At 43.8% G+C, this 460,819-nt stretch overlaps 11 protein-coding genes across 47 annotated transcripts; 5 read left to right on the forward strand and 6 right to left on the reverse strand.

The window, feature by feature from the left end:
* Window positions 1-201: 201 nt before the first annotated feature.
* INAFM2 (InaF motif containing 2) lies at window positions 202-1,459 on the reverse strand. The gene has a single exon (XM_064163570.1). The coding sequence runs from the start codon at window positions 1,225-1,227 to the stop codon at window positions 757-759; it is 471 nt and encodes a 156-aa protein (XP_064019640.1). The 5' UTR covers window positions 1,228-1,459; the 3' UTR covers window positions 202-756.
* Window positions 1,460-1,571: 112 nt separating this feature from the next.
* Window positions 1,572-53,719, forward strand: PLCB2 (phospholipase C beta 2). 7 transcript variants are annotated; one of them, XM_064163562.1, is made up of 33 exons: window positions 1,572-1,805; window positions 2,373-2,493; window positions 11,009-11,086; window positions 13,139-13,207; window positions 23,725-23,865; window positions 24,352-24,431; window positions 24,773-24,826; window positions 27,154-27,229; window positions 27,768-27,868; window positions 28,137-28,303; window positions 29,068-29,214; window positions 29,309-29,466; window positions 31,824-31,906; window positions 32,794-32,878; window positions 34,337-34,508; window positions 35,308-35,405; window positions 37,355-37,451; window positions 38,495-38,579; window positions 39,355-39,479; window positions 40,448-40,602; window positions 41,594-41,758; window positions 43,301-43,400; window positions 43,806-43,910; window positions 44,932-45,017; window positions 45,104-45,200; window positions 46,277-46,330; window positions 47,348-47,558; window positions 47,752-47,920; window positions 48,576-48,652; window positions 49,807-49,902; window positions 50,912-50,969; window positions 51,915-52,001; window positions 52,542-53,719. In XM_064163562.1, the coding sequence occupies exons 4-33, from the start codon at window positions 13,142-13,144 to the stop codon at window positions 52,812-52,814; spliced, it is 3,468 nt and encodes a 1,155-aa protein (XP_064019632.1). In that variant the 5' UTR covers window positions 1,572-1,805; window positions 2,373-2,493; window positions 11,009-11,086; window positions 13,139-13,141; the 3' UTR covers window positions 52,815-53,719. The 7 variants fall into 7 exon arrangements, with proteins under 7 accessions (XP_064019632.1, XP_064019634.1, XP_064019630.1 ...); XM_064163560.1 differs by lacking the exons at window positions 1,572-1,805; window positions 2,373-2,493 and adding exons at window positions 7,847-8,130; window positions 8,379-8,580; XM_064163564.1 differs by lacking the exon at window positions 2,373-2,493 and having other exon boundaries at window positions 1,788-1,805.
* A 3,753-nt stretch (window positions 53,720-57,472) lies between these two features.
* Window positions 57,473-100,336, reverse strand: PAK6 (p21 (RAC1) activated kinase 6). Of its 4 annotated transcripts, XM_064163571.1 has the most exons (11): window positions 99,879-100,336; window positions 88,772-89,106; window positions 88,249-88,441; window positions 76,327-76,535; window positions 69,991-70,608; window positions 65,831-66,322; window positions 64,123-64,256; window positions 62,628-62,754; window positions 62,328-62,453; window positions 60,846-60,980; window positions 57,473-59,593 (listed from the first exon to the last, which is right to left on the reverse strand). In XM_064163571.1, the coding sequence occupies exons 3-11, from the start codon at window positions 88,328-88,330 to the stop codon at window positions 59,426-59,428; spliced, it is 2,091 nt and encodes a 696-aa protein (XP_064019641.1). In that variant the 5' UTR covers window positions 88,331-88,441; window positions 88,772-89,106; window positions 99,879-100,336; the 3' UTR covers window positions 57,473-59,425. The 4 variants fall into 4 exon arrangements, with proteins under 4 accessions (XP_064019641.1, XP_064019642.1, XP_064019645.1 ...); XM_064163572.1 differs by lacking the exons at window positions 88,772-89,106; window positions 99,879-100,336 and adding an exon at window positions 87,617-87,681 and having other exon boundaries at window positions 88,249-88,332; XM_064163575.1 differs by lacking the exons at window positions 88,249-88,441; window positions 88,772-89,106; window positions 99,879-100,336 and adding exons at window positions 77,277-77,334; window positions 80,486-80,630.
* Window positions 100,337-103,597: 3,261 nt separating this feature from the next.
* BUB1B (BUB1 mitotic checkpoint serine/threonine kinase B) lies at window positions 103,598-128,629 on the reverse strand. 3 transcript variants are annotated; one of them, XM_064163578.1, is made up of 24 exons: window positions 128,564-128,629; window positions 127,515-127,678; window positions 126,526-126,585; window positions 125,817-125,961; window positions 125,115-125,311; window positions 124,838-125,013; window positions 124,526-124,719; window positions 122,420-122,514; window positions 120,688-120,914; window positions 120,029-120,135; window positions 118,762-118,850; window positions 118,495-118,547; window positions 118,059-118,157; window positions 117,776-117,860; window positions 116,946-117,048; window positions 115,738-116,015; window positions 114,021-114,178; window positions 111,689-111,832; window positions 110,957-111,078; window positions 110,531-110,692; window positions 109,747-109,889; window positions 107,336-107,507; window positions 106,869-106,975; window positions 103,598-104,128 (listed from the first exon to the last, which is right to left on the reverse strand). In XM_064163578.1, the coding sequence occupies exons 2-24, from the start codon at window positions 127,655-127,657 to the stop codon at window positions 103,939-103,941; spliced, it is 3,249 nt and encodes a 1,082-aa protein (XP_064019648.1). In that variant the 5' UTR covers window positions 127,658-127,678; window positions 128,564-128,629; the 3' UTR covers window positions 103,598-103,938. The 3 variants fall into 3 exon arrangements, with proteins under 3 accessions (XP_064019648.1, XP_064019646.1, XP_064019647.1); XM_064163576.1 differs by having other exon boundaries at window positions 114,000-114,178; XM_064163577.1 differs by lacking the exon at window positions 128,564-128,629 and adding an exon at window positions 128,515-128,543 and having other exon boundaries at window positions 114,000-114,178.
* A 5,207-nt stretch (window positions 128,630-133,836) lies between these two features.
* Window positions 133,837-135,974, forward strand: LOC135186330 (serum amyloid A protein-like). The gene is made up of 4 exons (XM_064163968.1): window positions 133,837-133,867; window positions 134,207-134,330; window positions 134,625-134,763; window positions 135,758-135,974. Exons 2-4 carry the CDS (start codon window positions 134,234-134,236, stop codon window positions 135,897-135,899), a joined length of 378 nt encoding a protein of 125 aa, XP_064020038.1. The 5' UTR covers window positions 133,837-133,867; window positions 134,207-134,233; the 3' UTR covers window positions 135,900-135,974.
* Window positions 135,975-136,264: 290 nt separating this feature from the next.
* SAAL1 (serum amyloid A like 1) lies at window positions 136,265-157,738 on the forward strand. 4 transcript variants are annotated; one of them, XR_010306722.1, is made up of 14 exons: window positions 136,265-136,422; window positions 136,681-136,794; window positions 137,664-137,747; window positions 138,643-138,722; window positions 139,103-139,162; window positions 139,414-139,529; window positions 139,660-139,843; window positions 140,096-140,178; window positions 140,309-140,497; window positions 141,405-141,601; window positions 142,103-142,195; window positions 142,690-142,786; window positions 146,428-147,084; window positions 157,604-157,738. XR_010306722.1 is itself a non-coding variant. In XM_064163580.1 (13 exons), exons 1-12 carry the CDS (start codon window positions 136,306-136,308, stop codon window positions 142,780-142,782), a joined length of 1,410 nt encoding a protein of 469 aa, XP_064019650.1. In that variant the 5' UTR covers window positions 136,265-136,305; the 3' UTR covers window positions 142,783-142,786; window positions 146,428-147,925. The 4 variants fall into 4 exon arrangements, 2 of the variants coding, with proteins under 2 accessions (XP_064019650.1, XP_064019649.1); XR_010306723.1 differs by having other exon boundaries at window positions 146,428-146,675; XM_064163580.1 differs by lacking the exon at window positions 157,604-157,738 and having other exon boundaries at window positions 146,428-147,925.
* A 2,182-nt stretch (window positions 157,739-159,920) lies between these two features.
* Window positions 159,921-174,790, forward strand: TPH1 (tryptophan hydroxylase 1). Of its 2 annotated transcripts, XM_064163588.1 has the most exons (11): window positions 159,921-160,000; window positions 163,934-164,071; window positions 165,039-165,222; window positions 166,615-166,715; window positions 167,367-167,434; window positions 168,805-169,001; window positions 169,476-169,611; window positions 170,128-170,254; window positions 171,350-171,445; window positions 171,987-172,120; window positions 172,411-174,790. In XM_064163588.1, the coding sequence occupies exons 1-11, from the start codon at window positions 159,935-159,937 to the stop codon at window positions 172,583-172,585; spliced, it is 1,422 nt and encodes a 473-aa protein (XP_064019658.1). In that variant the 5' UTR covers window positions 159,921-159,934; the 3' UTR covers window positions 172,586-174,790. The 2 variants fall into 2 exon arrangements, with proteins under 2 accessions (XP_064019658.1, XP_064019659.1); XM_064163589.1 differs by lacking the exon at window positions 172,411-174,790 and having other exon boundaries at window positions 172,004-172,112.
* Window positions 174,791-175,127: 337 nt separating this feature from the next.
* Window positions 175,128-319,175, forward strand: SERGEF (secretion regulating guanine nucleotide exchange factor). 18 transcript variants are annotated; one of them, XM_064163591.1, is made up of 12 exons: window positions 175,128-175,383; window positions 177,410-177,548; window positions 178,193-178,348; window positions 178,686-178,780; window positions 180,319-180,379; window positions 181,671-181,784; window positions 182,067-182,129; window positions 184,040-184,198; window positions 207,921-208,081; window positions 257,795-257,831; window positions 265,320-265,535; window positions 313,139-313,170. In XM_064163591.1, exons 1-11 carry the CDS (start codon window positions 175,360-175,362, stop codon window positions 265,484-265,486), a joined length of 1,176 nt encoding a protein of 391 aa, XP_064019661.1. In that variant the 5' UTR covers window positions 175,128-175,359; the 3' UTR covers window positions 265,487-265,535; window positions 313,139-313,170. The 18 variants fall into 18 exon arrangements, 9 of the variants coding, with proteins under 9 accessions (XP_064019661.1, XP_064019660.1, XP_064019662.1 ...); XR_010306725.1 differs by lacking the exons at window positions 265,320-265,535; window positions 313,139-313,170 and adding exons at window positions 218,238-218,341; window positions 316,964-317,011 and having other exon boundaries at window positions 175,147-175,383; XR_010306728.1 differs by lacking the exon at window positions 265,320-265,535 and adding an exon at window positions 218,238-218,341 and having other exon boundaries at window positions 175,147-175,383; window positions 313,139-313,169.
* KCNC1 (potassium voltage-gated channel subfamily C member 1) lies at window positions 309,777-422,735 on the reverse strand. 5 transcript variants are annotated; one of them, XM_064163583.1, is made up of 5 exons: window positions 421,520-422,730; window positions 344,565-345,498; window positions 330,195-330,383; window positions 311,616-311,841; window positions 309,777-310,622 (listed from the first exon to the last, which is right to left on the reverse strand). In XM_064163583.1, the coding sequence occupies exons 1-4, from the start codon at window positions 422,087-422,089 to the stop codon at window positions 311,660-311,662; spliced, it is 1,875 nt and encodes a 624-aa protein (XP_064019653.1). In that variant the 5' UTR covers window positions 422,090-422,730; the 3' UTR covers window positions 309,777-310,622; window positions 311,616-311,659. The 5 variants fall into 5 exon arrangements, with proteins under 5 accessions (XP_064019653.1, XP_064019652.1, XP_064019657.1 ...); XM_064163582.1 differs by having other exon boundaries at window positions 309,777-311,841; XM_064163584.1 differs by lacking the exons at window positions 309,777-310,622; window positions 311,616-311,841 and adding an exon at window positions 326,015-328,209 and having other exon boundaries at window positions 421,520-422,728.
* A 17,333-nt stretch (window positions 422,736-440,068) lies between these two features.
* On the reverse strand, window positions 440,069-443,709 carry MYOD1 (myogenic differentiation 1). Its single transcript, XM_064163600.1, has 3 exons — window positions 442,964-443,709; window positions 441,528-441,606; window positions 440,069-440,946 (listed from the first exon to the last, which is right to left on the reverse strand). The coding sequence occupies exons 1-3, from the start codon at window positions 443,522-443,524 to the stop codon at window positions 440,696-440,698; spliced, it is 891 nt and encodes a 296-aa protein (XP_064019670.1). The 5' UTR covers window positions 443,525-443,709; the 3' UTR covers window positions 440,069-440,695.
* A 4,422-nt stretch (window positions 443,710-448,131) lies between these two features.
* LOC135186147 (ferritin light chain-like) lies at window positions 448,132-452,861 on the reverse strand. The gene is made up of 3 exons (XM_064163601.1): window positions 452,570-452,861; window positions 450,161-450,307; window positions 448,132-449,959 (listed from the first exon to the last, which is right to left on the reverse strand). Exons 1-3 carry the CDS (start codon window positions 452,750-452,752, stop codon window positions 449,456-449,458), a joined length of 834 nt encoding a protein of 277 aa, XP_064019671.1. The 5' UTR covers window positions 452,753-452,861; the 3' UTR covers window positions 448,132-449,455.
* Window positions 452,862-460,819: the final 7,958 nt, after the last annotated feature.

The raw sequence follows: 460,819 nt of genomic DNA on the forward strand, positions 1-460,819 counted from the left end.
CTGCCATCACCAGTGGGATTGAGGCAGGCAGAGAGGTTCCTCCAGCCTCACCTAAAGAGATTAATGACAAATGTATCAACATCATCAAGTGCCACAGCTGCCCTTTAGAGAGGGCAAACCACGTTTGCTACCTGGGAAGTAGGACATCGCTCCCAGTCCGTCCACCCCGCCACGTAAGAGAACATGCTGTATTGCAGAGACTTTCCTATTGGGAAAATACTTTAATATAGTAAACAAGTCGATTTACCTTCCACAGGGTTTTTAAATAAGTTTATGCTCATCGTTAAACAAAACTGGGTTTGTTTTTACTTAAACAATGGATTACAGCCTCTAAATTCATCTTGTTCCCAGCTGGTCCGGTAAATAGTGAGGGATCTGGGACAGGGAGATCCGTGGGTAGGTGGTAACAGTGGCAGAAACAGCGGAGGAATTCGAAGGGGGGAGCCTAGCCCTGGAGAGGAAAACCGCAGCCGCGGGATTCCCTTTGGAGGAAAAATGGGGGAAGAAAACAGGAGCCACCGCAGCGGTGCCGAGGCAAAGTCCGAGTCAGTCTCCGGCTTGGGGTCCTCGGGGCTCTCCCAACCCCATCCCACCTCCGGCAGCGCCCCGCCGGCCTCCGTCCTCCTGCGGGCCTCGGCGGACATCCCCCGCCGGGGGTCGGCCCGAGCCTCCCACGCTGCAGCGCGGCCGCTCCCCGCTGTCCGCCGGGCCCCGTCCTCCCGCAGCGCTTCGGGCCGAGCGCCGCCGGCCGCCGCCTCAGGGGCTGCCCTGCGCCCGCTGCAGCGCGGCAGCGGCAGCACCGTCCACCGCGTCCCGCGCTTCCAGCCCGGCCCCGGGCGGCGGCTGCGACGCGTCCGGGCGATCAGTGTGGGCGAGGCCGCGGTGGTCGGGGCCCGTCCGCGGCGACGCTGGCGGAGCCTCCTGTGCGGGGCCGGCCCCGGCGCCCGGCGGTAGCGGCGGGGCGGCGCGGGGCTGGGAGGACGAGGTGGCGGCTGCGGCGGGGCCGGGGCTGGAAGCGGAGCCGCCACCGCCGCCACGCACCGGCTGCCAGATGAGGCTGTAGTAGACGGCGAGGACGATGGCGGCCAGCGAGACGGAGAGGACGTAGGCCAGCACGGTGGCCAGGCGCACCCACTTCTTGTTGGTCTTGGCCGCCATACGAGCCTTCTTGTCCCCGGTGTAAGTGGCGGGCTTGCCCCGCTCCGCCCCCGCCTCCTTCTCCTTCATGGGGGCCCGGCACTTGGCCCGCTGCTCCACCGACCCCTCCGTGGTGGGTGCAGGGGTGAGGCCCAGCTCGGCTCCGCGCCGCTCAGTCGCTTTCCTCAGGACATGCCGCTGCCTGGGAACCAGCTCCCTGCCGCCGCTGCCGTGCCGCTGCCCACCCGCGCAGCCGGGGCCCCGCCACTGCCGCCGCCGCCGCCGAAGCGCTGCCCGCGGCCCGCGCTGCTCCCGGCAGCTCCGCCGGCCGCGGGCGGGGGCTCGGGGAGGGGCTTAAAGGGGCATCGGCGGCGGGAGGGGGCGGTTAAAGGGGCAATGGCCGGGGTGGGTGGGGTTCGTCCCTCCGTGGGCGCAGCGTGGTGGCTGCTGCGTCGGGCAGGGGAGGCTGCGGTTCTGCGTTCCCCGTGGCCGGGCCCTTTGTCCATCTCTGTGCCCGGCTTACTGCAGCTTCCCCTCTGCCTTTTGCTGCCCGCCGCAGCCAGCGGGAGGTCCGCGGGTGAGAGAGTCGCGGAGCCCTGCTCGCTGCAGAGCAGCAGCGAACTTCGTGAAGTTCAACCAGGGCGACTGGAGGACCTTGTCCGTGGGAGGTAGTAACCCCCTGACCAGTACGGATGAGGGGTAACCTGCTAGGAAGCAGCTGCAAGGAGAAGGTCCTGGGAGTGCTGGGGGACAGCAGAGGGGCCATGTGCAACGTGCTCTTGTAGCCAAGAAGGCAAATGGTCTCCTGGGGCGGCATGAGGGAGAGTGTGGCCAGCAGGGCGAGGGACATTTGCCACTCTCTCTGCTCTGCCCTCTGGCGGCCATAGGGGGAGAACTGAGTCCAGCCCTGGCCTCCCTAGTTCAAGAGAAGGGGAGAGTTTAGCGAAGGGTCATAGAAGTGCTGAGGGGAGTTGGACTGGAGAAGAGGAGGAGGAGGGGGACTCTTACTGCTCTCTACAGGTCCCTGAAAGGAGGTTAGAGTGACCTGGGGGTTGGTCTTTTCTCTCTGGTGTCAGGTGCTGATGGCATCTGACTGACAGAGCCTTCCTGAGTCACAGAAACTCATCTTCTGTGGTCTCCTGTAGATGGTGTATGCAGTGTGGGCTCTGTGTTGACATGGTACCAGTGGGTTCGCAGCAGTTCTTACAAAGTGTGTTTTCTCTGTCATTTTTCAGGCTGGTTTTTTTTTTCTGGAGATGAGTTAGCTCCATCCTTTTCTCCCCTTGCTTCATCTGTTCTATCCAGCAGCTGTCTGCTGCTCTGTCTTTGCATTCCAAAGGAGAAGTCTGTAACTTGGTGAGTTCTTGGCACACCTTTCCTCTGCTTTACCAGAGTCACTGAGCTGTTTCTTTTGAGGCCAGAGACTTTTGAGGTTTTGTACTACACAACACATTTTTGAGTTTGGACCTTTTTTGATCTAGCAGCTCCCCAGTTTGCTTTTGAATCCAGCTCTCTTGTTCCCCTCTTGTTCACTCTTTGGGACTCAAACACTAAAACTCAACTGTGCCACTCTGGCAACGCTGCCTTCAGCTCAGCATCTTTGTCTCCCTTGGCATGCAGTCATTGCTTCTTCAAGCTGCAGGAGTCTGTACCAGACAACAACACTCCTATGGTGTCACAAAAGCAAAATCTAAAAATGAAGGTGTTAAAAAACTCTGATCTGGCCACAGTGGTCTTGGGTCTTGATGATCTTAAAGGTCTTTTGCAACCCAAACAATTATATGTTTCTGTGATTTTCAGGCCCTCTGCTGTGTGCCAAGCCCTCTGCTGCCTCAGTGTTGAGTAAGACAAGGCTGGTCTCATTGGCTTTTGCCAAGGTCAGGTGTGAGCTTTTCTTTTTACTGAGCACAAATAACTGGGTGTGAACCTCTCCCCAGGTCCTTTTGTTGAAGTGCAAGCAGGTGCCGGAAGGCTTGTGCCTTCTGTTCTGTTCTTAAGCTTAGTTCCTTGCTCAGAACCACCCACCAAGGCAAGGGAGAGCCAGGAAGCCCGAGCTGCAGTAATGATCGCTTCTTTGTCCTCAGGGTTTTAACAGCCATAACCAAGCTGTGTGCTGAGTAGGCTCCTGTGGTGCAGAAATGGAGCTCTGGAGTACAGAACTTACAGGCCTTGTAAAAGCAGGGGGTGTGGCAGGCAGTAGACAAAGCTGCAAATTAGTCCTCTAAGTGAGATCTAATTTTTTCTTTTCTTCCTAAAGAATCCCAAGAAGGTTAGAAAGGACCTCTGGAAGTCACTGAGTCCGACCTCCTGCCATGGCAGGGCCACCTAGAGAGGGTAACACAGGAACATGTCCAGACAGGTTTGGAATGTTTCCAAGTCTTTTCTAACTTGGTTGATTCTGTGATTCAGAGGTGGAGACTCTACCATCTCCTTGGGCAGCCTGCTCCAGGGCTCCAGCATCCTTAAAGAAGTTTCTTCTCATGTTTAGATGGAACTTCTTATGTTCCAGTTTGTGCTCATTTCCCCTTGCCCTGTCACTGGGCACCACTGAACAGACTGGTCCTGTCCTTCTGACACTCACCTTTGAAGTATTGATCAGATCCCCCCCTCAGTCTGCTCTTCTCCAGCCTAAAAGGTTGATTCAGTCTTTCCTCCTCAGAGAGATGTTCCAGTCCCCTCAGCATCTTTGTAGCCCTTTGCTGCACTCTCTCCAGCAAGTCCCTGAAGGTCAAAAAAGAGTTCACTCACCCAAGGCAGAGCCAAGGGCACATAGTGCACCTTGGAACTGGACCTGCCTGCCAAAGAGCTCTTGAACATGCACCATTTCTCCCACAACAGGCCAAGCCATGGACACTTCAGAGTCCTTTTATTTATAAACCTCTCTAGTTTTTACTTCTCTGGTCTGAGAGCTCACTGGAAAACTCTTAAAGAGCTCATCACTTGCTGCCTTATTGCTGTGTTTAGTTCAAACACCAAGAGCTGAGACAGACTGTTGAAAGTTTGGTGTTCCACCTACCTGCCTGAACAGCACTGCTTGAGTTCTGCTGCTCCCTCTGGCACTGGGCTGTTTGTTTGCTCTCCAAGGGCCCCTGAAGGATGGAGCTAAATAAACTCACATTATTGATTTCCCATCTTCAGTCAGCGGGTTGCATCTAATGCTTCAGGACATGGAAGACTTAATTAAGGGAGATTATTGGCCTCAGATATTACCTCTGCACAGACCTTGAAATGCTGGATTGGGTTGCCTGGGACGTGGCTGAGGCTTCCTTGCTATCAGAGGCCTCGTGACACCCTGATATCTGCCAGAGTTGATGAATGTCATGTCTCACTCTGCCCTGGGACCGGGGGTGGGTTGAGTGGCTTCCCACAGCCCCAGTGCCCCCATGCTTTTCATTCAGCAAGGGAGAGAGGTGCTGGTGGATGAGAAGTTGGATGAGAGCCAGCAATGGGCACTTCCAGCCTAGAAGGCTGCATCAAAAGCAGCATGGTCAACAAGGTTGAAAGAGGTGACTCTGCCCCTCTGCTCTGGTGAGACCTCACCTGGAGTGCTGCATCCACCTATGGATCCCTCAACAGAAAAAGGGCATGGACCTGCTGGAGCTGATCCAGAGGAGGCCACAAAGATGATCAGAGGGCTGGAGCTCCCTGCTTGAGGACAGGCTGAGAGAGCTGGGGTCTGCTCATCCTGGAGAAGAAAAAGCTCCAGGTAGGTCTTAGAGCTACATTTCAATACCTGAAGTGGGCTACAGGAAGGCTTGGACAGGACTGTTTCGAAGGTGTTGTGGAGATAAGATGAGGAGCAATGATTTGAAACTGGAGCAGAGAAGATTTAGGTTGGACATCAGGAGGAAGCTCTTCACAATGAGGGTGGTGAGACACTGGAACAGGTTAGCCAGAAACATAGTGGAGGAAACGTTCAGGGTCAGACTTGCTGGGGCTCTGAGCAACTGGCTCCAGCTGGAGATGTTCCTGCTGACTGTAGAGGGTGGACAAGATGGCCTTTCAGCATCCTTTCCAACCCAGTGCGATTCTGATAAGCAAAGGTAGCTGCTATGCCCTTCCTGTGCCCTACCAGCAGGAGACAAGCTGCTGTGACAACCCCCCCACACACTCCCCACCCCCAGATTGTGATTGCTGCACTTGGGTTGGTTGTGTGACTGAAATCGTAATTCACTGCTTTGTCTAAGCTCTGGCCCTGGCTTTTGTTCCTGGTGCCCACCCCTGGCAGTGTGACTTGTGCAGGCACATTATCACTTCACAAAGAACTGTGACACTCTGGCTCTGTATTGCTTTTTAAAGATCATACTGTCTCCTTGGTTGCACTTAGGGAGAGATGGATGAGGAATTCCTGCGTGTCTCCTGATGTTTAAAGGATGCAATAGGTGTGCTTGAATCCATCTTTCTCTCTTGGCTGAAGTCCTTGAGCAAATACTTTGCAAGGCTGGAGCCTTCTGTCATAGAGGGTGTCTCTGCTGGTGACAGGGCACAATCTCTTATGTTCTGCTATGCACTGGGAGGGAAATGCTCCTCCTTTTCACACTTCTTCCAGTCTCCTGCTTGAGGTCTACAGGAATGCTTTGGCATTTTCCTTTTATACTTTGAAGTCTCGTCTGTCTGATACGGAAGATGCTGTCCTGTTAATCAGTTAACAGCTGAGGGGAGGCTGGGGGTGTGCCTTCTCTTAGACCAGGACCTTAAGCAACCTGGTCTAATGGAAGATGTCTCTGCCTGTGGCAGGGGGTCTGGAACTAGATGATCTTTAGGGTCCCTTCCAACCCAAACCATTCTGCGAGTCTCTCTTCTTTTAGTTCCTTCAGTTTCTGATGTAGCTGTAGCGTCAGAAGCTTGCTCAACCCACTGACTTGCATTGACTTGGAAAGTGATCTGCAGAGGCCGTGGGGTGGATGGGGAAGACAAAACTCATGCTGAGTTTGAGATGCAACAGCAAGAGGTCTGGGCTTGCTCTGGAGAGAGGCCTTGGGCAGGAAGCCTCTGGCAGTTCAGCATGCAGCAGCAACTTCAACTTCATCTCATCAGTTTGGTGACTCCCATTTTTGTGTGGTGGATGCCATCAGAATCCCCGGGGCTCAGAGGGCAGCACAAAGGTCTTTTGCGACTCAGCCCATCCTGTGATTGGCTGTGGATTCTCAGCTGGTGTCGGAAGGCGGCGCGGACGGCTGCGGGTGAAATGCTGTAGCTGCGCACTAGGGGGCGGCATTGCACGCTGCAAAGGCTACCTCCCGCAGAGCCGTGCGGGGAGAGGTCGCTTGCAGGCTTGGGGGCGTGGGGTGGGCTTGAGGGTCCAGGAGAACTTGCTGAACCTCAAGGAGCCATCCAGTCAAGGTGGCTTAATAGCAGCTATGGCTTAAATCGCTGTCTGCAGACCTTTTCTTCCAAACCTCTCGACGGCTGTGCTGACCGAGGAACCTGGGGTTGGTCAGTGTGGAGACGAGAAGGCTGAGGGAGGACTTCGTTGCCCTCTACAGCTCCCTGAAAGGAGGCTGGAGTGAGGTGGGAGTCAGTCTGCCTAGTATCAGGTGATAGGAATGACTGTAAATGGCCTGAAATTGTGCCTGGGAGGTTTAGGTTGCATTTAGGGGCAATTGCTTTGAGTGATCAGGCATTGGAACAGGCTGCCCAGGGAGGTGGTGCAGTCACCATCCCTGGAGGTGTTCAAAAAACATGTGGACATGGCACTTGGGGACATGGTGTAATGGCCACGGATTGACAGTTGGACTCAGGTTTAGAGGTCTTTTCTAACCCAAACAATTCTATGATTCTGTGACTGCCATCTGGTGAGATTCAATGGAGAGGGAGGCCATGGAATGGACCAGACAGGAAGGTAAGGATGAGGCATCAAAAAGGGGGAGAAAAAAGGCCAACTTTACTATTTAAACACTTGTGGTGAGTGGTGGGATGCACCACGGTGAAGGTGAGGGATGAAAGCAGAGGAAGCCCTGAACAGAAGAGGCAAAGAATGAGTTTAGCCAGGGTGATGGTCTTGCAAGAGGACAGACATGCAGGGTGGTGCATAAATGCTGCTCCAAGTGCTGCTGCATCTGCCTGCTCTGCTATCAGAGCCTTCAGCAGAGGGCAGGACTGCTGCTGCTTTGTTCTATCACTGCTCCATCAGCCATCTCCTCATGCAAGGGATGGAAACTCCTGAAGCGAGCAAGGAGTGTGAAATGAAAGATAAGGGAGGCTGGGTTATGCAGAAGGAGTGAGCTTCAGCTTCTGTGACCACCTTTATGCAACAGGGATGGTGGCAGGTCAGAAGGAGGCCATGAAGATGATCAGAGGCTTGGAGCACCTCCCTATGAGGAGAGGCTGCAATTCTTGGGTCTGTTCAGCCTGGAGAAGGCTCCAGGGAGACCTTAGAGCAGTTTTCCAGTACCTGAAAGGAGAACTGGGGAGGGACTTTTGACAAGGGCATATAGTGACAGGATGAGGGGAAATGGCTTTGAGGGGAAGAGGGGTGATTGAGAGTGGCAATTAGAAAGAAATTCTTTACAGTGAGGGTGGGGAGACACTGGAACAGGGTGCCCAGGGACGTTGTGGATGCCCCCTCCCTGGAAATGTTCAAGGCCAGATTGATGGGGCCTTGAGCAACCTGAGCTAGTGGAAGGTGTCCCTGCCCATGGCAGGGGGGGTTCAAACTAGATGATCTTTAAGGTCCTTTCTGTGCATCTATGTTTCTAGGAATGCAGCAGAACCTACAGGAGAGAGGAAAAATGTTCACAGTGCAGCAAGTGGCCTCAGACATGGAGCCTGAGTGTGGAGCAAGGAGTGAGCTGGAGGTGGTGTGAGGCTGTCACATAAAGAGGGCAGTCTGCAGCTAGTCAGAGCCCGAGCTCCCTGACCACAGCTGCGAGGCAGTTGAAGTGTGGGCTGGCAATGCCTGCGCTTCGTCAAGAGAACATTTAAGGAAGTTCAGCTGCGGAAGTGCTGTGAACCCTGCACGGCTCGGAGGAGAAGGTCCCTGCTGGAGAGGAGGTGTGTGGCGGTGCTGCCCACCAGGGCATCTCAACCCGTCGGGGGCTTCCTCAAGGTGACCTTGGGCTGAGCTCAGGCATCTCAACCCGTCGTGGGCTTGCCCTGGAGGTGACCTTGGGCTGAGCTCCGCGTGCCTGCCCGGGAGCCGTTGATTTACAATGCAGATTGCTCGCTGCGAGCCCGTCTGCCCCTGCCCCTCCTAAACTTGGCCGGGACAGAAGAGCCTGTTTGCTCTCTGATGCCAACAGCGGCTGTGGCGCAGAGCCCTGCCATGTGAGAGGCAGAGATAGAGCAGAGGGGGCCAAGGAGGAGCAAACCGTGCAGCTGCTGTTGGTTGTGGTAGCCGAGGAGCACATCTGTGGGACAATGTCAGTGCTGACACCTGTCCTGCAGCCCCTAGAGGTGAAGGAGTACCTGTCCAAGGGCGAGCGCTTCATCAAGTGGGATGATGTGAGTACCAGGGGCTTGGCTGCGCTGGGTTCTGTGGGAGGTGGCTGTGCAGGCACCATCTTCTGGGGAGACTGGGAGCACATCGTGGCGAGTGGATGGAGATGAACAGGAGAGCTGAAGGCTAAAAGCAAGGAGTGTAGGTGCTGGGGGGCAGGTCACTTATGTGCTGCCTGTTGCTGGGAGTGTGTGTGAAGCAAACAGAGTCACAGGGTCTGTGTGGACTCCAGAGTCCTGCCTGTGCAAATCAACCCTTGGGAAGGTGCTCACTGGTGGAAGTCTCCTTGGGGTGAGGGGCACCCACTGCACTTGGGCTTGTCCAGAGGGGCCTACAGGGTGGGATTCACTCCAGCGCTGAGCAGACTCCCCTCACTTTGCAGACAGAGAGATCAAGCTCCAAGATTTTTTTCTTTTCTGGCCCAGCTGCTGGAGTGGACTGAGGGTGAGCCATATCCTCCACATCTGCCCAGCCTCGGGGTCTGTGTGCTCCAACCCATGCAGTGTTCCAGCAGCACAGAGTCTGCGCTGGACCAGTGCCACAGCCTAGCTGCAGAGCGCTACAGCTCTCCAACTCCGTGTCCTCTGGTGTCCTCAAAACACCTGTTTTCCCTGCCTTTTGTTGTAAGAGGCAAAGTGTGGAACGGCAGAAGAGGAGACATGGATCTGGCTGTAATAGTTCCCTTCCTTGCATAGTAGGAAGGCAAAAGAGGATTTGCCCCAGCATCCACTTCCCTAGCAAGGGGACAGCAGCTGTCCATCGATTTTGTCTGCAGCATGAATCACCTGCTGTCGAGCGTGAATGTTGATAAAACAGGGGCAGGGCAGGTTCTGATTGTTCACCAAGCTCTGAGGGAAGCATTTGATGTGGTGTTGCAGATGAGATGTGTTCGAAGGAGCCTCCAGCAGCTGTTGTGGGTGTAGAGCTGGATCAGAGTTTGAGGTCTGAAGGCAGTGTGTGGGTGTGGCTGATCACTTGTGTGCAGCCGGGGAGGGACTTTTGACAAGGGCCTGTAGTGACAGGGTAAGGGGCGATGGCTTTGAGCTGGAAGAGGGGAAATTGAGACTGGAGATTGGGAAGAAACTCTTTACAGTGAGAGCGGTCAGACACTGGAACAGGTTGCCCAGGGAGGTTGTGGATGCCCCCTCCCTGGAGGTGTTTGAGGCCAGACTGGGTGGGGTCTTGAGCAACCTGGGCTAGTGGCATTGCAACTAGATGGTCTTTGAGGTCCTTTCCAACCCAAACCATTCTGTAATAAGCAGGGATGGTGCAGCAGCACTGAGGAATAAGGAAGCGATGTAATAGGAAAGGATGATGGATAAAAAGGGTGGATGCTGAGGAGCACAGGTTGGAATATCTCTGGGCAGTTAATCCATGAGCAGTGCATAAACCAAGGGATGACAGCAGGGTGTGGTTGATAGCACAACTTTGCCTTCCTTTTCAGTGGAGCACTTGTGGCTTCTCTGCATTGGAACAGGAGTTTGGTTTCTGAGAATAATAGTCATAGAATCATTACAGTGGGAAAAGATCTCTACAGTAACTCCAGTCTTCTACCCAACGCTTCCATGACCACCAGACCATGTCCCAGAGTGCCACATCTACTTGGTTTTTGAACAAACACCTCCAGGGACTCCACCACCTCCCCGGGCAGCCTGTCTCAATGCTTGACCACTCTTTCAGCAAAGAAACTGTGCCTAGTAATCCAACCTGAACATCTCCTGGTGCAGCTTGAGGCCACATTTGTCCAGATTGTCCACCTTGGTTCTCATCTGGAAGATGTCCTTGTTGGATGTGGTTCAGGACCAGACCTGAATATTTTCTTGGTTTTTTTTTTGTGCCTGTGATTAAGTATCTGCTTCCTTTTATAGTCTGTGTAGAGCTAGGCCATGGAGTTCCAGAATCACCCCCGAAGCAGATTCATCTGCTGTAGCAGGTGGACCTCTACTCCAGGTCTTCCTGACTAGACCTGTTCTCTATCAAGAGAGCACCTGGAGTCCCTAGATACTGAGTCCCTAGATGCTAGGTGGCATGGATTCATAGATGCCATGGATGAGTGCTGGCTCTGCTTGGCCCAGGCTACTTCTAGAGCTTGTGGAATGAAGTAGGTGCCTTGGAGAGAAAGAAGTTCAAGTGAAACCATTAATTGCATCTACAGGTGCTTCCTTTTCTAGATTCATTGTCTAGGAAGCTCCAAAAGAGCCATTCTAAGCTAAATGCATAGTATTAGGTGAGACTTGGGCTTCAGCAGTGCTCAGCTTCCAGAAGTTTCACACCGTTACCCTGGAGATGTTCTGAAATCATCCAGTTCAGTTCCATAAATCACAGAGGGTGATTCACCCAACTGGGTCTATGTTTGAACTGGGAACCTTACATCCCATAATGGTTTCTCCAAGTCACATAAGGTGCTAACCTCCTCTCTTCTGGCTTTGGCAGGAAACGGCAAGTGCTTCTCCTGTCATTCTTCGAGTGGACCCAAAGGGCTTTTACTTGTACTGGACCTATCAGAGCAAGGTAAGTGCTTGGAGTTCACAACTTGGTCTCCAAATAAAAGCAGTGACCATAAGGATATGGAGGCTTCAAGTCTGGAGAGGCAGTTGGGCTCCTCTCTGGCCAGGATGGGTGTGCACAGTGCCAGTGGGAAACCACAGGGTACTGGTTGCTGGAGGAGAGTGAGGGGCAACAAACCAAGGAGAGAGAATTCAGTTCCTCACTGAGGAGAAACCACAAGGAGTGGAGAGGTCTGGCTGACTGGAGGTGGAAGGCTGAGCTTACTTCTGCTTTCCAGAGCAGGGCTGTGGTGCAGCTACTTCCTCTTCATGACCTACATGTTGAAGAGGCATAGTGTAGATAAAGAGATGAGTCCTGCACAGTGTCCTGGCCAGGAGACGTGAAGTGTTCTGGGGAGCTCTTCGCTGTCACTAAGGGCATTCAAGAAACGTGCACATGGCACTTGGAGATGCTGTTTAATGGCCATGGTGGTCTTAGGTTGAAGTCTCTTCCAACCCAAACAATTCCATGATTGTGTGATTCTCAGAGAAGTGTGCCCCAGTGCCAGTGGGCAAGGCACTGTCACACAGCCATGTCCTCCCAGAACACAGTGTCCTGAGGCTGAGCACTGTCACATCCCTGTAGAAGATCTGCTCTCTCTTCAGCCACATCCATCACGCTCTTTTTCCTTTCAAGGTCCACTCCTGACAGTAGGATTTTTGCTGTGGGAGCTCCAGCCAGCCCTCAGCAGCCTGGTTTGCATCCTTGGAAGCACTTGGGGGACATCTTACCTGTATTCTGAGGGAATCTGCAGGTGGCATGAGCTAGCAAGGGTAGTGGGTAAATGCTGGCTGTCAGAGGGAGCTGGGACTGGCTTGAGGAGGTCCTGTGAGGGCTGGCATGAGCAGAGCACCCAAAGCTTTGTGAGATATGGTCAGTAGCTTATCTGTTGAACTCACATGGCTTCTTTGGCCCAGCCAGCTCCTCTTGTGATGAACAGCAGGGAAGAAAAAAAACCTGTGCTGCTGTTGTACAAGGGATTAGGAGTAAAATTTCCACTCTGCTTGACAATGAAATAGGGATCCAGCCAGAAGGTATGGTATCCACATTGTTCCTTGTTGTGATCTTGGAAAAGAGCATTATCTGCTGCAGCAAGTATAATTTGTTCTCCAGATTCACTGTGAGCAGGCAAATTAGTAACAGAGGAAGGAAATTCAGGTTGGATATTAAAAGAATAAACAAAATAAACATGATAACAGTAGTGAGAACATGGGGTGGGCTGCCTGGGGAAGGTTGTGGAATGTCCTCCATGGGAATTGCTTCAGAACAAGTCTGTTGGGAGTGATCTGGAGAAGAGGTGGTCCTGCCTCTCTTCCAGCTCAGCTGCTCAGTGTTGAATGGGTGGAGGCAAAGGACGGATGGAGAGGCTTCTGGCCTCACTGTGAAGAGGGCAGTGCTGCAGACCACCACTACCTCAGCACTGGGCAGATGGACATCACAGAATCGTAGGAGGGTTTGGGTTTGAAGGGACCTTTAAAGATCATCTCATTCCAGCCCCCCTACCATGGGGAGGGACACCTTCCACCAGACCAGGTTGCTCAAGGCTCCAGCCAACCTGGTTTTAAATACAGGAGGCATCCACAGCCAGCCAGAGCAACCTGTTTTGGTGCCTCACCACCCTCACTGTAAAGAGTTTCTTCCTAATCTCCAGTTTCAATCTGCCCTCTTCCAGCTCAAAGCCTTCACCCCTCACCCTTTCTTGTAACCTCCTTCAGGTACTGAAAGGCTGCTCTAAGGTCTCCTCAGAGCCTTCTCTTCAAGCTAAACAGCCACAACTCTCCCAGCCTGTCCCCATAGCAGAGGTGCTGCAGCCCTCTGATTATCTTTGTGGCTTCCTCTGGGTCCTCTCCAACAGTCTGATGTCCTGCTTGTTGATGTTTCCCCACCTGCCTTGTTCCTGGTGGGAGAGCTCTTTCCCAATCGAGGGTGCTGTCTGAGACCTGCTTGGCAGCTTCTGTGGGCTCTGGAATGGCTCCTTTGCCTTTCCTCACCTTCCTTGTCCTTGTTCTGTTGTAGGAGATGGAAATGTTGGATATAACCAGCATCAGAGATACCCGTGTAGGGAGGTTTGCCAAAATCCCCAAGGTGAGTGCATGGCTTCATTTCTGCTGGAGTTGGTTTGGTTGTTCAGATGGGAAAGGCAGGGCTGCCTGGGGCTTTGGCAGCAGCTGATTCAGCTTATCCCGGCTTTCTCCTGCAAGGTGGAGAGGACCTTGCCTCAATCACAGAATCATTTAGGCTGCATGGGACCTTTAAGATCATGGAGTCCAACCATTAACTCAGCACCATCAGTTCACCATTAAACCATGTTCCTCCACACCACATCTTCATGGCTTTGAAACCCCTCCAAGAATGGGGACTCCACCACTGCCCTGGGCAGCCTGAGCCAGACCTTGACAGCCCTCAAGATGAAAAAATTGTTCCTCATGTCCAACCTAAACCGTGCCAATGCAATTTGAGTTTGTTTTCTCTTGTCCCGTGTTTCTGTCTTTGGGAGAAGACACCAACCCCTACCTGGCTCCAGTCTCCTTTCAGGCAGTTGTAGAGAGTCAGGTGGTCTCCCCTCAGTCTCCTTTTCTCTAGGTCCTTCAGCTGCTACTCCTGGTACTTGTCTCTTTACCTCACAATGACATAAAAGAGTTATCATTTGTCATCTCTGAACTCCTCAAGGGAGTGTACCCAAAACAAAGACACCTCCAGGCTAGGGTATATGAGCTTGCTAGAAGGAACATGCCAGAAAGCCAGGAGAACAATTCCTTTTCCATGTGCCTTTCAAAGGAGCCTTTTAGAGATGTGCTCAGCAGATGGGTTCTCTCTCAAGCTTTCATCTTAGCCTGACCTTTACATTCCGTGAGCTACACAGGAAAGTCCTACAGGAGACTTCACAGAATCACTGACTGCCAAGTTGGAAGGGACCCCAAGGATCATCTGGTCCAACACTGATGGCTTGTGATGCTTCTGAGTCACCAGAGCTTTCCTTTGTGCAAGGATGCATAGACCGGGCCAAGGCAGCTACGAACCTGTAGTTATAGTGAGGTTAGAGCACACTGGTGGAGTTTTTGCCCTTTAAAGGGAAGAAAATGTAGTTTCAGGGGGAAAAAAATAGTTTCTTCTGTTTTTCTCCACCAAAGAATTGAAAATTCTCTGCTTGCAGGGTGGCAGTTCAAGGGCAGTTTCAGTTATAATTCAAGCTTCCTGGAGCAAAGTTGTCCTTGTTAGGACATTTTTTTTTTCCTGGCTCTTTTTTTTGTTTGCTTGTTTTTAACTTTCCATGTATGGAAGAGGCAAGCAAAAAACTGAAAGAAAGCTTGAATGTGAAAAGGAAACCAAGGAGTAAAGACAACAACAGAGGCAATTCTCAGCCTGCTGCAAAAGGGAAAGGTTTTGCAACCCGAGAGACTCGAGCAGCCTCTTTGCGTAACTGGTGAGGCTGTTTTCTTGGTGCTGCTCTAAAATGTCCCTCCAGAGCTTCCTGAGACTGATGGTTCCCAAAAGACCACAGTGAGCTGGGTGCTAAAGGCCCAGCAGAGCTTGAGAGCAGTGCCCATCTTACACAATTCTTTCTGAAAAGCTTCCTTTCTTGGAAATTCACTCGAATGAAACATCTGGGTTGAAACTGGAGCAGGGGAGGTTTAAGTTGGACATTGGAATGGGCTGCCCAGGGAGGTGGTGGAGTTGCTGTCTGTGGAGGTGGTCAAGAAAAGACTGGATGGAGCACTTAGTGCCATGGTCTGGTTGATTGGACAGGGCTGGGTGATAGGTTGGACTGGACAATCTTGGAGGTCTCTTCCTACCTGGTTGATTCCATGATTAGGAGGAAGTATTTTACTATGAAGGTGGTGAAATACTGGAACAGGTTGCCCAGAGATGTAGTAGAGGCTTCATTCCTGGAGACATTTACAGTCAGACTTGCTGGGGCCCTGAGCAGCCTGCTCTAGTTGGAGATGTCCTGCTGACTGCAAAGGGGTTGGACAACATGACTTTTGAGGGTTCTTTCCAACCCAGTGTATTCTGTGGTTATATGATTTGAGTTTCAGTGAGTCCAAAACTGTCTGAAACAAGGAGAAGAAGGAGAAGAAAAAGGTGAGAGACATATCCAGGATGATCAGTGCTCAGGCTTTGGCACCCTGTGTGCTCATGTGTGACCTGCAAGAGTGGCACACAGAGAGAAGACAGAATTTGCCAGTAGTACCAAGCTACTTGGGGTAACAAAACATGGGCTGATGTGTAGAAAGGCCTCAAGTTGCTGATTGCATGATCTAATAAGTGATAACATGTAGTACAGATAACCAGACAAGGCACGCACCCCCCCCACCTTGATTCTAATCTGTAATTAACCAGGCTCTGAATTTTGTGTTGCTGCTCAGAAACACCATCATGAGGGTGTGGTAAAATACCAAGGCAGTGTTCACAGGCATGTGCTCAAAAATGAAGCTCCAAGTTAGGAGTTAGAAGGAAACAAAAAGGAAATGGTGCCACTGTGCACACCCTGAGGGCACTCATGTTTCTGTGCCTCTTTGGCGTCCTCCTCCCATATGAGACAACTGGAAAAGGTAGGGAATAGCAGCAGCAAGATGAGTAAAAGAAAGAATTGGCTGCTGTAGGAAGAGCATCTGAGGAGGCAGGAACTGTAGTCTGGAAGAGAGAAGGGGGGAGGATGTGAAGGAGTATTGTGGAATGCTGTAAAGTGAGGAGGTGACTGGAGAAGGTGAGCATGAAGCAGTTTTCAGTGTTTCTTCCATTAAGAGGACTACATATCAAGTGGAATTTTCAAGCAGGAGGAGGTGCTGCTGATTTGCATGTCATGTGCTGTGGGATGTCTTCCTGCACCAGCTAGGAAAACTCAGGAGTAGAAGGAAACACCCTCTGAGGGTTATTAAATGTGAGATAAGGGCTTGCAGTGATAGGACCAGGGGTGAATACTTTCATCTGGGAGAAGAGGGAAAGGGAGAGGATTCTCCCCCTTGGCTCTCCTGAGACCCCACCTGAAGTACTGTGTGCAGTTCTGGAGCACCCAACACAAGGACATCAAATAGAGTGATTCCAGAGGAGGGCCACAAAGATGCTCAGAGGGCTGGAGCACCTCTCTTATGAGGACAGGCTACAAGAGTTGGGGCTCTTCAGCTGGAGAAGAGAAGGCTTCAAGGCGACCTTGTAGTAGCCTTCCAGCATCTGAAGGGGGCCTACAGGAAGGCTGAGGGACTATTTACAAGGTCCTGTAATGATAGAGTGAGGAGCAATGGGTTTAAACTGGCAGAGGGGAGATTTAAACGAGATGTTAGGAAAGGTTTCTTTACAGTGAGGGTGGTGAGACACTGGCACAGGTTGCCCAGAGAGGCTGTGGACGCTCCCTCCCTTGGAGGTGTTCAAGGCCAGGTTGGATGGAGCCTTGAGCAACCTTGTCTCATGGGAGGTGTCCCTGCCCATGGCAAGGAGTTGGAACTGGATGATCTTTAAGATCCCCTTCAGCCCAAACCATTCTGTCATCCCATGGTAATGCCTCTGGCTTAGGAAGCTGCTGAATCATACATTTCTGGAAGCTGCAGAGATGTGTCAGAGAAGTGTCATTGCCTTTGCTCTTACAGCCTTCCCCAGGTGTATGGATGAACCTCTGGTCTGACCTGGTGTAGTTTTTGTCTTCTAGCTATTGTAGCAGCCCACGGGCAGTGTTGTACAGTCCTGGGAGTTGGCTACAGCTCACTTCCTACACAGAAAGAAAGAAAGGTCAAGCACCAAGTGATTTATTAAGTATTCTGAACAGGCAGAAGTGATGTGCTTGATGACAACCTCTGCTGGGTAAACCCTGAGGGCTTTCTGAGCTCTGCATTTCACATAGACCCATTTAAAATGAGTCCTCTTTTCAGTTAAAGGAATTTTCTGGCATTTCTGTGACAAGGTGTTGTAAAATGCACCAAAGTGGCTCCTTACCCAGCTTTCTCTTGGGGAATGATGGGTAGAAGGCCTGCTGTGAGCACAGAAATGGCCATTGAACCGAGATGGTGGGAGAGATTTGGCATCCAGTCCTGGAAGTGGCTTCATGGCTGTACCATGAAGCATGGCATCCACCATGCCTCTGCAGGGCTGAGTTGTGCATTCTGTTGGCTATCCTAGACCAGAGTTTCTTCAAAGGAATGCAGCAAGCAGTGACAATTACTTCACATGAACCTGGTGCGTTGTTGCTCAAAGGTGTCGAGTTAAAACAGGTGTGACAAGGCAAGCCAAGGTCTGTTGGAGGTGGAGGGTGGTAGAGTGAAAAAGGATGCTGCCTCCCTCTTGCAAACAAATGCCTTGGAGTGGTTGTGGGATGTGACTGTTGAAGTTAATACCAATGGTTATGTGTTTCATTGCCTAAAAGTGGGGCTGATGGGTATTAAGATGAGAAGGAAATCACAGCTGCTGGAGGAGACTTGGATAGTGCCCACAAGAAATCAAATCCTCTTCCACTTCCTGGCCTCTAGCACCATGGAAAAACCACAACCTCTGTGAGACAAAGCTCAGGGTCTGGTTTGCTTAGTGAAGACATTCCCAGCGAAGAGCAGTGCTTTGAGGGCACCTGCTGGTGCCATCTCCTGCAAGATCCCATGCTCTTCTGGCTGAGGCTTGAGCTGCATGAGAGTGGAGCATGCCTTAAGTGAGTCTCTGCTCAGAGGGTTGTGTTGTGGACATTGGGAGTTACCTGTTTTCAGTAGCACTTTCCTCCTGCTGCTGAGAAAGAGGTTTGGGGATTTTCGTTGTAACCTCTGCATGAAGAACAATGCCACCAGAGCACCCACACAGAAAACCACTTCTGGAAAGGGCTGCCATCAGGCACACTGCCTTGCCACCACTGTTGTAAGTCACAGCATTGTCCCTGCAGGCTGCGAGGGGCAGGGGTTGCTGGGACCCTCGTTGTGACACTGAAGTGTTTGGGATGCAGGCAGTCGGCCTGCGGTGCCCAGCAGAGTAAGGGTGGCACTGACAGTGGGCCAGTCACTGAGAGTTGGCAGCAGGAGGAGCCTCCTTCAAGTGAGAAGAACCACTGCTCTTCGAGTCATTTAGGTTTGGAAACAGCTTTAGGGTAAACCCAGTGATGCCAAGTGCCAGAAGCTGCCCTAGAAGGGTGTTCAAGGAATGTGTGGACCTGGCACTTTGGGACATAGTTTAGTGGCTGTGGTGGTCATAGGTGGATGGTTTGGCTCAGTGATTTTAGGGGTCTTTTCCAGCCCAGACAGCTCCATGGCTCCTGCCTGAAGGTGAGGACACTGGTGCTGTCTTTAAACAGAGGCTCTCTTCTCTCTTCCTGTCTTCACCACCTGCACTTTAGCCCCTCAGCAGGCCAAAACCCTGTGAACATGCAGCATTCCACTCCTCACCCCTTTGCTTGCCTGCCTGTGAGAGCTGCTCAGTGCTCCACAGCCTGTCTTCTTTTGGAGAGACAGGGCAGAACGAACTCTGGCAGGTGGTCAAGAGTAATAAAGGCAAGAATTAGCAGGGCCTTTGAACATAGCCAAGGCAAGGCAGAAACCCAGTGACTGTGGTTCAGCAGCATGCTGGAGCAGACCAAGATGTTCATTATGATGCAGTTCTGTTTCCCTTTGAGTAACAAGGAACAGTAACAGCTTATTTTTCCCCCTTCTGATCACCTCGACACCAGAAGGCTGACAGAGAATGTAATAATTGGGACCAAAATCCACGATGGCTTAGGCCATGCTGCTATTGGCTTCATCTTGGGTTTTGTTTAGACATCTCAGCAGGCACTGGCTTTGAAACAAGCATCACTTCTCCTAAAACCAGAAGCTGTGTATTCTGACTATCACTATTATAAACCAGTTTCATCCTCCACCTGGATTTTGTTGCTGTTGATCTCAGAGATGGTGACTCTGAACTGAGCATGTACAAGGGAGGAGGTGATGCTAAGTTATTTCACAGGCTCTCTTCTGATGAGTGGTGTCCCACAGGGGTCACTACTAGGACCAGTGCTGTTTGACATCTTCGCTAGGGACATGGACAGTGGGACTGGGACACCCTCAGTAAGTTTGTGGATGACACCAAACTGTGTGGTGTGGTTGACATGCTGGAGGGTAGGGATGGCAGTTAGAGGGGCTGAGACAGGCCCAAGCCAACCTCCTGAGGTTCAACAAGGCCAAGTGCAAGGTTCTGCAGCTGGGTTGGGACAATCCCAAGCACAAATTCAGGGTGTGTGAGGAGTGGTTTAAGAGCAGTCTGGAGAAAATAAGACATGGGGGTGTCAGATGATGAAAAGCTCAACATGAGCTGGCAGTGGTCACTGGCAGTCCAGAAGGCAACTGTGTCCTGGGCTGCATCAAAGGAATTGTGACCAGCAAGATGAGGGAGGTGATTCTGCCACTCTGCTCTTGTGAGACCTCACCTGGAGTGCTGTGTCCAGTTCGGGTGCCCCCAGCACCACAAGGACAGGGACCTGCTGGAGCAGGTCCAGAGGAGGCCACAAAGATGATCAGAGGGATGGATGGAGCATCTGCCCTAGGGGGACAGGCTGGGAGAGCTGGGTCTGTCCAGCCTGGAGAAGAGAAAGCTCCAGGGAGACCTTAGCCACCTTCCAGTACCTGAAGGGGGCTATTGGAGGCCTGGTGGGGGACTTGTGACAAGGGTTGGTAATGTCAGAATGAGGGGTGATGGCTTTGAGCTGGAGGAGGGGAGATTCAGAGTGGAGACGAAGAAGACTTTTTCCAGTGAAGGCAGTCAGACCCTGGAACTGGTTGCCCAGGAAGGCCACGGCTGCCCTCTTCCTCTGGGGGTGTCCAAAGCCAGGTTGGATGAGGCCTTGGGCAACCTGGTCTCGGGGAAAGTGTTCCTGCCCAGGGCAGGGGAGTCAGAACTAGGATGATCGTTTAGCTCCTTTGCAACCCAAAGCGTTCTGTGACGGGGCCGTCAGCCAGGGGCGAGCAGCACTCGGGCTGCAGCTGGGGCCGAGCCGCGCACTATAAACACACGGTGGGTGGCCAGTGCCGGGCGCCACGGCAGCGGTGCGGCCGCGGGGGGGCAGGCGGGTCCCGAGTGCAGGAGCCCCTGGTTTGTGAGGGGTCTGTGAGCAGCAGGAAGCGCCGCCTGAACCGCCGCCGTCTGCCGCCTTCGGCCTCCCCTGCCCTGCCGCCTTCGGCTGCCGCGCCGAGCCCCCTGCCGCGCTGCGCCTCCCCTGCCCTGCCGCCTCCGGCCAGCGCCTCTCTCCCTGGCGGGCTGCTCCCGCTGCATTCCCGAGCGCCGCAGGCTGTTTCGTGCCGTGCGAATCTGTGCTGCCGCTGCCTGTTCCGCTTCCTTTAGATAAGGCCTCAGCAAAAGCCAAGAGCGCTTCATCTGCCTGGGTTTTTTTCCTGCCTCATCTTGCTGAGATGCTTGTCGCGGGGACAGGCTGCCCCCCTCGCGTCTCAGTTATCAGTGCTGCGGTGAATCCGGTGATGGAGCTGTGCTGCTAGGGAGGACATGAGGGTTACCTGCAGAGCCAAGGTGCTCGGTTAATTCTGGTGCTCCTTCTGACACCCAGACATCTTCTCTGAGAGAGAAGACTCCCTGTCACGTCCTGTCTCCTAATACCACAAGTGCTGCATCACATAGTGCATCGCAACGACACCAAACACAACTGTGGAATCATACAGTGGTTTGGGTTGGATCTTAAAGCGCATCCAGTTCCAAGCCCCTGCCGTCACCCCTCATCCCCCTGCAAGCCCTTGTGAAATATCCCTCCCCAGCTCTCATGTAGCTCCCTTCAGGTACTAGAAGACCTCTAAGGTCTCTCTGGAGCCTGCTCTTCTCTAGGCTGAACAGTCCCAGGGAGAAGAGAGCAGGCAGTCCAAGTGCTGCTGTGGCACATCCTGGCTGTGCTTGGGCTGTGTCCCATTTCAAGTGGTGAAAGGACTGTCACTGTCTCCTGCTTTAGCCCTGGCTCTTTGATTACATTTGCATGGGAATTTGCTTTTCTCTGGACTGTGAGAGGGCTTCAGGCAAATCAGGAGGCTGTGATGTTTGGATATTAAGGGGAAGCTCTTCACAGTGAGCACAGTGAGACACTGCGACAGGTTGCCTGGAGATGGGATTAAGGTCCCATCCCTGGAGAAATTCAAGGTCATACTTAATGGGGGCCTGAGCAGGCTGCTGTGATCGGAGACATCCCTGCTGACTGCAGGGGTCATTGGACAAGATGCCCCTCGAGGGTCCCTTTCAACCCAGGGCTTTCTGTGATTCTGTGAAGTGGAATGGAAGCTGAGTCTGCATTTCAGCCTCTCTGCCTGTGAGCGGTTTTCTGTTTGCTTGAGATTTTTAAGTGGATTTGCTAAGCCTGTTTGCTTTCTGATTTGCATGGCTAATGCAGTTGTCCTGGTTTTCATTCCCATTTTTCCCTTTATGGCCACCTGCACTCTGACACTAAGTAATGACATAATGAAGCTGCTGCTGCACAAGGTGCTGAAGGTTATGGAAGAGCCGTGGCATCAGGTTCTGTGCCCTTGGACATAGTCTCTGCTCCTCTCTCACCGTCTTCATTTGGTGCTTTTATCCCGTGAGGGAAATAATCCCCATGCAAAGCAGCAGCACAGAGTGAGTGACTTGCTTAAGGCCAGGCAGGAAATCAGTCACTAGGAAAATCTGACCCAATTTAGATCCCCCACAAGATGATCCTCTCCTCTCCCTGCTGCAGTTTGCTTCTCATAAAACGAAGCCATCCTCGCTGAGGCACTGGGAGGTGTCATAAGCTAATGCTGATAAAGGCCATGACATATAGAAAGTGACACAGGCTAAGGCTAATGGGAACAATGACTTCTCAGAAGGTGATCAGGCTGCTACCAGCCACACCGTGGGTCAGCTTTGTCTGGCAGAGCATACCTGAGAGAAAGCAGACTCTGGTGCAGCTCGCTGCAGACATACAGCATGAGGAGAAACAGCTGCTGGAGAGCCAGCATCAGCAGCTTGCAGGGGAGGAAGGGCTGGGAGGAGCTGATCTGTAACAAATACAGGAAATGAGTTCAGCACAGACCACAAGTTCTCCATTGTCTCAGCTGCGTATCATTTACAGCGGGAGAGGTGAGGAAGCTGAAGGAACGCCAGTAGCTTTGTAAGATGAAGTATGAAATGAAGGTCCTGATGCTTTGCCACTCGTGTTGAAAAGTTCTGCTCCATCAAGAAGTTGTTGTGAGCAGGGAATGGAGATGTGGGCATGAGGGGGCTGCTTGCTTCTGGGAAGGAAAATTGCTCACAAAGCAAGACCTGAGCGTTCTGAGAAATTCTCTAACTCATAGAAACCAGGAAAATCTTCTGGGAGGCCAACACTGCCCAGTCAGCAGCAGGGAACAAGCCACTAAACATGAGCTGAGCTGACTCTGGGGGAGCTCTTAAGTTTACAGCAAATCCAAAGGTGAGATCATAGAATCAAAGGATTGTTTGGGTTGGAAAAGACCTCTAAGGTGATTGAGTTGCTGTACTTGTCCAGAGGAGGGCAATGAAACTGGTCTGGAGAACAGCTCTGGTGAGGAGCAGCTGAGGGACCTGGATTTGTTGAGAGTGAAGAAGAGGAGGCTGAGTGGAGCCCTTCTGGCTCTCTACACCTCCCTGAAAGGAGGTTGGAGGCAGGTGGGGTTGGTCTGTTTTTCCTAGTATTAGGTGACAGAAGAAGAGGCAATGGCCTGAAATTGTGCCAGGAGAGGTTTAGGTTGCGTGTTAGAAAAACTGTCCATGCTGCACAAGTGGGGCAGGCATTAGAGCAGGTGCCCAGGGAGGTGCTGGAGTCACCTTCCCTGGAGATGTTGAAGAAACATGTGGACATGGCATTTGGGGACATGGTTTGGTGGCCCTGGTGATGTTGTGTTGGACTTGATGGCCTTCGAGATCTTTTCCAACCCAAACAACTCTATGAATTGCTGTGCTTTATTCTAGGAGCTGGGAATTTTATCCATCCAAGATAAATAGGGACCCTCAGTGCAACTCCAGGATTCCTTGGCTTAGTGATGCCTTACGTGGGAATGCAGAAAATGCTAAATAATTTAAAGAGATTCTATAAATACTTCTGTTTGGTGATGAAATACAAGTGTGACTAATCAGATGAGCCTTCTACTTAACAAAATAAATCTCTGGTGAGACATTGCTGCAGGAGACTGCAATTGCTATGGAAAAACCTACTTGTAGCAACTGACAACCAGCAGAAAGGGGTTTGGAGGGAGAGAAGTCCCTCCAGTAACCAGGTCTAAAGCTGCTACCAGACCTTAGAATCGCAGAATTGTTTGAGTTGGAAAATACCTCTAAGATCATCCAGTCCAACCATCAACCCAACACCACCATGGCCACTAAACCATGTCCCCAGGTGCCATGCCCACCCATTCCTTAACACCTCCAGGGGTGGTGACTGCACCACCTGTCTGGGCAGCCTGTTCCAATGCCTGACTACTCTTTCAGGAAAGAGATTTTAACTCGTGTCAAACCTGAACATCCCCTGACACAATCTGATGCCATTTTCTCTCATCAAAAGTATAATCCATAGGGATGTGCAGTGAGGAATTTCTTTATGAGCATTGACTAAGTGTTAGTTAGACCTTCTGGGTCTTCTGGTTGCCATTTGCTTCTTTTTCCCTTCATCCCCATCTGTTCTGTTTCTTCTGCAGTGCCAGAAGCTCCGAGAGGTTTTTAACTTGGATTACCCTCACAGCACCTTCCTGCTTAAGACTCTGACTATTGTGTCTGGCCCTGACATGGTGGACCTCACTTTCCATAACTTTGTGTCCTACAAGGAGAACGTTGGCAAGGTGAGGGCAAGGAAGCACTTCTCAGGAAGGGCTTCTCAGTATAAGGAAGTATGTCATTACAGTGTAATCCCAGAAGTAAGGGGGGAGCAGGAGGGGAGAGGGAAAGGTGGAGAACTCAACCCTGCCAGTGTTACTGGCAAGGTTATAAACAAGGAGGTTTATGTTCCAGTAAGGTGTGGTACCTCCGTAGTTCTAGAAGCTTCTGCCCTGCATGGAGAGAAGGACCAGTGGAAGAACTTCAGTATGTCATTGCTGTGCTTTGTGTGGATACTCAGTACAGCTGAGAAGACTCAGTGGAGAAGTCAGAAGTTTCAGCTGCTGGTGTCTGTGAACAGTAGGAAGGTGATACAGGCAAGCCTGAGGAGCACTTGTTGGGGTTTGGAGGCCAGCAGTAGCAGAACAGGTCCATGCCCTTTCCGTGCTTGTTGCTGTGTGCTTTGTGGCGCAGTCCCCAAATGCCTCTGTTCTGTGTGTGTTTGTCCCCAGAGCTGGGCAGAGGACATCATGGCCATTGTGCGGAACCCCCTCACGTCCAACGCCTCTCGATACACCTTCCTGGAGAAAATGTGAGTGAGTTCTGACACACCTTGGCCTCCAGAGCTCTCCTCTGCTTCCCTTTCTGCCTCTGCCAGCAGCAGGAGGCTTCCCCTTCATGGGCTGTTGTGGCCCAAGTGCAGCACTTGAGTCTCACACACTTCAGTGTTTAAGCTTTAATAATTTGCCCATTTTTGCTTCCTGAGAAGCAACAATAGGCTCTGGCTAAGGGGACACTTTGTAGGACCTTGATTTTCAGTTAACCATCAGATTCTTTCCCTAATTGCTTCTTTTTTTTTTCTTTCTCCTTACTTAAGAGAACCTCTAAAATTGTACAAATGCACTTCATAATCTTGGTTATTTCTTTCCACAGCCTGGTTAAGCTGAAGATGCAGCTTAATGCAGAGGGGAAGATTCCTGTCAGGAAGTGAGTATGGATATGTGAATTAGAAAGAAATTCTTGACAGGGAGGGTGGGGAGACACTGGAACAGGTTGCCCAGGGAAGCTGTGGGTGTCTGCTCCCTGGAGGGGCCAGGTTGGATGGGGTCTTGAGCAACCTGGTCTAGTGGAAAGTGTCCCTGCCCATAGCAAGTGGTTGGAAATAGATGGTCCTTCAGGTCCCTTCCAACCCAAACCATTCCACAGTTCTGTGATTCTATATTTGTTTGTTGCTGTTCAGTCAGACTAAATAAAGAGTGTCTGGTTGAGCAGTTGCTTCAGCTGTCTGCTTTTGCTGCACCTAAGAGGTAAAGGTCATTCTTTCAGGATTCAGACCATGGAAGGACTCCTGTTGCACCTTGGTTCCTCCCAAGGAAGGGTCTGGAAAGGAGAGGCAAGAGGGGAGAGCCCTGGGGCTGTTTACTCTGGGGAAGAAAAGACTGAGAGGAGATCTTACTCATGTTTACAAATATCTGAAGTGCTGTCAAGAAGGGGCCAGGCTTTTTTCAGTGGTGATAGGATGAGGGACAATGGACACAAACTGGAACATAAGGAGTTCCACCTCAACATGAGGAGAAGCTTTGCTGTGAGGGTGCTGGAGCCCTGGAGCAGGCTGCCCGGAGAGGTTGTGGAGCCTACTTCTCTAGAGACTTTCAAGACCTATCTGGATGCGTTCCTGTGTGACCTGCCCCAGGTGATCCTGCTTGGGCAGGAATGTTGGACTTGGTGATCTGCAGAGGTCACTTCCACCCTATGTTTGTGTGTAAAACATTAGACTATTGAATGTCCACATTAAGAGTCAGACTTACCAAGCCACTCTGTATCTCCAGGTGCCAGATGTATGTAAGGCTTCAAAATCTGTGTCTGAATCCTTCTGAGAACTCTTCTGAGCCTTTCTGTTTGGGCATTTAAATCTCTTCTGAGTTCATTAACCAGGATGCTGCAGCTTTTGCCTTGCAAAGGCAGGCTGGGTTTGCATATGTCTGCTGCAGCTCCCTCTGAGCACTTGTCCACCTGTCCACACGTTTGGCACTTTTTGTTCCCCTTTTTTTTCTGGCTGGGAGCAGCTGTGATGCCAGGAGCTTAATAGAGCTGGCATCTGAATTTATCCACAGAGGAGACCTCAGTGCTGCTGTCTGGGATATTCTGAAAGCAGGGGAAGTTCAGTTTTTGGTACTGTTCCCTAGTGCAGCACGTGCTGCTTGAAGCTGAAGGCTTGACCAAATCAGTTTTGCCCATGAGACCAGGACTCATCTTCCCAAGTGGGAGGTGAGTTTTGGTGTCTGCAGAAGCAGACATTTGTGCTCTATCATAGAATTGTTTGAGTTGGAAAAGACCTCTAAAATGATAGAGTCCAGCAGTCAACCCAACGCCACCATGGCCATTACACCAAGCCACGTAGCAAACCAGCTTCTCTGCCTGCATCAGGAGTTTGTTCCTTCAGTTCATAGCAGGAGTTTTGGTTCCAGAGAAGTCTCCCTTCTTTCAAGCAGCAAATGTTCAAAAGGTTTGTTTGCTGGTTCTGAATGTTGTCTTGGCTACAAATTCTTCCTTGCTAATGCCATCTGCTGCCACAGGACGGTGTCCTGGGGGGCGTGTGGCATGAGTATGTTACCACAGGAGACACCTCCATCAGGGCCAGGGGAGGACAGAGAAGAGAGATTTTGAGAGTGTGCTGATACAGTTCAGTGACAGGGACTTTACAGAATCATGGAGTGACTGAGATGGTAAAAGACCTCTAAGATCGAGTCCAGCCATCAACCCAACACCACCATGGCCACTAAACCGTGCCCCAGAGGGCCATGTCCACATGTTTCTTGAACACCTTCAGGGTCGGTGACTCCACCACCTCCATGGACAGCTTGTTCCTCTGCCTGACCACTCTTGCAGCAAAGAATTTTTTCCTCATGTCCAATCTAAACCTCCTCTGGCACCATGTGATGCCATTTCCTTTCATCCTGTTGCTGATTACTTGAGAGAAGAGACCAACATGTGCATCACTGCAACCTCCTTTCAGGGAGCTGTAGAGAGCAGTGAGGTCTCCCTTCATCCTTCTCCATAGTAGAAGTGTAGAACTGTATTATGGCAGCAGTCAGAACTCCACTGTAGCGTCTAGGATGTGATACCTCAGTTACTACCTTGCAGGACACTGTCTGTCTTCTCTGATTCATGTTTAGAGTTGTCTTGTCTGGCTCCTTCACTGCTCATTTTGAGTGCCTTGTGCTCTGGCTGCAGCTGCCAGCCACCCAGCCCCAGCCTTTCTGACTGCCCTCCTCCTGCACTCTGGTGATTTCTTTTTTCCCCTCTCTGCTCAGTATTTTTCAGACGTTTCCTGCAGACAGGAAGAGGGTGGAAGCAGCCTTGAGTGCTTGTCATCTTCCAAAGGGCAAGGTAAGGGTTTCCCTGGGAGCCAAAGGTCTTGCTAGTTTGAGAAGAATCTTTGCCTGCTCTGTGATGATGAAAAATCATCAGCCCAGATGCTCTTTGTTGCTGTGAGACCTTTTTCTTAGTGCCATCTGCTATGCCTCAGCTGCAGCCAGGCTCAGTTCTCATCCTTTGTGTTGCTTTAACACAACTCTATCACTTGGGTTAGGTGGCACAGGAGGCAGCACCTTTCTTTCTCCATGGTTCACTCTCTCTTCTTTGAAGCAACAACTCTGATGGTTAATCTTGGTTGGCTTCTGCCAACCCACAGAGTACAGTCCAGGCCTGACAGCTCCTACCTCTGCAGTGAGCTTGAGCTTTGCATCATCATGCAAGAGGCACCAAGGGGCAGTTTAAGTAACTGTCCCTTCTGAAGTGGGACGTTTTGGTGCTTCTCCATCTGTTCTTCCAGAGGTTCCACTCACAAACAAGTGCTGGGCTGGGGGTGTTCATGAAGGAGTGGAAGCCATCAAGGGCATGTGACCTGTCTTTAATGTGTTCTCAGAATGATGCCATCAACCCAGAGGACTTCCCCGAGACTGTGTACAAAACCTTCCTCATGAATCTGTGTCCACGGCCTGAGATTGATGAGATATTTACCTCGCAGTAAGTTTCCCTCAAGCCACAGAACTTGATCTCTTGTGGCAGAAGACAGGTCAAAAGGAGGAGCAAGGGGATTTCATATTTTGTGTATGGGCTCAAGCCTTAAAAAGGCAGGAACCCAGGTCACAAAACAGTGCCAGTGCACTTAACTCTTTTACTCGCAGCCTGAATAAAGAGGATGAGACCTCACTGTGCTGTGGGGAGTCAGCTGTTACCATCAGGAGGACTGGTTGCAGCTCACCTCTGCTCCTCTGTCCTTCTCTCACTGTAGCCATTTAAAAGCAAAGCCCTACATGACCAAGGAGCACTTGGCAAAGTTTATCAACAAGAAGCAGCGAGACTCTCGCCTCAATGACATCCTGTTCCCACCAGCCAAGCCTGAGCAGGTGCAGAGCCTGATAGAGAAGTATGAGCCCAGTGGGATTAACATCCAGAGAGGTGAGTCCTGATCAGCCCAACGCCTGGCTCTAGAGGTAGTATGAAACCAGCAGAGGGCCTTGTGTCTTCTGCTGTCCTAACTCTCAAGGGGGCAGTCAGGCTGATTCTCACAAGTTCCTGTGTTATACCTGCAAGAAGATGCCAGAACCATTTTGTTTCTGGGGGAGCATGAAGAAGGGTGTGCCCAACAGGTCGAGGGAGCTTCTCCTTCCCCTCTACTCTGCCCTAGAGAGACCACATCTGAGTCCAGTTCTGGGCTTCCTGGTTCCAGAGAGACAGGGAACTGCTGGAGAAAGTCCAATGGAGGCTTTGAGGGTGCTGAGGCGCCTGGAGCAATGTGAGGAGGAAAGGCTGAGAGCCTTGAGGCTGTTTAGCCTGGAGAAGAGCAGCCCCATAGGGGATCTGCTCAGTGCTCATCAAGACCTGTGGGGGGGCGAGAGGCTGGGGCCAGACTCTTGTCAATGATGCCCAGTGACAGGACAAGGGGCAACAGGCACAAACTGGGACTTGTAAGGTTCCACCTGACCATGGGGAGAAACTTGTCTGGTGTGAGGATGCTGGAGCCCTGAAGCAGGCTGCCCATATTAGTTGTGGAGTCTCCATCTCTGAAGATATTCCCACCCCCCCCATACCCTTGTGATCCTTGGCAAGCTGCTGTGGGTGCCCCTGCTTTAGCAGGGAGGTTGGACTGGATAATCCTCTTCCAACCCCTACCATTCTGGAGTTCTGTTTTGGTGCTACTAACAGTTTTGTTTTCCATGCAGGGCAGTTGTCTCCAGAAGGGATGGTCTGGTTTCTCTGTGGCCCTGAGAACAATGTGATAGCACTGGACAAATTGCTGCTGTACCAGGACATGACCCAGCCACTCTCCCACTACTTCATCAATTCCTCACACAACACCTATTTAACAGGTATGAGTAGTTCCAGTCTGCTGCAGCACTTCGGTCCCACCAGAGGGGATGGGTGAGTGATGCTGAAGAACCTCCCTCTCTCTGCTTTCTCCAGCTGGCCAGTTCTCGGGTATCTCCTCTCCGGAGATGTATCGGCAGGCACTGCTGGCTGGCTGCCGCTGCGTGGAGCTGGACTGCTGGAAGGGCCGGCCCCCAGATGAGGAGCCCATCATCACTCATGGCTTCACCATGACAACTGAGATCCTCTTCAAGGTATGGAAGGAGTTTGCTCTATATATCCTTTCTCTTGCTTGGTTTTAGACTGATGTCAGCTTGAAGATGCTGGCTGAGGAAGCCGACAGAGGGCAAAGATGCTGGAGAGTAGAAGACTGATGACAAGTGAATGAATGTGTAGGTAGAATGAAAGATGAGCAAGCATGCAATAGGCTGGAGTTTGTGTACGTTTTTGGAGTGGGAGGACCAGAAGAGAGGCTGTTAGCTGGATGAAGATGAGTGAATGAGGGAAACGCAGACAGTCAGATAGAAGATGGAGAGATGGTTGAGTAGATGTGCCTTGCACACAGGGCTCTATAACAAGGTGGATGGATGGACAGAAAATTCCACGAGGATGGTGGGCTTATGGATGGATGCATGTCAAAAAAACAAGCAGTTGAGTTTATCTTCTGACTTTTTGTGGCAGACAGCCTCTCTGGTGGCAGCTCTGGAGGAATGGGTTTCAATTCCTTTCTAATGAGATGAGTGTCTGGAATTGGAGCAGCTGCCCTCTAGCTTGCTGGGCAGGTGGCTGCCTGGAGGCTTCAGCTTCCAGGCTTCATCAGCACAGCACAAAGCCTCCTTCTCCCTTGGAAATACAGACCACATACCCACAGGAGTTACAAACAGCTCTGCAGGTTAAAACCCAGCACATCACAATCCCTTTTTTTTCTGCTCTCCTTTACACCACCAGTGCCCACAGGAGGACTGGATCTTCCTCTTAAAGCTCTTTATTCTAGTTCCCTGTTGTCCTCCCAGTTTCCACACTTCACTATTAATAAAATATTTATGTGGGGGTGGGAAAAGAACAACACAGTCCTTCAGATTACAGGGATCATCATGTTCAGCATCACTCATGTCCCAGGTCCTGCAGCACCACTGCTGCTTTTGGCTCAGCAGCTCACTGCAGAGGGGAGGAATAGTGACAGCTGTGGCTGCTGTAGCTGCCAAGATCTGCTAAAGCTTCTGACTGTACCTTAAAGAAATGATAACTTGCTCATGTAGCATGTGCCCAGCTTTGAGCTTGACCTAATGCACAGATCTTTCTTTCCACACCTCTCTCCCTTTCCCACCACTGCCTCTAGCCTTTAAGTAGCTTTTTCTGTAGCTTCTTCTCAGAAGCTTCACAGAATGTTAAGAATTGGAAGGGTCCTCCAGAGATCATCAAGCACAGCTTAGGCAGGGTTGCTTGGAGAAGGTCACACAGGAACACATGCAGGTGGGTTTGGAATGTCTCCAGAGATGGAGACTCCACCACTTTGGGCAGCCTGCTCCAGGGCTCCAGTACCTTTACATGTAGAAGTTCCTCCTTGTGTTTAGATGGAACATTTATGTTCCAGCTTGTGCTCATTTCCCCTTGTCCTGTCACTGAGCACAACTGAACAAAGCCTGGTCCCATCCTCCTGACACTCACCCTTGAAGTATTGATCAGCATTGATCAGATCCCCACTCAGTCTGCTCTTCTCCAGCTAAAAACGTTGATTCTCTTAGTCTTTCCTCATCACAGAGATGTTCCAGTCCCCTCAGCAGCCAGCCCTCTGTTCTCCTCTGAACCTTGCTGGTTTCTGAGATGGAGTCCAAGTGGTCCATGGAGGAGCAGCTGTGGCAGCCTCCCTGTGTGCTAAAATGATGTCTGAAGCAGGGTTTGGGGGAGTAAGGGACTGTAATTGCACAAACCAGAGTTTGGGTGGCTGTAACTGCCCAGGAGCAATTAACTCTGCTCTACTGTGTCAAATAGCACCACCAGCAAGGAAAAGAGTGGAAATTTCGTGGCAGTTTAAGAGGGGCTTAGGGAAACTATGTTTATTTTTTCTTACCTCATTAATGCTGAGAACGTTTCCATGGTATTTGCCTTTGAAATGTCAGAAACACTGCTTGGTACTGAACATTCCACTTTTCTCTGCTGCTAGTCAGGATTTTATTAGCAGATGAAGTGAGAGAAAATTGGACAGGTTCAGAAGCAAGTAGAAGTAGGATTTGAAGCAGCTGAATCTGGTGCTGGGTGCACCTTCCTCTGCCTGTTCAAAGTGGAAGTGGCAGTGGCTTGTCTGGCAAGATGCTTACACAATCATTTGTGTCTACACTGAACTGGGTAATACAAATCAAAACTCACATACTCCAGACTTCAGCTTCAGTTTTGGTGCTGAGTCAAGCTGCATGTTCTACCCTCTGGAGTGGGACATCTGGGTGAGTATGGAGACAACACTTCTCAGCACCTAGCTGGGGGAAGTTTGGTTACCTCACAGGGCAGCTCCTGACAGCAGTCAGTTTGTAGTCTCGTCAGTGAGAGAGAGGTCCTGCATGTCTCTGTTACTAGCAAGTGCTGATCTTCTCTCTAACCATTACCTCCTGTTTAGGATGCCATCGAGGCCATTGCAGAAAGTGCCTTTAAAACGTCTCTCTACCCTGTCATCCTGTCCTTTGAGAACCATGTGGACTCGTGAGTACCTGGTGCCTGGGAGAGCTGTGTCCTCCGCTGTCCAGAGCAGAAAGTGCTGCTGGGTCCTGAGTGCCTGAGCTGAAATGAAACATCAAAAGATAGAACCATACAATTGTTTGGGTTGGAAAAGACCTCTAAGATCATCAAATTCAGCATCCAGCCCAATAGCACCGTGGACACTAAACCATGTCCCCAGGTGCCATGTCCACACATTTCATGAACACCTCCAAGGGTGGTGACTCCACCTCCCTGGGCAGCCTGTTCCAGTGCCCGATCACTCTTACTGCAAGGAATTGTTTTTCTACAATCCAACCTAAACTTCCCCTGGCCCAATTTCAGGTTGTTGCCTCTTGTTTTATCACCTGATGCTAGGGAGAATAGCCCTGTTCCCACCTGCCTCCAACCTTTCAAGGAGTCATAGAGGACAGTGAGGGCTCTCCTCAGCCTCCTTTTCTCCAGGCTGAACAACCCCAGGTGTCTCAGCTGCTCCTCACTAGAGCTGTTCTCCAGACCCTTCACCAGCTTCATTTCCCTTCTAAAGGGCCTGCTTCAAAAGTCCCTGCTCACTGATGGGGGATTTAAAGGTCCCTTCAACCCAAACCAGGCTGTGATTGGGACTTGGAGCAACAAGATGTGTACTGGTGCTGATAGATGAGCTGTGACCTGCAGAGAGAGTGAGTGGCCACAGTTGTGCAGCCTGTTAGCTCAGGATGAACAGATGGGAGTTGGGCCAGGAAGGGACCTGAAGACCTGCAGAGTATCTATGTGAAGGCAAGAGGTAGTTAACTGAGTGGAGCACATGAATCTCAGGATGGTGATTCATGCTGAGCTCTAAAGTTGGGCATCTGCTTTCCTGGTCACTCCTGCTTCATGTCTCTGTCCCTCAGGCCCAAGCAGCAGACAAAGATGGCTGAGTACTGCAGAACCATCTTTGGAGATATGCTGCTGACAGAACCTCTGGAGAAGTACCCAGTAAGTGCAAGCTGGGAAGGGGGCGAGTAGAGAGGTGTTTGGGGGAAAATTGGTCACTGCTGGTGCTGGGAGATGCCACCACAGATAGAAGGGCAGCATGGATACTAGGGCAGTGAAAGAGAAGATTATGTTCTGGATAAATGATACTGGTGAGCTGCACAATGGCTGGAAAAACCTCTTAGTCCAGAGGTTCTGCTAAGCACTTGTCTGGCTCTGCTTTTGTTTAACTCTGACTTTGGAAGCAGAGCTGTAGGTAGCCAAGCTGTGCCAGCTGTACCAGATGAGTCAGTGTGGCTGCACACAGTGCTGTGTCAGGTCTGTCTGCCAGTCCTTGCTTTGCAGAGAAACAGGACCAAGGCCTTAGTAGCATTTCAGGCTCTTCCTACCAATGCACCTCAATTCCTGCATCCAGCCTGGATAATTCTCCCTCCCAGGCATAGGTGGGCAGTTCAGGGACATGCAGAGCCCAGTGCTCAGAAGAGCTGAGTAAAGCTCCTGGTCTGCTTGACTCTAGTCATCAGCTTCTTCTACATGTATTTTTTGGACAGGGGGGCATCTTTGGTGACCCCCATGCATGCTGCTGCTGCTTCAGCTGTCCTGTGAACAGACAGTGATTTACAGATAGCAGGCAGTGCCTCTGCTCTGTGGAGGGGGGAGCTGAGACACCTAGCCAAGCATCATCTTTGAAGCACTGAGGTCAGAAGAAGAGCTGAGAAGAAGCAGTGAACACATCAGCAGTTGTCCACTGCCCAGACCCACACCATTGTCCAGGCAATGGGGAGAAGCTGTGGGGTGTGGGAATGTGGAGAAGCATCTCAGGGTATTATTGAATTGTAGAATTGTTTGGGTTGAAGATGACCTCTAAGATCATGGAGACCAAATGTCAGCCTAACACCACCATGGCTCTTGAGCCATGTCCCACTTTCTTGAACACCAAATAAGCTAAATTATGACCAGGTCTGTTTGGCTCTGCAGGCGGAGTGTGGGTCTAGTTGCACAGTCTGACTCACATCCTTGTCTTGGGCCACCTACTCTGGGATCTGTTTTTCAAATATGCTCAGGCAGAGTGTCTAAATCTGGTCCCAGCACTGATCCAGGAGTGAAGCTCTGGGATAATGAAAGAAGTAGGTGGAATGTGAAAGCCAGAGGTGTGGGGTGCCTTGAGGCCATGTAGATGGATTTCTAGCTGGTGATGGAGGAGAGGTGACTGGGAACAGCATGGGGGGTGCAGGCAGCGGGATGAGAGAGGGATGCAAAATGCTGCTCTGAAATCAAAGGTGAGATTCTTCATGAAAGTAGTGGCATCTGCCAGAAAAAAGAGAACTTGGAGAGTACAGTGAGTGAGAGAGGTGTCCAGGCACCAGTAAATGGCCAGAGCAAGGGTATTGAGAGGGCCAGGGCAGATGAGTGTTGGAACTGTCTCTATGAGGAGAATTCAGTATGAAGCTTATGTTGCAGCTGAAGCCAGGAGTTCCTCTGCCAAGTCCTAAGGATCTCTTGGGGAAAATCTTGATTAAGAATAAAAAGAACCAATCTATATCTGGGAAGAGGCAGAACTCTTTGAAGAAAGGGAAGAATGTGGAACCAGAAGTCATGGAGCAGCCAAGCCCTGTGGATGCTGAAGATACTGGTATGTCTGAAGGGAGAGTGGGGCTAGTCTAGCTTGCTGAGCAAGTCTGGTCCACGGGAGACCTTCCACATCACCCAGTACTAGCTTGAGGCAAGCCAGTACTATCATTAATTCAGTTATCTCAAGAAGCAGCATATGCTTGGAAGAGAGCTCAAATCTTCAGAGTATGTTCAGATGCCTCATTCCAAGCCAAAGAGGCAATCAGCTTATGCCCTGCTCATCAGTTAGCTCTTTGCCTACTCTGGGGCACCTGGCTGCATGAGCTGGGGACTCATGGTAGGCACTGCTTGTTGGCTTGATGGAAAGGTGGATCATATTTTCCTGCTTGTAGCTCTCTGATAACCACAAACTCAGCATGGCCTAGTTCTTCACTCTGAGGCTTTAGGTTTATAGAACCTTCAGCCCCCACACTTCTCCCTCCGTTCTCAAGGCTGCCACCCCTTGAGCTGAGGGGAGCTGTGGTAGGAGGAGATGAAGTCATGAAGACAAGGTGAGCACCACTGCAGAACACCCTAAATGGACATCCTTTCCCAGGAATGTTTGACCTTAGTGAGGAAAGCAGCTCTGTGATTGTCACTCTTGGGGTGTGAGGGGGGCCTGAAGGAGGAAAGATTTGGTCTGGAGGGTGGTGGTCCAGAGTGTGCTGGTTCCTGCTGGAGTTGGGCTGTTGACATGGTATGATTCTTCCACACATTGTTCCTGCATGACCCAGCTGTGAGGGCTGCAGAGCTTTCCTTAGCTACCAGTCAGCAGTGCCTTGTCTCAGTGTTTGGCTGATGTGGGCTCTGTGTGTGCTCAGTCTGGGCAGGTGATGTGGCTGAAGAAGAACCAGAGGAAGAGGATGAACACCTTGGAAACCTGGATGAAGAGGAAATTAAAAAGATGCAGTCAGATGAGGTACTGTCATTGTGGTTTCTGTTCCTTTTCTGGATGTTTTGGTGTTTCTGTTTTTTGTTCTGGCCTCCAGTTTTCTCTGGGCCCTCTCCATGTTGACTACAGAAAAGCTCAAAATGCAAAGAGGAATGAACTGGGCTGTGACCAGCTGGGGCTTTCCTTCCTTCACACAACACCACTTTTTCAGTGGAAACTGCAAAAGAGAAATGGTGGCCCAAACACAAATATAGACTGGCTGGAGAATGGCTTGAGAGCAGTCTTGTGCAGAAGGACTTGGGGATGTCAGCTGGTAGAAAAACTCCACATGAGCTGGCAGTGGTCGCTGGCAGCCCAGAAGGTAACGGTGTACTGGGCTGCCTCAAAAGCAGTGTGACCAGCAGGACAGGGAGGTGATTCTGCCAGTCTACTCTGCTCTGGTGAGACCCCACCTGGAGTACTGTGTCCACTTCGGGTGCCCCAAATACAAAAAGGACATGGACCTAGTGGAGTGGGTCCAGAGGAGGCCACAAAGATGGTCAGAGGGATGGATGGAGCACCTCGCCTAGGGGAACAGGCTGAGAGAGCTGGGTCAGTTCAACCTGGAGATGAGAAAGCTCCAGAGAGACCTTAGAGCAGCCTTCCAGTACCTGAAGAGGGCTACAGAAGACCTGGGGAGGGACTTTTGACAAGGGTTTGTAATGACAGAATGAGGGGTGATGGCTTTGTGCTGGAGGAGGGAAAATTTAGAGTGGAGATGGGGAAGAATTTTTACGATGAGGGTGGTGAGACACTGGAACAGGTTGCCCAGGAAGGTCATAGGTGCCCTCTTCCTCTGGAGGTGTCCAAAGCCAGGTTGGATGAAGCCTTGGGCAACCTGGTCTAGGGGAAAGTGGCCCTGCCCGAGGCAGGGGAATTGGTATGGGGACAGATTGAGAGTTGGGTCTGTTCAGCCAGGAGAAGAGAAGGCTTCAGGGAGATCTTAGATCAGTCTTCTAGTACCCAAAGGGGGCTACAAGAAAGTTAGAGAGGGACTTTTGACAAGGGCTTATAGTGTAAGATGAGAGGCAATGGCTTTGAGCTGGAAGAGGGGAGCTTGAGACTGGAGATGAGGAAGAAATTCTTTCCAGTGAGGGTGATGAGACACTGGAACAGGCTGCCCAGGGAGGTTGTGGGTGTGTCCTCTCTGGAAGTGTTCAAGGCCAGGTTGGATGGGGCTGTGAGCAGCCTGGACTAGTGGAAGATGTCTCTGCCCATGGCAGGGAATTGATACTAGATGGTCTTTAAGATCCTTTCCAACCCAAACCATTCTGTGATTCTATAATTCTGCATTGCAAGCACAGAGCATATGACAGAAGAGTTACTTCTATCTGATCACTGCGTGACTGGGGATAACTCTCTGCCTCAGGCTGTTCAGAGAGGTTCAGCCCTAGTCTGACAGAATTTGTTACTGAAACATGAAGTGCTCCTGCAGAAAGTGGAGGGAGGAGGTCAGCATTACCATGAACAGAAAAAAACCCAACAAAGTAAAGCATTTTCCATTTCCTTCTCCTCAGAGAGGAGGAAAATGTGTCTGGTTTGTCCCAGACTCTGTGCTTTGAGAGGTTACAGAGGTCCTGGCTCTCTGCAGAGAGAATGTCTCAGGAGACATTCCAGACTTACCTGGATGTGTTCCTGTGTGACCTTCTCCTGGTGACCCTGTCTTGGTAGAGCAGTTGGTCTCAGTGATCTCCAGAAGTCCCTTCCAACCCCTGCTGCTCTGTGGTTCTGTGGTACCTTTCTGTATGACCCAGCTTCAGTTTTCAAGAAGCCACCTGGGAACTGCAGCCCTGTCTGTGCCGCCTGCAGAGGACCAAGAGCTGCTGTGCTCTGGTCCGGGCAGCCAGCAGAGTCCTTTGTGAGGACCAGGCATGTTTTGTTTCATCTCTCAAAAGCTCTCTGCATCTCTCTTCTCTCTGGTCATGCTTTCTGCCCAGGGCACTGCTGGTCTGGAGGTGACAGCCTACGAGGAGATGTCCAGCCTGGTTAATTACATACAGCCTATCAAATTTGACTCCTTTGAAGTCTCTGCCCGTAAGTCCAACTCGGGTTTTTCCAGGATCCATTCAACCAGGAGAGCAGTGCCCTCAGGTGCTGCTCTTCTCCACCTGCCCTTGTGACTTGGTTTCACCCATTTTCTGCTGTGTTCCCCTCACAGCCTGCACAGTCACATATTTATAGTGAGGTATTGGTAAGGAGATGACAGGAGGTGTCAGATACTGGTGGCAGTTGTATAACCGAGGGTGAAAACAAAGAGCCTAGAGGCTAGTGACATCTCTGTGGGCTTGCTTGGCTGCTTCTGAAGGCAGGGGATGAGCCCAGCTTCTCTGAACGTGTGTGCCTGGCTTTCCTCTTCTCTGGTGATTGGGCAGAGGAACATCTGAGGCACTGACCATGCACATGGTTTTTTTAGGCACATCGGTTCCTCTAAACACTTCCCACATTTGGGTCTAGCTTTGAGTGAGCTGGTTTGATTGATGGAACAAAAAGGAGGAAAAACAGGGGAATGAGGAAGAGGAAACATGACAAAATAAAGGACTTTGTGCAAGATTTGTGCTTAGGAGTGTGGGTGAGTGGCAGTGGCTCAGCAGTAGTGATGGGATTGTGAGCTCCAGGTGAATGGTTGGACCTGATGACCTCAAAGGTCTCCTCCAACTTTGACAGCTCTAGGATTTTATGAGTTCTGAGACTGAATATTTGGATTCACTTGGAACTAAAGCTCTGGGCAGGAACTATTTTCTAAATGTCACTGAAATCTGGGAGGATATGGGCAAAGTTCTTGTCCTTCCCAGGTTTGTAAGTCCATCCTGCCTGTGCCCTTGCCCTGCAGGACACAGCCATTGTCTCTCTGGCAAACAAAACACCTTTTATGGACTGTTACTGTCCAGTCCCTTTTCCGGGGACCAGGAGAAGGTAAATTGCATTGATAGAAAATGGTACCATTGATAGAAAATGGTAGCTAGTAGAAAGTGGGAATGAAGAGGCCAAGTGCTCCTTGGGTTCCCTGCTCCTCACACAGAGACTGGGAGAGCTGGGGCTGCCTTTCTTCTGAATGCTTCCTTATCTCCTGCCTCTAGAGAAGAACCGGAGTTATGTCATCTCCTCCTTCACCGAGCTGAAGGCTTATGACCTGCTGACCAAGTTCCCTGTGCAGTTCGTGGAGTATCCTTTTGGCCACCTTTGGCTCGTCTGGTTGGTTGTGTGGAGTAGGGGAGCCTGGGTAAGGCTGAGGCATTTCCAGCTGGCTTCTAGTGTCAGAACCTGTAAACTCTTTGTCAGAGACACAAAGTGTTCAGGTGCTGGAGACATTGGACCTTCCAGGGTGGCTCTGGGGCTCTTCAGAGATTCTCAACAGCATGCATCCTTCTGCAAGGCTGCTGGGAGAAGAGTCTGGAGAAGAGAAGGCTGAGAGGGAATTTAATAACTGTTTGTAAATACCTGAGGGCTGGGGGTCAGGAGCGGGGGGACAGGCTCTGCTCGCTTGCTCCCTGGGATAGGACAAGGAGCAATGGATGGAAGCTGCAGCACAGGAGGTTCCAGCTCAACACAAGGGGGAACTTCTTTACTGTAAGGGTCCTAGAGCACTGGAGCAGGCTCCCCAGAGAGGTTGTGGAATCTCTTTCTCTGGAGACTTTCAAGGCCTGTCTGGATGCATTCCTCTGTGACCTGAGCTAAATTATAGTCCTGCTCTGGCAGGGGGGTTGGACTCAATCTCTTTGGGTCCCTTCCAACCCCTGACATACTGTGATCCAGATGCTTGTCCTTAAGTGGAAAGGTTGTGAGAAAGGAGTTTCTTGTTGCCAGAGCCTCTTATTCTTCTCGGAAAGGGTCTGAGTATTTGGTAGCAGAGCTTGAACAATTTCCACCCTAGAATTCATGAGCTGGCCCCAGGCTCCCCAGGAGTGCTCCAGACTTGTTTCCAATAGAGCCTGTGTAGCTACAACAAGCGCCAGATGAGCCGGATCTACCCCAAAGGCACCCGCATGGACTCCTCCAACTACATGCCCCAGATGTTCTGGAACGTCGGCTGTCAGATGGTGGCACTCAACTTCCAGACCATGGGTGAGTGCCACGTTGTCCTTCCGCTGCTGAGAGGAGGCTGGCCGTTCCTATTTCTTGGCTCCTCCTACACTGCTCTTTCCCTGAGCACCTTTGTGTGCCTTCTCCCACAGCATTCTTCTTTGACTCCATCTCCCTCAGGCCCAGGCACCTTGCTGGGCCCAGCACAAACCTGGCACACGCTTGTGTCTACAAACACATGGACCTGTTGTCACCCTGGGTACAATCTCTGGCTGTGCTGTAACATGGTGTCAGGCTAAATAATGTTCACAAATACTTATGGAGTTCCTCCTTCCTCCAAGTTGCTGTTTCTTCTGCAAGGCAGCAGGCAGAGCCTGGCCTGGCTGTGCTATTATTGCCAGTATTTTGACCTGAACAGGGAAGAAAAACCTTCCCTTGCTGCAAAACCAGCATGAGGAGGAAATAAAAGCCTCCAGGTGAAGCTGTTCTTCATATCCTTCCTTCTGCTGAAGAGTGTTTTGTCTATAGAGAGTGTTGGAGACAATCTGTGGGATCAATGAGAGGAAAAAAGAATCAAATTCAAAAGGGAGTGAGAGAGTAAGTAAGAAGAGGCTATCCTAGCCTCTAGCACCTATCCTATCAAGGTGCAGAAACCAGGGGACAGTGATCTCGAGAGCAGAGGCAGAGGATATGAACTTAGAGGGGGCTCAAAATGAAACAGGGAAGGAACAGAGGGGTGCAAGCAACTATTTAGTTCACACTCCACACCAGCAGGGACTTCCTAAAGCAGGTTTTAATCTAGTCCTAGCTATGGCTTATGGTACAGTCACGAGCCAAGCACTCCCAGCAGCTGCTGTCATACTTTTCCCTGTGGGGTGCTGAGAGGTTTTAGTTAGTTTTTCCAGTGGCTTTGTGAGCCTTTGGTACAGCATCTTCCAGCTCGCTCAGAGCACACAAGCCATGTGATGGGGTGCCACAGACATTGTCCCTGTGATGTTCCCCTCTGGCAGATGTCCCCATGCAGCAGAACATGGCTCTCTTTGAGTTCAACGGGCAGTGTGGCTACCTGCTGAAGCATGAATTCCTGAGGCGCCCAGACAAGCAGTTTGACCCCTTCTCTGTGGACCGCATTGACGTGGTGGTGGCCAGCACCCTCTCTGTCACGGCAAGTACCACCATGGGGATGGGCCTCTCCAGGCACCTCCTCCTGGCACCTCGTGTGTAAGTGTAACCAGCAGGACCAGGGAGGTGACTCTCCAGCTGTGTTCTGCTCTCGTGAGACCCCACCTGCATACTGCATCCAGACCTGCTGCCCCTGATATGGACCTGTTGGAGTGGGTCCAGAGGAGGCCATGATGATGATCAGAGGACTGAAGCATCTCCACTAAGAGGACAGGCTGAGAGAGTTGGGACCACTCAGGCTGGAGAAAAGAAGGCTCCAGGGTGATCTTTGAGCAGCCTTCCAGTACCTGAAAGGGGCTATAGGAGAGCTGGAGAGGGACTTTTGACAAGGGGGTGTAGTATTAAGGTGAGAGGCAATGGCTTTAAACTGGAAGAGGGGAGATTGAGACTGGAGACTAGGAAGAAATTCTTTCCAGTGAGGGTGATGAGACACTGGAACAGGCTGCCTAGGAAGGTTGTGGATGCTCCCTCCCTGGAGATGTTCAAGGCCAGGTTGGATGAGGCCTTGAGCAACCTGGACTAGTGGGAGGTGTCCCTGCCCATGGCAGGACATGGAACTTGCAGGTCCTTCCAACCCAAACCATCCCTTGATTCTGTAACTGGCATCTCTGTCCCCTCTGTTTGGTACTCAGTGGAGTTGGTAGTGGCAGATGAACCCAGAGAGGCCTGTGGGAGAGTTGTTGCCATGGCAACTCCCAGGCTTCTCACTATTTTAAATTAATCATAATTGCATGAAAATGGAAAATTAGCATCTGCCAGAGAGAAGCCAAGGCTGTGGTGATGGGGAGGGGAGGAGGCTGAAGGAAGCACTGGAGCAAAGGAACACGGGTGGAGGTAAACAAAAAGCCTGTGGTGGATTGGAAGCTGCAGCAGGAAAGATGGTTTGGGCTGGGAGAAGGACTTTGGGGTGAAGATATGGGTGGGTTCTTCTATGCACTTTGGCAGCTGCTGATTCTCTTCCTGCTTGTTCCTAGATACTCTCTGGCCAGTTCCTCTCTGACCGCAGTGTGAAGACTTATGTGGAAGTTGAGTTGTTTGGGTTGCCGAGGGACACAAAACGCAAATACAGAACCAAACTGACCTCCACTGCCAATTCCATTAACCCTGTCTGGAAAGAGGAGGCTTTTGTGTTTGAAAAGGTAATTACATCTGAGAATCCCTAAAGGTCCTGCTGGCTACAAGCCCTGCCTCAGGAGAGGTCAGTGGTAGGGTCAGCAGGGACCCCCTCCTGGAGATCTCAGTGGTGGCTTTAGGCACACAAGGTGCCACGCACTGCTGAAGCTGGTAACATCCAAAGCAACTCCCATCAGCATTTCCCTGAGCAGACAGTGGGTAGCTGGGAACATTCCTGGCAGTAACAGTCAGCAGAAGGACTACAAAGATGCTGAGGGGACTGGAGCATCTCTGTGATGAGGAAAGACTGAGGGAATTGGGGCTTTCCAGACTGGAAAAGAGCAGACAGAATGTAGGATCTCCTCAAGGCTGATCAATACTTCAAGAGTGGGTGTCAGGAGAATGGGACCAGTTTGTGTTTAGTGGTGTCCAGGGGCAGGACAAGGGGTAATGGGCACAAACTGGAACATAAGTTCCACGTAAATATGAGGAGGAACTTCTTTAAAGGTGAAGGAACCCTGGAGCAAGCTGCCCAGAGATGTGGTGGAGTCTCCACCTCTGGAGAAGTTTGAAACCTACCTGAATGTGTTCCTGTGTGACCCTCTCTAGGTGACCCTGCCCTGGCAGGGGAGTTGGACTTGTTGATCTCCAGAGGTCCCTGCCAGCCCCTGTCATTCCATAAATCTGTGTTGTACTTCAGACTCATCATCTTGGAAAGCTTCAAGCACCAAGAAGCAGAAAGGAACTGACTCTAACTGTCTGCAGTTAAACTGTAAATGAGACACAGACAAACTGGAGGAGAGGAGGGTAATGGGAGCAGAGGAAGGTGTTCAGCTGTGCCAGGATACAGAAAGCTGCCCTGCTTGCCCACAAGAGTTCAGTTGTCACTAACCCAGCTCCAGGGTGCAGAGGGTTAAGTCAGAGGTGACAGGAACATTTGGCCTGTCTGCAGGAGCTTCCAGAGACAAAACCCAAGGTTGCACAATTCCTCTCTGTCAAGCACACCATGAAGCAGCAGATATTTTCAGCCTGCTCGGGATGTGGTAGATAAATCCTATCCTCATTCCAGAAAACACTTTTCAGGCTCCAGTTCTGGCAGAGTAGTTTTTAGCCCATTTTATGGCAGAAGAAAATGGGAGAGGAAGGAAACAGGAGCCCTTATGGCAGAGTTTTTGTGCTTGGAATTATCCTTCCCAGTTCATTCCCTTCTCTGGTGAATTGCTGCACAGAAGCTGTGCTTTGGAGGCTTTGGTGGGAGTCAGTCTCTTCTCCCTAGTGTCAGGTGACAAAATGAGAAGCAACAGCCTGAAATTGTGCCAGGGAAGGTTTAGGGTGGAGATTAGAAACAATTTCTTTCCTGCAAGAGTGGTCAGGCATTGAAACAGGCTGCCCAGGGAGGTGATAGAGTCACCATCCCTGGATGTATTCAAGAACTGTGTGGCCATGGCACCTGGGGACATGGTTCAATAGCCATGGTGGTGTTGTGTTGATGGTTGGACTGGATGATCTTAGAGATCTTTTCTAACCTGCTTCTCTGTTGGTGTCTTACTCTGCTCTTTTCTCCTCAGATCGTGATGCCTGAGTTGGCATCTCTCAAAATCGTGGCCTGGGAGGAAGGAGGGAAGTTCATTGGCCACCGTGTCATTCCTGTCACTGCAGTGCACTCAGGTAAATGGGATGGGAATTCCTGCAGCTTTTGAGCCCTGGGGGACTATTCATTGGAAGGGAGATATGAATAGCTGCATACTTTGCTACTTAATCTCCATTTATGGATGCCCCCTCCCTGGAAATGTCCAAGGCCAGGTTGGATGGGGCCTTGAGCAACTTGGTCTAGTGGAAGGTGTCCCTGCCCAAGGCAAGGAGGTTGGAAGGAGGTGATCTTTAAGATCCCTTCCAACCCAAACCAGTCTATGTGATTCTATGAGTCCCATAGGCTCTGAAGCCTTGGAATTCATCCTGTCATAGCCTTGGCTTTCTTCCCTAATTCATTGCCCACACCCTCTGCAAGGAAAGAATTTGTTTTGCTGCTGGAACACACAGGCAAGAGGGGACAGCTTCTCTCCCTGGTTTCAGGCTACCACCACGTGTGCCTGCGCAGCGAGAGCAACATGCCGCTCACCATGCCCTCGCTCTTCGTGTACCTGGAGGTGAAGGACTACGTCCCTGATGCCTGGGCAGGTAGAGTCCATGTGGAGGCAGCTCTGGCTTTGACCAGACTCTGATCCAGAAGCATTTTTTTCAGCCTGGGGGTTGTTTTCCTGCTGCACTCTTAATTCCTTGTCAGGATGGGAGTTGAGCACTCACCAGCATCCTGTCACACCCCTGCTCTCATCAGGAGACAATGGATGCCTGCTCTGTAGCTCTGACTGGCTCCCAGTATGGGTGGAGGCACACACCCATACTGGCGTGTGCAGTGCAGATGTAGCTGTCTCTGCTTTGGACTGGGTCAATCTCTTCACTGTTTTTATTCAGAGGCAGGGTAGAGGTTTCCTAGAGTGAAGGCTGCTTCACTCTAGGAAACCTGTTAGAGTTTGAGGAAAACTGTTTCCTAGAGTCTAGGAAAACTGTTAGAGACTGAGGAGAACAGGGCTTTTGGGACCTTTAAGACCATTCTTCCCTGCTTGAAGAGAGGAACGTTCTTGGTAGTGCTGAGACAGAGTGATCTTCCCTTAAAAAGGGGATGGTCAAAGTGAGAGATGAATCAGGGAGAAGCCCTGCTGAAGGTGTTGACAGCAAAGCTTTTAAAGTCCTGAGCAAAGCCACACAGAATGAACAGTATCAGCCACAGAGCTTCTTGTGAATACTGCACATGTTTACTCCCTCTTCTCCTCTGCTCCTGCAAAGGAATCCTGTTCAAAAGGGCAATCCTGTGAGATTGAGGCTTTAAAACATACTCGTCCAAAAGGCCAAGTTTGTACAGCATGGCCTGGGCTTGGAGCAGGGACCTGTGCAGGTTGCAAAGGCTGAGCCTGGTTTAGGATTTTGGGAGCAGGATGCTCTCCTCAGCTTCACAGAGATGCCCTAAACATCAGCTGTGAGCCAGCACCCCAGAAAAGGACTGAGGTGAAGATGGTCCCCTCCCATTGTTCTGTCAGGGAGAAGCTTGTGACAAGTAGAGAACACAAAACAGCCCTGTCCCAGGCCAGAAGGCAAAGGAAGTCAGAGACAATCTGAGCAAAGGCCTCCTCTGTTTTTGTAGATCTGACTATTGCTCTCTCCAACCCCATCAAATTCTTCAGCCTGCAAGACAAGAGATCAGTGAAGCTGAAGGATGGCTCGGTGGAGGTGAGTTTGTTGTGCTCTGTTGCTGTCTCCAGCATGTTGAGTGGCTTCAGTCTGGAATAATGGAGCTTTGATGATCTTTGCTTTAGAGGCCTGGCACACACAGGAACCTCCCATCTGCTGAAACTAATGGGATACCAGACTCCAGTTGGAAATTTGGGGTTCCTCTTCCAAATGGGCCTGCAGGTAAAGCTGTGGGTGGTGTGGGCTGAGCTAGAAGGGAAGGCCTGTCCACTGAAAGGTGGAAAGAAACAGTCTTGGGTGCTGACTGCAAGATTAAATGGGGGCCCATTAACATAACAGGCAAAAGCTGCTCAGCTTGGACCAATCAGATGAAGTGGAGAGAAGCTAGGGATTTATAGATTCTTACAACTGCTGAGGCTGGAAGAGACCTTTGAGATCATCAAGTCCAACCATTCACATGGAGCTCAGTCCCACCACTGCTGCTAAGCCACTACCACTGAACTACATCCTTCAGCACCATGTCTGATAGACATCAAAACACAATGCCAATATTGACTGCTAGGTTAAAGAAGCTCTAGCAGAGAAAGTTTGTCCTGAAAATACATTTGTTCCTTTCACACTGGCACCCTCTTGGCCATACAAGATAGACAACAAATGGTAAAGGTGTAGTATTGGTGGAAGTGCCAGAAGGGTGTTCATAGAGTCATAGAAGGGACCTTGAAGGTGTCGTGGGCAGGGGCACTTTCCACTACACCAGGTTGTTCAAGAGCTCACCCAGCCTGGTCTTGAACACCTCCAGTGAGGGAGCATTTGCAGCCTCCCTCATCTTTCTCAAACATGCTTCCAACACCAGCTAATTGATAGAATAATTTCAGCTCAGATGATCTCATTCTCTTCTGTTGTGTTTCATAGTGATCAACAGCTAATCAGCATTCCTTCCTTATAAACTGTGTCAACCTGAGTAATGCCCTTGCAAATATGTTGGTATCCAAACAAGCAGCTTCTCAAATTTCAGACCGGAACATCCTTCTCACCTAATCAAAACAAGTCTCCACGTGCCAGATCATCCCCAGCAATACCAAGCTAGGAGGAAACAAATAGCCCTTTTGCCTGGCAAGGCAGAGAGCCCTGTTCCCTTTCTCTTGTGCCTGTTAGGCTCCCAAGTATCTCAGCAGCTTAATGAATTCTTTGTGTTCACACCTTTATGTGGCCCTTGTTCTTGATGAGCTCTCTGCTGTCTGTTTTCAACCCAAAGAGCTAAGACAGAACATGAACAGGCTCTGGTTTTGTGATTTCAGGAGCAGCAGCATTTGCCAAGGATGAAAACAGGAGAGAAGTGACACAGATAGCAGGTAAGACCTTCTGCTCTTCACGTGGGTTGAGGCCCTTCCAGTCATCTTACATTCCCTCTCTGCCCAGTTTCTGACTGGCATAGAGGTGAATTCAAAAAGCCCTATCCCAGCTCTACCTATTGTAGCCAGCACTAAAGACATACTAGTGGAACTTTGTGCTTGGGGACTCCATTTCCCTGCCTGTAGCACCATCAACTCATTTTGACCCCTGGCATGGTGTGTGGTGAGCTCTCAGGCTGGAACTGAGCTCACAGCAGATCAGGAGGAGAGAAGAGGCTTGGGGTCACAATGGCCAATGCCTTACACAAGCTGGGCCACTGTCACCTGCACAGCTCAGAAGATCTTTGGGCTGCCCCAGCTTTAGTACTGCAGTAAGACAACTTTAGAGCAGGGTGGGAGGCTGGGGCTGTCACATGAGTTGTGCTCTAGCCAGGTTTGTAACCTAATGAAATGCACTACAGGCGAGTGTTGTCTCCTGCATCTGGAGAAGAACAGCCCCAGGGATCAGTACAGGCTGGGGGCTGGTCTGTTGGAGAACAGCTCTGAGGAAAAGGAACTGGGAGTCCACAGACAGCAATTTTTGCCATGGAATCATAGAACCACAGAACTGTTGAGATTGGAAGTGACCTTTGAGGTCAAGCTCAGCCAATCACCTAGAGCTCACAGTCTCACCACTACTGCTAAGCCACTGCCTCTAAACCACATCCACACAGCTTTTAAACCCCTCCAGGGATCGTGACTCCACCAGCTCCCTGGGCAGACTGTTCCAGGCATGAGAAGCCTTTCTGGGAAGAATTTTTTTTCCTGAGATCTAACCTGAGCCTCCCCTGGTGCAGCTTGAAGCCATGACTTCTGACCATCCCCATGCCACGTGTCCACCGGGTGCAGTGCTGAGAAAGAGGAGAAGCAGAATGAAGGCAGTGCTGCAGACTTCTGTCCCATCCAAAAGAGGCATCAGAACAGGTTAAGAAGTGCTGGGTGGGAGAAAACAGCCTCTTTTTTAACTTTGTGTTTTAGAGCCTCAGACAGCCTCCCTGGCAGAGCTGCAGCAGATGAAGCACTTTATGAAGCTGCTGAAGAGGCAGGAGAAGGAACTGAGGGAACTGGAGAGGAAAGGAAGTAAACGGAGGGAGGAGCTGCTGCAGAAATATTCTGTGCTGTTTTTGGAGCCTGTCTGCTCTGGAGGCAAGAAAAGGATGATGCAATCTAGGAAAACCCTGAAGAAGAGGTAAGGCCTGCAGGTCAGCTCCTCAAACCAACACAGAGGGCTCCCCAAGAGAAACATGGGCTCCCCTTCTCTGAGTGGGCATCTGCACCTCCCTAGGTTTATAGTGCTGGATGTACCCACTGAGAGTGGATAGGAAGGTCAGGATTGTGTCAGCCTCTCTAGAAGCAGCACAGCTGCTGTATCTGTTCTGCAGGAGTTTGACAACAGGTGATGTTGGTACCTGTGCACATCCTGTAGACATGGGAGAAAGCGTGGACAGCCAAGTGCTGGAACTGAGAGAGAGGTTGGAGATGGAGCTGGTCCTCCTTGGGGAGGAACACCACGATGGGATTCGAAGGAAGAAGGAGCAGCATGCCACAGAGGTAAGCTGGTGAAGGGGCTGGAGAACAGGGCTGGTGAGGAGCAGCTGAGGGGCCTGGGGCTGGTCAGCCTGGAGAAGAGGAGGTTGAGTGGAGACCTTCTGACTGTCTACAGCTTCCTGAAAGAAGGTTGGAGCCAAGTTGGGGTCAATTTCTTCTGATATGCAACAAGTGACAGGACAAGAAGAAACAGCCTTAAGTTGTGCAAAGGGAGGTTCAAGTTGGACATGAGGAACAGTTTCTTCCCAGAAGGAGTTGTCAGGCACTGGTACAGGCTGCGCAGGGAGCTGGTGGTGTCACCATCCCTGGAGGTGTTTAAAGGACACATGGATATGGTGCTGAGGGACGTGGTTTAGTGGCAGTGGCTTAGCCGCAGTGATGGGATTGTGAGCTCCAGGCAAGTGGAGACTTGATGATCTCAAAGGTCTCTTCCAACCTCAACAGTTCTGTGGTTTCATGAATTCATGCTGACTGCTGCACACACAGATTGGAAGCTGACGATAGCCTGGAGGTGTGTGAGGGGTCAGAGGGGCTTTGGAGCCTTGAGAGAGCCAGTCCACTACAATTCAGTGCAGGGAGGGATAAAGCTGAATCCAGTGGTGTGGTGAGTCTCACCCTGGTTTGCTTGGTTTTGATCTTGTTTTCATCCCTTGAACAGCAAGCCATCAGGATAACAGAGCTGGCCAGAGAGAGGCAGGCAGCTGAGCTGAAGGCACTGAAAGAGTCGTCTGACAGGTAAACTCAGTGCTGGAGTCACAAAGTAGTAACGAAGAGCTCTTCTCTGGGGGAGCACATCTTCTGCTAGGTGTCAAAACACAGTCCTGCAGACAGTGAGTGAACGTCCCTGGAGGTGTTTAAAAGCCATCTGGAGGTGGTGCTTGGGGATATGGCTTAATGGTGGGCTTGGTAGGGTGGGGTTAATGGTTGGACTCAATGATCCAATCTAAACGATTCTATGAATAAGGGCAAGAGAAGCATTTCTTTGACATTGCTGTGCCTCCATCCCTCACCAGTGTGACACAAAGTCTTACACAGTGACAGTGGTGGCAGCACAGTTCTTGTGCTGCCCAGGACAGTGTTCCTGCCATGAGGCAGCAAAGAAGGAGTTAGCATTAGGGCTGCAGTAAGTAGCCTTGACTAATTCATTTGGATGGGAAATAAGACTGATAGTCCCTGGCTATCATCTCTATCTGCTCCAGTCAGTCCATTACAACTGCTGCCTTTCAGGGACAGCTCAGTTCACTCTTCTGAATGAATTGACCATCTTGGCTCCAGGACTTCAATCAACTGGCAGAATCAATTCCCTGGTCCTAGACAGGCATTTCTCCATTTGTTCTTGCAAACATAACACTGTCCTGCAGCTAAATTCCTCACTCATTCCTTCCTCCCATTACATTCTCTCTTAGGCTGTAGGTGTTAAGTCAGGCAAAACTTGGTCCAGCAGGAGAGATTCTCTGTTTCAGCAGGTTGAGCTTATACAGACAAGATTAAGAGAACCAGGTGGAGCAGGTGGGAACTGGTTTGTTACCAACACAATGTCATCTAGCACAGTCGCATCTGCAGCAGCCAGAAGGCTGTACAGCTCTTGCTGGAGGGTAGGAAGGCTCTGCAGAGAGATCTAGCCAGGCTGGATTGGTGGCTGAGGCCAATGGAAAGAGGGTCAACAGAGCCAAGTGCTGGGTTCTGCACTTGGGTCACAACACCCCTGTGACAGCTCCAGACTGGGAGCAGAGTGGCTGGAAACTGCCCTGTGGAAGCTGAGCTTTCTGCTGGACACTCACCCAGACTTTGCTTCCCTGGACAGCAGGAGCTCTCCATGCAGGGAGCTGTGTTGTTCTGTGGGCCTTGGGAGCAGCCCTGTCCCTCACAACACCCTTTTCTCTCCACAGCAACATTAAAGACATTAGGAAGAAGTTGGAGGCAAAGAGAGTGGAGCGAATCCAGACCATGATAAGGAACACAAGCGACAAAGCTGCTCAGGAGAGGTACGGGAGGAGATGTCACTGGGCTCTGCACATGCAGAACGCCTGCTGGCCTGCTCCAGGCAGGTCTGCCACCAGCACAGACTTCACAGAGCAGCCAGACAGGCAGTGTGGGGATGAGAGGAGGTGTGCTGGCCTGGCCTGCCCTCCCTCCTGGCTTGGCAGTTTTTCTCCAGTGCACAGGCACAGAGGCCAAACATCTGCTGAGCTGCAGCAGGAACATCACCCCTGCAGTCTGCTGAGACTGGCTTCTGGAGCCCTCTCCAGAGGCTTCATTCTTTGTGTGTAAGGCAGTCAGTGAGACTGGTTTCACTGGCTGGACTTCTGATGAGCCAGAAAGGAGCAGTGTCCTGCCACAGGGAGGAGGAGCTCCTGTGGGAATGGAGAAATGGTACCTTGAAGGGTACCTTAGGGTTCACCTTTCACTCACTTCAGGCTCTTCCATGTACCTGCTGCCTACCCTCATGCCTCGGGCAGGTATCTATCCCCTGCTAGAGCCAAAGGTGGGTTGTCCCCAGCCCCTCTAGACTCTGTGATGAGTTTCAGCAGCTCTCAGGCAGATGAAGGCTGCAGCCTTCCTTTTCCCTCCATGTTACAAAGGTGACACTGTGCCTGAGCCTGGGTCTCCAAGCGCCCTGAAGCTCAGGGTCAGTGCTGTTCTCAGCCAGAAAACCCAAACCATAGATCAGTTTGAACAGCCTCAAGGTCAAGGACACAGGGGACACTCCATCCTTTGCTCCTGGCTCAGGCCAAGGTCCTTTAGCTGTTAAGCTGAAAAACCCCAGAATTTTGGCCTTGGTGATGTGGCTGCTGTCTCAGTCACAAATGAATGGGGGTTTGTTTGCCTGTCCTAAAATTACAGCAGTCTCTCAGAGTGGGAGGACACTGAGAAGACACCACACCTGTCTGTGTGGGCAGGAGAGTCTTGCCTTCCTGCACAGCACTGAGAAAGGGGGTTATATAAAGGGAGCAGATGGAGGAGAGGCTTTTTATACATTTCCTTTCTTTAAAGGTTGAAGAAAGAAATTAATAACTCTCACATCCAGGAAGTGGTGCAAACAATCCAGCTGGTAAGTTCTTCTCTCACAGTCTGCCACAGAGTCTCCATCTTCTGTGAGGTGTGAGCAAAGCTCACAGACAGGGTGAGGTCTCTGAGGCATTTAAATCCCATCCAGGACTCTTGAGTGTGGAATCAGATAGCCATGGTGTGGCTAAAGACAGCTGCTACCTCTTCTAAAGCACTGCAGGTCCCCAAGGATTGGGAGAGGCCTCCCACCTGGTCAGAGGCAGCACAGACAGAGCTGTCTGTGGTATTTTACATTTCTAACTCCAGAATTTTCTGGAGCACAGCTAATGAGCAGAATCACCTCACATCTGTTTAGTAATGTGCAAAACTCTTTTAGTCTGGAGATGTGGAGGCTGAGGGGAGACCTCATTGCTTCCTACAGCTCCCTGAAAGGAGGTTGGCACCAGGTGTGGGTTGGTCTTTTCTCCCTAGTATCAGATGATACAGTGAGAGGCAATGGCCTGAAATTGTGCCAGGGGAGATTTAGGATGGAGATTAGGAACAACCTCTTTCCTGCAAGAGCAGTCAGGCATTGGAACAGGCTGCCCAGGGAGGTGGTGGAGTCACCATCCCTGGAGGTGTTCAAAAAACATGTGGATGTGGTACTTGGGGCATGGTGTAATGGCCATGGACTTAGTGAGCTTAGAGGTCTTTTACAACCCAAACAATTCTATGAGTCTTTGAAAATTATGCAGAAGGAGAGGAGATCCTGAGGATCTCATCTTTATGCTGCAGAAACCCTGTTCCCTTACAGAGCAGCACTTGTGTGTGTGTCCCCACATGCTCCTGCTGCGCTGGAGTTCTACACAGATAACTCAGAGCCAGCAGACACTGGTCAGAAGTGGGGGTGAGGGGACACTGTGCTGTGTGCTGCTGTTACAAGCTGGGGGTGGCTAAAGCATCTGTATTTTAATCCAAGTTAATTTGGTTTAATCTGTTCTTTTTAAAGGTGAAAGAAAAGACAGAGAGGTACCAGCAGAAACTGGAGGAGAAGCAGGCAGATAATCTGAGAGCAATCAAGGAGAAGGAAAGTCAGGTAAGGGCAAAGCTGAAGCTCAGGATCACTGTTGTTAATCAGCCAGCAAACCCAGCCCACTCCAGGAGCTCAGCCTTCACTGGGCATTCTTTGATGAATGCCACACTCAGCCTCCACACACACTTCAGCCACCCACTCCCCAGTGCGCTGGGAAGATGAATGACTTAGAATGTGGCTCTGCAGGAGCCTACACAGCTCCGAGAGGTGCTGCACTCCTACACTGAGCCAGCACCAGCATTCAGCTAACCATAGAAATCCCCTAAAGGAAAAGTGTGATGGAAATGTATCATTAGAGGAGAGGAGTCTTATCCCTGAGCTCCCTCAAACTCACAGAAGACATTCCTGCTCTCTCAGGGTTGCTGTACATCAGCCTGTGGTAAGTCCTTCTGACAGCTGCCTGAGGAATGGAGACCATTCAAAACTCATCAAGACCTAACACATCCCATACTGGTCTCTCATGGAGCAGGTTTTTTACCATCCTCAGCCTGACACCTGTTTGGTTGCAGTGTCTGGAGAATGATTTGAGGTTTCTTTCTGCAGCTCCAGCAGGAGGCACTGGCAGAGTACGAGGAGAAACTGAAAAGCCTGAACATGGAGGTGCGGGAGATGGTGAAGAACTATGCAAAAGCAGGGTTTCCCGGAGTGCCACAGACTCAGGAGGAAGAAGTTCAGAGACTTCCCGAGAGAGAACAAGGCTCTGCAGAACAACAGAAAGAAAAGGCCCCAGCAGCAGAGGTGTCCAGGCTTAAAGGAGCCATGGCTGAGCCTCCAGGAGCTGAACCAGATGTCGAGATTGAAGCAACCATTTTGTGAGAGACACTTCCCTCACTGTTCCACTTCAGGATAGTTTATGGAGCTGTGTAGTCAAGACCAGCCTGACAAACCTCTGCTGTCCCTTTCCATTCCAGGGAACTCCTGAAATCCTTCAGGAATTTACTGCTCTGTTATCCTAGGTATTGGCACCTAGAGATCTGCCCTTCACTGATTTTATCGTCTTCAGATGTAGCACTGAGGGGTTTAAGCAGCACAAAGGGACCTGTGGCTGGAGAGAAGTGAGTTCTTGGCATCCACAGCAGCATCTGCATTCAAAATTCAGTCTGGGTTTAGAGTAAGTTCCCTCAGCATCTACCACAGGCAGCTCTTCACATCAGCATGGTCTCAGAGCTAGATCCCTTTGAAGGAAATTTAACTGGGAGACATTCCCTAGTAACCACTTCTCATGCTCCTACCAGCTGAGGGCTAGCCCAGAATAAAGCCGCCTGAGATTCATCTAAGTGTGGGCGGCCAAACCATCCTCTAAAGCAGCCTTCCTTCTGGCAGCACTACCTGCTGGTGTAAGGCCAGCCTCAGGTTAGAGGACAGGTCAGCTGGACCTTGGAGCAGCTGGTGTCAACAGACACTGCTGTCTGCACACCACGACCCAGCATTTCCTCCTGTGGAGATGGGGCTACCTTCATTTTCTGGCCTGGCCTGCTCTGTCCTCTTCTTGTGTGTCCTGCCCTGTGATTCTCACTCTTGATTTCCACTTTGCCTCTCATAAGTCTTAGAGCAGGTTCTCAAGCCTGAATCCTGATCTCCTGACTACCCTGAGCAGGCTCCTTAGGTAAGTCTAAGGCATATTGGAAAGAGGCAAAGAGCCTCAGCATTTGTTTCAGCCCCCACAAAAACCACTTGCAGAGTTCTCCTTTGCAGAAACTGGATATTTTTAGGGCTTCTCTGATTTTCTTTTTTCTTATGTAGCTAAATTAGTTCCATATTATGGGCTTAGGATAACTACAGTTAGCAACCTAAATTACTTGCTTATGAGTCTGTTGCTCAGATAAAGAACCAACCAGTTACAGCACCTCTGAGGTTCCTGCACACAGACAGCTCAGTCAGGGTGGTCTTAGGTTGGACTCAATGATCTTAGAGGTCTTTTCCCACCAGAACAATTCTGTGATTTTATAAACCACACTGAACTGTCCAATCAAGTGCAGAAGGTTCTCAGGAGCTGCTTTTCCATGCTGCCATACCAGGTGATGACAAGAGGCTCAGCAGTGACCTGTGGGACTTGTTCCCTGCTGCTGGGAAATCCAAACTCCTCCACTCTCTGTTCTTGGCTTGCTTCCCATTTCTCCCTGCAGCCTGGGCATCTGCAGCTAACAGCAGCTCCCCTTTGGGGACAGAAGTTAGAAATCTTGTCCAAGGTCTAACCTGGAAAAGTTGCCCAGCTGTACAGTTTGAAAGGCCAAGTGGCTTTCAGCCTCTTGCAGCCCTGGCAGGTACTCACTGCTCTCTGCCTTCACTAACAGAAAACCTTCCAGCAGAACACAGCTCGAGGTCCAGATTCCTAAAATCTTGGTCCTGTCTTGCAACAGGAAAGAGCTAGGTTCCTCCTAACCACCTTCCCACACCATCTATTGTGAACACAGAATTTACACCTACCTTCCCTCATCTGTTTGGTGACCTTGTGACTCAACAGCTTTGACACAGCAAGTTCTCAACTCTTGCAGCAGGATGAACTAGAACCCTGTGGTCCAACTCTTTCCCTAGCACCATGTAGGACAGATGTTGCTCGTGGGGGCTAGAAAAAGCAGGAAATAGCAATAATTCAGCTCAGCCATCCCAGCCTTCCTCACACTGTGTCCTGAAATAATCTTAGCTCAGGGATCTAGGTTTGGCCTCTCAAAAATCTGTGTGCACCAGGTCCCAGGGACCTTAAAAAGAGCCATTCCTCTTCAGTCAGCCATCTGTAACCAGCAACCATCCTTGACAGAGGGGGAAGGAGATATACTTGGGGACCTCAAAGGAAGTGCAAACTATTTGTCCTAGGAGTAAAACACTGTAGGTCACATCTTCCAGTTATTCAAGGAAACAACAAAAGCCAAACCACCAACCACCCAAAAACCCATCTAAACACTGCTGAAGTAAGAAGGGGAGATGAGACCCCCAAAGCTCACCCTGCAGTTGAGCAGATGTGGGACTGCATCAAGTCTTGGCACCTGGAGAACCTTGTGCTGCTGAAAGCTTTGGTGTATTGATGTGACTGGTCCTTTTACTGCTGCCTTACAGAGCTGCAGAGGGTGGGGCAGCTTTGAACCAGCTATAGAGGAGAAACAGGTGAAACCATGGTCTGAGAAGGAGCTTCTTCCATCCTCTTGTTATTGAAACTGTTGCCTTAATTTGAGATAGTAGGAGGAAGGTGTGCTCCTGTTTGGAGCCACAGTTTCTCTTCTCTCCCCAAGATGTTCAGTGCCACACTGCAACAGAACTTCTGTCATAAAGCCCTCTCTTTGCCCCCCAGCTTGTTCCTCAGGTTTGTCTTTCCTGGAGCAGGGAGCTCAGTCACAACAGACCTGCAGCCTGGACACTGCATGATAAACATGTCCTAAAGTGCTGCTATCAGCCACCAACCAGCTCACCTGGGGCTGGGACAGGATCTTCCCAGCCTGCTCTGGCGTCAAGGGCAGCCCCATCCCACCTCATTGTGGTAACTTCATACTGGAATTGTACATTTCTGAGTTATTTATTGTCTACAGAAATAAACCATCACATTTCTTAAAGCATGGGCTCACCTGGGGCTTAATGGTGAGTGGGAACAAGGCCCAAACCTTGCTGGATGCACACAGAGGTTGATAGACATCAGGTGCCCCAAGTTCTCTGTCATCTGTGCTCGCAGGTCCCAAGTGCAACTTCTTCAGCCATTGAATCTGCGGTGAGGGGGCTTTGGTAACCATAACCTCTCACAACATCCTCCTCTGTCTCATTCTGTCTTCACCATCCCTCACCAGACTTGGAAATAACTTTTTCCTGAATGAAGCCAAGGATTTAAATTAGATATTAGGAATAAATTTTTGATAATGAGGGTGGTCAGACCCTGACCCAAGTTTCCCAGAATGGTGGGAGATGTCCTATCCCTACAACCATTCTAGGTCAGGCTCTTCAGAGCTCTCATCAGGTTGCAAATGTCCCTGCTGGCTGCAGGGGAGTTGGACTAGATGAGCTTTAAAGGTCCCTTTCAGCTCACTCCAAGATTCAATGATTCAATTCCTTATTTTAGGTAACCAAATTAGCAAGGTTTTGGACAGGCTGCCCAGGGAGGTGGTGGAGTTACCATCCCCAGAGGTGTTCAAGAAACACATGGCTATGGCACTTTGGGACACGGTTTAATGGCCATAGTGGTGTTGGGTTGAGGGTTAAACTCAATCTTGGAGGTCTTTTCCAACCCAAACAAGTCTACAATGCTCTGCAAACAAGTGCAGAGGGAGCTGACAGCAGCTGCAGACTCCCTGTTTGATGCAGCAAATTGTTCAGATAAATTCAAGCTGCCATCTTCAAAGGGCTGCTGTGTGCTGACTGCCAGGGCTGTGCCAGCATGGAACAGGCTGTGGAGCTGACAGGAGGCAGATATGAAAGGGAAAGATTCAGGTGGAACATGACACAAACCAACAGAACACCCAGAGACACAAGTGCAACCTTGTTGAAAGCATGTACAGAGGTGCTCAGAGAAGACAACACCGAATCACAGAACACCCAGTGGGACGGGACCCTCAAAGGTCATCTTGTCAGCAGGAACATCTCCAACTGGAGCAGGTTGCTCAGGGCCCCATCAAGTTTGACCCTGAATGTCTCCAGGGATGGGTCTGGCACTGCCTTTCTGGGCAACCTGTTCCACTGTCTCACCACCCTCACTGTGAAGAACTTCCTCCTAATATCCAACCTAACCCTACCTTGCTCTAGGTTCGAACCATTGCCCCTTGTCCTATCATCACATGCCCTTGGGAACAGTCCCTCCCCAGCTTCTTGCAGTCCATATTGGACAGGAAGTTGGATCCTTTCTGCATCCTGCACAGCTATGCTGATAAATGTTAGACTCACAGCAGTCATTCCTGGGCCTTCCCTCACTCTGTTTAGTCAGGGTTGGGCAGTGGAGTTAGATGTAAATCCATCAGCCCTGGGCTGGGAGAGTTGGGGCTGTTCGGCCTGGAGAGAGAAGGCTCCAGAGAGACCTTAGAGGCTTTCCAGTGCCTGAAGGGAATTACAAGAGAGCTGGGGAGGGACTTTTGAGAAGGGCTTGCAGTGATGGGACAAGGGACAACAGCTTTGAGCTGGAAGAGGGGGGATTGAGACTGAGGATTAGGAAGAAATTTATTAAAGGGTGGTGAGACAGTGGAACAGGTTGCCCAGGGAGGTGTTTGAGACCAAGCTGGACAAGGCCCTAGGCAACCTGGTCTAGGGGAAGGTGTCCTTGCCCACGGCAGGGGTCTTGCAACAAGATGGTCTTCAAGGGGCTCTGCAAAACAAACCATTCTGTGATTCCATGATTTCTGAGAAATGTTTGTTCCAGCATCCAGACTCTGCTCTGGTCTATTCTTGCTTTAAAAGTCATGCAGCCCCTGAACAGAAAAGTCAGACCAGACTTCAAGGTCCACAGATCCCTTACATCTCTGAGCTACAGAGATGGTTTAAAGCATCTCAGCCATGCAACAGGCTTATGAATAAATCAAGATCTACTTTAATTTAAAACACAAGTGCAAAGGATTCACAAGTACAGACGAGCAGGATCGTTTGTCTCAAATTAGAAATCTTCTCAAAGCCCTGCTCCTTTGCATAAAAAAGCAGAATATCTGGAATACAGAAACATTTTACATCAAAAATTTTTCCAGTGCAGCTAAGGAGGAGCTAAACAAATTCATTTCAATCAGCTTCATCAGCCCCAAACTTTGCCATCGAGCCTTGGCACACCATCTGCCATCCCTCTCCTGGCCACAGGCAGGGTGCTGTCAAAGGACAACCAGGTCACCCTTCAGCAGGTATCTGAGGGAAGGGAGGTGAACACCCTTATGGAGGTTTGCTCTCACCTGGGTCTACAAAGCCAACCTAAACCCTTTGCAGACTAGGTGACCACCATTTGATGGCTGGCATCAGTGCAGATGAATTCCACCCCATATTACTTCAAGTAATCAACTGTGGCTTCAACCTTGAAGCAAGGATCTGTAACTGGAATAAATAGCAGAAGACAGAGCTGATTGACATCTCCTGAAGAAAATGCAGTTCTGAGGTTAGTTTCCAAGACAGTGGGACTGGCCCAAGAACAACTTCAATCCCAATGAATTTGTATCTGGAGTTTCCAAACAGGATCCCAGTTCCACGTGTAAGATTACATCCAGAGACCTCACCACAACACACACCGTTACTGTACAGCAGCACATCCTGACCTAGTGCCATGGGCTGAACTCAGCCTGTGACACCCAGTGACCCTTAGCTGTCTCATGATCAGAAGGTGCACCAAACAACAGCTACATCTCTTTGCAGACACCTGAAAGAGCTCTTGAGACAACCAGTAGCAACCTTCTGAACCTAGCAGCACAGGGATGGTGGGGAAGGGCACACCAACAATGAAACACATCCAAAGTTTTCCTTCTCCCCCCATAGGAAGCAGGGGAGGTGACAGAGGCTCAACAAAACACCTCACATGAACACAGAAATTTCTCCTGGAACTTCCAGGACAGCTGAAACCTGTTAGTTCAGTCTCCTAGAGCATCCTCAAAGCACTACCCAGGGCAGCACCTTCTCAGCCTCTCCTGGGAGAAGGCTTGGAGAGAAAGGTGCCTGGGAACCAAACACAGGAACGAGCTGTCACAGACCCTCCATTCCAGCCAGCACTGGAAGTGTTGCAGATGAATTTTCAACTACGAGATCCTGCTGGCAAGAGAACCTTCATCACAGAGTCTGTTTCAAGGCCTGGATCCAAAGGCTCCCCCTTCCAAAAGTTCAAGATGATGAAATGGATTCAAGATTGACCACTAAACCATAGATATTCCGCAGCAAAAGAGAAGCACGTTGATGCAAGAGAGCCACTTAGGAACAAGTATGTACACACCACGTCTGCTCCTGGGAAAGGACCTGCAGCTTTCTAGGCCCACCTTTCACCAAAGGAAGTTAAAATCACCTGTGAGAAAGTGTCAGGGGGGAAAAAAATGTTGAGTCTTTGTGCATTGTTTAGAGTTTAAAGGGATCTGTGCCCGAAAACGTACATTTGAGTCAGCTCAAGCCTCCAGTGGATAGCTAAGGAGATGAAGATCACATTTCTAGTTGGGAAATATTGTTTCAGTTCAGTAGACAGCAGCCAAGGTTTGCAGAAACTTGCAGACATTCAGATCCAGAACTTCAGGCTCCGTTTATTGGAAGAAGTGATCCACAAGCCAAGTGATCCACCTGCTTTACTCTTGAGACATCCTTGGTCTTACTGGGATCTGGTATGCATTGATTGTCTTCAGCAAAAGAAGCCACAAAAGGCTGAGAATGCCAGGACAGAGTCACAGCCATCTTCTGAAACGATTGCTGACAAGTTCCAAGCACCATTTGCAGGAGGAGACTCTTGGTCTCCTGATATGTTTGGGGTTCCTAGAAACATTTCTCTGTTGTAGCATTTGTCCTTGAAGTCAGCAGGTGGAGGTACGCTTCCTGTACTGCTGGATGAGGGGCACCAGGCACTCTGGGAGTCCTGTCTGGAGCAGAAAGGGGTGATCCAGAAGTTCTTGTGCCGTTGCTCTTTCCAGTGGATCCCGGGTCAACATCCTTTCCAAAAAATCTCTCAGAACTGGGGAGGTCTGTGGAAAAAGAACCAAGCAGGTCAGTCCCAGAAAGGAGCCAGCACCAGAGGGGTTTATTCTGGAGGAGACCAAGAGGAGATGTGAATGTTTCCCCTGCCCAGAGCTCCTTTGATTCCAGCATTAATCGTAACAACGACAGGTGGCTGCATGAAGTTGGACTTGATGATCACAGAAACAGAACTGCTGAGGTTGGAAGAGACTTTTGAGATCATCAAGTCTGACCACCCACCTGGAGCTCACAGTCCCACCACTGCTGCTATGCCACTACCACTAAACCACGTCCCTCAGCACCACATCCACACACCAGCTCCCTGGGCAGCCCTTCTGGGAAGAAATCTTTCCCAAAATCCAACCCAAGCCTCCTTTGGCACAGCTTGAGGCTCTTTCCTCTTGCCCTGACACTTGTTGCATAGCAGAAGAGACTGACCCCCAGCTCACTCCAACCTCCTTTCAGGGAGTCGATGATCTCAAAGGTTTCTTCCAACCTCAACGTTTCTAGGCTTCTGTGACATCGGCAAGATATTAACTATGGGAGACACCCGAAGAGGCTTTGATTTGCACGAGCAGGTTTTTGGCTTGCATGACCAGGTTCATGCCCAGGCGACCTTACTTCATTAGGGTTATGTCTCAAAGCAGCCACTAGCTGTCAGCAGCAGCTTGCAGCCACTGAGGTACCAGGGCTAAAGATGTTCCTCAAGAAACATGCCCCACTCGCAGCCATGCACTGGCAAGGGCTGACAGGGCCGCAGATTCCCAGAACGCATCACGTCAGAAGCAGCCCTCGAAGGTCATCTTGTCCAACCACCTTGCAGGCAGCAAGGACATATCCAACTAGAGCAGGCAAAGGATCCCAGCAAGGGTTCCAGGGTTCAATCCAGTTCGACCTTGAATATATCCAGGGATGAGGTCTCCATCACTTCTCTGGGCAACCTGTCTCAGTGTCTCACCAGCCTCATTGTGAAGAACTTCCCAATGTGCGACCTACCTCTACCCTGGTGCCGTTGCACACCATTGCCCTTCATCCTGTCACCACAGCCCTCCTGAGCAGCCCCTCCTCAGCCTTCCTGGAGCCCACTTCAGCTCTAAGGTCTCCCCAGAGCTTTCTCTTCTCTGGGCTGAACAACCCCAAATCTCTCAGCCTGTCTTCATAAGAGAGGTGCTGCAACTCTCTGGGCACCTTTGTGGCCTCCTCTGGAGCCAGGTTTGCGGTGTTACCACCACGTTCACAAGCGCTCACATGGATGCTCACCCTGTGGAAGTTTTTCAGCTTGGGAGGAGGACTGTCACGGAGTCTCTTCATTGCCTGGACTGGTGAGTCACTGAAATATGGGGGTTCTCCATCCACCATCTCTATCACCATGATCCCCAGAGACCAGATATCCACCTGTAGAAGACAAGGTCACATCAATACAGTTCAGCTCAACAGGATTTTGCTTTGCTGCTTTCATAAAGATCAAGACAAGAGGTAATGAGCACAAAATGGAACATAAGAAGTTCCATCTAAAATGAGGAGGAACTTCTTCAATTTAAGGGTGGGGCAGTGGAACAGGCTGATGGTGGTGAAGTCTCCATGCTTGGAGTTACTCAAAGTCCACCTGGACACCACTGTGGTCTAGGTGAACCTGCTCTGGCAAGGGAGTTGGACTCAATGATCTGCAGAGGTCCCTTCCAACCCCTGTGATTCTGTGATCACAGCACCCCACCCCCAACAAACAGTACTGGGAGAGCAAAACATTAACCCCCTTGGATGCTGCTGGACTCCACACCACAGCTGAACAGTTTACACCTTAGCCTGGGCCACACTGGTGTTGTAACATCCAAAGGTCTGCAAGTACCTGCTTGTGGTACACCTGGTTCCTGGTAAACAAAACTAAGCAGGCTGCTGCCACCTGCCTGGGATTTCATGTGCCCTTCCTCCTCCCCTCCCTTCCTGGCATTGATGGATTTACTGATCCATATCATGTCACAGGCCACTCCTTCCCAACATCTGTCCATGCTGAGGCAGATACAACAATCCCAAGCCAAGCCCCAGGTGTAAGGAAAGGGCAAGTTTACATCTTGTTCTCAGAAGCAGAAAAACCTGGCTTCCCTCCTCTCGCAGGAAATACCATCACAAGGCTGCATTTACGTCTTAAACAGCCTCTTTTCCTGGGATGCTTCAGAAATTATCATCCCCTGGGACTGGGCACTGCTGAGGCCACACTTTGATTCCTGGGTTCAGTTTTGGGGCCCTCACTCCAAGATGGACATTGAGGGGCGGGAGCAGGTGCAGAGAAGGGCAGTGAAGCTGGGGAAGGATCTGGAGAACAGGAATGGTGGGGAGCAGCTGAGGGACCTGGGGTTGTTCAGCCTGGAGAAAAGGAGGCTGAGGGAAACTTTCTGGCTCTCTACAGTTTCTTGAAAGGATGCTGGAGACAGGTAAGGGTTGGTCCTTGTCCCAAAGAAAAGGAAAAGCCCCAGGTTGCCCCGGGGGAAGTTTAGGTTGGACTTGAGGAACAATTTCTTCATGGAATGGCTGTCAAGGCCTTGCCCTGGCTGTCCAAGCAGTGGTGGAGTCCTCATCCCAGGAGGGTTTTGAAAGCTGTGGAGATGTGGTTATGAGGGACACGGTTCAGTAGTGACCTGGCAGTGCTGAGTTCATGGTTGGACTCAATTACCTTGGCGGTTTTTCCCAACCTTAATGATTCTGTGATTATCTGGTCCTTCTGACATTAGGGAGGTGGTCTCTTACCTCAGTAGTGTATGGTATCCTTGCAATAACTTCTGGAGCCATCCAGTAAGGAGTACCTACTAAGGACTTTCTTTTGGGTACATCTTTACTGATCTGAGCACAGAAGCCAAAATCTGAGAGTTTGACCTGTCCAAAGAGAAAAGCAACCAACCTTAAAACATGGAAAGAAACACCAAAGAAGGCTAAGGGAGGAGGAGGGCAAGGTACAAACAGAACTCTGAACAGAAAGGAAACAAGGAGACAGCTAAAGGTTGCAAGGCAGAAGGCAGGAAGCAGTTTGTCAGAAGGACATCACTGTACCCTTCCATCCAGTGTCAGAAGAATGGAGTCGCTCTTAATATCTCGGTGAATGACCCCCTGAGAGTGAAGATAGGTCAGAGCCTGCAGCACTGACTCACACACTGTTGCAATTTGCTCTTCATTTAGCCTGAAATTAAAGACACAGAACATGTGGGCAGTTCCCACTCAGGGGTCCTCTCGAGGCACAGAGCAAATCTGAAGTTGTACTGCAAGTAGATATTTTGGTTCCTTAGGACCATGAACTTTGGCTCCCCCCTGGCTGTGACCATCTCACGTCCACCATTCTCCCATGACTGACTTTACTGCTGAGAACTTTTTGGTCTCCATGCTTTGCAATGTGAAGTTTCCCAGAGTCTAACCCAGAGGAACTGCATCTTAGACCTTGTATCTAAAGTCATCCTGCAAGATGCTGTTTCCAGCAGTTCTGCCAGGCAGGACTGTGTCCCCATGCCCAGGTGCTGCAGTAACTGTTGAGACAGCTTTTTCTTGAGGAGACATAGTAAAGCTATTGCAACTTCATCCAAAAAGCATCTAAACACCTAATGTGACAGCAAAGACAGGGAACCTTCAGAGCTTTATCACAGGTGAACATCCTGGATACTCTCACTCCTAAGGGCAGCACAGGTGGAAGCCACTCCTGAGTTTTGCCATTCTCTGTTAGCACACTGAGCACAAGCACCAAGAACCCGGTCTTTGGAAGGGCCTTCTGGTTGGAATACCAGAACAAGGACCTTCAGTGTGAGTAGTACTGCCCAACTGTCACCCAGGTGAGATTCTGAATCCTCAATAAAAGGAAAGCTCATGCCAGGCTTCCTTGGTCAGTCTTTTCATTGACAGTTTCTGGCCTCACAGGACTGCTGGGAAGCAGGAGGAGAATGCTCCAGGGTAAGACACACTCATAACAGCATCACTAGAGCACCTCGTGAGTGGGACTCTAAAGGCCATTTGAGAACACCTTCTTTGCCCTCCAGAAAGGCTCGGGGCATTAATGAATACAAAGTGATGTAGATAAGAAAGCAAATTTAGGAGAGTGTCCAGCAGTTGCTATCTTTAGGCAATGAAAATTGGGAAGGAGTCCAGATCTAAAGGCTCTGCTGCACTTCTCCAGAAGAGTTAGTCACAGATTCAACCTTACTAAGGTTGCACCACTGAAAACTATTTCTGCATGGTCTTGAATCCTTATTTAATCAGCTTCTTGGCCAGAATTCAACAGACAAAGCAAACAATGCTTTTGTTGAGCACTGTGATTTACAGGGAAGGTCATCAAACAGAAGAGGGGTGGCTATCTAAAGGAACCAGTGCTGTGAACAAGGCCCCTTCTACATCAGAAGTATTATGGCACACTTCAGATGGATGACAGTTACGTGTAGCAGTTCTTCTGGGGCATTACACACATAAGACCTCTGAGGGACACTGTTTTTCCCAGAAGTCTCTCTGGTGATCTTGTACACCAGGAGGGAACACAAGTGTTGATGTTTCAGATTTTGCTTCATACCTGATCTGAGACACAATGTCTGTGAGGGCTCCTCCTTGCAGGAATTCCATCAGCACCCAGAGTTCCTCTCCCACTAAATAGCTCTTGTACATCTCCACCACATTGACATGTTGATAGTCCCTCATTATCACCACCTGTGAAAGCACAACAAACAACTGACCACCCCAAAATCACTAATGACCGAATCCCAGCACGGAAGGGTTGGAAGGGACCTCTGGAGATCATCCAATCCAATGCCCCTGCTGAAACAGAGGCACCCACAGCAGCTTGCCCAGGAGCACAATGGCCAGGGGGGTTCTCCCCAGAGAAAGAAACTCCACAACCTCTCTGGGGAGTCTGTTCCAGGGCTCCAGCACCCTCACACCAAAGAATTTTCTTCTTATCTTCAGGTGGAACCTCCTGGCCTCCAGTTTGTGCCCGTTGCCCCCTGTCCTGTCACTGGGCACCACTGATAAAAATCTGGCTGCATCCTCTTGCCCCTCACCCTTTAGCTCTTGCTGAGAACTGAGCAGATCCTCTCTGGGCTTGCTCTTCTCCAGACTCACCATCCCCAGGGTGCTCAGCTTTGTCTCCTCACAGAGGTGCTCCAGGCCCCTCAGCATCCTCAGAACCTCCACTGGACTCTCTCCAGTAGTTCCCTGTCCCTCAAACTGGAAAGTCCAGAATTGGACTAAATAGACCAGATGCAGTGTCACCAGAGCAGAGTAGGGGGAGAGGAGAACATGCCTCATCCTGCTGATCACTCTCTTCTTTATGTCCCCCCATGTTCTTTCTTGGTCACAAGGACATATTGCTGATTCATGGTGATATGGTGACCTTGTTGCACACTGTGCTAGTTTGAAGCAGGCTAGAATGTTTTGGTGAGAAAAAGTAGATTATAGGCTGTGAAAGGAAAACAATGGTGATGTTTACTTCCCTCAGAGTCTCACTGAAGGAGAAATGTAAACATTAGATAACACTCTCGCCATTTTGTTTGCACTCTTGGGCTGGGCTTTGACTGAGCTGCATCTCCCTAACCTCACCTTCCACTCACCTTTGCTTCTTAACCTCTTGGCTGAACCTCTATTCTTCCTTAGGACTGGGGTAAGGTTGAGAGGGGCAGGGGGAAGGTGCAGGGGTGGTTGAGAGCCCCTCCTGGGGACTCAGGTTTCTGGGAGGGGAGTTGTGCTTCTGTATTACCTTTTACCTTGTATATTTCTGTATATAATTGTATATATTGTAAATAACTGCTTGTATATTGTGCTAGCTGTAAATAAATAGCTTCATTTATATTCCCAGAGCTGGCTGAGTCTAGTCTGGGTGACTTCTAAAGTGTGGGGGGCGGGTAACACCCAAACCATCACACCCACCAGCACTCCCAGGTCCCTCCTATGAAGCTGCCTTCCAGCAGGTCAGCCCCTTACCTGTACTGCTGCAGGGGGCTATTCCTCTCCAGGTGCCAGCCCTGCTCTTGTTGGTCTTCACAAGGTTCCCCTCCACCCAGCTCTCCAGCCTGGCCAAACTGACACTGCCAACACTTGACCTTACCCAACAAAACCAGCATGTGTAGCCCTGTGAGTACAACACAGCAGTCTCCATCCCCACACTCATCTTAGTTCTGCTGCTAGCATCATTCTGTTAAAGGGAAGATGTTTCCTGCCTTTCCCTCCTTTTTGCCACACTGACTTGGTGGAGGACAGCAGAACCCACCTCTCATCACTCTACTCACCTCATTAAAAAGGAGCTCCCTGCGCTGCTGCTTCCTCAGGTCCATCATTTTCACTGCCACCTGCCTCCCCGAGTGCTTCTCCCGAGCGATGCAGACGATGCCTGTGGAGCCTTCACCGATCTTTACATAGTTCTCCAGCATTGTCCGGGGATCCCCCTGGTCCACCACCATCCTGAGGGCAGCTTTGAACTGCTCGTGAGTCACAACCACTGGGTCTTCACTGGCCAGCTGCCCTTTCACCAAGGAGTCCTGAGGAAGGTGGAGGTTGCTGGAACTGGTCTGAGTCTGCCGGTTCCTGGGAGAACCTGCTGGAGATGGCCTGCCCTGTGGCACTGCAGCCACCTTCTCCACTGTTGGTGACTTCTGGGGCGTTCCAGCTTCTGAGATCATCCTGGGGAAATCAGATGCAGGCTGATCTGATGGAAGAGACAGGGCTTTGGCCGCAGGGCTGCGTGGTGAGCCCCATTGCTGGGGCCTGAAGAAAGCATTAGGCTTTGGGAAGAACAAAGAGGACAAGTGGAAGAAAGAAAAAGCAAAGGTTAGGTTAATAAGAAAGAAAGGTCAGGAAGCAGTTGTGTGCTACTCCTCTCTGGCCTAGTGCATCTTATCACAGAATCACCTGCTTGGAAAAGACCTTAAGATCAACAATTTCAACTATAACCTAACATCTACTTGTACACAACTGTTAGGCTACGTGGCTAAGAACCTCATCCAAATGGCTTTCAAACACCTGCAGGGATGGGGACTCCACCACTTTACTTGGCAGCCTGTTGTAATGGTGTAGTAGCTTGGAGTGAAGAGCTTCAGGTCTCCAGGTCTGCCCAACACATGCTGCATGACCAGGAAATGCCACATGATTTTTGAGGGCCAGTTACAGGATGGGTGCTGTGCTTTGAGGACCTCCAAAATGAGGTAGTTTAAAAGGGATCTTAAATTAAATTAAAAAATCACCAAAAATCATAACCCACAGAAAAGAAACAAGCAAAACCCCAAGCACCAAAAAACCCAGCTGCTAAAAATATCAAGCATTCCAACCTTGCCACCAAAACTCAGGGGCAACCTGTGCTGCAGAGAACTTGAAAATCCTTGATCCCTCTCTGCCTCTGATCTTCCTTTGTACAAAAAGGAAGAGGATTCATGCCAGAGCTGTAAATCACTTTGATGTCTTGGCCTAACTCCCTCTGGGTAATTAGGCTCTGCTTGCTGACAACTCCCTCTGCACTCTGCCCAGGTACCTGCGGAGCATTCCTGGCCATCAGACACAGGGTGAGCACCATGAACCAGGAGAGCTGTGGGTGGCCAGCAGGAGACTTCAGCTGCACACAGCCACCTGCCACCTTGCCAGCTCAAAACCAACCTATAATAAAGTTGGATTTGGTGCCTTTCCCAAAGTTCTGAAGACTTTTCATAGAGGTTTGGATTGGCAGGGACCATCTAATTTCAACCCCTTGCCACGGGCAAGGACACCTCCCACTACAACAGGTTGCTCAAGGCCTCATCCAACCTTGACTTGAACACCTGCAAGGAGGGGGCATCTACAACCTCCCTGGGCAACCTGTTCCAGTGTCTCCCCACCCTCACTGTAAAGAATTTCCTCCTAATCCCCAATTTAAATCAACCCTCTTCCAGCTTAAAGTCAATTCACTTTTTCAGATGCCTTCCACTCAAGCACTATGTGGACCCAAACCTGTTTAGTTCATGAGCTACAGACTTTTGGAGACCTCCCACTCAAGCACTGGGAGGGCCCAACTCTGTTTAGTTTATGAGCTGTAGTAAGACCACAGCCTGTGGTAACGTGGCTTCAGGACACACATTCCCATGTGAGCACTTCACAGAGGTCTCCTTCCCCAGGAGGATGAATCTTGTGGTGCTCTTACTCACCCTGGACATGTTGACTAATTCAAAGTCAACAGCACCAAGCAGGTTTGGCATTAAATACATTACAGTCTTGGTCATATGTAAGAGAAGAGTGGAGCTGACAAAGTGGCAACTTCAGAAGGAGCAAGCCAATCACTGCTATTACAGGGCAGGAGAAAAACTTCAAAGCAGCTTTCCCTCTCACAATTCTAACTGCTTAGTAATGTAGTTCATAATAACAAGGGGATGGGAACCACAAACTGCCAACAGAGAAGTGTTTGCAAGAGCATTCATTTCCCTGTCTCAGACAGAATACAGCATCATAGAATAGCTTGAGTTGCAAGGGCCCTTAAAGATCACAGAATCATGGAATGCTCTGGGCTGGAAGGAACCTAGAAGACCATCTAGTTCAAATCCCTTGCCATGGGTAGGGACATCTTCCACTGGACCAGGTTGCTCAAGGCCTTATCCAAGCTGGCCTGAAACACCTCCAGGGAGGGGGCATCCACACCCTCCGTGGCCAACCTTTTCCAGTGTTTCACCACTCTCATAGTTAAGAGCTTCTTCCTGATGTCCAACATAAATCTTCCCTGCTCCAGCTTCACAGAATCAGAGAATCACACAGAATCACAGAATTGTCAGGGTTGGAAGGGACCTCAAGGATCATCCAGTTCCACCTCCGCTACCATGGGGACACCTCTCATTAGATCAGGTGGCCCAGAGCCATGTCTAGCCTGGCCTTAAAGACCTCTAAGGATAGGGCTTCTACCACCTTCCTGGGCAACCTACTCCAGTGTCTCACCACCCTTATGGTGAAGAACTTCTTCCCAACATCTAACCTAAATCTCCCCTCCTCTAGCTTGGATCCATTCTCCCTAGTCCTGTCACTATCTGACACCCTAAAAAGTCCCTCACCTGCTTTCTCGTAGGTCCCCTTCAGATATTGGAAGGCCACAATAAGGTCAAATAATAAGGTTTCAAATCATTGCCTCTTATCCTATCCCCACAAGCCCTTCTGAACAGTCCTTCCCCAGCTCTCCTGTAGGCCCCTTTAGGTACTGGAAGGCTGCTCTAAAGTCTCCTCAGAACCTTCACTTCTCCAGGCCCCAACTTCTCCACAACCCCAACTCTCAGCCTGTCCTCAAAGGGGAGGTGCTCCAGCCCTCTGACCATCTTTGTGGCCTCCTCTAGACCCACTCCATGTCCTTTTGTGTTTAACGTCACCAAATAAAGTTTAATTCTATGCACTTTGTGTTTCAACCAAGGATTTCTGGCAACAGTCAGACCTGCCTAAGCCTGACACACAGCTCATCTTCACACTGCCGCTATGATAGCTTCTCAGATGGGGCTGGCTGCAGGGTTGTGCCTGTCAGAAGTTCCTTCCTCCTCATTTACCAGCTCCACCCTTGCAGTCCTGTAGAGACATGCTCATGGCAACCAAGCATTTCTTTCCCAACTCTTGTTTGGTCTCAGGAAGGCGTTGGGGAAAGGTTTTATATAACCTAGAGCATGCAGAAGGACACGTCACACACCTGCAAGCTCACACACGTTTGGCCAACCACATGCAAGTATTACCTCCTGTAATCTGACAGCCCCTACACAGAATCATAGAAATGTTTGGGCTGGAAAAGACTTCCAAGATCATCAAATCCAACAGTCAACCCAAAATCATCATGGCCACTAAACCATGTCCATGTGCCATGGCCACACGTTTCTTGTACACCTACAGGGACGGTGACTCCACCACCTCCCTAAGCAGCCTATTCCAATGCTTGACCACTCTTGCAGGAAACAAACTATTCCTAATATCCAACCTAAACCTCCTCTGGCTGTTTCCTCTCATTCTGTCACCTAACGCTAGGCAGAAGAGATCAATCCCAACCTGCCCCTAACCTCCTTTCAGGCAGTTGCAGAAAGCAATGAGGTATCCTCTCAGCTTCCTCTTCTCCAAACTGAAGCAGAACATTTAAACCCTTATAACAGCACCTCAGTTGTGTCTGATCAAGAGGCCAGACTCTTACTAATGGTGTCCTGTAATAGGACAAAGGGCAATGGACACAAACTAGAACTCAGGACGTTCCACCTCAACACCAGAAGAAAATCCTTTGGTATGAGGGTGCTGGAGCCCTGGAGCAGGCTGCTCAGAGAGGCTGTGGACTCTCCATCTCTGGAGACTCTCAAGACCCATCTGGATGTGCTCCTGGGTGACCCTGATCTAGGTAATCCTGCTTTGTCAGGGGGTTGGATTTAATCTCTAGAGGTCCCTTCCAGTCCCCACTGCTCCACACACTGAGTCACTCTACCTTCATCTGCAGGGAAGGACCCAACTTGTTTGAGCTGCTGGACGAGGGGAACACACTGCGCAGCAGCCTCCTCTTCAGGCTGTTCTCCCTTGACTTGGAGCTGGGGCTGCCCTCCCCTGAGGGCCTGGAGTTTGCCTGGCGTAGGAGACATGGCTGAGGCCAGCACTCTTCTGAGTTTCTCTTTCCCATCTTGTCACTCTCCCCAGGCAGGGTTGGCATGTGCTGCAGAGCAGGAGCACGCTGGAGGCAGCTGCCATCAGCACCCTGGAACTCTGAAGGCCCAAGGGACTGTGCTTTCATGACCATACCATTGGGATGAGCCTGTCCTTCCAAGCGGGGTTTGTAGTCTGGCCACATAGTCTGCCTCCGGGTCACCTTGGTCCCACCATTGCAGTTGAGGTAGTTTCCATATTTGTCTGCCCAGTCTGCTTCAGGACTCTGAAGATACATATCTGGGGGTCTTTCTTCACCCAAGAGCCCAAGGGACTGTGCTCTTCTCCTGCTGGTGGGGCTCCTTCCCCTCAGGGTGTTGGAACTGATGGCAGAAAGCTTCTGGATGTCATTGAGGATCCCAGAGATGTAACCTTCCACTTCCACTGTGCTGCCCCTCACCACAGTCTGTGAAACACAGGGGAGGAGGGAAAAAAGTTAAGAGATGGAAAAACTGAGGCTGAGCTTATTTTGACAGAGGGTGGATTTTGCTTGAAAACAACTCCAAGGATTAAGGAAGGAGGAGAATTTTTTCTGTCTCTTTTTCATTGCTCCTTACTAGGCAGGGAGAATGAATCTTTGGGCTCCATCCTTCTGTCAGAGGCAGCAGTGCTTTCAGCCAGCCCCTTCTGCTGCTGCACTCACACTCTACAGGACAACATCAGAGCAAAGCTGGGATATTTCTAGCACTTGTGCCTTTTTTTCCTGTGATGGAACTGTGCTGCACTACATCATTTAGACTCCACAAGCTCCTGAGAACACCAGTTCTCAGCAGACATTACAGCAGGCCATAAGCTCTATCTGCAAACATCACCTTGCTTCTCCAGCACGAGCTTCATCTCTGCCCTGTAGTGCTCTCAGTAGCGTTGTAATCATAGAAGGGTGGGGGTTGAAAGTGACCTCTGGAGATCATTGAGCCCAACTCCCCTGCCAAAGCAGAATCACCTAGATCAGGGTCACCCAGGAGCACATCCAGATGGGTCTTGAGAGTCTCCAGAGAAGGAGACTCAAGAACCTCTCTGGGCAGCCTGCTCCAGGGCTCCAGCACCCTCACACCAAAGAATTTTCTCCTGGTGTTGAGGTGGAACTCCCTGAGTTGCAGTTTGTGTTTGTTGCTCCTTGTCCTATTACAGGACACCACTGAAAAGAGCCTGGCCCTTTGTTCTTGGCAGCCACCATTCAGAGACTTGTAAACATTGATGAGACCCCCTCTCAGCCTTCTCTTCTTCAGGCCAAACAACCCCAGGTCTCTCAGCCTCTGCTCATCAGATGTTCCAGTCTCTTCTTCACCCTTGTAGCCTCTTTTGGACACTCTCTAGTATATCCCTGTCTCTCTTAAACTGGACAGCCCAGAACTGAAGACAATGCTCCAGACGTGGTCTTACCATAGCTGAGTAGAGGGGAAGAATCACGGAATGTCAGGGACTGGGAGAAGAACCTCCCTTGACCTGCTGGCCACATTCTTAATGCATCCCAGAAGACCACTGACCTTCTTGGCCACAAGGACATGTTGCTGTCCCATGGATAACTTACTGTCCACCAGGACTCCAAGGTCCTTCTCTGTGGAGCTGCTTTCCAGCACGTCATCCTCCCTGAGTCTGCTTTTTTGCTAATGCATCTTATTCCTGACTAGTGAAGACCACACTGTTCCAGCACCACATCCCTCTGCTCTGCCAAGCTATTATAATTAAATTGATGGACAAAGGGTCACAACAACTCCCAACTGCCTTGTAAGCAAAGGATGAAGAACAAGGCTTCCATCCAAACAAGCACCAGTACTATACAAGTAGGAGACTTGAAGCTCTGGGTATATGATGTAGTGCTCTACCTTGTTTATTCTGGAGCCTGAAAAGCTTACAGAAGCTTTTTTAGTGCTAGGAACTCAAATGTTTCATTTCTTCACAGAAATTCACAGCCTAGGCTCACTCCTACACTTTCATGAGACTGTGCCTGAGGAAAGTCCCTCCCTGGAGCAAAGGCAATCTCCTGTTTGCAAACCAAACTCCAGGGATCTTTAAAGATGCTGAATTAATTACACACAGCCTAATATTTAGCTGGTGCAGAGCAGCAGCTCCAGTAATTTCCACAGAATGCCACCACAGTGCACAGAATGAGCACCTGGTTTGCTCAGCACTGGAAAATGAAGGGCAGAATGGGAGATTCTGGCAAGCAAGATGAAGAAAGGACAATCCAGTTCCTGCCACTGCATGCACATCATCAGCATGGGGCAGGGTGGATGGAGAGCTGCTCGTTGGAGAAGGACCTGGGGATGAAGATGAGTCAGCATGTGCCCAGGTGGCCAAGAAGGCCAATGGAACCCTGGCTTGGATCAGGAACAGTGTGGCCAGCAGGTCTAGGGATGCGATTATCCTCCTCTACTCAGCACTGGTGAGGTCACAGCTCAAATGCTGGCTTCAGATTTGGATCTGTCACTACAAGAAGGACATAGGGTGGTTGGAGCATGCCCAGAGAAGGGCAACAAAGCTGGTGAAGGATCTTAAATACAAGTCCTGTGAGGGATGGCCAAGGGAAGTGTTGTTTGTGGTTGTTTCGTCTTCAGAAGAGGAGGCTGAGAGGAGATCACATCACTCTTTACAGCTCCCTCAAAGGAGGTTGAAGCAAAGTGGAGCTTGGTCTCTTCTCCGCCACCTCCCCAGGCAGCCTATTCCAATGCCTGACAGCTCTTGCAGGAAAGAAATTGTTGCTGGTCTTGAACCTAAACCTCTCCTGGCACAATTTCAGGCCATTTCCTCTGCCATCACCTGAAGTAAAGTTCTAGGAGAGAGCTCTCATTTCTCCCTAGCCCACAGCCTGATACCTGTCACTGACAGAAACTGGGGTGCTCCACATGATTTGTTTATAAATCATAGAATCATAGAATTGTTTGGGTTGGAAAAGACGTCTAAGGTCATCAGGTCCTAAGACCATCAACCTAAGACCACCATGGCCAGTAAACCATGTCCCAAAGTGCCACATCCACAAATCCCTGCTGGCAGCTAACTACTACCCTGCTGTCTCCTTGGAAGGGGCTGCAAACAGATTGCTTATTTCTTCCAGTCCTTTCCTGGGAATTTAAATTCCATTAGGCCCATCTCACTTAAAGATACAGAACTTATCTAAGAAGTCTCATCATCTTCCTCCTTCCAATGCCCATGTTAATTGTGTTAGCCTCCTAATCAGAGTTAACCTTCTCAATAAGGACTGAAGAAAAATCATTAAACATGTAAGACTTCTCAGTGCCATCTGTTATTAAACTCTCTCCCAAAATGAGAAGTGAACAAATTCTTTCCTTCATCCTCCTTCTCCTTCTCCATGTACTTATGATGTCTCCTTGTGTCCTTTATGTTCTTTGAGAATAACATCTCTTTTTCTGCCCTGGTCTTCCAGTTTTGTTCCTGCATACATTTCTTTTCTATTTGCCCTTTATAACTTGACCTACTTTCCACCCTTCTGAGCAATCCTCCTGCAGTTTAAGCTCATTAGAGTGCTCCTGATCTAACCAAGTTGGTCTCTTATTACACACTTTATCTCTCCTCTGGATTGTGGTTCTATCTCTACTACATTTTGAACCTCAAAAGCACATTTGGGACACCATGAAACACAAGGAAATACCTCCTCCCTCTTTTCCTTTACCTGATTTTCCTGAGCAAGCTTTTCCTTTCTAAACCAGGGTACTGCTCAAACATCCTGAGGTGCCATTTAAATTGCAGGTTTCTTTTTGCTTTAATTCTTGCATTGTATTAAACATGTCCCATTTAGTTCCCATCTTTTAAGCATCTTTACACAAAAAGCTAAATCCTCCTTGCTCTCTACTACTGCCTGAAAGGAGGTTGGAGCGAGGTGGGGGTTGGTCTCTTCTCCCTACTGTCAGATGATAGAACAAGAGGAAATGCCCAGAAACTGTGCCAGAGGAGGTTTAGGTTGGAGATTAGGAACAATTTGTTTCCTGCAAGAGTGATCAGGCACTGGAACAGGCTGCCCAGGAAGGTGGTGGAGTCCCCATCCCTGGAGGTGCTCAAGAAATGTGTGGCCGTGGCACTTGGGGACACGGTTTAATGGCCGTGGTGGTGTCTGGTTGATGGTTGGACTGGATGACAGTTCTATGATTCTATCAATATATTCACCAGACAACTGGTTCTTCCCATGGCCCTCCTAAAATTCAAGTAGCAACATCTTTACAATTTCCCATTCAGTTTTTAGGCTCCTGTAGGTTGTTGGGTTCAGGGTTTTCTTTAACCAGGAACAAAAACTTCCCACAAGCTGGCCAGACTCTAAGCACAGTAACTCTGTCACCAGCTTTCATTTCCTTTTCCAAGAGGTCATCACAAATCTGACTCTTCTCACCCAGCAGGTCCCTGCACCACTGAAGAGCACACTGGCTCCAAATGCCATTATCAACAGCCACTGAAGCAATATAGCCACCAAGATTCCCTCACCTACAGGAGTAGGAACTGGTTTCTCCTTACTGAAGAATATGCTTTAATCATAGAATGAACTGAGTTGGACGAGACCTTAAAGGTCATCTAGTTCCAATCCTCTGCCATGGGCAGGGACACCTACCACTAAACCAGGTTGCTCAAGACCCTGTCCAGCCTGATCTTAAACAATCCCAGGAATGAGGCATCCACAACTCCCCTGGGCAACCTGTTCCATTGGCTTACCACCCTCACAGTAAAAAGCTTCTTCCTTATGTCCAACCTAAATCTACTCTGCTCTACTTTAAAGTAGCATTTTAAGAACTTTCTCCTGCTTACTATGTTCCACCTTCAGTTAAATTGCTGCTTTATGAACTCTCTCAGACTAACCCCCAGTTTAGCCTTGCTCCCTGGTGTCTACTTCTCATCTCCATCCATCAGCAGCCAGCTTGTGCTATCCCAGCTCTCCCACTCAGGCTTTCCTCTCAGCTTCATCACCAGCCAAGTTTGATCACCCACCAGCATGACAAGCTTGCTAACAAAGGGCTCTCCATGAAGTCTCCTCTTAGCTTCTCTCTACAACAGCTGAACACATGTTAAGCCCTGTCAGTTACCAGAGGAGCTTTCACAGGTTCCTGATGCAGGCAGACAGTTGATGATGTGCGTGGTGGCACTAATACCACCTCATTTGTGATCAAGTTACTATCACCTCAAATGTCCCAGTTATTAGAGCCCAGATCCTGCTATCCACTGAATCAGAGTCATAGAATAACAGAATACACTGAGGTGGAAGAGATTCTCAAAGGTCATCTTGTCCAACTCCCCTGTAGTCAGCAGGCACATCTACAATTCGAGCAGGTTGCTCAGGGACCCAGAAAGTTCGACCTTGAATATGTCCATGGATGTGGCCTCTCTGAGGAACACATCCCAGTGTCTCACCACCCTCACTGTGAAAAGCTTCCTCCTGGTGTCCAACCTATATCTCCCCGCCTCCAGTGTCAAACCACTGCCCCTCATCTTATTGCCACAGGCTCTTCTAAACAGTCCCTCCCCAGCCTTCCTGTACGTCCCCTTCAGATATTGAAATGCAGCTCTAAGGTCTCACCAGAGCCTTCCGTTCTCCAAGCTGAACACCCCAAATGTCCCAGCATAGGAAAGGTGCTCCAGCCCTCTGATCATCTTTGTGGCCTCCTCTTGTGTACAGAGCCACAGAGCTGGACACAGCACTCTAGGTGAGGTCTCACCAGCGCAGAGCAGAGTGGCCTTTCAGTATGTGAAGGGGGCCCACAGGAAGTTTGGAGAGGGACTATTGACAAGGTCTTGTAATGACAGGACGAGGAATTATGGGTTTAAACTGGCAGGGGGGAGATTCAAATTGGATATTAGGAAGAAGTTCTTTACAATGGGGGTGGTGAGACACTGGCACAGGTTGCCCAGGGAGGTTGTGGCTGCTCCCTCCCTGGAGGTGTTCAAGGCTAGGTTAGATGAGGCCTCGGACAACCTAGTGGTAGGTGTCCCGGCCTATGGCAAGGGATTGGAACAAGATGATCTTTGAGGCCCCTTCCAATCTAAACCATTCTATGATTCTATGGTAGAATCATCTCTCTGGATCTGCTGGGAGATTCCTTACAGATTCCCCCCTAGCTCCATTTCAATACACCTGGGGCAATGAAAACACTGCCTCAGGTTGGTCCTCCCCTTCCTCTCTTACCTTCATAGGCTGGAGTTGCATCCTTGTGATCCTTGAAGGGTCGACCACTGGCTTGGGGCGCCTCAGCGTGTCTAGAATATTCTGCCATTGTGGGGGCAGGCCCACAAATTTCCCCTCCTTTGGGTCAAAGGAAGTGTGGACACGGTGCTCGAAGTTCTGCGGAGCCGAGATCTCCGGGCGTTTCTTCTTCTTCTTGCGGAACATGGTGCCTGAAGCAGAGAAGGCAATGCCACAGTGCTCATGTGTCCAGGACCAACATGGCCAGTATCAGCTAACACAAAGCAGTTGGACTCAGTGACCTTATCATAAACTCACAATGCTTGAGGTTGGAAGAGATCTCTGAGATCGTTAAGTCCAGCTGCTCACCTGGAGCTCACAGTTACACCACTGCTGCTAAGCTACTGCCACTAAAGCAGATCTCTCAGCAGCACATGCACGCAGCTTTGAAACCCCTCCAGGGATGCTTGCTCCACCAGCTCCCTGGGCAGCCTGTTCCCCCAGCCATTCCTTACAGAACTTGTGTTCAAGGCCCTTCACCAGCTTTGCTGCCCTTCTCTAGACCTGCCCCAGCCTCAGGATTCAAGGTGTGGCTTCACCAGTGCCAAGATCTTTCCCAACCAAAATAATTCTATGAATTCTATTAGTTAATTCCACTGACCAAGAACATTACCAAGCACTTTAACAACAGAGTCAATCATCTCCTTTTACAGATGGCAATAGGAGACAGTGACTCGCTCAGGACCACCTCACAGGTCACTGGTGGAGCCAGGATGCGTAGTGACCTTTGCAGTACTCTGCCCACTGCGAAACTGCTCCTAGCTCAGAAAAGAACCAGACACCTGTTAGTCTACAGCTGAACTCCCACCACTTGGCTTCCTTCATTTATCTTGCCTGATATAAATGTGTTAAATACACATGAGAGAGATACTTAATACTTTACAGGCTCGTACCCAGGTTACGTGGCTTCACAGTCCAGCCACTTAAGACACTGTTGATTTCATGGCAAGTCTGGAATGAAGAGTGGTTGTGAAAAGGACTCAGGTTGTCTTCTCACTGGTTACTCCAAGTAACATCCATTTGATTCCCATTTGAAGACAACAGAGCTGTTGCCAAAGGAAGAACCACCCAAGAATAATTTTTGGATCTCAGTTCTTCTAGCTTGGAGTGTTTAGGAGGGAGGGAGGAGGTGGTAGGTGGAAATCAAACTCTGTCAGCAGGTAGCTGAAGAAGCTAAAATTAAAAGCTAAGATTCCTTTCCCCCGGGGGCTGAAAGAGTCAGTTTGTGTGAACAGCCATTGCAACAGCAACAAGCCAAAAGCAGCTAACAGTTAAACATATCCAAACACAAGAGACAGTCCAAATCTGACTGGAAAAGAAAGAGAGATGCAGACAGATAGAAAGGCAGAAGTTTCAGATCCTTTTGCAATTGGGAAGATATGAAGGAAAAGGAAGAACTGGTGTTCTGGAAGCAGTCACAGAGGTGGGAAGCTTGAATAGCTGGAAAACTGTGAGGGATGGACACTAACTCAGCACAAAAGACAAATGTGGAAGATGAGGTGAGGGTGAAGTTATTCTTCCCATGAAGAAACAGCTCACAGCTTGTCCAGAGAGGCTGTGCAGTCTCCAGCCTCAGAGGTTTTTAAGGGCAAGTTTACTCTCGAAGACAAAGCCCTGAGCAACTTGGCCCTGACCCTTACAGCATGCCCTGTTTTGAGAAGGGGATTGGACTACAGACCTCTTGAGGTCTTCCAACTATTTGTGCTGAATAATTATTGCCAAGGGTCAGAGACACAGAACACAGACAGAGATAACATATTATGGTGTAGACATGAGCACGTTTCCAGAGGGCACTGGTCTCCATGGTCAGCACACCTCGTGGTTTTTCCCCCCAGGTGTCAAACATTTTCCAGGTTGCTCCACTTTAAACTTGTTTAGGGAGCAAAGTCCAGCCACCAGGTGTTATTTTGCTTCCTAGTGCTAAACTTAGATCCTGAAAACACATCCACACTGCCTTAGCATCTGGTTACTGTAATCCTGTAGTCACAGGCACAGAAGGACCTCTGCACTGTCGAAACTCATGCAATCCATCCTTGGTGACAGACAGACTTCACACACTATGGCCATTGTCATACTGTGTCTAGGAGCCTACTAAGGACACTTTACAGTTGAAAAGAAAAAAAAAAAGAGAAAAGAGAAGGTAAGACAACTGAAAAAAAAACACTTACAAATGAGGCTAGAAGCAACTGCTCTACCCAGAAGAGGTTTCACAGCCAGAATAATCTTTGCTTATAATATGCTCCAATGAAAACCCAAATACATCTTAATGGAGAGCTTATGGGAAAGGTGTCTGTGCTCCAGGTCTCTGTTGCACCTCCTCAAACACAGTGATTCATCTCTAAGGCCCCTTAGGTGCTGCATATTAACTAATAATCAAGATTAAAGTCATAGGGCAAATCTTTGAGGGGGAAAAAAAAAAGTGCAGACAGTCCCAGAAAGGGAAAAAAAAATATTCTATCTCATGATGTTAGTGCTGCTCAGACCAACAGCTGGTGCTGCTGAGGAGCTTTCCCAGCGTCCAAGGAAAGCAGGAAGTGTGTCTGGAGTATTACATCAAGTGCCTTAATTCTGAATCATTGACTGCACAACACTCATGCAGCTACTTGATCCACTAGGATAGAAGCATTTCCAGACCAACATTCGCTACTTCAACCAGTGTCTTTCCTTCTCTCCCCTGCTCCTACTTTCACAGCTGCATTCCTAATTTCATCTCCATAATGAGAAGACATTCAAAGCATAGCACACAGCACCCTGCCTTGGCAGGGGATCTGGTCTTGATGATCTCCAGATATCCCCTCCAACCTCTACCATTCTGTGATTCTGTCTTACAAGTTTGCTCTTTAGTGGCTTCAGGTGGCAAGGGATGACATTTTGGCCCCGAATGGACCAGGGCCTCCGTGCCAGCATCTCAGTTTGCATAAGAATAGAAACTACACTTGTGTACTGGCATTGAATCATTTTGCCTGTCATAGACTCATTAAGGTCAGAAAAGACCTCTAAGATCATCAAATGAAACCTTTTACCCAACACCCCCACGACCACCAGACCATGTCCCAGAGTGCCGCAGCTATTCATTCTCTGAACACATCCAGACACAGTGACTCCGCCACCTCTCTGAGCAGCCTGTTCCAATACCTGACCACTCTTGCAGTAAAGAAACTGTTCCTAATATCTAACCTAAAACACCCTTGGTGCAGCTTGAAGCTATTACCACTCATTCTGTTGTTAGTTACTTGGGAGGTGAGGCCAATGCCAGTCTCAACTATAACCTCATTCAGGCAGCTGCAGAGAGCAGTAAGGTCTCCCCTCAGCCTCCTCTACTTCAGGCTAAACAATCCCAGCTCTGTCAGCCTCTCCTTGTAAGCCCTGCTCTCCGAACCCCTCACCAGCTTAGTTACCCCTGTCAGTCAACACCTGGACTTCACTTAGATCCCAGATATAAAAGCATGCTTCCAAAACCCAGAATGAAACATCTCCTGTGCTGCTGGTCAGTTTTAAAGTGCCATGGTCTGCATCAGGCTTGTTGCCTTATAATAGACGTCTTTAGCAACACCACCACGATGTCATCAGCTCCAAACACACAACGCACCCCTGGGTACCCAGTGACATTTGCTGTCTCTGGCCAGCATCAGTCTCTGATTAGAAAGACAGTGCCATAGCAGACAGGTGGTTTAAAGGTAGGCTGCCTTAAGAGCAAAGGAAATCCAAGCACTAAAAATAGTGATTTAAAATCCACTGGATTGCCACAATCTCTGTAGGTTTTGCATTTCCCTGCCTGTATTTAGGCAGTCTCCTCTCATTCCGTGCTTTCCATGCAGCAGCTATTTACTCATATCCCCGAGATCCAGCCAAAGATTGTTGAAATAAAAGACATTACAAAAGCCTTTTGCTCATTCAGTAAATTAATAACAACATTTTATGCAGATAACATTTTGCAAATCAAGCCAAACCTGTACTTAAACATAGACAGCATCTGTTTAATAGAATAATACAAATACCCTGATGCTGATTTTATAATAATCCACCAGACTTTAGCCTTTCTTTCCCTGCTGACAACTGTGCTGCAAGAAATGTCACAAACAGAAATAAGAAAAGTCTCTACCACCAGACAAAAGCAGTCGGAGATTGAAATTCTCTCAGCGATCCATTCCTGCTGCCTGGGAAACCACGTTAGGGTTTTGCAACTCCAGCTAGAGCGGTTCCTAGATGATACAGCTCCAAAAGCTGTCACATCTGCCACTGAGCAGGAGCAAAAAAATCCCACAGCCCGCAGATCCAGAGCAGGGGGAGGGATCAGCTGGGAAGGAGGGGCAAGAAGAGAGAAGGGTCAGGCTCAGATGAGAGGAAGGGGTGGGAAGATCAAGGATGGAAGAGAGAAAAAGAGAATGAGAGTTGGGAAAGGGGAGAGAGGAATGGCTGGGAGAGAGGAATGGCTGGGAGAGAGGCAACCTGAGTCTCAGATAAGAAGAAGGGGAGGGAAGATTAAGGATGGAAGAGAGAAATGGGGACTGAGAGCTAGAAAAGGAGGAATAGCTAGGAGAGAGGCAAGCCAGGGAGCAGGGCACAAAAAAGCATCAACCCTGCTGGAAAAGTAAAAAATAAGTAGATCAGCATTCCCAGGAAGTCCTCATGACAACACAGGGGTTCAAAGGCTCAGACAAAGCAGCCAGCAGACGCAGCCATTCCAGCTGGCTTGCCTCCCCCCACTATTTGTGCCCTTGCCTGTGTTCACTCGCACGTACACTCGATGATAGCAAGAGAGCAGGGAGCGACTTCGCCTCACTTAGGCAGTTTCCAGTTAAAAATAAGCTCTCCCTCCCCCGCTTCTTTGCTGCAGTAACTGAACTCACTCCTCAGCACTTCTGGCACTGCTGTCACAGGTCTGGAGGCAGATTTCTACCTTCCTCCTGTCCCAGAGCAGATGCAGCACTTGGTCCTGGGCTGGAGGAAGCAATTTCCAGCACTTCCCAGCTGATGCACTAAACTGCTCTGGCCAGCTACAAGAGTTACACTGAAACTGTGCCGGGGAGGTTTAGGTTGGAGATAAGGAACAGTTTCTTTACTGCAAGAGTGGTCAGACATTGGAACAGGCTGCTCAGAGGTGGTGGAGTCACTGTGTCTGGAGGTGTTCAGAGAATGAATAGCTGCGGCACTCTGGGACATGGTCTGGTGGTCGTGGGGGTGTTGGGTAAAAGGTTTCATTTGATGATCTTAGAGGTCTTTTCTGACCTTAATGAGTCTATGACAGGCAAAATGATTCAATGCCAGTACACAAGTGTAGTTTCTATTCTTATGCAAACTGAGATGCTGGCGCAGACTGGGGGGTTCCAAGAAAAGTGTGGACATCCCACTTGGGGGCATGATTTAATGGCCACGGTGGTGTTAGGTTGATGGTTGGACTTGATGAACTTAGGTGTCTTTTCCAATCCAAACAGTTGTATGATTCTAAGAGGAGAACTCTTCCTGCAGGATGTGAGTGCAACATGCAGATTGAGCCTGGAGTAGTAATCACAGAATTATGGAACTGTTGAGGTTGAAAGAGACCTCTGAGATCACCAAGTCCAACTGCTGATCTTGAGCAAAAAAATTGTTCCTACTACACAACCTAAACCTTCCCTGGCACAATCTCAGGCCATTTCATCTCATTCTTTCACCTGATAGCAGGAAGAAGACACTGACTCCCATCCTACCACCTCTATCTCAGAAGATGAAGCACATCTCAAAGAAGGCACTGATTTAAACACAGGAGGGTTTTGCATGCTCTGCTCTACAGGTCAGTCACCAAAGGGAGCTCAAAGGCAGCACAAGTTAAACAGGCTGCTCCTGATGTGTGGGGCATGCACACAGGTGCTCATGGACACATATGTGTGAACATGCACATGTAGTTCACATGAACACAGTTCACTGCGTTCCCTACCTCCCAAAATCCTGATGGTTACCCTCTCAAGCTTTCTGACATGATTGCTATTTCTAACAAGCCATGAATGTTCGCAGCACTTTGCAGGCAAAGAACAACAGGCTACCTCCCTGAGCAGCTCACAAACCAAACTGGGACTTCGTGCAGTCAGAAATGACAACAAAGAGGAGCAAATTTGTCTGAGATCTGAAATGGGGTGGAAAAACACAGAGCCTTGGCATGATCACCCAGAATGCCAGGTTGGAAGGGACCTTGTAGGTCATCTGGTCCAACCTTTCTATCTAACAGTCTAGCGGAAACTGTCCAGTGTAGAGGAATCCATCACTTCCCTTGGGAGATGATTCCAATGTCATGGGGCAAAATGTTCTCCTGGAGTCCAGCTGGAATCTTCCCAGGAGTAGCCTCCACCTATTACCCCTGGTCTTTTCCATGGGACTCCTTGATAAAGGTAGTCACCATTTAGGTACAGTCCATGGTAAGAAGGTCTCCCTTAAGCCTTCCCTTCTCGAGGCTGAACAAAGTGATCTCTCCCAGCCTTTCTTTGTCTGGCGGCTCCTCCAGTCCTCTCAGTCATTCTCGTGGCCCTTCTCTGGCCACTTTCAACACCTTCCACATTTGTCTGCAATTTGAGTTCAGGTGCTTGTAACTCACCATATTACTTGCTTCCCCTGTTTCAAACCCTTTCCTTCCACTGCTCTCTCTCCTCACCAGCCCCCAGCAGCAGAGCTGTGTCAGAGCGAACCAGCGGCACAGCAAACTGATGTAATGCTCTAAATCCTGCCCATACACACACAGAGGAGTGCACAGATTAATATAACATTAGAAATGAGCTTAGGGAGGGACATATTTGTTGTATTGGTGGGTTTATTCTTGACGAATGAGGAAAGGAACACAACTGCTGGAAGGGGTTTTCTGCCATGCTTCCTCTCAGCAGGGTCTGAAGGCTCTTGGTGCTGCCTCTTTCTCCCCTGCTCCATTTCCTTGATCATAAATTAGGGATAAATCACAGAATTGTAGGGTTTGGAGGGGACCTCTGGAGATCATGTACAACCCCACCACCACTAAGGTAGAGTTACCTAGAAAAGGTCACACAGGAACATGACCAGGCAGGTTTGGAATCCCTCCAGAGACGGAGGCTCTAACTCCTCTCTGGGCAGTCTGCTCCAGGACTCCACCACCCTTAAATTAAAGAAGTTCCTCCTTACATTTGGATGGAATTTCTTATGTTCAAGTTTGTGCCCATTACCCCTTGTCCTGGGCACCACTGAAAAAAACACTGGTCCCCCCCTCAGTCTTCTCTTCTCCAGCCTAAAAAGCCCCAGTCCTCTCAGTCTTACCTCCTCAGAGAGATGCTCTTGTCACATAAGTATCATTGTAGCCCTTTGCTGTACCCTCTCCAGCGAGTCCTTGTCTCTCTTGAACTCGGTAGCCCAGAATCAGACCCAGCAATGCAGCTGTGGCCTCACCAGGGCAGAGCAGAAGGGGAGGAGAACCTCCCTTGACCTGCTTTCCTGAAACCTGCCAGGCGAATGCCCCTGTGCTGAGCTTGTTTTGGACGCTGCTCTGTGACGCACAGCCAAAACACACCTAAAGCAGACCAAGTATATCCTGGGACATTATAAAAGCACTTGCAAAGAGAAGACCTCCTGAACTTTCAGAAGCCAGTACAGGCATGTCCCAAATGCTAATGATCTTTTTTCCCCCCTTTGACTAAGAAGACAAAGTTTTCCATTCTTTACAGTCCCCTAGAAATCCCAGCTGAAGTCCCTGTCCCATCATGCCAGGCTCTGAAGTCAGGTCCCACCCTTCAGAGGTTTCTTATAAACAAGAAAGAGAAGGAAAAGAAATTATTACCCTCATTTGCAGACCAGACAAAAAAAAATTACTAGCTCTGTTTCTTCCTATCTATGTCTAGAGTGGTAAAGCTAAAAGAGCTTCCAGCTATGTCTCCTGGCTGCTTTTTAGCTTCCTATTAAGTCCAGATCCAGGCCAAACACACCCTGGCCTCTGTGGAGAGAAAACACGGGTGCACAGGGCTGGTGGGATCCAAGGCAAGCTCTAACCACACATTTGCTCTTAACACCAGCATGCAGGCTAGACACCGTGACAAAAACCAGCTCTACAGACACAAAATCACACCCATACCTCACCTGCAATCCAGTGCCTCCATTATAAGATTGGACTTTCCCCACCTGTATGTGGTTGGTGAGAGTGTAACAGCAAGCAAATCCCCCTGCAGCACCAAGAGATGGCTGCACCTCATTGCATCCTCTTCACCCAAGGCCAGCAAGAAGTGTGCTGCAGGTCAGATGCCAACACTTATGACCCTTTTCCAAGAAGGCCAATGGCATCCTGAGCTCCATCAAAGGCAGCATGACCAGCAGATCAGAGAGGTGATCCTTCCACTCTGCTCTGGTGAGACCTAACATGGAGTACTGAGGCTAGGAAGCCCTCAACACAAGGAGGACATGCAGCTGCTGGAGCAGGTCCAGAGGAGGCCACAAGGATGATCAGAGGGCTGGAGCACTCCTACAAAGGCAGACTGAGAGAGTTGGGGCTGTTCAGCCTGGAGAAGAAAAGGGTTTGGGGAGACCTGAGAGCTGCATTTTAATATCTGAAGAGGATCTACAGGAAGGCTGGGGAGGAACTATTTGTGAGGGCTTGTGGTGACAGGATGAGAGGCAATAGTTTGAAACTAGAGCAGAGTAGAGTTAGGTTGGACATCAGCAGGAAGTTCTTCAAAATGGGGGTGGTAGAACACTGGAACAGGTTGCCAAACATTTGAGGTCAAACTTTTTGGGGCCCTGAGCAACTTGATCTGTTTAGAGATGCGCCTGCTGACTGCAGGGATGTTGGACAATAGGTCCTTTGAGGATCCCTTCCAACATGATGTATTCTGTGATTCTCCACCTTCTAAACCTTTGATATGGTTGTGTCATCTGCTCTGGATATCAAACCCGCACAGCACTGCATCTCTGAGACCTGCATTGCATATCCCCACTTCACTGTTCCATGTCCAAGGAGTAACTGTGCTGTTCCTAGCAGGTTTTGCCACAAAGGACAAATCAGGGTTAAAACAAATGGCTGCATTTTGCTGCTGATCCACACCACCAAAGGACTTCAAGAGTGAGTAAGATGATTAGGAAGAATTTCTTTGCAGTGATGGTGGTGAGACACTGGAAAAAGATGCCCAGGGACATTGTGGATGCCCCTTTCTTGGAGGTGTTGAAAGCCAGGTTGGATGAGGCCTTGAGCAACCCGGTCCAATGGAAGGCATCCTTGCCCATGGTAGGGGAGCTGGAACTAGATGAGCTTTAATGTCCATTCCAACCCAAACCATTCTGTGATTCTATGATTCCATAACACCAGGCTTTACTCTCCACTGCCTTTTATGACAGACCCATTCAAAATGAGTGTTAAAATACTACTGAGATTCTAATAAGGATGTTTAAGGTTCTGCCTCCAAAAACTCCCATGAACAACAACATCTTGCATACCAGACAGGAGGTTATGCTGGGACAAGTGCAAAGGGCCACATCTGGCATGTAGGGTCATGTGACATGTGGAGGAGCCAAAGCTCTCTGCTGCATCTGGGGAACACACCACTCCAGCAAAGCCCTTCAAGCACTGGGTGCCACGTCCTGCAGCTCTACCTGCAGCGCTGTCACCCTGTGCTCCCCCATGCCATGTCATGCTTCTGGCACGCTGGGTTACAAGAGGGAAGCTGCAGCTCCACTCAGTGAGAACAGTGATGGCTTGCAAAGCTCATCCCAGCAGAGATGCTGGCAGGCACACACCTCCTAGATCACCATGTCACCTGGAGATCACAATCTCACCACTGCTGCTAAGCCACTGCCACTAATCCATGTCTCTCAGCACCACATTCACACAGCTTTTAAGCACCTCGAAGGATGGGGACTCCACCACCACTCTGGGCAGGCATTTCCAGTGCCTAAGAACCCTTTCTGGGAAGAATTTGTTCCCAATACCCAACCTGAACCTCCCTTGGCAAACCTGAGGTTGTTTCTTCTTGTCCTGTCACTTGTTGGACACGAGAAGAGACTGACCCCCACCCTGGCTCCAACTTCCTTTCAGGAAGTTGTACAGGGCAATGAGATCTCCCCTCAGCCTCCTCTTCTGAAGGCTAAATAACCCCAGTTCCTTAAGGTGTTTCTCAGGTGTGACTTGTGCTCAAGTTCCTTCACCAGCTTGGTTGCTCTTCTCTGGACATGTTCCAAAACTGAACTTGGTTCAGCATCTGCCTAAATTGGGACCCTCAAGAAAACCTGCTGTGCAATGCACAACTCAGAACCTGGCAGATGCTATTGGCTAATCCTAGCTGTTTTAAGCAATTTGCACATAGAATTTAGCTCATCTGTCTGCTTTAGAATTTCCTCAAGCACATCAGAGAAGTAGGTTACAAAGTGCTCTTTGTGTGTGTGTGTGTGTGTGTGTGACTGCAGCAGGATAGTCAAATTCTTCCAGTTTGGGTATGAAAACCATTCTGTGACCAAACAAGGGTATTTTTCACTTTTGCAAATCCTGGCAGCAGGACCCAGGATATTCTATCCAGGAACATATATGCTCACACCCATCTAGGCAGAAAGATGCCTTGCATAGGAAAGAGTTTCCATCTGGAAGCACAGTTACTAACCCCAGCAAACTATTTGCTGATAGCTCCTCCCAGTATTTGATCAGATATAGAAACATCAGCACACAGGATGCACACACCAAAGCAGGATAAAATATTGAAATTCATCTACAGCTTCATCACAGCATCCAGAACGACTTTTCAGTGGGACAAGCCTTGAGAGAGAGCCACACAGCAGTGTCCCTGTCCCCAGTGGCTGTGAAGGGGCTGAGCCAGGTTTTACCCAAGCACAAAGATCAAAACAGCAGAGGAAGAGAGTAAATCATGGAACAACAGAACTGTTGAGGTTGGATGAGACCTTTGAGATCATCAAGTCCAACTGCACACCTGGAGATCACAATACCACCAGTGCTGCTAAGCTACTGCCACTAAACCACATCCCTCAGCACCACATCCAAGCAGCTTTTAAACTTCTCCAGGGACGGCAACTCCACGAGCTCCCCAAGCAGCCTGTTCCAGTGCCCAAGAACCCTCGCCGTAAAGAAATTCCTCCTGATATCCAAACAGAACCTCCCGTGGCACAACTTGAGGCCCTTTCCTCTTGTCCTGACATTTGTTGCATGCTAGGAGAGCCCAACTCCCACCCCACTCCGACCTCCTTGCGGGGAGTTGTAGAGGGTGATCTCACCTCCCTCCCCCAGCCTCACCCGAGCACTCCCACTCACCAGCCACAAACTTCTCTTCTGCTTTTTCAGTCCTCTGTCCCCAAACACATCAAAGCATTAATGTCCTGGCAAAGAAGAAAGCGGAGGCATCAGCAAACCCTGAGGGACAGGGCTGTCCTCTGCAGCTGCACCCACTGGTTGCCACCTGGCCAATAGAATTAAGTAGAAACGCCCAATGGAATCTGAGGTTGTAACTTCACTTAGATGAGCTCAGCCAGCCCCTACACCCGTAAGTACTACAGCATGGCCTGGGAAGGTGTGCTGGGAGGATCTGGGTGGGCAAAGCAGCCAGCAGGTCAGGAACACATCCATGGGGATGTGACTGGTAATTCAGGTAGACCTAAGATACAGTGAGGGTCCTTGCAAAGACTTCAGAGGAGACATTGCTAGTTCTCCCGTAAAGGCAATGAGCGTGCATGCTCCTGACGTGCTGTCTGCTTTCTCAAGCATCACCCACAGTCATTGTTAACCCCTTCTTCACCGCGGTGAAGAACATCTGCCTGCAAGACTCAATAATGCCTTTTCCTCCCCACTCCCCATCTTCTGGAATGTCAGCAGCTCACTAGACTCCCAGGCACCACAGACACATACAGAAGCCCACTTAAAAGAAAGCAAAACCCACAAGATCTTACCGGTAGTCCTACTGCAGAAACGCTGGTGGAGGACAAGTCCAAGTGAAAGGAAGGATCTGGAGGGAAACTCTCCCACTGTCATGCAGCAAAGCCGATTGGAGGACAGTGTTGCTGGGCTATAGGAGTAAAGATGAAGCAAACTCCTTCCCAAAGGAATTCAGCTCCAAGGGTTTCTTCCCTTTCAGAACCATCCCTTGAGGGGAAAAAAAATAAATTAAAAAAAAAAAGTATGACCCCCTTCAGACCAATTCACTCCCACTTCGCCCTAGGCTGGCACTGCCCACGGTCGTGGGACCGTTCTCCAGTGGCAGTGAAGGGGCTCGGCTCTGCAGGGAAGGGGTTAAGCTGTGGCAGCACAGCCAGTAGGGAGCCGAGATGAAGACGTTAGTTCAAAGTGACAAAGCTAGTCCTCTGGAAAGAGAGGGAACAAATGGCACGGAACAGCGGCCATTAGGGTGCTGGGGTTACCGCCCGAAAGCAGCGGAGTCAAGGCAGAGCCCCAGACCTGCGGGAGGGAGCTTACCCCTGACTCCTCATTGCTCCGTCACCAGGGGTGAGGTGAGAACGGGAATGCTCCGCCGCCGCCGGAATCCGCTGACACACTGATCAACCCGAGAGGAGAAGCCAGCAGGAGAAAACGGGAGAGGAAAAAGGGGTGGAGGCAAGTCTGACATGTTTGTACAGTGCCTGCTTCACCCAAGCTGCCGAGTTTGATTTCAGGGTGTGGTAGCAGATGGGACACAGAAGCGTTCGGCGGCGAGGAGAAGCCTCAGATTCTTCTATGGAAAACGAGAGACGCTGACAGCAGAGCCACCCGGGATCCTCTTGTCTTCTCCTCACGATCTTATTTTGAAGTCCCTAGGGAGGATGAGAGACAGAAAGAGATCAGTCACTCCTGGGACACTCAGTTTTGCTGGGTCTTCAGTAAGAACCTTGGAGAGGTGGCAGAATTGCCTGATCATCAAGTCCAACCGTAACTCGACATCTCCCTGTGCACAGATGTTAGACCATAGACTCATAGAATCAACCAGGTTGGAAGAGACCTTCAAGATCATCCAGTCCACCCTATCACCCAGCCCTGTTCAATGTGCCAATGTGCCCAAGTTCCTCATCAGATCGTCTCCCATTCTCTTTTTACTTCCCCTCCCACCCCCAGTTCACTGCTGACTTATTAAAGCTCCAAGTTGCTGGTTAGCTCTTCTCTCCCTGCTCCACAGCCTCGGGGCATGGAGCTGCTGCAGCTTCTAACCAATCCTGACATCTCCACCTGCATCACCTGGCTGCAAAATTCAAGACCTGCTACCGATTCCTTCTCATTCCGGGCAGGAAAGCTTTGATTCCTTGCTCTGTGTGGCTGGCTAGAGAAACATTCCCAAAGGGATTTGCATTACAGACGAGCAGCATGTGACCTGGTGCTGTGGCTGGGCAGGAGGCAGGGCTGCAAGGCCTGAAGTCAGGTTGTCACCCTGGAATCCTGTTGTACTGCCTGTGCCATGCCTTGGGGTTTACTAACTACTGAAAACAGAGATTACTGCAAGTGACTTGTGTTCAGCAGGACACCAGCTCCACCAGTAGTGCTGGTGGGTGGGCAGGGGTGGAAAGGTGGCATCATAAGAGGACAATCTGGGGACTGCAAGCTGGGAGAGGTGAAAGTTCATGTCAACAAACCCATCAGCTGCTCTTTCTTCACTGCGGGTGGAGTGGGTTCTTAAGAATTGCAGAATCATGGAATTGAGAAGGCCTCTAACATCATGGAGTCCAACCATCAACCCAACACCACCATGGCCATTAAACCATGTCCCACAGTGCCATGTCCACAGATATCTTGAACACCTCCAGAGATGGTGACTAGACCACCTCCCTGGGCAATCTACTTCAATGCCTGAACTTTTTTGCGTCTCCAAACCACTACCAGTGCTGGATTAGCCCTAAGGTACTTGCAGGCCCAAAGCACAGAGACAGAAACTTTAAAAAGCCTACCTCCATGTCTTTTTATGTTGTTTTTGTTGATCTGCCTTTAAAATAAATAAAGGACATGCTGCAACCATTAGGCTGTCATCATTTCTGCCAGGAGTTGCTTGTCCAGCAGTGGTGGACCAGTCCAGTGTCCCCACATTCCCATTTTCTTTCCAACCTACTCATCCTACCTCACTAGCCTGCAGTATCATAGAATCATAAAACAATAGAATGGCTTAGGTTGGAAGAGACCTTAGAGATCATCTGCTTTAACCTCCCTGCCCTAGGCACAGACACCTCTTGACTAGACTTGGTTGCTCAAGACCTCATCCAACCTGGCCTTGAACACCTCCAGGGAGGGAGCATCCACAACCACTCTGGGCAGCCTATTTCAGAGTCTCACCACCCTTGTACTGAAAAGATCCAGTTTAAACGTAGTCTCACTCAGCTTAAAACCATCCTTCTTTATCCTGTTGCTGGACATCTTTATGAAAAGTCCCTCTCCAGCCTTCCTGCAGGTTCCTCCCAGACACTGGAAGGTAGGTTCCCTTCAGCTATCTTTGTACAACAACCAGAGTCACAGATCTAGCAGGAACGTGCAAGATCTACAGAAATGTGGAGGAGGAACAGAACTGAGGTTCATCTAGAGAACATAAAGGAAACCCTGGCACTGCAGCTGATGATCTGAGGTTCCTAATCCTTACCTCCAGACCTGCTAGCTGAGCTGTGGAACGCTGCTTCCTGAAAGTGCAGTCACCACTTCTACATGACACTGCAGGTCCTTGCCTGCCAGAGCCTGCCAAAGAGACTGAGGATTCCTGCCTCTAGCCTCCCAGCAGCGTCCCTGGGGTATAGGAAATGAAGCTAGCCAGGTTCCTTTCTGTCTGGGGATCAGCCTTGCCTCCTCCCACAGGGCAGGCCCCATGCACAGATGCAATCAAAACAGGGAAAGTTCATGTTAATAGCAGCAAATAAGCTAAAATCAAGAAAAGAGAACAGTCTTTTCCAGAAGACTGGAATTTGCAAAGTGGAACTTGCAAGTCACTCCAAGAAGGACATGGAATTGCTGGAGAGTGTCCAGATAAGTGCAACAAACGTGGTAAAGGTTCTGGGGAACAGGTCTGAAGAGGAGCAGCTGAGGGAATTGGGATTGCTTAGTCTGAAGAAGAGGCTGAGGGAAGACCTTATTGCTGCCTAGAACTTCCTGAAAGGAGGTTGGAATGAGGTGGAGATCAGCCTCTTGTCCCCAGTATCAGGTGATACAACGAGAGGAAATGGCCTGAAATTGTGCCAGGGGAGGTTTAGGTTGGATATTAGGAATAATTTCTTTCCTGCAAGAATGGTCAGGTATTGGAACAGGCTGCCCAGGGAGGAGGCAGAGTCACCATCCCTGGAGGTGTTCAAGAAACATGTGGACATGGCACCTGCGGACATGGTTTAATGGCCACGATGGTGTTGAGTTGACCTGCTGGACTCCACGTTCTTAGAGGTCTTTTCCAACCCAAACAATTCTACAAGCCTATGATTGTAAGGAAGGAGCGTGGTGGAGGATCAGAGGGAACGTGACAGTGAGTGCAACCTGTCATTGTCATCTGTTGCATCTCTGCTTTGCTGATGGGCCAGTCAGTGAGGAGTCATCTGCACAATGACAGCTGCGGGAGCCTCACAAAGAAATGTCATTTATATTCTACAAGGAGTCACCCAGGCTTGGTAGTGGCTTCGGATTTGCATGCCTATTCCATTTCCAGGCTTGCAGGCTAAGGCAGTCTCTAGAACTGGGCACAGGTTCTTTACAAATGAGGAGCCTGGCGTGACTTGTCAAGACACAAGTGCAGATGAAGCTGAGGCAAGCTTTGAGCCAGTGTGAATCTCAGCTGCCTGCAGCCTTAATGAGAAATTAGGACCCTTTCCAGTCTCTATTCACAAGTTTGATCCCTGCAGTCCTACACACTTTGAAGAAAAATTTTCCCAGGAAAAGTGATGCATCTCTAATTTCCCCCCTTAGCAGTTGTCCCTTGATTAAACGTCTCCCTGCTCCTTCCCTGCCCACTGCTCCCTTCCTACCTGGGGAATTGCACAAGAGGGGAATAAAAATAATGATGCTCACTCATTTATCCAAACACAGACACACCTCCCACTCCTCCCACGGCTGCTGTGCTCTCTGTGCTCAGTCAGGTCCTGCCTCTCCTGGCCATGGCCAGCTCTGGAAGCAGTAAGGGCTGCTGGGCACGTTGATGAAATGCTTGCATGGCAGGCTGCCTGCTTTATCTACACAAAGGCCAGTCCCTACTCCAAGTCCCCTCCCCAGACGCAAAGTCTAGCAAATTTCAGATCAAAAGTGCTGATCTGGCTTCTTTTCTCACCCTGCCCATCCACATCACTGCAGCAGGGGAGCACCAGCACCTCGGGTCCTGCTCTGATGCTGCAACAGAATCATAGAATTGTTCAGACTGGAAAAGACCTCAAACATCATTAAGTCCAACCATTAACCTAACACCATCACTCAACCATGTCCCCAAGTGCCATGTCCACACTGTCACCTCCAGGGTGACTCCACCACTTCCCTAGGCAGCCCGTTCCAATGCCTGAGCACTATTTCAGTAAAGAAATTGTTCCTAATATCCAATCTAGGTTCCATTCAAGCCCATTTCATCCCTCCTGAAGCAGTACCTGGTGAGAGAGAGAGAGAAAACCAAAACAAAACCAAAAAACCACCCCACTTTTCAAGGTTTTACTGTGCCAGCAGGCAAGGCTGGGCACTTCTAACCTTGGACAAAAGCATTAGAGGCCCCAAGACCAGCTCTACCACATGTGATGTCTTCCTGCTATCTCAGCCTGGAGAAACCTGGCCACTTGTTTGGAGCTCGAGGGAACTGGGCAATCTGTTAAGAAAACATTATCCTGCTTCAGCAGAGCTCCCAGGAGAAGACTAACACCAAAGCATCAGGAAGAGGTTCCCCAGGGAGGCTGCGGATGTCCCCTCCCTCACGGTGTTCAAGGACAGGTTGGATGGAGCCTTGAGCAATCAGGCCTAGTGGAAGCTATCCCTGCCCATGGCAGGGGGCCTGTAACTCGATGGTCTTTAAGGTTCCTTCCAACCCAAACCATTCTGTGATTATTCTATGCTCAGGAAAGCCCAAGAAAGGACTGAGGAGACTGCACCCGTGGAGCTAAGCTATGGCTCAGAACCAGAACTTCTAGCAAGGCTCCTCTGAGCTCTAGGATTTTCTAGGTGGCTCCAACATATTTCATCAAAGAAGAGTGGTCTCTCTTCTCTTTCATGGCTCTTGAAATCGAGAGCAAACGGGGTAGGGAAGTGAAAAACCAGACCAACAGTAGGGACAAAGCGGTCACTAGGAGAAAGGGTGTGCTGGAAATTCACAAAGCATCAGCACCAACTGGTGGGAGGAAGCACTAGAGATAGGAATCAAGTCTGTAAGTCTGGTAATCAAAACTGACATTAGCCAGGGCTGCAGATAAGGAGGCAGCAATCCAGAGGCAGTTTCACTCTAAATAAGTGCTTACAGCTCAGCTACCTTCCCCCAAGGCTACTGCAGCCAGAAAACGTCAGGAGAGCACTCTTTGGATTGCTGGCTCCAACATTAGGGTTCGCCTCCTGCTTACTATGCATTGCTGACTTGATGGAGGTGGTGTCCTCAAGATCCCAGCATGACAAAGCCTCATCTGCATCGCCACCTCAGGAGCTCACTCAGCTGCCTCTGTCTCCAAGGTTGAGAGCTGTCCTGGAGTCCTGAATACCCCCAAATTCCTCTCCCTCTGCGGTGGTTTGAGTGGGGGAGGAAAAGGCGGGAAAAGACCTGTCCCACCCCCGCTGCCTGCGGGCCTGAGGGGGCAGCAAGGGCCCTTCGGGCGCGAGGGGTGCCCGCGCAGTGCCCGCGCTGCGGATCGGCTGTGCCCTTCCCGCCCCGGCAGTGGGGACTCGGCTCTGCGTCTAGGAAGGGCATAACTCTTGGGGGACTTCCCGCCCTGGGGTGCCCGCCTTAGAGTTCTCCCCCGGCCTGGGTAGATTCTGCAAGAAGGAGGCCCCTGGCGCTCCGAAGGACAAGCTCCCGAGGGACAGGGCGGTCTCTGCTCTGGAGGCTTCCACCATTACCACCCTTTGTGCAGCTTGATAGTCCTTAAGGATCTCTGGAGGGCCTCTGAAAGAGAGCGAGGGGACGAGCGTCTGGAGCGCCCTTCCTTTCAGCCGGCCCGACTCACCTGTGAGCAAACACGAACGGCTCAGCCTGATGAGTAGGCGAGGATGCTGGATTTAACAGCCTTTTCCAACTCCTCACTTCCAAAGCAGTCAAACTACCTGTGGTATCCTTGTAGATCTTCTCAATCTGACCGAATCTGCTAATTAAAACTGAGTTGATTTCTGTATACCATTTTGGGGGCAGGTTTTTGGGGAAAATAACAGAACTCTATTTTTCTATAAATTCCTGACTTGGCCACATGAATTCCCTACCTCCACAACAACAGCCTCATCCAGTTTCCTTTTTGCCCAATTCAGAACAAACAAAGCCCAACAAATGCCCCAGAGATGAAGAAGTGGAAGTTGGTTTAGTGAGACATTGGAGCAGGCTGCTCATGAAGGTAGTGGGGTCACTGTCGCTGGAGGTGTTCCAGAGCATTTGGGGACATGGTTTAATGGAAATAGTGGTGCTGAGCTGAAGGTTGGACTCAATGACCTTAGAGATATTTTCCAACTCAAACAACTCTATGATTCTGCAAGTTCATCACCTCTGCCACATGCTGGCAGATCGGGACACATCCAGGTGCTCAAACCTGGCTGGGTGATGTGGTGAAGTCCCTTCCACCAAATACAGCAAATTCTGAGTGACATGAAAGGAGAAGATTTGTACTGCTTCAAGCTTTCTTCAGCCCTAGGGCAAAACAACAGCCAGGCCCTCCTGGGCCAGACACCTCCAATGGTGGACCAAAGCTTAGCTGTGGAGCAGGAGGTCTTGCCAGGCTGAGAGCACTTGGCTGCTGCAGTGAGAGCCGAGAACACAGCAAAGCAAGAGAGCAGGTTAAGCCTCAAGAGAGAAGAAATCAGCAGGGTCTTTTGAGAATCTGAACTCCCGCTCTGAGGAGATGTTGAAACTGAAGCTCAAGATCACCTGGATGCAGCACATACTGTTTTGCTGCTGGTGAAATTCCTGTGGCTTGGTAGACATTCCCTGCAGATAATATCAAGACAGCTTGGCTCCCAGCCATCTCACACCTCTTCCAGATCTTCTGCTTTCAGAAACTCAGAGCCATGTTAGGTTCTACCAGAGATAATGCCATGTTCCACCAGACAAGTTGGTGCCATCTTCTCCAAAACTTCTATTTGCCGCTTCTCACTAAGAAAATCAGTATGATCAGTCTGCTATGGCCACATCTCAGCAGCTCAGGGTAGATCATCTCTGCCATAGACTCACCACATCACCTTTCATTTTGCAGGCTATTAACATGGCTGTGACAATGCTTGACCCCTATAGAATAGAGGAGGTTTTCATCTGCTGGTGTTCTCAGGCCTGCTGAGATCCTTAAAGATGCTATAGACAAGCAGAATGAAATCCTTGTCTGGCAGAGGAGAGACAGGCTCTACAGCTTCTGCTCCAAATAACTAGGTCAGTCAGCAGAAGTATTAACCAGAACTCAGTTTCTGGTGGCTAAAATAGTGGCAGCAGCAACCTAATGCCATTTGCTGCCATTAGTGACTCTCTACCTCTGGGTACGTTCAAACCCAACTCTCAGGAGCCTGGACTAATTTGAGAGCTGGAGCCAATGGCTTTGACAATCCAGCCACGTGGCTCTGAGCAGTGCAGGAGGCTCCCAGTACACTTCTGGCATGGTGGAGGTAGGGAACTGCCCTCACAGACTACAAGTGTCATAGAATCATTTGGATTGGAAAAGACCCAACAGCACCATGGCCACTAAAGCATGTCCCCAGGTGCCATATCCACATGTGTCTTGAACACCTCCAGGGACAATGACTCCACCACCATATTGCCTGATCACTCTGTCAGAAAAGAAATTGTTCCTAATCTCCAACCTAAACCTCCTGGCACAATTTCAGGCCATTTCAGGAAAAATGGATTTAAGCTGGAACACAGAAAATTCCATCTCAATATGAGGAGAAACTTCTTTACAGTAAGAGTGATGGAGCACTGGAGCAGGCTGCCCAGAGAGGCTGTGGAGTCTCCTTCTCTGGAGACAATCTAAACCCACCTGGATGCATTTCTGTGTGGCCTGTCCTACATGATCCTGCTTTGTCAGGTGGGGCTGGACTAGATGATCTCTACAGGTCCCTTCCAACCCCTCACATTCTGTGATGCTATGATTTTTGCTGCATTTATGGACTCTCTTGGCCAGGGCCCAAAGTACTCATCAGAAAGTGTAATACACTGCTTAATTCTTCCAGAAGCCAATCATAAGGCTACTGTGAATGTTAATGAGTACTGAATCAAGACCCAGATGGTTTTTCAAGCCAAATTATCTTGATCTTGGTTATTTTAAGCTTTATGTAGTGCCTTCTGGCCACTACACATATTAACCTCTCTCTTCCTGGCCCAGATTAAGAGGAGGCTTTCATACTTACCCTCCCCATCTAAACACAGCTCTTCAACTCCACTGTAAAAGGCACTTCAGCTTCTGCTATGCCGTGGCCTGGCCAGGCTGGAGAGTTGTGGGGAGAGGAACCTCGTGAATTGCAACAAGGGTAAGTGTAGAGCCCTGAACCTGGCAAGGTGCACCTTCCCTGCAGCAGTACAGGTGAGAGGTGAGCTGCTGGGAAGCAGCTTCAAGGAGAAGGACCTGGGAGTCCTTTCCAACCCAAGCCATTCTGTGATTCTGTGACTGCCAAGTGAAGCACCAATGGTGGGTTCAGTAAGGGAGACAGCTCTACTTTCTGAAACATCCTGAGAGCCTTAAGGAGGTCGTGCTCTTGCAGGTTTCAGTTCCTTTTGACTTGAACCATGTCTGAACTTGGTAGCAGTGAGGAATCATCCCATCCCGTTACAATTCCTCTGAGCCATGGCACACAGGCCCCTTTCATTATTACATGAGGGTAATTTTCTCTCCAGTGTTCCCCTGAGAGGAATTACTCATGTCCTGCTATTATTTATTTTACTATGAAGAGCTTGTGCTTTAGCAGTAGTTTTAATTAAATACCAATCCTCCTTCTCAATTAAGATCACCTTTATCTACTTGCCATTCTCCAGCAGCACCCCTTGCTTCCTTCTGTTTATCCCTCTCTCCTGCTACAGCTCTCTCAGGAGCTGACAAAAGCCCCATCTCCCATCAAAAGCTCCATCTGGACCTGTTGGAGCAGGGTCAGAGTAGTCTACAGCAATGATGGGAGGGGTGGAACCCTTCTGCTGTGAGGGCAGGCTGAGAGAGTTGGGGTTGTTCAGCGTGGAGAAGAGAAGGCTTCCCATGAGACCTGGTGGCCTTTTGGTTCTTAAAGGGGCCAAGAAGAAAGCTGGGGGCAGATTTTTGAGCAGGGCCCGTTGTTACAAGACAAGGAGTGATGGTCTGGAATTAAAAGAGGAAGAATAAGACTGGAGAGAAAGAAGGATTTTTTTTCCACCGAGGGTGATGAGGCCCTGGCCCAGGTTGCCCAGAGGGGTGGGAGCTGCCCCTCCCCCCAGAACCATTGCAGGTCAGGTTGTTTGGGGCTCTGAGCAACCTGCTGTAGTTGCAGACACCCCTGCTGATTGCAGAGGAATTGGACTAGAAAACCCTTAAAAGTCCCCTCCAAACGAAAGGATTCTAGATTGGGTCTGTCTTCTCCAAATACACCACTGGAAGTTGCCAAGGCAGATTTTCTTCAGGAGTTTAAAATTCATTGTGTCCACACACCAAGCAAACACCTCTTCAAAGTCTCTGCTGCCCCTGGATAACGAATCAGTTCGTGCTGGATTATGGACTTCAGTACAGACAATTCTTGGAAGCTGCCCTAGGTATGTTTTAAGAGCTATTCATTCATGTCCCCCAAGTGTCAGAGGCAGAACTGATGACTCCTGACTGTGAAGCTGGCTGGAATATCCTCATATCAACTCTTCCTACAAAGTGGACTCAAACTGCAGCAACATCATCCAACAGCATGGCCTGCTCCAGCCCCAGGCACAGCCAACTGCCAAGACAGCAGAGGGTTATGCAGTGTCTGCTGGCATCAAACATGCTACTGGCCACCAAACCTTGCCTAGATCCTGGGCACAAATCATCTTCTGCAGGCAGCCTCACCAAACACTCTGTGGTCTTCACAGAGCACAACTTCCTCTGCAGAGACCACTCTGGTCCTCACCTCACATAGAGGAGGGAAGGCAACAAGTCAGAGAGTATTTGGATTTCAATTCTTGCAGCCCTGACAAGGCTTCTTTCCTCCTTTTCAGCTCTAGGTGCAAAAGCTTACTAATAACAAAAACATTTCTTTGCTAGAAGAGAGCTCAGGCATTGGAACAAGCTGCCCAGATTGGTGCTGGAGTCACCATGCCTGAAAGTGTTCAAGAAATGTGTGGATGTGGTGCTTCAGGATATCGTTTAGTGGTCATGGTAGCTGGGTTATGGTTGGACGTGATGTTCTGAAAGATCTTTTCCAACCTGCATGATTCTGTGATCACTTGCTCCCCTCAATATATTTTGCTGAAAAGCCCATTTTACTCCTTTTCCCAGAGCAAAGTGGAGCTGCACCCAAGTATCAGAGCAACTGGGATTCAAAGAGCAACCACAGAGTCGTGCCTTCCCTCCCTCCTGCACTTCCCGGCTCAGCAAGTGCTTTCCATGATGGTTCCAACACCTCTTTGACATTTGTGCTCTGCTGCACTTCCATCAAGGACTATAACTTACACACCAGAACCTAAGCATGCAGCCCTCAGCCTGGAGGCTTCCCATCTAGAAGGAGTTTCAGGGTTTGGTGTATCCCTGGGAAGAGAGGATGCAGGTGCTAGGAGATTTTTGAGACCTTACTCCCCAGTTTTCTCCAGAGCCATCTCTACATCCATGGTAGTTTTTGCCTACTTTAGGGCTTTTCAACCAAGTTGCTGCAGCTGGAACAAGAAGCTCTCTACTACTCTCTGGCCTCTCCACAAATAATTTTCAACAGTGATAAACTGGTTGTTCAGGTGCAATTCAAATAGATGCTTTCAAAAAGAAATATCTTATCCCCTTGCTCTTGTTTCCATAACATTTCTTCAAACCAAGCCTATTAAAAAACCTTCAAGTTCCCAAGGCAGGGACCTGTCTTCGTTTTGCCGCCTGTGAAACAACAAATACTTTATCAAGGTTCTGAAGCACTAAACTAAATTAATAAGCCATAAGCTTATGTCTATTTACTAAATTGTGTTTCCATTCACTCGCTGTTTCTACAACACCCAGCATGCTATTTAAGGACAGTTTAGAAGCAGGGCACACAACATTTATTCACCACTTGAACACAGCCAGGCAAAAGGCAGGGTTAAAAGCATTCCCCTCCTCTTTTTAATGGCTTCAGACCTCGGAAAATTAGTTCTTAGTGGCTGATTGGAATTTCCAGCCTAAAAATGGGAGTGCCAGAGACCTCAGAGATTTATCTCATTTTTACAGCTTGGGAAATTAAACCCCGTTCTAAAAGTCATCTCGGTTTTAGTGTTGAGAATGCTGGACCCTGTTGCCCCATCTACCTCCCGCAGCAGCAGCCTTACCTTGAGGGGGGAGGGAAATCTCAGAGAAATACTTCTGGAGTGAATTCAGCCTCTTCTTCCTCCTGACTGCAGGTTGCTGCTTGTCTTAAACACGGGAAACATCCCTTGCTTCAGGCAAAAAATTCTCAATTCCGTCTGCAGGCTTCTTCAGAAAGATCCTGGTTCAGTCAGCAAACAGCCTCAGCTCACCAGCACTGCCCCAGAGCCTGTGGGGGAGCACAGCAGTGCCACACCCCCACACACACTCCTGGCCGGCAGCAGAGGCTTTGGGAGAATCCACTGAAAGCAAAAGATCCCTACAGTTGGAGCAGCCCACGACGATAAATTCCATCAAACCCCTGCAGTTAAACCTGAGGAGAGCTCACTGGAGACACTTAGCCCTCTCAAGATCCTGTGATGCAGTGAATAGAGGTTTTCTGGGACCTTTCTTTTTCTGGTGGGCTGATGCTGTGAGCTCAGCAAAGAGGATGGGACTGTGCCTTGAGTGACATTTAGCACGATAGACAAGAGCAAAATGCTCATCGAGATTCTGGTGTGTAGACAATGCCTGCGTATCCTCTCTGCTGAGCTTTGAAAGCACAGGATGGCCGACTTAGACTTCACTGCGCGGTGGGGAAGGAGTTAACAGACAGCACAAAGCCTCACACCTGGAGACGGTGATTAAAGCCTCCTGTGCCCTGTAGAGGTGCAAACTGCAGACCCGGAGCAGCGAGCACAGCGCTCCCCCATCACTCAGGCAAACCCAAGTCTTCCTTCGCAAGCTGCTTAAGTGTTGCCACGGCCCTTGCTGGATGGCAGAGCTCTGTGGGGCTGCGCTGATCTTGCACAACTTGCCTGCTCTTATGTCATGCAACTGCAAAAACTGCAAAGTACAAAAATCAAGTGGAGGCTTCCGCGGGCTGGATCTCAGCAGCAGATCTCATGGCACCTTGCGGAAGGAAGGAGGTGAATTGCTCTAAGGCTTTCGACTTCACAGGGATGTAAATTGGGGCAGATTGCTGAAGCTGATTGAAGCAGCGACAGTTTACACTGGTTAAAGACTCTGCAGATGTAGCCATTCTGCTCCTGTTCCTTCAGTCCCAAGTGAAACCCAGCAAAATCCAATTCTCTAATCAAGGCAGCAAGTGAAATCGCTTCCCCTCACTGCAGCTGGGTTGGAAATCAAGTCAAAACCAGCAGGGCTGCCAGTGAGGCAGTCGGGTATTTTCCATAGGTAGCCTGCTAAAGCAGCCAGTTATTTACAGCTTCCTGGCATCTCAGTTACTTCAGCATTTCCTGGATAACATTCAGAAGGGAGAAGCACTTTTTCTTTTAAAGATAAAGGTGTGGTATCCAAGAGACAATTCATTGTTCTACCTTGAGAAAGCAAGAAAAGCAGAGCTGGCTTTGATTTCCTCACCTGGATCACCACAAGCACATTTTTTTGTGAACATTAGGTAACATAAAAACCCTGCTGCTAATTCTTTCTCATCAGGGCCTGGGGAAAAATACAAGCTGTTGGGTGAACGCTAAAAAACAAACAGTAAAGATGGGAGGGGGAGAGAGCAAATAACTCCAGAGTGAGTCAGTCATGCTCCTCCTGCTTAGTCACCTGGAGTGCTTCTCTCCAGACACACAGGAGATGGAGAGTAAGATTCCTGCCTGCCTTCCGCCCACCTCCTCCTCCTCTACCTCCTCCTAACAAGGACTTCAGCAGAAGAGATGGGGAAACAGTCGATGCAGGTGCCAGCTTTCCAGAGGACTAGAGCTGACAGGAGCCCCTTGGCTCATGTTTCCCACCCCCTCCTGTCACCCATTGGCACTATTTCTCAATTAAATCATCTGGAATCAACCTGTTCATTTGCTAACTGAAGTTTTTCTGCTAGTGCCCTGCAGTTTGGACATGGTAGGGAGTTGCCATGGAGAAGAGGGTGATGTCATTGACACAAAAAGCTCTGGATTTACAAATACGACAGGAACAGAGCTATTTATAAAGAGCTGCTTTTCTCCCCCCGACTTTTTGCTGAGGTGGGTGGAGGCAAAGGCAGCACTTTCATTCTTGACATTTCTGTCAACAAGTCTCAGAAAAAGAATTTTCCTGTTAGAAGATATTCTGAGCCTGTGAAATTACTGAATGCTGCCAGCTCTTGGACTTTCATTCATTAGAGCTGGACTGAGCTTTCCCAGCTCACAGCAATTTTTGAGGTCATGTTTGGGTATTAACTTCTGTCCTGAAGAATCTGCTGAAACACAGCCACTCCTGAGGGAAAGGCAAGAGCAGGCCACAAAGAGAGGGGACAGTCACACATGAGTACTGCTGTGTACTGCTTGCTTATCACTTAATGAGTGTGGCTTCTTTGGAGCACCAGGGGACTCTTTCTGCAGGAACTATGCAGGTGGGAGAGAACTCTAAGGTGGGCAGTCCCCCACTATTTATACCCTTCCTAGACAAAGAGCCAAATTACCACAGCCAGTCCCCAGCCCACTTCCAGCACAGGCACCCCTTTGCTCCCCCCCTTCACACCTGCAGGGCTAGGGGGGAAAACAGCTTTTTTCACACCTTCTCCTCTCCCATTCAAACCCCAGAGGGAGAGGAATGTTGGGGTATACTGGGCTCCAGGACAGGGACTCACCACCAATTCTGGAGACTAGTGTCAAATACCTCAGAATAAGAACACTAAAGATAGCACTGGAAAAATCACTAGTGCACAGCAGCACCTCAGAAGTTACAGTTTAGCCTAAAGCCATTGTTGGAATATTTATTATTTGGGAAATCAGCAGCAGCAGAGAGGAATGATTTAGAATTATTTGCTGATGCACATGCAGGTGTAATTTGTCTCCTTTTCAAGGTAGTCATAAATCTCATGAACCGAAAAAGAAACAGTTGGACCTGATTTAGAGCAGGTTTGGTAGAACTGAAGCAGAGTTCATGCATGGAGTCCATAATTGAGCAGATCACTCACAATGACACAAAATGTGGTGAGGTTCTTCCTTAAAAATGTGGATTTTTTTTCCTCCTTGAATTTTCTCAGTTTTAGACAAATAGCTCACCAAAGCCAATTTAAAAGTTCTTTTAAGAAGAGACAATACATCAGCTTCTAAAAGAGAAATAATAAATTATCAAACTACTGCTAAACAACTCTTGTTCTCCTATCTAAGATCTCACTCACACTGCAGTAAGTGAAGAGAAACTTATTTCCAAATTGGTAGCAAGATGGTAGGAAGTGGAATCATTCCATTCATCATAACAGCTCAAATTCACCCCAACATTGATTCAGCTCATACCAGGTATTCAGAGAATCCAGAAAGCAGTTTCCTGACAAGAAGCAGACCCTTAAGACCATCAAGTCCAATCCTTCTGTCTGCTAAGTCTGGGGCTAAACCGTGTCCCTCAGCAACACATTCCTGCCCCTTTGAAAGGCCTCCAGGGGATTCAACCATCTGAGAAGCCTGTTTCAGTGTGAGAACACTTCCAGTGAAGAAGTTTCTTCTGATCTCCAATCCTAAACCACCCTGGTGCAAGTAAAATCATCCAAGTTTTGTTTTAGTGTCCAGGAAGTTCTGGGTGGTTACAAAAGCCTCTCACTTAGTGGTAGCTTTCATATCAGTTGGACTTGGTGAGCCTAAGGATCTTTTCCAACTTGACTGTTTCTGCGATTCTGTATGTGGCAGTCACATAACAATCCCAGTCAGGCAGCAGCACTCCAACGTGGACACTAAATGAAGTATCTGAGAAAGAGTTGCTATCCAAAAATACAACTTTATTGAAGAAATACAACTTTGATGAAACACTCATTGAAAACCCAACACTAGTGTGAACTGGGTCTTAAACACATTTTTAAAAGGAGCTGCACAAAGAGGAGAGAGGGCAGGTTATTTCAACCAATCTTCTCTGACAATCTGCTCAGAGAGACTGGGTCAGGATGCCAATACCACATCAGTGCACAGAAAACATTTGTTAGCAAGTCCCAGGTGAAGCATCGCAAGAACAGCTACAATCAATCTCCACACTCCTATTTGACAAAAAGTAGTTCCCAACACATTCCTTTATACAATACAAAGATGTATTTGTCCAATGAAATCACGTGAAGCTCCCCATGAGCAAAGTTTCTTCCAGGGCAATTAAGCAGTCATAAAGACATACTTGAAAGCAGCTGTCAAACATGTCACTTATTTCCTCTCTTAGCTCCTTCAGGAGAGGCACTGTGGACTTACCATCCGCATTCAAAATTCTCTCCAGAATTTTACTCCAGAAATCACTGTTGACAGCCCTAAAACAGAGAGCAGCTCTCAAACTGTGTGCAAGGTTTCCATTTAATAGTCTCACTCGCATGACTGAAAGAAAACACTATGACTGCATTACATTTAGACCCATGGGTCTCTTTCTCTTTTGAGTTGTAACTAGGGAGACTGTTTCACAGCTCTATCAAAACCGCTATTTTTAGTTACCACTTCTAGCATACCTGACCATAAGCCACAGCACTTTCAAAATTCAAGGAGATAGCACTCTTTGGTTCAAAGTTGGTAGGTTCCTTTCATGGAAAAGGGCTACAGCTAAACTTTATTCCCTCATTTGCAAGTTAAGATCACAGGTCAATATTAAAGGAAAGCTGCAAGAGAAAGAGTGGTTTACAGCCAGCTTTACTTTTTCTCCCTGCCTTCCAACTGCAGAGTTCTCACACAGATAACATTTCAAAGAATTAATAGTAGCAAATCACAGTAGCCAATCCCCCCCACACACAGATATACCCACACGACATGAATAAAAAGGTTAAGTGACTCATTAAGTCTTAGAACACTTCTGTCAGAGCTAACCCTTTGTTCTTCAGTCTTGCACTGAAGTCCATGGAACACACAGCTGCTGACTACTGAAACAGTTTTCTCCTTAAAGTCAGGAGTCACATTAGCTTCAGAACAAATTATCTGCCTCTGCTTTCTGCAAGTGACTCACAGAACAGCAGCAGGCACAGTCTCAGAAAGAACCTGCCTGTGCTATTACACTAATAGGAACTCTTGTGTTTTCTACAATATTGAGGTCATACAGAGTCCAACCAAGAAAAATATGCAAGACTTGGAGCACTTCCTTCATGGACTTAGACACAGCACAGCAAAGGAGGCTACCCTAAACACTCAAGCAGCTTCTATACCTTACTTCAGATAAACCTGCAGAGATGAGGTTTCCTACAACAGTGAGAATAGAAAAGCTGAAACTCTTTCTGGAACAGAAGAGCCTCCAAATTCGTTCCTTAGTAGCAGTTAACTTGCAGAAACTCCCTTCCCTGAAAAGCTGGTTGTCAATCTTGTAGGAATGCTCAAAGGTGAAAAAAGAAACCTGAATTCACCTTCTGCTTTGACAGAAGTCTTGACCACAACACTGGCCTCAGTGCTTTGCACTCATTCTGTCATCTTTGAAGTGGTTTCTCTTTTACTGACTGCCATTGGCCTTTGAGAAATCTTGTGCTTTCCCTACTACTTCAGTGTCTTGCTGAACTGGTAGTAAAGTTAGTGGCTCTGCCAGTTGTTCTACTACCTTAAAATTTGTTTAATACTTCAAAACCAGCACTTTTCAAAAAGCTTTCCCAAGATCATTCCCTTGGTCTGGGCACTAAAGCCACACCTCAAATCCAAGGTTCAGTTTCAAGCCTCTCCAAGAACAACATTGAAGGGCTGAAGTAGGTCCAGAGAAGGGCAAAGCAGCTGGTGAAGGGTCTGGAGCAGATGTGGTGAGAAGCAGCTGACAGACCTGGGGTTGTTCAGCCTGGAGAAAGGGAGGGTGAAGTAAGACCTGTCTCTCTACAACTCCGTAACAGGAGGTTGGAGTGAGGCAGAGATAGGACTCTTTTCCCAAGGAAGAAACAATAGGACAAGAGGAAAATGGCCTTGACTTGCCCCAGAATAGATTTAGGTTAGACATGAGGAACAATTTCTCCCCTTTGAGGGTTTTCAAGCCCTCGACCATTCTGCTTAGGGCAGTGGAGTCATCACCCCTGGAATGGCTTCAAAAACATACAGATGTGGTGCTGAGGGACATGGTTCAGTGGTGACTTGGCAGTTCAGGTTAATAGTTGGACTCAATCTTTGCAGTCTTTTCCAACCCTAACAATTCTGTGATTTTCTATGGAGCAGAAGTGACATGCCCAGTAAAGAAGTGCTTTTCTCTGTACATAGCTTCAGAAGATGAGATGTTTTTTCAAGGCCTACGTGCAGCAAACTAGAAAGTATAAGTACTGCATGTTGCTAGGGAACTAACTGGACAATTCCTGAACGGCAGCAGGTTTCCTTGAGCAATGGTTCTTCCAGAAGTATATCCACAGTGTAGCTGCTGTGGATCCTGCTGTCAAGGTCTGTCAGGAGCAGAAAGATCTGGAAAATCTTATAGAATACCAAGGCAGAAAATACTGCAGGATGTGACTAGCAAAAGGAACAAGTGTTTGGTCTAAGAACAAAGGGCAGATGAAGCTAGTCTTGTAGCTAAAGCATGTGGCTGAGAGGAAGGAATTAGTGCCTGAGGACAAACAGCAGCTTCCAAAACAAGACTCACTTAATCCATCTTAAGTTTTAGTTTTAAATGCTTTTCTGTATGTCCACATACACTGTTCCTACAACTCTTAGAGACAGACCCCTGGTATGAGTGTCTTAGCCTTCCAATATAGCCTAGAAGGAAAATAGCAGAAAACCAAAATAACCATGTAGAATCTTTTTTCTCCCTCCTCAGCACCCATTCACAAACTTCTCCTAGGCTGGTCTACCAAGTGACAAGAGAGGTCTGGAGGGACGAAAAAGCAAAGTCATCTGAAGTGGACTTGGGCTTGTATTCAACCTTCAAATTGACTCCTACATAGGAAACAATCTAGGTAGCTTCAAAGTGTCATTCTGCACAGAAGTCAGGTTTCAAGCAACAACAGCACCAAGCTGTGTTCTAATCTTTGAAGATGGTACTACTAAAAAAAAGGTGAAGAGAGTGACAAGTCCATTCTACCTCAGTAGCCTCCTCTCTGCAACAGGACTTACTTGGATGTACTTTGGTTGACTTTCCAAAGGGAGTTCTCTTGATAAACCTGGATGTGATCCCCAAACAACAGCAAATGGATTATATCTGCAATCCCAACCAAGTCAACCTGCAATCACAAACCACAAAGTTTAGCTTCTGCCACTTCCTGCAATCCAATGCAGCTCTCAGTTGGTATTTTGACACATTTAAATCCGAATTGATTTTTGAGCAAGATCTTCCAGAATCCTGCTAAGCAAGAACAGCTTCAAAAAGTAAACAGTTCTGGTTTTACTGAAGGTTGCTCAATAAATACAGTAATCACAGGCACTTGACTTCACTTAATACCAAAGATTTTATCAGAAGACAAATTCTTCTCATTATTTACCATGAATTTCCACAGTTTGCAAAATATAACTTAAGTAATTTTGATAATAACTTGAAAAAAGATCTAAGGAAAACACACAACCTAAGATGTCCTGAGACTCACCTGGTATGGAAGAGAACTCTTTGCCAGAAGCTGTTGTCCATGAGCAGTCTGAGCTATGGGAAATCCATTCAGCAAACCTACTTGAGACTGCAGTCTCAAATCCAGGCTGTGAGAGAAGTCCACTATCTTCAGAACTGTTGACATCTTACTATTAGCAAAGGAATCACACATCCTGGGCAGAGCAAGCAGAGGAAACATAAGGCACCTAAAAAACTTGTTTTTAAAACTGACTTGTAACAGCGCAGTGAAAGTGTCTTAGCTGTGCTAATGCTGCCCTCTGATGGTCAGCTTCAGAACTACTCCCGAAAATACCACTCCCGGGGATTTTCAGGAATTCGCATTGGTGGGGAACCAGCTGGCAGTTTGAAGCTTAGAGAAAACAGACTAGTTTAGTACTTCTCACGGTTGCCTGAAACACTTGGAAGGGGAGAACAGATTATACATATAGCACTTCTCCCTCTCCTTCAAGATCTCAGAGAAAAATTGCTTCACCACCTTCACCCATCTATGTATTAGGAAGGAACAAATGAAAGGGCAGTCAAGAGTGGCTGCTGTGGTGACAGTGCAGTGCCAAGCCAAACAGATCACACTGCTCACTAATGTTCTTACATAACTGTGTGCTAGGAGCAGATTTTGTAGTGTATACCATAGACTTGGCCTGAGACAGTTTTTGTTATCTGAAAACAACAAAAACAAACAAACAAAAAATCAAACCCACTTATCTAAACTTTTTGGCAGTTTAGTCATGGAATCACAGAATAATTTGTGTTGGAAGGGACCTTCAAGATTCCAGCACCCTGCCATGGGCAGAGACACCTTCCACTAGAACAAGTTGATCAAGATCTTGTCCAGCCTGGCTTTGAATACCTCCAGGGAGGGGTTTAGTTCACTTTGTATTCAGCACAGAAATCCAGCCAGAGATATCCAAGTCCAACAAGCCTTCAAATTAGGATGCATGCACTCTAAAGTGCAAGATACCATTGGAGGTGCAAAGAAAAGGGTAAGATCACATATGTGCACTACTGAAGTTTCATAAATCAACTACATAAGTTACATATAAAGAAATTCCCAATAAAATACTGGGGCTGTGCATAAGATGACTAGGCTCAAAATAATTCTAAACAGCTATTTTTAAGCTATCAGTGAAGATTAACAGCACCAGTGAATTTCATCTAATGGAATCACATCTGAATCATCAGGCATTCCAAAGTTCCCATCTTCCCACACTTATTTCATGGATCACTTTCCAAGGAATGTGTGACTGTTAATATAATATGGGAAAGAGCCTAAAGAAAAACTAGATCTGTGCATTAGTTCTGAGATGGACTGCAGTGGAGGCTAAGCAACCAGTTTCACAAGTGTTTGGATATAACAGTCTCATCCACTCATTGGGTTTCAGATATGCAAAGCCAGAAGGCAAATTATTTACCAATATCCAGTTGCTGCCCAGTATGTTCCTCATGTAGAAACTTGAGAGCACAGGCAACAGCAAAACTCCTTTGGTTCATGTTTTACAACATCATATACTACTTATATAGAAATAAAGGAAAGTTTATTCCTAACTGAAGGGTCAAAGGGTTGTCACTGGTTTCAGAATAGCCTAAAAAAAGCTGGACTGCAATACCAGTATCCTGGCTAAAGAAAGGACATCATAAATTGCAATACTGCTTAGGAGTTTATCTGCTGGAAAACACCTCCATGGGGAAGAATCTTGGGGTCCTGGTAGACAATAAGTTCTCCATGGGACAGCAATGTGCCCCTGTAGCCTAGGAAGCCAATGGAATCCAGAAAGACATGAAAGAAAATGTGGCCAATAGGTCAAAGCAAGTTCTTAACCCCCTCTGCTCTGGGAAGACCATATCTGGAATATTGTGTCCAGTTCTGGACTCCCCAGTTCAAGATGGACTTGAATAATCTAGAGTGTCAAACAGAGGCCACAACAATGAAGGGACTGAAGTGTCTGATGAGGAAAGGATGAGAGTTCTGGGGTTTTTCAGCCTGAAGAACAAAAGGCTGAAAGGGGGGCTTATTAATGTTTTATAAGTATCTGAAGAGTGGGTGTCACTAAGGTGCCAAGTTCTTTCCAGTGGTGTCCTATGATAGGCCAAGGGGCACAAAAATGGAATCTAGGAAGTTCCACCTCAACATGAGGAGAAACTTCTTGGCAGTGAGGGTGCTGGAGCCCTGGAGCAGGCTGCCCAGAGAGGCAGTAGAGTCTTCAGCTCTGGAGACTTGCAAGACCTACCTTGATACACTCCTCTGACCTGCCCTAGGTGCCCCTGCTTTGGCAGGGGGGTTGGACTCCATCTCTACAGGTCATTTCCAACCCCTACCATTCGATGATTCCATGGAACACACAAGAGCTATATCTGTAAGTGTTACACATCCTCCTGTAGGCAAGAGACACCAACCTGTTTCTCAGAAAGAACACCTCTGGCCTCAGATCTCCATGGACAATCTCTGCTTTGTGGAGTTTCTCTACCACACCAAGAAGATCAAAAACAAACAGCAGAATAGCTTCTTCCCTCATGGGCTTGCAGACACGAATAACATCCTGAAAACAGGGAATAAGCTTGGATCTATATGACATTCTACCTTAGGTTAGTACATTTATACCACATCTTTCCCCCCCCAACATCTGTGCAGAGGTAACAGTCTAAATTCAACATAATCAGACATTGCCCATCATCATCCCAGCCAGAACTCAAAAGAACCATAAGGTCTTATGAGACACTATTATCCAGGAGGAGGAGAATGAGCTGAAGACTGAAACAGCTGTTGAATTTGTCTGCTAGCTTACACAACAATTCAAAGTGCACTTGCAAGACTTCATTTAGGATGGAAATCCTCTGGCAAGATACTCAGTACTATGACCCTGCCACAGCAAACAAACTCACTGCAAGATGCCAAGTTAAAGAGGTTTAGAGATGCAAACCTTCTGATGGTTCCTGGCTCAAGTCATTTGCTACTCATGAATAAAAATGTGAGACATTTAAAAGTTTGCCTCCAAGAGGCACATGATCTACAAATGAGAAACCAGCCAGGATAGATACTTCTCATTTGGGTAGAGAGAAAACCCAGAGGATCTGAATTGCTTAGTGAAGCTGTCTTCAGCAGTGAGCATCATTACAAGCTGCAGTAGTGGTGCCTATGCAGGAGGAGCTCATGTCTTCTACAAGATTTCTTAGTACTGACCTCAAGTGTGAAGCAGTTGATGTCACTGTGCAGAAGGGCACAACCATCCTGATACAAGAAGCAGCTGCAATTCTTACTGAAACTTTGGTCAAAGTCAGCATTCAAACGCTCCTGTAACTCAAGTGTGACATAAAAATCCCAAGGCACAGGGTGAGAAGACACCTACAAAAAGGGACAGCAGTGGAACACTTATTTTGGGGATAAAGGGAAAACTGGTCATCTTCATAGTCTTCTCATCCTTTGTTTCTCCCTCCCCCACACTTTACCAAGGAAGACATTTCCCACAGGCAGAAACTTTTAATCTGTATCAACAAAGAGGATTTGAAGCAGTAAATATCATGCAGGGAATTTAAAGATTAGGAACCAAACTTACATTTTAATCTATACATTGGAGGCTTCTTGTATACCAACCATCAAATGTGTTACCTTTATGACAAATCCCTTCATACTCAGCAGGGAACTATCTGGAAAATCAGCTGGAGTGGCAAAAAACATCTTGTACTCTTCATTGGTCCAGTACTCCCTTTTGATACAGAAGGTCTGACTTCCTGTTATGAAGGACATGGAGCTGTTAGAATGGGGTCAGGGGACACCACAAAGATGATCAGTGGGCTGGACCAACACTGATCCATGAGGACATAAGAGTTTGAGTTGTTCAACCTGGAGAAGAGAATGCTCCAGGAATTAGAGCAGCCTTCCAATACCAGTGGGGATACAATACAGCTGGAGAGGAGCTTTGTACTTGGGTATGGAGCAGCACATAGAATTCTATGATTCCATAAGAAGCTGGATTTAGATTAGACATTAGGAAGACATTCTTCCCCACAAGGGTGGTGAGGCACTAGAACAGATTGCCCAGAACAGCTGTGGAAACACCAAGCCTGGAAGTGTTCAAAGCTAGGTTGGATGGGGCCTTGAGCAACCTGCTTTAGTAGGTGTCCCTGACTTTGGAACAAGATGATCATCTTTAGAGGTCACTTCCACAGAATCTCAGACTGGGTTGGAAGTTTCTTCTGAGAGCTGTGACAGCAAACATACCCAAGGTGTTCAAGGTACTCCCCAGCTACACAAAACCCGTTAAGAGTGGACAGGAAGTCTATTTCAAACCAGTCAGAACTTAAACCAGATCTCTTGCTGTAGGGTCTCTGGCACACCTACCAAGCTCGATGTCCTCCTTCACCCCCATGGCAGGCAGAGAGCCAGCCTTCAAATGAAAACACGGAGCAGCAGTCACCAGCGCCGGCAGAGGATCTAACAGCTTTCTGCGCTGTTCAGCGCTCCACGAGAGCCGAGTTACATCACCTAGAAAGACAAACAGAAACAGGGGAGCTAAAGCTATGTGGTGAGTCCCTGGAGGCTTTCAAAGCCTTGAAGATGTGATGCTGAGGGACATGGTTTAGTGGTGACCTGGCAATGCTGGGTTAATGCTTGGACTCAAATTATCTTCAACGTGTGTCCCAGTTTGGGCCACGAGCTTAGCCAGTTCTAGAGGATAGAAGTGCCTCTTACCCCTGTCTGGGAGCAAGAATGAGGACACTGCACACTGATTGGAACTTTTAAAGAGAAATTCTATTCACAAGAGCATATAGACAAAAGGCAACCAAGCAGATTAAGTATAAAATCCACTACACCCAAATCAGCCTTCTGGAATCCTCCACCTCTTTCACCCTCAGTCAGCCTGAGGGTAGGCTGAAACTGCCCTCCCCTTCCCCTCAGCAGCTCAGTTCCCTGCCAGCTGGCTTGCCCAAGAACCAGGAGATAAGAGGGCACTCTTCTCAGGGAAGAAAGAGGAAGCAAGGAAGGCAGAGAAGAGAGGGGAGAGAGATCAAGTCAGGCACTATCCTTCAAGCTGTGACACTGGAAAAGGAATGGAATAACAATATTACAACACCCTGGGTTGAGCAGGTGCAACCCCCTGGTGGGGGGGCTCAGTCCCGATGGTTAAGGGGAACCTAGCATCCCTCAAACTAACACAAGGTGTTCTCCAATCAAAATGATTCTGTGATTGTATCTGTCAATAAGTAAGCTGGATGTTGAAGTTCATCTGTACAAAACCAAGATAGCCTGAGATGCATTAATCTCATATGATGCAGAGTAAAATACAGCAGAACTAGGTGGCTTCTACTGAAGTCCTCTCCCAAAAAACTATGACTACTAACCTTTTCAGGCTTTTTACTAGTGATTGTATGACATCAAGTTTTCACAGTGCAAAGGTAAGAATCAGCATATCATTTCCTTTATATATATACTTCAACTCTCCATAGATACCTTAGCTATATATATATTACAGTAAGAGATTACTTCAGAAATCATTCTGTGAAAGCAGATGCAGGAAATGTTGGGGGTGGAAAGTTAAAATAGGTGTTCTGATATTTTACTGAGATGTACTACTATATTTTATAGAAGTAAACTGACAGATCTCTGAAGTAATTTTTCTGCTCTGTGTAGCATCAGAAGTCCTCACCAGAATTACTACACCCAGGCTGGGAAACAAGGAACAGGAACAATCAGAAGTTGAAGGGGGCACCACTGAAACATCTGAACAAAACACCTTGTTTTTCTGAAGAGAATCTGCAAAGACTTCATCTTGCTCTAAAGACAGTTCTTAAGGTAAAACAGCAAGTGCTGACCTATTGAAAATATTTTGTGCCAACACCCTTGTCCTGTTTTCATTCCAGGTCTTAAGTGTACTTAATCATAAAACAGTCTGCAGACAATCACTATTCTCTAAAGCAGATGTACTAAGAAGTTTCAGGGACACAATTCTAATTAAGAGATCATAAATCAAATGCAAAAAGCAGTTAAAGCAGATTGAACACCGTGAAAGCCATCATTCAACACAAATCTAGTTCTACAGGCCTAACACTGAAGGCTTTCTGTGACCATTCCTGTTCTAACTAACATAAATCTTTGTAACAGAAAGAAACAAAGGCCAGGAAAAATATTGGAAGTAGCAGTATTTTTCTTTCAGTTGGAGTAAGAAACCTGCTGTACAGCAGCCCCAGTAGCTTTCAGCAAAGCAAATTTAAAACCAAACACAGAACTGTTTCTGCTGGAAGAAAACTCTACACCTTTCACTAGATTTCAAATCTATATTCTTTTGTAATGTGGCACTTACCAGCACATCATGACACAGAAAGATTCAAGTGAGAAAAAAAATATACCAAAACAAAACAAGCCTGTCTTAGCAAGCTCTCACCACCATCCAGTTGAAAGTGTTTCCTTTCAGAATGACCTCTACATACTCCCTCCTTTGACTACCTAAAATAACATCACCTTAATGGTTGCACCTTTTAGATACTGACAAGCAGGGTATGCTGTACACCTCACTATTACTCCAAGCTTAGTCACAAGGCTAAGTGGCAAATAGACAAAGCTGAGGACAATCAAGGCAGTACAGAAAAAGCACAACAAATTAGGAATATCTGTATATTATTTGTTGTGAGTGAAACCCAAGCCTAGTACTAACCAGTAATATTTTCACTGATACCTCCGGAATCAGCAGGCAAGCTCTGGGCAAGTTCCAGTTTCTCAGGGATAGGCAGGTATTTAATGGTGGATATTTGTGTAACAGATGTAAGAGAAGATCCTGAAGAGACAGAAGAACCTGTCGAGTGAGTATCTTCCAGGCTTGCTTCCATGATGGGGCTGTAAATAAAGCCAGCAACTATTCAGACTTTCAGAAGATAGAAGGACTAGATAATGCCAGCCTAGTGACTATGAAAGCGCTCTGGGCATTCCCAGGCTGCTTGAAGTTACTAAAGTCCTTTCCCAGCCTTGGTGGAAAGTAAATAGTTATGTCAGAGCTTCGTTTTGGTCTCAATGATTATTTATGCTCAGAATCTTAGTCTACAGATGAATTTTATCTTCACTCACATTAAACAGCTGTTACAAAAGTAGACACTGATTCTTACAGTCACAGAATGTTAGGGGTTGGAGGGGACCTCTAGAGGTTATTCTGTCCAACTCTCCACATGACCAAAATTCAGGCCTAACATAAAGCACAGGAAGGTTAGATGAAAAATAACTTTGTTTTCCTTCCCAATTAAAACCACCATGGTTTTGTCAAGTCAGCAAACACCAGCACAGCAGAGATGTTTACATGCCAACAGCCAGCAAATCCAACTCGGTTCTAAACGAAAAAAACCCATGCAACAGATGTTTTTAATTGACAAAGATAACAGGAGGTTGTCAGTGTTCTACCCAATTTCTCTCCTCCACAGAAGAAATCTAAGCCATAATCATCAGATGCATTTTCTGTACTAAAAATAACTACAGAAACATAAGAGTATAAAAGCAACTGGTGATTCTACTTTTAATCTCTGCCTATAAATACAGAGTGTTTATTCATTTCTTCACAAGTCATTTGGTAGAATCATAGAATCAACCAGTTTGGAAGAGACCTCCAAGCTCATCCAGTCCAACTTAGCTCCCAGACCATGCCAATCAGCTACACCATGGCACTAAGTGCCTCATCCAGTCTTTTCTTGAGCACTCTCAGGGACAGTGACTCCACCACCTCCCTGGGCAGCCCATTCCAATGGCAAATCACTCTCTCTGAAGAGCTTCTGCCTAACATCCAGCCTACTACCTCCCTGGCACAACTTGAGACTGTGTCCTCTTGTTCTGCTTCTGGTTGCTTGGGAGAAGAGACCAACCCCCACCTGGCTGCAGCCTCCCTTCAGGTAGTTGTAGACAGCAATGAGGTCTGCCCTGAGCCTCCTCTTCTCCAGGCTGTACACCCAAAACTCCCTCACCTTTCCTCTTAAGGCTGTGTTCCAGGCCCCTCACCAGCTTTGTTGCCCTGCTCTGGACACATTCCAGTATATCAACACCTCTGAAATTGAGGGGCCCAAAACTGGACACAGCACTCAAGGTGTGGCCTGACCAGTGTTGAGTACAGGGGCAGAATAACCTCTCTTGTCCTACTGGCCACACTGTTCCTGACACAGGCCAGGTTGCTGTTGGCTCTCTTGGCCACCTGGACACTCTATAAAAGCATGGAGTCCTGCAACACTAATGCTGAAAAGCCAAGTGGGCTTGCTATTACATCTTAAGTCTCAGGCAAAACAGACCCTGAACTAGAAAAAGGACTGTCTTCTGACGAGAGCAGAATGTACTGGAAAGTTTCCTTCAGCAGCACAATAGTAACCCCACAGTCCACACAAGACAGAAAAAAGGGATTAAGATGCTTTGTTGTTAGTTACCTCAGCTTATTCACACAGAGAGCTTCACTGTACTCAGAAACTGGAGTGACCTCACTCAGAGGTGCACTCACAGGTTCTGGGTTGTCTTCCTTCAGGTCGCTCTGTGAAAGAGGAGTTGGGACTCTCTGAGCTGCTACCCCATGAAAGGGTGTCGAGGCCAGATGGGCAGCCCTAACAAAGTCACATGTGTCTTCTAGGTTGGCACAAAAGCTTTGGTTCTTGTAGGAGCCAGTCACTATTGCATCTTCAGTCAAAGGTTCAGCTGCATTCAGCTCTCCCTGAAAAGAGAAGAGTGCAAAGCCTATAGATTTTCTGTCACATTGTTTTATTTAAAACCTGGATGTTTTACTCCTTTCTTCCACTCTGCCACCTTCCAATATTAATCAGACAGACTTCATGTACTCTACTTCTATTGCTCATTCAAATTGACTATTTCAGTTCTAACTGCAACATAAATGCAGATTTGTTACCCTCTAGATTGCTGCAAAGCTGCCATGAACTGTTAAAGGCTATGTAGTGTCTACCACCCCAGAACTGCACTGCAGTTCACTTATAACTACACCATTCAAGTGGTTACTAAAAAGTTGGCCACTGAAGACACAGAACACTTACAGCAGAATTGTGCTATTACTGAGACCAGCTCTAGAACCGAGATCAGCACAACACTTAACCCTAGGAATTCTTAAGGCCTATGGCAGCATGCAGCAGCTACACCCTTTGGTAAAACAGCAACTCCCACCTCTATTAAAAGCTTTCCAAACATCTACAGAGCTGCCATAAAGACACAAGATCTTAGGGTCTGAGGGAGACAAGCACATGGTACTTTGGGTGAGAAACACAGGAGCTGAAGTACTTGTTTATTTACATGGCAAGTACAAGGCTGGAACCAGGAGGCAGCATTAGGGAGCACAGCTCTTCAGTGCACAAACTTTGTAAACTCTCAGTGTAACTAATCCTGGCCACTCAGTGGCTGATGTGGAAGGCTTCTTACCATCATCTTTATCAACCACCTTAAAGCCTAACAAAAACATGGAAATTGCAGTGTAATCTCAACACTCCCCAATTCAAGTGTTATTTCCACAGCAGAAAGATCTTCAGAATCTTTGCTTATCAAGCATTCTGTGAGTCCAGCCAAGTCTCACTCAGGACCTTCTTTGCTGTTTTTTCCCTGGCAGGAAATACATTAAGAGGTAAATAGCTTTCCTTACAGAGGCTTCTGGTGGGATGTTTTCCTTTGCAGTAAGAGATTCTGAAGGTTTACGAACAGCGAGAGGCCGACGGGCGCCTTCCCTTGTGTGATCTGCAGGACAACTTAGATAAGGTCACATTACTTTAAGTATTTATCAGAGCAGCTTCTCATCTTGCACAGCAATTCTCCTCTTCAAACTTCAAGTCCACTAACAACTTTAATCTACCACCTGGTGCCACAGAACTACCAGTACACTGTCCCACATACATCTCTCCAGACAGAAAATAGTTTATGTAGCAGCTTAAATAGTTCTAGGTTGGGAAGGAATAACAGATGAGACCTTAGAGCTGCGTTTCAATATCTAAAGGGGACCTACAGGAAGGCTGGGAAGGGACTGTTTAAGAAGGGCTTGTAGCAATAGGATGAGGGGCAGCTGTTTGAAATTGGAGAAGGGGAGATACAGGCTGAACACCAGGAGGAAGCTTGCCACAATGAGGGTGGTGAGACACTGTAACAGGTTGCCCAGAGATGGTTGAAGCCACATCCATAGAAATATTCAAGGTGAAACTTGCTGGGGCCCTTAACAACCTGCTCAAGTTGGAGATGTCCCTGCTGACTACAGGGGGGTTGGACAAGATGATCTTTGAGGGTCCCTTTCAACTTAGTGCATTCTGGGTAATTCCATGAGAATATTTCCTCACCGTGGACTTCCCAGAGCAATGAAATGAAAAAGATGTAAGCTTACACAAAAAACTCCATCCCACATCCTTACAAGTGACAATAGCATTTCAGCTACTACAGAAAGTGATTGATCCTTCAGCTTCCCCTGCCTCTAAAATTTAAGTCTACCTTATATTCTGATTTTCTGAAGTAGAGGATTCATCAAATATGGTGAAAGACTTCTCAGGACCAGGTGGGATAAAGAGAGCTACATCTGTAAAGAAAAGCCAAGAGGTTCTATTATACCAACAGTTTTTCTACAACAATGCTACTAAACTAATTTCAGTTAATTACTTTTAATATAGTTTGTGAGAGTCTGTGTTAAATGTTTTAAGGTGAGAAAGCAACAACTTTTACCACCACATTACATTTGCTAGCTTACTGTTTTTAGAATATACTTCAGAATGGGTACCTTTTTTCTCAAGTCTGGCCTCCTTTTTCTGACCCTCCAAGTTTAAAAACACATCATCACTTTGTGTATCTGAGTACTCTTCAGGAGACTGGATAACCTCTGTTAACAGCAACAGTGGTCAATTTAGGTCACAAAAATTTATTCAGCCAAGGTCTTTCTCAACAACACCATTCAATACATAATTTCTGCTTGTACTCCACTACCAAATCCCCTGAGAAAAAAAGAGCGCCTAACATTAGCATTAGACTTCTACTTGAAAGTGCTGTAAAATATTGGTAGTTCTCAGAGCCTCAGTCTTTTGCTGAGTACAGTTGAAGGCACCACTAGCACATTCTCAGCCCTCTAAACCACCTAGATTTTGGATTTAGTTTGTTGCAGTCTTGCTACTGATGTAGAATAATACTTTCCTCTCACGGTAAGAAATTGAAACACTTACCCTCAGAAGGAGATGGTTTATGTAGCTGAATGTCTTCAAAGACCTGAACTTCACTGTGAAAAAGACAAACTTGGGTTTTATACTTCACAGACCTTCACAAAACCTAAGTCCGTTCTGTATGAAGAGCAAGCCAAGCTGATGTGCTAGGAGTTGTGATCCCTCAAACTAAATGAAACTATACTAAGGCAGATTGCAGACCTAGGAGTAGTTACACATTACTAGATACTCCCAGAAGTTCCCATTGCTGATACAAAAACCCTGCATTACCTTTTAATCTGGGACTGTTTGTCCTCAACTTCTGTTGCACTGGAAGGAGTAAGTCTTTGCAGTCCCAAAGGCAGTGAAAAAGCTTCTGGCTGTAGGAACAAAACCAGCATTGGAATCACCCCATACAATGAATGTTCCAAGAACATTCTGATAAATGGTTGAAGCCCTGATGGACTAATAGCTGTCCTTAGCTATTTTCATTTGTATTTAATTTACTTGCATGAAAAAAAGCCCATTGTTACTGCTCAGAGTAGTTAAAATGCATAAGTTCCTTCCTGGCAACAATATTTGTAAGCTGAGTAACTTAGTGGAAGTTAAAGTGTTGTGAATTTGGTATATTTCAGTATGTAAATTTACTAAGGCACTGTTTTGGAAATGGGGAAAGGTGAAAGAGACAAACTTATTTTATTAACACACCAGATGTGTGCTGGGAAAAGCTTTGAAATAATGAACTTCTTGCTAGCTATTTGCAACCTGTAAGAAAAGCATTTGTGCTTCAGACACTCTACTCAAGACTGATCTGCATAGAAAAGTTTCTGGCCTTTAAAAGAGCATACTGCCTATAAAACTTTAAGATGAATCAGCTATGGTTTTGTGTACTTGTCTTGGCTGGGATAAAGTTAAATTTTCTCCACAGCAGCTGGTGTGGTGCATGTTTGAAACTTTTGACCCAGTGTTGATAAAGCACTGCTGCATGCTCAGGTGCACAGCTTTTGGGTTTCTTGAACCATCCTTATCTCAACCCATGAGCTGTTTACACTCTCACCCTTCCAAATATCTCCCCATCCCAGTGAGAGGGAGCGAGCTGCTATGTGGTGCTTAGTTGCCTGGTAGAGTGAACTCGCACTGCTCTGCAACCCTTCACTTCTTGCTCCAGTTTCAGCTCCCTTTCTAGCCTCCTTTTGCCCTAGAAATTCTTGATGTGAAAAAGAAACCACACATGAATAGAGCTTTGAAGAAAGCCCCTTCAGTATTTGGCATATCCTTACTTCAAAAAATAGTGTTTACCTCAGCATAAGGTAACTTCATACTTGGAAAGGAACAGTACAAACCCTGGAAGTTTTTGATATGGCTTGGGGACCAGTTGGGAAGAAGAAGAGAAATATTTCTGTGAGCATTTACTGACTAGGTCATGTCTACACACAAGAGTACAAAAAGAGGTTTAACAAGTGTTAGCCAAAGAGAAGCACATTAGATATTGCTCCTCCCTTGGTGTTGTTACTTAAAACAGCTATTTGTAAACAAGCAGTTAAAAAGAGGACAACACCTCTTCACGTAGTGGCTGCAATTCAATTATTCCTTTCAACTTCTTCTCCATCTCATCAATTTTCCTCTGTATTTCCTCCTTCTTCTGTGCTAGGGCTCGCATCTCCTCTGAGGAAGAAGAGCTTGTAAGGCACAAGGCATATTTCACATGCAATCTGTGACTAAAGCATAAATTATTTTGAAATAGGCTAAAATATCTGGTCTTCTCTCCCTCTTTCACAGCTGACACAAAGATGCCAGATTTGTTACTTTATACCTCAGACCCATTAAATAACTCCAGCACAAACACTCCAAGACAAAAAGAAAAACAGCTGTAATAACAGGGAGCTGAGGATAATTTTGAGACCCTGAAACAGGTTTTCCCCTCACTGGAGGTGTTGAAAGCTATATTGGATGAGGCCTTAAGCACCCTGGTATAGTGGAAGGTGTCCCTACCCATGACAGGAGGTTGGAACTAGATCTCTCTGGTCTCTTCCACCCAAACCATTCAATGATTCCATTTCTTTTATGTCATCAGAAAGATCAGACATGATGTGGCCTGGGGCACCCTGACCTAGCTGGAGGTGTCCCTGCTCACAACAGGGAGGGTTGGACAAGATGACCTTGGAGGGTTCCTCCCAACCCAATGCAATCTGTGAATCCCATTTTGCAGCAGCATACCTTCAGCTTTCAGTTTTGTTTTCTTTCTGTAGATTTCAGCTCTGATCTCTTCAAAAGAGAATTCATCAACTCCAGCATAAACTTTCTCTTTGCAGTACATCACCACCTCTTTCTTTTCTTGAATATCCTGCTGCTGATTTTGCACTCTCTGGAGTGGGTCCTCCTCTTTCTCAGGTTTGCGAGCACTCAAGACATGGTTTATGCTGGGTTCAATTTTGCAAGGAGTCCTGGAAAAAACATGGTGTTAAAACTGATTCTGTGTGCTTTGCTGTAACACAGAAAAACACAGGAGAGAATACAGCCTTTCTCAGAGTCTAGAATGAAAACACTTGGTTTGGTTGATAAAGCAAAATAGACAGTTGGAATGATAGCACAAAGTCTCAGCTCAGCCACAAAACCCAACCAAATCCAAACAGAAGTGTTTATAAGGTGCCATCAGGAGCAAATAAAATTCTTATGTTCTGAACTGCTGTGTGTTCTGGAGTAAGGGGTCTTTACTTAAGTGCCACTGAGGAGCCCCACAGCAAAGTTTCTCCTCATCTTCAGATGGAACCTCCTGGGCTCCAGTTTGTGCCTGTTGCCCCTTGTCCTGCCACTGGGAACCACTGACAAGGGGCATCCTCTTGCTCCTCACAGGCACTTTAGCAGTTGCTGAGTGCTGACAAGGTCCTATCTCAGGCTGCTCTTCTCCAGGCTAAACAGCCCCAGGGCTTGTGGGAATGCAATGCAAGTCAGAATAGCACCAAGCAGTGTATAAGCATTTGACTTCCATTCCCACAGCTTCAGGATGCCTCCCACGGGGAAGGAAAGAGTGGGACACCTGGCTAAGGGGAAAAATAAGGCATATGTAAAAGACTGGGCTGTACTTGTAATGGGTAGGGATGTGTTCTATGCACGAGACTATATAAACTGAGTCAGAATGAACAATAAAGGTCTCTAGTGGGATTCACTTTGAATTGTATGGGATCTGTGTCATCCCTCACCAGCAAGGGCTCTCAGCCTTTCCTCCTCACAGAGATGCTACAAGCCCCTCAGTATTTTTGTAGTCCTACTCATAGCTAACTCAGAGCCAAGGAAGCCATCTGTAATAGCAAATATGCCTCTCCACTCCTCTTTTAGGAAGAGCTGACATGTTCTGCAGCTATCAGTAGCCCCAGAGGAAAGTTCAGTAGCTCTGCAGAATGAAGCATCCTCCTCTACTCTTGGCCTTCTAAGTGAGCCCATCTCCAAAGACTGATCATTTCAAGGAGTACTGCATGAGCAGAGAGGTCATTTCAGGCAAAGCAGCACAGTGCTCCATAACCTCAGCAACGCTGTTGGCATGGAAACTTTGATAGCTTGGCTCAGAATAAAACTCCAGCTAGGAAAGAGCTGAGAGCTCCCAACAGAGGAAAACAGTAGCAAGCCTCAGTTCAGGGCTGCTTTCTTAGCAAACATCATCCTGAGAGGTAATAGTGTTTATGTAAACATGCTGAGCTAAGCTAGTCTATTAATTAGCATCTGTAAACACAATCTAGGCTCTCACATAAGGAGCAGCAAGTCAAACACCTCCTATGTCCTTCCACATCCTGCACTGAAGCTTACATCTCAAACTAAAGCTTCCAGGTTGCCCGACTGTTAGGTTTTGGGAGATCTAGAGGCTTGGCTACTTGACCAAAGGAGTCAGAATGTGATGAAGCAGTTTCAATAACTCCACATGCCATCCCCATGTCAAACCTGAAGGAAGACTCACATGATTTGCTGCTGAGCTGACTCATCCACGTACAGGGTGAAACTGGGCTGTGGATAGGACACTTCTACAGCAGAACCTGTCCCACTGCGAGGACGCTAAGGAAGGAAAGGTGAAGTCAACAGTTGAAAGATTCATCTTCAGACCCTACATGCCTCCAGATCTTCATTTTTCCAGTATTTGGCTCATTGGTGTTTGTTATTTAAAAAAAAATGTTAAACATCATGGACTGGCCCAAGATTAATTCTACTGTAATACATAAAGCACTGTAACAGGCTGCCCAAGGAGGTAGAAGATTCATCATCCCTTGAGCTGTTCAAGAAACAGGTGGACATGGTACTTGGGGCCATGGTGGTGTTACACTGAACTCCATCTTGGAGGCATTTTCCAACCCAAATGATTCTATGATTCAATGATCAATAGTTACAGATCATCAGCTGAGTGATAGCACCTGCAATCCTGCATGTCCTCAGCTGTACCTAGTTTCAGTTGTTCTGCAGGAGTGGTAATCCAGCTGGGTGTTCTCGTTGCCTTCCTTGCATATTCTCCACAAAACCCATAGTCCTCATTTTTCAGCCAAGACCGTCCCAATTTAATGACAGGATTCATTCTGCTGTCCCATCAAGAACCTCCAAGAGGCCATTCCAACACCACAAAAAACCTTTAAACTGCTTGAGAAGTCCATTAGTGAAGAGAAGACTGAAGGAACTTAGTCTAGCAACATGCTACTCATCTGCTTACTTGAAATTGCCTATAACTCTTCAGCAGAAAGCTACACGGTGGGGATTCCCTACACCAAATTCTCTTTTCCATCAGTTTCCAACCTTTTCCCCTTGCCATCTTTACTGTGCAGCTTTTAATATCTGACAGTTCACAAAAGATTATGCTTTCACTATAAGACACCAAAACAAGCACCATGCTCCAGTGAAGGTGAACTAAGCATCCTCCACTCTAACTTGCACCTTTGTTCTTCAGTCCAACAAATTTCATGAGAAGTGGGAACAGTGAGAATGCTAAGGGCAGAGATTAAAATACAGAAGCACTTAGGCACCAGAATGAACACTGAGCAACCCAAAGGAAACAAACTCATTTGACATGAGTAGCTCTTCCTCATTCTGAATTCAATCAGATTTACTGGACTTCTCCATTCACTTAATCAAATTGCTTTTGATCTGGCAAGCATTGTTCCATGAGTTTCTGTGAATTTCAATCCATTCCCTTCCCTCACTTCACCCTGGTTCATGTTTCTATTTTTCAAGTATAACAACTTCTATATTGAGAACTCTATAAAATATTTTTATCACCTGCTTACTCTCTATTCTCACCTTCTAATCTACAAAGAGCAGGAGAACACCAGGGGTTATTTAAGCACCTATGAAAAACTCAATTTCACAGGATCCATTTCCTTCAGCTAATGTCTGGGATAACTTCTAACAGCACAAACACCTGCAGCACTGCTGCCCCTTCTCATGCCTCCAACGTGAGTTTATAGCATTAGGACCTACTTACTGCCATCCTTTTTTCACCTACTGGCAAGCTTCCCTACCCCATCAGGATAAATATTCCAGTGATATAGCAGTTTTTCAGTTCCTTTTATCTCCAGTCTTCTGTTTCCCTCCCATGTACTTCAAAACAGACTTGCAAAACCTGTGCCTGCCTTACTTCAATAAGATGGGCAATAAGTTCTCCTCTTAGGTTGTGTGATCTCTTTTTAACTCTTGCTTCTCTTTCTTACAAGTTTAACTGAGGCTTGACTTCTTTCCCTTTCTTTGGATAGTGCTTTTCTTTGAGTCCTTTTCTGCCATCCAGTTTGGCCATCTATACCCATTTTTCTGGTTAGATAAAATTACTGTTTCTTGGCTTAAGAATTCTGGAAGCTTTTTGAAGTTATTCAAACACTATCAGCCTGATAAACATGACTAGGATAAGCACAGCCAGAGACTTCAGGCAGAAGCAGGAAGATCTGTAGTTACAAACTGACACAAACTCCAAGCAAGGAGAACAGGTATGACTCTTGTTTCAGAAGTTACTAGCTTACATACACTTTCCTTCTTGTCCACCCCAGTTTAGGAGTCCTCTTTTCAACCCACCCAGCTCAGGGCTCCTTACCCTGCCAGAGTTCCATGGCCCTGCACGTAGCTCATTCTCCTTGGCCCTTGGAACTGGAGGTGCTGCCCACGGCTGTGGTGCAATCACAGGAATCTCAGGTCCAGAAGCTGAATTTTCATCAAACACAGCAAAACCAGGATTATTTGGAAGCTGACAAGAACTTAGAGCCTGGGAGCTTCTGGTGTGGTTGACAGCTGTAAGAGAAAGGATTTACACAAATTCACTTCTAATTATCATGTGCAAGTACAAACTGCACAACAGAAAGAATCAGCTCCTCCAATAATAAGGTGTGGTGTAAACAGCTCAACATACATTTCAGTGCATCTCCTACACGGCTAACTGGGGCTTTCATGTTTCTCTTGCCCCTGCCTTTCAGATCCACCAAGGAGCTTCTCTGGGGCTCTGCAGTTTCCAGAAGATCCACGTCCTTATCAGGGCTTGCCTCAAGCCCCAGCAACGTCTGCCGAGAAACACGGGTCTGAAACTGCCTAAGGAAGATGGAGGAGAAGTTAGAGTAAACTTCACTGTACCAGGCACCCACTGAAGCACTAAGACTACTCCAAGTCCTTCCCTCCAGCTGGAAGCTTACCGGTGGTGGGACTGGAGTCTGTCCAAAGGCTCGGCCTTGCGCTGAAGACCTTCCTGAAATACTAGATCTGCCTTCTTAAAACTTTCTCTAGCCTCAAGTACTTCTGCCCAGGTGATGTAGAGCAGTGCCAGCGTTGTGCCAATCTCCTGGCTATGTAGGTAACTGTATACATCCAAGGGCTCATTACAATAATTTGCCTGAAACAACCAAATTATCAGTTTTAGAATAGGTAAATCAGTTCAGGAAGCTAAACCTGGAAAGAGGCTGTTTGAAGACAGGGAATAACAAGAACTACAACAATGGAAAGATGGGGCAAGACCAAAAGAGTTCAGTTTTGCTTAAACATAAGGTGCAGACTCAAGACAGCTGGATGTAAAAATAAGTGGTAGGACAGACATAACATCTAAAAATATATCTTTAAATTACTTTTCTCCTTAAACTAACAATCAAGCTCCATTCATCTCAGCAAACTCTTCCAAGGCAAAATGTAGGGCGTTTGTAGTTGTCCAAAGTGAACGACCCTAAAAAAAGGCCTGAAGATCCTACTGAAAATGTGAAGACCAGGCAAGGGGTTTGCAGAGAGATATTTCTGTTATAAAACCTAGGGACTCTATGTTAACGATAATCAGCTTCTCAATGCTTGTCATGTCATTTACACACAGATAAAATGCAGCACCCAAGACATATTCACCAAACACTCACAAACTTGAGCCAGAGGTTAAGAAAGCGAGGATCTTTGTAGTATCTCTGTTGTTCATGCAGGGCTTTCACTGCTCTTTCCAGGATTGCAGCAAGATTGCTCTCCTTTCCGCCCTGGGGGAAGGTTTGCTCTGTCCACTTGATATACCTGGAATATATCCAAAGAAATTAGTTCTCAAGACATAAGGAGATTTAGGGTGAAAAAAGGAAAAGAAGTGTATGAGTATTGTGCAGGAACCCAAAAGGAGTAGCCAAAAATGTTTAGATGCTTTTCACATCTAGGAGCCCCAGAGGTTGATGAACAAGAGGGCATTTTGTTATACCTCAAATCATGCAAGAAAGGATGGGAGCAAAGATGACAAAATGCTGTTATCTTTTAAGTGGATGAAAAAGGCAGCTGGGGAGAAAGCCTCCTGTCAAAGATAAAGCAGTGGGCTTCAAGCAGAGGAAGGATTGCCACCATCTGGCTCACACTGTGGCTAAGGTTCCTCTTCACAGCCTGGTCTGTCAGTTTGTATTTCAGCTCACTGTGGTGGGACCAGCTGGATTGGCCCACCATATTTTCATAATTCTCATGAACACCACCACAGCATATTATTTAAAAAACATTATAGAATTTCTCTTTTAATCATCCTCTTACTGGTTTTCTTGCCAAGCTTTCACAAGAATATTGGACCTTTCATACCTCCTTCTGTAATGGAAGGAAACTTACCGGTCCCAGACATCCAGTGGGTCATCACCAGAGTAGAATCGGATTTCTGATTCAAATTCCCTGAAGAAAAACAAAATGGTAAAAATGAGAGTTTATAACTGTAAAGATGCTTTCTACACTATAAACTAAGACCTCCCTTCCCACTCACATCATTTTATAGGCCCATTAAAAAAAAAAAAAGCAAAGGCTTGTTGGCACATACTGAGCTTCTACTGACAAAAGAATCCAAACAGCAAGTAGTCCTAAATGCCTGGAGAAGAGCATAGAGAGACTCACAGAATCATCATAGAACAGTTGGGGTTGGAAGGGACCTTAAAGATCACCTAGCTCCAAGCCTCTGCTATGGGCAGGGGCACCTCCTACTAAGCCTCAAGCCCCCATCCAATCTGGCTTTGTTATTGACATGGGTTACTAAGTTTCTTTTATGCTCTTTTTCACGTCTGTGAGGTGCTTGAGAGTGTCCAGAGAAGGGCGACGAGGCTGGTGAGAGGCCTCGAGCACAAGCCCTACGAGGAGAGGCTTAGGGAGCTGGGGTTGTTTAGCCTGGAGAAGAGGAGGCTCAGGGGTGACCTTATTGCTGTCTACAACTACCTGAAGGGTGGTTGTGGCCAGGAGGAGGTTGCTCTCTTCTCTCAGGTGGCCAGCTCCAGAACAAGAGGACACAGCCGCAGGCTGCGCCAGGGGAAATTTCGGCTCGAGGTGAAGAGAAAGTTCTTCACTGAGAGAGTCATTGGGCACTGGAATGGGCTGCCTGGGGAGGTGGTGGAGTCGTTGTCCCTGGGGCAGTTCAAGGCAAGGTTGGATGTGGCACTTGGTGCCATGGTCTAGCCTTGGGCACTGTGGTAAAGGGTTGGACTTGATGATCTGTGAGGTCTCTTCCAACCTTGGTGATACTGTGATACTGTGATACTGTTAACACAGATACACAGAGACAGAAAAAATGCTGAGGAAGCAGAAAGATGAAGGGAATGCATCAGAAGGTTGCTTACTGTTTTTTGAGCTGAAGAGCAGTGTGGGTAGAGGTCTCCTGCTGAGCCAGGGCTTCCTGAAGCGTGGCCATGACCCGTCCCTGACGGAGGGGCTGCACATTCTCTTTGCGCAGCTCCCACTCATTGTTGCAGTCCTCGGACATGGCAGCCTCTCCCTTCAAAACCTGCCGTAACAACATAAACACAGTAACTCGTTCATTAGGTCAGATACTAACCTGAAATGTCACAGAAGGAAAAAGTTTTGGATACTGAGGACGGTGACATCCCGACCCAGTTTGCTCAAAGGTGGGAGATGCCCCATCTCTGGAACCACTCCAGGTCGTGCTGTTTGGAGCCCTGAGCAGTCGGCTCTAGTTGCAGATGCCTCGGCTGGGTGAGCTTTAGAGGTACTTTCCCAGTCTGGGATTCCACGGTTCGTTAGCTGTCCCACCACACTGCAACCGCAAGCACCGTGTAAGTCCCAAACCCTCGGGCACGTAACTGCCCTCCACTAGGCTCATAGGAAACGGACCACGCACTTGTCTCAGCGAGGCGATGCTAGCACGGCAGACTAAAGATTAAGCTCTTCCCTTCCGACCTGTGTGCTCGCTCACTCCCGTCCTTCCTTTCCCCACGCTGCTGTCCTCTCCGAGGCTGGCCGAAGGGGGAGCCTCGGCAACAACTCAGGCCAAGTCAAACCCCTGCGGTTCTCCACCTAAGAGCAACCGTAGCGGGCTGCTATTACAGGCGAGTCCCACCGCTCTGCGGAGACAGGAGGTCCAGGGGGACCGAGGAGCGCGGCGCAGACTTCTCTGGAAGCGATCAGACACACACGCCCCACACGTTCCTCCCCCGGCTGCTACCGAGTGGGAGAAGAAACCGTTTGCTACAACGGCCCTAAACGGACAGTTCGTCCGCAGGTCGCCTCCCCCGGATGCTCTTGCCACACGCCGGTGCGAGACACTCCGCGCCCTACCCTGGAAGCTGCCGAAGAAAGCAAGCCGCTGCCGCCCCAACTCACCGCCGCATGCACCAGGCGCAGGGGTTCGGCCGCCGCCGCCCCAACTCACCGCCGCATGCACCAGGCGCAGGGGTTCGGCCGCCGCCGCCCCAGCTCACCGCCACATTCACCAGGCGCAGGGGTTCGGCCGCCGTAACAGCAGCGCCGCCTCGGCCCTCTTCAAATTCAAACGCTCCGTCCCCATTGGCCGCCCGCCTCACCACGCCCCGCCCCCTGGGTCCGCCCCCTGCCCGACATGCCGCGCACCGGGGCATCATGGGAGTTGTAGTTCCCGCCGCCGCTCCTCTGCCCCCGGGGATCCATCAACCACAGAACCGCCTAGCTGGAAAAGACCTGGGAAAGACTTGACAACTCCCTGCACGCCGTGTCCCTGAGCCCAAACGGCTTTCAAACACCTCCTCCACTGAATACATTGGGCTGGAAGGGACCCTCAAAGCTTGTCTTGTCCAACCCCCCAGCAGTCAACAGAGGCATTTCCAACTCGAGCAGGCTGCTCAGGGCCGCAGCAAGTCTCATCTTGAATGTCTCCAGGGACAGGGCCTCGACCACATCCCTAGGCAACCTGTTCCACTGTCTCACCGCCTTCACTGTGAAGAACTTCCTCCTGATGTGCAACCCAAATCTACCCTGCCCTAGTTCCAAACCAGTTTTCCAGTCACTCTGCCCCAGGCCTGAAGCACTGCATGGGGCTGTTCTTACCCGAGTGCAGGACTGCTCTGCTTCAGTGCCAGAGCACCATGCTGCAGTGAGAGACCACTATTTCCTTCTCTGTTCTCAGTGACATGGCACAGGCCTGTCCTCAGCAATCTCATGATCAGAGGACTGGAGCACTTCTACAAACACAGGCTGAAAGACTGGGGCCTGTTCAGCCTGGAGAGGAGAAGGCTCCAGGGTGACCTTATAACTACTTTTCAATGGGAAGGCTTGGCAGGACTGTTTAGAAGGGCCTGTGGTGACAGGAAGGTGGGCAATGGTTTGAATCTGGAGCAGGGGAGGTTTAGGCTGGACATAAGGAGGAAATTCTTTCTAATGACAGTGGCAAAATACTGGAACAGGTTGCCCAGGGATGCGGTTGATACCCTGTCCCTGGAGACATGAGCAGCCTGATCAAGTGGAAGGTGTCTCTGTTCGCTGCAGAGGGGATGGACAAACAAGCCTTTGAGGATCCCCTCCAACCTGATGCTATCCATAAATCTGTAATAAGATAGCTAAGTGCTTTACAGGTCCCCATGCCAATTTCAAGGTGTTCTTCACCACTAGCTTGTGTTCTTGCAGGCTTACTGAAACCTTTTGGATCACTGCAACTATTCTCTGGTTCTGCTATCTTGCTCAAGCTATGTAGAATAAAAGACAAGATGTGTTTGCTGTCCACGTGATGGCACTACTGGAACACACTTCTCCCTTTCTGGGTGCTGCAGTTGAAGTTTTGTCTCCACAAGCATGAACTTATGAGTATTTCCAGCAAAAAAAATTTCAGGAGAAAAAAAGAGATCATAAAATCTTGCAGGGGACAGACTGAGGAGATGCAGAGGAGAGAACTGCCAAGAGGGAGCATGGAAGGTGGGTGACACATTGATGGGATTTCAATTCCCCATCAGCAGAGATAAGCCAGAGCATGAACAGCTGGGGTGATGCAAAGTAAGGGTGCCTGGATTCAAACAGTGTGCCAAGACAAAAGGACCAAAGCATGAGAAGCATGGCAAGAAGGGGAAGCACCCACAGATGAGTGCAGACTGCAAATTGAGACAGCTCATAAATTAGTGTGCCCAGAAAATGATACAGCAGCAGAGAGGAGACAGAAAGGCAAGAGTATGCCAACCACCAGCAATAGATCACATGCAGCACAGCAATGAGGGAAATGGAGCAGGTATGGTGTGTCAGACTGCCTTCTGCTGGAAACCATTCAATTCATTCAGAGAATCATAGAATCACACAATTCTTTGGGTTGGAAAATCCCTCTAAGATCATCAAGTCCAACCTTCAACCTAAGACCACTGTGGCCATTAAACTATGTGTCCAAGTGCCATGTCCACGTGTTTCTAAACACCTCCAGGTGACTCCACCACCTCCCTGGACAGCCTGTTCCAGTGCTTGACCACTCTTTCAGGAAGGAAAAATTTCCCAATATTTCACTAATATCACTCACAGGTATCATGAAACCATCTTCTGGACAAGCAGGAAAGGATTTTTTTTTTCTTTCTCCACACATGGAGAAAGAAGAGTTAAAGAAGGATAGTCCACAGGAAACCACTTTCCAAATGTAAAATGGGATGAAAGTTGTGCCTCAAGTAATCTCAAGGCTAGCAAAACGCTGCAGGAAATGAGAGGGCATTTCTGCTCTAGCACACTTAGAGGAGTTGTGTGTACACATTAATTTTATGTCAGAATGGCCATACAGGTGACATAACGGGAAGTGTTTGTTCAGATTTGGTGCCTAAAGAGAGCTTGTGTTGATGGTTTCAACCTGGCTGTCAATAAAGAGTAAGAATTTACTCTCTGAAAGAAGAGTTGGAAAATCACCATTTCTTATCCTTGTTATGTGATTTTATCTGCTAAGGGTGAGGTGAAATTAAATGGCCTCTGTTTAGAAATTGTGGCTGTTCAGAGCAATGCCTCATCCTAAGGCTACAAACCTACCAACTCTTGTCAGCCACCTCAGCATGCACCACTGATTTCAGCCAGCCTGTGGAGCAGGTGAGCTGCAGCTCATCCTCGGTTTTAGTGACTGTTGGTGGAGAGGACCTTTGAAAAGCAGAGACAAAGGGAGATTCGCCTGGAGCAACTTTAATTAGAAGTTGTGTTTGCTTTGATATTTTTCTTCCAAGAAAGTGTATAAAAGGCTCATGCCTACCTCAAAACATGATTTCACTGTTGGAATCATCACCAAAACTTCTGAGGAAGTCCAGTTTATTTAAAACAACTATCTGCATGCACAATCTTTTTCTTCAAGGGAGACAAGATTGCAGTTGTTCTACATGTCTGAGGCCAGTGCTAGTAAATATTCCTTACAGCAGCATGGGGAAACTGTTCAAGTGAATTACTGCTCATTGGAACTTGGATAAAGTTCTGTTACTTCCCAAAAAAAGGAATAATTGTGCCCAGTCTGGGAATTCCCCTCATGCCTTCTCAATCTGAGACTTATGTAGATAGCAAAGTGCAAACATTGCAGGATGATTGCAGAATGTAGATTGCATTACAGGGCAACCAGGCTGAGGTTGCTTTTTATCTTAACTGTATCAGACTGTACTCAGGTGCCCTTCTATGTGCTGTGTTTATCTAGTGTGTGCACACTGTTTCAGTGCTAGGGCAGAAGAGAATACTCCATTCAAACCATTGGCTCTTTCAGTTCCAAAAACAACAGTTCTGGCAGCAGCTTCTGCCTGTGGGTCAAGGGCTGTGACCTGGAAGGCAGGCCAAGAGGGTATGGGAAAGTTGCTACATGCTGGAGCATAAAGCTGGGGCTTTATGTCGATTCCAGCATTGTTGGCACTGCTGCTGCCTTCCTTGTTGGCTACAAGTCAGGTGGATGCAACTAGAGACTGTCTAACGATCCCCTGCAGTACCTGCCTCCTTCAATTATTCTCCTGTTTGTGCTCTGTGCAGAAAATAGTGGTATGGAGAGTATGTGAAACATATCAGAGACTCAGAAACATCCTCTAAGGTCCAGAATGTCTGGGTTTTTGTAGGGAAAAGTTCTTTAAGTTAGTTCTGAAGGCAATGCTCTGTTCTAGGGTGAGCCTGTACCCCAGTTTAAATGAGTGATTTTCCAGGGATTTTTTAGTATGCCTTTTTTCCCCCTTCTCTTTTTAACTTAAGTTAAAAAGACTAACTTAAGTTAAAAAGACTAAAAAGGTGACAGACAGGGCTACTGGTGGCCAGCAGAACAAAGTTCTGTGAACAAAGTCATAGCAAATCTCATCACTCTAGTTGCTGCAGTAACTGAGCTGTAAGTATTGCTAAGCATCAGGTTCACAGGCAGAGGAGGATGAAGATTTGTCTGCCCCCCTTTTTTCTGCAAGCTTTTGTCATCTCTTGGGTCAGGCTTTAGGTTCTTGTTTCAGATGGCTCCATTCAGAGGTACAGCATGCTAGGGAATATCTGCCATGCCTCCCCAGGCATGCCTGAAGAAAATGTCTTCTTCCCTTAAGTTAACCCTTGTTTGAAGTCACAGAATTCCCAAGGAAGTTAGCTGCCGGTACTTTATTAGCTTAGTTGTTACACTTCTTAGCTGGTGCCTCTGCCCTTCAGCTCCAGCAGCAAACTGTTACAGTGACAGTGTTGTGAGTGGCACAACTACCTGCATCTCTCCTGCAGAGAATCTAAAGAAGATTTCTTGGATTTGTTAAACCATGCAGGAGACCATGCAGCTGGGAGACGTTCTGCACACTCTCTCTGCCACTGCAACTGAGCTCAGATCCAGAGCTTTCTGCAAGGGAAACAGTTGTCAACTCAGGGAAGCAAGCAGGGTCCTAAGCAGAGAGCACAGTAGCTACCCAAACTGTGCACCACAAAACCAGGACCTAACAGTTCAGGTATAGATCTTAAAATCTTGTGGAGTTGTAGCTGTACGGATCTGAACTTCCCTCAGGTAAAATGTTTACTGCTGCATCAAAAGCTTTCCTTAAGTTTAGCCCACTTGAGGCCCTCTGAGACCCTCTTGCAGAAGAATGGGTGGAAGTCCTTGAGAAGGATGTGTGAGAGCAAGTGAAAGCAGGATGAGGCATCCAGGCCCTGATCTGGTGGTATGTGTGTGTGCTATCTTAAAGCATTACCAGCAGGGATGTTGGCATACGTGGTTTGCTCTGCAGTGGAGTTAAAATCAACACCATGCTTTCCATTCCATCAACTTTGGTAGCCATCTTGTCATCCCAATTCCACTTGGGAATTGCACTTAGAAGTTCCTGCAGCCATTCTGGTAATGCAGCAGAGTGTCCTTTGTGCTTCTATGTACAGCACAGATGAGCAGGCACTTTCTCCTCTGAGGTCTGTCCAGCACAGGAGCAAAATAAAGTGTCACTCTCGAGCCAATGGCAATGCTTCAAGCACACAGAGAACTTTTCAGTCTTTGATGGCAGTTTTTCAATCTGCTTGTTATGAGGAGCAGATGGACAGCTGAAAAAGCACCATGTGCTTCCTAAAACATTGTGCAACAGGAGCACTTTCAGTAAGGACAAACACAGGTTTACCGTAATGATTCTTGTGTTGGCAGTGGAGTTTTGGGGGGAATTCCCAGTCACTGATAGCCTTTCCAGTTTCCTATTTTGAGGGGTTTGAATCGCTTATAAATACCCTTTGTGTGCCTGAGAGCACACAAGACAAGCTCGATTTGCTCTGGCTTAGCCTTTCTGCAGTGGTAAGTAATATTCTGAACTTGTGAGTTGTATGCAATGATTTTAGCTGGTGTTTGGGGACAGGACTAAAGCTTTAGGACGTGGGACTTCTCTGTACTCACAGTAGGAGCAGAGGGGAACGTTAAAATGCAGGTTTCTCATGTCCACCTGCCTCTCTTGATGAGTCCTTAACTGAGCTTCTGGGTGCGCAGAGAGCATTACTGCTTGGGAAGAAGCAGCTTCCTGGACTATCCATCAGCCCTGGGGCAGCTGCCCAAGCATAGCTAAGGGTGTGAGGGCAGCTGTGTCAGCAGCATGCCAAAGGTGCCCCAGAACTGCTAATCTCTCTGGTTGTCTCACAGCTCCGTGTCAGGCTTGAGCTGGGAACCATGAGGCTCTGCATCTGCCTTGTGTTGCTGTCCTTTGTTATGTGTGCAACTGCTGACATCCGTAACGGGGGACGATTTGCCTGGGATGCCGTGGGAGGTAAGCTGCTGTTCCACAGGCCTTTCTCTCAGGAACCTCCTGCCTCAGCTTACTGACAGGCAGTAGACACAGCCTCAGATGCCCCATCAGGGAGCTTGCTGTTTTCCTCTGCTGGAATAGAGCCTCAATAAGCCCCTTCTGTAGGCACCCACCCTGGGCAAAGGCCAATGTGGAGGAGTGCCTCTGCATTACTGCTCCTTGGGCCTTTCAGCTCCTGGCTGAAATGCTACTTCACTGTTTCTGAGATAACTCTTTGAATGGCCAGCATCTTCTCAATTTCTCTGCTTTCTTCAGGGGCGTGGGATATGTACAGAGCATACAGGGACATGCGCGAGGCCAACTTCAAAAACTCTGACAAATACTTCCATGCCCGAGGGAATTATGATGCTGCCCGAAGGGGACCTGGCGGTGCTTGGGCAGCCAGAGTCATCAGGTAATGGAGCTTATTTCGCTTCTAAACAGCGAGGGATCTAATCCATCTACTTGCAGTGGAGTCCTTCCTGACTTGTACTCAGCTTCTGACCTAGGACAGGAGAGGGGAAGCAGTAACAGCTTGTCTCCTTAAGAAATGTGCCCCTCCTCCCACATGGAATCACAGAATAGTTTGGGTTGCACGTGGCCTTAAAAATCATCTAGTTCCAACTCCCCTGCCATAGGCCAGGTTGCTTAGGGCCCCTTCCAACCTGGTATTGAGCATTTCCAGAGAGGGGGTGTCTACAACTTCCTTGGGTAACTTGATCTGGTTATCTCACTACCTTCAGTGTAGAGAATTGAATGTAAGCCTTTCTTCTTAAGCCCTATGAGGAGAGGCTGAGGGAGCTGGGCTTGTTTAGCCTGGGAAAGTGGAGGCTCAAGGGTGACCTCAGTGCTGTCTACAACTTCTGGAAGGAGGTTGTAGCCAGGTGGGAGTCAGTCTCTTCTGCCAGGCAACCAGCAACAGTAAAAGGGGACACAGTCTCAAGTTGGGCCAGGGGAGGTCTAGGCTGGATGTTAGGAGGAAGTTCTTCACAGAGAGAGTGATTGCCATTGGAATGGGCTGCCCAGGGAGGTGGTGGAGGCACCGTCCCTGGAGGTGCTCAAGACAAGACTGGATGAGGCACCCAGTGCCACGGTCTGGTTGATTGGATAGAGCAGGGTGCTAAGTTGGACTGGATGATCTTGGAGGTCTCTTCCAACCTGGTTGATTCTATGATTTTATGATTCTTGTCCTTCCAAGAAGGTAGATTCCTTACCTCTGCAGTACTGGTAATAAGGAACTCTTCTTGGTGGTTCACTTCCTGATGCAATGGTCCTGAATGACACTGAATATGTGCTTGAATCTCACTTTGAGAAGTTCTGCAGAAAAGCTAGTCTTCCATGAGTAGGGACATCGGCAGAAAGTGCAGTTAACGCTGGCTGGCTCAGGTGACCCTTTTTTGTCCTGCTAGTGATGCCCGGGAGCGCTGGCAAGGCAGCGTCAGCGGCAGAGGCGCGGAGGACACCCGAGCCGACCAGGAGGCCAACGCGTGGGGCAGAAACGGCGGAGACCCCAACCGCTACCGACCCAAGGGCCTGCCCAGCAAATACTAGCACTGCCCTTCAGGGGGCAGCACTGCTCCCCCCTTACACCCGCTCTATGCAGCCCAATAAAGGAGTTCTCCACGACACGGCTGATGGCTTTCCTTCTGGGGCTGGGGTCCTCAAGTCACAGCCACGGCTTCAAGGGGAGCGGACGAGCGCTCCCTACATACCGCCCGCATGCTATGCCAGGGCACCACCGGGGGGCTGCCAAGGGGAGGGGATCTCGTTCTTTTCCTCGGCTACTCCGGGGGCTTTCCGCAGAGGGCGGCGCGGGCTCTGAAAGCCCACAACCGCCTGCAGGGAGCGTCAGCCTCCCCGATCCGTCAGAGGGCGCTGTGGGCGCCGCCCGCCTGCCGCTCTGGCCGCCGCCAGCTCTCTGTCGCCGTGGTGGTGGTGGCGGCGGCGGCGGGCTGCGATGGACCGGAACCCCTCACCGCCGTCCAGCGAGGCGGAGGAGGAAGAGGGGGACGCGGTGGGGAACACAGTGTACAGCAAGCACTGGCTGTTCAGCATCCTCACCCGCCTCATCGAGGTGCGAGCCGGGGGGCGCGGGGAAGAGGCCAGTGGGCCCGGGAGCGGGGCTGCGGGGAGGCCGGGGCCTGGGCCGGGCGGGACGCTGGAGACAGCGGTTTGCAAGTCGCTGGTGTGTGTGCGTGGTTAAACTGTGGCTGTGTTGAAACAGTGAGTGAAGCGGTAGTCAGCCCTTGCTAGTGTTTCGCCGCGGTTTTCTCGGCCGTAGCTCCCGTGCCGTCGTGCTCTCGTGTGCACCTCCCGCCTCCGTTTCTCTCAGGTGATCAGCCCCGAGAAGACGGAGCCCGCCGGGAGCCCTGAGCGAAGCCAGACGGAGCTGGACGAAGAGATGGAGAATGACATTTGCAAAGTGTGGGACATGTCGATGGATGAGGTAGGAGCAATGTGCTGGAGTCAGGCCTTCAGGGTGGTTCACAGCTACGGACGGCTTCAGCGCGGTATCGTCAGTCAGAATCCTGCTGGAAGTGGAAGAATGCACAGAATACATTGGGCTCGGTCAGCTTTCTGACTTTGATGGTGTTGGTTGTTCTCTGGTTTGGCTCACGGTGTGCTGTGAATCTTTAGGCATGGCAGGAGTGGAGTGGGGAACTGGTATCAAGATGGCTCGTTGTGAAGGCTGCTTTTAAAGATGGGCAAGTACCTCATGAGCTCTAGAACCCAGCACTAGTTTGCAGAAGCACCTTTCTGTTGCATCCTAGCTGCTGGGCTCCATGATGCTGTCTGAGGATGGAAAGCAGAACTGTGTGTGAACGTAAGAGAGACAAGGTGATGTGCCTGGCCTTCCCTCTTGGTGTTTGATGAATCCTGCAGTGCTGTTATGTGTCCTTTACTTCAAAATAGAGAATTAATCTTGTGGTTTAATATGGTAAAATGAGATTTTTGTATGATCCGATCAAGTGCTAATGGTAATTCCTGACAACCGTAGTATGTCTGGGTGATGTCACTGTCTCTAAACATTATTTGCTGAACTCTGGCTTAGTGTCTCTGACCTTCTGTTGAGGCAGAGCAAAAGAAACTAAATGTGACTTTTTGGTTCATTGTATAGCAGATCACTGTCATTCTGAATCACCTTAGGGGCTTGCTGATCTTCTCTCACTGAAAGCAGGGGTTGTGGGTACTAACTGATCTCTTGCAGTGAGTTTGACATGTCTTTGATCCAGTCCTTGGGCTGTGAGGAAAGGTTTGATTTTTCATTTGGAAATTGTGGAAGTCCATTTACTTTTCCATTCACTTTCTCCACAGGATGTTGCTTTATTCCTTCAGGAATTCAATGCCCCTGATATATTCATGGGAATTTTTGCCAAGTCAAAATGCCCTCGTCTTACTGTAAGTATGGACCATCAAAAAGTCATCTTACATTAATAATACTAGATAGCTCTGTCCATGCATTTGCATGTATACCTCTTGTCCATCCATTACACGTTTGAACATGTTGTGGGAACAAGGAGAAAAAAAAAATGGTTCCTGAAGTTGATGGAGGACTCTGCTGTGGGAGGAACAGGGACAGAGTGTGAGGAGGAAGGAGCCGTGATAGATAGATCACAGAATGTTAGGGGCTAGAAGGGGCCTCCAGAGACCATTGTGTCCCACCTGCCAAAGCAGGATCACTTAGAGCAGGCCACACAGGAACGCATTCAGGCAGGTTTTGAACATCTCCAGAGAAGGAGACTCAGCCTCTTTGGGCAGCCTGCTCCAGCGCTCTGTCGCTTTCACCGTGTTGAGATGGAACCTCTTGTGTTCTAGCTTGTACCTGCTGTTGCTTGTCAAATCACTGGGCACCTCTGAAGAGAGACCATCACCTTCATCTTCATATCCACCCCTGAGATATTTATAGGTGTTGATAAGATCCCACTTCTCCTTTTCTTCTCAAGATTAGATGGTGATTTTGTTGTTCTTAGACTTGTTGTTGCTTTAATAACAGAGATGTCAGATTTACCTGGAGTTTATGTAGAATGTGCAACCCAAGTGGATTTCAAGATATATTTGCTTTTCTGGAACACCTCAACACCTACATATCTGAACAGTACCTGATCACATTTATATTTTATAAAGGCAGAGAGAAAAAAATCTGTATCTCTGCCTTGAAACAGTGGGTCATAAGAACTTGGAAATCAAACTGACAAATGTCTTTGAACCTTTCCTGCATTTGTCTTGTGGCTGTGGAAATAAAACCATGAACTGCAGTACAGTTGCCTCATTATACTGTGTTTTGACTTTTCAGGAAATCTGTGTAGGAATATTAGGAAATATGGCCTGCTTCCAAGACATATGCATGTCCATCAGTAAAGATGAGAATCTTGGGTGAGTATATATGTGCTTTATAGATGCATCAGTACTACTTTTCTGGACTTACAGTTATGAAATGAATGTTACAGAAGGGATTTAAAATCACCTGCAATGTGTTATCTTTGTTCACACCTTTTTGACTGACCATATTTGTGAGGGAAGTGTTGAGTGAAGGAGAAAAAGGATGCAGACCTCTCTTTCTGGCTTAATCACCAATCAAAGTCTTGAATCTTTAATTTCTAATTTTGCCACTCTTGCAACACTGCAGATGAATGCACGGTCAGGAGAAGCTGGCTTTGATCTCAGAAAATGTTTGCAGCTATGAAATGAGCTTCTTAGAACTTTTTTAAAAAGATAGACTTTATTAACTTTTGTCTTGCATTTGCTTCCTAAAGCCAAGTGCTGCTGCAACGTTTGTGCGATTCAGACTCCCCAACTCTTCTGGAAACAAGCAGGTAGGACATCTTGGAAATTAATATACCATTAGCATAGTTCTACTGTGTTTCTGGGAAGAGAACCAACAAGTGAGCTCACTATTGTATTATCCTCTCATTCTGACCAAAAGGTCCATCCTGTTCTGGAATCCATTTGCCATGAGCTAGATTCCTGTTTCATTCACATCATTCTCAGTATTGTGGAATTAGAGTTGTACAGCTGACATGAACGATTTTGCTTCTAATTTGTTAAATGGGCAATTCTTGTCTAGGTTGTTGTTAACTTGCCTCTCCCAGCCTGAGGTGGCCAATGTCTGGGTGGAGAGAATCCGAGAAAACCCTTCTGTGTATGACTGTGTCTGCTTTATCATGTCCAGCTCTACAAATGGTGAGTTGGCAAATCAAGATGGGAATTAGTGATAGCTCTTTACTGACCTTTTATATGTTAGCCTTTTGTGAGCTAAGTTTTGCTTTTTGTTTTTAGCCTTGTTGAAATTTGTACATTCTCTCTTGTGCAGTTGAATTGCTGGTAAAAGTGGGTGAAGTGGTGGACAAACTCTTCGATTTAGATGAAGAGCTAATGTTAAACTGGATTAAAAATGGCAGCTGTCGATCTGTGGGACCATCTGTAGATGATTCCCCTGAAGAACTTCCAGATTTTAAGATTGTGCCTTGTATACTTGAAGCAGCCAAACAAGTCCGGTATGTGAGATTTCTTTTCAGTTTCATGGCTGGGCAGACTCCTAACTTTGTTAAGGGCTACGAGTGAACAGCCTGATGTCAGTGGGACTTGCATAGATTGACAGGTCACTAGGATATATTTTCCTGTGTTTTAGTTTTGAAATGAGTCATTTTGTTAGCAAAGATAATGTCTTGTGATTGCTGATAGTCTTCTGTGTGTCCAAAATACACAGCAATCAGGTGTATAATTTCTTTTCTGTTTGTTCTGTGTAGATCAGATAACCCGGAGGGACTTGATGTTTATATGCATATTTTGCAGCTCCTCACCACGGTGGATGAGGGAATTCAGGCTATTGGTAAGACACTTGAATTGCTACATGTGGTGGGACCAAGTAACTTCTAGAAGCAGACACTCAATGGGGAAAATAGTAATTCATGCACCTGGATTAAATTTGCTGGCTTGGTGGGTTCTCTTTCTTTCTCAAGTGCAGGCTCCTGATGGAGGAAAAGAGACTTGGAGTTTGCTTTATGACCTCGTTTGCCATGAACTTTGCCAGCCGGATGATCCACCAGTCATTGTGCAGGAGCAGAAGACTCTGTTGGCCTCTATTTTATCTGTGCTGTCTGCTATGTTTGCTTCCCAGACAGAACAGGAATACACCAAGATGAGGAAAAGCAAGTTGTGATTTTTTTCTGCTATCTTTTATTTAGAAAAAGGTTGTCTTTGGCATTGCCTTTATGTATGTGGGAGGAAAGATGGTTAATGTATTGCTGTTTACTAGAGATCGGGACACAGAATTCAGTTGCATGTTTGAATGCAGCAAGTCTCTGTAGTGGTGACTCTAAAAATCACAGCTATCTCAAAGTTCAGTTACTGGTTGTCTTTGAAGAATTAGAGTAAGAGAATCAAGCCTGTCTGGAGGTGTTCCTGTGTGATCTGTGCTAGATTGTGTGGTCCTGCTTCGGCAGGGGGGTTGGACTTGATGATCTCCTTGGGTCCCTTCCAACCCCTAATATCTTGTGATCCTGTAATCTACAGATTCAGTCTTCTCCACTGGGTAAATTAGTGAAAATGTTAGAGTTCATCAGTTCTAAAATAAGAGGTAGTGTTTTCTTAGTGGGAGGGAGATTCTGCACTTACTTAGATCCATCTTTAAAGCTTGTTACTTTTCAATTAATTGACAAGTCTTAGAATGACAAATCTTTCTCACAGGGTCATCTACAGCAGAGAAAGATTGTGGCAGTTTCATTTACCAGGTTGGAATATCTAGGTGTGAACTGACCATAATAGTCTGTCCTGAGTTACTTTTAGAAACGTTTTCCTTCTCATACTCCTTTCCACTGGTACATACCTTTCATAGATACAGGTTGCAGAAAAGATAGTTTGGGCTTCCTACTACATTTCCACTTGCTTCCTTAAAACAGTCTTTGAGTGAGAAAACACTGCCAGAATACACATTCCTGTAACTTTTGTATAAAATCTTGCAGTGTGTTTCAAAATTCTAATGCCTTGAAGGGATGGGGATAATTTTTCAGTGTTAAACTTCCATTTCCTTAGTAAGTTTCCACTACTTTCTATTAGATATGCCTCTGATTGGGAGCTTGATTCGTATCTTGCAATACATGGAGGGCTGTGGGAAGAGATCTGCTGATAACTCAAAGGAATCTGAAGAAGAAGAGGCTGGAAGGACTGATACAAATGAGGAGGATTTCCATTTGAAAATTTTGAAGGATATTTGCTGTGAATTACTTTCCAATATGCTTCAAGAACTGACCAAGGTAAACCAAATTCTTAAAAAAGGTTTCCTGCAGAATGAGTAACTAAAAAAAGACATGAATGTAAAATTTTTCTGTGGAAGTGAAGTTGCATAGTGGAAATTCATTAGAGTCCATCAGAATATGAGTAGCAACATGTGTGTTCCATGCCAGAGACACAGATTATCTGCCTTGTCTGCCTCCAGGGCCAGGATTCTGCATGGTGAATTCTCTGGGTGTATGTTGCCATTTCTTCTAAGTGAAAGCCAGTTTATTTCAGGAGGGGAAAGAATATCAGCCTATGAGCTTCTTAGCTGGCTTTTTTATTATGGCAGTGCTTGAATTAAGAGACTTGGGGTGTGTGAGCCTTCACCCCTTACTACAGTGTCTGTGCCTGGCACTCTGACAACAGCAGTTCTGGTGGTTCTACCCATTTTAATGACCACTTACTGTAGACACTCTGTGCACAGAGTTGAGTTTGCTTTTCCAAAAAAAAAAAAAAGAAGTATTTCTTTTATTTTCCAGGAGAATACATTGGAAGGACTACACCAGGGACATTTAAATGAGCAGACATGTTCCTGTGCATTTCAGAACCTCTTACCATTGTATTTTGCATCAGTGAGTATACGAAAAGGTCTCTAACCTCCTTTAGAAATTACTACTCGGATGGCAAAACGTTTCAGAATCAGTTACAGAAGCAAGGCACAACTGTTCACACAGGTTATGTGCTATTCTAGGCAGTCTTACCCTCTGTGTCTCTTCTGGCTGCAGGCAGAGTTTTGCTTCGGTTGTCAGCTGATACAAGTGTCAAACTGCTGAAATGGCTGGCTGGCTGCATGTTGAGACTAGCTGAAAATTTGTCCGTTTTTATAGAGAATTGCTCTAAATTTTCCATAGGGAGCTTTTATTTGTGTAATTTTAAACTATAAGGTAACAGTGTGGGGAAGGTGATAATGTTTCAGAATTTAGCCCAATTGTGGGTTTAGATGGGATGTGGCTACTGCTGATTGTCATTGGTGGGAAGGTTCAGAAACAAAGACCCCCCTATACCAAGCATACGGATTTTGTGTCCCATTTTCACGTGTGTGTGTGTGTGTGCAATTTCTTTCCAGGTGGAGAGTTTCCTTGAAGTTCTGCGTGAGACTGATCAGACCCTGGCTGACAATCTGGAGAAGCGTTTCCCAAGCCTGAAGGTTCACACCTAAGAATGTACATGAAATATTTTCCTTCATTGGAATGAAGAGTTGTGACTGTTCCGTTGCTGTGTTTCAGAAATCAAGTTTTCAGTAAATGCAGGAGAAGGAAGCAACCTCCTTACCAACAGGTGGCTTTTAAGAAATGTTCTAGGTAGCCCTGATTAACTCAGCACTGATCTGGTCTGCAGGGGTGGAAATTGCTGTATATTTAGTTCTGCATCTTCCACCCTGTTTGCTTTGTTGATGAGAAACTGTTCATTCAGTCCTCTGCAGCTGATTTACATTTTCTTAGTTACTCTTGATTCTGTGCTTTTCAGCTTAAGTTGGAACAGCAAAGTTACTGAAATGCTCTGAGTAGTTTTGTAACATGATGCTGATTTCTTCACATTTGCTGTTGGGAAAAGGAGGATTTAACATAGGAAATCCCAGATGTCCTCTGCCTGTGGACCTTCAACCACCTGATAAAACCAGAGTTAAATCACACAGAGTTGTTTGGAGCTGTTTCCCTTTCTTTGTTGTTGTTTTGTTGTTGTTGTTTTGGATTTCTTTTTCTTCTACATCATATCAGTACCTTGAGCAGGTATTGTGGCAGAAAGGTTTCATTTTATTCCTTTAAAATCTTCACCCATCCTACATCGAAGCCTCTTCCGCAATGCAGCTCTGAGTTGCGGTGTTTGGGTCCTGTGCATTTTGAAGGATTTTAGAGTATAGTCTGTGCTGCAGCTTCCAAAATTGCAGCCACTAATCCAGAGTTGAGAGTTGTAGGACAGATTTGAATTTCATTTGTGGTGTACTTGCAAACTTTCTACTCTTTTAAAACAGTCTATACTTCACTTTAGGAGTTTACTGTGTATCAGACAGATCTTTCCTCATTCATGGGTTTTCTGCATTATCTGTGAATGACATGAGGAGTGCCATGCTAGCTTTGGTTTTTCAGAGTAACTTAAGGTATTAGTGCCACTTACTGTAAAGTCAGCCTACAGTCTTCTAAAAAATCCCATTTAATGACGTTGTATTTTAACTCCACTATATTTTTAGATCCAGTGCAGCTGACATCTTCTGTAAAGACAGTATAACAACACATCAGCTCCAGAGTTCTTTAGACGAGAGTGAAAACAATTGATCTTTATATTAAGTTTGAGATGTGAAAGAAAATGAGAACCAGAGCATAGTGAGTAACTTAACACCATGTAGACAAATTTCCTGGGTTTCTAGTTTTTTGTAGACTAAATATTGTGCTGGGCTCATCTTTTGCTTGCCCTGGGTTACCTGAACATGTGATCAAATGCAGTATGTGTATATGTATATAGCCTTTTCAACCAAACTTCCAGTTTTCAACAATGGAGCAATTTTCATCATTCCCTTGAGCTGCCAGCAACATCTTAGCTGTCAGCAGAGGGTTTAGAGTTAGAAATATCTGACTCATGTCACCAAAAAGAATTGCCATGGTTTCTATCAGTTTTGTATGCAATGTTTATTGGAGAAAACTGCTAACTGTGAATAGGATGACAGCATTTTACATACTACTTTGACAGTTTGGGGGTATTTTCTTACATCACAGATTTGTAATAAAGTTTCTTTTTTAAAAAAGCAAACTGTATGTTTTCCTTCATTCTATGTGTCAGTGTTTTTGAGCCACTGGAAGTGTCTGTTAAGTACATAATTTTAAGAGGAAAATTGAACCTCTTCATAATGTCAGTGTCTTGTAAATGTGTTGTCCTTTTTTGGGACTCTGTTGCTTTGTTAGTCATTTTTATGGTCTGGAAGTTTGTGTCTTTCACCTGGTTGTTAACATTTTTCTGAGCTGAAGTTTGTGCCAAGGTATGTCATAAGTATTTTTTGATAGTCCACCATAGTTAGGAATTGTTTCTGGTTTGTGTCTCTTGAAACTTGATGTGGCCGTTGAAATTGTGGGGTAGTTGTTTAATGTAATGTGCAAAAAAGCTGAGACAAGATCTGTTGGTTTATTTTGTTCCTTCTCTTTGATACCCAGATATCTAGTACTGGTTGATTAATTGTTGATTGTGGTATCACTAATGGCAATGATTAGATGAGATACATAATCTCCCTGATAGAAGTTATTGCCAAAGTGGCATGATTCTTAAAGTCTGTCATGTGGTAGAAAAAATGGCTGGTTTCAGTAAGTTCAAAAACAGCTGGGTCCTGTCCCCCTTCTCTTCTGCAACAGAGGAAGCTGTAGAAATGTGCCCATCAGCCTTGCTTCAGCAGAATGATGATTCCACTGTGCTGGGAATTTTTATCCTTGATAGACATGGTGAAATGGAACCTCGATTCTCTCCGTTTCCCACCAAACAGCTGCTCTTGTGCAGTCCATGCTGTGTAAGTGGGTCAGGACTGTCTTTAGGAGTGGGAGACTGGTTCCAGACTGAAAACAAAGTAAATGTGGCATGGTTTTGGCTTCAGATGTAAGAGAAACTGTGTTAGACATGTTTTGAAATGAGGTGCATGCATTTCATCGTGTGGCCAGCAGGGGTCTCCCTTAGCCTGTGCTTCGTGAACATCATGTGTCTGGTCCTTTTGGGGTGGTGTTTTTTTTTCAAGGGAGGTGTTTGCTTTTATACTGATTTTTGTTCAGATCCCTTTCCTGGTTATGCTTTGACACTGACTGGCAAGCCAGAGCTCTCTAGGCTGGTTGATTCAGAATGGAGCTCTATCTGTACAAGCAGACAAGCAGCTTGCTTCCAAAGATCTGCTTACCTCCATGACATCTACCTTTGGGGAGAAACGAGAAGCACTTGTTACTGCTGTGTGCAGAGCTCTGACAAAACTGGGTGTCTGAAGCACTGAGGTGAAGGAATCAGAGCACAGTCCTGCTTGGACAGTACTGGATGTCAACTGTGTCATGACAACATGTAGAAAACAGATGTGGAAATCAGACTGGAAGGCCCTATTTTAAATTAGATTTCATAGATCCATGGAATAATTTCATATAAAAGTAGGATGCTAAAATTATTCTCACATTTTATGTACGTTTGGCATCTTTATCCCACAGTAACTTTTTTCCTAGTGGGACAAAGCACCATAAACCCAAAGAAATCTGATGTATGAGGGAAAATACAGTGATGTTAGAATGCTTCATCTGCTCCCTTGACAGTAGAAGAAGACTTGCTGCTGTTGATATCCTAATGCCCAATATTCATGTCAAAAATCAGTCCTTTCTGGTAGACTAAACCATGACATCTAATATGCTGGGAGGTCTGTTTTTAGGCTTCTCCATGCTCATTTTCTGTCACTACTTTTTTAGTTCATATTTCCTTGTAACTGCTACAGTTAGTCATTTCTCTGTAAGGATTGACCTCTTGCTATAACTAAGCTGAATACAAAACCAAGTTAAAAATACAATCATTTGTAAGTCTACCATCTTTATTATACTGGTATGAAGAGATACTGGATTTATTACTGTGGCTTTGTTTGCTTTGAAAATCTGCTCTTTCCCACTAGCTGTGTTTTGGTTGTTACTAAGAGCTATAAAAGCAGCAGCATCTCCATTACCGTTTTCCCTCAAGAATTTGCTATTGTTTCTAGAGCAGAATCTCTTGGTCACAGCAGTTTCTTAGCATTTCTTTTCCCCTCAAAACTACATGTCCATTTTTCCTCCTTTTTAATGCTTATTGTTCATCTTTTTTTCCCTAGATGTTGGTGATGAAATTCATGTGCCCTGGCAAACCCAACAAGAAAGAAACAACCTGCTAAACCTGGGGCAAAGACCAGTCTGCTGCAATGTTCTCATATTCTCAACTTCTAGAAAATGCTTCATGTGAAGGCAAATAAAAGCAGCAAGCAGCTGTGTGTTTGCTCCCCAGTCACAGCCATGTGCATCAGTCATGAGCCCTTCAGCCTGAGCTGACAAAGCGTGTGCTAAGTGAACCTGACATCACAAGGTTGGTAAAACAAACCAGGTTATTTATTTCCAACAGCTATCAGCAGAGGTTTTACAGTGGGAAATACTGCTCCTATTCCTCCTCTTGTTCGCCCTCCCTCCCAATTCAATTATTTACCACTTTAGAAAAAAAAGTTGTTTTTATAATGCAAGAAGCTGATCTCTGAGACTGGTAAGAGTAAATGTTTGCTTCTGAGTTGTTATTGTGAAGAAAATGAAGACATCCAGAGATGGCCCACTGGTGTTCTGATCTATTTTCCTTCCTCTCTCCCTCAGAAAACTGAGAGATTAGTAAAAAGGCTAATGCAAAAAAGTGCTTGAAAAGATAACAGTGTTAGGATGCTGTGAAGATGAAGAAAGAATACTGGAGAAAGAAAACAGGAAAAGACCTGGAGAATTATGGCAAAATAGTGAGTAAATGTGATGTTGTAGGGGAAAAGTATTCATTTTCAGTGACAATGTTAGCATTTTAGATCTGGTCAGTTGGAACAGCTACTGTGCAGTTACCCATAAAAAAGGTATGATATTGATTGTTTTCTGTTTTCAAAGCTGAATCTCCTTTATAATTTTTCTGCTCTTTGGAAGTGAGACAGGTTTAAGGTGAAGCTGAGGTCTTAAAAACTACAGCAGGTGGGCAAACTAGTATTGTTTGATTTAAAATAATTTCATTACTATTCACATATACAACCATGCATTGCCCCCTCCTTTTTGCTGTCTGAGGCATCACAGGGAGCCATATCACAATCTGAGGCAGTTTCAAGTGTTGCATGCCCATGCCATGCACAGGTCTTGAACCTGCTGCAGGTGAGATCTGAAAGCAGAGTCCTGTGGGGTTGATGTTTGTGTTGCACACTGGTCCGAGGTGAGCACAGGAGGATGCAACATACTCCTGGTTCTGATAACTAGGTAGGTGTGGAGGGAAAGAGGTCTGCTTGTTGTCTGCCTGCTTTTTACTCAAGGAGAGCAAAAGTCTACTGAGTCTGTACTGCAGTCACTGTGAGAACAAATCTGCAATCTTGAATTTGACTTCAGCATTTTTATATGATGACACATTTATTTATAATTAAAAGTTCTGTGGAATTAATTCCTTTTGTTACAGCTGGGATTAAAATCCAACACTGGATGTAATATGGTCTTGAATCCACTGTAGTTTCTTCCTACAATGTGGGGTACCCATGGTGACCATCAGCATGTTTGTGCTGATAACAACTGAAGTCCCAAGCTGTCGACAGTTCCCCCCATCTATCCCTTCATCCCATTTCCCTTGGAAAAGCCAATGCACCTTGATACTCTGTGTTGCAATGGTGGTGGTCATTTATTCTGTGCTTTAGGTTATGCAAACTCCATTTTAATTTTGCAATGAGCTTGTATCAATATTATTTTTGTTGTCATGCACATCATTTTTGGTGACAGCTCTGTTTAAAGAAGTTGTAACTTTAACAAGCCATCTGTTAACCTTGCACAGAAAGAAAACACTTTTGTCAGTTACTCTAATGAAATCACAAAAATCATTTCCTGGTCTCCAGCTGTAGACCAGTCCTCCTATCTTCTGTCAATAGGAGGATATTGAAGCATGCAGGAAATAATATGCACACTTTTACCCTGCCCTGCAATATGGTCACAGTGTTGTATTTTAGTGTAGCAAATTGCAATTAGCCAGGATCTATTTTTCATTAAAAATTCTCTGTAGTGCACAAACTCTTTGGTTCAACATCAGAGAGTTTCCTCATTGTAGGCAGGTAGGAAGTCTGGGCACAGGAACCATGGGAAGACATTCTGACTTTATGCAAGCCTGATTAGGGAAGATTGTGATTTTCCAAGTTGAGAAAGCAGAAAGGTGAGAGAAACACTTCAGCTTAGTGGGAGTAAACAAAAGTGCAAAACGACTCCACTTTGTCACTTGGGTTGGGGCCTCTAGAGTGGCTGAATAGGAGGAGAAGTAGTGGATAGAAAAGGCTGGAGTAATGGGAAAGGGAAAAATGAATTCTGAAAACGTGCTGGAAGAGCAAGAAAGAGCTCTGGCTTTGTGAGCTTTTTAGATGGAAGACATTTATGGGGGAATGAAAAGAAATGTGGGAATTTTCCTAGGAGCTGGAAAATCACAGGGACAAGCAAGAGTCTTTGAGGAACCTAAATGTATTGGCACTGTACAATGTGAGCTGTTCAAGTGGGAAAGTCCCAAACCCAAATTATAGGAAAATTTGTCCGTTCCCTTTTCCTCCTCTTGGAGAGGTTTTGGCAACTTGTAAAAGGAGGTGGGAGATAGGTGCAGAAGATACTGGTCTGGAATTGCTATGGAGCGGGGCTGGAGTGGCCCAGGCTGATTTCTGGGCAGCACATGTGTTTATGGGTAGAAGGAACAAACCCAGCAAGAACAGCCAGTTGTAACCCAAGAAACAAACTTCTTTCAGCCTTTCTGGACACCTGAGCATGTGGCTGTTGACAACATCCAGCACTGTGTTGGGGCAGCATCTGTGGGAGTGCATCTTGGAGCACATCCTGCTCACTTCCCACTTGCAGTGCTCTCAGCAATGAGTTTCAGGAATAGAATCAGATCTTTTATTGCAGTAACTCTCACCAATGGATCTGGAGCCCATCCTTAAGAGAGTTGAAAATAATCACAGCATCACTCCACAGTGTTAGAAGAGCTCCTGATTCTGCAGTACCCTCTGTTTGATAAATTTATCTTTGGCCCACCATGTAAAGGTTGAGTGTGGTGTTTTGGAAGAACCCACTGAACGTGACAGAGTGTGATGTGGTCGCACTTCCTGCTGTCATGATTTCATCAACCAACCCTTCTGCTGACCTGGGCTTAAAAGAAGCAAACATAATTAAGGTTAACAAAGCTTTCCCCTTCCCACATGTGCTTTGTGCCCTTTTGCTTCTTCCAAGAGATAACAAAAAGCTCATGAATAACAGGCACAGTCTGTTTTCTTGTTGACCTGTTGCAGAAGGCCAGCAGGGAAAAGATTATGCACAGGCGCAGTATGTGCATGGCATCAGAGGAAGATTGTAATTTAAGTTCCTATCTGAGGTTGGCAAAAGGTTTCAAAGCATCAGGGGTTCAAAAGTGTTGCCTGCTCCAGGTCAAAATAATTTTGACAAAAAAAGTGGTAACGTTTGAGTTGAAACCTTATCAAAACAGAAGAAGGAGATCAAAGGGGCTTGAATTCAGTTCTCAGCTTATCCAATGCATTTAACCAACTTAAACCCTATGACCCCTTGGTGATGTGATTCAGCAGCAGATCTGGATTAGACATTTTCCACCAGCCAGAAGTGCCTGCCTGTTCAGCTGTGTTGCACACGTGTCTGCCAGTCTGGTTTTGAGAGCACAGTCACAAATCTGAAGTGGTTTCTTTGGCTGCAGATGGAGAGTGTGGTGTAAAAGTACATCCTTGTCCAGGTGTGGACTCTCTGTCTTCTCCCAGATGGAGCCACTCCTGATGACAGCCTAGGCTTGCCTCTCCTAACTGTGTTCATGTTCAGTATTGTGTGTTGTGCTGTAGAGGTTAATGGAAGGAGTTGTAATGATGGGAAAGGCAGTTCCCTTGTTCCCCACTACACATGCTTATGTGTTTTTCGTTTGCAAATATCATGGCCTGTATCTCTGCAGGTGTTGTTGATGATGTGCTATGCCCAGCTGACCAGCAATCCCTGATAACTACTTTCTCCATGTGATTTTTCAGGGGAATTTGCACCTACCTATCAGAAAATCCATTCTAGACTGAGCTTTCTTAATTGTTTGCACTAATAGGGTAAGAGAAAGTTCACAAGGTGAAAAACAGTATTACTAAAAGCAGAAGCTACCTTTGTCCTCTGAAACAGTTCTTCCACCAATCAAAACCAATGTTAATTTTAAGACAAATTGTTCTTGAGTAAAACCAGATTTTAAAACCAGCAAGTATGGCTCCAGGGAGACCTTAGAGCAACCTTCCAGTGCCTGAAGTGTGCTGGGGAGGAACATTTTACAAGGGCTTGTAGTGACAGGACAAGGGCCAATAGCTTTGAGCAAGAAGAGGGAAGATTTCAAGCACACTTACAGTGAGGGTGGTGAGACACTGGAACGGGTTGCCCAGGGAGGTTGTGGGTGCTCCCTCCCTGCAGGCATTCAAGTCCGAGTTGGGTAAAGTATTGAGAAATCTGATCCCTGCCCACGGCAGGGAGCTTGGAACAAGATGATCTTGAATGTCCCCTCCAACCCAAAGCGTTCTATGAATCTATGATTTTGTCCGAGTAGTTTGACAGACACTAAAAATTAGTTTGACTTACCCAGAACAAACCTTTTCCCCATCTTTTCTTGCTAAAAATTAGTGCCTTTCCATTTAATTTCTAAAAGCATTGTGAACAGATGGGAGCTGTAATATTCACTAAATACACAGTTGCAAATTGTACCAAGTTCTACTTGCTCAAACACACCTTCCTTAAACCTTCACTAGCTTGTTCTGGATTCACTTGCTCCTCACTGTCAATACTCAGTTTGCTCACAGCTTACCATCCTCATCTTTTATCCATTACCCTGGTCACTGTTCAGCTAATGCATTTAGCCTTGGATATTCTTATGACGTTGTATTGCTCTGAAACAGAATTTTGCACCAAGTGTTACTAAAAGCAAAGCCTTCTAATCGGGCAGATGAAACTCATTAGTGCTATGTTTCAAGGAGCTTTTCTTTGATGCAAACTAATTAATTTTGCCCCATTGCAAAATTGCCCTAACTATAATGGGAGCTAAAATCTAATAAGATAAAAGAAACTCTGAGGGGAGAAAAACCATCTGTCATGAGAACGCAATGAGATGAACAGCTTTTGTCAGTCTTGGGAAATGATGATGCATTTTCAGCTCCAAGGCTGAATGTTTTACAGTTACTGATGTCTTTAAAGTTCCTGCTGTGAATTGATGTTGTGTACATTGCTTGCTATTTTCCAGTCCTTACAGCAGAAAGTAACTGTGATTTAATTTGCCTTTTTTCACACTAACCAGTGGTCAGTGTTGATGCCCATTGCTCTGTCCTCAGTGGTCTGTTTTGCTGTGATGTCAGCAGATAGAGGGATATCTGCAGAGAATGGCTCTTGAGTCTCATTTGACTTTGAAACATTGATGAAACTTAACAGAATGTCTAGGAACAAGAATTCTGGTCACATCCTGTTTCAAAAAAGCTGACAGTAGAGCAAGGAGGTGAAACTGATACCAAAAGCCGGCTGGAAGAGGCAGTCCCACTGTCTGTGATTGCTTGGACTTTAGAATCTTGATCATAAAGTCATAGAATTGTTTGGGTTGAAAAAGTCCTCTAAGAACATGGAGTCCAGTCATCAACCCAACACCACCACAACCATTAAACCATGTACCATGTGCCATGTCCACACATTTCTTGAACACCTCTAGGGGTGATGCTTCCTGGGAAGCCTGTTCCAATGCCTGACCACTCGTGCTGCAAAGAAATTGTTCCTATATCCAACCTAAACCATCCCTGGCACAATTTCAGGCCATTTCCTCTTGTTCTATCACTTGATGCCATGGGAAGAGACTAACCCCACCTCACTCCATCCTCCTTTCAGGGAGTTGTAGAGGGCAATGAGATCTCCCCTTAGCCTCCTTTCCTCCAGACTAAACAATCGCAGTTACCTCAGCTGCTCCTCACCAGACCTGTTCTCCAGACCCTTCACTAGCTTTGTTGCCCTTCTCTGGACATGCTCCAGTACCTCAGTGTCCTTGGACTAAGAAATTGATTCTCACTACAAGAGAATCTTGTTGATTTCCCTTGCTTTCTTCTGTGTTAGCTTGTTCCACCTCACTTTGGATGCAAAATACCCTGCTGTTATACCAATTAGACCAAGAGGCTGTGGTTAACAAAGGCTCTTAAGGTGTGTAAAGTATATCGAATGCAGTCTTTTTGCTTCTCATATTTGACATATCTAGTGTCAGATAAACTTTCCAACTGAATGTGACTCCGGCGGAGGCTGTTTGCCGATGCACACTCATGGTGAAGCTGTTGTTAGAAGTGCCTGAAGAGCTCTCCTTCTCTTTTCTGAGTGGATCAAAGCCTGCAGAATCGCTTTCAGAGCTGTGCTTACTCATATCATTAGCAAGTACAAAGCTTTCTCCTTTGTTAGCTTGTTCCACCTCACTTTGAATGCAAAGTATGCTGCTGTTGTACTAATTAGGCCAACAGGCTGAGGTTAACATTTAGTCACTTCTCCTATCAGCAGGCTTATTTATGCATTTGACTGTTTTTCTTTGGGTTGCCTGTGATGTGAAAGAGCCAGATAATTCTTTAGGCTTTTCAATTGCAATGATAATACAGTTAGGAATAGTGCTAACAGGGTGGTTCCTCAAAGAATGGAGTCCACTCCAACTACACTTACTGCTTATAGGATGGAGAATTACTTGGAGCTGGTAATTCCTAGCTCTGGATGTTATGTTACTCCAGATGCTAGGAGTGCCTTTTTTTCAGAGTTGGTGGCTAAGATTGCTGCTGTCCTCCTCTTTTTGCATGCTTTCTCCTTCATGTTCAGGTTAAGCATTTTGCACCCTGTCCTCTGAGCTCTCTGCAGTTCACAGCAGTAGCAGCTTTGATGCCACAGCTCTTAGCAGTTTCCCAGCCCCTCTTCCCTTGCCAGGGCTTTGGGGCTGATGGCCAGGACTGGTGTGGTGCAGCTATGTAACCTTGATAAGATGAAGTGACTTAGCCTACTCTGACCAGGTTAAAAAAAAAAAGAAGTGGTTATAATTGGCACTTCTGTACCCACTAACTCTAGAATAGTAGGAGCAAAGAGCTCTCTCAGAACTTTGGTTCCCAGTCAGACAACAATGTTGTTTGAAATGTAGCTGAAGTATTAAATTTGTGACACCATATTCCCTGTTGTCTGTGAATATGGTATCACCACCCCCAGAAAAAATCAGAAAGTAGAACATGGCTTCTCCCTTGCCCCAGCAGGCTCTAACTAACCTTTTGTAAAAAGCTTGCCAAGGTTTTGTTAGGAAAAACTACACGTTGTTTGCTCAAGCAGGATGTCACTCATAATTTTATTTAGCTCTGTGAAGAGAAAACTATTGCTTGCCTCGAGTGAAAGGACTAATATTGTTTCTTTAAACAGTGCAAAGCAAATATACAAGCAGTGAATGGACTGTTGGCTAGATCTGCTCCAGCAGATTTACATAGCATCTCTGGCTTTGCAGAATAAACCTGCTTAAAGGCTACTGATACTACAGCTGGCTGAATCACACCAAGTGGGTAATTTCCCTGACTGGTTCTTGCCATTTTCGTTGGAAAAGGACACTTGTAAATGTTTTCAATAATGGCATGATTTAAATTCTCCTTTTCCTTTTGTTGCTTTATTACCTGCTTCCAAATCCAGTGCTTTATTATTCAGCGACTGTTCAGCAGTATGGAGAGTTAGCTGACTGCTAAAGCACCCTCATGAGGATGTGGTCCCCTTCCCTGTGGGTGAGTTATTGCACTGAGGCTTCCAGACATTTCTCAGTGATTGCTCTGAGTGCAGCAGATGATACAGCCTCACGCTGGTGAAAGGTTGGGTGAATTGCTCTGGAAAGTGCTTGTTCAAAGAACTGTGATTCACAGAAGAAAGGAGCAAGTGGCAGAATTCCCTTGTTGAAAGCCAGGGATTTCAAATTCATACATCTTTATAAAATTTGAAATTCAGAGCAGCAGTTTTTCAGGCATCAGCATATGAGGGCATCCATAAACCACAAACAGAATATGAGGAAGATCTGTAAAACCTGTACTGGAAACAAATCTCTTTCAAAGGGCTGCATGACGTTCATCTTGGCTCTTCACCACGGCTGCCATAGAGCTTACCTAAGTGCCATGTGATTCTTAAAAGCATAACTTGTCTGCAGCAGTTAATTAACAGAAAGGCAAGGGGCTGTGATTAGAATTTGCCATAGTCTATTCTGGAGCAAGTAATTATGATTAGAGCAGACTTTAGTATTAAGTCGTATTAAACCTGTTTTGCTCAGGGATTTAACACTTCATACCTTTTTCTGGAAAAGCTCTATGTGGTCACTGTGCCTCAGACAAATGCTCCTGGTTGGACAGGCAGATGGCTGCTCCAAATGAGGTCCAGGGAGTGGCCGAGAAGGTTGATATCCCAGAAGTGATGCTGTGGAATTGCGTTGTTGGAGATTGGAGCACTTTCTCCTAGCACATGGGGAGAAGGAGTAATTCACCTTGGTGACCTTGATCCAAGTGAGATTAGGACTGACTGACTGATTCTGTCTTTCAGTCTTGCTGTGTTCAGGAAGATAATCTTATCTTTCAGCAGAAAATTCATATCCCTGCAGATCATTCCCAATCTGCCTCCTCATGGCTCTTGCCTCGTCAGTTGTTGCCAGTTGAACAAAATCACCTTCTGCCTTTGTGTCTCCCCCAGCACTGGACCACTTGGGAGCCCCTGTATTACATTGATTTTTCTTAATTTCTGTCTCCTCCTCCTCCTCTCCCTCCCAGACCACCTTCCTGGTGGATCTAAGACTTGTGCTGTGCTGGAAATATGTGCCAGTTTAGTTGAGTTTTTACACATTTGACCTGTGACCCATGGCAAGCAAACTTTCTAAGAGTGAGAAGAAGAGAAGACATAGAGCAGAAGGTTTAGGTTGTCTTGTTTCACAGGCAATGAAAAGGGAGTCCCTTTACTGTGTGGCTCTCTAGGGAGATGATCTGGAAGTGTGACTGTTTTTAATACTTCTCAGCCTAAAAGATTTCCAGAGCATGTATCTATAAATGTGTACCCACAAGTGCCAGCACCATTGCCTGCTTTCAAACTCTGTTGTGCTCCTGCTTTGAAAAGCAAAACTTGAAGCCCTCCAAAGAACTAAAGAAGAGTCAGCTGCTGGGAAGCAGGAATGGGATCATGGCCTATTCTGGAACCACTTGATGGTCTTATAGCTAGTCTAGCAAAGGGGCCAGAAAACATGGGATTTCTCAGTCTGACACCGCCCTTGGGTATGGAGGCTGCTGAAAAGATTAATTTAGTGAGGATTTGTAAGTGAATGCTGCAGCTGAAAGCCAGCTCTTACAGCCTTCATGGTGGCTGCTTTCACAGTTGCTCTGTGCCAGTGACACAGGTTTAGTAGTATCCAGACGTGGCAAAGCACTGTCTTGCAGAATGTGTGATCGGCTTGACCTGCTTTTGAGCAGGCCCAGACTTGTACTTCATCCTTAGGTACTGATTATCTGTCTGGAGGGCTTTGATGAGAGGCTGCATGTGAGAAACCTCCTGTGGGCTTTACGAAAAATCAATCACTGTATTGCCTTAACTCTCATGAGCTAAGAAGAGACTTGTTTCTCTATGGTGTAATGTCCCAGGCTGTCTTTGTCCTTTACTGCTCCTTCCCACCTCAGGGTCTGTGCAGACTTCTGATTTCCCACTGAAAACCTTTGGCCTTATTCTGCCTCAGTCCTCCTTCTTTTGCTACTCAGGATGAGCTGAATAGCACCCGTGTATGTTGCTGTCCTGTTTGCATTGCATTCCATATCTTATTGCTTGTAGTTTTGTTGTGCAATTGTCTGTGATGTGGGATCCAAGCCTCTGTTCTTAAATGATAGGGTATGTTACCAGCTTTTGGGAGAAGGCAGAGTTGTCCTGCTGTCTGTGAAAACCTAAAGGAGTTGTGCTTGTGACAGAAACCCTGAAACCCTAAAACTGTGACAGTTCAGCTTTTGCATGAAACCTTTGAAATAGTTCTTCTACAAAACCATTTGCAGATTCACAGGAGCTGGAAATCCTGCATGGAGAGAAAGAAAGCAGGCTCCAGTGAGCACCCAGTGAAACCAGGCTGTAATTGAGTCAGTTCATGCTTTGTGGTTCTGCTCTTTCAGACTACAGGGCATTGGCTGTGGTGAACAAGCATTTCTTGTGAAACCATTGAATCAGCATTAATCTGGTCCCCAAAATTCAGGGCACCCTGGTTATCTTTTTTTCATAACTAATTAATTTTATATTAGATTAGATTTCCTTGGCTGCTGCTGTACTGTTTGCATTGTATCAGCAGTTGTAGGCCAAGCTGACCACGGTGTTAGCTATGAGGAGTGGGATGACCAGTGCCCCAAAAAGCTCCTGCTCAAATTGGAAATGACAAAGTGAGGATGAGAGGCAGCGACACTCTTGTCTGTTTATCAGAGCTGGGCCTTAGAGGTAGGAAGTGCTCTTAACATGGCATAGCTGGGAGCTCAGCTTATATCCCCTCCATGGCTCTTGTGTGCTGTGAAGCTTATGGGCTTCTGCTGAGATCAGCTTCATCATCTTGTGACTTAGTGTGGTCCCTTGGAATGTCTTGTGTCTTGCCCTGGTGGGCTTCAGGTACCTGTCAATGCTAACCAAACCATTGCTTCTCTTCTCTCTCTTCTCTCTCTTCTCTCTCTTCTCTCTCTTCTCTCTCTTCTCTCTCTTCTCTCTCTTCTCTCTCTTCTCTCTCTTCTCTCTCTTCTCTCTCTTCTCTCTCTTCTCTCTCTTCTCTCTCTTCTCTCTCTTCTCTCTCTTCTCTCTCTTCTCTCTCTTCTCTCTCTTCTCTCTCTTCTCTCTCTTCTCTCTCTTCTCTCTCTTCTCTCTCTTCTCTCTCTTCTCTCTCTTCTCTCTCTTCTCTTCGACTCCAAAGTGGCTTTTCAGAATTTCTTGGGTGACTGCCTCTTCTTTGAGCATACCTATAGGTCTGGGTTGTAAGGCAGACTGTCCATGCCCCTATAATACTAGGATAATCTTTATGTGTGCATCAAGAATAAACTGTCTTTCTCCAAGGCATCTTGTGAAAGCTTATAGTCTTTGAAGGAGAAGGAAAAGCAGATCTGAGTTAAAGCAAAAAACATAAACAATCCTTCATTCACAGTTGAAGTGACCTGTCTTCAGGTCACTGTCAGCTGCCTTCTGATGCCTGAGGAAATGTGAGTGAGAATTTTGTCTTTGGTTTTCTTTCAGATTTTATCAAGGATGAGCACAACATTTTGACAGAAAATATGGGAATTTCAGCTTGGCTGATACTGTGAAGTAATGGGAACCCAGCCTGAGCCCAGATTTCTAGATCAGAGATGCTCATCTTCAATGGAAGAGCTTCTACAGTTACCTAGTGAGTAATTAAAAATCATGTACAAAATTATGTGTTAGTTGTTATTATTACTGCATCTGAGCTAGAGAAAACTCTCAGATTAGTCATATTCTATCATAAATACTTGATTGTGCCCATGTTTACAGATTCATGATTAATATCAGGCTCTCATCTGCTTAAGATTCTGGGTAAAGATCCTACAAATTGTTTGCTTTTTGAGTCAGCCTGTTTGATGGGGAGATCTGTTCAACAAGAAGGAAGTGAAATGTCTGTTGTAGAGCTAAGTCATATAGTGAATCAATACTGCACTTCCTTTATGAAGGGAAAACTGAAACATCTGGTCATGAAATATATCCCATGAGCAAACTGGACCAGACTGGCTTTTCCAGCTATGTCATTGCTTACCGTGCTCTTTCAGCTTTGTGCTGTGCCTGGAGGGCAGAAGCTGGTCACCCTTAATCCTCATAGGACCAGGGCTGTTCGAAGTTCAGTGTCTTCTAGGGAGATGGAAGACATGGGCACGGTTGGAGATGTGGGTTCAAGTATGACTATGTCTGTCCTGGTTAGGTTACCCTAATATTAGCTTCATCAGTATAATTTATGCATTGTGTTGCACCGGTGGCTAAGAGATCCAGCTGGAGCCCAGGTTTCAGTATTGAAAGACATGTAAAGAGAAATACTGGAGGTTTTCCAAACACTTGAGTAAATGAGGCTAAAACTAGTTGTTGCTGATTTTGAGCATTTCTTTGAGAGGCAGACTTGTAAGGAACGTAGTGAAGGATCAGTATCTCTGGTTTTGGACATCCCTGTGCCCGACACAAAATAACCAATCTCTCCTCTCCTCCATCCCTAAATGTCTCCAAGAGATTACATTCCTTAGGAACACTTTGTTTCTCCTGCTGTAGGCCACAAATCCCCTTATCTCTCTGACCTGAGAGAAGGCAGTGAGGACTGGGTTTGAGTCTAAAAAACATGATCATTTCTAAAACAGAAACACGTGTCTAGATCTGTACAGAAAATAAATGTAGTTATGCTTTCTGTGTGAGATTGAGCTTCTGAACAATGAAGCACTATGCTCCCACTTATTTTTACAGCAACAAATGCACTGATATATAAAGAAGTCATTTCTCCTCCTGCTGTGTTTCTCTTTGAGACTGCAGCCTGCACTGCACACTGTTGCAGCAGCCCTCTAGAGCATTTAGGAGAGCTCCTCACTGGGGCCACTGGTTCCGGTAGCTCAGCCATTGCCTTGCAGGTAACTTTGCTTATTTACCTGCTGCTGTGGACTCAGTCCTAACCAACTCATTTATTATAGAATCATGGATTGGAAAAGACCTTTAAGGTCATCAAGTCCAACCACTATCAGTTTGCTTTCGTTTTCCCACAGGCATCATACCTATCAATACCTATTGGAGCCTTCTTTGCTCTCTACAGCCACCTGAAAGGAAGCTGGAGTGAAGTGGTGTTGGTCTCTTCTCCCTAGAATCAAGTGATAGAGCAGGAGGAAATGGGCTTAAGTTGTGCCAGGGGAGGTTTAGGTTGGAGATTAGGAACATTTTTTTTTCCTGAAAGAATGGTCAGATGCTGGAAAAGGCTGCCCAGGGAGGTGGTGTAGTCACTGTTCCTGGAGGTGTTCAAGAAACGTGTGGACATGGCACTTTGAGACATGGTTTAATGGCAGTTGGACTCAATGATCTTTAAGGTCTTTTCTAAAGTAGTGATTCTGTGATTTGTGAGGAGCGGGCACATGCTGGGAGAAAGGCTTTGTGTACAGGTGGAGGTAGATAAATTCCCCTCCATCCAAATGCTCACTCCCTAAACCCACAAAAAGTCAGTCTTCTGCGACCCCGCTTCACCTTCTCTTAGGGCGGACAGGGAGTGAAATCACCTCTGTTGGGGCGGGTTGTTTCGGAGGGCTGGTGCCGCAGCGGAGCACCCCGCTCCTCAGACAGCGCTCCGCGGGCGCTCTGAGCAGGGATGACGGGCCCCGGCCTCAGCGGGGCCGGACAGCGCTTCCCCCGCCTCCCTCCCTCCCTCCCTCCCTCCCTCCCTCCCTCCCTCCCTCCCTCCCTCCCTCCCTCCCTCCCTCCCTCCGGCCGCCTCCACCCCCGCGGGGCTCGATTATGGGCGGCTCTCGCCCCTCCATAAAGCGGCGCGGCCGCGGGTACCGGGCGCTGCAGATCGCCGCCCGCCCCGGCCCGGCCATGCAGCCCCTGCCGCGCCGCGGCGGCTCGCTGGAGGCGCCCAGCCCCCGGGACAGCGCCGGCCAGGTGAGGGCTGCGGGACGGGAAGCGGGACAGAGGGGGACGTGTCGCAGCTCTGCAGCCGCAGCTCGGCCGCCTCGCCACTGCGGTTCTTGGCGCGGTGGGTTTGGGCTAAAACGGGGACCTTTGGCCCTCGGTCCTTAGAGAAAAGTGATTGCCCGGAGGCGCAGCTACTCTGGCATCGGTGAAAGCTCCCAATGCCGCTGGAATGGGTTGGTTATGCTTCTGTTTCTGGATAGAAGAGGGGAAAAAAGTAGGGAAAATCCAAATGCAAGCAGATGACATTAAGGAAGAACCAAAGTAACTTCTGGGGAGTCATTGCTTAGGAGACAGAGAGTGTGGTATAATCCAGAAACATCCACTCCTGGATAGTTGTTTGATGTTATAGTGGGAATGTGCTCAGTACATCAGAGAAGATGACATCTTCAGGTCCAGAAAAAGGTACCTGGGTATAGACAAGGGCAACAAAACTGGTGAAGGGTCTGGAGAATATATCTGGTGAGGAGCAGATGAGGGAACTGGGGATCTTCAATCTGGAGAAAAGGAGGCTGAGGGGAGACCTTCTTGCTCTGACAACTCCCTGACAGGAGGTTGGAGCCAGGTGGGGAGTCAGTCTCTTCCCCCTAATAACAAATGATAGAGTGAGGAAAAACTCCCTTGAATTGCACCAGGGGAGTTTTAGGTTGAGTATTAGAAGAAATGAAACTTCTTCAGTAACAGGGTTCTCAAACACTGTTCTCAAACAGGCACCCCGGGGAAGTGGCTGAATCCCCATCCCTACAGGTGTTTCAGAGGCAGAGATGTGCTACTGAGAGATGTTTCAGCACCAGCCCCGGTAGACTTAGAGGATGGTTGGACTTGATGATCCTAAAGGCCTTTTGTAACTGAAGCGGTTCTGAGCTCAATGCATTTGTGTTGGCTATAATTTACAAACTCAGGAAAATCCCTTGTAGAAACCATGCCAACTGTAATGGAGTAAAGTTTCATTAGAGATTGTTTTGCCAGATCCCTTGGAAGCCAAATGAACTGTTCAGCACAACTTCTGATTTGGTGTCTGAGAACTTAAGGATTTAGTTTAAATGTTTGGTGTGGCTGAAAAAAATCCTTGTGACATCTAGGCATGGTTACTTGCAAGATGATGTCTTCATCCTTCCCTACTAAGAACTGTGTCAGAAGGACAGTGAGAAAGTAAGCAGCTCCTTAGAGAGAGGAGGATTTAAAATGGCTGTAAGTTGAGGCCTTTTACCAAGTACAATTAATGGCAACCTGTGTCAAATACATTTTGTGTTTGTTTTAAAATTAAATTTATAGTTATAAAATGTAATTTGCTTAGATCAGTATATTTGGATAATTTTATCTCTTGGCTATCCATTAACAGAAAGGATTAAAACACAAAATATATGCACTCAAGTATCTATCTCACAGAGGATATTCTTTGGGGAGGAGGAGAAAGAACAGCTGGTTGCTATGGGCTCCAAAAGGAGCAGTCTTTGACCAGAAGGTATCTACGTATCTACCTAAAAAAGGGCTTTAGAGTATCCCTGTGGCAGCATATTTTCATTGAGACTTGAGTCAGATGAATGGAAAATCAATGTAAGGATTCATATAATTAATAACAAGTATCAATGCAATATTCATTCCCCCCTCACTCTCCAAAAAAGCTCAGATGTGATACGCTGCAAAGGCAAAACATTGGATTTGACTAGAGCTGAATTACTGATACAGTAGAATGAAAGTGAAGTTGCACTTGTTGGAGGAGATAAATTGATTTTCTGTTAGTGTTTTCTCTTGTCTCATACCAAAACGATTGTGGCATTAATGCAGACCTGGTTTTCATCCATTTTTAAACTGAAAGCGAAAGATGAGTGTTGGTTTGTAGTTAAAGATGTAAGTGGTATGTGTTTGGCATGACAGGCACCTGAATTTCTCTTTTGCAGCTTTTTCAAATTCCTATGTTAGAGGTAATTTTTAGAACTTAATGTAAGAACATGCTGTATTTTGTTGTATTTTCTTCATTGATCTCTTGAGCTCTGTGGTAAAGGGTTGGACTTGATGATCTGTGAGGTCTCTTCCAACCCTGATGATACTATGATACTATGATGATAAGCACTGGTTTGTAAATGTTGTCACCCGATCCTAAATACTTTAGTTGACATAGCAAAATACAAAAACATTAGTCTTCCATGCTTGTATTTTGTCCTAGCTGTGCCCCTTACAATACTGCATGCAGCTATGCCAGATCTTGTAAGCTGATTGTAAGTCAGTGATCCTGAATGTCGAATTGAGCCAACATGCTGTGTTATGTATATAACCCAGACCAACTATCTTCAAAGACCACCACCTAACTACTTGTAGCGGAGACTTCTTTGCTTCCAGCTTCTTCCACAGCAATACCACTTCAACAGGATTTGACTTACTCAGGTGACAGCCTCTATGCTTTGAGAAAACAATGAATTATCCATATGAAGTCTTGGAGCTATTAGTGTTTTGTCTTCTGCTTGGAGTATCTTTGCTCAGTGCCTGTTTATGGCTCTTGTGATCCTGATCTGATGCTCACTGAAGTGAGCTGTAAACCATTCAGGCTGCTCAGCAGAACCTGGATTGGGCCCTGACACCCACTTTGAGCAGACAGTTTGATGGCTGGATTCAAGCTGATGTAGACCAGTGGCTGCTGGATCAGATAGAGTGTGATGAACCGACACTGTTGTCCAGGCTCATCATGTTGTGACAGCTCTTTAGAGGTGGGGACCCACTCAGAAATCCAGATATTTCCATTGGCATCAGAGGGCTTGGAGAAAGAGCTCTTCTGTGGAATAATACTGTGGCTCTCAAAAGAGCTCACATCTAGTAACTTGTTTGAAACCTTCCTTAGAACAGCATCAGATGTCTGCTGTCTTCCAAACCACACAATTTAAAATCAAACTAATTTTATTATTTTGTTAGGCACTTTACCTGCTTAACCTGGAAGGTAAATGGGAATGTTTTGATTAAAGATAAACCCTGTATTCTTGAACTTACCTGCTATGGTTAGAAGTAGGTAGCTGTTCAGCATTATGTTTTCAAGAGGTTAAAAACTGGAGAGGCTGCAGAAAGGCATCAATGGAAGTGCTGCATTTGATTGCGTTTTATTTGTTTGCTCTTTCCATTCCTGAAAATGTCACCAGATAGTCATAGCTTTAAAAGCTGTGTCATCAAAAAATAATTCCCAGTGGCAATAATTACCTTCATTATTCCTCTCCTCTTTAGCTGCTTTAGAGACTGGTTTTATTTGTGTGGGGTTTGAAGAAGTGAGAAACAACTGCTGCTTTGAAGCCCTATGTTTTAACTTTGATTGGTCTCTTCTATATTCTCAGTTTTTTCAATATTAAATCTGTTTATGGCCTGGCTACATGAATTAGGGGACCTGATGGATGGAATAGCTTGGTTGTGGTTGGTCAGAATGGGACTGTTTCTATAGTCCACAGATTCTGATCTGCATAATATTTTATCTCCTTAAGTTTTGGCTCCTTTTCCTGTGAAAGCAGTCCTTTACAGTGACATAACAAGAGAAAGACAGTAAGTTTTCAGTTCTGATCCACTAAATCTTGCTCCATCTTTTCCTGCCTATATCCAGCAAGTTTTGGATTATTTCCTTTACCGAAGTTCACTGAATCTGCCAATGAGCATTTTGCTCAACCTCTGTGGAGATCATTCTCCCCTGAAGTAGCAATGCTAGCTATAAACAATACCTTGAAAACATTTTCTGCGTGCTAGAGAATGACTAAAGATGTCTATAAAATCATTCAGCTGAAAAAAGGAAATATCAGTATTTCATCCTCAGCTCTCACAGACTCTTTGTGCCTACTGTGTAGTGATTTAACTGGCACCTTTCCTGTTGTGGATGATCAAAGCACAAGATTGCCCTATTATTACCCATTACTTTTATTTGTTTGCATTTAGTTAAATAAGTCAAATTACATGATGATTGAAGATAATAAAGAGAATGAAGACCATGCATCTGAAAGAGGAAGAACAGCCATAATTTTTTCATTGAAAAATGAAATTGGAGGACTTGTGAAAGCATTGAAGCTCTTTCAGGTATGTAGTAGTCACATTGCTACAGCAACTTGGCATTTTTAAATGGTAAAGAGAGTTTTGGAACACGCTAGAATCTATTGCATCTATTTGTTAAGGATGTGATTCCTAACCTGCCCCTCACTTTGCACCCACAGTTACCCACGAAGACAGATTTATGTCTCAAATTAGATGGTGGTTGACTAAAGCTCTTCACAAAATCTGTCAGCTGCACCAGCTAAAGACTGAAGGAGTTTTGTCTTTTCTCCTCATGCAAAGAGAACTGGCACTTACTGTTTCTGCTGCATGCAAGAGGTGGCTTTGAAGCTCCTTCCAATGGCAGGTAGACACTTAGGGTGCCAATCCACAGTGGTTGAGTGCAGTGCCCTTGGCACCAGGCTTAGGCAGACTGAGGGTCACAGAGCAACCTCATTTCCATAACCACACTCCTTTGATCGTTGGGCAGGTGTGGTGCAAGGAATATGCATGGTGCCACCTGGGGTTTTCTCTGTGTTTCTGATATAAGACATATGATTAAATAATTCTTTTAAATAAAAGTGACAATTTCATCCTTAAAACTCCCACTTTTAAATCCCTTACTTGCTTGTGAGATAATTATATGGTGACTTGCTTGGCATTTTGGTGACTTCCCAAGATCCTATTCCTAATCAGCTTCCTATGGGGAAAATGAAAGAAAAAGGTCTATGAATTAGTACCCCCTGGCTGTATTTTTCTATGCTTCTTGAATGTAAATGAAATTGACAGAACACAGGTTCTCTTTCATTTTCTTGAATGGGAGGCTTTTTAAAATCAAACCATTTCCCCTTCTCGACTAAGCAAATTACTATCAAGAGATCCAGTTAAATGAAATAGCTTAACGAAGGTGGTGAACAATCCATGGCAGCAGAATATTCATTTGAAGCCCAAATTGTAGTTTTTAGTCAATTGTTTCAAGTCAGTCTGTTTGAAAACATTACTCCTTACAAACCAGGAGAAGCATGTCAATCTGGTACACATTGAGTCACGGAAGTCCAAGAGACGAAATTCGGAGTTTGAGATCTTTGTGGGCTGTGACAGTAACAGGGAACAGCTGAATGAGATCTTCCAGCTTCTGAAATCCCATGTCAACGTTGTCTCTGTGAACCCAACAGAGCATTTCAATGTCCAGAGCAATGGTAAGTACAAAGTGCAGTTCTGATGAAAATGCACTTCTCGGTGTCTTGGTTTGAAATCTTTTTATGGTGCTAACATCTGCCTTGGTGGTGAGTTCTCAATCAGTAGCTACCAGGTTTGTATTTCTGTATTGTGACTGTGTGTGGTTTGGCTGATACAAACAGGCCTGGTTTGGCTGGTGTCACCCAGGAGTACATCCTGTTTTGGGCTGGTGCATGTTGTGTGTCCATTGTCTGTGCTCTGCTCCCTTCTCAGTACAGCACAATGAGCTTTGATGGGAGACCCTGTGCCCACAGAGGCCAGCTCAGGCCAGGCTTGAGTGCTGGGCTTGGCTGGGGACTGTACACCGTGGTGGCAGAGGTATAATACTGACAGATCTCAGTTCAGTTCAGACACTGGTGAGAGCAGGAGATGGGTGCCGCAATTCCCTTGTGTAGCTCTTGCTTTAGGTTTTGGGCTTTTTAAAATCACTTTTCATGCTAACTGGTTACTTAGTGCAAAAGGGATGCCTTCTAACTTTAAAATGCTTCACAATCTATTTTCCTTTGCTTATAGTTAAAGAGATGCCTCTAAGTTCAGGGCAGCAGGGTGTCAGTCCCATGTATTTCTAATCCACCGTGTTTGACACAAGCTGGTAGGTAGGGAGGGGTGAGGCCAGGTGTTCTTGGATAAAACCAGTTTACTTTAGCCCTAGGTAGGGGCATTTTAATGTAAACACTCCTGTTCTTTTAAAGAAAACTGAAGAGCATCAGGGCAGAAAAACAGTGTAGTAACTGCTCTGCCAAGAGCCTGGCTAAAAACTCTCTTAGGCTATAAAACCACCCCAAGTAGTCAGTAGCAAGATTGTTATGAAGTGTCTGTTTAAGACTGCAGACCCTTCTAGTCCTCTTCACCCACAAACCTCTCAGCAAAGATGTGTACTTCTGAGATACATAACTACAGAGCAATGCTTATTTCCTGCATTCAGGGATAAGAGAACTCAAACCTGCCCTGCACAGTGTCTGCAGGCAAGTCACTTCTCTACTCCTTTGCACACTTCGTACCCTGGAAGATTCTCAACAGAATACAGGAGGAGGCCCTGTCTCAGTGGGAGCTTCTGGATGCTATTCAAACTCTTGTAACAGTTAAGGGCCACAGAAACCGCATATTAACTGTTTCCTCCCCTGAATGCTTTGGAACTGGCTGTGTTCTGTAGGCAGACTGTGGCAATGACAGAGGAGGAAGTGTGAGCTGTAGGCTGGTCCCAGATAGGCAGTGAACTCCCTTGTCTTATTCATGCTCTTTTAATTTATAGATTTGGCTTGTAACCACCCGAGCCATACTTGAAAGTAGCATTTCCTCCCTCAGCATGCTCGGCATTATTAATAACTTTGTGGATTCCATGCATTCCCTAGACATGGAGAATATTCCCTGGTTTCCAAAGAAGATCTCAGATTTGGATAAATGTGCAAACCGAGTGCTGATGTATGGGTCCGATTTGGATGCTGACCATCCAGTAAGTATTTTGTCCTCCCCACACCCAGTCCCAGAGGAGGTGTACTTTGTGGAGCTTACTTTAAAAAAACTGCAGCTTTCTCTCCTCCTTTTCCTTCCCCTCAATGGTGCTTCTGTGGGTCTGAGCACCTTCCCTTGGGGAGTTCCATGTCGTCTTCCTAGTTCAGGCGAGGCTGTCTCGGAATTCAGTCCCTATGCCTTTCTGAAAGACTTCCTTGAGTGAGGATGTGAGGGTCCAGATCTGGGCCCTGAGTGGTCACATAGAAATTAAAAATGCTGTTGTGAGGCTGACTGGGTTCCTCCTCTTTCTGTCTTCTATAATTGGTACTTGGGCAGTGCAAACAGACTGGTTGTTCTCTAATTTACAAGAACCAAGAAAGGAAACAAAGTTTGTATAAATACTAATATGACTAAAAGGAATGTCTACTGAATACACAGATGTATGCATAAACCCACTAATTCTTACTTTGAATGGGAGTGTTGGCTTAGTTCCCAGTTATTAAACATTTCAAACTGAAGCTATGTGGTTTCTGCCCTGTCCTCACAGCATACTTGTGCATTTCCCAGCTGAAGAAATTTTAAGTGTCTTGTTTTAAATTACTTTATTTCCTACACTTTAGGAAGTTGTTTCACTTTATTTTTCTCCTTCCAGGGTTTCAAAGACAATGTCTATCGCAAGAGAAGAAAGTATTTTGCAGACCTGGCTATGAACTACAAACAGTAAGTTTGACTTCTTCCAGAGTAAGCCTTCTGGGTGCCTTGAAAAGATAGCAGAGTGGACTGACGGGACCTCACATTCCCAGGGCTGAGATGTCACTGAGACATGCTTGGCTTGGGAATTGGAGCTAAGGGGGTAAAATGAAGGAAGACATAAGTAAATCATTCAAGGTAGATCTAGGCCTTCTTACAGCTCCTGGGGCCTCTAATCAGTCTGAGGCTGTGGTTGTGCCACCATTATGGCATCTGTGGCAGTGCTCAGATGGGCAACGATGCCAGCATGGGCTTCCTGCAGCGTGGTGCGTTTGGACTCTGCGGTCTCTTCATGATTCTCTGGAAATGGGCACAAAAAAGGAAGAGCAAGTGCCAAGACACACTGACTGGGCTAGGGTGGACTCATCTCTTATGAAGGAGAGGGAGTGGAGGCAAAGCCCAGTATGTACCCTACTGACAGTGAAGTGCAAATTCTGGGCAAATGTTAATACTTGAATTTTGTTTCTGGGATCCAGCCTGTGCATGCGACATGTAGATAAGAAGTGTTCTGTGAAAAGAAGCTTGAAGAGCTTCTGTCTTTAAGAGATGCTGCTTGTGGGAGGGAGCTCTTAAAATTCTAGTTTCATGGCCCAGGGCCATGAATTCTTTCTAAACCTGAGTTTGCTGCTGCTGTTGCCTGCTTGATTGTAGGTGCCAAATTCCTCAACTGGAGATAACCTAGAAATGGTGGGTATCAGGTGCTCTTTTGCAGTGTGTGTTAATGCAGCTGGTCACCTCAGCACAGAGCCCATTGCTGTTAATGTGTTTTTAACAGATTCCCTAGAGAAAGCATTTGCAATGCTGGTTACCTGGCTGACAGTGGAAGCTCAGTGTGACACTCCTGTAATTTTCAGTGGGCTTTAGGTCACACACTTGTTATAATCCCCTTTAATCAAGATCCTAAGGGCTAAATAGGAGAGATGAACTACAACAAATATGTTCAGGCAGGTGCTCATCTTCTCTACATAGAAACATGATTTTTACCTCATGCTTCTATTTAGCTGCTTCTGTGCAATATGCTACTTCAGATAATTCTCTTTTTCTAAGACAAATCAGTGTTACTATCAGCATTAAACACCTAAGATACTGTTTACAGCTCCACGCTCCAGTGAGGTCAATGCAAAGATTCCTGTCACATGATTTAAATGGAAAGGAGAAGCAGCCCTTGGGCTAAAAGCTTTCCAGAGCATAGAGCAGATCTCACTGTGTATATAACAGTGCCTAACACACTGGGACCAGGTGCCACGGTTGTATAGACATTAAATGATAATAGTAGGTAAATGACTCGTCCCTTATTAGCTATTTACTAAGGAATGTCCTCCTTCTTCTCCTCCTTGTAGTGGTGATCCAATTCCCAGAATTGAATTCACTGAGGAGGAGATCAAGACCTGGGGGACTGTGTACCGAGAGCTTAACAAGCTTTACCCAACTCATGCCTGTAGAGAGTACCTTAAAAACATACCCTTGCTTACCAAGTACTGTGGCTACAGGGAGGACAATATCCCCCAGCTGGAAGATGTGTCTCGCTTCCTGAAAGGTAAGGTGCTAATGTTCTTACATACCAAGAAACTGATGTCCTTTGCAAATCACACTGCTCCCTTCAGAGCACAAGTAAACATCCTTGTTTACTTTTCCTTGTATCCATCCTGGTCCTTTAAGAGACCTTTTGACCATCCGTGTCCTAATATATTGCATCTTCATTATATACAAAGTGTGACATTTGAGAGGCAATGCCTCTGAAGAGATTGTTAGGATTGACTAAAGAGAGACCTCACTGTGTTGTGTTGGCCACAACCATGATACTGTAGGAAATCTGACACAGAGGTAGGGATATTTTTACTTTCGTGTTTGTCATTCTCAAGTTTATGACGTAGTTTTCTCTTTGTGTCTAATTTTCCACCTGCTCTTGAGCCAAGGTAGAGTCAACTTTTGCTGCATTTGCAGCAGGAGAGGTGACAGCATTGTGCATTTCTACACTAAACTGACATAAGCTTCCTCTATTCCTTTTCAGAGCGCACAGGTTTCACCATTCGCCCCGTTGCTGGTTATCTGTCACCCCGAGACTTCTTGGCAGGATTAGCATTCAGAGTCTTTCACTGCACTCAGTATGTTCGACACAGCTCCGACCCTCTCTATACACCAGAGCCGTGAGTCATTTAATTCTGGGGTAAAATTGGAGAAGGGGCCTAAGTTTTGAATCTCTCTGCCCAGAGCCAAGCTAATTGAAAACATTTCAGGAACATCAGAGAAAAATCCTTATTTGTAAGGTGTTGAAGACTCAGCCTTCATGCTGAATGTAATGAAATGAAGGTTTAGCATACTCATGTGCTGCCCTCCTAAGTATGGCATGTTCTTGGAGAGGTCTTACTGATGTCATTGTGCACAGCTGCTTTAACATTCAATTGTCTCATAAATGCGGAGCTCAGATGTTAATTTTAGACAACTCCATTTGGAAGTCTATGTCCTTATGTAGGGTTACTATGACCTGATTAGTTGTTTTCAGCTAAACATGAAAGAATATATTTGCTATAGGATATTTTGAATGTTAAATGTCTTTTGGATATTACACAGTTTGACACAAGACATTTTATCAGTTCAGTGGTGCTTTTTCACTGTCCTATGAAGCCAGCTCCTGGGATTTCTTGTTTTGTTTCTTTTTCCAGTGATACATGTCATGAGCTCCTAGGCCATGTCCCTCTTTTGGCTGAACCCAGTTTTGCTCAGTTCTCCCATGAAATTGGTCTTGCATCACTTGGGGCATCAGATGAGGCTGTCCAAAAGCTGGCCACAGTGAGTGTTTGAGTGCCTGTTGATCCCACTGAAAACTTTGTACTGTGCTAGGCTGATACCACTCCATGGAATGAATCTGTAGCTTCATGTTGGTGTTAGTCACACCAGCTGCTGGACCTCCATATGTGTTTCAATGGTCCTTGGCTTTTACAGCACATAAGAATCCTCCATGGTAAGAAAGAGAGTACCTTTTAAGGTTGATATGATTAGTGTACTTTTCACTTAGCTGTCAAGTAAGGATGCAACTTCTGGTGGCAAATTCCTTTTTCTATATTGAAATTCTATAGTGTGTTTCTTCCAAACAAAATATTCTTACTTCTGTGAACATGATTCAATTACTTTAAAAGTAATCTCTTTCTTTAGTGTGTAGAATGAATTGAAATGAAACAGGGTTTTGTGGTGAGCACTAGTATTTAGAACCTTTTCAGACAGGAAATTCAAATAATATAAATTGATCTTCCTTCCTGAATATCAGTTTCTGGATGCTCTGGCAAAGCGATTTTAAGATGAAAATTAAATTTAGATGAAGAAATAATTGATGCCACTTAGGAAGGAAATGATTGTCTGATTTCTAAAATATTTTTGACCCCCACCTGGTGTAGTTAGTGGTAAAATTTCTACCACCTTGAGTGTGAGCAGAACTTAGCAATCTATGGAAATGGTATTCCTCCCATATACCTGCAGAAATCCTGCAAACTAAATGCCTGGAACTTTACAGGACAGTAAGCAAATGGAAAACAAACTGTGGTGGGCTGATGTTTTGGCTGACTCACGGAGATCCTCTCTAGCCAGCATTTCTTTTGTACTGAAGATATCTTGTCATGACAGTATTTCTCCAAACAGATTTACATCATAATGTGCCTACTGACATTAACAACTTCTAGCCTTTTGGGGATCTATAATATCAGTCTTTCTTATGAGAAGCATGCAGTCCTGTGGCTCTTTGTCCTTCTGTTCTGGCTTCCCTCCTCTTTAAATGTCTGAGATGGATAGGCAAGTGATGACTCTTTGACACTACAACAGAAATGCCTCCATCTAGTTCACCACAGCATCTTTGCTGAAGGCTGAAGTATTTTACTCCCCTCTTTGTTTCAGTGCTACTTCTTCACTGTCGAATTTGGTTTGTGCAAGCAAGAGGGACAGCTTCGAGTGTATGGGGCTGGCTTGCTCTCTTCCATTAGTGAACTCAAGGTAAAACTGCACTTTCTGCTTAGATGCCTCTCCTCTTTGTTTCCACCTGATTATGATTGCCACTGTTTTGCCCTGTTTTTTCATGAAGTATAATTATAAAAACCTTTCTTTTGAAAACTCATTAGATGCCCACTAGACTTGAAGAAATTCACTATGGCAGTAATTACTGGACAGTCTGCTTTTGGATATATGCTGAGCAGCTCCAGTGTCCTTTGCAAGAAGCATTAGTTGACTGATATTTCTTCATGTTAGGGTCCAAGTAACTATTTCCAGAATAAAGATCATCTGGTTCAACCAGACTCTGAAAATACTGCTCTTGTTTACATGCAAGCATTCTGTCTGAGGGATTGACTGTTTTGAGTTATTCTATTTGTTAATCTTTAACCACTGTTCATCTGCAGATATGAATCTTAAGCAGCAATGCACTAAATATGGTCTCACTGAATATTTTTTTATTTTATTGACTCTACCTCATGTCATCTTCCTCGTGGATTCTTTGGGTGGTGATGTTCCTCTGACACATAACACATTACATTACCAGCACTCTCTCTCTGGCAGTGCCAGAGTCAAGCCTTTTGATCCAAAGGTTGTCTGCAAGCAAGAATGCCTCATTACAACTTTCCAGGAGGTTTACTATGTTTCTGAAAGTTTTGAAGAAGCAAAGGAAAAGATGAGGTACAGATTTGTTCCCATTCTATAAAAGCAGGTTTGATTTCATGCATCTCTCAGTAGCAGCACCACGTCCTTTTATCACAGTTCTAAAAGTATCTTTCATGGCATTGGAAAGCCAAGAATTATTGTTTGCCTGGTCTTCCGTGGTCTAGTTGGGAAAGATGAATTATGTAACAATTGCAACTGTCTTTAAGAAAGTGAGTAGTTAAAAAAAGTAGTTATTGATGCTGACTGCATACAGAGAATGCATTTGTGCTTGGTTTGTAACTCCCTCTCTTTTTTAACTTGAATAGGGAGTTTGCAAAAACCATCAAGCGCCCCTTTGGTGTGAAGTACAACCCATACACACAAAGCCTGCAGATCCTGAAAGACACCAAGAGCATTGCCAGCGTGGTGAACGAGCTGCGGCATGAGCTGGACATTGTGAGCGATGCCCTCAGCAAGATGGGCAAGCAGCTGGAGGTTTAACACACCTGTCGGCACTGTGGTGCGGTCGGCAACTCCTTTTCCCTGCTGATTTCTCTCTACATGTTTAATGTGTTGTATACAGAGCTCTCTCCTTTTCAAAGGGAAGAGTGAATGGTCCATATGAATAACAACTTCATCTTGTTTCTCTGTGTAAAGTCCCCTACAGAATATATTTCTTCATCTCCCTTGGACAAAAAAAGCCTGGAGTTGCCTTTGAGAAGCTGGTGAGGGAATAGAGAAATTGCTGGACTGGAGCAAAGTGTGGTCTGGACATCAAGGCTGTGATAGGATGCTGCAGAAGGTGGCTTATGAGGCAATAAGTGAATTATTTGCCATAAGAAAATGTCTGTTTGTGACTGTTAGCCTATGCTACTAATTTTACAGCACTGCAGTTTTGGTAGCACAGCAGCTATAGTAATCAGTGCCCTTAAGTCTGTGCTACTGAGTTTAAAACTTGAACGATTACAGCACAGGCCACCAACAGCTGGAGGTTCATCACGGTAATACTGAGGGTTCAAATCTTGCTTTCAATGGGATCATCCCTGCCCCCAAAGAATTGCACATCTGCTGTTTGGCATGCTTCTGCTGTAAGGCAGAGATACAGAGCTGCTGCACAAACCCCTGTTTCTGTTTAAGAGATTTGCTGTTGGCTCAGAGTCAAGATTTTTGTTGCATCTGAGGGAAGGCCCTTCCTTTAAAGAAAGTCCTACTTGCCTTTTTCCTAATTCAATTAATTTAGCAAAAAAACACAGCAAGCCATCAGGTACTAACTTAGCACAAAGCCTAAAACTATTTCCAAAATACAACTTAACATTCAAAATAGTTTAATTTGTTCTAAAATAGCTCCAAAGTTTGGAATAGCAGCTGAAGTTCACAGACAAGTCTTCATTTTAGAAGGATGTCTCCTGTTAACTGCTTGGTCACTTTATTAACCTGCACAGGCTGCACAAAGATAGATTCTCCTTCTTCTTTTCTAGCCCTTCAACACCTTCATTCCCTAACAGTATCACAGTGTCATCAGGGTTGGAAGAGACCTCACAGATCATCAAGTCCAACCCTTTACCACAGAGCTCAAGGCTAGACCATGGCACCAAGCAAACCCTGACTGAAAGGGCCAAGCATTTCATAGAAACTCTGTGGCTTATGAATGGAACAAACTTGCCTTGTATGTGCCCTTCTGAAGAGCACTTTGCAAGCAGTGGGAAGCAGTGTCCTGCTGAATTATCCATATCACACAGTAGCAAACTTCACCATTTCAGGGCTCTGTAGTTTCATGCTATATAAAGTTGTGCTGGCTGCTGTTTCTGCCAGCCCCGCCAGTAAAGTGTGTACAGGATACATTATATTTCAGTGAAGATCTGTGATGTGCAGAGTGTAACTCACAGCACACTAGGCACTGATTCCTGACAGGTACATCTGATCAGGAAATCCAGAATTTGCAGCTATCAGAGTTTTGGGAATCTTAAGTACATTAGAGATGCCAGTCCAGAATTTTGAGAACTTGAAAGAACTTTCATGAACCTCTGTGCTTGAAAATCAGTTTGAGTTTCATGTTTTGTCACGGGCCACATAAGCAACTGCTGACCCAATCTTTCCAAGCATTATCACTGTTTAATTCAAGTCTGGATAATTTTTTTTCCTGTGCCTGTTAACCCACTCTGGTTTTTGACAAAAACATTTGAGACACAGAAATATGGTCTACAGCACTCATGGCTTACATTACACATTGAAATAGATTTTAGGAGCTTTGTCTTTTTGAAAAACCCTTCTTATATTTGAGTAGTAAAGGAGGATTTATTTCATCTGCTTCTGTGGAAGCAGTTAATATGCAGCCACATTTTAAAACCCCTTGGGATTATGATGTTGCTGATATATAGATCTGTGTTACTTCAAATAATTGTCTGAACTGTGTGTACATTTCAAGTAGGAAACCTTTATACTTGATAAATGGGCATGTAATTTGGAATACTTGGGAAAAACAGCGGTTGCATCTTTAATTGCACTTGTGTAGCAAAAAAAACAACCCCACTTAAGTAAACTGCTAAAAGCAATACAGAGAAAATGCATTTCCCTGGCGTCAATAACACTTATGTTTGGCTTCACACATCCAAACCTTCTAGGTATCTATAACTGTAATAATTTAAGTATTTTAAACGGTTGTGTTGGCTTTAAATGTCAAGTAAATAAATGACTTGTTGGTAATTACTGGGCGCAGAACCTCCTTTACTCAACATTGTAGTAAGAAACACAAAGGACTCACTTCTGACCCGGGGTTTAGGCGTTTTATACTGTGATTCAGATGTTCCATGCATGTGACTGAATTCCTTTCTGAACTGTGTTTGAGGGACTTGTTTGCCCTGCGCTTTTAAAAGACTTAGTCTTTTTTTTTTCCTCTTGAAACGGGTGTTGAGGAAAGTCCGCAGGACCTGCCCCTGGCAAGTGCTCCCCTGTCCTCCGTGGGGTACTGCCAGCGCCGGCAGGACCGGGCACTTCGGTGTTTGGGGCTTTTCGTGGCAGCAGGAGCCGGAGCCTGCCTCTGGAGTAAGGAGAACTGCGTGCGGGAGGGGCAACAGCTGTCTGCTGCAGCCATCCTCTCCGGGCTCCCAGACCTCCCCAGGCGAAGCAGCTGAGCTGACACCAGCGCTCCGAGCGGACCCGGCGGACGGCGCCGCCCGGGCTGAGGCTGGGCCCCGTCAGAGCCCGAGCCCGCCCCCGCCCCGCCCCTTCCTGCCCGGCCTGCGGCGCGGCGGGAAGGGCTGTCGGGCGCCGCTGCCATGGAGCCTGTGCTGCTGGCGTGGGTAAGCGGCGCCTGGCGCGGGGAGCAGCCCCGGGGCAGCTGGGTCGCTTCTGCCCCTCCGCCCGCCCAGCGGCGCGGCCCTCAGGGAGCGGCGGGCGGGACCCGGGGCGCAGCCGCTCGTCCTCCCGCGGGCTGCTGAGGGGCTCTGGGGACCGGGGACGTGTGCGCTGCTGCAGGCCCTCGCTTCGCTTTCCGGGGGAATGGCAGACGGGGCAGGTGTCCCCTCCGCGATAAAAACCCTGATGCTGTGAGAAAGTTGTGGCGTTCGTCCTCGTGGCGGTTCACCGGCTCTTGGCAGCTTCGCGAGGGAGCCGGCGGCTGGGCGGCCGCAGCCCCGCGGCTTTCCCCGCCGGCGGCTGGGCGGCTGCAGCCCCGCGGCTTTCCCTTACGGCGGCTGGGCGGCCGCAGCCCCGCGGCTTTCCCTTACGGCGGCTGGGCGGCCGCAGCCCCGCGGCATTCCCCGCCGGCGGCTGGGCGGCCGCAGCCCCGCGGCATTCCCCACCGGCGGCTGGGCGGCTGCAGCCCCGCGGCTTTCCCCCGCCGGGCGGAGCCCTGCCCCAGCCACTGTCACGCCCTGTGTGGGGGCTGCAGTTGCCACCCGGGCCGGGGGAATAGGAGAGCGCGGCCTGGGCTGAAATCTCCGAAAGAAAGACTTCTTTTGCTTGTTTTTGGTGGTTGATCTGACCCACGGCTTTGCTTCATGAGCAGTGGAGGTCTGAGAGCCGTCAAGTGGCGGTTTCTTTCCCCCTCGTTCTGCTCGGCGGTCACGCTTGGTGATAGCCCCTCAGTCTGGGAAGGGTGAATGGAGATAGGTGTGTGAGGCTTTCGGTGTCTCGGCCTTCTGTTTCCTTTCTGTACTTTATCTTACCTGCTGTGGTTTCAAAGTCTTGAAAATTCATTACAAATTAGAGGCTAAAACGAGGGCTTGTGGCACACCTGAAAAGACTTCTGGCTGTTGAGTAGTAACATGCTCTGAAACTGTCTGCCGCTAGTAGCGGCTGTGAGACAACTTCATCTGCCTGTTGAGCTGGAATCCTGACACCTCATCCACCTGGTAGCTGCGGGCTGAGGCCAACGGTCTGCTGCTTTTGTCTGGAATGTTCTTTCTGCAGGTGCAAAACGCTTATTGCTAAGCAGGCCCTTTTTAAGGTACACCAGGGGCTGCATCTTTTAGTTATCTACTTTGGAGGTGGGAGGAAATGGCTTGCAGGTAGGAAGGTGAAGTGAGCTGGGAAGTCCCTGCCCTGAGGATGACCAGCTGGGAGCAGTGTAGGTGTTGAGTGTTGCTGTTACTGCAGCATGTGAGATGGGGAAGTTCCTGAATCTACCTTGTGAATGGAGGGTGCTCTTCAAACTGTTGGATACTTAACAGAGCTTCAATTGGGTAAGGAAGGTCCTGGCACATTATTGTGTTGTCAGTGGTTGCTTTTCTGTGCCCTAGTGGCTACAATTTAAAATGTACAACTTTATAATAATTGGTGTGTTTCCATTTTGACCACTTACAAAAGACTTAATGAGGGGTAAGTGTTTCTGCTTTACTTACGTTCCAAATCAAGGTAACACATCTTTCTGGTGGTGTTTTGGAGATAGACTGCCAGAAAGCATTGGCTTGAATAAGGTTTTGGTGATGGTTAGCAACAGGTGGTAGTCATTCTGATAATGAGACTTTTCTCCTTGGTAATTGTTAGCTTGCAGTTACAATCTTGTTAGAATATATTCCAGTATGCTTTTAAAATAGAGTTGTTAGGGCAGCCTCGACTATCACAATACAGAACCCAGGGGTTGGACCTTCAGAGGTCCCTTCCAACCCACATCATTCTACGATTCTGTGACAGTCCTGTTGTGTAATCCTGAGGGTCCTGGGTGACAGCAGTAAGGATGAAGATGGCAATTTTGGAAGATTTTCAGGAGCAAATGCTGGCAGGCTGAGCTGTGTTATGTCTCTGATGAGCTTGTTTGCTTTTAGGAGCAGATGTGTATCTCTTTTTTGTTAACTTAAAGTGTTATTTTACTGTATGTATTCAAAGGGTGCAAACAGCTATGGACAACTTGGCCTGGGTCACAGAGAGGATGTGCTGGTACCTCAGTCACTGAAAGATGCTTCCTGCAAATGTCAAGACATTAAAAGCATTACTGGAGGAGGGGGACATTCTGCAATTATCACTGGTAAAAACATTGCACTGGCAAGGAGCGAGTGACTTCTGCAGACATTTTTTATCTATTTCCCTTGTGATTTGGTGCTGCCACCTGTCTGTGCTTTCTGTTTCTGAGCAAGTACAGTTTTTAGCTGCAAAACAGGTTTCTTTAGTGCCAGTTAAGGTGGGGAAATTTGTGTTTTGGTTATCTCGTGTGGTTACTTAATGGCTACGTTTCCCAGAACAGCTTTTCATATACAGCAGCCACTCTTTCTGTGTTAAGGATGTGAGGCAGCAGTCAAATGGGAGGTTGGTCAAGACTGAAGTTTTAAAGTAAGGAGGAGAAGACAGCATATGATCTTTGAAAGGGTCTGCTGAATGCCATATTGAATTTTGGTTAAGGTGGGACACAGATGTGAATATGGTTTGAAAAGTTCATCATGCACCTTGGTGAGAGGTGTCTGTCTTACTGTATGGGTTATCTCTCTTGACAAACTCATCTCTCTGTAGCTGTAATTATTCAGAGGTATTTCTTTCTTTTTGCTTGATTGCAGTCCCCTACAATGACAGGTAATCATTGCCCCTATCTGTCCCAGGACATCATGGCTTGTCTTTTTAGTCTGTGAAGTAGAACCTGGGTTTTATGGGTTTTTTGTTTTGTTGTTGTTTTCCCAGGTGCTGGAGAACTCTTTGTGTGTGGCCATAACAAAGATGGGCAGTTGGGACTGAATCACACTGAAGATGTACTGTGTTTTACTTTGTGCACTGCGCTGTCTGGCATCTGTGTAAAACAAGTTGCCTGTGGCTGGGATTTTACAATCGTCTTAGTAGGTAAATCTGTCTGAGAGCAGAAGAAATATCTGGGTGTAGAGAACATGCTGCAAGTTCCACGTTGCTGTTACTTGTGTGGTGCACAAGCACTCGCAGGTGTTAAGCTGCTGGCCTTGCAAACTGAATTACTTCATGTTACTTGTATCCTAGTTAATTTTAGAGCTCTTCTGAACATGGTGTGCTAAGACAAGAAGCCTATGGCCTCAGGGACTTAGGAATGGATTATGTTAGGTCCTTTTTTGAACTACTTGGTTGTCATATTCTGTTTTTAGAATGTTGTGCTGCTTTGCTTTTGCTTGTGGTTTTACTGATTGGACTCTCATGCTTCCTTTTGCAGGAGATGGCCTGGTTCTGTCCTGTGGGTCTAACTCCTTTGGACAATTAGGAGTTCCTCAAATTTCAGGTCCGTGCTTGATTCCCCAAAAGATTGAGGTAAAGGCTTAAAAGTAATCATGCTTTAGAGCTCTATTTAATATTGCTTCTAACAACTTGCAAAGATTGTCTGACCTCTGCATGTAACCTCTTGTGTTTGGTGAAAGCAGTAACTCCAGAGTAGGAAGGATGCTCATACATCAAATACAGCCTTGTGGCTCAACAGATATTCCTCTGTTGCTTCTTGAGGGTAGAGGAAGAGGGGGGCAGCTGGTCCCTTAGGTAACTCCCAATGAATAGGAGTTAACTCATCTGACGTTTCTGTATCCTTGAGGTTTTCTGAGAGCATCATTCCAGTGTGAAAATGGTAGCGTGGACAGTGGTAATCTGAATCTTGTGTCCTCCCTGACCATGTGCACCATTCATTCATCTAGGATATTTTCTATTTTGGTGTCAATCTTATTAAATGCTTGGGCTTGATGCCATCTGTTTTAAATAGCATTACATCTGTGAGAAGAATAATAAATGTGCAGAGTGCTCAGAAGTGGAGAAGTGCCAGAACTGAAGTACCTGTGATACTGTGTGATACCTGGTGCAAATTTAACTGTTTTGGTGCACACATTACTTGGTGTAGTCTTCTTTAAATGAACAGGTTGGGCGACCATCAGTGGTCTAGGTGGTGACATCAGTGTTAGTGATTGTAGGACTTGGAAGGTCCTATTTTATGCAAGTTATGGCTTCTCGCTGGTATTTACTGTGGGGGTTTTGGTGTAGTTTTTGAGAAAAAATGAAGAAATAAACATATTTTAGCCAAGGTTCCATCTTTCATGTGAATATTTGGACTATGGCTTTTTATTGCCACAGAGCTGTGCATTCAGTTGCTTCAGTTTATTTGCTGACTCCTTTCCCTGCCCTTTTCAAGATGAGATGTTGAGGTACTGGAACATGTCCAGAGAAGGGCAATGAAGCTGCTGAGGAGCCTGAAACACAAGCCTTGTGAGGAGAGACTGAAGGGGCTGGAGTTGTTTAGCTTGGTGGAGAGTAGGCTCAGAGATGAATCATTGCTGTCTACAACTACCTGAAGGCAGGTTGTAGCCAGATGGGAGCCCATCTCTTCTCCCAGGCAACCAGCAACAGAACAAGGGGACACAGCCTCAAGTTGTGCCAGGGGAGGTATAGGTTTGATATCAGAGGAAAGGTCTTCATAGAGAGATTTGCCATTGAAATGGGCTGCCCTGGGAGGTGATGGAGCCACTGTCCCTGGAGGTGTTCAGGAAAAGACTGGATGAGGCACTTAGTGCCATGGTCTAGTTGACTGGATAGGGCTGGGTGCTAGGTTGGACTGGATGATCTTGGAGGTCTCTTCCAACCTGGTTGATTCTGTTCTATTCTGTGTTCCCACTAATGTTTATTATCCAGAATTTACTTCTGTTGTGGCACAAAAAGTTGCTGTACATTGTGTCACGCAGGCCAGAATTGTGAGGACTATTTTGGTAGCATTCCACTAATGTTTGGCATTTAATTTTAAAGGCACTCAATGCAAAAAGCAACTAAAAGGTGTCTTTGGTTTCTTTTGTCTGTTTTGTTTTTTTGAATAGTCTCTCAAAGAGAAGGTGGTGCATGTTGCAGCAGGACTGAGACATGCCCTTGCTGCTACAGGTAAGTCATAATTTGAGTGTTGCTTTGGTGACAGATGAAATGGAGTTTTAATGTCTTGGAAAAGGAGAGAAATAAGATGAAATCAATTTTAGCTTCTATTTATTTTCAATATCACAGGGAAAATAGTTACAGTAAGATTTTTATATAGATTAACGTGAGTAATAAACACACTAGAACAATCTTTCTGGAAAGTGATGAGGAACTGTTCCTAAACAATTCAGAGTGAGAGGTTATTAAGTTAATTTTCTGATGAGTGAAAAGCTTACTGATTCTTTTCTCCATTTCTGAAATGAAACATAGAAGGATGCTTATTTCTGGTCATTAAAAAGTTCATCTTGGGATTTGGAATTCATTATAGTATGCAAAATAATTGATTTAGGTTTGTGTCAGATGTTTCCAAATGGAACTGCACACAAATTGTGGCTTATTAGTATAGTAATGGATAAATATCACTGGAATGAAACTTCACTGAAAAGGAAGAGAACTACTCAGTTCATTTCACTCCTACACCTTTAAAAACGTGGTCCTCTGAGTCTTTCTGCCATCCTTTGCTGTGTGTACTCTTAGTAGGATCATAACATCTAAATATTTCTCTGCTCTTTTTAGAGACTTTGAGCTTGTTAGTGGAATAAATATAGTAATTGAAACCTTGTAATTGTCATGGTTGTGTTAAAACTGAGGAACAGCAAACTATGGTTTTTTGTTTGCTTCAGTTTTATGTGAACTTCAGTATGGATTCCAGGTAGTGGAGTCTAGCTGAAGATGCAAAGGAGATAGTTGGAAGGAGAGTGGCATCTCTGCTGCTTGTATGAACACTGGAAATTATGCTTCCCTCAGCTTCATACCCATTGAACATCTTGATTTAGTGCTAGGTCAGGTCTCTGAAGGCTCCTGAGAAGACAGGTGACTTCCCTCCCTCAGTGTGCTGGACTGTTCAGACACGTTAGCATGAAGGGAAGGAAAGGGCAAAGAAAGAGCCATGAACTTACACAAATAAATGGTATCCATTACCAAGTGTGCTACAGCTGAGGTGCTTCTGATACCAAGTCCCCAGAAATGTACTGATCTAGCCCTCGATACTGGGATGGGTCTGCTTAATATCTTCTTACTGTTCTTCCCTGTGTCAAGAGATTACAACTGTCTGTTATTCACGTCTTTGCCATGGAGCTCTAAAAGACGTGATTTAAATCAGTGCAAATGAAATGAATGCACTTGTAACACTAATGATGAGTTAAGTGATTTTGTTGATGGTTGTGTTTTAATCACTTCTTTCTGTCTTTTCTCTGGAAAGAGAGTGGTTTGGTTCTTCAGTGGGGAACTGGCTTGGCATCTCGGGCAAAGCGTGCGCACCAAGGAAAAACTCTGCCCCTGTTCTTGACAGCAAAGGAGCCCTGTGAAGTAGCAGGTAATCCAGGAATCTGAGTCCTCTGTAAAGGTGGATGGAGCAGAAATGCATTTGGAGTGGTATGTAGCATCACTTTCTTACAAAGCCACTTGGCATTATAAACATACAGTGGAGTTACCTGAAGGATAGAATGGGTGTACAAAGTCATAGTTATGCGGGAAGTGACAGTGAGTTTTGCACTGTCTCTGGCCCAAAAGCAGGGGTTATACTCTTACATTTGTATGCATGCTTCTGAATGAAAGAATACCTGCTGGACAATATCTGTAACACTTTCTTCTCTAGGCCTGGAAGATGTAAAGGTGAAGATGGTTGCTGCAGGCTCCTATCATTCGGTGTCACTCTCAGGTAGGCCTTAGGTACAGAAGTGGAAGTCCATGCATAAGCCTCTTGAGGTTATTGTGCTTTGGGAGTGTTTGTGAGTTTTAGTTAGCCTGGTTAGTTAGTGCTGGTTAATCACTTTGTAATAGTTGTAGATTCTGAAAACCGTTTTTAGGAGCTGAATTCTCTCAGTTCTGTGTGGTTTATCCTGGCTGTGACTTAGCCCTTGGGAGTGAATAAAAGCCTGTGCTGTTTGTTTAATGGTTAGAGGCTTGGAAAGGATTTGTGGAAGCACATGGTTGGGTTCCTGGAGCTGCAGCATTTATGCTCTGCTGGGTAACTTTATGGGTAAGTGCTGGAAGCAGTGCAATTGGCCATGTTTGGTCCAAGGAAAGACTACTGTGTGTGTCCTGCTTTTGCTATGTGGGCTAATGCCTCTGCAAGGGGCTGTGCTATGCAGGGATGTGAGGTGGTCTGGGACTATCTTAGGTGGCTGTAACACTGCATCTTGTTGCACTGGACTAGGTTGCCCAGAAGATTTATGGAGTCTCCTCTTGAGACTTGCAGACCTTGCCTGGAAGCATTCCTGTGCAACCTGATCTAGGTGAGCCTGTGTTAGCAGGAGGATTGGACTCAATCTCCGGAGGTCCCTTCCAACCCCTACCATGCTGTGATTCTATGCTAACACAGCAGTGTGCAGAGCTGTGAGAGGTAATGGAAGAACACAAGAGTTATTTCAAACACTAGGAAGATGCTTTAATCACTTAGCCACTTCCATAATGCCTGTCATTTGTTCTTTGATCTTTAAGCAGTGCTCCCATGCTGGAATATTAATCATCCAGTAATGAAAGTCTAATAAAGGCTTTTATTGGTTTTGTTTGGTAGACTGGGAGAAGGGGAGGCAGAATAGCTAATCATGCTGTAATCTTACAGTTTTGAAGTGTGGAAGATATCTTGAAGTGTGTGAAGACAAGTCTTTGCCAAACTTTGTAGGAGCAAGTTCTGAGAAAATCTGCAGCCATCTGGTACCTCTGTCGTCATGAAAGGAGCACTGGAGTATTTGCTTATGCAGATCTAGAGAGATTTAGTTGTATGGGGAGATGTTCCAAGATGTAAATCCCATTGAATTCTGAGATGCAAAGTGTATGTGCGATTAGTGAGTAAGAACTGTAAGGACAAATAGAATCCACTCTAGCTAATTAGCACTCTATTTAGAGAGTGAGCAGATGATTTTTGTTCCATGCTTCTGCTTTTTAAGAGAACAATTTATTCAGCAGCAGGAGGATCAAGACTAACAAATCAAGTGACACTATTGCTGCCCTTCATCATGCAACATACAAGATATTGCTGAAAATACTTTGTAGTTTAAAGGCATTTGCTGTAGTAAAGATACTACTGCAGGGTGTAGTAGTTAAATGGGGATTATTTTTTTTCTAGGAAATCTCTCACACTGGGATGCAATTTTCCTTGGCTCTGTTTCATGAGCCACCTGCTGGTAGGACACCAAACACCTGCAGTCAGGCAGGTTTTTGGCACACAGCTGTTAAAATGGGTTGTTGAAAACGCGAATGGTGGTTCCTGTAACAAAAGGATCGTAGTTTATCTGTGTCCAAACTGGCCTGAGGTCTCCAGCGGTGGAAGTGTGCTGCTAAATCTTACTGTCTGCATTTTGGTTAAAACTTAGTCAAGAGATGAAATGAGGGTTGAGCATGTGACAGTGCCCAGGATAAAGCAAATGCACCTTCTGGAGGAGGACAGGAGGTGACAGGGGTGCAGTGTGTGCACCTGTGGTAAAAAATGGCAGGAGAAAGTATTTATGAAAACCCAAGTGTAATGAAACATTGGTCTTTGCTCAGCCTCACTCAGTTGAGACAGAGCCTGTCTCTGGTTTTGTTACAGCTATATCAGTTTGAACAAATTTTACTTCTCTCTTGTAGATGAAGGACATGTATATGGCTGGGGGAGCAACAAACATGGGCAGCTTGTGAGCAAAGAAATCTTTCTTGCTGAGCCCAAGAAGACTGAGACTCAGTTTTTCTCACATGAAAAGATTGAAGCAGTTTGGAGTGGCTGGACCCACTTGGTGGCACGAACAGGTAAGATATCTGAAAAGCAGTAACATATGTCTCCAAACCAATAGCCTTTTTTGCAGGCAAGCATTTTCTTTCACTTGTCCTGGTTGAATGCAGTTTTGTAGTTTCACCTGAGAAGTGTTTGTCTCCAGAAATGAGGAGGGCAGATATCTTTCAGCTTTTCTCCCTAAAGCATTACTGCTCTTACAGATCAGAGAACCTAGCCATCTCCATGAATGCAGTAGCACATGTGTGTTCATGCTGCAGAGGTGCAGTCTCTTGGCATCTTCAGATCACTGGTGTTTCAGGATATGTATGAGCTCCTAGAGATCATTCTGCTGGGTGAGTTATGAGATCATCCTTGGAGAGGAAAGAATTTGGTGAAAAACTTGCTTCAGAAAATAGAGAGGTAGGAAAATATGGCTGCAACTTGCAGGATACATAGCTGTATTTGGCAGGAAGATAATATAATCAAAGAATGGTTTAGGTTGGAAGGGACCTCAAAGATCATCCAGTTCCAATCCCCTCACCAAAGGCAGGGACACCTCCCACTAGAACAGGTCACTCAAGGCCTCATCTAACCTAGCTTTGAACACCTGCAGGGAGGGAGCATCCACAACCTCTCTGGGCAACCCATTCCAGTATTTGTCTGCCCTCACTGTGAAGAACTTCTTTCTGACATCTAGTTTAAATGTCACCTCTGTCAGTACAAACCCATTACTCTTTCTCCCGTCATTACAAGACCTTATAAATACTCCCTCACCAGCCTTCCTATAGACCCCCTTCAGATATTGGAAGGATACTACAGGGTCTCCTCAAAGTCTTCTCTTCTCCAGGCTGAAGAGCCCCAACTCTCCTGATCAGGTCACAGGAGTTAGGGAGAAGGTAAGATAGTCCTGAACAGGTATCTGAAAGGCTTGGGGCCATAGATAGTCCCATTTTCAGGTTAGCTGAGGATCTTAAGAACAGGCATAGCTGAGAACCCTCTGCTTCTGCCATCACATCTAAGAAAACATTGCAGTCTCATTGCAGTAAGTGAGATAAATTACGTGGCTTTGCACGACTGTTCTAACCTTTCTATGCTTCTAAAGTGAGGCAAGCTTTTTGTGCTGCCCATTTAGTAAAGTGTTTTAAGGACAAACTAAATCTTGTGTTCAGAAAAAAGTCAATAAACTAAAATAAGCTGCCATGTATGTGTGTGTGGTTGTGGTCAAAGCCAAGAAATGTTTAGCAAAGACGGGTTTAAAAAGAGGCATCATTAGACTTGGAAAGCATCTCCTGAAGGTGAAATCAAAGAATATTTAATACTGAAAGATGTATCTTCCTGGGAACCTTTCCAGTGAGGACATTGTGAAAGCTTGCTACGTGCAGATGGCTGTAAGGTTAGATCCCTTCCTTGTAAGAGGAAGGTTAGGTAGTAGTGACGTTGATTTGTGAAAGGATGATTGATCTGGTGAAGGTCACCTGGATGCATTTAGATGTTGTTCTGCCGTGAGAAGAAAGGTAAGACAGATATGAAACTATTTTGTGGTGTTCACATGTGAACACTCTGTGCTATTTGCTTCTCCTGTTGCGCAGTGTGGTGTGCTAGTTAGGAGTAACAAGAAGGTGAAAGTCTCCCCTGGAATGAACAGAAGAGATAGAGATTATTGGGGTAGTCTGCCTGCATTCCTGCTTTTGATTTGTGTAAACTGCCAGGTGAGGAAGTGAGTAGCAGGTGAAAGTATTATTCATAGAGACTGAAGTAACCTGTTGATTTTCAGGATACAACCAGTGTGTTAGGAAAACGGCAGAAGGGGACACATATCTTACTGAGAGTTACTGGGTTCTGTAATTATGGGTACTGGCTTGAGGAGTGCTTAGCCTTTATCATGGGTAGTTCTATTTAAGTGGAATTAGTAGATGCCCAAAGGTCAGCATGTGCTGAAGTGTTCTATTAGCACTGCAAGTTCAGAAATGGTTTTGCAGTGATGTCCCTTGCTCTGTGAGAAAAATGCTTTTATTTACTGTATACTGTGAACTTTAAGTGTTAGAATTTGCAGGGGTGTGATGCAGGACTAGAAAAAAACCAAGTTGGTTAAGTGTTCTGTTTCATAACATTCATTGTTGGACATCTAAGTACACGAGAGAGATGTCGTCTCTACAGCCCTGAATTATTCTAGCTGCTCTCTTAGCTATTGAAAAGAAAATGTTTGAACTCAGATTTTTAGAGGGTGATTAACTGAAGATTTCAGAGCTGTAGTCAGTGCTATGTGCTGCTTGGAAACTTTTCAGGTGGAGCAGAGGAATTAATCTCAAAATGTATAATTCTTGAATTAAATGCTTAGTGTCGTTCTCATTGGAACAGAAATGGTAGAAAAAGACATTAGTCAGGATAACCTAAATTTTTAAAAGGACAGTTTTGTGGGCATGGTTTTCTTGCTTCACCAGTTCTACCAATGAAACTGCCCCAAAGTTTTAGTGGCTGTAGTATTTCACTTAGTTGATACTTATCCATAGCCATTAAGTGACTATTTTAGGTCATAGAATTACAGAATGGTTTAGGTTGGAAGGGACCTGAAAGATCATCTAATTCGAACCCCCTGCCATAGGCAGGGACACCTCCCACTAGAACAGGTGGCTCAAGGCCTCCTCTAACCTGGCCTTGAACACCTTCAGGGAGGGAGCAGCCACAGCCTCCCTGGGCAAGCTGTTCCAGTGTTTCACCACCCTCACTGTAAAGAACTTCCTAACATCTAGTTTAAATCTCTCCTCTTCTTAACAAGAAAAAAAAATGTTGTGTGACTAGCAGGGATTTTTTTTTTTTAAGCAAATATTTGAAAGGAATTTGAATAAAAACCTGACCTTTTATATCTGCAGTAGAAAACCAGCCAAGTTACTGCTGAATTTGATTTTTATGTACATAGAATTTTAAATCTCTTTTTAAGTCAATGGACCTGAACCTAAATCATCTGGAATAAGATTCAAAATGGCCTTTGGCATCCTCTAGACACCATTCAGAATCTCATGGGATTTTCAAAGGTGGCTCAACCACTAGACATTGTGTGAACTAAATGCTTCCCTGTTGGTGTAAAACCACTCACTGCCTGTGGTTAAACTTGCAGCTAAGTTACTGACAAACACACACACTTAAAACCTTCTCCCTGCATGCAGTTCTTCCTCTATTATTTGTATCTCCTATCAAAGGAGAAAATCAGCACCAGGAAGGTTGAGTACCAGATCACATAAACCAGTGGTCTTCATTGATTTTTCCACTCTGTCACCAAATATTTTTTGGAGTACATCTCCTCCAAATGTATTTATACTTATTTAGTTATAAATTGTTGTCATGCACTCTGCTAATACATTATGCAAAGTATAAAACATGCACAATCTTAAAAATAAAAGTGAAATAAACACTACTCACAATATTTTATTAACTAAATGTAAACCATTAATTAGCTGAAATATGAAGTTATTATTGTCTTCCAGCCCTCCAGTGGATTGTCTTGCATATCCCCTGGGCTACATGCACTCTGCTTCAGAGATCAGAGTGATTCCTGACTCCTGCTCTCTTTACTCTAGAGAGTTCCACCATTAGTGGAAAGGAAGCAGAGTGATTTTTGTGTTGGATGCAGAAAAATGGAAAGAAGAGAGATTGTTGTAAGATGCTTTGCTCTGTTTCTTGTGCAGGGCAGGGGCACACTTAGGAAAGGCATCACAGTGTGTAGGGATTTTGCTGCAAGAAAGAATAGTTCAGTATTTTTCTAACTCATACTCTTACTATGATGTTAAACATTTATGCTATATATCTGAAGTCTGGTATTGTGTTTTTCAGGGAAGGTAGTGGAATTTTAGGAGGTCGTCACAAACACTTAATTTCATTTAGATTTATTCCCCCTCCTCCCCAGAACAGAGTAGGAATAATAAAGCATTCAAAATTGCAGCTCTCTTGACAGTAAATTAAAACTTTGCTCATTGGAAAGACACAGGAGGAAACTAGGTGGATAAAAGCTGGACACTGTTCATGCATAAATTCACAAATTCTGCCATTTCAAAATGACATTTTGATCTTTATCTGCCAGATGAGCAGTGCTTGACTGCAGAACTAATGGCACATTGAGAAGTAAATGGGACAGCAATGCTCTTAAGAGCAGCCATCTGGAGGAGCAGTGGGCAGTTTCACAGACGCAGTGGTTTGACAGCTTTAAAGTGACTCCAAGCAAGTTACCAACTTTGTTATCAAGAAAGAAGGGGCACAGCATAAATGTTGTGGTGTTGTATGTTAAGCTTCCCCTCTTCTGTAAAGTAGTCTGTTTCCAAAGGCACACACTTTTCCTCCCTGCCACTGGCAAAATTTTGCATTACGACCAAAAGCAAAACACACTTCTTTTTTTCTTTTCTTCATTTCTTCCCCATTCTGCTCTTTCAGGGGATTTTAACTGCACCTGCATCTCTTTCCTGTGTTGTGTTTTACCTTACTCAGCAACTGTGTTGAGAAGCCAGTTTTGTGTTATTTCTGGTTTGAGTTCAGTCAACTTTCATTTGCTGCTCTGTCTTGTAAAGTAGTTGAGGTTCAGGAAGTTAATTCCTCAGGAACAGATTGCTTGACATTCAAGAATGTTTTCATAGAATGTTGTGGCTTTCATCCTCACCCTTAAGTGATCCACATCAGCTCCAAATGTTTATTTTTAGTCACAGAGGTGTCTTTTGAACTGTTTCTTTTGTACATGATCTTCCTGCAACTCACAACATCTGTCAATACAGACAGCTGCAGCCTTTTCTGTCTTGATTACTGATTCCTGCAGAGGAGAGAAGCACAGTTAGGCTTTGTAGCACCACTAGTAGTCTTTCTGATCAGGTCCCTAATGATAAGATATGAACTTGTTAGTGTCTTTGATTTCATTATTATTTTCTGCATGAATGCTTGTCTCCAGTGACTTTCAGATGTGCTCTTCAGTTATGACAGGGCAGAACTGTTATTGCTCTATGTGAAGGACAGACCAGATGCATTCTTCTGGCTTCAGATTCCAAGTGCAACTATTATTCTCTTCAGGTGACTGCTCTCTGTAATGGTTTGCTGCCTTCCCAGCACTCTGCTTAATGGCACAGGGAGCACCACTGCAGTGGAGGTGATATTATTTTTGAATAATAACAAGCAGCTGTCTTGCACTGCTCTGTTTAACAATGTCAACTTTAATTTGTGGGCCTTCTTGAGGTGATAGAAACCCTTTGAGGGTAACTGCTAAAAGAGAGGTTATTGCGTAGATCATTTGAAAGAGAGATAAGTTGTGGCCTATAATGCTGCAGATGCAAATTAAGCTACTTTGGGAAATAGTAGAACCTATCTGACTTAAAGGCAAACCTAAATATAGCCAAAGAAGTCTTTTAAAGACTTAGAGGTGAATCATCAACTTCAATTCAAAACAAGTTATTTTCTTTTTAACTGGAATGCTTAATAAATAAGCTTTCCTAATCTGGCTGGTTTTATTATCTAAGTATCCTCCAGCATACATTCACTAATCTTTTCATGTGCTGTCACATGAAATTATGTCTTGTTTGAGCTCACATAAAGAATTCCAAGCTCTTTCACCCAGAAGGAGTTACCTTAAAAAGGCAGATAAAATGATATGTGTGCTGCCTGTGCAAAACTGTCTACAGCTGAAAAGCCTTGGAAGAACAAAATGCCTCAACACTGTCTGAATTCTGATTCCAAATGTGCATGGGAACTTGTGCATCTTTGAGCATCCCTGGATGTCATTTAGGCCACACAAAAAAAACTCTGAAGTGGTCAGGCACTTTAGTGACCTACATGGCTAGAACAGAACCCATCTCTTGTTTTTTCTGAGTAAATGGAAATGTGTCCCTCCAACCACTGAGAGCAAACTGAAGGAATGTATCTAATTAGCCGGCCTGAGGAGGCTTACTGATGGAACTGCTTTCTGTAGTGCCAGCCACTGAGTAGAACTGCCAGGCTTTGGTGAGAGATGTGGTAAATGCGGTGCGAGCTAAGGGAGCTGCAGCCCTTGCTCCCTGGTACCCGAGCATGCAGTGTCAGCCCACTAGAGGTCCTCTCCAGTGTGCTTTTGAATCCTTCCTCATACTGGCAAAGCAGGCTTGCGTTTCCAGCAGTCCCCTAGCACAGCAAATACCCTTCGGTTGGTAGTGGTTTTTTCTAATGCTTGTCTGTGGTACCAATAAGGCATCTATTGTATGTGGACTCTCCTTTTCTCTTTTCAGCCACTCACTATAGCTGACAGTCAATCAGTATGAAACTAGATGCCCTGATGTTCTTAGCAGCATTTTGTTGGCTAGGATGCTGAGGTTTGGGATAGAATAGTACAAATAAGCTATATCTAAATTTGCAAATTGATAGGAACTCTTAAATCCCTTTGAGGCAGAACCTGCAGAATGAGTGTTTAAGGACAAACCTCTTTGTTATCTGCCTCAGGCTGAGTAAATTCTAGGTAAAATCTGGTAAATACACTTGCTGTTCTGTGGTCTTGGTTCTGTGGTTTTGTGGTTCATGCCTTTTACTGCCTCGTTATGCTGTAGCTGATGTTAGGTAGCAGTGGGAACTTACACTTTAGAGCCTGCCTGTTACATTGCTTGCTGTCATGATAAATACTGTCGTTGCTGTGCAATGCAGAGAAAGCAAGAAAGAATACCACTCAAGATGCATAGACCTTAAAGCAGAAGTAGCTGCCACAGGGGAGATCATATGAGTGAATCCAAAGTACACTGCTGAATTCCACTGCTGTCCTGGTGTTAGGCCCACTAATTTTTTTTTGACAGAAATGCAAGCTCTAGAAAGCATTCACCTGAGAGTAGTGGGTTTTTTTTTTCTCCTTTTTTTCAGGTTTAGTGAGTGAATTAGAGTGCCAGTGGAACTACTGGAGTTGTCTTGTTTGCACTTACACTGGGTTGGGTGGGTCAGGATTGTTTTGACTTGAGTCCAAGTAGATCTGGCATCTTGGCTAGGATACTTTGAGGGAGTAAGTTTGCATCTGCTGTTGATATTTTGCCCCAGTGCTGAGACTTCAGCTTAAGGCAAAAAAGAAAAAATGGGAAAGTGAACAAGAGAGAGGAGGTGAAGGCTGACTTGAGTTCATGGATGGAATTTAACAGGAAGGTGTTGCTGGCATTAAGCCCATGTAGTGCTTTATTTGTTCTAGGGCTTTTTAGGAGCACCTAAGAAGATCTAAGTGGGACAATCATGTTAAGTACCAAAATTGCTGAAGTTAGAATGAGCAGAGTGTAACTTTGGCTCCTGAAAGCTATGAAGCTTGAGATAGGGTAAGTTGACAATAAATAAATGTTTGGTGCGTGTATTGCTTGTGTTGTCAGTTGTCATCACTTCCTGAGCTTACACTGGTGAGATAGCTGGTTTGCAACACAAGCAGAGACTGGTTTAGGCTGGCAAATTTTAAAACTTCAGGGCCTATCTTGAAGGTCTTACACTTGATTATAAAGGTGTGGCCGTTTGAGCTGATTCTCTAGCTCAGACATAGGGGAGAGATGGAACATTCCAGGGATAGGCCACATAATGGCAACAATAGATAAATGAATATAATTTCATTGGAGCATCAAGAGCTTAATGTCTAGAAGCACAGCTTATGCTCCCCCTTCTCCTTCTGGCTTCTGCTGCTTCAGCTTCGCCTATCGTCCCCGGCTGCTGTTTTGGCTGCTGCTGCTTCTGCTTTGCTGCCGCTTGACCCCTCCCCCATCTCCCTTAAGGTTATTGTATTGGGTTTTTTTTCTTCCTTCTCTAGTTATTATCTCTCTTTACATTGCTATACTTACACTATAAGAAATACAATTTCATCTTTCCCTGACTTTCAAAAAAGGGTCTGTGTTGTGGTGAGTTTATTTCTCCCCGGGGGAGGGATCTGCCCTTAACCCGGGACAAAAGAGTAGAACATGGAAAGGAGAGAGATCGAAATGCATAAGCCTGGGAACTGAAATTCAGAAATTGAAGCTTTACAGAAATCCTAGCAGTGTGGAGGCTGAAGTTTTCCTCTGCATAGGTCTGCTTGCTTCACTTCTTTTGGGCTTTATTCTGTGCATGGCATCAGGGAGATGGTTAGTCTGGTAGACCAAATCAAGAATTAACTGAAGCAGAATTTGCTGGAGAGGAAAAGCTAAGGAAACGGATGAAACCTAAGCTAGTGACCTGGAAGAGCTTTTATTCCTTGGCAGTTTTGGAAGTTTATCTATTCCCAAGGGGTTGGTGGGAATACTTTCCTCAAGCAGCAAAGAACTGAATTCTGAATTTATCTATGGAAGCTTTCTGCAAATGAGGCTTCAGCCAGATTCTACAATACCATGTTTTAGGGGAGGCCAGGGCTACTGTAGAAGATAGTTCTTTGATCTGCCAAATTGCCACTGAATCTCAGGGAGAATTTTCTGCCAGAAGATAGATCTCAGTAAGTGGTGGATCTGTGTATGCTCTCTTGAAGCAGAACAGATTTTGTTTTCAGCAGCTATGGCTCACCAGCACAATGGGAGCCTTCTATTACATCCTACTGTGTGTGTCAGCCCCTCTTGTTTAGCTCTGACTTAAAGCACAAACATGTTTCTTATGTATTTTGTTATTCTTTAACAAGAACTGAATAAACAAAACTTGTGGGCTGGCTCTGGCTTAGAGTCTCTTGGTTTTTTTCTTGCTTTAGTCAAGTATCAGCTTTTGTTACCAAGTGAATTTTCAGCTCACTGAACTTTTATAAAGCATCCTGGATTTTCTTATCAAAACTGTATGGATTTGAATTCTAGGTAGCTGTAAATAGGTAGAAGGGATTGGCATTCTTTTGGGCAAAAGTCTCAAAGATTTTCTTTCCATGGTTCATTGCTGAGGAGGGGGCTAGCTTCAATATGAAGGTTCATTCTGAAAGGTTAGCGTCAAGTGTTCAGAGTTGTTCATATGCAGAGGTTTTTATAGCAGGTTTCCCATAACACTGAGAAATTGTGTTCCTTTGGTCAACACCTGGCTTTTGCTTCTCCTTGTTCTTAGTAATTTCCAGTTGGTCAATAAATAGTTGTGCATGCCAAGCCATATAATTTGTGTGTGAAGACAGAAGTGCCAGGAAGATGCTAAATGGTCACAAAGTTTGATTGAAGCTGTTTATTGTAAAATAAAGATATTAGGAATTGGCATTAAGAGCAAAGAACCTTAACAGTTATTTCAAGTTGCCCTTGCAAGCTGTTGTGTGAGTGTTTGGGCAAATGGAGATTCAGATGGCCTGTGGAGAGAAGGGTGTAAATGCATTTTTGTTAAATTTAGCTGATGATAAATGCTGAATGTCTTCAACAAGAACTGTAAGCTAGGAGGAAAACAACTATGACAGATTTTGCAGAGCTGTTCTGCTCATCTTATGTGTATGGCAGCCTATAGATTGTCTCTCCCACAGCTTAAGGGCAAGACAGGGTGAGGCTAGTCCTGGTCTTAACTGTAGTCTTTGCTCAGCCAGTCCTGTCCAGCTGTGTTTTCACAGGTGCTCCATGACTGAAATGGATTGGAGAATGACTGCTATCATTTACTGCTACACTCTGGGGCTTTTCTGATAGTCCATGTGTGCAAAGAGAGACTATGTTGTATTGAATTTCTCTGCTCTCTTTGGTGCTACATCCTCTCTCTCTTGCTGTTGAAAATAGTGATATTGTGGACCAAAATTATCTGTCTGTCCTGACTTGGGGAAACTTTGACCTTTAAAAAGCTGTCAGAAAAATGAACTTGTAAAGTGTGGGTTTTGTTCAGGTCATTAGTGTGTGAGATGAGGGATTCATGGCTCGATCTGGGTTTTTACTTCTTTGCCTTCCCTTTTTTGTTTGTTTTCTTTGGTTTCTGTGGTTAGGTTGCTGCAGTTATGGCCAGCCAGCCATATACTTAGCAAATGTAATAAACAAGGTCAGGGACATTAGCCAGTGTGTGGAACATTTTAAGGAAGAAAGTTTTAATGGACCCTCACTGGCAACACACAGGTGACAGTGAAGATATCAAGAACAGGCTAAGAAGATTAAATTGAATTTATGTGGTAAGGTGGTAGTGTTTTTTGCTCACTGTGCCTAGAATAGAGTTGGAAGCTAAAAACAATTGTTAACAGTTGAACTACATCTGTATGGCAACTGATTGCCAAACAAAATGTTTGTTTTCTCTGCCCTCTTAGTTTTGTTGGTCCCTGCATGTGCATGCAAGAGACAGGGCTGCTGCATTAGCAGTGACTTCATTGCAAGCTAATCGTTGCCAAGCTCAGCTTTTGAAAGAGGCTCCCTGTGTGTGCAGGATCTGTGCATGAGATCTAGAGATCTCATCTAAACTTAGAAGATTTTAAGACTGTTAAATACTTGTTTTCATAACCTTTAAGTGACATTTCCTGTGTAGTAATTATTCAGCCTTAATGCTCACTAATGAATCTTGCTATTAGAACACAGATAATGTGTTTCTGAAGAACTTAGTGACAGTTGAGTGCTTCTGCAAAACAGTACCTTTTGGGACTTTGTCTTAAACAACAGCACAGGAAAAAAAACCCACAGAGCCTTTCTGGTTTGTTCTTATCGTGATTACCTTGAGGTACTTTTCCAACAGTGAATTTGAGGTAAGTTACTGTGGGTTTCAGGGGCTGTATCAACAGCTGTGACTTCTGAGTGTCAGATTTGTAGCCCTTTAGAAGGGCTTTTTGCTCTTGGCTACCTGGGAACTATAATGACATCTTCCAGGAGCAGCTATCTGCTTGTTTTGTTCGATAGCTAGCCTGGTGGCTTGTATTCTTTAAATTCAGTTGTGAGGTGCCATAACACCACCAAACACGAGTCTTGGATCAGAGATTTGAGTTAGCTATATGTGCTGGTTAGATTGCCCCTGTTTGAGTGCTGGGAATGTCTCTGTGCTATTGTAACCTGAAGTTGTATCTCTGTCTTTGTGTGCAATGGAGTATTTTCTAATATGCGGGGTTTAAATTTTTGAGTGTTTGTATATATTCTGCTGCCTTAGCTGGATTTTTGAGTGCTCTGAAAGAAAAAGGTGACTGATGTCTGTATTTTAGCACTTGAGTCTGGTACATATACAAGTGTGGTTAGGAGCTGATATCCTTCAACATTTATCATAGAACCAAGCAGGTTGGAAGAGACCTTCAAGGTCATCCAGTCCAACCTATCACCCAGCCCTGTCTAATCAACTAGACCATGACACTAAGTGCCTCATCCAGTCTTTTTTTTGAACACCTCTAGTGATGGTAACTCTACCACCTCCCTGGGTAGCCCATTCCAATGGCAAATCACTCTCTCTGTGAAGAACTTCCTCCTAATATCCAGCCTATACTTCCCCCAGCACAACTTGAGACTGTGTCCCCTTGTTCTGTTGCTGCTTGCCTGGCAGAAGAGACCTGGCTACATCCTCCCTTCACGTAGTTGTAGACAGCAATGAGATCACCTCTGAGCCTCCTCTTCTCCAGGCTAAACAACCCCAGCTCCCTTAGCCTCTCCTCATAGGGCTTGTGTTTTGTTCTGTTCCTTAGTCAAAATCAGTCTTCTTTTGTCATTTTTTTTCTCCTGTGATGCTCTGTGTATTGATTTCTTTAAAAGATTTTAACGTAGCCATAAAAGATATTGCTTTGCTTCTGAATGTTATTGAAATCCAAACCTCCTGATTAATTCCTGGGGCCTAGTAGGGATGTATATTGGTTTTGTTTAACTTAGGGTTACCTTGGTGTTGATCTCCAGCTCAGTTTTCACTTTGGCAGTATATTTTGGATACTTGGATGTTTTTTTGTAGTTGTGTGCACAGAAGCGCACCCTGTGGGGGCACTAACACCACAAAGCAAGATTAATTTGCTGCCTCGAGAAACTTGCAATCAAAACCTAAAGAGGGCCAAAACAACAAACTTGAGGAAGTCCAGTTAACAGGAAGTGCTGTACCTGATCAGAAAGGCATCACTGAGACTGGCTTCCAGAGACTCTGCAGCAAGCTGCTGTTGGTAAGTGAGGCTCAGTCTAGACAGCAATGAGGACACACAAATCATACCTACATTAGGGGAAATTTTGTAGGGGAGTTTGAAAGGGTTTTTTGCATACTTGTTTTGTACTGGAGGAGGAGAAGTTACTTCAAGCCCAGTTTGTGGCATGGTAGTTGAAACTCAGCTGCAACTGCCTTTTCTCTGTAGCTCATACTGAACTTCAGTGCAAAGACTGCCTCTTACTCTAAGTACATATATTCTATCTGGACCCACAGCAGCTGAGACTGAGGTCTGCAGGTAAACAGGAAGCACATTTATCTATGTCCCTTAGGATGCACTTCAGGTTTTGGGGATATTCTGCTGGATAGAAGAGCTTTCTTTTGGTTCAGGCTTGCTTTCTTCTCTGTCTAGTGTTATGAGGAACACATTATGTAATAAGAATAATCACAACAGTTATGTTTCCTCTTTGGGGAACAATGGCTCGTGCAATAAGAAGGTATCAGCATCAGATTCATGCAGAAGAGAAGACCCTAGGAGGGGTGGGGTTTTTGTAGGTAACTCATTCTCAATTGTACTCACTGTCATTTAATTAAAAACCAAATTGTACAAAACACTGTGAAGGCAAAGATCTGTTCAGGGATAGTGCTGTCAGTTCTTATCATGATGACATAAGAAATCTTTAAATTGGTAAGAATTTCTAAGAACTTAACCCTTACAAAGTGGCCTAAAGCAGAAATACAGAAAATCCTTTAGGAGTATGTCTTCCTGCTTCTCCTTTCCACCTCCAAATAGTAAGCAGACTGAAAATCATTTTGGCATTTCTCATCCTGAGGTTTGGACCTTGTAAGAGCTGATGGTTGTTCTGTAGGAATTTGCCTGTACACAACTGTTTCTTCAGGGCTATGCCTGCTGTGACACAGCTGACTAGAGCTGAAGCAGTTCATTTAAAGGAAAAGGGACAAGTCTGACAGAAGAGAAGGTCAGGCTATGGGGACAAAATAAGAGTGGCAGTGTGGATTTTTAGAAGTTCATCTAGTTTGAAGAATCATCCTGACAGGTCACACAATCCAGAGGAGGATGCTGAATCCTTTTGTGCTTGTCTCCTCTCACTTGCTCACTTTGCTAGAGATTAAAAACATCCACCAGCAAGCAAACCCAGAAGACCATGAGCACATGTGCAGGCAGCAGCTGATAGGTGAAATGTAAGAAACTGCTGATGTGTCCAGTTGTGAAATCTAGGGTAGTTATTTAAAGTGTCTCTAATCCACCAGAGCTGTGTTGGAGCAGCCTTTGTTAAAATCAGGTCGCCCCGTGCCCTTGGGATTCAAGACCTTGCAGTGAGCTGATCCTCTGAAGACACAAAGTTGACATGTGAAATTGTTTTCTGAATGTCTGATTTTTAAGCATTTTCACTTCAGAACAAAGGAATGACTCTTCCCCATCTGGACACCTGCTTTAGAGCAAGAGCAAACTCATGATCTCTTTAAAAACTGTTCTGTCTTACAGTATTTTATGAAGCATGAATGGGAGGCTACTGCTTCTTTCCGTCAGCACCCTCTTTAATATCAGGGGAAAGAAGGCCAAGAAGAGCCAGGGGCATTTTGTTTTTATCTTCATTGCCATTCTCTCCTTACACCCAAGGAGAAAAGGTCTCTTCTGGTTGCTCCATGCTCTCACTCTGAAACTTAAACCCCTCTTATTAACAGGCAGCATAACACTGTTTGTGTACATAGCTGATGTTTAAACATAGATGGGCACTGCAAGCAAGTACAGGTGCAGTGTAGGTATGTGGAGGTGGGTGTGGACAGCTGTTTGCATCATTTGGCAACCATCAGAAGTGAATGTCAGTTGTGTGTTTTCCTCTTTGTACCTAAGTTCACATTTCTTTACAGGAGGGACTTGCATTGTACCTACGTAGGTAGTAACATTTCAAAGATATTTATATATTTTTATACTTTCAGATCCAAACTTTTCCATCATGTTCTGTGTCTGGGAGCTCTGAAATGCTGAAAACCTCTCAGGGTTTTTATATGTGAATCCTAATGAGTTAGAGGTCTGAGCTGGAACAAGAAGGCAGGAGTCAAAGGGAAATCTGCTAGCTGGATGGCATGCTTTTATAGATGATGGAATTTTTTCAGGGCATAAATGACATTTAGATACTTTCACCATTATGCAGCTATTTATACCTCTGTCCCCACTCTCCCTGCAGTCCCCTTGATATTAAGCATTGTGCTTCTATAGAGTTTGAGGTGGAATCCTGTGATTGCATTTTTTTCCCATACTCATAAACTCAGTCTTTCTTGGGGGTATGGAAAGATGAGGATAATATTTCAGAGGGAATACTTCATCTTAATGCTCATTATTAATCTTTTGACTTCAAAGGGCACATTTTTTTCCCCCTCATACTCTTTTAGACTGTTTTGTTCTTCCTGTCAGTGAGAATGCTGCAGTTATAGCTGCTCGTTATTTGAGGTGAACAGCCCACTCTGTCTTAGTCAATTGTAGTTGCTGTTCTGGGAGTTCTGACTGAACAAATGGGGTGATCTCCTGGGAGGCTCTGGAGGTGCAGTTGTTGGTTTTGTGATACTGTTCTGTTCTTTGTGTTTCGTTTCTTAACCTTTTTGGAGTTGAACTCCATTGGATGAACAACTCTGCTGCTTCTGGAGCTGCCGAGAACGCTAAAGCCACTTAGCAAGCGTTTGGGCTGGGGAGCAGCATCTAACACTCTGTGGTGTTTCCTATTTCTCTGTAGGTATTGTGACTAACTCTACAGAATTATGTGTGTCTGAGACTTCTTGATCTAGTGAAATCTCTGTGCAAATGGTCTTTGAATATTTGTTCTTGGGAATCCACCTTGTTGTAAACAGCAAAAAAAAGTCAAGTTCTTCAGACTGCCATTCCAAAGCATTTCTTCTGCTATTTCTGTGTCTGTCTTACCACACCATTCCCTTGGGTCTTTAGACAAGGTAAATATTAGTGTTAGGAACTTAATTACCTTCATTTTTTTGTCACTACTGCAGACACATGCCTGTACCTTGTTAGGCATCAGTGGGATATTGAGAGTCACAGAATCACTTGCCTTGACAAATGTTTTCAAGATTGGAGCTCTAGGTAATGCTTTTCATAAAATGATCATGGATATATTGTCATTTGTCATCTCCCAATAAGATTTTCTGGTTTGAGTCAACAAGGCTTAATACAGAGTCACTTTGAGCTTTGCCCCAGCAGTTAATTTTACAGACAAGGAGTCAGAAAAACAAGACACAAGAAAATAATTGTAAACATATGTGTGTGCCTTGTGTTAGAAGAGTTCAGAGGTGTTGCTTTGGCAAAATGATGTCCAGAGAGAATGAAGAGCTTAGGAAGCAATACTAGTTCAGTTTTCTGGGGAGTGTTATAGGAAGAGATGCTCAGCTGCAGAAGAAAGGAAATTCCAGGTTAGGGAGGCCTGTATGGGAGGAAGCATATAACAGTGCAGAAGGACATGGAGATATAAATATAGAATGTCAGTAAAAGTGTATGACTCATACTGCTGTAGTAGCATAGTGCAGAGTTTATTTGCAGAAGTACAGAACAAAAACCCTATGGTATACTATGATGCATTTGCAAACAGTTTTCCATAGCTGGTTAATGTTTTATGCATCCTGCTTTTTTTGAGGCATTGCTAAATTGTGCTTTGATATTTTTTTCCTTGTTTTTCCCCCTCCTTTTTGTCAGGGCTTTGTTTTTAGATGAAGAGTTAAGTCCTCCATTGAACCTTGAATGCAGCAGTTCTGTTTGCAGGGTAGAGATGAGTTAGATTTGTTTTTAATCATGTAACTAAATTTAGCCAGCAATCTGCATTTTAAGGCATTGCTATTAAAAGTCTAAAAGTGAGATATGTATCGTAGTTTGAATTTAAAATGAGCCAGAGGCACAGCTGGTGAGGCAGTCATGACTCTCTAATCATGAGTGGAGAGAAACAAGAAGGGAATTTTCTTCTCTTGCAGGATGAATGCAAAGTGAGATCGCTGCCTTGACATCTACCCCTGCCCCATCCTCAGCTTTCCTCCATGTTTGCATGGTCTTCATAACCACCCCCCACACGTCTGCATTTTCATTTCTGAGCCAGGATCTGTTAGATATCAGCAGCACAAACATAACTTTACAAGCATTTAAAGTCTTACATTTTAATTTTCTTTCAGTTTATTTAGAGGTTTGTATGGTGCTTGGTGTTTCCAGTCTCTCCTTTAATAGCAAAGCAGACTTTATTCCATATAAACCTCAAACCCAGAAGCAAGACTTCCAAGGTATTTGGAGATTCTTGGAATTTTTCTCCTCTTAAAGCAAAGCAGACTTTATTCCATCTAAACTCTAAACCCAGAAGCAGGACTTCCAAGGTATTTGGAGATTGTTGGAATTTGCCATACTCAAACGTTACTTTTATCCTACCTTTCAGAGCAGTGAAGCATCCTTTTAAGTATGTGAATAATGCCATTAACTGAACATTGGCCATCTTAAGGCAGAACTTGGTGTAACTATGAAAGCAAAACCAGAAAACATGCCTGTGTTTAGTGAATGAAAGTCAGAGCTGTTTAGATGTTTAATGGTGTAGGCAGTCCTGATAAAGATGTATCTGTTGGTGAAGTGCATGATAAATTTAGTAAGCCATGTGAAACTGCAAGGTATCTCTAGCCCATCATACAGAGGGTTGGATTGACTTAATACAGGACTGCTTTTAGCAATAGTTGCTGTTTCCAAGCTTCCCCTTCCCAAGACAGTTTTTCAGCCAAATTGATTTCTTGTCTGGGTTTACCTCACCCATCACAAATAGTTCAATCACAATGAAGGTTGGTGGCGTAGGGATGAGAACAACTGTTTGGGTCCAAAGTTTCTCCAGCTGTCTTGGTGTAAACTGCTGGCTAAGGAGTTCTCAGTTTATTTTGAACATGTTAGTCTGTGCTAAAAGGCTGTCACAATCCTGTTGTCTTCCCTTGGAGAGTCTCCCCCATCCTCATATCTTTACCTGTCTAGCAGAGTGCTTCTGTTACAGCATGTTATCATGTAAGCCATAGGGGCTGTCATGGTTTGGTAACTTCAGAAGGCTCTGAGTCTGGATGATGTTCCCTTATGCTGTATCTGTTTATATGAATACTGTGCAACAGAGTTTTTCTTGGCTGGATGAGTGTTTTTCCATGGTGCATAATTGTCTCTGAGGTTGATTTCTTACCTGTCCTCTTTTTTGGTAAGCAATAGGAATGGGTCAGTGCAGTTGTTGTCTGCACTATAGATGAGCCACTGATTTTAGTTGTGTGAAATCCCATAGATGTTGGTTTATATTGTCCACACACTTGAGCTTAAATTGGTCACCAGCTTTGGGGAAATCTGATGTAGCTCAGAATGTCTGGAATCTCTGGCCTGTTTGAAGAGGAGTTGTACCTGACAAATCTGTAGCTCTTGCAGGACAACTGGTGGCTCTCTTCCTGTGGCACTTGTGGCTTTTTGTTGCAGGTTTACACCTGTTCATAGGGTGACTGGAAACCCATTCGAGTTGCAGCCTATTGAGTAGATGCTCTGTGGACTGTTTTGAACTAGCTATACACTGCGACCTATGACTGCAGAAGGCTGGAAGTGGCAGTTGAAACAATCTCTAGTTGTGTGTTGCTGATGTCCCTGAAATGCTTGTGTTGTTTAGTCTGAACTTTCCTGAAGAGGCATGACCTCAATACTGTGCATAGATTTGTGCTTTACTGATGCATTTTTAATACCTATTATAAAAGAATATGGAGGGGAAAAAAAACAGAACAACAAAAAACCCCCATGAGCATGTCCTGTTATATAAAGTTGCAGAAGCCTGTAAAGAGGTCATAGAAAGAAGATGTGTTAAGAGATGTGAGAAGCTCTGGGACACTGAACTGCTGCATGAAAGGGTGAAGGGGCTGTTTAAACCTTTGCTGGAGCAGATAATCCTGTGTACTGAAACCATGCACAGGTACAGGTGTTACATTGAAGGTGTAGTAGTGATGCCTGGTTCCTAGCGGCTGAATTAAAGCTGTCTTTTTAGCCAAGAAGGAATTAGGGATGAATGAATGTTTTTTCTGTATGGCTGCCCTGCAGAAAGTCTGTTTCTAGGTAGATGAGGAAGTTTCTCAGAATGCAACCCATTAGTGTTTGTCCTGAGGGACAGCAGAGATCTGTAGCTGTGGGAGAAGTGTTGGTTTTCCCTGTATGAGGCAGGAATGAGGCAGAGACAGTCTCCAAGTGTCAGCTTTTAATACCTGCTCCTGTGAATTTTCATGTGAAAGGTGGCATTAGGAATTTTATATAGAACCTCCTATTTGAAGTCCAAATGAGATGAAGTATTTAGTATGACTATCCAGAGTTCATTTGAAAAGTAATTGTGAGTGCAACCATGAACTGAGATAGCCTAGATGAACTCTTTCATCTAGTATTTATGAAAGGAGAGTTCAAAGCTTGCCTGGATGCTGAATAAAGACTTCAAGGAGATAACACTGGTGCAGTCAGGATACCATCTGAAAATGGGAAGACTGATAACAAAGATGAATCTGAGTCTAGTTAAAATTAGTGAATTTTAATATTCCTATTTATCTATTGTCTTTTAATGAGAAACTAACTTGCCTTTAGAACCAAAATGCCTCTTCTCTCTTATTGTTAATTTTCTCCAAATGCTTGTGTGACTGAGCAGATTGATTAAGGAAGTACTAAAAGGAAGAAATTACTTGCTCCACAGCCTCAGCAGCACCATAAAGCAGCACAGTAAGAGCTACAGAGTCAGAAAGGAAGCAACTAGAAATGCTTTATGTGATGTTGCTGGATTTGCAATGCTCAGATGGTTGTGAGCATGTAATTTTGAGGCTCTACTCAACTGTCTGCACTTTGTGATAGTGTAAGAACAGAAGGATAATGCGGAGAAAAAGCAGAGGAGCCTTTCTGATAGTGGATTGCTCATGTAGTGTTGGCTTGCATATGTACATCCCTTCATACCTGTCTGGGCTGGCCTCGAGCATGTGTTTCAGGTGATTTGCTGCTGTACCTACCCTGATGCACACTGCTGTGTTTACCGTTCAGAGGCCAGGAGGAAACGATCTGTATGACCGTGCAGAATCGCAACTGATGTAGCATATTCTTGTATGTGCTGTTTGCTTAAGGGTCTGCTGGGAAATTTTCCTTTTTCTTCTGGCCTCTATCCATTTCTTCCAGCTCTCTGAACTCCTGTACTGCAGGTTTCAGTCAGGGTGTACATGGGAATGAGAGAGGATGCGTGAATTATGTCTTTTGCTCCTGAATTCCAAGCGATATGGAACCCTCTTGCCTTTACATGATGGAGCATTTGCCTGCTGACAAAAGACATGGTTGCAATGAAATTGTCTAGGATAATGTGTGTGTCAAAGTTGAGGAGTAGAGGTGCCTTCTGGAACTAGAGCCTATTTGTTCAAAACAGGGCAAGATCAAGGAAGCATTTTTGGTATGAGGCACTTAGTGCCATGGTCTAGTTGACTGGATAGGGCTGGGGGATAGGTTGGACTGGATGATCTTGGAGGTGTCTTCCAACCTGGTTGATTCTATGATTCTATGTTGTTTGCTTCATTCTCTGATGCAGGTTGTAGAGATGCCTCCTCCCTTTTGTGTTCTCTTACTGTCTAGAGTCTGGTATGAAATTCCTCCTTTCCTGATGCCTGAGCCACTTCCATGGTTGATGTACTTTGTCCAGTTGACTCATCACTGTGTATGTTTTCTTGACTTCTAATTAAAATCTGTTCTATTCTAATATTAGACCAACACTCCTCCTTCTATCACCCTTCATTCTTAAGTAATTCATCCTGCAGCCTCCTTGCTCTGTATGACTAATGTCTTTCTCAAATATTCTTAGAACAGTTTAAAATACCATCTATATTATAAGCAGCACAGCAGCAATACCTCTCAATACAATTGCTTAATGCTTTCTGTCATAACTCAGTGCTTGCTTTTACTTGACGTTTTGATGAGACTTTAACCTTTTGGGTGGAATTTTCCATGTGATGGTGTTTGCCTCTGCCTGAAATTTGCACCTGAGACTGACCTTAGGATTGTAATTAAAAAAAAATTAATTAATTATTAATTGATTTTTTTTTTTTGTTTAGTTTTTCTTTTGTTTGCTGGAAATAGAACTGTTACTTCATACAGAAAACACTTCTAAATCAGCTTATGTTAGCTTCTCTTGCAGGAAAGACAGCTTTATTTATATTCAAGTATCCCTGGACAGCTGTGTTTGGCTGAGAAATAGAAATGTTTGACCATTAGTGGGAAACTGAGCATGAGAGGGGGAATGCTCACCAAATAAACAGGGAATGAATTTCTGCTGACAAGTGAGAACTAAGTTGATGGGAACTGAGGTAGAAATGGTTGGTTGCTTAATCTTTGGGCATTGAATCATAGAATCAACCAGGTTGGAAGAGACCTCGAAGATCATCCAGTCCAACCTTTTCCCCGGCCCTATCCAGTCACAGAATCATAGAATCAACCAGGTTGGAAGAGACCTCAAAGGTCATCCAGGCCAACCTAGCACCCAGCCCCATCCAGTCAACTAGACCAGGGCACTAAGTGCCTCAGCCAGTCTTTTCTTGAACACCTCCAGGGACGGTGCCTCCACCACCTCCCTGGGCAGCCCATTCCAATGCCAATCACTCTCTCTGTGAAGAACTTCTTCCTAACATCCAGCCTATACCTACCCTGGCACAACTTGAGACTGTGTCCCCTTGTTCTATTGCTGGTTGCCTGGGAGAAGAGGCCACCCCCCACCTGACTAAGAGAAGAAGTTCTTCTTAAAAGCACCTGAAAATTGCTTCCCCTATAGTGATAGAAAGCAAAAAGTTTATTATAAATGTTGCCTAAAAGTTCTGTTTGGTTTAGCATGTCTAAGTGATTCTATGCCTGCTTGTCCAGTGAAAGAAAATGGATGCTGTGGTGGTTTGGGTGCTCCTTGCCCCCTCGCACTTTGGAAATCACCCAGACTAGACTCAGCTGGCTCTGGAAATGGAATGAAGCTTATTATTTACAGCTTAGCACCATATACCAGCAGATATTTACAGTATATACAGTTATAGACAGAAGTAGACAACATAAAAGGTGATACAGAAACACAACAGCCCTCCCAGAAACCTGAGTTGCCAGGAGGGGCTCCCAACCATCCTTCTACCTTCTTCCACCCCTCTACCTTATCCCAGATGTTGCCTTGTGCCCCAAAGAAGAATGGGGAGTTGGCCAGGGGGGTTAGGAAGTAAGTGGATTGATCAGAGAGATGGAAGGAGAAGTTAGAGAGAAATGCAGCTCAAAGCCCAGGCAGTGCCTGAACTGCCCTATCTATGTTTATACTCTTGTTCTTACACCTCTCAGCAAGCCTATGAGTGTAGACATCACCATTGTTTCCCTTTCACAGCCTGTAATGTAGTTCTCACCAAAACACTGTAGCTAGTTTCAAACTAGCATGGATGCTGTGAATGTTTTGTTGTAGCTGAGTGTTATTGCACTCTGGGTTTATTCCTTGCTATATGCTTGCATTCTTCAGCTCCACTGGATGTACAGAAATCATTTGCAGTAACAGAGATGAGAATACTTCAAAGCTTTTGTAAGGCTGAATAAAAACCTCTGGGATAATGCTATTTCTGATTCTCTTGCTTTGCATTTCAGCTTGATGTTTCTGTTGAAATTTTAGTGTAGTGCCTCAATAGTTGATCCAGTGATGAAAGTGCAGGGTGAACCTTAAGAAAACCAATACCCACTATAGAAGAAAGGATGGCTAAACTTGTATAGGCTTCAGCACATGGAAATGATGTGCTTTTGGCTTCTGAGAGCTGAAGTGCATTAGTTAAGATATGGTCCTTGGGATCTGTAGAGAAGTGTCTGGGTAGAGCTTGAGAGCCTGTGATCTATTGATGAGCTAACTAGAGGTTACAGAAAATTTCTGGCTTTGTGTTTCATAAGACTCAGCTTCATTTCCTGTAGTGGATGTGAAACAGAGCAGCCTGCCTGGCCTTGTCCAGTCTGCTCGCTGGGTTCTACGTAGGTGCTGTAACCTGATCTGATGTAGAAGCCTGAAGCTTAGTCTGCTTTTGTTTGCTACGTAGCATACTGAAGTAGGAGTCGTCTTGCAAGGTTTCAGCAGCTGGAGACCTTTTTAGCAGAGATCTGTGCAGACTGCAAAGCATAGTACCTCCAGAACAAGCATGGCTTTTAAACTGCAACCTGTTTTCTAATCTCTGTAAGGTACACTGGTGGTTCTGAGGGCACTTGTAATGCCATAGCCTGACATGATGCAGCTGCTATGCTGAAAGACCTCACTTGTATCCAAAGTAGGGTATGACTAGTTTCAATTTTTGTGTGAAGTGCTCGGAAGCTCCAAAGGAAGGAAATCTTTGTGCCCTTCAGAGAAAAGGACAACTAATTTTATCTCTTAATTATTTCAAGGGAGCTTTATCCACAAACTGAGAGACTGCATCTGGAGAACTTGCAGTGATTGGAGTAAAAGTTACCTCTGTTAGCAGATTGCCAAGAAAAATGCATATGCTTCTCTTGTATTTATATACATGAAGGTAGAGGCTTTCAATTTATTAATGAGATATGTTACCAACTTTAATTTCATGTACCACCAGTGCCCACCTGTGTCCCCTTCAAGCCAGTTTTAACAGCACCTGAAGGAAAAGGGAGACGTTCAGGTTTCTAGAGCTTTCCATTGTGGCATGTGTTAAGAAAACCCTCAGTTGCCACCCCTGGCTGTTGTGAGGGGTACGGACTGCTCCTGACACCTCTGCAGGCTGTATCTTTATTGACTAACATGGGAAGCTGATTTCCTTGATTTCATAGTATTTTCCTCAAATCCACATCATCTGACTTGATGACTTGAGTTCAATTCTGGAGAGGAGCTAAAGGCTTGACTAAAGTCTGTACCTCGCTCAAGGTCATTGCAGGCTTCCTTTGGGCTGGAATGTGGATTGCTGTTTGCAGTTAGAACCAAGTTGAGAACATACTGGTTGTATTGTGTGTGCATCTAGTTCTTTTTAAAATTGGAAGCCTAGAAGAGAGAGCTTTTCATTACTTGCCTGCAGAGATCTTCATTAAGAAAGTAAAGCTGTCACTTAGGTATGACCTTTTTTAAACATAGGGAACTGAAGGTAAGATGCATTGCTTTATGGATGTTGTAAATACTGAGAATGGACTTGTTGAGTCTCAGTCCTCCAGCAGTGAGCCCAGAATAATATGTGGAGAGGAGGGTGATCTACATTCTGCTGGCTTGATTTGAGGTTGTCTTTCTTTGGCCAATTTGTGATTCCTGTGCAAACAAACTGGTGCATTCCCAACACCTAAAGACAACTGTGATGATGTTTCTGATGTTGCTGTCCTGAGAGCTGTTACTCTGCTAATGGAAGTTGTGACAGAAGATAACTTCTATTAGGGAGACATAAACTGTGTGTTAAATACAGGCCATGCAATGGCAAAGACTGTGAGTAGAGAAGTATCTTTTGTGTGTCCTTCTATTAAAATGTTCTTTGTATAACCAAAGGTTATACAGCAGCTTTATTGCCACTGTTTCATTTATATCCCAAGCCAACCTACAGATGCTGTAAAACAAGTTAAAGAAGTTTGAGCACCCACATAGAAGTCCACTGTAATATGTCTTTAGCTGGTCTTATTTTGTTTTCCTCAGCTCCTAGAAGAAAGTGCTCAGTAAGTTTTTGAAGCTTTAGATAAGATGTGTTCAGAAGTGTTGCTCTGGCTTTGAACTGGTATCCAGATGTTCCAGGAACCTAGTGAATAAGTAATCTTGAAACATGTTTTGTGTTTAGAAACTGGCAAGATATTCACCTGGGGCAGAGCAGCCTATGGGCAACTTGGAAGACACGCAGTGGCTCCCGACGGGCAGGAGGCATGCACGACATCTGAACAACACGTGGGGCAGTTGTGTAGCACCCCTGTTTCAGTGCCTTGCCTAAATGGAGCATCTCAGGTAAAGACAATGACTATTTACCCCTTCCCCCAGCCCCCTGCAGCACCTCCTCCTTTTTTTATGTGCATTAAAATAATCAGACCAATTTTCCAAGAGAGACCTTTCAAAAGCTGTGGCATGAGCACTTGCAGCTCTTCCTGTAAGCTCAGAATTTAATTTTTCAATTATGTAGAATTTATGAAAAGGCTTTTGCATTCAGGAGCTGATTTTTTTCCTTAGTGAGATCAGAGTTACCATTTGCAGAAGATGCCATGTTCTTTCAGATACTGATGTGTGCAGGAGATAGCTGCAGCTGCAATCCAGATGAACAGGTGAGGGGGGACATTGCCCAGCTGCAGCCCCCTATAACAGTTTAGCCAGTGGCCTATCTCTAGCCAATGAAAATTAATGCTGCAGCTCAGACTAAGCACACAGTGAGTATTTTCCTACCTTATAATATCTGGAGCAGTACTGGAGGTTTTCTTTTCACATCTCTAATTCAATGCAAAATGATTTATCTTCAAGCATTAAGGTGATCAGAAAGAAAAAGTCACTTCAGTTGTTTGCTGTGATCTGACAAAACATACAACCTGTGCTGCCTACAAACCTTCTCCTGTGGTCTGAGTGGCAACTGGCCTATTGGCATGTGATGGGCAGGTCCTATCTGGGCAGATAACCAGTCAAAAGGAGTATGTGTCTGTGGGGTAGCTGGTGGTCAAAAGGCAAGGGGTATGCACAGGTTGACAGCCTCAGCTGCAATATATGTACTATATCCCTGCCTTCTGGCAGTCTCCCATGGTGAGACTTCAGTTAGAAGAGCCAGCCTCTGGACTTTGCAAACATCAGTGTTCTGTGGTTGTGTGCACTTGCATATGTCAAATGGAGCTTCAGAGCCCAGGATGCTGCACCAATGAATGATTTGTTTAGTCAGTGTTGGCTGCAACGAGTCTCAAACCTTCTTAGATGTTTTGAGATGGGTTCTGCTTCTGTCGTTGGGTATCTACAGAGAACACAGTTGCTGAGTCTGTTTCACACTGTGCTTCAGATAATTCCTCAAGTATGCAGTTGTATCCTTTCTTGTACAACACAAACCCAAGGCAGCTGTAGCTCTTGTACAGGGGAACTTGTAAGGCCGAGTGTTCCATGAAGGTGAAGGAAAGGGAGGCATTCAGATCTCTTCCTTGAAAAGGAAGAGAAAAAACAATGTCATCTTCGTTCTGCTGCCCTCAGTGCTGTTCCCCTTGAAAGACCTATGAGAGACCTGATTTGAGTGATTAGCAATGGCAGTGCTCTGGAGCAGGCATCATTCTTTGCAGAGCTAACAGCATGAAGATGATTTAAGAGCGTGATCAAGAGCTACCATCATTTGTACCCTGAGAGGATATGTGTTGATGAGACAAGGAAAAAGCAGACAATAAGAGCCTAAATTGCTTCAGTGCAAGATTACAAAATAATGCCAGAGCTAGAATTTATCCTTAAAAATGCATTAAATTTCAGTGTGCAGGCCATGTGGAGTGTAAGCTGCTTTTTGCTTACACACAAGCTATCCCTTCCTCCACTGGCTGTCATGGAGGCAAGGTTTGGTCTGGGAGCTGAATTAAAAGGAATACAGAGAGAATGAGTTCTTCTCCATGGTTACCTTGAATTAACAATTTCAGTTTGCACACTTAATGCTGAGAGCCACTTTAACAGTTGAGGATTACAACTAATGATTTCTATCCATGGTCTATTTTTACAAATCACTTCTACTGATTCAACTGAATTTTTGGCAGAGCTGTGGTCTGTTGATTGCTTCTGCACTTCAGTTAATATTGTTAAAACCAAAATGGAGAAACTAATCCAAAGAATAGAGGACAGTGTAAAAAGGTGCACTGGTTTACCTCAAGGACAGTGCAGTAAACTTTACCTCCTGTGCTGCTTCCTGTCTCCATGCCCGTGGCTTCTTTGCTTTCTCTGCCAAAGACAGGAATTCTCCTATCTTTGTGTTGAAATGGATAAAGTCTGTGTCTGTGTACAGCTCTGAAAACCGATTTTTTTTAAGTGTGGTGAGTGACCTATTCCATTGTGAGTCTGACTTCATTTGGCAAATTCATTTGGAAACATTAACCTTGAGAAATAGGAATATTTTCTTTCTTTCAATTGGAAAAGTGGAAAACCACCAAAAGCCTGAGCATTAGGTAATTATCTACTACTCTGGGTAGGTCTTCTTGGTGACTTTAAAAGAATGTGTGCACATCAGGTTCCTGGAGTCTGCTATGTTTAGATTGTTTTGGATTACCTGACAGCAGGTCTGTTTATTATTTTCTCAGTGCTTTGGTGCATGACCACAGTGGAACAGGACAAAGCACTGCAAAGAAACTTCAGGCAGCAGCCTAAGTGAGTTGTGTGAGATGTTCTGGGTGTTGTGGGGTGTCCTTGATTGGACCTCTTCAGAACATCTGACTCATATGCTGCCTGATGTGCATTCATATCCACCGCTCTTCAGATGAAAGGACAATTAAATACAAATGGCCTGAAATGTGATGAGCTGCTGTATTTAGCAAATGCTACAAAGACCTGGTTGAATGTTTCCTTCTTGTCCAAATGTTTTTCCAGTCCATGTGATATTTTTGGTGTTGAATAGCTGTTGTTCCACTGTTCACAGTACATTCAGCATAGTGTTGACACTGCAGCAAACTTCTGCTGCAGCATTAAACAAGTGAGAAGTCATCATGCAGTGCCGAACATTTCTTGGTAGCTGAGCTGTTCTGTATGTGCAGCACTGTTCACATGGGGCTGTGTCTCCATCATAGCATTCATGTGTGGGAAAGGTCACTTTGTCTTTTACCAAGGGGTTTGTGAGTGGAATTTCTCACCTGGTAAGCAAGTAGTGCAGTATTATGGTGGTTTTGGGTCGTGAATCAGTGTCTTTCACAAATTGCTCTTGATCTGTGCCCTTCAAGAAATGGCATTGTTGGGTTTTCTTTGATTGGTGCAGGTAGGTTTTGTTATGCTGGTTTAGAGATGCAATGATAAAAATGGTAATTAAAGATGCAGTGATAAAAATGGTAATGTAGAGATAGTACCTTTTAATATTCTTGCAAGAGTGAAATCAAGTGTTCAGTTTATCAATTAATTTTAAGTGACAAACAAAGGCTAAGGAGAAGCAGGTTATCAGTACAACTTAGTGTGCAAATGGGAAGTTGCAATTACAAATGAAAATGGAGAACAGTTAGTTCAAATTATCATTAGGAGGAAAAAAACCCAAACAGGGTGCACCAACTGCAGTCTCCATGTGAGGTTCAGAAAGACTTCGTTAGCTGAGATGTGTTTGTGTGACCTGCATGCCCTCTATGGGAGGGTAAAACTAGTCTTGGCAACACTGTGAGAAGGTTGAGAGGAGTTTACAGTTGTATTATAGGAAATAGGATTTACTACTTAGGGCAGTCAATTCTCCCTGTTGTGCTTCTAGCAGGAAATTGAGGGCAGTAACAAACTACTGAAATTCAGGTGCAACTTTTTGGCTAGGTAGTCATCCCACTTATTCCTTGCTTTTCTTAGCCTGTTAAGACATGACCATGGTTTGTAAAGAAAACCTTAGGGTCTGGGTAGGAAGGCATTTAGTACTCCTAGCAAAGTAATTGCCTGAAGTTAGCAATACCACTGTGTTAGGCAGCAGAAGTTACTCTGGAAATGTTAGTCTGTCCATAAAAATTGTGACTTACAATTTTTAGCATAAATAACTCTGATAGTTTGGGTGTTACCTGGGTCGTCCCCCCTCCCCCTTTTAAGAAAATCACCAAGACTAGACTCAGAGGCTGGAAATTAAGTATGAAGCTTTGTATTTACATCTTAGCAAAATATACAAGCAGATATTTACAAGATATATATACAGAAATATCCAAGTTAAAAAGGTAATACAGAAACACAACAGCCCTCCCAGAAACCAGAGGCCCCAGGAGGGGCTCTCAGCCACCCTTCTACCTCCTTTCCACCCCTCTCTCTACCTTATCCCAGAGTTTGCCTTACATTCAAGATGAGTTTGGAGAGTCAGCCAGGGGGATTAGGAAGCAGATAGATTAGTCACACAGACAGCAGGTTGGAGAGAAGTGCAGCCCAAAGCCAGAGAGCAACTGTGTTATCTGTATTTGTGTTCTTGGTTTTATACATCTCAGCAAGCATATGAGTGATGTAGATGTCACCATTGTTTCTTTTTCACAGCCTACAATCTAATTATTCCCTCCAGCTCGGCTCAAACTAGCATGATAACTTGGTGAAGCTCAGCTATTTAACAGTAGGTGAGAGGATGGGGAGCTTTCTCTCCACCTCTGAGAGCAGCCTAGCTCACCAATCTAGGTGTGTAACTTTTGGAAAGCAAAGCAAAGATCATATTAGTTCCCAGCACTGTGCTTCCCATCACCTGTGCCTTTCCATTTCTATGCAGGAAGGGAGATGGGAGATCAGATTTGCACCAAATGAATGGCAAAGGAGAACTGCACTGCCTTTGTACCAGAAAGCTTATGCTGTGTGAATACAAACTACAGGGTTTCGAGTTTTCACTTCTGCAGATGAGGGTTAGTGTAAAATGGCCAAAATTCTCTGCTGGGGTTCTGTTTTAGCACCAAAATGGCAGTCAGGGGTCAGTCTGCTTTGTGGTCTGTATAGGAGGCAACGAGGGGTTGAGTCCCTTAGAGTTTGGGTGAAGTAGGAGAGACCTGATAGGGGATGAAGTCAGGAGTTAGAGACTCACCCAGCATGTGATGGCTGAGGTGTTATAAATGTAAGTGTGGGTGAATCCTTAATCTTCATAATTCACAAAGTCATTTTGATGGTGTGTTACAACTAGGATTCCAAATTAATACCTCCCTTGGAAATCTAGAAGTATCAGGGAGATGGTAGAGACCAAGACTGCTTGCAGCAGTAGCCAGGGCTCCTGCAGACATGCTTCAGGTATGTCAGTAGTGTAGTCCCAATAATGAAACCAAACTGGCAGCAGAATGACTAACCTAAGTTGCCTTGTTGGTAATTTTGATATGCAAAGCTCATATTAGGTTCCTTAAATGAAAAATATTGTCTGGGTCACATCCTCCTTCATGGATTGTTCTAATAATGGGATACCATGACTGCAACACTCACTGAACTCAGAGACAGCTTGTGATCCAGCTCATTTCTCCTCTGAAGTATTTCTTTGCACCAACAAATGCCATGAACTTTCACTAGTGCCTTTCCCCTGCATGATGCAGTTAGTGCTGGCTAATCAACCATGGGGAGTACTGCAGAACTGCTTAAAAAAAGTACTTGATATTGAGACAATCTCTGCCAGCAGCAACCTTGAAAGGTGACAATTGTTAGTGTAGAAATCCAGTTCCTTCTCAGTGACATTGCTTCAGTTGCCTCCTTCATCCATGAGGAGCCTAAACAGAAGTTTGTAATGTAAAAAAGTATCCTAGTTTAAGGTGAGTCAGATCTAACCAGGGCAGGTGCATGGATGTAGTCCAAGTCCAAGTGAAAATACATTTGGAAGCAAGAGGCTGGTGGAAAAGGCCCTAAAGCATGCAGTTTTTCATTCCCAATTTGTCATTAGAACTGTTACAGAGAAGGAATTAACAAATCAATGCAGGCTAAAACAAGAGAAAATCAATAAGAATCTGTAGTGAACTGGAACAAAGCTATCAATTTGCAGCAGTCACTGCAATGAAATCTCATCCCCACCTCCTTCTGTGGAGGGAAAAATAATGCAAAAATGCTCATTTGGGGTTAGATGAATTCTTCTTTACCTGGCTGACCCCAGAAATTTAGATCAAGAAACTTCTGGTGCAAATGCTAGTTATGTTTTTCTGGTGCAAGTCCCTTCTGTCCAGCTTAAGTTGCCAAAGTTTAACTGCAGCCTCCACTGTTAGTTCATTTCACACTTTGAAAATGTGCACCTATCCAAAGCCTTCACAATCCAAGACCTTGATCTATAGTATAGGTAGGAAAAAGGGGAAAAAAATTGCCAGCAAGCCTGGCTGTACTGGACCTCACAAGAGGTTCCAGGGATAAAAGCCATCCAACAAACCTAAACAGATTTCAGTCACTTGAATCCAGACAGAGACACTGTGGTGTCTAACGTTTGATTAAGTGCTGTGACATGACACACTGCAGGAGTATTTAACTGTGCACTTCTTTTATGGCCTTTGTGTATGCCAAGATGCAGTACTTTGTGTTTGTAAATTCTGTGTCCTCTGCGAAAATGCTTTGTGATTCTTACATTGTCTTCTCTGTTTGCTTCTTTATTTTGATTTCTTGTGGATTTGATTTATTTATTTGTGTTTAAATGTCTGGACAGAGAAGCCCTTTTTTTTTTTTTTTTGGATAGTTGTGAGAAAAGGTTTATCACTTAAATACACAAAATTAACTCCCAGAAATAGCAAGCAGTGAATTATTTTTCTTCAGCTTCTTGGTCTGCTGCTGCTCCCTTTTTGGGATTAAACTACAACAAAACAAAGATGAATGCATCCTGGGTTATCTGCAAATGGTGTGGTAATGCAGTTAAAATAATAACAAACACCCTAGAACCCACTTTTAGAGCAAATAGCTGCATACTTGCAAACTTTTAGACAATAATTGCCAAAAAAACCCCTGGCTTCTGGGAGCACAACTGCAGGATTGTTTCCTTTAATTCAGTGAGAGTATGGGAACAGGAAATGAGGTAGAAACCATTATGGGGTTTTTACTTATTGTGAGTGTTCCACATTCTTGGTTGAAATGTATTTCTTCCTTCTCATGAAAACCATGTAGGTAGAGACTTCTCCAGTGGGTGCAATTGAAGTCTTTCCAGTTTGCTTAGTGGATTGAATCATTGAGGCTGCTGTGATGCCCTACAAGCAGAAGTTTTTCACCTGCTGAGATCCAGCAATATTTATGGCATAATGTTAGGCCACTTGCTCGGACACACATGTTTGATGCATTGTATCCCTGGTTGTTGAGATAATGCCTTGCTTAGCACAGCATAGGATATGTAAGGGATTCTGCTGTGGATTTATGTGGCAAATCTGTTTCTCAGCATTTTATGTTTAGAGAAGTTGGCCAAAGGAAACCTTTCTACTGTACCCTAAGTGGTCCAGGTTTTACTTGATCCTAGCCTTTGTTTCATGTTCTTGAATGGATTGTTGGACAAGAAGAATATACATTAAACCAATTCTTCTTTCCAACAGGCCTGGAGCACAGCCCTATGAGGAGAGGCTGAGGGAGCTGGGATTGCTTAGCTTGGAGGAGAGGAGGCTCAGGGGTGACCTCATTGCTGTCTACAACTACCTGAAGGGAGGCTGTAGCCGGGTGGGGGTTGGTCACTTCTGCCACGCAAGCAGCAACGGAACAAGGGGATAGTTTCAAGTTGTGGCAGGGGAGGTCTAGGCTGGATGTTAGGAGGAAGTCCATGACAGAGAAAGTGATTGGCATTGGAATGGGCTGCCCAGGGAGGTGGTGGAGTCGCCGTCCCTGGAGGTGTTAAAAAAAATGACTGGATGAGGCACTTAATGCCATGGTCTAGTTGATTGGATAGGGCTGGGGGATAGGTTGGACTGGATGATCTTGGAGGTCTCTTCCAACCTGCTTGATTCTATGGTTCTGTGAACACTGATACAGGTATTTGAGAGTGTAAGTCTTATTATCAGTCATCTTGTCTTGAGCTAGTAGGTGTCAGCTTGTCTTCTGAAAATTGAAGTTTCTCATGTTTGAAAGTATTACTTTGGAACTGCATGCCAGTTGCTTAAGATCATGCAGGCTGGTTTCTGCTTCACAGTGAATCTAATGTTTGCATTGGGAATGCAAGTCACAGGTTGTGATGGGAGGGGATGTTGTCAGTCTTCAGAAAACAAAAATTTGCAGTCTTCTCTTTTGCTGTTTCATAGCACCTGCTGTAGTTTGAGTCTTAGTTCTGTTTTAGAAGAATACAAAATATGATTTCATGGTGCAAATAGAAGAAACCTTAAACAAGAAAATGGAAATGGTGACGGCAGTTTCCTTTTGAAGTTTTACTCTGTGTGTCTAAGACTTACACAGAGGGCTGGACAAAGGGCAAAGAGTGGAAGCTGAAGCATAAGAAGGTTCATTTAAACATGAGGAGGATTTTATTTCCACTATGAGTGTGACAGAACAGTGGAACAGGCTGGCTGGGGGGTTGTGGAGTCTCCCTCTCTGCAGATACTCAAAACCTGCCTAGATGTGTTCCTGTGTGATCTGGTGTAGGTGATGTTGCTCTGACAGGGCCATTGGACTGGATGAGCTTTCGTGGTCCCTTCCAGTGCCTGACATTCTGTGATTCTGGAGCACCTCTCCAATGAGGACAGGCTGAGAGAGTTGGGGTCTTTCTGTTTAGAGAAGACTGCAAGGAGACCTTATGGTGGCCTTTCAATGTTTGAAGGGGGCCTACAAGAAAGCAGGTGAGGGACTTCATAGGGTGTCTGGTAGTGATAGGATTTTGGGGAAGGATCCAATCTAGAGGAGGGGAGATGCAGATTAGATGTTAGGAAGTTCTTCACCATAAAGGTGGTGAGACACTGGAACAGGTTGCTTAGGGAGGTGGTGGAAGCCCCATCCCTGGAAGTCTTCAAGGCCAGGCTCTGGGCAACATGATTTAGTGTGAGATGTCTCTGCCCATGGCAAGGAGGTTGGAACTAGATGATCCTTGAGGTCCCTTCCAACCCTGACAATTGTGTGATTCTGTGATACTGCTGATTCTACTCAGACTCCCACGGAATTGGGGCCAAGAAAAATGCAAAAATGCATTCGCATAGTCAAGTGTAAAACCTTCCATGGAGTAGTTTGTTTGGAGTTCTTTTATTCATTTTCGATGCTAGACTGAAGTCCCCTAAACTGAAAATACTGTTGAGATTTGCAGCTTCAGAAAACGAGAGAATACTTGGAACAGAGTAATAGAAGGCTCTCCTTTGGTTCAGCAAATTGCATTTAAGTCTTACAGGATTAATTTGCTGTCTCCAGTTTTCCTTGCCACAGCAAGTCTGAAATACAAAGTGCTTGGAGGGGCATGAGAAGCAAAACCCTTTGTGCCTTTTTACTGTAGAAGATTAAGATGATATTTGAGAATTATTGTGATGGTGTTTAATAATCTTAAGATACAATTGTTTCAGCTTAGCTAAGAAGCTGCTCATAAATACGAAATGGGATATGATGTGACTATAATGTTTTTCATGTTTAAGGGAGAATGTGCCCCCTCAAGAAATGAGGACAGTATTGTATCTGGGTTTGCTTTTTTGCATGGTACATGTAGGCTTCTACAGTGTCTTAAGGTCAAATGAGTTAGGAGTGCAGTTAGGACTGACAGTATTCAGAGTCTCCAGGAATGGCAGGTTTTGTGGGGAGGACCTCCACTTGCAGTGAGATTGGCAGAGATCCAGAGAGAAAAGAGCATTTAGTCACTTGTGTTGGGTTTGTGCTTAGCATGCCATGCCAGAGGGAATTCTAATAAACTTACTTCATCTGAAGACTTCAAATTCAGTAATCATAGTGAGGGACTCCTGACGTACCACTGCTGAAATGAGGTTACACTTTCAACCTCTTTCTTTGCCTGTACATTTCCCCTTACACTTATTGACAGCTTCTTTTGGATACTTGCTTTACTACAGGAATTTCAGCTTATGCTGCTGCTTATTATCTTTTGGTGGTAGATAACATGCTTCAGAAAGAGTTGTTCCATTCAGTGAGACCACTTGTGCTTTCTCTTTGCGTCCTGTGACTAAAAGGGAAACGTTTTGCTTTCTCTTGTTTTGTTGTTATGGAGCTGAGCACTTAATTCTGATAGCCTGAGAAATCAGGACCAAATTCTGAAATAGTTTTATTCATGTTAGATCCATTGTTCACAATGGCACACTTGTTTGCTTCTACATTTATTGAGGTGTATATAGTGTACCAACTAATACTCATGCTTGGATTCTATCTACCATTCTTATTTTCTTTTGTACTCAGTGCTGTATATTGACAGATACCTGTGGAGAAAAATGAATTAAAACCATTATGACACTTGAAGAGGTGATGCTAAATTAGTTTTATGTTTGAGCTAAGAAAAATGATTATGAATTTTAGATTTGCTCTTCAATGAGGCTGTTTTAATGTAATTTACTTAGTAACTTCTAATGAAATTCATGGTAAGGCACATGTCAAAATTAGTACAAACACAGATGTTGTATTTTTGTTGCAGGCAATTTAGATATACTGAAGAGGAATACCTTTGATTTTAGAGAAGGAGCATTAGAATACTCATGGTTGTGACCTTGTTCAGAGCTGCACCTCCCAACAGCTCAGGTAATCTGCTTTCACTTAGAGTTTACAAAGGTCCCTTGCACAGGACCATAACTGTTACATATGTCTTAGCTGAAACTTCCTTGTGAGATATTTTGGTTTTGTAGGGTTTTTGCCCCGTTTTTTGTCTGGCTTTCTTGGCCAGGAGAGTTGTTCTTGTGTAGCCCTACTGAGAGCCATCTGGTGTGGCTGCTGTGAAGTCAGTGTTGTGCACCTAAGCAAGCCTGGCACACTGTTGCCATTTGTCATAGTGCTGGACCTGCCCCTGTGAGAGATGGTCTGCAGAGGCAGCTGTGTTGCCTTCTGTAAAATGTGTGTTTGGTCATGAACTTCTACATGCTTCAGTGCATTATTAATCAGAGAAAAAACTTCTTCAAACTCTGGAGGTACTCAAGATCCACCTGGATGCATTCCTGCATTATCTGGTATAGGTAATCCTGCTCAGGCAGGGGGGTTGGACAGGATGATCTTTTGAGGTCCCTTCCAGCCTCAAGCATTCTGTGATTCCATAACTTTGTGGACCAGAAGTGTTCAAGTGGCTGTAAGCAGGTGTCCTTGGCATTGGAAAGTTCTTGAAGAGCTAAAGTATGTTTGAAGCTTCTGGGGGGTAGCATTCAGGCCTGCCAGTCACTGTCTCCAGGATACTTTCTCTGTGTGCTATACATCCTCCTACTTTTGTAGAGAGGAAACTTACATACTGCAGAAACCTGTAGTATAGCTTTTTATTCATTCTTATTTTAGCTAAGGGCAATACCTCAAGGTGAGCTGCAGTAGCTCTTTATTTCCCCTGGATCAATGTCAAAGTTTTCAGCTGAGTTTTAGAGCCGATGTGCCTGATCCCTAAGTAACCTTTTCTTTTGGCAGTGTAGTAGCACATCTTGCCTATCTTGCCCACTCCCTCGCTGGGGTAGATTCTGCTCCCACGTCTCTTGAAATAAGTAAGACTTAGTGGTCAAAAGTTGCATCTTTCTCAAATCATTAACTCTGCTATGAGTAGAAGAATCCCTAGATGTTCTCTCTTGTCTTTCTGTCTTTTTAAGACACTTCAAGCCTGGTGTTACTGGATGGAGATGTGTGAAGAATTAAAGACTGGCACATTGCCAATCATGGCAAAACAAAATGTGTGCTCTTGGGAGCACAGAAGTAATGCACCAATGGTTTTAGATGACTGCACAAAATATACTTGTCAGTAAGTGTGCAGTAAGCCAAACTTCTTCTTCCCATCTAGAAGCTGTGAAGAATCTGTGGCTCATACTGCTGCGCTTGCCTCATTGCGGTGCTAAAACTGCCATGCCTTCTGCCCTGAGTCATATGCCCATGGGCAGGGTTTTCAGTCTCTGCAGGTGAGCTGTCTTGCAGGAATGACACACTTGAAAGCATATCTTAAGAAAACAGGTAACAAAAGAAAGATGAAGAAGCAAACAGCAATGCTTAGGTCTCTGGTGGACAGAGTAGAATAAAAAGGATAACAGAAGAATCAAGCATTCTGATGTGTGGTGTAATTCCTCACAGTAAATCTCCTCTATAGAATCCTTTGATGCTTGCAAACAGCACAGCTCTGTAGTACTTCAGTCTGGAGATCTGAAATGCAGCAGGAGTTTCTGGGTCAAGTCCAATGTTAACGTAGAGAGGTACACTTAAGTCAGTGGAGCTCTCCAAGATTCAGTGGAGTTACCCATCATGTTGTAAAGCCATGTGGTCACTCTTTTTTTCTGGTGCCTGCCATAAATTAATGATAAAAAAGGAGATTTATTTAAGGTAATGACTGTAGTGGTCATCTGTGAGAGACTGCTGAATATGTGTGTTAAGGCAAGCTTGTCTTGAAAGTCTTGTGATAATTGTGTTTGGTTGTGTGGTTTTGTTCTTTTTAGTTGGTTGCCTTTTTTTTAATGTATCTTGAAATCTTGTTCTTGTCAGGTCTCTGAAACCTGAAACTTCAGGTTTTAATTCCAATGTGAAATAGCAACACTGCAGCCCTGTGTTGACTAAAAAAAAATCCCTTTTAAGTTACTGTCACATTTTAAGCCACCTAAATGTTGTAGTTTCAGCTGAGTTACTAAAATGTCTTTGGGTAGCCATACTCTGGTTGTCTTTTGACAACCATCCAGTGTGAGATTCAGCTACACTGAGTATGCTCGATTAGGCCTATTGATTTGAGAAGTAAAGCAAAGCAGAAGATGATTAACTCCAACAGCTTTTAGCTCATTGCAAATGTTTTAAAGGGGCTCAGTATTTACTTAAGAGCAAGAATAAGCATGCCAGCTCTGTGTTTCAGGGACGACAGAACGAATTGGCTAATAACATGGTCAGTGAAACGGTGAGAAAACTAAACCTTTATTGTCAGGTCTTTTCTAATGTAACTAAAGAGCACCAAAAAAATGCAGACAGTTTCAAAATGTGCTCCTGTGCTGCTCTGAGTGTGTTGTTGCAGCTTACAGTTCTGTGGTATGCTGGAGGTTATGAGTGGCTGCTCAGGCTGACAGGATTTTTTTTTTTCTTTAGTATTGGATTTGAGAAATCTTTTGGAATTGAGCCAGAGAGTTATGTGTTACAGTAAATGACTAAAAGTGAAATTGTGTCTAAATGACTCTTTCATTTATATCTGAGCCACTGGAATGTGTCTTATCATGGTTACTGAAAAATCACTTAATCATTTCAGAAGGCTTTATTTTAGTTAACGTAACCCTTTTCCTCGTTCTAATATTGATTTGGTCTCTGATCTATTGGATTCAGAAAGTATTTGAAGTTTGAATTTCCCATGACCTATGTCATGTTAATGTATCTTTAATGCTTGGCAAGCATAATTTATTCTTGTGAAGCTTTGCAGAGTACTAGCCTGTAGCTGCTTAGAGAAGAGCAGTGTTCTGAGCCTGACCCAACAGACCATAGTGTTGCTCTTGCTGCTGTGTGTGAAGGCAGCACAGCATTTTCTGTTCTGGCCTTCTCTTTTGTTGCCCAAAATTATTAATGTACTTTGTAACCTGGGAGAGAAACTTTTGCTCTTTCTTCTAAATTGCCTTTATTCTGAAAACAATGACAAAACCCAACCTCCTTAAATTGCAGGACAGTTGTGCTGCCCTTGGGTACTGCTGATGATGTTGGAAATATCAGATGGGTTATCCTGAGTACTTGTAGGAAGATACTTAAAGAATAGGGAACTTATCTCAGAAAAATCAGAGTTCAAAAGTCCACTCAGATGAGATGATTACAGTTTCTTTGAAGAGCTGAAAAAACTGGGGTTTTTTTTGAGCATCTTGTTTATTGTTAATTGAAACCAATAAGTGGAAGTCTTAGGATTAAGATCTTAACTAGACTTATTTAGCAAGGGGAGGAGAAGGTTTCAAGGGCATGGCAGTGCCTGCAAGGAAACTCATCAAGAAGATGGAGTTAGGCGGGAGGGTGAGAAGCAAAGGACGTAAATTGAATGTGAGGTTCAGACTTAATGTAAGGAAAACTTTTTTCACTGTGAGGGCAGTCAGACAGGAGAGCAGGCTGCCTGGGCAGGTTGTTCGCTTTGCACTCTTAGAACTAAAAGATTTATCTGGATGAAGCCTGAGCAATGTGATGAGATCTCGTAGCAGGCTTGGATGTGTTGGACTAGAAATCTCCTGAGGTCCCATGAAATCTGAGGTTTCCTGTGATCCTAAGGTCTTGTTTCTGTCCTCAGAACTGCTTCCACAACTGCTAAAAAATCAGAATTAAGAAGCTTTGGTCCAGGGTTGTAAAACAGGCAGCTGTCAGGGGTGAGTTTTGAGCTTATTTGTTAAAATGCACCAGGCAAGGCTCAAATCAAGTTCGGTTTGCCGAAGTGATTTTTCTCCCTAGGAAGGCAGCCAGTGAGAGAAGGAAATTAGAGAAATCATGCTGTTTTTTTCCTGTCAGCTAAAATACACATTTTGGGCACAGCAAAATGTATAGAAGCATTATGTAAGCAGTTCAGAGCTCTCAATGTGCCCCTTTGGATAAAATAAGGTGCTTGTATTACTCTGATAGGGTAGAAGCTGGCATCTTCTTTCCAATCCTGGCTTTTGGAGAGGAGGATGGTAACTGAAATAGCAACTTGGAACAAACTGCTTCATGGTTCAGTGGTTCTTTGTTGTTGTTTTGTTTTAGCCCAGAAGCACTAAAATTAGCTGTCCTCTTCTCTTTGTTCTTTTTTTCTTTTATACTCCAAAGTTTGCAAGGTAGAAAATGTGTTGAGAAGCAACTCCGCAGTTTGTCCATGCCTTGAAAACCAGAGCCCTTGATCTAGATGCTTTTTAAATGATCATTTGATTTTGGGAGTTTGCTGTTTCTCTAGTTCTCTAGCATAAATTGCTCTTTGGTCATGTAAAATTAAGTCATATTGGTTTATGCTGACAGTTTTGCTCTAAATTTATAAGCATAATTTTAATTCTATGCCCTTCTCCGTGTCCTCTTGTTTTCTGTTGAGCAGTAATAGATGCACAGTCTGCATGACAGATAGGCTGTTGAAATTAGTTCACTAAAACCAGCCTGTGCTCTTTAGAAAATTAAAACCCCCGATGTCTGCAACACTGTGTTCTTCTGCAAGGGTAAACAGAACAGGAAAAGGAGACTGAGTTGTTTAGAGGTGACATAGATGTGACTTTGCCATCATTAAAATGTTTCTTGGAAAAGACTGTCCTGATTCATGAGAATCATTTCTGTTTGAGTGTTTCTTCTGAGTTGGGTATTAGTCATCTGGAGTCATGTATGCTGTCTGCAGTTCTTAAGGATCTTTGCTTGTCTGAAGAAGTTCCCTTTATTTTATTCTCAGTGGCATATGTGAACCTTTAAACACAGAGCTAATTTTTTCACCACAATTACTCTTGACACTTTGTCAGCTTGATCCAAAAATAGCTGCGCTAGAAATAAGGCTTTGAGTTTTCATTTATTTCTTTTCTACTTATGCGTGGACTTTGTACTTTGGGTTTGACTTAAAGGCTTCACAATCAATTTAGTGGAAAAACAGCCTATAGCTCAGGATTTTACTTTTTGAAGTCTGCAAGACAGCTATAAGGAACTTTCCCCATTCTTTGTGAGAGCAGTAGAGCTGCTGTTCTTACAAACCATCTTGTTGTGGATCTGGGTTTGAGATGATGAAGTAAGTTTGAAGAGCTGTGTTTTTGCAGATCACCTAAGGCTCCAGTCTTTTGCTACAAACTGCCTTGGCTTTACAAGGCTCAGTGCATGGCACGTAGCTGATGTTTTCTGTAGTTCTTGTCTGCAGAAGATATGGAATGGAAATGCCCTTGATAGTTTTTCATGGCAGGTAAAGGATATTTTTAGGGGGCATTTAGGTACCTTCTGCAGACAGTGGTGTGAAGGTCCAGCTAGAGCAGAATTAGGGCTGTGAGAGGTTAGAGCATAAGTCCCAGTGAGCCCAGGTGTGATAAAAGGCACACATCACTGGTGGTGAATAGAAACAAAGAATTTTCTTGCAGTTTTCAGTCTGTAACAATTCAAAACAATTTGCCTTTTTGTATTCTCCTAGTGACTTGGGAGGTCTACAATAGGGTCTTCTTGGACTTGGTTGTGCACAGATCCACCAGAAAAATACTCTCAGGGTCTTTGTAGTCTGTGTCTGTAGAGATGCTTACAGGCAGGAGACAGGAAGGAAACAATACCGTTGTGATTTAGCATGGTTTGCAGTTGTCATGCAACACAGTCTGTGCTGTTGCCAGGGTTTTTTCCCCCTCTCATTTGTAGGTATCCTAACAGTGATAAAATGTCAGAGTGTTTTGGTTGAAACTGAATAACTGCTGTGTAGAACAAGTGGTGAAGTGTTGAGGTAGGTTGCTCACTGCTGTTGAAGCTACCATCCTGTGGTTTGACTAGGGAGAGACTGCCCTATTGAAAACTTCCCAGGTGTGACATAGCAGGGTCAGCACCATTCTCAGGTGTGGAAAGCTGTAGTCGTGGGTTGTGACAGGGTCAGCAGCACAGACGGTGGCTGCTGGCGATGTGCTGTCAAGCCAGTCATAAATGTGAACAGCTCTGTGCACTGAAGTGATCCATCCTGTGTGTGTAGCTGGGAAGATGCCTCAGCAGTTTAGCCAAAGGCAGGTAAAGGGTACCACAGTGGAGGGAGATTGAACTGTTTGAAAGAGTTTGAAATTGTTAAAAGGCAAAGGCAGTATGAGAGGACTTTAAGGAAAGCAGCTTGCCACCTCTAATTCCCCATGATGCCTATTAATTTGAGTGGCTCTAGAGCAGCATTACACAGGTTTGGGGCAGGTGAGAAAGGACAGAACTGCTCTTTTCATACATAAAATCAGACACTATAAGGGGTGTCTTGTGCAGGCTTGCAAACTTAACATAATTCTTTGTAGCTGTTGGAGCTCCAGAAGGTTAATGTAGTTAGTAGTATCATTGTGTAAGAACTGTGGGGTTGGCAAAGGACAAACACGAGAGGAAATAGTTTTAAAAACATGTAGAAAGCACATCAGAAATGACACTAGTACTTGAAAAGCTTTAAACTCAATAAGTAGTCATGTTGAGATGGTAAGTCTTGGTGGCTACCAGTATGACCTCATGTCACATTGATTTCAAAGCATGCACATCTCTTTGTAATGCTGAATGAACTTGTGGGTACCTCTGCTGTATGTGTAAGGTACCTTTTAAAATACATCATACTGATATGTTTGGCAGGGTTTATAAACTTTTCTGGTGCTGACAAAACAGTTGCTCTTTTCTGTTCCAAAGTGAAGTCCAAAAATAAGCACCTCACTTTATGATACCTGTGCATTAGATGTTGTCAAGGGCTCTGGGGTTAAACGTTTGAAGATTTTAGATCAGGCTGGTTTTAAGATGTGATGTGCTAAAATAGAGTTGGAAGAGTTTGACAGTGGTGCTGCCTTTTTTTTTTTTTCCAGAACTGAACAGATCTGTATTTTTGTGTCACTTCAGTCCCTTTTTGAACCTAATGCTTGTTAAGTGTAGATATAAAGGGGAAAAAAGAATCGTTGAAAGAACTGTTTTGTATCCTGCTCCCTAAATGCTTGCGTGTCTGAGTTAATTTTCCTCACATAGCTGTAGTGCTGTAGCTCTGCAGGAGCATGCTGTGGCTGGGAGCCTCTCTGGCAGCTTGCTTTCATGCCTGCAGCTTGGCTTGGTTAATGTGCACAGCATTCTGCTGAAAACGATTTGGACACAGGAGTGTGGGCATTTGTTGTTGCTGGTGTCCCAGAACAGGAGCCACAAGCTGGAAAAAGGTAAAGTTTTCCAGTGGTGGCTTTATTAGAAGCGATGGCTATAAGCCACCCCCTAGAATTCTCCAGAGTGATACCTTTAGAAACCCACAGAACTGTTCTGCTGAGTTGCCTGCTAAGAAGGTGGTTTTGTCGGAGAGTACTGGATGGCAAGCTTTCACTCTTGCACTCCCATCAGCAGTGATTCCTGCTCCCTTTTGTGTATGGATGACACAGTGATAAAATTCGACAGTGTTTCATCACACTGTCCTCAACCAGAAACTGAGAGCTGAACTGAAATGAAGATTTAAGAAAAAGGCATGTGCAGTTCTGGGGAAGTGATTTTACTTCCAAAGTCAGCAGTCAGAGTTCCAATAGCCCTGATCAGAGTTAGCTCTCTTGTGCTGCACAGATACGTCAGGAGTCTGTTTCTGGAAGGGAGCAAATTTGTTCCGTTACAGGAAGGTGTGTTTATAGTACTGCAGCTCCGAGATCAGAACTGTGATGTAAGTCTGGGGGTCAACTTGAAGGTAGAGCATGAAGTCCTTCCTGAAAAGTTCTAACCTCATCTACTGGGTGAACTAAAAAGGCATCTTTGAACAGGCAGCTTTGGGTTTGGAAAATTGACATGACTATTGAGTAACTGCTTGTGGTCCGATGGTATTGGTTATGCAAGTAACAATAATGCTTTGCTGTCTCTAGAAGAATGAAAGTTGGAGTTTAAGGTGTTTATGAGCTTTTCTGGCTCACTGCCAGTTCTCCTCACTTCCTGAAGGGATGATACAACAAGCTACAAAAGCTCTTATTAGGGACTTGGATTATTGAGCTCTGTTCTTCTAAAGGTACTCCTCACCTGTCCTGTGAAGTCTGCAGTCTGCTGCTCCAAGGGGGTGCTGAACTGGCTGGGTGATATCCTCAAGTGTCCTGCGGTCCCCTTTGAGTTCAGAGAGATGGAGAGGTTTAGAGCAACCCAAACAGCCCTGGGCCTTAGTGCGGGCTGGACTGGGGCTCTTGCAGTGTAAGCTCTGGTTTCCAGGGGATCCCTGACAGCCTCGGGTGTGGGGTGCAGAGGGCAGTGGTGCCATCAGGCGGGCCTCTGGCATGCACACCTCAGGGCACATGCTAAGTGCGCTGTGATCCGAGGCAGAGGATGGGGAGAAGTGGCACAAAGAGGGTTGTGCTGAGGTCCCCACTGCCAGAGTGAAGGGTGTTTGAGCTGGAGGTGAGGCAAAGCTGCAAGGCTCCAAGAGCTCCTGAGCTCCAGGAGAGGATGGGGGGTTGGGCTGTGATCTCTGTGTGTGGGCAGGGGAGCCCAGCTCAGACGGGGTCTTGCTCAGGCCTGCGCTCTGGCTGCTGCCACCGCAGTCTGGCTTCTGGCACTGAGCAGTCACCGCGGGGGCTACAGTGTGGGTGTTTGCAGGGCTGTGCTTGAGATTTGGCCTCTGCATCTGGAAAGTGGAGGGTGCTGAAGTTGATGTAAATTGTGCTTGGGGTGCAGTTTTTGCTCGGCACTTCTGAGAGTGCCAAAATCAAATCTCTTCCCCTCGTATCCACAAAGAGCCATGGAGGACCAAAGCTGCATGAGAAACATAACCTAATGCATTCTGAAAAAGCAGATATTAAGACAACTGTTAGAAATAGTGCTTTATGTCTCTATTTATAGGGTAGTCATGATGTCTCCAAAGAGAGCAATGCTATATCACCAACATTTGATGGTGGTGCTCTGAATAGAGAACAGAATGCAAGACAGTACAGATGGCTGACAGACTGCAGCAAATTCCAGCTAATGAAGAAATGCAGTATGTTTGTTTATGTGCAAGTTGAAACAGTTGGCTGTTAAAATTGGGTTTAAATCCAGCTCTGAGCTGTGTAAACATGGTTCACCCTTAGGCAACTAACAATAATAAAATACATTTTTACATGAAAAAGGAAAAAAAAAAAGGAATAAATCTTCAGTGCTTTGCTTTCAGCAAGACTGCTGCTGTTTGATAACTTGCCTGCTCTGTATTTGGTGATCTTCAGTCCATGTGCAAATTAATGCTGCAAGAAACAAAACCAGTTTACTGACTGAATTTATGTATAGTCTGAAATTGTAAATCTATATCCATGAGGCTTTGTGATTACGCTCTGGAAAAGAGTTGTGGTTCGGGTGAGTTTTGCAGTGCCCTGAACACATAATTCAAACAGAGGAAGCAGTGGAGAGCCAGGCTGAGCTACTTCATCCAGTGGGTCAGGTAGCAGTTTACATTATGGATCATTGGAAGAAAAAAACAAACAAACCAAAACAACCAACAAAGGCTGATGCCTGAATTTGCACAGTGCATTTCTGATCATAGTAGTTGCCCCCTCTCTCCTTTTAGCAGTGGTGTTTTTGAGCCAGCAAATCTGCTATTTAATGTTAGCACAGTGATGTTGTACAGTCAGAATACTGCAATCTCTTGTGTACCAGGGAGAGACAGACACAGCAAGAATAAAATGAGGAATTATTTGTACATGCTTTTCTGTAATCTGTTTCCAAAGTGCATGATTTGCTTGTCAGAGTGTTTTTAAGAGTAAGTTCATTTTACTAGGGCAGCATTCATCTCATTTGCTGTTGTGCTTAGAAGTATCATCTGTATTATAGAGAGCTGTTAAAATTCCAAAGCGTGTTTCAGGAAGATGTTTCAAACATAACTTATTTGCTTCTTGTTTTCCTTGCTGATGGATGTTCAGAATGCATTTGCTGTTAAGGACTGTCTGAAAATGCAGATGTGGCTTGCTTTTCAAGCAGCAGGCCAACAGTCAGTTGTTCTGCAGTTGACTCCAGGTCAATACCTGCAGTTGCTCGTTGATGAGGAGGAAGCAGTAAATGGGATGAGCTGATGATTTTGTTCTTCACCATGATATTTAAAATCTTGCAATGCTAATAATGTGCTGCTGCATTATCAAAGCATTGTATGGCTGCAGAAGGTGAGACAGGTCACTTCATTGTGTGGTTGGCTTGTAGCATTATGTACATGTTTGGCTCTGCAAATGGTAATCCTTGCATGTGGGCTATATATAGAGAGAACAGAAGGTCCTCTCTGATGCATACACTCTGTGATGGTTTGGGTGTTACCCATCCCTCCACACTTGCAAAAATCACCCAGACTAGACTTGGGGGCTCTGGAAATTGAATGAAGCTTTGTATTTACAGCTTAGCACAATATACAAGCAGATATTTACAATATATACAGAAATATACAAGTTAAAAAGTAATACAGAAACACAACAGCCCTCCCAGAAACCTGAGTCCCCAGGAGGGCTCACAACCTCCCTTCCACCTTCCTCCCACCCCTCCACCTTACCCAAGACTTTGCTTTACACTCAAGATAGTTTGGAGGGTCAGCTGGGGGATTAGGAGGCAGTCACACAGATGGTTAGAGAGAAAAGTTCAGCCCAAAGCCAAGAGAGACTCAGAGAGCGACTCTTTCATGTATATTTGTGTTCTTGTTCTTATACATCTCAGCAAGCCTATGAGTGCAGCAGACATCACCATTGCTTCCTTTTCATAGCCTGTAATCTAATTCTTCTCACCAAAACATTCTAGCTAGGCTCAAACTAGCACACACACATACATGCATCTAGTTTATGCCGATGAGGTGGGTTTTTCGTTTCACAGATTGTGTGGTGATGGACAGTTGCTGATTCATGGAGAAAAAACAACTCTCCTGCCAAGAAGTGGAAATCTGTCATGATGCTGAATAATCTGAGATCCCACTCCCATGGGCATGTGTGGATTTGCAAAGCAACCAAGAGTCAGCCTACTGAACACAGGAATGTTAAAATAACCATCAAAACCACCACTTCTTTTTGTGGTTTTTCTCTGACTCTGTACTTTGGGACTCAGAAGCAATTTAGTGATTGCATCTTAGATGATGCCTCCTGAAGTGCTTTCTTGATTTGCAGTTTTCCATGTAAACTGGAATACTTTCTTTTAGGGCCAGGTTAGTTTTTTTACAGGTGTTCAAGCAGCAGCAGTTCAGATTAGAGCCTTGGATTCCTAGAGAGCTTTTTGTCTGATTGAAAACCAAAACCAATAATAACAAATGCTTTTGAGAAGGGAATACATCATAGCAGGACTCAGTGAATGGATGCCAATTTAGAAGACTTCCAAGTTCACATGGAAAAAGCAAACAAAAATCTGTGTTGTCTCTCGAAAGGATATATAAACTTTTATGGACCCTAAAGATAGACTTTGTAAGTTATTCTATAACTAGTGAAGGTCTCTGTTACATGCCTGGAAATAGCTGTCAGTGGAGTGGGATGATCCACTATAACTTGCTTTTCCTAAACTCTCAGGCCTCGTTGTGAATTCTCTTCTTGAATTGAGTAAACATGAGGTGAGTCGAGTGCCTTGTGAAGGTCTGAGTTTAGTTTTGTGGCTCATAGCTCAGTCAGCAAGAATCAAATGAGATACAGAATTTAATCCTAGAGAAGAACAGTCAAGAGGGTTTCTACTTTGCCAGACTCTTTGCCTTGGGACTGGCCTGGGGGTGATCCTAGTATCTCTTTAATAAATAATAAGGCAGAAAAATAATCTCTTAGTTTTGTTCTTGAGGCTTGTCCATAGGTAGCAACAAATAGCTGCATACCTCGAAATATCTTCATGGTTTGCCTGGTGCCTGTGTAACTCAGTGGTAAATCAGTCACCAACAGCTGTCCTAATTGTGTAATTCTTTGAGTCCTGTTTGAATTCTGTCTGCTTGCCTTGGGTTTAAGTGGGAGATACTTGGTGTGAGTGAAGAGTGTGTTGTAGAGCCCAAGGTTGAACATTCTAGTCCAAGAGGACTGCTTACTGTTGGTGCTGGCTATGGCAGGTAAAAGTTCAAGTCTGCAGTAGACTTAAGGTGTTGAATTTATGTCTGCACAGCTTCTTGTCTGAGAGTACTGCTTGGTGTAAGCAGTGCTTCTTGCTGAGTTTCTTGGTATCAAACATGCAAGTCTGGATTGCATCTCCCATCTGAAGATGAGAGATCCTCCTTGGGTCAAGGTAATGAGTGATGAAATACAATTACCTTGTACATTATTGTAATGACTCACGTATTTATAGGTGCCTGTAGTATGAAATTTGGATGAGTCGTGCATTCTGATGGATGTTTATTTTTGTTTTCTCTTGCTGTTGGCTGATATCACCTCACTTTAATGGATAATCAGTCTGCTTGTTGCAGAGACTTTTGCATAAGCACTTTGGGGTCCATTTTTGGGAATTCTAGTTGAATTGGTGAATTAGAGTGATGATGGCAGTGCAAAAAAACTGTCAGTGTGTGTGGCATGTGCCAAGCTACAAGTTATTTCAGTAGTAGTTCTTGCTCTTCAGCACAACCAGCCACACTGCACATGGACACACTTCTGTAAAGGAGCAAATTTGTGGTTCTCCACAAAAAAGACTGCTTTTGGAATTACTGTTCCTTGTGCTTCCTCCCTTATGTAACAGCCTCTATAGATGATATCTCTGTAAGGCATTTGCTGCCCCAGAGTGACTGTTGCTTACACGCCATTGGTGTTGCCATTATTCATTTTCTGTTGATGCCTTTTTGTTTTGTTTTTTTAATTTATTGTGAAGGCTAAACAGAAGTTTGTGCTGAGTTTAGAGTGTTTCAAATCCAATCTTTCCAATTTTAGGCTGAGTCATTTAAAATGTTTTGGTGTAATGATTCTGGATAACTCTCAACTTGTTTTTTGATAAGGACCTGAGTTTTGGAATTGTGAAAATTTTCCACTGAATAGAAACAGTTTCTTGCCATAAAAAGAGTTGGTATTTCAGATCTCAGTGCCTTCTACATGCAAAATAGTAGCAACACACACTGTCATGAAGGGAGGTTGTAGCCAGGTGGGGGTTGGTCTCTTCTCCCAGGCAACCACCAATAGAACAAAGGGACACAGTCTCAAGTTGTGCCGGGGGAGGTCTAGGCTGGATGTTAGGAGGAAGTTGTTGGCAGAGAGAGTGATTGGCATTGGAATGGGCTGCCCAGGGAGGTGGTGGAGTCACTATCCCTGGAGGTCTTCAAGAAAAGACTGGCTGGGGCATTTAGTGCCATGGTCTGGTTGACTGGCTAGGGCTGGGTGCTAGGTTGGCCTGGATGATCTTGGATGTCGCTTCCAACCTGGTTGATTCTATTCTATGAAAGCTATGGGCTTGGCAATAGAATTTTTGAACTGAGACCTGGTTTATGGCCATTTGTTACAGTATTTCCCTAGAAGGGACTGAGGTCTTCTGCAGATAAATGGAACATGATCAACCCTCCAGTAACTTGTTCTCAGAGGTAGCCACATCTTGGATCTTAACTTTGGTGCCAGACCAGTCCTGTCTGGCAGGTATTGTCCCAAAACAAACTTTACCCTCTCACACATATGTGCAAGTGAAATCCAAAGTTAATTGCAAGTGGCTGTGTCTGAGGGAGGAATTTGGTTCTAGTGCATGTAAGAAGATAATAGCTGTAGTGAGATTAAGTTTACAGTTTGACTAGATGTTAGAGAAGGGCTGTACACCTTAGTGAGAAATAAATGACAGTGGGAGGAACTCTGACAGGTTTTAAGTGGCACAAATGATAGGATTGATTAGGTAATCCACAGAAAAGGTGCTAGCTCTAATAGCTTTTTCCTTTCGCAGCCCTTGAGTAGAGAAGGTCTTTTGGATTTACTTTGTGCCCAGCAGATTTGGTAGATGTGGAATAAAAAGGCATGTTTTAAATCTCTGGAACACTTGGTTGTCGTTGTTGCGTTTGACGTAAGTTGATGAAGATGACTTCAGTGCAATTAGGCTTGGTTGATACAGTACTTTTCCACTGAATTTACTAGGAGCTTGCGAATGTGTTGTAACGAGCTGCACTGCAGGCTGCAGTATCTGATTGTCATGCCAGGAGCATCACTAGCGTAGAGCTAAATAGAGATTGGTGAGGAAACTGGGTCAGGAAACAGGCCTACTGTACCTGCAGAGACTGCAGAGAGCCGTGGCGACGAGCAGAGTGTCCACAGCATGGCACTGTCTAACAAAGCATAGAGCAGGAGAGCAGCTGAGGATGTGCTTAGGGTAGCGTGCATGTCTGGGAGCTAAAGATGCTGCTGCTGCTGCTTTTTTTCTCCTTCTCTGCCCAACTGTGCACACTTGTTTTGCCCAGTGAATTTAGCAGTGCTCCATTTACTGTTTCTTTGCACAAAGATGTCCACAGAAACATCATTTCATCTTTAAAGGTCAAAACTGTCCTGTGCTGTACGACGGGCTGCTATAGACATGCTTGCTCTTTCCAGTGAGATGGCGTTAAATGTTGCTAAGGAGCCTTTCATACATTTGTCAGATGCAAGAGAGAAAAAGGCATGTAGCATGCTGCTCTCTAGGCCTTGGTGGGATTGTTTAAAAGGCTTTTCTGAGTGCATCTTGCTCACAACTTGCAAATCTAGTCTTGCTGGAGGTGACATTCAGAGTAAAATTACAGTACAAACAGAAAAGGAGCAATAAAAACCAAAGCATCTCTAAGCAACCAGTGGGACCTGCTAAAATTACCCAAAAATTAGAAACTACATAGTTGCAATGATAAGCACAGAAGGAGGAGGGTAAAAAAACATCCCAAAAGAGCAGTAGTAAGGCTTAGCTTAACTGTAAAAGGGAATGGTGCAAGAAACCAAGAAAGATAAAGTTATTCTGTTTCCTCTGATGCCTGTCTTTGTCTCTGTGGAGCTTAGTTCCTGTGGCTCAATATAGTCCATTTTAGAAGGCTTTTGGTGTACAGTGTGCTCATCTGTGTCCTGGCCATAAGAGGACATTGTTAGTAGGAATCATTAATTCAGTAGAAAAAACAAATGTGTCTTTTATTCTTAGGCATAATTATCTGGATTATATCTGGTTTGTATGGGGACGAATATCTTTAATTTTGTTTTATTCTTGAAATTTACTTGATATTTGGGAGCTAAGAGTAGGAAGGGAAGACAAGAAAGGTAGCTGGCCATTTTTCATTTGGGTAAGATCCATACTAAAAGGGAATGCTCTTCTAGGAGCTTTTGAAGTATGAAATCCATTATAATACAGGAAAAGGAGGGATTAGGTTAAGAGGCCTTTAGGCTTAAGGTGCCAAAGCCTGCACAGTTCTTGTGTTCTGAGCTCCACTGAAGCTTCCATTGCATGTGAGGGGTGTAAAACCTATCACAGTGGCAGTCCTTTGACTTAGGTTAAAATGGAGAAATGGAGGAGAGAGAAAGTAACTTATGACTTGATGTCTTGCCTGTTTTAATCATTAGGTCTCTGAGACATGATGAGAGAGGCAGGACCCTTACAGCCATTTTGTGCTAAGGAAAGCAGAACAAGGCAGAGGGCTTGGTCACTTACCTACTTCAGTAAGTTCTGGCTTGAATTGTTACACAGAAGTAATATGTCCACACTGATAGAGCATGAAGACAGGGCAAGTGACCTGCCAGTAACTCTCTCATTGTGACTGTAGGCAGTGGGCTGAGTGCTCCACACCACTGATTTAAAGAGTGTCTCTTCCATTGTGAGGTGCATGTAGTTTGCTATGGAAAAAATGCTTTCAAAACCAAGGCTTTGGCTTGCATGCAACTTGGTTACTCAGAAAAAAGTCATTGTCAGTGCCATAGTTTCCAGAGTGCAGTACATGGATGATAACATTAATTATATTTCAAAGACAGGAGAAGAAATGGCTCAGACTGAGACACTTTTAGTTATTGTAGTGTCATGGGCAGTTTAGGGAACTGGATATATAAAGATCATGGATGCTAGCAGTGTTAGCTTTAGTTTAAGCCCAAGAGCAATTGTACTGTGATAATTGAGCAGAGCCATCAAAATAACAAAGAACTCCCTTAGCAACAATGGCCATTGGAGATAAAGCCCCTGAATTTCCCAGAGCAGATTACTGGCATCAGCAATGCTCTGTGTCACTGCTGCTCTTCAGAGTCGGATGCTTTGGGAATTGATTAAACATCTCATGGTTCATGTTCTGCCCCGCTTCACTTACTGCACCCTTCTCACCTGCCTGATTCTGCATTTATACAGTGCTGTAAGCTCTTCCAGCTCCCAACCCTTCCAACAGTGGGCATAAATACAGAGGGGCAAACAAGTGTGTGCTGACTGTAGGAATGACAGCATTCCCTGCCTGTCATTCCAAAGGGAAATGACTTCATCTCTAGAAGACAATTTACAGCTTGCACCGCAGGCTGTGGGCAATATCAGGTAGTGTCTTACATGCTGTTCCTGCTTAAATACCAAGCAAGGGTCTTGCTAAGCCATCGAGGCTCTTCCTCTTTTGTTTTGCCTTGAGTTGTGGATGTGGAGTCTCTCAGGTAACCAAAGGAGAAGGTGAGACTGGATGTTGTCTTTGGCCCCTCTCTGGACTTAAGCTGCTTGTCCTGTCTTGTCCTGAGGCCTGCAGTTGTGGCATTTGTTAAGGAGAGTTTCTCCTGAATGGTATTTAATAGCTTGGTCCAACTCTTAGGAACAGAAGTTTTGTTTGCAAATGACATTGTTATAATGGTAGGAACCCAAACCTCATCACACTTGTGCTGTCTGTTGTGACAAGTCTGGATAGCAATGAGCAGAGAGTAGCCCAAATCCCAGAATCTGAAGTCATACTCCATTGCACTGGTTTAGACACTTAAAGAAGCTGGTTTTTAATGATGCTACTTGTCTTGCAATTTCCACTTACCATCATTTTTCGAAGTAGGCTATTTGAGCTCTTAGATATGTTATTTAACTGTGTTAAACTTTAATCAGACCTCATTTGAAAAAAAAAAGAAAAGGAGAAGTCTTCAGTTCTCCTTCTGGAAAGACTAAATCCCTTGATAATACTGCAGGCAGACCTGCAGAGGGGTTCTTTATAGCTCTGCATCTTTAGAGATGTGGGGGATTTTGTGCTTTGGTGTGTGGTTTGTTGGTTTTGTATTTTGCTTTTTAATAATTACCCTCTCCAGGCTTACCACGGAGGAGTATTCATCCTGACAGCTGGTGAGTGCTGCCCAGAAGGAGAGAGACTGACCTATTCTCTGGCATTCCTTTTGACAGCCCACAGCAAGGTGGCACTTGCTGAGCTGAAGCTTGAGGCTGTGCAGCATGTCTCAGTCATTGCATCTTCTGAGGCCCAGCCACCAGCCTCATCGATGAAATGTGTTGTCTGGGACTGGGATGATACAGGTTGCATAATGCACATGTGGATGTGAGAGTGAATGTGTGGACGCAGCCTTCTGATTGCTGCCAGCAGTACTCTCAGCAATTGTTCATGTGTTTCTTTCTTGTGTTGGAGTACTACAAATGGTTCTTTAAGAACTTGCCCCAGAAAATAAATTTTCAGATGCTTTTCATGGAAAAAACAGAACAAAAGTACTTCTATTATCTAATGTTGGAAATTCCTCTGTTAAATCCCCCAGTTCACAATTGGCTTTTAGATTGTGCTTGCATTCTGGATAATGCAGGTTCCTCTCTTGCTGTACTTACTGTAGTAAAAAATGGTGAATTTCACAAAACCAATGTTTATCTCTTAAAAATCACAAAATACCAAGTCACTACCTGTTGTCTTTCAGCTTAAAAACACAGTAATATTCAGACAAAGAACACCAATCAAAAACCTGGAAAATCCATATTGAAGAATTTCCTTAAGAAATTTTGCATCAGTTGAACTTGAGAGATGCAAATCCTCCTTCTCAGCAAAAACTTGCCCTGAGAACACTTACCGTAGCTCCAGGGTGGCCAAGAATATCTTGAAGTAATTTAACTGCAGTTACTAATGGAGGTGGTGGTGTTCCCAGTGCTTCAGATGTTCTGTACCTCGTGTTTCTGACCTTGCAACTAGAACAGGCGGTTTGAAAAGTGTGACCAGCCAGTCACAAAGCTTTCCTAATGCAATTCCTAATTTCAGGCCCTGTGAACTTGGAATTTCTCCCATAATTAAGGTACAACCCTTTGACCTCTCGTTTTTTGCTGGGAACTCTTGCTCTTCAAACCTGCTCTGTTCAGCTGTATTGGCAGTGCTTGATCATCATTTTGTTCAGATACTTCATTAACACCTAGATGGCTTTCACAGAGAGAGGGATAGCTGCATTGTTAGACCACATGTACCCTTGTGCCTAGCCTGCTGCCACTGCTGATCATTGACTTCAGAGTCCTTAATATCCTTATTGTTATTTTAAATTCTGCTACCCTTGTTCTCAACCCTGATACTATAAATACATGAGTAGGAGTGGCAGACTTCTGTTACAAGCTGACATTTCTCTTCCTTGTATTTTGCTCTTAGTATATGTTTGAGTGATGAGGAATGCTGTCTTATTTAGGCTAGAGGCAAAAGACTTCCAGACAGTCCTAAACCTTGCTCAGAAGTTCAGTGAGGAAAAGGGAAGTCAAGCTACTTATTGTCTTCTCTCAGAAGAAAAGAGTTTCTGAAGTGCCCAGATTTAAATGCCATGAATAACTTAGTATGCAAATCCCTGGTTTCATGATTTTGCATTTACTCTTAACGTTCCACAGTATTTGAAATAAGGTAAAGCTATTTCTGGTCTCCTAAGTGGGGATCACGACAGTCTTCCTTTCAAATTGAGTTTCTTCTGCAGAAGTGCACAAGAGATGATGGGGATGTTTTTCTTCTCTGCCACAAATTTCATTTATGGTTTCTCATGCTGTGGTATTAAGGAGGGCTGAGACAAGGGAGAGAAAGTAGTCTTTTGCTGTGCACTGCCAGGAGGTGGCTTCTGCCTACCTAGTTTTTGCTTTCTCTTTACAGTCTTCCTTGGTAGGAGGTCAGGTGTCTTCTGTAGAAAACCTTAATTCAGAACCTCAGTGGCTGTGATTTTAAAAGCAGCAATAGAAGCAACCCAAGCTTAGTACTTAAGTTGTATTATGCTTCCTCAAAGTCACTTTCCTCTGGGATCTTTTGCTATCCTGAGTCTTTGTATCTGATTTCATACTGGGCTTGTTTTTGAGAATGCACTGAAGCTTTCACATGAGCAGAGAAGTGTGAACATGAAAGGTCCTTTAACAAAAGATTGTTAATGTAACCACATTTCAGCTTTTGTCTCAGTATTGCAGGTAGCTCACTTAACATTCCTTCAGTGGCCTGTGTTGGGTTAGGTTGGCTTTGTTTGCTTGTGGTTTTCCCCGTGTGGAACATGGCCAGTTGGCAGCAGCTTCTGGGGTGGGTAAAGGTGGTGATCACAAGAAGGCATCTTAGAAGGAGGTTGCTGTCCTTGATATAGACTGTGACTGCAAGTGTATTGATCAAAACGGTTGGCAGGTTGGAAAGTGGCCATGATTTTAGCATTATTTTCTTAATTAGTAATGAGGAGCCTTAAACTTCTTCACCTGTCTGTAAATGAGCGGTTGAAAACATGAAAAAAAAATGTTTGGTTCACTAAAAAAATGAACCTAAAAAGCCAGTGGTAATAAGCAGTTCATTAGGCCCTTTCAAGTGCATGTTTAAGCATGAATAGCTAGATTCTCTTTCAGTGGTTCCAGTGGCACTACTCAAGTGCCTTGGGTGGAAACCCTTCAGTAGCAGTGCTGCTGGCATTCCACAGCAGGGGCACCAGGTTGGTTGGTTTGCCTGAGCCAGCACTGGTCTCTGAGTGATCTAGGACTAGATTCTGCGTGCTTTGAATTGCAGTCCCAGGCATTTCCTGTTAGAATAACCTTCCCTTTTGCATGAAGTTCTACTCCTTTCATGTGGAGCATCTCAGGAAAGCTGGCTTGACATGAGGAGTTAGTTTTACAGTGGACAACTGCTGATTTACCTCAAGACAATCTCAAACAGTTAGTCTTGTTATAAAGCTCTGAGGACTGGGAGTTCCCTGCAGAGCTCACTTTGAAGGACAGCAGGAAAAGCAGAAAGCTACATCTCTTAAAAGAAAAAGAAGATAGTAATTCTTTCCTGAATTCCCCAGAAAGCCTCCAACTAGGTGAGAGGCTAATTACAGTATCACAGTATTATTAGGATTGGAAGAGACCTCACAGATCATCAAGTCCAACCCTTTACCACACAGCTCAAGGCTAGACCATGGCACCAAGTGCCACGTCCAATCCTGCCTTGAACAGCTCCAGGGACGGCGACTCCACCACCTCCCCGGGCAGCCCATTCCAGTGTCCAATGACTCTCTCAGTGAAGAACTTTCTCCTCACCTCCAGCCTAAATCTCCCCTGGCGTAGCTTGAGGCTGTGTTCTGGTGCTGGCCACCTGAGAGAAGAGAGCAACCTCAGGTAGTTGTAGACAGCAATAAGGTCACCCCTGAGCCTCCTCTTCTCCAGGCTAACCAATCCCAGCTCCCTCAGCCTCTCCTCGTAAGGCTGTGCTCAAGGCCTCTCCCCAGCCTCGTCGCCCTTCTCTGGACACGCTCAAGCATTTCGATGTCCCTCCTAAACTGGGGGGCCCAGAACTGAACACAGTACTCAAGGTGTGGTCTAACCAATGCAGAGTACAGGGGCAGAATGACCTCCCTGCTCCTGCTGACCACACCATTGCTGATGCAGGCCAGGATGCCACTGGCTCTCTTGGCCACCTGGGCACACTGCAGGCTCACGTTCAGGCGGGTATCAATCAGCACCCCCAGATCCCTGTCTGTTTGGCTGCTCTCCAGCCACTCCGACCCCAGCCTGTATCTCTGCATGGGGTTGTTGTGGCCAAAGTGCAGCACCCTGCACTTGGAGCTATTGAAGCCATCCCCTTGGACTCTGCCCATCTGTCCAGGCGGTCAAGGTCCTGCTGCAGAGCCCTTCTGCCCTCCAACCCAGTCACATCTGCCCCCAGCTTAGTGTCATCTGCAAACTTTCTGATGACTGACTCCATGCTCTCATCCAGGTCATCTATGAAGATGTTAAAGAGGATGGGGCCCAGCACTGATCCCTGAGGGACACCACTAGTGACAGCTGCCAGCTGGATGTGGCACCATTCACCACCACTCTCTGGGTCCGACCTTCCAGCCAGTTCCTAACCCAGCACAGAGTGTTGCCATCCAAGCCACGGGCTGACAGCTTATCTGGTGCTATTGCTTCAGACATTTGGTTCTATCTTAGGCTGCTGTGTACATAAAGGTTTTAAAAGCACAGTGACAAGTGTGTTCTGTAGTCATATTTTCTTAATTCAAGCTGGAGACCTTTACCCAAATTAAACAGGAATAATTTTAAGTGATGGCATCTCCCTTAGGATACCTTGTCATGACTTCATATAGTAGGAGTCGTCATCTTAGTCTTGTTTACATTGTCGTAGTAGCTCCTTCTGTCTTATGCTTGCCTATTTTTCCACAAGTAAAGTTAGTATTTATTTTGCAATATCCTTTATTAACAGAAGGCCAAGAAATCTGAAAGTTTTCTACAGATCAGCAGAGCTAAAGAGTTCTTTTCCCTAAACTGTCAAGGTTGGGTTGTATAATTGAGTCTCTGCAGCTCTCAGTAGCAGAGAGTTTCTGAACTGCCTGTCTTCTACTGGAGCCTGAAGCATTCTTTCCTAATGAAGCTCTCTGGTGAGGTGTGACAGCCGTTGGGTTGGAACTGTACATACACAATTGGTGCTGAAATTATCTATTGTTTGTCATAAAGATGTATTTCAAGAACATGCTGTTGTCTTTTTAGATAGCAAGACACAAATTTAGATACAGTCCCATTTCATATGATTGGTTTTGACTCTTTGCCAACTCCTTTTCTTGGAAGTTTGTATCCTGTGAGCAAGTTGTGAAGCAGTTCTCTCTTCCTTTTTGATTATGCAAGGGATTACTTTTGCAGGTCTCCAGTAAAAAGAGATTGTGTGTCACAAACTTGAAAGAGCCAGAGTTTCAAACTCCTCATTTAAGCAGAAAGAGCTGAGGAGGAGGTGTTTTAAGTAGTGTTTGGTTTTTGTTTTGAACAAGTACTTACTCTTTTTCTTAACCAGGAGAGGTTAATGATCACAGCTTAAATAGTGAGAAAATTCTTGCGTCTTGGGGTGGGGGGAAGGTGGAATTAACATCTTTTGTCTTTATCTGAAAAACTAGGGGGGGGGGCAAATGAAACCAGGTGAACTCACTCATTGGTGTGGTTTAAGCTTGCAGATTATTCAAGTGATTTGGTTTTTCTGGAACCACGTTTTTCTTCATGCTGCACCACATACTTTCACTGCCTTTTAGTGACATTAGTGAAAGGATAATGATGAATAAAAATAAGCAGTTTAGATATTTTCTCTTCTCTTTATTTAAAAAGAAAATTCTGCTTGGAATATTTCTTGGAGGCTGTGGTCAGAAACTTCAGTCTCTTGCTGCAGAAAAGAATTGCGGTGGATACATGCTGTAGGTCTTTAAAGCTGGCAGTTTTAAAGGAAACAAAGAAAGACGAAGGACCATTTGATTACAAGAGATCACAGTTTTGTTCTGTTGTGAGGTGACAATAGATTAGCTTGCAAGCTGTTGCTGTCAGATGGTGCTGGGTGGTTTAAGAACTCCGCTCCCTGGTTAACTCGTGGAGTGCTTTATTCTTCCCTGTGGTGTGGTCATCACAGCATTTCATGCAGGCATGCTCAAGACAGATGCAAGGTGTTGTCTGATCCATACAGATCTCTGTGCTAAGTGGTAGTCTGAAAGTAACCTTGGTAGAGAGCGAGAAGCTTTACTGAAAAATGTCCCCGTGATGCTGTTGCCAGGGCAACGGAGTCTATTGTGTGTGTGCTCTCTGCTTCAGCAGAGTCTGGCTCCTACATACCGCAGTGTGGAAAAGTATTGCCTTCACAAGTGCCTCCCTTCCCCCACTTCTGGGAGCTTTGACGGCAGCAAAGCCTGATAAGGCCTCCCTTATCAAACTCATCCTTCCTATTTTGCAGTTAGTTTGCTCCTAGTTTGGGTATATTGCTTAATAAGACAGAACCATGCTGAAAAGGGAAGGGATGCTGATATGTTGTTGCAGCTCAGGCTTTCTGTTGCTCTACAGTGATAATCCAGGATGATTTGCAGAGGCAGGCAACAGCATAACAGTAGGGCAGAGTATGTCCTGTTCCTTGCTCTGCAGAGGGAGAGGAACCTGTTATTCTGTGACAGTAAGGCGGTGGTGATGAGCAGTGAAAGAAGGCTGGAATAGATATGTGCTGCACAGAGGAGGGGTGCTCAGAAAAGAGGCACACGGGGGATGCCAGAAAGGTGGGATGAAAAGACAGGAGCCCTAATTCATGTCTCTCAGCAGCAAGCTGCCTGTTCCTGATTTGTAACCATAAAATGTCAGCGTTCTCTTCAACCAAAATCATACTGGTAATAATAGTAATAAAATATTCCCACTTGCTTGGTGGTGCTGTTCCTGCTGCTTTGAAGAGGGTGCCGGGGGAGTTCCATTAACCACAATCTCCTACTGCAATCCCACCTGGATAAGGTTATTTTTTTCTTTCCTCATATGTATTCTGCAAAACAGTTTGAGATGTGTGCACTTGCGTTCTGTGCTGGCTGTGCTTTAGTGGCAGATGACTGATGGGGACCAGAGTTGTGCATTACAGCAGCTTGAGAAGCCAAAAAAAAAAAAAAATCATTGATGTGGAAGTGAAGTGGGAAATAATTGTCTGCAATTAATCCAAAAATGTGTTGGGCTGATGAAACGAATTTCAGATTCAGCACTCTCCTCCACTGCGCTGTCTTCCTGGGGGAACGTGCAGACGCAGTAGGCTGGTGAGGCCCCCTCTCACCATGGGCAGCATCCACATCCTGCTTTGTAAGTGAACCTGAAGGAGTCAGATGCCTCGGTTTGATCTAAGCTTTCGCCTTCCCGGTGCTCTGCAGTTCACAGGGACTTTGAACGTTCTTTATGAATCAGAAAGGCCCCAGGTTTTGTTGCTGGCTACTGGGTTAATATTGCCGGATCCTAGAATAGGGCTCTGCATATTTTTGTCTGTAGGTTATTCGAGTGAGAGAACAAAGGTGACGTGAGGAGATGCAAGCAACATGCCAAACAATGAAGCTGTGCTTGGACAGCATCTGAATGGAAGCCAAGGAAGTAATTTTAATGCATTGCCTAGCTACTCACTCCCCCCTCCCCCCCTTCCCTTTTGTTATCCAAGTATATTTTTAGTCCTTTTTTCTATCTGGTCAACATTTCATTCATGTTTGTGTTGTAGACATTGTTCCGTCAGTTTTCAGGAGTCTGATGCCTGTAGAGATGGAAACAATTTCCTTAATTGCTGAGGCTGAGGTGAATGTTATTACCCTTCATTCTGACCTGAAAGAACCTTTTTCTTCAGGCAATCTCATGAACAATTGGAGCCTTTGATGTTTCTTTTTAGCTGCCTTTTAGTCAAGAGGGAGCTTGCGTAGAGAAGCACATGGAAAATCTTGCTTTTAAAAATGATTTTAAGAAGCATAATTTGTGCATTCTGTAGGTCACAGTCATATGCCACATTTATTATTTTTAAAGGTGTAGCATAGTCTTGAGCTCGTTCTTATTTCTGTTGGTTATAAAATTAGCAGTGCTTTCTGTTCTTGGGAAAGTCCAAAATAGAAACTTCCCTTCTAAGTATGGGCTTATATATGTTCTTACTGAGGATAAATTTGAAGATATGCTCAATGTGCTCCTCTGTGGGTAAATCAGCAGTTGTGGTCTAGTTTCTTCTGCAGACAGGATTTGTTGGGTGTTAGTGAGGAATTGGGGAGGGGGAAGGAAAAATGGGGAAGCATATACATGGAGTTGTAAAAAAAACTAATAGTTTTCAAAGGCAGGACAGAAAAAAGTCACTTTACACTATCCTTATTTTCAGTCCTTGTTCCCTTTCAGTTTTAGGGGATATTTTTAGCCTTGCAGACTACAGAGTAAAGTCAACCAGGAAAATTTGCAAAGTATTTTACCGCCTTATTTTCACTTACAAGTGCTCTTGAGCACATATACCATTTGCTCATTTATCTTTTGAGAAACTAAAAGTTTTCAGAGTTTCTGTAATGAAAATGGTTGTGTGCTACATGTAAAGGTGGCAAAGGCGTAGTGCTCAGAAATGAATCTGTTGATACTGTTGCAGGAATTCACTCACAGCTGAGAAATTTTTTTTCCTGGCTAATACAATATTCAAAATATGAGCAAGTGATTTAACTCAGATATTTTCCAGGTCCTGTTATTCTAAAGGTATTGTGACTAACCAAGCTCTCCCTTACCCAGTGAGTACCACAGTGTTCCAGCACAAGGCTGAAAAAGCAAGTTGCTTGAGACTGCCATTCTAGGGATGGTACTTAGGAGTAAAATGATACTGTGTACTACAGAACACTTCAGAGATGTTTTTGAGGTGAAATGTGCCACAGGTGATGATGATTTCTAATATATTGAAGTAGCTGGAAAATCAAATATAATCTTCTTTTTTAATTATCCTTCCTGACTGTAGTGGCTAAATGCTTTTGGAGTGACTGGAAGCGACGTGCTTCAGTTCTCATTGTTATTTGAAATTGTAGTAGCAGGGTAGCTGTGCTGTCCAGATGCCACCTCCATTAAGATGAAGTGGCTTGTATCTAGAGGAGATGTTGCAGAGACTTGGCAAAGCAGTACATTACAGCCTGTGGGCATTGAAAAGAATATGATCTTAAGCTGCTACTCTGTGTCTGAGAGTGGTGTGTTAACCAGGGAGCACTCAAGTCAGAATGGCAAAAATCTCTGGCTGCTGGCAAACTCTGACACTCCTGATACTTGCCAATGTGTAAGCATCTGATATAGGCTTGAATCCTACCCTTCACCTCCCTCACGGGACCCTGGAGCAGTAGGTCTCCATCTTTGGCACACAATGCCCTTTGTTGTGCGAGTAGAGCACTTCTGAAGTGAAGTCAAGGCAGAGGAGGTGTGTTTTAGCTGTTGTGCAATGACACTTTCATCAGGTTTGAGAATATGCAGGAAGGGGTTTCCTTGTTGCTGTTCCTGTTCTTAGCTGGGCTGCATGTGTCACTTGAGACGACTAAATAAGTTCACCAGACTTCTGAAACGTTCTGAAATAGAGAGAAGTGCTGCCTCTTGACTTGCCTCTAAAGAGGGATGCCACTTCACGTTACAAATGCATGAGAGGTGGGTGTGCTTTGTAATTAGTGGTGAAGTCTGGTGGGCTGCTGACTGGAATATAACCTGTAGTACTTTTCATCTCTTGCAGGAATGCTGATACCTTATTAAAAGATGTTAAAGCTCTGTTCTTCAGAGTTTCTCATTTGGTATTCTATCTTGTGTCAGACTGTTACATGAGATGAAGCTGGATTTTTAAGTATGCATATTATTTAGGTGACATTTTATAAACTTAAAGAAAAATAAGTCTGTAAAGGAATTTCTGATACTATGTGTTTCACAGTGACTATCTAGATGGGTTAATTAACAAAAGCATCCCTGCCATCAGGAGTTACATTGAAGTATTGATTCTTTTCTGTAATGAATATATAGTTCCATACAGTTACTTGAAAAAATGGTCTTGTCTGTCTTGATGACTCCTGTGTGTTGTTACACAGCCACCCTGTGAGAATGAAAGATGTGATTTAACAGCAGAGTACTGGAGCCTGACTCCTGTGCATGTGGGAATGTGGTAATCTTGTGAGTAGCAGGAAGAGTGATGAATTAATGCAGGAAGTCACTGGCAGTATCTCTGCCCTCCCCACCTTGTTTAGGTTAGTCAACTCTTGTAGTGCATATCAGAGAATCCCTTAAGCCATAACAAAATATTTCACTATGAAACTTTGTGGAAAACATTGTGTGATTGCAGTGGCAGTGTCTGTGGTTACAATTTATTTAGGAAGAATCAAATAACCTTAAAGGATTGAAAGGGGTATTTTATATTAAAAATTGTATTATGTGTTGCTCAGTCATTTATGAGGTGCAAATAAGAGATCTTAAGGGGTGTCCCAGCAGGTGGAAAATCCTCTCCCCTCCCCAAAGCAAAATAAAATAGAAGACACTGACTGCAGCCTGTCATGAGCCACCAGCTCCATCTAATAGAGATAGGGAAAGAGCTGCAATGATGTGAGTGTGCTCTCAAAGGCAAATACACCATGCACTGTTAGTACATCTTGAGTATGTCTAGTAGCAAAACTTCAAACCCTGCCAAGGCATATTTTACATGAGTAGTAATTTCTACTTTACCTATGAGGAAGAAGCAGAAGGACCACACAGTGATGAGATTCCCTTCTCCATAGCAGCATTTACTCAGCCCCTAAAGGTAGAAGCTTAAAGACCAAGGCTGAGATGCTTCCATTTCAAAGTTTTAAGAAGGCTAGCCAAAGCACTCTAGATGGGTGGTGTTGATAATTATTTTTCTTATGTGTCAGGGGAGTTTCAGAAGGCTGATTGGAAGACAATGCCCTGCCAATATTTTTTTCAAGGTTGAACAAGATGACTCAAATAATTACCGGCCTGTCAGCGTGGTATTTGCCTCGGTCAAAATAATGGCATGGCTGACATGAATTCTGATCAATAAAGATTTAAAGGATGATAATGTAGTTGCTTGTAGTGAGTATGTGACTATGGAAAATACATCTTGTCAAACTAATGTGATACTTGGTTTTTATGAGATGTAAGTTTGATAAATGTATCGGTGTCAAACGCAGATGTAACGTACTTAGACTTGGAAATGTTGATGTGATGTGCTTGGATTTCTGTCAGGCAGAAGCTAGGCGGTGTATGACATTCTGATCAGGAAGCTATAAAGATGCTGCATGACAAAAAACCCAAAAGAACCCCAAACCACTGAAAAATGGAAAAGCTGCTGAACTACAAGCTGCCTGTGAGGAGTGCTAGAAATGCCACTGTAAGTGGAAGTCTTTATCAAACACCTGCCTTCCCAGTGCAGTCGTGAGCATTTAAAACCAACTCTGACCAGTTCATCTGCTTTGGGAAAGCAGACCTTAGGCAGGTGTCGTGGTTTAACCCTTCGCCCCACACAGCTGCTTGCTCATTCCCCACAGTAGGAATGGGGGAAAAGGTTGGAAGGGTGAAAGTGAGAAAACTCATGGGCTGAGTTAAAAGCAGTTTAACAGGTGAAGCAAAAGCCAAGCACACAAGCAGAGCTTGTTTTCGTGTGTTCCCATTGCTTTTGTTGGGTCAAGACATTGAGCCTGTCTTCTTGGGGGTACTTGTCCTTTTATTTCTCAGCAGCATCAAGGTGAAACTAAAATGTGACTGGTCTTCATGGAAGGCTGAGCAGAGCAGCTCCCATGCCAAGCTAGTCCAAATTCTGGCTTTTTTGGTTGCTGTTACACATTGGAGAACTATTTCTGTTGAATTGTCCAGTGATCCTACATAGTTCCCCTGAGAGATTCCAACTAATTTAGAATCTGTGTATGTGAATAGTCTAAATGATTCTTTTTGGTACCCAGAGACATTTATAATGCCATACCTGACCAAACTAAATTTTATCTGTCTCAGCCTTGCCTATTTATCAAGTTTTATTAGCTGCTTCCAGAGTTTTGATTCATTCTCAATGCCTTAATTTCAAGAACTGTGAATGAATTCACATTGCAGGACCTTTACTATCCACCCTGTTTCCTCTGTAGGTGCTTTCAATAACATGTATGATGTCTTTAACACAGATGGAGCAAGGGATTGCAGTGTTGAAAGTAGGATCCCTCCTCAAAAAAGAAACACAAATAGCCACATGATAAATCCCAGGTGCTTGCAGTCAGTGTGCAAGCAGCTGTGAGTACTGAAAGGTTTTCAAAACTTACTCTATTAAAGCCTCTTTGAAATTAAAAAGAAAGGGTATAAACAGCTCTGTCTGTGGTAGTATTTGGAAATAAAAGTGAGAAGTAAATTATTGGTCATGAGTTTCTGTCAGTCATATGCAGTCCTATAAGTGTAGTGGTGAGATCAGAAGAAGATTCTGGTGAGCTCTAGTTCACAACCGAAGATATTTACTGTGCTTCATGCCCCTCTGGCACTGTTGTGCAATACTGCTACAATAAGATTATTAATTTCAGAAAAAATCAAAATGAGGGCTTAAACTAAGGATAAATTTGTAAAAACCTGTTGCCTTTTGAGTTTTGAGTCCCACATAACAAAAAAATATTTGTGTGCTTTTCACCAACATGCCATTTTTGACGTAGGCTGTCATAACCACAGCTCTTCAGAAGCTGGGCTTCACATCTCTCACACTGTTTGTGAGGTTTTTTCCCTGTTAGTTCCTTATAATGTGGTGGAAATCTCCTGCCTTGGAATGAGCTTACAGGAGCAAGTGCATTTTCAGTCTGTTATGATTCCAAGGGTATAAGTCACTTTATACTGTAAGTGGTTAAAGCCTTTACACTTAGACTTCTACAGCTACACCTCATCCACTGGCTTCTTAATCAAGGAAATATTTGCTCCTGAGAATATCTGGCCTGTTTTTCAGCTGATGGAGGCATCAGAAAATTGCTAGTGAGTGCTGAGTGCTTCTGTGGCATCAAGTGCAGATGATTGGTGTTGGATGATATCCATTCCCAGTAATGGATTACTGAGCAGAGTGGCAGTGTCTGCAATTTCAGAGAGAAAAGGTGGTTTTCTTTTGTTTTCCTATAGGCACCGGTCACAACCATCCATAAGTACATTATTTGGATAAATTAGTGTGTACTTTGATCTTGTGAAACAACTTTTTTCACAGTCAGACAGGTTTATAAATGGGGCATGAGAAAAACTGTTTCATAATGTGAACTAAAAGACCAGTCAGTGCATGCTTTGGCTTGTGTTCTGGGATACATCTCTCAGCTGTCCTTGAGGCATTTGATCCCCTGACAAGACTGGGAGCCTTTGAACTTGAACAGGCTGGTGGGTTCCCTGAGAGAAAAAGAGAATAAAAGGTCACTTGAAACTCTTGTGCTAGTGCTGGTGTGAAAGAACTGTGCCTCAAAGGTAGCAGAGGTTGAAAGAGAGAAAGGAGTGGACGTTGTGTGAGAGAGATGATGCGTAATAGAAGTGTCTTGTAATCGGGCAGCTGCTAAGTAAAAATAAACTGGAATGAATGTGTGCTCTTAAAGAAGAATGCAGCTGAGATGAATGAATGGATCTCCTGAACATGAATAGCTGGAGGTCCATTGCAGGGCTGCCCAGCTCACCTGGTGTTGGGCAGCTGTGCTTTGCTTTCTAGCCCTGCGAAGAGCAGATGTGTTCTGACTTTGCTCTGGTGGAGCAACAGCAAGGGTCTGTGACATTTTCTTCTGTCTGCTTCTGTCTACAGCTGTTTACTTGAGCTAATGGATGGGGTTTTGACAGAATACACTCTGGCTACAGTCTTACTCAGAAAAGCTCGAGTTAGAACTTTGAAGGCTTTACAATTGACTGGTTGTGGGGTCAGGAGCACAAGTAGTGTTTGTCTCTAGCCTTCCAGTTGCAAAGAATGAGGAGGTGTGCCTGATTCTGAGCCTGTTGTCAGCAGCAGAATTTTGATGTTTCTCAATCATGGGCTGATCTGCAGGGCACCAGGCCTACAGATGACAGATGGGGTACCCCTGTCTCAGAGGGGAAAACAAATCTCTCTGTGGGAGTGAGTAGGTTGTAGTGAGGTGGAGGGTGGTCTCTTCTCCCCAGTAACAAGCAATATGATGAGAGGAAACAGCCTCATATTGCACCAGAGGAGGTTTAGATTGAATATTAGGAAAATATTTCTTCCCCAAATGCTTGCTTAAGCCTTGTACTAGGCTGTCCAAGGCAATGGTGGAGTCCTCCTCCGTGAAAGGTTTTAAAAGCTGTGTAGATGTGGTGCTGAGGGACATGGTTTAGTGGTGACCTGGCAGTGCTGGATTAACAGTTGGACTTGCTGATATTAGAGGTCTTTATCAACTTAAACAATCCTATAATACAGCTTTTTAATAGAAATGCCTTTTTTATCAACTGTGTAGAGTCACTTCAGACATGGGCTTTTTTCCTAAATCTCTTTTTGTGAGTAGCATTAAGGCTGAGTCTCTGTTTGAGTCCTTACAAATGGTATCCCTATTTATCCAGAAGAGCTTTTCTATTCATTTTTACATTGGAGTCTTAGCAAGTTTACTTTTTATTTATTTCCAGCAAGCCTGCTGCAGGGAGCTGTGCTGTAACCAGGTGCTTCAGAAACAGAGAATCCAGCATTGATGGGCTGAGTTACATGACACCCTAAAGGCATAAACAGCATTTCTTTGGAGAGGCTAAGGAGCAGACAGCCAGCCAAATTCACAACTTGATATTTTTATATGAGGCTAACCCATATGGAAGCTTCATGCCTGTAGCTCTGCTGGAAAGTAAATGGATCAAGAAAACTCTGTCCTCAAGTTGAGGTAGGGGGTGTATGATAACTCTGGGGTTCCCCCCCCCCCCCCCCCCGTTTATTTTGTGATATTCTAGGAGGAGTTCTTAATGTGCTAGTGAGTTTTTTGACTACAAATTAAGTTGATGCCACTTTTATTTTTACGTGCCTGTATGTGGGAGAGGGAGAGACAGTGAGGGTTGTGTTGGGAGTCAGGCAAAGATTTACATTCTTGAACAGCTGGTAGCTATCTTAAATAATATTCCCCAAAGGCACTGGGTCCATCGAGGGCCACTTCACAGTAGTGATTCAGTACTTCCAGTAACCTGCTTGTTTCTTTCAAAGGACATAGAGTGTTTTGAAGATGAAACAGTGGGGTTTGCTCTTTCCAGTGACATTGTGTTTGTGTACTGCCTGTTTGTGCAAGCAGCAGTGCTCACTGAGATCGGCAGGGCTAGCAGAGAAATGAAAGGTCAGTCCAACTGTGCATGAGAGCTTCCTTGAACACTTAGTAATTTCTCTGAAAATTAGTCTTCCCACCTCCTGGTGCTGGGTGTTGAAGAACTGACACATTCAAAATTTGGTCAGGAGTTTGGATTTATTGCTGGAAAAGGCAAAAAAGCCTCTGCACTCAAAGAGTAGTATTACTTATGGCACCATCAATGATGTTCTTTTGATAGTACTGCCAGGTGTTTCAGATGTATTCTTCAGTGAGAGACAATGTAGGTGAAAAGCATGTAAACAAAAAAAACACTGCAAGGAGATGGCAAAAAAAATCTACATGCTAGGAAGAAAAAGGGTTGTAGAGGGTCAACAAGGTCAGATCTCACATCAGTGAAGCCAGTTCCCTCTGGGCAGGATGGCTGGACAGGGCTAATCAAATGATGGCTTGTTCTGAGGCAGTGTGGCCCCAGCCATGGCCACACAACCACCACTTCCTTTAAGTGGCTCTTTCAGGGTCAGTGTCTGCCTGTTCACAGTATCCAAATAGGATACCGAGAGAGTTGTCTGAGGGTATGAACTTTGTGAGAAGTGCTGGTTTTCCTTTCAGCTCTGCAAAAATGCACAGCTTTGTGCTGTTGTGTAACCTTGCAGGCTGTGCGTGCCGAGTTCTGTGTTGCTTCTTTTAACACGGAAGAGTTGCAGTGAGACAACTGCAATAGCACCAGAGGGAGGGGAGAGCTGAGTTCCCACGATGTGTACAGCTGATTGCTCTGTGGCTCTCTCCAGCTTCACTGAATATTCCAGAAAATATTCCAAAGGAATTAAACCCAATGGACTGTTCGGACACAAGGCATGAGATACGCAGTCCAGATTCTGTTGAAAAACTTAAAGCTGCAGTTATGCATCAACAAAGGGACCTTGGAAATGTTTTATTTTGAAGTAGAATTTGCTGTTTTGTTGACAAATAAGTCTTGCTGTCATCACTTTTATTCTAAGTCTATAAAATGTTGGCTAATGATAGGTACTTTGACAGAACGTTTGCCTGCAGTTATTGTTTAACAGACTCATTTCAAAGTTCACAGTACAAGACATTAGCACATTTGGGTAGGTAATGCTGACATTTATATGCTATAATGAACATTATTGGTTCTGCTCTTTGCATGTAAAATAGCACAGGGAGATTTTTTTCAGCATGCTCCAAAGTCCCAGTTCTTGACCTGAAAACATCAGAATAATCTGGCGGTAAAGATGTGTGTGGTGATGGTAGAGGCAGATCAGTGTATAAATGTGTTTTTAGGTTCTCTCTGTGTATCTGTTTGTGGGAGGTGGTTGTTGTTGTTGAGTTGTTTGGGGTTTTTTTTGTTTGCTTTGGAATTACAACTGATTCCATCTTCTGAAAGCACCCAAGCTGTACCATCTGAATTGGAGAAGTGCAACTGCATCCTTTTAGCCACAAGAAGCTGTTCCTGGAAGCGTGGTGTTCAGTGGTGTCAGTGGGTGACAGAGCAGTTGCTTTTCTATGGTTGGTGTTACAGAGAGGGAATATGTGCAGAGATTTATACATATGTCACCTATGGCATGCTGGATGCAAAGGCAAGATTTTGGGGTTAGCCAGCTGGCTTTTAGGTGAGTATAAGGCAGTTGTCAGGGCAGGATTTTGAATTATTAGAGATGGACAGGGAAGAGAAGGAAATGCTGCATGGGCAAAAGGCATTTTTTGTCTTGCACTACAAGTGGGGCAGGCTTTGGGGCTAGTTTCAGGCAGGGAGATCATAAATCACAACTCTAGAAGCTATAGAGAGTTCTAAAACATTTCTTTTGAAAACTTACTGCATCTTGCCATTGTCTTGAGGCTTCCCCTCTCCCTTCATGCTTTTAAGTGGCACATTAGCTTTCAGTCAGGTATGACTTGAGGAAGAATATTGTGTTCCAGACTTGAGTACACAGGATTCAGTTTAAATCCTGCTGTGAATTTTCTTGCTGTAGTGAAAAGTAAACCTATATGCAAACCAAAAAGCCAATCACACAACAACAAAAAAATCCACTTTAATAGGATCTATTTGATCCTGGATTATGAGATTCATTGACAAGTGAAAAATATCTTCTGATGTTATAGGATGCAGGGCCTCTCACTTTTCAGTTGATAGAGCCAAGAGGTAGGAACAGAGTCAAAGTGCTGTTCTTGGTGAGGTTGTACTGGTTTGCTGCTAACATGTTTTGCATTAAGCTGCACTTTGTCTTGTGCTTGCCAAGGAATGTGACTAGGTTATCAAGATGCTCTCTTATCAATCAGGAATCAAATGATCCAGATGAGGAACACAGAGTACCTAGTGAAGGATCAGTGGAAGTAGGACAGCTTTGCTAATTAGATTCATTTTATTTTCCTTTATTTTTTTCACATCAGTAGAATTCTGCATACAAATGCAGTTGGACAGAGAGTGTCAAACAGTACAAATCATTGTTACGATACATTAATCAAGGGCATGGATGCACAGCTCTGGGGGAGAAGATTCCCCTGGCTTACGTAAGCTCTGATCTGCAGTCTCTCGGTCACCTCCTCTCCTTCCATTAGGACTCCTGATCCCAGAAGAAAGAAAAATTTCTGTCTTCTGACCCTGGAAATTTCCTTACAATGGAATTCATCAAAAGGCATGAGATGCCATGGTTAAAGTTCTGGATACAAGTGCTTATGTGCACATCTCTTTGTGGTTTCCTTTCCTTATATGACCACTGCCTCACTCAGGTCCCCCCTAAAGCTATACTTTTGTGCAATTAAAATTTAGAAGTGGCAGCAAGCAGAGTCAGGATGCAACTCAAGCATCATGTCTTCATGCGTTCTGAAGAATCTATTTTCTATGTCAGGCTCTTATCGCTGAGAAATGAGTGAAGCCTCTGCATCCTGGAACGTTTTGGGAAATCATTGCACTGAAGGGAATTAGCATGCACTCACAGAGCAGGGAGCCAAAAATAAATGGCTTTGGGGTCCTTTTGTTGTACAGGCAAAGCACCCTAATGTTGAGATGCTTATAAGTTTTCCTTCTGCAATCACCTTTGTCCAGCTCCCTGTGCCTCTTGTTTGCAGCCCCCCCCACAGTCCCTCTGCTGCAGCACTGGGCTGACTTTGCCGGCAGTTCTGACTCGGTATTTATCCTGATGGGTTGCACAACAGAGCCTCAGTCAGAGCCCTGGGAGAAAAGAAAAGAAAGAATAGCCTTGTGGTCAAGGTACTAGCCCGAAACGTGGATTTTGATACACTTTGTCAGACTTGTTTTGTAATACAGCTCGGAAGTCCCTTAGGGACTGGCTGTCACAAGGTATTTTGTCTCTTAATTACCTTTTGAAATCAATGGGAGATTGTGTACCTAAATATCTGCATGAGTTTTATCCTGTACATTTTTGTTTACAGCCTACTAAGGAGAGAACATGACTTTTCTTACCTCACAGGACTGTGACTGTGGGGGAGCAAAAGGGAGCTCAGAGAAACCTCTACCCTGGATGTAAGAGTGAGGCACTCTGTAATTACCTCTTCTCTCTTCCCTAATCACATCTCTTTCAGTACATAATCTCTTCTTCTGAACGTGCACACACAGACTGAGGTATGCACACCTTTTCTTGTATGTATATATCTATACACACACACACCTGCAGGAATGCATATAAATAGGAAATGTTATTAGTTTTATACTTATATAGGGGGGGTTGAGACATAATTAAAATGAAATACTTTATGTTGTGTATACCTGTTGTTTTTGCATTCTATCCATCAGTTTTCGTTAGGGCAAGGAGATCAGCAGATCTGCAGGCTGCAGAAAGCACTTGATGTTTTGCCTGGAGTCAGTGATTGCTGGCTTAAGGACCTTCCTCACCATCCATGCAGCTTATGTCCTGACTGTGATTAATAAAATGCAGGTCCCTTGGCTGTTTCTCACCATATGTGTTAAATCTGGATGGACGGATCTGAACTGCAACTATTGCTAGGTAGAAAGCAGCTTGCTAAGACAATTTGAGGGAAGAAACAAACAATTTATCTATGGTTGAAAGGACATAGATAATAAGTTCTGAGTAAAACGCTCCTTAAGCATTCTTTTCCTGCCTCAAAGGTAATTGTAAAGTACTTTGAGATCGTTGATAGGGAGCTCACAATATCCTTACACAACTCTTACTTTTCTCCCCTCTAAACAGAGAAGAAACTAATATGAACTGATCCTGTGGGGGGGTCACGTTCCTTTGGCTGGCAGAAGGCTGCACTCACTAGCAGTCACTGATTTAAGATTAGTGATATTTTCTTTTCAATTAAAACAGAATGTAAAAATATTGCCCAATTAGAAAGCATTATAGTGTGTTTATAAGTACCCTTGAACGTGCTTATCCACTGGGAGCATGCAGATGTCTGTTGGAATTTAATTTCTCTGCAGCACGTTGGGGGTGGGGACAGAAGAGAAGTAGCCAGAAAATGATGGCTGCTGCAGTAAATACCAGGCTTCTTCCAGTGACCTGTGCTGACTGCAGAGCTTATTACAGCTAATGTAAGCATAAAACATCTGCTCAGCGATGCTGTTCTCCAGCTGCTCTGTATTGATACCGGCAAATTATGCGTTCTGGGCTGATTGTTGCCTGTTGTGGGGAGTCATGAGGAAAAGGAGTTGTCACATTTTAGTGCTTGTGGTAAAAAAGATGTTATGAAATACCTTCAAGGCAGCATTGCTCTTTAAGCAGTGGCAACCTCGTTTCACCTCGGTACTGTGATCCCTTCTGAGCTCCAGAGTCATAGGTGTGCAGGCCGGCAGGAATCCCGTGGGTGGCTGATGTAGCTTGTAGCAGACGGCATGGATGGTGAGTAAGGCTGTTGTTTCAGAAAGCTAACTTTAGAGCCCCCTAAGGGTGTGTTTGAGTGATTTCCTACAGGAAACACCAAATAAGTGTTGGCAGGTGGTGACACCCTGCGCTAAGGCAGAGGTGGTGAACCTGGTGCTCTCAGTCTAGCAAATTCTTCTTTGGAGCACAGCACTGTGCTGCCGTGTGGTCTGTGCCGTGCTTCCACTGGGCCATTGAAGGCGAATCCGGGGCACTGCCTTCAGGAGCTTGCCATTTAGCTTCATTTCAGTTTTTAGCAAGGCTAATGCTTCCACTGAGGTGGCTTTCACCCATCCCAAGGGTGTGCAGCATCAGCTACTTGTGCTGTTTGCAGTGTATTTTCTCCCTCAGGCCACAGCTCCGGTGAGTGCATTTGTGTGGCACATTGTCTCCAGGTGGCTGTCATGGGGATGAAGCCCCAGAGTTGGCCAGTTAGTGTCATGCAGCAATTCCTGCCTGGTTTGTACCCAGAGCAGATGGACTGACTCCTTTATGATCTGGTAAGCTGGCTCTGCGCAGTGGGCAGAGTCTCAGCTGTACAAAGAATACAAAGCTGTTTGGGGTCACCAGACTTTTACCTGGTTTCCAGACTCTGTAGCTGTTGCTATTCTATGTGGGAAGAAAACGCTGCTTCTCAGGGGATGTTCTGTACAACATCTCTCTCCTTTTTTTTGAGGGGTGTGGTGTGGTACTGTTTTCTTAGTTTTTTTGGTTGTTGATTTGTTTTATTTTTTTCAGCGTACTGTTTCTGTAGGGGATCCTGGCAGTAAGTACAGGCCACCAGCTGAGCAGTTCTTTTGTACCAATGCTTTTGAACCTGTGCCTGTGTTAGTGTATGCCCTAGGGAAGTAGCTGAGGTAGGATTATTCACACCCTTGATAACATTTATTTTATTAGCAGCAGCTTCAGTTTCTCTAATTTTCAGCACTTGGAGGAGATGCAGAATTTGTTGTTTAGCCAGAAAGCTTTCACATGGGTTTCCATGTGTGGATCTTGTTTCCATGGCATCAACCTTTAAGCTGGAGAAGCATTGGTGGGAGCATTAGCCAATGAAGAGGTATTAAGGAGCAGCCCTGCTCCTGTGTAGGGCTCTGACTTGTGGCAAGGGTAGTGATATGGGACATGGTGATGTCTTCTCTGTTTTAACAGTCAGGGATTAAAGCTTTGCCTCTCTGCAATACTGTGGAGTAGAAGACTGATGCAACCCTGCTGTTTCTCTTGCAAAGGCATTGCTTTGCCAGCTGCTTTGTTTTGATTTTGTTGAAGATGAAGCTGTGCTGTGGCTTGAATTACTTTTCCTGCCTTGTTTTCCCAAATGCTTTAATACCCTCACTAAATACCTCTATCTGAAAGAGTGTTTTTTCTTCCTTGCCATCACTGTGTTAGGAAGGCAATGACAAACGTTTTCCTGTTGCAGTTATGGTGTGGCTATGTTGTGAGAAGTAGTGGTCACAGTATTTACTGTTGCTCAGCAATAAACAGAGTTGCTCAAAACCAGTCTGTGTCTCAGTCTGGGGTGTCTCTTTTCCACTAAATGCTCAAGCAAAATGAGCTGAGTACAAGGACTGTTTTGTTAACTTCTGTGGTTTTATGTTGTGCAGACACTGAGGTGATTGTAGCAGTTTCTCTGGCCATAAAAACTATAAAGTTATGCATGCATAAAACCATATAAAATGTTGATGGTGTGGACCTCTATTTTTTTAATATAGTTGAGCATATACTTATAGTTTATATTTTATCATTGCAAATGTACTTTGAAGAAGTAGAAGAATGGGCTTATTAATTTTCTCCAGCTCAGTAGTTCGTGTAATGGGCAAGTAGGTGTAAGACAATGGACCAGATACAGAGTTTTGAGGGGGTTGCTTGTGTTTGAAGTCAAAACTTGAGGATGCTCAGCAGAGTAGCGTTGTGTAAGATGATGTCCCTTACGTCAGACCATTATGCCAGCAGTGACATTGCAAACTAATTCAGTGGACAAGACAAGCCCTTGCAGTAGGGTAGCAGGCTGCTGCTCTCTGTGCTTGGATTGCTATAATTAGTGAAGATCTTTTGAAAGCTTAGTAAGTTATACTATGTGATAGATGCTAAAGCAACTTAAACACAGGCCACGTTCACAGCAGCTGCAAAGAAAGACAAATACACTGTGAATTCGCTTTGAAAAGAAAGTCAAAACTGATTTCCATCCTTAATGAGCTGGGAAGAAAATGTTTCCATTAGTTCCTTTCTTTTCTTCTGCAGCTTTTTAAAAATGAAACCAGCCTGCTACTAACAGAAGAGTTGAGTTCTGTGGTGTTTTTTCATCATTCTAGACAACTAACCACAGGGATTGTAGCACTTCAGGTTTATCACACTGAGCCTGTATACTGTAGCCTGAATACTTCCTGTGCAGTTCTTCAGGGATCACCTGGAAAAACAGCTTGGAGATCTTCATCACCCTTTAGATTCTCAGTGTGGCTCTGATCTAGCAAAGGCTTAATCTGCCTTTGCCCTGTGCTCATGAATAATCTTGTTGGATGCTTGTCTAGCGTGTGTTGTTTTGCAGAACTGTGGTCAGTCTTGCTCCTAGGGATTGAGATGTCAGTGGTGGCTGCATTTCGAGAAGCAATTGCCTGTTTATTAACGAAACAGACATACCTCCTTGCCACCAAATCCCTGAGAGAGATTAAAAATGAAGGTTTGTTTAAAAGTGAAACCACTTCAAACTTGATTTTTGCATCGTACAAACAGTAGTTGTTTGTTTCAGGTTAATTTTAATTTCCTGTCATAATTGTGGCTGTCTTCCTACTGGCAAGTGGGTTCTCTTTTATTCATTCAAGCTTCTTTTGCAGGTTGCCTGTGGCTCAGAGCATAATCTGGCAGTAGTTGGTAAGTAGCTTAATATTATGTCAAATCCTCTCACCTTTTTTTCACTTTTAAGTTCCACAAGATGAAAGAAAAACATGCACATCAAACATACTGGGTGATTAAGGGCATTGTGTGCAACTGAAAGGAGGAAAGTGACATACAGATGTGGTGGAAGAAGAGAAGCCAGCAGCAAGAGTGGTAATGACAGAAAGGTGCCCTTGTTGACCAGTTCATGTAAGGAGAGAAGGGCTGATGGATGTAGCAGCAAAATACATTTGCAAAGTGCTATGGCCTGTTTTAGAATGGAGCCATTGCAATGATTCAAGCTGCTGGTCCAGGGTAGCATCTAAACTTTTCACTGGTCAAAAGTGTCTTTGTTTAACACGGAAATTTGCGATGAAAAAAAATCCTGGCTCTTTTGTTGTTCAAAGCTTGGAAAATCTTCAAAATGTCAGTCAGTGGTAGTTAGGTCAGGTTCTTTAGTGCATCTTAGTATAATGAAGCTGTTGTAATAATGATGAAAGTACAAGGAGGCTAATGTCAGGGGCAGAATTGAATTCTGTGTACTAATTGCAGGAACAATCCAGATTCTTGCTTCCAAGCCATGAATTGATTACTGAAGTTTGATACATGATTGCTATTATTTATAATTACACATTTAAGATAATTTTTAACTGTAGATTTTCTAGTGCTTCATAAAGGAGGTCAGCATAATTATCCCCTCTAATAGGGTGAGAGAGGTGAAGAAAGGAATTCTATGTTAACCAGAGCTGCAAATGGCCTTCTAACTTAGAGTTTAGCACTCCATCCACATAGACATTTTTGATTGCCATGACTAATGCATTGAGATGCTAAGGGAAAAATTTGTTGAAGTTTTAGAATGGTAAGTGTGGAGAAAACAACTATTTGCATTCCATGTCCTAATTTTTAAGATGTTTATTTAACTTGATGTCTTAGCAGTTCCATTAAGTGGCCACAGAGGTGGACTTCTGTATAAGTAGTATATTTCCACGTGCTACAGAACCACGGCATGGTGGGTGTTGGAAAGGACTGCTGGGGATCATCCTGTCCACCCCCCCTGCTAAAGCCTCTTCACATATATATACTATAGTGTATTTTATAACTATTCTTCTACAGTGAAACCTTGTGGTGGAATTCATGGCTGGATTTAAGAAAAGATTTTCCCTTTGCCTTTTCCCTCCTTGTTCACTGTCACATGCCTGTGTTAATTGTCAGGCTGGTGTCTCTGAATGTCGCCTGAAGAGCAATCTGAAGAATCACATTGTGTTTCTTGCTGAATTGATGAAGCGAAAGTGTACTGCTAGCAGATTCCTCAGTGTGCATGAAAGCAAAACTTTAAACAACCTCTTCATGTCCTTTGAGCTTTTTCTGGCTTCTAGGCAGAAACCTCTGGAAAAAGTGGGTAGGGGAGAGAAATTCTAGGGGAGAAAAAAAAAGGTTAAAATAAAGAACTTTGCATATGTAGAGAATGTCTTGTTCTTGTCTTAAGTTGGTATGCTCAGTGAATTCAAGAGGAAAATGATCAATGCTGGAAGCAAGTCAATTTGAAGGACAAGGAGATGTGATGCTATTATTACTTTTCAAACTAAACAACTATGACACATTTTATTCCTGAAAGGAATTTTTACATATGTTTTTAGAATGTTGACTGCTGGGAACATTTTGTGGTAGGATTTTTCTGATCATTTGTCAATCTTAGTTCAAAACTGTCAACAGTTATATTCCTTTAAAAGATACCACCACACAGATTTCCCTAAATATGTCTGCTTGAGTGCCCAATTTTCTGATAACATGATCCAAGCAGAGTTTATTAGGACAACTGTATCGTCAGTTCATTTCTTAATCAGCAAATGCTGAGATGATTGACTTCTGGACTGAAGTAACTCAAGTTCAATGTGAAAGATAAACTGAAAATCAAGCCTTTGACAGTATAATATTCAAGTCCTTGCTTCTGGTAGTATATACAGATGCGTTTGTGCTTTTTTACTTTGTATCATCTTTTAAAGAGAAACATTTTTGAAGCAGAGAGGCTAGATTTATGATTCATTTTACAAGTGCTGAAGCAGTGTTCCAATCATCTTGCTGATGATACAAACTGATTTGTGGGGCTAGCAAGCAGCTAGTTTTTTCATGTTACTTTATATAGTCTGCACGCATTTGTATGGTTCAGCTATTTGAGTTCTCTGTTCTTGCTGCCTTCTACCAGAATGAGAAAAAATTTGGCTGTTATCTTCACTGTGGTGCCACTGACTCCTCTTTTCCCAGGTAAATTGAAGAAAATCAGTTTTCGTTTGACCATGAGGTAGATGTTTGATACCAAGGAAAAGGAGGTACAGGAGGCCTCCAGATATACCTGCATTCCTAAACTTAATGTGTGAAAAGTGATAATTAGTACATGAAAAACTGTAAACATCTTCACTTGATGTCAAAGCAGCTTTCACTTGAAAACAGAAATCCCTGCTTAGTAATAAAAAGCCTTGTGCTTCTCACCTTAACCAAGGATTAATTGTCATGGGAGCCAGCCTCTATTTGATAGAAAAAAAACAAATAATTATTTATTAAATCACTCATATCTGAAAAACATCTCCCAGGACCAAAAACTGTGTGTGCAGTTTGCACCACAGAGGCTGTACTTTCAACCTGAGTGTGATAGCTGCACCATGCAGCACTGAATGTCATGATATTAAGACAATTTTTGAATGACTGAAGTGCCTAATAGAACTAAATCACTGTGACAAAGTTGAGCTTTCTCATGTTTGGGAATCAGGGAGTGTTTTCAACACTGTAAAAGTAAGGGGGTTTGATACTTAAAAGTATGTGAATAGAAATGGTATTTAAGGAAAAGGCTCTTATCAGGTTCCTGCCCTGCTCCCCACTAAGCCTTTGATCCTCCCTTTTAAAAGAAGAGTTACCCTTTCAGGGAACGTGTAGCATGCCACATGCAGCTCATGTAGTGCTGTAGTTGAAGCAAGCAATATTAACTATGCAGAAGTAGAGTTGCTATAAAATGTGTGCGTATCTTGACTGTGCTGCAAGAACAGGGCACAGAACAGAATACCTTGAAGAGCCTCCAAAGATAAATGTCAGGCCTCCTTCAGGTAGTAAAAAAAAATGTTACAAAGATGACAGTTTTATAGCCTGGCTCCCTCAAACCATGATAAAGCATCATAATCCCTTTTTTGGTCTTGTTCTTAGTCATTATTTTGACCTGTATGAACCAATAAAAGTAGCTAAAAGACAGGTACTGGAGGCTGTGTAGGGAGAAACACTTACTCTAAGAGCTTATTAGCTTCAGTTGAAATAATTTGTTAAAGCAGCCTTCAAAGGGGAATTTAGGTCCTCTTGACTGTACACTTAAAAGCAGTCATTTCTTACCCAGTCTGTGCATGCCTACAGTAGTGCAGCAGCTGATACCAAACCTCATTGGAGATTTTTCTGCTTGGATACTTTAAATATTTTTGTATGTTTGGAGAGGAAGACATGGATCTTTCTAGAAAATACTATCTTCTGTGGTGTTTTGAAGGGGAAGAGTGTTCAGATGTGTGGTTACCTCAAACAGTGCCAATGGCTTTTCCTTACACTTTGATAGTCAGGATGGTGAATGCTGACTTCTGCTCAAGGCTGTGTTACTTTCTTGCACGGAGGATTTAGAACTGCCTTCAGTCAGAGTGTCCACAAACACCACCTTTGATAGCACTGTGTAGTGACCTACATCACAGGGGCACTGCCAGTGCAGGTGATGGTGGTGCAGCAGCAGTCAGAAGAAGAAATGGGACTTGAGGATTACTGTTGTTCTCCAGTTACTCCATGGTAAATTTAATGGAAGAACAGTCTTTGTAGAGGAAGTTAGAAAAGATCTCTCCACTCAAACGCCAGGTTGTGCCTCAAATGTTCTAAACTAAGAAGTACAGCAGTGCTGGAGGGGCAGTAAAAGAATTATTATTCCATGATCTGTATGTTCTCATGCTGAAAGAACGTAGTGATTATGAGCTGGAAGATAAGTGATCAAAGTGATGCCAAAATTAGGCAGGTGGTTACACATTCCTAAAACGGTGGTGGTGTTAGTGGCATCCCCAACAGTTCAGTTGCACATTTTATAATGGGGAAGCTTAGGGAGCCACTGCCTCTTAATTAAGGAGGTCACGTTCCTCTGGAGAAGTTCCACGATTCCAACCAAGTCATGGTCTAAAGCATCAGTAGAGGCAGCAGTGTGACAGCTTACGAAAGGCATATTCCTATGGCGGTGAGCACCAATGGGCAGAGAGGCCGGCGCGGGCTTGACGGACGGGGCTGTGCGCCGCGCTGACAGCGCTGCGGAGCTGCTGGCGGCAGCCCTGCGCAGGGGCGGCGGCAGTCGTGTGTCTGACATTCCCTCCCGGGGCACTCAGCAGGCTGTCATCGGGGGAACAGCAGAAATTCTCTCTCTCGCTTTTCATGTCGCTGTAGCGTTTGGAGGAGTCTGCGGCATGCACAGTGGAGGGCACTGGTGTTCAGCAAGGATCCTCCGTCTGCCAGACTGTTGCTTTATTTATTATGCATGAAAAGCCCCGGTGCAGGCAGGGTCTCTGGTAAAGGCTTCCTGGCACAGCAGCACGGGGTCATGTTGCAGCACGCTGGCTCTTTGCGTTGCAACACTAATCGCATCCTCTGTTTATTAAAGGGCACCTGGCAGGACTTTGAGTAACCATCACTGTTGCTTTCGTGGGGGTTATATGTCGGCCTTCTAAATTTGTTGTCTGGCAGAGCCATTTTGTATGTCATTTAGCTCTTAATGTGGCTTTGACTGTTAAAGTAGCTCATGCTTCCCGTGTCGCGTTTAGATACAGTGAGTCCGAACAGTGCTGTTCAGATGCCCTTCTGCGTTGTGTTTCTGTTCATAGACTGTTTCATGCTCCAGGTAAACTAATTGTTCCTCTGGTAAGATAGAAGCTGAAAATGAATTTCAACTGTCTGATTTTTTTTTTTCCCCCCAGCAAGTTACTGTCACAAACTCTAATCCTCTGATCTCTTTGAGCTTCTTTTCCAAGGCTAGAAGAAAGCCAGCTTGCCTGCTATTAAAATTTGTGGGTGTAAGGTGATGAGGAAAGGCTAACCTGAGCATGTGGAAAAGCTTTCTGGTGGGGCTGCAAAAAGTTTAGGATCAACCAAATGGTTTGAAAACAGTGCCCGCTGGTTACAGCAAAGGCAGAATAATGTGCTGTGTAAAGCTAACTAAAGCCGCGAGGCAAAAATGAGATCATGTTGACCCCCCCCAAAAAACTTAAGAGTTTAGGGTAAGATAGCTCGAAGTGCAGGGTGTTGCACTTTGGCCACAACAACCCCATGCAGAGATACAGGCTGGGCTCAGAGTGGCTGGAGAGCAGCCAAACGGAGAGGGATCTGGGGGTGCTGATTGATACCCACCTGAACATGAGCCAGCAGTGTGCCCAGGTGGCCAAGAGAGCCAATGGCATCCTGGCCTGCATCAGGAATGGTGTGGTCAGCAGGAGCAGGGAGGTCATTCTGCCCCTGTACTCTGCACTGGTTAGACCATACCTTGAGTACTGTGTTCAGTTCTGGGCCCCCCAGTTTAGGAGGGACATCGAAATGCTTGAGCGTGTCCAGAGAAGGGCGACGAGGCTGGGGAGAGGCCTTGAGCACAGCCCTACGAGGAGAGGCTGAGGGAGCTGGGATTGGTTAGCCTGGAGAAGAGGAGGCTCAGGGGTGACCTTATTGCTGTCTACAACTACCTGAAGGGTGGTTGTGGCCAGGAGGAGGTTGCTCTCTTCTCTCAGGTGGCCAGCACCAGAACGAGAGGACACAGCCTCAAGCTATGTCAGGGGAGATTTAGGCTGGAGGTGAGGAGAAAGTTCTTCACTGAGAGAGTCATTGGACACTGGAATGGGCTGCCCGGGGAGGTGGTGGAGTCGCCGTCCCTGGGGCTGTTCAAGGCAGGATTGGACGTGGCACTTGGTGCCATGGTCTAGCCTTGAGCTGTGTGGTAAAGGGTTGGACTTGATGATCTGTGAGGTCTCTTCCAATCCTAATAATACTGTGATACTGTGATGTGCCTGTACTGCATCTCCTATGACTGAAACGATGTCTAGATTTTACACCTGCCTTATTTCCCAGGGTTTGTCGCTGTACCAATGTGTGTTCTGAGTGATGTGACTCTGCAGAATGCTTTGTTCAGCTTGCTCTTTGTGTGCTTACCAGTTGGGATTGTGGCGTCTTGGGAGTCAGACCGGCCTCAGTGTGTTTGAGCACTGGCTAGCATAATGTGACCCCTTTTGTCATTTCTGTTTTGTTTCTAATACTGCATTGCAGCTAATAATAGCTGCAATCACTTCCCTTCCTCTCAGAGAGACAATTAAAAATACAGTGAATCCTGGTGGGGGTGTCTCTATCTTAACTTACATCATTTAGCATGTAAACAGGTAATAGTGCAGTACATGTCACATTGTTTCCAGCGTGGTTTCTTCTCGTTAGCACATACGGAGTGGCTTCAGCTCTGAAGATAAAAGCTGTTACTTTTATGGATAAGGAACTCACAGTTGTTTTAGAACTTTTAATGTGTCACTGTGGTGTCACCTTATGGTTTGTCTGAAATTGAGCTTTTGTGCACTAACTGCTGTGTTTCCTGCGAGACACCAGATTACATCTGGGATATTTCTGCTGTGTGAAGAACCCTGCAAAAGAAGAGTAAGAGACAAATGTGCAGTATTAACCTTTGGGGACAGCTAAAACCATCGAACTGGAAGTGGCAGTTAGAGGAGACAATTGTCATAGGAAGCTAGCAAACAACCAGCAAGTGCTACCAAGCAAGGATTTCACTTGAAGCAGACTGAGTAGAGAGCTTTTGCTTGGAGGTATTAGTGCCTGCTTCCTGAAAATTAAGGAGGATAGGAAGACTGTTAATAGTAGGAGCTGAAGTCCAGATGCCTGCAGTCCTTTGTTAGAGGGTTCACTGGGTAGATACTAAGTATTTAGAAAACAAATTAAATTTTATTGTATTTATTTATGTGCAGGCTTTAAGTGGAGCAATTACTTGAAAGTAAAAGAAAAATATATCCTCTCTCTATATATGAGGCTTATTGATCTTAAATTTCATGGAAGCAAACAGGAGTAACAAAAATAGTCACCCTTGCTCACCAAAGAGAGATTAAGTATTGGCTATAAAATAGAATAAAAGGAATGACAAATGTCTGTCTTGAGGGAGTCATCTAGAGCACATGGGAAAGATACTGAGTAAAAGCACAGGGCCACTAAAGCAGCTGAAGGCACCTGAAAGTGCAACAACTTAAGGCTTCAGTGCTGTCCTACTGGCAAATGCCTGAGTAGGCTGGGCCAGTCAATTCTGGGTTCTCTACATCTAATAACCTGAGCAAAATTCCAAGTGTATTGTTGAGTAGAAATTTTGCAACTTGAAGGTTGACAACAGGGAAAGGTAATGCAGTTTTGGGATTTTACAATACATTTTGGTCACATTCTTCAACTGTTCTCTTTCAGTTATGAAGGTCAAAAAAAATCTTTTGAAAGCTAAAGCTGAAGGCAGAGATGCTGACGGTGACAGAGTTCTGAAAGATGATGCTGTAAGGATACATAGAAAATATTGCAGGGCTGGTGATGCAACGGACACCTCTGCCACAATACAGATATCCCTCACGTGGCTGTAATTGCACAGGACTCAGCAAAGCAGGTTTATTCAAAGTTTTATAAACCAAGGTGAGTGGGAAGTTGTTCCTACAGCTTTCTGTTAGGGCAGATCCTCCTTGCCCACTTCAGGATCAGGAAATAGTAGTAGAAAAAATCTAAAGGTATTACCTGGCAAGTAAGGTTGGTTTACTTACTGATAACAAAACAGCAGCCATTCAAGCTTGCAACCCTGGAACAAGCTTTCAGGGTAAAACTGAAGTGTTTTATCAAAAAACGTTGTCTCTAGAGAAGTGTTTGAAAAAACAAAATAGTAGGGCAAAGAGGTCAAACCAGAGATGGAAGGTTGACATATTTGTAAAAATTACCCTTGCCTTGTCCTAGCTTTTTGAACTTGTTTGACTCAAACAGTTCTTTATGAAAGCAAGGTAACAAAGTAATTAAACTAAAATAGGCTTTTGAGACTCATTTCACTATTGTGCTTTTTGCAGAGGCTGAGAGGCAACCAGGAATTTGTTATTATTTCTGACAGATGTCTTTGCCTCGCTTTTCTTTCTTCTATTTGAATGGTGTGAAAGTGAGACTGAAATAGGGTTGTAAGAGACCTTTCCCTTGGCACATTTAACATTTCTTTGGGGGCAGTGAGAGAAGTTTGATATATTCATGCTGATCAAGTAAATCAAACAGGAATCAGGTGAAGCATGTTACAGTTGTGGCATGTCTTCAAACACAGCTGTAGTTAAAAGAACACTGAATGAAGTGAGGAGGTGAACCTGCTACATATAAAGGTCTTGGTGTCCATCAATCTTTTAACAAAAAAAAAGCTTTTATCACCTATGCATATGATAGTGATAGTTCCAAACTTGCTAAAGATAGTGCAGCTGTCTGTGTTCTTACAAACAAAGCAGTCAACAAAACCAGAAACACCCCCCCTCCAAACTGTAGTTACAGTATGCTAAGTCTTGATTTTTTAGACAAGGTAGTGATATTTTCTCTATCTTGGTAAGTATTCTGGCCTACATCCTCCTCACCCCTGCAAATCTAATGAAATATGAGTATTACAAAAATAATATATGATGTATTGATTCTGGCTTAAACATTGTTTACATTCTAGTGCTGATTCGCTAAATAAAATGTTTTCTAGGATGGCCTTCAGGTTATGCCAGGAATTCATGGTACAGGATCTGATCTCTTCCCTCTCCCTTTCATGTGACCTTGGATTGGAACAAATGACAAGATTAAAGGGATTATTATGGGGAGCCTTAGCCCAAGACAATAGGTGGAAGAGGTGAAACTGCTAAATGAGCTGATAGAGGACAGAAAATCCAGTGTTTAACTGTGCTTTTGTACGTGGTTAATAGTCACTTGCTATTTGTTTTAATGTGGGTTATCCTGTGAGTGTGAGGTTGCACCCAAGGAAGCCTGACAACCATATTTGCTCTTAGGCACAGTTTCAGCCAGCTCTCCTGATGCTGTACCACACTGAAGTTCCCAGTGCTTCCAGCAGCTGTGAGAGTGGCCTCCAGTGCTCTCAATGACCATCCTTCCTGTGACCTTTCCAGACCTGGGTTGCTATGGGGAACTTCACAAAATAGATTCTCAGAGTTTTGATAAGTGACCTGCAGTCACCTTGAAAAGGAAAATGATGCTGTTCTGTCCCCCCCTAGAGTACCACTGTCAGTGAGATGTTCTGCAACACAAGACACAATCCTATTCTGATGAGTGGAGGAAGTGTATGGCTAGAAGATTGCAGTTTCCATTTTTCTCAGTAGGGAAAGAAATCTATCACTCAGGAACTTTGAAGAGAAAGGATTCTGAACTTGATATTGATAACTTGAGATGTTATTATTTTTGTTCAGTTGTGGATGATGTCAGAAAACCAACTTAAAACACGGGGAAATTCTTCTATTAGGGTATGTCATTAATGGTAGAAACACGGAATGCTTTGGGTTGGAAGGGACCTCTAGGCCCTGTAGTCCAACACCCTTGCAGTGAGTGGGGACAATCATCTCTTCTACCCTTTAGGGATTTTGCTATTAAATTGTTAAAATATTTAACCCATTGTGACCCTAGTGACAAATCTCAATTTCCAAGAGATTGAAGAAGTAAGCAGATGCTTTGCTGTGAATGCTCAAGTTATTAAACTGCGGGTTGTCTTCTCTATGCCTTTGATTTTCAGTGACACAGCTGCTATCTTGCTGAGTTGAGACATCTCAGATAATGGGCAGGATGACAAGGATTACAAATGCATGTAATACTTTAGTTCTGAGTAGAGAGTTCACTTGGCTTGAAAGATAGATTTGCTGTGGCATGCAAACGTTACTATTTTTATGTGCTTTCTTCTGTACTCTTTTTTTTGTTTGATTTTTTTTTTTTGCATTTGTTTTCTTCAGTTCTGAACATTTCAAGGTCCTTTAAAACTGAACAAAACAAAAGTTTTATCTCTTAAAGCCCTGCAAAATGTTGTACTTCTAAATGAACACATGGGACACTTGATACCTGATGTGCCAGTGGTGCATGCTCTCTGTGTGCTCAAGGGGTAAGGAGTCTGGTGAGTTTTGTTGTATTGACAGAATCTTGGTAGCTGTTACGTTTGCCAACATGTAATTTTTTGTGATGCTGTTTTAATAAATGCTTACTTGGAATAAATTGTTTCTTAGTTTTGATAGGAATCATTCATGTTTGTAGCTGTTCCCGGATGATGTAACATAGTAGGTCACTTCGAGGCAAGTTCTGTAACTGAGCCCTCCACATGGAACTGAGGCATTGCAGTTGCCTGTGAATTCATCCTGTTAATGTGTGCTTCACACTGAACATGCAGGGTGGTGTGTTGTGTGTGACAGGTTGGTAATGCATGCTAATTCTTTCTGATGTAGCCAGAACACAGATAATTCTGGCCTTTTCCTAGAAGTAGATGTTAGCTTAGGGAAGAAAGGCAACTGTCTTATGTTGTTTTTATGCAGAGGAGGAGAAAAATTCCACTAGTCTTCATGCTCTTCCATGAGTTATTGGATGACCATCTCACCATGTGGTTTGTTGTCACTGAACATGCCTTCAGTCCTCTGTTACAGGACTTTCTGAGGGGTAATGAAAGGATTCATCCTAGAGGCAACTTTTGGACACACTTATTTTTAGCTTGAAGGTGTCTTTAGTCCCATTAGTGCTGTTCTATTCCTCCTTAGGAACACCAGACAGGAAGAAGGCAGCTGCAAGTCTCCTGGCACCAGAATGGAGGCATAATGAAGGTTGTTTGTCTGTGACAATTTTTTAGGTGCATCTGGCCAGTCATATCCTTAATGCTCAGCTGCTGTGTCTTTTCTGTAGGCCCAAAAGAAAAAGATATTAAGATATCAGGGTTTTAGATCCCTGCTGTTCTAAGACCACTTACTCTATTTTTAAGGGCTTTTTTTTACTTACAACTTGTTTTGCCACCTACTAATGAAAGGAGACAGGAAGCCAAATGTATTGAGCTTGATCCAAGCCCTGCATTGCCTGCTATTTACAGCAGGAGTAGTATGATGGTTTGCTGTCACTCAAATGTCACTCAGATTGCTTCAGTCTCAGTAGTACACTGTTGATTGAGTTAGCTGCAAGACAAGATTCTTCCTAGGTAAATTTTGGCTACCCTAAAATAAAGCCTGGAAGCTACTGTATAGCCTTTGTAAATTTGTTGAATAAAGAAGCAGCCACTTTTTTTTTAAGCACCGTAGTAAAGAAATCTTGTTCTGTTGACAAGTTCAGCATGAGTCTTGTGCAATACTTCTCTGTCTGCTTTAGATCCTCCTCCCTCTCCCATCTGCCACCTTCTCACTCTAAGAAAAGGAATCTCCATTCTGTCAAAGCAAAGTGCCAATGAAAAATGGGGAAAGACTTCTAAGAGCAGCTTTTGGATGAGAACATTCACTGACATCAAATAAAATCACAGCTCACTATAGTTTTGCCCTGCATACCTAGTAAAAGGTTAAGACTAACATGAAGTGTGCTGCAGTCTCACCAGTGACAGATGTGCTGTTTAAAAAGGCAGAAGAAAAAGAGGGAAGCAGAAAGTCAGAATCACTTACTAATGCTCGTGATCGGTGCTCCATGGCAACATGTTCCTTGCAAGTAACGTAGCATAAATACCTATTAAGCAAAGGGATTTCCCAGCAAGCAGATGAAATGCCAGAAACTGAACAAGAGTGTGGTGGTTTGGCTTTTTCCTCTCTGGGTAATTAGAGTAGCTACTATTCAAATATTATAACAGGAATGCATGCTCTGTACCTGTTCTGAAGGTTGGGATGTGCTTTATTTTGAAGTATCCTGCATCAGAGGCTGTGTATTTCTTTATGTTTACTATTACCAGCTTTCTTGCTTTGGCACTGTTGTTGCACTCTGCTTCTGCCTGATGTGGACTTGCAGATCCACTATCATCAGCTAACGCCTAAGAACAATACATTGGTGTTATTTTGAGGACTTCATGCATTAACTTAAGTCTCCAGGGCTGGAGTTCAAAACGGGTAATTGTTTTGACTACAAACAAACATGCTGAGTTTCATCCTAATCCTTAGGAAGCCTTGGGCCACAACTGATGACCTCTGCCCATTAGACTTAAGGGTTAGAGAATTTCAGGGCTGTTTTAGATGCTTTAGCTTGAGATAGAAGTGTAGTCACCTACAAAATAAAGATAATAAAGGTGCTTATGCTTACTTTATGCCTTAAATATTAGGTTGCAAGATACTTAGGTGGATATTTGGAGCAGGGCCAGCAGAAACCAAAAGAACTTTGTCTACAGAGATGCATTTCTCTATGACCTGTGCTAGATTGTGTGGTCCTGCTCTGGCAGGAGGATTAGACTCGATGATCTCCTTGGGTCCCTTCCAACCCCTAACATCCTGTGATCCTGAAGATGCTGAGCCTTTGGGCTCCACAGCAGGGAGTGTTGCATGATCTTAGACCTTATTGCTGTCTTACAACTACCTGAAGGGTGGTTGTGGCCAGGAGGAGGTTGCTCTCTTCTCTCAGGTGGCCAGCACCAGAACGAGAGGACACAGCCTCAGGCTGCGCCAGGGGAAGTTTAGGCTGGAGGTGAGGAGAAAGTTCTTTACTGAGAGAGTCATTGGATGCTGGAATGGGCTGCCCGGGGAGGTGGTGGAGTCGCCGTCCCTGGGGCTGTTCAAGGCAAGATTGGACGTGGCACTTGGTGCCATGGTCTAGCCTTGAGCTGTGTGGTAAAGGGTTGGACTTGATGATCTGTGAGGTCTTTTCCAACCCTGATGATACTGTGATCTCTTGGTCTTACTCTCATCACAAATTTGGCAGATTCCCTGGGGCCATGAGTTAGATGGTTCTCTGTTCATAGGCTGTTGTAGATCTATGCTCCTTGGCTTGCTGAAAGCTTACTGAACTGTCCAGTGAGAAGTCTTTGGGTATGTGCTGTTCACCCCAGCCCTGAAACTTAGCAAAAATTCCAAGTAAAAATTTTGTGATCTCCACAAAAGTGGAGGGCAGGCACTGAAGACATTGTATAGGCAAGAACTCTGTAGATGCAGCTGGTCTGAAGTCCAGTTTCTCTGCTTTATGACTTCTTTTCTTTTTGTGTACTGGGTGGACAGGAAAAAAAAAAACACAAAAACTCAGAAACAACAAACAGGCAAGAGAAGTGAGTATCTTATCCTCTGAAGAGCTGATTTCCACTCTGTTGTTATAGCACTGTAAAGCAGTCTGCTAAGCTGCCTTAGTGTTGGATAGAGCAATCTAGCTTGAAGTCAAATTTGAGTCACATTGGAAGCTGTTAGACACCTGGCCAAGGCAGTTAAATGCTGATGATGTTGCAGTACTGTGAAGCTGTAACTTGCTGAATAAATGCCTGCTATAACATGCATCCATTTAGTATTCTGTACGTGAAGTGCAAAAAGGAAAGGCATTTCTAGATGAGGAAGTTAAAAATGGGTTTGTTACCTTAATTTAAATAAGCAAATGTTGAACATAAATTGCTTCCATCTAATTAAATTCTTTTCCCCTCAGCTTGGGGTAGGTCTAATATAAGTACGTTCTCTATTCCTAAATATAGAGGAACTATGCTGAAGGAAATTGCTGACAATTTCAATTTGCACTGACAAAACAGTGCAAAAACCACATGATACGTTAGTATGCAGTGGGAAAGTTTGGGTTGCATAGTGCAGTGATCTGTCTGTCTGTATATACTTTTATTTTTTGAAGTTGTTCCCCAGCTCTGAAGAGCTGAAGTTCAGCTATTAGGTTGTCCTTAGCAAAAGCAATAACTAAAAAGCCCCCATGGAACTGTGCCAGATGAGTTTCTCTGGAAATGAACTTCACTCATTTCTAATCTAGTCAGATGCCATCACCAATTTCTAACTGTAACTACAACTTCAAGGCTCAGTCTCTTTCAGAACTGGTGAACCTATGTCTGGCAGCTGTAATGCATGGATGGTGCGTGGTGGTCGTCTTACTGCTCTGGAATTTCTCTGCTATGCACTTTGGTGGGAAATGAGATGTGTGACGCTTGCATGGAAGCTGAGTGATTTCAGCCAAGAGTTTTTTTAGTGTTATTTTAAGAGTATTCATTTTTTGAGCACAGATGTCTTTAGAGGCCCAACTTCTTGAGTTCTTAAGGCAGTCTGAATCCCATCGCAGTGGATGATAGTCAGGCTCATGGTGTATCAGACTGGCTGGCTTTAGGTATTCCTTTTCAAATGTGTACCCTTTTCATATTCTGATAAGGCAAAATGATTACATGGTAATGCTCCTCAATTGCTTTCTGTCCAGATTGCACCCTCTTTGTTATATCACTCTAAACTATGCTGGTTTCAGTGTCAGAGGCAGGCATACCTGGGCAGCTGCTTTATTATTTCAACCCTTCAGAGAAATGACTGAATCATTTTGTAGTTGTGTGTAGTGTATTCACCTAGATTTGTGGACCATATGTATGTGTGCAAAGATGTGAAACCTGATGTACAGGAATAACATTCGTGTGTCATTTGTGTCTCATTCATTTTTCAGTACTTTGGTGCAATAACTTAAGGAGTTTTATCTTCATATTTCATTAAAATACTAATACTTAAATCCTGCTCATTCCCCTTTTAATGGAGGCTAAGCACTGGCCTCTCATCTAGATGATAGTGGAAAGGATGTTTAAGTATTTCTGATTCTGGTTCTGAGAGTCCAACAATTTCTAGCAGTTTTAAGGGGGAAATGGAATAAATAGCTTTTACTTGTCTCTCTTGGTTACTGTCTGTCAGAGGGTCTAAGGAATCCTCAAGGTAAGAGAAATTGTCAGGGAACTGCTAAATGGCTTCAACCTCCTGCGCTCTTTAATCTCAACCTTACTTGCCCACCCTGCTCACCAAAAAGTCTTGAATGTAGCTGTTATTGATGCTTTCCCATCTTGTGCCAGTTGCAATTCACCACTGAAAAGTTCAGGTGCATTCTTCTGTGTTTTGGACAGCGTGGCAGGGAAATTCGTAGTGGTACTCGTAAGAATCCATTTGGTGCCAAGGGAGTTGCAGTAAGGTGATCACTTGTGAACAGAGGGGGACTGGATTTCTTGGCAGGACGCCACTGAGCAGTCGGAGGTGCTGATTAGAAAGGGCAGTTGCCTTTACAGCAGGCATATGAGGGCCTATTTAATTATTTCAGTAGAAGTACGGCTGAGCTTTTGATTTGGATGTTAAGTAATTAATTCCTCTAATATTTTTGTGAGGGTAATAGCAACTGAACGTTCCTCTAACACTTACCTGGTCTAACCCTCATGAATTTGGTGTCTTCTCAGTGTCCTCATTTGTGCTTTCTCAAAACTGCTTGAGTTTATATTAACATTGCCTGGATGCCTTCTGAAAGCTGAGCATCTTTTCCTGTTCACTGTCATTTGTGGTTTCTCTCCCAGACTCAGACAGGCACTTTGCATGGAATATTTAGCAGAGCTGTTATTTTGATAAACCAGAGTCATCTTAAGAGTACTGTCAGTTTTCCTGTCATGCATTGGTGTTGCTGTTCTTCATGGTAATCATGGAAATACTGGATCTCCTTGCAAGCTAATGCTCAACAGAAAGACGATGGAGTCTGTAATAATTCAGAGTAGGGGATGTTTCTTCAGAGCACTGTGAGCTGCATTGCACAAAAGGAGCAGTCGTCTGTAAATAAGTAAAAGACTTCAGCTTCCAGTATGTGCAAAACCTTTGTCTTGATCACTGGGCTGATTCAGAACAAAGGCAACAAAGGAGAAGGAGGAAATGTCTTGGTAAAAGGCAGAAGTGGTGCTTCATTTTCCTGCTGAACCACCAAGGCTGAGAATCAGTCTACCACATTTGTTCTGCCATCTATCTTTATCACTTGAGAACGAAATAGGCATCATAAAGATGACCAGGAAAATGGCAATAAACTGGCTTTGTGTCTGAAATGTAAAACACTTGTGTAAATGTGATAGCTGAAAAGACAGCACTTTCTTCTGGGTAGAGGGGTGGCATATGTAATTTCCATGAGGCAAGTGCTGCCTGTATCTTTGCCAGATTGACAACAAGTAACTGAAGTGACATAGCAAGACTTCCAGTATGCATTTCATAATCCTGAGAACGAGGAACTTTTGCATGAGCACTTCAGCAATGTATGCAAATCCTGGTTATTCTCCATAAAACTCTTAAAACTTGTTCTTGTATAGCTTCTTGCTTCTAGGGCAGTCATACCCAAACTAACAAACGAGTGACATGGAATTAGACCACATTAGCCTAGCACCTTAATGGACTTTTTGTCTTAACCCAAGGCACTCCTTCAACTCTAGATGCACAATAAGTGGATCTCAGTGATGGTCATGCTTATTTCCAACCTGGTTTAGAAATATTTCTGCTCTTCAAATGCAATATTTAAGTGCAATGATGAAACTTAAAAATACAAAATGCTACAGTGCTCAGAGCATCCTGTCAGGACTCACTGTGAAAATGGCTTCAGTGGTAAGTTTTTTATTTAATGTGCTAAGCTGTGCCTCAAATGGCAGTTCCTGTGTTATCCTGGGATGTGACAATGTCAAAGCAGTGTAATTTGATATTTATGGATTCATTTTAGATGGAGCCTGAGTGAAACTCTTGCACAGGGTTTACTCCTTGCACAGAGGGCATAGCCTCAGGGGAGTTGGTGTAGCCCAGAGGGTTACCATGGTTGGCTGCAGGGCAGCAGGAGTGTTTACCCTCTGCAGTCTAGAGCTGTATCTGTGCCTGGCTGATTCTAGGCCTCGCAGGGATCCACTTTGAAGGAGCCACTCCTCAGCTATGTCCGAACATTTAAGCCTTTGCTAGAGTGTGTAATACCTCATAAGATCATTAAATGTACCTGTGAGTGTGTAGATCAACTTAAGCTACAGCTGATGCTTTTCCATTTAGCAGCATTTAATTCTGTATATTTTAGAAGCATGTTTATCCAAAGGCCTCCAGAGATGCCTTTCATGGGTGGATGCAGATAATTGAAAGTTGGCTCTTTTCCTGTCCTGGGTGTCAGGTAGCCTCTACCTTTCAGTGAGCCTGGCCATTGCAGAGGTATCTGTTCCCTGTGGCACAGTGATAGGAAGCTTTCGCTCAGAAATGGTTTGCAAGTCTCAGTCATGCTGATGGCTCTTTACCATGCCAAGGATTTAAGAAACCTGGCTTGCAGCCTCAAAAGGCAGGGCTGACCTTGAGTTACTCAAGGTTTGACTACATGGCTATTTAGTAATAGAGGAAATGTGACAAATGTATGACTAATGCACAGGGATTCACCTAATGAAAATGACACCTTTGGCTTTCCAAATGGCTCCCTTGCAACTGTTAGCTACATAGCAACTGCTGCTGTTTGTAAATGAAGCAAGCAGATTCCACAGCAGTCTTTGTGCACATTCCCCTCCCTGTTTGGCTCACAGAATGAGAATTATATTTTATATAGACAGCATAACAGCAAAAATGCACATGGTATATAGACAATACTATTGCTACACCAGATGGAAAGTAGTTTTCCATTCTTAAAGAAGGCTCCTTTGGTGTGAACTGCAAGTATCTCCTCATTGTCAGACATTGACTGGAAGATTCCAACAGCAGGCCAGGAAGTTCTACAGCAATACTGTTCCATTCCTTATTGACCATATCTTTCTCAAGTCATTGGGAGGCAATGATATTGTATAATTTTTGATACCTTGCAAAATAGTCTCATTTGGGCCGGGTGAGAAACAATTTTGAAGAGCTGGAAATGCTACTTTAAATGATTGCTCTGCTTGTAATTAACGAGGAATTCATCCTAAAGTGCCAAATAAGCAGATTATCTTGTCATGGCTAGTCAAATTTTCCATGTAAAGCTAAAAGGAGGGTAATTTTCCTATTCCAATTTTAGAATGTTCTTTATTCTGCCTTTATCATTTTGTCCATTTCCTCATTAGTGCTCTTTTCAGAGCCCAAACATGTCGACAGTGACACCATTATCAGCCTGAAATAAATGAACAAACATCTCATCTTCAGTCGTGGCTTGCCTATGACAGTTATTTTTAATTTTGCAGCTGCTGGAGCCTAAGGTAACTGAAATGGATTTGCAACTGATGATTTGGCACCTATGTCATGCCTTAAACCTTAAAAGCGTTCTCCTTAGGTTCAGGAAACATTGGGCTTTCCAAGGGGTCTCTTCACTGCAGCAGGGCTTCTGCAGAAAAGAGGGTGAGGCAAAATGCTGACAGCAGGAGGTGTCCTGCTGGTTTAGCATTTGTTTGCAGATGTTTGAAATGGAGTGTGAGATACCAGCTGGTTCCTTCTTCACCAAGTGTGAACATGAGGTGACATCTTCATGTGCTCTTCTGTATACTTAGAGTGCAGTGCTGGTTCCAAGGGAGGCCTCAACCTTGAGGATTTTTCTTCCCTGGGAAAGAAAGAGGTTTGTGACTCTTTGGCCAGAGGGAACAACTTCTGTTCTTTCCAGCCTTGAATGCTGTTTCAAAACAAGATTCACCACTCAGACCTGAAAGTCAAACTGCAGAATGCTCAAGTGCTGCAGTGGCCAGTGACTGGCCTTACACAAGCATTCAGGCAGGTGCTCATCACTTGCAAAAGTGACCACACATGGAAGGCACCAACTGCTGTGGCTGTAAAAATGTCTTGTTAAGTTAGGTACCCACATACCACTTTGCCTAACCAGAGTGCTTGTATGTGTCTCCAAGTGCCTCTTTTGTCTTTTTGCCAATATTTCTGTAATTTATAGTTTTCTGTGATAGAAGTTAAGATATGGCAGATCATTTAATTAGTACCTGTGAGAGATGTGGGCTTAATAGATGGTTGATAACAGCCCTAAATTTTCATAGATGCTGAAACACAAAAGACTTGATTCTGCAGCTTCCTACAGTCAGAAGATAGAGACATGCAGAACCCAGCCTAACTGATGAACTAGTTGAAGTTTTAAATGGTAAATTGCATGGTTTGGGACTGAAATGTGTTTTAAAACATCTTACTTAATCTAATTTTGCCTTGGACTTTTAGTCCAAAATGAATGACATATTTTCTACTCTTTCCCCCAAAATTCAGCAGCAGTGGTGCATGTGTATTTCTATTACACTTTAAAATACAGCTTGGGATTATTAGAGACACACTATGTATTACCACAGCTCTTCAAATAATGGGAAATGGCATCTTGGCTAGCAAGGCCAGTTCCCTCTTACTTTGGTGAACATACTTCTTACATGCTTGATAAGAGGCTTTTTGATTCTCCCAGTATTGATGAGCCACGTGTATTTCAACTGAAGAAGAGAGGGTTGTATCACAGCAGTTGTGACCCATAGTGCCTCTGGCATCTCTGTAAATGACACCAGCTGAAACTCAGGCAGAGCTGAGACTGTTTTGTCCTCTGAAGGCACTGAGTTTCCTTTCTGACAGGAAAACCCAGATTTGACAGCTGTTATCTTTAGAAAAGCAGGAAGTGAGACACTTGGTTTTGTAACTAAATAGCAATAAAGTTAGGTTAATTAGGCCACGAATCATTGGGGTGGTTCAGCTCTCTGTGCCTCTGCTACATACTAAGAAATTCCCCAAAGAATTTGAAGTGATTTAAACAAAAGGCTGGCATGAAGTAAGTCAGTTGTCTTTGATCTCTGTGATTGGATTTTGGGTGTGTTTGTTTAAGATTGGGAAACTATTCAAGTAATGAAATGAATATGTGATGCTAGCCCAGGGAAACATGCTTATGCTAGATTTCTTCTGCCTAGCTCAAATAAAATAGCAAGGTCATAGCATATCCTCTGTTGGCTCAGTATTAAGCATGTAGTGGCTGATAATACTATTTCTGTCTTCTGCTTCAGGATCCTCCAGTAAGTTCTTGCTCTGTCAAATTCATGCCTTCCTCCTTCTTTGAGTAGTGACTAAATTGGCCAACTCACTTCTTAGTGTGACAATCATGAGATGGTTTAGATTGAGAATTAGCTCGACCTTTGGAAGGAAAGTGTTGTCTTAGTAACTTGGAACATTTTAACTTGTTCCCTCTAGTCTTACACCTTCCTAGACTTGTCTTAGTAGGGGACTTAATGAGAAAGACTTGGCTGTTGTTCCTGCTAGGTGTTTTGTCCGTAGAGGTCATTGCAGCTGATATTCCATTACTCTTTACACTGAATGCCTTTCAAAACACATTTTTGCAAGGAAAATATTGACAAGTGTACTGTAAGAATGGGCAAATGGAAAGCCAGGCATTTACATGTTTATATTCCCAATACAATATAAATAATTGGGCTTGGGCTTAAACTGTATTGCAGAAAAAAACCCACTTATTTTAGGGAAAATAATTTGTATCTTTTTGGTTCATGTGAGAAGACAGGCTGCATTCCTGGCAGTGTTTTGTGTGTAGGCAGCATGCAGTTCCATGAGATTGCAGTGGGCAATGAAGCAGCAGAATTCAATTTGCAGCAGTGACCTAAGAGGGGCTATTTTTAGTAATAAAATAGGTCAGGGGATGTGGTAGTGCAGACTGATAAATGAACAGTCTTCCCCTTCACTTGTGGGGCTTGTTTTGTTCTCTGATAACAGAATTCCTGTGATGGGGGAAATGAAATTGAATACTGTCATGTGACTAGTGTGTTAGAATTTTTTTACTGTGAAGCAAGCACAGGAAAAGCAGGATATTTTATTTCAGTGGAGAAAGAATATAAGTAACTGCTTAGCTTAGGGATTCACAGAAGGTGAAACCAACCACAGGGCAGGTTGTTTCAAGCCATTTCTTAAAGCTCCTTTTTAGCACTGCTGGAGATTTTGCATTTTGGTGTTGTACATGTCACAAGTAGTTCTTGTTCTTTTTTCTTTCCACCCTATTAGGTGTTTTTATAAGCTTATTTTAGCATGCTTCGGTTAGCAGTTTGATTTCTTAGTGATCTATGTGGATAAGTGCTAGCATCTTCCTCTCAAGGTGCCAAAGATGAAGCATGACTTCATTCTGTTCCTTTGAGTCTGTGGGCCCTTGCAGGAATCTTGCAAAGGTTCTGTTTGGCCAGTTCTTGTGACACACACCTGTCTGTATGATGTTACTTTACATTTTCACACTTACTTTATCTGAAATTGTATTTCAGAGCAAACTTGGAAAGCACCTCTTGCCAGTTTTTGTGCTGATATAAACTATCCTGTTAATTAGCAGTGTGGCAAAGTCCTATAAGCTCTAGTCACAGAGTAGTGCATGTTGATGCCATACAAGCAGCAGAAAAACAGTAGCTTTGGCCTTAAAGCCTGTTTTTCACCTTGGAAAAAGCACGCTTAGCAGGAAGCAAGCCCTTTCCACTCCTGGCTATAGCTGAATGGGTATCAGTGTGTTACACCATGTAAAGAAGTGCAGTTATGGAATGCTCAGGCTGTTGCTGGAGCTATCTCCAGGAGTCAATGAGCCCTGGTGAGATGCACTGGGATGCCCAATTCTTCTGCTTTGGAACTAAGCAGATATCTCCCCAGGGGCTGCTTAATGTGGTGTGAATGTGCGTGTCTGCACTGGTGCTCATTTGTCCGTTCCCACTTTAAGCTGTACTATGAAGTACAGATACAATTGTATGACATGAGTGAGACATGCCCTTAAACTTTCCCTTCATCTCCCATTCTAGCCAAATGTGTTTAATATTCTTACCTGCCTAATTAGGACTATGATGAAGTACCATCTACAAAAGCTTTTATAGTGCTTAAACATGCTTGGATACTATCACTTTGATTTCATATTTATGCAGAAATCAAGGTAAATGTTGATCACTGGCTTAAAATTTGAAAGCTCAGACTTTCCTTGGCCCTTAGTTTTTAAAATTACAAGTTAGTTGTATGTCATCCTCTAGAACAAAAAAGGTTGCTAAACTGCTAAGGAATTCAGGACATGGCCATGGTGGTGTCAAATTGACAGTTGGACTCCATCTTAGATATCTTTCCAACCAAAACAGATATCTGATGATACAGTTTGCATTCTAACTCGTGGAATTTTCTACAGAGAAGACACGTTTCTGTATTGTCAATAAGCACTGCGTACGTCAGGTAACCAGTAAAGAACCATGTCACTTGAGATTTAAAATTCAGGTACAAAAACCCCAACAAACCAAAAAAACTTCCAGTGAGATCAGTACAATGGAGATATTCTCAGCAGCTCTCGAAGAAACTTGAGGGGGCTTTTGATTGTATTCCATAATCACTGTAATTTAATGTGCTTCCAAGGAACGTCTTTTAGTATAAATACACTGCCCTGTACTTTCTTTTCTGCAGAAAAGATCAGTGATTTCCCCCCCCCACACACACACTTCTTTCCCTTGTTTTGCAAAAGACAGCTTGACAATGTCATTGAACTTTAACTCAGCCATTTGGTCTTTAGGTCCACACTACTCATGGTGGGAGCTGGGATTTCATGACAATTGGCAGTCCATTCACTGCACACCTATGAGCCAGCTGAGCAGAGCATGCTGAGCCATGAGTTCATTTACTAGGCATGCAAGGGGAGAAATCCACAAACACTCATAGTGTCTCTTAAGAGTTTCTAACACTGCAGTCCACTCATCTTCTTGCACCCTGTACATACCATAGGGTGGAAAGCTTGCACTCAAAATGTAACTGGACCTGTCTCTTTGTTGTTAGCTTTCAATGGTGGTTTTGAATTTGGAAGACAACTTTTGCTTTCCATTAGGAACTAATTTATTTTTATTAATTTTTGAGAACTCTTTCTTTGTTTGTGTTTTCTCAGTATGACAGATTCACAGTCCAATTTGTGCCAAAATAAGGAGCTGGGAAGATGACATCCTTTTTGTAGTGTGAAGTCAGGTTTAGTGTTGTAGGTATTACCAGTGTGATTGTGTGCAGTGTGTTACAGGACCTTGCTCTGGAATTAATCTTCTGCTTACTGGGGGCTGTTGAGGCTTCTGGGGAGAAATCAACCATGGAACCTGACAATCTGACAGTCGAAGGTCTGATGGGAAAGCCAGTGGGGAGGTGGTGGAGTCGCTGTCCCTGGGGCTGTTCAAGGCAAGGTTGGACGTGGCACTTGGTGCCATGGTCTAGCCTTGAGCTCTGTGGTAAAGGGTTGGACTTGATGATCTGTGAGGTCTCTTCCAACCCTGATGATACTGTGATAATACTCAGTGTCTCTTCAGATTATGACTAATTCCAGCTTTTCTTTCCTTTATAGACAGATGTAAAGTAGAGCTTTAAATTTCAGATCACCTCTTTGGCCTTGTGGTTTCCATAGACAGGGAACTGAGCTGGCCTTGCAGTGGGCTTTTTGTGCTCAGTGTAAAAGGGACTGTTTGACAGAGCTATTGGGCTTGTCTGGTTTTCTTCAATCCTGCCATGCACGCTTGTAAACCAGGCTTACTTGGCATGGTTGGATTGACCCAGGTTGGCTGCCACTGCGCTTGGCATCCCACTCCTCAACAGGATGGGCACTGAAAATAAGCTGCAAGAGCTCATGAGTGAAAAGTGATCCCATTCCATTCCCATCACGGGCAAAACAGACTTGTCTTAGGGAAAATTGATGCCATTTATTGCCATTAAAAATGGGAGGTGGATACTAAGAAACAAAGGCAAACACTGAATGACCTTCGGCACACCTGTTTTCCCCAGGCTTGACATGGGTCCGCCACTGCCAGCTGCTCCACCCTGATGAGTGTGGCTATAACCAGCCTTAATGGTCCCTCTTCACCCTCCCTCCATGTCACACCTTCCCAGGCTGGGGGTGGGAAGGGGGTCCCCGTGGAGCCTGCTCCTTGCACTTCTCCTCACTGCCCACAGCTTGCACAGCCTTGGGCTTTGCTGGGAAACAGCCGCACCAGTGGCTGGGCCACCAGCCACGCTGGCCCCGTGCGTGCTCCTGAGGCGCTGCAGAACCAGCTGGAACCGGCTGGTGCTGGCTGGCGGCTCCCTCACAGAGGCTGCACAGGGCCCTCTTCCACGACAGCACCTGCTGCAGCTCTGAGGCACCAGCAACCAAAAGAGGTAAGAGAGATGATGTCTGCAGCAGGAGTGGAATTCTGTGGAGGTTAAGAACTAGTTGTTTTTTAAACAGAGACTGGAAAAAGACCAATGCTTGGATAAGCACTGGGCTGAGATGTGTCCTGTTCCCGGTGCCGCCAGGAGGGTTTCAGTGGTCGTGAGGCTAACTGCCATCATGCATTCCTCCCTTCTTCATAACGGTTCATGGTCTCCTTTGGTGGCCTGAAGGGGAAGAATATGTGTTCATCAACTTCAAACTTTTAGTCTAATCTTTCCAAAATAAGGTTTTTGAGGGAGATTTGTGCGAAAGGAGGGGTGCAGTTTGGTCTGACGGGGCAGTGTCCAAGGGGAAGATCCTGGCTGGCTGTATTCTAGATAACTGTGAAAAAGTAAGGCTTTTGCCATCCCTCTGAAAATTCCTCATCTCTTTCAGTTCGAAACTTCCTAGAACAGAGCTTCCTTGAACAATGTGGTTGTAGTCTGTCTCCCTTATTGGCTGCTTTTTCAGCTCTCTTGTGTAGTGACTGCCTGTGTTTACCGAGCTGCCCGTGTCTCCGGGGCCTCTTGGTCGTGATAGGGTCACAGGAAAGTGGATTGTCAGAGAAAGGAAGGAAGCATGGCCCCACAATGTGACATAAGCAGTGGATATTGAGCGTTGCTGGTAGCAAGATAGGACCTGCAAAATTAATATGCGAGCTGGAAAATGCTAAGTATATTTCTGTTCTTGCTTTAGGCTCTGATGCTTCTCAGGGCAAAGCAATGCCTGCACACAAATGTTGCGTGTCACTCCTAGGTGTATTGCCTGAAGGAGGCTGTTTGTTTGAGAAACAGACAGTGTTGTGTGGCTGCAAGGGGGAGCAGACTGTGTTTTCCCAGCAGAGTCATGCTGTCCTGAAGGGACCTTTATAACTGGCTTTTTTTTTTTTTTTTTTTCTCCCCCTGTGCCTAAGAAGTTCTCTGGCAAGCTCCAAGCCACCACCAGCTAGGTGGATTTACATATACCTCAGGTGTGTTGGAGAACAGCTGCATCTAGAATGAGGGCAGGCCATTGATATGTGGGGGAGCAGGCTGTCTGCAGCTGTGCAACCATTGCTACGGTCAAAATACACAGGGCAGATTGCACTGGAGCAGCAAGCTTATTTTTTTTTTGCCTAACATAAACCATTTTACAAAATAGTCATTCTTGAGGGGTTCCTTCCTTCTCTCCACCCCCAATGATATTTCATTACTTTTAATTCCTACTGTTCTGGAACAGACTCAGATGAATGGAGAATGTTAGGGCTATTTTGTTGTAAAAGCTGTGCTTGGTGCTGTAGTGGACTCTTCTTGCTGTCCTGCCTACTGCCTTGCTGCAGGGCCAAAGAGAGCTACCAGCAGCTAGGCACAGTGCTCCAAGCTGCTATTCCAGCTGCTGTCCTCCCAGGGAAAGCTTGAATTAGAGAAGAGACAAGCTACTTTTGTGCTTTATTGTAACTGATGTGTATTAGGGGTTTGTCCAAAAACGTGCAAAGTTATGTTTCTGCTATGTAACCTCTGAGTTTTGTTGTGGGTCTGTTGACTCACCTGTTTTAAGATACCTGGGAAAAATCCTGTTTCAAAATCTGCATGTATGTCTTCAAGCCAAAATCCATGTCAGCAGCATCATAGACAAGACTTGTAAAGAAGCACCAGAGTGCTGTGTTCACATTAGTCTTGATTTTGCTCTCTTGGTGCTCAAATGCACATACTCCTGAGTACGTATATTCCCTCTGTAACTGAACGCTTACTTGTGGGCTTCTTGGGGAAGAGAGCATGGATATATCTTTCTGATTTTTTGGTAGAGTCTAGGTTGTAGGGTCCTGATTCATGTTTGCATTAGTAGGTGCTGTGAAATAATACCGATAAATGTTGTGTAAGTGTGGAGTAAAGAATTGATTGCAGCACTGTGTGTATGCAGGAGGAAACTGCCTTTTGAAAGTTTGGCTCATAAATGGCCTATTAGTTAGGAGTGAGTGTACATGTGCATTTAGTTGCATACAGGGAAGGCTTTGGCTGTTTCTGAAGCTGCTTGGGAGAGGAAAATTGGTTTTATTCCCAGGTTTGGAGGTGACTTGAAGGAATTTGTGTCAATTTAAAGATCTTGCTGTGCAGAGATTTTGATTAATAAAATCACTCAGAAATCATAGCTGCAATAACTGTAATTGGAGGCAAGGTTTTGATCATAGATCACTTTGTAGAGTCTTGTCTTCACTGCCCTCCTTGAGAAAGTGGAAATCTGGAGGAGAAAAATGTGTGGATCTTCATCAGCAAGCTGGCACTAGAAACTGACACTGGCCAGGCCCTGCTGTTCGAAAAAGCCTGGAGAATCAGCACAGTCCTTTGTCCTCATTTGGTTCTAGTTCAGGTCACATGTGTGTTGAAGTTGTACCCAAAGGGAAAAAGGCAAAATGATAGATGGAGTGTGGTAGAAAGAAGGCAGAGGTGTCAGGCAGCTTTATCCTTCAGTGGCCCTCCAGATTTCAAAAGCTTTAAGTGGGAGCATCATTTGGAGTTGTCAGAGAATCCAGTCTTACTAGGAGAATATTCCTGGGGTTTTTTTGCCTCTTCTGCTTAAATTTTATGATGGGTTTTTGTGGAGAGTACACACAACTCCCTCATTGAACCATGCAGTTGCAAAGTTAAATAGAAGCAGTGTCTGGGTGCTCGTAATTTTTTTTGAGAAAACTGGAGGAAGGTGATGGTAGTTGAGCTTTGGGGCAAAAGACTCTTGGACCTGAAGAGCAGAAGTTTGTCCATTTTTTTTCAGCCTTTGATCAGCTGCTGTTTTGTTTTGTCAATAGTTTCTTGCTTTGAGCTTCTCCAGAGTTACTGTTTCTTTTAATTCATTCAGTTGTTGCACATAATAGTGAATATTAAGTGAATCTTTTCAAAACGTCTTTGACAAAACTTCGTGAGGTTACCCTTGATCTGTAACACTAGGGCCCCGTGGATCCCTGATGGAAGTGTGAGAAGTTCAAGCAGTGGTAACTTTGTGAAAGTCTTGACACCTTGTATTGAGTCGACCCACAAAGGGAGGAGCTGTGACCCTTTCTGAAAAGTGCACTAAGCACTTGTGCAATATTGCAGGGTTTTTTGACCCTTAAGCTAAATCTTCTGATACTGATGTAATCTAGAACTAGAAGCCTGGAAAGAACAATATGTTCTTACAGTATTCTTGGATGGCAGTTAAATATTAAATAATGTTAAGCTATATTGTAAATGGTTAAGAATTAAAGAAACAACCAATTGGTAATGTATGCCTTGAGCAAAGTACAATATAAGAAGAACTTAAAAATGTTTCTCTGCATGATTAAGAGTCTGGTTTGCTAGTTTGATTTATTGGCTGGCTGAATTAATTCATTAATTGTGTATGACTACTTTTACTTCTGGGTGGTCATTTTTTAATTTCAGATTTCATTACTGGATGAGTTTTTCCCTGGGATGTGCTTATCATCCAAAATTAAATGCATCAAAATGTTAGGGAGGCTCAACTCTTCCTTTTTATATTTTTCATACTATGGTTTTAGAAAGTGCAGACAAATTCACTTATGATGTGATAAACATGGGGTTTGTCTCTGTGTGTTCATTACTTGGGCACAGAAAGGTTTCTTGTTATTGCAGTATATGCCATGTTCTGTGTTCTATTTTTTTCAAGTAGTGGTATGCAGCTAGGAAAAAAATTCCTTTTTTGAGTAGTTGATGAAGAATGAGGCAGAGACTTGTTTCTAAAATATTTTACATGTAAAGCACTTAATATTCAAACACCATTGTAACTACATTTATGTAATGAAAGGTCTAAATACACAGATCAGTGACAGGTAAGGATAGATGATTTTTGTAAGAAATCAGATGACTTAGGAGAGATCTCGAATGTCTTGGCTTGTTGTTCAAGCATTGGTTTGCTGGGTTTTTTAAATAGGAAAGACTCATTTCCTGGACAGCTTGCAAACAGTATGGTTGGCAAACAGTCCTCTCTTCAAGGATCTTTATGCTTCTATCTGCATAGAGAAGAAGCACTTAAAGAAGCATTTCATACTGCCATTGTCTACAGCTAAAGGTACTGTTCCAGTGTGTAGTCCTTATCAGGGAATGCTTCTCAAGTATGCTTCCCAGAGTGAAAAGAAAAGACAATGTGCATCCTTTTTTTAGACCACATCTTTGGGTTCTGCATAGACAAGTGGAAGGCAAGTTGATGGCAATGGTTTGTCCGCCACGTGTGTTGTCACCACGTGATAGAACAAATAGCAGCAGGCAAATGTATGGCGCATGCTGGCAAGCAGGAGGCAGGGAGAGAGAGAGTCCCTCTGCTTTTATGGATCTCAGGAAGTGGGAGTGGGCTAACCACCACACTTGGTAGTGTTCAAACCCACCCCTGGGGAGGGGTCAAGACCACCTGGGGTCAGGGTCAAGACCACTCCCCCAGGAGGGTTAACCCTTTACATATTTAATGATAGCAGGCTGTAATTGCTGGTCTTGTGATCTTACATGGCTTATTTTTTTGTCTGCTTTCACACTTCTGATACACATCTGCAGTGTCAAACTCTCATTTACACCCTTTGTCCAAAATTGGACTAATGGTCTGGCTGCTCCTTTTTGTCAGTCACTATATGGAACCTGATGGTAGAGAAAGCTCTCTGGTGAATTAGGATTATTGCTAGATATATACACATCTGTTTATTTTGCAGAAGAATAAACCCTGGAGCAGAAAAAAGGGCAGTTTGTATATAGCCTTCCTCTAATTGTTTGTAGTATGTACAACTTTTCCATGTATGGATGGGGTTGATCTGAACCTGATAAATGCAGTGACACTGCTATCCTATTTTAATACAGTTTCATCTGACTCCAGGATCTGTTGAATGACCTTCAGTCTAATTTAGGAGGCATACTAATTTGGACAAAGGCAGGAACGACTCTCCTTTGTGTAGGGCTAGTCAGAATGAGTTTCAGTCAAACCAGTATTGTCCTTGCAGCAAACAGACATATCATGAAAAGTTAGTTTCAGCAGATGAGCCTGGCAAATGGCCTTGAAGATCCTGAAATTTGGTCTGTTCTGGGTTGAGAGAATAAAGGCTGGAAATGAAAAAGTGTCTTTTGGGGAATGTATTTAGCATGTGTGTGTGAGTATATACATATATATGTGTTTAACAAGCACAGATGCATACATCCATGTACTATAAAGGGTCAGATTCATGGGATCTGGGATGTCCTTTTTTTTCCAGTTAGTGTTGTTTTGTTTTCATTATACCTAAATACTCTGCTGTTCCTGACAGTCTTGTCTGCATCTAACCCAAGATGAAATCTTACTTGAAACATATAAGGTCCCTGTCACCCCTTGATGCCTCTGGCTCGGAGCAGTGCAGGAACATAGCAGCAAGGAACAGATGTCCCTGCTGTTTCCCAGCTGCTGTCTCTGTTACCTTGGCCTCTGGCTGTTATTTGCTGAGAAGTATTTGATTGCTGGTTTGGGATGAAGGAGAAGGATTCTAGTAAGAGAATATGGCTTTCAGTCTAGAGAAGACAGACAGTGAGAAAGTTGGACAGTTTCGTCATTTTCTGCAACATAGTCTTGATATGACCTTACTTGCCCTTAGCAGCAAGAAAGGCCTTTTAAGGCCTGTTATTTTCCATTCTTCTACTAATAGCTGTCTTGATCCCCTGAAGGGTATCAGCCACTATCTTAAAAGACTCAAGAACGTAGATTTGTATCTCAATTCTAGGTGACATGTTTGTTCAATGAGACACTTGACTGCATTGGGGACATCTCTAGAAACTTGAACATCTTTAAGAAAATCAGATCTGCAACCTGAATGTGGTGAGTCACACTAAGGACAGCAAAAGTTTAGTTACTTCCTCCTCTTCACTGCAACTGCAGTACATCGCTCCATACATTTCCCTCCTGTTGAATAGGTTTTGATGTCAGTTGCTGTTACATGTATTCCATTGGGCACTGTCTGCAGTTCTAATCTGCTTTATGGGATTGTTTTCCTAATAGCATCATACTAGGGGAACTGCAGAAACAGTAAAGCTGGAGGCCTTGGCATTATGCCTCCACTTCCAGGATGTGTAGTGATGTCAGGAGAGCTGCATTCATTCAAACTAAGTGTACCATAGAGGATGTAGGGAAAATAAATGCTATGGAAAAATGGACAGATTCTCCTCACAACTGCCAAAATCAGTGACAGAACAGAGCTTTCAAAAATATCTGCCATATAAGGAGTAGGTTTGGAGCTCCTTCTGGATTGTTTCTGGATAACTTACCACCTAATCCTGTGTGAAAAAAAGGAGAGAGACTGGGCTCAATTTCAGTTTCCCATGCATACAGGGTAACACAATGACAGTTTGCTTTGTGTTTGTAGGAGGTAAGCCAGATTTATCATGTTTTGTTAGGAGGTTTTGCTGAAGTTTCTAATATGGTTTATCTTTTTGCACTCCCAAGTAAGTTAGTACTCTTTATTTAAAAGCAAACAAGCAAAAATATCCTGCTCCACGTGAAAAAAAAAAAAAGAAATTATATTTGCACTCCCCTTTTTGTACCTTTGTTAAAATATTTCATTTATTCAAATAGAAGGAAGTTTATGGTCAAGCCATGCACTTTGATGGCTTTGTGCTGCTGTTACTGGATTTTTCGCCAGGACAACTGCTGACATAAGGATCTTTCCCTTCTGTAGGCTGGTAGGAACACACAAACGTCATACTGACTGCTCCAGGAGGGTTGGTTTACAGCCAGTGTGGCTCAGTGGTGAGTCCAGAATAGTGACAGCCTGCTGGCCAAGATGTGAATGAGCACCAATCTTGCGTTAGCAAAGTTTAGGACAGAGATTTCTTCATCTCTGCCACTTACAGAAGGACTGAAAGGAGGAGAAACAAGGAGTTGAGACTATTACTGAAAGTTACCTTAGATTTTTAGTTCTTAAAGTTGTAGGGTGGCAGGTACAAAATGGATGATGAAAAAAGAGACTATACTATTGAAGTTTCTCTGTGGTGATCACTTGTGAGCATCTGTACAGACAGATTAATGATCTGTAAAAAATCTGTTTGCCAACTTCAAGGCCAAACAACAGTGTGTTTGCAGTGGGGAAGCTCACTCGTTTTGTACTCATTTGGGATTTCAAGTGTTAGTTATTATCTTGCATCTCCAATGTGTAACAAACAGTTAAAGCTCTGTCCTCCCACGTGCTTGTAATTTTAAACTGGGGCTGCACAAATTCTTTGGGATTTGCCTTTTCCCTATTGTTGTGCTTCTCGTTCTTGGGCAGCTTCCATTGTGTTCATCCAGCAAGGTAATCATCCAAGAACCCAGTGCAGGCTCGTGGAGTAACCTCTTAGGTTTCTTACAGATTTTAAGTTGTTACCTATCTCTGTACTCATGTGGACCACTGAACCATGATCACACTTCCTCATGGAGGTGGACTTACCTTGCATGGTGTATTTGCTTATCTGTGGTTAGTGATGGTGTTTCTGTTTTCAAAGACACTACTGACCACAGAGTTTTGTCCTTCTATTTAATAAATGGCATGATTTCTACTCTCAGTTATGCTTAGAGGACAGTAATTTTTCTTCCTTTCAGTTTCAGTTAGTTTCATGGATTAATGTAATTGCTCTGTTTATAGGTAAGGTAATATCTTCAATAGCCCATGAAGAGATCTCATGTGTGATTGTGCTAGTTTGAGACTAGCTGGAATATTTTGGTGAGAAGAATTAGATTATAGGCTGTGAAAAGGAAACAATGGTGATGTCTGTGTCACTCACAGGCTTACTGAGAGGTATAAAAACAAGAACACAAAACACAGATAATGCAGTGACTCTCTGTTGCAGCTGCTGCCTGTAGCTTTCACCCTACCCTGCTTTCTGTGTAACTAATCCTTCTGCTTTGTAACCCCCTAGCCAATACTCCAAACTCACCTTGCACATAAGGCAAATTCTGGGATAAGGTAGAGGGATGGAAAGGAGGTGTAAGGGTCGTTAGGAACCTCTCCTGGGGACTGATTTATGGGATGGGTTTTGTGTTTCTGTATTACCTTTAGCTTGTACATTTCTGTATATGGATGTATATATTGTAAATACCTCCTTATATATTGTGCTAAGATGTAAATATAAAGCTTCATTTTTTAATTTCCAGCAGACTGAGTCTACTCTGGGTGATTTCCTAAGAGTGGGGAGCAGGTAACACTCAAACCGTCACAGTGATTTTCCCACCATATGAATCCTTCTTTTTCTGGTTTAACATTGGTTGCAGGGTTTATATTAATGTTAAGTTTACTTCTTCAGATACTTCAGTGTGAAGTCTTGACTTATTCTATCTCAGATTCAAAAGAATTTATCCAAGAAAAATCAATACACCCATTATTATCTTGCCTGCTGTCTGTAGGCCTCATTATGGTTTTGTATGTAGCAACTGTCTGTTGACAAGGAGTTCCTGCACCAGATTTGTCTAAAAATACTGAGTACTGTAATTTTTTTTTCCTATATTTCAAGTGAAATAATCTGTATATGTAAAGAAACACTTAAAATCCTAAGGCAAAGTCAAAAGCTTTCTAAAATGAGAATAAGGAGGCTAGCAAACAAGTTGGACAAAAGGCTCAGAGAGAGTGGAGGTCACAGAAACCAGGTCTTAGTTTTGTAAAGGCTTTTCTGTGTTGCTGAAAGGAAGTAAGCAGGAGACTGATTGTTTTTACTGATATTTTTTTGAAAAAGAGACTTTTTCAGTAACTGATTCTGACACATTGGAAGTGAAACTTGCTGTCTCAAGCTCATGGCATACCAAAGGCCAACAGAAGTAATTACTACATTCTTGAGATTCAAGTCTTGAAGAAGTTGCAGACTTAGCAAGGGCAGTAGATTTAATTGCTTGCAAAGGTTATAGGTGCATATGCTTCTCTGACTGGAAGGCTGGAATTCAATTTAGAGTGATACAAGATGTTACCTTGTAAAATTCTCAGTGCAGATTCCTGATAGGTAAGTGGGGCACTCCTAGCTCTGCTCAGAAGGAAATGAGCCTACAAGCAGCCTCTCTGCCTGTAAGTGGAGAGTAAGAGTTCAGCATGTTGGTTGTGAAGTGTAGGTCTTCAAGTCGGAATTGGCCTGCCAGGAAGAGGGCAGTGTTGTTTGCGATTTGCCACACCACACCATAATCTGTTCAGTTACAGCTGGAACTTAACTTACGCTTAAAAGGAGTTGCAGTTGTAATTCCTGGTTTTCAGTTTTTCTCTCTACTGCCCATGTTAAATTTTCCTTGTCCTTGAAGAAACAAGAAACAACTTTTTGAAATGGCTAGCCAGTTTCTTTCTTCCCTCTCTGGAAAGGTTTGCATTCTCCATGTACTCTTTCAAATTGACTTCTGGCTTTAATGCATGGCACCTTGCTGAATTGCTGGGTATTTTTTACAAGACCACCACTATTTTCTGTGAACTAGAAAAGTGTAGATAAGTATGTACAGAGCAGGACTCTTCAAAGATTCTCTACTAACTTCTGATTTCATGGGTTTTGATTATTTTTTTTTCTTCTTACTATCAACTTTGTGTTTTGTTTTGCTTATCTGCTTTAAAGTTTTGCTTGCAGACCCTCCTGTTTCCCCCTTAGGAACTTAATTCACATAGACAGCCCTAAATAAGGCAACACCTCAGCTGTAATTGCTTGCATTTTGAAATATGCTTGCATTTATCAAATTTGGGCAACCTTCCTTTCTCTGGTAATTTTCCTTTCCTTCACCTGTCTCTTCAGATTTGCTATCGTCAAGAGTTTATAAAGTGTATTCACATCTTGGGCTTAAATATAAACTTAAATTAACTACCATTTGATTAACATCATCAGGATAATTAAACTTCCTAAAATGGAGTAACTAAGCCCTTGTGATATACTGGCTCTGCCCTGTGATTTTTTTTGTTCTGTGCTGCACGTGTGAGTAACATCAGCTTTAAGAGGGAACACTGCTAAATGCCACTAGTTTACCTCAATAGTGGGAGGGATATAGGGTGGGATGAAGCTGAAGCCTCACAAGGTAGGTGATGCTTGGCATAGTCAAGCATCCTGAGGGGTCTCACAGACTCCTTTTTTAAAGGAAATTCTCCAAGATTGGATCTTGTTGTATAACGAGCTGCATTTTGGAGTTTCTTGTGGATGCTCTGCTTTTACATATATACATCCAGGGAGAGCATCCTCTGGTCACCCTATCTGGCTGGGAAACTGCACTGACATGGATGTCATTGTCACTGTTCAGTTGTAGCAGAAATGGTAGGTCATGGCAAGGTGTGAAACTGGCCATGCACACAAACTCCCAGTTTCCAGCAGAATAACAGACCTTCCAGGTTTGCCTGTGGTGCAGTCCCACAGCATTTTGAAGTGGCTTTGAGGAGTTAAATGTTGTCTTCAGGCCTATTCTCCTGTAAGAATGCAATTCAGAATGTAGGAGTGGGAGTCAGGGTGAGCATCTCTCTGCAAAAGAATTTTCTGTGGCTAGGGTCAAACTTGGGAAGCAGTGTATTTCTGGGGCTACCATAAGCTGTCAGCTAAAAGACTCATAAATGTCATAATATTCCACTCCAATGGTCTAAAAAAAAAAAAAAAAGAGAAAAGTACATTTTAGCTGTGTTGCTTCTTAATCTCCTGAAGTGCTCTGTGTATACTTCATTTTGAGTTCAGTGAAGTAACCTGTGCTGAAGAAAACAGAACAACTTTGTGTCCATTCCACAGAGATTTGCTCCTGGCAATTTCAGAGACCACTTATTAAAAGAAAATTTTCCACATTTGTAACCCAATTTTATAGGAAACAGATTTTGGTTAGCAAATGAGTTTCAATGAGGACAAGCTGATTCATACTTTTTCTACGTCATAATCTATGCAGATGAAAATTATTCTTATCCTTTCTGTGCAGTTCTTTCATAATCAGTGTCTTAAAAAATATTTTATTCTTAGGTGCTGCAGAACAAGGTGAAAACCTAAGATACATAGAGTTTTTTTGCTGATAGATACAGTGGCAGAGGATCGGCTGACTAAAAATCTCTGTATTTTAAATCCAAACTATTAATTCAAATACATTAGCCAGCAAAGAAATGGTTATAGCCAGATGGATGTTTAGTGTATGTGGATTGGATTTTTCTGGAGTTCTTGATTTAGCAGATGTACAGATGAAATCTGTAACATAATAGTGCTGAGCCAAGGCAAAATTGCTGAGTACAGTGTTTTTTTTGGTATTTTTTTTTCTTTTTTAAACTTATGACTCATAGGTGAGCCTAAACTAGAACTGTGTTTCATATTAATATGAAATTCAAAAGATGACAGACACTGGCAATATGTCTTTGGATAGTCTTAAACCAGGCTTTTCTTTACTCCTTGTATTTTTTCGGACATGCAATTCAATTAACATTTTACAGTGGAAAGGAAACTTTTAATAAACACAAGTGGCACCGTATGTTTGGCACACTTGGTTGTAGCAAACAACTTTATGCCCTTGGGGGGGTTGCTATCTCATTTCCATCAATTCTTCAGTGCTCAGTGTCAGTTCAGAGTTTTAGCTTGCATTTCCAAAACCTTGCGTGTTTCCTGTTCTTTCACTGGATAAAAGTTGCCTCACTTAATCTCTACACTGATGTGTCCTTGGCAGCCTGCGATGTCATCATACTGAGAGACACGGAATGCATGAGAGCTCTCTTGTTTGCACTGCCCCTGTCTGGTGATTTGCAAAGCACTCCTGGCCAAGTACAGACAGTGCTACTCTCTTGTGTCTAGCTGTGTCTGTGCTAGGAGATACTACTGCATGCTGCTGCTTTGTAGGAAAGGAGTAGAAATTGCTATTGGTATATCTTTAACTCTTGAGTAGTACCTGGGCAGCAATGATTCTCTTTAAGATGTTCTCTTCAGGTTCTCTTCATTACTGGGGAAGTAAAATAGAGGAGGTGTGTAATGGAATGTTTGTTGGTTATGTTTCTTTTTAGGAGCTGAGCTGTAAAGGTGCAATATCAGCTGTTTGGAATAATTAACTACCAAGACATAAGTGGTATTTATGGTTAAGGAACTGTGACTTGATAGCTTTTTTTGATTGGCCTCCATCTATGGGAAAGCTCATCTCGGCAGCTAAGCTAAACCAAGGCCAGGGCTGAAGCCTCAGCTGGTCTGCAGCTTTTTTAGCACAATCCATTCACCCAAAACTTGATGAGCTTCGTAAATAATCCTGGTGCATCCTGGAATTCACTGTGCAGGCTCCATCAGTGCCTTTGAGGAGGAGAGGAGGTCTATAATGTTTCCAGAGCTCTGCCAATGCAGTCAGCTTAATGGCTTTATTGAAGTCATTCAGGTTACCTGAGCAGAACTGTTTCCAAGCAGGTATAAGCACACTTCAAGGACAGGAGATGACCATATTCCAAGTGCTTGTAAAGTGTGACTTGAGCTGGTAGCTACTAAACAGCAGTTTTGGCAGGGATGGAGTTGGGGAGGGGTGGGTGTTAATTATTTTGTTTGGTTTTTTTTCAGCGAAACACTGTGGCCTCCTTGCCTCCTTGCCTCCTTGCCTCCTTGCCTCCTTGCCTCCTTGCCTCCTTGCCTCCTTGCCTCCTTGCCTCCTTGCCTCCTTGCCTCCTTGCCTCCTTGCCTCCTTGCCTCCTTGCCTCCTTGCCTCCTTGCCTCCTTGCCTCCTTGCCTCCTTGCCTCCTTGCCTCCTTGCCTCCTTGCCTCCTTGCCTCCTTGCCTCCTTGCCTCCTTGCCTCCTTGCCTCCTTGCCTCCTTGCCTCCTTGCCTCCTTGCCTCCTTGCCTCCTTGCCTCCTTGCCTCCTTGCCTCCTTGCCTCCTTGCCTCCTTGCCTCCTTGCCTCCTTGCCTCCTTGCCTCCTTCCCTCCTTCCCTCCTTCCCTCCTTGCCTCCTTCCCTCCTTGCCTCCTTCCCTCCTTGCCTCCTTCCCTCCTTCCCTCCTTCCCTCCTTCCCTCCTTCCCTCCTTCCCTCCTTGCCTCCTTCCCTCCTTCCCTCCTTCCCTCCTTCCCTCCTTCCCTCCTTCCCTCCTTCCCTCCTTCCCTCCTTCCCTCCTTCCCTCCTTCCCTCCTTCCCTCCTTCCCTCCTTCCCTCCTTCCCTCCTTCCCTCCTTCCCTCCTTCCCTCCTTCCCTCCTTCCCTCCTTCCCTCCTTCCCTCCTTCCCTCCTTCCCTCCTTCCCTCCTTCCCTCCTTCCCTCCTTCCCTCCTTCCCTCCTTCCCTCCTTCCCTCCTTCCCTCCTTCCCTCCTTCCCTCCTTCCCTCCTTCCCTCCTTCCCTCCTTCCCTCCTTCCCTCCTTCCCATGTTGGGAGGTATTGATGCCTTCCTGCCATCTGTGCAAAAGTCAGCAGCCAGTGGGCTCGGACTGCTACAAGGTGTGCCACATACATGTGGCATTACCTAAGTGTTGAGAGGAGGTGTAAGTGCCACAGTTCATTTCACACCAAGGGCTTGTTCTGAACCAGGAAAGTATAATAGGGGAAGAGAGCTTTGCATGAAGATGCTTTTTCAGGCTAAAAAAATGCTACCCTGTGTACTTCATAGCCGAGGCTTAAAATAGAGATAATAAATCAATACATGTTGTGTTTTGTTTTTAAGCTGGTCTTCAGATTGGCTTTTAAGTATCTTGTTGCTATGGAGAAAGAACAACTCTCTCCTATGCAGTGGGTGTGGAGACCAGCACTCCTCACAGCATGGTGCTGTGTTGCCTGTTCATCCTGCAGTGTTTTTTCCCAAGGATATATGGCTGCAACTGATATGCTGCCGTTTGATCTTGTCTGTACCTGTGAGTGATTTCCTCCTCTCTCTCTCTCTTGCCCTTTATGAATGCCTTTTCACCATCTCTGATCTTATCTCTATCTCCTCTGCCTTTTCTTTCAAAGAGGGCCCCCTTCACTTCCTAATGAAAATGAGACTGTTAGCAAAGCCTTATCTTTTCTCTCCCAGATACATTCTTTTCTGTGTTTTTGGTCAGTGAGAGATACCAAATTTGCAGCAGGCAAAGGAAAACGTTTTGCTACCAATATATCATTCTTTCAATTTATTTTTTTTTAAAGTGAATGAGCCTGCAGTCTCGTACTGCACATGAAGCAGAGGCAAAGTGTGGTTTAGGAGATTGCAGTGGCATTATGCATCTGTTGGTGAGCCCTTCTTGCAACAGAGAGAATATGTATCTATATCCAGGCATGTCAAGAGCTGCACACGTCTGTTGTTAGTGTAGCTTTGTTACATGTTGTTTCCCTCACCTTGGTCTCAGTTCCCAGCTAATGCAGGCTGCAGTGCAGTTTGCTCACGGGTCATCTCTCCAGTGATGAGATGATGTCTGTGCTTGGGGGAGCAAGGATAAAGGCCAGGCCAGTGCAGTGGCAGGGAATACAAATGCAGAGACCAAGATATCCCACTGTCCTTGAGTGTCAAGGGAAGCAACAGGCTTTTTCGGTGCTGCCATGTCAGAGCCCTGGAGATGCAGATTGAGATGCATGTCTGAGACTGAATTATTGAGTGCTTTTGTGCTCTTTTAACCTGCTGTGAACTGCAAGACCACTTAAGGGGAAAAGAATGGTATTATAATTGAGGATACAGAAATGAGCAGAGAAAATTTGGGCTGTACCAGAGGAAATGCTGTGAAACAAATTCACCTCTTTTGCTGGTGGTTGCTTGATAGCTAGAGACTGTTCCAGTTATTTTGAAAGGACTCATCTCCCACTGGGCAGGCCATTTTTTCAAGGCCATCTGCTGAGCTTCTGGGTGCTGCTCATTTCTGGAGCACTCTGAAATGTAAAAATCTTGTTGTCTGCTTGACTGTCAGTGAGAATGCCATGTGCATAGCAGATCAACCCCAATTTTTCTCTTGATTTCCCTTTAATTTACTATATTTAATTGAATCTCTCTCTATTTTCTGAATTATCTCTGATCCCCTGCAGCGTAAAGAAAGCCTGCTTGTCTCCTGCTGCTAATACTATGTTGTTAAACTTCTGCTTGCTCATTGTCAGTTCTGTGCAGTCTGTCTCTATCCAGGGAGGTCTAACTGTGAAGCTGCTCTGGCTACCCCTAATGCTTCAGAGCCTGTATTTGACTGCCTACCTTTGGGTTGTCTTCTCTCCTTTGGGTTTGACCATACGGAATCATCTTTCTTTGTGCTCTCTGTGTAGCCCTGAAAACAGTTTTAAGATAAAGGCTCAGATGTAACCACAGAAAGGAAAGTATGGCAATGGTGCCTGGAGGGCAGGCCAGTGCACGAGGCAATGAAAGATTTTGTGGGCAGCTCTCTGGAGAAACATGACACTGTTCCTGTGGTGGTCTCCTATCGTTCTGAGCTCCCTGGCAACCCAGCCCTTGTGTCAATGTGAAGAGCAGTGGCTTTCTTACTGTGTCAACATAAAAATGGCTTCTGAATTACTAATGATTGGCTTTTGCCATTGTTACTTGGTTGCATTCTACTGATGAATATTTGGAATATGGTGTTGGATATTCCCACCAGAAGTCCTTTTGATACTACCAAAAGAGACATAGCATTAGTGCGGTTATGCTATGACCTTTAGTTCAGAGCAAATTTTGATTGCATGAGCTGTCTGCTGTTGTGGTTGGCTTAGGAGCTGAGAGCTCAGTTGATCAAAATGTAGAAATCAAAATGTAGAACTTGGCAGAACAATCTTGAAGGCTTTTCCAGGATCCTCTGCTTATATATCCATGTCGACACTTCTGAAGTTGCTGGGCTACAGCTTTTGAGCAATTAGGTTCTCATTGCTGAGATAGTTACATTCAGTGATCCTTCCAATGAGCGGAGTCCGCTGTGTGGTTCTTTTTAAAAGACTGGAAAGGGAGAAGGGAAAATGGAGACTTTGCAGTTCATCTGTAAAATAGTAATTGCTAAAGAAGGAACTGCATGCATAGGAAAGTTTTCATTCTACTCTTAGGAGCAGATTTAAGTGCTCCAGAACTAGGTTTAGGGGAAAAAAAAAGTATATAGATAGCATAAAAATAATTAGTGTATTTCTGTAAAAACAGAAATCTGCTTATCTGCTGGAGGGAGCTGTAGAATGCAAATACTAATCATCATCATCTCTGCTGACAAGATCAACCCAAGTGTTAGGCTAGAGCTTGTAAGGCCCTTTCGTTCTTGGGAAACAAATCAACATGATAAGATTTATAAATAGAAGTCCAAAATGTCACAAATAATGCAGATATGAACAATTTCTAGCTTCTTTTAAGGTACATAAAATGCTGTACCAAGGAATAATGGTTTGATAAATCCACATTTTGATTGGAGCATATATGTACATACATACATTTCGAATAGGCAGGTATGCATGGAGAAGTGAGCAGGTCATCACTTTTGAGTTTATAACTTTTCCCATTGGAGATGACTTTTTTTTTTTTTTTTTTTTTTTACAGTTTCACAGGTGCCAGTCCCTCACTGGGACTAGTTATGTTGTGATCATGTGCTGTCAGGTTGGTCATCAGAAATTTATTTCTCTTAGGATCAGAGCTTGAACCACATGGTTATGATGAGCCCATTGCAGTGTTTATGCCCTTAGGTGTAGACAGAGTGTGAAGGACAGAGCTTCCACACACACATGTACCTAAGCCAGTTAAGTTGGAGAAAGCAAACTGCATCCTCCTGGACAGCAAAGATTTGGATTGTTTCTCTATGAAAGCCCAGGAGACAATCCTCTTGGCTACTCAGAAATTACTCCTAAGTCCCATTTCACTCAATCAACCATCAGTTGTTGTACTGCATAAAGGACAAATGGCTTAATTTGACAGGGACTAAAACCTTTTTTTTCTGTGTTTTTTTCCTTTCTCTCAGCATAAACTCATTCTTGCAGACATGTGCAATAAGAGACATTTGTAGGCTTGCAAGTTTGTAAAATTGTAGGTTAGCAGATTTATACAATGTGAGTTGCAGCAGTTTCATCATCAATGAGAAAACTGTATTGGGAAAAGGAAGAGAAGGAAAAGACCTTGAAAAACTATCCTTTAGTGGTTCTTTGCTGAATTATTTTAAGGGAATAACCTGATGGCTCAGCAGTTAGCAGGCTCTGTCCCTCACTCTGTGGTCTCCATATCAGCAGGGTGTTTAGTGTGACAGTGCTTTTTGTGATACGAGCTGCTGACTTCTGGGACTACCAAACAGATGGTGACTACTTGTGAACACATGTAAGTGGCTGACACTGTAGATCTTGTTTTCCCCAGTTGTCACACTGTTCTCGATGCAGTGTTTAAGTCCAGAACCAGCATAAAGGTTTATTTCCTTAAGAAACAAAGGAAAAATAACCACCTCCCAAAACAAACCCATCTTGGTTTTGATCCCCTGAGCTATTAGGAGCTTGTCAAATCCCAGGTCCAACAAATTTTAGAGGAGGCAAAAACTACACTGAAGAGTAAATTTCCTGGATGTAGTCGAGTGGTGCAGAATGTGAATCTGGGTATAAACTGTACTTAGAAAATAGAAATGAGGACAAAGGGGCCCAATGTGTATAAATAAAGCAGTTTACTATTACTTGCATTTTCCACCAAGGACAAAGGAAGTGACAGTATGGTGCTTCCTCACGATTGCTTGAAAGCTGCACCGTACTGGTGGATTCCTTTTTGGCAATCTTTTCTGCCTCAACTGACTGAAATCTGTCAAATTCCCATAGACAGAAGCAGGACCTGATTTCAGAGTGAGTTGTTGGCTTTCTTCTGATGCATCTTAGAATAGATCATCCTTCTGACGTTTGATCTTGTATCAGCATATCTGTAGCTTGTGGAAATCTAAATATTAGAACATAATTTCTGAATCATAACAGCCCTTTGGTGTCCAGTGAGAAAGCCAGTCTGCATAGTTCATATGATATATATTACTTCATCTGCAGAAATTAGCTTTGTCTGTGGATTTTAAGTTTTGGTTTTTTTTAAAGAAGGAAAATGCTGAAAACTGTCTTTGAAAAAGATATATTTTGGAGCTGTATAGTGCATAGGATATTTTTCGCAGAGTCACATAGAGTTATTTCAGCAAAGGAGAGTTGTCTGCAGAAAAGTGCTGGTGGAGGAAAAGCAAGATCCTGTGAGTTTGGGAAAATGGGAAATTTGGTTGAGATAAGCAAACTTCAGGTTGCCTTAGATTACCCAGTTGCAGCCAGTAGTTTCTCTGCATGCAGTGCTTGGTGCAAAGAGTATCACAGCAGTGCAATAATCTCAAGGCACAGGAGCAGTGTAGTGGTAAGTACTCAAGCAAAGGCTGGAGCAGGAGAAATCCAGAGGATCAAATTAAATTACTCCATGTTCTGAGGCTGTTCCTGTCTGGGATGGATGAAAGTTCTAATCAGAACAAAGTTCCGTTTAAGATACAGTCATGAAAAAAAGGAGAACAATGAAGCCACACTCTGGGTTTTGGGCACCAAAAGCCATGTTAGCCATTAATTAGCTGAATTGTCACATCTGAAAGAAACCTTCTTGAAGACCCCAGATGGCTTTCTGTTGTTCTCTGTTTTCCCTAAGCTGTTTGTCTCCAAAATGTTCTCTGCTGAAAGCCATACCTAGCACTGTTGCAACTCTTACTGATGCTCAGGGGAGGTATGCCTGGATGGCAGGACATTGGAAATCGTTTGGTAGCCTGTGCAGGTGCCCAGGGAACAGCCAGTGCCTAAAAACTAACAGGAATGAAATGCTATCTTATTAAGCCCCTGAGATCTGTATTGCTGAGAGTGTTTTTTATTGGTGAAGGGGTAAATTAGCATACTTATTTAGTGAAATGTTGAGAGATTTGACTGTGTTTTATTCTGCTGATAAAACTGGCTTTTTATATGGTTGGAGTGGGAACAATATGTGTGTACTGTGTGTGAGCCTTCCCAGACAATGTGTGATTCTGAGCTGAGCTGCTATCCCTAGTATAAGATATCACCTTAGAAAAGGTGATTAAATAACAACTAACACTGGCATTGTATGATAAGAATTTTTCAATGTGAATAAATATAATCTGTCTATCTGCAAGCAAATAAATCCTTCAAAATATCACAGTGGCTACCTTAGATGAAGAAATGTGTGCATTGAGAGTGAAAAATAACATAGCGTTTAAAAAAAACCCCAGTATATTTTTTAAACCCATATTTGCAAAATATACTTTGGAGGAGATTGTGCCTGTGATTATTAACTGTTCATATTAATTACAAAGCCCAGAAGAGGAAATGGGAGCATTGTTCCTCCTCTTTGAGGAAATCACTGTGGTTTAAGTTTTATTTTAAAGTAACAAACACCTTAAAATTCTTGTACAATTAAGTAGGAGGTTAGTATCAGGGGTTTTCTAGGTGTCTTCCTTGAAAGTGCTGGTGTATTCTAGGAGCAGTGTGTAGAAAGTCACCCCTACTTTGAATCTCTCATGCTGCATGTGCAGATCTGTGTGGCCCCTTTAAAGGGCCTATTGCTTCTGTTGTCACACATCATCTCTGACATTGACTTGACTAATAGTTTGTTTCCAGATCAGTATAGTAAAGATTCATGGTTGGTAGGTGTGGGAGTTGGGTTTTCTATCAGAGTGGACACTGGAGTCCTTCTGTGTGGAACACTGAACAGAGAAATACTGTGTACATTAGTGGAAATTAACTGGAATTCTGAAAAGAATAATTTATGAAGTATGACTAAATTAAAAATGAATCTGTTATGTACCTTTTGTTCACAATATGGATTTCTTATCTTTTCAGCTTTGCTTTCTTATTTGTGATCCAGACTATGAAGCTTATTAATTGGTTATTACCATACTCTGATACCCTTAACTGACTTATTTATAAAAAAATGCATCAATGTATTGGTAAACAAAGTCTTGTTTATTGACTTCCCAATCTATTAGCAAATAGGTGTACTGACAGAGTTAACCGTTTGGGTGATTAATGGCTGCACATTTGGAGCCAGAATCTCTGCTATTACAATGGTGAAATAAGTGGAGTGTTGCCAGCAAACAACAGGGCCTGTTTTCTGTTTGGCTGTCTGGAAATGCATTTTTATTTCATGAGCCACGGTATTTTGGAAGATCTCTCTGCAGGTGAATCATAGTAAGCTAGAAATGATAATTTTTAGGAAACAGGAGATGTTAAAGGGAATATGTGAGTGACAACTCCTGTACTGGGGGTAGTTGTCACATTTTCTATGGGTATATCTCTGGTTGCTGGCCTTAAGCCAGTAATAAGTTGTTTTGTCTTCTTGGCTGTTTGGTTATTTTTTAGGAGGGAGTTATGGTGCATCAATTAATTAAAAAGCGCATTCCTACATGCACAAAACTTTAAATTGAGACCCTGGTATCCATTGCTGGGTGAGATAATCATTTTAAGTATCTGAACTAGGTAAGTGTACAGTGAAATTTTTGTTTGTGCATAAATTCATTTCTAATGTTGTAGGGCATAGTTGGATGCAGGGAACATTAAAAGAGCTTGACAGTGTCTGAATCAAAGTTCTGATGTCAAACAGGAGGTAAAATTCACTTTATTCTAATTACTGATTAATTTTTTATTAAACTTAAACATACTGGTAGGGCAGTTCTTCAGGGATGAGCAATCTAAACATGTGCCTTCCTGTTTCCATAGCAACACATCATTTTCCTCTTTTCCAGGCAACCTAGATTGCATTGTGTACTGCAATAGTATTAAATTCAGAAGAGCTATATTAACAGCTCAGTAGCTTTCCTTAAACCTTACTATTAAATATTTTTTGTTTGGATGCTCAAGAGAATTAAAAAACTAGTTGGGATTGTTGTGTTTTTGTAGACAAAAAAATATGGCAGCAGAGCTGAAAATGAGAAATAACTGGCAACTGGGATGAAGCATTCCAGTCTGATTCATTGACTGCAGAACTGGTGCTTCCTGTGACCATGGAAATGCATTTTGTCAATAAGGTCAAGAGTATAGCAGAAATAGTTCTTGACCTGGTTGTTACTGTTAAGATCTTTGGAAGTGGTTTTGATTCATATTGGAGATGTTGGAGACAATTGAAGTAATGTAGTAAAGGTTAAGGCTGTAAATGGTGGTTGTTAGCAAGGATCAATTTTCCAGCACTGTGGATCATGGCCTTGGGAACACATTTAAAGGTGGCATTTTCAAGCTCAATGTAAGCAATTTGGTAGCTTTCCAGGATACTTAAGGATGTTTCAGACTGCATCATATTCATATTTTTCTGCACATTTGAAACTATTCAGAATGGGTTCACAAACGGCAGGTCCTGTTTGATAATTCTAATCTCCTCCTATGGCAAGGTGACTTGCTTTGTGGATGAAGGAAAGGCTCTAGTTGACATGAGCCAGCAGTGTGCTCAGGTGACCAAAAAGGCTAACAGCATCCTGGCCTGTATCAGGAATGGTGTGGCCAGCAGGAGTGAGGAAGTGTACTAAGCACTGGTAAGGCCCCACCTCGAATCCTGGTCTTCAGTTTTGAACTGCTCACTTCAAGAAGATGTTGAGGTGCTGGAGTGTGTCCAGAGAAGGACAACAAAGCTGGTGAAGGGTCTGGGATGTCTCATGAGACTAAGGGAATTAAGGTTGTTTAGTCAGAAGAAAAGGAGGCTGAGGGGAAATGTCATTGTTCTCTACAGCTCCCCTAAATGGAGGTCATAGTGAGGCTGGTGTTGGTTTCTTCTTTCTAATATCAGGTGGCAGAACAAGAGGAAATGGCCTGGAATTGCATCAGGGGAGGTTCAGATTGGATATTAGGAAAAAATTCTTTCCTGAAAGGGTGGTCAGATATTGGAATATGTTGCACAGGGAGATGGTGGAGTCACTGTGCCTGGAGATGTTTGAAGAAATGCGTTGGCATGGCACTTGGGAACATAGTTTAATGGCCATAGTGGTGTTGTGTTGAGGGTTAGACTCGATGATCTTAGTAGAGGTCTTTTCCAACCCAAACAATTCCATGTTTCTATTTTACTGGATTTGGAATGCCAAATTGTCTGTCATAGATTTTTAAGACTAGGACAGAGCATCTCAGTATCGTTTTCATACATTTCTCAGCTGCTGTGAGAACAGCAAATGCCTGGTAAGGCTCCTTAGAAAGTTGCATCTTTTGTCTCATCTGTAGGAGATGAATAATTCAGTATAGCCTTATGCAAATGTTTATTACTCTCTAAGAAAAATTGTGTGTGCCTTATTTCTTCTCTTCATTTGTGTAGTGTCAGTTTCTCAGTGATGAATCTTTGTGAAGTGCAGCAATGCACATCTTCTGGTTGGCATTGTAGACACTTAAATTACTGTTTAAATTGTGTTATACAGTAAAAGAAACAAATTAGCATTGGGGAAATATTTAAGCAATGAGATATTCAGATCACCACAGTATTTTCTTTTGGCCTTTGGGATGTTTGATTTTCTATTTCTCCATTTGTATATTTTTTTCTGTGAGGTTGAGGCATGTCAATAAAAATCAGGAGCCTTCTCAGTAATCGTTGCTATAGTTACATAGTGCAGCTCTTAAGCTTCCTGCACAGAAAGTAAACCACCTGCAATTCTATAAAGTCCTTGATTGGAAGAGAAAGATTGGAAGAGACAGTGCTGGTGTGCAGGTACAGAGCAGATTCTAGGTCGCTCTGATATTCTTGCAGCTAATACTGTCTTCATGCAGCAGTTGAGGATAGCATGAAAAAGAGGTGAAAGTCGTGTTTTGCAGGGGGAGATGAAGATAAGAAATAAGTACTAAAATTAATTAAAAAGAATCTCAGTTCACAGTATCTCTTAGCTCTGGGAAAAGAGAGACTTTTAAAGAGGCATGCTCCTGCATACAGACAGGTATGTTGCACTCACAGAATGCTGCTGATCTTCTGTAAAGCACAAATGTTGGCATCAAACCTGCCTCTTAGGAATAGTTTTTGTCTCTCATAGGCATTCAGGAACCCCAAAATGGCTTTTAACATGCTGCTCTGTACCTAGTTCTTTTTGTGACAGAATACATTAGGACAAGTTTATTTCATATCAGTCACCATGTGAGAAAGGACAGTTAAGTACTTGATTTCTCGTCTTATGTTAAATTTGAATGCTCATTTCCAAATATATTATGAGTACCTGGATGATCCAAGATTCCAGGACTCAATAATGACTTCACTGCAGGGTTTTTATTCACTTTACTCTAAAGTTCCAGGTTTACAGAGCAATGTGAATCTAGTCTCATGGATAGTTTAATACAGAGATTATTTTTTTTTAATATTTGTTTTCATTAATCCACAACATCTATGGGTTCAAGGTGAATTCAGACCATGTAGTAAAAGGTGTTCTGTGGCTTAAAGTGCTAACCAACTAGCTAAAATATTCAAAACAAGGTGGGAAAATGTAGAAACTGGAGGGTCAGTGACCAACCTTTGGCCAGTAATGCAGGCAGCACTCAAGAGATTCACTCCCCCTCTCTGTCTGCTGCTTCTTGTAATGTTTCTGCTGTTCATTGGGAAGGAAAGACTGAGCAGATCCCTTGAGAGCTCAGAAAGGAGGATTATATTTTTGCTTTGTGCAAGATAATTCTTCCTCTATAATAAGAAGGTTTAGAGTCACAGGGCAAGTGAAGCAATGTGTTAGTAACAGAAACTGATAGCTGGAAATGGGGGAATTAGTCATGACTCAGGTTTTTGCTCTCGATTCCAGTCAAACTTCTTTCCTCATGGCTTCTTTTCTCATTTCAAGAAGCAATTGGTCACTTTGCCATTGCCATCAAGCCTTGCCTCCACTGCTTAAATCCTGTTAAGACCTTTGCTGAGTACGAGTTGGAGAAGCAGCTTTGAAGTCATCCATGCAGACAGCCTGAAGGATAACTGGTTACCTAATCATACTGTCAGTTAAGTAACTTTTGCAGCTCCTGGGGCACTTAGGGTCTAGCTAGTGCGTGCTGATATGAGGCTGAACTTGACTTACATTGCCTTGTAGGTGAAAAGTTGTGGTCAGTGTCATGTTAGTCAAATAAAGTCTTCAAAAGTAGAATTATGCTTCGGAATGAATACAGAGTTCTCATTACTTAATTGTCCTCTGGAGGGGAGGGAGGAATCTAAGTAGCAAAACCATCCAAAAAGCATGTCTTGCAGAGAGAGCAGGAGAGCAAGAAATATGTCTGCCTGAGAGAGCTTTGTAATAATAAAAAAAAAAATCTGACCAAACAATCTCTCCATATACAACCTGATTAAAGAAATAATAAAATAAAGCAGTGGGAGAACTGTAAACTAATGAATTACCAGGATCTTCTAAGAAGTTTCTGAAAAAGATGGCTTTTCATGCCAGAAAGTCAACAGTTCCATCAGCAACCTTTCAGCAAGGAGAGAAGGTGTTGAAAATCACAGCTGCTGAAATCAATGGAACCATATTTCAACAAAACGATTTAAAGACAGTTCTAAACAATAAAGAGCTACTACTTAGGCATAAAAATAATTCCAAATTCCTAAGAAATTACTGAAGTGTAATGTTTTTCTCCATAGCAATATACATTCTCATGCAGAAACTGGGAACAAATTTAATCTATCAGGTAGCTGAATACATTTATGAAGTTCCTTTTAATTATACCCAACTGGTTCTGAATCAAGACTTTGCTTCATTTCCTTTCCTATGGTGACTATTTGAACCACCTGGGTACCAAAGATGCAGTAAAACTGTGTAGAAGTGGCACATAATGCAGTGCTGATCTGTATGCATGACATTTTTGAAGAATACAGTTCTTAAAATTGTATAAAGATTTGGGGGGTACTTCAAATGTCAGTGGATTTCTGATTTTGCCTTTGAAGTATCTGACTTTTCAGAAAGCTCAGTGTCTGCTGACAAGTTTGTAAAGTAGCTTGGACTGGTCAGCTAGGGCAAGATTTGTCTGCTTTAAACTGTCAGAGCTAGTCAGATATCAGTAGACAGTGGAGAGGAAGAGATAGGTAAAAGTCTGCTGGAAGGATTCTTTTGAATTCAGAGAAGAACAGTGAGGCAAATGCATGAAGGAGACTCCATATCTCCAGTGTTTCAAATCCCTTCAAATCAATAATGAAAATCTTGTGTTCTTCATGTAGTCAAGTATTCTTCCATAGGTAGAGTTAAGAGAGGTTGAGGGTTTTGTTGTTGCTGTTTTTCATTCTGTGAAGAATACTTTGTTATCCTAGGTCTCTAGCAGATACAGTCCTTCCAAAATGGTGCTGGATATTCCTGTCTTGATTCCAGATAGTTTGCTCTTCTCTCTGAGGTTATGCAGAGGATTGAATGGGAAAGTGCCAAATGGCATCTCAGGGACCCAGCTTGTGTTGTCCATTCTGGTCCTCTGACCTTCTGGAGTTGGCACAGTGCCTCTTAAGCTCTGCCCATCAGCTGTTATTCTTGTTACTGTGCCAAAGACAGATTTTACTTTCCAGCCTCAGATCTCCACACCTGATGCATAGATGCTGTTTTCACTGTGACTGTTTTGCCAGGATCCAGAAAAACATACTAGGGCAGAAGCTTTCAGAAAACTTATCTGCAGTGTTAATTGGAGGAGGCTTTTCATCTTGGGACATTCTCTTGTGCTTGTCATCTTCCAAAGACTGACTTTATGCATTCCCTTTGCATAAGGAGGTGCCCCCAGTTCAGAATTAAGATGCATCTTACAGTGATGGAGACATAGTGGTGATGTGTGCCCAATATATGCCTTAAATGGTATGTATCAGAGATTATATTTGCCATTCTTAATCAAAATGGCTCAAATGGTGCATTTTGCCCTCATTAGCAGCCCAAATTCTGCCTGCATTTCTTGGCCAGTCTTTCTCACTTCTCTTGAATGTGAGGCAAGGATGATGTGAAGAGTAAGCGTATGGCTGTCTGATCCATGGGAGAGGCTGAGAGTAAACGTGGAGGAGCCATGTGGCAGTGCAGCAGGATTATTCCCCCGGTGAATGGTCTGCCTTTGTAAAAGCAGTGTTTGCACAACTGTAGGTGCAGCATACCACTTCAGGGCTGGAGTCTCTCTAGCCCTGTAGGTTACTCAAAGCACTTGGGTTTTGCCATTTGAGTATTGAAACTCAATATTTCTTTACAAGAGTTATGATTTTGTGGTTAAATCATTTAGTGAATAAAAGTAAAGGATGATAGACTGGATTTTCCCGACATGCAGATATGAAAAGGCAGAAGTTAGCAGACTGCTTTACATTTTGTCCAGAAAAGTTCTGTACTAGAAAATTATGTCAAAATCTGCTTTTGTCTAAGCAAACTGCCCTTTGCTTTTAACAGATACTGATAGCAGAACTCTTCATTCACTTAATACTAACAAGCAATTCCTCCAGACTTCACTCAAGAGTCACATATGATTTTGAACTGATGTTTGGGGAAACAGGTCCAGTCCTGTCTTCTGGGCACTTCATGTTTTGAAGCTGTCTGTTCTGATTCGCTTCCTGACTATCTTTAATTCTTATGGTGTGATCCTTATTGTTTAATTATACTTGACAAATTCTACTCTCCTACTAGTTCTTTTATATCCAATATTGACATATTTTTTCTCTTTCTCTCTCTCTTGGTTGTTTTTTGGTTTTTTTTTTTTTTTCCTTGCTCTTTCCTGGAGCACTTTCTAAACTATAAATTATACCTCTAAATGTACAGCTAAAAATACTGAAGGAGTTATTCCTGTGCTCCTGGCCATAATGGCAATTGGCTACCTGGGAAAGAAAATTTTTGTCATCTTTCTGATAGACATTATTTGGCTCACTACTTTGTGTAAATTTTCTGACTGGGTGAAGTTTTTGTCTTTTCTTAATGCTTAACAAATGGGAACACCTAGAACACTTGTGTTCTGCTTTACAGTAGACACCAAAAATCCTCTCTGAAACCTGAGAAATGGTTTAGCCATGTATAGCCCTGTAAATGAAACTGAGGATGGTATTACTTTGCAGTTTGTGGTTTGTGTGGGGTTTGGGTTGTTCGTTTTTTTTTGTGTGTGTTGGTTGGTTTTTAAAGTGTTTTTCTTCATTATTCAACTACTGATTTCCTTGCAATAGAAAGTTAACCCCAGCCCTGTCAAGCCAACCCAAGGTGAAAACATTGTGTTTCATTTTCTTCTTTGAGCAAACATGACTTGCCTTTAGTGCACACACTTGAACTACAGCTCTTCAAGGTCTGTGTTTTAAGTTTGAATCCTGGGATTTCTTTTTTTTTTTTCTTTCCTTGCTTGTTTTTATCCTTTCTCACAGCCCTGTTAACTATCTATTTTCTTCCTTGAACGGGATGTCATTATTGCACAGAACTGCTCTGGTGAAACCCCGCCTGGAGTACTGCATCCAGTTCTGGAGCCCCCATTACAAGAAGGATGTGGATGTGCTGGAGCATGTCCAGAGAAGGGCCATGGGGATGATCAGAGGGCTGGAGCACCTCTCCTATGAGGATAGACTGAAAGAGTTGGGGCTGTTCAAGCTGGACAAGAGGAGGCTCCAAGGTGACCTCATTGTGGCCTTTCAGTATCTGAAGGGGGCCTGCAAAAAAGCTAGGGAGGGACTTTTTAGGCTATCAGGGACTGACAGGACTAGGGGCAATGGAGCAAAGCTGGAGATAGGTAGGTTCAGGCTGGACGTGAGGAGGAAGTTCTTCACCATGAGAGTGGTGAGAGCCTGGAATGGGTTGCCCAGGGAGGTGGTTGAGTCTCCATCCCTGGAGATGTTTAAGGCCAGGCTGGATGAGACTGTGTGCAGCCTGATCTAGGATAGGGTGTCGCTGCCCATGGCAGGGGGTTGGACTAGATGATCCTTGTGGTCCCTTCCAACCCTGACTGATTCTATGCACCATGTATATGAGATGGGGGGAACAGTGCTGTTCATTGGTAGCAATGTTAACGTAGGGTTGTTACTAAGTCATTTACTTTTTTTTTTTCCCTGGGTGTTCATGTCTCTCAACCATTCTTATGTGTGAGTAGATCCTGAGTTAGCCCATTTAGACTGCAACATGGTAGCAGCTACAATGTTTCCTGTAACAGTAGGCACAAAAACTGAGGCAGACAGACAGGGCACATGACCCACTGGAGTTTTATTAGATGTGCACTTGCAATACAGTACAGTATGGTATAGGCACGCCTGAACCAGATACAAGTAAGTTAACTCAGGTACAATGGTTGCAGCACAGAGGAATTGTAGTCCACAAATCCTGCCCAAGAAGGAGCATTAGTTCATCCTGACCTCTCCAGCGACAGCTATGCAATAGCTTGTATCAAGCTAGGTGTTTTAAAGTTCTCAGGAATACACATGTATTGCAGTGCTGTTACCATCAGACCTGCAGGGTGGTGCTTGCAGGTGAGCCGTCAGCTGAGTCACCATGTAATGCTAAGATTGCAACTTGGAACCTTGCAAAGGCATCCTAATAGCGTCACTGTTGAGTTGCATCTACTTTTGTTCTGAGGCAGCATTTGCGTAGCTGTAAGGAAAATCTACTGGTTCAATCAGTAAGAAGGAAACAGACACTTCAGTGACCATTTTCTTCTTGGACTTTTCTCTTTGCATGTAACACTTCAGCATATGACTTCTGGACTTTGCCACAGACTACTTGTTAAGCATGGGAAAAAAGCTTTCACTTGTTTAATATAAAAAAGCAAGATTTTTAGACTTTGTTCAACAGTAATGCACATTCATATTGTATGTCTTGAAACCTGACCAAAATGCAGCTTTGAAATTAATAAGGGAAAATAAAAGAGCAAAGGGCAAAGTAAAGCCCATTTAAACACAAAGCTACTTTGCAGAAGATGTTCATATAGAAGGTTTACACATGTCTTGATTCTGAGTTAGAGAATTGTCTCTGAAGTTGTCTTTTCTGCAGAACACAAACCTCAGAATGCTCACTTCTCTTCAGTGCAAACAGCCCTTCAGGGGAAAAGAATTGCAGTCAGATAAGAAGAAATTGTAGGCAGATGTTATAATATTGAATATTTTTCTACTTTTTTTTTTTTCCTTCATAAAGTTTTTTCACAAGCTGCCAAAGATGGACAGCCATATATAGCCTGATCTGCACAATTTCCTTAACATTACTTGTAAATGGACGAGTGTGTGATACAAAGAGTTGCTTTGTAAAACATGCTAAGCACCAAAACACTTCTAAAATATTCTTTTCCACTTAGTTGCTCCTTTTTTTGAGAGGGCCCCTGACAGCCCACTGAGATCTCATTTCTAACTTCAGCCAGTAGGCTGAAGGTAGGCAGAAACACCATTTCAACTGCATGCTGCTGCTCATCTTGCTGTCTTTATCTTCTGCTCTATGATATGCTTAGTGCTTTGAAAACTACTATAATGAGGGTTTTGTCAGATTCTTGCTTTTGCCTTCATCACTGAACTTTTTAATCAGTTTTAGCTCTTGGATGTTCAAGGTCAGAATTAATTTCAGCCTTTCCCTCCTTTTCTTTGCATAATCATTCACATCAGTTTCAGATGTGTGTAAACTTGAGGTGGTAATGCTTCGTACCTAGCATACATGGGTGCAAATGGCCATGGTCCCATATGTTCCATGGGACACTTGAATGACTCACACCCTGCTAGATGTGCTTTCACATACTGATTCATCCATTTTATATTGGATGGATGACCTCTTACTAAGCACTTCGTGCAAGGTATTTGCTGTACATTCTGTTTCACATCATTCAGAAGGTCATGAGACTGCAGTCTCTGGCTCTGTGATGTGATCATGATTGTCTAGTTCTGGTCATACAAAGTTAGAGCACTGTGACACATTTAATGCCTGTCATTTTGAGAGGCAGGGATGTAAGTGCTGAAAGAATGTCACTCTGCCATGGCTGATATTCTGATGGAGCAGACACATCAGTGCCACCACATTCAGAGCCTCAAGAAAAATTTCTCCATTACCTAATTTGTCAGACTTTTTTGTCTTGTACTTAAAAGAGCAAAATTTAAAGATTTTCTTGTCTTCTACAGCTGTAAAAAAGGGCATCTTTAATGCTTAATCCTCTCTGCACTGCAGCTGCTTCATGTATGATATAATCCTCATGTATTGTCAGTGGACCAGACACGTTCAGTCTTGCACAAAGCCGTGAGCCCAGGTTTTGTTCTATGTTGAGCTGGAGATGCTTTCCTGTTGGGAAGGAATTGACATATTTGAGTAAAATCAAAAGAAAAACTTTGTGCAACATCACTGAGTTTTAATCATAAGTACAATTTGTGTTTCCCTGTGAAAAAAGAAACATGAACAGATAGTACTTGGCAACTGAATTCTCTCCTTGATACCTACACACAGCAAACCAAATCTTTCCATCTTATGTACTTCAGTTTTGCCACAGAAACTGTAAAGGTGCAGCAGCTCAAGGAAGCAAGCATCTTTAAAAAAAAAAAAAAACTTAGGATATAGTTTTGTAACTATTTTCCCCGTACTTTTGTCTTCAAAACAGTAATGCATAACTGAGAAGGAAAAAAATAATATCTGCCATAAACTAGCCTGAATCTAAGCCATGGCTTGTTTGATGTAACATGGAATGATGCTTTAAAATAGATGCATGTTAATTTGTGCAGTGAGGCATTCAGCTCTTGTTTTGTAATGTCCTGTGAGGACAGAACAAAACTCCCTTTGTCACTGTATATTAGCAAGATAACATTACCTCTAGTGAGCAGGCTCAGCTATTTACCTGAGGCTTGAAACAGTGCATAGGGAAATGCACGGCATGTTTGTATGAAACTGGTGAGGGATTTTTTGATAAGTGCCATTCTTATGATGTCTTTCTCTACTTCTCTGTATCACTGTATGTTGGACTCCCCCCCCCCCCCCCCCCCCCCCCACTGTTTTCATGCCAAATGAGCTATAGTGCCCTTCACTACTCTCAGACGTGGTATTACCATAAACGGGATTCTTGCCCCATTCCACTTTGTAAGTCTCAGATACTGTTACGCTGAGGAAATGAGAGTAGAAAAGACTAGATGTTCTCTGTGCAGCTGTTCTGTTTGCTGTCCTTGGGAAAGATACTGCTATTGAAGGAGAAACTAGAAATTGGACTTTCCCAAATGAAATTAATTTCAAAGATGTGTAGTCTTGCGCTCCATTTTACAGCACTCCACATTCCACCATGTCTCTCTAAGCCATACTTGGCCTCTTTTATACTCAAGTTGATTTTCTGACTCTCTTCAAGAGTGTAATTGGGTATTTTTGACAGTTGGCATTGAGGCCCTGACCCAATTTGCAGGCCTTGCTCTATTATGCAATAGACTAGTCAACCCTTCTCTCTGCCTGTACTTAAAAGACAGTGACTCTGCTGTAAAAAAGATAACGAATCACATATGACACTAATTTAGAGCACTGAGTCAGAGAAGTCTATGTTGTGCAGGCTTCATGCATTTGTTATGAATAGCTCTTTGAGGGCATTGGAAATTGTTCTTTCCAGGTACCAGGATGTATAACATGCATGACCTGAAGTCATCTGTTTTTTCACTTCTGTAAAACCACCACTGATGAGAGGACTGAATTGGTCTAGGTCTGCTGCCTGGAGAGAGCTGCTAATGATGTAAAGTTGAGGTGAGGCCAGATGGTTGGCTGGAGGCTATGTTTGAAATCGGCATGTCTTTAGCACCATGACTTTGTCCTGAATATCAAAAACACATGTTGCTTTCTGCCTGCATACTGTGTTAGCTTGCTCCTTGAAAATGTAGCTCCAAAATAAAACTGCACTATATGAATCTCTTAAGTTGTTTTCTATTTTTTGAGGTACCATATAATGTCTTGGAATCATGTCATCTCGTTGTCCACTTACAAAACTCTGCCTTTAATAACATTGTGCAAAATGCACAGACTTATCCTTCAGTTACTGTTTCCATGTTGCAAATCTTTCACTGCTAACAAAAATACAAAGCTCTAGAGGGACATTCCTTCAAGTTTTATATGACACCCTGGCACTGATTTTTTGACTATTGTAACTTTGTCTATAACCATTTGTACAGTAGCACTAATTTAAAGTTAAAAAATAATAATTTGTGGTATCTTAGAGTACTGATAAGAACACAGAACCTCTACAGTAGAGCCTCTACTGAAGCATTTTAACACATCCTTAAAATGTGAAGCTGCCTGATGAATAGTTTGGCTTTGAGACACTTGGATTGTCCTTACAGCCAAATTGTGTTTGTTATGGTTGGAAAAGTGGATGAGCAGCAGAAAGGAGGCAAGCTTTTGAAGATTTCAGTGATAAGTCTACAGGGCACAGACTGCTTTAGAAACAGACTGTAACTTGAAACTAGGCTGCACAAATAATTGTAGTTTTCTTGTTTCCAGGTCTCCTTGCTTTACCCTCAGACCAATTGCAAGGATGTCATTTATCATAGTCTATCTTCAGCTAGTTTAAGACTGACATGTCTGGGCTAAGACAATACCTTGGTCTCCCTCTACAGTCACCAGAGTGAGATAGATTTGATTTTGCTACCAGTGTTTAGATAAAGAGGAATTGCCTGTTGGAGACACATAAATGACTCCATTGGCTCTGGAGGAAAACTAGACAATAATGATCTCTAGTTGAGTTGCTTGATTTTTATGTGGCTGAAGCTCAGTGCAGTCAGTCTAACTCAGAGCAATCTCATTTGCGAACACATACTCTTCTCATCTGAAGAAGAGAGTACTTGGCAATAAGGAGTGACCCTAACTCCTTTCCTTTCCCCAGAATCCTGTCCTCTCTCCAATATGCTGCAAATTTATTTTACCTAGAAGTACTTTCCTGCAGTTTAATCAACCACAGTACCACAGTAATTCTCTACCTTTTAGCTTTTTTCACTTCTGAACTGATGTGATGAGAATCCTTTTTGTGGCCTGTCATTTTGAATCTGTCAGCTGCTCTTTCATCCCTTCAGATTTCTGCCTGCCTCTCCATACATGTACAAGGAATTTTTTTGTATGACCATTCATAAATCCTAGTTGGTCCCCTTTTTTTTTTTTTTTTTTTTTTGCCAGTTTTCACTCTTGATCGATTTCAGTGACTTTGGGGCTCGCTGGAGTCATATAGAAAAAGGTTTCTGGTGACCTTTCTACAGACTTGAAGAAGTAAATCTCCTTGTTTTAGGGGACATGTTCTTGTCTGGGAAATGTTTCTGTGATGTTTTTTTCAGATGTTTGACTATCCATGTTTATCAATTTGAGTGGATAATATCCTACTGCACTTCTTCGTTTCTTCAAATGTTTATTATGCCAGTAACATTCTGTTGAGCACTTCGTAATTCAAGGCTTCCCAAAATTTTCTGGTTTTCTCTCTTCTGTCCTGATGGGACAAGATTAAAAGAAAAAATCCTTTGTTCAGATATAGTGAGTCTCTGTACAAATATGCAAGCTTTTGTGCTAATTGCCGCTTCTCTAGTACCATAAAGCATACACAGTCATGTAATTAATAAAAGGATATGTTATGTTCTCTCTTCATTTAACTTGGAAGCTTTTCTCCTCCAAGTAGGCTTATATTGCAGGTTCCACATATCAACTGCAAAGGCAGAAGAATGCCTTTTCCAATGTGCGTTATGGTTTCTTTCTGTCATTTCCTTCCCACCCCTCCCCTCCATGTAATTAATCTATGATGTGTCTTCAGTCTCAATTTGTGATGTCATTTTCATTCTCATTAATATTTGGGTAATTTTTTTTACCTTAAATTCTAAAAAAGAAATAAAATTTCCATTATCCTCTTGGATGTTCTCATCTGTTGATGCTTACGTGGAATATGTTGCACATTTGCTGTTGGGTACTTTCCTGCAGAATGTGTATGTGCACTTACGATGCAGATTAGGTTGTCAACATTGTGCGTATGTAGTCATGAAAATCTGCTGTCTAAGAATACAGAACTGCTGTATCTAGCCTACTGTGATGTTCTGCTGATGTTTTATGATGTTCCACTGCCTTAAAGATTGTCAATTATGTCTGACTTTACTAAAGTTTACACTGAATTACAGAAGGAGAGAACTTGAATATACTAATATGTAAAGAAAACAGCCACGAATGTTACGATATTTGCAGAAAAGAAAAATGGTCCTACTAGCTTTCGAGTAATCTTTCTGAATTTTGAATGCAAAAATATTTAGAAATTATGATTGGGGTTGAATTTGGTGAATTTTGGCACTTAGAAACATAGAATCAGTCAGGTTTGGAAGGGATTAGAGGGATCATGTAGTTCCAACCCCTCTGCCATGGGCAGGGATACCTCACACTAGATCAGGCTGTCTAGAGCCTCATCCCCCACCTCCAGGGATGGGGTTTCGACCACCTCTCTGGGCAGCCCATTCCAGGGCCTCGCCACACTCACAGTGAAGAACTTGGACTCCAGAGTGGTACTTTGTGCTGTTAATACCTGCTACTTTTCAAAAGTATAACAATGGCATCAGAAACATTGTAGGATGGCTTTCTATTTTAGCTCAAAAATTCACAGGCACAGGCCGTGACAGCTAAATAAAGAAAAGGAAATAGGAAAGAAATATCTCATGCAGTTCAGACTAAGAAGGTTTTATTGGTGGATTTTTTTGTTATTGCAGCCATATATAGAACAAAATTTACATATTGTGCTTCAAGAAAGAGTACCGTGGCAGTGTAATAATGCATGGATCATGATTTGGGATACGAAAGAGTAGGTGTTAAAAAAATAAATAATAAGGAGGCAAAATAAGGAGAATCGAAGCAGCACAATAATGTCGAAGCAAGCAGAAGAGGTAGGATGAATAAGAGAAAGGCAAGTTGTTGGAGACCTGTATTTAAAGGGAAAAAAGTGAGATGTGAACTTGAAAATAGGAATGAAATGTACATTTGACTGCTCTGCGACTCTTTTCTCCAGTCTTACAGACCACACTGTGAATGATTAAAATCACAAAGCTTGGTTTGTGATAGTTTCGCTTGCTTGGGAGAATTTGACAGGGAATCCACGTCATTTCCACATCATTTCAGGAAAGGTCATTAAAACACAGAGAAATTTCTGTGGACTCTGTAAATCCTGAACCTTGCATTTGCTAAGTTATTTTCAAATATCTTTAATACTTATGTATTTCTTATATATTGTTAATAACATGGAAGAAGATGGGGAATAATTCATTTGGGTTTATTGACATTCTAAAGAGAACCAGACATTGTTTTTCTCCACTTTAAAAGAATTTCTTAGAATCTGATTAGAAGGGATGATCTGCTGATCTGTTCCCCAAAACTAACCAAAGCTGTTGTGTTTCTATGGTCTTTATTCTGAATTTTGTATCCTCTCTTTTAGGTGGCCAGTGCTTCTCTTGGGGGTGGAATGAACACGGAATGTGTGGCGATGGCACAGAAGTGAATGTTCACGTCCCAAAGCCAATCAAAGCTCTCAGTTACATGAAGCAGATTTTAGTTGGATGTGGGGCAGGACACTCCATGGCTCTCTGTCAAACTCCAAACCTGAAGTTGTAGCATCATGAATGTGAATGGCTACCATTGGACTGCATATCCCAGAAGTGCTACAAGAGGATTGTAATACTTTGGAAAGTGCAGAGGATTTTTCTAAGACTAAAAGGACCAAGTTTGCATGGAAAATAGTAGTATTTTAACTATTGTTTTCCTGGGTCCTTTGCATAGTTACTGACTTTCTTACCCACACACAGAGAGAATGGCAAATGTTTTGCTTTGATGCAATACCATTTGATACAGAGTGTTTTGGGCTTTTTTCTTTTCTTGTTCTTTTGAAAAATCTTTGAAGAAGAAAGAGTGCTTAATTTCCTGTCATCAGCGTATAAATTCAGACTGAGGATATGGTGTGAGAAGGTGAATACATAAGGCCCTTTCTGGTCTTTTATTATGGTATCTTTGCATCATGATAAGCATGTGTTGCACCTGCCAGTGTCTAGAGTTGTGAACTCCTGGCATCTCAGAAAATCCAGTCTGCATCACAGAGAAATGCCAGTGAACATAAATAGATGCACACACGCATTTTAAACAGAAGATGAGGATTTTAAAAAGAAAAAGCTGTAACTTAGAAGGCCAGTAAAAGGGGAAAATGAGACTCTTCTGAAGTAGCTATATCTTGATTGAACTGAAAGGAGTAGTATTTCTGAGGAATTATCTTCTGTGCCAGACATCAATTTATTATGGATTTGTAGGATTGAAAATCTGCATGAATTAATCATTCACTTGCAAATGGAAGTTTCTGAAGCTATTGCCTAGGGAAGAAAAAACTTCCAATAAATCTTGGAAACAGCAGTGAAGTTCTTGTCAAAGGGCATAAGTCAGTTGTAGCTGTTGAGGACGGTTTGATCCAACATAACTCCTTCATCTAACTGCCTTTGAATAAGAAGACTTAAAAATCTAACCAGAAATTCTCCAGCCTAAAAGACAGACCAGAATGCTCCCGAGAAGTTCAGGTTAGTTCTCACATCCATTTGGCAGCCCAGCTGAGTTACTGTTCCGAATGTCTACAGTACTTGTTCCAGGTGAGTGCTTGGCAGAGAATGTAGGAAATGAAAAAGTGTACATTATCTTAAGCTATTATTAGCTGCCCAAGTTGAGCAGAATTTTGGAAGCTATTTATAAAACTGTTCTACACAAATGCAGTGGATGTTAAACTGGGTGTTTGCCATCCACATTTGCAATGGTATTTGATGTGTTTCAAGCTCCAAATATAGAGAATACTACTATGTGGTAAATGCACCTTTTAATGAGACTTACTGTTGCTAAACAGTGGTTTAATTTTTATAGCAGGGAAGTTTACACATTACAAAACTCTCAGAGAAGGGCTCTTAGGAAATAGGACAGGAAGGTTTTCTAATCATGTATCAGCTTATACATGAAGGGGAAGAAATGAAGGTGTTAATATGGGCTGCAAAGATTCTCCCTCTCCACTTTCCCCTTGGTTTTACAGAAATAACAGTTCATAGCCTAATTTGTAAAGCATTTTGTTTTTCTATTCAGTGAATGAGAAACTTGAACTGAGTATGAGGCTGATTATAACAGTTCTGTTACTGAAAGAATTCTTAAGTGTAATCAAATGACTCCTGCAAAAAGTGCAGAGTTGAGACTAGTATTCTGAAGTGGGGGTTTTAATCCATGTGTTAGTTGTAGTTCTTAATGGCCATGTACTGTACTGGGCTGTGACCTCTTGCACTTTTTACTCGCCTAAGCTGCTATTTCTTGACTCTACTCAGTGCCATTTTCTAGATGTCACAGTCTCTCTATTACATGCACTGAAGAGTTCCTCTTATGCTTTCTTTGGTATTGCTGTCTGAGGTTTCTACTCTTTGCTTTCTCCAAGATGTGTATACTGAATAAATGATCTTGTTCCAGTAATCGTGTCCTTTAAATAATTCTGTTCCTTGATTAATTACAGCTAGTATATGCGCTCTCCACCATGGGGTTACTGTACTGAGCATATTTTGTCTGTGCTGTTCTTGCAGTTAACTGCAGAAGAATGGGATGAATTCTATGATAAATAAATGTGACTTGTTTATTTGAAATGTTCTGGACTTGTAACGTGTAATATGAACACACATTTGGAAACGCGAAGAATTATTTGAGGTGATGAGGAGGAAAGAAAGGAAGATTTGTTTTGTTCCTGGGCCTGATATTGTATTTCATATCTGTGTCTTTGACAGGACAAGAATTGCATTTTCTCTCCTTTGTCTAGTTGCCTATATAGATTGAAAACTTTGGAAGTAATGTCTCGTCTTGAAAGCTTGACATACGGAATGCTTTGTTACCAGTCAGGACTGCTGCTTAGTTTGAAGACTGAATTGTAGATGGTACATGGTTGAGTGTCAAATTCAAGTTGTTGCTTTCATATTCAGAAATTAATGTTCTGTTTTGTATGTTAGTTTGCTCTGTTTGCTGTCTTCCTCCTGTAATCAATGGTGTCCAGATGTTAGTGACTATTGCCAATGTCTTGATGGAGAAGATCAGTCTCTGCAAGGCAAATTGACAAGCCAGTGCACTATTGCAATGCTTCTGTGACACAGACAGGCATTGGTATGCAGACATTCAGTGCTAAACAAAGGAAGCCTTTTTTGTAAGCATTCTACTTTCACCTTCATGTGCAAGCAAACTGACAAGGTTTGTAAAATATGTGTTCATGTGCATATACAAAAAACAAACCAGTAGAGCAAGGTAGGCAAGTGTTTGTGTGGCTACTCTCTTCTCCCATTTTCTCAAAAGAAGTAAACCTGCCAATGGGCTCATGTTCATGAAGAGTAGGAGGTGACTTTACAGCTTTACTGGAGAGCAAGTTGTGAACCCTTGACCTTCAGTCCAGAGAACTTTCAGGCTCCTGGGTGGAGGGGAAGAAGGAAGTTGTGTGTGCTTCTGTTGTTTAAAGCCCTAGGAGATCTGCAGTTGTGACTTATTCAACCTCCACATGCACTGGTGCAAGATGCTCCTGTTCCATTTTAAAGAGCAGGTAGGGAAATACGTGTGTTGTGTCAGAAGAAACTGCCTCTTGGAGAGTCTGTTTAGGCTGCTTGGCATTCACTGGGGTTATTTGACTTTCTGTAGCTTTGCTGAGTGACTTGACGCTTTTCTGCTACAGCTGCTGGACCCTGGATTTGAAGTGTGTTCATTTGAAAGAAAAATTCAGTTGTCTTACTTCCTTTTTGCCTAGTCACCACTTGTTACATGACACTGGATTTCCTCCCCTATCTACATGTTGTCAGCCCTGTTGGTGACTAACTAGTTCTTGCTATCTGCAACTGCCATAAAGGTAATTTCTGCCTGAGTGACAAGAGGTTTTGCTCAGCTGTGTGGTTGAACACAGAAAAAATTATGGGGATGGGAAGAATGTGGTTTGATTTTGCATGAGACGACATTTTGGAATCATAAGATTTAAAGATGAAGATGGAAAACAGATGAAGGAGATGAGCTTGAATGTACAGGAGAAAGGTGATTGTGGAAAAACATGGCAGTGGAGATCTTGACATAGTCAGCTGAAACATCGCGGGAAAGGAGGACAAAAGGCGAAGACAGATTCAACCTGCAGGTCCAGAAGACTGAACAAGCACAGAGGGACAGCAGCATTCCAGCTAGCTGGTATGATGGGAGTGAGGTGAGGGACAAACTGTTCTATTTCTTGAACATTGTTGTTTCCCCTTTATCACTGTTTATTAATAATAATATTAATTATTGGCCTGCAGTGGGTTTTGTTTTTTGGTTCGTAGCATATCTTGAAATGTCTAGTTCTCTTTATTTGGAACAGCAAAATCTGTGCTCACTTCCAGCCTCAGCAATGTTTAGATCAGGCCTGTGACCCAGTTCAGCATTTAATAAAATACTTATAAATTCCATGAACTCTGGATCTGATTTAAACAAGACTTGCATCACTTTGGGAATTCCACTTTTCCTCTGTATTAGAAATCAAGACAATGATAGATCTTTGTCACAGAAATTGTGATACTTTGTTTTCACCAAAAAGTCTCTTACGTTGTCTTTGCAATGTTATTTTTAAGACATATGGCATGCTTTGTGCTTTCACTTTCAGCTAGATATTTTCTTTAAAAAGACTCCAGAATATGTCATCAGTCATGTTTGTGATATTTACTCCCAGCTTAGAGTTTGGAGAAACTGAAAATTCCATGAAGGGATGAAGAAAATACTGAAGTAGAAACCCCAAGTCTTGCTTTGCAAAGGCTGTGAGTGGATGAAGTCTGTGGTAGAGAATTGCCTTGTGTGGGTTTGATTGCACTTGAAAAGGTAAACAGTAGAAAAGTAGAACTTACACTGAATTAACTGAAAAGTCTAGCTGATCCAAAAATGATTGGATATTTGAACTTTTGACAAATCAGTATCTTGATGTATGTGCAGAAAAACAGGTAGTACATGTTTTGGTTTTTTCCTTTGTGCCATTCTTGATTCCTGATAAATGCTGGTCTTAGGTGTTTTGCTCTGTGTTAGAAAGAATGATTTAATTGCCTTGATTCAAAATGCTTTGGATATATGGAAAAGGCCTTTTGTTGGATGAATGTCCCAAAAAATAACTATAAAGGCAAGTGTTAACCATGCCAGCCTTTAAAGTTGATTTGGAGAAACTGCATATATAAATCCATTACTTTGTAGCATCTGTAGAGGTGGAAAGGACTGAAGTAAGGCACGTTATCTACCTGTTCATGCATTTATTTCAGATTGATCAGTAAGCTATCTCTGCATTCACTTGTTCCTAATGCAGGGGCAATTTTTACTCATTAGCGCCTCTGCTGAACATGGAAAGACAGCATGTGGCTGAAAATACTCAGCAGTGAAAATGGTCTCTGTATATGAATGTGACTTGCATGAACTATGTGTTACTTTGTGGGAGAGTGAGGAAGCATAAATTTAGCATACTGGGAGAACACATTTTTTAGCTTGATTGGAATTGAGCAACAAAGTAATTACTCCTAAAAAAAAAAAAGCTGCCTATGGTGATGAGAAATTTCAGAAATTACCTTTATTTTGCAAAACTACCTTAGGCATTTTTATTGTGTGACATGTTGAATTTTGATTTACTTTCAGAAAAGTCATTGCAGGTTGTGAGATGGTCAACTTTATGGCCAATTCCTGTGATCCCTAGCCTCTTGATTTGTTCCAATTTTCCTCATCAGTTTCCAGATTGCTTTGCCTATGGGCCACCTTATTGTTGAGATACAATGCAGTCTCAAGGGGAGTACTGTCTGCAGAGTTTGTGATCAAGACTTTGTCAGTCAAAACTGCAGAATTTCAGATCAATATGATCATCATCTGTCAAGTACACATGAACACTTTAAGAGAGCATTTTTACTTTTTTATATTTAGAAGGGGGACCAAGAATGGTGAGATTTTTAATGTTCTGGCATGATTTTAGCTTTTTGCTGAACCATCAAAGGAGTTCAGCTTTTGTTTTGTTTTAAATTATTTGAATGCATGAAGACATGTGGTACCTAAATTAAGGCAGCAAAGGAGTTGCCAATCAGTAATGAAGATGCTCTGTTATTTTAACTGTGTGGGTGCTTAATCATGTTCCATAATAATCCTTTGCTTTAAAGCACAAAAGAAAAGGGATTCCTGCAGGGACATCATGCTTTTCTGCAGACAAGGAAATGTGGCATCTTCTCAGTAATAAAAGTGCTTCTCTCCTCTGGTACCTTAATTCTGAATAGATTATGATAACTGTTTTTACTTAAATGCCACTTTTATTCTTTTGGCCTCCATGGACTTTAAAAAGGAGATAATATCCTGAGGCACAAAAAGATTGGAATGCCCCAAACAAGGTAATCAAGCAGGACCACAGCAGAGCCAAGAATAAAATTTCCTCTTGAGTCCCAGGCTGAGGCTTTGGGTTTTGTTGTTATCATTAGTTAGGGTTTTTTTGTAGTGTGTTTTTAAAACTAAGCCTCATTGCTGTTAGTTGTTCTTTCTCTCCTTGCTCTTCTTTCCCCCTCACCACTGATTGTTGTCTCTTCACATGCTCCCCTATCTCCTACTTGCATGACCTATTTTCCAGACCCATCCCGTGTCCTTCTCATTTCACACCTCTTATGCTACTGCTGCCTCTTTCCCAGTCACCCACTTGCACTGACACCACCAACGCAAAGCATGGCTCCTGCTGAGCTTATTTGCTTGGCCTCAAGCCATGAGTCTCCTGTTCTGGTGTGACTCACTGTCAGCAGCCTCTGCATGGGCTGTATTGTCCTTTGGGTCTGTAAGCTGTGAGGTACCTTAGAGTCATAACTGGGCTATTGGAACTGCAGAACTCTGCCTTTTGCTGACTAAGGAATCTCTTACCTGTGCTCCATGGGCAGTAGAGAAACCAATAAGGCCTTGAAGTATACAATCTTGATATTTGGCACCTGGAGATGTTTGGGCCTATGTATTTGTGTAAAGTTTTGGGGTTTTTTTTAAATGCTTGAGTGAATGCTGAGGTTGAAACCCTGGCTTTGTTACTCTGAACCAGGAAGCGTATCTTATGGAGACAGGTGAAGCCCATGGGGGCTTACATTTAAAGCATTTGTTTTAAAGGAAATAAGGGGGGGAAAGTCATGGTGCCATTCTGGATCTATATTCTAATTTCAAATTCAAATTGAGCTCAAATATTGTTACTAATTGCAAATAACTATTCCTCTAAGAGAGAAATGTTGAACCTACAGTCCTAGGTGAGTACAGAGGTTTGAGGACTTTGAAATGGATGCGTGCTCTATGCCCAAACTCCAAATAAGTGACTTAAAAATGACCTGCATAATTTAAGCCTTTTTCATGAAGGGAATTTAGTTTGTGTGACCTCGGAGACAAAGATACTTTCAGCTTATTTATGTGGAAAGCAGAGAGGTAGGCTGTCTTTTTTTAAGCAGTGCTGTGCTCAGTTCCTTTCTGAATGCACTTTCCTTAGCCCTATTTGCTCTCTTCTGTATTTCAGCCTGCTCATTTCTCCTATCAGCCATTTGTTTCAGTGATGTAATTTTTTTTTTTTTCCCAGAAACTTTAAGGAGAGAGAATGCAATTTACATGAAAAATCACTTTATCCAGATTAATGACTGCTGCACTTGAGCGTTATCATAGCAGTATTAGCTAGACTTCTATTGGAGTGAGAGAGCAGAGACCACTTCAAATCCTTGCTGTCTGACATTGTAGTTGTGGAAACACCTGCTCAGTCCAGAAAACGGAATACCTTCACACAGATGAAGGAAAAGCTCTATGCATAGAATTTGTGGTGCTTTTAATGTTACCAAATAATAAACCACTAATGGCTAGCAGGTTCAGGTGAAGGACAAGTATCAGCCCCTCTAGCTGGGGTTCCATTGCCTGAATTTGCAGAGGAAGAAACCTGGATAGTCATTTCTGTTGGAGAACAGACAGAATGTAGTGGAACTACAAAATGTGCTTCTGCTTTTACTTGGGATGCTGTGAATCAAAAGTAGTTGGTGGCATTATTGCAGGTCTGAGATCAGAATCTAGTCAAGTGTATAGTTTTAGTGCTGTAATGATACATGCCTTGTGTGGTGGGAGTGGGCAGGCTTGAAGGAATCCACATTTTAATATCCTAGCAAAAGCGCCTTAAGAATAAGGCAGCTGGAATGATGTGTTAAGTTTCTCTGAGGATTCAGTGTCAGGATTTGGTGCAACACCTCCTTAAATTTGTCAGTTGTCTTTCTCTGTTTCCCTGCATTCTCTTTTTCCCCTGCTGTTGTGCAGGAGGAACTCTGAGGTCAGACAGACCTTAAGCTTTAGAGAATCTCCTGAAAGGTCATGGATAGAAGCGCTTTTCTGTTTCTGAAGGGTTTATAGCAAAAGACAATTACCTCAAATAAGAATAAGCTGAGGGAGTACCTAAATGAAAGTGGGAGTGGTAGATGTAAAACATAGCATGGAATGACAATTGCTGTAGAGCATGTGTACCCAACTTGGTAGCTAAGGCTCTCGTATATGCAGAGTGAAGTGCAAGGGTAAAATCTATGTGGGATTTACAGGGCTGAATTGTTAAGAGTTCCTTATGGTAATGGACAATTTGAACAGCCTTCATGCTGTGCTCTTGAGTTAGTGTTAAATAAGAAAATGGAGCAGATAAATCTATTTCTGGCTTTGTAATACATTATAAGAGGAAATGATGTTCATTAGGCAACTTTTGGATCCAGGATTAACCTGGATCTTAACTCCGGAGGTAAGAAATTGCCCGTTTATCAGCTAAGAACAGGATAGAAACAGACAGAGAAAAGTAGTTCTTGGCAGAAAGGATAGTCAGCTGAAATAGAAATCAAGTACATAATGCTCCATGAAGGGACTACAAAGGAGTTCTCTAGTTATGTACAAACTGAGATTATCAGCCTTTGTTCATGAAACACAGCTTGCAGTCTTCCTGATTTTTCCTTTTGGAGCAAGAGTTTTGTGAAGACAAGGTCCAGTTGCAGTTGGTTTTGTTTATAATTTAGCACTTACCAGAGCTTTGAGTGTTTCTTCTAGTTTTTTGGGTTTGATCTCCACTTCATCCAGACCACAGGAATATTATTCTATTAAATGTCTATTGTCATGAGCATTTTCAGATGCCATAGCTTGCCTAGAAGATTGCCAGCTCATTTGAAGTTTCTCATGTGAGGATGAAGTTTCCTTCCTTATAGAAGTACATTACCAAAAAGGCTCAGTCAATCAAGATGCTGTTGATGCAAAGTCCATAGTTGTTATTATAGCAGTTGAACTGAAATTTAATCCCATTGTTTCTTGGTTCTGACTGATGCATGTTTTGTGTAGCAAATAAAGTGCAACTCAGGCACCTGGATTTCTTTGAGAGTTTCATATCAAGTGGAATGCTGTGGCTCAGTGAAAAGCAAGTGAAGGACAGGGCCCAAAGACTTAAGAAAAACTGAATTCATTTAATCAGCTAAAAAGACAAACTTTTATTATTGTTGGGGAGGGGAAAAGGAAGATACCTAGATACTGATAGGTGATTTTAATCTTCCCTCGAAAAATTACTAATGGTGTGAATTCTTCAGACATCGGTTGTATCAAGTGTTTGCAGGCTTCGTTTATTATCTACTAACCAAAATCAGCATTGTAGAACCAAAGCAATATCAAGCTTTTCTCCTACATTTCTGTTGAGAACACTGTATTTATTCAAGATTTTAGAAGCAAGTCTCTGGAAACCCCTGATCACTTCAGAAAAGGATTCCCCTTTACACTATACAGCAGGCACTGAAACCATGATACAAAATTTATTTCATGCTAGAATTGTTTTGCATAACATTGTGCATGCATTTTACTCAGTACTAAATTGCATACAATGCTGTTGTCTTGTTTCTTAAACTTTGAGACCATTTATAACTTGAATATTTTCCTGATTTTGTACTGTAAGTCCCAGTTTTAAAGTAACACCTCTTTTGTTTAAAATTAATACTGATTACTTAATATGAACAATTTATGAAGGGTCTTTACGTTGGATCTATACATCAATAAAATACAACATAACCAGAGCTGGAAAATTAAATCTAGACCAGCCGTTACTGTCAGGTCCGAAGGAAGGTCCCATGTGTCACAAGCATGCCAACAAAAACAGACAGGAAAAAGTTTTTCTTATTTTTATACACTTCTAGTTGGAATAAAAGTTCTTGATTTCCGTGTGGGTGTGATGAACTGTGAAGGCGTGGTCAATATGACCGATGACTGCCTGATTGCACTTTAAAACCATTACTCTGTATCTTGTATACAAAAAGAAGCGATCCATAGCAAAGAAATGTACAGTTTTATAATGTTTTACATTTTGGCTACAACAATGTATGTAAAAGTAAAGAGCTTTGAAAGAAAATATATAACTTTGCTTTTTTTTCTCCTTAATCATACAGTTGCAGTGTTTCTTGTTAGTTTTTTTGTTGTTGTTTTGTTTGTTTGTTTTTTGTGGTTTGTTGGTTTTTTTTTTTTATTTTAAAAATTTTTTTCTTCATGCAATTCATGCTATGGAACAAAAAAATAGATTAAAAAAAAAAAAAAAGAAAAGAGGATCTTCTACAGTTTTGTTACATTTTGGCCGTAGAAAAAGCCTGCATCTCTAGTACAACTCCAAACCGACGAAGAATCATCCATAAAACCTGCATGGAGCGAGTTAACTTTGTCCAAATGAGAAGGTCTTCTATGCCTGCACAGTTCCACACAGATGTTTATTAGCCATCAATGTTCATCTCCATCTTGCCTTGTCAGGTCACTCTGACTGCCTCTGTTGGCATATATTTAGCAATGACTGGACTTTCTTTGCAAAGATCTGCATGTAAAGAATACAATCAGTACTTGAGCTTCTTCCCTGCGCTTTTCACATCAAGCTCGGCATCTTAGTTTTAAAGGAAGGAGGAAAAGGTGAAATAGCTACATGCAGAGGCAGCCATATTCTTCTTCAACAGGATTTTTTTTTCCATGCAGCGAGACCGAGACCTCTCTACAGTGTGTCTGAGTATTGCTTTCAGCTTAAAATAGGCGCCCATGCAAAGTTTCATCCTACTGTGCTTGTTTGCTCAAACTCCTGCAGGGTTCCTATGGCTCAAAAATATCCTGAGAAAAGCAAAATCTTCCATCGTTGGCATGTTTCGTTATTGACTAAATGCCTAACACATTCCATACAGAGCCAGTAGATCCACCATTAACCAAAATCAGCATATACTAGCAGGATGCACCAGCAAGGAAACTATTTGGTGCATCTACTCTTCATCCTGTGTACTGATACCATGCAGCATGTATGGCCCACCAGTACTATGCAAATGCCTGCCTATTGTGATCTGAGTGCTATTTAGGAGTGTTGTCACCTAGCATCAGTAGTAACACCATTCCCAGCAGGTGCTACTGTGAGACATTGCATCTTCAGACTTAGTCACCTGGATTATATGCAACATAGCATAGGCTAATTAAAAATAAAGCTTTTTAGACCATTCTCTGCTACTGATCCATGCTACAATATAGATGGGATGGGAGACCAAGAACGTCTCACTGGACTAGGAGAGCTGTAGGGCGCAGACACTGAGGATAATCCTATCGCTTTTCCACTTATGCCAGCTATGCTGTTAAGGCTCCGTGACATTTCGTAACCTTCATTTAAAAGAAAAATGCAAAGTACAGCATTGGATCAATGACAGAATGGACTAAGAATGAGGTCAACATTGTAGCCAGTTCAATAGCATCTGCATGCATGGACATGCCGAGAGTAGTATCACTTGCAACATGACTGGAAGGCTGTTGTAGTACAGAACATGTTTTAAAAAATATATATGTATACTTTTGAAAAATGATTTCTCAAGGAAGTTCAGGCTATGTAATTGATCCTACAGGCAGCAACATGGTTGTACTCTAAAAAAGAAAAGTCAGTGGGAGGAATTTTCTTTGTATCAATTATATATTCAGACATACTTCTCCCTTCCACTTCATGCATTTTGACCTCAGGCAAAATTAAGGTTTCTGGTATCTTTAGGGGCAGGAGGGGGAAAAGGCAACAAAATCCATAGAATTTATTGTGTTGCTATAGAGATACTACTCTTTTGTTCTCAGCATTACGAAAGAAAGAAAAAAAAGATAATTGCATGCATTCAGTTTCCCTCCCCACTCCCTCCCTCCCTTTCCCCTGTTTTATCAGACATGCATGTAAGTAGCTCAGCAAGTGTACAGAGAGTTACACAAACTATGGATGAAATTCTGTTGGAACAACAGTTAAGATGCTCTCAACGTGTTTCAAACAGGCCAACAATATGCTGACATATATTACTCTTTAGCCAACCAGCCTCTGTTTCATTCAGTAACGAGAGGCAGTTGCAGTGCATCGTGAAAACCATACATTCCTCATCCCAAAGGATGTGCCATTTGGAGTGTTCCCCTGATCCACTGGAACCACCCGAACTCGCCCAGGCTGAATGAACACGGCCAACGCTTATCCGATACAGAATCAAGTAAAACGCTTTGCTACAAAGGTAAATTTCAGAGGATATACTTTCATATGAAAGTCTTGTGGTCCAACTCTATCTTTGTTGATGATAAGCTCTAAACTTATAAATACATACACTATCTATAACTGGCATTTGCTATAACTATTGCCCATCATACAATGGCACGTGGGAATTCTGTACTCCATACTCAGGGTATGGTTATGTCATACAATCTTTGTGGTTTTAAAATACTGACTATATCATATACTATATACAGTACACCAGTGATAAACACTGATCTGAAGAGAGAGATTTCCAATTTTCCTTTTCCTTATCAACTTAGATGCGTACATATATAACTCTGATTTTGGTTTATATGGTTTCCTTGTGTTAAATTACTTAAACAAAACAACCTATTTTAAGAAGGGAAGTATTTTTCATTTGATTTGGCCTTTGTTGCTAAATAGATTATTCTGACCATTAGCAATCTAAAATGCAGTTGCTTCTGAAACATTTGTGGCTATCAGAAGTCTGAGAAAAGAACTTGCAATGGTTTATTTATGAAAGTGGTTTTAGATTGATTATTTTCCAATTGTGAGACACCTGTGCAAACAGATGTTCTTGTATATTTCTCTTTCTGTTGAACTAAACAGCTAGGAATAGCCAAATAACTTGTTGTAGTGCTCTATTCAGGTAGCCAAATAGTAGTTTCTTATCTCTTTAGGATGTTTTGTGTTTGTGGTTAGTTTATCTTCTCTGTCTGCCACCTTCATGTGTATGCTCCTCAGAGTCTGGTAAGATCTGTGAGCTTTCGAAGTGGCAAACCTTCATTGCTATGAAATGCTAATTGACCTCTCCTTGGAGGATGGGCTAATTTAAGGACTTTGCAGAGCATCCTCCACTAAAACTTAGTGCACCAGCTGGAGTGGAAGACTCAACTGCCTAGCATAGCTGCATGGGGTAGTTACAGCTCCTCAGGCTTTTCTTTCTGAAAGAAATAGGTTAGAAACTCCAAATGCAGACATCAGGTGGTGGTTTCCAGCCCAAACGTGCATCTCTACAGCAAGCGCACTATTGCGTGCTACAGCTACAGCTGACTTTCTCATATTTATTTACAACGGTTGCTATCTACATGGTTACAGGACCCCAGCTACATACCCTTTCTTATTCCTCCATCAGGCGGGCAGGGATATTCCCCGGTTGATAAGAGGAAGCAGGGTCCATATCTCTCCCGAGTGCCAGAGCGGGTAAAGGGCAGGCCCTCATCAGGCGTAATAGCCTGGTCTATGTGGGGACAGTCTTCGTTTGCCAGCGCCGCCTTGGCCACCTCACCATTCAGTTTCGAATCTTCAAACATATAAGCAAAAGGCTATTGAAACACTATGCACTGTTTATTAGAGTTCCAGCTGCAAATTAAGGGTTCACAGCTAAAGAGTTCTATAGCAACACTACAAAAGGTAGCACATCTGTCCTAGACACTGCATTCATGTGCACTGCACCAAAATAAAATAAAGGCTGTTAGGTGGGAGGAGAAACAACATGAAATTGCGTTAGGTGTAACAGCAGCCACCTGCACTTCCGCACAGAGGGGCAGTTTCAGAAACGGGCGAGCTTTGGTTCCTAGTCCTGTGAGCAGAAGACTGCAGTTAGAAATCGGAGAATGTTTTGGCATGACATCGGATGGTGCATGAACGACCTGTTGGTCATGAAGCCTACTGTCGCTCAGCGCTTCGGAGAGGCAGTGGACTGTCAGGTCGGGTTTAGTATTTGAGTATATTCTGTTTGTGCTGATTTATACTTATGTGCAACATTACTGAGGGGAAAATTCCTGCTCTCCCCCTCCCCCAGATTTACCCGGATTGTTTGATAGCATTTCCAGTATCAGTCATGCAGAATGGCTGTACACAGTTCAGACACACAGAGTACGTTGCATATGGAAGTACGACAGCAGAATGCGGATTTTAAAAAGGGCAATCCATTTTCTGATGTTCTCCTCTGAAACACATACAGTATTTGCAATGCCAGCACAGGACACTACATATAGAAAACACTACAGCAGGCCATAAATTTGGAAAATAGATGGAGTAAATTTTTCTCTCAGCTGTTAATAATGAAATTAGGTTGTCAGATTTGCCCATTTTACTCCACACATTCCCATGAGGATAGACTGAACACAGTCAGTTTTCTCTGTGTGACTTGTTTGACATTTAGAAAACAATTTAAAGTGCTATTTAGTGTAGGATTTATTTTAGGGGCTTAAAGTGCAAATTGGTATGTTAAGAATATACTCCAAGTATGGCACAGCTCAATGTGAGTATTTTGGTTGAAAGGAAGGGAAAACAGTCAATGTACTTTCTGAAGTTTCACAAATGCTGAGATACATTAACTGGGTGGTATTGGCAGCATCCTACACCTCGGTTGCACAATGCTTATTACCTAGATGCTGTAAGGCAATGGGTGGTCCTGCAAGTCTTTAGGAAAGACAAACTGAACAGACAGACTTAATTTCAGTGCTTCTTCCAGATTTGCCTACCAACTTGTTCTGAATGCTACATCATATTGTCATTTATGTTTCAGCAGTTTTGAAACCAAATGAGAGAACAAAAGGAAAAGTACATCAGGCAGGGCTTGCAGAGAAGGGTTTTGATCCTCTGGCTTCAGATGGACAACATAGGTGACTTGTGAGCAAAAGCTGCTTAAAGTTATGTTTGTTGATCCGCACATGCACACACACACACACACACACACAGATGTATACAATGCAAACTGCACCTCTATCCAAGCACCAGTAATTGAATTCTATGCTTTTACTTTTATTTAGGTGTCACTGGTTGGTTCCAACATAAACAGTCTTTTCTGCAGATCTCACCTCTGCCTCCCTTCTTTTCCATGCAGAATCAGCCAAATACTTTTTCAGAGAGAGAGTAATGTTTTGGTTTGTGTGATGAAATAATCAGGTCACTCAATGCGTTTTCAAAACAGCAGAAGCTGTAGTTGTGTTGTAATATTTGCAGACGCTAATTTCAGAAGGATTCTAAAGTTTTAGGTTTGCACTGAGTTACATTTTCTGCCTGTTCATAACAGTTCTGTTTAACGCCACTCTGCACAAAACCTGGCATGGCTGCCATAGTAACAATGACATTGCAGGTACTGAGCTGTTGATTTAAAAATCATTTAACTGTGTTTGGGGAGAGCCACTGTCCTCATGGGGACTGGGCTTCTTTGTAAACTTCTACTGCTACAAGCTGAGGCTCTAATCTTGAAACGACTGAGGCAGAACTCTGCAATGCAATTTATGAGTTTCCCCATTGCTACATCTGAGCCTCGATCTGCAAACTAAACTGTTAGTGATGGAGAGGGCACTGCTCTGATTCTAGAGCTCAAAATATAATAAGCAGAGTGGTTGTGGACCTGGCTGCTCTCTGGTAACACTTTTGCAAGCACCTTGCAGGCTCTGTTGTGCTTGAATGACAAGAAAATTGACCTTCTTTGAATTTCTTAAATAGCATTATATATCCCTAGCCACTTGAGCTGGAATGTGCTCTCCAGAGTCCCTTAGCAATGACGCCATTTCCTTTGTAATTATTGAAAATCCACAGCCTTGTTATTTTATTTCTATCCAGTAAGAAGAGAAGAGAGTAGCTGGAGACACAGACAAATATCTGAGCTGTCCTACTAATGTCACTTGAATATTCCATGCATGGGCCACATCTTAGGAATCAGATGCTGGACAGCAGTGCTAATGCACAATGACAATTTTACTGAATAATTAGGAGACACAGAAATTACTAGCACAGAAAACTGCATCTGTCGCTGGTGTATATAAGCAAGTCTTGAGTAGCTCTGTTCCAAACCACCTAATTCTCTGAAGATAGGACTGGGCAATCACATGGTATTTAATATGTGATTAGTCTGTTACATGAATAAAGAAAACATCACTGATGCCATCAGACCAGAGTTAGAAGTTCCTAATGTTTTCACTAGAATATCTACATGCTGAACAATTCCAGGAATGAGGTCTAAAGATGGGATGAAATGATGTAACTTTAAAATTATTTCCCAAGTTTCAGTTTGCATGTTTGTTTTTTCTGAGATGGACCTTGGATTTGAGAGAATTTCGGATAAACCCTTTATTCTCTTGTGGCTACCAGTCTGGTTATAATAACGACTACCTCTAGGTGTTCAGCATTCCAAAGTCTTGATTCCAGCCTACTAAATTCACATGAGTCATTCCATCCCTGCTAGCAGAATCTGAATTAGGTTTGTATAGCATTTTTTTGCTCTCTAGGTTCTGCTTTATGAAGAAAAGTCAGTGTTACCATCTCTGTTTTACAGATGGGCAAAGCTACCATGCAGCGAAGTGACTTGCTCACTGCTATGTAAGAGGTTATTTACAACAAAATCTTCTGATTCGCAGCTTGGTACCTTATCTCCATAATTGTCCTATCTGTGAATACCTAGTTAAATGCACCAGCTTTAAACATTCTCCTGCAGAGATTTGGCTGAGAGGCTAAAGAAAGAATTCAACGGATCTCCCAGGGGAGTAGTATGTTTCACAACTACCTCATTTGTGTGGTTTCTGCTTTCTTTTTTCCCCTATCTCATCTATCTCCATTTGCAGAAGAGTACTATTAAAATGCTCCAGGCATTTCTGAGCAAATACTGAGTTTCAAAATGGGGAGGAGAGATTTTGAGTAAAAAATATATTAGGAGATCTGTTGGATTTTGCATTGTATACTTTGCTTGTTGTGGAGAAGCACAGCAGAGATACTTGTCTACTCATCCCTTTTGTCAGCCAGCCATTGTGGGCTGCCATTGTGGCCTTACCAGTACTGGTGTTTTTGATGGTAAGCTAGAGTCTGACACTAAATCTCTACCTATTTGAACTGCATCTTACGTTTAGACTATCGGTAGACATAATTGTGTGATGTATTATTGATTTCACTCTATGCTTGGAAATGTGGCACTTGTAGACAAGTGGTCCCTAGACTGGGAAAGTCACCCCAGTCCTCTCCCTGTATGCAAACACTGCCATCTTCCAAGAGCTGCCAAGAAAACAAGTTCCTGATCTGCTCTTTGTATCTTAGATGTCTTCAGAAATCACATGTGAGCCAGGCATGTTCCCAGCTCACACTGCTGCTTCTTGACATTGTAGCTGCCCTTCCTCCTTTGTCCCCCAATTCACAGAGCTGTGAATTGGTCACTTACCCCAAGCTGAAAGACACTCTCAGGATGAACCATTTTCTGTCCTTGCAGGACTGGAAATCTGATGCCTTTTCCAGTCTTTACAGGAGCTTCTGTATCTCATAACTACTTGGACTGAAACAGGACTGAGAGAAACTGCACGACTCACAGCATGATATCCATGCATTTTTACCCATGAATCAGTTCTGGATACGTGAACCATGACAGATTCTTTGACATACTAAAGAAGGTCAGCTCTTCTCAGCCCTGGATCAGAAACACAGCATTGAAGAGACCTAGTGATGTTTTACTTGGTCACATGAGCTCAGTGGCAATCTCTTCCAGAGGAACATAGACTACTCTTGTTTAATGGTTAAAAGAAACAAGGGCCCAGCCTTAATACCTACTACTTCTCTGAAGAGCCATTTGCCATTATTCAAAAGTTCAAGGGACTTCGGGTTTCTGCAGCCCTGTGATACAGTGGGAGGGGTTGACAGGCAGGAAGGAGGTAGGAGCAGTTTACTGCAATTGAGGGCCAGAACTGACAAAGGAAGTTGCTTTAAAGGTCAAGGTCTTCTTCCTTCTAAGGACACCTTGTCTGACTAAAATTACATTCCACACCAACACTCCATGTACAACTCAAAATGAACTTAGCGCTTATCTAATTCTCGACCGTGATCTTGTAGCCCTGATCCCAAACCTGGGATCGACATTATTGCAGTCTGTGGATAGTCCTGCTCCTGACCACTTGACATTCATCCTCTGATTTTCATTTGGAGCCTGAGGGTTATATTCATTTGCTCATTTTCAAACACCTGACACTAGCCTTGACATGCACAAGAGCTGCGTGAAGTCTCTTATGTAGAAAGATCTTTATGAGGTCACTCACGGCAGATAACTTTAACCAACTGATCTGGAAGAAATAACACGTTGAGTTAATTACTCTTCTAGTTTTCAGTCCTCTTACATTTTTCTGGTGATGCAAAAAGGATGTTAATGTGACAAATATTACTTGTGTCATTCTATGCTGGCAACAGAAAACTGTCTTAGTATAATGGTTTTCTCTGGCTCTTGGGCCAGTGATGGAATGATACAGGAAAAGAGTTGGCATGGGCAAGTAGACAGTGCTGTGCTCTAACTTTTCTTAGAGCCTGCTATCTGGAAGCAGGAGGTGTAGCAGCTATGAGGCTGCTGGAGTTGCTGCTGGAGGACAGAATTTCCCAGCTGCGTTTATTCTAGAGAAAATGCGCAGATTTTACATTACTTTTTTGTATTCTTTTATTGCAGCATCACTTTTGCCTGATACTTCTTGTGCTAAGCAAATAATTGTGATTATATTAAGAGGGTGAATCCAAGTATAAGAAATGTTTACTCTGATTTGTGGGAGGTTTAAGAGTTGCTCAGTATCTGAAAATACCTGTTGACTTTATATTCCTAAATGTTGCATAGAAAAGAAATATTTACATTTCAATTCCTTACTCTCTCGAGTCTCTTTAATTCAAATTAACTCTTGTTAGCAAGTTGTTTCTGTTTTAGTTGCCTGGATAGTGTTTACTGCTCATTAATGTTCATTGCTCACTCATCAACTACATCAGTTTTATACTACACTCCAGCTAAACTCTGCTGTGCTTCTTCACTGATTAAGGGAAGGCCAGAGCACAATAGTGAATCAGTGAACACTGAGAAAAACGTGCTTCTCTGGAGTTAGTGCATGGCCATAGTGATTTCTGAGTTAAGATAGAATATTCTGACAATTAAGAATAAGATTAGTAGCAATAATCTTCATGCTATTCCTCTAGAAAATGATCAGAAATGTGTATCAACTATTTTTTATCATTCTTTCAAAGCAGTCTTTGGGGGTAATTGAGGGAGATCATAAACAACATTGTTTGCTCAGAACCTGATTCAGCAAAATAACAATTATCCTTCTGCGCCAGACCATCTTCAGCTACAGAAATCAATTTTTATGGGCTCCAGAGCCTCATGCAGGATTAAAAACCATGGATCTCATGGGTAGGGGCTCATTTTTGTTGTTAAATCAGGTCCTTAGAGTGAAAGGGATATAACTATATTAAATTAGAAAAAGAATTATGGAGAAGATATATTAAACCACAGACAAAGGATGATGAAATGATGAGATTGTAGCTTGGAGAGTATAGAAGGAGGTATAGCACAGAGAAGAACAGCATAGAAACCTTTGAGAATGAGTGATGATGTGTCAGCATGGATATCAGAGTGGCAGTAAAATAATCCTAAATTGGTATGTTTGGGAATCTTTTCTGCTGGAGAATAATGAAAATTAAATTTTCCCATGCAGACTATCTGGAAAAAAAAAAAAAAGGTAATTTAACTAATTAGTTCTATTGTCATACCAAGTACTTACTCTTTGCATTAATACCTCGCATCAGGTTTTGTGTCACAATCTCAGTGAAGTTACCTATAGTCTGTGACATTCCTTGTTCTTTTGCAATAAAGAACTGTTTTGTAATCTCCTCGGCTGCCCAACATGGAGCTCAGGTTGATGGGAATTGGAGAAAAACTTCACAGAATAAAATGTGACAGTCTGTAACATACACAAGTTGCAAGCAACGTACAGTAATAACAAGTAAATGTTAACGAACAGAGTGAAAGAGAAAAAGAGAAAAAGAGAGAGAAAAATGTGAAGAACATGTAAAAGAATTAAGATTCCTATATAACGACTCAGGTTTAGTTACCCCAATATTCTAAGGACATTAAAATAAGTCTTTTTTAGTGCTAGGTATTTTTATTAAAGTTTTCTGATTTTTATATTACTGCATGTTTTCAAATTTGTTATGAAGCTCTTCTGAGTAGATATCACACTTAAGGACTTTACACTGGCCCAAGAGCAAAATTTAGTATGCTACATGAATATGCAGAATCCTTCCAACCCAACCTACCTCTTCAATATTTACTCACCACCGTGTTGACCTGGGTCCCTCCAGGAAGCCGTGTCTCCCAGTAAAGGCACTCCAGTGATGGTGGTGACCACCTCTCCCAGTACTAACTGGCCAACATAGTAACATCACTCCCAGAGAATATCACCTTTGAGAGGTATTACTTCTTGAAGTGAGGTGACTGTATGTTGGCTGCCTACCTATCGTACTGCTAGATGAAATGTGGGAGCTCTAGTTAGCCAGACCCAGTGCACTTTGCTATTACAGGTATTGTTGGATAGGTGCTTAATGCAGTGCTGAACACTAGTGTTCCTGGAAGTACTGCATTGCAAAAAGCTCAGGAAAAGCTCTCCTAGTTTTATCCTGACAGCTCTGGAGTTTCACTTATTCCCATCCTGGATTTCTGAGAGTCTTGCTATCACCATATACTGTAGAGCACATAGGGTTGTTGACAGGTCAGGTAGAGGTTGCGAGAAGATGTTGTCAGGTGAGTCATGCTACAACTTTATAACTCTAATTGAGGAATACAGTATGATGATCTGTACAGTATGGAAGGTGTCTGAGGCATGGAGCATGGATGAATACAAAGAGCAATGGCAGCAAGAATGGTAGCTTGCTTGTTATTTCAGCTGTGTGCTTATAAACAGACAAGCAGTAGACAAAAAGCTTGGAGAAAATTTCCAGCAAGTACAGAGTAAGAGGGATATAAGCAAGTGGATTGGGCACAAAACTGAAACCTCACACACTAGGCTGTTTATCCCTGGCCCTTTGTAGTAATAAGTCATCCTTTCTACTTAGTTCTGCAACTGGGATGTGCTTCTTGCACAGAGGTGACTGTTACTTTGTCTGTCCTGCAAACACTGCTCATACTGAGTCCAGCAGAAGGGAGAGATGCCAGGAGTACCTCCCTCATATGTCAGGAATGCATTCTGCGTTGGCATGGGAGCTGCAGTGGCAGGCATGCACTTGAGAAAGAGAGTTCACCATATTTACTTCTGCCTTTTGCTGGAGGATTGGATCAGGTTGGCTTTACTTGACTGGAGCACTTGTATCTGTGTTTTCCTGTTGCTAAAAGTGCCTTGTGCTCATTAAGTTAAGGCATGAAAAATCCTAAGATTTATTATTTATTTCTACTTTTTTTTTTCCACATCAGTGCAATCCTGCCCCTACACACACTCATCTCTGGCTTTGGCCAGATCATGGGGAGCTGTGTGGGGACATGTTTTGGTTTTTCGTTTGGTTTGGCTTGGTTTTTAATGTATCACATAGTGCCAGAGAAAAGCAGGGAAACCTGAAGCACTGTGCTTGAATTCATAGCTTCTGCTTTTTGCTTTCAAAAAAATTGGTATAGAGGATGTTAGTTTTTATTCAAATTCTAAAGTAAACAAGCACCATAGTACAAGTGACACCCACTGGTTGTGTCTCTACAGGAAATGACAGGTAAATAATTGTACAACAAAGTATTACATTATATTAGTTATAAATTTTGCTCTCTGTGTGATCCACAGCTTTGCAATTGCAGAAATGCCACATTGGGCAGTGGTCAAGAAATGGATCCAAATTGCTTGCACCTAACTGTAGGACACTTAACTGAGTATCTTAAGTGAGAGCTGCAGTGAGATAAGATCACAAATGGAGAAAGCCACCTCCAGCGGGCAATTCAGGTCATAAAGGAGTGATTACTCTCCAGGACTGCCTGACTCTTCTTACAGTATAAGGGGTGCCTCTGGCAAATGCTTTAAGTTAGACAAGAAAAACAAAAGGAATATTTTATGCTTTTATATTAAACTGTTAGAATTTCTGCATTAGATCTAGAGGACTCCATCTGTGGTGGATGTGATCATTACCTCATTCTCTATTTTGTAGTTATGAACTTTGGGTTTTTAAAGGCTAGGGAGGCTAAGGATAGGGAGGAAAAAACATCTCCCTATTACCTTTTCCACTGCCCTTTTAGTATTTTTTGGTGTGCAACATATTTCAACTGTGAATTCTTTTGAGGTGAAACGGACCTAAACTCTTTGCAGTCACATTGTTGTCTAATGTTCATCATACAGAGAGGGTCAAAGGTTTTATGACACAAAGATTAGATTTTTTTGTTGTTGTTAATGTTCAAAGGCATTTGATCAGAGAATTTGCTTCCCTGTGTATTAAAGGGCCACCACAGTGACTAGATAACTACAGCTTCAACAATGTTTTGCTACCCATAAAAGCCTCTGAAGTTTTCAAGTACAACAGAATGTTAATGCAGCATAATGGGCCTGTGACAAGAACTGCTAAGAGTCCCCAGTTCCCACTGAGCATTGGCACTAGAATTACAGTGCTCAGCACACTTCTGACACTAGAACCAAGGTGTTGCACAAGGAATACAGGTTACTTAGCTTATGGTGACAGAAGGGATGAAAAATGAAGCCCTGAGAAAAGAGCACCTCCTTCAGAATGCATGAGTGAAAAAGCTGAAATGTGTAATTCCACGCTATTTCTTTAAAAGGAGATCAGCTCTCTCTCAAGAAGTTGCATTGAGATAACAGGTTCCTAATGTCACAGCTTGCTCCTGTTCATATGACCATGGAGTTACATTGGAGTCACTATAATGATGTAATTCCTCTTGGTCAGTGAGACTTAGATTGCTTTAATTATAGGCACAGTTGAGGAGTGGGTTATGGAAAATTTGGCTTGGGGAAGGTAAGTAAACAACCACAGAAGTTTTTCTGAAGCTAACGACTATATTAGCAATGTCAGACATTTTTCCTCTCTTAGGCACCTGAATTCTGCTTGTATTTCTTTTGTATTTTACAGCTTTGCACTGAGTAGCAAATTCTGCCATTGGTACACTGTGAAAAAAGCTGCATGCAGAGGGGATCAGAGAGGTGATAAATTCTTGGTTTAGCTATGTAAACACTGTGTGTGCTGGCACTGTGTATATATGTACAAAATAAAACATCAGGGTAGCTCTCTGAACGAACCCAAAATAATCCATCACCTGTGCATAAGTATTCTGGACACATTCTTAAGAGCATTTCTCTGTGGTATCAGACAGTACTGTAGACATCAAATGAAGTTAGGAATTCCATTCATGTTCTAAACCTCTTTTATATTGTTGGAGAATTACAGTTACCACTTCATCCTGTGGCAACTTTGAGATGTAATGACATAACCAGCTTAACCTTCAGGCAGGCAAGAAGCTCACACAAGAGGGCCTGAAGAGCTAACACTTACCAAACAAAACTAAGAACTTTCAAGATTTGGTTTCATGTTCTGAGATTTTCTCACAAACTTGTACCTTAATGCATTCCACTACATGTACTGAGGTAAATGACTTATATCTGTAGGGCAGTGTGTGATTTGGGACAGAAATCAGCTAGGTTTAAGTGGTTGAAACTGGCTTTTTCTGGTTTGCTTTTTTGCTCCTTCACTTCTGCTAGGGTAGTGACTGTCTGGAATACTCAGAAACCTTTAGATAAAAGGCACTGCAGGACAGCAAACTATGGTTGACCACTGCTTATTTAGTTAGGTTCAACTGGTGGCTTTGCCACAGACCTTTTCAGTGATCTTACCTAGTTAAATTAAGCTATGTGTCAAATGAAAATACTGGAGATTAATTCGATTTTCTCTTTGCGGTCTACTTATCCTGTTGAGTATTTGACTGGAATATGCTGGTTGCCACATACACAACAATGGCAAAATGAAACCCTGATCTTGAGTTGGGCCTGTAAACAACACTGCAGCATAACAAAGTCAATAACTTGACATGGGGATGCTAGAACCTGGTGTGCGTTTTAAGTGAGGGGACGCCTGGTCCACTATAGTCAGAGATATCCCCAAGTCAAGGAGTTTTAATCAATTTGGTCATGTGAGATCTGCTCCTTTGCATCAGGTCTAGCTCCTCCAGGCACCATATAAGCAGATTTTTGAGAATTTACAAGCATGAGGCATTTCTATAGAGAAAGTCTCTACTTTCATAATGATGCTGGTGAAGGCTTGCCTGCAGCTGTAGTTCTGCCATCCCCTACTCTGAAGTGCCTTTACACCCTTTCTGCTCCCTTGGAATGGACAGCAGGAAGGGCTGCCACAGAAAGTAGAGACATGATAGAATCAAACTCTGACATTCTTGGTATAAAATTAAAATCAAGTGCTGTTATTTATAGATACTATCCTGACAAATTAGATTATCCCTGGACTGAGCTGCTGAGAACGTTTGGGACAATTTTCAAACTTATAAGAATTTATATTCAAACCCTCTTTACTTTGCCTGTAAATGACCATGGCATCATTGGCAGTAGCTGTGCAGCCTGTGGGCAGAGTTCTGCTGTTTGCTTGTCTGTGCCAGGAAAGTGTTCCTCAACCTGAGCAAAGGCACTGGGCTATGGCTGTGCAGGGTTCTGCATAGCCCCCAGTCCTGTGTATGGACCAGGAACAGCTGAGAACTGCTGACTTGGTGCACAAGAGGGCTATGGAGACAAAATCTTGTGTGGAACTATTTCATACTCATCATTATTTTGTGAAGTGTTTAATTATGCCACCACACAATATATGGAGTTAATAACTTCATATGATGTCCTTTACACTTGAGCAGCTAATCAGGCTTTTGGGGGGAATAATGACCTTATATCACCTAGACACTGTCACACTGAACCTTTACAGTTAAAAATGTCAAGAAATATCTTGGCCAACTCAGACATTATTTTAGCAATGTTAGGCACCCAGTCCATGTTCCTAGTACAACGTTAACTGGTTGTTTACAGTTAGGAACTATCAACCAATCCAAATACTGTACAGTATGGGAAACACTCACTGCTTGCAAGTCCCTGCTTTCATCTAATGTGCAGACTGTAGTTTCAGGAACACCTCAGTGCCTATGAATGCTTCATATTACATAAATGAACCTCAACATCCAAGGCAATGCAGATCTTGTTTTAACAGTTCAATTCTTATCTTACTATTTTTCACTGTTTTCTTGCACACATTGTAGATCTTTCCTTACTAGGAAGCTGAGATGCAGGCAGTATTTTTTTGCTGCTAGTGGTGCATAATAATCAGAAGCAGAACTTCAGCAACAGTGTTACCGAGTCTGTTTTGTTAGTTGATGTGTAAGTGTGCTTTGTTACTTCTTAAAATATATGTACTTGAAATTTTATATAAAAATAGTCTCTCTTAATTATTGCAGAAACAGATAAATTGCTGTTGCTATCAACACTTCATAGATATTCTAGTAACAGCTGATTTTAGAGCACTGATGGTGGCAAAACAGTTCCCCATTGAACCAAAATTACACATATTCTCAGGATATCAGTGTGGAATTGCACTGAACTCATGGAGTTCTTAGTCCTCTAGCTCCCAGAGAGGACCAGGGTAGGTAATGGAAGGAACTCTATAAAGCAAGGGATTTCTGAGAAGAAAGTCACTCTGGAGCTGACTGCTGAAGTACTCAAGAGTCTGGTATCGCTTGCGCATTACAATTGGGTAGTTGGTGTATTGCTTACAGTAGGAGACATGCAGTATCGTTTGTGCCCTCTTTCCCTCTTGATGCGTGATGCCACAAAGACATCTGTTTATGAGGAAGTTTGCTGCTTGGCCATGAGTTGTGATAAGCATTTGCAACCTGAGGGGAATGGATGATAAAACCATACGCTTATGCACCAAAGATACAATAGGCAAGAGACAGTCTATCAGTCACGTGAATTGTGATTGGCCTGTTGCAATGGAAGAGCCTTTAACAAAAAAAAAAAAAAAAAAAAAAAAAAAAAGAAAGCTAGTTACCTCTGAATGGATTTTACATACTTGCACAAAAGAGAAAAGAAAAAAAAAAAAGAAAAGAGAAAAGAAGAGAAAGGTTCCCACCAGCTCTTTCCCTCCAAAATTAGCATTGGCATTGGTGAAATCAGACACAAAGGAAAGTCTGACTTTCTTTGTGCCTCTCACAATGGCATCAACATGCATGGCTATGAGATGACAAGAGAATACCTCACTCACAATGAGTAACAGATTAGAGTTTTCTTCCAAGTGAAAAAAAACCAAACTGTTAACACAAGACCATCATAGGTATATGCTAGCTCTTTCAAAACATCTCTTTTGGACTAGATGACCTTTCATATCACTTGAATGGCGATCTCTTCTATCTAGCACAACACAGGGAGATATTCTGAACAGGCTGGAGAATGTCTGCTATACAACTTGGCTGGAACATCTGCCAAAAATGAAGTTGGCTTTGTTTTCAATGTGGTTTTCTACTTTGAAATTACTCCATAGAATAAATAGTGATATTCCATGGGTAGAGGTAGATTATGGGGTTTAAATAGTCAAATTGGAGCCCCATAAATTTATGTGCTATAGGAGGATTCTCATAAAACTGAGATATTCCCATAATTAACCACTAGCCATGGGATATTATAATATATTCCATGGTGACTAGTATTTTTTTCCATTTCCCTCCCCCCTCCCAGCAGAATTAGTCTGATTTAGTTTTGCTCTGGTTTGACCTATTGCTAATATGAATCAGTATAATTGAAAATAAGAATACCATATTAAGAGGTGATACTGTTTAGGCCAAACTGGCCAGTAATGAATAACCAGTCAGACCTTATCCAGTTGGCCTTTGCTGCTAGAAGGTTGAAAGAGCTGTAACTCACCAACCCATACTTGCAAAAGGAGCATGTTTTAGAAAATGTGGTTCAAAACTCTTCATAGTTCTAAATGTTAAATTCTAGTGGAATATTATAGAACAGATTGATTTGCATGCCATGGGATAAACATCCTTACATCTAGTCTTGTCTCAGAGTGAGTCATTTTGCATTAGTGTCAAGAATTTGAGCTGTTGTTCTATTTTGCAGTTAATCATCAGAAAGAGACGGGATTGTCTCATGAATATGCATGACAGTATAGTTGTCCCTTCAACTTACTAGGCACCTAGTTTCTGTAATGAGATGTACAATATCTGCCATTTAAAACAGCTGAAAGGTCCCAAATGGGAACAAATGAGAAAGCATCTGGCTGTTTTGAATTCCAGCCCTGTTAGTCAGAAAACTCTGTAATTGCTGAGTACTTGGCTCCTACTCTGCTCTAAGAAGCATTCAACTCTCAGGAGCCTCTGAGATGCATTACACAGTCCAGCAACATAGCTGTAGAACTTTCAAAATTCTTCCACTAGATGTAACAGCTCTTCAAAATATCTTGAGACTTGTATGCCCTTAACCAGGACCAAAGTTTGGGCTCCTGGAGCATGCTCTCATCCTTAGTTTTGCTGATCAGCCTCCACTGTACCATTTGTCCCTGCAACCTAGACTTCACACATATTATTCACTGTGTGATGGTGGGACTAGAATGGATAAATGTGCTACCCATTGCTCTAAGAAAGCAGTCTGGCTGAATCTTAAATCGCTACGCGGGATGGAGGTTAACGGTCAGATGGACATTCCTCTAAGAGGTTTCCTACCTGCTCTGTTAATTTCTAAAATTTCTTCTTGGGCCAGTGGGCAAGTGTCGCTCTGAGTACTGTGGTGTGGAGAGTTTACGACAGATTTACAATAATTGGGGGATCCCAGCTGGGGTGGCCTCGGGATATGCTTCTTTTTTTTCTTTGGTAGCTTCTGCTTAGCCATAGCTAAGGAGTAATACATTCCGAAATTGTTCACAATGACAGGGACAGGCATGGCAATGGTCAGCACACCAGCGAGAGCACAGAGGGCCCCCACCAGCATGCCTGACCAAGTCTGAGGATACATGTCTCCGTAGCCCAGGGTCGTCATGGTGACAACAGCCCACCAAAAGCCGATGGGGATATTTTTAAAGTGTGTGTGTTCACTGGCACTAGGGTCATTTGGTTTAGCACCTATTCTCTCGGCATAATAGATCATCGTGGCAAAGATTAAGACGCCCAATGCCAAAAATATGATGAGCAGCAAGAATTCGTTTGTGCTGGCGCGGAGGGTGTGTCCCAGGACCCGCAAGCCAACGAAGTGGCGGGTCAGCTTGAAGATTCGCAGGATTCGCACGAAACGGACTACGCGGAGGAAGCCCAGGACATCCTTAGCAGCTTTGGAAGACAGGCCACTGAGTCCAACCTCTAGATAGAAAGGCAGTATGGCCACAAAGTCAATGATGTTCAAAGAGTTTTTGATAAATTCCACCTTGTTTGGGCAGAAAGTGACTCTCATCAAGAACTCAAATGTAAACCAGACCACACAGACACCTTCGATGTAGGTGAGAAAGGCTTCAGTCTCTGCTTCCCTGTAGTGCCGCACCTGGGTGTCATTCCCGATGAACTCAGTTTCTGTCTTGTTCACGATGGGGTTAAATCTCTCATGGGTCTCGAGGCAGAAGGTGGTGATGGAGACCAGAATGAAGAATAGGGAGGCAAATGCCACATACTGTGGAAAGATAAGAGAGAAATGTTAAATGGTAGGTAAAGCAGAGAGGCTTTGATTCTGAAACACCAGGGAGAGGCAAGAGCCTTATTAAAACTAGAGATAATGTCAAGCCTTCTTCCTGTGAGCTTAAGATGCCAAATCTCTCCTGTAAAGATAGCTGAACACTCAAACTTGGAGGGAGAGCAGTATAGAAGGATATCCATTGCTATACAGCTGGCACTTAAGTGTAAATGTACCTTTAAGCAGACATTTACATCTCAGAGCTTTCTGTGGGATATAAGGTTAAGGACATTGAAATTTTGCCTTCCTGAACATGGTCTTTTAGTGGCCTGCTAGTAAATACCAACAGTAGTCTCAGGTGGGCTCTACTACAAGGAACAGAGACCTGCTTAGCAGTGCCAGACCTTGCCAAATCCCAGGGACTGGTTGCATTCCTACCTTGCATTTCTGGGATAGTTCTGATCTTGGAGATAATAAACATTTTCTATGCTTTGCTTGAAACAAGTAAGCCCAGCACCCCAGTAGCATTCATTGATACAGTGGTTGGAGTTGTCAGCAGATGGACAGTGAAGGCTGATGATGAAAGTACTGGGACAGAAATCAGATGACTGATGTTCTCTTCCAGCCTCCACCAGTGACATTTTTAGCCTTCAGGCATGAGTGTCTGCATCTTTTGCACCACCTTTTGTCTCCTTTTTTAAAAATTGAGATGGTAAATTCTTTGGGATTTGGTTCTGTCTGCCAATCTATGCCTGCCCAGTATCAAGCCCACAGAATGCCTGGAGTGCAGACCTGGAAATGGAGACCTTGGATGAGTCTTTGATGGGAAAGACACCACTCTTGAACTATAGACAATAAAAAAAGTGGATGGTGGCAGCGGAAGCAGCACAGCCTTTGCAAGTCAAGTTCCAAGTTTGTTTTCTAGGAAAGAGTGATCTACACAACACACCATTCATAATTCATTCCAGATCACAGTTCAGAGTGAGCTAGTAGAAAGTGCATGCCACAGATACTGCTCTTCTGCTTTGATACTGCTCAGAATTAGTTAACAATCTTGACTCAGGCTAGATGGGAGAAAAGAAACAGATCATGCTCGAAGATTTGCCAGCCTCTCCCTTTGCAACTGTTAATCCCTACACTGTTTTAAGGAAAATCAGGAAATTCTATCTTTCCCTGAACCTCTGGATGAAAGGCAGAGGAAGACAGCATTTTCTTTGAACTACATCTGTTTCCTGATGCTGTTGAAGCATCAGGCAATTTTCAACATAAGAGTCACCTTCTCTTACTGATCTGTTTTGGTGAGTTTTGGTTTGAATGACAACAATATTTGAATCACTACATCATAACCCTCCTGGTTCTGTTGAACCAACAAAGCAGTTGTTTTAGTCTGTATGAGCAGGGCCTCAGAGCAGCATGAGACTTGCTGCTTCTCTCACAGGCGAGCCCAGGGCTTGCCAAGACTAAAATTGGAGATGAGAGTACTCTCACCATACATCTTTGTCTCCAAAGAAATGATGGAGCTGTTACTGCTGTGGCATTTCCAGAAAAATATATTAGGACTCTAGTGAGAGCTAATATGTTGAGGTGTGGGAATTTTTTTGGCGGTGAGGGAGTACACAGGGAGAATAATAAAAAAGCTTGGAAGTCTAGTAATTTTTCAGTAAATCTATCACTGGTAAATGCCAGAAATCTTGCAGGAAGCAGGAAGAAACTATTTCAGATTAGTGTTAGCAAACCAGGAGTTGATTTTCTACAAAGTGCCAGTAATTCAGATATATCCAGAACCCTGTGCTTTTTGCTAGACCTGCATAAAACCCCCTGATCACCATTCACAAGGAATCTCTTCAGATACTTAATAAACTCGATTTTACAGCAGTTCATCTTCTTGAGGCTTGTCTCTGAATGCTGTTATACCTGAATGAAGCTGCCAACATTTGCCTGTGACCTGAATAACAAAGCTTTTCGTAGCTTATATTTTAATCTGAAAAGCATACTTCAGCCACTCTTCATTGAAAACTTAGTCCATGTATCACCAAAATGTTTAGCAACAGAAGCATATCTTTTTTTCTGCAGCTTAGCCAAAGAGTGGGTTAAATGAAACCTGCTTTAAAACACTTAGTTTCATAACTGTTTTATTATCTGTCAAGACAATTTTCCAGGCTTTCTTGAAGCTATGGACCCTGTTTCAAACAAATGACTCATTTTGAATGTGCGAGTAATTCTGGTGAATTTTTGAAAGAAATGTTGACTCTGTATGACTGATCAGATGACTAAATGCAGGCACGTGATGCTGGCAACCAGATAATGCTGAGGAAGTGGGCAAAAGCTAGACTCGATCAAAAAGCAACCTTAGCAATGTTTCACTAAGAATCCCATGGTAAGATGGTTTAAGATAATTTGAGTAATGATTATAAAACCAAAATTGCAAGAGGAAAAATCTATTTCTGCTTTTATAACTGATAAAAGTCTGTGAGGGCACAATCAGATGTTACCACCAAACTCTTCCCTGTGTAGGAAGAGACAACCATCTTGGCAGTCTGATTTCTTTCAGTGAGGTGATAAGACAAGCAATACAGAAGCTCACATCAGTAAATATACTGGTTCACCCACAAGATTTTTCAAATTCATGTTTCTTAGCTGAGACACATGGAAGAAGTAGACTTGCACATAGACAAAGCTTGCTCTAGAGTCAGCTAAAAAGTCCACTAGCAGATCATGGATGAAGTGGTTACACAATGGAAAAAAAAGCCCATATGACAGCTTGCAAAAAAATCTTGGAATGCTTAGTGGCACACAGACATGAAGCAGCGTGTTAAGAAAAATGTGCAGTCATCTGTGGAAAATATGCTTAAGTTATTCGGTGTTGATACTGCAATAAATAAATTAGAAGCAGATCTCTCAAATGTTAGTCCTAGCAGACAGCCATGTGCTTTGACAGGGTAGTTACTGGGATAAGCAGGACTGCATCAGGACTGGAAGTATATGTACCATATTTCTCTGTGACCACATGGCCAGCCAGCTGGTCACAGGCAAAGGTTGACTTTGTGGCTTTGTAGCTCACAGGCAAGTTCTCCAGTTTCATCTAGGATAGATGAAATCTTGTGATCTGATAGGAGAACATTGTCATAGAAGAGACATGAATTTATTTTATGAGCTTCCTTGCTATTTCCCTAGTCTGGCTGGCAGTGAGAACTAGATGGAGACAGTATGGTGGGAGTAAGAAATGTTTCATATTGCTCAGCAACAGCTCAATGGGAAATTCTTAACATATATAGATTGCTGATCCAAAAGCACCCCAAGACTTCTGCAGCTAAGTAAATGGAACACTGCAGAAGGAGCTCTTAAGTGTTGAAATAAAGTGTTTCCTTTCTTTAAGGGGGTGCAGAAACATAAGTTTGGTAGAGACTTCCAAATGTCATTCTCCTTTTCCAAATCAGTGTGATCCTTCCTGAAAGGTAGCTATACTGACTGTTATTAAGGACTTACAATGGTAAATATTATAGAAATGCATCAGGAAATTTATCCCAGTGCTTCACCGTATTTTATCTGTACTTTTGGTGATGCCTAACCTAAATCATCTTTGCTGCACTTTCAGCTGCTTTGCTTTTGTCCCATCCATGACAAACGGCTAGGCATTTAGATGTTTGCAGACATAGTCATCCTTTTCCTTCTTTTGCAAGCTAACAACCACTAAACATTCAAGCATTCCATGAGCCCTAGACTTCTGTTTTCATATGCTTGTGCTCATACTGCATCAATTCAATATAATTGTTAATCTTCCTTTCTGATGATGCCCCACACTTCTAGGCTGTCAGTTCTGTCAAATGCTCTAGAATTTAAAAAAGATGAGCAAGTCATGTAACATCTCATGCACGAGAACACAAACTAACACAGGACAAAGGTCTGTTGCGTTGCCCATTATTGCTAGGTTGCTCAGTCTCTTTCTGTTAGGCAGTAGGTAACCTAATTTGAAAAAGCAGGTTTTGTAGCAATGACGGATGGTAGAGTCATGTGTTAGGATTTTCAGGATCTCACCTCACCACCTTTCTTCTGAATGCTATTTTATCTCCTGAGAAAATCACACTTCCTCTGTAACTTGCTGCCAGCCCTTCCTTGTGGGAAGAGAAAACACATTTCTTATGCAGTTCCTTGACAAAGGGGAATTCCTGACTGGAGCTCGGTGGAATCCAACTGGGAAAACCCGAAGACTTGCAAAAATGAGCCTAGTCCTGAGACTTCACAGTTTAGAAATAACTTTTAATTTTCCCCTTCCAAGCTCACGTACATGCTCATGATTAGGATCAAGTGCAGCCAGATGAGGGACGTTATGTATATCGGACCAAGCCTCACATTTTGCTTTTGGAAATGTGAAACTACAAAGATAATTGTTTGTCAGGTTTTACTGTCTTGTGTGCACAGTACACGAGTGCACACACACTCACTCACTCACTTTCCCAAAGTTAGCTGGCAAGGATGCAAAATAGCTTTCACCTCTTAGGGGTTCTATTGATCCACCTCATTTCTAATCCTTGTGTGATCTGTTGCCACTGTGTGCTGCCACAGGCCTGCTTAAGGCATGAAGTGTGTGCAAGTGAGTGTCACAGGATAGCATAAGAGCTGCTTCCCAGGGAGAAATTAAAGATTACTTTAAAACATAGAACCAGTTAGATCATTGAAAGGTGCCAAAATCAAAGTTTGGAAAAAAAATTTTTGCAAGTTTTTAAACATAATGCCACAGTCAGAGCTTGAAGTATTTTATGTAACTTGCAGTGTAACCTCAATGTGGAGACAGAGGCAGCTTCCCATTGTGACCTCTTTCTTCAGTGCCCTGTGCTTCAGGTAAGGTGCACCATTTTTTGGAAAGCCGTTTTCTTATCTTGATGTGTTAAGTGCACATGAATTCCCTAACCACACGTTACTTGCAGCTCATCAACGTAGGTGCCTTTCTAACCTCAGGACAATTCAGAGGACACTCTTTTAAATGTAGTAAATTGTTCCCTGCACAAAGCTTTTGGACTTCATAGGAATCCAGTCTCTGATACAGACTGGAGTCAGGGGAGGCAAATGCACTCCCTGCCACTTTCTTTGCATCTGAAACGAGAACCTAGGATTTCTGACTCTTTTCCCCTTGCCCCCTCTATTCCATTAATCCATCCAGTCAGCTGCTCTGTTGTGGAGAACTTTGATACACAGAGAAACTGCAAAGTGGTGGGAGTCCATTTTTGTATCATTCCTTCCAGTAAGCAGTAGAGCTCGTTATTGTGTGAAGTGCTGCACTGAGTGTGCGTTGCTCAAGCTCTACATGACACAGTCTCTCAGTGAGCTAAACACTTGCAGCAGAAAAAATAGCTTATTCTTAACCTGGCCTTGTGGGCTGAGAAAAGTCACGTTTTACAGACCTTTTGTCCCAGTGCAAATGTTGACATAGTACTAGGAAATTTTTTCTTCCTTTTCAAAATAGTCACAAAAGTTAGGGAACGAGGAATTGCCAATCGTATTTTAAAGGAGCTGTAGCCATGGTAACTGAGGTACCTTCAGTTACCAAGGTAACAAATGCAGCTCAACTGCCTGGCTGTAAAGCCAGAGAAATCTACTCTTGATCTGTTGATTTTAATATGCTTTAGAAATTGTTGAGCTATTTTAGGCACTTAATTGCATAAGCCAGAAATGTCTGTTAAGACTACAAATACCTTGCACTATTTATGAATTATTTACCCCATTCTTATTTCACCCCTTAGATTCTTTCCCCCTATCAGTGTAGGCTTTTTTCCACTCCTAGTATTTCTTATTTATTGTTTTAGAAATGGTTCTTCTGTTTGAAACAGATGATTCATATTATTGCTGGTTGTGAATCCTATTCATTGGAGAAGCCCTAGCCCCTTCCCAGTAACCTCCCAGTTCCAGTCCTGCAGCCTCTAAATGGAGCTTTATGTACTTCTGCCCTGAAACCGCAAAATATATTTAGCTAAAAATTTGCTAATGAATTAAATCAATACAATCTGGAATGAGCTCCATCTCAAGCAATCAATGCAGGCCCAGTGATGTACAGCAGGCAGGCAGGTAAATTGTTCTAAATAAATTTACAATTGATTTTACTTTTAAAACCAAATTAGGACATTTATAGTCTTACCAAATAAGACCCACTGCAACTTATGCAAAGAAACATGTTCCAAAGATTGTCTTTTCTAATACTAGTAGTGGACTTGTTGCTATTTATAGCTCACTATCTTTTATTCCTGGCAGAATATGCATAATTTCTTGTTCCAAACACGTGATTTCCTGTTATTGAAAAAGGTGATGTTTGTTCAGGATTTCCCTTGATTGGCAAAACACTAATAACTTGTGGTAGCCTCTGCTTGTTAAGGAACACTTAAAGATCATATAATTCAATGTAAGTTATGTGATAGGTTTATGCAACCGTGTCCTGCTATGGCTGCGAAATGCAGGCCAGGACCTGCTTCTGACCATGGCTCTGGTGGCATTGCTGTTTTGTGTGGGTGCACCAGCACTATGTGCCTTTGCTCAGCTCTCCACTCTCTACACTCCCTGCTATGCAGCCATTCCCACTGTAACAGCAGATCCATGTAGGAGAGCACAGTTTTGTTCAAGTGGAGCACTGTGCTGAGACTGAACTGGTTAGTTGTGGAAGGAGGAGGCACTGGGAGAAGGTCGTCAGAGCTGTATGTGTGTAGAATGATTGGATCTGGAGGGAGTGTAGCCATGACTGTGCCCAAGTGTGTGTGATCTGCAGTTGCTACTCTGCTAATTTGGATGTGCTTTGCCTGCACAGATGACTCATTCAGGGACATGCAGTGGGCATATAACTGCAAGGGGAGCACAATCTAGTTCTTCAGCAATGTGCAATGTCTGCTGCATTCATTTCTTGTGTTAATAGCCATGTTGCAACAGGTGCACAAAATCTTACATTCTGAAACTGAGTAAGATTCTGAGTTAGTGAAAAGCCAAGTTGTGGAAAGTTCCCTTAGATCTGTTTAAGTAGTTGTGTCAGCAGTGCTGTAAGACTGGCAGTTAAGAAGCTGCCCTTAAAACCCCCCAGGTATTTAGCCAGATGTCATGGGATTTGACACAGCCATTAGATTTTGAAGGTACTTGGTTTATTTTCCCTGAACAAAATGTGCTTGCACATGACTGTGATGTTACAGTCCTCACGGTGTTCTTCTGTAATGGCCATTAGCATGAGTCATTCTCCTTGATGCTTGCTCAGAAAATCCTATTAGTTCATCACATGCATACACAACTCCCATTGGTATTAAAGATGAGCAAATCACTTAACAGGTGTTGGTTTAACCCTCAGTTTTTGGCATATTAAATGAGACATTCTTACAAATCTTCCAAGTGGAAATCACAGAATCACAGAACTTCAGAGGTTGGAAGGGACCTCCAGAGATCATGGAATCTGGCCTCCAAATGCTAAAAGTTAGGTTTTGTGCATCCTGTTGCAACTGGGAGGCCTTTCCAGGGCTGTTCAGGGTATTATAGGTGATGGACTTCTCTTCATTTAAGGGATAATTCCTCACTGGAATATATATTTATTTATTTATCATGCTCTCTCACCTCATTATTCCTATTTATATGGTAATTTGTTTCGATCGTTTTTTTACTCCTTGGTCAAAGTGCTCTTCAGATCATTGCAAACTGCCTTTTAAAACTCCTTAGTCAGCTGCTTAGCAGAGGTAGATATATTGAGTTGGTTCAAGCTGTGTTCTTGGTTCCAGTTATCCCAGCCTGCAGAGGTATCTTTTGGTTTTAGTGATGTTTGTCTAAAAAATAAGGATGGGGAATGCTGGGATCTCTTCAAAGCTCAGTTTAGATGAGAATATTTAAGAAGTTGAATATTAACCCTTTCCCTAATGTTTGAGTTGAAGCTTAAATGCTACTGTTGTTATTGATGGGGGTAATGTAGTATCCTGCAGAGAAATGTTATGATGATAGCATGTTTGAAGGATTTCACTTCTCCATACCACAGCTGAAAAAAAATCTAATTAGCCTGTTGGTTTGTTGCCTTTCAAACCTACTCGACAAGCAGCTCAAGTACAAGATGTTCTTATCTGCTGCAAGTGACAGACAGATCTGCTGCACTTACCCAGCCCTCCCCATCGTCTGCCAGACAGAGAACTGAATCAAGGTAGCTGAGCTACCTGAGCATAAAGAGTATCTAGACTGATTCATGAACGCAAGAAGCATCATGCAGTGCATTTATTACAGTGCCAAGCTCTTCTAAGTGGACTTGATTTCTGTCTTGCTTTCTGAGATTGAGTGTTTCTGACACTGACTCGAGGGTGTCTCTTCCCAGCTCTCATTTATGACAGAATTAATTTCATAACAGTTGACTTTTCTAAGTTACAAATGGCTGTTGGGTTGATTCTTTAGGCCACAGTCTAGTAAGCATAAATTCAGATAAAGCTTCTGGTTGATCACAACTTTCTAGCATTTGGGAAAGCTCTGGAGGTGAAAAGTAGTGGAGAACTAGAGCCTCTTGGCAAATTGTGAAGAGTGGTGGCCATGGGGATGGGAAAATGGCCTTTTTTGATGTGCTAGACTATGTCGGTCTCCAATGCAGTCAGTCTATGCTTGGTGTTGCCATGACTGCCTTACTTTGACTCTCTTAACCCTTTCTCTTCATTTGATTTGTGTGTGCAGTCAGTTTCCATATTCTGGGATCCCTTTCTCATCTGGGCAAGTGTGTATGAAAGAGGAGGTTCTGCTATTTCAAAAGAAGTAGGCTGGAGCCTTCTGAGAAGGCAGTAAATTCTTCTTTCACTACAAGGAACCTGTATTGCTGGGTTAAAAATGTGTGCTGATGCACAACTGGGCTGTGTCTTAAAAGAGTGAATCCTTTTGCTCTCCACCACTCTGAAGAAGATTACTATTGTGCTGAAGCAAAGAAATACAAAATGGGGAGAAGGTGGTGCATCTAAATGCATCTAAATGGTGGGTCCACTTAAAATCAGGTCTCCCTTTCATTCTAGCAAATGAATTGACAGAAGCCGATAGATTTTTCTGACAGCCCTTGTTCCTGTGTGCACTGCAGCACAAACACTAAATTCTCTAAATTGCCCTCAACAGGAACTTCAGCGGTACTGCAGTGGCTGGCTGTCTTGTGGGAGCATCTGCTGTAGCTTTCTGCTGGCTTGTTTGGTGGGTAGGTTAGCAGCACAGCCCAAGCCTGCCGGCTGCTTGGCTGCAGATGTTAATGTGTGTGCTGTGAGCAAAGCTAAAGGGTCAGCTTTTACTGATCAGAGCAAGTGCTTTGAGGGAGGGGATGTTTCTGTAGGTTGAGTGCAAGACTATGCTTTCAATTCACTTGTTTCTTCTAGCCAGTTGCCCTTTCTCTTTGTTATAGCTTTTCATCCTGTAGAGCTGAGGTGAGGAGCAGTGCGCCTGCAAGTGGGAAGGAGCAAGTGATGAAAACAAGGAAACGTGACATTGTACTAATTAGTTTTCTGCTGCTTGGCAACAAATATATACTATTTGGGAGCAAAAGGAGTCAGATTGAAAGGACAAACAGGTAGCAGAACTGAGAGAAGGCTTAAAACAATTTTTATTTAATCTATCCTCTGCTCTTTACTCTTATTTTAAACTCATCAATGGAAGAATAAGGAGCTGAGTGAGGTCATTCCCTATCCTGTCATCTGCTCAATAGTATACTAAGTCTTGTGCACTGAGCAAGGTCTGCATACAGGTGGTGTGATCAGATGTGGGTTTTTGTTTCCAGAATGAAGGAGATGTCTAGATACAGATGACTTCATTAGTATGATAGAGTTTTGCTTATTTGCTTTCTTGTTTTGTTTCCATTTTCCCATTAAAGCTTATTGGGTAGATCTGTATTTGTATGCAGCTTACTCAGAACTCTTTGCAGAGTTTTCAGCTAAGTCTAAAGGAGGAAAATTTGCTATATTCCTTCCCTTGGAATCAGCAAGGCTGTGTTAGAAATGACCAGGTACTCTGTGGCACTGGGAGAGAACAGGAAATGTAATTATTTTGGATATAATGTGCTTGGAAAGATTGTTAAAGTAGAAAGCATATTATCTTTACTGGCATTTCATGTAGTCATCTAGAAGTTGCTGCTGAGACTTACAGAGGATTGCAGAGACTCCCTGCTGTCCAGTTTACCCCTAGAATACCCTGAGGTGATCCTCAGCCCATCTGCCCTGCGATGCCCCAGTGAAGGATGTGGCTGTCTGCCCCTTCATGGACCTCTCCCTCAGCTGCTCCAGTTGTTCCTTGCACCATGGAATTAGATTGGTCAGCTTTACACCTCTACTATTTGCAAGTGACAGATTAATTTTCAGTCTGCTGAAAACCTACTGCACAAATATGCTTCTGGCAGGTTTTGATATTAATGCTTTGTAGAATCTCATATGTATGAGGCTGCCTGCCAGATGTCAGAAAATAGTGACTTTTTTCATTCACTATGCTGAATTCTGTTGCTTTCAATAACAGCAAAAAAATCTATAGGGCAGGGCTATGTTTGTGTGAAAAGAATATCAAATGCAACCAAACTAGACTCAAGTTAAAGAAAAAGTCTTAGTGGCTGAAAACCAGTGCCTTAGTGAGGAAAGCAAAGCATTTCTGAGAGCTGTGTAGACCAGTGTCAGGTTCTGGTATTCAGTGGTCTTCTCTAGAAATTCATTGTAACGCCATGTTGACAGAGAAGTCACTTCACTAGATTTGCTGCTTCTGGAGCCTCTTCCTTCTGTCATTGAGGGTCATGCTCTTGCTGTCAGTTTCTGTATGTGGAGGAAGGTGTAATGAATCAGCAGGAGGATTCCTGAGTAAAAGACCACCTGGAGACACTGTGTCCAAAAGTTTGGTAATAGTGCATATTGGTTTATATTAATAAGGCCTATTACTTTGCCTCTTGTCTTAGACTCTATTAGCTTCTGACCCACTCTCAAACCTCAGTCCAGTGGAACTTACTTCTACAGTGTCAAGTTAAATTGCAGAACAACTTTTTGCCCTCAAGTATTTGTAAGTTTTCAACCTAATTTAAGGAGAACAGCAGGTAGCTGGAGAGAGAAGGAGACAACAGCATACAGCTCCTTCCCTAGAAGGCAAAGGTTAATAGCTTTGTGATAAACAGCTTTTCTCATGAGCGCATCTCAAAATGATGTTCAAAAGAGATGGGCTAATATTAATTCTTCATTGCGTATGGAGAGGACTAAGCTGCAGAGATGAAACCGGTTTTGTTCACTACTGCACTGTACCTGCTTCTAGGAAATAAATACAACCCATAACTTAGTGTGGAACATAGATACAGTAAAAACATCCCTTGAGAGCAGGTATTGCTTCGAAGCTGCAGTGTCAGTGACCATTCAGGCATGACTAGACTTGATTCATTAAGTTTGTTTCTCTGGAAATTTTGTTAAGATAGAAGTTGCAAATGGACAAGAGCCAGCCAAGTTCTAAATAGTGAAGCACTGCAGCTAATGATGCTTCTATTCATTTGCTACGCTAATGGTACAGCTTAATGGGACAGTAGAAAATGCAAACATCAGTCTTTAGTAGCTTCAGAAAACCAAGGTGTGTAGTCTACTTCATCCTGATTTTAAACTAGAACATAGACCTTGCTTATGCACCTCCAAGGGTGCTGTGTCTCAAAAATATGATAGGGTTTGCAGGCTTATTTTTCCCTTGTCCATGATTTAACAGATCAGTGAAACTGGTAACAGACACAAGTTTCATGCCACAGTTTCACATGTAGGGTTGTAATTTTATTGGCCAACTATGTTCTTTAGCGGAGTTGGTCAAGATATATCTTTGAGGTTTTTCCTCATTATGATCCTAAATCCAGGGAATTTCAGGAAAGCACTTTGTTGTGTTTAAGGCCACATTTGGCATGCATCTCTCAAATGAGGGCTTGGAATTATGTACAGTGTATATGTTGTGTGCCCTCAGCATCTACATCAGGCCAAACTATGGTGACAAAGGGGCTTGGCAAGATAACAGAAATATCACAACCGAGTATACTTTAGCCTCACCAAAACCCACTTCCTGGTGAGAGTGCTGAGAGAGCAAGGACAACTGCATCTGCATATGCTGTGTTTGTGAGGCTGCATGCTGGCTCTATTCTGGGAAAACTCAAGTTTTGCTGGTGTGCAGAGTAGATCCTGTAGAAGTAGTTACACACCTTGCAAACCGGATGGTCACAATTTTCTTGGCAGGCTGTCCTTTTATCTTGGGTTTCAAGATATTCCTAATAAACTTCTTGTCAAAACACACTGCACTTTCACAAAATCCTCCTCACTTCCTCTCCCCTCCATACCTTTTTTTTTTAACCTGGGAAAATAAGTAAGTTATTCCTTCTAAAGTGGCTACAGTAAACATATTATGGAGTTTGTCTAATCATTGCACAGGACTACATGGTGAGAAGCATACAAAGACAGTTTAAGGAATGCTTTCTGTTGTGGTCAACTTACTCCTATTATAGTGGGAGAATAAGAAACCCAGGTATGTCATTACTTTTGCAATATATTAATACATCATTTTTTAATGGCACACCTGGGGGGGTGACTTTACTCTGAAATAACTTGCCTGAGTAAATTAAGAAGCTTCTTGCAGACTCAGGAGCTACACAAAAGTCTTTGGAGTTCAGTGCTTTAGCTACAAGATTATTATTCTTGCCATATTTTCCCTCTTTCATAGGAAACATCCACCTAAGCCATAATCATGCTGCTGTTGAAATTGATAGATATCTTGTGGCATGTTTCACTGTATAGAAAATTCAGCTTCTGGTGTCCATGGAGTAGTGAATTTTGTGTTGTCCAAAGCTGTTTGCAGTCACTAGAACAGTTGTGAACTTTTCAGTATTGAGCCAAACTTGCCCAGAAAGGCTTAGTCTAGCTTTTCCTGTTCTCAGTTTCTTGTTGTCATGTGGCACTGAGTTTGCAATGCATGCTGAGTTTATTGTTTCTACCCATTATCAAGTAACTATGTTTTGTAGTATCTATTTAAGGTACCAAAGGTACAAGTCGCTGGGAAGATGGGTGTGTGTGAATGCATATTAGTGGCAAAGCTGTGCTCTGTAACAGAGCCAAAGCCCTTGCCTCTGCCAGTGTAGCAGGGAACTCTGGTCATCCCACATCTATCTGTTGAAATGGAAGTTTGGGATCCTATAAAAACAGAGCTAGTGGATGCTATTTGTCATTCTTTTGTGTAGGATGGCAAGAGACTTGCAGATAGCCTAAACTGCTACCTAAACCTATCAGTTTGGTCTGTTCCCTCTCTTCTGAAGAGCAACTTCAAATATTTGGTTTTGCCAGGCCTCAGGACAAGGACATGAAATAAGTCCTGGTTTCATGCCTTCTCCGCTGCCTTATTTTGCCAGGAAATATATACTCAAATGCATATAGCCAGCCAGAAGTACTAGCCCTTCTTGGTAGGGGAATACCTGTCCTCTTAAACTAGGTTCCTGACTCTCATGCTGTGGGCCACCTGAGGGCAGAACATGATGTCCCACATTTATGAGAGACTGGCAAAAAATACCATCAGTGAGGCAGGCAGCGTAATTCCTGGGCACACTCAGGACCAGGTAATGCCAGTGATGGAGGAAAGCAGCCGGTTCCTGGTGGGAGAGAGGTGGGGAGTTGGCAGTTGCTGACTTTTGCAAGAGAAGAGAGAGGCAGAGCTAAAGCAAAGATTCATATACAATTCCTGCTTCACAATTCATATACAACGTTGGCATTGCTGATACCAGCTGGAAAGTACTGGATTTTGCAGGTCTGTGCCTCAAGGTACCTGTATCTTCCTCTGTTGTCCTCCATTTTATGTTGCACTCTATACCCTTGAGAGAACAAATGCTGCAACAGCAGGTTTATAGTGTCATTCAGAGAGGATTTGGTTATGCATATGAAGTCCAAGGCCTTTTTCTTTATTAGGTTGCAGCTGGCATTTGTTTTTCACTGGCCAAACTAGGGCATTTGACAGCAGGTAGCAGAAGGCAGAAACTTCATATCTAATACTTTGACTGTGTACTGATCATCTCAATAAGCTAGGAGAAGTATATCAGCTTAATATCTCTCTCCAAGCCTAGGCCCATGTATCTTGTTTCGGCAATGAAGCATTGGAACAGTCTGCACTGATCTGTCCCCAAGTCTGAGGAAGGTCAACCCTACTCATTGTGACCTGGAGAAGTCTTGTGTCTTCCCAGCATGTTGAACCTTGTTAAATTGGAATTGGTGATAGTGTGGGGAGAAGAGGGTAATTGAAGCTGAACCAGAACTGCTGCAATTGCTTGCACAAAAATGAGTATTTGACAATGCAAGCAGCAACCCCTCAGCAATCCTCAACCCCCACCCCAGACCTTGTCTTTATCTCTCAACATAGCAGTTCATGCCTGATCTATAACTTCACTCTGAATGCCTGCTGCCTGACACCATCCACCTTTTCCCAGCATCCTGCATGCTTACAGATATTGTCACTGCAAAATGATGTCTTGCCATGATGTTAGCAGTTAGGCATTGGATAAACTGTTGTGTGAGCATTGGCCAAAAATCTTTTCTCCTTAATTTTCCTTGAAGCCACAGCAGAATTTCTAGGTAAGTGGAATTCATCATGGGAGTGACCAAGAGCTAGAGGGGCTTGGTGTGGAAATGAAGTGGCGATTTCTGTGCAGTGTGTGGTAGGGGAGCAGCAAAGATGGACTGTCTGTGAACAGGCACTGTAGTGTGAAACAGTGAACTGGAGTGTAAATAAATGGTAGGACATACCCCATTTGCTTGTTTGTTTCTGTTATAGCTAGCAAAGCTGCATTATCTTTTTATGTGAGTCTCTGAGTTTTCAGTTCAGCTTCCTGACAGGAAAACAACCCATGTCTGGGCTGTGTTTTGCTCAGGGCTGTGTAATTCTGCGCAGTGACACACACGTTCAAGCTCTGTGGTGTGTATGCCTTGCATTGTGCTTTGTAAAGCTGGTCTCTGCTGCTGAACTATGCTGCTAAGCCTGTCTAGCAAAACAAAAATCCCTCCTCACGTATTAAAGCACTGAGCAGGCCAATTAAAATGGGAAGTAAGCTTAGCAAATAGTGAAGTAGTAAAAAATTATCCAGCTTTCTAGAGAAATCTGTGGTAAAAAAGTTGCCACCTGTTATCTCTGGAGAGAGATATTCTCTGTATGTACTAATTTTCTTCTCCTCCATCCTTTTCTGTGTTTGATCATGATAGTGAGCACCCACAGCACAACTGTTGTGCATGCACTATGGAGCAGTTAAGCTTATCTGAGGATGGTTAGGGGTAGATATTTTATTTTTTCAAGTACTATTGCCTGTCATGTTAGATGAAAACCATCCTTATGCAACCCTGTTTAAAATGAAAACAACATCAAAACCCCCACTCAAACACAACACTCCAAAACAACAGAGCCTTCATCCTTTCTGCATCTTGATTTGCCATTGGAATGGGCTGCCCAGGGAGGTGATGGAGTTGCCATCCCTGGAGGTGTTCAAGAAAAGACTGGATGAGGCACTTAGTGCTATGGTCTAGTTGATTGGATAGGACTGGGTGATAGATTGGAATGGATGATCATGGAGGTCTCTTTCAACCTGGTTGATTCTATGATTTATAAACTGACAAGACATTGTAAGGATCCCTCAACTGGGTATCAGCACAGTGAAGTTGACCAGCATCTTAGTGCTTCCTATGCTCACCTGAATGTGATAATTGACAAACTATTCCTTACAATTTGAGCTTACTGGGTAAAAACTGCTGACTTATGTGATAGATCAAGAAAAAGAAACAGAGGTCACACTGAACCTTCATTTTAAGGGAAAACCCAGGAGACTCCAGCTCATCTTCTGTGGCTTCAGACAGCCTTGCACTTCATTTCAGTTCCTGATTTTAACACTACAAATCTGCACTTAGAGACTAAGCACAGATAGCCAGATAATAATAGCAAAACATCTTTGGACAAGCCAAAATCACAAAAACTGCAAACCAGGCTCTCATCAAAAGTAAACAGCCCAAAAATCGGTAATCAATCAGAACATCAAACCAGAAAGTGATGAATCCATGTACCTCACAGGGTCTGCAGTAAAAGCTATTCTGGGCTTTGTGTTAATGTCATGCTCTGTACAACTAGAAAAAGCTCTGAAAAATCTCCAGGCAGTGTTTGGTGTCCTAGCCTGCACAAGTTACACGGTCTCTATAATTAGTGGTTCTTCCTCCAGACTGGGCACTTTGAGCATGTATTAAGTGTACTGCTGAAGTGCAAAGTGTGACCCCCTTGGAAGTTATTTTCTGGTTGCCTAAAGGAGTTGTCTTAGCAGGAGCTTGTAAGTGTTTCTTACCCTGTTGAGATTTCCATTTCCTGCACCCTTACAGCAGAAATTGCTTTTACAGAGCAGACATTTTCCTCATCTGGCACTACTGCATTATTAATGTGGTTGCCTTGCTCGTGGAAGGTATTTTTCTAGTGTAAGATGAAGTTCAAGTGATAGACTCTCATGAAGTTTTTGGGTTTTTTTTTCTTGGAGTTTTTGGTTTTGTTTTATTTTTCACTGTAAGCTGCTGCTGCTAGCTGGTGTTTTAAGCTTTCACATTTCATCATGCAATTTGTATCATCTGCTAGAATTTGAGTCTTGATGGACAGGCTATTGCAAGTACTCTATTGGCCAGGCTGCTCGAGCATGTTACCACATATGTACTGCCAGGTGCTCTACACCACATGTGCCTTCCTGGATTTAAATTAAACTTGCCCTCCAGTTGTTGGTACTCCAGAAAAGCAATGAAGATTAACTATCTTAAGACTATTGCTAAGATCAACAGCAAATTTCCTTTGTTATTGACAAAAATTACTACTGCTACTCAGTAAATGCACTCAGTGGCAAACCCTTACAGGAAGAACATCTCTAGAGAGAAGAGTTGGAAGAGAAGGCCAGAAAAGGGAAAAGATGTTATGTGTTCACACAGCAGGAGGTTAATGGAAGAACCTGCTGATCTTCTGACCTGGCAAGACAAGAAACCTGCAGGTCTGGAAGGGATTCAGTTAACAGAAGTTGCACTATTTTTTTTAACTTTGCAGTCATTAAAACAGGATTTCATCTGAGGTAATGTGGCTTTTTTGTGCAGAAAGCAGGGAGAGTTATAAATAACAATTCCTTACATTATAATGTACCTTCTCTCCAGAGATACTGAAGCACTTGACAGGTTAATTAAGACACACAACTCTCATAGGAGATCCATAGAGCATCAAAAGCTGTCAAGCTACCAAAACCCTAATGACTTTTGCATGTTATCTGAGCAGCTCTGGGTGACTGGGAGCACCCTTTACCCATCGGAAGTGCAAAAAATAGTTCATTGCTATAAATCCACTTGAGTAGATTTAGATCATAAAGGTGGGCTGTAATGATTCTCCTTGCCAGTGGTAACCTGTGGTAATAGGATGGTTTGGAGGCCCTTCCAGATAACCACACTGCAACAAGTTTAGACTGGATATCAGGGAAAAAAATTTGAAATAGTGGTCAGACATTGGAACAGGCTGCCCAAGGAGGTGGTGGAGTCACTGTCCGTATAGGTGTTCAAAATTACATGTAAACATGGCACTTTGGGACATGGTTTAATAGCCATGGCAGTGTTGGGTGGATGGTTGGACTTGACAATCCTAGAGGTCTCTCTCAACTGAAGTAATTCTGATTTTATAAGTGCCCTTTTCTAGAGGGAGATGATGGATGCCAAGGAACTGAAGACCATCTTCTAAAGTGAGTTTGTCTCTGGTTTCAGACTGGCCAAATGTTAACGTTTCACCCAGAACACTAGGGGGTACTCTTAGCTTTTCTCCTGCAATGGAAGCTGAGTTTTTGCTGCTCCCAGTTAGGGATGAGTCATTCAGAAAATTCTGGCTTTGTCCAAATTTACAGGTGGTGGCAGCCCTAGAAATAGAATAAAAGACTAGAGGGTGTTAGCTGCAGGAGCTGGGATTTTTGCAAGTGAACCAAAGTGGATTAGGAACACAGAACTATTCCCAGATAAATGGGATGCAGGATGTGATTTCTGAAGATTCCCCACATATTCTGCCTCTCTAGAACTTTGAAAGATGCAAATGGATGTGTTCAGGTGCTTTGAAATAATGACTGGAATCTGATTTGAGAAAGCAATCATGCATTTTATTCCTCCATATCTTTATTTGCTTTCTGTGGCAGACTGAACAGCTACTTCTTGGGTGTAATTTTCTAAGGGTTCCATGAGCAAACCAGGCCAGGAAAAGCACCGGCAGATGGAAACATCAGCCGTCCTCTGCAGCATGTAGTGAAAGGCTGAGTGACTTACTGACATGGGATTCCCACTTGCCATGAAAGAATACCTACTGTGAACCGCGACAAAAGAGGGAGGGAAGTTCAGTTCGCTTGGGTAACTGCTGATCAGCATTACCAGCAGCTTGTGCGTGCATTAGAGGGAGAACGTGTCCTAAGGTCTCCAGAGCTGTCATGAAGGAAGTGTCAGGCTGCCCAGGCAAGCAGAATGCACAGAAGGGGATCTGCAGGGTTGCCGCTCTGGCATAACGGTTGACCAGAGTTGTCAGTTTGGTGTAATGTGATGTATGCATTAAAAAAAATAAAAGGCCACAACAAAACCCCTCTGTAGAACCCCTGCCAGCAGCAAACACTTAGCTTTAAGCCTTCTACACAATATGTGACACAACTACTTGTATTTTATTTATGCCAACATGTCCTTGCCTCTCCCCTCTGTTCGTGCCCCCTTCTTTCCTGTCCCCTTGGCTGTGTCCACAGAGAAGAGCACTCCCAACTGGCTTTCATCTGTCAGGTTTTCCTGTCCTGGACTCCCCCTTCCCTTTCTGCCATTTGCTTGAGTTGTGATCCAGGGCAGTTGGAAGCTTTGCCCCTCACATGCCGTTTCTAAGTGCCAGGGACATAAGTTATGCTGCAGGCTTAGGGTACGATCCAAAGCCATTTGGGCTTTTGGATCAAATCTTTCTGTTTTAAAAACTGGCAGCAAGGCTGGGCACTCTGTGCTGAGCAAGTGTGGCTTCAGGTCACTGATTTATTTGTTTTTATGAAGTACTAGTCCATGTAGCTGTGATGGCAGTAATCTCTCAGGCATGTTGGCTTTCTCAAGGAGAATGCAGGTATAAAAACTTTAAAAAGAATTTCCTCCCTCTCATTTTTTCCTCCTTTTTCCAAACAAATTGCATATCATAGGAGAAAATTAGCATCCCAATTAGCCATGCCAGTGTGGCTGCTGTAGAAGGATGAAGAAAATAAGGAGCAAGAGGCAGGAGCCCTGGGGCCCTGAGGCTTCTGGGAGCTCCCTCTGAGCTGTTCCCTTCTACTCCTCTAGGTCCTTTCTTATTACAGTCCTCTTTTCATCTCAAATCTTTTGCTTATTGGGAAGGGGTTCTTGCTTCCATTACTTCAAAACATGACCAGTGACCTTTCTCAGACTTTAATAGGCACTTCCTGAAGAGGAAAAAGTCTTACTGCTGTGATGTGGGAAGCCAAAATCTAGAGCTCAGAGTGGCAGCCTGTGTGTTGTTGTCACTGTGAGGTGGGACTGGGCATACTTATTTCTGCCTTCTCTCCTCAGCTCTGCTGAGATGACATGACAGAGCTCACTAATATCCTTAGGGTTACACTAACAGGGCCGAGGGGACTTTCAGCCATCCCCTACACACTTTAGCAGAGCTGTAGCAGTGTGCTGTGGGGCAGCTTGGGGTTGGCCAGGGCTTTGAAACAGCTCTGAGAGCATCCTGCATCTGTGAGGCAGCAGGAGTCATCTGTGGTGCCATTCCCTGAGGTTTTCCAAAATCCAAAGAGCTCCTACTGCTTGTGTTATGAGCTCCTACTGCTTGTGTTACATCTTCAGGATAAACTAAAGAGACTCTGTCTCCTAATTACATTTAAACAACGTATGAAAAGCCAAAGCAGTCCTGTTTTCAGGAATAATGCATCCAGGCTCTCCATTGCAGTTCTCCCCCCCCTTTCTACAAATCCATATGTAGTATTTTCCCCCTCTCCCCTGAGTTTTGTACAGATTGCTGATGGTAACAGATTTTGTAGTACTTCAAACAACTGTCTTTCCTCTCTTTTCCTTCCCAACCCTAACTTTTTGAACTCCAACAACTAGCTTAAAGACCTCTGGGGTTCCTGAAGAAGTGTTGAAGTAAGCCAATTTCTTACATAGTAAAACTGTTTATCTTTCTCCATTTTTTCATTATCAGAAACCCAAAAATAGACCAAATAATTTAAAAGAAAGCAATAAATCATAAAAGTAGATAGATAGATAGATAGATAGATAGATAGATAGATAGATAGATAGATAGATCGATCCATCTTTGGCATAGCTATCCACATCAAACAAAGATAACCAATCAGAATACAGAGGAGAAAGTAATTGCTGCCATTTGTCTGTGCTATTCATATGAATGTCACAGATTAATACATATTGCAGGATTTGGAAGGCTTTCAAAAGCCAGTATTGCAGTGGGATCATCCCTATAGCAATATCTCAAAACAGCTGTTACTAGAGAGTCGATGAATGACAGGAAGCATGTTTTTTAATTAGCTCTAAGTTTATCTCTGTTCTACCTAACCACCTCTGATATTCCATCTCAGCATTAAATGCTTCCTCAGATTGATAAGGGCAGATAGAACTGAGCAACTGCTTATCTACTAAACACATTTTGGACTTAAGCTCTTCTTCTTTCCTATATTTATAGTCATTCTTTTCACATAATTAGCAGATCTGTTTCATTCTAGGAGCAGATTTTCATATTTAGTTGCCTGAAGCTCTTGCAGGGGAATATGAACATTAGGTTGCTTTCCCAAAACTGTTCTGCTCAGCAATGCAAGGACTTGAATGTTCAGCTATCCTTTGGCATTCTCAGCTCCCATGCAAGCACAGATACTATCTTTACATGAAAAAAAAAAAGTGTCCTGTATATTAAAATAATAAAGACATGTTAAAGCTAAGCAACAAACTCTAAATCCTTCTCTTTAAAAGATGTTGTTGCCAACCATATGGACATGAGTGAAAACTGACCAGTAACATTAGATGCCAGCCCCTTCCACTTCCAACAAAATGACCATGAAGTAGGAAGCCATTTACACAGTACACATGAAAAAACGAGACCTGGATTTTATGGACAGTGAGATGAGGCACCCGAGTGAGAGAAAGAATATGTGTGGCTCCTCCAAGTATTTCAAGTTCACCTTGCTTTGGATTGCCATGCTGGACACTCACAGTGTGTAAAGACTTCTGCAGCTTTTGGCCAAAATGTTTCTGCCATTAATAAAGAATAAGCATTGCACCTCCCTTCAGCAAGCAAATTAGAGACAAGTGCAAGTCATTTTAGATAGAAATAATTTTTAGTGCCTGTTTAAATTCAGCGTTCATAATGCGAAGCTCTCCTCCCTGGTGATGTGGTGTCTACCTCGATGCTATTAATAAATGCAGATATGTTCTAGACTATTAAACCAAGTATAGAGGTGTTTTTTTTTCAAGCAGATTCCATTTTGAAAATTTAAAGCCTCTTTTTTAACTTCAGAAAACTGAGTTGTTCTTAAGCTTTTTAGAAACTGAAATGTGTTGAAGGTTTTAGTGAAAATTGTGTTACTGACATAGGAAATTAGGAAGGTCCTTTTGCTGTGAATCAAAATGTGAAAAAGTCAGCATTTATTCTTGTTGATTTTCTTTCTCCAACCACAGCCATTCTCTTTATTATGTTTTCCTACTTTTTTTAAAACTCTCTTGAATGACAGTTTTAACATTGACAGAATGCATGGAGTATCTCTGAGTGACATCAATGTACCTTTATAATGAAATTGCTCAGAGAGCATAGATTTTTTGTGGATTTGAGGAGATTATAATGTAAGCATTGGGCAGGGGTGCTGGGAGTGGGGAACTTGTGGTGGCTTTGGGATGTTGTGTGTGTGTGTGAGTGGAGTTTCACTGAGACAGTTTATACTGGATAATGATCTGATTCAGCACCTTTTGAAGATTTACTTCTGATGAAAATCTCTTCCTCAGTCAGTCTCTTCCATGTTTGCAGTGTCCTATTCTAGAATTGGATTTTTTTTTTTATGAGATTGTGATCAGCACATCTTACCCTGCACTTGTTACCATCTTCCCTTCTTTATGCTTTATCAGGTTCCCTCTGCTCTTTGTGCCAGTCCCCTGGGTCTGCTAATCATAGTGTTGCTTTCCTTCAGTGCTCCCAGTCAGACTTTCCTACCAGCTCCAAGAAAGTACTGCTGCAAAAACTGTCCCTGCTGCTTAATACAAGGTTCACTAGTGCTGTGATTTCACCTGGCTTTCAACACCTAGTTCAGTCTGCTAAACATTTCAGAACATTCAGTGTGAAATTGGTGCTGGCAATATCCAAATGCCTCTCTAATTAGGCCATGGGTGCTATGTTGGGCAGTCTGGGTGACAACAGAGAATGGATTTGAGAGTGTGTAACCTTCAGATTTTGAATGATATCTTCTATTTTACAAGGAATATTAAGAATTCAAGCTGCCATTGCTAGCTTTCATCTTATCTGGCAGGTTTAATTCTTACAGTTCAGAACATATTTTTAAGCCCCTGTGTGGATGTCATTACTAGTATGCTTAGAATTGTGTTTTGGAAAGTTATAGATGTCAAGGCATTTTCCCAACCTGAGAAAACAAATTCAATTACTTGTTTTATCTCCAGAATGACTTCAATGATCTTGGTCATGAACCTCCCTAGAACAATGGGAATTAGTTCTCTACACATGGAAACAAACTTGAAGTCATCCATCCTCTCTCCTTCTTCCAATGAATTATTTGGCAACTTAAGGAACTAACTGAGGCACAAGGTGATTTCTCTTTCCAGCAGCTGATTTTTAAATAGTGGAGTCTAAAGACATCTATTAGTAAATCAACTGAAATCGATATGGCCCATTTTTTTTAGAGCTGCTGAAGGGTAAGATCATATGAAATTAAACCCAGATCTTTGGCCTTCTGATTTAATGAGAAGACCTTGTCATTAAAGAGCATAAAGATTTCTTTATGTGTTCAAGTCTGCTTCTGTGCCCTTTAGATATAAAGATATTTTCCAAATGCAGCCACATCTAGAATGTGAACCTGTGCTTCTGTGTTGAGGTCATCCTGGTCTGAAAGATGTTTGAGATGCTCAAATCATAGAATGGTTTAGTTTGGAAGGGACCTCAAAGATCATCCAGTTCCAACCCCTCGCCATAGGCAGGGACACCTCCCGCTACAACAAGTTTCTCAAGGCCTCATCTAACCTGTCCTTGAGCATCTCCAGGGAGGGAGCATCCACAACCTTTCTGAGCAACTTGTGCCAGTGTCTCACCACCCTCACTGAAAAGCACCCTTTCCTAACATCTGGTTTGAATCTCCCCTCTGCCAGTTTAAACCCATTACTCCTCATCCTGTCATTTCAAGACCTTGTAAATAGTCTCTCCCCAGTCTTCCTGTAGGCCCCCTTCAGATACTGGAAGGCTACTATCAGGTCTTCTCGAAGCCTTCTCTTCTGCAGGCTGAAGAGGCCCAATTCTTGCAGCCTGTCCTCATAGAAGAGTTGCTCCAATCATTGTGGCTTTTTTAAAAAACACCTCTCTGTCCATTCCTGTACATGAAACGGAGCTAGGGAAAGGTTCTGCTGCCTGTTGATGGAATTGAATTGCATACTGAGAAGTTGTTCATATCTGAAGCGCTTTGTTAGCTTCATGATACCTTATCAGCCCTCAAAAATACACTCCAGACCTGCCTAGCTTTCAATGCTTGGAGCTTTTAGGACAGATGCTCTTACAAATTAAAACCATTTGTAGAAAAAAGCTTAGGTCTACTCTTGGCAACAGGATTACAGAAAGAACTCAAGCACTTCTTCTAGCAAAAAGGGAACAATAGCCAAGGCTTACAACTATGCTGTCATCAGTTTTTATATCCAGACAGTTTCTGTCATACTCATTGTTTCTTCCCACTCACCATAGGGGAGAATCAATACTAATCAATACGTGTTAATGTTTGCAAGCATTTGAATATTGAATTACTAGAAAAGAAGGCTATTATAGCAGAGAGTAACAAACATCACCATAAAATTGCTCATGTTTCTTTGACTACTTTTAGGAGTTTAGAGTTCAAAAACACAGAAAGGATAGCATGAGTCTGACAGTGACCTATGATTTGTCCATCAGTGTAACACTTGTGTGAAATTATATGTCCATGAGAAGCAGATCCAACAGATAAGTCATGAATACGGTGGTGTTCCCACTGCCTCTTTCTTGTCCTTTCCCTTTTCTATTGTGAGTGCGATCTCAATGCAAAACTGTTCTAGCTTCCAACAGATTACAAATCCAACCTAGTTCCACTTTCTTCAGCAATCACAATAATTTAAATGAGAATATGCCTTTTTCTCCATAACTTTCTGTCATGAAAGCTAAGACTAAGTACTCTGTTTGATTCTTGAAGAAAATTTAACAGTTTCAAGGAGCAGGACGTGTATATCATGATCTCTTGGTCTTTCTTCATCATCTGTTGCCATAAACAGAGAATTTTTGCTCCTAATTAAATCAAGATTTTACAAGCTATGCTAGGAGTCTGTTGACAAGATCATTATAAATTATCAGTTTAATTAATGAAAAGAGTGGATTTTTGGGAATAGTAGCAACCAAGAGGCAGCCCTGATGTAGTGCTTTTTCAGCACACTGTTAACCCAAGTTTAGAGTTCAAGGGTTTTGCTTAGAAAAAACATCAGTTGGTGGAAACTTATCTGAGTCTAGAAAATAGTCTGTGAATGGGAGATGGTAAGAAATTGTGGGTCCTTGGAATATTTTGCTTCTAAGAAACACTCAAAACAGAAGATGAAAACTGCAATTGTATAACATTATTATTGCTGGTATACTTTGTAACTTCAGATGACCTTTTGCAGATGGACTTGATGTCCATCCAGTATTTACAGCAGGAGAATTCTACCTGCTGCAATATGAAGCATGTTTTGAACATGCTCAGATGAACTTGTGCACAGATTTTGTTGGAAACTAGCACTTTCAAAGAGACTCTTGCATTGGTAAGTCCAGGGCTCACAGGCTTTTTGTCAGAAAGCTAAGAGCTCCTGTGAGGAATTTATGAGACTGATTTGAAGGAGAAAAAGGAGTGCTTCTTGAGCAAGAAAATAAAAGATGTTCTAGTTAAAAAAAGAGGGGTGGAAGGTAGAAGTAGGAAAAAAAGACTTTTGGAATGTCAGGAATAAAGATGGGGAGCTTAGAAGAAACTGAGGACTAGTGAAGGTCTAAGCCACTGCCAGGGAAACTTCTCAGAGCACGAGCAGGCTCAAAAGCAGGGTCTTCTGAAACAAAAGTAAGCTTGAATTTAGTATTGCTGTTTTGCAGTGGAAAACAAAGACAGCTTAATGTGCAGAGCAGAAATAAGAGAGTGAAGATGTAGACACTTGAGGAAGGATCAAGAATGGAAGAGTACAATGAAAATGACAGCAAGAGCGAAGAAAAATTCAATGAGAGACTGAGGAGATGAAGGGTGAATGATATCCATGTTGTGGTAGCTTCAGGGTAAGAGATGTTTGGAACAACAGGATATGTCTTAAGCATGGCTGGAGATAAAGGGGTAATGCTGGGGCACAGATTTGGTGAAAACTCCACAATAATAGGTGTATAAAGCAAACTTAAAATGTTTGCTTCACATTTCATAAAGCTTACACTTCTTTTCCTGGGAAATTTGCATGATCCTGATCCTGTGCATAAAGGTGTAGAATAGACATAGAAGAGAGTAGAGTGTGGAAAGTGGAGGAAAAGACCATGATTAAACTCTCAAAACTGTGGGAGTGGGGAGAGTGAGGATACAGGAGAACAGAAATGAGTATACATGACATAGCACAGTTACTAAAGTAAAGTAGAAATCTTTAAGTCAAATGTCTTTTCCAGGTGTAATCAGCTTCATATAGATGTGAGCTAGCGAAGTACAAAATTATTTTAAATGATTCTGCAATGTGATTATCTTGACAGACTGATTATATTTGATTGTGTTGATTATGGCTATTAAAATAATTTTTCTCTGATTAAAAAAATATTTCCTCATAGTTTAATTACAAGTATCCAAAATGTAGATTTAGCAAACTGAATATGCCTTCTGCTTTAAAGTTCTCTTTTAAATGTGAGGGTGGGGGGAGCAAACAGATGCAAAATATTATTATGTATTATGGGGTGCTTTGAAGGAACACTTTTCTGAACTTGTATTCTTCCTTGCTGAAGTACTGTAGGCTACATATCATCCAGAGGAAACATTCTGCTATCATTTTGAATTAAATGCTTAGGTGATTCAGGTTGCCTTTGGAGTATTTGAGTATTTTTACCAAAAAAAAAAAAAAAAAAAAAAAAAAAAAGAAATTTTGTGTTGTGCAATGTCTCATCTGAAAAGTGAAGGGAATAGCTCACCTCTTGTGAGGAACGTCTGAGAGAGCAGGGGCCCTTTAGCGTGGTGAAGAGAAGGCTTGGGTGAGACCCTGCCTGCAGTGCTGTGTCCAGCTTTGGAGTCCCCAGCACAAATATGTCATGGACTTGCTTGAGGGCCACAAAGATGATCAGGATGTGGGAGCATCTCCTGTGTAAGGACAGGCTGAGAGAGTTGGGGTTGTTCAGCCTGGAGAAGAGAAGGCTCTGGGGAGACCTTAGAGCAGCCTTCCAGTACTTAAAGGGGGCCTAAAGGAAAGATGAGGAGGGAGAGGTGTACCTTCAGGAAGGAAAATAAGTGGTCTGTAGACTAAGGAATGAAAATGTAGAATACATTTACAGATTAGATACTACATGACAATGTTGACAGAAGGTGGGAGAGAGCAGACAGAATTCCTGAGTGTTTCTGTAATTCTTCTTTATTCATTAATGTTTCCTCCTGTGATTTTGAAAGTCTAGAGCATTTTGTGCATGTATCCAATTTTAAAAGTGACTTAGAAGTTTAAGAGCAATTTCAGGAAGAGTTACACTATATTTCTCTGAATGTTAGTGGGATTAGAGGTCTGCCACTTCTTGATAACTGGGCTTTGACTCTTCCATTCCAGTGTTTCTAGAAAACATTCTACATTTTTACAGAAGTGTTTACTTTTCTGTTTAGCAAATTGCCATAATTTCCTCACAGATGTCTTTAAGAAAATTAAATAAAGGCTTTGGCCAAACACAGTTGAAGTTTTATAGGACCTGGAAATGATTGAATTATGTAGAAGTTATGTCTTATCTGGATGAATTGGTTTTCATTCAGAAATTATCCTGGACAACAGGCACTGAGCAGATTTTATCCTCTCAGTTACTGCCTTGGCAATTAGCTTTATTTAGACTTTCTGGAGAGTGAGTTAAAAGTTCTTCAGTGCCTCCTTTATTTCTTTCCCTTTCTTCTATAGAGCTTTACTTCTTAAGTGATACATCCAGTCCGATGAAGTCCTTTGAGCCATAACTTAGGACATGTAGGTGTGCTGGATTATCTAAGCTCATAAACTATCTATACCTGTATTTTCTTGGAGGCTCCTGTTCCACCTTTTCCTTTTATGTGTGTTTTGATGTGATGTACTGGGTTCATGTAATGGCAAATTCAAGGCCAGGGGCCAATATATTTTCATTAACTTTGCAACCAAACTGTGCTTTTGAACAAGGTCTGTTGAACTTCAAGACAAAATGTATGACAAGTTTCTTTCTTCCCTTAAGCTGCTGAATGAGCAGAGGTCTGGAGGTTCTATCAATGTTTCCCAGTTGTTGCTGTCTAGGGAGCTGCTTGCATAACCATGTTTGTTAGGGAGTGCTGACAGTCCATGACTCTGCTTGGAATCATTAGGAGCAAAAAACAGGTAGCAACTCTGCTACTTAAACTTATGCACCTTAAATACATGTCCGTCTGATGATGTCATCAAAATGTTTCATTTATGGTATTTTTTGCTTATCTGTTAAACTGTATAAGAGCATGAAGGGCACCATAAATACCTGTTTAGATCCATGTTAGCTTGCACAGTACCAGTTTACTGAGGACAATTGATATAATAGCCTAATTTTTTAATAATTAAGGTCTCTCAGCGAGGGTTGCAAGCTACAAGGAAAATTATCCAAGCTTCTAAACAATTAGGACTTCCATGGGCAGCTAACTCCCTCCCACAAATTCAATAGCCCTAAAGATGAATACTAATTAGAAGAAAGTATGTGCCAGACACTCAGCTGGTGGAGAAGGAAATAATTCTCTTCCCTGCAGTGCTGCCAGGTTCACTTACATCAGATGAGAGTCTGACCAAATGTCCCGGAAGACAGTGCAGTACTTACAGAAGATCAGTATAGGAGAGCCTAAATCTTGGGACCATCAGAATACTAAATCTGTCAGGAAAGCTGCCTTCAGAACTTCACCAGAGATGGCTTTATCACCATAATTACATATCTGAGCCATCCAGGACACATGACCGTGCACAAGAAATGACTGTAATCTGTGGTAGTAGGCAGGGGAGAAGTAATTAGTGGTGCAGAGTATATGGTTAAATAGCTCTTTCTTTTCTCCTCTACCTATTGATTCAAGTTAATATTATTCATGTATCTTCTAAGATCAAATTACCTGAACTAATAGGTAACGTTTCCCCGATGTGCATTCATGAGCAGACTGTTGTTCTAAGGCAGACCTGAGACCATTAAATGTTTGCCAATAGAAAAGTTAATTTTGGAATGAAGTGTAGGTGTTTGGAACATCTGTGCATTCCCCTGACTAATGTCTTGTTGTCAGCTGATTCTCCGTAGACTTTGCCAATCATATTTGTACCCTAAAGAATCAGCTGAGCAGACATAGCCCAGCAGAAAGCGGAACTTGGCTGCCAATTTCACAGATTCTCTTTCAGGAAACTGAAGTATCTTTGCGAGGAGATCACTTTATGTGTTGTCTTGTCCTTACACTGGAATTCTGTGCCATCAACAGAGTGAAGGGAGGCTGTTGCTTTGGTCAGGTAGATCCTAGTCCTGTAGCAGTTCTGCCTTAGAGAAGTTCCTTTTGAATCAAGGATTCAGTCAGAAATCCTATAGCTTACTAACGATTTTAACTACCACAGACTACCGCTTTGCACTTCCTCTCTTCTGCAGTACTTTGTGTTAATCCTGGAGACAGAAGTGGTTCAGGCTGTATAGTACTTTGCTGGGATGGCATTAGGAAATGGCTTTAAATCAAGGAGTTAAATCCTCCTTTCCATTTCCTTTTCAAGTCTTTTCTGCAGTGCTCTCAGATATTTGGAGATTTTGAAGGTCTATGTGATCTGCTAACGAGCACTCACTTCTGCACCCATTTTAGGGAGGCACTAGACCTTCAGCTGTGTGTGAGACCCTGGGAGATCTTCCTTCTCCCCTGCTCCATACACTGTGACACCCTTGCCAGGAGGCAGTATCAGGGAGGTATCAACCTCTTGCCCGCTTGCAGGAACTGCAGTCACTGAGCTGAATGGTTCCCAGGGAAGAGATTTTTAGCCCCAGCTGGGACCTTACTGTCTAATGGCGAAAGTTGGTGCCTATTGTAGGACTATTAAACTACCAATTTACACTGCCTGAAAGCTATAGTACTGGGATTATCACAGTCTTGAACATCTTTACAATGGTAAGATAATTATGCTGTCCAGGCAATGCATGTATTTGGGTCTACTGCATGCCCTAGAATGCACATTTTTGTTCTAGCTCTCCCTGGTCACTAAAATAAACTCAACTGTAGATAACATGTTCATATATTTAGTCAACATCACTAGAAGAAACTAAAAATTCTTTAATCTGGCTATGAACAGTAGGTTTACTGGAGATTTGGATTTGGCAAGTTTACTCAAAAGAGTCTGTACAATTAAACAGTGGTCAGAGACAAGAAGGAAAGCCTGGCCTGAGCAATTTGAGGGGCAGCAGGCTTTGATTCCCACACTTTCCACTGAAAACAACACAAGGTGATTATATTCCTTGTAGTGCTTTGAATGTCTTGCCTTGAAATTCTGCCTGAGTGATATAAAAGCTTTCAGACAGCAAAGAGCCTGAATTCACTGTCCATATGCCCCTGAATTATTGAAGAGTGTGGAAAACTGTTTGCCCAGGTATAGAGGCAATCCACAGCCAATAGGGAATTCAGAAACAGGTGATAAGACTTTAAAAAAATGCTTTGATGCAGAAGAAGCAGTTGCATCTCTCTGCTTTTGTTACAGTTAAGTGTTAGAAAGGACTTCACGCACATTTGCAGACATCACAGGAATGACACAAGCTTGTTTTGGGGGTGGGGAGGGGGGCGGTACATTCGGCCTGTCAAAAGTTGCTGGTCTTGCAGGAGGGGTGACCTGGGGGTTTTGTTTAATTCCTCAGTGGTCTGATCTGATGGGCCATCTCTTTTCTGCTCCTTGTTGTCTTTTATCTGTCAGTTTACAAATGTCATGACTGCTGGTAATGACTACCTCTGGCTGGCATTTGCACAGAGTCTATCACAAAGTGTTGCCAGCCTTGCTTGTGGGGCCTGTAGACATTTCTAGGCAAAAAAAAAAGTCTTGACATTTTTCTTGTTCTGGGCAGCTGCACTTGTGCATTGAGAAAAGGAAGGCTCCAACTGTCTTTTTTTTAATGAGCTTTGCTCCATGACTGCTGATAATGGTACCCTGCCTGTAAGAGTATCTCTCATTGTGAATATTGTGTAGAATGAGCTCTGGGATTTTCATGTCATCATGCCATTAGAAGAAGTGATCCAGCAGTAATTCATAAGGTACCCTTGTGTTTTGATATGGATTGCTTAGCCTCTAGATTTGTGCAATCTCTTTACCAAATAGCTTTACACAGTATTGAGAGGATAAAAGAAAGTTTCTGAATAGAAGAGAGACTGATGCCCATGCCCTTTTAAGACACTGAGCAGAATGACTTCCAAAAGTTGAGAATCTGCTGTGGGAAGGCAATTTTTTGAGAAACAGAAGCTTCCACAATTTACTTAATTATTAGAACTCCTCTTTTTGTCCTCTTGATACACTAGAAATTTACCTTTTACATAACATGAACCTTCCCAAATGTAGTTTACTACTGGCTTTCATATGGCTTTGCTACAGCTTTTTTTATACAGCTTTGCTATTGCTGTAAGGATTATTTTATCCACATTTCAAACTAGCATGGCAGCAAAGCAGGGCTGTGTTTGCTCCATGGTATTAGCTGAATGGTAGAGGAAGAGTCTGAAAGTTTTTTTAAGAATCCACAATCTTAGTAGTTCTAGCAGTACAATATTTAAAGCAAAATCAGACATTACTGCAGAGTGGTGAATTCTGAAAATGAAAGTCTTCGATTTCTAAGGCAAAAATTCAGAAATAGAGTGAAAATTTTATTTCCTTCTCATAATCAAGGCTCTTGAATCCAACAGTTCCTGCAAGAACCTCTTAAAAACATTTCCACTATTCACTGGGTACTGAATACTTCAGAAAATCAGGTCAGTTCCTTAGGTTTCCAAATACAGATTTAGGATCCTAAATATAAGCATGTTATTCAAAAAGAAATCAGCATCTTTTTATATAGATTGTGAAGCTACAATCAGATCCACTTATTCTATTTTCAGCTCTTATGGAGGGCAACAACAATTGTATTTAGTTCCTGCTTTATGTGAAAAATTGTCCTTCCTTGCAGGTGAGTAGGTGTGATTCTGTAAGTCCCTCTGGGTACTTGCCTTTCTTTATTATTGTAACATGCTATTTTTCCTCACTCCCAGCAATCTAGGAAGAGAACTTGCATTTCCTCAGCTCTACTTATGTACAGAAAGCTGTACCTTCCTTCAGAACAAACCTTATCAATGTCTTATCTCCAGGTTTATTCTTTCTGAGAAACCTCAGACATGTTCTGGATGAAAAACTTCACCAGAGGCAATGTTTTTGGCAGCTGACCTGCTCTGTAGTTAGCCCCTTTCCAGTCTCACTCCTACTGCAGCCCTTGACTTTGTCTCTCTGATTCATACCTGAGAGGAAAATTGCAATTTCCATAAGGTGTAATATACCTCCAGCAGTTTATTTTAACTCTGAAAGTAACTCTATTTACTCTTGTGTGTCGTGCCCAGGAAGAGCTTTTTGGGTGAGGTGCCCAGGAAGAGCTTTGTCCTAAAATAGACCAAGTGACTGACTAGCACAATAGACTCCAAAAAAACATTCAGAGAATATGCAATTAACAGGGTACTTAATCTCTAGCCCTTACTATGAAAGCAGTGTTTTCTGCTGATGTGCTTCCATGTCATCACATTTTTCTCTTACACAGGGGAGCTAAAACAGTAACAAAAAGCTTGTCTTTTCTGTACCGCTTTTTATCCTAAAGCCTCTACTAGCAAGAATTCTTTTGCCATAAATCAGAGCATCTCTAAACTTACTCTGCTTTATCTCAGCTGAAAACCCTACTCTGGTAAATATAAGCCCCATGAACAACATGTGTATAAAAATACATACACGAGTGAGTTTTTTCATCTCTGGAATCAAATGGAGTGAATACGGCATATGTTTAGCCACTGTAATTAGGGACTGAAAATGGTGAAGTATGCTTCACACCTGAACAAATCTGCTCTAAAAGCTGATGTGTGCATGCTATGGTTACAAATACCTCATAGGAATCTGGCATGAGTGCAGGTGCTGTGCTCTGAGCCCTTAAAAGTGTACAAGTCAAATAGCTGGGTACTAATGGCCATCTGGGAATTCAGTTGGCAAAGAAGGAGTAGTGTGCTGGCACAGAGCTGTTGGAGCTGTTTACTGCACTAGCTGTCCCACTGCTTCTCTGTGCAGAGGAGAGCAAGGGTGCATGCAATAATAATCCTGTAAGGACAGACAGAGTGCTGTAGATCTCGTTTTGTGCTGCAGAAGCTTCTCCTGAGTGCAATCGGCCTTCAAAGTCAGAGGCACACGTGTCCCTGTCCCCTGTGACTGCAGTAGGGCCAGCATAGCTGCACTGGGAAAGCTACCATGCATTATGGCACAATCAACAATTAACAATGGCAAATGATTGTTTTCTGTCTCAGCATTTCCAAAACACAGCACCTCTGTAGAGGAGCAAGCTGCAGACTCGCTGAACCGGAGCTCAAAGCTGGGTGTGAAGCTGAGCCTCTGGAAGACAGAGTGCACTGGCAAAGCAATGCAGTGGAATCTATCACTGTGCCAAACTTGTGATAATGAAAATTTCATTGTAGTGTACCACTGATTCCATCTCTTAATCTTCCAAATAGGAAGTGTCTCAAAAGAAAAAAATAATTGAATTTCTGTCCTTGCTGTCTGTTGCATAAGTGGGTCTGTAAGATTTAAAACAAAATTAATGATTTTCAAATTGTTGAATCCACTGAGTGCAACTCAGCAACTTCCCTTTAGCTGTTTTCTGGAGACACAGGCCTCTTGGGATCACTTAGGAAGGCTTTTTTTTTTTTTAAATTTGCTCAAGGCAACTTTATCCCAAGTGTTGAATCTATCCGGCTGCAACTGAACAAAAATTACTGATTTCCTGACTGCCAGCTTAACAGTACTTGAACCAATTCATGTAGAGAATTGGGGATCAGCATTTACCAAAAACTAGGGGTCCATTTCTTCAGTTGTGCTTGCAGGCATGTGCTTTCAGAAGACAACTTCTGGCTTCCCATTAGTGAGAGGAAAAGAAGAGCTGGCATCAATGAGTCAGATCCTTAATTACTGTAAATTGCCATGGCTTCCTAGTTTCCTTCTTTGAATTTTCAGCTGTCTGTGCTGGATCAGCCTCAGACCTAGATATCTTAACCATCAGATACAGAAGTGATTTGTGAAGTTTAAGCTTATGTTTCAATTCTTCTTTGCCCCACTCCAGCAATAGCAAGGGATTCTAAGGGAAACACTGATGTTTCATTTCAGTTAGATCAAAACCAAAGCAGGTTTCTTGACCTAGGAGAATCTGCAACATAAAGGTGAAATGACAACGTGTGTTGTGCCTTTCTTGAAAAGAGAGTGTATTTGTCTGTTGACTCATCCTATTCCCACTAACAGAGGAATAAAAATACTATTTTTGGTAGGGAGGATATGGATTAGCAGTTTTAGAAGTAGGGATTTGCTGTTGCTTAGAACTGTCAGTTGAGAGTTAGCTATTTCTTTTCATTTCCTGCTCCACAGTCATATCCTACTGTTTGATATATGGGAGAGGGGAAAGGAAGGTTTGGCTGTCTATACCTGAGCCCTGGAGACAGCCCCAGGAAGTGGAAGGCAGAGCTTGACAGGGACCCTTCCTTCCTCTACCCCTATACACAAAGTGTAGCTGGCAGGAGCTCCATAGTGGCAGTGGTGGAGGGTTTGTGTCTGTTCTCCCAGACTAGGTGGCAACACTCAGGAATTTTCCATTGAAATAGATTGCAGTTAATTAAATTTGCATGTTCTGGAAAATTTGATTTTTATTCCCCTTCATATTACTCCAGAAAAATTCAGTTCTACAGAAATACTTCAATTTTCTCTGAGAGAAACAGAACTTGAAGTATAGCACTTCTGATTTGTCCAAAGTAGTAGTTCAGTGCTTGGTGGGAATTGCACTGGCACTTCCTTTGACTCTTGCTTTTGCAGGCAGCTTGCAGGCACGTTGTCTCCCATGATGGACCACAGTCCCCCTTTAACAAAGCTGACCTGTGAGTTGGTATAGTTCATGGCAGTGCACGCTTGTTCTCTGTTTGGGGCAGAGAAAAATTGCTGTTCTAGCTTTAGCAGGCCCCTCCTGAATTCAGTCTCGCTTTGGATTCTGAAGTAGAAGAACACGCCTCAAATCCTCCCCATGTTTCTTGGTGTGCACCTTCATTTAGACCAGAAGTATCAGGTTAATGAACACATCTAGTCCTTTCCCCTCTAAGGGAAAGAGTAGGAATGACCTAAAAATGCCTTTTTGGTTGTGGTTTGCCTTATGTTGGCATTTGCCAAAGCTCCCCTGGAGAGCAGACGGAGACATGAATGCTGATTAAAAAGGAAGAAGCAAATAGGAGCACTGAGAGAAAGAGCATTTTGCTGCCAGAGGTATTTCCTTCCTCTGACTTTTTATTCAGTGCTGTATAATCATGCCCTTTGTACTGGCATGGGTGGTGGTGGCAGATGGACTGGTCATGGCAGCATAGAAACTACAGCTGTTAGTATGTGGCTAGCACGTTAGCTGTCATGCGTTACAACACAGCCAAGAACCAACCTGCAAACAGTTGTAGGCTGCGATTCTGCACAGCCGTTCTGAAGAGAAGTTGGCAGTGAAAACCTCAGAGATGCAGGGAATTTGTAAGCAAGTCTTATTAAAAGGATCCATTGAATTATTTCTGTAGCATTGTAATGTTTCTTTCAATGTGCAGTTATTGATTATTTCCACTGTTTTCCCCACTTTTCTCTTTGCTGTGTTTGTCTCTGCTTGCGTTCCCAGCTAGAGCCACAAAGTGGATATTGCACAAGGCATTGAGAATGAATTTGCCCCACTCAGCTGGCATGAAGAAAATTTAGTTAAACCCCAGTGTTAAACTTAACAGCATGCAATATATCCTACAGCTTCCCAGTAAAGGATTCCTCCTAAAGGCCTAAGAAATAGCTGTGTTTTATTAGCTTAGGAGCTCCACTAATGCACCCCCAAATCTAGCAGTTTTTTGTGGTGCTAACAGAGCTGGGCTGCAGAAGTGTTGCTGTAAATTCAGGGCTTAAACCGTTTCACAGGAGTAGTGAATGTATCTTACTTCCCCTATAAACATCTGCCACTTTCCTCTGGATAAGTGTATAACCTCTTCTCACCTTACTGCTTTCTTGCACCTCCATGCTTCTGCCCCTTTCTATTTTGTTGCATGGTGAAGTTTTGCAACTCACATGGCTCAAGATGGGCTTCTTGATTCTAACCACAGGATTTTAATCAAAGGCAAATCTTCACAGCACATAGACTGTTTGGGGGTGGGGGGGAGAGGGGTACAGATCTTATAAATATGGTAAAAGTTCCACTCCAGAATGAAAAGAGCTTTTCAATTTGGTTTGATTTGGGCTTTTAAAAAAACTTTCAGGCCAAAGATTTGTTATTTCTGTGAGAGATATCTCATTAGTGAAGAAAATGAGAATTGGAGATATTCTTCCCTAGATCTTAAAGGTAAAAATTGCAGCATGACTTGGAAATTATCTGATCTAGAGAGTGTAATGAGGATAGCTCTCAGACATTTCTGCTATCCTAAAGGAAGATTAAAGCCAAGTGTCACTGATAAATCAGTGATTCGTACCAGCTCACCTGTTTCAAAGAGAGGTTCTTTCTCTAATCTCAACTCTGCCATCAAGTTTCAATCAGTTTCTGTACTCCCTTCAATAAAATTGGTGCAATATATCTTTAAAATTAGTCTCACAGGCTCTAATAACTTATTTAAATGTTTGAAAACAATTTTTAAAAGAATTTCAGCTGAATAATTTTACATAAATTGAGTTTTATCAAAGACTGTGTTCATACAACCAATAGACACACTATATCTTTCTTTGTCCTTTCCCCTCTCTTTTTACAGCACTGGCATGTTCAAAGGGCAGGGAAGTCACAGTGAAAGTACTTGAATGAAAAGAATAATTTAAATAATGCCCAGATTTAACCCAAAACCCAAAAAAGTTGTGTGCCCTGTTCATTCTTCCCCTCAGTTTGTGCTTCTAACCCAAGTTAACCTTTTCCCTGTCAACTCCATCTAGATTTGCTTGAAAGCTGCATTATGTTCTTCTCCTTTGTAGCCTTTGATCTATGGATTCCTTCTGCATGTTAAAACTGCTCCTAATTTCAGCTTCAGGTTTATGATGATGTTAATGACAAGTGCTCTGTACATCTGTAAGAATTGCCTTTCAAAGGATCTTTTCACTTGTTTCAGAAACTTTGACATTTTTATTGTTACTTTTTTTCTTGTTTTAAAATAATTATTTCCAATTGGAGAAAGACTCTGAATGTTAAGATGAAAGGAGGAGCTGGTTGAAGGACAAAGTGAACCACTTTTTCCTTCACGTTAGTTAAGGATCAATCATCAAAAGCTCTTCTCCATTACAATTTTGCGTCATAAGAAAGTGAATTAGGACAGCAATAGTAATCGTATTAGATTCTTTGAACTGATGATATTCCATAGCAGCTTCACAACCAGTCTAGTCACAGTAGCATTGATCTGTTAGAAATGACTAGCTCCAATTCAACAGAGAGCTCTGCTCAGAGAGGAGCAATGTTAACAGCACAAGACATACGCACCTTCCTTATGCTGATACCTTTTCTCAGTGAAGGGCACAGAAGCAGCAATTGTCTTACAAGATCAATGGTATTTTTGGAGGAAAAGTAGCTATTGATCCTTTGATCATGTTCATTTCAAGCTTACTTATTACCATACAAATGGGGGAACGTTGTGGTCTATGCTATGATGATCTTCTTTGCTAAGGGTTCTACCTGAGCAGAGCTGAAAAAGAAGCTGATCCTTAGATGCTCCTGTTGTCCACAAAGCCATACTCTGGCCATGTTCCCACACTATACCATAGCTGTCTAAACAGAAAAAAAAAAACCAAAACACTCCAAAGCTTTCAACCTTCAAGAAGGCCAAAGCTGTGTAGGTTGATAAGGCAGAGTGAATCTCCAGAACAGCAAACGACTGAGCCAAAGCTGCCCTTTAACTACATGTACCTGCAGAAGAGCTACCTGCTGTTTCCCTTGACCATCAGTTGCAAATCTTCATGCCAGTATATTTGCACTGTCCTTCTGACTATCTTTATAGATGGAGCAATGCCACCACTTGTCCTTGTCTGCATGTGTGAATGTCAAGATGAGGAAAGCATAGGGGATCTTCTCTATTGCTCATGTTTCTGATTTTAATGAGACTGGAACTCAGCCTAGACTCAGTAACTGCAGTGAATTCAGATGATTTTCCTTTCCTGCACATATTTCATTTTCTGGAACCCAGGAAAGTAGTTTAAACCACATCCAGTCATGCAACAGAATGGTTTTGTTCATGTGAAACCTTTCCCAGTTAGAGAGAGAGAGAGAGACACCAAGTCTGCTTTGTCATTCTTTCCATTTAGACATCTAAGAAAGGAGATTTGGATATTGTGACTTGCACCTGCTTTTCACATGGTCCAAAGCTAAGTCTTCACATCTGAACACTGCTAAATTTCATGAGTTCAAAACTGGAACTGAGCTTTCTGATAGAAAGTCTCTTCAACAGCATTCTCCTGAAGAAGAGATCTCCAGCTATTCCTAAGAGCAGTGGACAGTGTATTGACTTAGCATGAAACAAAATGGTTGTATCAGGTTTATATCCTCAAAGAACAACTAACAATGGCAGTGCAGAACACATTTCCCCTCTCTGTGCTGATGTGAACTGCTTCTATTATATATTGGGTTCCTGCTGTTTTCCATTCAGGCTATATCCTACGAGCAGCATTTGGAACAGAGCAAAACCAAGTAAGGACCTGAGAGTGTGGCTTCTTACCAAACAGAAATAACAGAGCATAAACTATGAGCCTTGTATTAGCTCATGCAATGCTGAACTTCAGTGAGCTAGTCCAGTGCAGGAGAGTGAAGAGAGAAGGCTGTTTTCTTCCTAATTAAAAAAGAAATGTCTTACAAACACAGAAAGCATAGGGACTGGCTCAGGAAACAGAGAAATATTTATTGAATTATGGTTTGGTTTAGTTACAATGGCAGAGTTCTGAAATCACATTTCAAGGCACTTTGGTTTTCTGTTTTTATTTTTCTGGTTTTATCAAAGTACTCTTAGCTGTACTAGAGCTTGTAAGGAGCAGGTATAAGATAATACTGAGATCTTTCTCCCAGAGTAATAACTCAACTGTTTCTCACCATGAAAAGTGAAAAATAAAAGCTGAGGATTCTAGTTGACTAGGGCAGTAGGATGAGATCAGGGAGTCGTTTTTGTTTTGGGAGTCTTTGTAGGACTGGGGATTTGGTTTGTTTGTTTGAGAGGGTTGAGGTATTCACTATGGCACATTTTCCATAAGCAGATTCCTTCCTTATATCTTCAGCAAACAAAAAAAGGTGCAGATTTCTTCCAGAAAGTAACTGTCATTAATGCACATGCACATGTCCACCAGTGCTCTCTTGAGGTTTGGTTTAAAGACTGCCCTTGATTTCAGCAAACTTCATATCAGTTCCTGAATGCAGACCAACTACTCTGTGAAATCACAGGCCAAGTATTGCTTTGCCTTTTTTTCCCCTCCCTTTAAACCACACAGGGTTTTCACTGCTTTATCTGTGGCAGGGAGAGCAGACCTTCCAGATGGTGGTGTTGCTTGCAGCACTGGGTTGCTGCTACCTTCTGCACTCAATTGTGGATTACACAGAACTGCACTGGTAAAGTCTTAAAGTCCAGATTAGTTTTAGCCCTGTTCCAATGGACCTTGTCATTTCTTAAATTCATAGACAACTTCTAATATTTTAAGGGCTTAAAATCCTTAGCTTCTCTAAAAATGAGGAAGTTCCAGGGATTAATTATCCCTGTTCTGTAGCAAAGAAATCAAAGGACAGAAATGAAGATATCCTGTATTTCCTAACTGAACTACTTTGAAGTGATTTGCTTAAGAAAGCTGAAGAAGTCACACTCAGGATTATGGCTGCACACAAAGCTACATTTACCAAAAGCCATGGAGGGGGTTCTGTGTTTTGTTGCATTTTGGCTTTGTTTTAAACTGTTCTCAGTTATTCTTTTGTAAAGGAATATAAGAGTACTTAATCTCTGGACTTGGAATACAGTCCCTGAATTCTTGGCTGTTCAGGACATCATATGCTTGCTCTGCTCATCCTGCTGCAATCAGAAGGAAGACTGTATACACTCTTACGTCTGACAAGTAGCTACCATTAACAGAAATTTGTGTTAGGCTTGACCCATGGATGTTTAATAAATAGAGACTTTTTTCGTTTTAACTTACCCAAGCCTTTTGCAAGTCTTGTGTCCTTAGTAATATACCTGTTGGTGTTGACTGGTCAGTTGCTCTCCTGACTTCCAGTAGCTAACTTATTTTTCACTCAGTAGCAACACAAACTATGCTAATTTACTGAATTTGTGTTTTGTACTGAAATCAGAAAACTACTACTTCTATTTTAAACTATTCAGAAACACCTTCTTTGGACCTGGTTTTCTCATTCTTGCACAGAATACCTTTGGCAGTAAATGGGAATTTAATGAGAAAACTATTGGATCTGGCTCTTAGGTAACCTGGTTTTGGGGCTGTGGATAGATTTGCAGTTAGTTTTTTATGCTAGGGACAAGGCAATAATGTTTCTTCATCATCCTTTACAATGGGGTATTTGACTGGCCGAAATTCTCAGTAGTGCCAGTGCCAATTTTCCTTTTGCAAAGGCCAATGAGATCTATGGGGTCTAGATAGCTCATTGTGGGGAAAAATCAAAGAAAACAAGAAACAAGGAAAAAAGAGAAAAAAGAAGAGACAAGAAATATTTTTGTAAGGTATTTTGGTCTGTTTTTGAGAAACTTTAGAAGAAATGGGTATTCTTTCTTTATTCCCTCTTCCCCCCTCCCCCTTATTTTCATTTCTTATTCTTTCTTGTGTGAATTCCTTTCCTTTATTTATATTCCATTTTAGGAATATAAAAAAGGTTGGAAACTTTTACTGGAAAGAATACATGGAGGGTAAAAATATCATGAATTAATAAATGAGAAACAGGAATTGTTGCCTGGTTTATGAAGTTTTTCAAGCTAAAATAAACCAAAACACAACCAAACAAAAAACCCCAAAACTTTTAATTTTTAAAAGGATCTTTTCTGACAGGTTCTAAGCTGTCATATTCCAGTCACATCCTTTGCCTAACTGCTTATGACTATCAACAGAACCAGTTATTCTGAAAGGATTTTTTAGGCAATTAAGTCAAGCATGTGTTTAAAGGCGTTGTTGGTTTAAGATGAAAATGGTCAGCAGCTGTTAGAAACAAGTCCTTAAGCCTTTATTAGAATGCATAATTAATCTTCAGACTTGATGAGAAGGGAAATATTAATTGGGTTATTTTCTGCCAGATCTTAAGTGGAAGTGGCTTCATTTTGTCTAAATCAAAGTAATTAAAAGAGACTAAAAATGTAAAGTTGATGCTGTAGAGAACTGCATCTAGGCAATTCTGCTCTGCCAAGCAAGTGGATTTCAAGCAGGAAGACCATTCTTTTTGAAAGCTAAGAAGATGCTACTGGCAGGATATTTCTTCTAGTCTTTTTGGAACAGCGGGATGGTTTTCCTTACCTTTCGAATGGCAGCATTTTCAAGTTCCCTACTAAATGCTGTTATTAATTTTAGAATCCTGATTGGGGTCAAAGTAGGTCTTGGTACTGCTACTACACAAGGTTGAAAGAACTTTTTGGAATTAGAGTTTGACAGAAATGAAAATCATGGCAGCTATAATTTGTGTGTTAGGGCTCTGTATGAATAAGCATAAAATTCTTAGATCCTGCAACAATAGCAGGTACAGTTCTCTGAAGCCTTAAATATGGGAGCTGGAAGCAAAATTATATTGGTTATGGATTTGAATTTGGAAATAAATGTCAAACTTCTGTAAAAGGTAATGATTTTGGCTTGGGGTTCTACCCTTCCTTCCTTCCTTCCTTTCCTTCCTTCCTTCCTTCCTTCCTTCCTTCCTTCCTTCCTTCCTTCCTTCCTTCCTTCCTTCCTTCCTTCCTTCCTTCCTTCCTTCCTTCCTTCCTTCCTTCCTTGTTTTCCCCTGATTTTAAAGCGAAGTAGTAAAAGTACCTCATAAGGAAAAGATGATTGCTTGGGCAAGTCCAGTTAATGGACAGTTAATATAACATTGGAATTAATATAACATCATGGATTTAAAGTGATTTAATTGACTGGTGGGCCCCACTCCTCACCTCATCCCTCCTCTGGGATTATCTAAAAGTCTCAAGCTGTCCTTAAGGCAAATCTTCTTCCTCCATAACAGCCTTGTCTCCGAGTCCTTAAAGGTAAGTGAGAAGGATTACTTTGGTTGTGCTTGCGACGTAATTGACTAAGGATAGGGAGTAATGACAATGCATTAAAATATGTTTCTTGTTCAAATAGCACTTGTATGACTCCAGAAGGAAAGAATGGAGATGTAGAGCCATTCAAAGCCTATCTAGGGTTATGATATTCTGTGCATTGCTTGAAAAGGTTTACATCTAATGGCTTGGCAAGGTAGGCACAGTTTGCAAATAACACTTTGTGGAGTGAGAGTTGGCTTTCTCCCAAAACCAATGGAGGGAAACAAAGCTTACATTTTAGTTTTTTATAGTTGGTTAAAAGCAATAAATGTGCAACAATGTTATTGCATTTCAGTGATTTTTACAGTGTTATACTCAAATCATCTCATAAGCACAGCCAAGAGCACCAATGTTTCTGTGCAGATAAGTGGTGTTGGCCATGCTGCTGTACTTGAGGTGAGGATGAAGTCTGCAGGGTTTCAGGCCCATCACTAGCTTTGAATTTTCACACTATCGTGTTCAGAAATTAGCCTCAAGACAAGAGGTGAATTAAAATACTGACCCAGATTCAAATCACCGAGTGCTGTCATCAATCCAGTGAAACCTGTCTTTCACTATGGGTCTTCTGAAAGGGAAAAAATAGTTGCTGAAATGAATACAATGTGAAAAAAAATCTCTCTTAATTGCCAAATGACAAAAGAATATAGTGAACTATAGCATCCAGATGGTCCTGCCTCTGAAATCAAGAGTGCAGAATGGAATGCCACTTCAGGGAATGTTTCCTTTAATTTGGCTTTTAGGGCTCTTAGGGAAGCAAGCTGGTATCTGACTAAAAATGGACCAAGTTTTCAAAACTGTTGAACATCTTCCCTTCTTACTGAGATCAGAAAGTCAACTTAAATGCCTGTCACTGGATTTTTAGTGGGGAGAGGGACCCCATCCTGGTCCTTTTCCCTTTAAAGTTAAAGGGAGAAGAACAGCCACATCTTTCAGAAGGCACAGAAAAGGTTCATTGTGAGAGGAGAACTGCAGAAAACAAGTTGGGTTCTTGTCATAATGGGAAGGCAGATGGCCACAGCTGGGAAGTTGTGGGTGCAGGCAGGTAGAGTGAGACAGGGAGGATAGATGCCTTTAGCCCACCAGAGGTGGGCTAAAAGACACCTGAATTTTGTTGGCGAGGCATAGGATGATGGTCTGAAGAAACCTCAGATCTTGGGAGGGTGGTGGCAGATGCTGAGGTTCTGCACTGCCATGCCATGTGCAGCACCTGGACCATCTATGCTGGCAAGTATCTGGCAGTAATGTCCAAAACTGGGCAGACTATGAATTGCAAAACTTTAAGGCTGTTTCCAAAGAGATGAGGGTTGTTCCATAGTTGGATCACCAACATATAATTAAAACAGCTTTCAAAATGAAAGGGAGAGGTGCATTATGTCTCCCATTTCTGGGCCTTGGTCCAGCTAAGCAAGAAGTGCATGCTTAATTCTGAAGAGTGAATAACTTTGATAACCAGTTCAAATGGGTTTAATTTATTTGAGCCCTTTGTTAGATTGGGGTCATTTTTATTATTCTTTTTCTCTCTCTCTAATTAGTGTGACTGCTTAGCAAAGATATTTCCCTTAGTGATAAGTTGCCATTTCATATTTCCTTTATAACATTTCCAAACTGATTTCTTTTCTAAGATCACTACCAATTAGCACTAATCTTCCTGTGGACATTGGCAGACTTTAAATACTTTCTGATGTTTATGGACCACATTGAACTGAAGTTAGTTTTAGATTGCAAGACAAGGGACACAGGGTTGGGGTTGAGTTTTTCTGTAACATCACAGTTCCATATCTTTAATAATGATTATTTGGTACTGAAGACATTTCAGAGGGCCAGAGAGCTCTGGTTATTTCATTAGAATGAAATGGAGAGTACAGTTAAGTCATTAAGTAGCCTGTAAATCCCCGCTCTTGCATGCAGACTTTTTTCCAGTGATTTATTCTAAGCTTAGAATAATCTCTTTAGAATTTAAAGTGCAGTAAACAAGACCAAACTTCATGTTGCAGCAGAGCTTTCAGACTGAGCTTAGTAGAGTCATGGCAGGGCTAAATCTGATGAGCTCTGTTATGGATTCTCTGGCAATAAGATAGAAGAAGGAAAGGAGTGGGAAGATCAGTGGTTTGGCTTTGATCTTTTGGGAATTCCTGTAAAGCAGTAAGGCAATAATACAAAATTAATGCAGTGACCATGGTAATAGTGGTGTGAGAACATGTTCAGATCCATTAACTCCTAATTCCAGCCACTGTGGAAGGGCTCAGACTGCAGTGTTTGCTTAAAACACTGTGAAATGCATTGCTGCGTTTTCAGTTGTAGCTCATACCCAGCTGGTTCAGTCCTCATTCCTCCATGCTTGTCTGACTATCTGGCTCTCCACTTGCATGGGTCCTCTGAATACCTTAAAGCAATACCACAGAGTGGTGACCACAAAATACAAGTAATATGCTGGTGACAGTGGAATGGCTTTCTGCTTTTTTATTCCCAAAATATTGTTTCCTGTTAGAGTCAAATGAGGAAAAGTCTCTCTCCTAATTAATTTTTCCTTTTGTGTCAAAAAAAATCACTATTATATTTTCAGGACTTTTCTCCTTCATAAAGCAACCTCTGGGAAAAAAATAATTATATGACCCCTGTGGCGGAATGGTTAACCCTGTAGCACAGCCTTGATCTGGATTTTCTCAGCAACACTTGTGGAAGGACTAAGAAATGTTTTGTTGCTGCTATTCTTTTGTTAGATGATCCTAGTGAGAATTATTCTGAGATTAGCATCGTGTTTATCCTTGTACTATGTTTTTCCATCTTGTCCCAGGAATATTGTTATTTTCACTTGCCTTTCTGTGTGTCTGTCAGACCCAGGATCCACAGCCCCACAGTGACTGGTATGAGGATGAGGAGACTCAATGGCTTTCTACCTTAATTTGGTTGTTAGTATTTTAGAGGAATATTTTGGGAGAGAAACAGCTATCTTACTTTGTGTGACACGTTTTCTTCCTTCTCCTGATGGGAAGGATCAGGAAATGGATTTAGGTTTTGTGGGAATATGTGTTTTCTTTTGCATCTTGAGGGAGGAGCAAGAGAATCTGGAGTATCTCCAGAACTCTCCACTACAGCATTTGGAGAGCATTTAACTGTTCATGCCCTTTGTTTAGTGCATTTTTGATGCTAAATGCCTCCTTCCACATCAGGCAGGCCCTGAGCTGCTGATGCAAAAGAATCTGTGATATCTCAGCACACAAAAGGACTTTTCCCTTTTCTTCTTTGCCTGTCCCCAAGCTGAGTTGCAGGAGTTATCTGACATGAAGCTGATACCTAAATGTCATCCTTCTGGGGAGTTTTAGTCTCTGGAGGCATGAACTGCTTTGAGGCCTGGCTTGAGGCAGGAGGACTTTGTGCTGTGTTCCAGGTTTGCATCCCTCTGAAAGCACTTGGCCTAGAAATGCATATCCTAAGAGGGGAGAGACCACAAGACACTTCTATTCCTCTCGTGTTATTCAGAGGAGATATGTGTAAATGACTTGGTGCTTGGAAGCAGCCTGGTTGCACTGTCTCTTTGATTTTGTTTTTTTCCTAAGGAAGTTGAATAATTGTTAAGCAAAACAACCTCATTAAATCAGAATGTGATTAAACTAGCCTGGTTCCTTCTGCCTACATTATATTTGCTAGCTCTTTTTGCATTTCTGTTGTGTGCATTGTCTTTCACTTGTATAATTTTTGTTGGTGAAAGGGTAAGCAGAAGGGGAAAATGAACTTTCACTGCAAATATTTGGGAAGAAGCAAAACAGGCTGTGTGAGAAGGAAGTGTTTGAGCTATGTGCTTTTGAGCGCTGCTGTAATAGCTGGCTGTGTTTCTTTCATCTTGCATACCACAATGCAAGAGAAAACAGTTAGGATTTTCCTCACTAGTGAAGAAAAGATTTCCTGCTACCTTACAGACTACCTCATTTTCTTCTAGCAGTTCATAAATCTGTGGTGTGTCAAAAGAAGCCCTTGGTGTATTGACTTGATTTTCCATTAAAAATTAATTGCTTCCTGTTTGATGATGGTAATAAATAATGACCTTTGAAGTGTGCTGTGGTCTCAAGTATACTTAAAGCTCTTAGCCTTTGGCTCAATGAAATTTACTTGCAGGTGTCTGCAAGTCATGGCTTCACAAAGATGACAGAAGGAAGAAAGCATTCTGTCATAAAGCACCACATAGAAGTTAGCCATCTAGCTGCTCTTAACTGTAACTTTGAGTGACTTCATCTAGCAGGTTGTGTATACAAAAGCACCATTGTTGTCCTACTCAAGTTAGTTCCTTCTGCCCTATAAAATCTGGATTCAGTGTGTCTTTTAAAAAAAACAACAAAAACAAACAAAGAAACCTAAAATCTCATGCCTACTCCAGATGTCTTTCTATGGGCTAATTAAAACACTGTCCAACCATTTTCATTCAGTTAAATGAGGGAGCACACAAGTGTGACTTGAACATATATCTGAAGAAATGGCATGTTAACATTTGGACATGACCTTCTGTGCCTACCCTGCTTAAGAACAGGCTCATGATTCCCTGTTACTGTCAAATGCCCTTTTCTTATATTTAGAATGCTGCACATTTTCTCATGTCTTATTCCAACTTGTCCATCAAATTATGTGTCCAAGCTTATCCTGGTTGTCCTAAAGTGGACTTCAGTCTCAGCTGTTCTACATCATTCATTGCTATCAGCTCCTGCAGCACCTGTCATCTGTATCCTCTTCTGTGTATTTACTGATATGTTTTCAATTGCAGATTGAATCTGAATAACATTTCTGTTGAATTTATATTTCTTTGTATTCCTCCATCTCCTTAGATTTTAATACTATTTTTTTAACACTACAGAGCACTTTAGAAAACATTCATTCATGAGTCCATGTAAAATAAATGGATTTATTTTCTTAACTGGACAATCTACTTAAAAGGGGACAAAACCCCTCTCCTTTGTTAAGTGGTTTTGCATTTCTCAGTTCTCTCTGTCTGGCTTTTTGCAGTGCTGCTGAAAGCTCTGCTTGCAGGTGAAGCAGAGAATGTGAACGGGGAGTGTGGGGTATCCCTGTGGAGACAATTATCTTTAAGTGTCATAGCAGTAATGTCTTTTTCTCCTCAAATTCAAGAAAGTCAAACCTCTTCTGTCTGAAAGCAAAGCAGCATCTTTTATGTAGAGAAACTGCATGGCAGATCCCTGTGCAATTTGTTGCAGTAAGACTGCTGGGTTGTGTATGTGTGAGGGCGGAGGGTAGACAGGGGGAAATCTGCATGTAGCACATCAAATTATTATTTAAACAGTACTGGCAGAACCTGTCAAGAAAAGTAAGATAAATCAGGGTGAAGGCAAAAACAATTGTGTAAGGTAGTTTATACAAAGCAGTTGCCATTATAAATAATAAAGCACAAGAAAGCATCCTTTGGAAACTTTCCAGCTCATTTTTACCAGTTCTGCCTTAAATAACTGACAATTTTGTAGTACTTTGTGTTCTCATTCATTGTTCTTCCTTATCTATGGGAATCTCCACAAGTACTCTTGGCTTCTTGGTCTGGATCATAAATCTAGCTCTTTGCTTCTTGCTCTTGTTTGTTTGTTTTTGTTGTGCATCCTGCATCCTAGGACCTAATCACTAAGGCTACGTTCTTTATATAGCTCTCTTGGCATCCAAGGCTTGCTTCGAGCCAGAACCCTCCCAGCTAAACAGAAACACAAAACCTTGGTCATTAATACCAATACTGAACATCTTTGTTCCCAGAAGAAAATAGCTGCCTAAGCGCTTTGCTCTGACCAGTGTCCATCTGCATAGGCAGAGAAGGGAGATGACATGTCTTCATGTCTTCAGTGCACCTGAGGTATTTGCTTATCACTGACCTGTCCAAAAGAGCATGGCATGTCTCTGTGTGCCCTGGCATTGCTCTGTAGTGGAGTATGATTGGCAGCAGCCTGAAGCAGTCTCCTTTCCTGATGATGACTTCTGAGCACGTGAGCAATGGACCATCACCTAAACAGATTATGACAGTTGTGGCAGCAGTCTGTTTCTAGTTCACACTGGGCTGAGGACCTTTCTTCCTTACAGCACTCTTGGTAATATGAAGGAAGGGAGGCCAGGGAAAGACTTTGAGGATGTTATGCTAATGATATGTCATCTTCCTAAATCACAGGGAACTGTGAAGAACATCTACATTTTAAGGAAAAGTTAGACTGTTAAGGGATTCTGAACAAGACCATAAGAAGACATTGGCACCCACTTCTCATTCAGTTTAACAGCATGCAAATTATTAATACAGGCTTTAAAATCTTAGGCAAATACTCATGAAAATAATTCTTCCTGTCAGGAGTAGTTATGGAAATGCTGTCTCTGATGGCCTAAATTCACTTGGCTAGCAAGAATGCTGCCAATAGCTGGATTTAGCGTCAGTGCAGCATGAAAGTCCTGCTGTCCAAGACATCTGTCAATACTAGATGAATTGTTTGGTTAAGTACAGAGAGCAGAATACAGGTGAGATTCTGCTCCTATTGCAGTCAATAATGAAATGCTTGCTGATCTCCAAGGACAGTGTAATTAATATCTGGGGAAATGTTTAAACCCATGGCATCTTTAAATATTAATTAGTATCTTGAAATACCTGATTGCTTTGCACATACCTTACTTCCCCTTTTCTGCTTGCATTGGGATAATGCTCTGATTATTTGAGTCTGGAGAATAGGATAGATAATACCACTGTTTTAATTCTAGAATAAATATTAGACAATTATAATTTAAAAATATTTATCTCCTGAACTGAAGGATAGGTGGTGGTTTATGTACTCAAGCAACAAGACATAGTTCCTCTGTCACTTGATAAAAACAGAGTGGAGTTTCTTGTGATGTAGTGAAATGCTGGCCAAACAACTAGCAAATGTAACCTGCAAATTACATTAATTTCTATTTGAAAAAGTTGTGTTCACTTCAATAGAATCAGTAAGCAATCCATAATCAAACAGATAATTATATCTCTCCCTGGTTCAGAAAATAATTAGTGAAGTTATTCTGCAGTTAAAATACTTATCCAGAGGATCACTTCTCAAAAGGACAAATAGGATTTGTTAATTTAGGTGCTAATTCCTCTTGAAATCATTCTTTGTTATTTAATTTTGGGAAACTTAAGCACTGAGTCCTTTTAGGATACTTTAAAACTTTCAGTATCCACCACGTGCCTTAAGCACTGCCTTTCAGCATCCAACAGGTAATCAGTGCCTGAACTGAACACTGAGTTCTTCAATCAAAATCAGGCCTTTGGACAGACAAAACACTGAGCACCCTTTTCCAAGGACATAGACTGCATCCTAGTTGCCTTCAAACATGAAGTTGCAAAAAAATCCTGAGTAGTAATAGGCCCAAAATCAAAATGGATTTGTCCCAGGTTTGTCCCTCTGAACTGGTTAAGGAGATTAAGTGTTAGCATTGAAAGATGAATGAGAGGCTACAACAAGGAGAATTGAAGCCTCTCCTGACACAGGGCAGATGTTTAATTTCAATTGGTTAAAACAAAGCTGATCCATGGGGACATCTTTAGTATGGCCTTTGGGACTTGGCTTTTTTTCCACTCTTCTTGCCTGTGCTGTAGTTCCGGGCAGCCTGGTGCCTCTGGTGAGAGAGTAGCTTGGGGTCACTTGAGGTTGTCCCCAGCAGAGCAGATATGGAACTGCGAGAGGAGGCTGCTGCCGTTCCAAGGCCATCTCCCTCTCTGCAAAGCAGCACTGACTGCAATATGCTTGCAGCTCTGTAGCAGTCCTGCTGGTGACAGCCTGATATGATGGAGAGCAATGACAAACAGCCAGGAGGTGATGGGAATAGCTCTTGCCTGTTGTGAAAGGAAATGCTAAAAGCCAAAGAGTAGCACTGCCTAGGAGGACTCCCCTGTGAAAAGCAGTTCGAGATTCACCTCCACTCGGAAACTGATGTAATATTAAAGAATGTGCTGTACCAGCTGGAAATGAAGATGTAGCACTGCTGAGACTGAGCAATCCTAGACAAGCTGGAAACCTCCATTACCCCGGCTCATAGGTACCACAGCCACGTGAATCAGCTTTGCCATGGTCAGATCTAACAGCAGAACAACTGTTCAATTTATTGTTCTGGGGCTGTTTGTTTTCAGCTCTGTAAACACAACAAGAGCTCAGCCTTGTTCTGCTAGCATAAATATTTTCTTGACTACAGTAGAATTGGGTTGTAAAATGGTTGGGGTGTCAACATACTTCGATGGGATAATTGGTATTCAGGTAAGAAAAGTAATTTAATGGAGAGCGCTGTGGTTATGGCAGCCTGGAATCTGTTTAAGAGTGCTCTTCAGAGCTGGACTGAGAGAGGTGACGACTGTGCTCCATTTGCAGAGCAGCTAGTCCTGTCTCCTAGCCAACACAAACACATTTCATAAAGCACATGTAGATTGTGAGAAGCTGGTACAAAACTAGTTCACAAGTTTCCATCCTTGCAGCTTGTTTGTCTTCCATTCTTCTGTTATTTTCATGACTAAACAAATTGCTCTGGATGTCTTAGTTTCTACTCAATGGAACTTCAATACTCTGCAGGAATTCAGTAAACCAGAAACACCACTTGGTGCCTGAGAAGTTGCTTCCATTTTGAGAAGGTGTTTCTAGAGAAGTAGGGTGTGAGTAGATGTGGGTAGTGAAAGAAATGGCACCAACCAGGCAGTCTTGATTTCTGAAGGCATTTCCTGAGTTATTTTAAAGGTTTTACGTATGGTTACTGAAACCTTAACTCTGATTACGAAGTGTCTTTTTAAATTAAAGCTATCAAGCCTGGTGCTCTTCATCGATTCCTTTCAGTCACTTAAAGTTCTTACACAGCTTTTGTGTTCTGACCTGAGTTTGCTCCCTGAGATTAACATACATCAGCTTCTTCCAAGAAAAGGCAATAGAAAAAAGCTTTGCCTCCTCTCATCTTTCATGTCAGCTTCTATTTGTTTTGCTTTGATGATACATATGCATATATATTTTACACTCCATAGTCTTATATCTTCTATTTTATGATTTTTTTTTCATTGAGTAAGTTTAAATGTGATTGTGTTTTTTTTTAGGCTGGACTAAAGATTGAATTTTCCCTGTCAAGACAAAAACAAAATGGTTTTTATCCTGAATTAGAAGTCGAATTTACATGTGGACAAAGTATGCCATATAGAGTACATCATATAGAACAATTACTCAATGGCTTCCAAAATACAAGTAATAAATATTGTAGACATTAACAATTACCTTCCAGAAATTGATCCTAAACCAAGTCACAAAAGTGTGTACGTAAGACAGACCCCAAGGTAGCCATTGTTTACATGCTAGCAATTTACACTGCCTTCCATCTCTATGCAGTCAGTTGTTACCACAGAAACTGCAACACATGGTGCTGGCAGAGAAGGCTTCTTCATTAAGACAGACAATCAACTGACATAAAAATTCTCTTGATCTCATCCCTGCCATTCAAAGGGTGTAAAGCACTGATATGTCACAGTCTCATGGTAAATAAAGTGAGATCAGTCTTTCATAGAAAAAGGCTTTCAGTTATGCCCATTTGAACACCTTAGACAATGCAGGTTTCACTGAGAGATGCTCTTTGTGCTGCTGTTGGATTGGAAACAGCCTCACAATGTACAGCTTGAATAGAGCATGGAAGAACTGGGATATAATTAACTACCACCTCCAGATATTCTTTTATAAATTAAGGGGATTGTGATTTGATTTTTCACAGGAGCTAAACAAATATGCATTCAGGACTCCTTGTGGAGGTTGCTTCTGAACAGACAGTTTGAAACTACATGGACTTAGTTTCCATGAGAGTGCTGGTGGAGATGAAAAGGACATAATTCTCTTTTATCTTTTTCCTTAAAGCACAAGAGGTTGCTACAGACTATAAATCCACTGGATCTGAGGGAATTCATGGATGCAGAGGTTATAGTTTGGTTGTGTCCCTGTGGACAGGGGCTCTTCTGCCATCATTTTCCCTAGAGCCAGGTGGGCTTAAGGAATGGAGAAGAAAAGTGGGCATGAATTTTTATTCTAATGTGCCTAAGGTCAATGGGAAAAGAAAGGAACAGGTGTTCCTGATCCCTACACTCAGTACAACCCCCTTTTTGTTGACATGAAGCCCTGCTTCTTAAGCTTTGACTGGAGTCTCATCAATAATGGACTTTCTGTGGCACTCCCTCTGGGCTCCAGTCTGTCCTTCTGGGATCTTTGAGTAGGAGAGGCAAAGGCTTTCCCAAGCTTTAATCATGAGTATTAATATCTAGGAACCACTCTCTACAGGAGCATCTCTATATTTCCATCTGTGCTTTTGGTGCCTGCTGGCTTCCCTCATCTACTTGCAGCAAATGATGGGCTCCAAATTTGCCTCAAAGAGTTTGTCTCATTCCCTATTACTTGACATGCAGTACAGAACTGTGATAGCAAGCTTGAGCAGTGTGCTTGTTGTTGGACAGCACCAGCCTTGCCAATGAGGCAAATCACAGGTAAAATACAGGTAGCTTCAGGAATTCTTTTGGGTTACCATAAGGTAGTGGAAAAGAACGATCTCATTGTCAAGAGGGAGAAATGATAACTCTGTCTTTCATCTCACTGTTAAGTATCCAGTGATGTGCCGATGCTCTTTGCTTTAAGAAAGGGATGTGATGTAGCTCAACTTCATTTTAGGAAAATGATTCAGTAGATTGTATGAGGCACACTTCAGCATGATAAACTTGCATGGATGCCCACAAATTCAGGAAGTGCTCTGCTTCTGAACTGCTCTAGACCTCTGTCTGGTGGTGTCATATAGCTTTAACTGAAGATGTGGCCATCAATCAGCCTGTCACCTACCTCGCTACACACTTGTATTAAATGATTTGACTATCAGCTAAGATGGAGCACACCAGTGAGTGGCATATTATAAGTGTCTAGAGAGATTAGATACTGAAATTAGACGGATAACATCCAGGCTGCTGCACTGGATTTCTGAGCTCCCAGCATTGCGACTGCCAACGCCGCCCTGCTATAGTCAGATAAAACTTAAAGCTGTACTGCTTCATTCTTCTCCCTTAACTGAGGCAGCAAGCTAGAGGTAAGTCAGGCTCCTGAGAAGGTCACAGAAGCTGTGTGCAGTGTGGCATCTAATTCTTCTGTAGATATAGAGTGGCAGATTAGAGTGGATGCCTGAATTAATCAAATGCCTTAGCAAGGGTAAACCTCTTCTGTTTTCAGCCTCTCAAACCAGTAGCTTGTCAACCAGTTCCTCCTTGGGGTGATCTTTTGGCAAAAGATGATCATAGAACATAATAACTGAATTACCAGCTAAGGGATCTGGAAGTGGAGAGACAGCCATCCTTGGGGAAAGCATTCCTCTCCATGGGAAAGCCCACTTTCCTATGGTGAAGCAGCATGGGGTTTAAAATTGGATACACGGGCGCTGACGTACTGTCTTTGCTTCTGTCACCTTGTCATGGGAAAGCATCCTGCTGAGAAAAGGTACAGTGCACAGGCAATAAAATATAGCCACAAATACTGAGAAATAGCATTTAAATGCCTATTCCCACTGGTGTTATGCCTTTCCTAAAGAGGGGCACAAACTTAGGACCATGCAAAGGGAAAACTGGGCTGATTGGTGGACTCTGATGCAAGGGCCAGAGGCCTTACCACAGATGGCTGGTGGTGGAGTACAGTGGACAACTATTTTATGAATGCTTTAGAAATATTGAGAAATGCATAGAGATTACTTAATTAGCTGTAAGTCATACCTTTAGAAACAAATAGATAGGCTGCTATTGGCTCATCTTTTCAGGACTCAAGATAAGTATGAAAACTTACTAAAAATCCCAGTAACTTTTCTGAACTTAGAAATGTGACCTTAGATTTAAGGTCTTAGAGGTTAATACTGCAAGAGTATCTATTTTCTGCAGAAGGATGTCTTTTCTAGTCTCCATCTGGGAGAAATGTTTTTTACAAAAGAAATGTTTCTTGGAGTTTAATTTTATATATGTGTGTATTTATCTATGTAAATTAAGGTTCTTCTCTGCTCTTATTAATTACCACTGAAAGCAATCTTAGCCTCATTTGTTAAGTAAGCTGGCATAGCATGGTCTTGTTCTTTACTGGGGCCTCTGAGTGTTCTTCCAGGAAAGCACTGAAAAACATTCAGGATGATACAGTAATAAAGGCTGTAGTAAGCTTTTAAAGTAGTTTTGATTTTTTTTTTTCATGAGAATCTTGTGTGAATTTTTCACAGTAGGGAAGTTATTTTTGGAAATCTCTGTACCTATCAATTCCAGAGCAGCAACATTTGGCAGTCTTGAAACCGAATTTAGACTTATGGTGAGGGTGCCCTCAATTCACATGTTATCTTAAGATCACTCTCTCTAATTTGTGCTACAAAAGATTGGGAAAAGAAGATTCTTCTTTCTTCATATTCTGTTTGGGCAGAAAGTGGAAGAAGTTGCAGAACAAAATTTTTTTCCCTGACAAGATCACAGATAAGAATTTCAGCTTAGCTATGCCAGCTGGTACAGGGTGGCAGGGGTCAATTATCAAACAAAATACAGCAACTACTCAAGAAGTCCAGGAGAAGAGCTGAGCAGTGCTTTATTTTACAGAGATCTTCCTCAGGAGTTTAGGGTAGTCAGTCCTTGCCCGGACTTCTTCTAACCAGGGATTCTGAACTTTGATGCTCCATGTATGATGACTGACACCAATTGATTCACTAATGCACTGCTATAAGCAGAAATGGGAATATGAAGGGATAAATTCCATACAAGCAAAATTTAAAGTGGGGCCCTTGGGCAATCCCATGCACAGGCTGCTGAAGGAAGATGAAGGAGTTGTGGTACTATTTAGTATCCTTTGTTATGGGATAGAAGAAATCTGACTATGATGGAAATTCTGCCAAGGGCCCCTAAGGTTCAGAGTAAAAATAAGAATTTCAGTTCACTGGTGACAGTTTTAAACTGAGCACCTTGCAAGCCAGTGTGGCCAAGTCACTAAGGGTAGCATTTGCAGGCAAGAGGGAAGGTGAAAAGGGCAGCTGCTCAGCTGCTGCCAAGGAGAGGAGTGAAGTGCTTCTGTGCACTGCCCTCATGAGGGATTCCTCTCTCATTCATGCCCTCAAACATGACCAAATCTGTTGAATAGGATGCAGCTTTTATTTTAGTCACAGTAGCAACATGCCCTTCCACTCACCATGCCTGGCCTGTCTCTTAGAGGCTGCATGCCCACCAGCTCTTGGCCTCCTCCCTGACTGTGGTCAGAAGAGATGAGGACAAGCCTGTGTCCCTGCCTGCATCTTGGAGGCATTCAATGAGTCTTGTAAGAGATTTGTTTGTTTTCTAGAGAACAAAGATTGGTATTCGGGGAAAAGACCCAAGATGTTGTGACAGATGCCAGTCTGCCTGGAAAATACTGAGCCTTTGCTGCCATTCTCAGGGAGAAAAAATACTGGGATTTAGAGTGGCATCCATTGGAATCAAGCACAGCACAGGTACTCCTGGATTTAGCATTACTGCTTTTGACCTGGCTAGACCTATTTACAGTGGTGAGTCTGGTGAAGTCTGGGGGTTTGTTTTTAAGTAGTGGGAGACAGGATTCCCTTCTCATTTATGTTAATGATTTCTTTTGAATGGCTTGGGAAAAAAAGTGGCACATTTCTTTGCCTCAGTTTGCATATTTTGTGAGAAAATTGAACACTTGCATGTCTCACTAGAAGTTCTGAAAGGATTAAGTCCTTTTTGTGAAGTCCCATGTTGGATCCCCCATTACAACAAGGATGTGAATGTGCTGGAGCATGTCCAGAGAAGGACCACTGGGATGATCAGAGGGCTGGAGCACCTCCCCTATGAGGACAGACTGAAAGAGTTGGGGCTGTTCAGTCTGGAGAAGAGGAGGCTCCCAGGTGACCCTATTGTGGCCTTTCAGTATCTGAAGGGGGTCTACAAAAAAGCTGGGGAAGGACATTTCAGGATATCAGGGAGTGACAGGACTAGGGGGAATGGGATGAAGCTGGAGATGGGTAGGTTCAGGCTGGACATGAGGAGGAAGTTCTTCACCACGAGAGTGGTGAGAGCCTGGAATGGGTTGCCTGGGGAGGTGGTTAAGGCCCTGTCCATGGAAGTCTGCTCTAGGGTAGGGTGTCCCTGCCCATGGCAGGGTGGTTGGAACTAGATGATCCTTGTGGTCCCTTCCAACCCTGACTAATTCTAAGTATTTTGAATTTCTGGAAGGAGATGTTATGGATTAGTAAAATAATACTCTTTGCATAAATGCTAAATGTAGAAGTTGAACAGTGATACCTAAGATAATCCAAACCTCATCTTAAGAATTTATAAAGTCTCTTTTCTTAGCTCTTGCTGTAGGTCCTGTTCTTAAAGATGTGCACTGTTGGCAGGTTACAGGCAAATCACCGAAACATAGGGATGCTCAGCCCTGGTGCTGAATGTTTTCTAATAGAATCACAATTCAGAATCTTTTCTTCTAGCTCAATGTAGAAGGCCAAGTCCTCAGCTGGAGTAAGTTCAGGTGTTTCTGTTCAGCTGAACACCTCTATGCCGATTTGTATCAGCTAAAGTTCATGCCAAGTGTCCTGATGTACAAATGTCTCTGTTTGCAGTATGTAAGCTGTCACTTTCTGTTTTCCCAATAGTAATGATACTGCAGAAGAAATAGGCTTCAAAATCTTCCTGATCATGTGTAGGATGGTTTACAGGTCATCCTGTTAATATATGGCATCTCTAGTGCAGGGTTTCTGAGGGAAATATTAAAAGGAGTAAGCTGGAACTACTTCATAGTTGCCAACATCTGCAGAGGCAACTGAATGCTGCTGCAGCGCTTACCGAGTATTATTTGAGAATAAAATCCACAATTTAGGGCTTTAACTACTCCTGACTCTCTGAAATGCAGTTGCTGTGCTGCTGAACTACTTGAAAAATCCTATCATATGGATAATTTCAGGCTGTAGGCAACAAAAACAATAGCAGGCAAGGAAACTGCAAAGAATGGGTTAAATCACTGACTTCCTACCTCTTCGGTATTCCTGGATAATAATCCACCTACAGTGACTCTACACTGTGGGTTGAAAATGCCTACCTCTTTTTAAACATAATTTATGCACTCCTTTGCCTTTTGAAAAGGATAGACACCAGCCAGATAGAAGACTGCTCTGCTGCATTAGAGCTCAGAATTAACCATCAAAACGTGTGCCTGATGTGCGAGTCAATCTGCGAAGTCATAAATGTTACAAACAGACATTTGATTACAGGGTGTATTTTTAAAGCATGATTTCTGCCTATGTAGCTTTAGCAAATAGCATTTCTTCCAAGCTGTACTAAAAGGACAGGGACACACATGTTGTTAACCTGGCACGACAGGAGATCTGCCATACACTGATTTCCCTGGAGCATTTCTTTCTGCAAGGGCTGTGTGCTATGAGGCAGTGTCGCCCAGATGATTCAAAGTGCCCTTGACTTGATCTGCAGTAAGCAGGAAGGAAGGTGCCCGATAGTTTCTTCTGTGATGCAGTGGTGGCATCTGAGGAGGCTGAAAGTGTGAAGGGGACTTAAAAGGAAGCTAATTCCTTTTAAATTTTTTCCTTTATGAAAGAAAAGTTCTTGGGCTTGGACCTGAAGGAGTTCGTTTGTAAGAAGTTTCTGCTTTTGAAGTAAAATCGAGACCTAGAAAATTCTCAAGTGGTTGCATAAGTATTGAAATGACAATATTGCTAAAGCCTGAAAAGCAAGCAATTGGCTGGGGAATATATTTCTATTGTAATTGCTTTCTGACCTTTTTTTTTGTTGTTGTTGTTTTCCTTGGAGTTTTGATTAATTTCACATTAATTATAATTAATGAGCACTGGGAAAGAAATGCTTTTGTTGGTTTTTATTCCTTTCTTCTTTTTTTTCTTTTCTAAAATTTCAGCAGCCTTCTCTTGTTTTTCCATTTGGAAGAGGAATAATCCATGGTACTTTCTGGAATTACTCCAGAAAAAAAACCCAGGGAGGTCAGATTTGACACTTTTGATCCCTTGAAGCGGACAACCAGGATATAAGCAATTTCAGGCTTCCCTGTATGCCATAAACAAGCAAAACTATGTAAATATGATTGGGAATTCTTCCTTCAAAAGCAGTTTGTTTGTTTGTAGAATGTAATGGTTCCTTAAAAGGCACCCACACATCTTCTGCTCTCCTATAGCAAGAGTTACCAGTGGAAGGAGGCACCAGTGAGTGCATATGGTGCTGTTCATGTCTCCAATACACTCTGGTCAAAAGGGATTTTCGAAGAGACTGGTATCTACTAGGAAGATATGCAACTCTCTTATTATCTGTCTTGTTCCTTGAGTCTTCAGGGGAAAAACTAGCTACTCCCTGTCCCAACATACTGCCAACTATAGAAGAGGTCTGTCACCTGTGGTGTCTACCCCAACTTTGCATCTCATCCTGATCTGTAATGGTACCTCTGCCACTTCTGGCTGAATGTTCCCTCAGGAAGCAAATAGCTTTTCTTCAATATCTGTTGGGTGCTTTTGTGTCAGAATTCTTGTAATATAAAGATGATCCCGGAGATAAAGCCACCCCAGCTGAGAAAAAGGTGACTGCTCTCACTATGCTTTGTGTCTTTATGTGATTGCTCAGGGAGCTTCAGCATATGTCAGGCTTCAGCATTCACAGCAGCAGCTCTGGCATCTAATTCTGTAGGGTGCTGGTCGTCTCTGAAGAGACCCACTTTGCTAGACACAGCTTTCAGCTCATACTTAGTCTGCCTGTTCTGGGAAAGAAATGTGTTTTCTGACAACAGCCAAGATAAAACCCAAGGGCTTGTTCTATCCTTAATTCAGGGTTGATGTATACTAAGACTATGGACACAATGGGTGAACTGCACCTAGACTAGTTTCTGGCTTTATGAGATTGCTGCAAACAGGAATCAGTTAAAATGTAGAGCATGATTAAGTCTGCTAGTACTTTAATTTTACACGTTCTGATTTCAAATGCCTATTTAAAAAATGCCTACATTTAAAAAAAATCTTTTATTAAAGTTATTTAGCAGATCTGTCAACATTCTGCTAGGCATACTCTACTGGGCGTGTCTTGCATTACTTTTTCACTGCCAAAAGCAAAAACAATCTTCTGAATTGTTAACTGTCATTTAGAAAGGCTTTGTATACAGTGTTAAATGTTCCTCAATTTTACCTCCCTGATCTGTGAAAGCTTTGCTTTATTCTTTCCTGTCAATCTTATTGAGGAATGCTGAATAATCAGAAGCAAGCAAATTTAAGACTGCCTTCTGATTCCCTCTGGTTTATTTTGAGAATAACTTTGGTTCTGTCTGTGTTGAAAAGATGTCCTCACTTCACCTGCTTAGGGTAAACACAATAGTGGAAATTAATCCAGCACCTCAAATTTATCTCCAAATTACTGTGCATATATTGATTAGTCTCCACAATACCCATATAAGTTAGATAAATAACGTGTTGTTATCCTGATTTTAGATGTAAATCACTATCAAGAAGTTGTGACTTGCCAGAGGTCATATCTGAAGTCACATCAAGAGCTGGTGAACTCCAGTGCTTCAAACACAGGATTGTACTGCTTCTGTCTGCTCTCTTATCTCTCCTTGATACTTTAGCCCCATCACTGTATCTGCCACTGAATCTTGAACATACATTCATGCTAGAGTCCTCAGTGGCCAAAATACATTAAGAAGCCACATCTTTTCATTAGCTTTCATTTCATTATCAATTAAAGATTGTCCATTTAGTGTAGACTTCGTTGGTGGTTTTGTTGTTTGTTTGTTGGCTTGGGTTGTTTGGTTTGATTTTCCCCTTTTTAATTAATGTGATCAAACAAGGTCAAAAGAGTGATAACTGTTCCATGGATTTAAGGCACAAAGAGAATCACCCCCAGAATAATATTTATGGGAACTGCCACTGAAACTTGCACAGCATCTGTCAAACTTTGAGGGCAAGAGTGTGGCTCCCTCTCACTTTCACAAGTGTCCTATATATATATTAGGCCCGCTGTTTTCTCCTGAAATCCCATTTAGCCTTTGATCACAGCTGAAAGGAGTCTCTGTGTGTGATGAAAGCCATAATTCTTGTGTATGACTGCTAAGAGGAAAAGCTGTTTTGGCTGTGTTGGAACACTGAGGTCTGTGCCCTAGAGCTCTTGAAGAGATGAAGTTAGCCTCTTTTGAGACAAAAAAATTCCCCTTCTTTTTTTTTTTTTTCTTTTTTTTTTCCTTCCCTGTCAAGCTCTTGTGCCAACTGTCAAAGGTGTTTGACTTTCACAGGCTCCAGACAAAAATAGGGGCATCAGAATACCACCCCAAATCCTCAAGTTCTCCAGTGCAGGCACCAGTGATAATACATGAGGATTTTCACTGTGGAGCCGAGCCCTTTTTTGTTCTTTGGCAAGCTCACAACTGTAAGATATGCACCTTTGATCACAAAAATCTAGTATTGCAAATTTCCTTCTTCCTGGGCTCTTGTGAGGGCTTGTGTTCTTGCTTATGGCACATGCAGAATGTACTGGCATATTGCTAACTCATTTGAATTATTCTGATTAGGTTGTTCTCACCTTGCTGGAAAAGCATTTACTGTTAAGTTGCCACATTCTGAGATTCCAAGCTCTTGACAGGCTTGTTTCTCTACTAGTAGGCTGCTGATTTGTCATCCTACATTCCCCTTCCAGGGTCTCAGCATTGTTTGTTCTTCAATGTCTAGTGAAGATTGAAGGGTGAGACTTCCCTCTCCCCACTGTGATTTGTTCTTCTAATTTTGAAGCCTCCTCCCATCTCCTATTTACTGCTGCTTCATCCTACTCCAAGCATTTTCCTTCTCATTGCTTACACTGGAACTGCTATTTTCTCCAGTTCCGCTTCAAGAGTGTCCTTCTAATGTCTGATGACAACTGCAGTTCCTCTACTGCATAGCATCCCATGCTCTGCAAGCAGACCACTAATCCAAAACAATTAAAATACCCTTAAAGCCCAGAACTTTCACCTGCAGCCTCTGGGTGAAATCAGAGGGTCAAGAAGATGTTGGTTCTCCAAAAAGGAGAGTAGTTTTGTGTCCAGAGGGGGCTAGAGAAACACAGAGCCAGGCTGTGAATCGTTTGAAGAAATATTTGTGAGCAAGCCTGTATTTTCCTGGTCTACATGGAAATCTGTCTTTAGTCTCAATCCAATGAACAACAGACAAACACAAAACCACCGCAAACCAACTAAAACAGCTAGAAGCAGAGGATGTATATTTGCTAAACAACTCTATAGAAATTAGAAAGACAATTTGGATTATTCAAAATAATCTGTCATATTTGTCCTGCAGACTTCAGACTGACAAGATTTACTCCTTATCTGAATATTTTAGCACAATTTTATGCAGAAAATGATTTTTTTGGTCATTTTCATTTTGCTGCTTTGTTCCTTCTTTCTGACTACCAGTATACTTTTTCACTTTTTTATTAAGTAAATGTGAGGGGAGAAAAAGAAACTACAACTGAGGGGGAAAAGCCCCTTGGGATTCTTCTCATGGAGAAAAGGGAGAAACTTTGAATAAACCTTTTTTTGTGTGTGTGTGGGGGGGGGGGAAGGGGCATGGGGGAGAAATGTGAGGGGAAAAAACCTTTTCCTGTCACAAAGAAAATGTATCTACTGTTATTTGACCAGCTTAATTTGAAACTGCAGAACATGGAATACTCTTGATACTCCAAGAGCTGTTTCCTCACCAAAAAGTCTGTGTGTTGTGAGAAGGCTCCCTAAACATCATCTGCAAAGTTTCCAAAAACACAGCCTCCAAAAAACTCATCACCTTTTTCCCTCCCTCGCAGCTGGAGTTGAAAGACAAAAAAGGCTGTGGAATAAGCGCTGAAGAGGGGCTGGGGACATGCCTTGTGACTTTACTTTTGGCTCATCTCTTTCTACATGTGTGTGTGAAAAACACAATCACTGCCTCAGCACAGCAGGAGATTCAGAACCAAGATGATGAAGGCAGGGGTATTTTAAGAAAAAAAGATATTCTACCCCAAGCTGCAGGGTGTGGTGAGTTTTACTAACTAGAAGGATTCATAATTTGGGCTACTGAAATGGCTTAAGAGCATCTCTGTGGCCTGTGGATATTTTAATAGCAGGACTGCAGTGGGCACTTGCGGTGAGCAGGAATTATGCAGCTTGATAGCTTCATGTCATCTTGAAATTCTTCTTGATTTCCACTTGTAGTGCATGCAATGCAGGCAGTGAATGAGAAGATATTCTTTTCCATTTGTATCCAAATCTTTATTGATGTGCCTCTCAAAATACAGCTCATGGTCTCTTAGTAAATACGGTACAGAGCTTGTGAAGGTAGCTTCCATACATAAATTTTCTGCTGCTTTCTTCTGAATGTATTCCTGAGCCCTTTGCCCTTTGATATCTGTGTACACTACGGCTCTTGTAGGAAGATCTTCAGACCAAACTACTGCTCTAAGTGGGCAGTCACGGACAAGCTCATAGTAGAAATCTCTCATTTTTTTCTCTCCCTTGCTAACCAAAGAGAGGAGCAAGAGATGCCACAGAAAGGGATTTCTACTATAGGTTTTGCAGTTACTGGACTGAATGATTTGTCCAGCACTTCCAGAAGTGGAAGTTACATCTGTGAAACTGGCATTGCTAAATAAAACCTGGTCAGCTACCAAGATGAACAGTATGGTCAGATATCGTTGTGGCAGAAAAGAGCTGCTGTCCCTAGCATTCACGTCTAGGATTTCTGCTTAAATTTACCACAATTCTTGCAGACATAAACATATACATCTCACTTCTAAATGAGATTTAGGACAACTAGGATAAAAGAAGATTAAATTTCTCACTGCTCTGAGACCTTGATGCTGAAGTCAAGGACAAGCAAAGCTCGTATTTGCAAGAAACATCACAAAATCAAAGAGCAGTTGTGTGTGGTGCACTCAGCAGACATACAGCTACTTCCAAGTCCTGCCTGGAGGAGGAGAGCACATGCAAGTATTTCACATTGGTGCTTATAAAAACAGTACTTGAATGATCAAAACAAAAGCCTATGGATACACAGTCCCCCTGTGCAGTATTCCATAACCACACAGAGACCAGGAAAAGAGTAGATGCCTGCTCTAGCCAATTTTAATTCCTGTCTGATGGACGGTGTGTAACTTGAGTCTGTGTAAAGGAACAAATGGCTTCAACTGCTTCATAGCACAGTTCTCCACCTGCTAGCAGAATGAAAATACAGATGACTTCCCCAGATTCCTCCATATGAAAGATAACTTCTCCTATTTGCAAGAACCCAGCAAAAACTTTATGTGTCCCCTTCCTTTGAATCCAAATTGTCTTGAGTGTTTTGCACTTCCAATATTGAATACTTCTTTAAAATTCTAAAAAATATTCCTTTTTATAGGAGCTTTTAAAAGTATTTCCATAAACAAATAGAGAACCTTCATGATGTAGTGAGATGTTAGGACTGGTAGTCTCCTTCTCAGATGATGATAAATAGACACATAAAGCTACTACAGCTGACATTTTAAAATGTGTTCAATACCTAGCTCAAGAATCTTTGGGGATCAACCTAAAGAGAATGTCTGCAGGTGTCACTGACTTTAAAGGAAAGTATGAAAATCAGGATCTGATGCTGAATTTCCTGTTGTGGCCACCTTTGTGAGATGAATGTTTGTATCTCAAAGGGATTTTTGCTAACAGCAGGATGTCCATGGCTTAGTGGGACCACTGGACATGAGTTAGCCCAGTATCTGAAACCTGCTTGTGTTTAGCTTGTTTTCAGCATGTTTTCAGATGCAGTAATAGGCCTTTTGGATGTCAAACACAGCATCTTGAAAACACCTTATTTTTGTGGCAAGACAAAAATCTGCATGTTTAACTATGAAAGAGGCTGGAATGGTTTTGCTGTAGAACATACAGAGAACAAGAGGACTCGGAACACAGCTCGGAACTTCCTGGCTTTTGCTCATATTCCTGCCAGTTTCCAGTTGAATTTTCTCTTCCCTCTACATTTGCTGTAATCCCTCCTTTCTTCCTCTCTAATAATTTAAGAGACAAGATGACAGAACAGATTAGAAAAATATCTATAAATAATACCGTACGTAAAGAGGCATTTACCCACCGCGTCTTAAAACTCATTCCTTGATTTGCTTCTATTTTTATAAGCTTCATCTTACTTGACACTGACAGTGATTCATATAAATATTAACTATTCATTTTTAGTCCACTGCACATAAGTGAAGCTAAACTGTAATGTTCCTCAGAGTTTTTACCCTGCAGGTCTTTACTTAGGATGGAAAGAGGGACAGGAGGATTCAGTTTCTAAGTACTCTACAGTTTGGTCCTAGGTTCTTAAATACTAGCATAGGTGTAGAATTTTTCAGATTTTCAGTGAGAGACATATTTTAAAGTAGATTTTTTTTTCCTTCTACAGGATATAAAAATAGGATAAATTACCATGAATTGAAATCTAAATCTGAAGGTTGTGGGATATAACATGATTTCTTATTTAGACCTCTTTGTCGTGTTGTGGTTATGTAGAATGACCCTATCACTGTGACATTCTTCTGGTATGCCTTGGGGTTTACCTAATATATATTTTTTAATGTTTTATTTATTGTCCAGGCATTTTGTTCTTTAGTCTGCGCAGCAAAGCTGTTTCAACAATGAAAGAAAACATTTTTTGCAATGTTTGTCACTTCTAAAGTCAAATACAATTGTGTTTCTGCTCTAGCAGGAGTAGATTTGATAACAGATGGTAAAACTGCAAAATTGCCTCTGCTTCATTAGAGCTCCTGGCAAGACTCCTATATTAGGTAAATTACAGCAGAGAGGGATATTTACCAATATACCCTTCACAGTTTCCAGTAAGATTTTGAACTAGCATTACGTGTATCATGAAGGCAGTGAATGCCATAGCTAGAATGTTTACTGATCACTTCTGTGTTGGTTGTTAATACCAGTGCTAAAGCATACGTGCTGTAAAAGGCCCTAATCTTGTTCTGGTGCTTTTCCCAGTTAAATTTCTCTTGGCAAGAGTTTAATTCAGATCACTTTCCTTTAGTGGTGATAATGCACTTTTATTGAAAAGTAATGAAAAAGTAATCAATTTCCATTTAAATTAAAAGAATGATTACGTTGAAGTATTGATGAAAAGGCAGCCGTCGAAGATTTTAAGAACGCTTGTATTTACATGGCATGACTGGAAAGGTGACAGATTGATAGCCCTGGGAGGTGTAGGTCTTTTCAAAACAAATTATGTGATGTGTCCTCACACTGCCTAGGGAGCTCACTTTTCAGCGTAGCAGAACTGCTCAGACTCTGGGGTAAAGAGGCTCTCTCTGCTTCCCTGTGTTGTCTACCTCTGCGTATCCTCACTTAACGTCTTCATGCACTTTGTATGTCCCTTCTCCAGGGAGGCTGCCCTAAATCATTGCACATAGCACATCCTGGAGTCAACCACACGTTGACAATGTGGTTATTTCCTAACCAGAGCTGGCTCTGAGCTGAGTGGAAATAAAAGCAAGTGTTGTCACACGCTGAAGTTACACTGTCTCCAGCAACCTCACTACATCTATCTGTTTCCTGCTATTAATCTTGCTGAGTTCAGTAGCCTGGAATTACCACACAGGAACAGCTTCTTAGTTCCACATTATTGGGAAATGCTGCTTTGCCACATACCCAATATATTGGTTTGTGAATTAGTCATGCCATGCAAATGGGATCAACTTCACTAACTGCCTGGATTATGCAGCTGTCTGAAGCTGGGAAGTCTCTTGAGCACAGACAGAGGAAAATTTCAAATCCTGCACTTGGAGGAAGATATTAAACCTGAAATTTCACATTCTAAGCAAAAAAAACCAGTTAACAGCTACAGATTATTGCATCCAGGGAACTGTTGCACACTACTAATACCTCCTGTTTTGTTTGAGAATGCTTTTGAAAACAACTTATCTTCAGTGTGTATTCAGCAAGTCCGTTTGAAGGACTGCGTCGGTTAGTGAGGAAAAAACGCAGGCATTAAGAAGTCCTTGATATAAGGCAGTTGCCAACAATACTAACAGTTGCGGGCACAGGCAGAAACCATACAGGAAGCACAGGGAAGAGCTAGTATGCATTTAAGAAAATAATACCTGCAAGATTAGTGCTTTGGAAACTGTAAGCTTGAACTCATATGGCTACATCCTTTCACGATCTCAGAAGTGAAGATGTAGGAACTGACTGCTAGATTTCCACAATGCAGGAGTGATGGAGAGACGGTGGGTGCCCAGCCTTGCTGTCTGCACCAGCTGCCACAGCTTACAGGCATACTGCACCTCTTGAGAATCACAGCTTTGGGTGATCTCCTGTTGCAGCCCAGGTTGGTTTGAGTATAGTGTAAAATTCTTCCCAGAGATGCTTACTGTTAACTTTCTGGGTTTCTGGTGATAGCATTTAGAGGTGTCAACACAGATCGTAACCCTATTGTGCTAGTTACTGCAATAAACACAGAGCAGTAAAGGAGAGACAAACAAATGCAAACCTGAGAAAGGTTGTTTTCCTGCTTTGAAAATGACATGCTAAGACTAGATATCGTGTATGATTCCACACACAGTAAAATACATTGAAAATTAGAAAAGCTGAAGCATACCCAAATGACACAGCTCAATGAGCTAATATAACACATTCGTGTGCTTGTGCCACTGCAGACATTTATTGCTGAGCTACACGAGTGTGGCTTGACTTTGTCCTGCAGGCATGCTGGAGGGACTAGCTGGAACTCCTGAGAGGGTTCTTCAGAGCTCACACAGACAAGTTAGCAGGGCGCACACGAGTCTAATCTGCTGACAAATGCTCACTTGATAAGCTACACTAATTCAGTTGCTTGGAATCATCTGTCTAAGTCTCAGGTTAGTTTGGTGCTTTTTGTTTTGTTTCATTGGGGGTTTTTTGCTTTCCCATAAATTCACACCCTGTGGGTCTCTATATATTTCTAGGGCAGTGTGGACTCCTCTGAATGAATGTTAAAGTTCACCTAATAAGAACAAAGGCTTACCCTGCCGTCCTTGCCAAGATATCCACTGAGGACAGTACGTGTGCAGTTTTAGGAGTTGCTGTAGCTGATGGTAGTAAAAATGTGAATGTAAATTTGTGGGTTGGAGTTGAAGATGTTATAGAATTGCTATTGAACCTCAGTTTTTTTGTTTGACTTTCATCCAAGTCGCTGACACTTAGAAGGTAAACTCAGCTTCTTTTCTTAGCGGAGCAGGTTCTCCAAAAGCTGTTTTCTTTAGAACAGTGAATGCACTTTTGCACTATTGATTTCCTGCTGCTTAGACATAACTAACATTTCAAGTAATCTATACAGTTTTGAAATTTACATTAGATCTTTTAATAAAATCACTAGCACCTTTGGGACTTGTTGGTAGGATAAACACTGAACTCCTATCAGCTGAACACTAAATTTCACTATCGCTTAAGCAAAATTCAGACCTAAAGTGATCTGCTACTGCCCCGAAAAAAGAAACCCAAAGGCCACCTGCCAGCAATTGACTCAGTCTGGTACTGACAGTTAGGCTGCTCTGGGTTTCTCCTTGCAAGTGCCTTACTGAAAAAGCCTGAGTTAAAATGAGTGCTGCATTATGCGGGACACATTCCCAAGAAGTGCTAAGATGTACTGTCACTAGATTTCTTGCAGAACTCCACACTAGAAGCAATGGGGAGATCCGTGCTAAAAACAGAAACAGGAATAGCGCAATGTGGCTGACATCACGTTGTCTTGTTTTTAGAGTAGAGATCAGAGGCTGCTGTGAAGGCAAACCCTTTTGCATGGAGTGCTGTGGCAATTACACAGTTGTCCTTGCCCTTAACACTTTTGCCTGAAATAGGTCTGCGCAGGTTCCTGGCTGAATTCCACTAAAATCAGTGATAGCGGTGGCAGTGGCTCTACAAGCTGAGACAGGATTTTGCTGATGATCTCTTTTGCCTTCACCCATGTCCTTTTCTGCTCTAAGACATGACCTCCTTTCCACTGAAGGTTGTAGGTGCTCAGCATCTTTAGGGGTTTCTCCCTATTCATTTTTTTGGAAGTCTATTTAAAAAATAGAAGAATTCTGATTGAAGGTTTTCATTTAATTAATAACTGGATAAATCACAAAGCTGGCCTCCACCACCTATACCCATCAATAGATCTGGTGTAATCATGACTGCAAGAATCCAAACGGGAAAATAGAAAAGCCTTATTGGAGTTAATTTGCAATGTGAAATCTGCAGCTGAATTGATGACACATGTCAAATAAGCAAACTGAACTGACCATATCTTTCTGTAGCTGAATAGGGAAATGCAGAAAATGCTTTGAATGCGTTTTTTGAAGGACAAAGGTGGGTAACAACAAGGATTCTTCTGCAGTTGAAACAAAGGGCTGATATCCTGTTAGTGTATTTCTGTGCACCTTTTAAATTTCTTTGTCAATGTTGAGATGACGGTCCAGGAAACTCAGGAAAGAAGATAGATTTGATTTGCTGGGGCAGACTGAAATGCTTGACTTAACTTGCATTTATCTCTGGGAAATTATACAACCCAGCAGGGATAGGTTTTGCTTTTGTTTTTTAAAACCAAATAATCTACTTTATTCTTTCTTAAAAGAGGCATTGCACTCTTTACCAGATTTCACACAAAAGTCAGTAGGCTATTTTAAGCTGTTTCATGAAGCCACACCACCACAATGGTCTTGAACAAACATTTTCTCCAAGTAGTCTAGCAATGCTAAGATCTACTGCTGCTCCTGAAGGATCAACAGAGTTACGTAAGTGTGTGCCAGCAGCATGTGTCTGTGGTGGTAGCTCATGTGCAGCACACACATCGCTGCCTGTCCACAGCCACCGAGACACGAGATTTAGTGCATTTACAGAGGGCCATTACACTACAATTATAACATGCTGTCATTAAAGGGTTTTACATCATCAGCAATCACTGCAAAAAAACTTGGACTGAGATTTCTTCATAATTTTTTATAGAATGATTTACTAGAGCTCCCATTATATCTTATCAATCATATCCAAGAGACGTGAGAATCAATTAGGACCTGGTCCTTTCACCTTTGCCCATGCTGGGTGGTACCTTATTCTCAGCCTGAAGTAAGCAGGGATATTCCTGGAGTAAGCTATCACTACAGGAGTAGGAGTGAAGACAGAAAAATCTGAGTCCTTACTGAGCACAGGAGAGAGATGTAAATTTTTTTTGAGAAATGACAGCATTTGGTTTATATTCCAGGGGGAGGGGGTGGTTCTTCATAGATTTCTCTGGTTTCATCTGATCCTAACACTCCTGTGTACCATTTGGAGTGAATCACATATTTATGTAATGCAATACTCAGCAGAGAAAGCCAAGTCAGCCTTCTAATGCTGTTCTCTCCTCACATCAAACCCAGCATATAGTAACTGAGAAGCTAATTGTAATACAATTGAAAAGATCTCAAAATGGCTGTTCTATTAGTCTTACCCCTATGAATACACTGAAATGTCATCAAATCGAGCCTATACGAAGTGGAAATTCAGTTTTGCCATCTGTATTTGCATAAGAATGCATTAGGCCCTCGATTATCAATTAGGGCCCAATTCCTCAAGCTGAATACCTCTGCTTACCCTTTTTAATCTGAAATACAGACCTTGGATATGATTTGGTTGACCATTAACTGAAGTCATGTGTATTGGATGGAGATGTATTCTATAATCTTTGCAATAAAAAAATGCCAGTGAGATCATGAAGAGCTTTGTCAGTATTAGAGCTCTGTGTTTTGATGCAATGTGCTAAAGCTGCTCATAGCTTTAAACAGTCATGAGAATATATACCTGAATACGTATGTTCCTAACAAACTCCCAGGATCTACTGCACTTCAGTGCTTCAGAATGGAAATATGCAATTTAAAAAAGCAGTACACTGCAATTCATTTGCTAGCCTGAGCCACACTGCAGGAAAATTCATTTGTATCCTTGAAGCTGTTGGTAATTTTGGCACTGAATTTTAATAGCAGTAAGGCTGGGCCCTCTGTTGCTGATTTGATCACACCTCTCCTTCTTTTAAAAGCAAGGTAATATGCATAGACTTTACTGAGGTGCTACCAGAAACACACACAGATCAGTCATGTATTTTTACAAATAAAGAGATGAATACCATGGAACACTAGACTGCACAGGAGAAGGAAAAACAAGAGGGGAAAATAGTTTTTCTAGGTATAGTCTAAGGTATCATATTTTTGTGAATAGTTCTAAAATAGAAATATTGTAATTGATCCACAGATCTTTTTGTCCTTTGTCCATGATATACCAACAGACAATACCAAGATTTGGTAGCCTTTTTCTCCTAACCAAAACCAAAATAGAAAATGTCAGGAGAAGGGTAAAGGAAATAACTGCAGGTACACAGGGATGGACTAAAGAGAGAAGGAGCTAAATATCATACTGAAACCAGTCACTAAAGTTACATCGATTTCAGTAACACCGCGGTTACATTTTCAGAAGTATTTTGGGATGGTTTAATTTTGAAGTCCTTCCTCATATGGAAATCCCACTCAGCATCGTAGGAGGTGGCAGTGATAGGAAGGCATATATATGTGTATGCATATGATGGTATGATCCATACAATCACAGCCTTGGCTAAATCAAGTAAATTTTGTAACCTAGAAACATAAAAATTAAGTAAAATTAAAACAAAAATTAAAATGGCAACAGATGCTGCTCTTTTTAAAGATTTTAGAATAATAGAAATAAAATTGGAAATAGGCAAACCGATTCAAAAACCTTCCTTAAATTAAACCTGCCAAGTCTGTACCAGCCAGCCATGGATTTGTCAGGTGGGTTACATCATCCCTGTCAACTCCCCATGAGGTTCTGACTTCAAAGACATTGTAAGATGTTCTGGGCAGGCACCATATCTTCCTATATGTTTCTGAGGAACTCAAAGCAATGAAGCCATGACTCTGCATGGCTGCTATGACCGTTTGGTTATTATTATTTTTGGTGATGGTTTCAGAATTTGTTACTTCTGAAGTCAGCAGGACAATTCCCAGGAGTTATTTCTGAGTGTGCCCACTCTCCCCTTGACTAATGCAATAGGGACTGAACATGGGATGGGAAGTGAGAGTTGAACCCTTTCTAGCTGGCAATGCAAAGGCTTCTTTGGACAGGACGCAGAGAAGACTACACCATGCTTACTAATGGGTTATATAAGGATTTGCAGTTGCGTGTCCCTCAGTAAGAGAAAATAGGAATAAACTGGGATTTTAGGAAGTATATTAATAATGAATGACAGAATGGTAGTTAATACATGTCTGTCTATAATTCCATTATACTACAAGTGCAGGGAAACTTCATTTAGTGGAAAGATTCTCCTTTTTCCAGAGCTGTAATGCAGCATGCAGTTAAAATTAGGCTGTGTTGTTAATTGTCAAAGTATGTGGTGAGAATTACTGCAGCCAGCTTCAGTGCTGGATTAGCTATGCCTCTGCAGGGGGAGATCTTGCAGAAAGGCCCAAGATGGGAGAACAGCTCCATCAGGCTCCCTTTGCTGAGATATCTCCCTCAGGAGAGGGTGGTGGCAGGTAGGGGCAGGCATATGGGGCAGCTCTCCTTTCTCTCCCACAGCACTTGCCACTCCAGTGTGTCCTGCATCAGATGGTCACAGAATAAGCTCCCCTTGTCGAGGGGGTTGAGTACCTATTCCCAGACCCTGATGCTTCCCCCAGCTCCTGATCTCAGCTGTACCGGGTCAGCGCAAAGGATGGGCAGAATTCACTTCAGCCTCTAAGCCTCAAGATAGTATGGTTATTCAGGAACTAGGTTCCCATAAGAATGTAGCTTACATAGAGAAAAATCAGTTTAAATGAACACAGCAAGGTTGCAATGCTCTGGAATGCACCAAAGAAAGATGGAATAAAGCTGGAGAATCTCTTTTCCTCATCTCCACTCTCCTTTTTCCTATCTTCTCAGTGTCAGAAACTTGTCCTTCAAAAATCACCCACTGAGGAAAGAAGATGCTTCTACAGGACATGAAGGGAGACTAAGAGAGACAGGTGAGTGAGATTTCTCCCATGACCCTTTCATTTTCCAGAGCAGATCTGTATAGCACATGCCAGGATGGCAAGTTGAGCTGTTGAGGACTTTCCATAGGACCCCAACCAGCTTTTATTTAAAGACAGTAAAGTTGTTCATTCCTGAAGGTTCATTAATGAATCTTAAGCATCCAATCTGAATGTGAGCACTAGCGCAGAATCTCAGCTGAAAGCTCCTGGTTCCCATGCACTGACTGACCTACCAGCTGTGAATTAACACAAACACAACCTTATCCTGCTGGGAAGGACGGGAAGGAAGGGGGCAAAGATCTTCGATATTTGCAGGCCAAACTCCCCAGGAAGTCAGTGGGAGGTTTGCTAGTTTAAGAACAACATGATCAGACATAAAAATAAAGGAGAGAGGATTCACACATTTGTATGCTGAGGGTCCCATAATGTCTGCTGAGTTCACCAGGCAGGACACCTATTGCAACAGAACTCTGAAGTGCTGCCTTAGTCTATCTGTGTAGCTTTCTGTGTGACTCTGAGCATATTTCTGCCTTTGCCTCTACTTATGAAAATATTTACAAAGTCGCCTGACCCTAGAAAAAAAGACAGATCTAATAAGCTTCAAAGAAATGTCTTACCAATTGAAGTGCACAGTATCCATTGACACAAAGTGATCTTTAGCTGCCTGATCAGATGCTTTTGAAAACCCACTGGGGTGCCTGTCTGCCTGCATGTGCACCCAGTATCTCTGCAAATCTGGCCTTTTTCATCTCTTTATATGTTACTCTGTTCAGACCTCCAGGTACCAAACTTTGCTTCTGTTACCTAAATCCATAATTTAAAGCAAGCTACCATTTCTTACTACAAATTTAGAAGGTGAAGCAATTTTTAAAGGTATTTTGTCATTTTAGGAAGAACTACCTTATTTAAAAGATCAGTCTTTAGAAAACTAGAATTTAAACTCACCCACTGTTCTTTCAATAAGAAACTGTTGCCTCTGTTGCACCTAAAGACAAACGATTAGTGTCTGGGAGCTTATGCTTTATCAAAGTAAGTTTAGAAGCAGACAAAACTTGCAGAGCTAGCTGATTTTGCCTCACATACACATGTTTCTTTCATGCGTTCTTTCAGTCTCCCCAGCCATCTGCAATGAGAACCAATGTAATTTAGTATGCATTAGGTGCTAGTGAAGCAAAACAGTCAAATGCATTTGCAAGCAGTGTCCATCAAAATGCTCCAGGAACGGCTAGATTTGAGTAAATGCTGAGCTCTCTGTAGACAGTTCATAAACGTTCACTGAATTAGTGTACCAGATACAGCTCAGAGAAATCTTATTTTATTCAGATATGCTGGCTTTCATTTAAGCTTAATATTCATATACTGTTTTCCTTTCCCTTTTCCAAGTGCAACAGTCTAACGGTTATGTAAAATGATGCTTATAAGATGTTAAGATGTTCTTTTGGTGCCATACGTAAACACCAAACACGCATTTCACAACCACCATTGGTACAAGTCTCAGATCCAATGAGGATGACAAATTTTTGTGATGCATTTTTTGACAGAATGGCAATGTGAATTTAATTTTTGGCACGACTGAAAGGCAGTTTGTACCTGAAAGCAGCATACACAATTGAAAGTGAGGTAAGGCTAAATTTGTTGCCTGTACCTCACTAACGATTGCCTTAATATACCATCGGTTGTTAATGATGCTATCCATTATTTCACTGTAAATTAGCTGTTGTGAATTTAAGGTCTTTCTGCCATGCCTGTGTTAGGTTACAAGAGCATAAATCAAACTCCCATCTCTTTTTACATCCATAACCATAACATATGACTTCTATTATAAAATGTTCAGTATCTTGTAATGTCTCCTTAATGGACGGCATGTGCATGTGTTGATGATGAAAGCCATCTTCCTTCATGCAAAATATGAATGCATGTGGCCTACAGCTACAAGTTAAAGAATCATATTTAGCTCATGAAATATTCAGCACACACTTCAACTTTGCCCAGAATTCTTATTTCTCTAGTTGTAACAGTCCTTCAAGGAAAGAACAGATTAGAGGTAACTCAGAGGTTGGTCCAGTACGCACATGTAATTGTGAATAAACAATATAACAGCCACCGAGAATAACCCAAAAAAACCACAAAACCAACAAGGAACCCGAATCACTTGGTAAAATGTCTCTTTCTAAGATACTGGTAGAGAATTATAAAATGGAATGTATATCCTCCTAGAATTCTAGCTTGTACTTCATAAAAACTCAACATTGCTTGCACGTTTTTCCCTATGACCTAAAATATCACAATGCTTCCAAGCAAAAGAGCATTTTAGCTTCTGTTTTATCCCTTTCATTGGAACAGCATTATCCATTTGGCTTTTGGTCCACTCCACAAAGTCTTGGACTAGCACACTGCTTTGACTTAGAATGTGTTTTACCAGCAGATTCCTGGGCACCATAAAGATTTGCTATTCCACTCCGTGCCTGCTAATGTAGGGCTTGATTAAAGGAAGTTAGCTAAGCCTTTTCAAGGATACCCTCCAGCCTTTCCTCTATGCTTCCATGTTCCCTTGGCAGAAATCAGGGATTTGAAAGCAGCAGTGCAACAGCATCATCCTTTCATCTTGTGCTAAATATTTTATTATTCCTTTATCCTTCATGCTGTTTAAAGGAATTCATTTAAAATATTAACTTCTTTGTTCAGGGAAGAAATCTCCAAAGGGTATGCAAACAAGATTTTTTCAGAAAAGCACCAAGACAGAACTCCAGGCTCTGCTCCAGCTTTCCCCATTCATTCAGTCTGCAGACCTGGTGGCTCCCTGCTGGGGATCTCTGCTCAGACGGAAAGTCTCCAGCAGCTGCGGTTCCACCACCCATTCATACACAACCAGTTCCCCAGTCCCTGCTCCCTGCACTTCCACTTATTTTTCCTCTGTCCCTCCAATTCGTTCCATAATCTGATCTCACTTCTTTGATCCTCCTCAGGAACACTTATTATCCTCCCACACCAAAGCACCACTCATCCCTACTGAAGGCTGGCAGCAATTATGCTGTAGCAAAGGTACTTTTGAGTGAGGAGCAAACCCCATCCAAACCAGTTTCTTTGTGAAGGCATCATCCTCCACCTGTTTTCCTGCTTATCAATATAGGGTAATCTTGGGGGGTTAATCCTGCTGCTGCTCCTGAAGTAAATGTTTACTTTGACTTCAGGAGCAGAATCGGACCCTAATTAAAGTAATTATCGTCCTATGTAATAGCATGAAAGGTACCTACTTAGAGGAGACGGGTGACAGTTTAAGACCATCTTTAGCCACAGCCATGCTGTGAACTGCACCAGTGTGCATTCCCCTTCCAAAACAACCGCAGCCACTGGGAGGGGAGGAGTTGTCCTTCAATCACCAGGCAAGAAACCTGTCACACAGAGTGCCCCTTCTACATGAATGAACCCTTTCCTCTGATTAATATTTCGCATTTCCCACAAGGGAAAAGATAGAGTGAGGAGGTGAGGAACTGAATTACCCGTTCTCAGAGAAGCATGAACATAAATATTTAACATGGTATCTAGGAGAAAAGAGGAAGAGGCTCCCTTTCCAGTCCAGGCTGAGAGACTCTCCAAATCACCTGGTCTCTCAGGGATTGCTTGTTCCCATGATCCTTTCTCTATCTCGTAAAGGGAGAGCTGTTAGCTCATAAGAGGGCTGGACAAGGTGTCTCTCTTTACTGAGAGATGACTGACTGTAAAAAAATCTGTGCATGGAGATCTCCCTGGCTTGTGAATGGGACACTGTCCCAAGCTGTGCTCTTTTAGGAGCCTGTCAGAAAATAAGGGTCTCTGGAAGCCCACATGTGAGTACATAAGCTGATGCATTGATGTCCACTGGTGCCTCAATACATGGGCCTGCAGGAGAGTGATACGTTCTCATAACCTGTGCATGATTTTTTGCATGGCTACACATGGATGGCTGCTCTGCTCTGACAGTGGAGATAACACTGATGATGCTGGGAGGAAGTGGGACTGAAGGGAGGTTCGAGTGCTTTGATGAGGGTGCTGGTTGGATAGCTTACCCTTGCATATCTGGAGGAGTAGGGATCCTCAAAGAGCGCCCAGATGCGGGGCTGCCACCGTTTCCAGAAGCCCCCAGACCTGCCATCTGGTGAATCACTAAGTGCTAGGCGTTTTGTCATCTCCAGCTCCTCTTCACCATCACCAGAGTCTCCGGTGCCATCTATGTCTCCGTCCTCGGCACTGCTATCCAGGGGCGCCCCACCAAAGCTGTCCAGAGCCTCTTCGGCGTCACGGTGCTGCCGATAGGTCATCCAACAGCAGGGCTCCACATCGGTCTCATCGATGCCCCAGAAGGCCAGCTCCTCCTCATACAGGGGCCCGCACACGTCCGCGGGGCAGTGCAGCTTGCCAGTGCGGTAGTAATTCAGGATATGGGCGAAGACGCCCGGGTGCCGGTCAAAGAAAAACTCATCCGTACGGGGGTCATAGTCGAAGTGGCTGTGGGCATCGGGCTCGGCGATCCAGGCCAGCCGAGTGCCGGGCAAGGTGCGCAGGGTGCTGCGGTAAGTCTGGTGCCTAGTCCCTCCCACGTTGATCACAATGCGGTCGCTCTCGTCGCCCTGGCCCATCTCGTCTCTTATTAGGCATGTCGCAGACTCATCCAAGCAAGCACGGCAGGCGGCAAGCCCGTGAGGGGACGGCTGCTCGGCGGCAGTCGGTGCCTATCCCGAGCCCCGATCCAGGCCCGCGGGGGCGAAGGGGGCCCGGCCGGCTCGGCTCCTCGGGGCCGCTCCGAGGAAAAGCCGGTGCCGCTGACTCTCGGAGCTGCACCGGCGTCGTCTGAAGTCAGGCACTGGGGGGCCGTGGTAGCTGCAGCCGCGGCGGAGGGGCAGGGGGGGCCATGCTCCGGGAGCGCGGGCGCTGCGGTGCCGGGGCGCAGGGACGTGCCGGAGGGGGAGGGCCCTTCCCCGGGTGGACGTGGCCAAAAGCACAAAATAAAACAAACGGGGGAAAAGGGGGGGAGGGGAGGGGTAGGAAGGGAGAAAAATCGCGGCACCGGCGCTACCCACAGGTGCTGCGGGCGCGGGGCTGCGGGAGGCGGGCAGGCGGCGGTGGAGGCTGCAGCCCCCGCGGGGCTCGGCGGGGCTGTGCCCGCGCCCCTCCGGGCGGGGCCGAACGGGACGAGCAGGGCGGGGGCGCCCGCAGGTGCTGAACGGACAGCGCCGAGCGCCGCCTCCGCCCTGCGCCCAGCCCGAGCGCTGCTGCTGCCGCTGCTCCTCCCGCTGCCGCTGCTCCTCCTGCTGCCGCCGCCGCCGCTGCCGCTGCCGGGCGGCTCGGTGCAGCCCAGTGCAGCCCACCCGCTCGCCGGACAGCGCCGCGCAGGCGCGCTGCCCCCGCCCCGCCGCCGCACGCCGGGTCCTAGCGCCGGGCGCGCCCCGAGGGCGCCGTCCGTGGCTGCCGCCGCCGCCCCGACCACCGCAATCCCGCGTCCGACACGTCGCGTACGTCCTCACCGGTGCCGGGACGCAGCTCCTGCTCCGCTGCCCCTGGCTGGAGGAGCAGCGCCCGCCGGCCTCGCTCCTCTCCCAGATGACCGGCCGAATTTCCCTCTCGGTGGCGCGACAGGCGCCCTGGAGGTCCCCTTTGGGACGCACTGGGGTTTGCAGCCCCGCAGCCGGCTGTGAACGACCCTCTCTGGTGCTGTGGAAGTTAGCCACGGATGCCCCCGTCCTTCGTGGGCTGACTCACTGAAAGGCAAAATTCAAGAACTCCTCGGGCATAAACCTCTCCCATCATGAGCAGTAATGCCCGGTGCTTGCATCTCCTACTACATCACACCTTGCTATGGGCCCACACACCTGCTGCGGTTCTCCATCTTGTCTTATGTTCTTCCTGCTGTTCACTTCTTTCTTCCCTAACACCTGGGTTGCTATATGTTTTCCTGTTGTTTATTCTGTTTTGTTTTCATTCATTCTCAAAGGCTGCCAGGAGAGATTTCACATCTACTAGAAGACCAGTTCCTGCCCCAAGAGGAGCATAAAAACCAGGAGGGAGTTGGTTGTGTGGAAGTAACAAAGGTATGTAGATATGTTCTATGTTTTGTCTTGTTTGCTGTCAGCATCTCAGGAGGAGTGCACTTAGGAGAGCCTGGAAGGCTGAGCCATTGTGGATGAATCATGGGAGGTCGTGTCGTGATGAGTGCATGAGGTGGAAAAACATACAAGTGAAGAGTATACAGTTGAGGAATGCTGCTGGAGCACAGAATTGGTAGAGAAAACATGGTGCTCAATAGAAGACAGTCGACTGGAGAAATGCAGTTAAGCTGAACAATAAAGGAGGCCAGGGATTCAAATATGCTGGAACAGCAGGTGAAGGACAAGTGGAGGGCTGCTAAGGAGCACATGGTGTGGTTTGGTTTGTGAGAGCAGGTGCTTGGTCATCCACAGCTGCTTTGGGTCTCGGTGGAGCATTGCATGTTTGGGAACTTTGCAGTAGTTGTGGTAGGATATAGCAGAGATAAATGGACAGGAGATCCATCTGTGAAAAAGATAACTGATTGGTCTTGCAGCTGGTGAGGTAGAAGGATGACCTTGGAGCTGATTGCTGGTTTTGTGTAACTCGTGGGAAAATGGAGGGCAGACACTGGAAATGGGGAGCGTGTTTCTGCTGTCAGCAGTGAAAAAGGGAAAGTGAGGCTCAACCAAGGCAACCTGCACCTCAGCTCAGATATAGTAATGAGACCATCACCAGGAAGAGGTGTCAGGCAGCCACTGGAGCATTGGGACTGAATGGGGTGGAAAGGCTGATGACAGAGGGAGAACCATAACTGCAGAAATCCTGCCTGAAATCCGTGAGAACTGTCAGACAGAGGGCACAACGCAGAGGTGGCAGGTCTGTGAGGCTACACCTGCCATTAAGAAAGGAAAAGACAATGATGACTCAGTGACAGAAATAATACAAGTGCCAATTATTTGTAATCATAGTAAGTCACTACTTTCAAAAATAATCAACCTGGGGATCACTGGGAATGCACCATAGGGTGAGCTTTGGGAAGTACAAAGGTCAAGGAAGACATGTGACCCAGGACAGAGATTTAAGAACCTGTGAACCCTAGGCCAGTGGGTCCTTTTGGTCACATCCGCAGCTGTAGAGGCTCTTTCCCAGGTCACTATCTCCTACATTCCATGTTACTTTACCCACATCAGTGATTCCTTCTCAGGAATTTCAGTGCTGAGATCTAAGACAGGGATGAAAGGGAAATCTTGCAGCTTCTATTGCTTCAGTTTCCCTTCTTACCTGGGCATCTGCAGGAAGGTGGAACAAGACCTTAAAGTCATCTGAGAGTACATGTTGAAAACTAGAACACTTGTTTAAAGCTATTTTTCATGGACTCAGGTGGAGAGGCCATGCTTAAGTGACCTGTGAGGTTTCTTTGAAGATACTAAGGCTGTAACTAATAAAGGAACCCTGGTAGATGTGGAAGAGCTGGATATTTCAATAGACATGTGAGAGTGCCCCAAATCAGAGACTGATGGGCAGGCATGATAGCAAGATAGCTGCTGAAATGGGAAGCTCTCTTAGAAATCTGCATTGGAACATGAAGCTTACACATTATTTTGATGTGAAAAATGAAAGATAACCACATTTTAAGATTCAATTCAAGCTTGAGAGGGAAAGTATTAGAAAATAATACTAAACAAGGATACTTACTAAACAGATAGGTAGTGCCTGATTTACACAAAATTAATGTTTTAAGTCAACTCAGACAGTGCTGTTTATTGGCAAAGCTTTACTTTAAGCCTGCCAAATAGTAATATAAAACTCTGAGTTAACTCTAAAAAATAATTTCCCATAATTTGAAAGGTTGGGAATATGATAGGCAAACCAAACCAAATGATTTCTAAACATCTTATCTGTGAGCAAATGATTTCCATGGAAATTCATTTAACCCCAAACTGTATAGTGACACTTATATTCTCCTAATCCCACTGAAAAATAACAATATCATAACTATTTTATTTTATATTTTTATTCTGGTTTATATTTGACATGTTTAAAGATTCTTTCTGGCTGCACAACAGCTGCTTGCACAGACTTGATATCTCAGACCAGAAGCCTCCATCTTCAGGTGCTGGGATGCTGGAGTGCTGGGATTCTGGAGTGCTGAGATGCTGTGATGGTTTAGGTGTTCCCCGCCCCCCCACACTGTAGAAATCACCCAGACTAGACTCAGCCAGCTCTGGAAATATGAATGAAGCTTATATTTACAGCTAGCACAATATACCAGCAGATATTTACAGTATATACAGAAATATACAAGGTAAAAGGTAATACAGAAACACAACTCCCCTCCCAGAAACCTGAGTCTCCAGGAGGAGCTCTCAACCACCCCTACACCTTCCCCCTACCCCTCTCAACCTTACCTCAGTCCCAAGGAAGAATGGAGGTTCGGCCAAAGATTAAGCAAAGGGGGTTAGCCCAAAATGGAGAGTGAGGTCAGAGAGATGCAGTTCAGCCAACAGCCCCAGCAAGAGTGATGGCGAGAGTGTTATCTAATGCTTTTATTTCTTGTTCCTATACTTCTCAGCAAGACTGTGAGCGAAGTAGACATCACCATTGTTTTCTTTCTACAGCCTATAATCTAGTTCTTCTCACCAAAACATTCTAGCCTGCTTCAAACTAGCACAGATGCTGAAGGATCTCCCTTCACTCTGGAAAGGCTCACCAGGCTCTAACAAGATTCTGTAATCCCCGTGGGCATGTCATGAATGTATGAATGAATTTGCTACAGTCAGACATACCCATAATGGGCCTTTTTGATGTCAGAATCATTGTGCGTTTCCTCTGTGCCTTGGGGACAGCACAGTTTTTTGCAGAAGCAGGATCACACATTTGGTCACTCATACAACGCCATAGGCTTCATGGGAGTTATGAATGAATGAATGAGTGGAAATTGAGGTCCCTTGGCAATGAACTGAGAACAGTTCTCTTTGAACTTCCCAGATGGGTGTCTTCTCTGCACTGGAAAGAAAAGTTAGACAGGGTGGACTTAATGTGAAAGCAGATGTTTAGCTCCAGGAATTACCTAGTTTTTCTGTCATAGCTTTGTCAGTTTAAGTTAAATTACTAACTAACCTTATAAAGTTTTACTTGCTAAAAAGAACTAAACAAGATTTAATAGTATGGGGAGATTTCCGTGGAGGGAGTAGAGTTGGTGAATTGTTCAGATAGTTCACAATCTGTTTGAAAAAAGGTTTTGGTGCAGCAGCAGCAGGAGGCAATGCTTTCAGAAGTTCTTGCATTAAAAGACATTAACCTTGGAATTGTGTTTTGTTTCCTGAGCTGACTCTCACAGTTGATGAGAGATGTTGATGATCATCTGCCTTGAGCTGGGGCTGACCAAAACTGGGCACAAGTACAGAAAATAAGCTGTAGAGTTTACAAAGATCTTTCTAAAGGCCTCCCTAGTGGGAGTCTTCTGAGAGGCCAGAGTTGCACAACTGATACTCAGGAGAGTGTATATGTGCTTTCAGCAGTCCTGTTAAAGTCATTGGGTCTTCTGCCCTTCTTAATCAGCATTTTTACTGGTGACTGTGGAAGAACAGCTTTAGGCACATAGATCTGTTTTAGGTTTTAAACTACTGTCTGGCAGCAAAAGAGAGCAAGTCCCCTTTCTAAGTTTGTGACCTGTGTTATGTCGCCCCACTGTCTCCTCCATTCTGATGACACAGGCAAAGTAAGTCCTTCTTTCACCTCTGTATCTGGTCTCCTGACATCATCTTTGTTGCCCTATGCTTCAGCATCTCCAGGATAATAATAGACTATGAAAGGTAGGTTGTCTTTCAGACAGAAGTCTAAATTCTATCTACAAAGTAGTACACGTGCTACTCTTTAGTTTATCCTCCTGCTTTCCACTTGCTGCCTTAGCTGAGAACTCCAGTGATTTCTAATCTAATTCCAAAAGAGCTTGCTTTTCAGTGCAGGAGATGACTGAGCATTTATTCCATAACATTCCTAAACTTTGCAGTGAAATTTTAACCTTTTTTCCCCATTTTTGTGGGAAGAGATTACACCACTTAGGGAAGACCCCAGATTGACAGATCAACATCACAGTGTTTTGTAGGCACAGAAAGCACATAAGGAAGCTTTGCTATATGTTTTGGTGCTTTACTGGTATAACAAGAATATCTCATTCTGCACACCTCTTCAGAATTTTCATTCACTGAGGTTCTTGGTGAGTGTACCAGCAATGGCAAAAGCCAACAAAGCAGTCACTCATGAAATTTAAGCCTAAATCTGAGTTCATCAGCCTGTTGATATTCAAAGATAAGGGCTATTCTGAAAAACTTGTTGACCAGGTCTATCAAATGCAACAATATAAAGTGGGAAAAGAGATGTTCAGAGAAGAACATCTCTGACTTTGTGTGCAGGTATGAATACAACTGGAGAGCATATTCAACATGTTTTAAAGCTAGAGGAAGCTGAGAGGGAGAGATTTATTTGTAAAAGTTATCGTCTGAAATCAAAAGGCAGCCAGGGCTTGAATGCTGTGATTCAGACTCTGCTCTCTTGTATTAAATTCATGACAACTCAACACTAGTTCAGTGCAGTTCTGTATGAGTTTTAGATTACATAATGCTGTGAATTGCTCTATCTGTTAATATTGATCTTTGCAAATCATTTGGTTTGAGGTTTTTGGAAAGCTGTGATGTACTTCAGAATGCAATGTACTCCACTTTTTCCTTGAAAATCATTTAAAAACAAAGCAAGGTGCAGTTGCATGGATGATATTACTTTCTGAAAGACTAGATATACACCCCTTTGAACTGTCAATAGTTGGACAAAAGCCTTCCTTGTAAAGAATGAGAACAGAGATAAAAAATGTTGGTACTTGATGCTGACTGAGGGAGTCACAGAGGTGCTGCATATCTGAAGAGCTGTGTAGCCCAAAGCCTGATTCAGAGAAGTCATGGTGCTTTTGAGTAGTGAGAGTACAGGAGTTATGACTAAATGCCAGTTCCTATGCTTCTATCTATTTAGATTTTTTTCTTAATTACCTAAGTTTGTTTTGAATATGTAGTTAATTTTCACCAGTGTTCTTCAACTGGTGTGTGGCTTTGCTGTGAGCCGAGAAATGCTGCACTCTGCCTGATGGGTTGCAGCATTTTGTTCTCCAGCCATTTGGACTGGGCTAGCATTTAATTGTGAGTGAAGGTGCTTCTTTATTTTACTTTTTTTAAACCCTTTAGGATCCTTCAGAAGGAGTCCTGGTGTAGAAATGTTGCACAGATGCATATCAAGCTGTGAGATAAATGGAAGTTACTCTGAGAAAAAAAAAGAAAACAATATTGTGATATGTTAGAGATTATTATTGGTCTTTACTCACTCCATTAACTAAGAGAAACTCCTACCTGAATCCATTTGGTTTTGATGAAAAATTATGGGAACTAAGTAAATAAGATTACTGGGGTGGTGCACATGACCAAGGCAAGGTGGTGGGAGGAGTGTTCTGCTGCTTGCTAACAGACTAGGGAGGTTTCCAAACTGGCACTTTCCTGTAGGGAATGAAGATTGCTCCTTCCTGGCTAGAGGAACACTAAGCACTGCAAACAACTGTTGAGTTGTGTGTCTTAACACCCAGCACCTGCCTGAACCCAGCACTGAAGTGGGTCAGGCACTGTGCTTTTTCTTGGACCTCAGACAGTGTGAGTTTCTAGACATACTTTAGTCAAGGCTATAGTAGAAGTGCCAGGATTTGTCTTTGATGGGGCATTCCCCAAAGCAGAAATGATGGCTTGTCAAGAAATCGTGGGGCTAAATCACAGCAAGGTCTGCTTTAGATACACTGCATTTGTTACCACGTGTGGTTGTGGGAAGGTTATAGGCTTGTCTTTTGTCTTCTTTGCACTGGTGTAATCCATCAAAACAAGCAGCTGGTGACAAGAAAAAAATCAAATTCTACAACTGGAATATACATGTCAATGCTTACAAAACATGCTTATGTGAGCTCTAAATCTACACTTCTGAAGGAGTGAAGCAGAGTACACAGAGCTGACCTATTGAATTCTTGCTATGTACCATACTAGTGTTTCAGAAATGATTAGTGATTTGGATTTATTTTGTTTCATTATTTGGTTTGGGGAATCTTAAAAGGTCCTTAGCTTTCCCAGACCTAGTCAGCTTTTTCTGAAAGCAACACTCCACTAATGCTGCCACTACATTTTTTTAAGTCTCAGCTGATTTGCAGGTGCATGAACATAGCAACAGACACAAACACTTAGATACAGACATATATATTTCATATACACTATATACAGAATAGAGAACGCGAGGTGCTAGTTTTTTCTTGAACAAGGCATGCAGTTCTCAGTGCCTCAAGTATATCTTCTTCATTTGACCACAGAAAAAACCCATTAGATAGCTGACTGAGGAGTGTAGGACATGCTCCATTTTATACTATATATGCTGGCCTGTCAGATGGCTGTTTCTCTAATACATCAAAATAATTACAACATTTCTTTCTTCTCTCTCTCTCTTCCTCTTTTTTATAAACTGAAATCAGAACTTTGTTTTTGTTAAACGATTCACTTTCCACAACTGTTATTATTTCTCCAGCCTACTCTGAGTTTGCCATAATGACTGAAATGTTCTCAGACAAGCAGATGGGGAAATGGCCTGTAAATCTTCATTGTTACAGATGATTTGTAAAACTTGGGATGTTGAAAGTAAGAGTAGTTCAAATAAATCTCAGTAATGCTGACTCAAAGGTTTTAAGCATTGCTTAAATCCCTTGATTAACCCAGCTTCTCAATATTTGACATGAATCAATAACTCTGAGATGTCTTTGCTGTTCTCTGGCTTTGTAAATATTTACGCAGCCAGTCCCATCAAATATGATATTTAATCCCATTGAAGTAATTCTTTGTATGCTGAATATGAAAAGACACAAAGTGTAAGAGTTCCAGTGATGCTACTTAAATAATTGGCACCAAGGATGAAATCTGCTGCATTGCTTTTGTCAACAGACAGGATTTATCAGTGTAAGTGTGAGTGAATGGAAAGCAAAATCCACCTTCTGTTACAAACCCTGGGCCAGCTGCTGGGAATGCAGATCTCCTGATCCTGGGCTTGTATCTGTGGCTCAGCATCAACAGCAGCCTTTTGTTACAGTTGAATGAGGTGTTGAGAGCTAGATCAAGGCAAAGAGCAGAAGGATGCCACTTCTCTTAGCTTGTCCTCAGTCATCCTTTTCTGGGACATACTACCATGAATGTTCTGTGCACTCTAGGAACAGGAAGATGCTCTGCACAAGGTTTCCAGGACCTTGCAAAGCCTTCTGTAGGAATCTCAGTGCACAATGGTTGTGCCAGCCCTCCAGACCATGGCTGGGATTCCTGCTAGCACATAAGATTTGCAGTAGGTTTGTATTTATGTGGCTTAGTTTAAGAAGCACAATGATAATGCTTGTTCCTAAGACACTGCACTTTTAGTCATTGTTTACTGATTCAGTCTGACTCATCTGTGGGTTCTGCCAGGTTCTGCAGTTGCCTCTAGGTATTCCAGAAGTAGAAGGGATTGGGGAATAATGAGGAAGTTGCAAAAGATCAGTGTAACACAAAATATTTAGAGTTGGCCAACAAGAAGTCAGAAGTGGAACTTCCTTCAGATATGCTCCATCCTCAGGCATTGTTTTTGATCTTTCTATGCTTCACATAGCTGAATTCCTATCATATATGAGAGCCTACAATGGCATAGTATTTGCTTTCCTATGAAGGTATGAGAGTAGCCAGTTCTCAAATCCAAAATAAAGGCTTTATTTTTGTGGATTGTCTCAGGCTGTAATGAAAATACATTTGTGCAAGCAAGCTCTCTTAACATTTTTCTTTAGCTTCTAGACATCCTGCCTGTTAAAAAGTGGAGAAAAATACTACATTCTGGGTTAAATGTTTAGAAGTATTTTAGCTTCTTGTTTGCTTTATCATACCAAAGCCCTCAAGAACTCTTCAGGATATGAAAATGTCTTCATGCAGAAGTACCACAGTGGTGTTATGCTTCTGTAGCCCATGACCACTACACAGTTCAGAGAGAAGTATGCTCAAGAGGACAGTGCACCACAGAAAAGGCAATGTGGGAAGTCAAATGAATTTACTGTCAGTTTTCCTGACCGTGTGCTTATGCAGCTTATAGGAAGTGGTTTTGCCTGTGGTTTTGCCTATATATCTACAAATCTAGGTATTTCTGGAAAAAATCAGAGTTTGTTTAGATTTCTTGTGGATTCTTCTTAAGTTTTGTTTCCATGTTCTGTTGTTCTTCTACTGACTGCTTCTCCCAAACTAAGCAGGATCTACAGAATGTCACTTTAATTTAGGGATGTACTTTGAGGTACTTTGGAAGGAAAAGAAAATCTTTATGCAGACAGGTTTGTGTTTTCAGCCACATCTGTTTAAAAGCCCAAGAGATTTGAAGAAGATTTGGTCCAGCTGGAAATCAGGCCAGAGATGATATATCAAAATGTGAATTAAGACTTTCATAGCTGAAGATAGAAAACTAATTACCTTGCTTATGAAAAAATGCAATCTTCTAATTAAGTCTGGCCAATTGGTATTAGTCTTTAGATAGCAACTTAACAAGCAAATAAGTAGCCATAGGACAAATTAAGAGAGGAGCTTTATGTGTCTGGATTTGCTCCACCAATCAAAGTTCTTAAAGGCTCAGCTGCAAATCTGGAAATGTGACCACTGGTGTCTGAAATAGGGGACACAGACATAGAGGATTTGGGCTGGTTTTGTTTGTTTTATCTTTTTACATTGTGTGGTTTACCACAAAAACAAACAAAAGACCATAGGTAATGGCAGTGGTCATGGAGTGCTTGAAGGGCATATTCCTTCACTCACCATAAATCAAAGGCATGTCAGAGATATGTTGCTTCAGCTACAAAACATACATGCAGGAATCCCTACACACCTAGCAGCTGTGAGGATTAAGTGATCTGATCACAATCGTTTCTGTGTCCTTTTTTAACCATAATTATTCATACTTAAAAGATGGAATAACATTTGGTCATCCACATCTGAGGAGTAATGTTTTCCTTGCCTTTGATGCACAGCAGATGTTGCAATTCTTACTGCAAAAAAGGCCGGAGAGCAGACAGGGTGAAATGACAGATTCAGGTAAAACATGAGCAGGCAGCTCACAACAAGCAAGTTCAGTGCATGGCAATCTTCCTGCTCTTCCCTAGGGACTGAGCAGAGCCGTTCAAGAAGGAGCAGATGGAAACAGCTGCCAACAGATGAATATTGGAAAGGATTCAAGCCACAGTACTTGCTGTAAGTTTGTGATGGCCTGAGCTTACCCAGTGACAGGTGTCTAAGATACAGAACCAGACAGTGATCCATAATTTCTTAGCTGTGAGGATCAGAAAAAAAATCCCAACTATAGTGCAATTAAAGACGTGTACAAGACATTCTCTGAACAGCAAATCTATCTCTGAGAAGTGCCATGATGAAGGAATCTTATGCTGCCCATAGTATTAAAGGCACACTGCTAATGTATTTTTTGTGAATGTGTCTCTCCTGTCATTCATGCACTTGAAATGGTGATTTACCTCGAGCTAAGATTCAACAGGTGAGGAAAAGATCATTTTAAGAAATTCAGTGGCACAGTGCTGATGTTTTTCTGTCTTCTTGCATAATTTCTAGCAAAAGCTAAAGTGTCTTTGGCAAACAAACAAACAAAATAGCACCATGTGATATTTTTACCTTTGCTTCCCCTCACCACACACATTGTTTACTCCCACAGAGCTTGAAATATTAACCCAGCATGTTAATTTATTTCTTCCAGAGTTGCCCTGGCTGTTGGATTTAACATCTCTCTTGGAAGTACTTCAAACCAAATGGCTGGCTCCATCTCTAGCTTTGTTAATCAAGCACATTACTTTGTTGCCTTTTTTCATATCGTTTAATGTAATTGGCATTTGTGAAGCTTTTGAAAGGCATGTTGGGGACTACATCATGTGCAGCTGGCTTTAAACTGCAAGCTGCTTTAAATGCCTGGTTCTGTAGAGGACAGCCATCGGAAGTGTAGTGCGTGTGTGCCTGGCACATTCCGTGCTGCCTCCTTTCCAATTGGAATGAAGTGACCAGAGTGACGCATGTTCCTCCCAGCACACAGCTGTAATTCCATGGTCTTATATCTGTAATGGGAGAATTCCGTGCCCTGTTTGAAGGACAGGGCTCTCTCTACAAGCTGTTGTATAAATGCTTTGTTCCAAGGTGTTGTCATCCTAACCACATTTAGACAACTCGCAGGGTCATATAGGCACAGAAGCCTGTGGGTTTTCACATAGAAGCCATGGGTTTTCATAGAAGCCATTTCACAGCCATAGAAGCCTGTGGGTTTTCACATAGGAGCCATGAATTTGGACTTGCTGTAATAATTCTGACAGGTAAGGGTGCCAGTACTGTGTCAGCTGCCAATAAGACTGCTGAATGCACACTAGGTAGGAATTCAGCTTATTGATTTGAGTTGTCTCGGTGAAATGATACTCAGCACCGGAACCGAGAAAAAGTTAGATAGAGAAATTTGAGGGGTGTGGGAGGGGAAGTTAAATGTTAGAAGAGCTAAGTCGCAGGTCCTCTTTTCCATAGAAATACTGCCCTCCGATGGTCTGCAAATCCCTTGCAAATTCCTATTGCTTATGCATTGCAGTCCTGTGGCTTCCACCTGCAGCAGTCAGATGCACCTCTGCCTGTCAGAGGCACTTGGGTTGTCAAGGCTTCAGCCTCAGGAAGCCTGCAGGTGGAATAAGACCAAGTAAAGACATTCCTAACGAAAAGGTATTGCTTTGCCAGGCCGACTGACTCTTGTGGAAACAACCAACTCAAAAACTTTCTCACAAATGGTGTTGCAATATTCTGCCCCTCGGGGACAGTCCAACCCCTGACCACACAGAACCACGTGTAAGAAAATGGTCATGAATGGGACAGACTTGCCTCACGGGAGAGTTATTTCCAAATGCAATGTTTTGTCACTGAAAAACAAATGCTGGCCCAGCAGTCAGTTGAACACAGAACTCTGCAGATGCAGTTGTCAGTGAACCATGTCATCACAGAGCTTGAATCCCAAGACACAGATATTATACGTGTTCTCCAGGTTCTGTCTTTCAGTCACAGCAGCCAAGTGCATTTTGAGTAGGATTCAGAAGTAAAGCATCAATGTGAAAGAAATTACTGTTGTATGGCCAAACCATAAGATAGATGATCTTTAGGTTTGTCACCTCTGTGCTTGCTTACTTTCTTCTTGCATGGCTTCAAATGGTCATTGCAAATGTGCAAGTCTGTTTCTCAACCTGTCCTGTTCTACATGTTAGGTGGAGGTTACCATGCATGCTGAGATGTATTGTACCTTGCTGAAGGACCTGACCACTAGAGATCACATCATGGTCTTGATGTCATCTCCTGTTCCCGTGCATCTGCCTCACCTGCCTTCTAGGAAGCAACCTATCTCTTCCAGGACCATTACTACCATCACAGGTGATACAGTGCTTTCAAACACCTTCCATTTCTCTCTCCTTTTGTCTTCCTTTTTCACTTAAACCAAAGAGAAATAGAATGGCACTCCAAAATTTGTGTAGTAATAAGTAAACCCCCTACTAGTCCTACTTTCCCCCCCCCCTCTTTCTATAGGAGGCTTTTTGTAAAGAAGAACTTGGGGTTTCCAGCATATTTTTCTTATTGTTCTTAGTGGTTTGGGGCTCCAGGTGCTGACTGAAGACCATGAATATTCTTGCTGTTTCTCCACCAACAAAATTTCTGTTATAGAAAGCTGAGGGAATGCTGAACATACTGGGACATTTCTAGAAAGACATGCAATTTGTGTTTTATCCAGCAGATGTGGCTGTTGGACCAAAAACCTGCACAGTGTCACTTCAGGTGGATTAGGGAAGAGGGTTTCAACAGTTCCAGGGTTTTATCCAGCATCTCCAGATCTGGTCCCTTGAGATTGGGAGACTCCTTTTGACTGTCACATGCCACAGTAGGTGACTGTGCTGAGAAAGAGACCTCTGAGTGAATGGAGCTGCAAACAAAGAACCAGCAATAGCCCAGCCACAACCTCATCCAGTCTTCTGATCAAGTGAGTTATTGTCTGTCAATTTTAAATTCGTTTTTATATTAATAGGGGGAAATTTAACTTCATATACAGGATTTGCCTCCCTACTGATGAATATGGGATTATTCCTTGAGTCTTACATAAAACAGCACACTTGATGTTGTTGAGATGGTTGTAGAAGAGAAAAGTTAGTAATGTTTTAGAAAGAAAATGTGAGTTTGATGCCATGCTGGCTGTATCACTGGGAAAGCCCTGACATTTTCTATCACCCTGTGGTTACAGGATGAGACACTTCACTATTAAACTTACAATGTTAAGGACTTTATTCAGAAATGTACACAAAATGCAGATTTCTGACTCCACTGGGAAATTTCTGGGTTTCTTCCCTTGGTCAAGGTGGCTTTATGCCAGACATGTTCCTAATTCCTGGTGGAGCATGGATGTGAAAGGACCACCTGGGGGCTCTTGTTTATTATACTGGAGACCATTCCCTCCCTCATTAGCCCTGAAATCTCAGACATTGAAAGGAGAGTCTTTAGTCTCCACTTAATGACAGCCCAAGTTGTGCAACAAGCCTTTTGATCAAGGAGAGAAAGGCAAGACTGTTCAACAGTTTTACTGGAAAACAAGAGGTGTGAAACGCTGAGGTGAGAAGCATTAGTAAATAGTGCTTAATGAGGTACCCGGGTATGCCTCAGGAGATGGTGTCTGGGCCATTTGAGGCTATTATCTCCATCCCACACTCACACACACTGCATGCAGATCGTGCTGTCAAAGATTTGCACTCTGACTGTACAGAGACTGTTTCACCTGCTGATGGTGAAGCCAAGAATGCTGTGTGCAAGTTCTGCATAATGACCTTCATACCACCTCCTGCTCCCACAGGTTCATGTCAACCATGCATTTTGGAAAGGTTGTAGACTTTCAGTGTCATTATGGGGATAGTTTCTGGTTTATGTTTTCAAGATCAGGTGAGGAGGGAAGCCTGCCAGGTTGCTCAGTGTGGTTGTACTCAGGGATTGGCATATCCAAAGGTGCTGGAATAGAAATGGGTCAGTGAGCAGTGCACAAGCCAAAGGCACAGCAGGGGGTTTCTCATGGATTTGCACCACTACCTGAGCACTATTCCAGACAGATTTATGTGTGGTAGCTTAAAGCTATTGCCACTGAAGTTGGAAATTTTGTCACTGATTTCAAGGAACAAAGTAGCACTTTTAAAACAAAAGTGAAATGCTAATTTCTTCTCATTAGCATTTGGGTGGCATGAGGTACAAATGTTTGTCTGTCTGTTCACTTCTGAAAAAAATATGCCAGAAATAGTTTATACATTCCCTTTACCTAAAATTGCTTTTCCAGTATGTGAAATTTTTTTGTAGCAGCTTTAGTGACTGCATGGGGAATAGTGTGTAACATCCATACTTTTAAACCCCAGCAACTTCATCACACTTCTTCTACTGTGAAAAATTTAAGGTAGAAAAAAAAGGAACCTCTTCACTCTCCTATGTGCAAATGGCCTGATGAAATTTCAAATCAAAGCACATTAGCATGTGTAGGTGAGGCAGTAATTAATTCCTCTTCACTTTTTCCTTAGCAGCAGTTTGAATAAGATAAGCTGATAACACTGGTTTTGTCGTGCAGCCCCAGTGGGGCTTTCTTAAGATACCAAATCAAGTCAGTGTACACATTTATCTCTGTGTTCAAAGGCAGCCACTTCCCTTTAATTCTTTGTGGCTGTACGACTTTCCCCTTGGAGGCAGGGTTCCATAGGAAATGACAGACTGTTCAAGCATCTTAGGTGAAAAGCTCCAAACCCACATTCAGGTGGCTCTGTGCCGTTCTGCCAAGGCAGCTCAGGGAAAGGAACACTCTACCTGGCAGTCACCCCCATTTCTCCCAGGCTCTGCATGTCATGCATAGTGTTTGTAGCCCGTGATGGAGTGTTTCTGTAGACCAAGCTAGACTGCAGTTTCTCTTCTAGGACCAGGCCTCAATGTCTAAATACACCTCCAGGAGCCCAGTTTAAAAACAGAAGTTTGTGAGTGCTGGATCAGTTTTGTGTCTGTTCTCCACTCTTCTCCCGTTCCCTGCCACTGTTGGAACTAAAGCTCTGAATCCAAGTATTTCCAGCTTTTAAATGTTTTCACATAGACTGAAATACACTTCTGTCAGTGATATGGTGTCCTCTTGATGCCAGGGGAGTAGAGTAACCAGGCATTTGTTTCAAACAGATTACCTTAGAAATAGACAGGGAGAAATTGCATAGGGAACACATTTTTCATATTTAAGTTAAAAGATAAATATAGCTGTAACCTAAATGTGTGTTTATCAGCATGGACACCCTTTGGCCTTGCTCCAGTGGACTTTTCTCACTGACATCAGTGGGAAAAAGATGAGCTCTGCATAGGAAATCTGTGAATATTTTTCCTTCTTCATCCATCCATCCATCTATTTTGGGATGTGCTAAATGCTTGTTCTCTGTTGTAACATTAACATCAGTATGTGGAAACTTGGGTTGCTAAAATAAATCAGTGAAATACAATATACATGACTTCACATGGAACTGCATGTACATTGTTGAGCACAAGTGGCCCATGTCCACTCTGCCGTGCCAGCTTTCAACCAGGTACACCTTGGTATGTCCTGCAGAAGTGAGGTGCTGTGATGAGGCAGGCATGAACTCTGTGCTGCCGGTATCCAGTCTCTGTAGCTCCTGAGCTGGCAAAAAGCTTCTTTGTTGCCATTTACATGACAGTAAACCCGGTACTTTTACCAGCCTCAGAGCACGGGGATGGCAAGAGCTGCAGTATTTTGCAAAGATGTGGCATGATGCAGCGTTGGCTGGAGGCAGTGAACATTTTATTGCTGGTGTGTCGAGGCATTGACTTGTGAGGCTCTGCCTGTCGCTCTTTAGTGGTTGTAAACTAGCAATAATGGCTTCAGATTAACCTGGGGCTCTTTTTCTGACATCCTGCTTCATGTTAGCATGAGTTAGCACATTCTCAGGTTCATTTAATTTGTATTTTTAATGGAAAAAATTAAATGGGTAAGCACAACCTTTACGGGCTGGACTGTTTTCTGCCCACAGTGAAATCCATGGGAGATCTTTACCAAGTCAGACATTGATGAAGGTATTGAGAGCTAATCTGCAGGAGCCTGGCCTGCTCGACAGAGTGGTCCTGCACCTTGGTGCCAGTCTATCATCCACCGTGGTCACAAGCACATGGATGAGAAAGGAATCCCTGTGGTTCCTACCTTCCCTACCCCTCTGTCTTCCCATAAGACAACAAGCTCAGAGCAGACTTCTACCCCCAGAAGGAGAAGCAAGTGCATTGTTCAGCTGGCCATGAGGCTGCTTGCTCCTCTCTCCATGAATCATTGATCTTCAAGGTGCCCATGACTAAAAGGAGTAGGAAACATTTCTCTGGAATTAGCTGTTCCCTCTTTTTCCTGCTTGAGAGATAATAGCTGCACAAATTCTCTCTTCAGTAGTCACCTAAGAGAGAATATGATGACTGATCTGTCACTGAAGTATTTAGAGCTGATGACAATATCAGGGTTTGATTTTGGAGGTGGTGTTGTTTTATTGTTTGGATTTTTTTTACTGTGATGTTTAAACAAAAACCCTAAATCACAAGGATATGACAAGAAATGGGTTGTTACATGTTGGCTGTAGCTGCTCTTTATTCTTGTCTGAGTGCAGAGAAATGCCCTGATGGTTACTTACCAATAACAACTTGCTCAGGGCTTAACATTTTTCAGTTTCATTGGCAAGCTTGCAAGGTTACCCATATATACTGAATGAAACATAGCCTACTGGTTATTTTTAGAGGCTCTAAAGAAGAAGCAAATCCCTGGAGTAATGCTGCCAGTGATGTGTAAAGTTCAAATCCAAATTAAAACTGCTTATCTTTGGCCTAAATTCCACTCTGAACTTGAGGAAAACTGTGATCTGTATCTTGAACTCTACAACAAAAAAAATTTCACAATTGTATTCTAACACCCAAGAAAATATGAATGTGGTACAAAGGCTTACAAACTAAAACTTGAATGGAAAATCTGAAAGGTTGTCCAAGAATGTAGTACCTGGTCTTGTGAGACACTATTGTGTGACCTTAAGTTATGGTAGCTGACTGCAATTTGGAGATTTATTTCAGCTCCTAGTTCTAACACATCTTTAGAAGATCAAGTCCTACAATGTAATTGTAAATTATGCAGGGAGGAAGAGAACACTTATTTACCTACAGACCTCTTTAACACTGGCCTCTGATGTGTAGGATTTGGTTTAGAATCCCTCAGGATACAATATGAAGAAAGCAGACTCCTTTTCAGCAATGTATTTATGCAAAGCAGTCAAAAGCAGCGCAACTGAATCATGGTCTTGATTTCTTTGCTGAATCAGAGCCTGTATCTTCTTCCTGCCAAGGCAGCGATCTTAATACCACTCCTAAATGTAAGAGTAATTCTAGAAGCTCTAATGCAAGTCAAGATAACACCACAGATTTTATAAATAAGGGTCTTTATTTAGAATACTGTTGAAAACATTCTTGGCAACCACATTGTATAAATATATAAAGTTTGACACAACAAACCAAGCAATATTAAATATTTTTATTTTTATTCCCCTTTTTATTTTGTGTTTAGTTTTCTGCTTTTGTGGTTTTTTTTCTTGCTTTTCCCCTTTTTTTTTTCCTTTTTCTTTTCTTTCCAAAGCAAATCTTATTTAGAATGATAAAAAAAGTTCTATAAAAAATGGTCCACAACCTCATTTTGGCCAGAAAAGGAGTAATAAGAAGGATCAGTCATGCCACTACTGTTGTAGACTTCTATTCTCCTCCACATTCAAGAGCCAGGTTTCTATTCCCCAGAACCCAGATTAAATATTGGCCATTTCATGGTACACAATTTCATCCCTAGACACATTAAATAACTTTAGTTTAACAACCAATAAATAACTAGGTGTACTTTGAAGTAATATATGTTCAAAAAGTTACACATTTGAAGGAATTTTAAGTGATATTTTAAAGCTGGAACAAGTCTTGAGAAGTCTTTTGAGTCTTAGAAGGCAGGCTTTGTAGCACGGCTGAACAGAGCCATTTGTTTTCAGTGCAGTCCAGCTGGACCTGCCTTTATAGCACTTGGTAAATAGGGTTGCTGCTGCTGTTGTCCTGGGGGAGTGGAGCGCAGTTGGTGGGAGAAGGAATTTGGGCTCCTCCATCGTTCAGACTCACTCCCTCTTGAGGGGAACAGGGACTCCCTTCAGCAACAGTTTCCACTGGAGGCAGCATAGGACATGTGGAGTTGTCTGTGGAAATCCTCTCTACAATGCTTGAGAGACAGTCAAGGCTGGAAACAACAGAATTCTTCCCATGCTTTGGGTCTAAAAAACAGACAAGAAGGTACTCAGTTTATCCAGTGAGTACTTAATTTGAGTTCATACATAAAAGCCCAGTGAGTGCCTGCCAGCATGCATGTGCAAGCTGTAAAGATTCAGAGGAAATGAGAAGTGGTTAAGGACACCAGTTATCAGAAAACAGAGACTTGGATTTGCAAAACAGACAACAGACCAAACCCATACTTTGGGGATGAGTATATCTAGGCCTTCAGTCATAGAAAGGGAAGATTTGAAAACAGTCAACAGATTCTCCAGTTTAGATCAATGACAGAGTTAGAAGAATCTTCATGCAAAACACGGAAAATTAGTTAAAGGAAGGAATATATTTTTATCCACGTTATGTTTGCAAAATAGGAACTGCAGCTGTTAATATAACCCTGTATTTTCAAGTGCATCTAGAGGAAATCCAGTGCTTCTAACTAGTATCCACAGCTTGCTGGCTGAAAAAGGAAGCTCCTCTTCCAGCCCAGCTAGGGTCAGCTCAATACCAGGGGACAGAGAAGGCATGTGGCAGCTCCACTGCCTTCGTCTCCAGGTTTCACGCAGCCGGTATGGCACATACTCACCATTTGGTGATTCTGTGTAGTAGCTGCTGTCATAGCTGTTTCTTCTGCGAGAGCCACAAGGCGGCCCGCTGTACTCCATCTGGAAAGGAGAGCAATCTGAGTGAGGTCACTGGCTGGGGGCAGCATTTACTGAAATCCCAGGAACCATCCAATTTAATGTCAGTCTCTGCCATCATTCCATGGCTGAAATGCCATAGAGTTTTCATTTCTCTGAAGAAGGCAGAACTTAATTTGGCTGAATGGGACTCACTCTAGAATATTTTATGTGGCACAGCTGTTCCAAAGGAGAATTACCATTTCTGTATTGAATGCTGTACCTGAGATGAGGGTTCAAGCATTCTGGTCAGATACTGACCTACTATCTTCAGCCTACAGCAAGGAGACCAAGAGGGTCATTTTTTTGGTTTAACTTTTGAAGGTTTTTCCAAACACAAGTTTCTCTTTAAAAGCTTCTAGTCTACCTTTGCCCCTTGCTACTTACTTTACTTTCTCTTCACATTTCCATTTTGCACAGAATGGAAAAAAAAAAAACCTTCAACCAATGTATTTGTTTCCAGCACTTTATCCACACGGAAATGAGTCTGACAAAAGAAAAAGGCTGTACTTTGAGAGGGCATCATTTGTGTAAATAGTCTCTCCAATCTGCCAACTGTCTCAAAACCACAGATATTCAACTCACTGCTCCGGCACCACCACCCCAGAGTGGTGACTTGAATTTCTGACATTCAGACCAGAGTCTGAGCCTGTGGTCCCAGTGAAAAGATGTGATGTTAACACCCTCTCTAGCACCCAATCTTCTCCCTTCCCCGTAACAAACAGGACCCAAAGCCTTGGGGTTTCCTTCCTATTGGTGGCAAATGTCTACAGAGGAGATAGAGTGCAAGGAGAAAGGGACAAACTTTTCCTTAAGGGTCAAGAATAACTACTCCCGTTAGAACTTTTTCCTGTTATCATCATGAACAGCAAAAGAACAAAACCCTTTTCTTATCAGCTCCCCTGTAACTATCACAGCCAAGGGAGACTTTCCTGTCTGTTGTCCTTAAAGAATTCAACGGTAATGATGCTGAAGAAGATGGAAACGAGAGATGCCCCAGGAACTTTGGCAGCTCAGATAGGGCTCATATCTCGTTATGTCCCTAGGTGCCCAGCTTAGGCAGCTTCCTAAAGTGCTCCCACAGCAGCAATCCTCTGGCTGCACAAGGACACTGAGGTACCTGCCTAACTTCTTGTCCTAGGGAAAAACTGTGTAAAGAGATTTCTTTTTTCCACAGACATCCTGGCACGTGGGGACCCCACCTCCCTTCACCGCTGGAGCTCAAGGCACAAGGGAGAACTTCGTCTTCTGCCTGGGGAGGTACGAAAAGCAGCTGCTACAGGAGGACACTGACAGTGCCTGGGGTGCATCAGTGGCAGGGTGTCCTCCCTGGGGCACTCACCATGCCATCAGAGCAGTTGGAACGAGGGCTGGAGGCATCCGATTCACCGCTGTAGTGCTCCAGCACTGGGTAGTAAGCGTCCTCCTGCTCCCGCAGCAGTGTCTGCAGGCTCTCGATATAGCGGATGGCATTGCGCAGGATCTCCACCTTGGGCAGGCGTTGGTTGGGGTTGGTAGAAGTGCAGCGCTTGAGGGTCTCAAAGGCTTCATTGACCTTGCTGAGCCGCCGCCGCTCCCTCATGGTGGCAGCCTTGCGGCGGTCGGCATTAGTGGTCTTCCTCTTGCAAGCCTTGCAGGCCCACAGCAGGCAGCGGCCGGCCTGATGGTGCCCGCTGGGCGCTCGGACGTGCTCCTCCTCGTGCGGGTGCCCGTGGTGGTGCCCGTGGTGGTGCGAGTGCTCCTCGGGCTTCAGCAGGCCCCCCACGTGCACCAGCCGGGGGTCCAGGTCCTCGAAGAAGTGCATGTCCGACGTGTTGAAGCATGGGTCGTCGTAGAAGTCGTCAGCAGCTGTGAAGGAGCAGAGGGAGCCCTCTGTCATCTCCATGGGGGCCAGTAAGTCCATGGGGGCGGTGGAGGAGACTGGGGATGAGCGAGGGGTTCAGAGAGGGGGCTTCGATCGGGCTGTTCAGCGGCTGCCTGTCGCGGGGCAAGTGTGCGGAGCGGAGGCCTCACACTCTCTCCCAAACGAGGCCACCAGCACTGGCAGCCGCCGACCCCCTCCCAAGCCGCGCCGGTCCAGGAGCGCCACTCGGGGTCATATTTATGCCGGAGCCCCCCCGGCGGGTCGGGACGGGGCGGGGCGCGGGAGGGCGGGGAGGGGGCCACGGCCGAAGGAGCCCCCGGGGCAGGCGGTGGGGGGAGGGTCGGCGGGGCGCGGTGGCCCGCGGGAGCCGTCGGGGCGGTGTCTCGTCTGCTCGTGCGGGTGCTGCGCCAGCGGCAGGCGCTGCCGGCGCTCGCTGAGCGGTGGCGTTTCTGCTTTTTCCCCGGTTTCTTGGCGCAGCCCGCCCTGCCCAGCCCGGCAGGCACAGCGAGGCTCCCCGATGCCCGCAGGTGCTGGCAGCCGCCGGCCGCATGGCCAAGGGGACAGCGGCGGGGACGGCGGCGCTCCCGTCCGCGGCGGCGCCTTTCCCTGCGCGTTCCGCCGGCGGCCGTGCGCACGCGGCGGGGCCGCGGCTCCGCTGCATCCTCCAGGGAAGAAACCCCCAGCCCCGGGACGGGTTTCTCCGCGGCGGCCGCTGCAGTGCGGCTCTGTGGCCACAGGGTAACTACTCCGGGGTGTTCGTGAGGGCGGACAGTGCGGGCGGCACCTCAAGGCGGCATCTCAGCACCAGGGCCGGAGCCCGGGCGTGCAGGGCCCAGGGACACTGTGGAGAGCTGGGGCTGTGCCCGCACCTCGGGGGCAGCGGGTGCGAGGGGACAGACCGGACTGAAAGGTCGTGGCCAAGGGGAAGCGGCGGGGTGGCCGCCATTTTGAGCGCACCCGCCTGGTGGCGCTGTGCTCGGCGCAGGCAGTGTCTTGACATGGCGGCCTCTAGAGGGGAGCCGCGGGCCGCCGAGAGCCGCCGCGGGTTCCCTTGGTCACTTCTGCGGCAAAAGTAGCGGCTGCGGGCAGGGCAGGTACCGGGGATATGACTCCCGCCAGGTCTCCAGGACTGCGAGAGGAGGGAGCAAGTCCGTTCAGGAGAGCCGTCGCTCTTTGCGCTCACCTGGGGAAGACATTTCGCAGAGAAAAAGCGGAGTGGTGTGGGGCCCGTCGGAGCGCGTTGGCCTCTGTCTCAGGAAACAGGGCGCCTCAGCCCGCCGCGAACCCGGGTACAGGTCAGGTACATACCGAAGGTGGAAAATGTCCATCTCAAGACTTAAGAGCAGTTGTTGAATCAGTTTGACTCACAGCGAAGCGTGAGAGGGCAGTGTCGGGAAGGGCCGAGGCACCCAACTAGTGCCTGAGCAAGTTGCAGGCAGGCTTATGACAGGATTATTTGGTTTCTCCAGTAAAGTCACAGTTTAGTAGTGCTTTAATAAGGATGTACTGCAGAGCTGAAGCCCGCATTATGATTTGCTTCAGCAAATTACTCGTCACAGGAGGCACTATGTATAAGTTTGCATTTCAGGTTGCTCTACCAACTCAAACTGCTACCTTTATTTGAAATCTTTGAAGCAGATAACTTCACCAGGTGAAGTAAAGTTATGCTTCACGTGTAACTGCAGTGCAGCTGGATTGCTTGTGCAACAAGGATTTGTTATTTCAGGTAACTAGCAGTGGCAGTTTGGATTTAGAGAAGTGGGATGTATTTTGGTAGCCTTTCTCAAGGGCTCACCGTTTTTTACTCTGCTTTGGAATATCATTTCGAATTAGCTCTTTTTGTGATATGGAAGCCCCCCCAGCGATTCAACTGCGATTTCTTTGACTTCATGATTAAAATAATTACATGGATTTGTAATGTTCTGTGCACCAAAATGAGTACAGTAAAGCTCTGTCTTCGGCAGGGCAAAGGGCTGGCAGGGAGAATCCGAAAAGGTGAAAAGCATCCATCAGTGGTGTAGTGCCCAATGCCTGTCTCTGGGACTGCCTGTAGCTGAGAGAACTTAGAGTGATGGTTGTTTCTTTTGTTGATATATGATACAGTTTTCTGCAAAAATGCCTAATGTGCAGTCCCTGTTCTTTACTTATTTAACTCTCTTCAAGTACAAAGATAAGGATTGTTGATCGCAATCTGTCATTACCACACAAAAGATGAAATTTTTAATTTAAAGAAAAACCTGTCTATTTTGGACTCTGTACAAGTTCTTTCTTTCACTGTAACCAATGCTGAAAAGCAATATGCCCCAAGGAGATCAGCTCTTGACCACCCTTACACGTTTAGAAGTGTATCTCCCAGCTGTTTCTGAAAGGCAGGGTAGCAAACATGTAGAAACACTTCACTGCTATTACAGAGGCTCTTTGGTCCAGGAGTGAGCAGACTTATATATATTTTGAACAGTTAAAAAATTAAAATAATTGAAGGTAGCACTAGGCATACAGTGACACATAATAACTACAAGGAGTAGTTGTACGCTGTAATAATTGAACATGTAAATTGGGTTATCAAGGCTTGGTTCTGGCTGTGTGGCCCACTTAAGACACTTAAACTCTTTCCACATCATTAACTTATGGAAAAGATTATTTTACCTCTTACTGAGCCAGTGTTGTAGTATGTTCTGCCACTGTGTGTGTCTAGGCTATATATGACCCCTGGAAAGGGCACTTTGTGATTTGCACATGTAGTGGTTACCTTGGGCACAGTGATAGGAAATGGTGGTACTTGGACAAGCAATACAAGGAGATTGCTAGTAATTGCCCATGGATACACTTAAGTAAAAAACTCCAGAGGAAGGCCCTGACCTGGTGATGAATTCTGCTCAGTGATCTTTCAGTGAAGGTGCCCTGGAGGCTGCTGCTACCAGAACTAACATTCACTTTCCAGGATTATTCCCAAGGATGAGTTTGTCCAGAAAAAATGTTGCCTTGTACAGTTTGCCCTGAAAATAAGTCCTTGCAAGGAACATCTCCTGAAGTGCTGTACTTTTTTGTGGGGACATGATGGAGAACAGAGGATCTCCTCCTGGAGAATCCATGTGAATACCTCACCCTGAGAGTAACCAGCAGCAAGAGCCCCATCTGTCCAATTGCAGCTGGTGCTTATTGCAAGCATTTAGCAGTACACCATTGTTAACACCTGTTTGGAAGCCTCTGTGGCTGTAATTCCTAGTTACGGTAAAGATTGTGTCTCTTCAGAGCTTACAGTTATATGCTGCAAGAGCTGTTCTGAGCTGCCCCAGATTGTGGGTTTGAACATTTCTTTGGAGGTAATGTGGAAGCCAGAGTGTACATGTACAAACAAGGATTCAGAAGAGAAAGAGAATTTGTAAAGTTCCTCTTAATTATTGTTGCCCTTAACACCTGCTTCACGTTCACCCTTCATTTTTTTTTTTCAGGGCGTGGTTGAAAAGGAGGCTGGGACGATCGAGGCAGCCTGCATTTCCTGCGCCCAGAAGCACATGTACGCTCGGCAGAAACAGTATATGGACAAGAAGAGCTTGATCTCTACGGTAACCCGTTTATTTCCCCTTTCTTTTTCAGAGGATAGAGACAGGGAAAATTGCTGATTGTAAATTTATCTAAAATTAGCAGGATTGTCCCTTCAGACAGCAGGCACAGAAAGTGATTTGGAAAAGGCAGAGAAGGACCTAAAATCTGAGACTGTGTGGATACATTTGGCCTCTGAGAAACAAACATGGCAGTGTTTTGGGGAAAAGGAACAGACAGCTGTGTCTCACTTTGAAAAACTTAAATGTTGGGCTTCTTATGGTGGGATTCATTGAAGGTAAAAGGTAGTTTAAGTTCTGGAAACTCTGGAGTACCTATATTTCAGGTGGTTACCAACTCTTAGAAGACTTACAGAAGTAAGTCAAACATGTAGCATTTGGAGTGTTTTTATATGGCACTAGTTTAGAATTGAGTTAGTAGCTTTCCTCTGATCATACTTAGCAAGCTGTATTTTAATACTGAGAGGGATGGATTTCTTTGTTCTTATTCATGTAGAGCTGCAGTCAGTGGAACTAATTGTTGAATAAGGTATGCTCAGCATGGGGATGGGTGATGGAATTTACCCCAGATGGAAATATCTTTTAAACTACAGCTGTATTTAGAAAGCAGCCATCTTCAGCATAGGCAAATACAGCACACTGCCACAAGTGCTTCAAGCCATTCTCGTAGCACACAACAGTATTTTTACAGATGAATACAGGGGTCGTTTTAAAGTGATTCCCCCTCTCTCCAAGGCTGAATCCTATTAACAGAAAGATTAGGAAAGCACCTGAGTTGTAATTGTTTGTCAGGTGTTAACCCCAACAGAAAGCAAGCAGGCTAGGGCAGTATTGCAGAAATGGCTACTTCACCACAGCTGTCTACAAGTCAGCTTAGTGAAAACAATTTCTTGTAAAGTGCTTTTAATCTTAATAGAGTTTTCTGACATTTGTTTTTATTCTGTGTTCTACTCTTCCATTTTCTACAACTTCTTACCTAGTAGAAGAGTGCTGGTGCAGTTTTTTATTCATGCACAAGATATCTAGGAAGAAAATATGAGCAGGCCTGTGTGGTAAATGCATGAATACAACATGGATGCAGAGTGCCAGTTTTAACATGGAAAAGAATTTATTTTCAAGCACAACAGGAATATTGCTTACTGAATTACATAAGTGTGAGAATCTTTCAATGAAACAAATACTAATCACATATATGATAGCATGCATGACAACAACTTTGCTGCAGGTAGCTGATCTAGCCAATTGCTCTTCTAAGGTACCCTTGGTAGCCAGCATACCAGGAAAAAAGAGGCATTCCTGTAGGAGATGAATGGAAGGAATTTGATACCTCTGAACTGTAGCCAAGGTGGCTAAAGGCCTTAGTTGTAGCAATGCTAACACTCCCTCTAATTGAACATGGCTCTAATTAAAATGCAAAATTAATGCATGGCCACTCTCTATGATGCAATTCCAGTTAAGTGCTGCATTTTTGATGGTTGGATTCAATTTTAGAGGTCCTTTGCAACCGAAGTTACTCTGTGATTCTGTGATTTTTTTTCCCTAGTCTTACTCCTCTGCTAAGGACCAGGACAGGGAATACAAGAAATAGCAGTAGCACAGAGTAAAAGATTACATCTGAACAGATCTCTCAAGTTAGTGTCTTCAATGACACTTACAAAATACACACTAGACACTGTGAGGATTATATCCAGTAAGAACTCACAATTTATCTCTTATCTTTCTGAAGATGAGAAAAGCCAACTAGGCAAAGAAGTGGAGAAAAACACCCAGCATAGCATCTTATTCCCATTGTTGAATAACATTTGCATCCTTCATCTTGGAGAAGTAGACCACTAGAAATAGCTGGGCAATAAGTAAATTAGTTTACTTAAATTGCTACTATGATAGAAATAAGACAAGAAAACATTACAGCAAGTATTTTTTAGAAGTTCATTATGTTAGTGTACTTGTTAACAATATAAAAATCTATTAGTAATATAAAATATTTAATATAAAACTGATGCTTTAGGTTATTCTGCCACACAGACGTTTCCTTGTACTAAAGTTGTGGCTGTTTGTTTGTTTTGGGGTTTAATTTTGGTTTTATAAAAGTTATGTATACTTTTAAAAATAATTTGCACTAACCCTGTTAACCATTTAAGGCAGAACAGAAGCTTAGAAGTTTTTAGCTTCTGAGAGGAATTGCATAGGTAAATGTGACTAATGCTGACAACCTAGGTAATTAACAACCTTGTTATCATTTAAGGTAATAGTATGGGCTAGATTCTGAGTTGTGACTGGGAGGATGAGGGGACAGGGCGTAAAGCAAGAGTGATACAGCACCATATCTCCTGAGCTCCTGTCTCACGTGCCCCACTCCATACAGGCCTGCTTTAGGTACTGCCTCATAGCTGCAGCAGCTACAGCATTAAAGGCCCTCCCTGCCTTGCTTCACTTTTGCTCCTGTCCCGTCATTGCACTGTGGCAGTGTGGTAGTACAGTGTATGGTTGCATATATTGGCCCTATGCCATTTCTGTGCTGGCAAGATTCTCTCTGGGGTCGCTTCAGACCCTCTGCAGCTCCTGTACACTGCTGGAGAGGCTGGCAGGGGCTGCAGTGCTGACTAGACTCTGGCTCTATGCCTGTTCTGAACTCTTTCTGCAACCGGTCCATAAAGTAATCCCCAAGACTGTTTCTGCCATCTTGGGAGCAGTCAAGCCTGCGAGCATTGGTCAGTAGATCTCCCATCAGCTTGATCTTCCGGATTTTGGGCTCAATAAACTTTTTCTTGATGGTGCTTGCACTGTGAGGGTCTGCATTTTCAATACTTAGGGCATAAAGCTCTTCAAAATACCGTACCATTGTTTTCCACTGCACCATTGCTAATTCCAGGGCTTTCACCAGACCAACTGCATACTCAGAGTTCGGTTTCTAAAAGCAAAGATAGAGTAGCATTTATTCAGAACAGCAGCTCTTTTTACTGCATTAATCAATGGCATATGACAGGGAAATTATATCTGGATGTCTAATAGGGGATGAATGCAGAGATCTGAAGTATCAACATTAATGCAAGAAGTTAGAGTGATTACTGCAGACTTCAAGTGGCTTCAAAGCTTGCTCTTTGCTACCCACCTGGATGGTTTTAGAGCAGTAATGGCCACCTCTTTCTTGCTGATACTTCATCAAAGCCTCTGCAGCTTTCCTCTCTTCCAGAGCTTGATGCAAGAAGAACTTGGAAACATTTGGTAGAGCCACATGTGACTGATCAAAATATTCGCCCTAAGCATACAGAAAGAGGAGTAAGATTTTCTGGAGATGGTACTCACTCACAGTGGACACTGGCTTTATCAGAATGTGGGAGGCCTTTCCAATAGGTACTCAAACCACAATCATTTTGAAGACCTTAATCCAAATTTCTGCAATAAATGAAGTTACAGTCTTAGAGGAAAAATCTCTCTACTTATACTAGAACTCCTTATGTCCTTTAGTACTGAGCAGATTAATTGTAGCACCCTCCTAGCAGCAGTCAGAGATCTCCAGAATCTCTTATTCATGACTGGGTCAAGTGTGTGTGTGCTTTGGGATGTTTTGTTTTTAAATATAGTCACAGCACGGGGAACGTTATGATTTATCCCTTCAGGTCAGCATTCCAGCAAAGTTAACTTTCAAAAGCATGAGAGCATTGAGGCAAATACCAAAAAGGGAACAAGCACAACTTAGCATCTATTTAGCAACTTCATTATAGATAAAATTATTTAAAAATCAGCATATTGTGTACAACTTTCATATTGTACATATGCCTGGGAATACTTCAGAAATACTAAATGTCTAAACCCACTGCAGGCTCTGTTCTGTCTGGGAGAGCGACAGCTTCAACCACTGCAACATTTAATTATGTTAATAGAATATATATGTCAGCTCCTTCATTAGAAAGGGTTTATCCATGGTATTGCTGTTTTACAGTGAGACAAGAGGATTAAGAGACAGGTAATGAAGGAGAGCCAGGAGGTGGTACTGGTTTCAGCACTGGCTCTGCACAATTCCAGTGCTGGGGAAGATTAGAGACAGCAGCTGGGAATATGCCCAGAACCAAACCGAGGGAGCTACAGCATCTTGCTGCTCATTCCCACATGGAATGCAGCAAAGCTTTTGCCTGTTGGGCATACTCTGGACTGGTGTATGCATATCAAGCTGTTGGACGGTAGCCTGCCTAGGAGGACTAAGGGTCCACTTTATTACCTTGTGTAAATACGAAATAATTGTGTTTCATCTATGATGTTTGCTTAGGAAAAATGCAGAAAAGTTGCACGCACAATGCAAGTTCATTTTCCTCTTGTATTTTTATGGCCATCTTGGGATACCCAGAATCTGTGGCACATGTGTGACCATAAGCCATTCAAGAGGAAGTATGTGCTGGAATGTTTTATTAAGAACATTCATTGTAGTATTTGAATAATCCTCCTTTTTTTTTGAAGTAATTAATTCATGTTTCTTTGGACAGAAGAGTCAAGATTCAGTGTTCTGTAACCAGGATTCCAGTACAAGTGTGTGCTCTGCCTGAAGACATGCAGCAAGATACCACACCTGCTTAAACCTGAAGGTAAATCTTTTATGTCAATCATCAACTCTAAGATACTCACATTTCTAGGTTAGATTTACCCACAGTCAGTTTCTGACAGCTTTCTCCATCCTGCACAACTGCCAATCACTAGGGTGATTTAATTCACATACTTTAACAAGTAGAAGTTTTACTGCATACTTACATTTTCAGTGGACCTGACACCAAGCTAGATCAAAGGATCTTGGGTTTATATTGAGTATAGCTAATGTTGCTTCTCAGTGGATAGCTGACATAATTTTGGGTTGTTTTGGTTTTTTTTTTAATTTAAATGGCTCTTAAAATTTAAATTGCCTTAAAACTTGGTACGTAACCAGAGGCAAAATTTTGGCATAAATGTTACATGGTATCAGACGTAACTTCTGTAATCCATGTCCAAATTTCTTCCGTGTTGAGCAGAAAACAATAAGCCAGTAGCAACGTTCACAAGCAGCTATTTCACCAGTTAACCTCACAGAATTATTTCAGGTGAAGAGTTTGGGGAAAAAACACACAAGATTTGCACTCCAGAGTGCTTAGTGTTCTCTATTCTCTTTCCACAAGCATAGCTCTGTGTGAATTACCCGAAATACTCGAGTGCCCAGTTCATCACTCGCATGTTCCAGGCCTTCATTTCTGCCTTTTTTATAGCTGTGTCCCGGCCAGCCAGGGATAAAATCCCAGGCAGCAGCGCAGCCGGAGCTGACGGGCGGCTCTGGCAGGCCGCTGCTGAGCTGCGGGGTGCGGATGCAAATCGAGCACGCAAATCCCACTGGGTGACGAAACGGGACGAGCACCGCTCTTCGGGTCTGCCTGACTCTAGAACCCTTCTCAGCCCTCGAGGCTCTTTATACCGGTGCCCAGCCAGGGCGAGAAGGGACCCACTCCGCTCCCTCGAGCGTTCCTCCTTCCCCCCAGCACCCGGTCCCGGCCCGCCGCCTTACCAGCGCCTGCAGGCAATAGGCGAACTCCAGCAGGGCGCCGGTGACGCCGCAGAGGCCTTCCTCCACGGCGGGCGGGAAGTTCTGCCGCACCCGGCTGCCGGGCAGCGGGCGGTGCGACGGGCAACCGGGCAGCGTGACGCGGGGCCGCTTGGAGCGCGGCTCAGCCATGGCGGGCGCCGCCATTGGGCCAGGGCGCCGTCCCGCCGAGCGGCCTGCTATATAGGCCGGGCACCTGGGACACACCTTGCCGCGCCGCCCGCCCCGCCTCCCAGCCGGCCAGCCGCGGCGGGAGCTGCGTGTGGCCGCCCCCCCTCGCCGCGGGGGGGGGGGGGGCCGCGGCGCCCGAGCGAGCGCCGTCATTTCCTGCGTGTCCGTGGGCAGCCACGGCAAGGGTTGAGAAGTCTCATCCCTGTTCGATCAACCCAGCCGCAGCCCGTCCTGCCCCGCGGGTAGCCGGCGCTGCGCGGCTTGTCAGGTGCCGGGCGGGCCGAGAGAGCCCAAGGAGCAGTGGGGCACCTCGGCCCGTCGTGGCTTGCGAGAGCGGCAAGGGCCGCCCGGTGACGGCCTTTGTACAGTTTATGTGAGGGATGCCCAGTCTTAAATACCCCGTTTTAGTAGCGAACGAGCGACGTGCAGAAGCACGGCGTGGCGGAGTCGAGACCAGAGCAGCTAATGATAGCCTGTAGACGGAGACGGTGTTTGGGAGGGAGCGATCTGTCAAAATAGCCTGGGTATTTAACAGTGTGTCTGTATGTGTCAGCTACAGACCAAGTCTTTTATCTTTTTTGATTTAGCAGTAAAAATGTTTGTGCCAAGCCGGATCTATCTAGCCGGGTGAAACCTTCAGTGTTACAGTAACTAATAGTTCTTAGTTAGCACAGTAACTTCAAAACTGCAGGTTTCTGGCTTTTTCAGCTTCTTCACCATATACATAGAGCTGTACATGTTATTGCTTGAGCATGTATTTGCCTTTAATAGTCAAGTCAGTGAGGTGGAAATATGAGTAATCTCAGCACTCTTCAAATTTGATAATTTTTCTGTTAATTTGCTTCCTGCTTAGTAAGCTTAATGTTACGTGCTGTTCTGTGGAATATTTTTTGTAGCAGATGACCCAATTCCCTGACAAATTCAGGGTGCTAAGGGCGGGATCATTATTTCGGTGCATGTTTTAATTGTAATTGGATCTGACTATCTAGAATAGAGCACAAATCATCTGAGAGTAGTCACCTAAAGATGTGAGAAAATTGCTTATGAGAAGCTTTGGTACTTCTGGTTCAGTGCCTCCATCTCATATGGTGTTGAACCCTGTTTGTTGACTGTAATCGTCAGTTTTTTCATTATTATTATTATTCATGCTGTAGTTAAAACAGAAGTTCTCATCAGGTTAGTGCCTCTGCGGCAAGGTTTATTGTTCTATTTAGTTAGGTAGGCACTCCTGACAACCATTTCTGAGCATATCAACTCATAGAAGCTTGTATCTGGACCCATGGACACCTGCTCCCATGGAAGTCAATATTAAGTTACCCATTTCAGTGAGAGAAGTAAGACACAAAGACATTTCTTAAGGTCACCTATGATGTATGGGGGCTGATCTGAAAACTGACTCTAAATGTCATTAATCTCCATACATTCCTTTATGAATTTTACATTATGAACATTCTCTTTTTATGAGAACACTTCAGTTTACCTTGCTTTGTCCTTCACAGAACTAAAGGAAATACATATTATTTGTGCTGTAATGAAGTGTGCTGTAGAAAAGTCTCACTATTATGAAGTAATGTAGGAATTCTTGCTACATAGGATGAGGTGATGTCACTTGCTGGTCCTGTTTGGATTGAGGGAGGGTGTTTGTTGTCTTCTTGCACTGTATGATTCATAAAGTTAAAAAGGCAGCTTGAAATTTGGAAGGTTACTACTTAAGTAAGGATAGAAAAATAACTTTTTAAACTTACAGTGAAAGTGGTCATCAAATGGTCCTGGGGACTGCCATAGTAGTACTGTGACCAGGCTGTAAGCTAAACATTCTGGAAAATGCTTGTTGTCTTTATATCACTGAGCAGAAAGGTCTGGTTTGTTGTAGTGCTGTGAAATCAGTATGCTTCAGCAATACAGGAGAAGGAATTCCCAGAGGTAAAAGTTAAAGCCTAGTTTATTTGAAGCCAGAGTTTTGATCTTGTTGGTATCAGAACAGGCAGGATATATGGGACTTAGAGGTTCCGAAAATTTCTACACAGTGCCATATCTATAGTTTTCATACATACTCCTCTTACTGTAATGATGTAGCACAGTGAAATGCTGTTTGTAAAGTATTTGGCTGAATTTTATTTTGGAAGTAATGTTTGAAGTGTCTGTTTCAACACTCATCTCAAATACACCTTAGCTTTCCATTGCTTTCCTTTCCTAGAGAGTCAACGATTTTCTTCCTCTCATTGATACTTTTTATTTGCCAAAGATCCATCACAATAGCGTTTAAACACACTTGAGGTGTTTGGGGGTTTTCAGTTATACTGGAAGCAGCTACGTCTCTTTTGCCTCCATCAACTTTCCTGCTTTGCATCAGTACCCTGATAAAGTTGCAGCATTTGTTGCCTCTCTCTGGGGCAGTTCAGTTCCATAGGCGTCCTTTTGACATGAGTCAGAGCTCGGCTGACTTGTCTTACTTTTACAATGAAGTTCTTCTAAAGGAACTTCCTGAACACTGGATAATATAAATTATTATGATGTATAGAGAGTTCTTTGCAACTTCACTGACTGAAGTCTGTTCTTGGAACAGAACAAGTCCACAGCCCATGGGTATGTCTCTAGACATAGAAGACAAGTTTGTAAAAGTTTCTGCAACATGAGCAAAACTTACCTTTAACCTTGTGTTGCAACACAAGTATGGAAGGGTCGAGCTGCATATGGCCTTGTTTGAGTGTGTACACACGTGCATAGACATCTTCATGCTGGGGCTGCTGGTAGAACTACACTGCTGCCACTGGTGACATGTCTAGCACTGTCACTGTTTTCTGTTAAACGTGCATTGCTATTTCCAGTGTTGAAAATTCACTTGCACTGAGCTGTTCTCTCCCGATATCTCCCCATGATATTTACAAAATTGTTTGGTGTGCTGATTAGGCTTCTCAGCTCATGTGCCTCTTTAAGAGCCAGGCCTCTGCTGGTGCTCAGGAAGCTGTGGTTTGGCTTAGGCAGAGACAGCAAGAGGAGCTGGTGGCTGCAGAGTGTTGGCAGCCAGGCTGAGCAAGCTGCAGCCTCATCATTCTCTTACAAATGCACTTAATCTGTAAGTAGACTACTTGTTTCAGCTGGCTGCTGCTACCTGTTTGATTTTTTTGAAGTAGCTATGCTTAGGAGTAAGTTAAAGTAAGCTGTCAGGGTGTGCATTGGCCTCTGAGATTTGAAACTCTTGTTTCAAACCACATTAAAAAAAGCATAGAGCAGCAAACTTACAGCTCATCCTTGCAATCTGTCCATGACACATCCTAAATGCAGTCCTTTCACTGTAGGTTGAAGCCCTGGGTCTCAGCACTGATGCAAGTTTAAGGAGATCCTGTGGAATTTCTGAAAACATGTGGTGCTCTCCAGGCAACATGTTGCATAAGGGGGTTATGCAATCCCAAACTGCCTAAAGTCTGTCCATGTGTGTACCTTGTCTTTCTGCTTTGCCTTCCTTTCCACAGCTGTGGCTAAGAATCTGCACAAATGAGAAAACAGGACTTGACATGTTGAAAAAGGCAGTACCTTTTTTTAGTACAGCCTGTGCCATCTGAAATCGGTGACTGCAGGTAATGCCTTCCAGGTAGCGTGAACTTTAGTAGATGCACTTTGTGCCCATCAAACCTACCTCTTTGAGGTGACCATAAGCAGATGTACTCTGTACCTCTTCTCCTTGGTGGCAAGCAACAGGATGAGAGGAAATGTTACAAGCTGTGCTAGGGAAGGTTCAGGCTGGATGCTAGGAAATATTTTTTCACAGAAGGGGGTTTTCAAACATTGGAATGGTCTGCCCAGGGCAGTGGTGGAGTCACTGTCCCTGAAGATGTTTAAAGTATCATGTGGAGCTGGCACTTAAGGACCTGGTTTAGTGTTGATCCTTCAGTTACTGGTTCAAGGGCTGGACTGGATGATCTTTGATGTCTCTTCCAACTGGATGTTTTCTGTGATTCTGTGATATCTGGGCAAGTAGAAGTAAACTACAGACAAAGGATAGATATCCAGAAACCATTTACTGTGTTACTGCTGTACGCTACTGATAATCAGTGTACATAGAGTCCCTGCTAGAGCCAAGAGCACTTGCTTCTGAAGTACAGGTACTCCTGGGAGTTAAATGTGCTACTTGGCTTGAGAAAGAAGAAATTAAAGCCACAGATGTGGTGAGAGGTGTGCAGAATGTTTGCAGGTGAAGACAAAATTATTGTAAATGTAGTCACCAAAAAATAATGAAAATTCTTTTTTGACAGTGTATGTTTGAAAAAGAATCATTTCAGCTTTTAAAATAACCTACTTAAGGGGAGAAAAAAAGCTTGCTTGCCTGACACTTTACTGTGAACATTCATCAACTAAATGTTTGTTTTAAACTTTGTGTTAATATGGATTTGGTGTTGGTGAATCAGTCAGAAGTAGACAATTTCACTTCAACATCATAGACTTAAAGCTGTGCCAAATTCCAATGAAGTAATTCCTCTTCTAGTGCCAGTCACAAATGACCCTTTATTGCTGCTTTCTGCTCAAAACACAGCTTTTCAGCCACCTACACACCATCCTTCACAGTGTAAGTGTAGTGATTCCATATAATTTTCTGCCTAATTCCATTTGAATGGCTTTAAATACATAACAAAATTCTTATAATAGTAGGTGTTAGATTGTAGTCTGTTTGTAGCAATATATCTCAGGCACAAGTCTTTTGTGCCAATTTTCAAGGATCAAACAAACTGTTTTCATCTTTATGCAGAGCACTGGTTGAATTTGGCATCCTCCTGAATTCTTTGGGATTATGAGGTGTAACTGGGAATGTGTTTGACTTTTACCACTTCAGGCAGTCAGGACCATTAGTTGATGTTCTTAGAGAAGTCACTTACTCTGGTCTTTAGGGCACAGTGGCATTACTAACAGTGATGCAGTGAAGTGCTTTACTTCTTCATTTTTAAACCACTAGCTCCAGTTGCTATATTTTTTAGAATTTAGAAATTGCTGTGCTCTGAGTATTTACAAATTTCACAGAACATTTTGTTCTCTGATTTAAATCCTGCATACCAAATGCCTGCCTGGGGCAAAGACAAAAAAAAGTTAGCTTTGATACTCCAAAACTGGTTGAATAAATCCCATGCAGCTGGCCTGCGTGAAATGTGTCCAGTGACAGGCACAGAGTGGATTCAGAGGGTTTGGAGGAGCTCTGTGCCTGTCAGATGCTAGGGGTGTTTTATGGCTTTTGTTGTGAAGGGCAGTAATATGTATGCATTCTTACTGCTCAGTATTGTGTGCAAAGTGGTGATTGCCGTGTGGCTCCCTCAGGCATATCTATATGGACAAACCTGATGCATAAGTGTGCAATATTGCCTTCTTGGTATGTTTACACATGCTTTGATGTTTTCCAGTTTTGAAACTATGGTTAAAGCCTCAAAGGGAATCCATGAGTGTGCAGCAGCTGAGAATATGTTTCTAGCACTGGACTTTGCTTGTGGTTCTGTGAATATCTCCTCGTTGGTGAGGAAAGGATGCTTGTCTAGCCTGTGCTGCAGTGTCTGTTAAGGAAAATTCTCAGGAACTTACCTAAACGGGCAAGGCAACATAGTACAGTTTACACCTGTGTGCTTTTGTGGGTGAGATGCCAGCAACTGTTAGGGACTGGAGACTATTTCTTCAGTCTGTGGTATTCTCATGAGCGGCTCTGCTCCTTTAATTGTCTCTGCTTTGCTTCTTTTTGTAATGCAAACCACCTGAAACATGATCCCAAGGGGTAGGTGACTTAGATTTAAGTCTGAGAAACTCATGAATTAAAGTTCAGAAAAACAAATTTTGGACTACGATGTTATAAAGGCTGTGACTAGTTTATGTGAGCTGCATGGAGCAAGGTTGTGTTTTCCTCTAATGGTGCATTGATGATGGACAGGAACTTGGAAAGTCTGCTTTTACTCATGTTTTGTGAGAAGAGTGCCCTGCAGTGCCACCTTTCTGGATCCAGCTCCATTCTCAGGCTCCAGAGAACTTCCGGTTCTGTAGAAATAGGCAAAAGAGTAACTGCAGGGAGTGAGATCGGATCTGCAGAACTGACACTTCTTGTTCAGAATGACAGGACTTGGAAAAGAAAAAATGTGGAAACTTTTGTGCATACAAGCCTTTATCTGTAATACTCTAAGAGGGACTTAAAAAATGGCTTTGTGTGCATTAGGTCATATCCACCTTCTAGCACAATGAAGCAAGAAGAAATTTTTTTTGAGACAATTTGGCCAGTAATGGTTTCTGGTAAGGATGGTTTTGTACTCTTCTTAAATCATTTTGTAGTGGCCATACACTGAAATAGTGCACTGAGCTATGTGAACCACTGGCCCGAGCAAGTGTGTAGCAATTTTTATGTTGCCTCTTGCTGAAAGACTTCTCTTAAGGGACCTTTACAGGGTTTGGTCCAATTTGTTTCAGAGTGTTTCTGTTGATGCATGCATGCTTATAATCTGGACTCCAGGACTCAATCAGGACTGAGGGACACATCTTGTCAGGCAACAGTGTGAGTGTGTTATCTGTGTAGAGGAGGATGTTGAATTCTGGTATATGCAGTTTGTGGCTTTTCTGCTGTTAGATCTGAATGAAGGGACACAAAGGTTTCTTTTCCATTTTAAGGGAAGATCAGTGCAGAGCAAAGAGGAGAGGTGAAAAATCACTAGGGGAACCAGAGAGAGAATAGGAGCATCACAGAATGTGGTCAGGTCTTTTACTGATGTGTGTGAGCACTGCTCATACAACTTCGAGAGATAGTACATGCTTTAACTGTGAGCATGTACCAGCTGAGGACTTGGCTCACAATGTCCTTTATAAAGCTCTGATTCCTCCCCAAATAGTTTTTCCTTCTCTCTTCAAAGAGGCACCTGTTGTTGGTGGACTTGATGATGATGCTGGATTAGTGCACATGCGGTCAGCCTTCTTGGCTTTGGCCCTTTGGACCCAAAATGAACTCCAGCTGCTGTTCCAGAGCAGGTGCTTCATCCAGCCCTAGCAGCTGCTCAAATGTACACTGTCATGGCCAAGAGGAGGGTGTAGGTCTCCTGAAGTATCCAGAGGAAGGGCTGATCAGCGGGAAGGAAAGAAATGGGAGTGTACTACAGAGACCTGATTTTCATGCCCAACATTGACCAGACAGAAGTTGTAGCATTTCCTTGTGGAAATGGGAAATAGTGTCTGTCACTCTGTGACTGCTGAGCCTTCACAGCACTGTGATGGGTGATGGTTCCCAGGTGAGGCTGAGGAACCATTCAAGACCAACACAGCCATGACAAATGATTGATCTCGAAACTGCCAAGCCTGAAGATAGGATACAGGTATCTGATGGCATGTGAGAAATTTTGAGGGCTGGTAGTCTTTCACAGTTCAGAGTCTGGAGTTGTTTTAAAACTCTGGTGAGCAGCCTGGTGAGAGTGAGATCAGGCATGGAGCAGTGTACTGCTACATGTGACAGCTTGGGCCCCACACTCACACTGCCAAAGCCAGCAGCAAGGAAAGAAGACAAAAGGGGAGGTAATCTGGGATTATGTGGCAATCATGGGGACAGTGTCAGGAAAATGCAGGATGTGGAAACAAGATGGGAACTTCTAGAAGTGTGGATGGTTGGAAGGTAGCAACCTCCAGCGAGAGTTTGAAGAGGCAGTACAGATAGCTCATGTCAGAAGTGAAGCAGCAGTCCAGTGTTAGAATGAAGGAGAAAAGACAAAGATGCATCGAATCTTAGAATGGTCTGGGTCAGAAGGTCATCTATTCCAGCCCACCTGCTGTAAGTAGGGGTATCCTCAACTAGATCAGGCTTACTGCATGTTTCTTGGAGTAAGGGAATCACAGCCTTTAAAGGGAAGAAAGCAGCTTAGAGTAAGGGCAACCTAGATCTGCATCAGGAGGTACTGAGGAAGTGTCTTGCAGAGCAGGGAGTCTTACAGCAGTCTTAAACTGTTCAAAGTCATTCCCATTGCTGGCCTCACAACCAGCCCTTCCAAGTCCCTTGTAGCTTGCTTTCAGCTTACTTGCCTAGGACTGTTCCCAGGATCCAGG

The sequence above is a fragment of the Pogoniulus pusillus genome, chromosome 24, assembly GCF_015220805.1.
Source record: "Pogoniulus pusillus isolate bPogPus1 chromosome 24, bPogPus1.pri, whole genome shotgun sequence".
NCBI classification, from domain to species: domain Eukaryota; kingdom Metazoa; phylum Chordata; class Aves; order Piciformes; family Lybiidae; genus Pogoniulus; species Pogoniulus pusillus.

Excerpts from the sequence above, each read along its gene's own strand:
- INAFM2 (XM_064163570.1), bottom strand. The coding sequence starts at position 1,227 with ATGAAGGAGAAGGAGGCGGGGGCGGAGCGGGGCAAGCCCGCCACTTAC.
- PLCB2 (XM_064163559.1), top strand. The coding sequence starts at position 8,497 with ATGTCAGTGCTGACACCTGTCCTGCAGCCCCTAGAGGTGAAGGAGTAC. Across the intron at positions 27,869-28,136 it reads GATGAGATATTTACCTCGCA|CCATTTAAAAGCAAAGCCCT; the intron begins GTAAGTTTCCCT and ends CTCTCACTGTAG. Across the intron at positions 47,921-48,575 it reads AGGAGCAGCATGCCACAGAG|CAAGCCATCAGGATAACAGA; the intron begins GTAAGCTGGTGA and ends TCCCTTGAACAG.
- PAK6 (XM_064163571.1), bottom strand. The coding sequence starts at position 88,330 with ATGACAGTGGGAGAGTTTCCCTCCAGATCCTTCCTTTCACTTGGACTT. Across the intron at positions 70,609-76,326 it reads TGCAACTCCAGCCTATGAAG|ACTGTGGTGAGGGGCAGCAC; the intron begins GTAAGAGAGGAA and ends TGTGTTTCACAG. Across the intron at positions 66,323-69,990 it reads GTCCTTCCCTGCAGATGAAG|CCTAATGCTTTCTTCAGGCC; the intron begins GTAGAGTGACTC and ends TTCTTCCCAAAG.
- BUB1B (XM_064163576.1), bottom strand. The coding sequence starts at position 127,657 with ATGTCCGAGGACTGCAACAATGAGTGGGAGCTGCGCAAAGAGAATGTG. Across the intron at positions 125,312-125,816 it reads TTAACCTCTGGCTCAAGTTT|GCAAATTATTGTAATGAGCC; the intron begins GTGAGTGTTTGG and ends TGGTTGTTTCAG. Across the intron at positions 125,014-125,114 it reads AGACTCCAGTCCCACCACCG|GCAGTTTCAGACCCGTGTTT; the intron begins GTAAGCTTCCAG and ends CATCTTCCTTAG.
- LOC135186330 (XM_064163968.1), top strand. The coding sequence starts at position 134,234 with ATGAGGCTCTGCATCTGCCTTGTGTTGCTGTCCTTTGTTATGTGTGCA. Across the intron at positions 134,331-134,624 it reads TGCCTGGGATGCCGTGGGAG|GGGCGTGGGATATGTACAGA; the intron begins GTAAGCTGCTGT and ends TGCTTTCTTCAG. Across the intron at positions 134,764-135,757 it reads TGGGCAGCCAGAGTCATCAG|TGATGCCCGGGAGCGCTGGC; the intron begins GTAATGGAGCTT and ends TTGTCCTGCTAG.
- SAAL1 (XM_064163580.1), top strand. The coding sequence starts at position 136,306 with ATGGACCGGAACCCCTCACCGCCGTCCAGCGAGGCGGAGGAGGAAGAG. Across the intron at positions 136,423-136,680 it reads TCCTCACCCGCCTCATCGAG|GTGATCAGCCCCGAGAAGAC; the intron begins GTGCGAGCCGGG and ends CGTTTCTCTCAG. Across the intron at positions 140,179-140,308 it reads TGAGGGAATTCAGGCTATTG|TGCAGGCTCCTGATGGAGGA; the intron begins GTAAGACACTTG and ends TTCTTTCTCAAG.
- TPH1 (XM_064163588.1), top strand. The coding sequence starts at position 159,935 with ATGCAGCCCCTGCCGCGCCGCGGCGGCTCGCTGGAGGCGCCCAGCCCC. Across the intron at positions 160,001-163,933 it reads CCCGGGACAGCGCCGGCCAG|TTAAATAAGTCAAATTACAT; the intron begins GTGAGGGCTGCG and ends GTTTGCATTTAG. Across the intron at positions 165,223-166,614 it reads TTTCAATGTCCAGAGCAATG|ACATGGAGAATATTCCCTGG; the intron begins GTAAGTACAAAG and ends TGCATTCCCTAG.
- SERGEF (XM_064163590.1), top strand. The coding sequence starts at position 175,360 with ATGGAGCCTGTGCTGCTGGCGTGG. Across the intron at positions 180,380-181,670 it reads ACATGCCCTTGCTGCTACAG|AGAGTGGTTTGGTTCTTCAG; the intron begins GTAAGTCATAAT and ends TTCTCTGGAAAG. Across the intron at positions 182,130-184,039 it reads TCATTCGGTGTCACTCTCAG|ATGAAGGACATGTATATGGC; the intron begins GTAGGCCTTAGG and ends TCTCTCTTGTAG.
- KCNC1 (XM_064163583.1), bottom strand. The coding sequence starts at position 422,089 with ATGGGCCAGGGCGACGAGAGCGACCGCATTGTGATCAACGTGGGAGGG. Across the intron at positions 345,499-421,519 it reads ACTCCTCCAGATATGCAAGG|TATGTGGCATTTGCCTCCCT; the intron begins GTAAGCTATCCA and ends ATCTTTCCACAG. Across the intron at positions 330,384-344,564 it reads TTTAGAAATTAACAGAGCAG|ATTCGAAACTGAATGGTGAG; the intron begins GTAGGAAACCTC and ends ATATGTTTGAAG.
- MYOD1 (XM_064163600.1), bottom strand. The coding sequence starts at position 443,524 with ATGGACTTACTGGCCCCCATGGAGATGACAGAGGGCTCCCTCTGCTCC. Across the intron at positions 441,607-442,963 it reads CCAACTGCTCTGATGGCATG|ATGGAGTACAGCGGGCCGCC; the intron begins GTGAGTGCCCCA and ends TCTCCTTTCCAG. Across the intron at positions 440,947-441,527 it reads CTACACAGAATCACCAAATG|ACCCAAAGCATGGGAAGAAT; the intron begins GTGAGTATGTGC and ends TCTGTTTTTTAG.
- LOC135186147 (XM_064163601.1), bottom strand. The coding sequence starts at position 452,752 with ATGGCGGCGCCCGCCATGGCTGAGCCGCGCTCCAAGCGGCCCCGCGTC. Across the intron at positions 450,308-452,569 it reads CCTATTGCCTGCAGGCGCTG|GGCGAATATTTTGATCAGTC; the intron begins GTAAGGCGGCGG and ends CTGTATGCTTAG. Across the intron at positions 449,960-450,160 it reads ACTGCTCTAAAACCATCCAG|AAACCGAACTCTGAGTATGC; the intron begins GTGGGTAGCAAA and ends CTTTGCTTTTAG.